General features: G+C 45.8%; 2 protein-coding genes across 3 annotated transcripts; both read right to left on the bottom strand.

Moving 5' to 3' along the window:
* Positions 1-7,397: 7,397 nt before the first annotated feature.
* On the bottom strand, positions 7,398-237,989 carry LOC143997264 (NXPE family member 1-like). Its single transcript, XM_077492803.1, has 5 exons — positions 237,895-237,989; positions 179,320-180,005; positions 121,541-121,602; positions 22,392-22,610; positions 7,398-9,116 (listed from the first exon to the last, which is right to left on the bottom strand). The coding sequence occupies exons 1-5, from the start codon at positions 237,985-237,987 to the stop codon at positions 8,578-8,580; spliced, it is 1,599 nt and encodes a 532-aa protein (XP_077348929.1). The 5' UTR covers positions 237,988-237,989; the 3' UTR covers positions 7,398-8,577.
* Positions 237,990-274,423: 36,434 nt separating this feature from the next.
* Positions 274,424-404,785, bottom strand: LOC143997263 (NXPE family member 1-like). 2 transcript variants are annotated; one of them, XM_077492801.1, is made up of 6 exons: positions 404,690-404,785; positions 404,486-404,586; positions 372,248-372,933; positions 339,427-339,488; positions 297,151-297,369; positions 274,424-281,703 (listed from the first exon to the last, which is right to left on the bottom strand). In XM_077492801.1, the coding sequence occupies exons 2-6, from the start codon at positions 404,576-404,578 to the stop codon at positions 281,165-281,167; spliced, it is 1,599 nt and encodes a 532-aa protein (XP_077348927.1). In that variant the 5' UTR covers positions 404,579-404,586; positions 404,690-404,785; the 3' UTR covers positions 274,424-281,164. The 2 variants fall into 2 exon arrangements, with proteins under 2 accessions (XP_077348927.1, XP_077348928.1); XM_077492802.1 differs by having other exon boundaries at positions 404,486-404,583; positions 404,690-404,781.
* Between the last annotated feature and the right edge of the window lie 82,802 nt (positions 404,786-487,587).

Below are 487,587 nucleotides of genomic sequence, written 5' to 3'. Positions count from 1 at the left end.
GCATCTCTAGTTTAGAAATACACTGGTCTAACGTGAGGGGACCGTTGGAGTTGACGTAGTTCCCAATTCTAATGAGACCTTTGTTGAGCCACCATTGAAATGTTTTGACGTCTAGTCCAGGTGGAAACTGAGGATTGTTAAAGATGTGTGCTAGAGGGCGCCACGGGGAAGTCAGGGAGTTCTTGGAGTGAACCGAATCGCAGAGGGCCATTGAATGAGACAGAGTGGGTGACATAATCGGAGGCCTGGACTTGGAGGGTCGCCATATAAGAAAATCTATGGTAAAGTTGGGAATAGCTTGTCTTTCCATGTCCACCCAATCCGGTTTCTTACCGTTAGTGTAGATACAGGAGATCTGGCTCAACTGCGCCGCTTGGTAATACCACCAAAGATTAGGTAGTCCAAGTCCTCCTTTTCGTCTGGGTCTGAAGAGAACCGATTTGGGTAATCTATGGGAAGAGCCGCCCCACACAAAGCGGATTATAGAAGAGTGCAAACTGTTGATGTGGGATTTGGGAACCGGGATAGGGAGCGAGCGGAAAAGATAGAGGATTCGGGGAAGTAGGGTCATTTTAATGGCATTAACTCTGCCTAACCAGGAGAGCTTGTAAAGGGACCACTGATCCAGGTCCGCCTTCAATTTGTTGTACATTGGGGGGAAATTGTGCTTATAGAGTAGACCAATGCTTGGGGTGAGGTGGATCCCCAAGTAGGGAATGGACGTAGGATTCCACGAAAAGGGAAACTGGGTTTGGAGTTTTGCTACCGATACCGAGTTAACAGAGATGTTGAGGGCTACTGACTTGGACATGTTGACTTGCAGGCCAGAGGCTTGCCCAAACTCATGAAGCACCCTTAAAACGTTGGGAGTGGAGATGAGTGGTGAGGTAATGAAGAGAAGGACATCGTCCGCGAATAACGCGCATTTGTGTGAGGAGGGGCCACAGCGCACGCCGTGGATATCTGGATGAGTCCTGAAAGAGATTGCTAGCGTTTCTATAGCTATAGCGAATAATAGGGGAGATAACGGGCAACCCTGCCTAGTGCCCTTGGCAATAGGAAAGGGGTCTGAGAGATGGCCTTGAAGTTTGATCCGGGCACTAGGATGGGAATAAAGGGCGGAAAGAGTATTGACAAATTTGTGGCCAAAACCCCATCGCTCTAGTGTGCGGAACAAATATGGCCAGGTAACGGTATCAAAGGCCTTTTGGAGATCGATGGATAATAGGAAACCCTCCTGGAGAGGACCGCCATCCCAGCCCGACTGGAGGATGGAGATGATGTCCATAGCTCTCCTCACCTGGTCCGGCCCCTGCCTGCCTGGTATGAAACCAACCTGGTCCCCATGGACATATGAACCTATGAAAGAGCCCAGTCTGTTTGAAAGAATCTTGGTCATTATTTTCAGATCGTTATTAATTAGGGATATAGGTCTATAGTTGCTCACTAGGCTTGGGTCTTTATCGGGTTTAGGTATTACTGATATAAATGCCAGGTTAGCTGTCGGATCCAGGGATGACTTATTGTTGAGGGAGTTGAAAAATCGGGCCAGGTAAGGAGCTAGGACATCTATAAACTTTTTATAGTACTTAGTAGAAAACCCGTCAGGGCCAGGGGCCGAGCCAAGTTTAAGTCCTTTAATGACTTCTCTAACCTCCTCCTCCGTGAAAGAGGATTCCATAAGCTCCCTATGGGAGTCTGAGATTCTAGGGAGTGCGATACCGTCCAGGAAGGCCTCCATCTGTGGAATACTAGCGGGGTCGGTGTCCGAGTATAGATTAGAATAGAATTTATTGAAGGCCTCAAGAATCTGTTTAGGGTTTTGAGTCAGTTTTCCGGAAAGGGACTTCACTTTGGGGAGGGCCTGAATCCTGTGCCGGGGGGAAAGCCTCGCAGCCAGCTGGGGGCCAAATTTATCAGTGTGAAGATAGAATCTGCCACTTGTCCATTTGAGGTGGCTCTCCGCACTGGAAGTCAGGGCCAAATTCAGAGCAATTCTAGCGGTATCCATTTTGGCTAATGAAGTGGGTGATGGATTTTTCTTGTGAGCAGCACTCAGATCCTGGAAGTCCCGTTCCAGATTGACTATGCCTTGGGCTTTTTCCTTCTTGAGCTGGGAGGTCAGCTGAATAATTTTGCCTCTCATGACCGCTTTATGGGCCCCCCACAACGTGCCCGGGGAGATTTCAGGAGTGTCATTAAGTTGAAAGAACTCTTTCAGGTCTCTCTCCAGTTGCGTACAGTGTATTTGGTTAGCAAGGAGGGACTCCTTAAGGCGCCATTGGGGGGGGCCCGCCGGAGCCAGAAAGCCCACTAGCTGGATGTAGATGACTGAATGATCAGACCATGGTACCTCTTTAATGCCAGCCTGAGATAAAAAGGTAATATCCGCTGTGTGGACAAAGATGTGATCTATGCGGGAGAATGTCCTGTGTGGAGCCGAAAAGTGAGTGAAGTCCCTAGCATCAGGGTGAAGCTCTCTCCAGGAGTCTATCATCCCCAGAGAATGTAGAAGTTTAGCAATTTTTAGGCTCTGTTTGGGGGGACGTTTCAGGTGGGTTCTACCATTGGAACTCTTATCCATAAGGTGGTCAAACGCGATGTTCGAATCACCTCCCATAACCACCTTACCCTCCAGGTGGGAGGATAAGGCAGTCAGCATGGACGAGAAGAAAGGAGCTTGGTTTTTATTGGGCGCATAATAAGAGACAAAGGAGAAAAGGATATCGTTAATAAGACCCTTAACCAGAAGATATCTCCCTTTGATATCTCTGATGGTTTGAATGTGGGTGAACGGGGTGTGTTTAGAGAATAATATGGCAACCCCCCTCGTCTTGTCCTCTGCGTTTGCTAAGAAGAAGGTAGGGAAATTCCGGTGTAAAAACGTGGGGTTATAATTTTTGGGGAAGTGGGTTTCTTGAAGCATAACAATATTAAGGCCCCTAATGTAGTAGCTGTGAAGAGCTTTATGTCTTTTAGAAGGGGAGTTTAGGCCTTGAGTATTATGCGACGCTATCTTGAGCGTCGTCTTATTAATATGCGGATCAGCCATGGTTATCAGAGTGTGGGAACAAAATAGGGAATAACAATCTTACCCTGGGTAGGAGAACTTGTTTGCTGTTCCGAGGTGCAGGATACAGGTGCTGAAATGCGCCATAGACCGAAAGGCGGGATCTCCCCGAGGGCTCCTGTAGGAAGAGAAGAATAGAAAAGGAGAGAGTGAGAGGAGGAGGGAAAGTGGGGGAGGGAAGGAGGGGGGGGTAGAAGGGGAAGGACTCGAGAACGGGAAAGCTCGGGTCCTTCTGTGGTGGGTCTGGAATGGCAGAGCCCACCTCGAGCCTCCTGAACCAGGAGGGCCCGAACTAAAGGCAGTCTGAAATCAGACTGCATTCCTGGAGACCCTAAGGGAGAAATCTCCACAAGGGGGCAGCAGGTAGAGTGGCACACGGCAATAAGCCCCGCTCCGGCTCCAGCGCCTCTATCGACGTGCCTATAAAAATGGGTGCCAGCAGGCAAAGACAAAGAACCATAAAAGAATTTAACGAAGAGGAAAAAAAAAAAAAACATATCAACCTTGGAAAACTTATAAGCAATTAAGATCCGGGACTGTCTAACAAAATAGCGAGACCAAAAAAACAAATGGTGTCAGTACGACAACAACGTTAGGAGAGATGTGTCATGGACGGGGGGGAGAGCACGGGATGTTAGGTGAATGTTAAGTTGAAAATCGGGACAGACATTCACACCCCGTAAAAATAAATAAAAATAAAATAAAAAAAAGGGAAGGAGGGGGGGGGGAGGGGGCCAGGGGATTGGGAGAAAAAAAAAGAAAAAATCACATATTGCAAAGGGGAAAAACTGAGTCCAGGGGGTCCTTAAAAGGACCGGAGGGAAGCCGGAAAGTCCGTCGGCCCCTCCTGACAATCATCAGGATTCAAAAATGAAAAAAAAAAGTCAGGGGCCTAGAGGCCCTAAGGGCTCAGGAGTCACTTTTGAGGTACAGAGTCGCGGTGCCTCTTCGACTTCTGCTTCACCCACAGGGGGGCCAACGGGCTGTTCGGGGGGGGTCTTTTAGACGCGTTCGGCCGGCTCTCCATCTGGTTGGATTGTAGATCTTGTGTAATGAGCCCAAGTTGCAGGAGGAGGGTTTCCCCGTCATGAAAGTTGGTAAAGCTGTACTGTCTTTCTTTCCACTGGAACTGGAGGCGAAATGGAAAGGCCCATCTATATTTGATCGAATTTTGATTTAGAACTTCCAGAAGGGGCTTGAGAGATCTTCTCTTTTGAATCGTAGCGGGAGAGATGTCTGCGAAGACTTGGATTTTATTGCCCTGGATGGTGAGATTGTCCCGATTGCGAGATCGCATCATGATTTCCTCTTTAATTCCATAAAAGTGAGGCTTGATCACAATATCACGGGGCAAGCCGTCCTGACGGGGGGCTTGTAGCGCTCGATGGGCCCTATCCAGCTCTAGCTTGTGGTCCGGAACGTCCGGGATAATGTCCTTAATGAAGGCCTTGACGGTGCTTTGAATGTCCGTGACAGATTCAGGCACACCTCTGATGCGGAAGTTATACCTTCTGCTTCTGTTTTCTAAATCATCTAATTTAGAAAGAGCTGATTCCAGTTGTTCCTGCAGGGACTGTATGCATTTAGTGTTCTGGTTAGTGCGAGCTGCTGTATTATCCACTGCCTGTTCTATCACATCTATTCTGGCCCCAAGATTCTGCAGGTCGGCTTTGATTGAAGTTATCTGAACAGCATTTTGAGCTAGGCCTGCTGCCAGCATTTCAGAAAAGCTACTTAAGAGCTGTGTCAGGTCAGGTGGATGGATAGGCTGAGGGGAGGCCTGCAGGGCCTCAGCCAGGCTATTTGGGGAGATGGTTTGAGGGGAATAAGAGAAGCCTGCCAGCGATCTATGTATCAATGATATAGTAGAAGTAGGAGAAGTCTGAGGGTCCTGGATGCTACTCACGGCAGCGGAGGAGGGCTGGGGAGGAGGGGGGTCCGCTATATCATCCCTGATGTCTGTGTCTCCGCCGGGAAGAGGAGCGGTCGCCATCTTGGACGGATCAGGCTCGTCTAGGCCGTAAAGTAACTGGCGGCTGGCGAACGTTTTTGCCCGGCCTTTGGGCATATGTGCGAGCTCCTGGTGTCTTCCGGAGCCCGGTGATGTATGCGGCTGAGGTTCCCGCTGGCTGGAAAAGCTGATGTTAGCGCCGAAGGGCCGGAGCGGTACGGAGCTCCCGATCAAGGCGTCCGACCGGAAGTCCCGCGCATGCGCACTCACACCTTACACTTTAATAATAATTGAAATCTATACGACTTGTTGCACCTTTGCACATTTAGACATTCTGAAGCTTCACCTTATTTATGGTGTGATTATTATTGTTTTATGCGTTGTAAAGGACTTTCAGCCAATTTATTTTGATTGCTTGCACCTTAATTTGTTTGCACTATGTTGCACATTTGGACATTCTGAAGCTCCATTGCTATATTTATGCCAAATTTGTTTTCTCCTATTTAGTTTTTTGCACATTATTGATCACGGTTTTTAATATATAAAAAAAAAAAAAAATTTTTTATAATATATATATATATTATAAAAAATTTTTTTTTTTTTTTGTCCCATATCTGTATATGTGTCCACATTGTAAGTGGGTATTTATATTATCACAGTTCACATTGGAGTGCAACACCATCACTTGATTGTTATTGCATATATATATTTTGGCTAGTGTTTGGCCCATACGGTGGTTGCAGCACCCAGGGGTGGATCCAGGGGGGGGGGGGGGGGCAACAGGGCAATTGCCCCCCCAATACTCTGACTGACATGATCTCTCAGATTCTCACAAGCTCTGCCGTGGCTGCCGCTGCCTCTGCCGAGTCTCTCTCGCATCCATCAGCAGATCAGCGGCGCAGAGAGAGACTCGACTAGTATAGGAGGAGGAACAGGTGGGTGGAGCCTCTTCCCTGCACTCGTTGCTAACGCACGGTTGCCTGGCGTATAGCAACGAGTGACGTCAGTTGCTGCCTGATTCTGGGACACAGCAAAAGACAATCCCCACATTAGCAGCAAGTGACAGTCCGCAACGTGTGGCAGGTGATGTGGCAAGTGACAATTCGCAACATGTGACAAGTGACGTGGTAAGTGACAATCTGCATCTGCCAGCAGGCAGGTGACAACCAGCAACGTGTGACAATTCACAACGTGTGGCAGGTGACAATCCGCAGCATGTGGCAAGTGACATGGCACGTGACAATCCCCATCTGGTGGCAGGCGACGGTAGCAAGTGACACGCTCTGGGCTCCCACTGATTCTGCATTATGGTGAGCTGAACTATTTCATTTTATATAGCAATGTAATAATAAAATAATGCGCTTCAATTATCCTGACACCATAACAACCATGGTGCCAGGATGATTGAAGCATCAACACCAGCCATTTCCCCGATAAATTGCCCCCAAAAAAAAATTTTTCTGGCAGTGCCCCTCCCAAGAATAGACTCTGGATCTGCCCCTGTCAGCACCATTGACCATTATTTATTCATATTCCATTGGAGTGCAGGAATAACTATTCCATTTACATAAAAGCTTATGGTTATAAAGATCTCTCAAATGTTCCAATGACACCAAAGCTCCCAGAGTTAAGTGGTCACTCAATAGCCGGGCCCGATCCAAAATATGCGGACATGTCCTTAATAATATAAAAGAACTTCCATAGTGATGTATGTACGAGTAAAATGAATAGTTTAATTATGGTAATCAACTCACATAGAAGTACTTTGTATCTAACCAAAAGGATGGCCGTGGTGTCCAGCATGCTGACGTCATACGCCATAGGCCTCTCAATCCCAATACTCTTTTTAATTTCCATAAAAACTGTGGCACAAAATGAGGTCACTTTAGGATGACTACTTTCCAAAAATTTGTCATTTTGGGGGTGGTTGTATTGTCCTGGCATTTTAACAGAAAGTAAGTGAAGCTGTTTTTTATAATTTTGTATTGTTTTTTCCAATATATAGCAAAAAAATATATATAAAACCCAGTAGTTATTAATTGCCACCAGAAAAAAGTAAATAAACTTAATTTGGGTACAGTGTTTGCATGATGGTGATATTGTCAAATTATCACAGCAGTGGCCGGATAATGGTACTCAAGTGATATACTGTATGACTTCATCTTAGCTAGAGATAGAGAACCAATCCACACAAATCCCGCTTTTGGCCTGAATTGTCCTCATTCACAAAACATGGGTGAAGGTTTATACATATTCACAAAAAGGATACAGGGGGTGTAGAGCCGCCTGTGAAGGAAGTTACAGGCGGACCAAGCAGCTTAATTAGGGAATTTATTGCACAAAAGTTTATTTATTACAAAAACTGAGTAACCCACCACCAACACCTGAACTGTATTTAAAAAGACAAGGTTGTCTACATTAAGAGCAGCTGCATCAAGCACACACCATTTACACATAGTTGATACAAATCATCATTTGGGGCAGAAAGTGGAAATGGAATAGCACATATATCCTGGTGACATCTGGACATGTACATCATTTGTACCACTTAAAGCCACCATAGCCCCCATGAATTGAGGACCTGAGCGCTGTGTTAAGTCTACGCCCCAAGTCCTTAGATGGCAAAATTAAACAATTATGGAGAAAATGGCCTGCTGGTAAACAATCGCTGTGTATTATATCGTATAGAGTAGCCACAGGATGGCAGTTCCTCAGACCGGACCATATAAACAGGGGTTAGCTCAGTAAAACAGTCTGTGTGGGTAAGCCATATAGTGGAAGTAGCTAAAGAACGTGAATGGTGACACTGGTTAGCTAATAGACAGACAAGGGCCATATAGGTCCACTCACCCGACCAGAGGGCAGGAGTGACCATAGCAGGAAGGTGTCACGGATGTCCCCATTGAAGCCTGTCTGATGATGGAAGTGTCACAGTGACCAAGCCTAGTCATCTGTTGGGCTCAGATCTTGTGCCCAGGATCGTGGAGCGTGAGCCTCGTGGATCCACTCACTATTGCAGATTCACTCGCAATTAGCAACTGTATGGTTAAAGTGCATTATAGTTTTGATTTATTAGAGGCAAATAAGCTATTCATTTTGCAAAAAAATTTGCACCAGAGCTTGGTGAATATGATGAAGCTTCACTTTGCCAAAAATACTCAATCATGTTCAAGGAAAATAAAACAAACACCATTTTTGATTGTCCACAATTAGCTTATGAAAATCATTAGAACGTCATCTCATTCACTATGCTCTGGGGCAAATTCTCTTGTAAAGTGCACAGTCTATTTGCCTTTAGTAAATTGGCCCCGATGCCACTGCTAAAAAAAAAAAAACAATTAGGAAGTTAAAGGGAATGTCCAGGCGATGTAGTTAAAGAAAAAATCATAGAGCTGGCTTGAGACAGGAACATATACTGGGCAGCAAAGAGTGGCAATGATTGTCAGCATTCTGTTCTGATTTTTCAAATGGCACAGTAGCTATAATTTTCCTACTTAACCTCTAGTATGATGCAAAATTGGGAAAATAAAGCAACGACAAATCTTTATTTCACAGGTCAGCTACAGATGTATGTCATTAGCATGTTGATCTCATTTCTTACATAGGCTTCTGGAGGATGAATCCGATTGTAATTGAATGCAGTAGTCATGTCCCAACCATTTATAAAACCAACATTGATGTCTTTAAAGATAATTTCCATAATGTAATAGTGAACATATGCATGGAAATCACTCATTCCTTCAAATTCTTCTGCCATCTCACTTGTATTCTCTGTCTTGATGATAACTTTTGTTTCTGGGCTTCTCAGAAGCAGGCGCTCTATGGCACGTCGGATATTGTACAGCCTCTTAATGTAGTGATGCACAGGGAATAATCTAAAATGCACCCCAATGTTCAAAGCAATAACAGTGTACTGGTTTCCTCCTATTAAGTCAAGTTCACGTGGAATAGTGCGCTCCTCTTTGAGGGTTGTGAATCCAAGATAAATAAATGGCCTTGCGTGATGTTTCCAAAGAACATGGGTATTTCTTTCAGTGTCAACACCTAAATGCTTTTGTGACCATCCTCCTTCATAGACATTAAGAAATTTTATGTCTAGAAAAAAAAAAAAAAACCGTATATTGTGAAAATTTTGGTAGGCTTTGGAAATCGAAATGCAATTACTAGATTCAAAAATGCAGGTAAACAATTAGATAACAGTACCAGAGGTGGAAAAACATCCTAAAATCTGTCAATTTGCCTGATTTGACATGGATTTAAAATGATGAAATAAAATCATACAAAAAACTTTTCCCTGATATGTCACCTCCACATATACCACCTTTTGAACTGAAAACACATCATGAAAATTTTCCACATGAAAATAGGATAGCAAAATATTTTATTCTAAGCACAATGGGATACATTGGATTCTCTGGATTTCTTAAAAGGATTAGCATCATTGGCATCTTGAACAGAGTAGAAAAATGACCGATTAAAAATATATCTCTCCTTAAAAAGACTTTTCTCAGGTACAGCAAAGTATCAACATTTTGCTGCAATTTAACAATGCTTCACTCAGCAATATGCTTATTCCATGCAATGCTGAAAGTCATAAATGTGTACAAGAAGCAGACCATGAAACAAATACTTCAATATCCTCAAAAACATTGAAAACCCAGCAGGATAAATTAAAAGGAGACGTCATTGCAGGATTACTGTGATGAAAAAAAAACAGAAAAGACTAGGTAGTTGGTAGTTTAAAACAAAGTAGCAGTACGGTAGCAGTAGCTACACCAGCGATGTGTTGAGTTGATGTATGAAAACAGAAGCATTGCACTCCCATAAGCCAACCAGTGGCAGTCTGTCCATATGGGGCGCAGGGACGCAGCCCCCCCTAATCCATGTGCCCGGCCCTTAATCTACATGCAGGGCGCTGGACGCATGGATCCCAATGGGCTTTTAAAAAAAAAAAAAATTAAAAGCATGCAATTAGAGCCTGAGGCTCCAATTGGCTTAGAAAAAGGGTGGGCTCAGGACACAGAGCAATCCTCCCTTTAACGGTTTAACCTTCTTTACAGGAAAGGGGTTCTACCCGTGTAAACGCTGTTATGCTTGCATAAGAACAAAAAGAGCTGCTGAAAAGAAATTCAACTTCACTTCCACAAGTACTGGGAACCTGTATGAAATCAAGGATTTTGTATGCTGCAACACGGAAGGGGCTGTATATGCCTTTCAATGTAGTTGTGGCCTACAATATGTTGGGCGAACAAAAAGGCCCCTACGAGTAAGGATTAAGGAGCATGTAAAAAATATTATCAATGGTTTTGATAAACTTAGTGTGTTTAGACATTTTAGCACCCACCATAACAAGGACCCCACCCATCTTACTTTTTGGGGCATAGAGCCATATAAAAAATATTGGAGAGGGAGCCATGAAGTTAGGACTCTTAGCCAATTGGAATCTAAGTGGATTTTTATTTTAGATACTTTTATGCCTCAAGGCTTGAATATAGATTTCGATCTTAATTGTTTCATTGGTGATTTTTAGTTTAATCAATGGTAGTCGGGTATAGCTAAATTTAGTTTAATGATCTTGTAGTGTATATTCCATCTCTATATTTATCTATATATATATAGATATATATATATATGTAAATTATCAATGACAGGAGGCTGGGCTTAATACCTTGTTCTGTGAAAAGAATGTACTTTTTTATTCTTGGACATCATTTCCGGTATCCGCTATAGCTGACTCTTCGGGTAGTTTAAAATATAATTTTATTCTAAATTTTTTATTTTTTTATATAGACTATTTTAAATTGAAACTGTTTGTTTTTTATTTTAAAATTTGACATCATGAATATTAGGTATAAAGTGTGGATATGGCGATTGGTCGCCTATATTGGCTATAATGAGGACTGTTTTGCAGTCCAATAATTGATGCTAATAGAATGTGTAGGAAGTTTTTTCCCTTTGTGGGGACTATTTATTTAATTATGACATTTGTTTGCGGTAATATGTATGTTTTTTTATTTTCTGTTGGGTGGCTTTGGGAAAATGGCTGCCGTCTGGTCACATAAAAAATGGCCGCGGATGTAGCCTAATCTATTAAAAAATGGCCGCGGTAATGCTATCCTAGGGGCGGCTTCGGGATAATGACCGCCATACATGATAGTATAAGAGACACTTCCGTAAACCTGTATTCCATTCCCTGATGAAGTCATGTGTTAGGTAACGATACGCGCAGGAATACCAGGAATTAGGACACCGGAAGTGACGTCCGTAACACGAGCGGAACGCTCGTTTGTTTGCTATGCAAGTTGTTGTTCATCTGTTTGTGAGTACCTTTCCATCACTTTTAAATTAATAAATGTATGTACGTACTTCACCATTGGCACCTACTTTTCTTTCCTTCATGAGATCCTTGTGAAAATTAATGAACTATCAACACCAGCCATGGGGGACAGTATTAATCTGCCAGGAATAGGGAAAGATCCAGAGAATGTATCCCTATCTTGCTGACCTGCTGTTTACCTTACAGCAGTAAGGTAAGGGGCAACCCCACCTGGTGTGCTGTGAGAACTTAAGAGGCACAAGTGTTTTATTCACAGTTTTTGTCACCTTTTATTTGGAGAAGCACTAAATAAGTCACTGTTCACTCTACTCATTTCTGTTTACATAGAGACTCAATTCCTTTTTTGCTTATTTGCACTGTGTGATTTACGTCTTCATTATCAATTTTCTATTTTATTGTACTTGATTCTATGTATCCATGAGAAGTTTGTTTGCACTTTATTATTGCACAGTTGGAGGCCTTAAGAGGAAGTAAACCCTGATGAGTTTACTTCCTCTTTCATTCCCTGTAAAGGCAAAGCATAATGGACTACTATGCATCACATAGTAGTCCATTATGTGTCACTTACCTGACACAGGAGCCAGCGAAGTCACCGCTGTCCCCTGTAGTTCCGAGCGTCCATCTTCTTGATGGGTCTCGCTGCTCTGGCGCTGTGATTCGCCGGAGCAGCGATGACGTCACTCCCGCGCATGCGCACGGGAGCCGAGACTCGCAGCATTGCCGTCATCGACGATGCCCCGCTCAGTGCGCCTGCGCACCGCTGTCTACGGCGCATGCGCCGTAGATAGCGGTGCCCGTCTTCCGGCAAATATCTCCTAAACCGTATAGGTTTGGGAGATATTTCTTGGACCTAAAGGTAAGCCTTAATCTAGGCTTACCTGTAGGTCAAAGTGGTTTGTAAGGATTTACAACCACTTTAGTTGTCTTTTTACATATGTGAATATGGACTGATGGGACTATGATTATTTAAGCACCAGGCACTTTACTTACCGTTTGAATTTTTGCTGCTTCTTTCCTTATAGTTTTTGTGGTATTTATATCCCTGGAATATACTTCCTTGCACATTTATTTATTTGTTTTGCTAGGGATATTTTATAGGGGGTGTGTTATCTTGCTATTTAGTTGGAGTAATTACACTAGGCCCTTTAGTTTAGTTTTAATTTTTAAGGTAGCACAACACCATTTATTTGATTTTTACAAACCTGATTTTCGGTGGTAGGGTTTATACCTCTGTCGGTGGTTTGCTGCAACCTTTTCTTAGTGATAGTCTCTGTTTTTATGATAGCGCGGGGATATCCTTATCTACTCTATTTTACCCCTTAAATCATGATGCCATTGAGCCGAGGGAAGAGGCCACGTTGGCAGCTACTTTGCCAGACAAAGTACCCTGAGCTTGGGTGAGAGAGGATGAGGAGGATGAGGATGGCTTGGTCATCCACTCTACCAAGTCTTCGGCATGTTGCGGCTCAACACGGCCAGCTGCTGAAAAAGAGGAAGAGCGTGTCCCACGGCCACGTGCTGATGATGCACCGTGTCCACAACCAGCACTGTTGCCTCTAGACACAGAGCCTGTTTGCCATCTTTTTACTGGCTCGTGACTGTCTGCCTCTCCTTGTTGGCCTTCCAGACATACTAATGGCCTGCAGGGAGATGTAGCTGCACAAAGCTGGGATGTGTGTATAATATATATATATATATATATAAAATATATATTGATTATACTGCAGCTAGCAGAATCAACTGCCTGCCAGTAGTATTATTAATATGAGAACAGTGGCAATTGTATTCAAGTAAAGCTTTAGGTGCAAAGGACACTAAAACAAAATATTGCAGCTCCCTGCCTGTATTTGTATGGGAATACCAGCAATTGTAATCAGGTAAAGCTTTAGGTGCACACTGTGCAAAGGTCACAGTACACCAAGTACAAATAGTGCAGCTCCCTGCCTGTCAGTATATTAAGAAGAGACTAACAGGAAAGGATCTAGCTAAACTGAATACAGTGTGTACATTTCTACAACACACCTGGGATGCATATATATCCTCTACACACTGTAATTGAAGCTAACTGACTTGTCTGCCTATTCTATGCAACTTGAATCAAATGACATGGTCCCTGTCTAGCTCTCTCTGCCACCGCAACACACTACACAAGGCCACCACGCAGGCGGCCTTATATAGTGTGGGGCGTGTACTAAACACCCTAAAACATAATTGCCTAAAGCCACCTTGGCTTTGGCCAATCCTGGCTCTGTTTTTTTTGCACTGTGATTGGCCAAAGCATGCGAGTCATAGTGCATGCTTGGCCAATCAGCAGCCAGCAATGCATGAGCCAAGACGTGCCACTAGAATTTGGCGAGAACGGCCCATAACATTCGGAATTCGTCGAACGGGCGAACAGTAGTCCTGAGTTTCCATTTGCCAGACTTCTGCATAATGCAAGTGCGTCTGGATGTGCACCTGGGACCTCCCCTCTCAGGCTGGATGTCCCGACTGGCGGCAAGAGCCTAAATCGCACAGCGAAATCACCTGAGAGGCAGCATCTCTCCCTCAGGTCTGATCTCTTCCTCCGTCTTGTGCTGTCAGAATTCTGCTCAGGAAATCAAAATGGAAAATCAAATCTTAATGTCAAACTTGAGTCCTGGAACTACATTTCCCTGTATGCTTTGATTGCTGGTGTTAATCGCTCTATTGGCAGGGTGTGATGAGTTTTAGCTCGCACTAGAGGGAGTGTCTTTTGAGTAAGAAAGCCAGCTCCCTGCCACATGTGCATTTAATATTTCACTTTAAACATTATTAAAATCATTTCTCCTGCCAAACCGAGCATTTACATTTTTTTTTTTTTTTTTTTTTTTTTACCTTAGAAAATGCACAATACATTTTTCCAAGATTCAGCTTCCATTGACTTCAATAGGTTTGGATTTGGGACCGCAACATTTGGCAAACCCACCTTGAACCAAGCCCAGGTATATTTTTGGTCCATCACTAATAATTAATTACTCCAGTGTCTTCAGCTACAGTGGCCAGTGAGAACTTGTTTTAAAGTGCATTTACTTTTTGAACATGTATATATTTTAACTACTTGTGGACCACTCGTCATAGTTATACGTTGGCTGTTTGAAGAGGAGTATTGTTGTTATCACAGCAGCTGGCTGGCATAACCTCAGTATCCTCTTCTTCAGTGGGTGTTTATTTTTCAGCACGTGGGCAAGTTGCTAGCGATTTGAAGGAAAAAACATTGGGACTTTAAATGAAGCCCATTGTTTGCAATACAACACAAAATGGTGGATAAATAAGCTGTTTAACTACTTGCTGACCGCCGGCAGTGAAATGACGGCCAGGCGGCGCACCTACGACGGCCTCCCATTTAAACAGGGAATGCACGTGATCGTGCGTGCGCATCCCTGTTTCTTCGGTGGCGGTGTGTCACGGAGACACCGCTCACCACCAAAGGGGGTGAACAGCCATTGGTTATGACTGTTTACCACGTGATCGGCCGTGATGAAGTCACGGCCGATCACAGATGGTCACACCCCCACTGTGCACGGCGTATGCGCGCGATCGCGCTGCACGTGCATGTCGGTAGCGGCGTGTTCCCCGGGAACACTACTCGTCACCGACGCTGGTAAATAGCCATTGGCCGGCTGTTTACCCACGTGATCGGCTGTGATCCTTTCACAGCCGATCACTAAAATGTAAACAAACCGCGCTAACGAGATGTTACCGGGTTCTCCTCCTCACACACCGATCGTGTGTGAGGAGGAGATTGTGGTAACATCTCGTTACTGCCTACAGTGTACACCAATCACACTGATTGCCCCCCCAATAAAGAGGACCTGTCACCACCCCTCATAGTACCTGTCAATCACAGCCCATCAGAGTACCCGAGTACCTGTCCCAGTCCATCTGCGTACCACGGCACATCAGAGTACCCGAGTACCTGTCACGGTCCATCAGGGTACCTGTCACGGTCCATCAGGGTACCTGTCACGGTCCATCAGGGTACCCGGGTACCTGTCACGGTCCATCAGGGTACCCGGGTACCTGTCACGGTCCATCAGGGTACCCGGGTACCTGTTACAGCCCTTCTGAGTACCCGAGTACCTGTCACAGTCCATATGAGTACCTGTCACAGTTCATCTTAGTACCCGAGTACCTGTCACAGTCCATATGAGTACCTGTCACCGCCCTTCAGAGTACCTATTTGCAGCCCATGTCTCATAGAATATACGTTGGGGTGTTTGCTTTCCTAAATGGGGTCATTTTGTAGGTAATTTCACTGTCCTGGTGGTCCAGGACCTTTAAAAGTGTGATGGGTAGGAATGAAATGAGATGTGTCATTTATGCTCCTAGAACGCCTGAACGTACTACTTCAATGTTCGGCCTCTCTATGTGGCCAGCCTGTGTAAAAGTCCTACACATGTGGTATTGCCATACTTGGGAGGAGTAGCAGAATGTGTTTTGGGGTGTCATTTTTGTTATATACATGCTATGTGTTAGAAATATCTTATAAATTGACAACTTTGTGCTTTCATTTTTTTCCACATATTCCAAAAACTTCTGGAAAAAAATGAATCGTTCAAAAGACTAATTATGCCTCACAGATTATACGTTGGGGTGTTTGCTTTCCAAAATTGGGTCATTTATGGGAAATTCCATTGTCCAGGGCCTTCAAAAGTGTAATAGGTGGTTGAGAAATGAGATGCGTAATTTTTGCTCATAGAACGTCTGAAGGTACTACATCAATGTTGGTGCTCTGTATGTGGCCAGGCTGTGTAAAAGTCTCACACATGTGGTATCGCCGTACTCGGGAAGAGTAGCAGAATGTATTTTGGGGTGTAATTTGTTGCATGCATATGCTGTGTGTGAGAAATAACCTGATATGACAATTTTGTAAAAAAATAAAAAAAAATCTTAATTTTGCAAAGAATTGTGGGAAAAAATTACAACTTAAAAAAACTCACCATGCTACTTACTTAATACCTTGGAATATCATTTGGGGGGTATTTGTACTTTCCTGACTTGTTAGTGTCTCAAGAAATTAGATACACCTGATGTACTGAAGGCCTGATCAGATGTGATCAATTTTCAGCGATTGGCACCATAGTTTGTAGACTCTATAACTTTCACAAAGACCAAATAATATACACTAATGTGGGTTATTTTTACCAAAGATATGTAGCAGTATACATTTTGGCCAAAATGTATGAAGAAAACTTACTAATTAGCAAACATTTATGACAGAAACAAAGAAAAAGGCATTTTTTTCACAAAATTTACGTTTTATTTTATTTATAGCACAAAAAATAAAAAAAACCCACTAGTGATTAAATACCACTAAAAGAAAGCTCTATTTGTGTGGAAAAAAGGATGCAAGTTTCATATGGGTACAGTGTTGCATGACTGAGTAATTGTCATTCAAACTGTGAGAGTGCTGAAAGCTGAAAATTGTTCTGGTCAGGAAGGGGGTGTAAGTGCACTGTATTGAGGTGGTTAATAATTATTTATACAAACAATGGTATCAAACAATATCCTATTAACACTTGGCAATATATCTAGAATGAGTAGTAGCAAATGAGGTAAACAATTATTTACCACTCCTGCCCATCCACCACCAACAAATGTATCTTAGTGAGTATTTTATCCCTTCAGGGGATCTATCTGCCCCTTGTGTACCCTTTGATGACTTATTATATCATTTCAATTTTAGAAACATGACGTGTCTGCTCCTGATGAGTGGTCTTGAACGAAACGTGTCAAGCTATCAGCCATCTTTTTATACACCAATTTCATTGTACAAATATGGATTACTCAAATCTCTGGATTTTTGAGGCCAGAGATCAGGCAAGCAAGATCATGCAATAATTGTTTACCTCATTTGATACTGATGGTCCCTTGATTTTACCCATCAATGATGCCTGTACCATTGTTATTACCTGTTTTACCTATCTTGCTATTGATATCATAGTCTGTATGTTGTTCACTGTTTATCAGTGCTTCTACTCATTCTAGATTTCTTGCCAAGTGTTAATAGGATATTGTTTAATACCATTGTATATGAATTATTAAACAGTTTATTTATCCACCATTTTGTGTTGTCTTTCAAACCATGGGCTTCATTTAAAGTTCCAACCTTTTTTTTCCTTCAAATCACTAGCAATTTGCCCGTGTGCTGAAAAATATATAGTCAGAATGACAGGGATGGAAATACACGTAATTTAATTTGAAGTCCCAAATTCCCCCTCTCCCTCCTTTTTTCTCTTCTTTCAAATAAATGTGATACCTGCAGCAGACTTGCCGCAAGATCACTTTTATTGTTGGCAGGAGGGACCCCCACCTCCACACTACGGTGGTCTCCGGTAATGGTAGAGACAATCGCACCCTCTTTTTTATTATTCCCTTTAAGTGTAAATATGAGATCTGTGGTCTTATTGACCCACAATCTCATATTTAAGAGGTCATATCATGCTTTTTTCAATTACAAGAGATGTTTACATTCTTTGTAATAGGAATAAAGGTGACCCGATTTCTCAAGTGCCCCGTCCCAATGAGCTCATGCGCAGATGCAAATGCATATGTGAGTAGCCCCCGCATATGAAAATGGTGTTCAAACCACACATGTGAGGTATTACCGCAATAATTCTAGCCCTAGAGCTCCTCTAACTCAAAACTGGTAACTGGTAACTCAAAACTGGTAACCTGTAGACATTTTTAACCACTTGCCGACCGCCGCACGACGATATACGTCGGCAGAAATGGCACGGGCAGGCATATGGGCGTATATATAAGTCCCTGCCTGCCCGCGGGTGGGGGGCCCGATCGGGCCCCCCCCCGGTGCCTGCGGCGGTCGGCATTCCTTCGAGAGCGATCCGGGATGAGGGGGCGGCCATTCATTCATGGCCACCCCCTCGCGATCGCTCTCGACGAATGGAAATCCTCCGTGACATCACTTCCTCTCCTGTAATGTAAACACAGGAGAGGAAGTGATGTATTCTCTCCTTCGTGTCGGTATTTTTCGTTCCGGCACCGAGGAGAGAGGTTCGGTGAGTTGCACCAACACACCACACATACAGTAGAACATGCCAGGCACACTCACACCCCCCCTTTACCCCCCGATCACCCCCCCCCCCCCCAATTACCCCTGCCCCCCCAGTCACAGTGACACCAATTGCTTTTTTTTTTTTTTTTTTTTTTTTTGCATTGGTGTCATTTGTGACTGTAATAACTGTTAGGGCAGTTAGGGTTAGCCCCCTTTAGTTCTAATGTGCCCCCCTAACCCCCCCAATAAAGGTTTAACCCCGTGATCACCCCCCGTCGCCAGTGTCACTAAGGCTGGGTTCACATTGCAGCGGTTTATGAGAACGAATGTGATTCGCACCGCACTGCAGTGCAAATCACATCCGATCTCTGTGCGATTCGAGTTCAGCCATTCGCCGCACCCGCCACACCCGCCGCACCCGCCGCAAATTCGCACGGGACCCTTTTTTTGGCCCGCAGCAGAATCGGATCGCATGGGTGTTCACACCATGCGATCCGAGTTTGCAGATCGCACTGCGATATGCGAACTGATCTGGGGGTGTCAGTAACATTTCACTGACACTCCCAGCAGTTCGCATAGGGCAGTGTGAACTGCCGCCGGGAGGCATGCGATGCGGGAACCCGCCGCGGATTCGTGGCGTTCCCGCATCGCTCCAGTGTGAACCCAGCCTAATAAGCGATCATTTTTCTGATCGCTGTATTAGTGTCACAGGTGACGCTAGTTAGGCAGGTAGGTATTTAGGTTCACCGCAACTTTTTATAGCGCCAGGGACCCCCATATACTACCGCATAAAGCCCCCTGATTGCCCCCTAGTTAACCCTTTCACCAGTGATCACCATATAACTGTTACAGGTGACGCTGGTTGGTTAGTTATTTTTTTATAGTTTCAGGGCACCCGCCATTTATTACCTAATAAAGGTTTAACCCCCTGATCACCCGGCGGGTGTCATTTGTGACTGTAATAACTGTTAGGGCAGTTAGGGTTAGCCCCCTTTAGTTCTAAGGTACCCCCTAACCCCCCCAATAAAGGTTTAACCCCGTGATCACCCCCCGTCGCCAGTGTCACTAAGGCTGGGTTCACATTGCAGCGGTTTATGAGAACGGATGTGATTCGCACCGCACTGCAGTGCAAATCACATCCGATCTCTGTGCGATTCGAGTTCAGCCATACAGATAGTATGGCTGAATTCGTGTCGCACCCGCCGCACCCGCCGAAAACTCGCACGGGACCCTTTTTTTGGTCCGCAGCAGAATCGGATCGCATGGGTGTTCACACCATGCGATCCGAGTTTGCAGATCGCACTGCGATATGCGAACTGATCTGGGGGTGTCATTAACATTTCACTGACACTCCCAGCAGTTCGCATAGGGCAGTGTGAACTGCCGCCGGGAGGCATGTGATGCGGGAACCCGCCGCGCATTCGTGGCGTTCCCACATCGCTCCAGTGTGAACCCAGCCTAATAAGCGATCGTTTTTCTGATCACTGTATTAGTGTCACAGGTGACGCTAGTTAGGCAGGTAGGTATTTAGGTTCGCCGCAGCTTTTTATAGCGCCAGGGACCCCCATATACTACCGCATAAAGCCCCCTGATTGCCCCCTAGTTAACCCTTTCACCAGTGATCACCATATAACTGTTACAGGTGACGCTGGTTGGTTAGTTATTTTTTTATAGTTTCAGGGCACCCGCCATTTATTAACTAGTCTCACTAGTGTACCCCTAAATTTAGGGGTGTCTACTTTCCAAAATGGGGTCATTTGGGGGGGGTTTGTGCCATCTTGGCATTTTATGGCCTTCAAAACTGTAACGCCCTTAGAAAGCCTGAAGGCGGTGCTTGGTTTTCGGGGCCCCGTACGCGGCTAGGCTCCCAAAAAGTCCCACATATGTGGTATCCCCGTACTCAGGAGAAGCAGCAGAATTTATTTTGGGGTGTCATTTCACATATGCCCATGGCATGCGTGAGCAATATATCAATTAGTGACAACTTTGTGAAAAAAAAAAAAAAAAAAAAGTTTGTAATTTTCCCGCAACTTGTGGCAAAATATAAAATATTCCATGGACTCAAAATGCCTCTCAGCAAATAGCTTGGGGTGTCTACTTTCTAAAATGGGGTCATTTGTGGGGGTTTTGTGCCATCTTGGCATTTTATGGCCTTCAAAACTGTAATAGGTAGTGAGGAGTGAAGTCAAATATTTACGCCCCTTAGAAAACCTGAAGGCGGTTCTTGGCTTTCGGGGCCCCGTACGCGGCTAGGCTCCCAAAAAATCCCACACGTGTGGTATCCCCGTACTCAGGAGAAGCAGCAGAATTTATTTTGGGGTGTCATTTCACATATGCCCATAGCATGTGTGAGCAATATATCATTTAGTGACAACTTTGTGTAAAAAAAAAAAAAAAATTATTTTTTTGTCATTATTCAATCGCTTGAGGCAAAAAAATAAAATATTCGATGGGCTCAACATGCCACTTATCAATTTCCTTAGGGGGTCTACTTTCCAAAATGGGGTCATTTGGGGGGGTTTTGTACTGCCCTGCCATTTTAGCACCTCAAGAACTGAGATAGGCAGTCGTAAACTAAAAGCTGCGTAAATTCCAGAAAACGTACCTTAGTTTGTAGATGTGACAACTTTTGCGCAAACCAATAAATATACAATTATTGACTTTTTTTTTACCAAAGACATGTGGCTGAATACATTTTGGCCTAAATGTATGACTAAAATTGAATTTATTGGATTTTTCTAATAACAAAAAGTAGAAAATATCATTTTTTTTTCAAAATTTGCGGTCTTTTTCCATTTATATCGCAAAAAATAAAAATCGCAGAGGCAATCAAATACCATCAAAAGAAAGCTCTATTTGTGGGAAGAAAAGGACGCAAATTTTGTTTGGGTACAACATTGCATGACCGCGCAATTACCAGTTAAAGCAGCGCAGTGCCAAATTGTAAAAAGACCTCTGGTCATTTACCAGCAAAATGGTCCGGTCTGAAAGTGGTTAAATGTCATCTATGGAGATTTTTAAGGGTAAAATGTTTGTCGCCATTCCACGAGCGGGTACAATTTTGAAGTGTTACATGTTGGGTATCAATTTACTCAGCGTAACATTATCTTTCACAATATAAAAAAAAAATTGGACTAACTTTACTGTCTTCATTTTTTTTAATTCAAATTGTTTTTTTTTTTTTTTTTTAAAGTGGGCTTGTAAGACCGCTGCGCAAATACGGTCTGACAGAGTATTGCAACAACTGCCATTTTATTCTCTAGGGTGTTAGAAAAAAAAGGTATAAATGTTTGGGGGTTCTAAGTAATTTTCTAGCAAAAAACAATGAATTTTAACTTGTAAACACAGAGTCTGAAAAATAGGCCCGGTCCTTAAGTGGTTAAAGTAGTAGTTAGGTTTTAACCAAAGATTAAACCTACTCCCACCTACATTGTAATCCCTATATTAACTATCCTGTAAAGGAAAGATCTGTATGCTTGCCTTATCTGCGGGTCTTCTGGTCCAGTCACATGATATCCCCAGCAGCCAGCTTCAGGAGAAAGGTGGGAGCAGCAACAATGACTGCAGTGCATAGGTAGTGACGTCATCCATCGACTTACCATGGGGCATCCATTGTCCGCTATACCTCCTCTAAAGTGAAGCCAGGGCTGGGATTTCAATCACGTGATCGGACTGGAGCACCCTTAGATTAGGTAAGTATACACATCTTTCCTTTACAGGGTAGGTAACATAGGGCTTAGATTGGGGGTTGGAACAGGTTTAGGTTTAGTTAGCTTTTGACCAGACTTCTACTTTATTGTCCATAGCATGGCCACAGTTGCAGTAAAAATATGTACATATCTGTTCATAGCCTGGAGAAGGAGCATTCTTGCCTGTCCTTTATTTACAAGCTCAACTGAGAATGTGGCTAAGTACACCCTCAACATTTTATTCTGAGCATGATGGGTAGATTTAAACAAATGAATCAGTTTCATACTAGCAAATGGCAAATACTTACTTTTCAACTTGGTTTCAAAAATATTTATCCACTGATGCGTGGTTGAGTCCCCAAACATATAGAAGAACTTTCCTTTCATACAAGCATTTTGTTCTTCTACTTCATGGTAGGTCTTCATGTTGCAAGTCTTTGGGTACCAGATATTGTTCATAACATATCCACTGGGGTATTCTAATTTCCCTCCCGTTTTGCATTTCTCTTTTGCCTCTAAACTTGAATCTGACAAAAATATAATAGAAGTATTTTCATTAATATAACCATTACTTTTGAACTGCGCCACAGCTATATAAATGTATTGTATAATCATTTGATTATAGAGACCATTTGCATCTTAGATTTTTTCATCTCAACAAAAAGAGACTAGAACAAACCATGGATATGTTAGGCACTTATTGTAACACACAGTAATATTTTGCAAAAGTGTCAGATGATTGAGAGAGAAACTATACTGGTTATTGTATTTTTTTTTTTTTTTTTACATATACTTTATACAATGTACAATGTTTGTTAAACAAATATAATATGTATTACAAGGCAAACACACAAAAGCAGAGTTCCCAGAGAGAGTTCAGCAAAACCTGTTTTCTTTCAGATACATTTTATAATATTTTGCATAGCAATGTGTCCATTGGGTGTGCATGTATATTCATTCTGTGCAAATTCATAATTAAAATAATTTTCTCTTCTGAATAAATGTTCTCTTATTATGGTTTGAGCAACATGGAGGGCATTAAAAAATGAATGTAACCAATAAATGTAAATGGTTACATTGATTTGCCAATTCCCTCCATCATTCTCTAGAATGGTTATATAGCATTTATTGTTACAAAGACATATGTACAGCATCTCACAAAAGTGAGTACTCCCCTCACATTTTTGTTAATATTTTATTATATCTTTTCATGTGACAACACTGAAGAAATAACACTTTGCTATAACGTAAAGTAGTCTACAGCTTGTATGGGTTTGGGGTATCCTACACCTATGAGAGCACAAGTGTTGTTGTAATGTTCTAGTTGTATTGTATATTGCTCAGATGCTAGCCGTCTGTTTTAATATTTTTTGTATCAGTAAACACTATATTTTATAGTTGCTTTGCATGTGTTGGTGGTCTGTCAAATTCCCATCTAGGGGGTTCTTCCTGGTCTATATATAGGGATGGGACCATCACACTGCTATTGTTGACAGTGGGAGCCCTCTTTTTCTGAGTCAATACCATTGACTACAGGCCTCCCCGGTGGTTTCTGAGCATCTTTATGGATTTTAGGAAAAAAATATGATAGGCCTCCTACATGCACTTGGGTCCAGAAATGATGATTCTTTCTTGTTAAGAACTCCACTGGTTTTACCCCCTTGCACAAGGATTTGCACTTCATTTTTATATTCGAACACAGGGTCACTAGTAAGAACCTGATAGGTATCTATCAGCCAATAGTCGATCCATTTCCTCTTTATAGAAAGTCTTACTCGTGATAACAAGCCCACCTCTTATCTGCAGGGCAAACTACCAAATTTTTATTCTTTTCCAAAGTTGCAATACCAGCTTTAACCACTTAAGCCCCGAACCATTTTTGACTTAAGACCAGAGCACTTTTTGCGATTCGGCACTGCATCATTTTAACTGACAATTGCGTGATCGTGTGACGTGGCTCCCAAACAAAATTGATGTCCTTTTTTTTTTCCCCACACATGGAGCTTTCTTTTGGTATTTGATCACCTCTGCAGTTTTTATTTTTTGCGCTACAAACAAAAAGTGACAATTTTTGAAAAAAAAAACTGCATTATTTATTACTTTTGTATATCCCCAAAAAATATATAAAAAAATGTTTTTTCCTCAGTTTAGGCCAATACATATTCTTCTACATGTTTATGGTAAAAAAAAAATCAATTTATTGATTGGTTGGCGCAAAAGTTATAGTGTTTACAAAATAGGGGATAGTTTATGGCATTTTTATTGTGACTATGACATTATGGCAGACACATCGGACATTTTGACACATTTTTGGGACCATTGTCATTTATACAGCAATCAGTGCTATACAAATGCACAGATTCCTGTGTAAATTACACTGGCAGTGAAGGGGTTAACCAGGAGGTGGCAGTGTAGGGGCTAAGTGTGTCCTAGGGGCTGGTTTCTAACTGTGGGGGGTGTGGCTGTGTTTTACAGATCACTGACCTTCCCAGGTACTACATGTACAGATGCCGGGGGGGGGGGTACCCCAGGTTTGGATAAAAAATATCTCTTATTTAAGGATTGAACTAATTTTTTATTTTTTAATAAAATTTTATTGAAAAAAGGTATATAACAAATACAAAATACAAAGACGAAAATTTTTCTCATTGAAATAGAAAGATCGAGTGAAAGCAGTCATACGACCTAGGGTTTGGTAGTAACTAAGCATTGTGTACATTGCTTAAGGGAAGACTTACCATTCTCCCCAAAGAAGGGAGAAGGGGAAGCTTCAACTGGATGGATCTGGAGGTCATAAGGTAACCTGGTATGTTTTATAAGAGCGAACTACAGGGTAAAATAAAGCATATAATGAATATGAAATAAAATAACCGTGGGGGGGGGGGGGGGGTGGTCAGTAGCAGGTGCAGCTTATTGCATATTGGGGGGGGGGGAGAAAGGTGCTGCACAGATCCCGGCTGTCAATGAAAGGTGATGAGTCCCCGTGTGAGGGGGAGAGAGAGAGAGTCAGGGGCACAGAGGCCCGCTTGGTACGGTTTTAGGTTGCAGCGACTATCGCCGTTGGCGCGTGTCCCTTATGGATGAAGGAGTGGTCCTCAAGGTGGGCTCGTTCCTGTGGGGTGAGTTTAGATGCTATATACAAGCCCCATCTGTTGTGAAAGCGTAGTTTGGCTTTTGCGTGAAGAAGGCTAGTATTCAATTTGTCCCAAAAGAGAAGGTGCATAAGTTCCCTGTTGACTTGTGGGACAGAGGGTTTAGTCGTGGTTGTCCAGTTGGCTAGGATGGTTCTCCTAGCGAGTAACAGGCAGAGCAAGGCCCACTCCTTGCCCAGAGGTGTGGGGGTAGCCGACCAAGGGAGCAGTTTGGGGTCCCAATACCCAAAGATGAGGAGTAGCGGGTCCTTGGGGAGTTTCAGGAGTGTTATCTTGAAGATAAAAGCCAAAATTCCATCCCAGAATGAGGAGATGACCAGGCAAGACCAATAGCGGTGAGTGAGGGAGGGTCTAGGATGCCGGCATAGAGGGCACAAAGAAGCAGCGGATTGACATGAAGGTGAGGAAGGTAGAAAAGGTATGTGCGCTCGATGTGCAATTTTTAGTTGGGTTTCCCTCCAAGTTTCATTTGGGACCAGATTATAAACTGATTGGAGTCCGTGTAGAATCTTATCCACAATATCGGTACTTGGGAAATCTTTGGCCCAGTTAGAGACCCAGGATGATTCCAGAGAGGGTGTAGTATGCAGTAGTAGAGGTTTGTAGATATCAGAGATGCCATAAGAGTCTTTGTGGAGAAGTACTTCGATGAAAGAGGATTGGAATCTTGCATGTTCCGCCCTGCAAGTTTTCTGCAAGAAGCTGAGGCATTGGCCATGGTGGAAGGCGGATGAATCCGGCAAGGAGAACTTGACAGCCAGCCGGCGGAAGGGGAGTGCTCGACCAGAGTCCGGGTCACATAAGGAGTAGAAGGTGTCGAGGCCCTTTTGACGCCATGTTTCATAGGGTTGGCGGTCCAGCCCCGGGGTGAAGTTCGGGTTACCCTGTATCGGGAGATGTCTAGAGATGAAGGGAGACAGCTTAAGGCTCTTCCGTGTTTCTCTCCAGGCAATAGCCGTGTCTCTCAGTAAAAGGTTGTGTTGCAGTGACGGATCTAATTGTTTCCATTTGCAGTGGAGAAGAGCAGCTAGGGAGTAAGGATGGGTCATTGCAGCTTCCAGTGGGTAATTTGAGCAGCGGGATTTTTGGGTTATCCAGTCCAGACCTATCCTCAAAAGACATGCTAGGTTATACATTCTAAGATTGGGAAGGTTAATACCCCCTTCGCTCCTGGGAAGGTGAAGTTTAGAGAAGGCTATGCGGGGTCTCTTGCCTCGCCACAAGAATTTAGAGATTGCTGAGTTTAAAAGTTTTGTATCCTTATGCCTAAGGAGTAAGGGTATCGTCTGAAGGGGATACAGGAGGCGTGCAAAGCTGACCATTTTTACCAGGTGGCACCTTCCCAAGAGCGAAAGAGGCAGATCCATCCAGTTGTCCAATTCCTGTATAAGTTTGGCAAAGAGGGGGGGGGGGGTAGTTCAGGTGGTAGAGAGACGAGGGGAGCCTCCCTATCTTAATGCCCAAGTATGTGATATGAGTTCTAGCTACCTTGAAAATGGAGTGGTTAGCCCATGTCGGAGGTGGAAGGGATCCCAAGGGGAGTATTTCGCTCTTGAAGTAGTTGATACGCAGTCCCGAGCACTGTCTGAAATGGACAAATAAGGATTTAATCGTGGGCATGTCTGCTGAAGGGTTGGCGGAAAATATCAAGACGTCGTCAGCAAAGAGGGAGGTTCTTAATTCGTGCGACCCGATTTCGATCCCGTGTAGCGGTGCTTTATATGTCAGGTATCTGGAAAGCGGCTCCAAGGCCAGGTTAAAAAGGAGTGGGGACAGGGGGCAGCCTTGTCTGGTTCCCTTATGTAGCCGGAACTCATCCGAGAGGAGGCCAGCGGCCACCAGTCTGGCTGCAGGGGAGGTGTACATGGAGCTGATCAGGTGTAGAAAGGGTCCGGTGAAACCCATATCCCCCAGTACCATGGAAAGCCATTCAAAATTAACATTGTCAAAAGCCTTTTCGGCATCTAGAGTAATAATAGCTAGATCGCTGGTAGGGTTACATCTAGCATGTTCTAGTGCCATCATCACCTTCCTGATATTAATAGTTGCCGTTCTGCCCTTGACAAAACCTGACTGGGCGGAGTGGATCAGGGAGGGGATGATGCCAGCCAGCCTATTAGCTATTATTTTGGAAAGAATTTTGACATCAAGATTTAGAAGCGAGATGGGTCTATATGATCCAGGCTCTTGTGGGTCTTTCCCCTTTTTTTCTAACAACTTAATAATTGCTTGATTACCGGACGGGAGATAGGGGCCACCAGACCATATATGTTGGTAGACATCGGCCAGGGTCTGGGTTAGAAGTGCGTTGAGAGATTTATAGAACTCGCCTGATAGGCCATCCGGGCCTGGGGCTTTGGAGGAAGCTAGCTTACGAATCGTATCGGATATCTCCGAGGGGGAAATGGGGGCGTTTAGCGAATCGAGTTGAGAGGGAGATACTCGGGTCAATTGTACTTCGTCGAGGAAGTCGCGAGCCGTGGGTCGGTCAACAGGGTCCGCCGCATAGAGGGTGGAATAAAAGCGGAGCATCGCCGCATTGATGCCCTTCTGAGTGGTCGTGACTGTGCCATCGGGGTCGCGTAGCGACGATATAACCGTGGGGCGGTAGGGTCCCTTGCATAATCTGGCAAGAAGCTTGCCAGCCTTATTGCCAAATTTGTGCAGAGTGGCATCGAAGTGAGCTTGTTTAGTGGTTTCCAAGGTTTCGGCCCAAGTGTCAAATGACTGCTTGGCTGTGTGTCAGGCCTCACGATTTTTGGGGGAGTTTAAGGCATAGAGTGCTCGCTGGGCCTGATGTAATCTGGAACTGGAGGCTTTGTATTGAGACAGGGCGTGTTTCTTGAACGAGGATGCATAAGAGATAATGCGTCCCCTAAGGAACGCCTTACCTGCGTCCCAGAACAAGTGTGGGTTATCAGCATGTATTGCGTTCGTCTGTGAATAGGATGCCCATTCTTTCGTCATGTAAGCTTGAAAGTCTGCGTTGTGTTGCAAATAGGAGGGGAAACGCCATATTTTGGGATTAGGGTGTATGTCGGGGGTCTCTAGAGTCACTGAGATCGGAGCATGGTCGGATATAGCTATGTCATGAATTTCCGCTTTCGGAAGGAAGGGGATTAGGTCATTAGAGCTAAAAAAAATAGTCAATCCTAGAAAAGACATTGTGGGGATAAGAGTAAAAGGAAAATTCTCGGTCGGTCGGGTGGTGGAATCGCCAAATGTCATGCAGGTGAAGGGATTCCTTAGTCATTGCCAGGCTCGTGGGAATAGTAACAGTCGAGTAAGATACGGGGCGCAATGATGAGGATTTGTCGTCTACCGGGTGGGCAACAGAATTTAAGTCACCCCCCACCAGGTGCGGGAGGTGGGGGAAGCGCAGAAGCCAACTAGTCAATGCGCTGAAAAAGGGTTTTGTGGGGCTATTGGGGGCATAGACGTTGGTAATTGCAAGTTCCTTGGTCCCTATGAGGGCCCTAATCGTAAGGAGTCTGCCCTGTTGATCTGCGTCCGTAGATAGGATCTTACAAGGAAGATTCTTATTGATGAGAATAAGAACCCCCTGCTTTCCGGCCTACAGCCTCAGAACCCACCACCTCACCCACCCAGAGCTTCCTCATCCAAACAAAGTCCGATGAGGAGAGATGGGTTTCTTGTAACAGCGCTACGTCTGTTTTGAGTCTCTTGAGGTGTCGCAATATCTTCAGACGTTTGTTGGGGGAACGAAGCCCTTTAACGTTCCACGAGACTACTTGTAGCATGGTGGAGCGTTAAGTGAAGTAACAGTGGGGATTAATAGTACCATGTGGTATGGAGGACCCGGGTCATGTAACAACAGGAGCTGTGCTCCAGATAGGGCCAGGGCGGCCCCTGGTAAGGTAGCAGCAAGGGAGGGTAGATTGGGGAAAAGTGCAGCTGGGGGAATAAGTAGACATGTGCATTCGTTTTCGTCCGAATGCATTTTCGTCCGAATTTCAGCTATTTTCGCTTTCGTTTTGACAAACGATAACGAAAGCACAAAATCCGAAAAACGAAAGATCCGACATAAATAAATGCTTTATTTTCGTTTTCATTGTTACAACAGTTCGATATAGAATAGGAGATTCGACATGACTCTGACAACAATCTGTGTCTATAGAACCTGTGTTCGAATGTGCCTAACCTTACCTCTATTAGTCCAAGATTATATAGAGAAAATATTCGACAGAGAAAAAAGATTTGACAGAGAGAAAAGATTCTGCAAGATACTGTCCTAAAAAGTGTTTGGGGACCCGGGTCCTGCCCCAGGGGACATGTATCAATGCAAAAAAAAGTTTTAAAAACGGCCGTTTTTTCGGGAGCAGTGATTTTAATAATGATTAAAGTGAAACAATAAAAGTGTAATATTCCTTTAAATTTCGTAGGGGGGGGTTGTCTATAGTATGCCTGTGAAGGGGCGCATGTTTCCCGTGCTTAGAATTGTCCCTGCACAAAGTGTCATTTATGCAGGAAAAAAAGTCCTTTAAAATCACTCGCAGCTATTATGAATTGTCGGCTCCGTAATACAGAGAACACTCATTGAAAGTCATTGATAAAAAAAAAAAAAAATAAATAAAAAAAAAAAAAGCGTGGGGGTCCCCCAAATTCAATTACCAGGCCCTTCAGGTCTGGTATGGATATTAAGGGGAACCCTGCCTCAAATTTAAGAAAAAATTTGACGTGGGGTTCCCCCTAAATATCCATAACCAGACCCTTCAGGTCTGGTATGGATATTAAGGGGAACCCCGCGTCAAATTTAAAAAAAAATTGACGTGGGGTTCCCCCTAAAAATCCATACCAGACCCTTTATCCGAGCACGCAACCTGGCAGGCCGCAGGAAAAGAGGGGGGGACGAGAGAGCGGCCCCCCCTCCCTCCTGAACCGTACCAGGCCACATGCCCTCAACATTGGGAGGATGCTTTGGGGGTCTGTGACCCCTCAAAGCACCTTGTCCCCATGTTGATGAGGACAAGGGCCTCATCCCCACAACCCTGGCCGGTGGTTGTGGAGGTCTGCGGGCGGGGGGCTTATCAGAATCTGGAAGCCCCCTTTAATAAGGGGACCCCCAGATCCCGGCCCCCCCCCTGTTTGAAATGGTAAGGGGGTACAAAAGTACCCCTACCATTTCACAAAGAAAGTGTAAAAAATGTTTAAATAAAACAAACACACTTTTGAAAAATTCCTTTATTAAAAATAAAAAAATAAAAAAAAGATTCCAGCGGCGGTAATCCACTCTTGCTATCCATCGACGGACGGTCATATCTCCAGCGATGTCTAATATCATCCAGCGCAGCGCAGCATCCTTCTTCTGTCTCCGTGGAGGAGACACTACAGGCATTCCGGCGGCTGACGTTTGTTATATACGGAGGGCGGGGCCACCCGTCACCTGACCCCGCCCCCCTCTGACGCAAGGGGAAACCCGGGGTTCCCTGTGACGTAGGGGTGACCCGCACCCCTCTGATGTAACACAGGCAGGTTTCCGTTACATCAGAGGGGGGCGGGGTCACCCCTACGTCACGGGGAACCCCGGGTTTCCCCTTGCGTCAGAGGGGGGCGGGGTCAGGTGACGGGTGGCCCCGCCCTCCGTATATAACAAACGTCAGCCGCCGGAATGTCTGTAGTGTCTCCTCCACGGAGACAGAAGAAGGATGCTGCGCTGCGCTGGATGACATGAGACATCGCTGGAGAGATGACCGTCCGTCGATGGATAGCAAGAGTGGATTACCGCCGCTGGAATCTTTTTTTTATTTTTTTATTTTTAATAAAGGAATTTTTCAAAAGTGTGTTTGTTTTATTTAAACATTTTTTACACTTTCTTTGTGAAATGGTAGGGGTACTTTTGTACCCCCTTACCATTTCAAACAGGGGGGGGGCCGGGATCTGGGGGTCCCCTTGTTAAAGGGGGCTTCCAGATTCTGATAAGCCCCCCGCCCGCAGACCTCCACAACCACCGGCCAGGGTTGTGGGGATGAGGCCCTTGTCCTCATCAACATGGGGACAAGGTGCTTTGAGGGGTCACAGACCCCCAAAGCATCCTCCCAATGTTGAGGGCATGTGGCCTGGTACGGTTCAGGAGGGAGGGGGGGCCGCTCTCTCGTCCCCCCCTCTTTTCCTGCGGCCTGCCAGGTTGCGTGCTCGGATAAAGGGTCTGGTATGGATTTTTAGGGGGAACCCCACGTCAATTTTTTTTTTAAATTTGACGCGGGGTTCCCCTTAATATCCATACCAGACCTGAAGGGTCTGGTTATGGATATTTAGGGGGAACCCCACGTCAAATTTTTTCTTAAATTTGAGGCAGGGTTCCCCTTAATATCCATACCAGACCTGAAGGGCCTGGTAATTGAATTTGGGGGACCCCCACGCTTTTTTTTAAATGTATTTATTTATTTTTTTATCAATGACTTTCAATGAGTGTTCTCTGTATTACGGGAGCCGACAATTCATTATAGCTGCGAGTGATTTTAAAGGACTTTTTTTCCTGCATAAATGACACTTTGTGCAGGGACAATTCTAAGCACCAGAAACATGCGCCCCTTCACAGGCATACTATAGACAACCCCCCCCTACGAAATTTAAAGGAATATTACACTTTTATTGTTTCACTTTAATCATTATTAAAATCACTGCTCCCGAAAAAACGGCCGTTTTTAAAACTTTTTTTTGCATTGATCCATGTCCCCTGGGGCAGGACCCGGGTCCCCAAACACTTTTTAGGACAGTAACTTGCAAATTAGCCTTTAAAATGAGCACTTTAGATTTTGAACGTTGGAGTCCCATAGACTTTAATAGGGTTCTAAAGTATGCTATATACTAGCTCCGTCGAATCTTCTTTATACATTCGACAGACACCATAAGCCTTCAAAGACAGATTCGACCGTGATTCATGTGGATTTTCGGACGAATGCAATTTTTGAACGAAAAATGAAATAAATAAAAACGAATTTCGGGAGTAACTAAATAAATTAAGTTTTCAGACGAAAACGAAATTCCGAAACGAAATATTTTACTCTGCACATGTCTAGGAATAAGTAGAAGGAAGAGGTGGGGAAGGGAACGGCAAATGTGCCAAGCATAGTAACCAAGAAAGTAAAAACAATTTACTATTAACTTCACTTTTTTCCGCATGGGGGTCACTGTGTAGACCAGCTCCCAGAACCAGGCCTCCGAACTGACATAGAAATGGCTGCCCTAGAAAGAAGGAGCATGGCACGCCGTCAACCCAGGCAAGGATCAGAACGAAGTGAGATGGTCTGCACAGAAGAATCCACAGGGGGAACAAGTGGGTGTAACCTGAAAAAAAAACGCAAACATTAAGGAAAAATAGTTATAATAGAACAGCCAGAAGCCGATGGCTTATGGGACATAGTAAAAGACATAAGTTCAGTCAATGCAGCACACGGGGCCAGTCACGGCCCTTGGTCAAATATTACCTGAGGAGCGCATGCATAGCGTAAGTGGCCCAGGAGGAAATTATTCAAACAGAAGACACTTCTACCATGAGAGAACGGGTGGTAGGCAAAGCTTCGTCCCTGGGAGGGAGGGAAGACAAGAAAGGTCACAAGGTCCTGGGGTCCATCAACGTGGGTTCAGAACGTGTGGAGCTGGACCTGAGGCCCTGAAGCGCTTGGGGGAATCCTTCCGTGGGCTCCTCTGGTCAAGAGCCCTATTAACTGGAGCCGCTTTGGGTGCCGGGCTGAGTGGAGGGCCCGAACGTATCGATTTCAGAAAACGCGATGCATCGTCCGGGTCTTGAAAAGAGAGCTGTTCTCCATTGGGTGCTTTAATCCGTAGGATTGCCGGAAATGCCAGAGTAAATTTCATCTGCCATTGGAATAGTTCCGTGCAGATATGTTGAAAGGCCTTCCGTTTCTTGGAAACCTCCACTGAATAGTCAGCAAAGATCAGGATTTTGACCCCGTCAATCTGAAGTGATCTGGACTGGCGATACTGCTGCAGAATGGAGGCTTTGTCTGAATAATTCAGGTATTTGGCAATTATCGGGCGCAGGGATTTGCGATCCGAGTTGGGCGCCCCCACACGATGTGCTCGTTCCACGGTGAAGGGTCCTCCCAGACCCAGAGCCTCCGGGATGCGGCTTGCACACAGGTCTGACAGAGCGGATTGGTGAAGCGACTCGGGGATACCTACAAAACGCAGGTTGCTCCTCCTGGACCTATTCTCGAGGTCATCGAGCTTTTCCAAAATATATTTGTTAGTTCTGTCCTGAGCTTGTTCCAGGGACTGCGTTTGGTATAATTCTTCCTCTAAAGTAGAGATGCGATTTTCAGCTTCATTGAGTCTGGATGCATGTTCCCCGAGCTGGGCTTGAAATTTATGCATGCCTTGGGTGACAGCTTTCTCAACAGAGGCAGCTATCATAGGGGAGAGGAGAGCAGCAACAGCTTGTGCCAGAAGCTCTGTCTGTTGATCCTGCAGCGGTGGGGATGGCAGAGATTGCAGCATGGCAACAGGCGCCACAGGCCCGGGTACATGTGTGGAGGCTGGAGATTGTAGGGAAGAGGGTGCCTTGGAGGTTGTCTGGCCTTGTGCTGGGTCTCCTACCTCCATGGCTGGCGCTGTCTCCTCCCGGATAGGTCGCGCAGGCCAGAGCGGTGACCGGATCGGTGTGGGGCCTCGCTTTGCGGTGCGGCCTGCCGCGCGGTGGCGGCCGCGTACGAACGCGGCCCGGTTTTTTCCACGAACCGGTCCATCCTGGAGCTGGTAGCATGGGGAAGTCAGCTGGCCGGTGGAGCGGGCGAAATCGCCGGATTTGTAGCTGATTTAGAGGCTGGTTTGCAGGAGCTGTGAGAGAGGACAGCTACTCCATGCGGCGCCGGAACCGGAAGTTGAACTAATTTTTGTAAACTGATGTAGGTCTGGAATTTGTTGAAATTTCTAACAGGGGCGAAGTTAAGACCCTTATCAAGGACCCTAAGCTCATCCCCGGAAAGGTCAATACCACTAATGTTATAGATTCCTGTACCTATCGCAGTCTTTGTCTTTTGAATTCTTCTCACTGCTCTTCTTCCTCTCGTAGTCTTCTTTTGCCCCCCTGTCTGTTGCCCATGGGAGTTTGTCCCCATGGGTCTTGCCAGTGTAACTGGCGTGGTCCTAAAAAAAACTTCTTCCCGTGTCATATCATCCTGAATAAGTGGTTCTGAACAGATATAGGAGCTTGATCATAATACTAGTCATTACCTCTAGGGAGCTCGTTCCCCCTCCCCCGTTGTTCTTGGTTACCAAGGTGGGGATTCCTATGGGGGGGGGCATTAGGGTTACGGCCTCTAAGCAGCTTTGTATTCCCCCTATATTCCTGCCAATAGGATTGTTCCCTTGGGGGTGGGTATTACTCCTTCCTCTAATGCCTCTAGCTTTGTTTACCTCTATCCCTGTTGTTCGGATGCCCCCGTCCCCTATTAGGGGGACCTCGTCTCATGGGGGCTCCAGACACAACCGGAGTGGACACTACAGGAGTGAGAGGGGAACGGATGGGGGGGATATTAGATGGTGTAGGATCCAAATTGTGAACCTTAATTTGCCATTTAAATCTCCCCACGTGAAAAATCACCGGAGTCTCTATTTAATATGCTCCTAGTTTTACATTACAGTTATTTCTATATATGCATAATTTTAATACTGTCCAGATATATTTATGCTGTGTATGCGGCTGATGTGTGTCCCCATAGGAGAAGCCTGTTGATTTCTTGCGTTGTTTTATTTGCTCTCCATGGCGACCAGGCCGTTATTTATGGATCTCGGGTGATGCCTTAGCTCCAACCACCACTGATGAAGTCCACTTAGGATGTAATGTGCGTACGGGGGAAGGAGCTTAGCTGTGGACGTCATCCACCGTCATACTGACTGTACACCACCGTTGCACCTTGTGGCTGTTTATTGTCATTTTCATGCTACCTTTGGATTTTGTATTGACATGCACTTTATACCTGTTCAATGACTGTTTTTTACGTTTTATTGAGCTTGCTAATTTTAATTGAATAAATACGAAAGGGCTACACTTGGATCACTTTTTTCTTTATTCATATTGGGGGTTTCTTGCTGCTGGAGCGTTTTTCAAGTAATCTCCCCGCTGGACTGGCTCAGCAATTCTTTCAACCTGTGAATAGCAAAGTGCATCTATCCAACAGAAAATTAAGTGGTTCATTGGATTTTATGGTTTCCATGCCGTTGGAAGTGTCTCATTCTGACCACATTCTGTCCTCATCCATGGATTGATGTTGCTGGATCCATTTACCACCAGATGTGTGAGATTAAGCCCATTTGACCATTTGAGTTCTCAGTGGTCCATAAGATCCGGTAAAAGTACCCTATATTGAAGGTGGAAAGATCTGTCACTTTGAATTTGTAATACTGGAAGATCTCCTTCATCACGTGGTGGCCTCATCCCTCTTTCTCTTTGTCTGTATATTATTTGACTGCATAGTGTACGGACTCCATTTTGCGCTGCACCATTTTTATATTTTGTCTATAATGGAGGTGTTGTGATTTGCTCCTTAAGGTGTTCAGCTTGCAATAATTTGCTATTTTATGTGTGTGCGCTGATTGTTTGTTTCTTTATTGAGATAGAGAATATATGTATATGTATGTATATGTAATTATACACACACACACACACACACACACACACACACACACACACACTATATATCCCCTTCCACAGCCGAGCGTACGCAGATATGCGGCCTCTGCTTTCTGGGGTTATACCTGAATGATGCTCGCAGCTGCAGGCATCATCCCGGTACCTTTTTTTTTTTTTTTTTTTTTTAGAGTGGGCGATTGGCTTTCTAGGGATAACAACCAATGCGGGTAAAAGACGCTGGCACTGGGGAACTACAGTTCATTGAGGGAACCATGAATGCCAACATGTACTGTGACCTACTGAAGCAGAGCATGATCCCCTCCCTTCAGAGACTGGGGTCGTTATGTTGGAATACTGCCCTGCGGCCCAAACACCTCCAAGATGACCACTGCCTTGCCAAAGAAGCTCAGGGTAAAGGTGTCTCCAGACCTAAACCTTATTGAGCATCTGTGGGGCATCCTCAAACGGAAGGTGGAGGAGCGCAAGGTCTCTAACATTCATTAGCTCCATGATGTCGTTGTGGAAGAGGACTCCAGTGGCAACCTGTGAAGCTCTGGTGAACTCCATGCCCATGCCAAGGTAGTGCTGGAAAATAATGGTGGTCACAGAAAATATTGACACTTTGGGCCCAATTTGGTAAATTTTCACTTAGGGGTGTACTCACTTTTGTTACCAGTGGTTTAGACATTAATGGCTGTGTTGAGTTATTTTGAGGGGACAGTAAATGTACACTGTTATACAAGCTGTACACTATCTACTTTACATTGTAGCAAAGTGTCATTCCTTCAGTGTTATCAAATGAAAATATATAATAAAATATTTACAAAAATGTGAGGGGTATACTCACTCTTGTGAAAAAAAAATGCATACATACATGCATACATACATACACATATACATATATACATACATACATACACACATACACACACATACATACTATGTGTGTATGTGTGTATGTGTGTGTGTGTGTGTATATATATATATATAATATTTATTGTAAAGGACTAGAGTAAAATGTAAAGCTTCAAGGACACTGCCACTCGCTGATTCTTCTTTTTTTTTTTTTTTTTAATCTTTATTTACGGATTGCAGGCAATACAGAAACATACTGATCAAAACATGTTACTCCTCTTTCCTTGGTACCGATTTAATATACATAATACAGTAAACAGATCAATTGGTAAATTAGTATGCGATAGCATTATCACTGTGAGTAACCTACGGCTACGACACCGGCTCTCCCATCCAGCTGGCTGCCCAGCGGTATATTAACGTCTGGGTCCCGCTCCGAGATAGGGCCCCTTCTGGCCGTCTCAGAGAGGTCCCTTGCGGCACTGCTCCTTGTCGCCATTGGGGAGAACCCTGGGCCGCAGCATCTTAAAAGTTGCCATTCCTCGGTAAGGAAAATGAGGAAATATTGTGGCCAAACCTTGGCAATCACTAGTTTTTTACTTAAGTTGAGGGGAAGGGAAAGAGTGGGGGGAGGGGAAGGGGGAAGAGTGGGGTGAGGGGGAGGGGAATGAATGGGGAAGAACAGAGCAAGAGGAAAACAAGCAGTGGGGAAGGGGTGGGGGAGCAAGGTGGACCAGAGTGGTCTATGTGAGGTGGGAAGGAGGGGAGACTCCAGTGGTTCCCGCTAGCCGGGTCTTCCCTTCACTGTCCACCACGGGACTCACCGATAAGTCTTATATTCAGCAGAAAACCTGAAAAGATTCCAAGGCAACCAGCAGGCGTCGTGATCCTCCTCCCTATCCCTTATGGCCGCCGTCATCTGTTCCATACGATAGATATCGCTAATCCTCGCGAACCAATGTGTTACCGCCGGTGAGGACTGTTGCTTCCACATGCTAGGTATGCATGCCCTGGCCGCGCTCAGGAGGTGTTTCAAGAGGGATTTACGGTATCTCTTCCCAGACATAGGGGTCAGGTTAAGGAAAATCGCAGCAGGGTTATCCCGAAGGTCAACCGAGGTGAGATCATAAGTGATCTTTAGGACTTGTCTCCAAAACTGAGTTAACTGTGGGCATTCCCAAAAGATATGAATCAACGTACCCGCTTGCGTACCACATCGCCAGCACATGGGGCTGTGTCCCGGAAACATGGCAGCTAGGACCGTGGGGGTCCTGTACCAGCGAGTCAAAATTTTGTAAGTGATTTCTAGATACTTACTGCACAAGGAAGACTTGTGAGCAAAAAGGAGTGCACGGTTCTTTTGGTCTGTCGAAAGTTTAACACCGAGGTCTCTCTCCCACTTTTTAATGAACGACGGGTCCCCCTGTGAGGAATGCTCCAAGAGGATGCCATATGATTGTGATAGTGAACCGCGTATCGGACCCTCTCCCACGCACATTTCCTCAAACTGGGTTAAGGCTCTACGGAAATGGCCACTGGGCGGCAATGATTTGAGGAAGTGTGAAAGTTGGGCCAACTTCCATCTGCCTATCGCAGTGTTCCCTAGCGTCTCATAGAAGCCCGAGGGGTCCCTCCAGTCCCCTGATCCCAGAAAGTGGGAGGCCCGAGCTAGGTCTTTGTCTTGATGGATTCGGAAGGATTTGTCGAGTGTGCCTGGCACAAAATTAGGATGTCCCACTATGGGGGTCAAGGGCGAGGGAAATCCAGGCACCCCCGCGAGTTTGAAATATCTATCCAGTTCCCGTAGCGTGGGCTCAATTAGGGGATGGGCACGAGTCCTCTCAGGCAGGCTAATCCCACTCCAAGGCAAACCCTCAATGGGGCACGAGACCGCTTCCCGCTCAAGTCGGACCCAAAGTTTACCCGCCCCATGTCTGCACCAATCTACCGTCCTACTCATGTGAACTGCCATATAGTATAAAGCTGGGTCTGGAAGCCCCACCCCCCCCTGTGCTTTGAACGTTGGAGCAACGACCGGCTTGGCCTCGACGGTCTATTCTGCCACACATATTTAGTGAACATGGATCGCAGCGCTCTAAAAAAGGATTGGGGGATCTTTATGGGTAGGGCTTGCAAAAGGTATAATAACCGTGGCATTACGTTCATTTTGAGTACATTACACCTACCAAACCAGGAGGTTGCCAAATTTGACCACCTTTCCAAGTCTGTGGTGAACGCCTGCAAAAGGGGTTGAAAGTTCAGCCGAAATATAAGGTTTGGGTCCGGGGGGGATCTTGGTGCCCAAGTACTGAATAGCTTGGGTCGCCCAGCGGAAGGGGACATTTTTGCTCGTGTGGGCCTGGGTGGTGGAGGATAATGAGACGTTAAGTCCCTCCGATTTTTGCAGATTAATCTTGAAATCCAAAAGCTTTCCGTAATGTCTTATCTCTGATAAGAGTACCGGTAGCGAGGTGTGAGGGTCGGAAATGTAAAACAATAGGTCGTCTGCAAAGGCAGCAACCTTGTGGTGGTATGATAGCGTTTCTAACCCCTTGATGTCGGCGTTAAGTCTAATGTGTTGAAGGAGAGGTTCCAGGGAAAGAACGAAGAGAAGGGGGGACAGCGGACACCCCTGCCTCGTACCATTACTAATTGTAAAGCGAGCTGAGGATGCTCCGTTAACCCTAACCACCGCTGAGGGGGAGGAGTAAAGGGCCGTTATCCAGGAAACCATAGGAGGCGGCAGACCTAGGTGTCTCAGGGTGGCCAGAAGAAAGGGCCAGCTCACCCTGTCAAACGCCTTTTCGGCATCCACTGATAAACACATAAGCGGTACTTTAAGGCGCTTGGCGCTGGCAATTACATCAATAGTTCTCGTCGTACTGTCCCTGGCCTCCCTCCCCCGGATGAAACCCACTTGATCTAGGGGAACCAGACGCTGAAGGACAGGTGCAAGCCTCTCCGCTAGTATTTTCGTAAACAACTTGAGATCGCAATTCAATAGCGAGATGGGCCTGTAACTCGAGCAGAGCAGCGGGTCCTTCTCCGGTTTAGGTATGACCGAAATACTGGCCTGCAGGAGGTCCGGCGGGACACCCTGGCCTTCCAGTATGGCATTGAAAGCAGCAGTAAACTGCGTGGCTAGCAGTGATTGGAATGTTTTGTAATAAGGGATGGTGAACCCATCCGGGCCAGGCGCCTTGCCCTTGGGTGAGCCCGCCAAGGCAGCTGAGAATTCCTCAGGGGAGATCGGTTGTGAGAGTGTCTCCACTTGGTCCTCCGACAGGGAGGGTAGTCTCGCCGATGCAAGGTAAGATTCAATGGCTGCGTAGTGGTTTTGGGGGCGGTCTCCCGATGGTTGGGGATGCAGATTGTACAGCCCCTCATAGAAGGAACGGAAGTGTTCCGCGATTCCCTTCGATGATTCTTCTTTTTAAAGGGCTGTGTTTGCCCATTTTTATTAAAAGCAAGTTCAGCAAACACAGGTTTCCCTCACAGGAACTTTCAGCATTCCCTTTTCTATCAAAAAAAGACAGACATTCAGTCTAGTTGGCTCTCACTTGCAGCACTGCAGCTCTGGCCTTACACTCCAGGCCCTTGTCAGACTGTTTCACCAACCAACCACCTTGGTGCAGATAGCTAGCAGCTAGTGATGGACAAACTTCCGACGGGACGTTTCGCGAACGCGGACCGAGAACGCGGCCGATAGTTTGCGAACCGTAACGTTCGCGGCGGCCACATTGACTTCAATGGGAGGCGAACTTTGCAAACCTACAGGTCAAATTTGCAGCCACAAAATAATTACTAGCTGTGCAAACATAGTCCCACCACATGGCCAATGACATAACACATGTATGAGGTGAATCTGGGATCGACAACTACAAGCATTCTTTTTTTATATGTGAAATTGTTGTGACAATTCAGGACTGTGGAGCGCATGAAGGCAATGGAGGAGAGGGAAGGTCAGGGTAGGCAAAGAAGAGGGTGCAGGAGATGATCACCAGCAGCGTGACATACAGCAATGACACCTGCACCGTGATATACAGCACTGACAGCAGCACCGTGATAGAGAGTACTGACATCAGCAGCGTGACATACAGCAATGACACCTGCACCGTGATAGAGTGATCTCACACCAGCACCATCATATACAGCACTGATACCAGCACCGTGATATACAGCACTGACACCTGCACCGTAAGTAGCCCCAGGAGGAAGTCAGCATAGCATAGGGATGGTGGGAGCCCCTCATAATGAGCATAGCACAGGGATGGTGGGAGCCCCTCATAATATGCACAGCAGAGGTACAGCCCCAGGAGGAAGTCAGCACAGCACAGGGATGATGGGAGCCCCTCATAATAAGCAGCCCCAGGAGGATGTCAGCATAGCACAGGGATGGTGGGAGCCCCTCATAATGAGCATAGCACAGGGATGGTGGGAGCCCCTCATAATATGCACAGCAGAGGTACAGCCCCAGGAGGAAGTCAGCACAGCACAGGGATGGTGGGAGCCCCTCATAATAAGCAGCCCCAGTAGAAATATGACACCGCTCAACCTCTTCAAACAGGAGGGTACAGGCATATAGTACGGTGTGCTTTTTTTGGACAAGGAAGTGAGCCAAATGAAGAAAGAAGGTCTGTGTGCTCGATTAAAAAAATTGTTTATAGACATATACATGGTCTACTGGTCACATGTGTTTGAATTCCTCCGAGATCCATGCCTCATTCATTTTTAGAAATGTGAGGTAGTTAACACTGTCGTGAGCTAGGCGAGTACGCTTATCGGTCACGATCCCCCCCTGCTGCGCTGAACGTCCTTTTGGACAGGACACTGGACGAGGGGCAAGCCAACAGTTCGATTGCAAATTGGGAAAGCTCTGGCCAGAGGTCAAGCCTGCCCACCCAGTAGTCCAGGGGTTCATCACTCCTCAGAGCGTCCACATCGGCCGTTAACCCGATGTAGTCGGACACCTGACGGTCTAGGCGTTCCCTGATGCTGGATCCGGATGACACCTGTGGATGGGTAGGCTGAAAGAATGATCTCATATCAGAAGTCACCAACACATCTTCAAACCGGCCTCTTCTTGCAGGCGCTGTTGGATTGGTACCCGCAACTCCTTCTCTGGGAGTGGGAATTGCTCCTCTGCCAGCGCACGCAAAAGCAGAATGCAGCATTTCTCGAAGCAAGGCCTGGAAGTGCTCCATTCTGACAGCCCTCTGTGACGGCGGTAACATTTCCACCATTTTGTGTTTGTACCGGGGGTCTAAGTACGTTGCCACCCAGTACTGGTCTTTGACCCTTATGCTTTTTATACAGGGGTCCCTGTTAAAACACTGGAGCATGAAGGCCCCCATTTGCACTAAACTGGAAGCGGTGTGGTGGCCTGGCTCCTGCTCATCATCCAGGATAATGTCGTCCTCTTCATTCTCCTCTCCCCATCCACGCACAACAGGGATCCCAGAAAGGTTTAAAGCATGCTCTTCTTGCTCCTCCTCATCCGCCCCGGCACCATCCTCCTCTGACTCCTCTTCAGACTCCTGTTGTTCACTTGTCTCCAGAGTAGCCCCCCTCGGAATTCATCCAGCATTGCGACTTCCTCATCTTCCCGCTCCTGCTCCTCCACAGCTTGATCAATGACACGACGCAATGCACGCTCCATAAAGAAGGCATAAGGTACCATGTCACTGATGGCGCCATGGCTGCGACTAACCAGTTTGGTGATCTCCTCAAATGGCCGCAGAAGTCTGCATGTGTCGCGCATGATCAGCCACTGGCGCGGTGAAAAAAAAAACAGCTCCCCAGAACCTGTTCTGCCGCAGAGTTCATACAGACGTTAACTGCACGTTTCTGCTGGAGCAGCCTATCAAGCATATAGAAGGTTGAGTTCCATTGCGTCGGGCAATCGCAAATAAGATGTCTGACCGGCAGATTGTGTCGCCGCTGAATGTCAGCAAGGCGAGCCATGGCCGTGTAAGATCTTCTGAAATGGGCCAAGATTTTCCTTGCCTGCTGCAAGATGTCCTGGACCCCAGGGTATTTGACAACGAATCGCTGCACGACCAAGTTTAAGACGTGTGCCATGCATGGCATGTGCGTAATTTTGCCCTGTTTCAATGCGCTAAGCAGATTGGCACCATTGTCACACACCACTTTACCAACTGTCAAATTGAGCGGTGTTGGCCACTGATCTGCCTGTGAACGCAAATCTGAAAGGAGTGCCGGGCCAGCGTGGCTCTTGGCTTCCAGGCACAACAGACGCAGCACGGCATGGCAACATCTCACCTGGCATGTCGAATAGGTTCTGGGGCGCTTGGGCGGCGCAGCGGAAGAGAAGCTAGCAGCGGAAAAGGAGGAGTCAGCCGAGGAGGAGAGGGAGGAGATGGAGTAGGAGGAGGAGGAGGAGAAGAGCCAGGCCTGCATGCAATCCGTGGTGGTAAAACCAAATCTACACGGGTGCCACGGGTTACATGCTTGACGGCCGTCAGAAGGTTCACCCAGTGGGCAGTAAAAGTGATATACCTTCCCTGCCCGTGTTTGCTAGACCACGTGTCCGTGGTCAGATGTATCTTGGCACCGACACTGTGTTCCAGAGATACATTCACTTGCCGCTGAACATGGCCATATAGCTCTGGGATGCCCTTCTCTGAGAAATACTTCCTTCCTGGGACCTTCCATTGTGGTGTTCCAATGGCCACAAATTTTAGAAAGGCCTCCGAGTCCACCAGTTTATATGGCAGTAGTTGGCGGGCTATCAGTTCTGACAAGCCAGCCATCAACCGTTGGGCAAGAGGGTTATCCAGCATCATCATTTTTTTACGCTCGAACATTAGGCCCATGGAAGACTGCCTTTTTGCAGAAAAACCTGAGCTTGGCGTGATGGAAGGTGGAGTGGAGGACAATTGTGAGGAGAGAGGAGAAGAAGTAGAAGACGAGGCTGGACGGTGAGAGCCTGGAGTGTGGCTTTGTGGGTTCCGTTGCTCCCACTGGGCTCAGTGATGGCAGCTCATGTGCCTTCTTAAGGCGGTCGTCCCTAGGTGAGTGTTGGGCTTACCACGACTAATGCGTTGACTGCAAAGATTGCAGATGGCAACACTATTGTCAGCAGTGGACACGTTAAAAAAAGCCCACACTGCGGAGCCATGTGCCGGTGTCCTGGGAGCGCCAGATGTGACCGTACATGGTCGATGACTCGCTCCTGATACATTAGCAGTCTGCTTTGTCCCTCCTGTGCAATGTAAGTTATTCCTGTTCTCCTCCCTATCTGCTGGTCCATATCTCCCTCTGAACTTCCCTCCTCTTCCTCTCTTGTGGGCACCCACGTGACATCACTAGACACGTCATCATCGACGTCACCTTCCCCACCGCCATAATTAGAGATCTCGGAGTAGGCAGCAACACCGGGGACCAACCTTCTCCTTGGGCTAATCTGGGTACTGTCGTCAGACTGCTGAGTGGCGGTTCTGGCTACCTCCTCTTCCTGATCCAATGCCAAGAGTGGCTGTGCATCAGAAATGTCTTGCTATGGATCGGAAAATAATTTCTGTGACTCAAGCAGAAGGTATGTCGTGTTGGTGGTGTTGGTGGTAGTGTCTTTGGGGGTGCACATAGCAGAGAGTGAAGAAGAGGGTGCAGATCGAGAGGATGAGGAGGGTGCAGAAGAGTAAGGCTGAGTGAGCCAGTCAACCAATTCTGGTGCTTCCTTTGACGTAATCGCATGCACCTTCTGCAATTTCCCACTTTGGCTCAAGCCTGTTGCTCCTGCCCTACCCCTACCACCCCTGCGGAAGGGCCTGCCTCTTCCTCTGCCTGTCATTTTTTAAATGACCCTGTGACAAAACTCTCTACAGAAGTGCAGTATGTATGTGAACGAAAGGTATATAACAGCCCGCTTCAATCTGTTGTTTTTGGGGGCCACTGGTCTATCACACCAGTTACAATACTTTTTTTTTTGGATTGCGTTTGTCACTCTTTGTAGTATCGCTGCAGAACTGCTCAGCAGTCACAATGCTGCACAGTGGAAGCGCACTATTAGTGATGGACGAACTTCCGACGGGACGTTTCGCGAACGCGAAACGCGAACGGACACAAACGTTCGCGAAAACGACCGTTCGCCGCGGGCTCCATTGACTTCAATGGGAGGCGAATTTCGCAAACCTTTAGGTCGAATTTGCGGCCACGGGGTAATTATTAGGGGGTAGCACGTAGTCCCACCACCTGGACAATAGCATAATACATGTATGAGGTGAATTTGGGATCGATAACTACAAGCATTTTTTTTTTATTTGGGAAATTGTTCTGACAATTCAGGACTATGGAGCTAATGAAGGCAATGGAGGAGAGGGAAGGTCAGGGACCAGGGTAGGCAAACAAGAGGGTGCAGGAGATACAGAGCACTGACAGCAGCACCGTAATACAGAGCACTGACATCAGCACCGTGACATACAGCGCTGACAGCAGCTCCGTGACATACAGCGCTGACAGCAGCTCCGTGACATACAGCGCTGACAGCAGCTCCGTGACATACAGCGCTGACAGCAGCTCCGTGACATACAGCGCTGACAGCAGCTCCGTGACATACAGCGCTGACAGCAGCACCGTGACATACAGCGCTGACAGCAGCTCCGTGACATACAGCGCTGACAGCAGCTCCGTGACATACAGCGCTGACAGCAGCTCCGTGACATACAGCGCTGACAGCAGCTCCGTGACATACAGCGCTGACAGCAGCTCCGTGACATACAGCGCTGACAGCAGCACCGTGACATACAGCGCTGACAGCAGCTCCGTGACATACAGCGCTGACAGCAGCTCCGTGACATACAGCGCTGACAGCAGCTCCGTGACATACAGCGCTGACAGCAGCTCCGTGACATACAGCGCTGACAGCAGCTCCGTGACATACAGCGCTGACAGCAGCTCCGTGACATACAGCGCTGACAGCAGCTCCGTGACATACAGCGCTGACAGCAGCTCCGTGACATACAGCGCTGACAGCAGCACCGTAAGCAGCCCCAGGAGGAAGTCAGCACAGCACAGGGATGGTGTGATCCCCTCATAATAAGAACCCCCAGGAGGAAGTCAGCACAGCACAGGGATGGTGGGAGCCCCTCATAATAAGAACACCCAGGAGGAAGTCAGCACAGCACAGGGATGGTGGGAACCCCTCATAATAAGCAGCCCCAGTAGAAATATGACACCGCTCAACCTCTTCAAAGAGGAGGGTAGGGGCATATAGTACGGTGTGCTTTTTTGGGTCAGGGAAGTGAGCCAAATGAATTAAGAAGGTCTGTGTGCTTGATTCCAAAAATTGTTTATAGACATATACATGGTCTACTGATCACATGTGTTGAATTCCTCCGAGATCCATGCCTCATTCATTTTTAGAAATGTGAGGTAGTTAACACTGTCGTGAGCTAGGCGAGTACGCTTATCGGTCACAATCCCCCCTGCTGCGCTGAACGTCCTTTCGGACAGGACACTGGATGAGGGGCAAGCCAACAGTTCGATTGCAAATTGGGCAAGCTCTGGCCAGAGGTCAAGCCTGCCCACCCAGTAGTCTAGGGGTTCATCACTCCTCAGAGCGTCCACATCGGCCGTTAACCCAATGTAGTCGGACACCTGACGGTCTAGGCGTTCCCTGATGCTGGATCCGGATGACACCTGTCGATGGGTCGGCTGAAAGAATGACCTCATATCCGAAGTCACCAACACATCTTCAAACCGGCCTCTTCTTGCAGGCGCTGTTGGATTGGTACCCGCAAATCCTTCTCTGGGAGTGGGAATTGCTCCTCTGCCAGCGCACGCAAAAGCAGAATGCAGCATTTCTCGAAGCAAGGCCTGGAAGTGCTGCATTCTGACAGCCCTCTGCGACGGCGGTAACATTTCCGCCATTTTGTGTTTGTACCGGGGATCTAAGTACGTTGCCACCCAGTACTGGTCCTTGACCCTCATGCTTTTTATACGGGGGTCCCTATTAAAACACTGGAGCATGAAGGCCCCCATTTGCACTCAAGCGGAAGGTATGTGGTGGTGGTGGTGTTGTTGGTGGTAGTGTCTTTGGGGGTGCACATAGCAGAGAGTGAAGAAGAGGGTGCAGATCGAGAGGATGAGGAGGGTGCAGAAGAATAAGGCTGAGTGAGCCACTCAACCAAGTCTGGTGCGTCCTTTAAAGTAATTGAACGCACCTTCTGCAACTTCCCACTTTGGCTCAAGGCTGTTGCTCCTGCCCTACCCCTACCACCCCTGCGGAAGGGCCTGCCTCTTCCTCTGCCTGTCATTTTTTAAATCACCCTGTGACAAAACTCTTAGTCCCTATACCGCTGAAGGACTGCTGCAGTATAGGGCAGCGGTCAGCAGTAGTGCACGTCAACCCTATGTATTGTGGACCGATAGCGGTCCTTACAGAACAGCAGACTGTACTGCACTCAGGCCTATGTACCGTAGCACCCTATACCAAGTTACCAGTCCTTATAAAAACTTTTGTGGACCAAGCAGGTTGTGTGTTAGTGTTTAGCAGACTGTGCGTCAGTCCCTATACCGCTGAAGGACTGCTGCAGTATAGGGCAGCGGTCAGCAGTAGTGCACGGCAACCCTATGTATTGTGGACCGATAGCGGTCCTTACAGAACAGCAGACTGTAACGCACTCAGGCCTATGTACCGTAGCACCCTATACCAAGTTACCAGTCCTTATAAAAACTTTTGTGGACCAAGCAGGTTGTGTGTTAGTGTTTAGCAGACTGTGCGTCAGTCCCTATACCGCTGAAGGACTGCTGCAGTATAGGGCAGCGGTCAGCAGTAGTGCACGGCAACCCTATGTATTGTGGACCGATAGCGGTCCTTACAGAACAGCAGACTGTAACGCACTCAGGCCTATGTACCGTAGCACCCTATACCAAGTTACCAGTCCTTATAAGAACTTTTGTGGACCAAGCAGGTTGTGTGTTAGTGATTAGCAGACTGTACGTCAGTCCCTATACCAATGAAGGACTGCTGCAGTATAGGGCAGCGGTCAGCAGTAGTGCACGGCAACCCTATGTATTGTGGACCGATAGCGGTCCTTACAGAACAGCAGACTGTACTGCACTCAGGCCTATGTACCGTAGCACCCTATACCAAGTTACCAGTCCTTATAAGAACTTTTGTGGACCAAGCAGGTTGTGTATTAGTGTTTAGCAGACTGTGCGTCAGTCCCTATACCGCTGAAGGACTGCTGCAGTATAGGGCAGCGGTCAGCAGTAGTGCACGGCAACCCTATGTATTGTGGACCGATAGCAGTCCTTACAGAACAGCAGACTGTACTGCACTCAGGCCTATGTACCGTAGCACCCTATACCAAGTTACCAGTCCTTATAAAAACTTTTGTGGACCAAGCAGGTTGTGTGTTAGTGTTTAGCAGACTGTGCGTCAGTCCCTATACCGCTGAAGGACTGCTGCAGTATAGGGCAGCGGTCAGCAGTAGTGCACGTCAACCCTATGTATTGTGGACCGATAGCGGTCCTTACAGAACAGCAGACTGTAACGCACTCAGGCCTATGTACCGTAGCACCCTATACCAAGTTACCAGTCCTTATAAGAACTTTTGTGGACCAAGCAGGTTGTGTATTAGTGTTTAGCAGACTGTGCGTCAGTCCCTATACCGCTGAAGGACTGCTGCAGTATAGGGCAGCGGTCAGCAGTAGTGCACGGCAACCCTATGTATTGTGGACCGATAGCGGTCCTTACAGAACAGCAGACTGTACCGCACCCAAGCCTATGTACCGTAGCACCCTAGACAGACCAAGTTACCAGTCCTGATAAAGAGCTTTGTGGAACAAGTGAGTTGTGAATGATTAGCAGACTGCAGCAGAAGGGCAGCAGTCAAGTATAATATTCTTTCTATATTTGGAAGAAAGAATATTATACGTGTACAAGCCTATTACCGTACCACTGATACCAGTCCTGAAAAGAACCTTTGTGGAACTAATAGTAACAGCAAGTCTTTAAAATTATCCTCACTGCCTGACACACTGCTTCCTGCCTGTCCCTATACAAATTGGCAAAAAAGAGTAGGCTGGAACGATTAGCTGGAATAGCTCTTTTGTGGACCTGATAGTAACAGCTAATGATGATGATGATGATGATGATGAAGAAAGACTAATCTGGCTGAGCTGTCCCTAAAATAGCAGCATACAGCGCTCTGTCCCTTTATCTAAACTGACAAAAGAAACTCAGGCTGCTGACCTAACACCTATACCAGTCCTGAAAAGAACTTTTGTGTACCAAATAGCTAGCGTTTTCTCTGTCCCTACTCCACACAGGATCCTTTCCCTACAGTGACAGAAGAAAGAATGTAAAATGGCCACCGGATCGGGTGTATTTATAGGTTAGGGGGAATGTCCAAGTGTCCATGAGCTGTCATGTCTCAATTGGTTGTCCTGTAACACATGATAAACGTGTCACGAAAGGTTAAAGTTCTTGTATACATTAAACACGTAAGTCCGCCGGGGCGAACGACGGAAAAAGGCGTTCGAACCCGCGGACGGCGAAAGTCGGAAATTCGCCGCGAAACGACCGCCGGGCGAAACGTTCGTCCATCACTACGCACTATACTATGCTTTCTATATGTGCAAGTATTTTATACGTGTATTACACAACTATATACTGCACAACAAATAGTACACCTATACCAGTCCTTAAGGACCTTTGTGGAACTAGTAGGTTGTGATTAGCAGACTGTACCTCACTCAACCCTATATACTGTAGTACGCTATACCTTACCAGTCCTTAGCAGGACCTTTGTGGAATTAGTAGGTTGTGATTAGCAGACTGTACCTCACTCAACCCTATATACTGTAGTACGCTATACCTTACCAGTCCTTAGCAGGACCTTTGTGGAATTAGTAGGTTGTGATTAGCAGACTGTACCTCACTCAACCCTATATACTGTAGTACGCTATACCTTACCAGTAATTAGAAGGACCTTTGTGGAACTAGTAGGTTGTGATTAGCAGACTGTACCTCACTCAACCCTATATACTGTAGTACGCTATACCTTACCAGTCCTTAGAAGGACTTTTGTGGAACTAGTAGGTTGTGATTAGCAGACTGTACCTCAGTCCCTATACTGATAAAGGACTGCTGCAGAATAGGGCAGCAGTCAGCAGTAGTGCACCTCAACCCTATATATTGTGGACCTATACCAGTCCTTAAGGATTAGCAGACTGTATCTCACTCAACCCTATATACTGTAGTACGCTATACCTTACCAGTCCTTAGAAGGACCTTTGTGGAACTAGTAGGTTGTGATTAGCAGACTGTACCTCACTCAACCCTATATACTGTAGTACGCTATACCTTACCAGTCCTTAGAAGGACCTTTATGGAACTAGTAGGTTGTGATTAGCAGACTATACCTCAGTCCCTATACTGATAAAGGACTACTGCAGCAGAAGGGCAGCAGTCAAGTATAATATTCTTTCTATATTTGGAAGAAAGAATATTATACGTGTACAACCCTATTACCATACCAGTCCTGAAAAGGACCTTTGTGGACCTAATAGTAACAGCTAATGATTAAACTGACTGTCCCTCTCTGCAACACACAGCGTCCTGTCTGTCCTTATCTGCATTGAGAAAAGACAATCTGCTGCAACAATGACTTGAATAGCAGTGCCTCAAACCTATATCCTGAACTACATCTATACCATAACAGTCCTTAAAAGGACTTTTGTTGACCTAATAGCTAGCGATTTGGGTCACTGAAGTCTCTCCCTGCTCCACACAGCACCCTCTCCCTATAGTGACAGTAGAAAGAATGTAAAATGGCCGCCAGATCGGGTCTATTTATAAGTTAGGGGGAATGTCCAAGTGTCCATGTGCTGTAATGTCTCAATTGGCTGTCCTGTACCACATGATGGATGTGTCATCATAGGTCAAAGTTCTTTTACACAGTAAACACGTAAGTCCGCCAGGCGAACAGCGGCAATAGTTCGCCGATCGGGCGGACCACGAACAGCTGAAATTCGCCATGAACCGACCACCAGGCGAACAGTTCGTTCATCCCTAGTAGAGACACCCTATAATTAATACAAGGTCTCAGTTAACCGCTCTTCTTCTTCACAAAGAGGAAACCAGCACCAGCAGGAGACAAGGATTTGCGGATGAAACCTTGAGAAAGTGCATCTGCAACAAAATCCTCCATGGCCTTATCCTCCAAGACCGACAAAGGGTAAACCCAGCCTCGAGGAGGTATGGCACCAGGTTGAAGGTCAATTACACAATCGTAAGACGGGTGTGGAGGCAAACTACTGGCTTGACCTTTGTCAAAGACATCACTAAAATTGTGGTACTCCTCTGGCAGGGAGGAGAGTGAAGAGGTGCACAGGACCTTGGCTACCTTCTGGAAGCATGTCTCGCTGCATTGTGGTGACCAGGAGAGAACCTCAGCATGGAGCCAATCAAGAGGATTATCTCATGGTGAAGAGCCCCTACGAGCCATGGACAATGGAACTGTCTCATGAGTCACATGGGCAGGCTGTAGAGGTCTCCCATCAAGAGCCTCAATGGCAAGTGGAGTGTCATGCAGCTGCAGCGGAATCGAGTGCTGCGATACAAAGGCAGAATCAATGAACAGGCCTGCAGCCCCAGAGTCGATTAGAGCCTGTATCTCGATGGACAACTCGGCCCAAGAAAGGGTGACCGAAACCAGGGGCTTATCCTTCTGGACAACTGGGGATGAAACAAGGGTAGGACAAGACTTCAAAAAGTGACCTGCCTGGCCACAATAAAGGCACGGTCTCTTCCTCCTCCTAAAGGCTCTCTCATCCGCAGAGAGACGCGTGAAGTCCAAGTGCATGGGTTCATCTTCACTGACCAACTTGGTATCAGGAGGCATGGGAGGTGAGGGGTGGGACTGCAAAGCTCGGAGGCAAACGTACAGGAGGCTTCCGCAAGCACAGCTTAAAAGAAAGTCTTTCTCGGAGTCTAGAGTCAATGAGGATGGCAAACAAGATCAAGCTCTCCAACTCAGTGGGTATATCTCGGGCTGCTATCTCATCCTTGATGGAATCCGAGAGACCATGAGAAAAAGCATCCACAAGGGCCTCATTGTTCCAAGTCACCTCTGCTGCCAGAGTATGGAACTCAATGGCAATAGTTCTCTGTTTGAATATGAGGCCCTTGGCAGCAGAAGTGGAGCATGCGGGAATGTCAACTACCCTTTTAAAGGAGGCCACAAAGTCAGGGTGACTCAAGACAACAGGTTTTTGCGTCTCCCCTAGAGGATTTGCCAAGGCCAAGGCTCTCTCAGAAAGCAAAGATATCACAAAACCTACTTTGCTTCTGTCTGTGGGAAATGCCTGGGGCAGAATCTCAAAGTAAATCTCAAACTGGTTGAAAAACCCTCTGCATTGAACTGGATCGCCCCCAAATTGCTGGGGAAGCGGGGCGGAATCAGACATACCTCTTATAGAGGTAATACACAAGGCGGGGGCCTGCACAGAGACTGGCGCAGCAGCAGGGATGGCCTGCAACTCGGGTTGTACCGGAGCAGCCACAGTGGGGGATTTCAGGTGAGCCGTGTGACTCAGGAGCGTTTGTAACACCATGGCAAACTGATCCATGTGGTGACCTTGCTCATCCAATCTGGAAAAAATTATTACCAACAAGTGGATTGACTGTATCTTCTAAATTCATGGCCTTCGCCTACTGGCAGAAACCATGAACCAGACCGAGACAGAAGTACAGTAAAATCACACTTGTTTATTAATAAAAATAAAAAGGTAAATGGAGTAAGCGTTGTCCGGTAACTGGATCAGGTAGTCAACTAAGCCAGAGTTCAGTAGCCAGATTGGGTAATCAGCCAAGCCAGAATTCTGTAACCAGATCGGGTAATCAGCCAGGCCAGAAGTCAGGGATCCAAGTAGAGGAACAACAATCAGGATAAAGAGCCAGAAGGTATGTCAGCAAAACAAGTCTTTAAACAGGAATGTAGGAGATGGTTTCTAGTGATGTGACCAAGGCGAATGCAGGAATTAAGTGAGCTAGAGGTCTTTAGGTAGGCGGGAATGATGAGCAGATTCACAACAGCTGGATAACTGTGGAGAGATATGAGAGCTGGCAATTAGCTGACAGCTGAGCGGCCATCTCGGAGAAGGAAGGGCTGAGCCAGCCATGACAGTATGGTGCACTCTGCATTTGCATGTTTACCAATGAGCAGATCCACAATAGCTGGTTAACTGTGGAGAGAGATGAGAGCTGGCAATTAGCTGACAGCTGAGAGACCTGCTCAGAGAAGGAAGGGCTGAGCCATCCATGACAGTATGGTGCACTCTGCGTTTGCATGTTTCTTCTGCATGCTGGCTGGACTCAAGAAGATGCAGGGAGGAGATGGGTGGAGCTAAGCAGTAGGTGCAGAGACAGAGGAAGTTAAATCCTCCTCTGCTGTGAATGCTGGGCCTCTGCCTATCTCCTTGTGACGTCACTGGGCACTGAGCCAACGCCCATGGTTAGCAATGTAAAAGGGGTCTCGCCAGCCAGGGTCCACCACAGGCTGACAGTGAGTGACAGTGGCGATGGGAGGGCTATTTTAGGGGCATCAGATCGGGCCAGGGGGCAATTCTGGGACACTGTATTGTCCCAGAATGAGGGTGTCTAGGAAAGAGCTGCCAATTGTGGCACTGTCCCGCCGAATCAGGGACAGTTGGGAGGTATGCGTTTTTACAGGGGTGTCTGATTTCTTTTTACTGCCTCTAAATGCCTCTCCATGTTAGCCTATGTGCCCATGCACACATGAACATCCAGGAGCAGAGGCTGTTGAAAATGCACAATGCCAAAAAAGATGCTAAATGCTGTAACAAGCTGTTAGCCGCGTTTTGGCGTTTTGACATTTTTACATTACATTTACATTTGTAAAAACGCTAACACCAAAAAAACTTGCATAAATGCCCATAAAAGCTATAAGAACGTGACTAAAACATGACTAAAAGCACGTTTTCACAGCTGCTTTTTCCTGGGAGCAGCGCTGGCATTTTTTAAATGTCCCGTGTGCATGGGGTCTAAATGTTATGTTGAGCTTACAATATGCCTTTAGCCACCTCAATACAGGACATTTTCACCCCCTTCCTGCCCAGGCCATTTTTCCGCTTTCAGTTCTGTCACACTTTGAATGACAATTGCGCGGTCATGCTACACTGTACCCATATTTTTTTTTTTACCCGCATTTTTTAGCATTTTATTCACACAAATAGAGCTTTCTTTTGGTGGTATTTAATCACTGCTGAGTTTTTTATTTAAAAAAAAGACCGGCTATTTTGAAAAAATAGATAACAGTTTTTCCTAGTTTGTCAGTAAATTTGGTAAATAAGTAATTTTTCTCCTTCACTGATGTGCGCTGATGAAGCCTCACTGATTGGGTGGCACTGATGAGGAGGCACTTATATGCCGCACTTATGGGAACTGATAGGTGGTACTGATGGGCAGCACTGATAGGCAGCTCTGATGGGCACTGAATGCCAGCACTGGCTGGCATCACTAATAGGCACTGATTGTTAGGACTGGTCAGCACTGATTGCTGGCACTGGTGGCACATTATTGTAATCGGGCACTGATGAACAGTGCCTTGATTACCTGTCTTGCTGCCCCTACTAGGAGATGCCACCGTTTGTCTCTCCTTGCTACACACTCTGTCAGTGTGAATCGATGAGAGCCGATTACTGGCGCTTCCGTGTTTACATGTGACCGGCTGTGCTTGGGCACAGCCGATTACATGGTTAAACACTTGCTTCCCAGGCCAATTCTGACGTTTCCCTCCTACATGTAAAAATCATAATTACACAGAACCCCCAAAAATGATATGTTTTTTTAGCAGAGACCCTAAAGAATAAGATGGCGGTCATTGCAACTTTTTATCTCACACCCTATTTGCGCAGCAATTTGGGGAAAAAACTGTTTCATACATTTAAAAAAATAACAAAAGAGTAAAGTTAGTCCAATGTTTTAATATAATGTGAAAGATGATGCTAGGTCGAGTAAATAGATACCTAACATGTCATGCTTCAAAATTGCATATGGTCGTGGAATGGCGCCAAACTTTGGTACTAAAATATCCCCATAGGCATCTCTTTAAAATTTTATACAGGTTACATGTTTTGAGTTACAGAGGAGGTCCAAAACTAGAATTATTGCTCTCACTCTAACAATTGCGGTGATACCTCACATGTTTGGTTTGAATACAGTTTTTACATATGTGATCACGGCTTGCATATGCGATCTCTTCTGAGAGGGAGCACGCGGGGACAGGGGAGCTTTAAAAAAATTATTGTGAATTACACTTTTTTTTTTTTCTATTTTGACACTTTCTTTTTTGATCACTTTTATTCCTATTACAAGGAATGTAAATATTCCTTGTAATAGGAATAGTGCCTCTTTACAGTGAAATCTGGGGTCAATAAGTCACCAAATCTCACCTCTAGGCTGGGAAGCCTGAAATAAAAAAAACAAAAAATAAATAAAAATCTCAGTTTCCCAGTCCAGCATTTTCAAATGCAGAAGCCAGGCATGTCAACATCATGCCTGGCCTCCGAACAATCATAAAGACTCTGGGACCATCTAGCCCGCTAGAAATCACTATGATCAGTATCCGGGGCCGGTCGGTTCCTTCTCCGATTTGCCGATGGCAGGGGCGAGCCGGGAAAGGCACCAGGGGGAAGGAACTACCCCCTCCAGCTGCCTGTAAGAATGATCAAGCGTCATCCTTATTGTGAATGGAATCGCCGACTCTAAAAGACGATATCTGAATGATGCCTGTAGCTGCAGGCATCATTCAGATATCACCGAACAAAGCCTGCTAAGTCATATGACGTTACCCGTGCGGCAAACGGTTAAAGAGCCGCATGAGCAGCTCTTTGCAGTGATTGGGATCACGTTGTGTCCTAACAAAACCGCATGGCCGCAATCGCTGCGTTGTGTGGCCCCACAGGCACACGAGAGCGGCCATTCTGGGACAATGCCATATGATGTTGTTCCAGATTGAGAGCCGCCCAGCCGTCACTTGATGGTGAGCAGGCAGCAAGTGGTTAAACATCCTAATGTGTATAAACACATAGGATAACATTGAGCTCCTTCTAAAGGCAAAACACAAAATTTCTGTAGAAGTAATTGGACTGCTGTTGCTAATACAAGATTGATAAAACGGGGTAAGGATAATCCTATTAACATCATATCTTATCTGTAATTACTCCTATCTGCAACTCTTGTAGCTCTTGCTGTGTTAAAGCCTCGTGCCCATGAGGGTATGAATTTATGTTGCCAGAGTTTGGCGGCAAAGCTGGAAAATCATGTAATCTACCCACTAGAATAAATTAAGCATAAGCACGCATTTATGCTTGTTTATACTTGTTTAAACACATTTATGCTTTTGCATGAAAAAACGCCTCTGAAAGCTGCAATTCAAAAATGTGGATGTCTGCATGTGGCTGGGCATATTAGCTAACATGTAGGTGTGTTCAGAGGTGGAAAAAAAAGTAAAAACACCCCTGAAGGCGGCATCTTTGAGTACATGCGCATGAGGCCTACAGTAGGAAAGATTCCATATATTTGTCAGGAGGTAAATGCAACAGGAGAATACACAGATGGAACACTCAGAAATGCATGTGTGCATTATGTAGGTACACTGAGATACCCTGGCTGGTGGCTAGGGTTGCCATCTTTCCATCAAGTCAAACCCAAACACTCTATTGCCCCCTGAAGGCTGGAGGGAGGAGAACACCTAATCCTCTCTCCAGCTATGAGCCATGATCCTATCTGAATAATGTGTCCGGTTTTCAGGGGGGCTCAAAGCCGGGCACGTGATTTGAATCCCGGAATGTACGGGTGAATCCTGTACAGATGGCAACCCTACTTGTGACACGGATTCACCTGAGGTGTGGTGTCTAGATACCAACCGGTATTCACCTGATGGTGGAGATGGGTTTTGCTGAGTGTTAGTACCGGGTCATGGTCCTCAGGATCTCCCCATCAGGAAGTGAGCAGGCCGGGGTCCAATAGCAGATATAGCAGGTAGTGATCAAGCAGAAGCGTAGTCATTAAACAAGCCAAAGGTCAGTAACAAATGGTTGCAGGCTGGAATTAAGCAGAAGCATAGTCGAGGAACAAGCTAAAGGTTGGAAATAAATGGTAGCGAAGATACGGAAGGCAGGAGGAGAGACAAAAGTGAACTATTGGCTGGAGAGGGCACATTAATCTGGCAAACAGGATGTGCAGAGACATGGCATAAATCAGGAAGTTTATGGGAGGGCAAAGAGTTCAAGGTTCAAGACAAACAAGGTTCAAGGCAGGATCATTCAACGAATTGTTCAGAGAATTGTCCAGCATTCCAGGTGGCTCAGCAAGAAGAGTCATTGCCAGAGCAAGACACAGCAAAAGACCCAGGTTTAAGCCCAGGCCCTGACACAACCATACCTTTTTATACTGCTGCGACCACCTGGAATTTTGAAGTGTATATTTGCATATTCCAGCTTATCCTGTTGCTTTATACTTTATAACGGTGGTGTCCAACTGAAAAAGGTCCTAAGGTCCACACTTGCATCCATAGTTTGAGTAGGGGGCAACATCACAACACCTACACTGTCAGGGGGAGTAAAATAGGTGCCCTTGTTGGTGTCAAAGGGAGTAAGTAAAGTCCCATCATTTCCACAGTTTGAGAAATTGGCCACATTTCAACATCTATGCCAGTGATAATGAACCTTGGTACTCCAGATGTTTTTGAACTAAATTTCCAGGGCTGGATTTACCATTGGATTTAACTGGGCTCAAGCACATGGGCCCCGCTGAATAGGGGGCCCCCGCCGAGATACATAGCGAGTGTACTCGGCTCGGCTCCCCTCACAGTCTCGCCCAGTCCCACCTTATGATGGACATAACACAGGGTGTGACTGTGAGAGGACCCGAGAGCCACTGTAACAACATATTCGGCGACCCATTGCAGTTTTCTACGGAAGTGACGTTCCTTCGCCGCCATCTTGCTACACCCCACACTCGTCCACAGTAAGCATACACTAAGAAGGGGTAAAGCACACATGTTGCTACACCCACCAGAGTTTTGCATTTTAGACGTATTTATAACATTAAAGTTAGTATATAGATAAATACAGTACTTGCAACTCCATCTGACTACTTAGATGTTGACTTTTAAAAGCAGCGAACTTCTGTCAGATTAGCAAACCTGTGAGATGAGCAGGGTTGTCGCTTCTTTTAAAATTCAAGATCTAAGTACTCAGACGGATTTCTAAGTCCTGTACTTCACTATATAAACTGACTTTACTGTTTATAAATATGTGTAAAATGAAAAATTCCGGTGGGTATAACATGTCCGCTTTATCCCTTCTTAGTGTATTCTTACTGTGGATGAGTGTGGGGGGGGGGGGTCTAGATGGCGGCGACGGAACGTCACTTCCGTAGAAAACTGTGATGGGTCACTGAATATGTCGTTACACCGCCAAGAGGACCCGAGAGCCGCTGAGATACAGAGGACTCTCATTTTTAAAATTTAAGAATGCAATAACAAGGCTGCAAATGACAAGGCTACACTGACAAGGCTGCAAATGACACTGGACAATACTGCAGATGGATGGGTAAGGCTGCAGATGGACACTGATAAGGCTACATTGATGGGCATTTAAATGTAAGTTTTTTTCCTTAAACTTCCCTCCTTGGGGTACATGTTATACGCCGACACATGTTATTCGCCGATAAATATGGTAATGTATAGAAGGTCCTGCCCTGTACATTTACCATGATGCTCAACTACACTGCAGAGTGCATGAGTAATATCCTCCAGAATCTTTATTAGCTTGGTTGCCCTTCTTTGTACTCGCTCCATTTCTAGTACATTCTTCCTGAGGACTGGTGCCCAGAACTGGACAGCATACTCCAGGACCAGTCTTGTAGAGTGGGAAAATTATCACTTATCCCTGGAATTAATCCCCTTTTTAATGTGTGCCAATATTCTGTTTGCTTTGTTAGCAGCAGCTTGGATGCCATTGCTGAACCTATCCTCTACTAGGGCCCCCAGGTCCTTTTCCATCCTAGATTCCCGCAGAGGTTCACCCCCTAGTGAGTAGATTGCATTCATATTTTTGCCACCCAAATGCATTATTTTAAATTTTCTACATTAACCACTTTCAGACCGGACCATTTTGCTGGTAAATGACCAGAGGTCTTTTTACACTTTGGCACTGCGCTGCTTTAACTGGTAATTGCGCGGTCATGCAATGTTGTACCCAAACAAAATTTGCGTCCTTTTCTTCCCACAAATAGAGCTTTCTTTTGATGGTATTTGATTGCCTCTGCGATTTTTATTTTTTGCGATATAAACGTAAAAAGACCGCAAATTTTGAAAAAAAATGATATTTTCTACTTTTTGTTATTAGAAAAATCCAATAAACTCAATTTTAGTCATACATTTAGGCCAAAATGTATTCAGCCACATGTCTTTGGTAAAAAAAAAGTCAATAATTGTATATTTATTGGTTTGCGCAAAAGTTGTCACATCTACAAACTAAGGTACGTTTTCTGGAATTTACGCAGCTTTTAGTTTACGACTGCCTATCTCATTTCTTGAGGTGCTAAAATGGCAGGGTAGTACAAAACCCCCCCAAATGACCCCATTTTGGAAAGTAGACCCCCTAAGGAAACTGATAAGAGGCATGTTGAGCCCATTGAATATTTTTTTTTTTTGCCTCAAGCGATTGAATAATGACAAAAAAAAAAATTTTTTTTTTTTTTTACACAAAGTTGTCACTAAATGATATATTGCTCACACATGCTATGGGCGTATGTGAAATGACACCCCAAAATAAATTCTGCTGCTTCTCCTGAGTACGGGGATACCACATATGTGGGACTTTTTGGGAGCCTAGCCGCGTACGGGGCCCCGAAAACCAAGCACCGCCTTCAGGCTTTCTAAGGGCGTAAATTTTTGAGTTCACTTCTCACTACCTATTACAGTTTTGAAGGCCATAAAATGCCAAGATGGCACAAAACCCCCACAAGTGACCCCATTTTAGAAAGTAGACACCCCAAGCTATTTGCTGAGAGGCATGTTGAGTCCATGGAATATTTTATATTTTGCCACAAGTTGCGGGAAAATGACAAACTTTTTTTTTTTTTTTTTTTTTTTTCACAAAGTTGTCACTAAATGATATATTGCTCACGCATGCCATGGGCATATGTGAAATGACACCCCAAAATAAATTCTGCTGCTTCTTCTGAGTACGGGGATACCACATATGTGGGACTTTTTGGGAGCCTAGCCGCGTACGGGGCCCCGAAAACCAAGCACCGCCTTCAGGCTTTCTAAGGGCGTTACAGTTTTGAAGGCCATAAAATGCCAAGATGGCACAAACCCCCCCCAAATGACCCCATTTTGGAAAGTAGACACCCCTAAATTTAGGGGTACACTAGTGAGACTAGGTAATAAATGGCGGGTGCCCTGAAACTATAAAAAAATAACTAACCAACCAGCGTCACCTGTAACAGTTATATGGTGATCACTGGTGAAAGGGTTAACTAGGGGGCAATTAGGGGGCTTTATGCGGTAGTATATGGGGGTCCCTGGCGCTATAAAAAGCTGCAGCGAACCTAAATACCTACCTGCCTAACTAGCGTCACCTGTGACACTAATACAGCGATCAGAAAAATGATCGCTTATTAGGCTGGGTTCACACTGGAGCGATGCGGGAACGCCACGAATGCGCGGCGGGTTCCCGCATCGCATGCCTCCCGGCGGCAGTTCACACTGCCCTATGCGAACTGCTGGGAGTGTCAGTGAAATGTTACTGACACCCCCAGATCAGTTCGCATATCGCAGTGCGATCTGCAAACTCGGATCGCATGGGTGTTCACACCATGCGATCCGATTCTGCTGCGGGCCAAAAAAAGGGTCCCGTGCGAATTTGCGGCGGGTGTGGCAGGTGCGGCGGGTGCGGCGAATGGCTGAACTCGAATCGCACAGAGATCGGATGTGATTTGCACTGCAGTGCGGTGCGAATCACATCCATTCTCATAAACCGCTGCAATGTGAACCCAGCCTTAGTGACACTGGCGACGGGGGGTGATCACGGGGTTAAACCTTTATTGGGGGGGTTAGGGGGGTACCTTAGAACTAAAGGGGGCTAACCCTAACTGCCCTAACAGTTATTAGTCACAAATGACACCCGCCGGGTGATCAGGGGGTTAAACCTTTATTAGGTAATAAATGGCGGGTGCCCTGAAACTATAAAAAAATAACTAACCAACCAGCGTCACCTGTAACAGTTATATGGTGATCACTGGTGAAAGGGTTAACTAGGGGGCAATCAGGGGGCTTTATGCGGTAGTATATGGGGGTCCCTGGCGCTATAAAAAGCTGCGGCGAACCTAAATACCTACCTGCCTAACTAGCGTCACCTGTGACACTAATACGGCGATCAGAAAAATGATCGCTTATTAGGCTGGGTTCACACTGGAGCGATGCGGAAACGCCGCGAATCCGCGGCGGGTTCCCGCATCGCATGCCTCCCGGCGGCAGTTCACACTGCCCTATGCGAACTGCTGGGAGTGTCAGTGAAATGTTACTGACACCCCCAGATCAGTTCGCATATCGCAGTGCGATCTGCAAACTCGGATCGCATGGTGTGAACACCCATGCGATCCGATTCTGCTGCGGGCCAAAAAAAGGGTCCCGTGCGAATTTGCGGCGGGTGCGGCGGGTGTGGCGGGTGCGGCGGGTGCGGCGAATGGCTGAACTCGAATCGCACAGAGATCGGATGTGATTTGCACTGCAGTGCGGTGCGAATCACATTCGTTCTCATAAACCGCTGCAATGTGAACCCAGCCTTAGTGACACTGGCGACGGGGGGTGATCACGGGGTTAAACCTTTATTGGGGGGGTTAGGGGGGTACATTAGAACTAAAGGGGGCTAACTCTAACTGCCCTAACAGTTATTACAGTCACAAATGACACCAATGCAAAAAAAAATAAAAAATAAAAAAAAATGACATTGGTGTCACTGTGACTGGGGGGCAGGGGTAATTGGGGGGGTGATCGGGGGGTAAAGGGGGGGTGTGAGTGTGCCTGGCATGTTCTACTGTGTGTGTAGAGTGTTGGTGCAACTCACTGATCCGCTCTCCTCCGTGTCGGAACGAAAAATACCGACACGGAGGAGAGAATACATCACTTCCTCTCCTGTGTTTACATTACAGGAGAGGAAGTGATGTCACCGGGGATTTCTATTCGTCGGGAGCGATCGCGAGGGGGTGGCCATGAATGAATGGCCGCCCCCTCGTCCCGGATCGCTCCCGGACGAAAACCGACCGCCGCAGGCACCGGGCGGGGGCCCGATCGGGCCCCCGACCCGCGGGAGGCAAGGGACGTACATGTATGTCCTTATGCCTGCCCGTGCCATTCTACCGACGTACATCGGCGTGCGCCGGTCGGCAACTGGTTAAACCCCATTTGGATGTAGCTGCCCACCCCATTAATTTGTTCAGATCTTCTTGCAAGGTTTCCACATCCTGTGGAAAAGTTATTGCGCTGCTTAGCTTAATGTCATCGGCAAATACAGAGATTGAGCTGTTTATATCCTCCAGATCGTTTATGAACAAATTAAACAGTGTTGGTCCCAGCACAGAACCCTATGGGATCCCACTTCCCATCCCTGACCATTCTAAGTATTCCCCATTTATCAACACCCTCTGAACTAGCCCTTGTAGCCAGTTTTCAACCAAAAGATTTTTATTAAGTTTTGCATAATACAAGTATTAAAAAACAAGAGTATAGGTAGCATTGTAGTACACAAGTATGACATCAAACTGCATATATTTAGACATGGAACTAATACTTCACATTATAGCTACTTAAGATTACATAGATACTTGGCCTCCTGGGAGGTAGAGCCCGTCACCCCAATTGGGTTCACACTGTGATCAGGCCCCGCTCTGGAGTAAAAATTTTAAAAGTAGCTCCCCCTTGACCTTAATGAGGGTCTAGGGTGGTAGTTCAGGGGTGCTGGCGTTCCCACAGCCACCCGTACATCTTAATAAAGTTTAGCCAATTATAGCAAAACTGTTCACAAAGCATAGGGAAAACAGTAAACAAGTAAATCCCAAAAAAAAGAACAGAGATATGTATGCAGCTCTTGGTACTACCCCTGGATCAAAGCGGGGGAGACTGCGCCTACCACACCCCTTAGGGAGTGCTCTGGTATCGCAGTCACCTCCCGATACATAAGTACTGACTCCATATAAAGAATGGTTTACAATTTAGGCAACTTTCGTCAGAGCTATATATTCAGCAAAGAGAAATCAAACCTAGGTTACAAATGCGGAGAGGCATATTTGGAAGAAGCCCCTTGCGTCGGACGTGCGTGTGGTGCTGGTGCTTCCGGTACGCGGTGCGTTCCATCGCCGCTTGACGGGGGCATCAGTGCTCTCTATGTACGACACGCCCACTGTGTTGGTGCCTCCCTGTGGTGGGTGTGGCTTTGTCGGCATAGGTGGCTGGGTATGATAATGATTGGATCCGTACCCATGCCCCTTATGCGTTTAATCATGACCCGGAAACACTACTAACGGTATTACAGAGTGGAATAAATCACAACGTCTGGCTAATTTTTACGTTGGGTATGTTTCTAATGTTTGGGCCAACCTAGTTTTCATTTATTGGTTTATTTTACACATGTTTGGGCATGGTCTGTCTGCTGATACATGCTGTAACATTGTAATGAGGCGTGGAACGCACGCCGGGCGCCATCTTAAACCGGAAATGACACGCGGTGACACAGGCAGATGGAATTCTCGCCCAAATTGACTGTTTACTATATAAGTGATGATGCTACAGTGTAGTGCTACCCCAGATGACGTCTGTAGAGGACGAAACGCGTCGGGACTACTGCTGTAGCACTGTTTTTATGGATTAAGCGCTTGATTTCTTTGGTTACATGTGAGTTCATTACTTTTTTATTAAATTTTTTTCTCTTAAACGGATTTACACTATTGTGGCTCCTTATTTTTCCTTTGTATGAGTTCAACATTTTGAGCTGGAGTATACTGATGTGGATTTAACAACTAGTTGGGACAACTTTATGAGGAGTCTGAGTTGATACTTCCTTGAAAATCTACACCTGCAAATTTTGGCTTCTAAGTCATAAGCTTGTATGATCCTTCGAATATAGATTCGTTTGGATCCATACTATCCGGTAAGCCTTTAATTCTAAAGGTGACGGGAACATCACAGGGTGCCTGCATGCTAGTCTCATTTAAGAAGGTGGATGGTGACCTGTATTTCACGTTTGGACTGGATCAACTCCTCACATAGAGACTTTTAATTTATTTTTATTCGTTTGGACTGTATTTTTTATTTCTATGCAAGTTTTCAAGAATTGTCACACTTAAGGTGTTTTGGTTAAACTGTATGATGATGCACTAACTAGACTATTCATAACTTTGTTAAGCGCTACACTTTGGTTTGGTATTTGTTTTATTATTCACTGTTTTATCCTTGTGATTGTGTTAGCAGCTTTCTTTCTTTTTTGGATAGCGCAGTGTCACAGGGAAAGTTTTTTGGTCTATATATTTGGAAGAATCCCAGGCCTCCCAATATTTGTAGAAACCTGGAGCCCTTCCTTTATAAGCTAGTAGCTTTTCCATGAGGAATTGATTGTTCACCCTGGCTATTACCACCTCTAGGGAAGGTGGTGTGGGAGATCGCCATTGTTTCGCCAATGAGATGCGGGCCGCATATAGAATATTATTCACTATTCTTCTCAACAATGGGGGGAACTGTTCAATGGAAAGGCTGAGTAGTGCTAAGCCCATTTCAAGGGTACATCTAGATTGTGTAATTTCCCTAAGTAAGGATTCTATGTTTTTCCAGTATGGTGTTATAAGTTCTCAGCTCCAGAAAATATGGAGAAGGCTCCCAGTGTGTTGGCAGTTCCTCCAACACAATGGGGTTACATCCGAGTGCATCTTATGGAGGCGAAGTGGTGTTGGGTACCATCGGTGCAGTATCTTTTGAGCGTTATCCCAATGGTCTATGCAGGCAGAGGATTTCCCATTATATTTAACTGCTATGTGCCATTGCGAGGTTGAGTACTCTTTCCTTAATTCTTGTTCCCATCGCAACATACAGGGCAGTTTGGAGTTCAAATAGAGAGGGTTTGTTCCTTTATAAAAGAGCGAAATCCCCTTCCTGCAATTAGGGCGTTTGTTAAGGAGGTAATCCCAAAGTGCTTGAGGGATTTCCACTTGTTTAGTCGCGTTGGCCAAGCTATAATGCTTAATTTGATATAGTTTGTATATGTCTGCCATCTCTTTCCCTTTCAGGGGTGCAAGGAAGTAATTACCCGTTCGCTTCCATTGATGGAATGAAAAGTCGGGTATAAGGTATTGATAGCTTGCTAGGGGAATTTGCAGTTTGCTCATTGGTGTGTCAGTGGCTTTCCTCTGAGTTAGTTCTGACCACGCCTTAAGTGTGGCTTGCATAGTAGGGTAGTTGGGAGCATCAGGTTTATGGTGAATGCTGGCCACCATAGCCAGAGCTGGAAGGTCGTGTCCAGGGGTGATGGCACACTCTATATCCCATCATCTGTTGTCGGATTGACACGAGAACCAGTATTTCATTTGGTCCAACACTGCTGCTTGGTAATATGTGCGTGCATTAGGAAGTCCCATCCCACCCAGGTACTTGGGTTTGTAAAGTTGTGCTAGGGCTATTCTTGGTTTCTTACCGGCCCAAATAAAATTGTTCAGAGTTCTGGCTAATTGAGCGAAGAACTTGTGGGGTACAGGGACTGGTAAAGTCCTGAAATGATATAGCAGTTTAGGCAGAATTTGCATTTGGTATGCAGCTATCCTCCCCACCCATGAAAGTTGCACCTTAGCTATTTGGTTAATTTCATCCGTTAGCCTGCTCAGCAGAGGAGGGTAGTTGTGAAGGTATGTGTCAGCAGAGGAGGGGGACAACTGCACCCCCAGATAGGTGATAGAGGGTGGGTTCCAGTTACAAGGGAAGGCCTGTTTAATTTTATTTTGGATGATGGGAGGTATATTGATCCCCAGCGCGTAGCATTTATTGGTATTAACCTTGTAGAAGGATACTTTCCCGAAATTATTTATCAGTCTGGACCGATGTAAGGGATGAGACAGGATCTGTGATGGTGAGAATTACGTCGTCAGCAAATAGCCCTATTTTATGAGTCTCCGAGCCTACTTTAATGCCTTTTATGGCTGCAGCGTTCCTAATACTCTCTGCTAATGGTTCTATGACGAGTGAGAAGATAATGGGGGACAGCGGGAATCCTTGCCTAGTGCCATTAGTGAGATTAAAGGGGTCAGAGAGGAGACCTGAACTATAGACTCTCGCCGACGGTTGGGAATATAAAGACATGATAGCTGTATGGATTTGGCCTGATAGTCCGAATTTTTGTAGGGTTTTAGATAAGTATGGCCAGTTTACCCTATCAAAGGCCTTTTCTGCATCTAAGGCTAGGAAGAAGCTAGGGAGATTGTTAAGTTCGGTGTATCTTAGGAGGTTGAGCATCCTTCTTGTTTCATCTGGTGCTTGCCTGCCTTTAACAAAGCCCACTTGATCTAGTCCCAGGACGGTGGGGGTAACATTCATTAGTCTATTTGCAAGTACTTTAGCATACATTTTAAGATCTGAGTTCAAGAGGGAGATCTGCCTGAAATTCTGGGGGAAGGAGTTATCTTTGCCTGGTTTCGGGATCGTAACTATGATAGCTTGAAGCATTTCCTTTGGGAAGGAGCCTGTGGAAATAGCAGAGTTGAAGACATTCGTCAGTTTAGGGGTTAGAACCGTCGTAAGCGCTTAGTAATATTCGACCGAAAAGCCGTCTGCCCCTGGGGATTTATGCATGTGTAACGATTTGATTACTGTGGTCACTTCCTCACATGTAAGGGGGGAGTTTAGCGTGAGTAAGGTGGAGGCATCCACTTTGGGCAATTTTAGGAATTTATCAATTTCCGTTTCGGAGGGCTGATGCGTGTCAGGGTCCTGACTGAGATTGTATAATGAGTGGTAGTAATCCTTAAAGGCGTTCGCTATATCTTTAGGGTTTCCCGAAAAATTTGTTGCGATTTATGATGTCGGATAAAGGGTAGGTTAGTCTTAGCCTGTCTTTTCTTAAGTTGATGGGCCAGGAGTTTACTAGCCCTGTTATTCTGTGAGTAGTAGGATAGTTTCTTTCGTTTAAAGTAGATGTTGTGGTCTACTTTAAGTTCTTGCCGTAACTCTTCACGACATTTAGTAAGTTGTTGGAGTAGGGTGGGGGAGGTGGAAGCTGGGTTTTTATGTAGACTCTCCAATTCAGCAATCTTTTTGTGGAGCTGTGTTATGCGGTGGGTTTTTTTTTGCGTTCTCTCGAGGCTATCTGAATGAGGACGCCTCGGGTAAAAGCCTTGTGAGCGCACCAAATCATGGCCGGAGAGCATTCCTCATTATCAATTAGCTGAAAAAACTCCTTAACCTTTGCCTCTATCTCATCCCTAATAGCGGGGCGAGACAGAAGAAAGGTATTATTACGCCAGAGTGGTCTACCAGTAGCCTTATTGATGTCCACAACTTCAATTGTCACTGGGGCGTGGTCTGACCAAGTGATGCTATGGACATCTGATTTAACAACATTTTGCAAAACATGCATATCCGTGAGAAAATAATCAATCCTTGAGTAGCTATCATGTACCGTAGAGTAATACGAATAGTCCCTCTCAGTGGCCCTGGTGCACCGCCAGGGGTCAAAAAGTCTTTCCTCATGACAAAAGTTGTCTAGGCAAGGACGCTGCCTGAGGGCCACAGAGGAGGAATCAAGATTAGCATTAATCACTACATTAAAATCACCACATATTATGAGACAACCTTTCTGAATGGCTTTCACCCTGCGCACCACTTTACGGATAAAGTGTATAGATTTAGTATTTGGTGCATAGAGGTTTACCAATGTGTATACCGAGTTATTAATTTCAGCAATCAAGATAATGTACCGACCAGGGGGGTCAATGTGTTCCTGCAACAGAGAAAAGGCAACAGTGTCCTTTACAGCAATCATTACACCATTTTTTTTTCTTCTGATCGTTTGCAGTGAATACATGTGGAAATTTTCTATGTGTGCATCTAGGAGGATTGGTACTGGGGAAATGGGTTTCTTGCACACATAGTATATCACAGTGCATATCAATAGCAGATTTCCAGAGTGACCTACGCTTGTGGGGGCTATTAAGGCCTCTCACATTGTGAGACATAAACTTAATGGTCATTCCAAGGCAGGTGAGCTAATCGTTGCCATCCAAGCATAAGAGGTAGGATTGAAGCCAGGAAGTCAGTGATAGTGATCAGGGGGGTAGTGAATGTCAGTATCTCTGATCGTGATGGTTGGGCAACGAGAAACTGGGGGTAGGACCTTACACGGTCAACAAACAACTGGGTAGGAACATCCATAGGAGGGTCCAATTAACTGGATACAGGGTTCATCCTGCAAATGTAGGAGGGGGGAAGGAAACCAACACAAAAAGCCGTGCAGCGGGTGCTTAAATGAACCAATGCCTGATCAGGCAACTTCAGCATAAGAGGCACTTAGGTGGCATGTTGTAGAAAGGATAAGAGGGTGGAGCGGAGGAAAGTCTCATCAATAAAGCACTATGGTGCCATGCTTGTACTTATCTGTTCCGTCTGTGGTGCCGATGGTAGTTCCTTCTGTCCTGCAGGGGGTCCGGGTCCGCCGCTTCTCCATTGGTTGGGAGAAGGCACCATTTCCTGAGGAGTTCCATACCTTTTTCTATGGAAGCAGTCACTTGCGATTCATTATTCATTTACAAAAGGAGCTTGGCTGGAAAGCCCCATTTTGTACAAAATCTTATGATTACGCAATATCTTGGTGATGGGGACTAGATTATGCCTAGCCGCAAGTGTAGCTTGCGATAACTCAGCGTAAAGAGCAATCCCTGTGAAGGGATCCGGGAGTGACGGATGTTGTCTAGCATATCGCATTAGTCGGTCCTTCACATGGAAGAAGTGAATTCTTGCTATAACATCCCTGGGGACTTGCTCAGATAGAAAGGAGGGTTTGAGCAGTCTATGCGCTCGGTCAATGATAAGATCTGCAGGCCCCAGCTCTGGGAGGGCTGTAGACATGAGCTTTTGAAGATAGGCAGTAAGGTCAGATGGTTTAACAGTCTCTGGGATTCCTCTGAACTTCATTGTTTCTGCGCGCCCTGTCTTCGATATCCGCCATTTTAAGGCGCATAGCCTTTATTTCATCCTCAACATCAAAATGAGCATCAACCAGTTCATTATGTGCTAAAGTGAATTCCTCCATTTTGCGTTCCACATATGTTACTCTCTCTTTAACTGCCGAAAGTTCAGTCTTTGTGGAACGTACAAATGTAGCCATATCTGGTTGCAGGGCCCCCCTTAGAGTTTGCAACATCTCTTTCATAGTGGTGTCCAAGATGGGCTGCCCTGATGTAGGGGAAGTATCTAGCTGCTGTGCAGATATGGAGGATTCCCCCATGCCATCCCCTTCTGTCTCTGTATCAGACTGGGTGTCCCCATCCTCCCCTAGCCTTCGTTTTTGTTTGACCGGGCTCACAGGTGGGGAGGGGGGCATTGGTGGAAGCGAGGGGCATGACTCACCCAGGTCTGGCTGGTCTGTGTGGGCTGCGCGTCCCGAGGAGGCCGCTGCACTGTGTGCATCGCGGGCGCCATCTTGGACCTCTCTGTTCGGTGCTGGAGGGAAGAAATCATTCAGCCTATGAGGCCCCTCTCGTTCCTTCCGTTTGCTCATGGGTACCGGTGTGGGCCTGGCAGGTTCCCCTACCCGAGGATACTGATTTTAGGCTGGCAGGTTCGCTGTGAGCTGCTTAATGCTTCCCGCTGTGACGGAGCTCTCCTCTCACACCACCATGCACTCCGGCTGCTGGCTCCGCCCCCTTGTAGCCAGTTTTCAATCCATGTACTCATCCTTTGGTCCATGACAACAGACCGTACTTTGTACAGTAAACTTTTATGGGGAACTGTGTCAAATGCTTTTGCAAAATCCAGATACACCACGTCTATGGGCCTTCCTTTATCTAGATGGCAGCTCACCTCCTCATAGAAGGTTAATAGATTGGTTTGGCAAGAACGATTCTTCATGAATCCAGGATGATTACTGCTAAAAATAAGCATTTTCATTACTAAAATCTTGTATAATCCCTTATCCCCTCCAAGAGCTTGCATACTATTGATGTTAGGCTAACTGATCTGTAACTCCCAGGGATGTATTTTGGCCCTTTTTTAAATATTGGTGCTACATTGGCTTTTCTCCAATCAGCTAATACCATTCCAGTCAGTAGACTGTCAGTAAAAATTAGGAAAAATGGTCTGGCAATTACTTGACTGTGTTCCCTAAGTACCCTCGGGTGCAAGTCATCTGGTCCCAGTGATTTATTAATGCTACGTTTCCCAAGTCTATTTCTAACTCTGTCCACTGTTAGCCATAAGGGTGCTTCCTGTGATGTGTTGTGAGGACAGTTTTGGTTTCTGAAGCCCCCCCGATTCCCTCGTGAAGACTGAGGAAAATAATAAATTCAATACCTTCACTATCACCCCATCCTTTGCAACCAGATGTCCTTCCTCATTCTTTCTGCGGCCAATTTTTGCTTTTCTCCGCTATGTGTCTTTTGTGTTCTTATCTTAGCTGCCCTAATTGCATCCTTACATTGCATTCTTTGCTTTTATATGCATTTTTACATTAGCGTTAAGCCATCCAGGACTTTTGTTCGCTCTTTTAAATTTATTTCCCAATGGGATGCACTGGCTAATGCCCTTATTTAACATGCTCCTAACTCATCTCTCCTCCGTGTTCTTTGTTTTTAAGAATTTATCCCAATTTATCTCTTCTAGCAAGGTTCGTAGTTTAGGGAAGTTGGCTATTTTGAAATTCAGTGTCTTTGTATCCATTGTGTTTCCTATTGTGTGATTTATACTGAAGTCAATTGACCTGTGATCGCTGTTTCCTAAATTGCCCTGTATTTCCACATCCGTGATGAGGTCTGTATTGTTGGTAATCAGTAGATCTAGTAATACCTTGTTTCTAGTTGGTGCGTCTACCATCTGACACATGAAATTGTGCTGCAAGACATTTAGGAATTGGCGAGCCTTAGACGAATGTGTGGTTCCCTCCGCCCAGTGTATGTCTGGATAATTAAAATCCCCCATTATAACCCTTCCCATCCTTGCTGCTAATCCAAATTGTGATAGGAGGTACATCTCCCCCTCCTCCTTTAGGTTAGGGGGGCTATAGCATACTCCCAGTATTATTTTCCACTTAGCTTCATCCCTTTGGAGCTCTACCCATAAAGATTCCATCTCCGCCCTAGCTCCCTTATTGATGTAATCTCTCGCATTCACTTGTACATTATTCTTGATATATAGCCCTCCCCCTGTTTTACCCTCTCTATCCCTGCGATAAAGGGAATATCTTTGAATGGTTGCCAGTCAACCATGAGAGCTGTTGAACCAGGTCTCTGAATTTCCCACAAAATCTAAATCGTCCTCGTTCAACAGTATCTCTAGTTCACCCATCTTCACCCATCTTGTCCACCAGGCTCCTGGCATTGGTGAACATGCCACGTAGTTTAGACTGGTCGCATAATGTCCTCTTATTGGGTGTTCCCAGATTACAAATAGGACTTGTTTGTCATGGTACTACTACAGTGAGCCCACAGGTGAGCAGGTGACAAAGGATTCCCCAGGGCATGGAGAAGGGCCATCCAGTATTCTGCCAGGGACCCCCTCACGAGGATTTGGGCTTAGCTGTGTGCTGACCCCAGGTCACGACCCCTGGGTTCTCCCTGCTCGCTAGGAGAGTACCAAAAGACACTGTAAGGCATGGATGGATGGATGAAGCAAAGGAGAGCCGTATAACGAGCCAAGATCAGGGCAGGCAGCAGACAACCTAATCAGGAGAACTAGCCGAGTCGGTACACAAGAGATTAGTTCACAAGAGGTCAGGTTAAAGCAGGTTACACAAAGGGAGCTCAGAAACAAGTGTTGTTCAAATAACCACAAACTGGTCTGAGTGGAATTTAAATAGAGAAGCACATGGGAGGCTGGACAGGAGGTAGCAGGAAGGAAGTATATAAAAGACAGCAGGTGAAGCTGGCGACACCCATAACTGCTGAGTGTAGCAAGAGCTGAACACAAGCTGTGGAACAACAGGAACCAGTTGACCTACAGCAATAAAAGGTAAGACACAAATCAGCACTGCAGCCGATCTGTGACAGTACCCCCACCACTTACGAGGTCCCCCTACATATGTGGGGGCTGGCTTGGAGGAAAATTTCCAATGGAATCTGGTCACCAAGCATGGAGCTCAGACATCGGTGGCAGGAACCCAAGACCTCTCCTCTGGACCATAGCCCTTCCAATCAATCAGATAGAGTAGCTTCCCTCTGGAATATTTGGAGTCCAATATTTCTTTAATCTCATACTGATCCATGGTATCAGACACAGGAGCAGGGTGAGAGAAGCGATTGAGGACCAGTGGCCTGAGCAGGGAGACATGGAAGAAGTTGGGGATCCTGGGATGAGAGGGAAACGGAGCTTGAAAGCAACTGGATTGATCTGAAAGAGAATGGGAAATGGACCAATGAAGCGAGTGGAAAATTTCATTGAGGGCACCTGGAGTCGGATGTGCTTGGTAGAGAGACAAACTCTATTGCCTGGCAGGAATTTAGGAGCCGGACGGCGATGATGATCTGCTGCTGTTTTATGCCTGGAAGCAGCTAGATGAAGATTCTCAGAGACTTCTTTCCAGATTGAGTTGAAGGATCTTTGGGTTTCAGCTGCTGCTGGTACAAGAGGAGAAATGGGGACAGTAAAGGGAACAGATGGATGCTGCCCTTAAACAGTGAAGAAGGGAGATTTTCCAGAACTGGCATTGCAGTGATGGCTTAAGGCAAACTCTTCCCAGGGCAAAAGGTCCACCCAGTCATCTTGGTGGGCTAAGATGAAGGTTCGGAGAAAACGTTCTACATTTTGATTGACACATTCCATTTGCCCATTGGACTGGGGATGAAAGGTAGATGAAAAATCCAATTTAATCCCAAAGGAGCTGGCCAAGACTAAAAAAAAGTTGTGGCAAGACTGGAAGCAGAAGGTAGGCCTGGGAGAAGAATCTAGTGACGTATTTTGGAGAACCAATCCACCACTACCCAGATTACTGTAGAACCTGATGAGAGGGGCAGATCCGAGAAAATCATAACGCCAAGGTATATTGGTAAGGGCAGAAGCAACCCAGCTGGAGCGGATGTGGAAGATTTGGATAGTACACAAACCGTACAAGCTTGAACGTACTCCTTGACATCCTTAGAAAGAGAAGGCCACCAGTAATTATGCTGAAGAAGGTCACAAGTATGAGGTATGCCAGGATGTCCAGAGAACTTGGAGTCATGTGCCCAAGCAAGGAGTTTGGGATGAAGTGGAACTACAAAAGTTTTACCTGAAGGAGTATAAAGTATTATAAATAAATGCAGCGCTACCTAAAAGTGCATATACATATAAAATGATAATAACCAAAATATATAAAGTGCAAATGAGATATTAACCTACTACGTAATAACTAAAGCATGTATAGTGCAAAAAATCAATCTGCATAAATAATCCAGATGCATAAAAATACAAATAATATTATAGGTGAAAATAAGTGAAAAAAATATACATGAAAAAATATATAGTAATTTAAATATTAATTTAAATATCAATCCAGTGATTGTGTATAAAATAATCAATATTTCCAAGTGGTTGTCCAATGAAACATGCACAAAAAGCAGAAAAAATATATTTTTAAAAAACAAAGTCCATGCAGAAAGTGTAAGGTGACTTCCAAACGTGACAATCCACTGCAAAACTTCAGTGCCTATTGCGTGCACCACCTATTTCCCCCAGCCTCTCACCTCCAATAGCTGGCAAAATAGACGCTGTATGTGATCAAAATAGCTGCTGGCTCCTTATTCATCCAGTCTCACTGTGCTACCGCTGTTAGTATCTCTCTGTGAATCACTATGTATACATAGTACATATTCTCCCAATTAATCCAGGATATCCAATAGGCACATAGTGGAAGAAGACAGAGGGGCTTTCATGTGTAGTAACTTAATAACCACTTTATTAAAAGAACAAATCCACACTTACATGAGAATACACAGTGGAACATGCAGCAGACGTGAACTTCCGGTTTCGGCCGTAAATGACCTTCTACATGGACGGTGTATATAAAGACACGGAGCGGGGAGGACACTGCTAGGACCCCCAGTCCTAGCAGTGTCCTCCCCGCTCCGTGTCTTTATATACACCGTCCATGTAGAAGGTCATTTACGGCCGAAACCGGAAGTTCACGTCTGCTGCATGTTCCACTGTGTATTCTCATGTAAGTGTGGATTTGTTCTTTTAATAAAGTGGTTATTAAGTTACTACACATGAAAGCCCCTCTGTCTTCTTCCACTATGTGCCTATTGGATATCCTGGATTAATTGGGAGAATATGTACTATGTATACATAGTGATTCACAGAGAGATACTAACAGCGGTAGCACAGTGAGACTGGATGAATAAGGAGCCAGCAGCTATTTTGATCACATACAGCGTCTATTTTGCCAGCTATTGGAGGTGAGAGGCTGGGGGAAATAGGTGGTGCACGCAATAGGCACTGAAGTTTTGCAGTGGATTGTCACGTTTGGAAGTCACCTTACACTTTCTGCATGGACTTTGTTTTTTAAAAATATATTTTTTCTGCTTTTTGTGCATGTTTCATTGGACAACCACTTGGAAATATTGATTATTTTATACACAATCACTGGATTGATATTTAAATTAATATTTAAATTACTATATATTTTTTCATGTATATTTTTTTCACTTATTTTCACCTATAATATTATTTGTATTTTTATGCATCTGGATTATTTATGCAGATTGATTTTTTGCACTATACATGCTTTAGTTATTACGTAGTAGGTTAATATCTCATTTGCACTTTATATATTTTGGTTATCATTTTATATGTATATGCACTTTTAGGTAGCGCTGCATTTATTTATAATACTTTATACACTTATATTTGGTGCTGAGATCACCGCTTTGTGCTGGCTGCTTCCTATAAATATTTTTACTTACTTAGCCGTCCCATAAACCATCAGGTAGAGCGCATTAGTATCCTTATGTACTTCTGATTTACCTGAAGGAGGGTGCGTAGACCGGTGCTGAGTAGCGGCTAGAATATAATGCGGAGGGATGACGGGACCAGGATCAAGGTGATTCTCAGAATCTGTGATATCAAACGACCTGGACAAGGCATTGGCACAGAGGTTTTTGACACCGGTAAGAAAGGTAATGCTGAAATTGAAGTGGGCGAAGAAGAGAGCCCAGTGAGCTTGGCGTAGGTTCAAGCGTTTTGCAGATTGTAAATACTGCAAATTTCTGTGATCAGTATAGATGGTAATACAATGGGGGAACCCTCTAATAGATGTTGCCATTCTTGAAGAGCTAGTTTAATAGCCAGTATCTCACAATCTCCACATCCGAGAACCTCTTGGAAATGAATCCGCAAGGTTGAGGCTTCCCCTTATGAGCTTGGTGTAGGACGGCAGCGACTCCTACTGAAGAGGCATCAACCTCCAGAGAAAAGGGTTTCATAATGTCCGGACGTAGGAGAAATGGGGCGGAGAGGAAGGCTGCCTTGAGTTGAGCATTAATGGCTTCATGGGAGCAGATCCGGGCATTGACAGCCTTGCGGGTGAGAGCTGTAATAGGAGCCACAGAGGTGGAATAATTATGAATGAATTGGCGATGGCAATTGGTGAAGCCCAAAAAGCGTTTAGTGGCTTTCAGACCAGAAGGCTGGGGCTACTCATAGATGGCTCAATGTTTGGCTGGGTCCATGAGGAAGCCCTCATACGAGATCATGTAGCCCAGGAATGGAACTTGTGTTTGTTCAAATAGACACTTCTCCAATTTAGCATATAGACAATTGTCCCGTAGTCACTGAAACGCAGCTTTCACATGAAGACGATGAGTGAGTAAGTCTGGTGAGAAAATAAGAATATCAACCAGATATACAACGCAGACATACAGAAGGTCGCGGAAGATCTCATTAACAACGTTTTGGAAGACAGATGGGGGCATTGCACAAGCCAAAGGGCATCACAAGATAGTCATAATGTCTGTCCCTGGTGTTAAAGGCGGTCTTCCACTAGTCTCCTTCGCAGATTCTTAATTGTAGGCCCCTCTAAGATCAAATTTGGTAAAAATACTAGAACCCTGCAGTCTGTCAGAGTTCGGAAATTTAAAAGAAGAGTGTATTGGTTCTTCATGGTGATGTCCAGAAGGCCCCTGTAGTTGATGCATGGATGGAGTGAACCATCTTTTTTCTCTACAAAGAAAAACCCGACTCTGGCAGGTGAGTTAGATTTCCTGATGAAACCATTTTGCAGGTTTTCCTGAATGTATTCGGACATGGCTTGTATCTCAGGGATAGAGGGTAGACTCTGCCTCGGGGAGGAGAGGTCTCAGGTAACAGATCAATGGAGCAGTCATAGTCTCTGTGAGGAGGAGGCAATCAGCAGACTTTTTGCAGAAAACATCTCAGAAGGACTGTTATTGGGAAGGCAACATGGGCGTAGTGGAGGTTTCAGCCAGAGGAATAGAAGGAGGTGATAGTACCTTGGAAATACATCGTTGCTGACACTGAGGACCCGAAGCCAATACTTGTCCAGAGTTCCAATCAAGATGTGGGGAGTGTTTCTGCAACCATGGAAGGCCCAGGATGATGGGACTGGAAGATTTAGGCAGAATTAGGAAATAGATTTACTCATCAAGCAAAATCCCATTGCGTAACACAATAGGAGGGGTTTTAACCTGGATGGGGCTCATTGGCAAGAAGGAGCCATCTACTGCAGTAATGGAGAGGGGTATAGCCAAGGCAACAAAGGAAATGCCCAACTCGGAAGCCAAAGATTTTTTAATTAAATTCCTGGCAGCTCCAGAGTCCACGTAGGCAGAGAGTTGATAGGCATTTTGAACCCAGTGGATAGCCACGCGAACGGTGAAACAAGGGAAGCAGACAAAATGAAAGGATCAGTCTAGATAACCTCCCTCCGAGTGACCTAGACCTTTGGAGTTTCCCGGACTGGACAGGAGTTCAAAAGTTGTCCTTTATCGCCACAATAAAGGCACAAGCCCAATCCCATGCGACGGGCACGTTCCTCTGGAGTGAGGCAAGTTCGCTCAAGCTGCATAGGTTCTTCCAACATGTGAGAGGTTGAAGACAGAGAGGATTCCACAGATCTTTGGACTACCTGTGCTGAACGGCCAGCAGGGGGATGACTAGATCTGGATCTCTCCAGGGCCGCTCCTGGAATCAAATGTCTATTTGAATGCTCAATGCGATTAAATCATACATTGTGGTAGGAATGGTGTGTCTAGCGAGTTCATCCTTTACACGCTCAGATAGGCTTTGCCAGAAGGTAGCAGTAAGGGCCTCATTGTTCCATTTGAGTTCAGCAGCCAGCCTATGGAATTGAACTGCGTATTGGCCGAGGAACAGCATTCCTTGCAGACGAAGGAGGGCCCCAGTAGCAGAAGATACTCTGACGGGCTCATAAAAAGTTTTCCGGAATGCATCCAAAAAGGGTTGGAGGTCGAAGGTGATAGAATTGTGTGATTCCCAGAGTGGGGAGACCCAAGCTAGAGCATCACCGGAAAGGAGAGAGATGATATATGCTACTTTGGTGCGATCAGTTGGAAAATGGTGTCTGGAATGTTCAAAGTGGATGGAACGCTGATTAATGAAGCCCCGACAAGCCTTAGGCCGCGTACACACGGGCGGACTGTTCGCCCAACTTTGTTCGTCAAACAGTTTGAGCGGACAGTCCGCTCAAAATTAGCATGGACGGACTTGACCACACACGAAGAACGAACAGTCCGCTGAAACTTGCGCGATGACGTGAACGGCACGTACGACGGGACGAAAAATACGACGTCCAATACACTGCAATGCAACCTTCGCCGTGTAAATCCTTTCTGAGCATGCACGGAACTTAGTTTGACGAACAAGCCTACACACGGGCGGACTGTCAGCTCAAACCAAGTTTCAGTGGACAGTTTTACGGAAATTCCGAAAAACTTTGTTCGTCAGACTGTCCGCTGAAACTGTCCGCCGAAGCCCACACACGAGCGGACTGTCCGCCGAAACACTGTTCAGCGGACAAAGTTGGGTGAACAGTCCGCCCGTGTGTACGCGGCCTAAGGGTCGCCAGAAAAATGAGGCAGATGAAAGCAGGGATTGCCAGGTGTAGCAGGTAACACGGGAGCAGCTAAAGCAGAAGCAGGAACGGGAGGAGCTGAAGATGCAGCGAGTTGCAGACGATCCAGATGGGAGGCAAGATCATGTACAACCAGCATTATTTGCTCTTGATTTGCTGGGAGTTAAGTCTCTGAACTAGATGTTACATTTGATCCTCAGTCAGTGGCCGACTCTCTGAGGAGCTCATGGCTTGAGCAAACTGTCACGGTACTACAGTGAACCCACAGGTGAGCAGGTGACACGGGATCCCCCAGAGCATGAAGTCTTAGGGCCAGCCGGTATTCTGCCAGGGACCCCCTCAAGAGGGCCTGGGCTTACCTGCATACTGACCCCAGGTCACGACCCCCAGGTTCACCCTGCTCGTTATGGGAGTACCAGAAGATACTGTCAGACACGGATGGATGAAGCAAAGGAGAGCCGGATAATGAGCCTACATCAGGGGCGGGCAGCAGACAACGTAATCGGGAGAACTAGCCAAGTCAGTACACAAGAGATTAGTTCACGAGAGGTCAAGTTAAAGCAGGTTACACAAAGGGAGCTCAGAAACAAGTGTTTCTCAAGCAACCAGAAATTGGTCTGAGTGGAATTTAAATAGAGAAGCACATGGGAGGCTGGACAGGAAGTAGCCGGAAGGAAGTATATAAAAGACAACAGGTGAAACCGGTGACACCCATAACTGCTGAGTGCAGCAAGAGCTGAACACAAGCTGTTTAACAACAGGAACCAGCCGACCTACAGCAATAACAGGTAAGACACAGATCAGCACCGCAGCCGATCTGTGACATTGTTACTATACTTTTTTTTTTAATTAGTTTCTCTTTATTGTTTCAATTCATCATATCAAAATCCAAATATTTTTCAATCAGGCAATACACAACATAAAAACATAATACAATAGGATTTGCTATCTGACATGTCCAATTCCTTCCCTCCCCCTTCCCCAATCCCCACCTGTATACCAATTGATCACCACACATTCTCCATAGTTATCATTATTTCAAGTCTCAACTGTTAATGAGTATTAACCTCTATCTACTCTTATCCTCATACGATGGCTAGTCCAGTGGGTGCTCCATTTCCTTCCACCAGGGGGCCCATATTTTCTCAAACCCTTTGAGGTTTCCCCTACGTATGTATACCGTCCTTTCCTTCCACACCAGATCATTAATAACTTGGGTCCATTCACTTGAAAGAGGTGCTCCCACCGCTTGCCACTTTTGTGCTATCAGTTTCCGTGCTTGGAACAAACAGTGTGACTGCAGTTGTTATATTCCACCCTTCCCCATGAGCTCTCCTATAACCCAGTATACATGTTCCTGGTTCTAGGTCCAGCCTTGTCCCAAAGATTCTGTTTATGATTTCAACTATTTCTTCCCAGTACCGGAATAGCTTTGGACACCTCCACACCATGTGTATGAGGTCTCCAAAGCCACCACATCTAGGGCAATTAGCATCTGTCCTCTTGCCAAACTTAAACAGCTTCTTGGGGGTGAAATAGGCTCGATGTATCAACATCAGGTGCAATATTTTTTGTGATGGGGACACCGAGATTAGGGTTCGAGCTCCAATACTCTCCTCCACTGTTCCTCAGTCATTACACCTATGTCCTCCTCCCATTTCTCCTTTTGTTTGACCAGGTCGGGTTCCTTATTAGGGCTTTTACATAATGATTCATACATGGTAGATATAAACCCCCTGGACTTATCCACCGTATGTATCTTCTGTGATAAAGATGTCTTATCCAATGCAGGTATCTGGGAGCCAAATTGTGCTTCCAAAGTGTGCCTGAGTTGTAAGTTTAGGAAAAATATCTGTTGTGGTATACTATACTCCTTTTTTTAAATCCATAAATGACTTCAGAGTTCCACCCTCGTATAATTGACCCAGTCTTATTATCCCCCCCTTCTCCTCCCATGCATTGATTTTTCCTATTGATAGTACCTCCTGCAAGTTCTTATTATCCCATAGGGGTGTATATTCTGACCATTCCCTACACCCTGTCAGTTTTTTTGCCGTTGTCCATATTTTCCACATCATTACTATTGTAGGGATTACTATGCTTAAAGGAATTTGCCTCTAGTGCATCAATCAGGATTTCATGTGGAGCTTCTATCAACCTTCCCCCCCTCTATTTAAATTACCCACCTCTTCCTGGTCACTATCCACCATATGTTGCAGCTGTGCTGCTAGGTAGTAATTCCTAGGGCAGGGTACCGCCACTCCCCCTCTATCCGTTGGTAACTGCAGCGCCTGGAGCCGGATTCTCGCCCTTCCTTTTTTCCAAATTAACTCCCGGAAGAGAGTTTAAATTTTTCTAAACCATCTCTTACATATCCAAACTGGTGCGTTATGCAAGACGTATAACAATTGTGGCAGCCATATCATCTTGATCAGGCTGCATCGGCCTGCCACTGACAGGCGAAGCCGGCTCCAGGCGTCGCAGCTCTTCTTAAATTTGCTCAGTAACGCACCCATATTCTTATCCCCATACTGGCTGACATCTGTTAAATATATACCTAAATATTTCAATGCCCCTACTACCTCCATTTGTGGCATCCCCGATACAGTCACAGCCCTCGGGCTATCAACTTGGAGCAGTTCTGATTTCCCCCAGTTTATTAATAGACCTATAAAACCTCCAAAGTTTTCTACCAGATTGATTACCTTCTCAAAAGATTGGCCAGTGTCTCCCAAAAAGAGGAGAACATCATCCGCGTATAGAGCGATTCTCTCCTCCCTGCCCCCCTCCCTTTGAAACCCAGTGATCTCAGAGTGTGACCTGACAGCGATTGCCAATGGCTCCATCGTCATAGCAAAGAGCAACGGTGAGAGTGGGCATCCCTGCCGTGTACCTCTACTCATTTCAATTTTTTTCGGATTGGTCCCCATTAATCCTTAATTTTGCACTAGGTGCAGAGTACATCATTTTAATCCACCCAATAAATATGGGTCCAAATCCACACCCTTCCAGGATGCGCCATAGATACCTCCACTCTAGACTATCAAAAGCCTTGGTCATGTCTAAAGACAGAATGGCCCTCGAGCCCCCGCTCACCACTGGTGTTTGTATATTCAAAAATGCCCTTCTTATATTCATACTAGTTGATCTTCGCTTTTATAAATCCCGTCTGATCCGGGTGTATAAGCCTACCAATAATTTTATTCAGTCTGTTAAAGAGCACCTTGGCCAGTATTTTGATATCGGAACATAAGAGCGATATTGGCCTATATGACGCTACATCCCGGGGGTCCTTCCCTTCTTTAGGAATCCCAATAATGATCGCCTCCATCATAGATGCAGGTAATCTCCCCGCTAATTTTGCCCCTTCCAAGGTCCTGAGCAACTCCGGGAGTAAGATCTTGCTGTATTTCTTATATACCTCCACCGGGAGTCCATCTGGTCCTGGGGATTTTTGGGAGGCCATTCCGGCCACCGCCTGGCATAATTCACCTAAAGTTTTATAGGGGCCTCTAAATCCTCTCTCTCTTCTTGGGTGAGAGTTGGAAGCGTCACTTTCTCCAAGAAGGATAACATGTCTTCTTCCTTCCTTTGATCCCGTGTTCTATATAAGTCCTCATAATAGGCCCTGAAAATCTCAACTATCTCCTTCCCACTGGTGGTAACTGTCCCTTCCATGGACTTAATCATTGGGATGGTAGGGGGGGGGGGGGGGTTAGCTTTCACTAAACGAGCCAGCATTCTCCCTACCCCCTCTCCCTCTCCGAAGCGGCACTGCTTCTGAAACATGCATTTGTTTTCTTCTCTTTTAATAATCACAGATTTGTACCCCTGTTGTTTGTTTAGCCATATTACCTGTTTCTCAGGTGTAGGATCCTTAACGTAGTTAACCTCTGCCTCTATTACTTCTTTCCTAATTCTTTTCTCCCAACTCCTGGACTTTTTTTTTTTTTTTTTTGACCATCTGTTGAATCAGTATCCCTCTAACAAATGCTTTTAATGTATCCCAAGTTATGTCAATTGGGGCAATTTTTGTATTAAACGTTATGAACTCTTTTAACCACTTGCTTACTGGGCACTTAAACACCCTTCCTGACCAGACCAATTTTCAGCTTTTGGTGCTCTCACACTTTGAATGACAATTACTCAGTCATGCAACACTGTACCCAAATGAATTTTGTGTCCTTTTTTTCCCACAAATAGAGCTTTCTTTTGGTGGTATTTGATCACCTCTGGGGTTTTTATTTTTTGCGCTATAAATGAAAAAAGAACGCATATTTCTTTGTTTCTGTGATAAAATTTTGCAAATTATAATTTTTTTTTTCATAAATTTTGGCCACAATTTATACTGCTACATATCTTTGGTAAAAATAACCCAAATTAGTGGATATTATTTGGTCTTTGTGAAAGTTAGAGAGTCTACAAGCTGTGGTGCGAATCGCACAAAATTGATCACACCTGATGTACTGGTGGCCTATCTAATTTCTTGCGACCCAAACAAGTCAGGAAAGTACAAATACCCCCCAAATTACCCCTTTTTTTTAAAGTAAACATTCCAAGGTATTTACTTAGATGCATGGTGAGGTTTTTGATGTCATCTTTTTCCCACAATTCTTTGCAAAATTAAGATTTTTTTTTTTTTTTTTTTCCTCACAAAATTTTCAATGTAATAGGTTATTTCTCTCACATGGCATGTGTATACCACAAATGACACCCCAAAATACGTTCTGCTACTCCTGAGTATTACGATACCAAATGTGTGAGACTTTTACACAGCCTGGCCACATACAGGGGCCCAATATTGAAATAGCACCATCAGGCGTTCTAGGAGCATAAATTACACATTTCATTTCTCAACCACCTATTACATTTTTGAAGGCCCTGGAGCACCAGAACAATGGAAATGCCCACAAAGTGACTCCATTTTGGAAAGCTAACACCCCAACGTATAATCTATGAGGCATAATGAGTCGTTTGAATGGTTCATTTTTTTTCCAGAAGTTTTGGGAAAATGTGGAAAAAAAAATGAAAACGCATTTTTTTTACGCAAAGTTGTCCATTTATAAGATATTTCCAACACATAGCATGTACATAGCAAAAATGACACCCCAAAATACGTTCTACTACTCCTCCTGAGTATAACGATACCAAATGTGTGAGACTTTTACACAGCCTGGCCACATACAGAGGCCCAATATTGAAATAGCACCATCAGGCGTTCTAGGAGCATAAATTACACATCTTATTTCTCAACCACCCATTACAGTTTTGAAGGCCCTGAAGCACCAGGACAATGGAAATGCCCACAAAGTGACCCCACGTGGCACTGGAGGCAGATGGCACTGGAGGCAGATGGCACTGGAGGCAGATGGCGCTGGCAGATGGGGCTGGCACTGGCAGATGGCACTGGCAGATGGTGCTGGCTATTTGCTATGGCACTGCGGCTGGCAGATGGCGCTGGCAGGTGGCACTGGCACTGGCGGCACTGGGGCTGATGGCACTGGGGCTGACGGATGGCACTGGCAGGTGGCACTGGCACGTGGCACTGGGGCTGACGGATGGCGCTGGCAGGTGGCACTGTCGCTGGCAGGTGGCACTAGCAAGTGGCACTGGCGGCACTGGTGGTGGCAGGTGGCAGGTGGCACTGGCGGCACTGGCACTGGGGCTGACGGATGGCACTGGCAGGTGGCGCTGGCAGGTGGCACTGGTGGCACTGACGGCAGTGGGGCTGACAGCACTGGGGCTGACGGCACTGGGGCTGACGGATGGCACTGGCGCTGGCAGGTGGCACTGGCAGATGGCACTGGTGCTGGCAGGTGGCACTGGGGCTGGCGGCACTGGGGCTGACGGCACTGGCGGCACTGGGGCTGACGGCACTGATGGCACTGGGGCTGACGGGCGGCACTGGGGCTGACGGGCGGCGCTGGCAGGTGACACTGGTGCTGGCAGGTGGCACTGGCGGCACTGGGGCTGACGGCAGGCACTGGCGCTGGCAGGTGGCACTGGCGCTGGCAGGTGGCACTGGCGCTGGCAGGTGGCACTGGGGCTGACACTGGCACTGGGGCTGACACTCAGATCGCTCTCCCTCCTCACACGCTGTCTCTGTGTGAGGAGGGAGAGACACGGCAATGGGAGATGATCTCATATGTTTACATATGAGATCATCTCCCATTGGCAGCTGCGATCGCGCTGTGAACGGCCGCTTTGATTGGCCGTTCACGGCGATCTGTATTTGCCTGTCTCCGGGAGACACGGCGAATACAATACTTCCGCGATGCGCGCCCCCGGCGGCGTGCATTGCGGAAGTAAACACCAGGCCGTCCAGGGATGGCCAGGCGAAGGAACCCGCCCGCTCTAAGGTCGTCATTCGGCTATAGGGCGGGTGGGAGGAGGTTAATTCCTTTAAAACTACTACATCTTTCATTAACTCGAGCCAGAATGGACTAATTCTCCAACTCCCCATCCTCCTTTCCCTCCTACCAATACTCACTGCTATTATCAAGGGCGAGTGGTCCGAAAGCCCTCTGGGCATATACTCGATCTTTCTCACACTTTGTAATGCTTCTTCATTCCCTAGAGCCAAGTCTATCCTGGAGAGTGCTGAATACGAACTCGAGAAGCAGGAATATTGCTTAACGTCCGCGTTCCCCACCCTCCACATATCCATTAATCCGATCTCCTTCAGGAATTTACTTAACCTCGTTGTCCCTGCCCCTTGAGTCTTAATAGGGAATCTATCTATCCGACTATCAAGTACTTCATTGAAGACTCCCATTATTATGACTGGTACATCCTCTTTGTCCACCAAAAAATCCATAAGTCTATACACCACCTCCATTTTAAACGGGGGGCGGTATATAAACCCCCGCCAGAACATACAACCTACCCTCCAAGGTGCAGTACAGAAAAACGTAGCGACCCAATTCATCAATACTAGCCTGCCTGCAGGAGAATCTCACCCCGGTTCCTATTACCACACTCACTCCTCTCGAGTAGGATGTGTGAGTAGAGTGATACTGAACCTGGTACCTCCTATTTTTAAGTTGCGGTGTTGTCACTTTAGTTAAATGTGTCTCCTGCAGGCAGGCCAGTCCGGTCCCATATCTCTCCAGCGTAGAGAAAACTGCCGCTCTTTTAACTGGGCTACCCAGGCCTCTGACATTCCAGGAGGCCATATTAAGTATTTTATCCTGCATTACTTAACATAAACAATATAACAAAATTAGTGAAAAATGACAAAAGTACAAACACATAAGTTACCAGCAGAAAACCCCTATAGTGTTTTGTTCCTCTTGTGCTCACTCTACTCTCACTTAAAGTGAAAATTCTCACAAAGTACCTTACTATTTTTGTAATGAGTCCCATACCTTCCTTTTGAATTGATATTTGTGTGCGACCTATATTAACTTCAACTTTAAAACTCTTGTGGTTTTCCAATCTTTTTTGAACCCTTTTCCCCCCCTCGCCCATCCGCCCCCCACCCACCACCTACCTACCTAGGTGTTCCCCTATGGGATTACACGTGACCTTTACACACTCATCCCTTCTATCCCTCTCCTCCTCCAACTTCCTACTCTCATACCACCTTACCTCCATACAGAGGTGGATAAAAATAAAAACAAAAACAACAAAAAAAGAATAATAATTATCCTCTTCCCCTATCACACTATCCATCCTAAATTCAAACCTCATTTAAACCCACCCCGACTCTCCCCCCGTGCGTTACTATTTCAAACCCCATTTAATTTCCAAAAATTCAGCTCTTCGCCTCTGCAGTTCCGGTGAATAATCTGGGTACAGAGAAATCCTTGCTCCATTATATGTGATGTTGCCCAACTCTCTTGCCTTGTGCATCAAAGTCACCTTGTCATTGTAATTAAAAAGTTTCAGGATCATTGGTCTAGGACGCCCCCTAGGGGGAGGAGCTTTAAAGGGGACTCGGTGGGCCCGTTCTATTGAGAAAAAAGGTGAAAAACTCTCTCTTCCAAACAGTTCAATAAACCAGGATTCTAAAAACGTTATCTGAACGGAACCCTCACATCTCTCAGGGAGTCCCAGCAGCCTGATGTTATCCCTCCGAAACCTATTTTCTATTTCGTCCATTCTGACGTTTTGATTATACAGTTGCTTTCGTATGTTGTTGACCTCATCTCTCAGTGGGTGTAGATCATCTTCTATTTGGCTTACCCTTGTCTCCAGCGCTACCATTCTTTCCCCTGTCCTCTGTATGTCCTGCCTAATCAGTTATAGTTCCTCCTGCATACTTTTAAATTGCCCACAGAGTTCTCCCAGCGAGGATTTACACACATTTACAGCTGGAAGAACATCCCTTAATGTGGGGTCTTCCTCAGACGGGGGATTACTCCTAATAGCAGCTTCACTTTAACTCTGAGTCACCCCTTGACGCCTACTTGCGCTCTTTTGGCCTGATGCAGCGACCATGGTTGAGCCTGTGTAACCTTGGCTCTTTCTATCCACCACCCCCCCTGCTGAGGTTTTACTTGCGATGACTGCGTCTGTTGTGATGTCTGTGTCAACTGTTCCCCCTTCGTCGGGGACTGGCCTGGGGTGCGGGCGTACCGTTCTAACTTAGTTGCAGCGGCTTGTGCTGCCTGGGTGTTCTTTTCCTTAGAGGAGCGGAGCTGTTGTACACCCCCCCCCCCCCCCGTTTTCCTGTGCTACCTGCTCCTCTCCTCTCCTAGATATGAGCAGGCGGTATCGGCAGGTCACACTTATACACGGGGCTAATAATAAACTAATAGCTATACTCCGAGAGGTGGGGGGGAGAGTTCTTATACTGGGTGCGTCAAGTGTATATGGACAAGTCAGCTTTCCATCATCCTCCCAACAGTAAAAAGGAGGAGGAAGAGAAGAAAAAAAAAAGGGGGAGAAAAAATCACTGATGCTCCTGGGGCCTCTATTGTGCGGAGGGGCAACCGAAATTGTTAAATTCACAGTCCTCAGTCCAAGTGCCCCCTTTGTCAGTGTTTAGTGACATAGACCTATTTGTACAGTCTATTCAGAAGATTTAATTTTCCCTCCTTTTTCTCCTTCTCATCTAGCACATCAGAAATCCCAACATTTCTCACATAGACCTTATGTTGTTATGCTGCCATGCCTGGAGTGGGAGTGCTAGGCCTTGTATATAATACAATCAAAAGTGGTTACACCGCCACATTGATTCTCTCAGACAGGAAAGGGAAAAAACACAAAAAAAAACAGAGGGCACTGACCCTCCTGAGGTCCTGGTCTATACAAGGGGAGAAGCCTTTGAAAATCGCAGTTCTCAGTCCTTTGTAGCACCACCTTACTGTGCTTCTATCCCCCAACAGATACTTCTCATACCTCGTGCCTCATGTCTCAGGACCGTCCTAAAATGTCTCAGGTTTCATCCAGGTGCTTTTCCTCATATGGGAGAGTCTCCTTTTCCTCCAGCCTCTCTCCTCCTCCTTCCCCACAGACGCTGTTCGGGGCCATGCAGCGCTGACTGTTCGTCCACGCTGGGACCCATCCACCTCTCACTTTCTTCCGGGTGCCTCGGCGGGACTCGGCAGTGATCGTCGGTGTTCGGCCGTTTCCGGCCGTTTCCGGAAGTTTCCGTCGCTCCTCGGCCCTTCCCGACGTCCTCCAGCTTCCCCCAGCAAGCCTACATCAGTGCAGCATAAACACACGGGGTGGGAGTCTGCCGGCTAGCCGCTCACATCGCTCGCATCGCAAACCTCTCCTCGCTCATCTCACCAGGCACACCTCTCACATCCGGTCACGCCCCCCATCGGCTTCCCTCTTGTTACTATGCTTACCTCGGGTTTATGTGCTTTAGTCAACCTGCCATTAATGCCCCAAATACTACTCTGGAATATGTTCATTGCTGACTATCTCTACCTCTGGACCCTCCCCCCGTAAACTAGTTTAAAAACCCCTCTAACTTTTCGGCCTCCTTTACTCCCAGCAGATCTGCACCCTCCTCATTTAGGTGCAGTCCATCCCTTCTATAGAACTGGTGACCGACTGAGAAGTCAGCCCAGTTCTCCAGGAACCCAAACCCCTCCTTACTACACCAGCTTCTCAGCCACTTGTTTACTTCTCTAATCTCCCTCTGCCTTTCTGGTGTGGCTTAAGGTATCGGTAGTATTCATGAGAATACTACCTTAGAGGTCCTATTCCTCAATTTAGCTCCTAAGTCCCTAAAATCGTTCTTTAGGACACTCCATCTGCCTCTGACTTTGTCATTGGTGCCAATGTGCACCAGGACAGCTGGGTCTTCCCCAGCCCCTCCCAGTGATCTGTCCACCATATACGTGATGTGCTGAACTCGAGCGCCCTGTAGACAGCATACACTTCAGTGCTTCAGGACTTTATCACAGATTGCCCTCTCTGTCCGTCTAAGAATTGAGTCCCCTACCACCAGGATCTATCTATCCTTTCCCTTTGCTCCCCTCCCCCCACGCTCACTGGAGGAGTTCTTCCACTGACAGCTAGGAGAGTCCCTCCCTGGCACTTCCCCCCTCTATCCTTCCTGACTGTCACCCATCTACTCATTTCTAGTGCCTGCACCTCTTTGTCTCCACCCGCCTCTGTGATGGCCCCTGCCGGAACCTGCCAGGTACGTTCGCAGCTCTCCCTTAGTATGAAGGGTCTTCTCAGTGCTGACAGTTGCTTCCCTATATTCAGAACCTGGGCTTCCAGGGAAACAATGTCATAAATTTTGCACAGTAGTATCCGCCCTCGATCAGATGATCAAGGAATGCATACATGCCGCAAGATGTACACCGAGTCGCATCTCCACACCCATCGGTCATCATACCTACTAATTTAATGAGCATTGGGGATTATACCCTGTCTAAATTACTGAATACCTAGCTTCCTGACACTAATACTCAACAATACAATACACAGGTACTTGCCACCCACATGCACTCTTAATACACAAGTATACACAATACACAGGTACTAACAATTCACACACACTACTCAGACAACACTCATGTACTTACAATACACAGGTACTTTGACCCCTGGTTTTTAACTCATCACTTAGTCCAGTTGCACTTGGTCTAAGTCCCAGCAAGCAAAAAGTGGCAAGCTCAAAGATGAGCAGGCTTAAAATGAGTTCTTCAGAAAGTTATATAGGCCTCAAGAACTTGTAACCAATTAACCACTCCCCTTAATAAGTAGTAGTGATTGGCTGCTCGCCTGTTCGCCGAATAGTGAACAATTTGGGGTGTTCGCGGCAAATTCGAAAGCCGTGGAACACTCTTTAAAAGTCTATGGGAGAAATAAAAAGTGCTCATTTCAAAGGCTTACATGCAAGTTATTGTCATAAAATGTGTTTGGGGGACCTAGGTCCTACCCCAGGGGACATGTATCAATGCAAAAATAAGTTTTAAAAACTGCAGTTTTTTCGGGAGCAGTGATTTTAATAATGCTTAAAGTGAAACAATAAAAGTGTAATATTCCTTTAAATTTTGTACCTGGGGGGTGTCTATAGTATGCCTGTAAAGGGGCACATGTTTCTTGTTTTTAGAACAGTCTGACAGCAAAATTACATTTCTAAAGGAAAAAAAAGTAATTTAAAACTACTCGCAGCTATAATGAATTGTCGGTCCGGCAATACACATAAAAGTTAATTGATTAAAAATGGCTCCTCCTCTTCTTCCTCTTCTTTCTCTTTCCTCTTCTTCCTCTTTCTTCCTCTTTCTTCTTCCTCTTCTTTCCTCTTCTATCCTCCTCTTCTATCCTCCTCTTCTTCCTCTTCTATCCTCCTCTTCTTCCTCTTCTATCCTCCGCTTCTTCCTCTTCTATCCTCCGCTTCTTCCTCTTCTATCCTCCGCTTCTTCCTCTTTCCTCCGCTTCTTCCTCTTCTTTCCTCCTCTTCTTTCTCTTTCCTCCTTCTTATATAGCGGAAGTCGGGCCACCCGGTGACCCTGCCCTCCTCTGATGCACGAGGACTTCCCTATGGCTTTTCCCGTGATGTCAGAGGGAGGCGGGGTCACCCTGTTTATGTAAACGAGTGACCCTACACCCCTCTGACAACATGGGGAAAGCCATGGGGAAGTTCCTGTACCTCCGAGGAGGCAGGATCACCGGGTGGCCCCGCCCTCCGTTATATAAGAAGTGTCAGAAGAGCAGAAGCTTCACACAGCAGGAGACTCCCACTGAGGTGGATCGTGCAGAGGATGAAGCGGAGAAGAAGCCAGAGGAAGATGCCAGACGAGAAGAGCAGTGGAAGAAGAAGTAGATGGAGAAGGAAAAGATGGAGGAAGAAGAACACCGAAGGAAGACCAGAAGAAACAAGATGGAAGAAGAAGCGGGAAAGAAGAAGAAATGAATAAAGGACTTGTAAAAAACCTTCTCTTGTCTTTTTTAACCTTTTTGATACTTTTTCTGTGAAATGGTAGGGTACCCCATTACCAATTCACACGGGGGGCGGGATCTGGTGATCCCCTTGTTATAGGGGGCTTCCAGATTTTGATAAGACCCCCGTCCGCAGACCCCCACAACCACCGAGCAAGAGTTGTGGGGATGAGGCTCTTCTCCCCATCAACATGGAGACAAGGTGCTTTGGGGGTCTCCCCAAAGCACCCTCCAAATGTTGAGGGCATGTGGCCTGGTATGGTTCAGGAAGGGGGGCGCTCTCTCGTCTCCCCTCTTTTCCTGCAGCCTGCCAGGTTGCATACTCGCATAAGGGTCTGGTATGGATTTTGAGGGGGACCTCCATGCCATTTTAAAAAAAAAAATTGGCACGGGGTTCCCCTTAATATCCATACCAGACATGAAGGGCCTGGTATGGAATTTAGGGGGACCCCCATGCCATTTTCTTAAAAAATTTGGCACACGGGGTTCCCCTTAATATCCATACCAGACCTGAAGGGCCTGATATGGAATTTAGGGGGATCCCCATGCATTTTTGTTCTTAATTTTGGTTTGGGGTTCCCTTGTGGGGAAATCCCCATGCCATTTTTATCACTGAACTTTTATGTGTATTGCGGACTGACAATTTATTATAGCTGCGAGTAGTTTTAAATAACTTTTTTCCTTTAGAAATTAAATTTTGCTGTCAGACTGTTCTAAACACGGGAAACATGCACCCTTTTACAGGCATACTATAGACACCCCCCAGGTATGAAATTTAAAGGAATATTACACTTTTATTGTTTCACTTTAAACATTATTAAAATCATTGCTCCTGGAAAAACAGCTGTTTTTAAAACGTTTTCTTACATTGATACATATCCCCTGGGGCAGGACCCGAGTCCCCAAACACTTTTTATGACAATAACTTGCATATGAGCCTTTAAAATTAGCACTTTTTATTTTTCCTGTTCGTGTCCCATAGACTTTAATGGTGTTGAAACAAAGTTTTTGCCTGCTCGCATGTTCTGGATGCGAACCCAATTGGGGGGGGGGGGGGGGGGGGGGTGTTGTTCGGCTCATCCCTAATTAGTAGCCTGAAGGAAGGAAAGAAAAAAAAAGGCTGTTTAAAAAGTGGCAGAAATGATGCCAAAAAAGCTGCAAGGAAACCCCCCCCCCGAAGAACCCAAAAAATGCAACACAGCAACCACCAGCAGTCCAAAGCAAAACCTATTCACACTCTCCACTCAAGGTTCCCACCATTCAGCCCCCAACTAGCAAGTCTGGCAAATTCCAAATTCAGATATGCTCTACAGAAAGTTACTGTCATGGTTATGCAGTAATCTTCCTCTGTCTGCTTACCTCTCCTCATGTGTTCAGACTAAGAGGTCAGCCACTTCCACCTGGTGGTTTTTATAACCTCTTCTATAAGCATTGCTCCAACCCGGGCCATATCAGGGAACCTTATATTAACCTGTGCACTGCAAGTCAGCGGTGCTGATCAACCATTGTGTATTTGGTGTCCTGTTTCCTGCTTGCCGTGTGCTCTAGGTTTGTCTCTGTTACCGACCTTGGCGTGTTCTTGACTATTGCTGTCTGCTTGTGACCTTGACCTTTTGGCCTGTCCCGACTATCCCTGTCTGCCTGTGACCCTGAACCTTTGGTGTGTACTCTGTTGTTCCTGTTTGATAGTTGCCCTGGCCTCTGCCTTATCCCTTTACTATCCTTGTTCTTCCAGCCTGCTGTTTCCTTCTCCTGTAGTCTACCGTGAACTGTGAGACCCTAGGGTCTGCGACCTGGAGCCAGACTGCAGCATAGTCTATCCTCACCACTAAAGGCTCTGGTGAACACCTGCTGGCTCTTAGACTCCATGCCCTGGGGAATCTCTGCTCTAGCTCCAACTGGAATCTGTGTTCATGATCCAGTAGACCTGCTTTCTGAAACTCCCTGGGTACAATCCACAGCAGTCAGCCCTTGGGTCCACTATCATAGCGGTGCACTTCCGACTCCTACAGAGTGCATCTGTCACCTGGTCTCAGGTAACCTAACAGTTGCATAGGCCTCAAGCACCTGTGACCAATTAACCACTCCTCTTAATTAGTAGGCTGAAGTAAGGAAAGTCTGTTTAAAAAGTGATAGAAAAGGTGTCAAAAAAGCTGCAAGGAAAAACCCCAAAAAGAACCCAAAAATGCAACACGGCAACCACCAGCAGTCAAAAGCAAAATCTGTCCACACTCTCCACTCAAGCATCCTACCACTCAGCCCCCAGCCAACAAGTCTGGCCTGATCTATGCTATACCTCATCCACACTATACAGAGCAAACCTGGTCCTGCATGGTGGGAAAAGCCCAGTATGTAAGATGGCAATGGCCATATGTATCGTAATAAAATCAGGAATAGACATGCATATAACAGGGATAACCCCATCCAGGAATCTTTATCCTGAAGGGGCCCTCTACATACTGCAGGTGTATCCCCCGTATCACTGCTGTCAGTGAGAGAAAACTCAATGTCATCATTGGTGTCAGCAGGAGTGAAATAAGTGCCACTGTAAGTGTCAATAGGATAAAATAAATCCCATGGTTGGTGTCAGTGTAAGGTAAAAATACTTTGTACTTTTGATGTCAGTGGGAGTAAAATACATCCCATATCATTAACATCAATAAGAATAAAATAGTATAATGATAATAGGGGCGCTGAGCAAATATAAATATGAATCACAAAATATGAAACTTTGATAATCATATAACAACACAAGTGATGAACAACCTATCACCAAAATCAGTAAAAAACAAAAGATTACAAACAAATATATGATAAGAACAATAATAAATAAAGTCCCAATTGGATACTGAAACCAAAAAAATATAAATATGGATCAAAAGTCCAAAACAGTGATTCTTTCAGTGAAAAACTTCTTCTGAATCCATATACCAGAAAAAGGCTGGAATCTTCTACAAAGTAGTGACACGTCCCTTCACCAAAACTTATGGACATAGAAAACACCCCAACTGTGAAGATAAAGTTGTCTTCTTACCAGATGCTGTTGACTACTTTATTTAAAAAGATAGTCAAATAGGCTTATGCAGGTATATTTCCTGCTCACATGGAATAAGGTGGACCTCGTATGGACAGAAGCTTCTCCTCATAGACTCAGACAGGTCATAACGAGGTCCACCTTATTCCTATGTCCATAAGTTTTGGTGAAGGGACGTGTCACTACTTTGTAGAAGATTCCAGCCTTTTTCTGGTATATGGATTCAGAAGAAGTTTTTCACTGAAAGAATCACTGTTTTGGACTTTTGACCCCTATTATTATATTTTCAGCACAACAAGTCTTTTTCTTGTTTGTTAGGGAGTAGCTATTAGTGTTTCACTTAGTCTATTTGATCCACTGAGTATTAGTTTATATTTTTTTCATTTTTGAGTGGCGCAGAGTTTATTAGTCGCTGTTTTTTCAGCTACTTTTTTTCACAAGAATAAAATAGTGCCAACTGGAGAAAAAATAATCCTATTCCTTTTCAGTATTAAAAATGCTGCTCTGCTATCTGTACCCCAACCTATACTTGGTCTTAATAACCTACATTTCCATTATCTATTAACTGGAAGAAATTATTTTCAATTCGGTGGATTTATTAGCACCACTTTGAAATGGTGGTGCTATTAGAAACACCCATAGTATCTCACAAAAGTGAGTACACCCCTCGCATTTTTGTAAATATTTTATTATATCTTTACATGTGACAACACTGAGGAAATGGCACTTTGCTACAATGTAAAGTAGTGAGTAAAGTAGTGAGTATACAGCTTGTATAACAGTTTACATTTGCTGTCCCCTCAAAATAACTCCACACAGCCATTAATGTCTACACTGCTGGCAACAAAAGTGAGTACTCCCCTAAGTGAAAATGTCCAAATTGGGCTCAAAGTGTCAATATTTTGTGTTGTCACCATTATTTTCCAGCACTGTCTTAACCCTCTTGGGCATGGAGTTCACCAGAGCTTCACAGGTTGCCACTGGAATCCGCTTCCACTCCTCCTTGATGACATCAGAGAGCTGGTGGTTGGTAGAGACCTTGCGCTCCTCCACCTTCTGTTTGAGGATGCCCCACAGATGCTCAATAGAGTTTAGGTCTAGAGACATGCTTGGCCAGTCCATCACCTTTACCCTCAGCTTCTATAGCAAGGCATTGGTCATCTTGAAGGTTGTGTTTGGGGTCGTTCTGTTGGAATTCTGGTCTGCAGCCCAGTCTCTGAAGGGAGGGGATCATGGTCTGCTTCAGTATTTCACAGTACATGTTGGCATTCATGGTTCCCTCAATAAACTGTAGCTCCCCAGTCTTGGAAGCACTCATGCAGGCCCGGACTATGACACTCCCACTACCATGCTTGACTGCAGGCAAGGCACACATGTCTTTGTAGTCCTCACCTGGTTGCCATAATACACACTTGAAACCATCTGAACCAAATACGTTTATCTTGGTCTCATCAGACCACAGGACATGATCCTGGTAATCCATGTCTTTAGTCTGCTTGTCTTCAGGAAACAGTTTGCATCATCGTGCATCATGTTTAGGAGAGGCTTCCTTCTGGGACAACAGCCATGCAGACCAATGTGATGCAGTGTGCAGCATATGGTCTGAGCACTGACAGGCTGACCCCCCACCCCTCTAACCTCTGCAGAAATGCTGGCAGCACTCATACGTCTATTTCCCAAAGACAACCTCTAGATATGACACTGAGCATGTGCACTCAACTTCTCCGGTCAACCATGGTGAGGCCTGTTCTGAGTGGTCTTGTTAAACCGCTGTATGGTCTTGTCCACCATGCTGCAGCTCAGTTTCAGGGTCCTGGCAATCTTCTTATAGCCTAGGCCAACTTTATGTAGAGCAACAATTCTTTTTTTCAGATCCTCAGAAAGTTCTTTGCCATGAGGTGTCATGTTGAACTTCCAGTGACCAGTATGAGAGAGTGAGAGCGATAACACCAAATTTAACACATCTGCTCCCCATTCACACCTGAGACCTTGCAACACTATTGAGTCACATGACACTGGGGAGGGAAAATGGCTAATTGGGCCCAATTTGGGTATTTTCACTTAAAGGTGTACTCAATTTGTTGCCAGTGGTTTAGACATTAATGGATGTGTGTTGAGTTGTTTTCAGGGTACAGCAAATTTACACTGTTATGCAAGCTGTATACTCATTACTTTACATTGTAGCAAAGTGTAATTTCTTCAATGTTGTGACATGAAAAGATAGAATAAAATATTTACAAAAATGTGAGGGGTGTACTCACTTTTGTGAGATACTGTAGCTGTAATTGTAGGGAAAGCTGCTTCTACAAGGTATTGACCCAGGGAGGGCTGAGTAGAAATGCACACCACACTTTTCAGATATTTATTTGCTAAAAAATTTTGAAAACCATTTATCATTTTATTTCCAAGTCACTATTGTGTGCCACTTTGTATTGGTCTATCACATACCATACCAAACACCCAAAAAATAAATTTACCTTTTTGGTTGTAACATGACAAAATGTGAAAAATTTCAAGGGGTAGGAATACTTTTTCAAAGCACTGTACAGTAATGCACTGATATATACTGTGTTAAACGTGCAGTAACACACGGATACTGTATATGCTGCGTTAAATGTACAATGAAATGCACTGATATATACTGTGTTAAACGTATAGAACCGCACTCAAATATACTGCGCTAAACATGCAGTAATGCATACATTTATACTGCGTTAAACCTATAGTAATGCAACTTAAATATACTGCATTAAATGTAGTAACTCACGGATATATATTGCATTAACCACTTAAGGACGGAGCCTCATTTTGAGATTTAGTGTTTACAAGTTAAATTCAGGTTCTCTTGATAGAAAATTACTTAGAACCCCCAAACATTATATATATATATTTTTCCAACACCCTAGAGAATAAAATGGTCATTGCAATACTTTGTCACACCGTATTTATGCAGTGTACTTTTTTGGGAAATAATACACTTTTTTTAAATTTATTTTTTTTAAATATATTTTGAAAGATAATATTACGCCGAGTAAATTGATACCCAACATGTCACGCTTCAAAATTGCACCCGCTCGTGGAATGGCGACAAACTTTTACCCTTAAAAATCTCCATAGGCGAAGTTTAAAAAATTCTACAGGTTGCATGTTCTGAAATACAGATGTGTGGTTTGAACAAAGTTTTCATATGCGCACGCTGCTTGCGTATGCGTTCGTTTCTGCGAGCGAGCTCAGCGGGACGGGGCACGTTAAAAATGTTTTTTTTTTTCTTATTTATTTTAATTTTCTTTTTACACTGTCCTTTTAAAAATAAATAAATAAATAAATCGTGTCACTTTTATTCCTATTACAAGGAATGTAAACATCCCTTGTAATAGAAAAAAAAAAGCATGACAGGACCTATAAATTATGAGATCTGGGGTCAAAAAGACCTCAGATCTCATAATTACACTAAAATGCAATAAAAAAAAAAGTAGTTTGAAATAATAAAAAAAAAATGTCCCTTTAAGAGCTATGGGTGGAAGTGACGTTTTTACGTTGCTTCCACCCTGCAATGGTTTGGAGCCAAGCAGGGGCGATCTTCCTCTCAGTCAGCTCCATAAAACAGACCAAAAAGGATCTGATCACCTCATCCTCTACCGATGGCTCTGGTAAGCGTCGGAGGGCACTGGAGTATGGCGGGAGGGGGCCCTCTCCCAAAACCGATTAAATCTCGGCGAATCCGCAGCAGACCCCACTTTTGTCTGAAAGCCGACCACCCGCTAAAGAAGAGGATACCATGGTTATGGCAGATGGCTTCTGCCATAACAACGATATTCCTCTTCAAACAGCTGATGCATAACGATGGTGGGCGGTCGGCAATTCTTTAAACTTGCAGTAACGCATGGATATATACTGCGTTAAACATAAAGCAGTAATGCATGGAAATATATATTGCATTAATCATGCAGTAATGCACTGATATATATATATATATATATATACTGTGTTAAACTTGCAGTAATACACTGACATATACTGCTCTAAACGTGCAGTAACGCACTGATATATACTGCGTTAAACGTGCAGTAAAGCATGGGTATATACAGTGTTAAACATGCAGTAATGCATTGATATATACTGCGTTAAATGCACAGTAACTCATGGATATATACTGCATTAAACGGGCACTAACGCGTGGATATATACTGTGTTAAACATACAGTAACAGGGTTTTATGCCTGTGGGCGATGTACGGTTTGCAAGCACTCTAAGATTAACAATAAAAAATGAAAAGATTTTACTGCTTCAGTCACCAAGAAACAATATAAAAGCAATGACCTTATCACATGTTCCACTCAGGGAGTTGTCTTTATGTTAGAGTGTGACTGTGTCTCACAGTATATAGGCAGGAAATGTAGATCACTCCATGTCAGACTGATGTAATGACTGAGATACAACAGTAATTCTTTTATCTCACACAGCACTAGATACGTTGTATATCTTTTGGCGTGTCCTTGTCAGAGAACTACCAGGTGGCTCCGTGATAGCGTAAGAGAACATGCGTACAATAATAAGAGGATTCAAGGAACACAATCTCCTGGCACATTATAGAAAGTTCCATCATAGAAATGCCAGCATTTTGAAATTTAGGGCAAAATATGTTGTCTCCCACTGGAGAGGCACTAACAGGAAGAAGAAAGTGTCAGAGAGAGACCCACTGGATATATGAGATAGGAAGTCTCACTCCAGGGGGTCTAAATGTAGACCTGGACATCAATTGCTTCCTAGACAATAGTTAGTAAGAGAAGCCCAGAGTAAAATAAATAAAATGACATAAAACGAAGGGTGGGCATGACAGGGTTAAGCAGAGCACATTAGAAGGGTACTGTTTGGTAGAGATTAGTGGATTGGGGTTAAGCAGAGCACATAGAGAAGTGAGCCGTTTGTTAGAAATCAGTAGATTGGGTGTTATACAGTGGTGGAGGAGTTAGCTGCATGAAGCAGCAAGTGTGTCCCTCCCCAGCTCAGTGTTGGCTGTGAGGAGCGAGCTTGCAAGACCGAATCCGTAGCATGGCGCAGGTAGAGGCCCTGTTAGAATGGCTGAGGGCCAAGGCAGAAACAAGGGGGAAGTATGGCTTCAGGAGGAACTCGCTGCGGTGTTAGGAGAGGGATCCCGGGGGATCGTCACAGCAGGGAGTCTGTGTGAACCTCTGTGGTCATGGCCACCGGAGCGCTTCTTCCCAGACACTCCCCTCCCCCTAGAGGTCAGCGGCATTTAGGGAGTCCCCCGATGGCCCCTTTAGGGGGCCCTGGCGAAGAGTTTTGCGGTGCGCATGGCCGGAGGTCCTGGGAGGAATCCCCACCATGGCCGAAGCTCGGCTAGTGGGGTCTTTGGCAGGCGGGGAGCCCCCAATAGGTCAAACACATGGAGGGAGTCGGATCAGGTGGGCTCCGCCCCTGGTGACCATTCAGCTGGGCAGGGCTTCGACGAGGGACGTGTTCAGCTGCTGCCGCGGGGCCTTCTCCACCAGCAGCCGGAAGCTCCCATAATGGAGAGGGACAGAGGAAGGAGCCAGAGGAGAGCCAGGACCCAGGCCAACAGTGTGATGGAGGCGGCAGAGGCCTGGGTAAATCGACCAGGAAATTGAGGGACAGATCTGGCGCGCTGAGGCAGGGCAGAGAGGTCTGATAAATGTCGGCTAGTGAGACCCTTCCTAGGCAGCCTGGTAAGTCAGTTTTTTCTTCATTGTCCATTGGGTCTGTTATTTAGATGCCGTGAGTAAGGCACATAGTCTGAGGGAATGGCATGGCTGCGGTATGATGAAAAGTTCCGGCAGAGGAGGGCGATATGTCCGTCATTACGGTGGGATCATAAGGATAACAGCCTGTGGATGCAACTGATGATGTTGGTGAGGATAACGAGTCAGATTTTTTTTGGGGGGGGGGGGCGGTGGCTCATCCAACCCCGGACAATCAGCCACAAAAAAGAAAGGGGTGTGCTGGCTATATAACAAGGGCTCCTGCAAATTCTGGGGGTCTTGCAAGTACCAGCACAAATGCTCAGGATGTAGAGGGGCTCATCCGTTGTCCTGTTGCTTTAAACAAGCAAAGGGTCGTGCCAAGGATTCTGTTGGTAAGAGGGATGATGCCGGTGAAAGTGGAAAGGATGCAGTCGTTTCTCAATGGGTATTCTGATAGGGGGCGGCGCAGTTGTTGAGCCTGGGGTTTTTGGAAGGGTTTAGGATTCTGGCCACTCTGGTGGAGACACCTCGGGTGTCCTGCAACCTGGCTGGATTCATGGAAAGAGGCAGGTTTGTTGAAGAGCATGTTGTTGCTGGAGCTGTTTCCAGTAGTATTAGCAGTTGAGTTATGGGGGAATCATTCAGGAACGTGAAAGTTCATTTTCATGGGGATAACCTAGAGCTGGTGCAGGTCATCAGCAAAGTTTCGGCGGCATCTCCACCAGTCATCCGGCTACTCAGACACCAAGTCTTGTGTTGCCTACAGCTGAATGTTTTTATTTATGCTGTTCACCTCCTGGGAGTGTAAATGTCATAGCTGACGCTCTGTCTCGCTTTCAGTGGCACATGTTCCAGGAGTTGGCACCGAAGGCAGAGAAAAGCAGGGCTCCTTGCCCCCAATGGCTGTGGAAGGTTGCATTGGTAGAGTATCTGGATGGATAAGACAGTGGGTGAGCTTGGTGACATGGTCAGCTTATACTAGGGTATGGCGCGAATGGTTGGCACTGCTGCAGCAAGTCTCTAATGGTCGGTAAGAACAGGACTTGAGATTAAGGGTGCTGTACTTTGTTTCACGTAACTTAGAAGCGGGAGTGTCGGCATCAGGGCTTGATAAGACATTGGCGGGGTTGGCTTTTTGGTTGGTTTGATTGGTAAAATTCAGGGTTGCACAGACTTTATGAAAGATTTTTGGGGCAGGCAATAAAGGGATATCGGCGGTCCATGTTAAGGGTAGATGCAAGGCGCTCCATTTCTTTTGAGCTATTGGGTAGTGATGGCCGAACGGTTCGCCCGGCGGTCGTTTCGCGGCGAATTTCCGACTTTCGCCGTCCGCGGGTTCGAACGCCTTTTTCCGTCGTTCGCCCCGGCGGACTTACGTGTTTAATGTATACAAGAACTTTAACCTTTCGTGACACGTTTATCATGTGTTACAGGACAACCAATTGAGACATGACAGCTCATGGACACTTGGACATTCCCCCTAACCTATAAATACACCCGATCCGGTGGCCATTTTACATTCTTTCTTCTGTCACTGTAGGGAAAGGATCCTGTGTGGAGTAGGGACAGAGAAAACGCTAGCTATTTGGTACACAAAAGTTCTTTTCAGGACTGGTATAGGTGTTAGGTCAGCAGCCTGAGTTTCTTTTGTCAGTTTAGATAAAGGGACAGAGCGCTGTATGCTGCTATTTTAGGGACAGCTCAGCCAGATTAGTCTTTCTTCATCATCATCATCATCATCATCATTAGCTGTTACTATCAGGTCCACAAAAGAGCTGTTCCAGCTAATCGTTCCAGCCTACTCTTTTTTGCCAATTTGTATAGGGACAGGCAGGAAGCAGTGTGTCAGGCAGTGAGGATAATTTTAAAGACTTGCTGTTACTATTAGTTCCACAAAGGTTCTTTTCAGGACTGGTATCAGTGGTACGGTAATAGGCTTGTACACGTATAATATTCTTTCTTCCAAATATAGAAAGAATATTATACTTGACTGCTGCCCTTCTGCTGCAGTCTGCTAATCATTCACAACTCACTTGTTCCACAAAGCTCTTTATCAGGACTGGTAACTTGGTCTGTCTAGGGTGCTACGGTACATAGGCTTGGGTGCGGTACAGTCTGCTGTTCTGTAAGGACCGCTATCGGTCCACAATACATAGGGTTGCCGTGCACTACTGCTGACCGCTGCCCTATACTGCAGCAGTCCTTCAGCGGTATAGGGACTGACGCACAGTCTGCTAAACACTAATACACAACCTGCTTGGTCCACAAAAGTTCTTATAAGGACTGGTAACTTGGTATAGGGTGCTACGGTACATAGGCCTGAGTGCAGTACAGTCTGCTGTTCTGTAAGGACCGCTATCGGTCCACAATACATAGGGTTGCCGTGCACTACTGCTGACCGCTGCCCTATACTGCAGCAGTCCTTCATTGGTATAGGGACTGACGTACAGTCTGCTAATCACTAACACACAACCTGCTTGGTCCACAAAAGTTCTTATAAGGACTGGTAACTTGGTATAGGGTGCTACGGTACATAGGCCTGAGTGCGTTACAGTCTGCTGTTCTGTAAGGACCGCTATCGGTCCACAATACATAGGGTTGCCGTGCACTACTGCTGACCGCTGCCCTATACTGCAGCAGTCCTTCATTGGTATAGGGACTGACGTACAGTCTGCTAATCACTAACACACAACCTGCTTGGTCCACAAAAGTTCTTATAAGGACTGGTAACTTGGTATAGGGTGCTACGGTACATAGGCCTGAGTGCGTTACAGTCTGCTGTTCTGTAAGGACCGCTATCGGTCCACAATACATAGGGTTGCCGTGCACTACTGCTGACCGCTGCCCTATACTGCAGCAGTCCTTCATTGGTATAGGGACTGACGTACAGTCTGCTAATCACTAACACACAACCTGCTTGGTCCACAAAAGTTCTTATAAGGACTGGTAACTTGGTATAGGGTGCTACGGTACATAGGCCTGAGTGCGTTACAGTCTGCTGTTCTGTAAGGACCGCTATCGGTCCACAATACATAGGGTTGCCGTGCACTACTGCTGACCGCTGCCCTATACTGCAGCAGTCCTTCATTGGTATAGGGACTGACGTACAGTCTGCTAATCACTAACACACAACCTGCTTGGTCCACAAAAGTTCTTATAAGGACTGGTAACTTGGTATAGGGTGCTACGGTACATAGGCCTGAGTGCGTTACAGTCTGCTGTTCTGTAAGGACCGCTATCGGTCCACAATAGATAGGGTTGACGTGCACCACTGCTGACCGCTCACCTATACTGCAGCAGTCCTTCAGCGGTATAGGGACTGACGTACAGTCTGCTAATCACTAACACACAACCTGCTTGTTCCACAAAAGTTCTTATAAGGACTGGTAACTTGGTATAGGGTGCTACGGTACATAGGCCTGAGTGCAGTACAGTCTGCTGTTCTGTAAGGACCGCTATCGGTCCACAATACATAGGGTTGCCGTGCACTACTGCTGACCGCTGCCCTATACTGCAGCAGTCCTTCATTGGTATAGGGACTGACGTACAGTCTGCTAATCACTAACACACAACCTGCTTGGTCCACAAAAGTTCTTATAAGGACTGGTAACTTGGTATAGGGTGCTACGGTACATAGGCCTGAGTGCGTTACAGTCTGCTGTTCTGTAAGGACCGCTATCGGTCCACAATAGATAGGGTTGACGTGCACCACTGCTGACCGCTCACCTATACTGCAGCAGTCCTTCAGCGGTATAGGGACTGACGTACAGTCTGCTAATCACTAACACACAACCTGCTTGTTCCACAAAAGTTCTTATAAGGACTGGTAACTTGGTATAGGGTGCTACGGTACATAGGCCTGAGTGCAGTACAGTCTGCTGTTCTGTAAGGACCGCTATCGGTCCACAATACATAGGGTTGCCGTGCACTACTGCTGACCGCTGCCCTATACTGCAGCAGTCCTTCATTGGTATAGGGACTGACGTACAGTCTGGTAATCACTAACACACAACCTGCTTGGTCCACAAAAGTTCTTATAAGGACTGGTAACTTGGTATAGGGTGCTACGGTACATAGGCCTGAGTGCGTTACAGTCTGCTGTTCTGTAAGGACCGCTATCGGTCCACAATACATAGGGTTGCCGTGCACTACTGCTGACCGCTGCCCTATACTGCAGCAGTCCTTCAGCGGTATAGGGACTGACGTACAGTCTGCTAAACACTAATACACAACCTGCTTGGTCCACAAAAGTTTTTATAAGGACTGGTAACTTGGTATAGGGTGCTACGGTACATAGGCCTGAGTGCAGTACAGTCTGCTGTTCTGTAAGGACCGCTATCGGTCCACAATACATAGGGTTGCCGTGCACTACTGCTGACCGCTGCCCTATACTGCAGCAGTCCTTCATTGGTATAGGGACTGACGTACAGTCTGCTAATCACTAACACACAACCTGCTTGGTCCACAAAAGTTCTTATAAGGACTGGTAACTTGGTATAGGGTGCTACGGTACATAGGCCTGAGTGCAGTACAGTCTGCTGTTCTGTAAGGACCGCTATCGGTCCACAATACATAGGGTTGCCGTGCACTACTGCTGACCGCTGCCCTATACTGCAGCAGTCCTTCATTGGTATAGGGACTGACGTACAGTCTGCTAATCACTAACACACAACCTGCTTGGTCCACAAAAGTTCTTATAAGGACTGGTAACTTGGTATAGGGTGCTACGGTACATAGGCCTGAGTGCGTTACAGTCTGCTGTTCTGTAAGGACCGCTATCGGTCCACAATACATAGGGTTGCCGTGCACTACTGCTGACCGCTGCCCTATACTGCAGCAGTCCTTCAGCGGTATAGGGACTGACGTACAGTCTGCTAAACACTAATACACAACCTGCTTGGTCCACAAAAGTTCTTATAAGGACTGGTAACTTGGTATAGGGTGCTACGGTACATAGGCTTGAGTGCGGTACAGTCTGCTGTTCTGTAAGGACCGCTATCGGTCCACAATACATAGGGTTGCCGTGCACTACTGCTGACCGCTGCCCTATACTGCAGCAGTCCTTCATTGGTATAGGGACTGACGTACAGTCTGCTAATCACTAACACACAACCTGCTTGGTCCACAAAAGTTCTTATAAGGACTGGTAACTTGGTATAGGGTGCTACGGTACATAGGCTTGAGTGCGGTACAGTCTGCTGTTCTGTAAGGACCGCTATAGGTCCACAATAGATAGGGTTGACGTGCACCACTGCTGACCGCTCACCTATACTGCAGCAGTCCTTCAGCGGTATAGGGACTAAGAGTTTTGTCACAGGGTCATTTAAAAAATGACATGCAGAGGAAGAGGCAGGCCCTTCCGCAGGGGTGGTAGGGGTAGGGCAGGAGCAACAGGCTTGAGCCAAAGTGGGAAGTTGCAGAAGGTGCGTTCAATTACTTTAAAGGATGCACCAGACTTGGTTGAGTGGCTCGCTCAGCCTTACTCTTCTGCACCCTCCTCATCCTCTCGATCTGCACCCTCTTCTTCACTCTCTGCTATGTGCACCCCCAAAGACACTACCACCAACAACACGACCACCACCACCACCACCACATACCTTCCGCTTGAGTCACTGGAATTATTTTCCGATCCATATCAAGAGGACATTTCTGATGCGCAGCCACTCTTGGTATTGGATCAGGAAGAGGAGGTAGCAACAAGCGCTACTCAGCAGTCTGACGCCAGTACCCAGATCAGCCCAAGGAGGAGGTTGGTCCCCGGTGTTGCTGCCTACTCTACTTATAGCGGTGGGGAAGGTGACGTTGATGATGACGTGTCTAGTGATGTCACGTGGGTGCCCACAAGAGAGGAAGAGGAGGGGAGTTCAGAGGGAGATATGGACCAGCAGATAGGGAGGAGAAGCAGCAATGACTTACATTGCACAGCAGGGACAAAGCAGACTGCAAATGTATCAGGAGCGAGTCATCGACCATGTACGGTCACATCTGGCGCTCCCAGGACACCGGCACATGGCTCCGCAGTGTGGGCTTTTTTTAACGTGTCCGCTGCTGACAATAGCGTTGCCATCTGCAATCTTTGCAGTCAACGCGTTAGTCGCGGTAAGCCCAATACTCACCTAGGGACGACCGCCTTAAGAAGGCACATGAGCAGCCATCACCGAGCCCAGTGGGAGCAACGGAACACACAAAGCCACACTGCAGGCTCTCACCGTCCAGCCTCGTCTTCTACTTCTCCTTCTCCTCTCTCCTCACAATTGTCCTCCACTCCACCTTCCATCACGCCAAGCTCACATTTTTCTGCAAAAAGGCAGGCTTCCGTGGGCCTAATGTTTGAGCGTAAAAAAATGATGACGCCGGATAACCCTCTTGCCCAACGGTTGGCGGCTGGCTTGTCAGAACTCATAGCCCGCCAACTACTGCCATATAAACTGGTGGACTCGGAGGCCTTTCGCAAATTTGTGGCCATTGGAACACCACAATGGAAGGTCCCAGGAAGGAAGTATTTCTCAGAGAAGGGCATCCCAGAGCTATATGGCCATGTTCAGCGGCAAGTGAATGTATCTCTGGCACACAGTGTCGGTGCCAAGATACATCTGACCACAGACACGTGGTCTAGCAAACACGGGCAGGGAAGGTATATCAGTTTTACTGCCCACTGGGTGAACCTTCTGACGGCCGTCAAGCATGTAACCCGTGGCACCCGTGTAGATTTGGTTTTACCGCCACGGATTGCATGCAGGCCTGACTCTTCTTCTCCTCCTCCTACTCCATCCTCCTCCCTCTCCTCCTCAGCTGCCTCCTCCTTTTCCGCTGCTAGCGTCTCTTCCACTGCACCGCCCAAGCTCCCCAGAACCTATTCCACATGCCAGGTGAGACGTTGCCATGCCGTGCTGCGTCTGTTGTGCCTGGAAGCAAAGAGCCACACTGGCCCGGCACTCCTTTCAGCTTTGCGTTCACAGGCAGATGAGTGGCTAACACCGCTCAATTTGACAGTTGGTAAAGTGGTGTGTGACAACGGTGCCAATCTGCTTAGCGCATTGAAACAGGGCAAAATCACGCACGTGCCGTGCATGGCACACGTCTTAAACTTGGTCGTGCAGCGATTCCTTGTCAAATACCCTGGGGTCCAGGACATCTTGCGGCAGGCAAGGAAAATCTCGGCCCATTTCAGAAGATCTTACACGGCCATGGCTCGCCTTGCTGACATTCAGCGGCGACACCATCTGCCGGTCAGACGTCTTATTTGCGATTGCCCGACGCGATGGAACTCAACCTTCTATATGCTTGATAGGCTGCTCCAGCAGAAACGTGCAGTTAACGTCTACCTGTATGAACTCTGCGAAAGAAACGGTTCTGGGGAGCTGGGTTTTTTTTCACCGCGCCAGTGGCTGCTCATGCGCGACACATGCAGACTTCTGCGGCCATTTGAGGAGATCACCAAACTGGTCAGTCGCAGCCATGGCGCCATCAGTGACATGGTACCTTATGCCTTCTTTCTGGAGCGTGCATTGCGTCGTGTCATTGATCAGGCTGTGGAGGAGCAGGAGCGGGAAGATGAGGAAGTCGCAATGCTGGATGAATTCCCAGGGGGGGCTACTCTATCTGAGACAAGTCAACAACAGGAGTCTGATGAGGAGTCAGAGGAGGATGGTGCCGGGGCGGATGAGCAGGAGCAAGAAGAGCATGCTTTAAACCTTTCTGGGATCCCTGTTGTGCGAGGATGGGGAGAGGAGAATGAAGAGGACGACATTATCCTGGATGATGAGCAGGAGCCAGGCCACCACACCGCTTCCACTTTAGTGCAAATGGGGGCCTTCATGCTCCAGTGTTTTAATAGGGACCCCCGTATAAAAAGCATGAGGGTCAAGGACCAGTACTGGGTGGCAACGTACTTAGACCCCCGGTACAAACACAAAATGGCGGAAATGTTACCGCCGTCGCAGAGGGCTGTCAGAATGCAGCACTTCCAGGCCTTGCTTCGAGAAATGCTGCATTCTGCTTTTGCGTGCGCTGGCAGAGGAGCAATTCCCACTCCCAGAGAAGGATTTGCGGGTACCAATCCAACAGCGCCTGCAAGAAGAGGCCGGTTTGAAGATGTGTTGGTGACTTCGGATATGAGGTCATTCTTTCAGCCGACCCATCGACAGGTGTCATCCGGATCCAGCATCAGGGAACGCCTAGACCGTCAGGTGTCCGACTACATTGGGTTAACGGCCGATGTGGACGCTCTGAGGAGTGATGAACCCCTAGACTACTGGGTGGGCAGGCTTGACCTCTGGCCAGAGCTTGCCCAATTTGCAATCGAACTGTTGGCTTGCCCCTCATCCAGTGTCCTGTCCGAAAGGACGTTCAGCGCAGCAGGGGGGATTGTGACCGATAAGCGTACTCGCCTAGCTCACCACAGTGTTAACTACCTCACATTTCTAAAAATGAATGAGGCATGGATCTCGGAGGAATTCAACACATGTGATCAGTAGACCATGTATATGTCTATAAACAATTTTTGGAATCAAGCACACAGACCTTCTTAATTCATTTGGCTCACTTCCCTGACCCAAAAAAGCACACCGTACTATATGCCCCTACCCTCCTCTTTGAAGAGGTTGAGCGGTGTCATATTTCTACTGGGGCTGCTTATTATGAGGGGTTCCCACCATCCCTGTGCTGTGCTGACTTCCTCCTGGGTGTTCTTATTATGAGGGGATCACACCATCCCTGTGCTGTGCTGACTTCCTCCTGGGGGTTCTTATTATGAGGGGATCACACCATCCCTGTGCTGTGCTGACTTCCTCCTGGGGCTGCTTACGGTGCTGCTGTCAGCGCTGTATGTCACGGAGCTGCTGTCAGCGCTGTATGTCACGGAGCTGCTGTCAGCGCTGTATGTCACGGAGCTGCTGTCAGCGCTGTATGTCACGGAGCTGCTGTCAGCGCTGTATGTCACGGAGCTGCTGTCAGCGCTGTATGTCACGGAGCTGCTGTCAGCGCTGTATGTCACGGAGCTGCTGTCAGCGCTGTATGTCACGGAGCTGCTGTCAGCGCTGTATGTCACGGAGCTGCTGTCAGCGCTGTATGTCACGGAGCTGCTGTCAGCGCTGTATGTCACGGAGCTGCTGTCAGCGCTGTATGTCACGGTGCTGCTGTCAGCGCTGTATGTCACGGAGCTGCTGTCAGCGCTGTATGTCACGGAGCTGCTGTCAGTGCTGTATGTCACGGAGCTGCTGTCAGCGCTGTATGTCACGGAGCTGCTGTCAGCGCTGTATGTCACGGAGCTGCTGTCAGCGCTGTATGTCACGGAGCTGCTGTCAGCGCTGTATGTCACGGTGCTGATGTCAGTGCTCTGTATTACGGTGCTGCTGTCAGTGCTCTGTATCTCCTGCACCCTCTTGTTTGCCTACCCTGGTCCCTGACCTTCCCTCTCCTCCATTGCCTTCATTAGCTCCATAGTCCTGAATTGTCAGAACAATTTCCCAAATAAAAAAAAAATGCTTGTAGTTATCGATCCCAAATTCACCTCATACATGTATTATGCTATTGTCCAGGTGGTGGGACTACGTGCTACCCCCTAATAATTACCCCGTGGCCGCAAATTCGACCTAAAGGTTTGCGAAATTCGCCTCCCATTGAAGTCAATGGAGCCCGCGGCGAACGGTCGTTTTCGCGAACGTTTGTGCCCGTTCGCGTTTCGCGTTCGCGAAACGTCCCGTCGGAAGTTCGTCCATCACTACTATTGGGTAGGTTGTTGGGACAGTTAGGACACATGTGTTCTTCCCCATATGAGGTGGTGTTTAAAGCAGCATTCTCTCTCTTTTTTGGGGCTTTCTGGATCAGTGAGCTGGTCAGCCCTTCCAAGAAGTTAAAAGTTGGTTTGGGGGCAGCAGAGGTCATCTGTGGTGACGATCGTTTGTCGATTTTGGTTTGCAGATCCAAAACAGATCAGCGGGGCAAGGGTAGAACAGTGCAGGTGTTTGCAATACCAGGTTCGCCCTTGTGCCCAGGATTGGTAAAGGTTTCCACGCGGTGTGTCCAGACGTGGCGGGCTCTTTCTTAGTACACAGGAACAGCACCTAGTTATCAAGATTTCAGATCATTCCTGTTTTAAAAAAATGTTTAGCGGCACTGGGGTTGGGGGAGTTAAAATTTTCATCCAACTCATTCCACATTGCTATGGAGGAGCTTAGATGGGGGGTGAAAAGGGCTTGGTTCCCGTTAGCAGCTGTGTCCTGCAAGACTTTGAAGTATGTGAGTTGTGTGGCAGGTGCTACACCAGCAGCCACCGACACAGCTGGCAATAGTAAGTGCCCCACACCAGGGGTGGACTGACAATTCAGGCAATGCCAGTAGGGGGTCCCGTGACAGCTTCCTCTTCGATCTACCTGTCAATCACAGCTAGCTGACGGGTAGATCAGGTCCCTGCTGCTAAGAGATTGTATTTAGTCAGGCCTCTAGTGATGCGCTCCTCCCCGTCAGCCCCTCCTGATTTTTCTGTCTCCTCATCCCTCCCCCCCCAATCTCCTGCATACTTGCTCTGTGTGTCCAGCTGAATCCCCCCTCCTCTATCTTCAGTGCCATATGATGAGAGAACCCAGAGGAGGAGCACAGCTATTCTGCTCACAGGACATGCAGGGAGAGAGGTGAGCTGAGGGAGGAACATTAGTTTGGGGTGGTAAGCTGAGCACAATACCTGCCAAAGTTTAATGCCAGGAGGGAAGTTTATGTGGAAATATGTGAAGGGTTGGAATAGCAGTGAGTGTGTGTTGGAGCCCTGTAGAGTTTGCAGCCCCCCAAGCTAACATACATCTCCTAAGCAGGAACACATCACTATCTCCCTAAGCATTCTGTCCAGATAATGTGCAGTTAATTTATGACCTTTGAGGGCGTGGCCTGGACGGAGACCGAGGTGGCTGCCTAACTTGGGAGCTCCCGCGTTCTGGGGATATATTACCTGCTCATACGGAAGCCTACCACCCTTTCCTGCTATGCACAGGTCCACCAGAAGCTCGTCTACCTCCCGCACCCCTAAGGATTCCCAGACCCTGCAGGGGAGACGCATTCCGGAGATATTCCGGTCACAGAAACACCAGGCACACGCGCCTCCACAGGCCCAATCCCCGGCCTCGCCTGACGGACCACCGCCTGCTCACATGCCAGGTGCGTCTTTATCTGCCTCCGGGGGGCCCATCCCCCGAGCCTCTTAGACCTGGAGAAGGTTGCCCAGGACATTAAATGCACGGTGACAGCAGCGATTGCGGATCTCAAGGCGGACTTGCTTGCTGTAGCCCACGGCATGGACAGCGTGGAACAAACAACCCAGACTCACGCTGCAGCCATTCGTCAGGTACAATCTGCCTATGATTCCCAGCTCTCTCAGGTGTTTGAGCTCCACAGGCACGTTGAGGACCTGGACAATCGTGGGCGACGACATATTAGGGTGCGGGGAATCCCCGAAACCATCGAGCCCTGACGCCATCCAATCTACTCTGTGTGCCATATTCAATGATCTCATGGAGCGCCCGGCAGACTCCCCCATAGACATGGAAAGAGCTCATCGCGCCCTCCGCCCCCCACCCAGGGACTCTGAGCCTCCCAGGGATATTATTTGCTTTATTGTAAACTTTCCCCTCAAAGAAGAAATTCTTCGCAAGGCATGGATAAGGGGCTGTATCCTGTTTAATGGGGCAGAGATGAAATTGTTCCAGGATCTCTCGCAGATCACCCTCCAGAATAGGAAGGCACTGCGTCCATTGCTGGAGGCTCTGCGCACTAGGAACATTCAGTACTGCTGGAGGTTTCCCTTTGGCCTGTCTGCTTCCTCCAGAGGGCGCTCTGCCCTCCTCCACACTCCTGAAGATCTTCCGGCCTTCTGCGACCAACTCGACCTCCCACACATTGAGCTTCCGGACTGGTACGCGTTATTCTTCCCGACAGAACCCTGGCGTCTTGTCTCGCTCAACCCCTTGCCGAAAGCCGCTCGACAGAGATCCCGTCATCGCAGACCTGGACCGATGTCACCGAATGCCCGCTCGCTGCGCCGCGATCTACGTCAGCGCAGCCCCTCTCCTCCGCTAGCGAGAGTTGAGGCCCTGGAGGACTGAGGGACTTCAATATCGCTGGAGGCCTGCCGTTTGTGAGTATCTCTCCCAGCCTACCAATCCCACCAGCCTCCACTTCACTTGAGACTTTTCTTGCCCTCTTCCCTATTCCCCACCGTGCCATCACAGACGGCCCAGGACGACCACCTCAACCAATGGCCTCCCCCACCTCTTGTGCTCACATAAGACTTCAGAGACTTCTGTGTACCACCCCATGCAGCCTTCCTCGCACCTGCCACCATGTATCTGCACATCCTGCCCCCTGGCATTGGTGAGGCCACGCTGTTGGGTGTCACCCCGGCCCCCCTGGAGCCCAGAAGGCGACCGGAATGGCCCATGACTTACCCGGTTGCGCTGGTTGAGCTGCCTTCGTACCCCAGATTGGTATCTGCATCCGCGATGACCTCGCCCTGCTGTCTTGGACCCCCGCCCGGATTTTTTCTTTCTCTTTTTTGTTCCTCTCCATGGACTTCCGCTACACCTCCCCTGTGATTGTTACTTTTATTGGAACTTTCTGATCAACACCTTCAGGAGTCCTGGGGCGTGGTTAACCTCACGATTCCTGAGGGGGAAGGTCCCCGCTCCCCTTCCTTCTTGCAGTCCAGATTGCCCACCTGGCTGTCCCCCCACCCATTTGACTGAAGCTGGGAAGGTGCGAGCCCTAGCCTTTGTTGCTTTCCCCTGCAACCACTTGCCTAGCACTTTCCTCAGGCTGGCTCCAGACGATGTGCACTTGTTTTTACCCCACCCTCCGGATGGGATTTTTATCCCAAGGCTGCTCCTGCCCCCCATTGCCCTCCCTCTCCCCCTTCCCCCCTCCTTGCGAAATCGAAGGGTGTCTCCATCCTTATCTCCTAGAGGCGATTCAGTTCGCATTGTGCGCTATATAAGTATTTCATTCATTCATTCATTCATTCATTCATCTCTAAGCATGCTAATTTTCATATGACCGACTGCCTGATAGATCCAGAGGGCAGGTATATCTTCCTTAAGGGTACCTACGCATCCGCACCGATCACGTTGGCCAACATCTACTGCCCCAATGAACACCAGGTAACTTTTTTCTGCAAAACTTGCGCCCTCCTAGCCTCCTTCCAGAGCGGAATGCTCCTTCTGGCTGGAGACTTTAATGTACCCCTGAACCCCCTGCTGGATACGTCTACCGGGACGTCCTCGCTGACGTACAAAGCCCTACGCCAGATTAAATCCCAACTCCAAGCCTTATCTCTCCATGACGCTTGGCGCACCCTCTACCCCTCCACTAAAGACTATACATACTTTTCGGCCCCCCACCAAAAATACTCCAGAATTGATTTCTTTTTTCTGTCCCAGACCGACCTCCCCCTCTTACAACACTCCTCCATTGAACCCATGTTCCTCTCCGACCATCACCCTATCATGCTCACGCTATCTTTCCCCGAATCCTGTCCCAAAACAAAAATTTGGCACTTTACCCCTCTCTAATTAAGGACCCCCTCGCCCTGGAACGCATACGCATGCGTATTCGGTTATACTTTCAAGAAAACACAGAATCTGTTGTCTCCCCGGTTTCCCTCTGGGAGGCGCACACATGTGTGATCAGAGGAGAATTGTTGTCCTCACAGGCCAAAAAACTGCACCAGGAACATGTGTCTACCCTCCTGAAGCAGTTAAAATCTCTGGAACTGTCCCACAAACAATCACAAACACAGACTACCCTCCAAGACCTGATTCACACCCGCACTCTACTCGCAGAGGAGTTGGGCAGGCGCACTAAAAGATGATATATCCTCGGCCAAAGGATCTTCTATGAACATGGCAATAAGTGTGGCCGCCTCCTGGCGCGCTCGGTCCAATCGGCCAAACTCTCTCCCACTGTCCATAATTTACACAGCCCCAGGGGCTCTCTACTGACCAAAAACGAGGACATTGCGAACGAATTTGACAATTTTTATACCAATTTCTATAACCTTCAGCCACACCGTCAATCCCAGACCGCTCGTGATGCGCACAACACACTTATCACAGATTTTCTCTCTCTACATGGTCCCAAGTCCATTCCCCCCCAGTGTGTGCAATCTCTCGAGGCACGGTTTTCGTCCCTTGAGCTTGACACAGCTTTGAAACAAATGAAAGTAGGCAAAAGCCCGGGACCCGATGGGTTTACACTCCAGTATTACAAGACCTTTCTAGACATTCTCTCTCCTAACCTTCTACACACGTTTAACGCCCTGGCTGATCCACAAGTGCAACCAGATAGGATGTTAAGGGCCCACATCACTGTAATACCTAAGGACAGCAAAGATCCCCTCCTAGTAGCAAATTACAGGCCAATATCGCTGTTGAACGTGGACATAAAAATCTATTCCAAGATCCTTGCCAACAGGCTGTTGCCCCTGATCTCTGGCTTGATTCCCAATGATCAGGTGGGCTTTGTCCCGGGCAGGGAAGCCCGGGACAACACCACCCGTGCTTTAAACCTACATCGTTGGCTCACCTCTTCCAAAACTCAAGGCTTTTTTCTTTCCCTAGATGCCGAGAAGGCGTTCGATAGAGTGGCCTGGGACTACATGCGAGCAGTCCTGGCAGCAACGGGATTTGGGGATCGCATGCTCGCCTCCATAATGGCATTGTACTCCAGCCCCACCGCGGTGGTGAGAGTTAATGGCCACCTATCGAACGCCTTCCCCATCACCAATGGCACTCGCCAAGGCTGCCCCCTCTCTCCACTGATCTATATCCTTACTTTAGAGCCCCTTTTAAACAAATTCAGAGCGAACCCTGATATCAGGGGAGTGCTGGTGAGGGGCAGGGAGTATAAGGTCTCAGCTTTCGTTGACGACATCTTGCTTTCCCTGACGTCGCCGCGCACCTCCCTGCCATCCCTACTTCAGGACTTGGAGGCCTTCGGGAAGATCTCAAACCTCAGAATCAACCATACCAAATCTCATGCCTTAAACGTCACCTTACCCACTTAGGATGTGGCCCATTGCCAAGAATCCTTTCCCTTTCAATGGGAACGCACCGCGATCTCATACCTAGGAATTAAACTCCTGCATCGTCTTTCAGACCTCTACTCACTCAATTTTCATACCGCCTTGGTCCAAACCCAAAACTATATTAAGGACTGGCAGCATTTAAATGTATCGCGGTTCGGCCGGGCAGCCCTGATCAAAATGATTGTTTTACCTCGCTTCCTATACCTGATCCAAACTGTTCCTATGGCCTTACCCACTTGCTTCTTCTCCTCCTACCGGAAGACCTGCTCGGGCTTTCTATGGAGGGATTCACCCCCGAGGATCAAGTATGCTCGACTTACGCTACCCAAATCTAAAGAACGTATTGCCCTCCCGGATCTACATAAATACTATGTAGCCTGCCACCTCACCAGAATTGCGGACTGGAATATCCATCCCCTTGAAAAGTTATGGGTCTCTCTGGAAAACGCTTTTTCTCCTGTTCCTGTCCATCTTCTTCCCTGGCTGCTCCCGAAACAATGGCCGCAAACGCTTGCTACACACCCGTTTATCCACACTTCCCTGACGTTATGTAAGAAAATCCCTGCCAGCATACCTATCGCACCGACCCCGGGCCCCTTAACCACACTGCGAGGCAATCCTGATTTCCCCCCTGGAAATTCACCTAATTTTCTCAGGTAGGAATGGCCTTTTGTGGACGTCCTTGCCTCTCACTTCTACCCGGGGGGGGGGGCAGGATCGCCTCCTTTGATACTCTTAGGAATCTCTCGAGATCCTTGTCCTTCTCGTCCTGGACGTACCAACAAATTTGCCACTTCCTATCCACTCAGGCTGCCTCAGACAGCTGGACGAGACGACTCACCCCTTTCGAGGACTTATGCAACCGTAAGACGCCTCAAAAACGCCTCATCTCCCTCCTGTATGCTCTTATCCTGGACCCGGGTGACTTGACCCTCTCTTCGTCGCAATCCTCCTGGCATAGGGACCTGACGACCCCCTTAACACCAGGGGAATGGACTAGGGTCCACAAATACACTCATGGTGGCTCACTGAATGTCGCCATTCAGAAGAATGGATACAAAATTCTTACTAGATGGTACAGGACCCCCTCCCGCCTCCACAAATTTTCCCCTGCCATCCCGAACATCTGCTGGAGATGTAACGCTGATGTAGGGACGATGATGCACATCTGGTGGGCCTGTTCAGGCATCCAACTTTTCTGGAGGGAAGTTCACAGACTCATCTTAACAGTTACCACCTTTGCTTTAGACTTTACACCGGCGCAATTTCTCTTCCACCATACGTCTCTATCCAAAAGGGCTTTCTTCAAATCCCTGGCCATGCACATGGTCAACGCCGCAAGACTGTGTATCCCCAGACTTTGGCGGACTACCCACACCCCAACTTTGGGCGAATGGTTTGCGACCATTTCCAGGATTGGTGACATGGAAGAGTTCCATATCTCACAAGAAAGGATGGAGAAATTCTTGATTACCTGGGCCTGCTGGTCTCACTTTATAACTACCCCAGAATTCAAACAACATGTTCCCCCCGATTGAGAATTGACCCTCCCCGGGAACTTGCAACCCCTCCCCATTTCCCCTCACGGACATTGGGCGAGGTGCTACACCCCTTTCTTTCTTTCTTCCCCCCTCCTTGTTCCCCCCCCTCAATCCCCGTTGCCCCTTCTCCCTATATCTTCTCTCCTCTTTCCCCACTTTCATTGCCTCTCTTTACCCTACCCTCTGGCCCGTACACTTACCCTCCGGCGTCACGGACGCACGCTGGTAGCCGCTCGTGTCACCTCCTCCAACACTAGTATTCATACGCAGTGGCATTTGAATTAAGGCTAACATAGCTTTTGGAACGGGCATCTCTCCCCCTATACCTAACTGAGTACACCCAGGAGGTTTCTCCAGACTTGTCATAAGTTGTGCTTTTGACTGTATTGTACGCTATACCTGTTTAAATTGTAAGTACCTGTTCCTGTCTTTATTGTAACCTCAATAAAATCTTTATGGGAAAAAAAAAATTATGATCTTTCTGTTTAACCCTGTGTTATCCAAACTCTGTTCAATGAAAAGTGTAAACTTACCACATAAACACTCTATATACAAAATAACATTCCCCAATAAATATCAGAACATGATGTTCACATTTGAATGGAAGCACAATTGAATGAATGATGATTATTCAGAGAATTACCGTATTTATGTTTATTGAGGATTTTTTTTTATGTACTACAGTTAAGCTTCATATACACAATACGAAAATTGGATGAATAATACCACTTCTGAAATGTTCGTGCATATGAGCGTATCATTTTTTTTTTTTTTTTTGGTGGGGGAATGGATCTTGGGTGGGAGTTCCCACGCTTTTTTCCCCAGGACTTGACCCCTGGGGTTGGACAAGTCGGCGGTAAAATGCATTGGGAGATGGAAGTTGCGGCATATGTGAGGCCCCACTTGTTGACAGTTTAGCTGGGGGATTGAGGTCTTAGGTTGTGTGTTGTTTTTTTTACATACCTGCTCGGGCGAGCAATTGTTATGTGGCTTGTTTTTTCTTCTCTTTCAGGTGGAACTCAAAGACTGGTCTGGATACTGGGCTATTTATTTGTATTTTGGGGAGCAAGGAGGGCGGATGTTCGGCCCGATGGTAGACAACTGGGTATTTCTAGAAGGGAGGCTTGTATTAGGTGGCTGGGGGTACCCGGTATGTTATGGAACAGGACCATTCCAGAGGTGTACAGATTTACATGTCTGGATAGGGCCCCAGACATTTTAGTACTACATGTGGGTGGTAATGACTTGGGGCTCAGGTCCATGTTGGATACCGTGCGAGATTTCAAGTTTAACCTCTTGCTGCTCCGGATGGCTTTCCCGGCGATGATCATAATTTGGTCTGATATCATGGCCCGGACTACTTGGCGGCTAGCCAGGTCAGTGGAAAGGATTAACAAGGCAAGGAAGAAGGTCAACAGGGATGTCAGTAGATTTGTGGTTCGGAATGTAGAGTTGGCCATCAGACATTCGGAGTTGGAAGTGGAGACATGGTGTAAAGTGTTCGTAAGTGTACCGAAGTGTTCGGGACCCATCGGTGGTATAGGTCTCATTGGTGGTATTCCAGCTAAAGTTGGTTTAGCTGGAATTTGGTTAACGAATGCACTGCGGTCTGTGTTTTGGTTGTCTCCAAGCTAATATGCCAACTGGAGGCCTAATTTTAAGTTAAAGGTACCGCAGTACCGATTTGAATCATGTGGCAAGCTTTGTTTTTTTCCTGCAAAGACCAACACATAATATGTCTGATGGGTGGTGGATTTAAAAGAATGTGTTTTAGAAAGTTATGTAAATTTTTTTTTTTGTTAAAAAATGGCTGCTACGGCCGGTATTTACTCCAGCTTGGTGTGGTCTCCATTCATGGGTAGAGCTGGGTATGGGTCTGGCAGAGAAAGGGTAATAATGTAGCATATGTTATACTATGTCAAGAGAAGCCCGGAGTGAAATAAATAAAATTACATAAATCGAAGGGCGGGCATGACAGGGTTAAGCGGAGCACATTAGCAGGTGTACTGTTTGGTAGAGATTAGTGGATTGGGGTTAAGCAGAGAACATGGAGAAGTGAGCTGTTTGTTAGAGATCAATGAATTAGGTTTTATACAGTGGGGGAGGAGTTAGCTGCATGAAGTAGCACGTGTGTTCCTCCCCATCTCAGTGTTAGCTGTGAGCAGCGAGCTTCCCACCCTCCCTCCCTAAAAGGTTTGTATTGTTCAGTGTTTTAATGTTAAAAAATCTGAAGTTTTTCCAAAGATTAAGGATGAAGGCTGTCGTGGCAGTGGTGGTTTGTTGGTCTTTGCGGGTGAAGGAGGAAACCTCAGATAAGTTTAACGTTGATTTAGCTGGAATTTGGTTAACGGGTGTACTGCGGTCAGTGTTTTGGTTGCTTCCAAGCTAGCATGCCAGCTGGAGGCTTAATTTTAAGTTAAAGGCACCACAGTCATAGTTGCTAACATTGTAAAAATATAAATAAATTCAGGACACTTTTTTGGCAGTAGGCGGGGTTGTATTATAATTAGGGGCGGGGCATGCGGTTATAGGTGTGGCATATAAAAAGGTGAAAATGCAGCGTGCCTCGTCAAAATATGGGCATAGTTTATGTAAAATAGTGGGCATGGCTTACATGGGGCGTGGCTCAAAGGGGTGTGGTTAGAGTCTGAGATGAATGCGGGGGGAGAGGGAAAGGAGGGGGGGGGGAAGAGGGAAAGGAGAGACAGCAGCCCCCCGATCCTACACCACAATAGCAATATGTGTTTGCCAGAGTTTGACAATCAGCAGATAAAGATACTCCAAATACCTGGTGTTAGCGCTTCAATCATCCTGGCGCCATGATTTTTATGGTGTCAGGATGATTGAAGCACATTATTTCTATTATTACATTGTAATATGAAATGAAATCATTCAACTCACCATAATGATATTCAGTGGGAGCCATGAGCGCCTCACTAGCCACGTTGCCTGCCACCAGATGCCATCGGGTGCCCCATCAGAAGTACCTTCCTCACATCTGTGTCCATCAGCGGAGCCCCTCCTTACATCTGTCATCTGGTGCCCCTCTGACATCCAGACTGGCCCCCCCCACATTAGACATGTGCATTTCGTTTAGTTCCGAATCGAAATTCGGACGAATTTTCATTATTCGGACATTCGAATGCATCCGAATTACCGAATTACAATGCTAACGAATTCAAACGAAATTTGAATCAAATTCAAAAAATTTAAATACCAAATTTGGTATGCAAACACAGTAGAACTAGCACTACAACCTCTCCAAATTTGGGGTTTCTATCTCCAAGTGACCCCGAGTTAGGGGGCCCCAAAGTCGGGTCACAAAATGTCAAGCATTTTTCTGCAGCAGAGAATGACATTTTGTGACCCGACTTTGGGGCCACGTATCTCGGGGTCACTTATAGCTAGAAACACCAAATTTGGTATACAAACACAATAGACCTAAATATTATATAGCGCTGCACTTTCTTTGTCATCTTATTTCTCTGACATGATTTTTTGCTATGTGGACTACTTCACAAAAATATGTTACTTTTTATTTTGGAGACTGCGCTCTCAACTTCTGTAAAATGGAATTCCCTTAATGTGTACTGAATCCAAAAGCATTGTTTAAAGCAGGGGTAAGCAACCTTAAAGAGGTGGAGATGTACACAAACAACATGAGAGAAGTCAAAGATCACCGGGCACAGTGTCGCCTCCTCACGCCTGATTTAAAACTCTAATTACCCTGTCGCAATCATACGCATTGCATGGCAATTATGGGTTTAAGGCTGCTTTCACACTGGGGCGGTATTCAGGCGTTACAGCGCTAAAAATAGCGCCTGTGTAACGCCTGAAAAAAACCGGCCCCTTTAACTCCAGTGTGAAAGCCGGAGGGCTTTCACACTGGAGCGATGCGCTGGCAGGACGGTGAAAAAAGTCCTGCTAGCCGCATCTTTGCAGCGGTGAAGGAGCGGTGTATTCACCGCTCCTATACCGCTCCTACCCATTGAAATCAATGGGACACCGCGGCAATACCGCCGGCAAAGCGCCGCTGCAGCGGCGCTTTGCGGGCGGGTTTAACCCCTTTTCGGCCGCTAGCGGGGGTTAAAACCACCCCGCTAGCGCCCGCACACCGCCGCTAAAATGACGGTAAAGCGCCGCTAAAAATAGTTTGAAAGCAGCCTTAATGAGGTGGTGAGGTGGCACTGGCAACATATTGCCCCCTCACCACCTGTCAAACACACTCAGATCAATTTTCAGAGGAGCAAGAGTGCCTGCTGCACTTGTGAATGAGATCTTAGTTGCATTTGGCAGCGGTACCATTAGGGCTTGTTCACATGTAGTTAGGGGGTGGTAAAACCCTGTGGTTGAGTTGTGGTTTTACTGCTCCCGATCCCCACCGATTCAGCTGTTGAGGCAGCAGCCAAAGATGTACACATGCCCCAGCAGGAATTAAACCCCCTGTTGCTTTTGATGGGATCTACCGCCTGCCAATCGTGACCCTCTCAAGTAAATGGGGCCACTCTGCAAGAGCCCCACAGCTGCATGCTTTTGTTAGTTGCAAGAGGTTAAAGCAGGTGGTAAGAAAGCTGTCCACTTTAACCCCTTGTTTGCTGTACTGCACAAGTTTTCTGGGCACTTGCAGAGCGGCCTCATTCACTTGAATGGGTCATGCTTTGCAGGTGTTACACCCACCAACCATGACAGGGCGTATAAATCCTGCTGCAGCTTCGACATGTGTACACCTCTGGCCACTGCAGCTAAAGGGGGAGTGTGGTTGGGGTGGGGTGATAAAAACACATTTAAACTATGAAGTTTTACCACCCCCCCCAAACTCCAAATATGTATGAACTATTATGCTGCGTACACACGATCATAAATTCAGCCAGCAAAAGACAGATGAGAGCTTTTGGTCAGAAATTCCGACCATGTGTATTCTCCATTGGACTTTTGCTGGCCGAATTCCAGCCAGCAAAAGATTGAGAGCATGACATGCAAAATTCCTACGCATGCTTGGAAACAATTCAACGCATGCTCGGAAGCATTGAACTTAATTTTTTTCGGTTTGTCGTAGTGTTGTACATCACCGCGTTCTTTGCGGTCGAAAGTTCAGCAAATCCGCTCGTGTGTATGTGGCATTACTGTTCTGAGCCCCCTATAAGGCTGATTTCACACTGGTGTGCTGCAGTTTATCTGCACTTTGGGTGCAATGCAGTGCATCCACAACTTGCCTGGGTTAGCTGCACTTTGCCATAGACTATTATTATATTCTGCAGGTATAGTGTGCTTTCATAAAGTGCACCAAACTTGCAGGATATAATACAAGTCTATGGCTAAGTGCAGCAAACCCGCAGGAAAGCTGCAGGTACCCTGCACTGCACCCACGGGGTGGAGAAAACGCAGCAAATCAGAGTGAAAACAACCTTATACAGTTATGCCCAGTGTATTGCTTCACACTGAGCTGAAGACCTCTTCTTTCTCACTGCTGGCACCACTCTGGAGACCGCTAGCCAGGATGGATTGCAGTTGGTATCACTTCACATGGGACAGGAGCCAATGATACAGAGGAGGCATCGACTTTTGCTCCCTACTACAGCTCCAACTTTACAAGTAGTCCATCTGCATTGAACTCTGTTCTCTGGGATGGCGGGTCAGCAAGCCCTGGTCCCTGACTGCGATATACCAGTCACCTGTTTGCAATATACTGGTTGCTGACCCCCCCCCCCCCCCCCCCCCGATTTACCTCAATTTATATATGTTATAGATACCAGTTTGATAATGATAGAAGAATTAAACTTACTCTGACACTGCGATACATAAATCTCAGGAATTTGCTGTGGTATTTCCAATCTGACATTTGATCTTGAAAAGAAGAACAAAATAGAATGTATGTGGATTTAGAAATATATTTTACATGTTATCATAAAGTGTGTTAGTTCTCTAAAATATATTGAAATATATCAAAAGCAAATAAAGTGCATATGTTATGGTCAGGGATGTTGGGTTTCGTGGCTCTTCCTTGAAAAACCCATAGAGGTCTATAAGGAGTGAATCTAGTAATTAAATTCTGGCTATTTGTAGTGCTAATAGGCAAGCTATTGTCAAATAAAAGTTATGTGAAGCCATGTACTACCAAGGCGGAGGAGATCAAATACTAATGCCAAAATAATAAATAATCTCTCTCCCTTAGGCTCGGTTCACACAGGGGCAACTCAACTTTCGGAGGCGACTTGGACGCGACTTGGACGCGACTTACCACACTACTTTAAGTCGCCCCAGGCCAGGCAACTTGCCGTGGCCAATCAGAGAATGAGCTCTCAGGGGGGAACTCCTTTTGAGAGCTGATAATTCTCTGAGAGTCGCCTCCGTATAGATGGATATCCGACTTGGAGGCGACCTCCATTGAAATCAATGGGTACCAGTCGCCTACAAGTCGGATTGAAGTAGTACAGGAACCTTTTCTGAAGTCAGAGCGACTTCAGTAGTGTGCATTAAGACAGCTCTCATTCACTTACATTGATTTCTACATGTGGTGCGACCTGAGGTGACTAGGGGCGACTTGAAGTCGGATCTGAGTCGCCTCTGTGTGAATCGGCTCTTACAGTACCAACAGATGCTGACAATATGGATAATGCGAACCACCCCCCCCCCCCCCTTATTTTTAGAAAGTGGGCTGATTTATCCATTTATGACTGCTGACCTGGGGAAGGCTGTCCATTGCATTATACAGTAGGTTGTTTCATATTTGTGGTGACAAACCTGTCAACTTTTCTCCCAAATCCATGGTAGTGGTAAACCCAAACCTCATACCTACCTGGTAGTGAAAAAAGAACTTCCATATATGTTTACGACAATGTTGGTTTGATGCTATTGTAATATTTGACAGACAAGGAACAGTATATGTGAACTGTAAGGAAGCAAACACACCCTAAATGTGTTCATGAAACTGTTCATTCGTTGCTATGGTACAGATTTAAATGCCAGTGCACAGAATATTTCTTGTTTATCGTATGCTATTTATGTAAATAAGTAAAAAAAAGTCCATGACAAGGGAATGGAGGGGTAAAGGTCTATGGACAAATGAATGACAAGTCTTAATGATGAATCTTGAATGGAGGACATGCACTATGGGCAAAGCTTTTCTCTGAAGTGAAGCCAGCTCTGAGGTAAAACTTGGAAGAAAAACAGAAAAAGCACCTCTAAGTGCAATATTTATTATGTACAATTGCAAGCAGTCAAATACAGTGCCTTGCGAAAGTATTCGGCCCCCTTGAACTTTTCAACCTTTTGCCACATTTCAGGCTCCAAACATAAAGATATAAAATTTTTTGTGAAGAATCACCAACAAGTGGGACACAATTGTGAAGTGGAATGAAATCTATTGGATATTTTAAACTTTTTTAGCAAATAAAAAACTGAAAAGTGGTGCGTGCAAAATTATTCGGCCCCTTTACTTTCAGTGCAGCAAACTCACTCCAGAAGTTCAGCGAGGATTTCTGAATGATCCAATGTTGTCCTAAATGACTGATGGTGATAAATAGAATCCACCTGTGTGTAATCAAGTCTCTGTATAAATGCACATGCTCTGTGATAGTCTCAGGGTTCTGTTGAAAGCGCAGAGAGCATCATGAAGACCAAGGAACACACCAGGCAGGTCCGTAATACTGTTGTGGAGAAGTTTAAAGCCGGATTTGGATACAAAAAGATTTCCCAAGCTTTAAACATCCCAAGGAGCACTGTGCAAGCGATCATTTTGAAATTGAAGGCGTATCAGACCACTGCAAATCTACCAAGACCTGGCCGTCCCTCTAAACTTTCAGCTCAGACAAGGAGAAGACTGATCAGAGATGCAGCCAAGAGGCCCATGATCACTCTGGATGAACTGCAGAGAACTACAGCTGAGGTGGGAGAGTCTGTCCATAGGACAACAATCAGTCGTACACTGCACAAATCTGGCCTTTATGGAAGAGTGGCAAGAAGAAAACCATTTCTCAAAGATATCCATAAAAAGTCTTGTCTAAAGTTTGCCACAAGCCACCTGGGAGACACACCAAACATGTGTAAGAAGGTGCTCTGGTCAGATGAAACCAAAATTGAACTTTTTGCCCACAATGCAAAACGATATGTTTGGCGTAAAAGCAACACAGCTCATCACCCTCAACACACCATCCCCACTGTCAAACATGGTGGTGGCAGCATCATGGTTTGGGCCTGCTTTTCTTCAGCAGGGACAGGGAAGATGGTTAAAATTGAGGGGGTGGGACTTCATCAGCGGTGATGGAATGACACAAGACACCCACTTTAAATATCATGAGCCGATACCTGAAGCCACTTAGAATATGGCACATGAAATATTACCATGGCAACACTAACTCCCAAAATGAAACAGGACGTGACCTAGCACTCAGATTTACTTAAACAAAAAAAATGCTTGTGGCTGACACTTAAGGACATAACAAATACTGCACCTGATAGATTAACCCAGTGGCCCTGCTATCTCACTGGTGAACCAGGGAGTGACCCAACAATTAGAGTCAAATGCCAACAAAAAACATCCGTAGCAAGATATATCTATTAAAGTGCATTAACCACTTGCCGACCGCCGCACGCCGATGTACGTCGGCAGAATGGCACGGGCAGGCATAAGGGCTTACATGTACGTCCTTGCCTGCCCGCCGGTCGGGGGCCCGATCGGGCCCCCGCCCGGTGCCTGCGGCGGTCGGTATTCGTTCGGGAGCGATCCCGGACGAGGGGACGGCCATTCATTCATGGCCACCCCCTCGCGATCGCTCCCGGCGAATGAAAATGTCCGGTGACATCACTTCCTCTCCTGTAATGTAAACACAGGAGAGGAAGTGATGTATTCTCTCCTCCGTGTCGGTAGTTTTCGTTCCGGCACCGAGGAGAGAGGTTCGGTGAGTTGCACCAACACACCCCACATACAGTAGAACATGCCAGGCACACTCACACCCCCCCCTTTACCCCCCGATCACCCCCCCAATTACCCCTGCCCCCCCAGTCACAGTGACACCAATTGCTTTTTTTTTTTTTTGCATTGGTGTCATTTGTGACTGTAGTAACTGTTAGGGCAGTTAGGATTAGCCCCCTTTAGTTCTAATGTGCCCCCCTAACCCCCCCAATAAAGGTTTAACCCCGTGATCACCCCCCGTCGCCAGTGTCACTAAGGCTGGGTTCACATTGCAGCGGTTTATGAGAACGAATGTGATTCGCACCGCACTGCAGTGCAAATCACATCCGATCTCTTTGCGATTCGAGTTCAGCCATACAGATAGTATGGCTGAATTCGTGTCGCACCCGCCGCACCGCCGCAAATTCGCACGGGACCCTTTTTTTGGCCCGCAGCAGAATCGGATCGCATGGGTGTTCACACCATGCGATCCGAGTTTGCAGATCGCACTGCGATATGCGAACTGATCTGGGGGTGTCATTAACATTTCACTGACACTCCCAGCAGTTCGCATAGGGCAGTGTGAACTGCCGCCGGGAGGCATGCGATGCGGGAACCCGCCGCGGATTCGTGGCGTTCCCGCATCGCTCCAATGTGAACCCAGCCTAATAAGCGATAGTTTTTCTGATCGCTGTATTAGCGTCACAGGTGACGGTAGTTAGGCAGGTAGGTATTTAGGTTCGCCGCAGCTTTTTATAGCGCCAGGGACCCCCATATACTACCGCATAAAGCCCCCTGATTGCCCCCTAGTTAACCCTTTCACCAGTGATCACCATATAACTGTTACAGGTGACGCTGGTTGGTTAGTTATTTTTTTATAGTTTCAGGGCACCCGCCATTTATTACCTAATAAAGGTTTAACCCCCTGATCACCCGGCGGGTGTCATTTGTGACTGTAATAACTGTTAGGGCAGTTAGGGTTAGCCCCCTTTAGTTCTAATGTGCCCCCCTAACCCCCCCAATAAAGGTTTAACCCCGTGATCACCCCCCGTCGCCAGTGTCACTAAGGCTGGGTTCACATTGCAGCGGTTTATGAGAACGGATGTGATTCGCACCGCACTGCAGTGCAAATCACATCCGATCTCTGTGCGATTCGAGTTCAGCCATACAGATAGTATGGCTGAATTCGTGTCGCACCCGCCGCACCCGCCGCAAACTCGCACGGGACCCTTTTTTTGGTCCGCAGCAGAATCGGATCGCATGGGTGTTCACACCATGCGATCCGAGTTTGCAGATCGCACTGCGATATGCGAACTGATCTGGGGGTGTCATTAACATTTCACTGACACTCCCAGCAGTTCGCATAGGGCAGTGTGAACTGCTGCCGGGAGGCATGTGATGCGGGAACCCGCCGCGGATTCGTGGCGTTCCCGCATCGCTCCAGTGTGAACCCAGCCTAATAAGCGATCGTTTTTCTGATCACTGTATTAGTGTCACAGGTGACGCTAGTTAGGCAGGTAGGTATTTAGGTTCGCCGCAGCTTTTTATAGCGCCAGGGACCCCCATATACTACCGCATAAAGCCCCCTGATTGCCCCCTATTTAACCCTTTCACCAGTGATCACCATATAACTGTTACAGGTGACGCTGGTTGGTTAGTTATTTTTTTTATAGTTTCAGGGCACCCGCCATTTATTACCTAGTCTCACTAGTGTACCCCTAAATTTAGGGGTGTCTACTTTCCAAAATGGGGTCATTTTGGGGGGGGGGGGGTTTGTGCCATCTTGGCATTTTATGGCCTTCAAAACTGTAACGCCCTTAGAAAACCTGAAGGCGGTTCTTGGTTTTCGGGGCCCCGTACGCGGCTAGGCTCCCAAAAAGTCCCACATATGTGGTATCCCCGTACTCAGGAGAAGCAGCAGAATTTATTTTGGGGTGTCATTTCACATATGCCCATAGCATGTGTGAGCAATATATCATTTAGTGACAACTTTGTGTAAAAAAAAAAAAAAAATTTTTTTTGTCATTATTCAATCGCTTGAGGCAAAAAAATAAAATATTCAATGGGCTCAACATGCCACTTATCAATTTCCTTAGGGTATCTACTTTCCAAAATGGGGTCATTTGGGGGGGTTTTGTACTGCCCTGCCATTTTAGCACCTCAAGAAATGAGATAGGCAGTCGTAAACTAAAAGCTGCGTAAATTCCAGAAAACGTACCTTAGTTTGTAGATGTGACAACTTTTGCGCAAACCAATAAATATACAATTATTGACTTTTTTTTTTACCAAAGACATGTGGCTGAATACATTTTGGCCTAAATGTATGACTAAAATTGAGTTTATTGGATTTTTCTAATAACAAAAAGTAGAAAATATCATTTTTTTTCAAAATTTGCGGTCTTTTTACGTTTATATCGCAAAAAATAAAAATCGCAGAGGCAATCAAATACCATCAAAAGAAAGCTCTATTTGTGGGAAGAAAAGGACGCAAATTTTGTTTGGGTACAACATTGCATGACCGCGCAATTACCAGTTAAAGCAGCGCAGTGCCAAATTGTAAAAAGACCTCTGGTCATTTACCAGCAAAATGGTCCGGTCTGAAGGTGGTTAATGTGCATCACTAAGTACATTAGAATGAATAAAGTGCATAATGTACCTCTCAAATGGTTATTCAAACTTGAATAAAGGGCAAAAAAATGCACAATAACTCGCATCCTGAACGGACCAATGGCCACACAATAATTAATAAAAAATATATACAAAAAATGTGTGTGTGTGTGTGTATATATATATATATATAAATGATAAATTTTTTTATTAATTAATTATGCTGAAATGTTCTCAGACCATTAATTATGATAAGAGATCTTTCATTACGCTAGCACATCAACCCACGTCTTCATTGATCCTCATATACAACACCAATATATATAATCGCATACATTAGCATAGAATATACCTAACCTTAACGATCATATATAAAACAATTTACATCAAAATCTACATTCAAGCCTGCTGGGACTAAAACTTTTGTCTTATGTATCCTAATGCATTCCCTGCGACTAAGTCGGCATAAAAAAAGGTCCTCCTCTCCAATATTTTGTGACTCTTTCAATGCCCCAGAATTTCAATGCCCCTACTTAGACCCCCTGTTTTATAGGACTCCCATAATATATACAGCCTACCAAAGATCCATTAAGATAGCGCCAACCCTCCTGGAAGGCCTATCGTAAATTGAATCGATTCTATTTCATCTAGGGTAGGACAGTATATTGACTCTTTCCTTCAGCCATTAGTCTTTAACCACTTGACCACTGGGCACTTAAACACCCTTAATAACCAGACCAATTTTCAGCTTTCGGTGCTCTCACATTTTGAATGACAATTACTCAGTCATGCAACACTGGACCTATATGAAATTTTTGTCCTTTTTTTCACACAAATGGAGCTTTCTTTTGGTGGTATTTAATCACCGCTGGGTTTTTTATTTTTTGTGCTATAAAAGAAAAAATACAGAAAATTCTGTTAAAAAATGAATTTTTCTTTGTTTGTTATAAAATTTAGCAGATTAGTAATTTTTTCTTCATAAATTTTGGCCAAAATTTATACTACTACATATCTTTGGTAAAAATAAGTACAAATTGGTGGATATTATTTGGTCTTTGTGAAAGTTAGAGTCCACAAGCTATGGTGCCAATATCTGAAAATTGATCACACCTGAAGTACTGACGGCCTATTTGAATTCTTGAGACCCTAACATGCCAGAAAAGTACAAATACTCCCCAAATGACCCCTTTTTGGAAAGAAGACATTCCAAGGTATTTAGTAAGAGGCATGATGAGTTTTTTGAAGTTGTCATTTTTTCCCACAATTCTTTGCAAAATCAAGATTTTTTTTACTTTTTTTTTTTTTCACAAAATTGTCATATTATCAGTTTATTTCTCACACAGCATATGCATGCCACAAATTACACCCCAAAACACATTCTGCTATTACTCCCGAGTATGGCGATACCACATGTGTGAGACTTTTACACAGTGTGGCCACATACAGAGGCCCAACATGCAGGGAGCGCCATCAGGCGTTCTGGAGCACCCAGGACAATTCTGACATTTCTCTCCTACATGTAAAAATCATCATTTATTTGCTAGAAAATTACATAGAATCCCAAAACATTATATATATATGTTTTATTAGCAAACACCCTGGAGAATACAATGATGGTCGTTGCAACTTTTTATCTCGCACGGTATTTGCACAGCAATTTTTCGAATGCTTTTTTTTGGAAAAAAAAAAAACAACAGTTTTGTGCTTAAAAAAAAAAAACACAGTAAAGTTAGCCCAATTTTTGCATAATGTGAAAGATGAAGTTACACCGAGTAAATCGATACCTAACATGTCACACTTCAAAATTGCACAGGCTCGTGGAATGGCGCCAAACGTCTCTACTTAAAAATCCCCATAGGCAACGATTTAATTTTTTTTTACTGGTTATATGTTTTGAGTTACAGAGGAGGTCTAGGGCTAGAATTATTGCTCTCGCTCTAACGTTCACAGCGATACCTCACATGTGTGGTTTGAACACCGTTTTCATATGTGGGCGGGACTTACTTATGCGTTCGCTTCTGCATGCGAGCACATGGGGACAGAGGCGCTTTAAAAAAAAAAAAAAATGTATTGTTCATTTTACTTTATTTATTTTAGTTTGACATTGTTTTTCCCCAAAAAAAAATTTTTTGATCACTTTTATTCCTATTACAAGGAATGTAAACATCCCTTGTAATAGGAATATGGCATGACAGGTCCTCTTTACAGTGAGATCTCACTTCTAAGCTGGGAAGCCTGAAAAAAAAAAAAAAAGATTCTGGATTTGATCGTATTGGCCAGTCGGTAGAAGCACCGGAGGGCGACGGGAGGGGGGGGGGGGGGTGTCTATGGCTGGGTATTGCAGGGTATCACCGACTATGGCTGGGTATGGCTGGGTATCTAATAGTATGGCGTTGCAGAGTATTGCGTTGCAGAGCATTGCAGGATATTGGAGGGTGTTTCAGGGTATTGGCGGGTGTTGCAGAGCATTGCAGAGTGTTGCAGGGTGTTGCAGAGTGTTGCAGAGTGTTGCAGAGTGTTGCAGAGTGTTGCAGGGTATTGCAGAGAATTGAGGGGTTAATTTTCGGTGAGCAGCGATGTGGGCACTGCAGATGCAGCCCACATCGCTGCAGACACCGATCTCTTCCCCCTCCGCTGTTCCGATCGGTACAGAGAGGGGGAGGGAGGAACCGGCGTCATAACATGACGCCGGTTTGTTTAAAAGTGATCACTCCGTCATTTGACGGAGCGATCACGTGGTAAACGGCCGCTATGAGCGGCCGTTTACCGTGATCCGTGATGCCTGTGATGCTCCTGTGGACCCGGCGGTCACGGATGCTCTCGAGTGTGCGCGAGAGCGGAATTCTGGGAGGACATCATATGACGGCCTCCCAGAGTTAAGAAACCGCCCTGTAGCCGTCATTCGGCTATAGGGCGGTTGTTAAGTGGTTAAGAAAGATGCCTTCCTCAAAGACACCAACCACATGATGTGGAAATGTGAGGCCTATGATTTTTACCTTCAATGATAATCAGCATTAATAAATGGACATACAATATAGCTTAAACTGTGTGTCAGAAAACTGCCTGGACATTCTGAGAACAGCTGACACCATAAAAAAGCTCCGGTATGTTATCTAGAGTTGGTATCTAGGAAGCTCTGTTTATAGTGTCCACTATACTACCTGGTTTATAGATGTACTGTCCCTTGCCCGGAGGGAATAACTTGGGGGCTGTGAGGATGACCTCTAACTGAGAGTGGTAATCAGTGGAGGCCCATCCATAGGGGGTGCATGGGCGCCGTCTCCGCCCACCCCCTCCAGGCAGTCACAAAAAATAAATAAAAAAAACAAGTCAAAAATTTTTTTTTTTAATACTGGCCCTTTAAAAAAATACAAAAAAGGTCCTTAAGTGCACTGTGTTTGGACATCGGACACAGTGTGATGCCAGACAAAATACACTTATGGGAAGTTCCACGTCTAGGCAATCACAAGATTGCAGACGTGGCACTTCATTTGCAGGCATTTAGCCCGCCCTGGGGTGCTTTCCGAAGTGTTCGGGTATCTTCCGTCCGGCGCTTGCAGTATCTATTACTACGGCTGGGTGGTTTGATTGACATCTCAGTTTGTCACTTCCTGTTTCTTTCTCCCATTGCGCAAATTGAGAAAAGAAACAGGAAGTATGAGAGGACACCACCGCTGTGGAAGAGGACACTGCAGGACAGGAGAGGACAACACACAGCAAGGTAAGTAGTAATGCTATGCTTCTGCGGAGAACGCGGTGGGGGTTTGATGTGACACAGGAGGCTGCATTTGGGGGACACAGGAGGCTGCATTTGGGGGACACAGGAGGCTGCATTTGGGGGACACAGGAGGCTGCATTTGGGGGACACAAGAGGCTGCATTTGGGGGATACGGGAAGCTGCATTTGGAGGACACGGGAGGCTGAATTTGGGGGACATGGCAGGTTGTATTTGGGGGACACAAGAGGCTGCATTTGGGGGATACGGGAAGCTGCATTTGGAGGACACGGGAGGCTGAATTTGGGGGACACGGGAGGCTGCATTTGGGGGACACGGGAGGCTGCATTTGGGGGACACGGGAGGCTGCATTTGGGGGACACGGGAGGCGGCATTTGGGGGACACGGGAGGCGGCATTTGGGGGACACGGGAGGCGGCATTTGGGGGACACGGGAGGCGGAATTTGGGGGACACGGGAGGCGGCATTTGGGGGACACAGAGGCTGCATTTGGAGAACACGGGAGGCTGCATTTGCGGGACACGGAAGGTGGCATTTGGAGGACATGGGAGGCTGCATTTGGGGGGCACAGGAGCCTGCATTTGGAGGACACCTGATGGCATCTGATGGCAGGCGACGTGGCTAGTGACACGCTCAGGGCTCCCACTGACTCTGCATTATTGTGAGTTGAATGATTTCATTTTATATTACAATGTAATAATAGAAATAATGTGCTTCAATCATCCTGACACCATAACAACCATGGTGTCGGGATGATTGAAGTGCTAACACCAGGTGTTTGGATTATCTTTATCTGCTGATTTTTAAACTTTCCAGAATACACATATTTCTGTTGTGTAGGATCTGGGCCTGCTGTCCCTTCTTCTCTCCCTCTCCCTCCATCCCTCGTTCATCTCAGATGCTAGCCACACCACCTTAGAGCCACGCCCATTATTTCACCTAAACGTGAGAGGGGTTAAAAAGGAAGGATGGATCTGGCGCCCCCCCCCATCCAAAAAACTTCACCAGCTGCCACTGGTGGTAATGTTATCAAATATGTCTTACTTAAATGGGGTTGAGCAGAGAGGGGATATAAAATCAAGCCAAGTTCTTTTGTTTTTTATGACATATAATAATATATATAATATATATAATGACCTCCCATTGACCAAGTCTGGCCACCTGGCTTATGTGAGGGGTAGGGATTAGCTGGGTTTCGAGTCGAACGCAAGATCAACTTGAACACCGGCTGCTCGCCCGTTCAGCGAAACCAGAACTTTATGGGCCATTCACGCTAAATTTGAGTGGTGCTCATGGCCCATAATGCATTGCGGCATCGCAGTGCATTGCTGGCTGATGATTGGCCAAGCATGCACTATGACCTGCATGCTTGACCAATCACAGCGCTGCCAGCGAGGAGAGACATAATTGGCCACAGGGAGGATGCCTGTGGCCAATTATGGCTCAGATGATTTATTACACACCCCACACTATATAATGCTGCCTCCTGTCAAGTACCTGATGGTTGAGCCCACGGATGCAGGGAGTGGCCTCTTGTATTCCTCTGGCTCAAGAACTCCTGGTAGAGCAGACAGATGTTCAAGAGCACAGAAGGGGAACAAGTGCCTGGCAGGTCACAGATGCAAGGGCTGGTCTGGACTCCGAGTAGCAGACGGGGAACCAGATGCAGGCTGGAACCAGGAACAGCGGAGAGAAGGAGCAGCAGGAACACTGAAACAGAGAGGAAGGTGTCTTGTAGATCAGGACACTAGCAGACCTTCAAGCCGGCCGGGTTGAATGCTGGTAGGCAGGAACAGCACTCAAGCGGCAGGCAAGGCGTAGTCGGAGACAAGCCGGGTCATACACAGGCGGACTGGAAAGGTACCAAGGCAGCAGGCAGAAGAATCGTCAAGACAAGCCGGGGTCATGGCAGGCAGCAAACAGAGGATAGTCAGAGGCAAGCCGGGTAACAGGTATCAGGTAACAAGTAAGGTATAGCAGAGGGGTCTCTCAGGAACGCTATAGACCGGACAGCAGGGAGCAAGGTGACAGGTCGCTTTAAATAGCCCCTTTGGCGCCAAGATCCGTCATACTGTGCGTCCGCGCACGCCTGTGCACCCACATGCATACCTGTGCGCCCACGCACATACCCGTGTACGTTCGCATGCTCACGTCATCATTATTAGTGCCCTCACGCACACGCGTGCGCCCAACAGCGTTTGTGCACACCTGCGTGTGCCCACCTGCGTTAACGTGCACTAATGTGCGCCGGTTGGCTCTTTTGCTGGGGATTCTGCAGGTAAGATTTCTGGGAACAGTCGGGTGATCAGAACGTAGTGTGTTGCGGCTCATAGAGACAGATAGATGCAGAGACAGTGTCTTAATTTCCTTTGAACCTATTGCAATTACAGTCGGTGTATTGTGCCCCCTGCACAGTGTACACCTGAAGCTACCCCAATTCCTGGTGTTGTTCTGGTTCTATACCACAGGCAGCTGCAGTAGTTAGAGTTGGGGTATTGTGTCCCCTGCACAGTATACACCTGAAGTTACCCCAATTGCTGGTGTTGTTCTGGTCCTATACCATACTATACTATATTCCAAACATTTTTTGGTGTGGGCCTTTTTTGAGATGAGTGCATCAGATCGCACTGCTGTTATTTGCAACATATGTCTCAAGCGTATCTAGCGTGGCCAAAACATCAGCCGCCTGAGCACCACATGCTTGACCAGACATATGTTGACCTGCCATGCAGTTTGTTGGCAAGTGTACCTTTAAAGTCCCACACTGAAAAACAAAGCGGACCTGTCAGACTAGCACTTACCAGACTGGTGAGTCTGCTTGGGCAGAGGGTGGTCTCCCATACGTATCCAACTTACAACCCCTGATAGAGTAGACAGGTGGCTGAGAGTGCGGAGTGGTAAGAGAGCCTGTGGTGTGGCTCCAGGAGCAGGAACTCGCAGGAAACTTCAGCAGCAGGTATTTAGGCAGGACACAGGCAAAACTGGGTGCAGAGCAGGAACTGAGCAGGCAGGTCCGGGTTCAGGCAGACAGCAGAAGTACAGGAGGAGCAGGCAGGTGTGAGGTCAAACAGGCCGAGGTCAGGTGCAGGCAGAGGTCAGGGGTGTCCAAGGAGAGCCCGGTCGTCTGGAGATCAGGAAGCAGAAATGCAGGATACAGGCAACTGAACAGGAACCGGGGAGCTGTTGATCAGGCAGCACCTGAATGGACTAAGCAGCAGACCTAAATAGGCCGATTGGCGCCAAGCACCTTGCGCGCGCACCGGGGCACCAGCACACATACCAGCGCCGCCCGAAGCGCACACAACATCGCGCACCGGCGTGCATGGACGCGCACCGATGCCAGCAGGAACACGCACGGGCGCGCACCAGCGCCCCCAGGAGCGCGCACCACCGCACGCACAGGAACGCGCACCCCCGCACGCACCGCCACACATCGGCACACACCAGCGCGGGCAGCACCGCGACCATCCAGGTAACGTCCCTGATAGGACTTCTTGCTCCTCATCAGCTGGGATCTCCAACCCCACTATACCTCCAGTCCTCTCTGAAACCTGCACAGAGAGGAATGAAGGTGTAGAATTAGGTGTGTCACAGCCAAGTACTTGCGGTTAATCTGCTGGTAGTACACTGATGTCCGATTGTAGCAGGCAAATTTCCCTGCCCCAGCTCCTGGACCGTCAAAAGAAGTTCACTCCCAGCCATCCACATGCCCAGCGGTTGAATGCGGTTGGTTCCCAAACGCCACTTTTTCTCACAGAAGGTGATTCCGGCTCTCCAGGCATGTGGAAGGCAATGTCCATGCCTTGGTGGACAGGGCGGACAGCGGTAAGGTGCATATTACCGCTGACTCATGCTCCAGCAGGCATGGACAGGGATGTTGCCTATCTTTCATGGCACATTGGGTGACTCTTTTGGCAGCTGGGAAGGATGCAGGACAAGGTGCAGTAGTGTTGGAGGTTGTTCCGCCACCACGCCTCCAAAATGCTACTACTGGTTGTGACACACCTCTCTCCACCCCCTCGTCTTCTTCTTCCTCCATGGCCTCTTCCAGTGCTTTGTTTTCGGAACCAACGGTGCTCCGTAGGCATTCCAGGGTCTACGCAAGTACGCAGGCAAAAATATACTATGATGTGCTTGCACTGGTGTGCTTGGGGGACAGGAGCCACACTGGGGCAGATATTCAGTCAGCTCTGCTGCAGGGGCAGGCTGGGAGGTGGTTGGCGCCATGCCAGCTTAAGCCAGGAATGGTGGTTTGCGACAATGGCACCAACCTCCTCTCTGCCCTCTGGCAGGGACAACTGACCCATGTGCCCTGTGTGGCTCACATCCTTAACTTGGTGGTGCAGCGGTTCTTGGGCAGGTACCCAGGCTTACAGGATGTCCTGAGGCAGGCCAAGAAAGTCTGTGCTCGGCTGGCTCTAAAAGGAATTGAACCTGCCCAAGAACCGCCTTATCTGTGACATGCCCACCAGGTGGAACTCAACGTTGGTCATGCTGCAGCATCTACACACGCAGCAGAGGACCATCAATGAGTACCTGTGCAACTGTGGCACCAGGACGGGGTCAGGGGAGCCCTGCTTTTTTTTTCCCATGCCAGTGGGCCATGATCAGGGATGCATGCACTGTCCTGTCACGATTTGAGGAGGCCACGAGGATGGTGAGCAGTAACAGTGCATGCATCAGAGACACTGTACCTCTTGTCCACTCGTTGGAGCATACGCTGCATGGAATAATGGCAGGAAGAGGAGGACTTCCTTGCTTCTCAAGGCCCCCTTTATCCAGACAGTGTTCCTGCTGGCCTGCCGATCACACAGGAAGAGGACGAGGAGGAGGAGGATTGTGTCAGCATGGAGGTGAAGCCTGGCACTCAGCATGAGCAGCAGCAGCGGTATTTTAGGAATGATTTTCAGTCCCAAGAGACCCGTGGACTTGTATGTGGCTGGGAGGAGGTGGCTGTGGATCATGTTGTCCTTCGTGACCCAGAGGACTCCGGACCGAATGCCTCAGCTAACCTACGCTGCATGGCCTCCCTGATCCTGCAAAAACTGAGAGAGGATCAGTGTATTTAGCAGATCAAGGAGAAGGATCATTACTGGCTGGCAACTCTCCTTGATCCACGATACAAGGGTAAGGTTGCGGACCTTATCTTGCCATTGCAGAGGGAGCAGAGGATGAGACATCTCCAGGAGGCCGTGCAGAAAGGTCTGTGCAACGCGTTCCTAGAGACTGGGAGGTTACAAATTCCTGGTCCTGGACAAGGTGTTGCTGAGGCTTCAGTCAGTCACAGAAGGAGCGGTGGAGAAGGTGGCCATCTGACCGATGCGTTCAGACAATTTTTTAGTCCGCAGCCCCAAGGTATGATCAGTTCTAGCAACCATCGCAAGCGTCTGATTTACATGGTGCAGAAATACCTAGGGGCAACATCAGACTTGGACACCTTTCCCACCGAAAATCTTCTGGGTTACTGGATCTTGAGGATGGATCACTGGCCAGAGCTTGCACAGTATGCAATTGAGCTACTGGCCTGTCCTGCATCCAGCGCTCTTTCAGAACGCACATTCAGTGCTGCTGGAGGCTTTGTAACCGATCACAGAGTGCGCCTGTCCACCGACTCGATTGATCTACTGACCTTCATAAAGATGAATCAGTCTTGGATCACCACCAGCTACCAAGCGCCTGAAGCTGATGTAACCGAATAATTTTTTTTTAAATGTCACATCCTTTCAAGACTGCCTATGCTGATACTGAGTGACTATCCTCTTCCTCTCCAATGATTCTGCTGATAGCTTGGAAGAAGATTTTTGGTTCTGGGCGCCGCCATCAGTGGCTAAGGCCCAATCTTTCAGCCCCTGTTTAACAGGGGCATGTAATTACAATTTTTGATGCAATAATTTGCAGCAGGGCTCATTACTGTGCTCAAACTAGAGTATCTGTGAGGGGTTGCAGTGTCGTGGCACCAACACCAGTGCCTAAGGCCCAATTTTTCAGCCCCTGTTTAACAGGGGCGTGTAATTACAATTTTTGATGCAATACTTCGCAGCAGGGCTCATTCCTGCTCTCCAACTAGAGTTTCTGTAAGGTGTTGCAGTGTTGTGGCATCAGTGCGTAAGGCCCAATTTTTCAGCCCCTATTTAACAGGGGCATGTAATTACAATTTTTGATGCAATATTTTGCAAGTGGGTTAGTTTCTGCGCTCAAATACAATATTTGTGAGGGGTTGCAGTGTCATGGCACCAGCGCCTCTGGTTAAGGCCCAATTTTTCAGCCCCTGTTTAACAGGGGCGTGTAATTAAAGTTTTTGATGCAATACTTTGCATCAGGGCTCATTCCTGCTCTCCAACTAAAGTTTCTGTGAGGTGTTACAGTGTTGTGGCACCAGTGCCTAAGGCCCAATTTTTCTGCCCATGTTCAACAGGTGCATGTAATTACAATTCTTGATATATTTCACCACAGGGCCCATTCCAGCTCCCACCAAGAGTACCTATGAGGACTTGCAGTGTTATGGCACCAGCACCACCACCACCACCAAAGGCCCATTTTTTTCTACCACTGTTCAACAACATCATGTAATTACAATTCTTGATATAATAGTTCACAGCAGGGCGTTCCAGCCCCCACCAAGAGTCTTTGAGAGCGTACAGTGTTGGGGCAACACCAACACCTTAGACCCAAATTTTTGCAGAGCATATAGGGCAGACCCCTACTTTCAAACATCCAACTTACAAACATTTATTACTTGCAAACGGAAGGAGACAACAGGAAGTGAGATGAAATCTACCCCTAGGAAGGGCAATTCTCTCCTGTAATAGTTGATATGGGAAAAACGTGTCTCCTCTCCACTGATGCTTTATCCCAATCCTTGTTTTACTAAAAACCCCAAATTTTCAAAAAAACATTTGTCATTGGGACAGAAAGTGAGGTGAAATCTTCTGAAGAGGTGCAGAGAGGGTAAAAAAAAATGTTACAGGGGTGATAACCCTTCCCTATATTTTCCAAAAAGCTTTAAAAATTTACCAGTTCAAAATTACAAACATATTCTACTTAACAACAAACCTACACAGTCCCTGTCTTGTTTGCCCCGCCTGTATACTGCTCTTCTGAGTATATAGAGTCTGGGGGCCCCACGCCTTTTCATTTTTTAATTTGGGTATTGGGTTCCCTTAATATCCGTACAAGACCCAAAGGGGCTGGTAATGGGCGGGGGGGGGGGCAATCCATGACATTTTTCTCAATGATTTTCATCCATATTGCCGGAACCAGACATTACATTAAAACCTCAAGCAATGTTGAATGACTTTTTTTTCCATTAGAAGTGTCATTTGCAAGGACTGTTCTAAACACGGGAAACACGTGCCACTTCACAGGAATACTATAGACACCCCCAGGCATGATATTTAAAGGAATATTTTACTTTTTTTTTATATTACTTTTTTTTTTAACTTTACTAAGCGTCATTAAAATCAGTGCTCCCGAAAAGTCAGTTTTAAAAAAAAATGTTGCATTGATACATGTTCCGCTGGGGCAGGAGCCGGGTCCCCAAACCCTTTTTAGGACAATAACTTGCATATTAGCCTTTAAAATTAGCACATTTGATTTCCAACGTTCAAGTCCCATAGACTTTAATGGGGTTCTAAAGTTCGTGCACATTTTCGGTCCGTTCGCAGGTTCTGGTACGAACCGAAGCGGGGGGTGTTCGGCTCATCCCTAGTGAGGGAATAGGACTCTCTTCAACCCCCCACCCTTGAGGGAATGTAGTATTCCTAGCATATGGAAGGGGGGTGAGGAGGGGTGGGTTTTTAAAAGTGTGTATATATCAGAATACACACCCCTGTCCTAGGATTTGCCTTGATACACTGATACCATTCGTATGTCCATTATTTGTAACATCACTATGTTATATTTTGTAATATCTGATTATTCTAATGTTTCTTTTCTGTATAAATAAATTTGATTTATTCTTTTCGCACAGTTATCATTTGTTTTTAATTCTATGTGTAATATCCATTACAGATGGTGTCCCGTGTGAAGAAGTTTAACATTTGAGTGAATGTTATTTCTTGTATGGAAGACAGAGCTGGTCTATACAGTCCTAACTCCAGAAAAGCTTTTTTTTATGTCTTTTTTTGTTTTCACCTGTTTCCCATCTGAATACCCAGACTAACAAACTTCTCAGAACTTTCCTTTTTACCTTTGGTCTATACTAATACTTTGATGAGACTGACTTTAAATAATGTGTATATATAAAATGAAATTGTAAGTGCGAATTATAAAGGCTCCATTTGGAATTGTGGAGGCAGTGGGAAAGGATATGTGCCTCTCTGCAAAAAAGCAGGTCCAGTTGACCCGCGACTGAGATTAGGCTGAACTTTGTGATTGAAACGCACCTGTGGGCTATGTTTTCACTGGTACAACTCCAAATTTGCGTGATTTAGAGTGTGACTGTGAGGTGCAACTTTAGTGCAACTGTGGTGCGGCTTTGAATGCGACTTTGATCCAAAGTTACACTCTGGGTCGAAGTCGCATCCGGAGTTGCATCAAAGTAGTGCAGGCACTTTTCAAAGTTGCTGCAGCTTTGGGTAGCATAGTTTGGAACAGGTACTATTGAAATCAATGGGCTGCGACTTGTGATACGACTTTGTGTCCAAAGTCACAAAATTGTGGCAAATTGCACAAGTGGAAACTGAGACTAAATCGCACTGAATGATCTTAGGTATGAATCTTTTTTTGAAATTACTAACTGGGGATTGTAAGCTTTGAAATTAGACCTGGGAACACTGCCTATACTAACTTATACAAATCATATTGCAAAAAGTGTGCCTCAGTTGACTGTCTTCTATACTCCAAGCAGGCATATTTTTTCTTGATTATCCAAGTCTGCTCGAATCATTCTTGAGATAACAAAAGTAATAGCCCTACTTTAAAACATTTTTTAGAATACTTTGGAAAAATGCACGGGGGAGATTGAACTAAAGAGTTCGGGAAAATCTCCAGGTTTCTTGAAGGACTATCGTCACAAACAGGGAAAATATTGTTCTGACAAGTAGTGAAAATAAGCAACGGTGACAGGGGTGGTACCTGTCAACCCAATCACGGCCTAGAGAGTAGCTAGCTCTGGAGGAGAAACCTGTAAAAGGTTGGGAAATCAGGTCAGGGTCCAAGCATCCATAAGGGTGGGTAATAGAATCGCTTCAAGGAGGGGGTCTGAATGTGGTGAATAGGGATGGGCCCGATGTTTGAGTTGAATGTAAGTTCGACTCGAGCATCGGATGTTTGGGGTGTTCGCGGCAAATTCAAAAGCTGCGGAACACCTTTTAACCACTTGCTTACTGGGCAGTTAAACCCCCCCTCCTATCCAGACCAATTTTCAGCTCTGATGCACTTTGAATGACAATTGCGCGGTCATACAACACTGTACCCAAATAAAATCTTTATAATTTACCCCCCCACAAATAGAGCCTTCTATAGGTGGTATTTGATCACCTCTGTGGTTTTTATTTTTTGTTAAAAAAATTTAAAAAGACAGAATTTTTGAAAAAAATGTTTTATATTTTGTTATAACATTTTAAAACAGGTAATTTTTCTCCTTCATTGATGTACGCTGATGAGGCGGCAGTGATGGGCACTGATAGGTGGCAGTGATAGGCACTGATAGGTGGCAATAATGGGCACTGATGGGTTACACTGATATGCAGCACTGCTAGGTAGAACTGATTGGCACCACTGGTGGGCATTAAAAGGTGGCACTGTGGGCATTGATAGGTGGCACTTATGGGCATTGATAGGTGGCACTGTCAGGTGGCACAGATAAGGCATAATTTCCTCCTTCCTCTTTGGGACAGATGTCCCTTTAACATAAGCCAGTGATCAGCTTTTTTTTCTCCTCGCGCTGGGAGGAGGTGGCTGCAGATCATGTCGTCCTTAGTAGGGATGAGCTGGGTGTTCGAGTCGAATGCATGTTTGAGTCGAACACAGGCTGTTCGCCCCAGTTCGGCAAAGCCAGAACTTTGTGGGCCGTTCGCGCCATATTCGTGTGGTGCTCACGGCCCACAATGCACTACACCATCGCAGTGCATTGCTGGCTGATGATTGGCCAAACATGCACTGTGACCCACATGCTTGGCCAATCACAGCGCCCGCAGCGAGGAGAGCCATAATTGGCCACGGGCAGGATGCCTGTGGCCAATTATAGCTCAGGGGGTTTAGTACACGCCCTACACTATATAAGACCGCCTGCACGGCGGCCTTGTGTAGTGTGTTGCGGTGTTCAGGGAGAGAGAAGGATAGGCAGGGACAGTGTCTTCTTTTCTTGTGATTGAACCTAGCGCAGTTAGAGTTAGTGTATTGTGCCTCCTGCACAGTATACACCTAAAGCTACCCCCAATTGCTGCTGTTCTGTTTCTATACCACAGGCATCTGCAGCAGTTACAGTCGGTCTATTGTGCCACCTGCACAGTATACACCTGAAGCTACCCCAATTGCTCGTGTTCTTCAGATCCTATACCACAGGCAGGCAGGCAGCTGCAGTAATTACAGTCGATGTACTGTGTCATCTGCTACCCCAATTGCTGGTGTTCTCATCTCCCTGCAGGCCATTAGTATGTCTGGAAGGCCAACAAGGAGAGGCATACAGTCACGAGTCAATAAAAGAGGGCAAGCAGGCTCTGTGTCTAGAGGCAACAGTGCTGGTCGTGGACGCGGTGCATCGTCATCAGCACGTGGCCATGGGACACGCTTGTCCTTATTTTCGGAGGCTGAAAGTGTTGAGCCGCAACATGAGGAAGACTTGGTAGAGTGGATGACCAAGCCCTGCTCATCTTCCTCATCCTCTCTCACCCAGGCTCAGAATACTGGCAAAGCAGCTGCCAACACGTCCTCTTCCCTCGTCTCAATGTCATTAGTCACTCCTTCCCTAGACCCACCATGTCCTCCTGAGGAGTCCCCCAAACTGTTTGAGCATAGTGTTGGGTACATGCTCCAGGAGGATGCCCAGCATTTTGAAGGCTCTGATGATGATACCCAGCTAGAGGAAGGCAGTAGCAGGATCCCAGAGAGAGAGGATGCCCAAGAAGGACAGCAATCTGGCAGTCATGTTCCCCCAGCTGCAGCATACTGCCAGGTTTGCTCCAGTAATGAGGAGGGAGGGGATGATGAGGTCACTGACTCCAGGTGGATGCCTGATATGAGAGAGGAGGAGGAGGAGGAGGCACATCTCCAACGAGGCAGGATGCCCTCCAGGGGCTAGCTTAAGGGCAGTACACAGACTACATCACACCGCAGAGCTCCGCATGTGCAGGTCGCTGCCTCTGCGCGTTATTCCAAAAGTTATTTGCTGTGGGCCTTTTTTGAGACGAGTGCATCAGATTGCACCACTCCTATTTGCAACATATGTCTCAAGCGTATCTTGCATGACCAAAACATCAGCCACTTGGGCACCACATGCTTGACCAGACATATGTCGACCTGCCAAGCAGTTCGTTGGCAAGCGTACCTCAAAGACCCACACCAAAGAACAAAGCGGACCTCTCCTTGCTCCTCATCAGCTGGCATCTCCAACCCCACTATACCTTTGGTCCTCTCTGAAACCTGCTCTGAGAGGAATGAAGGTGTAGAATTAGGTGTGTCACAGCCAAGTACCTGCGGGCCATCTGCTATCGGTACACCAACGTCCGATTGTAACAGGCAAATTTCCCTGCCCCAGCTGCTACACCATCGAAAGAAGTTCACTCCCAGCCATCCACATGCTCAGTGGTTGAATGCTAGCTTGGCTAAATTGCTAGCACTTAAACTGCTGCCTTTTCAGTTGGTAGACTCTGCCCCCTTCTGTGAGTTTGGGAACCTGCCACTGAGGAACCGCACATTGCAAAAACGCCCCTCTTTCTCACAGAAGGCGATTCCGGCTCTCTACCGCCATGTGGAAGGCAATGTCTTGGCCTCACTGGACAGGGCTGTCAGCGGTAAGGTGCATATTACAGCTGACTCATGGTCCAGCAGGTATGGACAGGGACGTTACCTGTCTTTCACGGCCCATTGGGTCACTCTTCTGGCAGCTGGGAAGGATGCAGGACAAGGTGCAGTAGCGTTGGAGGTTGTTTCCGCCACCACGCCTCCAAAATGCTACTATTGGTTGTGACACGCCTCTCTCCTCCACCCCCTCCTCTTCTTCTTCCTCCATGGCCTCTTCCAGTGCTCTGTCCTCAGAACCAGCGGTGCTCCGTAGGCGTTCCAGGGGCTATGCAAGTACGCAGGCAAAACAATGCCATGCCGTGCTTGCGCTGGTTTGTTTGGGGGACAGGAGCCACACTGGGGCGGATGTTTTGTCAGCTCTGCAGGGGCAGGCAGAGAGGTGGTTGACGCCACACCAGCTTAAGCCAGGAATGGTGGTTTGCAACAATGGCACCAACCTCCTCTCCGCCCTCCGACAGGGACAATTAACCAATGTGCCCTGTGTGGCTCACGTCCTTAACCTGGTGGTGCAGCGGTTCTTGGGCAGGTACGCAGGCTTACAGGATGTCCTGAAGCAGGCCAGGAAAGTCTGTGTGCATTTCCGCCGATCATTTAATGCCTGTGCTCGGCTGGCTGAGCTCCAAAAGGAGTTGAACCTGCCCAAGAACCCCCTTATATGTGACATGCCCACCAGGTGGAACTCAACGTTGGCCATGCTGCAGCGGCTGCACATGCAGCAGACGGCCATCAATGAGTACCTGTGCGACTACGGCACCAGGACAGGGTCAGGGGAGCTCGTTTTTTTTCTCACCACGCCAGTGGGGCATGATCAGGGATGCATGCACTGTCCTGTCACCGTTTGAGGAGACCACAAGGATGGTAAGCAGTGACAGTGCATGCATCAGTGACACTGTACCTCTTGTCCACCTCTTAGAGCATACACTGTGTGGAATAATGGACAGGGGCACTTGAGGCAGAACAGAGGCAGGAAGAGGAGGACTTCCTTGCCTCTCAAGGCCCCCTTTGTCCAGACAGTGTTCCTGCTGTGCCACCCATCACACAGGAAGAGGAGGAGGAGGATGATTGTGATGATTGTGTCAGCATGGAGGTGGAGGCTTGCACTCAGCATCAGCAGCAGCAGCAGTCTTGTAAGGATGATTTACAGTCCCAAGAAATCTGTGGACTTGTACGTGGCTGGGAGGAGGTAGCTGCGGATCATGTTGTCCTTAGTGACCCAGAGGACTCCAGACTGAATGCCTCAGCTAACCTACGCTGCATGGCCTCCCTGATCCTGCAAAGCCTGCGGAAGGATCCTCGTATTCTTCGGATCAAGGAGAGGGACCATTACTGGCTGGCCACTCTCCTTGATCCACGGTACAAGGGTAAGGTTGCCGACCTTATCTTGCCATCGCAGAGGGAGCAGAGGATGAGACATCTCCGGGAGGCCTTGCAGAAAGGTCTATGCAACGCGTTCCCAGAGACTGGGAGGTTACAAACTCCTGGTCCTGGACAACGTGTTGCTGAGGCATCGGTCAAAAGGAGCGGTGGAGAAGGTGGCCGTCTGATCGATGCTTTCAGGCAATTTTTTAGTCCGCAGCCCCAAGGTATGATCGGTTCCAGCAACCATCGCCAGCGTCTGATTTACATGGTGCAGGAATACCTAGGGGCAAGGTCAGACTTGGCCACCTTTCCCACCGAAAATCCTCTGGCTTACTGGGTCTTGAGGATGGATCACTGGCCAGAGCTTGCACAGTATGCAATTGAGCTACTGGCCTGTCCTGCATCCAGCGTTCTTTCGGAACGCACCTTCAGTGCTGCTGGTGGCTTTGTTACCGATCACAGGGGGTGCGCCTGTCCACCGAATCAGTTGATCAACTGACCTTCATCAAGATGAATCAGTCTTGGATCACCCACAGCTACCAAGCACCTGAAGCTGATGTAACCGAATAATTTTTTTAAAAATATCACATCCCTTCAAGACTGCCTATGCTGATGCTGAGTGACTGTCCTGTTATGTTGATTGTCTATCCTCTTCCTCCTCCGCTGATATGTTGGAAGAATATTTCTGGTTCTGGTTGATGCCATCAGCCCAATTTTTCTGCCCCTGTTTAACAGGGGCGTTTAATTACAATTTTTGATGCAATGCTTTGCAGCAGGGCTAATTCCTGCACTACAACTAGAGTATATGGGAGAGGTTGCAGTGTGGTGGCACCAGCACCAGTGCCTAATGCCCGATTTTTCTGCCCCTGTTTAACAGGGGCGTTTAATTACAATTTTTTATGCAATGCTTTGCAGCAGGGATAATTCCTGCACTAAAACTAGAGTATATGGGAGAGGTTGCAGTGTCGTGGCACCACCACCAGTGCCTAAGGCCCAATTTTTCTGCCCCTGTTTAACAGGGACATGCAATTACAATTCTTGATATAATATTTCACAGGAGGGCCCGTTCCTGTGCCCACCCAGAGTAACTGTGAGGACTTATAGTGTTGTGGCACCAGCACCACAACCACCAAAGGTTAATTTTTCTACCACTGTTCAACAATGGCATGTAATTACAATTCTTGATATAATCGTTCACAGCAGGGCGCTCCAGCGCCCACCAAGAGTCACTTTGAGGGCTTACAATGTTGTGGCAAAACCAACACCTTGTTCCGCCATTTCTGCAGAGCATATAGGGCAGGCCCCTACTTTCAAACATCCAACTTAAAAACATCTCCTACTTGCAAACGGAAGGAGACAACAGCAAGTGAGATGAAAAAAGACGGACGGCAAAACAAATTATACAGGGGTGATAACCCTTCCCTATGTTTTCCAAAAAGCTTAAAAATTGTTTTTTGACTGGAGCTACACTTTAAAAATGTACCAGTTGAAAATTACAAACAGATTCAACTTAACACAACAAACCTACACAGTCCCTGTCTTGTTTGCACCGCCTGTATACTGCTGTTCTGAGTATATAGGGCCTGGGGGCCACACGTATTTTCTTTTTTTAATATGGGTACGGGGTTCCCCTTAATATGCATACAAGACCCAAAGGGGCTGGTAATGGGCAGGGAGGGCTACCCATGCCATTTTTCTCAATGATTTTCAACCATATTGCAGGAACCAGATATAACATTAAAACCGCAAGCAGTTTTAAATGACGTTATTTCCATTAAATGTAATTTTGTGCAGGGACTGTTCTAAACATGGGAAACACGTGGCACTTCTCAGGCATACTACAGACACCCCCAGGCACGATATTTAAAGGAATATTTCACTTTTTTTTTTTTCACTTTAATCGTCATTAAAATCAGTGCTACCGCCAAAACGGCGGTTTTTAAAACTTTTTTTGCATTGACCCATGTCCCCTGGGGCAGGAGCCAGGTCCCCAAACCCTTTTTAGGACAGTATCTTGCATACGTTCAAGTCCCATAGACTTCAATGGGGTTCTAACATTCGTACGAATTTGGGGTCCGTTTGAAAATTCTGGTGCGACCTGAACCGGGGGGTGTTCCCTACTCTGGAATAACGATCCCCAGAGCCTGGGGGGAGATGCCTGTGGAGAACTTGAGGTCCTGAAGGCTTCTCCCTGTCGCCAAGTACCGCAGCGTGGCAACTAGCCTCTGCTCCGGAGTGATGGCTTGCCGCATGCAGGTATCCTGCCTGCTTATATAAGGGAACAGCAAAGACAACAGACAGTGAAAATTGGGGTCCGTCATCTGGAAATAATTCCTGAAATCATCAGGATTAGTCTCCTGGATCTCACAAATCAAAGGCATGTGCAAGAATTGGTCACGCTGGAGCAACCAATTCTTGCTCCATGAACTCCTCCTCGCCCTGTTCATGGACTGGGCTTGTGCCAAAGCTAAAATTACAACACCAAGCCCCTGCACAGCACGAACTCTACGACGAGTACATACACGAAACATGGCTTCAAAACGGTTGGCTGGTCAGAACGGACTAACAGAAAGCACCGATAAACAGCAAGGCATGAAAAGAACAAACTGAAAACCAGAAACGAGCGGACAATAAGCACTGAAAAATCAAAGTGTACTATATAAAATATAGGCCGCAATGACAAACAAATGCGAACTGACTACACGCACTGATAAGCAGATATTCACCCACAAGCACAAACTGTAGAGCAGTAACGATCTGAAGCACAAGTCTGAAAAGTGCGAATCGTCTCTAACCAAACTTCTACTAACACGCGATTAACGCGAGATCAGCAGAAGGAGCCCATAGGGTGGCGCACGTGGTGCTGAACTACCCTTTTATAGTCCCATCGTACATGGCTTACGTCACCATGTTCTTGACGACCAGAAATTCCGACAACTTTGTCCGACCGTGTGTAGGCAACACCAGTTTCGGACAAAATCCGTCGGGAATTATCCGACGGATTTGTTGATCGGAATGTCCGACCGTGTGTATGGTGCTAATAATCATTGACAGCGGGAAGCTGTGATATAACAGTAAAATTAATACTGCAATTATACATGAAGTTCAGCTTCTGCCACACAAGTAAATGTTCTGACATTTGTCCAAATGCCCAAATAGCCAAAGTTTGGTTTGAACTTGTGTTTGGACTGAACCTTAAGGTCATCCCTATGTCAGGGCTGGCTCAGCCCTTCCTCCTCTGGGCTGGCCGCTCAGCTGTCGGCTAATTGCCAGCTCTCTTCTCTCTCCACAGTTACCAGCTGTTCCCGATGATGCTCGTCTGACCTGCCTATTTAAAGCCTTCCAACTCACTTCTCCTCTGCCTTCGCGTTGGTCACATCACAAGGAACCATCTGTTTTTTTCAAGACTGGCTTGCTGACATTCCTCCTGGCTCCTTATCCTGCTTGCAGTTGCTCTCCTTGGATACCTGACTTCAGGCCTGGCTGTTACCCGATCTGGTTAATGAACTTTGGACTGGCTGACTACCCGATCTGGTTACTGGACTCTGGCTACTGGCTATGCTTGACTACGCTTGTTTCTATTTACCTTTTTATTTTTATTAATAAACAAGTATGATTTAATTGTACTTCTGTCTCAGTCTGATTCATGGTTTCTGACAGTACGCGAAGGCCATGAATTCAGAAGATGCAGTCAATCCACTTGTTGGTAATATTTTTTCCAGATTGGATGAGCAAGATCACTGCATGGATCAGTTTGTCTTGGCGTTACAAATGCTCCTGAATCGCACGGCTCACCTGGAATCCTCCACGGTGGCTGCTCCGGTACAACCTGAGTCGCAGGCCGTCCCTGCTGCTGCGCCAGTCTCTGTGGAGGCACCCGCCTCGAGTATTACCTCTATAAGAGGTATGTCTGGTTCCGCTCCGCTTCCTCAGCAATTTGGGGGTGATCCAGTTCAATGCAGAAGGTTTCTCAATCAGGTTGAGATATACTTTGAAATGCTGCCCCAGGCGTTTCCCATGGACAGAAGCAAAGTAGGTTTTGTGATATCTTTGCTTTCTGAGAAAGCCTTGGCCTGGGTTAACCCTCTATGGGAGATGCAAAAACTTGTTGTCTTGAATTACCCTCAGTTTGTGGCCTCCTTTAAAAGGGTTTTTGATGTTCCCGCACGCTCCGCTTCTGCTGCCAAGTGCCTCATGTCCATCAAGCAGAGTACGAGAACTGTTGCCGACTACGCCATTGAATTCCGTACTCTGGCAGCAAAGGTTGCTTGGAACAATGAGGCCCTCATGGCTGCTTTTTCTCATGGTCTCTCAGATTCCATCAAGGATGAGATAGCAGCGCGAGATATACCCGCTGAGCTGGAGAGCTTGATCTTGTTTGCCATCCTCATTGACTCCAGACTCAGAGAAAGACTTTCTCTTAAGGAGCGCTTGCGGAAGCCTCCTGTATGTTTGCCTCCGAGCTTTGTAGTCCCACCCATGCCTCCCTCACCTCCCATGCCTCCTGGTACCAAGTTGGTCAGTGAAGATGAACCCATGTACCTGGGCTTCACGCGTCTCTCTGCGGATAAGAGAGCCTTTAGGAGGAGGGAGAGATTGTGCCTTTATTGTGGCCAGGCAGGTCACTTTTTGAAGTCTTGTCCTACCCGTCCAGGGAACGCCCGAACCTTGAGGTCCTGTCATGGACAGACTTTAGGTGGCGTTGTTTCGTCCCCAGTTATCCAGAAGGATAAGCTACTGGTTTTGGTCACCCTTTCTTGGGCTGAGTCGTCCATCGAGATACAGGCTCTAATCGACTCTGGGGCTGCAGGCCTGTTCATTGATGCTGCATTTGTTTCGCAACACTCGATTCCTCTGCAGCTGAGCGACACTCCACTTGCCATTGAGGCTCTTGACGGGAGACCTTTACAGCCTGCCCATGTGAGTCATGAGACGGTTCCGTTGTCCATGGCCGTAGGGGCTCTTCACCATCAGATAATGCAATTCCAAGTTATTTCCTCACCCAGGTTTCCGCTGGTTATTGGTTATCCTTGGTTACAGAGGCACAACCCCTCTTTTGATTGGCTCCATCCTGAGGTTCTCTCCTGGTCACCACAATGCAGTGAGACATGCTTCCTGAAGGTATCCAAGGTCCTGTGCACTGCTTCTCTCCCCTCCTTGCCAGAGGAGTACCGTGATTTTGGCGATGTCTTTGATAAAGGTCAAGCCGGTAGTTTGCCTCCACACCGGTCTTATGATTGCGCAATTGACCTTCAACCTGGTGCCCTTTGTCGGTCTTGGAGGATAAGGCCATGGAGGAGTAAGTTACTGACGCACTTTCTCGAGGTTTCATCGACAAATCCTTGTCTCCTGTTGGTGGTGGTTTCTTCTTTGTGAAAAAGAAGAGTGGTGAACTGAGAGCTTGTATAGATTATAGGGGTCTCAATCGTGTCGCGATTAAGAATGCCTACCCGATTCCATTGATTAGAGTTATTTGACCGCCTCAAGGGAGAAACGGTTTTCACAAAGCTTGACTTGAGAGGGGCATACAATCTTGTGCGCATTAAGGAGGGCGATGAGTGGAAAACTGCATTTAATACCAGAACAGGCCATTATGAATACCTGGTAATGCCTTTTGGCCTTTGTAACGCCCCGGCAGTTTTCCAGGAATTTATTAACGAGATTTGTTGCAATTGTGTGTGGTGGTTTATCTTGATGATATCCTCATATTTTCCAAGTCCCTGTAGAGCCACCACACAGATGTCTGTCATGTGCTTCAGAAAGAGAACAATCTCTATTGTAAACAGGAGAAGTGCGAGTTCCATCTTGAACAGGTTACATTCCTGGGCTGTGTAATGTCCACTGCTGGTTTTTCGATGGACCCAGAGAAACTTTCGGCAGTCCTACAGTGGCCTCGACCCGTGGGTTTATGTCCTCTGCAGCGTTTCCTGGGCTTTGCCAACTACTGTCGGAAGTTTATTCGGAACTTCTCGTCTCTAGAAAGGACGGTAACCCACAGAGTTGGTCTCCGGAGTCCATTAAGGCCTTTGAGACTCTCAAGGCTGCCTTTGTTTCTGCTCCTGTGTTGGCACATCCTGATCCTACGTTGTCTTTTATTCTAGAAGTTGATGCTTCTGAGACTGGAGTTGGCGCCCTTCTGTCTCAACGTCCTAACTCTGAGAGCGCTATGCATCCGTGTTGCTACTTTTACAAGAAATTGTCACCTGCTGAGTGCAATTATGGTGACAGAGAGCTGTTGGCGATCATTTTAGCCCTGAAAGAATGGAGACATCTCCTTGAAGGTACCACTGTGCCCGTTCTTATTCTTACTGACCATAAGAATCTTACATTCTTGTCTGAGGCTAAGCGACTCTCTCCCAGAAGAGCGCGATGGGCTCTTTTCTTGTCGAGCTTTAATTACATTGTCTCATTCTTACCCGGTACTAAAAATGTAAGGGCTGTTGCCTTGTCACGACAATTTTCGTCCACTTCCAAGTCGGAGTCAGTTCCGGTTCCTATGATTCCTCCTGATCGTATCTTGGCTACGGTTCGCACCAGTCTTACTTCTCCTTTGGGTGACAAAATTCTTGCTACTCAGGTCCATGCTCCTCCTGATAAACCTTGTGACCATTGTTTTGTCCCAGAGAGTCTCCATACTGCAGCGCTCCAGACTTACCATTCTCCAAAGGCAGCTGGCCATCCTGGGAAGAGAGCAAAGAGGAAAAACTGTGCTATGGAGTGAAAATGATGCTGGTCGGAAGCTGCAATTCAGATGTACACCAAAAATACACAAAACAGAAAAGAAAAAAAGAGAACTGCGCTAACCTCAAATTCCCAAAGTGAATGGGATATGTGTGTGTGTGTTAAACCCACAGTATAAACCTTAGTGTCTTAATGTCTCTAAGGCCACCTCAAAAAATATAGTGCATACTATTATATATACAAATATATAAAATTAAAAACAAAAATAAGACACAAGTGCGTGTCAATGATATGAATCACCCAAACACAGCACAGATTGTATAGATCTCTGTATATATACCCCTAAAAATAAAGAATGAAAGTTTTCTTAAAACTGAAAAAGTGCATAAAATAAATTACCAAGAAAAATATTTTGAAAAACTCTATGTAATGTCCATATAATTATATGACAAATTATTGCTGTAAAGTGTCCATATGGTAAATAAACACCAGTGAAGAAAAACTTCGTATGAGTAGCTGAATTGGAAGTGCACAAATTAATAATCTTCTCCAGGAGTATAATGTGCTTTTCCCATCACCAAATGAATGAATTGGCCTCTTACCAGATCCGAGCGACCCCCCGTTACAGAGGGTCACCACAGGCAAAAACAATCAAAGGATATCCGGGTAGCGGTTCCCCCTCAGGCGATCCCAAATCTTTCACACAATGGGGCTAGGGCTGTTGCTCCACATGTCACTCCCAACTCCTCTGCTGCCACTTCCAGCAATGTCTCCACTCTACTTGCACTATATTTTTTTGAGGTGGCCTTAGAGACATTAAGACACTAAGGTTTATACTGTGGGTTTAACACACACACATATCCCATTCACTTTGGGAATTTGAGGTTAGCGCAGTTCTCTTTTTTTCTTTTCCATCCTGGGAAGAATCAACTCATTTGGGCCATCTGCCAACAATTCTGGTGGCCTAGTCTACGGGCTGATGTTACTGACTTCGTAGCTGCCTGTCTCATGTGTGCTCAGAGTAAGACTCCACGACACCTTCCAGTGGGCCTCCTACAACCTATACCCAATGGAGAGAGGCCCTGGACTCACCTGTCTATGGATTTCATTGTGGAATTGCCCAACTCCCAAGGCAACACTGTTATCCTTATGGTGGTTGACCGGTTCTCAAAGATGTGTCATTGTATTCCACTTAAGAAGTTTCCCACCTCTAAGGAACTGGCTTCCATTTTTGCTCGGGAGATCTTTTGCTCACATGGGCTACCCAAAGTGATTGTCTCGGATAGGGGCAGTCAGTTTGTCTCCCGGTTCTGGCGAGCCTTTTGTGCACAGTTGGGAATCCAGCTTGCGTTCTCTTCTGCGTATCATCCGCAGTCTAATGGGGCCGCAGAACGAGCCAATCAGTCCTTGGAGCAATTCCTACGTTGCTATATTTCTGACCATCATAACAACTGGTCTGACCTATTACCTTGGGCAGAGTTTGCTCACAACAGTGCCTTGAATTCTGCCTCCCAATTGTCTCTATTTATGGCGAGTTATGGTTTCCAACCTTCCATGTTGCCTGACTCGTTTGTTCCACAGAGCATTCCTGCATTAGAGGAGCATCCCAGTGGTCTTCGTTCCGCTTGGGTACAAGTCCAGGAGGCTTTGCGTCATGCTAATGATAGGTACAGACTCCGTGCTGACAGCAGACGCTTGCCTGCGCCTTCCTACCAGGTTGGGGACAGGGTCTGGCTGTCATCTCACAACCTCCGGCTTCGTGTTCCCTCACTGGGAAGTTTGCACCTCGGTTTATCGGGCCTTTCCGTATCCTTCACAGGATTAACCCAGTAGCTTACCCGTTGGACCTTCCTCCTAGTATGCGCATCTCAAATGTGTTTCATGTCTCCTTATTGAAACCGTTGGTCTATAACCGATTTACCACCTTGTTGCCACATCCTCACCCTATTCAGGTTGAGAACCATGAGGAGTATGAGGTACAATCCATTACAGTACCTGGTGCATTCATCCTCTGACGTACATGCCCCTGTCCTCCTCCGTGAGTTCCATAGACGGTTTCCCCTCAAGCCCGGTGGCCCTCCGAGGGAGAGGGGTCATTGAGCAAGGGGTACTGTCAGGGCTGGCTTAGCCCTTCCTCCTCTGGGCTGGCCGCTCAGCTGTCGGCTAATTGCCAGCTCTCTTCTCTCTCCACAGTTACCAGCTGTTCCCGATGATGCTCGTCTGACCTGCCTATTTAAAGCCTTCCAGCTCACTTCTCCTCTGCCTTCGCGTTGGTCACATCACAAGGAACCATCTCCTGCTGTTTTTTTCAAGACTTGCTTGCTGACATCCCTCCTGGCTCCTTATCCTGCTAGCAGTTGCTCTCCTTGGATCCCTGGCTTCAGGCCTGGCTGATTACCCGATCTGGTTAATGAACTTTGGACTGGCTGATTACCCGATCTGGTTAATGAACTTTGGACTGGCTGACTACCCAATCTGGTTACTTGACTCTGGCTATGCTTGACTACGTTTTTTCTATTTACCTTTTTATTTTTATTAATAAACGAGTGTGATTTAATTGTACTTTTGTCTCAGTCTGTTTCATGGTTTCTGACACCCTATTGATGTTTGAGCAAAATGACACCTTCTTCTAGGGATAAAAGGAGGATGAAGGCAGGGCGGGATTTCTCACAAGGCCTCCGAGGCCAGGCCTCTGGGCGACAGTGGTGCAGGGGTGGTGTTGCTTCTGCGGCGACTTCTCGGCTTTCGCAGGAAACTTTTTTTTTAATATATATATATATATATATATATATATATATATATATATATATATATATATAAACTGATTTCTCTTTATTAAAAATGTTTCCTTTGTTTTTCCAAAAAACACAAAAAAAAAACGTTCGCGGCAGGCCCCATTGACTTCAATGGGAGGCGAACTTTGCAAACCTACAGGTCAAATTTGCAGCCACAAAATAATTACTAGCTGTGCAAACATAGTCCCACCACATGGTCAATGACATAACACATGTATGAGGTGAATCTGGGATCGACAACTACAAGCATTCTTTTTTTATATGTGAAATTGTTGTGACAATTCAGGACTGTGGAGCGCATGAAGGCAATGGAGGAGAGGGAAGGTCAGGGTAGGCAAAGAAGAGGTTGCAGGAGATGATCACCAGCAGCGTGACATACAGCAATGACACCTGCACCGTGATAGAGTCATCTGACACCAGCACCGTGATAGAGAGCACTGACATCAGCAGCGTGACATACAGCAATGACACCTGCACCGTGATAGAGTGATCTGACACCAGCACCGTGATAGAGAGCACTGACATCAGCAGCGTGACATAAAGCACTGACACCAGCACCATGATATACAGCACTGACACAAGCACCGTGATAGAGAGCACTGACATCAGCAGCGTGACATACAGCAATGACACCTGCACCGTGATAGAGTGATCGGACACCAGCACCGTGATAGAGAGCACTGACATCAGCAGCGTGACATAAAGCACTGACACCAGCACCATGATATACAGCACTGACACCAGCACCGTGATGGAGAGCACTGACATCAGCAGCGTGACATACAGCAATGACACCTGCACCGTGATAGAGTGATCTGACACCAGCACCGTGATAGAGAGCACTGACATCAGCAGCGGGACATAAAGCACTGACACCAGCACCATGATATACAGCACTGACACCAGCACTGTGATAGAGAGCACTGACATCAGCAGCGTGACATAAAGCACTCACACCACCACCGTGATATACAGCGCTGACACCAGCACCGTGATATACAGCACTGACGCCTGCACCGTAAGCAGCCCCAGGAGGAAGTCAGCACAGCACAGGGATGGTGGGAGCCCCTTATGAGCATAGCACAGGGATGGTGGGAGCCCCTCATAATGAACATAGCACAGGGATGTTGGGAGCCCCTCATAATATGCACAGCAGAGGTACAGCCCCAGGAGGAAGTCAGCACAGCATAGGGTTGGTGGGAGCCCCTCATAATAAGCAGCCCCAGGAGGAAGTCAAGTATGTGCAAGTATTTTATACGTGTATTACACAACTATATACTGCACACCAAATAGTACACCTATACCAGTCTTAAGGACCTTTGTGGAACTAGTAGCTAGGGATTAGCAGACTGTACCTCAGTCCCTATACTGATAAAAGAATGCTGCAGCAGAAGGGCAGCAGTCAGCAGTAGTGCACGTCAACCCTATATATTGTAGACCTATACCAGTCCTTAAGGAATAGCAGACTGTACCTCACTCAACCCTATGTACTGTAGTACCCTATACCTTACCAGTCCTTATAAGGACCTTTGTGGAACTAGTAGGTTGTGAATGATTAGCAGACTGTACCTCAGTCCCTATACTGATAAAGGACTGCTGCAGCAGAAGGGCAGCAGTCAGCAGTAGTGCACCTCAACCCTATATATTGTGGACCTATACCAGTCCTTAAGGAATAGCAGACTGTACCTCACTCAACCCTATGTACTGTAGTACCCTATACTTTACCAGTCCTTATAAGGACCTTTTGTGGAACTAGTAGGTTGTGAATGATTAGCAGACTGTACCTCAATCCCTATACTTATAAAGGACTGCTGCAGCAGAAGGGCAGCAGTCAGCAGTAGTGCACCTCAACCCTATATATTGTGGACTTATACCAGTCCTTAAGGAATAGCAGACTGTACCTCACTCAACCCTATGTACTGTAGTACCCTATACCTTACCAGTCCTTATAAGGACCATTGTGGAACAAGTAGGTTGTGAATGATTAGCAGACTGTACCTCAGTCCCTATACTGATAAAGGAATACTGCAGCAGAAGGGCAGCAGTCAGCAGTAGTGCACCTCAACCCTATATGTTGTGGACCTATACCAGTCCTTAAGGAATAGCAGACTGTACCTCACTCAACCCTATGTACTGTAGTACCCTATACCTTACCAGTCCTTATAAGGACCTTTGTGGAACTAGTAGGTTGTGAATGATTAGCAGACTGTACCTCAGCCCCTATACTGATAAAGGACTGCTGCAGTATAGGGCAGCAGTCAGCAGTAGTGCACCTCAACCCTATATATTGTGGACCTATACCAGTCCTTAAGGAATAGCAGACTGTACCTCACCCAACCCTATGTACTGTAGTACCCTATACCTTACCAGTCCTTATAAGGACCTTTGTGGAACTAGTAGGTTGTGAATGATTAGCAGACTGTACCTCAGTCCCTATACTGATAAAGGACTGCTGCAGTATAGGGCAGCAGTAGTGCACCTCAACCCTATATATTGTGGACCTATACCAGTCCTTAAGGAATAGCAGACTGTACCTCACTTAACCCTATGTACTGTAGTACCCTATACCTTACCAGTCCTTATAAGGACCTTTGTGGAACAAGTAGGTTGTGAATGATTAGCAGACTGTACCTCAGTCCCTATACTGATAAAGGACTACTGCAGCAGAAGGGCAGCAGTCAGCAGTAGTGCACCTCAACCCTATGTATTGTGGACCTATACCAGTCCTTAACCACCTCAATACAGTGCAGTTACACCCCCTTCCTGACCAGACCAATTTTCAGCTTTCAGCGCTCTCACAGTTTGAATGACAATTACTCAGTCATCCAACACTGTATCCATATGAAACTTGCGTCCTTTTTTCCACACAAATAGAGCTTTCTTTTAGTGGTATTTAATCACTAGTGGGTTTTTTATTTTTTGTGCTATATATATAAATAAAACGTAAATTTTGTGAAAAAAATGCAGTTTTCTTAGTTTCTGTCATAAATTATTGCTAATTAGTAATTTTTCTTCATAAATTTTGGCCAAAATTTATACTGCTACATATCTTTGGTAAAAATAACCCACATTAGTATATATTATTTGGTCTTTGTGAAAGTTATAGAGTCTACAAACTATGGTGCCAATCACTGAAAATTGATCACTTCTGATCAGGCCTTCAGTACATCAGGTGTATCTCATTTCTTGAGACACTAACAAGTCAGGAAAGTACAAATACCCCCCAAATGACCCCTTTTTACAAAGTAGACATCCCAAGGTATTAAGTAAGTAGCATGGTGAGTTTTTTTAAGTTGTCATTTTTTCCCACAATTCTTTGCAAAATGAAGATTTTTTATTTTTTTTAATTTTTTTTTACTAAATTGTCATATTATCAGGTTATTTCTCACACACAGCATATGCATACAACAAATTACACCCCAAAATACATTCCGCTACTCTTCCCGAGTACGGCGATACCACATGTGTGAGACTTTTACACAGCCTGGCCACATACAGAGCACTAACATTGATGTAGTACCTTCAGACGTTCTACGAGCAAAAATTACGCATCTCGTTTCTCAACCACCTATTACACTTTTGAAGGCCCTGGAGTACCAGGACAATGGAATTTCCCATAAAATGACCCCATTTTGGAAAGCAAACACCCCAACGTATAATCTGTGAGGCATAATGAGTCTTTTGAATGGTTATTTATTTTCCAGAAGTTTTTGGAACATGTGGAAAAAAATTAAAACGCATTTTTTTTTTTTACACAAAATTGTCAATTTATAAGATATTTCTAACACATAGCATGTATATAGCAAAAATTACACCCCAAAATACATTCTGCTACTCCTCCCGAGTATGGCGATACCACATGTGTGTGACTTTTACACAGCTTGGCCACATAGAGAGGCCGAACATTGAAGTAGTACGTTCAGGCGTTCTAGGAGCATAAATGACACATCTTATTTCATTCCTACCCATCACACTTTTGAAGGTCCTGGACCACCAGGACAGTGCAATTACCCATAAAATGACCCCATTTTGGAAAGCAAACACCCCAACGTATATTCTATGAGACATGGGCTGCAAATAGGTACTCGGGTACTCTGATGGGCTGGTGACAGGTACTCGGGTACTCTGATGGCCTGGTGACAGGTACTCGGGTACTCTGATGGCCTGGTGACAGGTACTCTGGTACTCTGATGGCCTGGTGACAGGTACTCGGGTACTCTGATGGCCTGGTGACAGGTACTCGGGTACTCTGATGGCCTGGTGACAGGTACTCGGGTACTCTGATGGCCTGGTGACAGGTACTCGGGTACTCTGATGGCCTGGTGACAGGTACTCGGGTACTCTGATGGCCTGGTGACAGGTACTCAGGTACTCTGATGGCCTGGTGATAGGTACTCGGGTACTCTGATGGCCTGGTGACAGGTACTCGGGTACTCTGATGGCCTGGTGACAAGTACTCAGGTACTCTGATGGCCTGGTGACAGGTACTCGGGTACTCTGATGGCCTGGTGACAGGTACTCTGGTACTCTGATGGCCTGGTGACAGGTACTCGGGTACTCTGATGGCCTGGTGACAGGTACTCGGGTACTCTGATGGCCTGGTGACAGTTACTCGGGTACTCTGATGGCCTGGTGACAGGTACTCGGGTACTCTGATGGCCTGGTGACAGGTACTCGGGTACTCTGATGGCCTGGTGACAGGTACTCAGGTACTCTGATGGCCTGGTGACAGGTACTCGGGTACTCTGATGGCCTGGTGACAGGTACTCGGGTACTCTGATGGCCTGGTGATAGGTACTCGAGTACTCTGATGGTCTGGTGACAGGTACTCGGGTACTCTGATGGCCTGGTGATAGGTACTCAGGTACTCTGATGGCCTGGTGACAGGTACTCGGGTACTCTGATGGCCTGATGACAAGTACTCGGGTACTCTGATGGCCTGGTGACAAGTACTCAGGTACTCTGATGGCCTGGTGACAAGTACTCAGGTACTCTGATGGCCTGGTGACAAGTACTCTGATGGTTTGGTGACTGGTATTTGGGTACTCTGAAGGGCGGTGACAGGTACTCATATGGGCTGTGACAGGTACTCGGGTACTCAGATGAACTGTGACAGGTACTCGGGTACTCAGATGAACTGTGACAGGTACTCGGGTACTCTAATGGGCCGGGACAGGTACTCGGGTACCCTGATGTGCCGTGACAGGTACTCGGGTACCCTGATGTGCCGTGACAGGTACTCGGGTACCCTGATGTGCCGTGACAGGTACTCGGGTACCCTGATGTGCCGTGACAGGTACTCGGGTACCCTGATGGGCCGGGACAGGTACTCGGGTACCCTGATGGGCCGGGACAGGTACTCGGGTACTCTTATGGGCCGGGACAGGTACTCGGGTACTCTGATGGGCCGGGACAGGTACTCGGGTACCCTGATGGGCCGGGACAGGTACTCGGGTACCCTGATGGGCCGGGACAGGTACTCGGGTACTCTGATGGGCCGGGACAGGTACTCGGGTACTCTGATGGGCCGGGACAGGTACTCGGGTACTCTGATGGGCCGGGACAGGTACTCGGGTACTCTGATGGGCCGGGACAGGTACTCGGGTACTCTGATGGGCCGGGACAGGTACTCGGGTACTCTGATGGGCCGGGACAGGTACTCGGGTACTCTGATGGGCCGGGACAGGTACTCAGGTACTCTGATGGCCTGGTGACAAGTACTCTGATGGTTTGGTGACTGGTATTTGGGTACTCTGAAGGGCGGTGACAGGTACTCATATGGGCTGTGACAGGTACTCGGGTACTCAGATGAACTGTGACAGGTACTCGGGTACTCAGATGAACTGTGACAGGTACTCGGGTACTCTAATGGGCCGGGACAGGTACTCGGGTACCCTGATGTGCCGTGACAGGTACTCGGGTACCCTGATGTGCCGTGACAGGTACTCGGGTACCCTGATGTGCCGTGACAGGTACTCGGGTACCCTGATGTGCCGTGACAGGTACTCGGGTACCCTGATGGGCCGGGACAGGTACTCGGGTACTCTGATGGGCCGGGACAGGTACTCGGGTACTCTGATGGGCCGGGACAGGTACTCGGGTACTCTGATGGGCCGGGACAGGTACTCGGGTACTCTGATGGGCCGGGACAGGTACTCGGGTACTCTGATGGGCCGGGACAGGTACTCGGGTACTCTGATGGGCCGGGACAGGTACTCGGGTACTCTGATGGGCTGTGACAGGTACTCGGGTACTCTGATGGGTCGGGACAGGTACTCGGGTACTCTGATGGGCTGTGACAGGTACTCAAATACTCTGATGGGCTGTGACAGGTACTCTGATGGACTGTGATTGACAGGTACTATGAGGGGTGGTGACAGGTCCTCTTTATTGGGGGGGCAATCAGTATGTTTGGTGTACACTGTATGCGGTAACGAGATGTTACCGCAATCTCCTCCTCACACACGATCGGTGTGTGAGGAGGAGAACCCGGTAACATCCCGTTACCGCGGTTTGTTTACATTTGAGTAATCGGCTGTGAAAGGATCACAGCCGATCACGTGGGTAAACAGCCGGCCAATGGCTGTTTACCAGCGTCGGTGACGAGCAGTGTTCCCGGGGAACACGCCGCCACCGACGTGCACGCGCAGCGCGATCGCGCGCATGCGCCGTGCATGTTCGGGGTGTTACCATCTGTGATCGGCCGTGACTTCATCACGGCCGATCACGTGGTAAACAGCCATAACGAATGGCTGTTCACCCCCTTCGGTGGCGAGCGGTGTCTCCGTGACACGCCGCCACCGAAGAAACAGGGATGCGCGCACGATCGCGCGCATTCCCTGTTTAAACGGGAGGCCGTCATATGACGGCCTCCTGCCACAATAGGTGCGCCGCCTGGCCGTCATTTGACGGTCGGCGGTCAGCAACTAGTTAAGGAATAGCAGACTGTACCTCACTCAACCCTATGTACTGTATTACCCTATACCTTACCAGTCCTTATAAGGACCTTTGTGGAACAAGTAGGTTGTGAATGATTAGCAGACTGTACCTCAGTCCCTATACTGATAAAGGACTACTGCAGCAGAAGGGCAGCAGTCAAGTATAATATTCTTTCTATATTTGGAAGAAAGAATATTATACGTGTACAAGCCTATTACCATACCAGTCCTGAAAAGAACCTTTGTGGACCTAATAGTAACAGCTACTGATTAAACTGACTGTCCCTCACTGCCTCACACACAGCTTCCTGCCTGTCCCCTATTTAAACTGACAAAACAGAGGCTGCTGGAACAATAACTTGAATAGCACTTTTGTGGACCTAATAGTAACAGCTAATGATTAAACTGACTGTCCCTGCAGCACACAGCGTCCTGTCCCTCTCTCTACACTGACAAAAGACAGGCTGCTGCAAAAATCAGTAGCACAGCAGTGCCTCAAACCTATATCCTGAACTACACCTAACACCTATACCAGTCCTAAAAAGAACTTTTGTGGACCAAATAGCTAGCGATTTGGGTCACCGCAGTCTCTCTCTGCTCCACACAGCAAACGCTCCCTATAGTGACAGAAGAAAGAATGTAAAATGGCCGCCGGATCGGGTCTATTTATAAGTTAGGGGGAATGTCCAAGTGTCCATGTGCTGTAATGTCTCAATTGGCTGTCCTGTACCCCATGATAGATGTGTCATCATAGGTCAAAGTTCTTTTACACAGTAAACACGGAAGTCCGCCGGGCGAACAGCGGCAATAGTCCGCTGATCGGGCGGACGGCGAACCGCGAAACGACCCCCGGGCGAACCATTCGGCCATCCCTACAATTCACTTCATCAAATGCATATATAACATGTATAACATAAAGGCAGAGTCAAACACAACATTCAAGTTGCCACTGGCCCGTCTACACCAATATCCCCCCCACCCCCCACCCAAAACCCCCCACATTGAACACATGCTGCCAACCCCAGCCAACCCAACCATGGGTTCCATAGCACCTTAATTATTTTTAGGTTGTTTTGTTTTATAAACATCGCTCGTTCACACCAAATTGTGGAGTTAATTGCATTTACCCATGTTTGTAGTACTGGGTGTTTTTTTTTTGCCTGCCAATTTATTGCAATTAACCGCCTAGCCTGATACAGGCACCTTAGTATGGATGTCCTTGTTACAGAGGGAATTCTACCCTCCTCTATGATCCCCAATAGACAAATCTTAGCTTCTGGTTTCAAGGTGGTCTTAAAGATCCTGTTTATTCTGTGCACAATTTCTATCCAATACCTATACAATTTTGGGCACTTCCCCACCATATGGAGAAGATCCCCTGATGCCCCACATCTGGGGCAATCATCCTTGGGTTTTCTACCTATTTTCCACATGTTTTTGGGAGTAAAATATGCCCTATATATAAGAAACAGGTGGGACATGCGCTGTGATGGGGATATAGACACCAAGCTCCCCTGTGCTAGTATCTCATCCGATTGCTCCTGAGTTATCAGTCCGACATCTTCCGCCCATCCCCTCCTACTCTTATCGGGTCCCTCCCCCTTCAAGATTTTATCCTTACGTTTTATATATAGCCTAGAGATCTGGCCTTTTACTTGCCTTCGATCAATATGTCCCTGGAGCAAGGGAATTTCAATCCTCTCGATGGCTAGTGACCCATACTGTGCTTGAATCCCGTGCCTCAGTTGCAAGTATTTATAGAACGTCTTATTGGAAATTCCAAATTCCTGTCTAAGATCTTCAAAAGATTTCATAAGATTCCTCTGGTATAATTGTACTAACCTACTAATCCCCAATCAAATAAGAACACAGTGCTATAAGAAGCTAGGAGGGTGCTGCTCACCCCAAGTAGATACAAATAGAACTAGTTCCCCCACAAGCGGGGTTTTTAGGCAGCAAGAGACAGTAATAGAAGCCAATAGAAGTAGTATAAAAGGTATTTTAATAATAATAATTGGTAAAAACAAACATGAGCTTCACCTGAACACTTGGATAACAGACAAAATCATGTATATAAAGTACATATGATGTCACATGGAAGTAAAATAACAGACACAACTATGTTACACTGTATGAGTAGATAACAGTGAGAGCATAAAGCTAACGCGTTTCGACCCCAGAGGGGGTCTTCTTCAGAGACGGTGGTCTGTTAAAAGAAAAACAAGATTACACTGAATAAATAAATCCGGTGTTATACATATTAGGGATACCCAATATCAATTTAAAAATGGTTTACCCAATAATGTACTTCCAGGTAGGTAAGATGGATTGTAGTGCTTCAGAAGAAAGGTTCTCCCATAAGGCAATGTCTCAGTTTCCTTTACACATCTTGAGTGGTACTTGGTCCGTATGTATTGCCAAGATGCCAGATGGAAGAAGAGGCAGTGTCACACACCCACTGGCGTGACTCACGGGAGGTCACACTATTGCCTTGCCCCCCAGAAGAGGAAACTCCGGGGGGGGTAGGTACGAGTAAGGGTACACCGAAGATATGGCGGGTCACACCTGCAGCAAAATCCCAACAATGGCAAAAAATTAATTAATTAAATAATTGAAAGCAAGGATTATTTAATGTTGGAGACATGGAGTGCATACATAATATGGGGATAATGATATCATATCCCCGTTATGTATGCCAAAGGTTGTGCACATGTACACATATACATATACACACTTGCACCCCCAATTGTCCAAATGTCCATATAACATGCTTTCTAAAACCCGGACAAAGAGAGAAAGAAGAGGGGGGGAAAAGGAACCACGCCTGGGAGTCCAAGGAGCCTAAGAAAGAGGGGAACGAAGGAAAAAATGGCCTGGGATGAGTGGGTGTGCAAATGTGTGTCTACTGACACACATTTGCACACCCACTCATCCCAGGCCATTTTTTCCTTCGTTCCCCTCTTTCTTAGGCTCCTTGGACTCCCAGGCGTGGTTCCTTTTCCCCCCCTCTTCTTTCTCTCTTTGTCCGGGTTTTAGAAAGCATGTTATATGGACATTTGGACAATTGGGGGTGCAAGTGTGTATATGTATATGTGTACATGTGCACAACCTTTGGCATACATAACGGGGATATGATATCATTATCCCCATATTATGTATGCACTCCATGTCTCCAACATTAAATAATCCTTGCTTTCAATTATTTAATTAATTAATTTTTTGCCATTGTTGGGATTTTGCTGCAGGTGTGACCCGCCATATCTTCAGTGTACCCTTACTCGTACCTACCCCCCCGGAGTTTCCTCTTCTGGGGGGCAAGGCAATAGTGTGACCTCCCGTGAGTCACGCCAGTGGGTGTGTGACACTGCCTCTTCTTCCATCTGGCATCTTGGCAATACATACGGACCAAGTACCACTCAAGATGTGTAAAGGAAACTGAGACATTGCCTTATGGGAGAACCTTTCTTCTGAAGCACTACAATCCATCTTACCTACCTGGAAGTACATTATTGGGTAAACCATTTTTAAATTGATATTGGGTATCCCTAATATGTATAACACCGGATTTATTTATTCAGTGTAATCTTGTTTTTCTTTTAACAGACCACCGTCTCTGAAGAAGACCCCCTCTGGGGTCGAAACGCGTTAGCTTTATGCTCTCACTGTTATCTACTCATACAGTGTAACATAGTTGTGTCTGTTATTTTACTTCCATGTGACATCATATGTACTTTATATACATGATTTTGTCTGTTATCCAAGTGTTCAGGTGAAGCTCATGTTTGTTTTTACCAATTATTATTATTAAAATACCTTTTATACTACTTCTATTGGCTTCTATTACTGTCTCTTGCTGCCTAAAAACCCCGCTTGTGGGGGACCTACTAATCCCCTGTCTCTCCCATTCCAAAGATCCATCTATACTATTTAATTCAGCCAAGATCGGTCACTCTCACATATCCCATAAGTTGCTTTGCTGTCTGCCACACCTTCCTCGCCAAAACATTAGTAGGGCATTTATGGGCAAATGAGTTGGCTTCCAGAACTTCAACTAATGATTTATGAGGCGCTTTGTCGATCATCAGTTTATGGTTTTGCACCCTCCCCCTTGAAGCCCAGCCCCAGCTAAATGCTGGAGTTGGGCTGACAAAAAATATGTTCTAGGGTGTGGTACCGCCGCTCCTCCCCTCACGGCGGGGAGCTGCAATGTCTGTAGCCGGATCCGAGCTTGCCCCTTCTTCCAGATTAGTTCACGAAACAACGATTCCAGTTTCTTAAACCACTTCTGGTTGATCCAAACTGGGGAGTTATGCAATATATATAAGATTTGTGGCTGCCAGATCATTTTTATTAAATTGCAGTGCCCCGCCACGGAGAGGGGAAGACAACACCAATTATTGACCTTCTGTTTCAATTTCATCAGTAATGGTACTAAATTCTCCTCAACATACTGGTTTACTTCTCCAGAGATCCAGACACCCAAATACTTTAACTTGGGCACCACCTCTAGACCCGTAATTATGGGCGGTATTAGATCTCCAGATCCGGATAACGGCAGGAGGGCTGATTTACTCCAGTTGATCACCAAACCCGATTGTTGCCCAAACTCCCCCATCATCTGCACTACATTGTTCAAGGTAGAGCTCATGTCCCCAATAAAGAACAGAACATCATCCGCGAACAAGGCAATTTTTTCCTCCTCCGGTCCACGTCAGAATCCCTGGATGCCTGGGCGCAATCTCATCAGGACAGCCAGGGGTTCCATAGCCAACACGAACAGGAGGGGAGACAGCGGGCACCCCTGTCTCGTCCCCCTTTCCAGGTGGAATATATCAGAAAATACAGTTCCCATTTTAATCTTTGCTCTGGGTCTATTATAGAGTAGCTTTACCCATTGAATGAATAGAGGGCCAAAGCCAAAGCGCTCCAATACTCCCCATAAATAACCCCATTCCAAACTGTCAAAGGCCTTGGTGGCATCTAGAGCTAATATAGCTCCAGGTCCTTCATTGTCTCTAGGTGTTTGTATATTTAGAAAAACTCTCCTAATATTAGTACTGGTTGCCCTGCCCGGGATAAACCCGGACTGGTCTGGGTGTATTAATTTATGGATATGATTATTTAAATGGGTCGCTGAGACCTTAGCTAATATTTTTACATCAGAGCATAACAAGGATATTGGCCGATATGATGAAACTTCCTGTTGATCCTTCCCCTCCTTAAGTATTAAAGTAACGTTAGCCTCCAGCATTGAAGCGGGGAGCTCACCCGCCTCCAATGCGTAAATTCAACGTTTCCAGTAATGCCAGCAGCAGCTCTTCACTATAGCGTTTATAAATTTCTATTGGTAACCCGTCTGGGCCAGGGAATTTGTAATTAGGCATTCCAGTCATTGTGTTTTTTAACTCTTCTAGTGTAAGTGGTAGGTCAAGACTCAATTTATCATGTTCTGATAAAGTTGGGATTGCTGTCTGATGCAGGAAATCAGTAGCTAAGCAACCATGGTCCTGTGCAGTTGATTTGTATAAGTTTTTGTAGTAATCACCAAGTACCTTCATAATCTCAAGGGGCCTGGAGACAAGATCACCATTCTGTGTTTTAATCGCCTGTATTACTGTGGAAGGGCTATTAGATTGGACCAAAAGGGAGAGGGCTCGACCCACCCTCTCCCCTTCACCAAAATAATGTTGGCGTTGAAATATACGTAGATTCTCCGCCTTTTTCAAAAGTGCCATTTTATATACCCTCTCTTGTTCTCGGGTTTTCCTCTTGATTATTGCAATTTGCTGTATTAATATTCCTCTAATAAAGGCTTTTAGGGAGTCCCAGACTATTCCAGGCGCAGCTGACCCCCTATTATTTTGAAGAAATTCTCTAATCTGACCCACCGGGGAGCTAGAACTGCCAATCAGTTCCAACCAGGCGGGGTTTACTCTCCACTCCCCGGGGCCTGCTCTCTCTCCCATGCTCACAGTGATAGACAGGGGGGAATGGTCTGAAATCCCCCTTACCCCATATTATATATCCTGTACCAAACCCGATGCCTCCTTGTTCCCCAGAACCATATCTATTCTTGATAGAGTGTGGTAGGTACTAGAGAAACAGGAATACTGCCTCTCCTGGGGATGCCGCATGCGCCAGAGATCGCTCAGTCCGATTTCTGATAAAAATCCTTGTAATCGACCTGTTCTATTCCCAGCCGGGCAAGGGAATCTGTCCAAACTCTTGTCTAATGTTTCGTTGAAATCGCCTAATATTATCCACGGAACACCTAGTTTACCCAAGTTAAACGTAAAGAATAATATATTAATATATAAATATTAGCTAGGACATATTCTTGCCGCCAATCAAGCAGTACAGGAAAACAAACCTACCCTCTGCATCAATGTGGGACTCCTTGCATAAAAAATCTGTTTCCCTCCTTACTAACACACTCACGCCCCTGGAGTACGATGAGTGGAAGGAGTGGTAATATGCCTGGAATTTCCAGTTATTTAACTGGAGGGCTGTAGTTGGGGTTAAATGCATCTCCTGTAGAAAAAGCAACCCAGGTCCCCTTCCCTCTGCTTCCAACATCACTGCAGCTCTCTTCTTTAAATCTCCCAAACCCCTCACATTTCATGAGGTAATACTCAACCTACTCATCAGCACTAGTAATTGCTAGACCCAGGGAAACAGAGGGGCGGGGGGGGGAGAGGGCAACACCCTCTCCCCCAACAGAACCCCCCACCCCGCCTCGCCCCCGCCACCCTCTTGGTACTTGTAGCATGTTTTTGAAAACCCACCCATCTCCCCCCACCCCCCCAACCCTGCCCAAGTAACTACCCCCACCTAAGTGGTCTAGCCTCCCCCACTCGGGAACAATTCTGAATATCGTGGCCATTTTATAACATGTATTGTTGTACATGTAACCTGTGTTGTCCTGGATCACAGTGATCCATAGTGCATACACACCATCCCTAGTCTACTTATTGTACCATTATACACATCCCCCCCCCGCCCTGCCATAAATGACCATAAATAATGTGACTTGCTCTATCAATTAGTTACCTCCATTTGTGGAAACCCCCCCCCCCCCTCTCCTCCCCTCCACAAGGACCAAGACAGGCCAATGATAAACAACACTACAACGTCTCTTTATGTTCCTCCAACCAGTTTACAGCCTCAAACGGAGAGTTAAAGATTAAGGTTGAGCCCAAAGCAAACACTCGCAGTCGAGCTGGATACCATAATGCATAGGTTATCCTATGTTTTTGCAGGGTGCGCTTAATAGGAGTAAACTCGGCCCTCTGTTTCTGCAAGTCCAATGGGAAATCTGGATAGAATGATACTCAAGTCCCCTTAGAGAAGATGTCCCCTAGTTCTCTAATTCTTTGCATCAAAATCATTCGATCATTATAATTAGCAAATTTCAGTATCAGTGGCCTACAGCGTTCCTCTGGTGATCGAGGTCTAAAGGGAACTCTATGGGTCCTTTCAATAGAAAAGAATGGGGAAAAGGGGACATCTCCCAATAATTCCTTAAACCAGTTCTCCAAGAAGGTTATGGGGTTAGAACCCTCTGGCAGGCCAATTAGACGCACGTTGTTCCTGCGATTCCTATTGTCCATATCATCGATTTTAGATACTTGTATGGTAATTTGTTTCTGGAGTGCGTTTATTTTTTCCTGTAGAGGAAATAACTCGTCCTCCACCGTGCTTAATCTTCCCTCTAGTACATTCGTTCTATCAATAGTGTTGCTTAATAATTGACTCATGGAGTGTAGTTCATTTTTATTGTTACTCAATTGATTATCAAGACCAGAGATAAAGTCCTTGCACTCATTAACTGCCTGCAGTATCTCTCGCAGCGTGGGTTCACCAACCCCCATCCCCAAGGGCCGCGCCGGACCTGCAGAGCCACAGGCCACCCCGTTCTCCCCCTGTGGCAACCCACCTACCCCCCCTCCTAGAGGTAAGGTAGCAGAGTCTGAAGCCAAATAGCCCATGCTTCTCCTGTCACCAAGTGTCCCCTGCGACTTTGTTTGCCCTGCTGAATGCTGTTGTGCTTTCTTGCCAGGGTAAGTCGCATCGCTCAAGTTTTGCTGCCGCAGAGGCTTGGTTTAATTTTTCCTTAGCTGCGCGCGTTTTTTGATTCCCCTCCCCATGTAGCATATCCTCTGTAGCTCTTTTACTGAGCATGGTAATGTCCGTGTAATAAAAAGCTGAGTCAGCAAGATAGTAATGTGACAGTGTAAAACCCTGTGACAAATCCCCACAGCAGAAACACAACTTTTGAATAGAGAATCATGGGGGAGGGGACCGAGCAGTCTATTATCAGTGCAATACCACGGTCATATACTTATTATATCATGGGACTAAAATTCCATCAAGCTGGCTATTTGTAGATGGAAAAGAGGGGGGGGGGGAGGGGAAACGTCCCACCAAGGCAAGGGATACTAGGGCGCTTCCTTGCTTTCAATTATTAACAGTGATCGTAGTCTCAATCTTCACTACTCATTCTCCTCACTCCCCCCTAATTACCACTGCCTAAGTCGATGCTTTAGGCAAGGCTGCAGTCCAGTCGCTCCACTGCTCCCCATCAATCACGCTCAGATATTCAACTTGCCTCGTGGTTCCAAAGTGGGAGTTCCCGCTGGTTAACTGGGGCGGCTCTGCTCCACCGAGGATCTTGCGTCGATCCAAATCAGCAGCGGGGCCTTTCCCGCTTGTCCTCGTGTAACTTCGTACAGCTTCGGGTCCTCGCTTTCGCAGGAAACTTATTTCAGGGGGACTGCTTGTGTACTCCCACTTCCTGGTGACTGGAACACACAATGGGGTGGACGTAATGTCATCAGCCGGAAATGATGGCCGTGTTGCCTCCCATGTCTTGCATCATTTCCGGCTGATGACATCACGTCCACCCTATCGTGCGTTCCACCACTACAAGGAAGTGGGAGTACACAAGCCCGATTGGTCCACATGAAATGAGCAGCAGTGCCGGTGAAATTGGCTTGCTAGCGGCGGGAATTTGCTGCCCCCCTGAATGTGCCCTTGAATGTCCGCTTGAAATAAGCAGTGGAGCAGGCGCAGTGTATCTCTCTCTCCTCCCCTGTCCACAGAGTCCCTTCTTGGTCCAGACACAACAGCCACTAAAGTGGGCATCAGGGCTGCTGTTAGAAATCATGGGGCCCCGTACATCCTACCTGATGGGGCCCCCTTTGACCCAGTGGCAGGCAAAGTGGCAAGGGACACCCTGCATCTTCTGACAAGTGACTGGCATGTGACACCTAGCATCTGCTGACAAGTGACGTGGCAAGTGACACCCTGCATATTGCTGACAAGTGACATGGCAAGTAACACCCTGCATCCGCTGACGAGTGACGTGACATGGTGCACCCGGCATCTGCTGACAAGTGATGTGCAAGTTGACACCCTGCATTCGCTGACAAGTGATGTGGCAAGTGACAATCCGCAATGTGTGGCAGACGTTGTGGCAAGTAACAATCCGCAATGTGTGGCAGGCGTTGTGGAAAGTGACAATCCACAACATGTGGCAAGTGACAATCCGCATCTGAAGGCAGGTGACTTTAGCAAGTGACACGCTCAGGCTCTGACTGATTCTGCTTATGGTGAGTTGAAGTATTTTCTTTTATTTTATATAACAATGTAATAATAGAAATATTGCACTTCAATATTTTTTTTGCGATAGGGCACTGCATCAGTTTAACTGACAATTGCACAGTTGTGTGATGCTGTATCCCAACAAATTTAGAATAAGGTTAGAACTAAAAAATTGTAGGGAGTTTCTTACTGCTATAATCTTTAAAAGGCATTTTCTGCATTACAGAGTATTTTCAGTCTGTACAATTAAAGCCAATTATTTTCAGTGTTCTCGTGTGTAGAGATATGTTTTTAGTTGATCTATTGCAGCAGTCATCGATAAAGGACGAGAATGGTGGTGTATGTGTGTATGTGTGGGGGGGGGGGGGGCGCATTGAAGGACCCAGCCTTGGGGCAGCAAAGGGAGTAAACCCGGGCCAGGATGAAGGCATTATTAAGGGGAGCATAGGATGCATTAAGGGGAAAAAAAACCTGTCAGTCACCAGCCCCTCAGCCCCTCGTTTTACTTACCTGAGCCCCTTCATCTAGCAGGCTCTGGGTCATCTGGCTGGACAGCAGATACTGAAACACCAGGCAGGGTAACAGGTACCAGCCCAACAAACAGGGTAATGGGCACCAGCTCCACATGACAGGAAACGGTACGGCTCTTCAGCCTGGGACATGGGCACTGGCTCCACAGGCTGGCACATGGGCACCGGCTTAACAGGCTGGCACACGGGCACCAGCTCCACAGGCTGGGACATGGGCACTGGAACTTCAGGCCGGAATATTTCAGCTGGTGTGGAGGCAGGATTGGAGAGTGGCATGATGGTATGGGTTGGGAAAAACTTCCACTTCTTTTTGGTTTTAGCCAATTAAGATTTGTATGTGGATACAGGGCTATAGGTAGTGGATGCAGCTGGTAGAAGCGAAGAGCGGAAGGATGGTAAGACAGAGGAAGCAGATTTTCAAGGGAGATTTAGTGGAGCTGATGGAGGCAGCAGAGCAGAATGGTTAAAGGCAGGATAGGTGCAGCAGGAGGAAGCAGGGTACTGGTACTTCATTGGTAGAACGGTGTATTGGGCGGCAACTGTGGTTGTTGGGGGTAAAGGAGAGGAAAACATTCCAGCAGACTGGTATCTAGCCATAGAAAAGGGTGGTTGGGAGCTAACAGAGGCTGAGTGCAACAAACTTGACCAGGCCTATAATAGTGATTGCACATTGCTCGTCTCACCAGAGACTGCACTGAATCAATACATTCTGCAACCACCTGTTGAGGACAAGCTGAATATTGTTCAAAGAAAAAGAGTCATCTTCCAATAGCCAAACCAAAGACTCTGTCTGAGCTGCACTAAAAGGGGGTGTATAGTCATCACCACCCATAGAGGCATCATACAAGGCCAATTTAGCACAGATCTGAATCAATGGTTGCACGTTTTCAAACAAAAGACTGCCTGGATCAAAAAAAAAAAAAAAACAAGAGCTAGACAGATGTATTCTAACAACTGTTTCCTAATGCATTCACTTAATGTCTGATAACAAAAATTTCTGTCATCTGTTGCCGGGAGCGATAAATACAGAATATCTTCCAGATGCATCTTTCAATAATAGCGTGCTCAGACCCAATTCCCAGGTGCAACCAATCTGATTGTATGGCTTCAGAATTCTGTCAGAGCCAGTTCACACTGGGACGACTTGTCAGATGACTTAGCCGCCTGACAAGTCACGTTCCGTTCTGTACAATGGAACCGTTCCAATAGGAGCGACTCAAGTTGCTCTGACTTAGAAAAAGGTTCCTGTACTATTTTGGGGGGAACTTGAGGCAATTTGCATTGACTTCTATACAAAAGTTGTTTTGCAAGTCGCCGCTGCTGTCGTGTGCAGGTCACCTGAGGCAGTCGCGCTGCAAGTCGTGCTGCCTCAGTGTGAACCAGCTCTCAGGGATGTTTTAAACAGACATCCAATACAGGTGATCAGATTGTTGGACTGCACCAAGGAATCAGGGACAAGCGAATAATTGAAAAAAGTATGTTATTTAAGATAAGGACACACATGCAAACAAGTAAATAATAACAATAATAACACCTAACTAACTGTCTAACTAATATATATATATATATATATATATATATATATATATATATATTAGGGATGAGCTTCGTGTTGGAGTCGAACATACGTTCGACTCGAACATTGGCTGTTCGTCCGTTCGGCGAAGTCCGAACATTTTGGTCCGTTCGCGCCAAATTCGTGTGGCGCTCACGGCCCACAATGCACTGCGATGGCGCAGTGCATTGCTGGCTCATGATTGGCCAAGCATGCACTGTGACCCCGCATGCTTGGCCAATCGCAGCGCCAGCAGCGAGGAGAGCCATGATTGGCCACAGGCAGGATGCCTGTGGCCAATCATAGCTCAGGCTGTGTAGTGCACGCCCCACACTATATAAGGCCGCCAGCGCGGCGGCCTTGTGTAGTGTGTTGGCGTATGAAGCAGTGGGTGTTCTGTGTACCTTCAACACAGTACACACCGATCGTTTTCGGCCGATTTTCGATCTTGCTGTTGTGTAGTGGTTATTGTCTGCGTGCCCTGACCGCAGTATACACCGCTATATTCACCTCACCTATATAGCTAGTGATCTATCTTTTATAATAGAGCTTGCAGCCAGTAGTGTTAGGAGATAGTGCGTGCTGTCTGCGTGCTCTGTACCCAGTACATACCGCTATATCCACCTACATAGCTGTTCTCTATTTGAGCCCACTTGCCATCTGCAGGAGTTATTGGAAGTTGTGTGTGCCTCCAGCACAGCACAGTATACATCTGTATATACCCCTTTATCTCTGGTGTTCTATAATAAAGGCATCTGCAGGAGTTAGTGGGTGTTGTGTGCCTCTAGCACAATATACACTACCCAACTGCTTTTTTACCCAACTCCCTTCAGGCCATTACCATGCCTGGAAGGCCAGCAAGGAGAGGCAGACAGGCGCGAGCCGATAAAAGAGGGCAAGCAGGCTCTGTGTCTAGAGACAACAGTGCTGTTCGTGGACGCGGTGCATTGTCATCAGCACGTGGCCATGGGACACGCTTGTCCTTCTTTTCGGCAGCTGGACATGTTGAGCCGCAACATGCCAACGACTTGGTAGAGTGGATGACCAAGCCCTCTTCATCCTCCTCATCCTCTCTCACCCAGTCTCAGGGTACTAGCAAAGCAGCTGCCAACGCATCGTCTTCCCTCCTCTCAATGTCATCATCAGTGACTCCTTCCCTAGACCCACCACGTCCTCCTGAGGAGTCTCCTGAACTCTTTGAGCACAGTGTTGGGTACATGCTCCAGGAGGATGCCCAGTGTTTTGTGGGCTCTGATGATGACACTCAGCTAGAGGAAGGCAGTAGCGTGAGCGCAGAGAGAGGGGATGCTCAAGAAGGACAGCAATCTGGCAGTCATGTTCCACAAGCTGCAGCATACTGCCAGGTTTACTACAGCGATGAAGAGGGAGGGGATGATGAGGGCACTGACTCCACGTGGGTGCCTGGAAGGAGAGAGGAGGAGGAGGAGGAGGAGGAGGCACATGTCCAACGAGGCAGGATGCCCTCCGGGGGCCAGCTTAGGGGCAGCACACCGTCTGAATCACACCGCAGAGCTCCGCCTGTGCAGAGCGCTGCCTCTGCGCGTTATTCTAAAAGTTCTTTGGTGTGGGCCTTTTTTGAGACGAGTGCATCAGATCGCACCGCTGCTATTTGCAACATATGTCTCAAGCGTATCACACGTGGCCAAAACATCAGCCACTTGGGCACCACATGCTTGACCAGACATATGTTGACCTGCCATGCAGCTCGTTGGCAAGCGTACCTCAAAGACCCACAACAAAAGAACAAAGCGGACCTCTCCTTGCTCCTCATCAGCTGGCATCTCCAACCCCACTAGACCTTCAGTCCTCTCTGAAACCTGCTCTGAGAGGAATGAAGGTGTAGAATTAGGTGTGTCACAGCCAAGTGCTTCCGGGAACTCTGCTAGCGGTACACCCACGTCCGATTATAGCAGGCAAATGTCCCTGCCCCAGCTGCTGGACCGGCGAAAGAAGTTCACTCCCAGCCATCCACATGCCCAGCGGTTGAATGCTAGCTTGGCTAAATTGCTAGCACTTCAACTGCTGCCTTTTCAGTTGGTAGACTCGGCCCCCTTCCGTGAGTTTATACAATGTGCGGGTCCTCAGTGGCAGGTCCCCAAACGCCACTTTTTCTCACGGAAGGCGATTCCGGCTCTCTACCGGCATGTGGAAGGCAATGTCCTTGCCTCGCTGGACAGAGCAGTCAGTGGTAAGGTGCATATTACCGCTGACTCATGGTCCAGCAGGCATGGACAGGGACGTTACCTGTCTTTCACGGCCCATTGGGTCACTCTTCTGGCAGCTGGGAAGGATGCAGGACAAGGTGCAGTAGTGTTGGAGGTTGTTCCGCCACCACGCCTCCAAAATGCTACTATTGGTTGTGACACACCTCTCTCCTCCACCCCCTCCTCTTCTTCTTCCTCCATGGCCTCTTCCAGTGCTCTGTCCTCAGAACCAGCGGTGCTCCGTAGGCGTTCCAGGGGCTACGCAAGTACGCAGGCAAAACGATGCCATGCCGTGCTTGCGCTGGTTTGTTTGGGGGACAGGAGCCACACTGGGGCGGATGTTTTGTCAGCTCTGCAGGGGCAGGCCGAGAGGTGGTTGACGCCACGCCAGCTTAAGCCAGGAATGGTGGTTTGCGACAATGGCACCAACCTCCTCTCCGCCCTCCGACAGGGACAACTGACCCATGTGCCCTGTGTAGCTCACGTCCTTAACCTGGTGGTGCAGCGGTTCTTGGGCAGGTACCCCGGCTTACAGGATGTCCTGAAGCAGGCCAGGAAAGTCTGTGTGCATTTCCGCCGATCATTTAATGCCTGTGCTCGGCTGGCTGAGCTCCAAAAAGAGTTGAACCTGCCCAAGAACCGCCTTATATGTGACATGCCCACCAGATGGAACTCAACATTGGCCATGCTGCAGCAGCTGCACACGCAGCAGAGGGCCATCAATGAGTACCTGTGCGACTACGGCACCAGGACAGGGTCAGGGGAGCTTGGTTTTTTCTCACCACGCCAGTGGGGCATGATCAGGGATGCATGCACTGTCCTGTCACCGTTTCAGGAGGCCACAAGGATGGTGAGCAGTGACAGTGCATGCATCAGTGACACTGTACCTCTTGTCCACCTCTTGGAGCATACGCTGCGTGGAATAATGGACAGGGCACTTGAGGCAGAACAGAGGCAGGAAGAGGAGGACTTCCTTGCCTCTCAAGGCCCCCTTTATCCAGACAGTGTTCCTGCTGTGCCACCCATCACACAGGAAGAGGATGAGGAGGAGGAAGAGGAGGAGGAGGATGATTGTGTCAGCATGGAGGTGGAGGCTGGCACTCAGCATCAACAGCAGCAGCAGTCTTGTAGGGATGATTTACAGTCCCAAGAAACACGTGGACTTGTACGTGGCTGGGAGGAGGTAGCTGCTGAAATGGATATTTTGATGATAGGCAACTCCTATCCTCATATTGATTAGTGGTTCCAAATTAATAACTACTGCAGTAGGGAACAGACACAAAAGATACGCTCAGCATCTTTCCAAATAACCGTTCTCCTTTATTATGACGCATTTGAAGGCTTTTATACACATGATTACGTAGGTATCACATTAATATTACAATTGTACGTTTATGGTAACAAGGGGCGTTACATAGGCAGGCTAATTCTAATCAAGACTTGAAAGAATGCAAAACATGTACTGAAAACATTGTTAGTGCCGTGTGCACAGTGAGGGCATTGTGCAATACATATAAAATAGAATACAATTATATACAGAACCTACAAATTTCCATTACACTGCGGATCATGTTGTCCTTAGTGACCCAGAGGACTCCGGACCGAATGCCTCAGCTAACCTACGCTGCATGGCCTCCCTGATCCTGCAAAGCCTGCGGAAGGATCCTCTTATTCTTCGGATCAAGGAGAGGGACCATTACTGGCTGGCCACTCTCCTTGATCCACGGTACAAGGGTAAGGTTGCCGACCTTATCTTGCCATCGCAGAGGGAGCAGAGGACGAGACTTCTCCGGGAGGCCTTGCAGAAAGGTCTGTGCAACGCGTTCCCAGAGACTGGGAGGTTACAAACTCCTGGTCCTGGACAACATGTTGCTGAGGCATCGGTCAGAAGGAGCGGTGGAGAAGGTGGCCGTCTGACTGATGCTTTCAGACAATTTTTTAGTCCGCAGCCCCAAGGTATGATCGGTTCCAGCACCCATCGCCAGCGTCTGATTTACATGGTGCAGGAATACCTAGGGGCAAGGTCAGACTTGGACACCTTTCCCACCGAAAATCCTCTGGCTTACTGGGTCTTGAGGATGGATCACTGGCCAGAGCTTGCACAGTATGCAATTGAGCTACTGGCCTGTCCTGCATCCAGCGTTCTTTCGGAACGCACCTTCAGTGCTGCTGGTGGCTTTGTTACCGATCACAGGGTGCGCCTGTCCACCGAATCAGTTGATCGACTGACCTTCATCAAGATGAATCAGTCTTGGATCACCCACAGCTACCAAGCACCTGAAGCTGATGTAACAGAATAATTTTTTTTGAAATATCACATCCCTTCAAGACTGCCTATGCTGATGCTGAGTGACTGTCCTGTTATGTTGATTGTCTATCCTCTTCCTCCTCCGCTGATATGTTGGAAGAACATTTCTGGTTCTGGTTGATGCCATCAGCCCAATTTTTCTGCCCCTGTTTAACAGGGGCGTTTAATTACAATTTTTGATGCAATGCTTTGCAGCAGGGCTAATTCCTGCAATAAAACTAGAGTATATGGCAGAGGTTGCAGTGTGGTGGCACCAGCACCAGTGCCTAAGGCCCAATTTTTCTGCCCCTGTTTAACAGGGACATGTAATTACAATTCTTGATATAATATTTCACAGGAGGGCCCCTTCCTGTGCCCACCCAGAGAAACGGTGAGGACTTATAGTGTTGTGGCACCAGCACCACAACCACCAAAAGTTAATTTTTCTACCACTGTTCAACAATGGCATGTAATTACAATTCTTGATATAATCGTTCACAGCAGGGCGCTCCAGCGCCCACCAAGAGTCACTTTGAGGGCTTACAATGTTGTGGCAAAACCAACACCTTGTTCCGCCATTTCTGCAGAGCATATAGGGCAGGCCCCTACTTTCAAACATCCAATTTACAAACATCTCCTACTTGCAAACGGAAGGAGACAACAGCAAGTGAGATGAAAAAAGATGGACGACAAAACAAATTATACAGGGGTGATAACCCTTCCCTATGTTTTCCAAAAAGCTTAAAAATAGTTTTTTTGACTGGAGCTACACTTTAAAAATGTACCAGTTGAAAATTACAAACAGATTCAACTTAACACAACAAACCTACACAGTCCCTGTCTTGTTTGCACCGCCTGTATACTGCTGTTCTGAGTATATAGGGCCTGGGGGCCACACGCATTTCCTTTTTTTAATATGGGTACGGGGTTCCCCTTAATATGCTTACAAGACCTAAAGGGGCTGGTAATGGGCAGGGAGGGCTACCCATGCCATTTTTCTCAATGATTTTCAACCATATTGCAGGAAGCAGATATAACATTAAAACCGCAAGCAGTTTTAAATGGTGTTATTTCCGTTTAATGTCATTTTGTGCAGGGACTGTTCTAAACACGGGAAACACGTGGCACTTCACAGGCATACTACAGACACCCCCCAGGCACCATATTTAAAGGAATATTTTACTTTTTTTTTCACTTTAATCGTCATTAAAATCAGTGCTCCCGCCAAAACGGCCATTTTTAAAAACATTTTAGGCATTGACCCATGTCCCCTGGGGCAGGAGCCAGGTCCCCAAACCCTTTTTAGGACAGTATCTTGCATATTAGCCGTTGAAATTAGCACTTTTCATTTCGAACGTTCGAGTCCCATAGACTTCAATGGGGTTCTAAAGTTCGTTCGAATTTGGGGTCCGTTCGAAAGTTCTGGTGCGAACCGAACCGGGGGGTGTTCGGCTCATCCCTAATAAATATATATATATAATATATATATAAAAGCATAGGAAACAAACATGAAATAAACGAGACAGGGACAAAAACAAAAGGGGAACAGAAGCCAGGTATAAGGTAGCAGACCATAAAGGGAGCCGGTAACAGGTCTCAAGGACAGGATACACGGAACGGGGTCCAGGACAAGGCAAGGAAAAGAACAGGTACAGGCAGGGACAAGGCTAGCAGAGGGAATTCTGAAGCATTTGAGCTTTGGTTCAGGGCGGGTTTATATAGACCAGCAGACCCACAACAGTCTGATAGCTGGTTGGTAGTCCAGGCAGGGAGACACTATATGTCTGTAAAAATCTCACTTGTGGTCGCACCTGTCTATGCATATTTTTTGAGTGTAAAAAGGTTTTTGTTTTATTTAAGCACGTACCTTTAAGCCCCTTCCACTGGTAAAGCAATCTGACCATGACTGCTATTCGCCACGTCACACTATGTGTGCCACATTAGTGCTCCCTTACAACTGTCCAAAAGCATCCCAAGCCTTTTTTAAGGCTAGCCAACAACACTGGTATAATGAAAACCATGCCCACTCACTGCTGCATTGCAGTAAGCAAACAATTTTTTTTTGTTTGTTTTATCAAGCAGTGGGGCCCAACTTATGATCTTGCACATGGGCTCACTGATTTCATAAAACGTCCTTAATATCAACATTCACACACCCCCATGTACACATATTAACCCCTTTGTGACCAACATTGACCTCTTCCTAACTGCCCTCATCATTAACCCCTTACTGCTCAGATATTATCATTAGCAAAATAGTCTGCTCAGTCTAAAATGCCCGGGCCAGTTTTATTTGTCCCAGTCTGGGCCTGGATGACCAATTAAGTTACATCACATCAAAAAAAAAATCTTACTGTGTATTGCCTCTCAAAAACAGTAACACATAACATACCTGACAAGCAGACTGTTTTCCAGTGGAGATAGTTGGGTAGCCAGTGTCTTCCAGTTTTTGAATTCTGTCAATGAATCACAACTGAAATTCTGGGGTCTGACAGAATAGAAGTATTCCTCATCTCTCTCATCTATATATTCACATAGTTCTTCTTCTTTACTGAGATTGAAGCCACATTTGGTTTCTACTTGCTTGCTTGGACTAGTGAATTTGCACAAGTAGCCAACATTACCATACCAGCTATTTCGTGACTTCCACAGGGCTGAAACGGCTTCACTTGGGTGCATTAGAAACAATGTTGCCACTACTTTACCATCCCAAAATAAGGTGAAATGAACATGGTATGTTCCATTTTTGAAGTCTTCAATTCTTCCAGAAGATCTCGCGTTTATATCAGTATTGGAAATGATTGCTCTCAGATAATCCCCTCCATGGGCTTTCCTTTGACCTAAATGATCATATGCATCAAATTGTACTATTAATTCATCTCCAACACAATACTTTTCTTTGGGGCTTTTTATGAACATTTTGCTCTTTTTGGCACTTGTTGTGTTGTCGGTATGGACAAAAGTCACTTTTGGCATCATCTGATCTATATGATTGAATATCTCATTGACCAGCTTCTGAATTTCAGATACTTTTTCTATTTTGTTGACTGTAGATGTATGTGTCTCTATAGTAAAACACTGTACAAACAAAAAATCATCAAATAATTACATATATTACAGAGTTAATATTGTACAGTGAGGGGAAAAAAGTATTGGACCCCCTGCTAATTTTATGCGTTTGCCCACTGACAAAGAAATGATCAGTCTATATTTTTAATGGTAGGTTTATTTTAACAGTGAGATGGAATAACTTCAAAAATATCCAGAAAAATACATTTCAAAATAGTTATGAATTAATTTGAATTTTAATGAGTGAAACAAGTATTTGATCCCCTATCAATCAGCAAGATTTCTGACTCCCAGGTGTCTTCTATTCAGGTAACAAGCTGAGATTAGGAGCACTCTCTTAAAGGGAGCGCTCCTAATCTTGGCTTATTACATGTATAAAATACACCTGTCCACAGAAGCAATCAATCAGAATTCAATCTCTCCACCATGGCCAAGACTAAAAGGTTGTCCAAGGATGTCAAGATTGTAGACCTACACAAGACTGGAATGGGCTATAAGACCATCACCAAGCAGCTTGGCGAAAGGGTGACGACAGTTGGTGCGATTATTTGCAAATGGAAGAAACTCAAAATAACTGTCAGTCTCCCTCGGACTGGGGCTCATTGCAAGATCCCACCTCGTGGAGTTTCAATGATCATGGGAACATTGAGGAGTCAGCCCAAAATTACACGGGAGAATCTTGTTAATGATCTCAAGGCAGCTGGGACCATAGTCACCAAGAACAAACAATTGGTAACACACTACACCATGAAAGACTGAAATTGTGCAGCGCCCGCAAGGTCCCCCTGCTCAAGAAAACACATGTACAGGCCTGTCTGAAATTTGTTAATGAACATCTGAATGATTCAGAGGAGTACTGGGTGAAAGTGTTGTGGTCAGATGAGACCAAAATCTAGCTCTTTGGCATCAACTCATCTCACCGTGTTTGGAGGAGGAGGAATGCTGCCTATGACCCCAAGAACACCATCCCCACATCAAACATGGAGGTGGAAACATTATGCTTTGGGGGTGTTTTTCTGCTAAGGGGTCAGGACAGGACTGCATTAAAGGAACGATGGACAGGGCCATGTACCGTCAAATCTTGGGTGAGAACCTCCTTCCCTATGCCAGGACATTGAAAATGGGTCATGGATGGGTATTCTAGCATGACAATGACCCAAAACTCACAGACAAGACAACAAAGGAGTGGCTCAAGAAGAAGCACATTAAAGTCCTGGAGTGGCCTAGCCAGTCGACAGACCTTAATCCTATAGAAAATATGTGGAGGGAGCTGAAGGTTTGAGTTACCAAACGTCAGCCTCAAAACCATAATGACTTGGAGAGGATCTGCCAAGAGGAGTGGGACAAAATCTTTCCCGAGATGTGTGCAAACCTAGTGACCAACTACAAGAAACATCTGACGTCTGAGTGCCAGCAAGGGTTTTGCCACCAAGTAGTTTCATGTTTTGCGAAGGGGATAAATACTTATTTCACTCATTGGAAATGAAAATGTATAACTTTTTTGAAATGCATTTTTCTGGATATTTTTGTTCTTATTTTGTCACTCACTGTTAAAATAAACCTACCATTAAAATTATAGACTGATCACTTCTTTGTTAGTTGGCAAATGTACAAAATCTGCAGGGGATCGTATATGCAAAGTACAGAATTTTAGCAAAATTGTACATGTAAAGAAATTATAATAGCATGCAGGAAAACAAGAAATTATAAAAAATTGAATATAAATAAATATTTATGAGCATTTCTGGGTTCAATGAACACTGAGGGCTGTGGTGAACAGAATGCATTTTTTTCACATGTTCAGTTTAAATTGTCTAGGTTAGTGGTCAGTACCTAAATGGACTTATCCTTGGAATTTTAGCCCTTGTACACACGGTCGGACATTCTGGCAACCAAATCCGACGGATTTTGTCCGAAACTGTTGCATACACACGGTCGGACAAAGTTGTCGAAAAATCCGATTGTACATAACGTGATTACGTTATTTCGTTACGACGGGACTACGTTCAGGCTAGTAGCCAATAGCTTTGGTCTAGGAATTTGATCTGAGCATGCGTGACACTTTGTCCGTCGGAGTAGGCTACACATGATAGGAGTATGTCCGATCGGAGCATTTTGTCAGAAAATTTTACTGGCAAGTTGGAAAAGTTGGTCCGTCGTATATTCCGTCGGAAACAGTCCGATGGAGACCACACACAGTCGGAATATCCGACAAAATGGTCCGATAGGACACATTTCGTCGGAATCTCCGACCGTGTGTACAAGGGCTTAGTGCTGCTTTTGCTCGTTCAGTTTATTACAGCACTAAAAAAAAACATTTTTTTCTTTTTGCTCAATAAAAGACGTATTATTTTCCTTCATTAACCTGACAGTTTTTCTACTATGACACCCTTTTCCTTAGGAAGTTTGATTACATAAATGTCTTTGTATTATTTCACATATTTAACAAAGGTGGAAAAGGTGGTGGAATATATAAAAAATACAATACATCCTCTGTTGTCCTCCTAATCTCAATTACCTATGACCAGATTTACTTTTCTGTACTTTTATCCGGTATTATTTGGGGTGGTTATTCATACATTTTTATTTATTTATTTATTTTGCAATGAAGTGAGTTTCTGGCCTCAAATAAACATTAATTCAAGAAAAACTGCATACAAGTACCATCATCCTGATCAATGTTTTTTAATGACAAGGGGTTATAGGACCACATAGACAGTTGCTGAGGCTGTAGCTAGTGTATCCAAACCTACAAGATTATGGAGCATTCATCTCGGTACTTGGTAACAAAGGTCAATCAAGGGTAATGAAGAATATATATAAAAAATAATTTTTAATAATAGTCAAAAACTTAATTAAAAGCATCCACCACAGCCAAACAATAACTATCGGGTTTCCCCGTAAGGTTAATGTTGAGGGGTGGCGTGACAGAATTCCTCTACCGCTTTTGCGGTCAAAAAACGCTTCTTCAGGAGGGGGATCTATAAAATAGATAAATATAATAGGATAGAAACAAACACAGCAAAATATATATCAAATTAACAACATGGTTTTACAATAAATAGAAATTAGGAGACCGGCTCACCAATACGACCAGTAGCAACAGATCACGGGACCCGCAAAATTCCCCCTGCGGCGAATGCAGGAGAATATATAGGACTGGCTCTGGTATCAAAACAATAATACATGAAAGATAATAATTATAATGCACTGAACTTAACTCATGATGCCTCAAAACCAAACCCCCATTCCACAGTACAAATCTTGACACCTCCCTATTTACCTTTACCTGAGACCTTTTAATACTATTAACCGAGTAAAACACCATTGGGTACGAGCCACCGTATTGGGCCACACAATTAAGTCCGGGTAAGTTAAGCGAAGCCAAATGAAATCGTATTTAATGTCATGGCTAAGCTCCCGCATAGTCTGTAGACCCAAGTCGGTACCCCCAGTGTGGACCACTAGCACATCTGGGACCCTATCAAGCCTGATGTAACGCTCCACCTCAGGAACCACTCTACTACACAATAAGCCAGGTACCCTGATCCAGAGCACCACAGCCTCTTCCCGATGAATTCCCAATTGATGTCCGTCAGGCCGGACATCAGCTCTTCTCGCCCCTCAGCAGACAATTGAATGACCCAGGATCCAAATTAAACACGGGCCCTCACCTGTAAAAAGAAGAACAAGCCACACATACAAATAACTTGAAAACCAAACCCAAACCCAACACACTTACAAAACAGGAACATACAAACCACAATGTGCAGCAGCAATATCCCCCACCATGAAACTCCCCCTCCCAGCCTTCTACAAAACAAACAGGCAGTGACACAAAGATTCCCACCTGCTGATATGCCGCAAAGCCGCCTTACTTAAACTCCAGCGTGCCACCTCCGTGGTGGCCCCAATGCAAAAAGAATGAGATGCAAAGTCAGACGGACAAAGCCCCAAGGCTGACAAACCCTTCCTTAAAAAAATGCAGTAAACAGGTATTGTGACAGCTGAACCATTCACATGCTCAGGACGTACTTCCAAAAAATGCAAAGTAGCATGCACAGGACAAATCAATGAATCAGGAACACCAAACAACTCCACTCACAGACCCCGGACAGTTTGATCCATTTTGGACTGCCTAATCCAAAAAAACAGAGCCCCCACTACAACGCACATCCGCCAACTGCAAACCATCCGACCCCCATCTAGAAGAACACATTAATTCCCTGATATGCAACACAGTCTTGGGTGGCACAGAGGTGTAGTGGTTAGCACTCTCGTCTAGCAGTAAAAAAGGGTCGCTGGTTTGAATCTCAACCATGACACTACCTGCCTGGAGCGTGCATGTTCTCCCTGTGCTTGCGTTGGTTTCTTCCGGGTACTCTGGTTTCCTCCTACACTCCAAAGACATGCTGGTAGGTTAATTGTCTTCTGTCCAAAATTGGCCCTAGTATATGAATGATGACCTTGGATTGTGGGCTCCTTGAGGGTAGGGACAGATGTGAGTGCAATGTATAGGGGGGACAATTGTAGACATTCACTCAGGTTGAACTGGATGGACTGGTGTCTTTATTCAACCTTACTATGTAACTATGAAATGCCCCAAAAAATACCAAAGTAAAAGCTGTCTGAAAAAGCACCACCTCGTAAGGAGACGAACAAATGCCATTAAGCACAAACCAATAAATCAAAAGAAACCGGCCGACGGCCGTCCACCCGCCGACGGACCCTTCGGTACCCCTTCACCGCCTGGCGAACCAGGATGTCCTTGGTACAATTATTACGACCTAACAATTTAAATGAAAAAGCCAGCCCCGCCAACTTACGATGTAATGCCGATACAGACACTCCCTGTTCCACATTGCTCCCCCAAAAAAATAACACCAAAAACCTGTCATCCCCTTCATGAACCACACCACCTAGTCCATTGACCAAACCATTCCTCCCAAACCTTAGCATATACAGACTACGTAGCCTTACTCACCGAACGGTGAATCATGGCAGCAGTCAGTCCAAGGCAATCCGCCACAGCCAGTCCGGACAAGTCTGGCCACTCCCTGAGCCAAGAATCGAAACTTGTTCCACCGAAACCAATCAGCTGGTGAGTTAGTACAATCTGAAACATGAACTGCATACACAAACGAATTGCACCGTAACCAAGACAACTACAAATGCCGCAACAAACGCACCACCAGGGGCAAAGATGCAGACACATTGTTAACTGGTTGCCGCACGCCCACCATCAGATGATGGCGGGGTGGTTGCGGCTCTCGTTCTAGGATGCCGTCATATGACGGCATCCTATAACGGCTGCTCGGGCATGGCAATCGCGGCCGGCCATGTTGCTAGGTCACAGCACAACCCCAATCTCTGTAAACAGCGTCAGCAGCTCTTTAAGCATGTGATTGGACACAGCCACATGTAAACAAGGAAGTGCCGTAATCGACAGAGTGTGTGGCAAGGAGAGCAGCATCTCCACGCAGGGGGACATGTGGGAATGTAATCAGGGCAATACAGTGTAACCATACAGTGCCCACCAATGCCAGCAATCAGTGACCAACAGTGGCAGCAATCAGTGCCCACAAGTGCCACCAGTGCCCATTAGTGATGCCAGTCAGTGCTGGCAATCAGTGGCCATCAATGCTCTAGATCAATACCCATCAGTGCCACCCATAAATGCCCAGTGCCCATCAGTACCGCCTATCCATGCCACCTATCGGTGCCCACCAGTGCTGCCTAGCAGTGCCACCTCATCAATGCCCACCAGTTCAGCCTATCAGTGCCCATCAGTACACATCAGTGAAGGTGAAAAATTACTTAGTTACAAAATTTACTGAGGGAAAAAATAAAAAACCCAGCAGTGATTAAATACCACCAAAAGAAAGCTCTATTTGTGTGAAGAAAATAAAAAAAAATTTATTTGGGTACAGTGTAGCGCCACTGCACAATTGTTATTCAAAGTGCGACAGGGTGAAAGCTGAAAAATTGCATTATAAAGAAAAAAATACTGACCATGCCTTATCAGTGCTGCATATTAGTGCCACTGTCACATGACATTAAAAAAAAAGTAGCGGTGATCGTTATCGGCGAGTACTTGAAAAAAAGTATCAGTATTTGTACTCGGTCTTAAAATAGTGGTATCGGGTCAACCCCACTTGAAATGGACCCGTCATGCGTCCCAAAACAACCTCCTACAACAATTTGTTGGAAACCACTTTCAGGGGAGCCAGGGCTAACCGCAAAGTGTCAGTAGGAGGGCGGATTGGGGAAGACTACAAGGCATCCAGAATCCGTCAGTAAACCTGCTTTCCAGCAGATCCGCCACTCCGTGATCCGGATACCTATTTAGAAAAGGACGCATCTTTGCTATACTCACCGGAGTCCTCCCTTTTTCCTGCAGAATCCCCAGGTCATCCTTTTCTTTTCCGCGCACACCTATGAAGACCGTGTGAGCCCACACAAATGGAGCATTCATGTTTAAATCAGCACGCCATGCCACACTTATAGAAGCCCTCGTTGAACAACCAACAAAACCCCTTTTTTTATTGTCCAATTGTCCAGAGGAAGAAGATCTGCCATTCCCTGATTGAAAAAAACAGATTCCCAATCTGCGCAAAGGTCATGAGCTTCATCTAAAGACTGATGTCTTTGTCATCCCAACTCAAGGCCGGCTGCAACTCCTTACACTGCCAAAACTGCTTATCATATCGAAGCCATGGCAATCTCCCATAGACACGATGTGCCTCCCCGATGGCGTCCAAGTAACAGAAGGGCTGAACAATTCTCGGCCGCCTTCTCACCAATCACACTTTCCAAAATAGTGAACACCTGTAACCAATTTTTAAACGTCCCAGGGATGAGCCTGTACTGCTGTTTTTCCTCCTCCTCTTTTCTGCTGTCATCTAACTTACCTTGGTCCAGGTAAAATTTTTCCAGCAGAAGCAGCGAAAATATCTCAACACACTCACCCTTCCAGCTTTTTTTCTTTAACTTCCGGGTTAATATGCGCCCCGATTGGCCCCTCGAAACACATATATACCTCAAACTTCGGCAAATCCACCAAAAGCATATGGCCCCCTTCTTTTTCAGGCACCTTATCTTTTCTATAGGCTCCAGCATCATTGCCCCCCGCCAAGGGCATCTGGCCAGAAACTGCCTCCAAGTGGAGTATCTCCACCTGAGTCGACTTTGTCATAGCCCGTCCCTGAACTTCCAGCGTTGGTGACACACCAACTGCAGTCACAAGCCCCCTCGCGAACCCCGAAGCAACCAGCAAAGCCGGCGGAACACAAACCGCCATGGGCAGCCCCTGCCCAGCAGACGATTCCAGTCACCCCAAAATGTCCCATAGACCCGAAAGCAACCAGACCAAATCCGTCTCCCCCTCCGACACCCTGGTGCCAGAACCGCTCCCACTGCTAATGTCCCCTGCTGCAGACCCCCTACCAGCCAAAGACCCCTGAACACCAACTCCCATACCAGCAGGCACACCTGTCACATGCATATCAGACAGGCCAGAAGGCCACTTACCAGGCTGCTGTGGTTTCTCAGGTCTAGCAGCCATTACACCGTCCTCCACCACAGCATGCTGCCATGCCGGCTCCTCTTCATCTTCAAACTCCCCCTCAGACAAACTGAGAGGAGTGTCCTCAGATGCTGCCACCATGCCCCGGCCTGCTGCCCCCAGAGCTCTCTGTTCACCCGCTTGGTAGCCTGCTACACCCGTTGATGATGTCATATGGCTGGGCCCAGGCTGACTTCCACCAATGCTGCGCCGGGCACACACACCACCAGAGTGGACAGTGGCAGCTGCTCTCTCCTCCCGACCAGTCATGTTGCTTTTCCCCTTGCCAGCCGCCATGTCCCACATTACTGTCACAGGCCCCCGCTCCACATCAAAGGGTGGAACTTGGACACCGGCTGCTCCAGGTAACAGGCCGGCTCCCGCCATCGGATCCCTCCCACATCAAGCTGCCCGGGCAGCCCAAGAACCACCAGAGGGGCGTTGGAAACCAGCCGCAATCCACAGCAGGGGGATGAATGGGATAGACCACGGTAGGTGAGGTCACGTCCCACCGTGGCTGAGGATTCCTCCGAGGGGCTCCTATTTCAGTGCTGGACCCTGGGAGTCACTTCAGGGCTGAGGCGCTCTGGAGGCCTTGAGATCTGAGCATGTGTTGATGCAGGAGGCGCAGGGATAGAACCTCCCTGCCCGACTCTCAATACCAACCACTAACCCGTGAGTGCAGTCAGCCAGTTCCATTCACCGCAGCTGCAGCATTCAGCTGGGATAAAAGACCTAGGTTCTCTATAGCTGAAAAATTGGAGGCCGCAGACTGGCACAGAAGTTTCTTCCTCACTTGCGGACCTCCAATTGAAGCCCCCCCGCTCAGCTACCAGACAGCCCCCCTGCAGCTAGGCCCCCTCACTTTCCTTAAACCAATCAATTGGACTCTTACTGCTTGCTTACTTTTTACTTAGCCCAACTTCCACCCCCAACTATACAAGCCCATTTTAACCCCTGTCATGCCGGCCCTTTGTCTATTGCATTCTTATTTTTACCCCAGGACTCCTTTATACTGCCAGAGCTGTTTTTGTTTTTAATTTTTTTTTTTAATTTTTTGCACACGTTTAACCAGTTCCTGACCAGTGCACGCCGATGTACGTCAGCAGAATGGCACGGGCAGGCATATTGGCGTACAGGTACGTCCATTTTTATATGCCGCCCTGCTATCGAGTGCGCGCCGCCGGGACCCCCGTGAATCCGATCACGGGTCCCGTGGACTCGGTTGCCGTGGGGATACCCGCGATCATCTCACGGGGAGGCTCTGCCTAGCAACAAGTGACACTGATCTCTGCTCCATGTGATTGGAGTAGAGATCCGTGTTCACTAACACAAAGCCCAGCCCCACACAGTTAGTAACACGCCCCTAGGAACACTTAACCCCTACATTGCCACCCCTGGTTAACCCCTTCACTGCCAGTGTCATTTACACAGGAATCAATGCATTTGTATAACACTGTTGGAAGTGAATAAGAAGTAACGTTATATATCTAAAGTTCTACACATTTGTTGGTACAGCCGAACTCAGCCATATTGATGTTTGCATGACACATGTTTAGAATGTGTAGAGGAATGTGGCAGAATCTGCATAGCAAAGGAGTTATCTTCAGCCCACCTGGTGTACACAAAGCTTCAAAGAGATTGATGACGAAGACGGCCCAGGGCACATCAGATGCATACTGGCCACAAAAGCCAAGTATGGCAGGGCAGTCAGTAATATTAGGAGGGCTGTCATGTGAACACTGATTGGTCCAAACCAAATGGGACTGGCAGTAGGGTGTGGTATGGCTGAGGTATGTTTAACAAAAAGGATTGCAACCATGAGGTGGCCCTCTTTATTCCATCAGGAGACCCAGTCATGAGGATCGATAAGTATAAGGCTTATATTGCACTGTGATTGTATGCTATGTATTATTGTAACTTCTACTGATACTTGATGCACGTTTTCTTATTCCCTTGGGAAATAAATGAGATTTAATTGACCTTAGACCGTGTATTGATTTCATAGCCAAGGGTGGTAGCATTGTGGTATTAACAATAACATGTGCTTGGCGTAATAGATTGATAGATTAGCTAAACTATAGGGACTAGCAAAGGAATACATAACTGATAATAGTAGTACTAGATTGAAGTGATCAGTTACTTCATTTGGCACCCCAGAAGGCGTGTAAAACGTATTTTTACACAGAATCCACAAAAATCTAAGGTATTTTTGTTTTAATCCCTGTAAGCACAGATGCTCAAAGCCACCCAGAACTGGAAGTCATCTTTAGTGTGGACAAGATTGGCGCTGGCTCGCGAATTCTGAAACCACGCTTGGATGAGCAGGAAAATTCTGTGAGATATTTCACTGGTATAAACGCACGCGTAAAACCTGGTGAGAACTGTGACTGATATATATATATATATGTACGTATTGTTGTGTTTGCAAACTTGTAACCAGAGGGCAAATTGGCGCACTGGCGAGATAAGGGACTGATCATCCCTGGTTATGTGATATAACCGCTGATTGACAGGATAAATCATACAATTTTGAGGGAAAAGTGGAAATATCCACGTGATTGTGAAAAAGCTTTCTGTCCCAAAAAGAAATTCCCTATGACCTGCTATCGTATAGGAGGGCATTGAATAAGAGTGTGTTCTCCTAAAGAAATTCGTGGGTAAACGGATTTGTATTTGTTTTTTGTTGTCTGTATTTGGAGTGGGACTACAGGTCAAAGCTAGCTTCTAAACAGCTTCATCTGTGTATTTGGGTGTTTGGTATCTGTTTGTTTAGTGTATTGCTAATGCACAGTGCTGGTTAGAGAGCGGCAGGAATTACCATACATCTTTGAGGAAAAAGGAAAAGTGGAGGAAGTATAGGTTTTTATTTCTACACACGTGAGAGTGAAATAGCTCTGGTCCAATAAAACCAAGGCATTGATTAAGAGTGTGCCTTGTGTCTTGTATGCTGTAGAACCACAAGTCACTGGAAATTTAAACGGTTCGTATCTATTTTTTATTTTTATTTTTTTGTTCGTTTGTTGGTAGGAATCTGTCTTTGTGGGGGTTATATAGTTGTTTGTCTATTGTATAAGCAACTGGTGGAGCAACCTGGTGTGGATAGGCTAATTAGCATATCAATGGAAGCCATTGAAGGTTTCATTAGCAAGCATGGTGGGATTAGATTTCAATTTACTCACGAAAGTAAATTAACATATCAGTTTAATGAACTTTTAAAACAATGTAATACACATAACAGTCGCATATTTAATAAATCAAAAAAAGGCAGGAAACAGAGAATGGCCAATGCCTTATGCATGTTAATGAGAATGAAAGAAATTGCGGAACAAAAAGAATTAGAATGGTTTGCTGATAGAGAAAAAGTGATGGAACAGGTAAGTGATATATCAATGAGGATTGAAAAGGCTGATGCGGATGCTTGTAGTCGGATTAAACAATTAGTGGCTGAGAAATGTGTATTGCAACAGAGATTAGATGAATTAGAACAAATGTGTAAATTAAGAGAAAGTTGCATTGCCTCTTTGAATCAAAGGGAGGCTGAGAATTTGCAGGTTATCACAAGGCTTAAGGCACAAGCAGCCATAATGGAATTATCCTCCAAGTGTGCAATAGTGGAGGTACCCTCCACACATGCTCAGTGTATAGAAAAGCTAGAAGTGAAATATGAAGAAAACCCGTATGCTATTATCACTGCAAATGATAGTAATGTGATGGGAATCGATGTGGAAGAAGCAAATAAAGGTGGGATAACTGCACTTGAAATTGACTCAGGAGTTGACACTTCGGATGACTCCTCAGACAACGAAAGTGTAAAGTCTGTGCATTCCAATCGCAGTAATATTATCCAGCAATGTGGGTTTCCAGCGCCATATGCTAAAAAAATGGCCTATGCAGGGAAGCCAGAACTAAAATGTTTTTTGTGTAAAAGGGGGGGTCACATTTCAAAATATTGTCGGGCGGCGAATAATGATATCGAAAGGAAATTATACCCGAAAACGACCCCAAGGCTTCAGGTGTGTTATTCAGCAAGGTGGGGTAGCCATCCAAAGCATGGAACCCATAGTAATCAAACCCATTTCCCGTGTAAAACGCAAATGCGGGGTCTAGAAACTAAAAAGCAATATGTAAGACAGTTGCTTAGAGTCAAAATGGAGATAGACGCATGGTTACTCAAATATAGCACTGGGGGAAACAATGTTAGCAGAACTTAGTGAGCTGCAAGCATGGTAAGAATATTCTGGTCAATGTTTCCCGGCTATGAAAAAGGTTTGATGTAAGTTTCAGGTTCAGAATATGATAGAGGACCTTTGGTAGGTCAGGTATGAAAGATAGCAGCCAGGACAGATTACACAGTTCTGAAGGAGAGATAAAGAATGACAGTTCACACCCTAAGCACAGCCAGCAACAAGACTGCATGAACATTCCAATATTTGCGCCCTGGGCTAATCTACCATTTTGGCTTGTATGTAATTGGACACAAATGGCATTGACATTTTTCTTGGGTAATATGGCAAAGATTTCCAATACCACTGCGTAGTATAGAAAGGTATGGCAACTATATTGCATTAATGGGAAAGGCTTTGGGGACTTAAAAAGTCAATTGTCATGATAATTGTGTGTAATCACTGTCTTTGTGTTTTCTTTTTCCAGAGACCAGGAAGAAGTTAAACTGGTTCGTATACGGACATTTGCATTTGTTTGCAGGTCTCTCAAAGTGAGAACAGTGGGAAAAATATAACAGAACAGGGGTTAGGTTATTGTAAATGCATAATCGATTATCACATGGTACCATGAGCTCATTAGTTAGTAATTGTTTGCAAACAATGAAAAATAAATAGTACTAAAAAGAGTTACAAATGAAGCTAAAATGTTGTGATGATACATATGCTTTGTTTTGTTTTTCGTTTTCCCCATTAACTAATTGTATTTCAGATTGGAATAAGCACTCTTTGCAGGAGAAAAGTCCATGGATGTTGTCAACTAAAAGTTGAGTGTTTGTCATTGTTGTATGATGGTTGTCTTGTCGTATGATGGTTGTCTTGTCATGTTGTTTGTGTGATCATGGCCAGATTTTTAAGTTTTTTACATTTTTTTTTTATTTTATTTTTTTTTTATTTTTTTTATTCTAAAAAAATTTTTTTTGTTGATATTGGTTTAGTCCTCTATGTTAGTTATATTTTTATTCAGGTGGAAAAGTGGTAGGTCTAATCCACCTGAAAGGGGGGGAATTGACAATGCCCTCAATTAGAACCAGTCACCTGAAAAGGGGTAGTGCATACATCGTAAAGATACAGATAGATGCAGTGTTTTTTTTAGTTTGTAAAATTTGAAGTTTTTGAGAAGCAACACTGACGTTCAGTTTTAAACGTTTTTTGATCATACCATGGGGATCCATTTTACAGTGGGTGTAGCCTAAAGAGGTCATGGTTGTTTGGATAGTTTGGTCAGAGTTGCAGAAGCCAGGAATACTGAGATCCTGGGCTCCAAGGAGGGAACTATAAGTAAACATGGTAAGCGAGCAGATATTGTGGATAAGAATTTGATACTGCTCTTGTTTTTCACTTCCAGAATCCAAGTGGAGCGAGAATTGGAGAGGCTTCTGGAACATGGATGACAGATGATCATCTGGTTGGCAGTTTGTCTGTGCCACACCATACCACAAATTAGTTCAGATAAACATCAGGAGAGAAGGAAAACTGAAAGATTCAGATTAATACCTGTTTTTTCGTATGGACAATTTGGTGCTAATGCTGAATCTGAAAGACTGTGCCTAGCAAGAGAACTCTTGAAATATTTTTGCTGAAGTCTCTCCTGATGAATGCAAACATGTTATTTATACATGTGCAATGGGTTGGAGGTTGGGGAAGAGTTATGACACATCCAATCCGTCAAAACATGAAAATGTAAAATATGTGTTTTTTTGTTGGAAGGAGGAATTGAAAGAAGAAAGGTTTTAATGTATTACATGTATTGATGTAACGGAGACAATATGGTGCAGGTACCCAGGAGGTATACTGGTGCTTATGCATAATAAGGTGGCTGTTGGTCAGACTAAAGGGTGCCAGGTGATACATCAATGGGGTGAAAACTTCCTCGTAGGGGTGGTGTCTCAATCCTAGCGGTCCTAGAGAGAAGCTTTCGGTTACAGGACATGCAGGACACCAGAACTAGGCACGAGGAAGATACGCCCGGTTGGTGTCTCACCTGAGAGGTTGTAACCCTGCACAGATAATGCCAGTGAATACACACAGGAGCATGCTCCGTTAAAATAAAGGGAACAAACGCTGGCTACCAGGGTACCGTAGGACTTCACCACATGGTGCTGCAACATATCATGGTGGTTGACAAAAACCTATCACCCTATATGTGCTGAGTATACACTGAATCAGGTGCGGTTATTGTACCAGTGACTTGCTCCCAGAGATGAGAATGAGGTCCATGCAGGATGCTTATTTCTGAGGAGTAACCCGAAAGAGGAGGGATGTATTCAGCACTATATTGGGGGGGAACAATAGCTGGGATGGGTGTTGTTAATGGAGGGGACATCAGCCTCCTGAGGAACAAACTCACAGCCATAGCTTCAGAGAAGGAGCATGACTTTGTTACCCCGGGAGATTGGTGGTATCCTTGATAACATTCAATGAAGTCACAGAAACACTCAGGTTAGAGTGGCTCCGGATTTTGTCAACCATGTTGAGAGGTTGGTAGGGAGGACAGAAACCTGTCATTGGCTCTGGCGCGCACTCTGTGGCAGGTGGAAATATCAGCCAACATCAAGCTGATTGTACTGTCTCTGTATGAGGGGCAGTGGCCTGATGAGTTAGCATCACCGCTCAGTAAGATTTTGCCAAAACACATTGCTTACACTAATCCAAAGTAGTGGTCGAATGCCTGTATGGGTGGTGCTAAGTTGGATTGTGAAAGGTGTTATGCTGTATGTTCTCATATACAGAAGTGCAGACTTGGTCTGTATATTTGGTGGCATCAATGGGCTTACTGACTGGGGACTCTATCTTGTTGCATTTGAGGCTATATCACACATGTGATCAGAGAAGATGAACGCTGGAGGCAGGTTGATATTTCCCTTTGTCGGAAGCATGACCATGACGTCCTTTGTAGGCCAGGTCAATACATGGGGAGGAACGAATAATGTTGGGAAGTTATTTCTCTCTGTATTCTGGATGGAGAGGTCATTGCTGGGAGGAAGGCACCCAGGTATTATTTAGGACATAGGCGAGTTTTTGTTTCTTTGTCCTAAAGAATACCGGTGTAGTGTTAGTCAAGGGACTAGAGGGTTCCTTGAACCTAACCGTAGGTAGAGGTGCATGGTATACAATGGGCATGATCTCTGAAATCCAGGCACAGGGGTGGAATTGTGTGGGTTTGGTAATTGTTGTAAACTTATATGTGTAGTTAAGCGATATTTATCTAGAAGGGTCTCCCATTTGTCTATGCAAGTTGAGGGACGATTTGACGGTGAGCTCTCTGTGTACAAATTGGAGACATTGCTGCCAAGTCAGAGCCCTGCAACGCCGCTGCGAGCAAGCTTGCCTAATCCCGACCCGTAGTTACAGTAAAAGTTTATAGGAGGTTGGGAGCGGGGTGCGTAATACATATATATGTATATATTACGGTAATAAGTTGATTTATGTTCGTGGTATAGTGTGACCTATGGGTATTGTAGGCTAGTAATATGGGCAAGAAAGGCCCTCCTCAAGACTCTGGGTCTGAAAGCTGGGTGATATGTTGCTCTGAATGGGTGCTGGTGAATGGTGAATGAATGGACACCCCTTGCCTGTACTGCCGTCCTGAAGATACCCAAGATACAGAATGGTGACATGGAAGCTGTCGCTGAAGAATGGTGGAGGTGTGTCACTCAGTGGCAAAGCGGCACGTGTTGGGAGACATCACATGGTAAAACAATTATGGACTGCGCCATAGGACCTGCTTCTGCACACGTTGAAAACACAGCGTGGTAAGACAATTGTGTACTGTTCCATGAGAGATGTCTCTGGAGCGCTCGTTGAAAACAACCATGCGTTACACAAGCTAAGGACTGTGCTACAGGTACTGGTTCGGAAGCACATGTTGGGGAACCACACACGTTAAGACAGTTATGGATTGTTCAAAAGGAGCCGTGTCTGAAGAAGGGTGGTATGCGCCTTTTAGGCGCAAAGCGGCATATGGTGGAAGTGAATAAGAAGTAACGTTATATATCTAAAGTTCTACACATTTGTTGGTACAGCCGAACTCAGCCATATTGATGTTTGCATGGCACATGTTATGAATGTGTAGAGGAATGTGGCAGAATCTGAATAGCAAAGGAGTTATCTTCAGCCCACCTGGTGTACACAAAGCTTCAAAGAGATTGATGACGAAGACGGCCCAGGGCACATCAGATGCATACTGGCCACAAAAGCCAAGTATGGCAGGGCAGTCAGTAATATTAGGAGGGCTGTCATGTGAACACTGATTGGTCCAAACCAAATGGGACTGGCAGTAGGGTGTGGTATGGCTGAGGTATGTTTAACAAAAAGGATTGCAACCATGAGGTGGCCCTCTTTATTCCATCAGGAGACCCAGTCATGAGGATCGATAAGTATAAGGCTTATATTGCACTGTGATTGTATGCTATGTATTATTGTAACTTCTACTGATACTTGATGCACGTTTTCTTATTCCCTTGGGAAATAAATGAGATTTAATTGACCTTAGACCGTGTATTGATTTCATAGCCAAGGGTGGTAGCATTGTGGTATTAACAATAACATGTGCTTGGCGTAATAGATTGATAGATTAGCTAAACTATAGGGACTAGCAAAGGAATACATAACTGATAATAGTAGTACTAGATTGAAGTGATCAGTTACTTCAAACACTGATTGCTGTATAAATGACAATGGTCCCAAAAATGTGTCAAAAATGTCTGATGTGTTTGCCATAATGTCGCAGTCACAATACAAATTGCTGATCGCCGCCATTACTAGTAAAAAAAAAATTATTAATAAAAATGCCATAAAACTATCCCCTATTTTGTAAACGCTATAACTTTTGCGCAAACCAATTAATACTCGCTTATCGCGATTTTTTTTTACAAAAAATATGTAGAAGAATATGTATCGGCCTAAACTGAGGGGAAAAAAATGTTTTTTTATATATTTTTGGGGGATATATTTATTATAACAAAAAGTAAAAAATAATGTGTTTTTTTCAAAATTGTCGCTCTATTTTTGTTTATAGCGTAAAAAATAAAAACCGCAGGGGTGATAAAATACCACTAAAAGAAAGCTCTATTTGTGGGAAAAAAAAGGAGGTAAATTTTGTTTGGAAGCCATGTCGCACGACCGCGCAATTGTTAAAGCGACGCAGTGCCGAATCGCAAAAAGTGGTCTGGTCTTAAGCCAGCAAAATGGTCCAGTCTGAAAGTGGTTAAAAAATCATTTTAGGTCTGAAAATGACATAAAATCCCCAAACATATTTTCTGAAACCAGGCACCCTAAAAAATAAAATAGTTGCAGTTCAAATTTTTTATTTCACACAATGTTAATCGTAAAGGTCAAGAAAAAACAAAAATGTAAGTTAAAAATACACTGAAGTTTATTTTAGGGCATAGAAATGCAATAAACTACCCAATTGTTTTGGTAAATTGTAAAAGATGAGGTTGCACTGATTAAATAGATGCCCAACATGTCAAACCTTAAATTTGTGTGTGCCTGTAAAATGGTGACACACTTAAGTACCCTATATTTTTCATAGGCGACACTTTAAATGCCCCCTATAGGTCTGGTGCTAGAAATTTTGCTCTCACTCCAATGTGTATGGCGATTTGTAACGTGTATTGCAATCAATGTTTCCTGTCGCATCTCATGGCAGCATACACCTATGGGTTGTGGCTCCGCCCCCGCAACCTGATAGGACCGTGTGACTATTAAATCTTGAGAGGGCCCCTGCCTCAGTTTTCTCCTTTTTTTCCTCACCTGACAAGACCAGACATCACCCCTTACCGCTATCGCCCCAGCCAGGTTCAAGCCTCGACTGGGTGGAAGTCCTACCTGTACAGCCTCTAAATGAGCTTAATGGAGGAATCCCCACTCTGATGGTCTCAAGGGTATCATTATTGTTTTTACAAATCTTAAATAGATTTATCATGCAGCGGCCTCTAACCTGTGTTTTTTCCCTAGGTTCTGTACTTTTTCTTTTGCTGAGCTCTGTAGTTCCTCTCTCCTCTCTCTCCGGGCGCCGAACATTTAGACTCTTCAGCACATGCGTGGGCGGGCAGTACCTCACCGCTCTATCTATTCGCCAGTTTCCAAGATGATGCCGGACGTCGTGGGACACTTCTGCACATGCGCGGGATGACGTCGGCGTTGCGGACGGCGGTGGCGGTAAATTTAAAAAACAACACTTTTCATTGTGTACTGTGGCTGCTGCTGCATTTCTAATAAGAAAGTTTTGAGAATTTTTTTGATCGTTTTCCAACTTGTTTCCTTCGGATCGTAAGGTCAGTCTCTTCGTTTCTTGGGTGTTCTTTTTCTTGCAACTCTGCATATCTCCCTACCTGCCTTTTTGCACACTGACTTCCATTCGTTTTAAGAATCACTCCTCATGGAGGCCGCTGCCCCAGCAGACCATCGCCAGCCTAATAGGTAAGTGGGGTCGACTTGGTAATTACGAAGAGGAAAAAGAGAGCCTGTCACTAACGCTGTCTAAATTGCACAGCCCTATCAGGTCATCCAGATCATCGCACTCAAGACGCTCAAGAAGAAGTCGCTCAAGTCACAGACAAAACCGAGACCATGGCAGAATCCGTTCAAGGCGCAGAGAGAGTGGAGATCACAGGAGGAATCGATCAAGATCCTACTCTCGACATGGCCACTCCTACCACAGGAGATCCCCTACGCGCAGGCATTCTTCTCACGCTCGGAGTCTCCGTCTATCTGGAAATTCATGCTGTATTTGTGGCACAATAGCAGATCCAGATAAGCTGGCCGGTCGTTCATGCTTCAATAAAGCAACCAAAGACAGAGAACTAGAACCTAGCGATCCAGCTAATGAATCGCCCCTCCAAATCGCAGGGCCAGAAACTAGCAGACCTTTGCAAGGTACCACATCTGCTGTTCCTTCCTCCTCAAAGATGTCGTGTCCTCTGTCGGATAACGACAACATTGACACATCTACCGGCTTCGACTTTGCACTGATCAAACCCTTCATTAAATCAGTGAAGGAAGCGATCGATTGGGTGGAAAAAAAAAAACTCCTCAAAAAGTGAGGAAATATTTTCCAAATCTCAAAAAAGATCCTGAGACCTTCCCATTTATTGATGAGCTTGAGGATCTGATTAAAGAGGAATGGCAAAATCTGGAAAAGAAGATCAGCCTAACTAACTGCTTAGCAAAGCTTTACCCCCTGAAAGAGCCTAGCGTCACTCCATTGGTGACCCTGCCAGTGATGGATTCTTCTCTGATGCGTCTTGCCAGACATGTGACACTTCCAATTGAAGATGCAGTTACATTTAAAAATGTGCTGGATAGGAAAATTGACTTGGATCTTAAAATATCCTACCTATCGGCAGGGGGCGCATGGAGACCAGCTGTGGCTCTAGCAGCTGTCAGTAGGGCTATTTCCAACTGGTCCGCAAATGCCAAAAAGCTGGTATCAGAAGGAGTGGAGCAAGAGAAAGTAATCTCAGCCCTCCAGGAACTGTCTCTCGCAGGCGATTTTGTCGCAGAAGCTTCTGTAAACATAATTAAATCTATATCAAGGGCAATTCTGAGCTCAGTAATGGCCAGAAGGGCACTTTGGCTGAAACCCTGGTCAGCAGACCCATCCTCAAAGTCAAATTGGTGTAAGATTCCCTTTGACGGAGTAAATCTCTTTGGAGAGAAACTAGACTCGGCCATTTCAAAAGTTACCGGTGGAAAATCGGGTCTGATCCCTTCAGATAGAAGGTCTAAACAGTGAAGACCGCCAGCCTCCAGACGAAACCTCCCAGACAAATATAGGGAAGCAAGATCCTACAGACCTGGCAGAGAGTATAGGAGGAACTGGAAGAACCCTCAATCATCCTTTCTCAAGCTCCAGAAAGCTAAGACCCCTACCACAAGGGATCAAAAGTCTTTTTGAAGGTGCGCCCGCCCCAACCAGCTGTAGTAGGAGCCAGGCTCAGGTTGTTCAAGCAGGTATGGGGCGGAGGCAATAAAGGATCCATGGGCAGTGGTGACTGTCCAATTCGGCCAAATATGGAGGTTCCGAAAGCATCCAAGGGACCATTTCCAGGTAACAAAATTACTGACATCTCAACAAAAGAGTTTGCTACTGAACGAATATGTTCAGGGTCTCATCCAGAAACGAGCCATAAGGGAAGTTCCACTACCACAGAAAGGAAAAGGATTCTATTCTCCTCTATTCCTGGTAAAGAAGAAAACAGGGGACCTACGTCCTGTCATGGACTTAAAAAGACTCAATCGCTGAATCCAGGTAGAAGCATTCAAAATGGAGAGCCTGAGTGCGCATGCGCGGCGCCCTGTGATGGCCGCCTGAACACAGGGCTCCGCAACGTCCCAGCCCTTCCGCTCGCCCAGCAGCTGAACACCGCCGAATAACGCGGCGAAACGAACGGCGGAGGTTCCCACCGACACCAGGGCACTAGCGGATGCCTAAAGGGAAAGCGAGGAGAGGGCTGAACACCCGTCTCGCTGTCCTCCCCGGAGCGGCCGAAATAGCTAAGATGGCGGCGGAGCAGCCGCCTCACGAGGCCCTCACTGGAGTGACAGGCTCTTCTCCCTGGAGGGACATACTTCATGCAGAGGTATGTGGAGGGGGCCTCCCACAACAGCCCCAGGGATGTCCACAGTCCCCTGCCTCCACAATATCGCTCATCCAGCACACACTAGAAGACTTTCCTATCCTAGCTTCTGAAGGGGAACACAGATCACCACATACAGATGGTTTTTTAAATGCAGCACAGCTCATACCTCAGCCATCCCAGTCCCCTCAGTCACAGGACATGGCTGCTATGTTCTCCAAATTTGCAGAGCTACTTGATAAGGGACTAGCGCAAACGGCTTCAAGAATTACCTCTGATATTAAATCTGATCTCCACATGCTAGGCTCCCGCATTGAAAGTATTGAACTTAAGATGGATGCCACGATCGATCGAGTGAACCAGAATTCCGATCGTTTCCAGGAACTTCACGATCAACTTGAGGGGGCTTACGCCAAAATCGACGATTTGGAAAATAGATCCCGCAGACTTAATTTCCGCATCAGGGGGCTCCCTGAATCGGTAACAGATGTACAAGAAGCTGTTCATTCACTCATTAAGACCCTAATCCCTGATATCAGATCACACCGATTAGAGCTGGATCGCGCTCATAGAGCATTGGGCCCCACTCGCCAAGATGGGCTCCCACGCAATATAGTGGTTAAACCGCACTACTACAGCGTCAAGGAAGAGGTGATGAAGAGAGCTCGGTCATCACCCCAACTACAAATTCTGGGTCACCAAATTCAATTATATGCTGACATTTCTCCCTTTACTATCCAAAAAAGGCGATCACTCAAACCATTGCTGACGATCCTGACTCAGAAGAACATTAAGTACTGGTGGTTACCGTATATACTCGAGTATAAGCCGAGATTTTCAGCCTCTTTTTTGAGGCTGAAAGTGCCCCCCTCGGCTTATACTCGAGTCATCGCTGTCTGCCCGCTCGATCAGCGTGTCGAGCAGACAGACAGCGGCCATTCTATTCAAAAGCCGCGCCTCCGGCTCCGCCTTCGCCTGTGATAGGCGGAACACTGAATTTCCCAGCAGCCTGTGTTCCGCCTATCACGGACATCGTATCATCCTCGTACTACGGACGAGGATGATACGACGTCTGTGATAGGCGGAACACAGGCTGCTGGGAAATTCAGTGTTCCGCCTATCACAGGCGAAGGCGGCGGCGCAGCTTTTGAATTTTACAATGGCCGCCGACGAAGAGGGCACGGGACGGAGGCAAGGCAAGGCACGGCACGGGACGGGACGGGACGGGGGCAAGGCAAGGCACGACACGGGACGGATGCAAGGCAAGGCACGGCACGGGACGGAGGCAAGGAGGCAAGGCACGGGACGGAGGCTCGGGACAAAGGTAGGCTGGACACACACACACACACACACACACACACACACACACACACACACACACACACACACACACGGATGGATGGAGACACACACAGGGATGGATGGATGGATGGATGGAGACACACACACACAGGGATGGATGGATGGATGGATGGAGACACACACACACAGGGATGGATGGATGGATGGATGGAGACACACACACACAGGGATGGATGGATGGATGGACACACACACACACAGGGATGGATGGACGGACACACAGGGATGGACGGACACACAGGGATGGACGGACACACAGGGATGGACGGACACACAGGGATGGACGGACACACACACAGGGATGGACAGGCATGTCTCACCCTCGGCTTATACACGAGTCAATAAGTTTGCCAGTTTTTTTGGGGGTAAATTGGGGGCCTCGGCTTATATTCGGGTCGGCCTATACTCGAGTATATACGGTATTCCCATTCGGCTTGAAATTTGATTTTAACGGAAAACCTCACCGCTTTACCTCATTCCATGAAGGAGAACTGCTGCTCCGCAAGCTAGGCCTCCTCCAGGTGGATCCACCGTCCCCCATGCAGACTGCCTCTTCTGGGATGGCCAAACGCCCGCCACCCTCCAGCCCTCTCACCTCTCTCTGGATCTCCCCCAAACACAAGAAAGCGAAAGACGGTCTTCCTCCTTGATAAGGACATAGTCCTATTTTTGGCTCAAAAATTTTCTTTTTATCTGGGACTCCATGTGGTTTTTTCCTCTCTTTTTATGGAGTCTGAACCTTGTTAGGTTCTTTGGTTGCTGGACCTTCAGTTTATTGTTTTATATCGTTTTCCAACCTTTACAACGCCTCAGTGGTGTCCAAGTCATACATCACAGTCTTTAGTTATGCTTTGCTATAGGTGTTCAGTTTTTTTTTGCTGATTTTGTACTGATTGTTTTTCAAAGGGTGTTGTGGGGGCTGGGACGTTCCTACTGCGCACTCTTTCCTTTCTGGGTGGGACAGTCCCTGAGGGGCCTGTTGCATCTAGTCTGGACGTCTCCTCCGTTGTGAGGATAGAAATGACAACTTCCTTCGGTGGGAGGAGCCGATATTATCCCCCACCAGGGAAAATTGTGTCTGTTTATTTTTTTTTTATTGTCTGTTTCATTTTCTTCTTTTTCCTTCTTTCTCTCCATGAAATAGCCCCTGAAGCGGTCTCTCTTTCCCTTATGGTTCCTAGGAAAGCATGGTGGTTGTCTACGGCGTTTCGCAGTCTGCAGCTGGTAACAAGCGAGAAGGTAGGTCATTTGGGTATCCCTACCTTCTATACCTTTCTGCTCCATGGCTAACATTCCCCACCACAAACCAATATTGCGACTAGCCTCCCACAATGTGCAAGGTCTTAATTCACCAATCAAACGTAAAAAGATTTTCCAGCATTGTCACTCCCTAAAAATTGATATCCTCTTTCTTCAAGAAACACATTTCCCGATATCTTATCAACCCTCTTTCATTCACGCAAAATTCCCCAAATTTTACTTAGCTAATTCTGACAACAAAACCAAGGGAGTTGGCCTCTTCTTTTCCGGAAGGGTACAATTTTCTCTAATTTCCGAATTTAAAGACCCAGAGGGTAGATTTCTTCTTCTTAAAATTGTTATCGATGATCAAATTTACTCTCTTATTTCATACTATGCTCCCAACAAGGGGCAAGCAAAGTTTTTCCAATCCATGCTTAGCACCTTATCTCCACTAACGGAAGGAATAGTTGTTTTCGGTGGTGATTCTAATTTAGCTTTTGACTCTGGGGTGGACAAATCACGACCCCACGGAAGGGATAGGGTTCGTCCGACTAAGCAGAGCCTTAAGGTAGCCAGACAATTATATCACTATGGTCTGATCGATGCCTGGAGGGAGCTTAATCCCAAGGTTCGGGATTATACTCACTACTCTAGTCCTCACCAAACTTTTGCAAGAATTGATCATTTCTTTATCCTCCAACAACATATCCCACTAGTGAGTCGGTCTTACATCAGGGACTCTGCTTACTCGGACCATTCCATGGTCCTGCTCTCCATTCAGGGAGGCTCGATCCCTCGTTCAGAGTTTCATTGGCGCTTAAATGCCTCCATTCTCAGCAACCCTGTACATGTTACGGAAATAGAACAACATATCCAAGACTACTTCCGTCTAAATGATGTGGCAGACATTTCCCCCTCAATGCTATGGGCAGCTCATAAGGCCACCATAAGGGGAGTCCTCATCCAAATTTCTTCTAGGTTACGCAAGGCTCGTAAAACAGAAATTCACAATCTTGAAAGGGAATTTTCTTCCCTTAGCAGAAGTCATAAAGCTAACCCAACACAACTCTCGTTAAATAGGATGGAAGTAGCCCGTAACGCTTTAAATCTTGCACTTACTGCGGTGGCTGAAAAAGAACTCAGATGGGAGGGAGGTCGCCATTACCAACATAATAATAGTATTGGTACCCGTCTGGCTAAACGTCTTACCCCTAAAACCAAAATGTTTTCACTTCCCAAAATCCGAATGAAGGATGGTTCACTAACCCAGAATCCCCCTAAAATTTTGGATGCATTTCATGATTTTTATCTATCCCTCTATGGCAAGGCAGATAGTGGCTCGCATTCCGACGCCATTCATTCTTTCTTACAGTCTATTCAAATCCCCACATTGAAGGATCACCACAGGGACGATTTGGAAGCTCCAATTTCTGCAGAAGAAATAGAAGGGGTCATTAAGGACCTTAAGTCAACTTCGGCACCAGGGCCAGACGGATTCTCGGTGCCTTACTATAAACACTTCTCGCAAACCCTTGCCCCATATCTAGCACGCTTCTTTAATCACCTCAGATCTGGCTCTCCCTTGGATAAAGCCCTAAATTCAGCTTTTGTCACGGTTATTCCCAAACCTGGGAAGGACCCCAGTTGCGTTTCTAATTATAGACCCATATCTTTGATCAACAACGATCTTAAAATCTTAACTAAGCTCTTGGCGAATCGTCTCTCTAAATTCATTAGCCTTTATATACATGCTGACCAAGTGGGCTTTATCCCGGGGAGACAAGGCCCAGATCAAATAAGGAGGGCCGTGGACATAATCTCACTGATGCAGTCCCAGTGGGACGGGGGTCCTTCTCAACAGGGTTGTCTCCTATCACTGGATCTAATGAAGGCGTTTGACTCAGTTTCCTGGTCGTTCCTGTTCCCCACTCTTGAAAAGTGGGGTTTTGGACATTCTTTTTTGAACATCATCCACGCACTTTACTCGACTCCAGAGGCTCGAATAAAGATGCAGGGATATTTCTCGAACCCCTTCTCGATCCTCAGGGGCACAAGACAGGGATGCCCCTTGTCTCCATTGATTTTCGCCATGATCATTGAAACATTAGCCATATCAATTAGAGCGAACCCTGATATTAAGGGTATAAGCTGTGGACCAAAAACTCACAAGTGTGCTTTATTTGCTGATGATGTTTTACTATTCATTTCCTCTCCGGCCACCTCGCTCCCTGTGATATGCAAACTCCTTAAAGATTTTGGCGATATCTCTGGGTTAAGGGTCAACTATGCCAAGTCCTTAGTGCTTAATGTCAACCTACCACCTACTCTAGTTTCTCACCTTAAACATTCTTTCCGCTTTGATTGGTCGGAATCGAACCTCCCTTATTTAGGGATATACCTTACGGCTTCCATTGACAAATTGTACTCAGCTAATTTTCCACAGACATTCCGAAAGTTGGAGGAAGATCTGGCCTTCTGGGATACCCTTAAGTTATCCTGGCTGGGAAGAGTCAATTCAGTTAAAATGACGCTTCTTCCAAGGATATTGTATCTCTTTCGGTCGTTACCTATCCCTGTCCCTAAGGACCGCATTCGTAGTTTTCAGTCTAGAATCCTGAAATTTATTTGGGGATCCAAGGGTCACAGAATCTCAAAAAATACGCTTTTCCGCCATAAAAAACAAGGGGGTATAGGGGTCCCAAACATCCTCGCATACTATCAAGCGGCGCAGCTTTCACAATTATCTACTATTTACTTTAAAACTTCTGTGCCAGATTGGGTACACATGGAGAGACAGGCGGTTCCTAATCATACTTTAGATTACCTCCTCTGGAGCACACCTAAGTCCAGACCAGCAGTGATGGCACCTACCCTTTCCCACTCCATAGCACTTTGGGACTCTTTGAAAAATAATCATAATATCACTTCACACTGGAAACCACTCTCCCACATTTTTAGGAATCCACTCTTCCTTCCGGGGCAGGATATTAGGGCCTTCCGTTGGTGGCTAGATAAAGGTTTATATAGGATTGGCCACTTTATTTCTCCCTCTGGTCCTTTCTCTTTGAATCACTATATTAAAAAGCATCACCTGCCCGTTACTGAAAGATTCCGATTCAATCAAATTTACCATTTTCTAAAGTCGTTACGGTCTTCATCTGACCCCCCTCTTTCTATCACTGAATACGAACTTTGGTGTGGACAAGCCATGGAGCAGAAGGGAGGGATATCGGTGATCTATCGTGCTCTTGCCAGGGCGGAAGGTAAAACACTTTTCATGCGGGCATGGGAAACAGATCTACAACAACAATGGTCCTTAGAGGAGTGGCATTCGGCGTCTCTTATGGCCTCCAAAGGCTTTCTGAATGTAACTCTCATGGAAGCTAACTTGAAGGTTCTTATGAGATGGTATATGGTGCCTTTGAGACTAGCCACAATCTATCCGAATGCCTCTCCCCTTTGTTTCAGAAATTGTGGCCATATAGGCTCTATGTTACATATCTGGTGGGATTGTCCGAAAATTAGGCATACATGGAACAAGGTTTTCCAAATCATACGGAAGATCACGACCTTCCCAGTTCTTCAAACACCTCAAATAGCTTTACTCAATTTCCCCTTGCATGGGGTCCCGAAATTAACTCAACAACTCATTAGATTTATTCTGGTCGGAACTAAAATCACGATTGCCAGGGCTTGGAAAAAAACGTCGGTTTCCCTGAGAATGGTCAAAAGGAAAATTTCTTGGATCATGGTACAAGAAAAAACAGTAAGCATATTCCTAGATACGGTGGACAAACATACAGCGATATGGGATCCTTGGATAAATTATACCTCCAAGTGTCTATCTTGACCAGGGACTACACGTTGCTGTAGGGAGAGAGAGACCCGCTTCCCTTTTTTTTTTACTATCTTTTTCCTGTCTCCTTTTCATTTCCTTTCTTTTATTCTTCTCTTTCTCTTTTCTTTCTTTTGGCTATATTTTACCTATGATTTAGTGCCTCTTATCAGGACTAGTATACGTACATCAAGAGGTTTAAACCCTCAATAAGATCATAAACCGCTAGCTTCAGTTATGTTTCTTGATTTTTATTATCATATCTGGTTCACTGGGATTAGTTATCTTTAGATTATTTTTATTCATTGTCCTCAATTTCGGAGCATTTATTTTCCGATTCTTCTTTTACAGTAGGAGGTTTCATGGAACCCAGAGCCTGTGTTGGGTGGGGTCTCGGGGGTCCCGACACAGCAGTGTTCCCATTTGGGGTGTTGGATCCACGAGACTCGTTCTTAAATTTCATTTATGGGTTCTCTGGAACCATGGGCTCTAATGCTAGGAAAATGTTGCTATGGAAAAACTCTGTGTCTATTCCAAGTTTTGCCTGATTCTTAACAGATATTTTTTATTGCTCTGTCTCGATCAATCACTATCAGGGTTTATTTTCTGTCGATTCGGTTCTCTTTTGACTGTTTTAATACAAGAGTGCACTGTATTAAATTATAAGTTGTTATTGTTTTTAAAACTTTCAATAAAAATCTATTGAAATATCAAAATGGAGAGCCTGCAGACAATTCTTCAGGCCATCAACATAGGAGATTGGATGCTCTCCATCGATTTACAAGACGCCTACTTGCATGTTCCCATTCACACCTCAATTCAGAAATTTCTCCGCTTTGTAGTAGGTCATCAACATTTCCAATTTCAAAGTCTCCCGTTCGGAATCTCCACCGCTCCGAGAACATTTACAAAAGTCTTACTCCCAGTAATAGCCCTATTAAGGGAACAAGGCCTAAGAGTTCACCACAATCTAAATGACATCCTTCTGCTTGCAGACAGCCGAGATTCCCCCCTACTACATCGCGCAATCCTAATCTCCACCCTGCAAAAATTCGGGTGGCTGATAAACTGGGGGAAGAGCAGCCTAAGTCCCACGCAGAGAATGATCTTTTTGGGCACAGAACTGGATACCCAACTCAATACGGTAGAGCTTCCGGAAGAGAAAATTCCCATCCTGATCCGGAAAGCAAAGAGACTACTCACGGCCACTACCATTCCCGCCAGGGAATGTCTCAGTATTCTAGGGTCGTTCTCAGCAACTATTCTGATGGTCCAATGGGCCCAGTGGAACATCAGGCCTCTTCAAATATAATTTCTGAAGCAATGGAATGGCGTGTCAGTGACCCAGCCAATAGTGATTCGGAAGGAGGTGAAACAATCACTCTGGTGGTGGACCAGATCACACAATCTAAAGAGGTGCAAACGCATAGTCTTTCCTTCTCAAGAGGTAATCACCTCGGAGGCCAGCATGGAGGGATGGGGAAGCACACTACTGTCACCACACAGTCTAAGGTCATTGGCCGTTCAGAACACACAATGTGGTTTCCAACATATTAGAGATGAAAGCAGCGTTCCAGGCACTACTAGATTTCAGCCCATTCCTAGAGGGGAAAGAAGTTCTACTGAGAATGGACAATCGAGTGGCAGTGGCCTATATCAACAGGCAAAAAGGCACCAGGAGTCGCTCCATGTTGCAGGAAGTCCGACCAGTCTTCAAATGGGCACAGCTGAATTTAGCCAGTCTGAGGGCAACATACAGTGCCTTGCGAAAGTATACGGCCCCCTTGAACTTTTCAACCTTTTGCCACATTTCAGGCTTCAAACATAAAGATATAACATTTTAATTTTTTGTGAAGAATCACCAACAAGTGGGACACAATTGTAAAGTGGAACGAAATCTATTGGATATTTTAAACTTTTTTAGCAAAAAAAAAACTGAAAAGTGGTGCGTGCAAAATGATTTGGCCCCTTTACTTTCAGTGCACTCCAGAAGTTCAGCGAGGATCTCTGAATGATCCAATGTTGTCCTAAATGACTGATGGTGATAAATAGAATCCACCTGTGTGTAATCAAGTCTCTGTATAAATGCACCTGCTCTGTGATAGTCAGGGTTCTGTTGAAAGCGCAGAGAGCATCATGAAGACCAAGGAACACACCAGGCAGGTCCGTAATACTGTTGTGGAGAAGTTTAAAGCCGGATTTGGATACAAAAAGATTTCCCAAGCTTTAAACATCCCAAGGAGCACTGTGCAAGTGATCATTTTGAAATGGAAGGAGTATCAGACCACTGCAAATCTACCAAGACCTGGCCGTCCCTCTAAACTTTCAGCTCAGACAAGAAGACTGATCAGAGAAGCAGCCAAGAGGCCCATGATCACTCTGGATGAACTGCAGAGAACTACAGCTGAGGTGGGAGAGTCTGTCCATAGGACAACAATCAGTCGTACACTGCACAAATCTGGCCTTTATGGAAGAGTGGCAAGAAGAAAGCCATTTCTCAAAGATATCCATAAAAAGTCTTGTCTAAAGTTTGCCACAAGCCACCTGGGAGACACACCAAACATGTGGAAGAAGGTGCTCTGGTCAGATGAAACCAAAATCTAACTTTTTGTCCACAATGCAAAATGATATGTTTTCCGTAAAAGCAACACAGCTCGTCACCCTCAACACACCATCCCCACTGTCAAACATGGTGGTGGCAGCATCATGGTTTGGGCCTGCTTTTCTTCAGCAGGGACAGGGAAGATGGTTAAAATTGAGGGGAAGATGGATGCAGCCAAATACAGGACCATTCTGGATGAAAACCTGTTGGAGTCTGCAAAAGACCTGAAACTGGGATGGAGATTTATCTTCCAACAAGACAATGATCCCAAACATACAGCAAAATCTACAAAGGAATGGTTCACAAATAAACGTATCCAGGTGTTAGAATGGCCAAGTCAAAGTCCAGACCTGAATCCAATCGAGAATCTGTGGAAAGAGCTGAAAACTGCTGTTCACAAACGCTCTCCATCCAACCTCACTGAGCTCGAGCTGTTTTGCAAGGAAGAATGGGCAAGAATTTCAGTCTCTCGATGTGCAAAACTGATAGAGACATACCCCAAGTGACTTGCAGCTGTAATCGCAGCAAAAGGTGGCTCTACAAAGTATTAATGCAAGGGGGCCGAATAATTTTGCACGCCCCACTTTTCATTTTTTTATTAGTTAAAAAAGTTGCAAAAATCCAATAGATTTCGTTCCACTTCACAATTGTGTCCCACTTGTTGGTTATTCTTCACAAAAAATAAAAATTTTATATCTTTATGTTTAAAGCCTGAAATGTGGCAAAAGGTTGAAAAGTTCAAGGGGGCCGAATACTTTCACAAGGCACTGTATGTGCCAGGTGTCCAGAATCAAATAGCAGATACCTTGAGCTGAGAGTTTATATCCAACCACGAATGGGCCCTAAGCCATCAAGCTTTCTCTCTGATAACAAAAACTTGGGGGGTTCCAGATATCGATCTGGCAGCGACACCGAATAACCCGAAGTGTCAGAGGTACCTGGCAAGAATTCCCTTTCCTTCGGCAGAAGGCATGGATTGTTTACAACAACAACACAACTGGAACTTCCGCCTAGGTTATGTTTTTCCACCAACACCAATCATACAGAGGCTTCTACTCAGACTCAAAAACTCAAGTTCCACAGTAATAACAGTCCTGCCTTTTTGGCCGAGGAGGCCATGGTTCACAACCCTGCTTCAGTTGAATACAGCAGAACCATTGCCGCTTCCCATGATAGCAGACCTACTCTCTCAGGGTCAACTCCTCCATCCATACCCGGAGAAATTACACCTGACAGCCTGGAGACTGAAAGGGCTAGGTTCATAGCTCACGGCTGTTCCCACAAAGTGATAAACACTCTTCTTCAAGCCAGAAGAGTTACCACTAATAACACCTACAAGAGAATCTGGGGTAAGTTCCTCTAGATCGCACAACAACAAGCCTGGGACCCTTCATCCCCAACAACAAGTTGCTCAGATCCTAGAGTTCCTGCAGCTAGGTCTCGACAAAGGCCTTGGATCAAATACCCTGAGGTGCACGTATCAGCTCTATCAGCCATAACGGGGGTGAAATGGGCACAGAAGCCTCTTATTTCTCAATTCCAGAAGGCCTGTCTAAGATTAAGACCTCCCAAAAAACCCTCCTTTCCAACTTGGGATCTTTCGGTAGTGCTGGATTTCCTATCCCGTGAACCATTCTTTCTAGTTGAGGAAGCTTCTCTTTGGGATCTAACCCTCAAAATCACCTTTCTGATAGCGATTATATCAGCTAAAAGGGTGTCGGAAATGCATGCACTAATGGCAAAAGAACCATACCTAACCATCTACCCAGACAAGGTAGTTCTGAAACCTTCAGTTCGCTTCATCCCAAAAGTGGCTTCCTCCTTTCATTTTAATCAGGAAATATGCCTTCCCACTCTTTCCACGAAACAGGGGAACTCGCATCCACTTGATGTAAAATCCAATATACTGGCCTACCTCTCAAGAACCAGTGACCTCAGGAAAGCGGAAAATCTCCTAGTCATCCCTCACGGCTCTAGAAGAGGACAGGCGGCAACTTCCCGCACTATCGCAGCATGGCTGGTAAAAGTCATAAAGAAAGCTTACTAATTTAATCAAGCTCAAGTACCTGAGGGCTTAAGGGCACATTCTACAAGGGCGATGGCGACTTCCTGGGCAGCCTACTGCAGAGTCTCCTCAGAAACCATCTGCAAGGCAGCCACATGGTCTTCAAAAAGCACTTTTATATCTCACTACAAAGTGGACTCCGCTAGGCTGTCCACGGTGGAATTCGGGAGAGGAATTATTCAGTCCAATTCCTCCATTCCTTGTAAATAAACTTCTGCTCATACCCACCCAGTTTTGCGAGTTATTCCCCATAGGTGTATGCTGCCATAATGCGACAGGAAAATGGAAAATTGTATACTCACCTTCCGTAATTTTCCTTTCCTGTTGCATCTCAAGGCAGCATACAGATGCCCACCCGTCTGAGGTGAGGTATCTATATATTGAGAATACTGAGGAAGGGGCCTCTCAAGATTTAATAGTCACACGGTCCTATCAGGTTGTGGGGGCGGAGCCACAACCCATAGGTGTCTGCTGCCATGGGATGCAAGAGGAAAGGAAAATTACGGAAGGTGAGTATACAATTTTCCATTTTTCATGCATAGGCACCCCGATGCGTGCGTTTATGTTTGTACGTGCATATATAAGGGAGTGGGGGCTTCAAAAAAAATTGATGGGGGATTTTATGTGCTTGGTTCTAACTTTTTTTTTACTATTAAAACTTTTTATTTATTTCCTTAATAGCAACAACAGACAAAACCAAACAAAACACATCATACACATTGGACCAAAATATTAATACACATTCAAGATCCAATCACATTGCATAGCAGCCATCAAAGTTTAAAAAAAAAAAGGGAGAAATGGAGTAATTGACAAAAAGGTATTTTAACTGGGCTGTGGTCTAAGCCACACTATTTGTCAATTTGGATATCAATCCACACATAGTATAGCAAAACTTTAGTACAAAAAATACCTATATTATTATAATCGATAACCCCCATGGGCATTAGATGCTGTATAGGGCTTATCCAGCCACTTTGCCCAGACTTTATCATACTTACTAGGACAGCCCCTATTCATACAAGTGTCTCTATACAATGTGAGATTATTATTTACCAATTGTTTCCAGTGTAGAAACATAGGGAAAAAAGTGTTTCTTCCAATGTAAATCAATAGCCTTTCTCGCATAAAATAGTGTAATATTAGCGAACACTCACTCAGACACTGTAGGAAGAATAGCCTCTACCAGGCCCAACAGAATTGAAACTGACAAAAGAGCAGAAGTAATTGAATTCAACAGATCCACCACTTCCACCCCAAAAAAAAAATCACTATATATGGACAAGTCCAGAAGATGTGTGTGAAATTCCCCTGAGCAGCTCCACGCTGCCAACATTCAGAGGAACACAAAGGATTTATCTTTAGAAGTCTGTGTGGCGTGATATATGCTCTATGTATCAGATTAAAACTAGATCATATGGTCTCTCAAGGATACTAGAGATTGTAAAGGAATATCCCATGCACTCCTCCAGTCTTCCATATCCAGATCCAGTATGTCTCACATCTAACTCTTATGCCCTGTACACACAGTCGGAAATTCAGACGGTAAAGGTCAGATTATATTGTCTGAAAATCCGATTGTGTATCGGAGTTTTACCGTCGGAAATTCAGGATCTCAAATTTTCCGACAAAAAAATCAGATTAGACTTTTTCCGATTGGTTGTAGAGAATCCCGACGGACAAAGTGCCACGCATGCTCAGTTCAAATTACGAGACCTAAGCTATTGGCTACTAGCCTCAACATAGTCCTGTCGTAACGAACAAACATCACCACGTTCCGAACTATCAGATTTTCCAACAACTTTGTTCGACCGTATGTATGCAACACAAGTTTCAGACAAAATCTGTCAGAAAAAATCAGGCAGATTTTGCGGTCGGAATGTCCGACCGTGTGTACAAGGAATGAGACCCTCTAATGATTGAGAATACAGTCTTGAGTTGGACCTCTCCAAACATTCAGACCTAAGTACTGATTCTAGAGTAGATTTTGTAATCATTAGACTATCTTGTGAAAACTGAGCATGAAAAGTAGGAGAACGCTGAAAATATCTGAATAAATGGGAACTAGGCAAATTGAAAATTAAGCTAAGTGTAGACAATATAGTAAATTGCTGGAAGTTAGTCAAAAAGGCACCATATCCCTATGAATACATATATTGGTAGGGGAGGGGATATGGGACTTTTTTTTGGGGTGCCAAGAAATTATTAATCAAATATATAAAAATAGAAATGTATTTATACAAAGTGTATAAAACATCACAGTATCATCATGCAGTAACCATAATATGAGTAGCTTGCAGTGACTTCTTGCTCTACATGTTTCGCCATGCAATGGCTTCCTCAGGAGACTTCCAACAAGCACTGCATAGCATGGTAAATATAGGTGAAAAACAATATATTAAAATCCATATTTATTTATTTATTTTTTATTATTTATTTTATTTTATAAAATTTACATCATTCCATAAAAGGGAAACATGCATTTAATCCATCTACAAGTTATACACATCAATTTTCCCTCCTCCCTCTCCACCTTGCACCGTCCTCCTAAAGGTGAATGATTCTCTACACTTTTAATCCGTAGCCTTCCCTCTCTCATATTTAATGTTAAATTTATTTAGTGATCTCCGCAACATATCTCCATGTTTTTTTAAACATATTACACACTTCCCATTTATCCTTTCTGTCTGACCCTTCTACCTGTTCCTCTTGATTTTCATCTATACTCACCAGTTTTTGTAGAACCCCTACACGGGATATCCAATCCTGAATTTTGGGGCTCTCTTTTTCCTGCCACTTTTTTCGGGATTAACCATTTTGCTACACTGAGTAAAGTTGGAATTATAGAAGCTTTATATTGACTAACAGGGCTATCTGTCCCATGGAACAGACACGTCCACGGGTCCTCCGGCACTTGATTATCTTAATTAATTGTAAAACCTCTTTCCAATTTTTTTTTATTATAGGGCAATCCCATCATATATGGGTCATTGTTCCCAGTGCTGCACATCCTCTCCAACACTCGGGGGGACTTCCCCCGGTGAAATTTACTATTAAAATACATATTTAACCACTTACGGACTGCCCGCTGCAGGAAAGAAGACAAAATTATATACAGTTGAAAACAAAAACAATGAACATTGAATTATTGGGATCCTACATAATTGATCCCAATATTGAGGCATTTTAGTTACGGTATATCTAAATCCCTCATAAAGTGAGATTTATATGGCCCTAAAGGAAGGGTTTATAGCTAATGGACTGTCAGAAACCATGAATCAGACTGAGACAGAAGTACAATTAAATCACACTTGTTTATTAAATAAAAATAAAAAGGTAAATAGAAAAAGTTAGTCAAAGCATAGCCAGAGTTCAGTAACAGGATAGAGTAGTCAACCAGGCCAGAGTTCAATAACCAGATCGGGTAATCAGCCAGGCCAGAAGTCAGGGATCCAAGTAGAGCAACAGGAAGCAGGATAAGGAGCCAGAAGGGATGTCAGCAAGCCAGTCTTTAAACATAACCACAGGAGATGGTTTCTTGTGATGTGACCAAGGTGAAGGCAGAGGTGAAGTGAGATGGACTGCTTTAAGTAGGCAGGTCAGACAAGCATGAACAGGAACAGCTGGTAACTGTGGAGAGAGATGAGAGCTGGCAATTAGCCGACAGCTGAGCAGCCAGCCCAGAGAAGGAAGGGCTAAGCCAGCCCTGACATGGACTCATTCAGTCCAGGATGTTTAGTAGGTGACAGGGTGTGGATCCATTTAGTTTCACACTGTAATTAAGTTTATCCACATCACCCATCTTTCCTGTAGCAAAATGTGCTCCAATGCAAAGAATTTCATTTTAGACAATGAGAAATTGTGATAAAGTCCCATATGTCTACTAATTGGGGTCTCCATTTTTTTTCTTACAAACCAAGGACAAATGGTCCCAGACCCTGTGAAAAAAATGTATTTTTGTTTTGCCCACCTAAGAGGCCTTGGAATCACATTCCATAAGGTACACTACTCCAATGGTCTGGCAATAGGTATAAAAATGATTTATGTATTGCTCACCATTGGGCAGCAGAATCTGCGAAGCACTGAACAGGTACCTACAAAAATTGCAATTCCTGCAGGGCCTGGTCCCTGTTTTACGAGCAAGACTTTTAGGTGTAGTCATTAAATGACTATGTACAAGATGGTCTCTAATCGATTGAGATTGCCTATAGGTAATCTGAGGACACAGGCTTATATATTTTGTGACAACATCGCCAGCAACTAGCAGATGCCAAATTTTTTGAATGACATCCCATATCTGACGATGCTGTCCTGAAAATCTAGTTATCGATTGAACCTTTTGATCTGTACTGTGAACCTTTTTAAAAAAAATTCAAGTATCTCTTTGCCTTTGATTGGCCCTATGGTAGACCATTTTCAGAGACGACCAACTGCAACCTCTCAATAAGAGACGGTCTTGTAGGTCTTTGGCTTCACTCTCAAAGTCTTCTTGTCAACTGCAATTCCTTTTTAGCCTGAGATACTGACTATAAGATATGCTGAAGACAAGGGATCTGGGATGGGGGGAACTACTGGAATGTAAAATCATATATTCCCCAATAAAGGTTTGCGATACAGTGAGGAACCAAGACTTCCATCACTGTTGATATCTAGAAAACTGATAGTCTTTTGATCGTGATTCATCTAAATCTGAGATTAAATTTATTTAATTTTAAGGTTTCCAAAAAGGAGATTAACTCCTCCTTGGATCCTGTCCATATTAAGAAGATATCCTCAATGAATATTTACCAAATTAATACCTAACCCAGGCTATCTTTAAATTCCTCACATGTGCATAGGTATTGCTCCCACCCCCCAGGTACAGGTTTGCATATGAGGGGGCACAACGTGTCCCCATTGCAACACCTTGCACCTGGAGGTAGAGGGAGCGATTGAACAAAAAAGATATTGTTAGTCAAAATGAAATACAATGAGTTAATTTTGGGCTTATTGTGAACAACTACAATAAAGCTCTCCACAACCCGAACCCCCAAGTCCTTGGTCTATAAGAAAAAAATGGAGACTCTAATTAGTAGACATGTGGGACTTTATCACAATTTCTCATACATGAAAGAGGGGGTGATGTGGATAAACTTCTTTTAGAGCGCAAAACTAAATGGATCCACACCCTGTCAGCTACTAAACATCCTGGACTGAATGAGTACATTAGCTATAAATCCTTCCTTTAGGGCCATATAAATCTCTCTTTATGAGGGATTTAGATATAACCAAAATACCTCAAAATTAGGATCCATTATTAGAGATGGCCTTGCGGTTCGCCCGGCGGTTGGTTCGCGGCAAATATTGCTCGTTGGCTATTCACCAAACCGGCGGACTTCTGGCGCTGTTCGCTCGGCGGACATATGCGTTTACATTGTGAAGAACTTTGACCCATGATGACACATCCATCATGGGGTACAGGACAGCGAATTGAGACATTTCAGCACATAGACAATTGGACATACCCCCTACCTTATAAATAGACCTGATCTGGCGGTCATTTTACATTCTGTCTTTTGTCAGTGTAGGGACAGGACGCTGTGTGGAGCAAGGACAGTCAGTTTAATCACTAGCTATTACTATTAGGTCCACAAAAGTCCTTTTAAGGACTGGTAAAGGTGTACAGTATATAGGGTTCTGGTGCACTGCTGCTGACTGCTGTGCTGCTGATTGCTGAGTGCACTGCTGACCGATTCTGCAGCTGTCTTTTGTCAGTGTAGGGACGGGATGCTATGTGGAGCAGGGACAGTCAGTTTAATCACTAGCTATTACTATTAAGTCCACAAAGGTCCTTTTAAGGACTGGTATAGGTGTACAGTATATAGGGTTGTAATATACTTAGAATATACTTTCTTTCAAGTATATTATGGTGCACTGCTGATTACTATGCTGCTCAGTGTGTGCTGCCCGATTCTGCAGCTGTCTTTTACCAGTGTAGGGACTGAGGGACAGTTTGGTGTTTGGAGAAGAGACAGTCTGCAAATCACTATCTACTAGGTCCACAAAGATCCTTTTAAGGACTGGTATAGGTGTACAGTATATAGGGATGTACACGTATAATATACTTTCTTTCAAATATAGACAGCATATTATACTTGACTGCTGAGCTGAGTGCTGACCGATTCTGCAGCTGTCTTTTATCAGTGTAGGGACTGAGGGACAGTTTGGTGTTTGGAGAAGGGACAGTCTGTAAATCACTAGCTACTAGGTCCACAAAGGTCCTTTTAAGGACTGGTATAGGTGTACAGTATTTAGGGTTGTACACGTATAATATACTTTCTTTCAAATATACAAAGTTCTATTCTATATACTCTCTATCACGGTGCTGGTGTGGTGTCAGTGCTCCCTATCTCTGTGCTGGTGTCAGTGCTCAGTCTCTATCGCGGTGCTGGTGTCAGTGTTCTATCTCAGTGCTGGTGTCAGTGAGTGAGATAGCAGTGGAGAAGCCAATAAGCAGGCAGTGCCAGCACCATTGCTGAGGTTCAGCACACCGCAGTGGAGCCCTGCATTGGTGGGGGTAAGGGCCGGGCAGAGGGAGGGGCTCAAGCACAGGTTGGCACACTGGGACACTGGCACAGGACTGCGCTGCCCTGACTGTGGCACTGATCATCTCCTGCACCCCCTAGCATAGCCTGGCCTGACCTTGCCTCTCCTCCATGGCCTTCATGCGCTCCTGAATTGTCAAAATTTCACAGATAAAAAAAGAATGCTTGTCGTTGTCGATCCCAGATTCACTTAATACTTTTGTTATGTCAGTGTCCATGTTGTGGGACTATGTGTGCACAGCTAGTAAGTATTTTGTGGCTGAAAATATGACCTGGAGGTTTTTAAGGTTCTCCTGCCATTAAAGTCAATGGGGTCCGCCGCAAACTTTGCGGTTCGCAAAATTTTGGCTGCGTTCGCCGTCGGACATTTGTCCATCACTATCCATTATGTAGGATCCCAATAATTCAATGTTTATCATTTTTGTTTTCAAGTGTATATTATTATGTCTTCTTACTCGCTTCTACCTTGGCCTGAGAGGTTCCCCATTTGTTCAGTTTTTCTCCCTCCCTGAACTGAGGATTTTATATTCCTTTCTACCTATATGGAATTGAAACATTTATTGTTACCCACCAATCCGGTTACGTTACACTCCCTCAAAGTCTGGGACATGACCCACAAGTCCTTTCGGCTCAAATCTCAACACCTACCTTTACTCTCCATTTTTGGACACCCATCATTCGCCCCGGCCTTCTCCGAGCCAGGCCGGTTCGCGACGTGGTCTCGGGTAGGCCTGGACCGAATTTGTACCCTAACGAATAATGGACGGATCAAGGCTTTCCCCATTTTACAAGCCCAATCTCACGTTCCCAATGGGGAATGTTTCCGCTACCTACAAATTGCCCATTTTGTTAATTCGTTACCCAAACCTGATAACGCACATGACTACATGTCACCCTACGAGAAAATTTGTGATACTGACCCACAAGCCCCTGGTATTATCTCTCTATTATATTCTCATTTCACTTCTCCCCCTGCACCCCTCCCACCTTACGCCACCAGATGGTCCGCAGACCTCAACATAGAACTAGATGCTGATTCATGGACTATGATCTGGGCCAACACAAGTAAAGCCTCAGAAAACGTTATTGCCTCGGAAGCAAATTTTTAAGTTCTCATGCGGTGGTACCTGGTCCCGGTAAGAATAGCCAAGTTTGTCCCTAGTTATCCCGCTACGTGTTTTAGGGGTTGTAGTGAAGCAGGTACCCATCTCCATATCTGGTGGACGTGCCGGGTTGTCCAACAGTTTTGGGCAACGACGTTCCAGATGGCGTCAGTACTCTTGGGGGACCCCTTGCCACCTGACCCGACTTTGGCCCTACTTAACTTCACGCCCCGAAATTGTACTCAAAGTCAGCTATCCCTATTTCTCCAGCTAACCACAGCGGCTAAACAAACGATTGCTAGAGCCTGGAAGACCCCGACACTCCCTGTAACGGAACTTAAGAACAGTGTCACACAGGCCATGATTCATTGCAAGATTGAAGCGAAAGTTTTAGACCGTATGCCCCGATTCCATAGGGTTTGGCAACCCTGGATTCAACATTTTCTGCCCCCTGATTTAGATCCCAACCTCTTAGAACCCTGAGCTACTCTTTAAGATAAGGCCACCTCCAGCACATGGCGGCCTGGGTCCGTGCGGGCCGATTGACCAATTTTCCTTCCTTTCTCCTATGCCTCTCTCTCTTCTTTCCTCTGCCTTTTCCCCTTTTACTCCTATCCTTATTTCCAGTCTACCTGCTCTTTCTTCCTTTTTCTTTCCTATACCTGAAAATTCTGCTCTCGCAGTACCTGTACTCCCCTGTACAGTATGTTTTTTTTTTTTTTTCTATTGGGAGTAACCTATCTCTCCAACCCCGGGGACTCCAGATAGTTTGGGTTTCTGACTGTTTTATAACGCAATTACTCTCTGCCTTGATTAGAGAGACACGTCCGTATTTTTTCCTTGCAATTGTTTTATAAAGAACGTGTGGCACTAACACGGTCATTTTGTTATATATCCATTGTAACATTGGAATTTTGACTGTAACGTACTGTGTAAATTTTCTGTCACTTGATAATAAAAAATTTAAACAAGAAACATTTATTGTTGGAATTTATTTCATATTTTATAGTCTTTTTTCCTTTTTCCTATGGCTGTCCACTATTAACAAGATTTGATCAAATTTAGTTACCCTCAAGTACATTGAATTGAAGATAGGTGATCATATGGACGCCCAGGGCATCTTCTCCATCAACCATATATGGGGAATCCCTAATATGTGTTTGGGAGCTGGTGCGACTAGCCACTTGCACATTGCGTCCCACAAACTGAATGTTCATTGGCTTTGACAGCCATAGGTTTCACCCAGCTGAGGGCAGACTTTCCAACATGGCGTTGTGCGTATATCGCGTTGGCTCATGTCATAATTTCTGATGTCGCATCATCGCACCGGGTGATTGTGCGCTTGCGTCACTTCCGGTGCCATTCACGCATGCGTGGTGGGGATTTCTCTGCGTTCACGCCTCATCAGCGCCATTATACACCGTTGAGGTGGATGGTATATAAAAGGATCCTCTTTCTGTGGATAGGCAGCAGCTGAGTCCAGGGCAAGGCAAAATGTGATGCTTCAAATCGGTGAAAGGTAAAAACGTTTGGACATTTGTGGGAACTATTTAAATTGGAAATTAGCAGATTATATATGAATGTCTTCTCTTATTTGTTTTGTTGGCTGTTGATTAGGGTATATGACCACTTGGAAGTTTCTTCTGGGAAAGTCAGCCTTCAGATCTACTAACTGTTTGGAAGTATCATGATACCATCCATTATTATAAATTGGTTCCCACATCCGCATTCTGAGGTTTGAATACATTTATTTTACCATGGTCAGAAAAACATCTGATTTTTTTGAGTTTGCGCTCATCATATATCCCCCCTTTTCTAGACAACCCTCAGCCTGTATGTCCTTCTCTGTGATACAACAGATATCTGCATTTTTTCAATGTCCTCAAGACATCAGGGTCACAACCTTCACTGATAGGACATGTTCCACAGTTCAGGTGGGGACACAGCAGGAGAGTACTCTTGGTCTACCCGTATTTGTGAGGCAATTTCTTTTCTATTTCTTATGTGCTTAAAATATTGTTCTGATTATTAAATATGGATTTTAATATATTGCTTTTTACCATCTAGTTACCATCTTATGCCGTGCTAGTTAGAAGACTCCTCAGGAAGCCATTGCATGGCAAAACGTGTAGAGCAAGTAGTCACTGCTGGCCACTTGTATTATGGCTACTGTGTGATGATACTGTGATGTTTTATACACTTTGTATAAATACATTTTCTATTTTTATATATTTGATCAGTAATTTCTTGGCACCCTAAAAATCCCATATCCCTTCTCCTACCAATATAAGTGTAGAGAATGTGGACAGTTTCAGATCAGTAACCACCTGAGAAATTAATTTAATATTATACATAGTCCATGCAATAGGCTCTGTTAATTTATAAAATTGAGGAAGAGTACAATTAATGATCACATCTAAGGCCAACCTCCCAAGCTTGAATAGTGTTCTGCATTGAGGCAGTCAATTGATAGGGTTCCTTATGGCCCCTGAATACAAGTACCTTAAGGGCTTCTGTAGACCTTCCGACAGCTGATTCCAATGGAGTGGAGGAGTTAGATAACTCTGGACCATTTTTTTTTACTTTTAACAGTTTGCATACTTTTTCAAACACATAATACAGGTACAAACAGTAACTTTTGTTCTTTTAAGACAATTTTTCTAAGGTTCTAGTACCTGTTTTTCCTTATCCACTACAGCAGTTGTGGTTTAAAGAACAGACTATACTGTGGATTCTCTATCTTAAGCAGTATAATGTTATCTGTAGGTATCATGATGTAGGTCTCAGAGCTTGCCCTCCAAGCCCGGAGACGCTCACCCCCCAGTAATTCTATAGATGGATGGAACGGAGGAAAGATGAACTCAGAGGAGATGCGAGACAGGATTGGGGGGGGGGGGGGGGGGGAGGGAAGAACTCCACGCTCCTGGTCATGTTATTCAGGAAGGGTCCTGGTTAGTAATAGTCCGGGGGTCATTTGTGAAGTATTTGATCCATGGGTCCCATATTGTATTGAACAACTTCATTTTATCCTGCATGATTTCTGTTAGTCTTTCATTTAGCATAAGCCAGTACATTTTATGTTTAAGTTGGTCGAATGGTAGGGCTGCTGACTTTCAGTTTCTTGCTATAGTAATTTTTGCTGAGATGAATATAAATGTGAGGAGCCTTTTTTGATTTTTTGAGGCTTCTACTACCCTGCTACCCAAAAGTGCCTGCTTTGCGGACTTGGTCAGGTTAGTCTGTGTAAGCCCCTGTACACACACGGTCGGAGATTCTGCCAACCAAATCTGTCGTATTTTGTCCGTCAGATTTAGTCTGACGGATTGTGTCCGAAACTGTTGCATACACACGGTCGGACTAAGTTGTTGAAAAATCCGATCTTTCAGAACGTGATGACGTAATTTTGTTACAATGGAACTAGATTCAGGCTAGTAGCCAATAGCTTTGATGTAGGAATTTGATCTGAGCATGCGTGGCACTTGGTCCGATCAAAATTCTCTACACATGATCAGATTACGCCCGACCGGCCCAGTTGGTCGGGAAATATTTCCAACATGTTGGAAAATTGGGTCCGACAGAGATTCGGATGGAATCAGTCCGATGCATACCACACACAGTCGGATTATCTGACGACACGGTTCGATAAGACGCATTCCGACGGATTCTCCGACCGTGTGTACGCGGCATAAGAGTGTATATAAAATTGTAGACCCTGATCCAAAATCTCCGCACCTAGGGACACATCCACCATTATGGTATGCTGTTCCCATCTGACCTCAGCCCCGAAAGCACTCTGGAGCAGCTTCGGGCACAAATTTTGCCAGTCTAGCCGGTACCATGTACCACCTTAATAGAACCTTATAATTAGCTTCTATAATTGAGGTATTAAAGTGGTGTTCCACACACAAAAAATAAATGCTTACAATTCCTAAAAAAAAAAAATTGGAAAAAAACATTTTTAACTCACCTCTAAATGCCTGTTGCTAGGGGGCCTGGGCTCCCGACTGAAGGGATATTTAGCTTAACCACTTTCATTCTTTAAGAAAATCGGTTTCCATTTTGTGTCTCTCTAACATCCACTTCACGAATAGATATGCTCAAATCTTACTAATCTAGTTTTGTTTTTCATGTTACTGTTATCTTCTTTAGTTGTTTAGTTTCTTGTAAAGCACATGATTTTTGAGAAATCACTAGTTTCACTTTTGTCATAGATTGTACCTGTTTATGTTTGGATAATTTGTATGACACATTCAAAGGGCAGTACTTCCTGAAAGCCCCCTTTAAATATTCACACCAAAGAATAAAGATTAGATTTGCTCGATAGATAGATAGAATGGAAGTTTCACATTCCCTACCACCCTCAAAGCTCAGGGATAATAGAAAGAGAGAACAGAACAATAAAAGACAAAATAAGAAAGGCCACAGGAGGAACCTTTGCCAACTGGAAGAAGGTCCTCCCAGCAGTCCTGGCAGAAATAAGAATGACCCCTTCCAAGACAACAGGGTATTCGCCTTTTGAAGTCTTGATGGGTCAACCTTTCCCCACCCCATGGGCCAGAGCACCTTTAATGATAGAAAGGGGAGATTTAGACTTAATACAGGAAGAATATGTAAGGAAATTGGTTGAAACATTGGATACAGTTGAGAGAAATGTTGCTCGCACCTTTTTCTTCACAGGAAGCTACTCACCCCTTCAAGGTGGGAGACACCGTGGTGGTCCAACACCTGAACAGAAGTATGAAGCAAGAGTATCCCTTTGGACCTCCTACCACAGTGGTTGCAGTGACCAGAACAGCCATCCTAGTGGAAAATTGCCAGTCCTGGATCCATGCCAACAGAGTGAAAAAGGTTGCCCAAAGCCCCAAGAGCAGGAGGGAGATCTTGGATACAGGAGGCCCTCAAGCAGAAGTCCAAGCAGATGAAGGAGGAGTTCCTGGGAAAGCAGGTCCGGCCAGATAAGATGACCTCGCTTATTTCACCACAGACTTCTGGCAAGGCATTTTGCCTCCTGATCCTGATCTCGCTGACAGTGTTCCTACCCACCTGGATCATCACTAACTGTATCTACCACCCTGAAGATTTGGGTGCAATTAAAAGTATCTGTGGGAACACACACACACAAGAGGACAGTGGCACAAGCTAGAATCAAATGAGAGACTGGAGATAGTTTTACTGATAAGATGCTTTTGCTAAAATGTAAGTACTGTATGCTTATGCTCAAAAAGCAGGGTATGAAGAATGTAGGATATGTAACAAATTACATCCTAGCACTGCCTGAATTCCCCTTTTGGCTGTACCTTTAAATATTTCCTCCTTTCTCAACGAGACTCCTCCTGTATTCTTGTCTTAGGGCCGGTTCACACTGCAGGCGAGGCGAGGCGACTCCGACTTGCCTCGCCGCGACCTGCCGCGGCCTCGGCGGCGACTTGCAAATGACTTCTGTATAGAAGTCAATGCAAGTCGCCCCGAGGTCGCCCAAAAGTAGTACAGGAACCTTTTTTCTGAGTCGGAGCGACTCGAGTCGCTCCTCTCAGAACGGTTCCATTGTACAGAACGGGGGCGACTTGCGAGAGCGAGGCGAGGCGAGTCGTGTCGCCTCACCTCGCCCGCTGTGTGAACCGGCTCTAACAGTCCCACTCTGTACATAAACAACATTGTAACCTTTCCAATAGCAGGTAGAAGTCATTCCCCTGATTGGTGTTTTAATTTAGGGAATGAGACACAGACTAACCCCTCTTTCTGCAGCAGGTCAATATTTAATATCTCCATGTGCAAATCCAGAGTCTCTGCCCCTGCCTGCTCACTGTTTCAAGTATCTGACCCAGGGCTAAACCGTACTTTACACAACTTTTCTTCTTTCTCTGATAATGTAGGTGAAATATTGCACAATTTATAATCTCGATACAGGACAAGTACACTCATGAGATTGTTGCTAAGATACCTTTTGCACTAGGACAAAGTATCTATGTATGTTGTGGGAAAGTGTGTTATCCCTGGGTGCCCCTCCATGTTAAGGGATGGTGTTACCTTGCATCCTTGGTACCTGTCATGGGAGTGGTAGGGGATGATAAAAGGGGACATCTCCTAGAGACCAGCTCCAGCAGGAAGCTAAGGACATTGCTAAAACATGGAGCCCATTTGCCAATGCAGGATTTGGGCTTGGAGGTATATTTTCATGGTTAAAAGACATTGTCCTTGTTATGATATTTATCCTTGCTCTCGTTCTTTACCTCTGCTTTAAGTGTTGCACTTGCATAATTGCACACCTTCAATCTCCTGATGATAAGGTTCTATCCTACAAGAGTCATCAGGAAATCAATGCCACAATCCCAAAGAAGTATTAAAACACAACACAGAATGTAGAGATCATCTTATATGATCTAAGAGGGGATTGAAGGGATATTTAGGTTAACCGTTTTCATTCTTTAAGAAAATCGGTTTCCATTTTGTGTATCTCTAACATCCACTTCATGAATAGATATGCTCAAGTTTTGCTAATCTAGTTTTGTTTTTCACGTTACTGTTATCTTCTTTAGTTGTTTTGTTTCTTGTAAAGCACATGATTTTTAAGAAATCACTAGTTTCACTTTTCTCATAGGATGTACTTGTATATGATTGGATAATTTGTATGACACGTTCAAAGGGCGGTACTTTCTGAAAGCCCTCTTTAAATATTCACACCAAAGAATAAAGATTAGATTTGCTCAGAGAGACTTTGTTGTTTTGTGTCATTGTCTCAATGGCCTAATCTCACAGGCCTGTGGGGACTGATCGTCACTTCTTAACAGAGATAATCGAATGGTTAATGACCTCTAGACAATCTACATTTCCCTTTCACCGACGTCACTTCCCCTCGGCACAGAAAGGGCTCAGCTCCGCCCCCTCCCTCCTGTCAGTCATCTGGGACACGTGACAGGTCCCAGATGACTGCGTGGCCAATCATGGCGCACAGCACCGCTCACGCATGCGCAGTGGGTGCCCGGCTGTTAAGCCACAACCGGGTTTCCACAGTTGCAATGCCGGAGCCCCCGAGAGGAGGGGGGACGAGCGGGGCTTCATTCCCCCGCATCGCTGGACCCTAGGACAGGTAATTGTCTGATTATTAAAAGTCAGCAGCTACAGTATTTTTTTTTTTTTTTTTTTTAGGGAATCTCCTCTTTAAAGATCATCTGCATATAAGGCTACCATCTCCTCCAACCAACCAATTCTCACCCCTTTTATATTGGGAGAGAGCCTCCGCCATAGGCTCCATAGCAATAGCGAAAAGGGTATAAAGACAGAGGCCAGCCCTGCTGAGTTCCTCTAAATAACAAAAAGGAAGTTGACAAACCCCCCATTTTCACTCCAGCTGTGGGAAGTCTATATAGGACCTGCAACCATTTTATAAATACCATTGGAGAGCCCATTCTGCAGAGTACTTCCCATAAACCCCATATGATCTGGATCAATAATACTAGGCATCATAGGTTGTAATCGTCTGGAAATCAGTTTTGTCAAAATGTTAAAGTCTATATTTAAAAGAGCGATAGGCCTATATGAGGCACAAGAGGATGGATCTTTTGGGGGTTTGTAATTTAACACTATATAAGCATGGCTCATTGAGTCCAGCAAAGCTCCCTCTTTCAAACAGAGAAAAGAGAAGCCAATACAGGGGCAAGAAGGTCTCCATTGGCCTTGTAACAGAGGAGAGGAGAGCAGACATGTGTCCACTCAGCTCCCTCTCCCCTACCAGACAGCACCCGCTATGGGCAAGCTTAGCCCGAGATACATGGCTGGGGGGGCGGCATGTTACTGGGGGTGTGTGGAAGCAATTGAGTGGTAGCGCATCCACCCGAATGCTTCCACCTGACAGGCAGGAGTCTGCTTGTCAGTTATACAAACAATATCAGTGGATGAGGCCAAGGGGAGTGTGTGTAAACCCCCTGATTGAGGGACCTGGCAGCAAAAGAGTTAAATTGGTAAAAAACTCAAAAGCAAAAAATGTATTATGCTGCAGCTTACCATTTCTTGGATGTGATGGCTGCATTCTTTTTCTTTTTTAGGCTTTATTTCTTCTATTTTCATCTGGTGATCCTGCCAGTAAGTCTGTTGCTGGAACCAGCTCTCCAACAAAATGTATCAGCTAAGCCTTGTTCAAAATACTGAGACTGAACAAATGCTCCTATTTTTTGTGAACAAGGCCTATCATCGTGTTTATGGGCATTATCATAGACTTGAATGGAAGGACTGCTGAGGAATGCTTCAACTCCTTCCAATCTTGACATGTAGCAATGCAAACGTTTCATGTTTTGATAATGTGAACCATGTTTAGGGAGCATTAAGAAATGTGTCTCAAACATCTGCTTTTAATACCAGTGAGAATAGCATCTTACAGAGATGAGACAAACCATATAATGCCACGTACACGCGATCAGAATTATGGTAGGAAAAAAGCTCTGATGGTTTTCCCGATGAAATTCCGCTCAAGCTTGTGTTATCTACCACAGTCACCCCAAATTCCGAACGTCAAGTACGCTGTGACGTACAACACTATGACGAGCCGTGAAAATGAAATTCAATGCTTCTGAGCATGCGTCGAATTGATTCCGAGCATGTGTCAGAATTTTGCACGTTGGAATTGCCACAGAAGATCTGAATTTCCGATTTCCATTGGAAAAATTGAGAACATGCTCTCCCATTTTTGCTGGAGGGATTTCGGCCAGAAAAATTCCAATGGAGCATACACACTGTCACATTTTCCGATGAAAAGCTCTCATCGGTCTTTTGCTGGCCGAATTTCCAATCGTGTGTACGTGGCATAACTCTAGCAGGGGTGCTTATAATGATCAGTTTTGATTTAAATAACATCTTTATCCTAAAAGTAAATAAACTGTTTGCTGTAACCACTTATAAAGTGTGAGCTGGAGTTTGGCTTCACGTTGTTAGTGTATTTAAATCTGCTAGTACATCTAACATTTCCCCCTACTAGATTGACAAAGCTGCTGTCCAAAGGTGTCCCTGTTCTCCTTCATCCAGAGTGGGGGCACTCTAATGCAGAAGGTGTATTACTGGCCAGATCACCAGGTGAAAACAGAGGGACATTTTTTTTAAAAGAAAGCAGCCATCACAACTAATGATTGGCAAGCTGCAATATATTACATTTTGGGTTTTGAGTTTTATATCACTTTAATGTTACTAGATTATGAGAACATTTGTGCCACCTACACCATCAGTTTATGATGACTTGTCAGCATTGATGCTGTGAGAATAAGGATATGGAGACTTCTAATTTACACTTGCATAAATAACAGCTGGTAATCAGTGATTTTAATAATGCTTAAAGTGAAACAATAAAAGTGTAATATTCCTTTAAATTTCTTACCTGGGGGGTGTCTATAATATACCTGTAAAGTGGCGCATCTTTCCCATGTTTAGAACAGTCTGAGAGCAAAATTTACATTTCTAAAGGAAAAAAAGTAATTTAAAACTGCTCGTGGCTATAATGAATTGTCGGCCCTGGCAATACACATAAAAGTCATTGAAAAAAAACAGCATGGGATTCCCGAACTAAAAATAAAAAAAAAATGCGTGGGGGTCCCCCCAAATTCCATACCAGGCCCATCAGGTCTGGTATGGATATTAAGACCCCTTTCACACTGGAGCGTTTTTCATGCGCTTTAGCGTTAAAAAAAAGCGCCTGAAAGAAGCCGCAACTGCCATCCCAATGTAAAAGCCCGAGTTCTTTCCCACCGAGATCCCTTTCACACTGGGGCGTTTTTCAGGCGCTTTAGCGTTAAAAAAAGCGCCTGAAAGAAGCTGCAACTGCAATCTCAATGTAAAATCCTGAGTGCTTTCACACTGAGGCGCTGCGCTGGCAGGGCGTCAAAAAAAGTCCTGCAAGCAGCTTCTTTGCAGCGCTTTTGGAGCGGTGAATACAACGCTCCTAAACCGCCCCTTCCCATTGAAATCAATGGGAAGCGCCTGTAAAACGCCTGAAAAACGCCTGAAAAACACTATTGGCAGCAGCGTTTTTATTTGGCCACTAGCAGGGGTTAAAAGCGCCCCAATAACGCTCGAAAAACGCTGGTAAAGCGCTGCTAGTTTAAGCGGCGCTTTATGAGCGTTTTTCGGGCGCTGACATTGTGAAAGGGCTCTTAAAGCACTTGGGCTTTCACATTGGGACTGCAGATGGGGCTTCTTTCAAGCGCTTTACAGGCGCTTTTTTTAATGCTAAAGCACCTGAAAAACGCCTGAAAAACGCCCCAGTGTGAAAGGGGTCTAAGGGGAGCCCCATGCCAAAATTTAAAAAAAAACAAATGGCATGGGGTCCCCCTCAAAATTCATACCAGACCTGAAGGGTCTGGTATGGATTTTAAGGGTAACGGCTCGCCAATTTTTTTTTAAAACATGGCGTAGGGATCCCCCCAAAAATCCATACCAGGCCCTTATCCGAGCACGCAACCTGGCAGGCCTCAGGAAAAGAGGGGGGGACAAGAGAGTGCCCCCCTCCTTAACCATACCAGGCCACATGCCCTCAAAATGGCGGGAGGGTGCTTTGGGGTACCCCCCAAAGCACCTTGTCTCCATGTTGATGGGGAGAAGGGCCTCATCCCCACAACCACTTCTTCATTAATTGACCCGGAGTGGAGTTACTTATTCTTAAAGGGAACTATCCACAACCGCCCAGCCACTTTGGCGAACATTTACAGTCCTAATACAGCCCAAGCTTCTTCCATTCAGTTGCTGACATTCTTGCGAACTTCAAAACAGGACTGACCATCCTCGAAGGGGACTTAAACATGACACTACAACCCCTCTTAGACTCATCGTCAGGAACATCCTCCCTTCCCTATAAGACCTTGAGACAAATCAGATCCCAACTACAAGATCTCTCCTTGCATGATGCATGGCGCACATTACATCCCAACGTCAAGGACTACATCTTTTTCTCATACCCGCATAATAGATACTCCAGGCTCGACTACCTATTTCTCTCCCAATAAGACCCCCCCCCCCCTACTTAAGTCCGCCACTATGAAACCCCTTCTCATTGCCGACCACCACCCGATCTCGATACTCCTCACACTCCCGGACCAGAAACGGGCCGCAAAAACTTGGCGTCTGTACGCCTCATTACTTACATCGGAATCTGATATCAACCAGATTAGTACTAGCCTAAACCAGTATTTCCAAGAGAACGCCAATCCCACGATCTCGCCACTCACGATATGGGAAGCCCACAAATGCACCATAAGGGGAAAATTTATAGAACTTGCGGCTATTAGGAAGAAAGCAAAAACGTCAGAACTGATCCATAACATTAAACAATTGGAACGCTCCCACAAACAATCCGTAGCGCAAGATACCCTTCAGGAACTGACCGACACAAGACAGCTACTCTTGGAGGCAATAGGCCGCAAAACACACCGTAAATTTATCCTTAATCAAAAGCTCTTCTATGAACAGGGCAATAAGTGCGGTAGACTACTAGCCCGAGCCATCCGAACAAAAAATGCAACCACTAACGTATGTACGATAAAGGACTCGGCGGGTAAAACGCACACTTCGTCAGAAGACATAGCGACCCAATTTGAAAATGATTACAAGGGTTTATATAAGCTACCTTGTCCAACAGTATCTTCCAAAACCCAACAGCAGAGAGAGACACTCATCACACAGTTTCTAGATAAATACAGCCCCTGCATGATATCCAAAGAGGAGTGAATAGAACTAGACAACCCCATCACGGAATAAGAACTTAAACAGGCCATCAAACAATCAAAACCAGACAAGAGTCCGGGCCGGGACGGCCTTTCGGCCCCTTATTACAAGGCATTCAGAGACATCTTATCGGCGCCCTTCATTAGAGCTTTTAACTCATTGAACAAAACACCCACACCGTTCCACAGGCTTTTAGAAGCACACATTACAAGGATCCTCAAACAAGCAAAAGATGCCTCCTCGGTTACCAGTTATAGGCCAATTTATCTACTTAACTCTGACATAAAACTATTCGCTAAAATACTAGCTAATCGCCTCCTTCCGTTCCTCCCCTCTCTTATTGGGAAATACCAGGTGGGATTCATCCCTGGCAGGGAAGCCAGGGACAACACTATAAAAGCAATCAATCTCCACCACTGGCTCTCGTCCCAAATTCAAAGAGGCTTCTTCCTGTCCCTGGATGCAGAGAAGGCATTTGACAGGCCGGCCTGGGACTACCTAGGGGGGATACTTCGCCATCTGGGTTTACCGGACAGGATGTTTAACCTGATTATGTCCCTCCACACCACTCTGACTGCCAGAATAAGAGTCAATGGCTGCCTGTCAAATGCCTTCCCCATCCGGAACGGAACAAGACAGGGATGCCCACTCTCCCCCATTTTATTCATTTTGACACTAGAACCCCTTCTGAGGTGCCCCCAGACAAACAAAGACATTAAAGGGATTCAGGTATCTGGGCATACTCATAAGTTAGCAGCTTTCGCAGACGATATTCTGTTGTTTTTAAGCAATCCGCTAACTTCAATCCCAAATCTGCTTAAAGACTTTGAATTCTTCCTCCGTATTTCAAATCTGAAAATCAATTTCTCAAAATCTAACACCCTGAATATCTCCCTACTGAAAGAATTAGTCTCACAGTGCCAAAACACTTTCTCTTTCTCTTGGAAAAGAGACGCTATAACGTACCTAGGGATCCAAATTCAAGCCTTCACAATCTATTCTCCAAAAATTTCCTCCCACTATCCCGCACCATAGCGGAAGACCTATGTAATTGGGACAGACCCCGCTTTTCCTGGTTTGACCGTGCAGCCATTCTTAAGATGAATGTGCTCCCGCGGGTTCTCTACCTTTTACAAACAATCCCCATCCAGCTACCAGCCTCCTTCTTCCTGAACATTAAGCGTTTACCCATCCGATTTCTATGGAAACACAGACACCCAAGAATTACGACCAACTCACAAAACCAAAAAATAAAAGGGGGATCGGTCTTCCGCACCTTAAAAAACAATTCACTAGCTTGTCATATGGTTAGAATCATAGATTGGTCAGCACACAAGACAGATAAGGACTGGATCAAGTTAGAGGACATGTTCACGACCATGCCAATCAAGTCTACCCCCTGGGTCCTCCCTTCTTGTATACCTAAAACACTGAAAGAGCATCCCCTTATGGGTGCAACTCTAAACAATTTAGAGGCCTGTAGGAAATTTAGACTTTCCTCTAACCCATGACCTCTTACGCCTATTCGGATTAACCCAGCTTTCTCCCCCGGAATGTCCAGTAATTTTCTTAAAAACACCTGGCCACACAAGGACATACAAGCCCACCAGTTTTATAGAAAGGGTGGCCTGTTAGACTATACTGCACTCCCTATCAACACAGATAGTACTCCCATTCCTAAGTGGACATACTTCCAGATACGCCACTTCCTCAGGACAGGGAACAGAGATGAAGCATTCTCTAGACAGATGACTCCATTTGAGAATCTCTGCTCCCAAGCCTCACCTCAACGACACCTAATCTCAACAATACACTCATTGCTCTTTCAGTCGAATTCCACGATAGAATGGAAAGCTTGCCAGGCTTGGGAGAGAGACCTTCAAATGAATATCCCTGAGGAAGATTGGGAAAGAATCCTGCTGATCGCACATAAAGGCTCACTGAACGTAAATACTCAAGAAAACAATTTCAAACTTCTATCCAGATGGTATCGGACACCCGATTTAGTTAACAAATTTAATCCGGAGGTCTCAAACAAGTGCTGGAGATGTCTAAAGGACACGGGACACTTTTACACATTTGGTGGACATGCCCAAAAATCCAGTCTTTTTGGACCCAACTGCACAGCATATCCAACACAATTACTAACAGTACTATAGTACATTCCAGCTCACCTGATCCTCCATCACGTACCCATCCCGGGACATATATACAGGAAATCATTGAGTCTACACCTGCTTAACGCCGCCAAGCTCTGTATACCAACTCATTGGGGCTCTATCAATATCCCCTCTACGCGCAAATGACTAAATAGAGTGGCAAAGATAGCTGAAATGGAGGAACTCATCCACATTGCTCGGGACTCCCCACACAAATACGCCCAGACCTGGGACAGATGGACACTTTTCCGAGATCACAGAAGCACTTGCCCCCCGGATGGCCCAACTAGCTAAACACCCTTCACATTGGTTTTTGCTCGACTTTAAATAATACCCTTTATCGAATGTCACTTTATATATCCACTCTATGCTTAAATGGCGTGGGGGAGCCCGGAGAGATGATCCCCCCCCCTACACCCCTGCCACCCCCCTTCTCCCTCTAATGCCCCCTCCTTACCCTCCTCCCTATCGCCCATCCTTTTTTCCCTTGCCCATAGTCTCACCCCCCTATATACACCCCACCTTGCCAAACAAACAAATACAGACACCCCAGACTTATTGAGGGCCGACTGGCGTCCCCCAGCCTGACAACCACACCCCTTGCCCCTTACATCTTGTTCCCAACTGATGGTACCCCCTTAACACCACTATTTTCATAAACAACCCCCGGCGGACCGATCGACACTCATTACCAACATGATCTATCTGAGACACAAATAATGATCTTTGGGAGATATATCCTCCCGACAACTATAACCTTAGCTCACCAAAGGATCTCAGCACATGGGATACTCCCATACGGGGGCAGTTGTTTCATGTTAAAGATAGTGATGTAAAAGCAAGAATGGTTTTTGATCAGAGCTTTCTCTGTTATCTGTAGTTAAAATATATCTATTGTATACATTTTGTACATTACGTATTACCTGTTACTGTATTGTCCTGAAAAATCAATAACATCTTTATGGAAAAAAAAAAAAAAAAGAAATGTAATTTTGCTCTCAGACTGAAACAAGCGCCACTTCACAGGCATACTATAGACATCCCCAGGGTAGGAAATTTAACCACTAGGGATCCGCGCTATAGCCGAATGACGGCTACAGCGCAGACCTGCTTTGCCGGGATGACGTCTATTGACGTCGTCCCGTGCACGAGCGGCCTGAGCGCCCTGTGATCAGCGAGTGTCTATGAGACTCGCCTGATCACGGATCGAAGCAAGGGGTCGATCCCGACCCCTTACCACGTGATCAGCTGTCAGCCAATGACAGCTGATCATGTGACACAACAGAGCCGGTAACCGGCGGCTGTGATCGGGACATCAGTCCCGATCACGGCCAGCTTATCAGTGCCCACCTGCCCCCTTCCAGTGCCACCCAAATAATAAAAAAGTGCCCCCCATCAGTGCCACCCATCAGTGCCCACATTGCCACCCATCGGTGCCCACAGTGCCACCCATCAGTACCCACAGTGCCACCTATCAGTGCCCACAATCTGCCTCAACAACAGTGCTACACCCCAGTGCCACATATCCATGCCCATCAGTGTCATCTACCAGTGCCCATCAGTGCCACCCATCAGTGCCCAGCAGTGCCACCTATCAGAGCCACCTATCAGTGCCCATCAGTCCCATCTATCAGTGGTACCTATCAGTGCCCATTAGTGCCACCCATCCGTGCCACCCATCCGTGCCACCTATCAGTGCCATCTTATCTATGCCCATCTTTGCCCATCAGTGCCGCCTTATCTGTGCCCATCAGTACTGCCTTATCTGTGCCTATCGTGCCACCTTATCTGTGCCTATTAGTGCCGCCTTAACTATGCCTATCAGTGCCCACCAGTGCAGCCTATCAGTGCCCACCAGTGCAGCCTATCAGTGCCCACCAGTGCCGCCTCATCAGCGCATTTCAATGAAGGAGAAAAATTACCTGTTTACAAAATTTTATAACAAACTATGAAACATGATTTTTTTATTTTTTTTGTTTGTTTAGCAAAAAATAAAACTCCCAGCTGTAATTAAATAACACCAAAAGAAAGCTCTATTTGTGGGAGAAAAATGATAACAATTTCATTTGGGTACAGTGTTGTATGGCCACGCAATTGTCATTCAAAGTGCATCAGCGCTGAAAGCTGAAAAATGGTCTGGGCAGGAGGGGGGTTTAAGTGCCCAGTAAGCAAGTGGTTAAAGGAATATTACACTTTTATTGTTTCACTTTAAGCATGATTAAAATCACTGCTCCTGAACAAACGTCCCTTTTTAAAACTTTTTTTTGCATTGATACTGGGGGCAGGACCTAGGTTCCCTTTTTATGACAATAACTGGCATATTAACCTTTAAAATTAGCACTTTTGATTTCTCCCATAGACTTTTAAAGGGTGTTCCGCGGCTTTCGAATTTGCTGCAAACAGACCAAATTGTTTGCTATTCGGCGAACAGGCAAACAGCCAATGTTCAAGATGAACTCATGTTCGACCCGAACATAAAGCCCATCCCTACTCTGCACCCGACTGACAATTGCTCTGTGATCTGCTTTGAACTCCCACTTCAGCCTTTCATTTGAACTATTACCAATTCTGTTATTTCCTTCTGACTATCTCTGTGCTCCCTTATTCTGCTTTTTTCCGTGTCCTGCGACTTCACACCTGCCTCCAACTTGGTAGTCAGCTGCTCATCTACTACTTACTTTGGCCTGTGCCCTTACCAGCCTGCTGTCTACCACTGCTGCAGTCAGTGTTGATCCTGACCTCCCTGGGGCCCTAACCAAAATTCTGCTAAGGGGTCCTCTACCTGACCCGTGATTCCGTGAGCTATGTAAACCATTTGCCATTGCCACACAGTCACACCTGACACTTCAGTGCTCCCAATACAATCCTCCCTCCTTTAAACAAAACAGTCAAAGAATAAGTACAACAATATAGAACAGACATGTATATAATATACATTTGTGTGTGTGTATATATATATATATATATATATATATATATATATATATATAATCATTACATATTTGAGTGCGGATCCCCCACTTACATCAGGGCCCCAGAGAGCCCCTCCTTACATCAGGATCCCAAGAGAGCCTCCCCTTACATCAGGGTCCCCAGAGAACCCCCCTTAAATCAGTGTCCTCAGAGAGTCTCCCCCTACATCATTTACATCAGAGTTCCCCCTTGCATTGTAAGGTGGAATCCTGCAGACTATGATGTAAAGGGGAACTCTGGGAATGTGGGGAGGACTTTGGTGACCAGAGAAAGAAAACACTAAGATAAGGGGGTTTACTGATATAAGGGGGAAACCTTTATATCAGTGCCCCCTTACAATATTGTATTGACTCCCCTTCAGACTGGCTTGGCGGCGCTGTCACTCTCAGGTGCACCATGCAGGGCTCAGTCAGTCGGCTCCAGCTTTGTGGCTCTGGTTTTATCCCATAGTTTCCTCTCCACAGTCCATACATGTCTGACTTCTACCATGACCCCCATCCTGGCGGCACTCCCACTCTTGACTCCTCTCCAGATGTGATATAAGACAAGAGATGGTCAGAGGCTGAGGATGGTACAGGGGAGGTCAGAGGCTGAGGATGGTATAGTGGAGGTCAGAGGCTGAGGATGGTACAGGGGAGGCCAGAGATTGAGGATGGTACAGGGGAGGTCAGAGGCTTAGGATGGAACAGGGGAGGTCAGAGGCTGCAGATGGTACAGGGGAGGTCAGAGGCTGCGGATGGTACAGGAGAGGTCAGAGGCTGCGGATGGTACGGGAGAGCTCAGAGGTTGTGGATGGTACAGGAGAGGTCAGAGGCTGCGGATGGTACAGGAGAGGTCAGAGGCTGCAGATGGTACAAGGGAGGTCAGAGGCTGTGGATGGTACAGGAGAGGTCAGAGGCTGCGGATGGTACAGGAGAGGTCAGAGGTTGTGGATAGTACAGGAGAGTTCAGAGGCTGCAGATGGTACAGGAGAGGTCAGAGGCTGCAGATGGTACAGGGGAGGCCAGAGGCTGCGGAGGGGACAGGAGGTCAGAGGCTGCGGGGGGGCTGGCAACAGGAGAGGTCAGAGGCTGTGGGGGGGGGCAGGAGATCAGAGGCTGCAGGGGGGACAGGAGGTCAAAGGCTGCAGGGGGTGACAGGAGGTCAGAGGTTGCAGGGGGGAACAGGAGGTCAGAGGCTGCGGGGGGGGACAGGAGGTCAGAGGCTGCGGGGGGACAGGAATAATAAGAAAAATTGCAGAGCGTGTACAGGCTTTCCAGTACACGGCTAACTTCGGAACAACGCTGGCGCCTGTGCAGTTGCATGTAGGCCGGGCCCCACAACCATTTTTTTTTTCAAGCGCCGCTGCCCTCACACCAGCAGCGGCCCCAGGGGCAGCCAGGTGGCCTGCCCGGCCCTGAGCACAGCCGATCCGCCCTTGGGGGCACTCCAGAGCGACGGGGCCTTACGCAGCTTGCGTAGTGAGCGTATAGGGCGGATCGGCTCTGGCTGCAGTTGCTGTGTGATGGTTTAATCTATACATACATCGACAGTGCCACATCATCCCTTTAATCCAGGACACATATTAATTACACAGGTTCTGAGGATGATTTAATGCAGATAAGGCACCAAGTGAGTTTAATTAACACCTTAATCAGCCACAAAACCTGTGTAATTAATATGCGACCTGGATTAAAGGGATGACGTGGCAACCCTATTAAAAACCAGCAAATCAAAGTCTAAAATTAACAAACATGTCTAATATACATTTATACACCTACTGTGATTGGGACCTTATGAATGACCGTAGAAGGTTTAGTCTAGTGAAATCATGGCTATAGTAATGTATACAGCAGATAATGTGCCGAGGTAATAATTATTTAAAAAAAGAAAAAAAGAAATTATCAGTTTCGTAATGTTACCTTTTTCGTTTTTTGATTGTAAATAAGGCTTAAGAGAAGACAAAATACAATAACCATAATTAGTAGACTCTTATATGTTAGTACAACTGCCATTCTATCTGCTGGAAGAGAAAAAAAAAAGAAGGATTTGCGTGTTAAAAATGATATACATGCATTTCTATATTGAAACAGCAAAGGAAATATACAAAAAACACTTACAATGTTCTTGGTTTCCGGTGTTCTGTGAAGTAGTCAATGTCTTTATGACATGTAGAGTCAGGTACAGAGCAGTAATTAACCTGTTACAATTTCCAGCAAAGGGCGTATACTCAACTCACAAAAACAGATAAATATAAATAGCCTTAAAGCAGTATTCCGGCAGAAATTATACCTTTTTAGATGAAAAATACTCCTATGATACACAAGCTTCATGTACTCTAGTAAAGTTATGCTGTATACTAAAGTCCGTTTTGTATTTTTGCACCATTGCTTTCTTACTTATAAACAAATAAACTTCCAGCAGACCACCATCTCCTGTGTGGGCATCGATCTGAAGCCAGCAGGGGAGGGCTGGCAGCTTTAGTCCTGGGAGACAAGTCCAATCAAGTGGCCCATAGAGCCAGTGGTGGCAAAGTGATGGATCAGGGAAAACGGTCTAATGCCGTGTACACACTATCGGAATTCTTGTCGGAAAAAGCTCTGATGGTTTTCCCCATGGAATTCTGCTCAAGCTGTCTTGCCTACACACGGTCACACCAAATTCCGATCGTTTATAACGCGTTTACAACACGTACGACAGGACTAGAAAAAGGAAGTTCAATAGCCAGTAGCCAATAGCTTCTGTCTCGTAGTTGAATCTGAGCATGCGTGATTTTTGGCGTGTCGGAATTGCATACACACGATCGGAAAATTGAGAACATGCTATCAATTTTTGGCTGGGGGAAATTCGGACAGCTAAATTCCGATGGAGCATGAAAAGCTCTCAACGGTCTTTTTCTGGCCAGAATTCCAATCGTGTGTACGCGGCATAAGGTTTTTACATTATCACAAAGGTGGGGTAAGGGCAGGGAGGACGTGGGCCTCCAGGGCCCCTTGGGGACTTTTACCACCATGGCCTCCAGGAACTAAAGTGCAAACAGGTCTCTGTATGAATCCCTCAGAGCTGAGGACCTGCCCCCCCTGCAACTAGTGAAGAACTACAAGTCCAAGCATTAACACCTGAGATCTAAGGATGGGACCCCCCCCCCAGTTAGTTACGGAGTACAAGTCCTAGCATGAACCCCTGAGATCTAAGGATGTGACCCCCTTAGATCTCACGGATTCATACTGTTACCTGTAGTTCTTCACTAGTGGGGGGGGGGGGGGTGACACATCCTGAGTGCTGAGGGGTTCATGCTGGGACCTGCAGTCCTTCACTTTGGGGGTCACATCCTCAAAAGTGAAGGACTACAACAAGTCCCAGCTGTGACCTGTAGTACTTCACTAGTTGAAGGGCCGGGAGACACATCCTCAACTCTGAGGGGTTTAAGCTGGGACAGTGGGACCTGTAGTCCTTCACTTGTTGGGGAGGGGTGCAGGGGTGTGTGACACATTCAGAGCTCTGAAGGGTTCATGCTGGGACATGTAGTCCTTCACTTTTGGAGTGTCACATCCCCAAAAGTAAGGACTGCAAGTCCCAGCATGACCCCTGGCTGAGATCTAAGGATGTGACCACCCCCTCTGCTGCCAGCTCATACTCCCATGACACACATGCTCCACATTACACATATGTTCTAATTCATTCACTGCTCCCGACCTCACCTCAGGCAGGTTGACCCTGGAGAGGTGCCAGTTGCCTTCCATCAGGCAGGCTCTGAGGTGCGTGCCGATGCACAGGAGAAGATGAAGGGAGGAAGTGGGTGGAGCCAAACAGTAATAGGCGTGGAGGAGGCAGAAGATCCTCCTCTGCTCTGAATGCTGCGGCCTCAGCCTCGATTTCCTCCTTGGGATCATGACATCGCTGGTTGCTAGACGCCAGGCGATCCTAGCAATCAGTGCAGACAATAGAGGCCAGCAGTGGAACAAATGGGTCTTGGCCGGTGTAGTGTCATATTTTGCTGCCTATCACAGGATGCTGCGGAAGTGACGTTGCCGCCAGAAATTGCGTACTGCGCATGCGCGATGCGTTCCAAACACTCGCGCCGTGCGTTCCAACATAGTTTCGGCAATACAGTTCAGCGAAACCATCACATAATGTTACGGAAGTGATGTTAAACACAACACAAACACTGGGCCGTGCGTTACAACACTAATACTTCCCTTGTTACCTAGTGTCATTATTTACCAACCATGCTGAGCTACGTGCCGTGTTAGGTTTTGCATTGCTGGGACTTGTAGTGCCTATCCTGAGCTACATGCTTCAATGTTCAGTGTCCTCATCCTTATCCCCGAGCTTCAATGTTCAGTGTCCTCATCCCTATCCGCGAGCTTCAATGTTCAGTGTCCTCATCCATATCCGCCTGCTTCAATGTTCAGTGTCCTCATCCTTATCCCCGTGCTTCAATGTTCAGTGCCTCATCCTTATCCCCGAGCTTCAATGTTCAGTGTCCTCATCCTTATCCCCGAGCTTCAATGTTCAGTGTCCTCATCCCTATCCGCGAGCTTCAATGTTCAGTGTCCTCATCCCTATCCCCCTGCTTCAATGTTCAGTGTCCTCATCCTTATCCCCGTGCTTCAATGTTCAGTGTCCTCATCCTTATCCCTGTGTTTCAATGTTCAGTGTCCTTATCCCTATCCCTGTGCTTCAATGTTCAGTGTCCTCATCCCTATCCCTGTGCTTCAATGTTCAGTGCCTCATCCTTATTCCCGAGCTTCAATGTTCAGTGTCCTCATCCCTATCCCCGAGCTTCAATGTTCAGTGTCCTCATCCTTATCCCCGAGCTTCAATGTTCAGTGTCCTCATCCTTATCCCCGTGCTTCAATGTTCAGTGTCCTCATCCTTATCCCTGTGCTTCAATGTTCAGTGTCCTCATCCTTATCCCTGTGCTTCAATGTTCAGTGTCCTCATCCCTATCCCTGTTCTTCAATGTTCAGTGTCCTCATCCTTATCCCTGTGCTTCAATGTTCAGTGGCTCATCCTTATCCCCGAGCTACAATGTTCAGTGTCCTCATCCTTATCCCCGAGCTTCAATGTTCAGTGTCCTCATCCCTATCCGCGAGCTTCAATGTTCTGTGTCCTCATCCCTATCCCCCTGCTTCAATGTTCAGTGTCCTCATCCTTATCCCCATGCTTCAATGTTCAGTGTCCTCATCCTTATCCCTGTGCTTCAATGTTCAGTGTCCTCATCCCTATCCCTGTGCTTCAATGTTCAGTGTCCTCATCCCTATCCATGTGCTTCAATGTTCAGTGCCTTATCCTTATCCCCGAGCTTCAATGTTCAGTGTCCTCATCCCTATCCTGAGCTTCAATGTTCAGTGTCCTCATCCTTATCCCCGAGCTTCAATGTTCAGTGTCCTCATCCCTATCCCTGTGCTTCAATGTTCAGTGTCCTCATCCTTATCCCCGAGCTTCAATGTTCAGTGTCCTCATCCTTATCCCCGAGCTTCAATGTTCAGTGTCCTCATCCTTATCCCCGAGCTTCAATGTTCAGTGTCCTCATCCCTATCCCCGAGCTTCAATGTTCAGTGTCCTCATCCTTATCCCCATGCTTCAATGTTCAGTGTCCTCATCCCTATCCCCAGGCTTCAATGTTCACTGTCCTCATCCTTATCCCCATGCTTCAATGTTCAGTGTCCTCATCCCTATCCGCGAGCTTCAATGTTCAGTGTCCTCATCCCTATCCCCGAGCTTCAATGTTCAGTGTCCTCATCCTTATCCCCGAGCTTCAATGTTCAGTGTCCTCATCCCTATCCCCGAGCTTCAATGTTCAGTGCCTCATCCTTATCCCCGAGCTTCAATGTTCAGTGTCCTCATCCTTATCCCCGTGCTTCAATGTTCAGTGTCCTCATCCCTAACCCCGAGCTTCAATGTTCAGTGTCCTCATCCTTATCCCCATGCTTCAATGTTCAGTGTCCTCATCGAAGCAGGGGGATAAGGAGGAGGACACTGAACATTGAAGCACAGGGATAAGGATGAGGACACTGAACATTGAAGCACGGGGATAAGGATGAGGCACTGAACATTGAAGCACGGGGATAAGGATGAGGACACTGAACATTGAAGCTCGGGGATAAGGATGAGGACACTGAACATTGAAGCACAGGGATAAGGATGAGAACACTGAACATTGAAGCACGGGGATAAGGATGAGGACACTGAACATTGAAGCACGGGGATAAGGATGAGGACACTGAACATTGAAGCACAGGGATAGGGATGAGGACACTGAACATTGAAGCTCACGGATAGGGATGAGGACACTGAACATTGAAGCTTGGGGATAAGGATGAGGACACCGAACATTGAAGCTCGGGGATAAGGATGAGGCACTGAACATTGAAGCACAGGGATAAGGATGAGGACACTGAACATTGAAGCATAGGGATGAGGACACTGAACATTGAAGCACAGGGATAAGGATGAGGACACTGAACATTGAAGCACAGGGATAAGGATGAGGACACTGAACATTGAAGCACAGGGATAGGGATGAGGACACTGAACATTGAAGCTCGCGGATAGGGATGAGGACACTGAACATTGAAGCTCGGGGATAAGGATGAGGACACTGAACATTGAAGCTCTGGGATAAGGATGAGGCACTGAACATTGAAGCACGGGGATAAGGATGAGGACACTGAACATTGAAGCAGGGGGATAGGGATGAGGACACTGAACATTGAAGCTTGCGGATAGGGATGAGGACACTGAACATTGAAGCTCGGGGATAAGGATGAGGCACTGAACATTGAAGCACGGGGATAAGGATGAGGACACTGAACATTGAAGCAGGGGGATAGGGATGAGGACACTGAACATTGAAGCTCGGGGATAAGGATGAGACACTGAACATTGAAGCTCGGGGATAAGGATGAGGACACTGAACATTGACGCAGGGGGATAGGGATGAGGACACTGAACATTGAAGCTCGCGGATAGGGATGAGGACACTGAACATTGAAGCTCGGGGATAGGGATGAGGACACTGAACATTGAAGCATGTAGCTCAGGATAGGCACTACAAGTCCCAGCAATGCAAAACCTAACACGGCACGTAGCTCAGCATGGTTGGTAAATAATGATACTAGGTAACAAGGGAAGTATTAGTGTTGTAACGCACGGCCCAGTGTTTGTGTTGTCTGTAACGTCACTTCCGTAACATTATGTGATGGTTTCGCTGAACTGTATTGCCGAAACTATGTTGGAACTCACGGCGCGAGTGTTTGGAACGCATCGCGCATGCGCAGTACGCAATTTCTGGCGGCAACGTCACTTCCGCAGCATCCTGTGATAGGCAGCAAAATATGACACTACACCGGCCAGGTCAATCTGTAAGTAAAGCTATGCCACAGAGAGAGAGACCTCGCTCCACATTTCCCTACACAGAGAAAAACCACGCTCCAAATTTCCTTACACAGAGAGACTGCTCCAAATTGTCCGCACAGAGAGACCACTCCTCAAGAAAATTTGATTCCCATATCAACATAGTAAAGCCTTGTACACAACACTATTTTTTTTTTCCTTCACTCAAGTGAGTTGAATGAAAAAAAAAAACAGACAGCTGTTTGGAGCTGCTGTACTGAGGATCTGATGCTAGTACAGCTATTCCCCCTGCTGTTCTTTTGTGTTCTGACAGGGGGACTGCCCTCTGACAGTTCACTCCGGTCAGTGCTTGCAGCCAGCAGTGATTGGAAAAAAAAAAAGACAGGCTGGCTGTATTGAAGTCAATCGATAGATCAACTTCAGTACAGCCAGCTTGTCCACACATGGATAGAAATCCAGTTGGTTTATCAGAAATGGTGATCTGTTATAGTGGCTTACATCCGTTTGTCTCTGTGTTTAACAAAATCCTAAAATCGTCTGTAAAGTACTCCACTTGGGTGTAGAAATTCACTTTGAACTCCACCTTATTTCCATAGCCTCATTGTATATAGCTCAGTGTCAGGGTATATAGCTCACACCATCCAAACACCAACCCCCTGGCAAGCGGCGCGGGACTAACAACTCCCACCCCCTCATGCTGCCAGTATGTCGGAACCTACCCGATCCAGGCCTGGGGCTGTGGTGTCCTCTCCTTCATTTATGCAGGCAGTGGCTCCAGTGTCCGCCTCCTCTCTGTTGCTCCAAAGCGCTAGGCATTCAATAGGATCACCTGATGCTTTGGCCAATTGGGAAACTGCTTTCACCCCCACCTGATTGGCGAGGAGGAATGTTAGTGTGAAAATAGCGAAAATTCACTCGCTATGGTCACACAATTGGGTGGGATCAGGACGCACTCTCTGTGCCCTGAGTCCACCCTATTTTGAAACCTAATAGAACCTCTGGCTCTAGTCAGGTGCTTAAAAAAAAGCCCATTGAAATCCATGCACCTGGCATCCTGAAAGGGGTCGAGTGCATGGGTGGATGGCGGCAGCAGGGATTTGAGGGGCTGTGCTCACAATGCACTGGCTGCCACATTTGTATCATTGCCCAACACAGCAGATCGGGGGGTCTGCGACAGGTAACCTGTGGTTGACCATGTTGCTGCTTCCAGGAAAGGGTCACCACCTAGCTCAGCTGCAGTGTCTTCCCAGCAGGAAAAAGGGAAATAATTGTTCCCTCTCAGGCTCCCTTCAACTCATACTCACTGCTTCATGATCCCGTCTTATCTCCCTCGATCTTCTTTGCAGCCTCCTGGTTAGTGATGGACGAACGTTTCGCCCGGCGGTCGTTTCGCGGCGAATTTACGACATTCGCGGTCCGCACGTTCGAACGCCTTTTTCCGTCGTTCGCCGCGGCGGACTTACGTGTTTAATGTATACAAGAACTTTAACCTTGGTGACACGTTTATCATGTGATACAGGACAGCCAATTGAGACATGACAGCACATGGACACTTGGACATTCCCCCTAACCTATAAATACACCCGATCCGGTGGCCATTTTACATTCTTTCTTCTGTTACGATAGGGACAGGTTCCTGTGTGGAGTAGGGAGAGATAAACCACTAGCTATTTGGTACACAAAAGTTCTTTTCAGGACTGGTATAGGTGTTAGGTGTTGATAGGTTTGCTGTGCTGCTGATTCTTGCAGCAGCCTGAGTGTCTTTTGTTAGTTTAGAGAAAGGGAAAGGACGGTGTATGCTACAGGGACAGCCAGATTAGTCTTTCATCATCATCATCATCATCATTAGCTGTTACTATCAAGGTCCACAAAAGAGCTGTTCCAGTAACCACTAATCGTTCTCTTTTTTTGCCAATTTGTATAGGGACAGGAAGGAAGCAGTGTTGTCAGGCAGTGAGGGTAATTTTAAAGACTTGCTGTTATTATTAGTTCCACAAAGGTTCTTTTCAGGACTGGTATCAGTGGTACAGTAATAGGCTTGTACATGTATAATATTCTTTCTTCCAAATATAGAAAGGATATTATACTTGACTGCTGCCCTTCTGCTGCAGTCTGCTAAACATTCACAACTCACTTGTTCCACAAAAGTTCTTATAAGGACTGGTAACTTGGTATAGGGTGCTACGGTACATAGGCTTGAGTGCGGTACAGTCTGCTGTTCTGTAAGGACCGCTATCGGTCCACAATAGATAGGGTTGACGTGCACCACTGCTGACCGCTGCCCTATACTGCAGCAGTCCTTCAGCGGTATAGGGACTGACGTACAGTCTGCTAATCACTAACACACAACCTGCTTGTTCCACAAAAGTTCTTATAAGGACTGGTAACTTGGTATAGGGTGCTACGGTACATAGGCTTGAGTGCGGTACAGTCTGCTGTTCTGTAAGGACCGCTATCGGTCCACAATAGATAGGGTTGACGTGCACCACTGCTGACCGCTGCCCTATACTGCAGCAGTCCTTCAGCGGTATAGGGACTGACGTACAGTCTGCTAATCACTAACACACAACCTGCTTGTTCCACAAAAGTTCTTATAAGGACTGGTAACTTGGTATAGGGTGCTACGGTACATAGGCTTGAGTGCGGTACAGTCTGCTGTTCTGTAAGGACCGCTATCGGTCCACAATAGATAGGGTTGACGTGCACCACTGCTGACCGCTGCCCTATACTGCAGCAGTCCTTCAGCGGTATAGGGACTGACGTACAGTCTGCTAATCACTAACACACAACCTGCTTGTTCCACAAAAGTTCTTATAAGGACTGGTAACTTGGTATAGGGTGCTACGGTACATAGGCTTGAGTGCGGTACAGTCTGCTGTTCTGTAAGGACCGCTATCGGTCCACAATAGATAGGGTTGACGTGCACCACTGCTGACCGCTGCCCTATACTGCAGCAGTCCTTCAGCGGTATAGGGACTGACGTACAGTCTGCTAATCACTAACACACAACCTGCTTGTTCCACAAAAGTTCTTATAAGGACTGGTAACTTGGTATAGGGTGCTACGGTACATAGGCTTGAGTGCGGTACAGTCTGCTGTTCTGTAAGGACCGCTATCGGTCCACAATAGATAGGGTTGACGTGCACCACTGCTGACCGCTGCCCTATACTGCAGCAGTCCTTCAGCGGTATAGGGACTGACGTACAGTCTGCTAATCACTAACACACAACCTGCTTGTTCCACAAAAGTTCTTATAAGGACTGGTAACTTGGTATAGGGTGCTACGGTACATAGGCTTGAGTGCGGTACAGTCTGCTGTTCTGTAAGGACCGCTATCGGTCCACAATAGATAGGGTTGACGTGCACCACTGCTGACCGCTGCCCTATACTGCAGCAGTCCTTCAGCGGTATAGGGACTGACGTACAGTCTGCTAATCACTAACACACAACCTGCTTGTTCCACAAAAGTTCTTATAAGGACTGGTAACTTGGTATAGGGTGCTACGGTACATAGGCTTGAGTGCGGTACAGTCTGCTGTTCTGTAAGGACCGCTATCGGTCCACAATAGATAGGGTTGACGTGCACCACTGCTGACCGCTGCCCTATACTGCAGCAGTCCTTCAGCGGTATAGGGACTGACGTACAGTCTGCTAATCACTAACACACAACCTGCTTGTTCCACAAAAGTTCTTATAAGGACTGGTAACTTGGTATAGGGTGCTACGGTACATAGGCTTGAGTGCGGTACAGTCTGCTGTTCTGTAAGGACCGCTATCGGTCCACAATAGATAGGGTTGACGTGCACCACTGCTGACCGCTGCCCTATACTGCAGCAGTCCTTCAGCGGTATAGGGACTGACGTACAGTCTGCTAATCACTAACACACAACCTGCTTGTTCCACAAAAGTTCTTATAAGGACTGGTAACTTGGTATAGGGTGCTACGGTACATAGGCTTGAGTGCGGTACAGTCTGCTGTTCTGTAAGGACCGCTATCGGTCCACAATAGATAGGGTTGACGTGCACCACTGCTGACTGCTGCCCTATACTGCAGCAGTCCTTCATCGGTATAGGGACTAAGAGTTTTGTCACAGGGTCATTTAAAAAATGACAGGCAGAGGAAGAGGCAGGCCCTTCCGCAGGGGTGGTAGGGGTAGGGCAGGAGCAACAGGCTTGAGCCAAAGTGGGAAGTTGCAGAAGGTGCGTTCAATTACTTTAAAGGATGCACCAGACTTGGTTGAGTGGCTCGCTCAGCCTTACTCTTCTGCACCCTCCTCATCCTCTCGATCTGCACCCTCTTCTTCACTCTCTGCTATGTGCACCCCCAAAGACACTACCACCAACAACACGACCACCACCACCACCACCACATACCTTCCGCTTGAGTCACTGGAATTATTTTCCGATCCATATCAAGAGGACATTTCTGATGCGCAGCCACTCTTGGTATTGGATCAGGAAGAGGAGGTAGCAACAAGCGCTACTCAGCAGTCTGACGACAGTACCCAGATCAGCCCAAGGAGGAGGTTGGTCCCCGGTGTTGCTGCCTACTCCGAGATCTCTACTTATAGCGGTGGGGAAGGTGACGTTGATGATGACGTGTCTAGTGATGTCACGTGGGTGCCCACAAGAGAGGAAGAGGAGGGGAGTTCAGAGGGAGATATGGACCAGCAGATAGGGAGGAGAAGCAGGAATAACTTACATTGCACAGGAGGGACAAAGCAGACTGCAAATGTATCAGGAGCGAGTCATCGACCATGTACGGTCACATCTGGCGCTCCCAGGACACCGGCACATGGCTCCGCAGTGTGGGCTTTTTTTAACGTGTCCGCTGCTGACAATAGCGTTGCCATCTGCAATCTTTGCAGTCAACGCGTTAGTCGCGGTAAGCCCAATACTCACCTAGGGACGACCGCCTTAAGAAGGCACATGAGCAGCCATCACCGAGCCCAGTGGGAGCAACGGAACACACAAAGCCACACTGCAGGCTCTCACCGTCCAGCCTCGTCTTCTACTTCTCCTTCTCCTCTCTCCTCACAATTGTCCTCCACTCCACCTTCCATCACGCCAAGCTCACATTTTTCTGCAAAAAGGCAGGCTTCCGTGGGCCTAATGTTTGAGCGTAAAAAAATGATGACGCCGGATAACCCTCTTGCCCAACGGTTGGCGGCTGGCTTGTCAGAACTCATAGCCCGCCAACTACTGCCATATAAACTGGTGGACTCGGAGGCCTTTCGCAAATTTGTGGCCATTGGAACACCACAATGGAAGGTCCCAGGAAGGAAGTATTTCTCAGAGAAGGGCATCCCAGAGCTATATGGCCATGTTCAGCGGCAAGTGATTGTATCTCTGGCACACAGTGTCGGTGCCAAGATACATCTGACTAGTGATGGCCGAACGGTTCGCCCGGCGGTCGTTTCGCGGCGAATTTCCGACTTTCGCCGTCCGCGGGTTCGAACGCCTTTTTCCGTCGTTCGCCCCGGCGGACTTACGTGTTTAATGTATACAAGAACTTTAACCTTTCGTGACACGTTTATCATGTGTTACAGGACAACCAATTGAGACATGACAGCTCATGGACACTTGGACATTCCCCCTAACCTATAAATACACCCGATCCGGTGGCCATTTTACATTCTTTCTTCTGTCACTGTAGGGAAAGGATCCTGTGTGGAGTAGGGACAGAGAAAACGCTAGCTATTTGGTACACAAAAGTTCTTTTCAGGACTGGTATAGGTGTTAGGTCAGCAGCCTGAGTTTCTTTTGTCAGTTTAGATAAAGGGACAGAGCGCTGTATGCTGCTATTTTAGGGACAGCTCAGCCAGATTAGTCTTTCTTCATCATCATCATCATCATCATCATTAGCTGTTACTATCAGGTCCACAAAAGAGCTGTTCCAGCTAATCGTTCCAGCCTACTCTTTTTTGCCAATTTGTATAGGGACAGGCAGGAAGCAGTGTGTCAGGCAGTGAGGATAATTTTAAAGACTTGCTGTTACTATTAGTTCCACAAAGGTTCTTTTCAGGACTGGTATCAGTGGTACAGTAATAGGCTTGTACACGTATAATATTCTTTCTTCCAAATATAGAAAGAATATTATACTTGACTGCTGCCCTTCTGCTGCAGTCTGCTAATCATTCACAACTCACTTGTTCCACAAAAGTTCTTATAAGGACTGGTAACTTGGTCTGTCTAGGGTGCTACGGTACATAGGCTTGGGTGCGGTACAGTCTGCTGTTCTGTAAGGACCGCTATCGGTCCACAATAGATAGGGTTGCCGTGCACTACTGCTGACCGCTGCCCTATACTGCAGCAGTCCTTCAGCGGTATAGGGACTGACGCACAGTCTGCTAAACACTAATACACAACCTGCTTGGTCCACAAAAGTTCTTATAAGGACTGGTAACTTGGTATAGGGTGCTACGGTACATAGGCCTGAGTGCGTTACAGTCTGCTGTTCTGTAAGGACCGCTATCGGTCCACAATACATAGGGTTGACGTGCACTACTGCTGACCGCTGCCCTATACTGCAGCAGTCCTTCAGCGGTATAGGGACTGACGCACAGTCTGCTAAACACTAACACACAACCTGCTTGGTCCACAAAAGTTCTTATAAGGACTGGTAACTTGGTATAGGGTGCTACGGTACATAGGCCTGAGTGCGTTACAGTCTGCTGTTCTGTAAGGACCGCTATCGGTCCACAATACATAGGGTTGCCGTGCACTACTGCTGACCGCTGCCCTATACTGCAGCAGTCCTTCATTGGTATAGGGACTGACGTACAGTCTGCTAATCACTAACACACAACCTGCTTGGTCCACAAAAGTTCTTATAAGGACTGGTAACTTGGTATAGGGTGCTACGGTACATAGGCCTGAGTGCGTTACAGTCTGCTGTTCTGTAAGGACCGCTATCGGTCCACAATACATAGGGTTGCCGTGCACTACTGCTGACCGCTGCCCTATACTGCAGCAGTCCTTCAGCGGTATAGGGACTGACGCACAGTCTGCTAAACACTAACACACAACCTGCTTGGTCCACAAAAGTTCTTATAAGGACTGGTAACTTGGTATAGGGTGCTACGGTACATAGGCCTGAGTGCAGTACAGTCTGCTGTTCTGTAAGGACCGCTATCGGTCCACAATACATAGGGTTGCCGTGCACTACTGCTGACCGCTGCCCTATACTGCAGCAGTCCTTCATTGGTATAGGGACTGACGTACAGTCTGCTAATCACTAACACACAACCTGCTTGGTCCACAAAAGTTCTTATAAGGACTGGTAACTTGGTATAGGGTGCTACGGTACATAGGCCTGAGTGCGTTACAGTCTGCTGTTCTGTAAGGACCGCTATCGGTCCACAATACATAGGGTTGCCGTGCACTACTGCTGACCGCTGCCCTATACTGCAGCAGTCCTTCATTGGTATAGGGACTGACGTACAGTCTGCTAATCACTAACACACAACCTGCTTGGTCCACAAAAGTTCTTATAAGGACTGGTAACTTGGTATAGGGTGCTACGGTACATAGGCCTGAGTGCGTTACAGTCTGCTGTTCTGTAAGGACCGCTATCGGTCCACAATACATAGGGTTGCCGTGCACTACTGCTGACCGCTGCCCTATACTGCAGCAGTCCTTCAGCGGTATAGGGACTGACGCACAGTCTGCTAAACACTAACACACAACCTGCTTGGTCCACAAAAGTTCTTATAAGGACTGGTAACTTGGTATAGGGTGCTACGGTACATAGGCCTGAGTGCAGTACAGTCTGCTGTTCTGTAAGGACCGCTATCGGTCCACAATACATAGGGTTGCCGTGCACTACTGCTGACCGCTGCCCTATACTGCAGCAGTCCTTCAGCGGTATAGGGACTGACGCACAGTCTGCTAAACACTAACACACAACCTGCTTGGTCCACAAAAGTTCTTATAAGGACTGGTAACTTGGTATAGGGTGCTACGGTACATAGGCCTGAGTGCGTTACAGTCTGCTGTTCTGTAAGGACCGCTATCGGTCCACAATACATAGGGTTGCCGTGCACTACTGCTGACCGCTGCCCTATACTGCAGCAGTCCTTCATTGGTATAGGGACTGACGTACAGTCTGCTAATCACTAACACACAACCTGCTTGGTCCACAAAAGTTCTTATAAGGACTGGTAACTTGGTATAGGGTGCTACGGTACATAGGCCTGAGTGCGTTACAGTCTGCTGTTCTGTAAGGACCGCTATCGGTCCACAATACATAGGGTTGCCGTGCACTACTGCTGACCGCTGCCCTATACTGCAGCAGTCCTTCATTGGTATAGGGACTGACGTACAGTCTGCTAATCACTAACACACAACCTGCTTGGTCCACAAAAGTTCTTATAAGGACTGGTAACTTGGTATAGGGTGCTACGGTACATAGGCCTGAGTGCGTTACAGTCTGCTGTTCTGTAAGGACCGCTATCGGTCCACAATACATAGGGTTGCCGTGCACTACTGCTGACCGCTGCCCTATACTGCAGCAGTCCTTCAGCGGTATAGGGACTGACGCACAGTCTGCTAAACACTAACACACAACCTGCTTGGTCCACAAAAGTTCTTATAAGGACTGGTAACTTGGTATAGGGTGCTACGGTACATAGGCCTGAGTGCAGTACAGTCTGCTGTTCTGTAAGGACCGCTATCGGTCCACAATACATAGGGTTGCCGTGCACTACTGCTGACCGCTGCCCTATACTGCAGCAGTCCTTCATTGGTATAGGGACTGACGTACAGTCTGCTAATCACTAACACACAACCTGCTTGGTCCACAAAAGTTCTTATAAGGACTGGTAACTTGGTATAGGGTGCTACGGTACATAGGCCTGAGTGCAGTACAGTCTGCTGTTCTGTAAGGACCGCTATCGGTCCACAATACATAGGGTTGCCGTGCACTACTGCTGACCGCTGCCCTATACTGCAGCAGTCCTTCATTGGTATAGGGACTGACGTACAGTCTGCTAATCACTAACACACAACCTGCTTGGTCCACAAAAGTTTTTATAAGGACTGGTAACTTGGTATAGGGTGCTACGGTACATAGGCCTGAGTGCAGTACAGTCTGCTGTTCTGTAAGGACCGCTATCGGTCCACAATACATAGGGTTGCCGTGCACTACTGCTGACCGCTGCCCTATACTGCAGCAGTCCTTCATTGGTATAGGGACTGACGTACAGTCTGCTAATCACTAACACACAACCTGCTTGGTCCACAAAAGTTTTTATAAGGACTGGTAACTTGGTATAGGGTGCTACGGTACATAGGCCTGAGTGCAGTACAGTCTGCTGTTCTGTAAGGACCGCTATCGGTCCACAATACATAGGGTTGCCGTGCACTACTGCTGACCGCTGCCCTATACTGCAGCAGTCCTTCATTGGTATAGGGACTGACGTACAGTCTGCTAATCACTAACACACAACCTGCTTGGTCCACAAAAGTTTTTATAAGGACTGGTAACTTGGTATAGGGTGCTACGGTACATAGGCCTGAGTGCAGTACAGTCTGCTGTTCTGTAAGGACCGCTATCGGTCCACAATACATAGGGTTGACGTGCACTACTGCTGACCGCTGCCCTATACTGCAGCAGTCCTTCAGCGGTATAGGGACTAAGAGTTTTGTCACAGGGTGATTTAAAAAATGACAGGCAGAGGAAGAGGCAGGCCCTTCCGCAGGGGTGGTAGGGGTAGGGCAGGAGCAACAGCCTTGAGCCAAAGTGGGAAGTTGCAGAAGGTGCGTTCAATTACTTTAAAGGACGCACCAGACTTGGTTGAGTGGCTCACTCAGCCTTATTCTTCTGCACCCTCCTCATCCTCTCGATCTGCACCCTCTTCTTCACTCTCTGCTATGTGCACCCCCAAAGACACTACCACCAACAACACCACCACCACCACATACCTTCCGCTTGAGTGCAAATGGGGGCCTTCATGCTCCAGTGTTTTAATAGGGACCCCCGTATAAAAAGCATGAGGGTCAAGGACCAGTACTGGGTGGCAACGTACTTAGATCCCCGGTACAAACACAAAATGGCGGAAATGTTACCGCCGTCGCAGAGGGCTGTCAGAATGCAGCACTTCCAGGCCTTGCTTCGAGAAATGCTGCATTCTGCTTTTGCGTGCGCTGGCAGAGGAGCAATTCCCACTCCCAGAGAAGGATTTGCGGGTACCAATCCAACAGCGCCTGCAAGAAGAGGCCGGTTTGAAGATGTGTTGGTGACTTCGGATATGAGGTCATTCTTTCAGCCGACCCATCGACAGGTGTCATCCGGATCCAGCATCAGGGAACGCCTAGACCGTCAGGTGTCCGACTACATTGGGTTAACGGCCGATGTGGACGCTCTGAGGAGTGATGAACCCCTAGACTACTGGGTGGGCAGGCTTGACCTCTGGCCAGAGCTTGCCCAATTTGCAATCGAACTGTTGGCTTGCCCCTCATCCAGTGTCCTGTCCGAAAGGACGTTCAGCGCAGCAGGGGGGATTGTGACCGATAAGCGTACTCGCCTAGCTCACGACAGTGTTAACTACCTCACATTTCTAAAAATGAATGAGGCATGGATCTCGGAGGAATTCAACACATGTGATCAGTAGACCATGTATATGTCTATAAACAATTTTTGGAATCAAGCACACAGACCTTCTTAATTCATTTGGCTCACTTCCCTGACCCAAAAAAGCACACCGTACTATATGCCCCTACCCTCCTCTTTGAAGAGGTTGAGCGGTGTCATATTTCTACTGGGGCTGCTTATTATGAGGGGTTCCCACCATCCCTGTGCTGTGCTGACTTCCTCCTGGGTGTTCTTATTATGAGGGGCTCCCACCATCCCTGTGCTGTGCTGACTTCCTCCTGGGGGTTCTTATTATGAGGGGCTCCCACCATCCCTGTGCTGTGCTGACTTCCTCCTGGGGGTTCTTATTATGAGGGGATCACACCATCCCTGTGCTGTGCTGACTTCCTCCTGGGGCTGCTTACGGTGCTGCTGTCAGCGCTGTATGTCACGGAGCTGCTGTCAGCGCTGTATGTCACGGAGCTGCTGTCAGCGCTGTATGTCACGGAGCTGCTGTCAGCGCTGTATGTCACGGAGCTGCTGTCAGCGCTGTATGTCACGGAGCTGCTGTCAGCGCTGTATGTCACGGAGCTGCTGTCAGCGCTGTATGTCACGGAGCTGCTGTCAGCGCTGTATGTCACGGAGCTGCTGTCAGCGCTGTATGTCACGGTGCTGCTGTCAGCGCTGTATGTCACGGAGCTGCTGTCAGCGCTGTATGTCACGGAGCTGCTGTCAGCGCTGTATGTCACGGAGCTGCTGTCAGCGCTGTATGTCACGGAGCTGCTGTCAGCGCTGTATGTCACGGAGCTGCTGTCAGCGCTGTATGTCACGGTGCTGCTGTCAGCGCTGTATGTCACGGAGCTGCTGTCAGCGCTGTATGTCACGGAGCTGCTGTCAGTGCTGTATGTCACGGAGCTGCTGTCAGCGCTGTATGTCACGGAGCTGCTGTCAGCGCTGTATGTCACGGAGCTGCTGTCAGCGCTGTATGTCACGGTGCTGCTGTCAGCGCTGTATGTCACGGAGCTGCTGTCAGCGCTGTATGTCACGGAGCTGCTGTCAGCGCTGTATGTCACGGAGCTGCTGTCAGCGCTGTATGTCACGGAGCTGCTGTCAGCGCTGTATGTCACGGAGCTGCTGTCAGCGCTGTATGTCACGGTGCTGATGTCAGTGCTCTGTATTACGGTGCTGCTGTCAGTGCTCTGTATCTCCTGCACCCTCTTGTTTGCCTACCCTGGTCCCTGACCTTCCCTCTCCTCCATTGCCTTCATTAGCTCCATAGTCCTGAATTGTCAGAACAATTTCCCAAATAAAAAAAAAATGCTTGTAGTTATCGATCCCAAATTCACCTCATACATGTATTATGCTATTGTCCAGGTGGTGGGACTACGTGCTACCCCCTAATAATTACCCCGTGGCCGCAAATTCGACCTAAAGGTTTGCGAAATTCGCCTCCCATTGAAGTCAATGGAGCCCGCGGCGAACGGTCGTTTTCGCGAACGTTTGTGCCCGTTCGCGTTTCGCGTTCGCGAAACGTCCCGTCGGAAGTTCGTCCATCACTACATCTGACCACAGACACGTGGTCTAGCAAACACGGGCAGGGAAGGTATATCAGTTTTACTGCCCACTGGGTGAACCTTCTGACGGCCGTCAAGCATGTAACCCGTGGCACCCGTGTAGATTTGGTTTTACCGCCACGGATTGCATGCAGGCCTGACTCTTCTTCTCCTCCTCCTACTCCATCCTCCTCCCTCTCCTCCTCAGCTGCCTCCTCCTTTTCCGCTGCTAGCGTCTCTTCCGCTGCACCGCCCAAGCTCCCCAGAACCTATTCCACATGCCAGGTGAGACGTTGCCATGCCGTGCTGCGTCTGTTGTGCCTGGAAGCAAAGAGCCACACTGGCCCGGCACTCCTTTCAGCTTTGCGTTCACAGGCAGATGAGTGGCTAACACCGCTCAATTTGACAGTTGGTAAAGTGGTGTGTGACAACGGTGCCAATCTGCTTAGCGCATTGAAACAGGGCAAAATCACGCACGTGCCGTGCATGGCACACGTCTTAAACTTGGTCGTGCAGCGATTCCTTGTCAAATACCCTGGGGTCCAGGACATCTTGCGGCAGGCAAGGAAAATCTCGGCCCATTTCAGAAGATCTTACACGGCCATGGCTCGCCTTGCTGACATTCAGCGGCGACACCATCTGCCGGTCAGACGTCTTATTTGCGATTGCCCGACGCGATGGAACTCAACCTTCTATATGCTTGATAGGCTGCTCCAGCAGAAACGTGCAGTTAACGTCTACCTGTATGAACTCTGCGAAAGAAACGGTTCTGGGGAGCTGGGTTTTTTTTCACCGCGCCAGTGGCTGCTCATGCGCGACACATGCAGACTTCTGCGGCCATTTGAGGAGATCACCAAACTGGTCAGTCGCAGCCATGGCGCCATCAGTGACATGGTACCTTATGCCTTCTTTCTGGAGCGTGCATTGCGTCGTGTCATTGATCAGGCTGTGGAGGAGCAGGAGCGGGAAGATGAGGAAGTCGCAATGCTGGATGAATTCCCAGGGGGGGCTACTCTATCTGAGACAAGTCAACAACAGGAGTCTGATGAGGAGTCAGAGGAGGATGGTGCCGGGGCGGATGAGCAGGAGCAAGAAGAGCATGCTTTAAACCTTTCTGGGATCCCTGTTGTGCGAGGATGGGGAGAGGAGAATGAAGAGGACGACATTATCCTGGATGATGAGCAGGAGCCAGGCCACCACACCGCTTCCACTTTAGTGCAAATGGGGGCCTTCATGCTCCAGTGTTTTAATAGGGACCCCCGTATAAAAAGCATGAGGGTCAAGGACCAGTACTGGGTGGCAACGTACTTAGACCCCCGGTACAAACACAAAATGGCGGAAATGTTACCGCCGTCGCAGAGGGCTGTCAGAATGCAGCACTTCCAGGCCTTGCTTCGAGAAATGCTGCATTCTGCTTTTGCGTGCGCTGGCAGAGGAGCAATTCCCACTCCCAGAGAAGGATTTGCGGGTACCAATCCAACAGCGCCTGCAAGAAGAGGCCGGTTTGAAGATGTGTTGGTGACTTCGGATATGAGGTCATTCTTTCAGCCGACCCATCGACAGGTGTCATCCGGATCCAGCATCAGGGAACGCCTAGACCGTCAGGTGTCCGACTACATTGGGTTAACGGCCGATGTGGACGCTCTGAGGAGTGATGAACCCCTAGACTACTGGGTGGGCAGGCTTGACCTCTGGCCAGAGCTTGCCCAATTTGCAATCGAACTGTTGGCTTGCCCCTCATCCAGTGTCCTGTCCGAAAGGACGTTCAGCGCAGCAGGGGGGATTGTGACCGATAAGCGTACTCGCCTAGCTCACGACAGTGTTAACTACCTCACATTTCTAAAAATGAATGAGGCATGGATCTCGGAGGAATTCAACACATGTGACCAGTAGACCATGTATATGTCTATAAACTATTTTTTTAATCAAGCACACAGACCTTCTTAATTCATTTGGCTCACTTCCTTGACCCAAAAAAGCACACCGTACTATATGCCCCTACCCTCCTCTTTGAAGAGGTTGAGCGGTGTCATATTTCTACTGGGGCTGCTTATGATATCCCTGTGCTGTGCTGACTTCCTCCTGGGGGTTCTTATTATGAAGGGATCACACTATCCCTGTGCTGTGCTGACTTCCTCCTGGGGGTTCTTATTATGAGGGGATCACACCATCCCTGTGCTGTGCTGACTTCCTCCTGGGGCTGCTTACGGTGCTGCTGTCAGTGCTGTATGTCACGGTGCTGCTGTCAGCGCTGTATGTCACGGTGCTGCTGTCAGCGCTGTATGTCACGGTGCTGCTGTCAGCGCTGTATGTCACGGTGCTGCTGTCAGCGCTGTATGTCACGGTGCTGCTGTCAGCGCTGTATGTCACGGTGCTGCTGTCAGCGCTGTATGTCACGGTGCTGCTGTCAGCGCTGTATGTCACGGTGCTGCTGTCAGCGCTGTATGTCACGGTGCTGCTGTCAGTGCTCTGTATTACGGTGCTGCTGTCAGATGCCTCTATCACGGTGCATGTGTCATTCCGGTATGTCACGCTGCTGGTGATCATCTCCTGCACCCTCTTCTTTGCCTACCCTGGTCCCTGACCTTCCCTCTCCTCCATTGCCTTCATTAGCTCCATAGTCCTGAATTGTTAGAACAATTTCCCAAATAAAATAAAAATGCTTGTAGTTATCGATCCCAAATTCACCTCATACATGTATTATGTCATTGTCCAGATGGTGGGACTACGTTTTACCCCCTAATAATTACCACGTGGCCGCAAATTCGACATGAAGGTTTGCAAAGTTCGCCTCCCATTGAAGTCAATGGGGCCCGCGGCGAACGTTCGGTTTCGCGAACGTTTGGGTCCGTTCGCATTTCGCTTTCGCGAAACGTCCCGTCGGAAGTTCGTCCATCACTACTCCTGGTGTTCTCTCCGCAGATCTCGCACATGATCAGTGCAGCACAAGCAGTGTAATGCCGCATACACATGATCAGACTATCCGGCGGACCGTGTGTGGGCTCCGGTGGACTTCTTCTTTCCAAAAGTCCAGCGGACTTAGAAAGAAGTTTTGACTCAAAATTGTCCGCTGGACTCGGCAGTCCGGTGGACAATCCGCCCCTCTGTGCGCTGGTCCGCCGGACTTTTGAAATGAACGGACTTGCCCACACACGGAGAAAAGTTCCAGCGGCTCCAGGTAGACGGGACTAGCAAAGGAGGTCAATGTCGCCACCTCCATCGGCGAGATTGACACCTTGCTGGCCCCATCACCTGGTATGGACTTAAAGGGGAAGCCCTACGTCTGAGGTTTCCCCTATTTAAGAGGGCGGCAACTTTCTCTGACTCTGTCGTTGCATGGAAACCCGACCTGCAAGCTATTATGCAGCGTACACACGATCGCACTGTCCGGCGGACAAACCGCCGGATTTTGCAGCGGAGGTCCGCCGGACTTTCCGAACGAGTGGACCTGCCCACACATGACCGGACTTTTCCGGCAGACAAACCGCCGGACTATGGCAGGAGTCCGCTGGACTTTTGAAATGAACGGACTTGCACACACACGGAGAAAAGTCTGTTCATTTTGAACGCGGCTCCAGGTAGACGCAGGGGCAGATCCAGGGAGGGGGGGGCAATGGGACAATTGCCCCATCCGAGAATGTGAGTGGGTGGGCAGGTGTCGCCGCAGGTGAGAGAGCCGGCGGGCGGCTCCAGGACTGAGAGCACGGGCGGCTCTGTTGAGAGACAGCGGGGGGCTCGGCTCGGCTCACTGACAGCGTGTGAGTGGCTGCTGGCCAATCAGGGAGCCAGCGAGCGGGGGAGAAGAGAGATGACATCTAGTGATGGACGAACTTCCAATGGGACGTTTTGCGAACGCGGACCTCGAACGCGGCCGATAGTTCGCGAACCGTAGGGTTCGCGGCGTGCCCCATTGACTTCAATGGGAGGCGAACTTTGCAAACCTACAGGTCAAATTTGCAGCCACAAAATAATTACTAGCTGTGCAAACGTAGTCCCACCACATGGCCAATGACATAACACATGTATGAGGTGAATCTGGGATCGACAACTACAAGCATTCTTTTTTTATATGTGAAATTGTTGTGACAATTCAGGACTGTGGAGCGCATGAAGGCAATGGAGGAGAGGGAAGGTCAGGGTAGGCAAAGAAGAGGGTGCAGGAGATGATCACCAGCAGCGTGACATACAGCAATGACACCTGCACCGTGATAGAGTCATCTGACACCAGCACTGTGATAGAGAGCACTGACATCAGCAGCGTGACATACAGCAATGACACCTGCACCGTGATAGAGTGATCTGACACCAGCACCGTGATAGAGAGCACTGACATCAGCAACGTGACATAAAGCACTCACACCAGCACTGTGATATACAGCACTGACACCAGCACCGTGATATACAGCACTGACACCAGCACCGTGATATACAGCACTGACATAGCCCCTCATAATAAGCAGCCCCAGGAGAATGTCAGCATAGCACAGGGATGGTGGGAGCCCCTCATAATAAGCAGCCCCAGGAGGAAGTCAGCACAGCACAGGGATGGTGGGAGCCCCTCATAATAAGCAGCCCCAGTAGAAATATGACACCGCTCAACCTCTTCAAACAGGAAGGTACGGGCATATAGTACGGTGTGCTTTTTTTGGACAAGGAAGTGAGCCAAATGAAGAAGGAAGGTCTGTGTGCTCAATTAAAAAAATTGTTTCTAGACATATACATGGTCTACTGGTCACATGTGTTGAATTCCTCCGAGATCCATGCCTCATTCATTTTTAGAAATGTGAGGTAGTTAACACTGTTGTGAGCTAGGCGAGTACACTTATCGGTCACGATCCCCCCTGCTGCGCTGAACGTCCTTTCGGACAGGACACTGGACGAGGGGCAAGCCAACAGTTCGATTGCAAATTGGGCAAGCTTTGGCCAGAGGTCAAGCCTGCCCACCCAGTAGTCCAGGGGTTCATCACTCCTCAGAGCGTCCACATCGGCCATTAACCCAATGTAGTCGGACAGCTGACGGTCTAGGCGTTCCCCTAATGCTGGATCCGGATGACACCTGTCGATGGGTCGGCTGAAAGAATGACCTCATATCCGAAGTCACCAACACATCTTCAAATCGGCCTCTTCTTGCAGGCGCTGTTGGATTAGTACCCGCAACTCCTTCTCTGGGAGTGGGAATTGCTCCTCTGCCAGTGCACGCAAAAGCAGAATGCAGCATTTCTCGAAGCAAGGCCTGGAAGTGCTGCATTCTGACAGCCCTCTGTGACCCCCCGGGAGACGGGAGACCACCGGAGCTGTCCAAGAACCGAAGAGGGGGACAAGACCCCCGAAGTCGGAAGAAGACCCCCCGGATGGCGGCGACGACAAAGAAGAAAGCCGGGCTCCTCCACTGGTAAAAGAGCTAGCAGAAGATAGTGGAGGAGTCCGGCTAGAAGATCCCACAAGATGGAAGACCACTGTCAAATAAATTATTTTAAAAACATGTGTTGTGTTTTTTTCTTTACACTTTTTTTCACCAGGTGAATGGGTAGGGATACATGGTACCCCAATACTTATTCACATAGGGTGGGGGGCCGGTATCTGGGGGCCCCCTTATTAAAGGGGGCTCCTGGATTCCGATAAGCCCCCCGCCCGCAGACCCCGACAACCAATGGCCAGGGTTGTCGGGAAGATGCCCTTGTCCTCATCAACATGGGAACAAGGTGCTTTGGGGTGGGGGGGGGCGCAAAGCCCCCCCATGTTGAGGGCACGCGGCCTGGTACATGCTCAGGAGGGGGGGGCGCTCGCTCGTCCCCACCCCCTTTCCTGACCGGCCAGGCTGCGTGCTCCGATAAAGGTCTGATATGGACCTTGGGGGGGGACACCCACGCCATTTTTTCGGCGTAGGGCTTCCCCATTAAGTCCATACCAGGTGACAGGGCCAGCGAGGTGTCAATCTCGCCGATGGAGACGGAAACATTGACCTCCTTTGCTAGTCCCGTCTACCTGGAGCCACGTTGAAAATGAACGGACTTTTCTCCGTGTGTGGGCAAGTCCATTCATTTCAAAAGTCCACGGACTCCAGCCATAGTCCGGCGGTTTGTCAGCCGGACCTAGTCTGGCAGAAAAGTCCGGTTGTGTGTGGGCAGGTCCGCTCGTTCAGAAAGTCCGGCGGACCTCCGCTACAAAGTCTGGCGGTTTGTCCGCCGGATAGTGCGATCGCGTGTATTCTGCATAATAGCTTGCAGGTCGGGTTTCCATGTAACGACAGAGTCAGAGAAAGTTGCCACCCTCTTAGCTAGGGAAACCTCTCCTCCCCTCCTCCCCCTCCAGGAACCAGGAAGTTTATCTGCATGTACAAACATTTTTAATACAGAAATACAGAAAGCTGCTGCAAAAGGTAATACCTTTAATCACGTAAGCCCCGGACCATTAGGCTGCCTAAAGACCAGAGGACTTTTTACAATTTGGCACTGCGCTATTTTAACTGGCAATTGCACAGTCATGCAATGTTGTACCCAGACAAAATTTGCGTCCTTTTTTCCCCACAAATAGAGATTTCTTTTGGTGGTATTTGATTGCCTTGATTGCGATTTTTATTTTTTGCGATATAAATGCAAAAAGACAGAAAATGTTGAAAAAAAATATATTTTCTAATTTTTGTTATAAGAAAAATCCAATAAACTCAATTTTAGTCATACATTTAGGCCAAAATGTATTCAGCCACATGTCTTTGGTAAAAAAAAATGTCAATAAGCGTATATGATGAGTATTAGCGTAGGATGCCTGTGGCCAATCATAGCTCAGGCTGTGTAGTACACGCCCCACACTATGTAAGGCCGCCAGCGCGGCGGCCTTGTGTAGTGTGTTGGCATCTGAAGCAGTTAGTGGGTGTTCTGTGTACCTTCAACACAGTATACACCGATCGTTATCGGCCGATTTTTCGTTCTTGCTCTTCTGTAGTGGTTGTTGTCTGCGTGCCCTGACCGCAGTATACACCGCTATATTCACCTATATAGCTAGCGATATATCTATCTTTTATAATAGAGCTTGTAGTCAGTGTTAGGAGCTTGTGCGTGCTGTCTGCGTGCTCTGAACCCAGTATACACCGCTATATCCACCTATATAGCAAACTATCTTGCTCGTTTTAAATAGAGCTTGCAGTCAGCGGTAGGAGCTTGTGCGTGCTGTCTGCGTGCTCTGAACCCAGTATACACCGCTATATCCACCTATATAGCAAACTATCTTGCTTGTTTTAAATAGAGCTTGCAGTCAGCGGTAGGAGCTTGTGCGTGCTCTGAACCCAGTATACACCGCTATATCCACGTATATAGCAAACTATCTTGCTCGTTTTAAATAGAGCTTGCAGTCAGCGGTAGGAGCTTGTGCGTGCTGTCTGCGTGCTCTGAACCCAGTATACACCGCTATATCCACCTACATAGCTCTTCTCTATTTGAGCCATCTGCCATCTGCAGGAGTTAGTGGAAGTTGTGTGTGCCTCCAGCACAATATACACTACCCAAATTGCTGTTTTTCCAAACTCCCTTCAGGCCATTACCATGTCTGGAAGGCCAGCAAGGAGAGGCAGACAGGCGCGAGCCGATAAAAGAGGGCAAGCAGGCTCTGTGTCTAGAGACAACAGTGCTGGTTGTGGACGCGGTGCATCGTCATCATCAGCACGTGGCCATGGGACACGCTTGTCCTTCTTTTCGACAGCTGGACATGTTGAGCCGCAACATGCCAATGACTTGGTAGAGTGGATGACCAAGCCCTTTTCATCCTCCTCATCCTCTCTCACCCAGTCTCAGGGTACTAGCAAAGCAGCTGCCAACGCATCGTCTTCCCTCCTCTCAATGTCATCATCAGTGACTCCTTCCCTAGACCCACCACGTCCTCCTGAGGAGTCTCCTGAACTCTTTGAGCACAGTGTTGGGTACATGCTCCAGGAGGATGCCCAGTGTTTTGTAGGCTCTGATGATGATACTCAGGGGATGCTCAAGAAGGACAGCAATCTAGCAGTCATGTTCCACAAGCTGCAGCATACTGCCAGGTTTTCTCCAGCGATGAAGAGGGAGGGGATGATAAGGGCACTGACTCCACGTGAGTGCCTGGTAGGAGAGAGGAGGAGGAGGAGGCACATGTCCAACGAGGCAGGATGCCCTCCGGGGGCCAGCTTAGGGGCAGCACACCGACTGAATCACACCGCAGAGCTCCGCCTGTGCAGGGTGCTGCCTCTGCGCGTTATTCTAAAAGTTCTTTGGTGTGGGCCTTTTTTGAGACGAGTGCATCAGATCGCACCGCTGCTATTTGCAACATATGTCTCAAGCGTATCTCGCATGGCCAAAACATCAGCCGCTTGGGCACCACATGCTTGACCAGACATATGTTGACCTGCCATGCAGCTCATTGGCAAGCGTACCTCAAAGACCCACACCAAAGAACAAAGCGGACCTCTCCTTGCTCCTCATCAGCTGGGATCTCCAACCCCACTAGACCTTCAGTCCTCTCTGAAACCTGCTCTGAGAGGAATGAAGGTGTAGAATTAGGTGTGTCACAGCCAAGTGCTTCCGGGCACTCTGCTAGCAGTACACCCATGTCCGATTATAGCAGGCAAATGTCCCTGCCCCAGCTGCTGGACCAGCGAAAGAAGTTCATTCCCAGCCATCCACATGCCCAGTGGTTGAATGCTAGCTTTGCTAAATTGCTAGCACTTCAACTGCTGCCTTTTCAGTTGGTAGACTCGGCCCCCTTCCGTGAGTTTGTACAATGTGCGGTTCCTCAGTGGCAGGTCCCCAAACACCACTTTTTCTCACAGAAGCGATTCTGGCATGTGGAAGGCAATGTCCTTGCCTCGCTGGACAGGGCGGTCAGCGGTAAGGTGCATATTACCGCTGACTCATGGTCCAGCAGGCATGGACAGGGACGTTACCTGTCTTTCACGGGCCATTGGGTCACTCTTCTGGCAGCTGAGAAGGATGCAGGACAAGGTGCAGTAGTGTTGGAGGTTGTTCCGCCACCACGCCTCCAAAATGCTACTATTGGTGGTGACACACCTCTCTCCTCCACCCCCTCATCTTCTTCTTCCTCCATGGCCTCTTCCAGTGCTCTGTCCTCAGAACCAGCGGTGCTCCGTAGGCGTTCCAGGGGCTACGCAAGTTTGCAGGCAAAACGATGCCATGCCATGCTTGCGCTGGCTTGTTTGGGGGACAGGAACCACACTGGGGCGGATGTTTTGTCAGCTCTGCAGGGGCAGGCCGAGAGGTGGTTGACGCCATGCCAGCTTAAGCCAGGAATGGTGGTTTGCGACAATGACACCAACCTCCTCTCCGCCCTCCGGCAGGGACAACTTACCCATGTGCCCTGTGTAGCTCACGTCCTTAATCTGGTGGTGCAGCGGTTCTTGGGCAGGTACCCGGGCTTACAGGATGTCCTGAAGCAGGCCAGGAAAGTCTGTGTGCATTTCCACCGATCATTTAATGCCTGTGCTCGGCTGGCTGAGCTCCAAAAGGAGTTGAACCTGCCCAAGAACCGCCTTATTTGTGACATGCCCACCAGGTGGAACTCAACGTTGGCCATGCTGCAGCAGCTGCACACGCAGCAGAGGGCCATCAATGAGTACCTGTGCGACTACGGCACCAGGACAGGGTCAGGAGAGCTTGGTTTTTTTCTCACCACGCCAGTGGGGCATGATCAGGGATGCATGCACTGTCCTGTCACCATTTGAGGAGGCCACAAGGATGGTGAGCAGTGACAGTGCATGCATCAGTGACACTGTACCTCTTGTCCACCTCTTGGAGCATACGCTGCGTGGAATAATGGACAGGGCACTTGAGGCAGAACAGAGGCAGGAAGAGGAGGACTTCCTTGCCTCTCAAGACCCCCTTTATCCAGACAGTGTTCCTGCTGTGCCACCCATCACACTGGAAGAGGATGAGGAGGAGGATGATTGTGTCAGCATGGAGGTGGAGGGTGGCACTCAGCATCAGCAGCAGCAGCAGTCTTGTAGGGATGATTTACAGTCCCAAGAAACCCGTGGACTTGTACGTGGCTGGGAGGAGGTAGCTGCGGATCATGTTGTCCTTAGTGACCCAGAGGACTCCGGACCGAATGCCTCAGCTAACCTACGCTGCATGGCCTCCCTGATCCTGCAAAGCCTGCGGAAGGATCCTCGTATTCTTCGGATCAAGGAGAGGGACCATTACTGGCTGGCCACTCTCCCTGATCCACGGTACAAGGGTAAGGTTGCCGACCTTATCTTGCCATCGCAGAGGGAGCAGAGGATGAGTCATCTCCGGGAGGCCTTGCAGAAAGGTCTGTGCAAAGCGTTCCCAGAGACTGGGAGGTTACAAACTCCTGGTCCTGGACAACGTGTTGCTGAGGCATCGGTCAGAAGGAGCGGTGGAGAAGGTGGCCGTCTGACCGATGCTTTCAGACAATTTTTTAGTCCGCAGCCCCAAGGTATGATAGGTTCCAGCAACCATCGCCAGCGTCTAATTTACTTGGTGCAGGAATACCTAGGGGCAAGGTCAGACTTGGACACCTTTCCCACCGAAAATCCTCTGGCTTACTGGGTCTTGAGGATGGATCACTGGCCAGAGCTTGCACAGTATGCAATTGAGCTACTGGCCTGTCCTGCATCCAGAGTTCTTTCGGAACGCACCTTCAGTGCTGCTGGCTTTGTTACCAATCACAGGGTACGCCTGTCCACGAATCAGTTGATCGACTGACCTTCATCAAGATGAATCAGTCTTGGATCACCCACAGCTACCAAGCACCTGAAGCTGATGTAACCGAATAATTTTTTTTGAAATATCACATCCCTTCAAGACTGCCTATGCTGATGCTGAGTGACTGTCCTGTTATGTTGATTGTCTATCCTCTTCCTCCTCCGCTGATATGTTGGAAGAACATTTCTGGTTCTAGGTGATGCCATCAGCCCAATTTTTCTGCCCCTGTTTAACAGGGGCGTTTAATTACAATTTTTGATGCAATGCTTTGTAGCAGGGCTAATTCCTGCACTACAACTAGAGTATATGGGAGAGGTTGCAGTGTGGTGGCACCAGCACCAGTGCCTAAGGCCCAATTTTTTTGCCCCTGTTTAACAGGGGAGTTTAATTACAATTTTTGATGCAATGCTTTGCAGCAGGGCTAATTTCCGCACTAAAACTAGAGTATATGGGAGAGGTTGCAGTGTCGTGGCACCAGCACCAGTGCCTAAGGCCCAATTTTTCTGCCCCTGTTTAACAGGGGCATTTAATTAAAATTTTTGATGCAACACCTTGTTCCGCAATTTATGCAGAGCATATAGGGAAGGCCCCTTCTTTCAAACATCCAACTTACAAACATCTCCTACTTGCAAACGGAAAGAGACAACAGGAAGTGAGATGAAAAAAGATGTACGACAAAACAAATTATACAGGGGTGATAACCCTTCCCTATGTTTTCCAAAAAGCTTAAAAATAGTTTTTTTGACTGGAGCTACACTTTAAAAATGTACCAGTGGAAAATTACAACCAGATTCAACTTAACACAACAAACCTACACAGTCCCTGTCTTGTTTGCACCGCCTGTATACTGCTGTTCTGAGTATGTAGGGCCTGGGGGCCACACGCATTTCCTTTTTTTAATATGGGTACGGGGTTCCCCTTAATATGCGTACAAGACCCAAAGGGGCTGGTAATGGGCAGGGAGGGCTACCCATGCCATTTTTCTCAATGATTTTCAACCATATTGCAGGAACCAGATATAACATTAAAACCGCAAGCAGTTTTAAATGATGTTATTTCCGTTAAATGTCATTTTGTGCAGGGACTGTTCTAAACACGGGAAACACGTGGCACTTCACAGGCATACTACAGACACCCCCCAGGCACGATATTTAAAGGAATATTTCACTTTTGTTTTTTCACTTTAATCGTCATTAAATCAGTGCTCCCGCCAAAACGGCCATTTTTAAAAACATTTTAGGCATTGACCCATGTCCCCTGGGGCAGGAGCTAGGTCCCCAAACCCTTTTTAGGACAGCATCTTGCATATTAGCCATTAAAATTAGCACTTTTAATTTCGAACGTTCGAGTCCCATAGACTTCAATAGGGTTCTAAAGTTCGTACGAATTTGGGGTCCGTTCGAAAGTTCTGGTGGAGAACCGAACCGGGGGGTGTTCGGCTCATCCATAATCCTGACCAAGGTCTTGTCGTTACGCCTGAACACAGTGATTCCCACATTAATTCACCCAGATCAAACCGGGTTTATGCCTGCTAAAAATACGACTTACAATTTAAGAAGACTTCACATGAACATCCAGGCGCGGCACGACCAAATGGGCTCTAGAGCGGTGGTGTCCCTCGACGCCGCTAAAGCATTCGATTCAATAGAATGGGAATACCTCTGGGAATGCTTGTAACGATTTGGTTTCAGACTACGCTTTATCAAGTTGACCTGCCTCCTTTATTGGAACCCTTGCACCAGGATCTTGATCAATGGAAGGATCTCAGAGCCCTTTCCCCTTTTCAAGGGTACACGCCAGGGTCGTCCCTTGTCCCCATTACTATATGCCCTTGCCGTAGAACCCCTTGCCTCTGCCCTTAGAGCTCACCCGGGAATAAGGGGTTTGCAGCGTGGAGATCTGGAGGAGAGGGGCTGAATTTTGTAGAGCTGATCGTATCCAGGGTCTCCACAACGACCCTCACATTGTAATCCATGCATCCGTCGCCCTGCATGTATATATAGGGGCCCGATACATGGATGGGGGAAGGCTTGGTGGATGGGCCGCCACTGGTTATGTGTGTGCGGAAATCCCTACTTGATGTCTGAGTTCAGAGTTGTAATGGTACAGACAGGTTCAAGCTTATAAAAAGGCAACAGTTACTCAAATAACCACTAGTTACAACCAAGGTATGCAAAATACCATCTCTTTATGCACAACACATTGAACCTTCAAGCAGATGGGCTACAACAGCAGAAGACCACACAGGGTGCCACTCCTGTCATCTAAGTACATGATATTGAGGCTACAATTTGCACAGGCACATCAAATTTTGATACCCTGATGAAGTCACGTGTCGTGACGTAATGCATAGGGAATGACCGGACCCCGAAAGAACCGGAAGTGACGTAAGGGGCGCCTGTAACGCCGTGTAAATTACAGATCTGCTGTTTTTAACCATACTTGTTGTAAGTGCCCATTTGGCTGTTTACATAGTTTTTACATACTACACTGGGAGATCCCTTTTTATCCCCTGTTTCCACTCGCTGTGAGTGAATGGCCGTATGAACCATTTGGAAGCTATCACCCGCAATATACTACTCTGAGAGGCATCATCCTTTGTTTCTGGATCCAGGGGAGGCTCTAAACCATAGTGATCTCTGTGGCTTTTTTACCCATATTGAGGTAAGAATATAGAGAGCACTAAGTGAAGCACACGAAGATCGCACATCAGAAATCACTCATTAAAGATTTTATTTGAAACTTTGTAGCACAGAAGCACTTTTTGCACTTTTTGCACTTTTTTTTATTGTATATAGACCTAATGGACCATTGTATAATGCTATTATTATTTGATTATGTGGGACTAAATATTTCATTACTCATTCACAGAGAATGGCAAACCATTAACTTTATATTTAGGACTAGGGATGAGCTGAGCACTCCCCAGGTTCAGTTTGCACCAGAACCTTTGAACGGACTGAAAATTTGTACGAACTTTAGAACAATATTAAAGTCTATGGAACTCGAAAATTCAAAATCAAAAGTGCTAATTTTAAAGGCTAATATGCAAGATATTGTCCTAAAAAGGGTTTGGGGACCCGCTCCTGCTCCAGGGGACATGGATCAATGCAAGTTTTTTTTTTTAAAACTGCAGTTTTTGCGGGAGCACTGATTTTAATGACGATTAAAGTGAAAAAAAAAGTGAAATATTCCTTTAAATATCATGCCTGATGGGTGTCTATAGTAGTCTTATGAAGTGGCACGTGTTTCCCGTGTTTAGAACAGTCCCTGCACAAAATGACATTTAACGGAAAAAAAGTCATTTAAAACTGTATGCGGTTTTAATGTAATGTCTGGTTCCGGCAATTTGGATGAAAATCATTGAGAAAAATGGCAGGGGTAGCCCCCCTGCCCATTACCAGCCCCTTTGGGTCTTGTATGAATATTAATATTAATTAATATTAATCACGTACCCAAATTAAAAAAAGGAAAGTCGTGGGGCCCCCAGGCCCTATATACTCAGAACAGCAGTATACAGGCGGTGCAAACAAGACAGGGACTGTGTAGGTTTGTTGTGTTAAGTAGAATCTGTATGTAATTTTGAAGTGGTACATTTTTAAAGTGTAGCTCCAGTCAAAAAATCTATTTTTAAGCTTTTTGGAAAACATAGGGAAGGGTTATTACCCCTGTATAATTTTTGTTGGCCATCCGTCTTTTTTCATCTCACTTCCTGTTGTCTGCTTCCGTTTGCAAGTAGGAGACGTTTGTAAGTTGGATGTTTGAAAGTAGGGGCCTGCCCTATATGCTCTGCAGAAATTTGGGCCTAAGGTGTTGGTATTGCCACAAGCTAACACTGTAAGCCCTCAAAGTCATGTTTGGTGGGCGCTGGAGCACCCTGCTGTGAGCTATTATATCAAAAATTGTAATTACATGCCATTGTTGAACAGTGGTAGAAAAATTGGGCCTTTGGTCGTGGTGGTGCTGGTGCCACAACACCATAAGTCCTCACAGTTACTATCGGTGGGTGCAGGAACAGGCCCTGCTGTGAAATATTATATCAAGAATTGTAATTACATGCACCTGTTAAACAGGGGCTGAAAAATTGGGCCTTAGGCACTGGTGCCACAACACTGCAAAACCTCACAGAAACTCTATCAAAAACACCTACTCTGTATGCCTTGCCTAAGATCCATAAAAATACCACCAATCCACCTGGACGTCCCGTAGTCTCAGGGAATGGATGTTTAACGGAGAATGAAAGCGCACTAATTGATGATTTTCTCCGTCCCCATGTTGAGGGATTCGTCTCCTATTTACAAGTTACTTTGGATCTTTTGAGGGTGCTGGATGGGATTTTGGTCCTTTAAGGTTCCTGGCTCGTTGCTCTCGATGTTGAGGCCCTCTACAACTCCATTCCCCATAATTTGGGTGTTAGAGTTGTGGAGGGCTTCATTTCCGAGAGCAACGACGACCCTAAAAACTAAAATGACTTCATTTTGAAGTTGCTTCATTTAATTTTGACTAATAACATATTTTTATTTGGACGGTCCCACTACCTCCAGATGCAGGGGGTGGCTATGGGGACCAAATGTGCCCCCTCTTATGCCGACCTGTATCTGGGGGGGTGGGAGCGACATCTTTCGTAGAGATAATATGCAAGAATTTTTTGTCCAGATCCCCATCTGGAGACGATACATAGATGATGTCTTTTTTATCTGGACTGGAACGGAGAACAATCTTTTGGCATTCTTCAAAGCCTAAAGATTAACTCCTTTAATTTGAAATTTACCATGGAAAGGATTCAATCACACCTTACCTTTTTGGATATACACATTTTTGTTAATCCCAATGGTAACATTCGGTCTACCCTATTTCGTAAGCTATTGGCTGCTAACACACTACTGCACGCAACAAGCTCTCACCCGGCGCCCTTACTGGCCAGTGTACCCTACGGCCAGTACCTTCGACTTAAAAGGAACTGCAGCGAGGAAGCTCATTTTGAATTGGAAGCTAAGCGACTCCAATTACGTTTGCATCAATGGGGCTACAGCAACAAATGTTTAAAAAAGTTGTACCTTAAGGCTAAGAAACAAAATAGGTTGACTCTTATCCATGGTAAAAAAGACGCCTAAACCTGATCCTGGTATCAGGATAATTACTCGCTTTTCAGGCCAACACCATCAGGTGCGCAATATCTTCAAAAAATACTGGTATCTTCTCAAATTGGATCCAAGTGTATCCAAACACTTGGGGGACCTCCCAGAGATCACCTTTATAAGATCCCAATCTCTTAGAGACTCCTTGGTACACAGTCATTATGCCCCGCTGTCAAATGTCAGTACCAGTTAATGTGGAACTAAACCTTGCCACACTTGTAATTTTTGTCGTTTTATTTATACTTCCAAGCACATTAAGCTCCCCAATGGTGGACTTTTTAGGCCTAAATTTTTGGCCACATGCCAATCGATAGGTATAGTTTATATCATGATTTGTACTTGTGATGCCTTCTATATTGGCAAGATGAAACGACCCTTCTTCCACTGCATCAGGGACCATGTTTCACTGGTGCGTGGGAAGAAGATGGAAACCCCAATCATTCGCCACATGGGCTTATACCATGACTTTGATGAGACCAAGATGCATTTCTTTGCACTTAAACAAGTACCCCCAGGGGAGAGGAGTGGGGACAATGATTGTATATTATTACAATGAGAGGCACAGTGAATTTTTGACCTGAAAGCCACTACCAGTCCTGGCTTAAATGATGCCTTGAGTTTCAAGTGTTTTCTTTGAGTATTAAAATTTTTTTTTTTCCATATGCCATGTTCAATTGTTAGATTTACATTATGTAACCAATTTGTTATACCAGTACTATATTTCTGATGCAATTAAACAAATGATTTAACTACAATAACATAATAATAATACGGTAATAATAATAATAATAATAGTATTCTATAACTAAAATCAGGTCTAGTTGTCACTACAACCCAATACCTTAACAGGTGTTGGGGTTATTCTATTTGCCTTATAATGTTTAAGTTTTTAATTGGTTGATGACATTTTTTGTTGCCCTCTAGCCCCAGAGATTTTGCCGCTTTTTGCTTGTACAGGCGCTAGGGGTGACTCGACGGCCAGGATGTTAATCAATCGTCCTGGCCACCTGGCATGCCCCTTTACTCATGGCTCTGCTGGTGTGCTTTTTGGCAAGCACTTTGGACGCCTTTTGGATGGTGGGGCTGGGCTTGTCTGTGGCCTGCCCATCCCCTTTGCCTGACCAGCACCCTCTGGCCTTGTACTGAGGGCGCAGGGGCTTTCAAAGATGGCCACTGTGCGCCTATGACGCGGTAGCGTCATTGGCGCATGCGCGTTAGCTTTTACCCTGTTTCCCGCACAGCTGCAGCACCGTGATTTTCACCCGCGACTTGGTGGTGACATCAGACGCCACCGAGTCGGAGAGGGCTTCAAAAGGCAGCTGTATTCTGCCTTATCCTCCGCAGGAGATGGCCACATGAGGAACGTTGGCTATATGTCCCTCCGTCTGGGTTCTCTTTTTTTTTCTGTATACAATCAGGTAAGACGCTTTAATTATTATCTACCTTATGGCTGTCACGAGCCCTTGGCGTAAGAGCCTTTCTAATCTAGATGTTTCTTCAGGAAAAAGCTCTTTACATTTTTTGTTTTTAATTTATGCATTTTTGGCTGTATTTATCTAGATGCCTTAGGCAGGCAGTGGTATTGGCCACTGGTGTTTCTGGCATTGGGCTTGTCAGCTAACTTCTATCACAATTGATTCTACAATCAATTTTATGATTATTTAAAGGTAACCTATTATTAAATGGGGAAATGTGGGGTAGCTTCAGGTGTATACTGTGCAGGAGGCACACTACACCCACTCTAACTGCTGCAGATGCCTGTGTTACAGAAACAGAACAACGCCATCAATAAGGGGTAGCTTCAGGTATATACTGTGCAGGAGGCATACTACATGCACTGTAAATGCTTCAGATGCCTGTGTTACAGAAACAGAACAACACCAGCAATAAGTGGTAGCTTCAGGTGTATACTGTGCAGGAGGCACACAACACCCACTCTAACTGCTGCAGATGCCTGTGTTACAGAAACAGAATAACACCAGCCATAAAGGGTAGATTCAGGTGTATACTGTGCAGGGGGCACACAACATCCACTGTAAATGCTGCAGATGCCTGTGCTACAGAAACAGAACAACACCAGCAATAAGGGGTAGCTTTGGGTGTATACTGTGCAGGAGGCACACAACACCCACTGTAACAGCGCTAGGTTCACAAGCAAAAAGACACTGCCCCTGCCTATCCTGCTCTTTCCCTGCAAGCCAACACACTACACAAGGTCGCTGTGCTGGCGGCCTTATATAGTGTGGGTACTAAACCCCCCTGAGCTATAATTGGCCACAGACTCTCCTCGCTGGCGGTGCTGTGATTGGCCAAGCATGCGGGGTCACAGTACATGCTTTGCCAATCATGAGCCAGCAATGCACTGCGATGGCGCAGTGCATTGTGGGCCGTGAGCGCCACACAAATATGGCGCGAATGGCCCACAAAGTTCTGTATTCGGCGAACAGCCAGTGTTTGAGTCAAACCTGCATTCGACTCGAACACCGAGCTCATCCCTATTTAGGACTGGTTATTGCACTGTATGTGCACATATTTACTCTAACAGGATCACAAGTATATCATTTGCACAATAATATAGAGGTTGCACATAGATATTTGTTTGCACAGCAATATTTGCACATTAATTTGTTTGCACAGCAATATTTGCACATTTTATTCCAGGATTTATACAGTTGTTTATGCAGAAGACCACACAGGGTGCCACTCCTGTCATCTAAGCACATGATATTGAGGCTACAATTTGCACAGGCTCAACAGATTTTGGCAATAGAAGATTGGAAAAACATTGACTGGTCTGATGAGTCTCATTTTCAGCTGCGACAATCACATGAAAGCGTGGATCCATCCTGCCTTGTATCAACGGTTCAGGCTGGTGGTGGGAGGAGTGAGTAAGCATTATTATAAATAGATTGATGTACTATGAAGTATATTGTTTGTAATAATTATACAATTTAAAAAAAATCTATTAACCTTGGTAAATTACTATCAAATGTTTTTCATATGAATCATAAAGAATAGCAAGCAATCAATGTGTAACTGTGCTAAATAAAAAAAACAATATATTAAATGAAAATTCTTATTAAAAATAATTTCTTTCTTAGCCTAAAATGGAAAATATGTAGAGCATATTTTTGGTGGTTTATTCTACAAAGACAAATTTTTCTTGAGGAAATATGGTCACAATATCCAGAGCCAGAAAATTATCCAGCATTTCAATGTAATCCATTACAAAAGAGTCCTACGTTGCAATCAACAGAAACTCAAGAGGAAGGTGAAACAGGACATCTTGGTAATACGGAATGATGCAAGTGTGGAAAATTCATTCCCATGGCGACTCCTGTTGAATTGTTGTGCTGCCAGGAAATCAACGAGACGGCCAGCAGCATACCAGAGGGTATTGAGTGCATTACCCAGTCGGAAAGTTTCCAAAATTTTTGTGTAAACAAACAAAATGTACAAGTCCATACCATCTGCCTGCATCTTAAAGGTACACCCCCTGTCAATCCTGACAAAAACAAGTATAGATTAAACAATGATGGCGCCTGCAGGGGATCTGGTTTGGGGGGGTGGGATCGGGTGGAGGGGGGTAATCAGTGCTGGGGGGGAGAAGGGGGTGAAGGGGATAGTAAAGGAGAGTGGGGGGAGTAGTTTTAGAAGAATAGGACCGACAGGAGGTGGAGTGGCTGTGGGCAGGAAAGCAACGGCATGGGTGGGGGGGTGGTCATATTAGGGGTTATAAACTCAGTGGGTTGTAATTCGCTGATCAGAGTTAGAGAATTGTTCAGCAGAACAGCAGCAGATGACATCTATGTCCCTAGCCTGTGGTACTACAACAGCCTGCGTCTTCTGACAGACCCGACTGAAGCCAGGCAATTACTTTCGACTCTTGCGTGCAGCCTTCCCTCCACGCTGCCCTGCAGCCTTCCCTTCACGCTTCTCTGCAGCCTTCCTTGGAGGCTGTGCCTCTGGTGGTGGACTTGTGGCAGGAGGAGGAGGAGGAGTAGGGGCTTCATCATAAATAGTATAAATGGTTTCAGTAAGCTGGCCCCTCAACCCCTTCTGAAGGGCCTCAGAAAAAAGCCCCTCACAGAGGAGGCGTTGGCCCTTCTCCAGTTCCATCAACCTGGTGGCCAAATGGGTACCATAGGCCTCTTCAGCATTGGGGGGGGGGGGGGGGGGTGCTGAGGAACTGGCTGGCTTCCCGAATGAGGACAAGTGATTCCTCCTCTGTGGAAGCATCACAGCTTAGGGACATAAACCTCATCTGCTGCTGCTCCCAATTAGAGGAACTTCTGTGTCTTATTGTGCTCCCACCTGTACATATTCCGTAAGATCCCAATTTTATTGTCCACAAACTTAATGTCTACCTGGGGGACTCGAGTCTTTACAAACTGCAGAAGTGTCCCCAGTGTTGCCTTTGTTGCTTGCTTGTTATAATACAAAGGGTGCTTGACCTACCACAGGTTTCAGTTATCTTGATATAGGTCAATAAAATGACTCAAAAACTCCCGCTCTTTAAATGGAGTAATTTTTTTGAACGACAATACACAAGACAAAAACACTAATGTCAGTCCAAACTCACAGTATTATGTTTATCCCAATATATGGCACACACACATACACACACAGATAAGAAACCAAAACACCAATGTCAGTCCAAACTTTCAGTATCTTATCCCAATATAGGCCTCAACTTTGAAGCAGTATAGACCACTTTGATGGGCCAAGTTCAAAACTTACCTTCATTTAGGACGCTCGCTACTTCCATTCGGACGTACATCCGATTGCGTACTAGCTTTATATACATTGCGCATGTGTCAAGCTCTGCCTGCGTTTCCCACATCGCCCGCCCCTGGCGTTCTTTATGACGAATATTCCCCGCCCCTTCTCTCTTCAGTGCACAGTGGGAGTATATCTAGAAAAATGTCCGAGACCTATTCTGCAACTAGCGGAGGACCTATTCTACAACCAGAGGAAAGTCCTGAGCCCCAAAAATCCAGATCCAGGAGGAGATTGAAGGCCACCAATATGGCCTTTGGAGAAATACACCCCTTCGTTGATGTATTTAATCCATTACAGTTGATCTACATGATAACAGTTTTGCTTTTAAATTATTTGTTATAAACCAGTAATATCGGCCGCAGCAAAATATGTCCAAAATAAAGTTATGTTTTTTCATCAATAAACTGATTATTTGGGTTTTCTTTATGTCTGGGCCATGCTGTCCGTGATCCCATTATCATGACAATGGCAACCTTTCTTAAAACAAAAATGCTTTTGGTTGCTAACTAATAGTACACTCAGCAAATTCCAACAGGGTAAACATTTGCAACATACCAAAAGAATATGAAATTTAATCCACCTGATTTAAAAAAAAAATATACCAAATCAAGAGGCCTACCCTTAAACACACACATGCATTAAAGTCCTCCATAATGTTCCATGTATCTGAGCCTACATCTCTGAGAACCTAATTACATGTTATTTCATACTAAAAGTAAAAACTTAAAAAAAGATGTATGAGTGTATTTACATTTTGTAGCAGTGTCATGCTTTTACCAGTTGGCTATCAGCTGGAGAACACAAAGGATAATGCTATATTATATTAAGAAGGGGGACTTGCCATACCTTGAGACACGTGCATCTACGCATCCAGGGTGAAAATCATGGTATTAACACTCAGTGCAGTAGAACAGAGAATAAACATTAACCACATTTAGCGCAGTAAAACAGGTCACTGTAGGTGTTGATTGACCTAAAAGTGTATATAAATTTGGGTCTGCAGGTACATCTTTCTGTAATATTTTGTTAATTGACCCTAAATCATTCTCTATGCACTAAAAAATGGTGGTTGTCCTTTATGGTTTTCTTTTTTACTGAAAACACATTTGCCAGGGATGTTTAAGGCACAAGAATTCTCTTTTCAGTTACTTGTGTAACTTGTTAATCAAATCTTTGTAACTGTGGGTAACAGCTGGATACCATCAACATAAACATAATCTGGAGCAGCTCTGTCTAGAAACCAATCAGCTTCCAGGTTTTTTTAGTCAGTCTAGGTTCACATCTATGCGGTTGCTACTGATGTGGTTTTCAGGCGTGTTTTGCATTTTTAAATCTGCGTTTTTTAATGCATTCTTGCATGCATTTCATTTTTTTTGTTTTTCTTTTTAAAACACATTGTATATAGCTGGTTGCTAAGGAGCGGGTTGGGATTACCCGCTGATGGCTAAATGTTGAGAAAAAAAGAATTGCTGGCAAAAAAAAATGGAAAAAAACGGTGTGGGTCCCCCATCCCCCCAATCCATACCAGGCCCACCGCACTGCCAAACCCGAAAAAAAAAAAAGCTCCGCACTTGACAAAGGCTAACCGCAGACTGCCAGTTCCTAACCACTTGCGGACTGCCCACGCCATCGCTTTGTGTCGCTACTTTGAAGAGGAATACCGTTGTTATGCTAGCTACCATAATCCTGGTATCCTCTTCAAGAGCGGCGGTCCTCTTCAAGATAAAAGTGGTCTCTGCATTGGATTTGCCACAAGATCACTTTTATCGGTCTCTTTGATGCCCTCCGCCACTTACCGTTGGTAGCAGCGGAGGCGATTGGATCCTCTCCTTAGCCTGACATGGAGACGAACGAGGGGAAGATGGTTCCCACCTGTCTCCATATCATTGCAGGGTGGAAACGATGTCAAAACGTTACTTCCACCCAATGCTCTTAAAGGGCGCCTTTTTTTTAAATGACTTAAATTGCATTATAGTGTAAATATGAGATCTGAGGTCTTTTTGGCCCCAGATCTCATATTTAAGAGGTCCTGTCATGCATTTTTTCAATTACAAGGGAGGTTTAACCACTTCAATACAGGGCACTTAAACACCTTCCTGCCCAGACCAATTTTGAGCTTTCAGCGCTGTCGCACTTTGAATGACAATTGCGCGGTCAAGCTACACTGTACCCAAATGAAATTTTTATCATTTTTTTCCCACAAATAGAGCTTTCTTTTGGTGGTATTTGATCACCTCTACGGTTTTTATTTTTTGCGCTACAAATAAAAAAATACCGAAAATTTTGAGAAAAAAAATGTTTTTTTTTGTTTCAGTTTCAAAACTTTGTAAATAAGTACGTTTTCTCTTTCACTGATGGGCACTGATGGGGCTACACTGATGGGCACTGATAAGGCGGCACTGATGGGCACCAATGAAGTGGCACTGATGAGGTGGCATTGATGGACACTGATAGGCGGCACTGATGGGCGGCACGGATAGGCGACACGGATGGGCGACACGGACGGACACTGATAGGTGGCACAAATTTGCACTGATAGCTGGCACGGATTGGCATGGATGAGCGGCACAGATGGGCATGGATAGGCGGCACAGATGGGCATGGATAGGCGGCACAGATGGGCATGGATAGGCGGCACAGATGGGCATGGGTGGGCACTGATAGGCGGCACAGGTGGGCACTGATAGGCGGCACAGGTGGGCACTGATAGGCGGCACAGGTGGGCACTCATAGGCGGCACAGGTGGGCACTAATAGGCGGCATTGGTGTTATACTATAGTAATGGATGCCAATCAGTGCCAAACAATAATGCATGCCAATCAGTGATGCCCATTGTGGGCACTGATTGGCATCCATTATGGGCACTGATTGGCATCCATTGTGCTGACTGGCATCCCTGGTGGTCTAGGGAGGATTACCTTTTCCCTGGTGGTCTGGTGGCGTCCCTGGTGGTCCAGTGTGGGCATCCTTGGGGGGGCTGTGCTGATAATTGATCAGCACAGACCCCCCCTGTCAGAGGAGCAGCCGATCGGCTCTCCTCTACTCGCGTCTGACAGACGCGAGTGAGGGAAAGCCGATCACCGGCTGTTCCCATTTACACTGTGATCAGCCGTGATTGGACACGGCTGATCACGTGGTAAAGAGTCTCAGTCGGAGACTCTTTACCGAGATCGTAGTTGCCGGGTGTCAGACTGACAAACTGCAACAACGATCGCCGCGATGCGCGCCCCCGGGGGCGCGCAGCGGCTCATAATCCTGATCACATCATATGACGTCCGGTCAGGATTATTAAACCACTTTGCAGCCGTCAATTGCCTATAGGGCGGGCGGCAAGTGGTTACATTCCTTGTAATAGAAATAAAAGTGGCCCAATTTCTTTTTAAAAGAACAGTTTAAAAATAAAAATAAATGGTAAAATAAATAAGAAAAAAAATGTAAATGCATCCCGTCCCGCCAAGCTCGTGTGCAGAAACGACCGCATACTCGAGTAGCATCCGCATATGAAAACGGTCTTAGAACCACACATGAGAAGCATCGCCGCGATCTTTAGAGCGAGAGCAATAATTCAAGCCATAGACCTCCCCTGTGACTCAAAGCATGCAACCTGTAGAATTTTTTTAAACATCGCCTATGGAGATTTTTAAGGGTAAAAGATTGTCACCATTCCACGAGTGGGCGGAACTTTGAAGCGTGACTTGTTGGGTATCACTTTACTCAGCGTAACATTATCTTTCACAATATAAAAAAAAAATGGGGTAACTTTCTAGAAATTTTTTTTTTTTACTTTAACACCAAATCTCAGAAAGAGGCTTGGTCCTTAAGTGGTAAATAGGCCAGGGGCTGGGCCACCTGGGAAAATGACCTGATGGCCATGCACCAAAGGGGCTGGTATGGATTTGAGGGGGGACCCCATGCCATTTTTTCAGATTTTTTTTACATTGCAGGCAACCTTTATTTTATTTTTTACAATCAATCAGTAGTTTAATATGGTAATCAATTCACATAGAAGTACAAGCACTTTGTTTACAACCAAAAGCATGGCCACGTACTGATGTCATACGTCGCAGGTCCCTCAATCCCAATACTATTCTTCATTTCCAAAAAAACTGTGGCACAATGAGGTCGATTTAGGGTGTCTACTTTACAAAAATGTGTAACTTTGGGGGGGTGGTTGTATTGTCCTGCCATTTTAACAGAAAGTGAAACAGTTTTTTAAATGTTTTATTCTTTTTTCCATTATATAGTAAAAAAAATAAAATAAAACCCAGTAGTTATTAAATACCACCAGAAGAAAGCTCTATCTGTCTGAAAAAATGTAAATAAACTTAATTTAGGTACATTGTTTGCATGATGGTATAAATGTCAAATTATTAGAGCAGTGGCCTGATAATGAAAGGGGGTTTTATACGATGGTACTCAAGTGGTATATACGCTTATGAATTCATGTTGGCTTCAGATGAAGAGAACCAATCCACACAAATTTGCTTTTGGCCTGAATTGTCCTTATTCACAAAACATGGGTAAGGTTTATTAATATTCACTCACATTTAGCTATGGTAAATGCATTACAGTATTGATTTATTAGCGGCAAATAAGCTATGCACTTTGCAAAAAACCTTGCACCAGAGTTTAGTGTATATGATGAAGGTTCACTTTGCCAAAACTACTCAATCATGTTCAATGAAAAAAACAAAAAAAAAAACAGCATTTTTGCTTGTCCACAATTGGATTATGGAAATCATTAGAAAGTCACTTCATTCACTAAGCTTTGGGGCAATTTTTCTTGTGAAGTGCAGCTTCCTTTGCAAGTTGAACAGTCTATTTGCCTTTAGTAAATCAGCCCAATGTCACTGCTAAAAAAAAATTAGCACATTATAGGTGTGTCCAGGCAATGTAGTTAAAATCACAGAGCTGGGTTGAGACAGGAACATATGTTGGGCAGAAAAGAGTGCCAGTCATTTTCAGCTTTCTGTTCAAATTTTTCAAATGGCATGGTAGCTTTTATATTCCTACATCACCTCTGGTATGATGCAAAATTGGGAAAATAAAACAACCACAAGGAATCTTTATCTGACAGGTCAGCTACAGATATAGGTCATCAGCATGTTGATCTCATTTCTCACATAGGCTTCTGGAGGATGAATCTGATTGTAATTGAATGCAGTAGTCATGTCCCAACCATTTATAAAACCAACATTGATGTCTTTAAAGATAATTTCCATAATGAGATAGTGAACATATGCATGGAAATCACTCATTCCTTCAAATTCTTTTGCCATCTCACTTGTATTCTCTGTCTTGATGATAACTTTTGTTTCTGGGCTTCTCAGAAGCAGGCGCTCTATGGCACGTCGGATATTGTACAGCCTTTTAATGTAGTGATGCACAGGGAATAATCTAAAATGCACCCCAATGTTCAAAGCAATCACAGTGTACTGGTTTCCTCCTATCAAGTCAATTTCACGTGGAATAGTGCGCTCCTCTGTGAGGGTTGTGAATCCAAGATAAATAAATGGCCTTGCATGATGTTTCCAAAGAACATGGGTATTTCTTTCAGTGTCAACACCTAAATGCTTTTGTGACCATCCTCCTTCATAGACATTGAGAAATTTTATGTCTAGAAAAAAAAAAATTATACTGTGAGAATTTTGGTAGGCTTTGGAAATTGAAATGCTACTAGTAGATTCAAAAATGCGGGTAAACATTTAGATAACATAGGATCAGGGATGGAAAAACATCTTAACATCGGCCAGTTTGCCTGATTTGATCACACAATTGTGGGAAATTAGATCACACAAAACATATTCCTAGCAAACTTCACACTGAGGCCGCGTACACACGGGCGGATTGTCTGCCCAACTAAGTTCGTCAGACAATCCGACAGACAGTCCGTTCAAAATTTGAATGAACGGACTTGGCCACACACGATGAGCAGACAGTCCGCTGAAAGCGTGCGTGATGACGTGTACAGCACGTACGACGGGACTAGAAAAACGACGTCCTATACACTGCAATGCAACCTTCGGCCGTGCAAATCCTTTCTGAGCATGCGCCATACTTAGTCCGTCCAACTTGCCTACACACGAGCGGACTGTCCGCTGAAACCAAGTTTGGACGGACAAAACCAAGTTTGAACGGACAAAATTACGGAAATTCCGTAAGACTTTGTCCGCTGAAAAAGTCCGCTGAAGCCCACACACGAGTGGATTGTCCGCTGAAACACGGTTCTAAGTAGGACAGACAATCCGCCCGTGTGTACGCGGCCTCACACATCTTTCACTTTTTGAAAAACACATCTTTTCCGGATAAAAATATTATAGCAAAATATATTTCCTGGTGTCTCCATGGCAACATACCTGTGATAAGCTCCACCCCAGAGTCCCCCCCCCTCAGGATAGTTAATATGTTATAAAACTGACAATTCTATCCTCCACCAGCATTCTCCTTTTTTTCCTCATACCTGATGGATAGTTTTGTGGTGTGTTTACCTCTGCCATGTGCAGCTTCCGTCTGGGTTCAAGCCTCTCCCAGACGCAGTCCCCTATCTTGGGCTGCTAACAGCGCTAATAAGAGGGGATCCCCTTCTGAAGGTCTTTTGGGGCAGCAGCAAGTGTCCAAATTTGGAGCTATGGTTCTGCATAGTAGGCTAAGCTGGCGACGGCGGTGGGACAGGTAAGGCTGTTTTTTTTTTCTCATGCCTATTTCTTAAACCTTGTTTTTTTTTATCTCCTTATATTTATTCTCTTACTTTTCCCCTTTCCCCCTTTTCCTTCAGCGTTGGTGGTTTGCCTGGATGAGCGAGCGCCGGTGTTCTGGCGTATAGTGTCCGGCTATCAAATAGTGTCCGGACCGAAGCTTCGAAGCAGACGAAGCTTCAGAAAATCTCCGAAGCTGAACGGCGCCTGCGCCGTGAGTGGAGGTGGTAGCCCCACCATCCAAGCGGACATAGAGTGGTGAATATTAGAGGGCCCCTCGCGGGCGAGCTTCGCTCGCCACGCTTCGGGCTCGGCCTCGCTGCGCTCGGCTCTTTTTTATTCCTACTCTATGTCCACTTGGATAGTGGTGATAGAACCTGGACTCACGGAGCAGGCGCTGTTCATCCTCGGCAATTTTCGGAATCTGTGTTGCTGTGTACTGCGCATGCGCAGTACACAGCGGACACTATCCGATGGAGGACGTTTTTTGACAAGACACTGGACGCGAAGCACCGTAGGGAAGTCAGCATTATTAACCTAGGTTGCAGCTGATTGGCTTAGCGGTTCGGCGGGCGGGACAGAGCATGCGCAGTGAGCGGAGGCCTGTTCTGTCATATTGCTTGTGGGAAAGCATGTCACAGCTTTCCCTCACTGGAGGGAGGAACTGGGGGCGGAGCATGGAAAGGAGGATGGGCCCATACACGCCTTAGTGTCCTATTTAGACGGCTTGAGAGGTAGCAATGGGTAGGCTGAGTTGTACAACTCCTCCCCTTGATCTGGTCCATACCTCTGCTGATTCTCGTGTAAGAAGCTTTAATTGATTGACTGTGGCAATTCCTTAGGCTTGTCTTGGTAGTTTTTCATGGGGAAAAATAATGCTATATATATATATATATATATATATATATATATATATATATATATATATATATATATTTATTTATTTAGAAAAAAAAATAAAAAATAAAAAATAGGGGAAAAGAAGAGAGGCACATGCATATAATATATGCCATATAATGCCATAATTGTGTGTAACATTGCTCTAGCTGAGTACCTCACTGTATGGATTGCTGCTTACCCTACAATGTCCACGGACCATTTTAGCTCCTCCAGAGCCTTAATGATGTCATCTTTAGGCACCTCCTGACGAATGGCTACTTCTATATTCTCTGTCCACACTTTGATAGCATTGGATGCTGAGGCTAGAGCTACCGCTGGTGTCACGATCGCCCTAACGTCTCGACTAGACATAGAAACCTTACCCGTCGGAACCTGTCGTGGAGAGTCCGTCGTTTCCCGTCAACGCGCGTCAAAGCTAACGAACGTACTCGCGTCGACACGAACGCGCACACGCGCACACGTAGGTCACGAACGGGTGCACGTCTACGTACGAGGGCGCGCTGACCCGTCGTACGTTCGCTTGGCGCCCTGAAGCCTTCTTTAGTCATTGGCTCCCTTCCATCTGTGCTGTCCAGTCTACAGCGTGTCCGTGATCCGTACTGTTTGTATCCGAACCTGTTATCTGATTCCTGACATCCGGCTTGTTCCTTGACTCTGATCGATTGCTGCCTGCCTACGACCTCTGCCTGTTTGACCACGTTTTCTGCCTCATCCCTTTGTACCTTGCTGATCGTCTCCTGCTGACCCGGCCTGTATCTGACTCCGCTGTTCCTGCTACCTACCTGAGTTCCTGCATTACGGAACATCTGCTCACCAGCCAGTTCCCGCACTTGTGCCTACCAACAGTCAAGCACCATCCGCTATACCAGCCTGTTATCTGTGCCCAGCTGACCTCCCGGACCAATACCGTCTACCAGGCACTTGTGCCCTCTGGACTGTTGAATACCTGTCTCCACCTTCAGGGGTTCAATAGCCAGGGGATACGAGGGGCCGCTCCCTGCATTCCAGGCTCAACCACCAGGTACGTGACAGTACTGGACAGCATGTCCGAGCCTGCGCAGGGAGCCTCCCCCATGGACGAACTCTGCCACCATCTGGCCGGCCTTACACAGGCAGTTAAGAACCTACAAGAGGGCTACGGCAGACTGGAGGAACAAATCCAGGCGCTATCCGCCTCTGCACCAGCGGCTCCTGGGGCCCATGCCCCGCCGTCAGTCGTGATGCTGCCACCAGAACCCAGGGTCCCAACCCCGGAACGGTTCACAGGGGACCGGAGCAAGTTCAGGGCATTCCGCAACTCCTGCGAACTCTACTTCGCCCTACAGCCCAGAACTTTCTCCCTTGAGGCAACGAAGGTGGGGTTCGTCATCTCCCTGTTAAGCAATGAACCCCAGGCCTGGGCACACCGACTGTTGGAACAGAAGGATCCGTCCCTAGACTCCATGGACACCTTCTTCCGGGCAATGTCCAGGCTTTATGAGGATCCCCAGCTAGCCGCCACTGCCGAAGCAGCCCTACATGCCCTACAACAAGGTCGCAGACCCGTAGAAGACTACGTCTCTGAATTCCGACGTTGGAGTGCAGACACGGACTGGAACAATGCGGCCCTGCGGTACCAGTTCCGCATGGGGCTTTCCGAGGCCCTGAAAGACGAGCTGGCACGAGTGGGTGTTCCTGAAACCCTGGAGGCCTTGATCGACATTGCTATCCAGATTGACAGGCGTTTGAGGGAGCGCCGCCAAGAACGATCCACCACAACTCCCCGTCCGGTTTGGATGTTACCACGGGTGCCTAGTCACCCACCTCCGCCTGTTCCAGTTGCATCCACATCGGACGCTCCGGAGCCTATGCAGCTGGGGCTACTTCGCCCATCCCTGACCCCGGAAGAACGCCAGCGTCGTCGGGTCAATAACCTATGCCTATACTGCGGGGAACCAGGGCACTTTGTTCGTTCCTGCCCGGCGAAGATGCGTAAGTGCCTCCGTGTTCCACCGGTCTCGTCTCCTATGTTGCCAGATAACATCTCCCATCTAGCTGTTCCTGTTCTCTTGCAGCTCCCAGGAAGGACTATCTCAACCCACGCGGTAATTGATTCCGGGGCATGCAGTGGCTTTATTGACTCGTCTTTCGCCCGAATGAACAGGATCCCTCTTAGACCACGAGGGAAGGGACTCTCGGTATACCTGGCTGATGGGTCTACCTTGGAATCAGGACCAGTAATTCAGGAGACCAGTCCTCTACCCGCCATCATCGCCGGGTCTCACCAAGAACTCCTTTGCCTAGATGTCATCCAGTCTCCCCTGTTCCCCATCATCCTAGGCATGCCTTGGCTGAAGGCACACAATCCACACATCAACTGGGCCACCGGAGTAATCAAGTTCCCCTCTGACTACTGCCACCAGCATTGTTGTCCGACTCCCAATGGGGACTCGTCAGTCCTTCTCTGTCTGGATACGGATGAAGAAACCCGACAAGCTGTACCTGAGCAATACCATGCGTTTCTCGATGTTTTCAGCAAGAAGGGCGCAGAAACTCTCCCTCCTCATAGGCCTTACGATTGCCCTATTGAACTGCTCCCGGGGGCAGAAATTCCGTTCGGAAGGATCTTCCCACTGTCCGAATCCGAATTGAGTACTCTAAAGACCTACCTGGACGATAATCTCAAAAAAGGGTTCATCCGACCTTCTACCTCCCCAGCCGGCGCTGGGATCTTCTTTGTAGAGAAGAAGGACCAATCCTTACGTCCGTGTGTGGACTATCGGGCACTAAATAAAATCACAGTTAAAAATCGCTACCCTCTGCCATTAGTACCTGAACTTTTCCAGAGACTGGGTTCCGCTAAACTATTTACAAAGCTGGATCTTCGGGGGGCTTACAACCTCGTCCGTATCAGAAAAGGCGATGAGTGGAAAACAGCTTTTCGTACCCGCTTCGGACACTATGAATATTTAGTGATGCCTTTCGGGTTATGTAACGCCCCGGCTACGTTCCAGCATTTTGTGAACGACATTTTCAGAGACTATTTAGATTTGTTTGTTATCATTTATTTGGATGATATACTAATCTTTTCCTCCACTTTAGCCACCCACAGAGAACATGTCAAGAAGGTCCTGACTCGCCTCCGCTCTCACGGCCTGTATGCCAAGCCTGAAAAATGCGTTTTCGAGAAGGAGAGTATCCAGTTCCTTGGTCTGATTATCTCGATTCGAGGGGTCGAGATGGATCCCCAGAAGATAACTGCAATCCAGGACTGGCCTGCCCCATCCGATAGAAAAGGAGTTCAGCGGTTTGTGGGCTTCGCGAATTTCTATCGCAAATTTATAAAGGGATTCTCCTCCATCATCGCCCCCATTACCGGGCTAACCAAGCTGGGCACCAAGTTCCGCTGGACACCTGAGGCACAAGAGGCCTTCGAAACCCTGAAAAGGCTATTTGTTTCAGCTTCGATTCTGAAACATCCTGATCCTACCCTGCCATACACTCTTGAGGTTGACGCTTCGGAGGTGGCAGTCGGAGCTGTGCTGTCCCAGAGGCAGGGACCTAAGTCCTTACTCCACCCAGTTGCGTTCTTCTCCCGCAAACTATCCGAAGCCGAGAGAAACTACGACGTGGGCGACCGTGAGCTACTGGCAATTAAGTCGGCACTGGAGGAGTGGCGCTATCTGCTAGAAGGGGCTATCCACCCAATCCTGATTTATACAGATCACAAAAACCTCGAATATCTGAAGACAGCTAAAAGGTTGAAGCCTCGTCAAGCCAGGTGGGCACTCTTTTTCTCAAGGTTCGTATTCCACATAACCTTCCGCCCCGGATCCAAGAACACGAAGCCAGATGCTTTATCTCGTATGTTTAGCCAGCCGGAAGATCCACCTCTCAGTGACACCATCCTTTCTGCTGGAAACTTCCTCTTACTCCAAGGAGATGTGGTCTCTCAAGTTAAACAGGCTTCCAGAGGCGCCTCACCTCCATCCGGTATCCCGCTGTCCTCCAGCGATGATCTTATGTGGCATGGGAACAGGATCTTCGTCCCCCAGACAGTTCGGACCTTGGTTCTGGCTTCCTGTCATGACCATCCCATGGCTGGCCACTTTGGAACATTCAAAACATTAGAATTACTCAGGCGTAACTTCTGGTGGCCGCGGATGAAGAACGACTGCAAGAGTTACGTACAGGCCTGCACGACCTGCATTCGGAGTAAGGGCAACAAGTCCAGAGCCTGGGGCTTACTAAAACCTCTACCTGTTCCTGATAAACCATGGAGAATGATCTCCATGGATTTTATCGTCGAACTCCCCCCTTCGGAGAACCATACAGCGATCTTCGTCGTAGTCGACAGGCTCACGAAGATGGCTCATTTCTTGCCCATGAAGGGCACTCCCTCTGCCGCGGAGACAGCTAACGTCTTCATAAAGGAAGTCATAAGACTTCATGGCATCCCCGCCAATATCACGTCTGACAGGGGGGTGCAGTTCACATCTAGATTTTGGAAGGCACTCTGTGCAACTCTGAAGATCGACCTCTGCATGTCCTCAGCCTACCATCCGCAGACCAACGGTCAGACCGAGAGGACGAATCAGACCTTAGAGCAGTACCTGCGTTGCTTCTCGTCCTTCTCACAAGACGATTGGGTCTCCCTGCTACCTATGGCCGAGTTCGCCTACAATAATTCAGTCCATTCAGCCACCAAACAGTCCCCTTTTTATGCAAATTTCGGATACCATCCGTTGTTCTTGTCTGGCGATCTTCCTGAATGTCCAGTACCAGCGCTTCAGAAGAGACTTGCTTTCTTTGAAGAGAATAATAAACTCTTACAGGAAACCTTGACTAAGTCGCAGGAACATAATAAGAAAGTCTTCGACAGAAGAAGAAGAGGGGAGCTGGATCTCAAGGCCGGGGATAGGGTCTGGCTGTCCACCTTAAATCTCAAGTTATCCTGTCCCTCCAAGAAATTGGGTCCAAAATTCCTGGGTCCCTTCCCGATCAAAAGGAAACTAAATGACGTGGCATTTGAGTTGGAACTCCCTGAGTCTTTCCGAATTCACCCGGTGTTCCACGTATCGCTCCTCAAGCCTGCAGTTGAGGATCCTTTCTCTGACAGGACCCCCTGCCCTCCGGAACCTGTGTTGGTCGATGGAGAGATTGAGTTCGAAGTTGAGGCCATCCTGGACTGTAGGAAAAGAGGAAACCAGGTCCAATTCTTAGTTAAGTGGAAGGGCTACGGACCCGAGGAGAATTCCTGGGAGCCAGAGGCTAATATTCATGCCAAGAGACTTATCCGCGCCTTCAAGAATTCTCACCCGAACAAGTGGGCTCGGTTGGGCATCCGGGGGCTGCCCCTTGGGGGGGGGCAATGTCACGATCGCCCTAACGTCTCGACTAGACATAGAAACCTTACCCGTCGGAACCTGTCGTGGAGAGTCCGTCGTTTCCCGTCAACGCGCGTCAAAGCTAACGAACGTACTCGCGTCGACACGAACGCGCACACGCGCACACGTAGGTCACGAACGGGTGCACGTCTACGTACGAGGGCGCGCTGACCCGTCGTACGTTCGCTTGGCGCCCTGAAGCCTTCTTTAGTCATTGGCTCCCTTCCATCTGTGCTGTCCAGTCTACAGCGTGTCCGTGATCCGTACTGTTTGTATCCGAACCTGTTATCTGATTCCTGACATCCGGCTTGTTCCTTGACTCTGATCGATTGCTGCCTGCCTACGACCTCTGCCTGTTTGACCACGTTTTCTGCCTCATCCCTTTGTACCTTGCTGATCGTCTCCTGCTGACCCGGCCTGTATCTGACTCCGCTGTTCCTGCTACCTACCTGAGTTCCTGCATTACGGAACATCTGCTCACCAGCCAGTTCCCGCACTTGTGCCTACCAACAGTCAAGCACCATCCGCTATACCAGCCTGTTATCTGTGCCCAGCTGACCTCCCGGACCAATACCGTCTACCAGGCACTTGTGCCCTCTGGACTGTTGAATACCTGTCTCCACCTTCAGGGGTTCAATAGCCAGGGGATACGAGGGGCCGCTCCCTGCATTCCAGGCTCAACCACCAGGTACGTGACAGCTGGTCTGCAAGCTCCACCTGCCAACTGACAGACCTTCCTTAGGTCTGAATCGATGCGCCTATCCAATGGATCTTTAAAGGAGGCTGAGTCCTTCATTGGTAGGGTGATGTTTTTTGCTAAACGCACCACTGCGGCATCGACCACTGGAGGCATGTCCAGGAAGGCCGCATCTGTTTCTGCCAACGGGTATAGCTTTTGGAGCCTGTTTACGGTAAAAAATGTATCCGTTTTCTTCCACTACCCTTCAATAAGATCCTTTATTTCTTCCATTAATGGCAAAAAAGGCAAGTTTTTTTCTTCAAAAATGGAAAAAAGGATTTAGCCCTTTATGGTGGTTCCTCAGTCTACTCCCAACCAATTGCCTGCTTGACTGCAGCCATGAAAGGCTGTACCAAAGAAAAATTAAAACCTGAAGGTTCTTGTTCTTCTGCCAAATCCTCTGATTCCTCTGATTCCTCTTTGTCTCCCACAGACAGGGGCAGTGACCCTGATGCGGACACTACAGCCCCAGCCGTTGATGGCCCTGGAAGAATCTGGTCCGCAGGTTGCTGAGCTGGTGAAGAATGCATTAGCTCTGCTAATGAGTCCTTGACTACTTTCTTTATAAGGTCAGTCACTTGCTGTACTTCTGTCTGTTCCTGCTCCGCATACCCCCGAAAACAGTCATTGAAGAGTAGTTTATCTGCCATGGGGGTTGCTCCACATTCCCGGCATTTTTTTGGACTTTTCCCGCCTTGGCGGGCTGGTTGAGTGATGTCTTTTAGAGATTGATTTTCCATCTGAATGGTGTCTCGAACTATTCGATCTACTGTGATCCGATCTTGGCTGGGAATGGCTGCTGCGCTGGCCAGAAGTCCTGCTAGTCATCTCTTGGTGTATAGGGCTGTAACAAAGTAACAGCATAAAGGTACTCTTTTGTTTGAAAAACACAGTCCTCAAAACACACAGTCCTCTGGGACTGTGACACCATAATCATCCGGTGATGTCCCTATATAAGTCGCCGCGCATCGCGTCGGTGCCATTGTGAGCGGAGGATGTGACGAGGCAACATCTGAAGAGAAGAAGAGAAGAAGAGAAGAACAGAAGATGGCGACAGCAGCGGCGACAGAAGATCGGGCCACCGAAGATGGAAGACCCCCGGAGCTGTGCAATAAACTATTTTAACCCTTGTGTGTTGTGTTTTTTTTACTTTAATTTACAGGTGAATGGGTAGGGGTACATTGTACCCCATACTCATTCACATAGGGCGGGGGGCCGGTATCTGGGGGCCCCCTTATTAAAGGGGGCTCCCGGATTCCGATAAGCCCCCCGCCCGCAGACCCCGACAACCAAAGGCCAGGGTTTGTCGGGAAGAGGCCCTTGTCCTCATCAACATGGGGACAAGGTGCTTTGGGGTGGGGGGCCACGCGGCCCCCCCTGCCCCAAGGCACCCCCCCATGTTGAGGGCACGTGGCCTGGTATGGCTCAGGTGCTCACTCATCCCCCTCTTTCCTGGCCGGCCGGTTAGTGTGCTCGGACAAGGGTCTGATGTGGGCCTGGGGAAGACCCCAACGCCGTTTTTTTCGGGCGTTGGGGTTCCCCTTTAAGTCCATACCAGGTGGCAGGGCCAGCGACGCATCCTTTGTGGGCCCCGCCTACCTGGAGACGTGCTCAAAATGAGCGGACTTTTCTCCGGGCGGGAAAAGTCATTTCATTTCAAAAGTATGGCGGACTGGCATACGCACGGCCGGATTGTCTGCTGAAATGCAAGTCCGGCGGGAAGATTGGAGTGCAAAACTACTTTCTAAGTCCGCTGTACTTTCGGGTAAAAAAAGTCTGCCGGAGGCTACACACAGGCGGATTGTCCGGCGGACTTGAGTTTGCCTGACTTTTCCACCCGATTGTTTGATCGTGTGTACGCGGCATTAGTCCGCCGGACTTTCGGGTAAAAAAAGTCAGCCGGAGCCCACACACGGGCGGATTGTCCGGCGGACTTGAGTCCGCCTGACTTTTCCACCAGATTGTTTGATCGTGTGTACGCGGCTTTAGTCTCAGTTCGCTCAAGGTTCAGGTGACAGCTATATCAGCGGCAACTCAGAGGAAATGGGCAGAAGATGCGCTTGTTATTCAATTCCTTAGGGCAGTGAAGAAAATCAGGCCGCCAGCAAAGCATTCATTTCCAGCTTGGGATCTGCCTTTTATCCTGGACTGTTTGTCTGTTTGTTCCACTAGATTCCATTTCACTTTGGAACCAGATGCTCAAAACAGCGTTTCTGGTGGCGGTAACTTCAGGAGGAATAGCGTCTGAATTACATGCCTTAGGGGCAGAAGAAGAACACATAGCCTTCTTTTCCGATAGAGTGGAACTGCGGACAGTACAAGGCTTTGTTCCAAAAGTTTTGTGCCATGCTACTCTTGCAGAAGCTTGGGCTCTGCCTATGTTTACAGATCCGCTGTCAGGTTCATTACAATAACTAGACATCTCCAAAGTATTAAAATGCTACCTACCAGCCACAAGTTCTTTTAGAGTATCAAACAGACTGTTCATACTGCCCTGGGGCAGGAATAAAGGAAAAGAAGCCACTTCAAGAACCATCGCTTCCTGGATTTGCAAATTGATCCAAAAGGTGTATAGGGCGAGAGGGTTGGAACCTCCGGTGGTTAAAGCCCACTCAACAAGAGCAGTGTCTTCATCATGGGTGGCAAGAGTGAGTGTTTCTTTGGAGACCATTTGCAGGGCAGCCACCTGAGCATCCCCAAACACATTTATACGGCATTACAGAATCGATCCCGGCGTACTTACTACAGTGTATTTTTGAAGGAGGGAGATACCGTCGGCCCTCGCGATACCGCAATAAAAATTATTTGAGCATTACCCACCCTGTTGTTAGCTATTTATTTTATTAAAGGTATGCTGCCATGGAGGCATCAGGAAAACAGAAAATTGTATCATACTTACCGTAATTTTCCTTTCCTGGTGCCTATCCATGGCGGCATACATGCCCTCCTACGGTATTCGATATAATAGGACAATGCTGGTGGAGGGTAGAATTGGCACTTTTATAACATATTAAAGAGGAAGTAAACCCTGATGGGTTAACTTCCTCTTTGATTCCCTGCAAAGGTAAAACATAATGGACTACTATGCATCGCATAGTAGTCCATTATGTGTCACTTACCTGACACAGGAGTCAGCCAAGTCACCGCTGTCCCCTGTAGTCCGGAGCTTCCATCTTCTTGGTGGACCTCGCTGCTCCGGCGCTGTCATTCGTCGGAGCTGCGATGACGTCACTCCCGCGCATGCACACGGGAGCCGCCACTCGTGGCATATCGCCATTAACTGCGGCGCTCTCAGTACGCCTGCGCGCCGCTGTCTACGGCGCATGCGCCGTAGACGGCGGTGCCTGTCTTTCGGCAAATATCTTGGACCTACAGGTAAGCCTTAATCTAGGCTTACCTGTAGGTCAAAGTGGTTTGTAAGGGTTTACAACCACTTTAAGTATCCTGAGGGGGGACTCCAGGGCGGAGCTTATCACAGGTATGCTGCCATGGATAGGCACCAGGAAAGGAAAATTACGGTAAGTATGATACAATTTTCCATTTTTCCTAAGCACAATGGGATACATTGGATTTTCTGAATTTCTTAAAAGGATTAGCATCATCAGCATCTTGGACAGAGTATAAAAATTATCAATCAAAATGTAAAAATATATCTCTCCTTAAAAAAAAATTTTTCCCAGGTACAGCAAAGTATCAACTTTTTGCTGCAATTTAATGCAATGCTGTAAGCCATAAATGTGTACAAGAAGCAGACTATGAAACAAGTACTTCAATATCTTTAAAAACTTTGACAACCCAGTAGGAAAAAAGGATAATGAAAAAGAGACATCATTACAGGATTACTGTGAAGAAAAAAAAACAGAAAAGACTAGATAGTTGCTAGTTTAAAAAAAAAAAGTAGCAGTACAGGTAGCGGTAGAAACACAGCATTATTAGTGATGGAGAATGCTGAGAATCTGAGGCTCCACCCACCAAAGCTGGATCATAGGGCCTATTATTAAGTTCTGGTGGGTGGAGCAAAACATAAGGGGGCACGACTATGGCGGAAACTCATGGGCTGAGGCCATTTTCAAGTTTACACTAGGTTAACTGGACAGGAGTGCAGCATTTTATTTTATTTTATACATGCATCACTTCAGATGAGCACCTTTGGCAGCCTACGCCTTTTCTCCCTGGTGACTGTAGGATTTTGGTTACCCTAGCTTGATTGGCGTTCATAATCTAGCACCTAAGATCTCAGCTGAGTTGCGGTCCTCAGATTGAAGATGTTACTAAGAGAAATATAGAGTTTGTCTGTCTCTGGCTCCAGTACCTTCTAGCATAACCTAACTACTAACCTGGAACTAGGGATGAGCTTCGAGTTCGAGTCGAACTCATGTTCGACTCGAACATTGCTTGTTCGCGTGTTCAGCGAACAGTGAACAATTTGGGCTGTTCAAGGCAAATTCGGAACACCCTGTACAAGTCTATGGGAGAAATCTAAAGTTCTAATTTTAAAGGCTAATATGCAAGTTACTGTCCTAAAAAGTGTTTGGGGACCTGGGTCCAGCCCCAGGGGACATGGATCAATGCAAAAAAAGTTTTAAAACTGCAGTTTTTTCAGGAGCAGTGATTTTAATAATGATTAAAGTGAAACAATAAAAGTGTAATATTCCTTTAAATTTCGTACCTGGGGGGTGTCTATAGTATGTCTGTGAATGGGGCCCATGTTTCCCGTGCTTAGAACTGTCCCTGCACAAAGTGTCATTTCTGCAGGAAAAAAAGTATTTTAAAATCACTTGCGGCGTAATACAGAGAACACTCAATGAGTGTTCTCTGTATTACGGGAGCTGACAATTCATTCATTGATTAAAAAAAAAAAAGCGCGGGGTTCCCCTAAATTTAATTACCAGGCCCTTCAGGTCTGGTATGGATATTAAGGGGAACCCCGCGTCAAATTAAAAAAAAAATTGCCGTGGGGGTCCCCCTAAATATCCATACCAGACCCTTCAGGTCTGGTATGGATATTAAGGGGAACCCCGCGTCAAAGTACCCCTACCATTTCACAAAGAAAGTGTAAAAAATGGTTAAATAAGACACACTTTTGAAAAATTCCTTTATTAAAAAAAAAAAATAAAAAAAAAAGATTCCAGAGGTGGTAATCCACTCTTGCTATCCAGCGAAGGATGATCATCTATCCGGGGTCCAGCGATGGCTGATCTGATCCAGCGACGGGTGATTTTCAGTCCAGCGCAGTCCATCCATGCATCCATCTTCTGTCTCCACTGAGGAGACACTGCGGGGATCCCAGCGCCTGACGTTTCTAATATTAGGAGGGTGGGGCCACTCATCACCTGACCCTGCCCCCTCTGACGCTAGTGAGGGAAGCCAGAGGTTCCCCAATGACGTATGGGTGACCCCGCCCCCCTCTGATGTAACGCAGGTTTCCGTTACATTAGAGGGGGCAGGTCAGAATGAAGCAGCCAGGAGCTTTTGCAGTATGTTCCATACATTGTGATGTTAAATTGGTATTAAAGTATAACTGAAGAGAAAGCCACTCCAGGTGAGCACATTAGCCATCTATTCACAGCATAGCCAGGGTTTAGGTGAAGGTGCTAGCACAGCTCGTCTTCAGATACACAATCAAAAGAATACCGGAAATAGCTGCAACACATTACCTTTATTGATCCTTCATGCAAAAGACATCACAGACAGTGCGGGGTACAGTAAAGGTTGATGCGTTTCACACTGTAAGTGCTAGTCACAGTGGAAACCGCATTAACTTTTTCTGTACCCTGCAAAGTCTGTGATGTCTTTTGCATGGAGGATCAATAAAGGTGAAGTGTTGCAGCGAATTCCAGATTCCTTTTAAATGTATATCTGCAGACGATCAGGGTGTCTTTCATAGCGGTCCTTTACCATGTGACCAGCTATGTCCAATCACAGCTCATCACATGTAAGCAAATGCTGGTTATTGGCATTTCCATTCCTCAGCGCTGTCAGTGTATGAGGAAAGGAAAGCCGATAACCGGATTTCCTGTGACAGTGGACATTTACACTTGTAATCAGGGCAGGCCCATCAGTGCCAGTCAGTGTCCATCAGTGCAGCATATCAGTGCCGCCTTATTACTATAGCCTTACCAGTGCAGCTTACCAGTGCTGCCTCATCAGTGCCTATCAGTACAGACTCATCAGTGTTCATCAGTGCAGCCTCATCATTGCCCATCAATGTAGCCTATTAGTACCCATCAACCTCAGAGCAGATCAGTGAAGAAAAACAATTACTTATTTTCAAAATTTTATAACAGAAGCAAAGAAAAAGTTTTGTTTTCAAAATAGTTGATTTTTTTTGTTAATAAAAAAATAAAAAAAACTGTGGTGATTAAATACCACCAAAAGAAAGCGCTATCTGTCTTTTTATAAAAATGTATTTGGGTACAGTGTTGCATGACCATGCAATTGTCAAAGTGCAACAGTGCTGAAAGCTTAAAATTGGCCTGGTCAGGAAGGGGATGAAAGTGCCCGGTAGGCAAGTGGTTAAAGGAATTGTGCATTTAATATTTCACTTTAAACATTAAAATCATTGCTACCGCCAAACAGAATGTTTAAATTTTTTTCCCTTATAAAAGGCGCAATAACTATTTAGAAGATTCAGCTTCCATTGACTTCAATAGGTTTGTATTCGGCACGGAAACGTTTGGCAAATCCACCGTAAACCAAACCCAGGTATATTTGGCTCATCATTAATAATGAATTACTCCACAGTGTCTTCATCTAGAGTGTTCAGTGAGAGCTTGTTTTAAGGTGCATCTACTGTTTGTTAAGAACACATGTATACTTTAAAGTAGAAGTCTGGTCAAAACCTAACAAAGCTCAAACCTACTCCCACCCCCAATCTAATCCCTATGTTAACCATCCTGTATAGGAAAGATACGTTTACTTACCTAATCTGAGGGCACTCTTGTCCAGTAACATGATCTCCCCAGCGTCTTGCTTCAGGAGAAAAGTGAGAGCAGCAGCAACAACTGCAATGCCTGGGTGGTGACGTCACATATCAATTTACCATGGGGCATCCATTGTCTGCTGTCCCTCCTCTAAAGTGAAGCCAGGGCTGGGATTCGATCACGTGATCGGACTGGAGCACCCTTAGATTAGGTAAGTATACACATCTTTCCTTTACAGGGTAGTTAACATAGGGCTTAGAATGGGGGTGGGAGCAGGATTAAGTTTAGTGGTTTTGACCAGACTTCTACTTTATTGTCCTTCTGTCCTTTATTTACAAACTCAATTGAGAATGTGGCTAGGTACACCCTCAACGTTTATTCTGAGCATGATAGGTAGATTTAAAAAAATAATAATCATAGTTTCATACTATCAATACTTACTTTGCAACTTGGTTTCAAAAATATATATCCACTGATGCATGGTTGAGTCCCCAAACATATAGAAGAACCTTCCCTTCATGCAAGCTTTTAGTTCTTCTACTTCATGGTAGGTCTTCATGTTGCAAGTCTTTGGGTACCAGATATTGTTCATAAAATATCCACTGGGATATTCTAATTTCCCTCCTGTTCTGCATTTCTCTTTTGTCTCTAAACTTGAATCTGATAAAAAAATATAATATAAGTATTTTCATTATTAATATCACCATTACTTTTGAATTGCATCACAGATACAAAATTCATTGTACAGGCAGTACCCTAGTTACAAACATCTGACTTACAAACAAATCCTACTTACAAATGGAGGGAGACAACAGGAAGTGAGAGGAAATCTACCGCTAGGAAGGGAAATTCATTCCTACAATGCCGCGTACACACGAACGGAATGTCCGACAGAAAAAGTTTGACGGAACATTTTCATCATATATTCCGATGGTGTGTATGCCTCATTGGACTTTTTTTCTACGAAAATTCTGATGGACCTAGAAATAGAACATGTTTTAAATCTTTCCGACTGAACCAATTCCTAGCGGGAAAACCGTTCATCTGTATACTGTTCCGATGGACCAAAAACGACGCATGCTCTGAAGCAAGTATGAGATGGAAGCGCTCGGTGTGATAAAATTACCGTTCGTATTGGAGCTAGCACATTCCTCTCGCTGCTAATTCTGTGATCTTTTAATGCAGCGCATTCTTTTCTTCTTTAGAATGCTGAAAGAATGAAATTGTTTTGCTACTCATATTCACACATAGTTCTAACAAACTTCTTTCTTCATTATTTATCCTCATCTCATGACTAATATTCTATTTTTCAAAAGCCCGATCTCCATAATATTTACAATTATTTTTTATACTGATCTTTTATCATTTTTTATTTCATCAAGATTTTCCAATTACTTAAAAATTTTCTAGTGATCTCCATATAATAAATTTTTTGGAGTGTCAAGTTACCAGAAGAACATTATCATCTTATATTTTTTATTAACCTCAAGGAGGTTGGTGTTCCTTGTTAATTTGACATTGTCTTTTTGAAATGTACCTTCCTACTCACAAACTTTCCTTTTTGAAGAAAAACACATAAGAGAGTATTTTGTGCAAAGAAAATATCCATTTATTCTGGGTAACAAAATAGAGAGGAAGTCAATGCTGGACAAACTTTTGGAATTTGCAAAGCCTTTTGGCCCCCCTGGCACACATTAACAAGTCTCTGGAAAAGAAAATTGGTAGCTTGAGGAGTCCATATAATAGGGAACACAATCTGGTCCATGAATTCCAGAGATCAGGACCAACAGCAGATGGCATATCTGTCCCTTGTTTGTGGTACTACAACAGCCTGTGTCTTCTGTCAGACCAGACTGAACCCAGGCCATCACTTTCTTCTCTTCCCTGCAGCCTTCCTTGGAGGCGGTGGCTCTGGTGGTGGATTTGTAGCAGGAGGAAGAGGAGGATGGGCAAGTTCACATATGTGGCTGTCCTCAGCCAGCTGGCCCCTCAACCTCTTCTGAAGGGCATCATAAATAAATGCCTCGCAGAGGAGGCATTGGCCCTTCTCCAATTCCAGCAACCTGGTGGCTAGAGAGCAGCTATAGGCCTATTCGTCCTTCAGGGGTCTCCTGAGCAAATGGCTGCCTTCCTTAACCAGTTGCCGACCGCCGCACGCCGATGTACGTCGGCAGAATGGCACGGGCAGGCATAAGGGCTTACATGTACGTCCCTTGCCTCCCGCGGGTCGGGGGCCCGATCGGGCCCCCGCCCGGTGCCTGCGGCGGTCGGTTTTCGTCCGGGAGCGATCCGGGACGAGGGGGCGGCCATTCATTCATGGCCACCCCCTCGCGATCGCTCCCGACGAATAGAAATCCCCCGTGACATCACTTCCTCTCCTGTAATGTAAACACAGGAGAGGAAGGGATGTATTCTCTCCTCCGTGTCGGTATTTTTCGTTCCGACACGGAGGAGAGCGGATCGGTGAGTTGCACCAACACTCTACACACACAGTAGAACATGCCAGGCACACTCACACCCCCCCTTTACCCCCCGATCACCCCCCCAATTACCCCTGCCCCCCAGTCACAGTGACACCAATGTCATTTTTTTTTTTTTTTTTGCATTGGTGTCATTTGTGACTGTAATAACTGTTAGGGCAGTTAGAGTTAGCCCCCTTTAGTTCTAATGTACCCCCTAACCCCCCCAATAAAGGTTTAACCCCGTGATCACCCCCCGTCGCCAGTGTCACTAAGGCTGGGTTCACATTGCAGCGGTTTATGAGAACGAATGTGATTCGCACCGCACTGCACTGCAAATCACATCCGATCTCTGTGCGATTCGAGTTCAGCCATTCGCCGCACCCGCCGCACCCGCCACACCCGCCGCACCCGCCGCAAATTCGCACGGGACCCTTTTTTTGGCCCGCAGCAGAATCGGATCGCATGGGTGTTCACACCATGCGATCCGAGTTTGCAGATCGCACTGCGATATGCGAACTGATCTGGGGGTGTCAGTAACATTTCACTGACACTCCCAGCAGTTCGCATAGGGCAGTGTGAACTGCCGCCGGGAGGCATGCGATGCGAGAACCCGCCGCGGATTCGCGGTGTTTCCGCATCGCTCCAGTGTGAACCCAGCCTAATAAGCAATCATTTTTCTGATCGCCGTATTAGTGTCACAGGTGACGCTAGTTAGGCAGGTAGGTATTTAGGTTCGCCGCAGCTTTTTATAGCGCCAGGGACCCCCATATACTACCGCATAAAGCCCCCTGATTGCCCCCTAGTTAACCCTTTCACCAGTGATCACCATATAACTGTTACAGGTGACGCTGGTTGGTTAGTTATTTTTTATAGTTTCAGGGCAACCGCCATTTATTACCTAATAAAGGTTTAACCCCCTGATCACCCGGCGGGTGTCATTTGTGACTAATAACTGTTAGGGCAGTTAGGGTTAGCCCCCTTTAGTTCTAAGGTACCCCCCTAACCCCCCCAATAAAGGTTTAACCCCGTGATCACCCCCCGTCGCCAGTGTCACTAAGGCTGGGTTCACATTGCAGCGGTTTATGAGAACGGATGTGATTCGCACCGCACTGCAGTGCAAATCACATCCGATCTCTGTGCGATTCGAGTTCAGCCATTCGCCGCACCCGCCACACCCGCCGCACCCGCCGCAAATTTGCACGGGACCCTTTTTTTGGCCCGCAGCAGAATCGGATCGCATGGGTGTTCACACCATGCGATCCGAGTTTGCAGATCGCACTGCGATATGCGAACTGATCTGGGGGTGTCAGTAACATTTCACTGACACTCCCAGCAGTTCGCATAGGGCAGTGTGAACTGCCGCCGGGAGGCATGCGATGCGGGAACCCGCCGTGCATTCGTGGCGTTCCCGCATCGCTCCAGTGTGAACCCAGCCTAATAAGCGATCGTTTTTCTGATCGCTGTATTAGTGTCACAGGTGACGCTAGTTAGGCAGGTAGGTATTTAGGTTCGCTGCAGCTTTTTATAGCGCCAGGGACCCCCATATACTACCGCATAAAGCCCCCTGATTGCCCCCTAGTTAACCCTTTCACCAGTGATCACCATATAACTGTTACAGGTGACGCTGGTTGGTTAGTTATTTTTTTATAGTTTCAGGGCACCCGCCATTTATTACCTAGTCTCACTAGTGTACCCCTAAATTTAGGGGTGTCTACTTTCCAAAATGGGGTCATTTGGGGGGGGTTTGTGCCATCTTGGCATTTTATGGCCTTCAAAACTGTAACGCCCTTAGAAAGCCTGAAGGCGGTGCTTGGTTTTCGGGGCCCCGTACGCGGCTAGGCTCCCAAAAAGTCCCACATATGTGGTATCCCCGTACTCAGGAGAAGCAGCAGAATTTATTTTGGGGTGTCATTTCACATATGCCCATGGCATGCGTGAGCAATATATCATTTAGTGACAACTTTGTGAAAAAAAAAAAAAAAAGTTTGTAATTTTCCCGCAACTTGTGGCAAAATATAAAATATTCCATGGACTCAACATGCCTCTCAGCAAATAGCTTGGGGTGTCTACTTTCTAAAATGGGGTCATTTGTGGGGGTTTTGTGCCATCTTGGCATTTTATGGCCTTCAAAACTGTAATAGGTAGTGAGAAGTGAACTCAAAAATTTACGCCCTTAGAAAGCCTGAAGGCGGTGCTTGGTTTTCGGGGCCCCGTACGCGGCTAGGCTCCCAAAAAGTCCCACATATGTGGTATCCCCGTACTCAGGAGAAGCAGCAGAATTTATTTTGGGGTGTCATTTCACATATGCCCATGGCATGCATGAGCAATATATCATTTAGTGACAACTTTGTGAAAAAAAAAAAAAAAAAAAAAGTTTGTAATTTTCCCGCAACTTGTGGCAAAATATAAAATATTCCATGAACTCAACATGCCTCTCAGCAAATAGCTTGGGGTGTCTACTTTCTAAAATGGGGTCATTTGTGGGGGTTTTGTGCCATCTTGGCATTTTATGGCCTTCAAAACTGTAATAGGTAGTGAGAAGTGAACTCAAAAATTTACGCCCTTAGAAAGCCTGAAGGCGGTGCTTGGTTTTCAGGGCCCCGTACGCGGCTAGGCTCCCAAAAAGTCCCACATATGTGGTATCCCCGTACTCAGGAGAAGCAGCAGAATTTATTTTGGGGTGTCATTTCACATACCCCCATAGCATGTGTGAGCAATATATCATTTAGTGACAACTTTGTGTAAAAAAAAAAAAAAAATTTTTTTTTTGTCATTATTCAATCGCTTGAGGCAAAAAAATAAAATATTCAATGGGCTCAACATGCCTCTTATCAATTTCCTTAGGGGGTCTACTTTCCAAAATGGGGTCATTTGGGGGGGTTTTGTACTGCCCTGCCATTTTAGCACCTCAAGAAATGAGATAGGCAGTCGTAAACTAAAAGCTGCGTAAATTCCAGAAAACGTACCTTAGTTTGTAGATGTGACAACTTTTGCGCAAACCAAAAAATATACAATTATTGACTTTTTTTTTACCAAAGACATGTGGCTGAATACATTTTGGCCTAAATGTATGACTAAAATTGAGTTTATTGGATTTTTCTAATAACAAAAAGTAGAAAATATCATTTTTTTTCAAAATTTGCGGTCTTTTTACGTTTATATCGCAAAAAATAAAAATCGCAGAGGCAATCAAATACCATCAAAAGAAAGCTCTATTTGTGGGAAGAAAAGGACGCAAATTTTGTTTGGGTACAACATTGCATGACCGCGCAATTACCAGTTAAAGCAGCGCAGTGCCAAAGTGTAAAAAGACCTCTGGTCATTTACCAGCAAAATGGTCCGGTCTGAAAGTGGTTAATGAGGCCCAGTGCTGCATCCTCCATCATTGTCCCCTTCCTGGGTCTTTTGGTGGTAAGGCAGAGGGGAGGTACCTGGGATTGGGCGAGGCTCCTACTGGGCCCAGCCACCTCCTGGCTGCCACTGGGCATGGCTACCTTCTGGCTGCCACTGGGCACGGCCTCCTCCTGGCTGCCACTGGGCATGGCCTCCTTCTGGCTGACGCTTTCCAGACCCTCTTCCTGGCTAAGCTCATCCTGTGTATAAAAAAGGGACATAGGTGTAGTTTTTGCTTCATCAATCACACACAATTTTCCGCTCATGACTTGCAAATTGAACGTAATATAAATAGAAAAGGCTATCATTCTGACCCCAACATTTTTCAAGCTGGTCACCAACATTTTTGGCCACTACTGTCTAGTGATATGTATACTTAATTTTTGTTATAAAATCATTGATTTGTAAGCAATTATAACATTGTGTTAACATCATTAATATTAGGACAATAAATGTGTAAATGTCTAAAAACTAATATACCTGGCTCAAGCTGGGCGCATCCACTTCTTCCAGGATGAAAGGCCCAGGTTGTTCCTGGAAAGCCTCTGCTGGGGTGGAGGGAAGGGTGGAGGGAAGGCTGCAGGGAAGGGTCGAAAGAGATTCCCTGGTTTCAGTTTGGTCGTACAGAAACCTCAATTTGTTGAAGTACCACAGCCTGGGGACATACACATTCTCTGCTGATGCTCTTGATCTGAGTAAAGCCTGGATCTTATTGTGCTCCAATTTTTCAAAAACTTCATATTTGCTTCGGGGACCCGAGTCTTCACAAATACCAGAAGTTTCTCCAGTGTTGCCTTCCTTACTCGTTTATTGTAATATGAACTGTGTTTGACCTCCCACAGATTCCTCATCTCGCTGTACTTATCAATAAAACTGGACAGAAATTCTGGGTCCTTAAACTGATTAATTTTTTATGAAAGACAATACACAAGACAAAAACACTAATGTCTAAACTCTCATAATCTTATCCAAATATAGGCCTCTAAAATGGGCCAAGTTCAAATTTTAGCTTAGTTTAGGACGCTCGCCACTTCCGTTTGTCCTTCCCGCACACACAGAATGGACGTATGACGCGTGTTAGCTTGATATTAGCCTCAATCTTGAAGCAGTATAGGCCACTGTGATGGGCCAAGTTCAAATTTTACCTTTGTTTACCTTCTCTCGCCCGTTCGTTCATCCCACGCACAGATCATACGTATGACAGATGCGTGTTAGCTTTATATACACTGCGCATGTGTCAAACTCCGCTTGTGACGCCCGCCCCTGACGTTCTTTTTCACAAATATTCCCCGCCCCTTCTCTCTTAGGTAGGAGTAGTAAGGCTAAACATGGCGGAGACACATTTTTCAACTAGCAAGGAGGAAAGCCTAGAGCCCCAAACATCCGGCTCAAGAGGAGGAGATTGAAGGCCACCAACATGGCCTTTGATGAAATGGTCGAGATGGTTGGGATTTTGAGGAGGGAGGATTATGATGGGAAACATGGTCCGTACACCCATCCCAATCTAAGAACGAGATCATGACGACTGTTGTCAACACCCTGGAGCAGACGTTTGGGGTATGCCGGTTCAAAGATCAGTTAAGGAAGCGATGGTCTGACATAAAACTAAGGGAGCCAGATCAGTATCGCAAAATAAAGAAGGTGCTTCAAATAAGTAAATACTTGTCGTGTGTTCCTATTATGATAATTAACTTGCATGCTGCTCTATGTGCTTTTATTTTTTTTTGTACAGTTTGAAATGGCTACTTTCATGTTCGTAGGCACAGTAATCGTTCGTAGGAAACATTGATCGTAGGAAACATTGTTCATTTGCCAATAAATACGATGTTTTTAGCTGGTACAGGGTTATATCTACATTTTGGTCATGCTAATTTGTCCTATTAAAAGAAGTTTAGGACATTGTTGTCTAGATGTGTTTGAAACTAGAATGAATTGCAAACTTGATTTAGTGGACTGTAAGGGGAGGACACTCACTCAGCAGCTGTTTACACATCTGGACTCAGGAACACTAGTGTGGGACACCAGAGCAATTTTTTTAGGGTAACCCACACAGGTGCTCCAGTGGATACTTGGGGTGTCTCCATCTGTGAAACTTGGCCAAAAAAGGTAAGTATTCCAGCTTGGTAAAAAGGGAATTTTAATCATGTCTTCAAATTGTATCTCTTCTCAAACAGACAATTGTACACAACTTCAAAGCAATGTTTCATATTCCTATTTCTGGACTTTAAATATCTGTGTGTTAAGTATATCTTTTGTTTCATTATCATAGGGGAGAAAAGACTCAGACAACAGTCAGAGGATCCCAGGGACCCCTGACCTCGCCAGCCTGATTGGGAAGTCAGCCCGAGCCCCCACGAGAATCTGGAGGAAGGAGAGGTGGAGGAAGTGGGCGAGATGGGCATCAGGTGAGTGTCTGACACCTCAGCTTCAGGTAATCTATGTATGCCTGCATATTTCTAAATACATGTTTTTTTTTCAACAATGTTAGGTGATGTTCTGGTTGTGGAAGAGGAAGCGGTGGAACATTTCAGTAGGGCCAACACCCAAAACCCTCATTCAACAAATCATGGCGTGGAATGGGGAGATAGACGCAATGCGCAATTGGCTTGACATCATGCAGCAGGAAATGAAGAACATGTTTGATGTTTTGGGAGAATATAATCCTTTTTCCCTCAAACAAATCTGATCATGTTCTTCATTTTCTTTTTAGATCACCCCCAAAAAATATTTTTTTCTACATTTTAAGCCAATTTTTGAAGATGCACACAGTGTGTCAATATGTGCTATCTGCCATCAGGTGATCTCAATGGATGCATTTTCGTAGTACAACCCCTTCCTCATAACTCTAGTAGGTGAGAGGAAAGGATTGCACCCACAAAACATGTCCATTTATCCCCCATGATGGGAGATAGCACATGTTGACATTACCCATTTGGACTCACAATTTGTGTGCATCTTCAAAATTTGGCTTTTACAGGGGTGACATCGCCCCATCATATTTACGGCAATATCAAGACATTTTTGACACTATAATGTCTGATATTGCTTTCAGCTTTTATACATTGAACTTTGTAAGTTCCAGAGTTGTGTATGTTATGTTTTAAAACATGCCTGTTTGTAAAAAAAAAAAATAATAATAATATATTGATGGAAAAAAAAAATTGTGAAAAAAATGGTATTAATATATAAAAAAAATTGTGAAATATTTTTTTTAACACATTTTATAAATGCACATGTGTGAATGTGCACAGACTAAACATTTTGAAATACAACAATGTGTGGCTTCTTCTTTCAATACTCAATACCAGTTTTGTAAGTAATTTTGTGTTTACAGTGACAATGGGGCTTATTTACTAAAGTAAAATCCACTTGGCACTACAAGTGCATTAGGAGAACCTAGAAGACAGTCAAAAATAAAAGCAAGCAGTAAAGAAAATTTTAGATTTCATCTGAAAAACATTTTTAATTATTAAAAATTGTATACATTGACTGACATTGCAATGGCCCCTCTACCCATAAAATAATTAACATATTTATCCCAAACTTGACGAGCGCTTTAGGGTGCCAAGCCAGTACGGCCAGTATCCAGGCCCGTTAGGGAATTGTCTGTAATAAGTCCAGCCTCAGGCCCAACTGAGGCTAGATAATTCAAGGAATTTAAATAATTGTGCAGGATGCAGCAGCACAGGATGATATGGTTGATTTTGTAGTCCCCCATATGGATTGCTGTCAGAAACAGGTGGAACTAGCTAGCCATTATCCCAAAGGTATTCTCAACGACTCTTCTTGTTCTGGCCAGCCGGTAGCTAAAAACCCTCCTCTCTGGGGTGAGGGTCATTTGGGGGAATGGCCACATCAGGTGCTTGTCCAGACCGAAGGCTTAATCTGCAATAAAGACGAAGGGGAGTCCTTCCACGTTGTCCGCATCAGGTGGCAATGCCAGGCCACCAGTCTGGAGACGCTGGTAAAGCTCAGTCTGGGCAAAGACTCATCCACCTGACATCCGGCCATTCTTCCCCACGTCCAGGAACTCATAGTGTGCCGACACCACCACCATTAACAACACTATTAAACCCCTTATAGTTATAATAGAAAGACCCCAAATGGGGTGGTGGCACAATGTGGACATGCTTCCCATCTATAGCCCCTCCTCAGTTGGGAAAGTCCCAACGGTCAGCAAAATGGGAGGCCACAGTCTGCCATTACTGTGGCACTGAAGGAAACTGTGGAGTCAAAAAGAAAAAAAATATAAGTGCTTTTGCACATAATATTGCAAGCAGATTACACAAAAACATTCTTGCACAACATCAATATAACATTTATTTGAAGAAGTATTTAAAAAGACAAAAATATTAAGCCCAATTATCAGATTCCTCACCCCCTCTGATGGCCCATTGTAAAAATTGTATGGGGGGGGGGGGTTTGAGATGACTTTGGGAGCCCAAAAAAATAGCCTCAAGCACTCTGCCTGAATTTAAGGACACACATTACATTTGGACATGTTTTAGGGGGTGGGGGAGGGTTATAAATTAATTTAAGGACATACATTACATTTGGACACGTTTTAGGGGGTGGGGAGATTATAAATGAATTTAAGGACACACATAACATTTGTACACATTTTAGGCGGTGGGGGAGGGTTATAAATGAATTTAAGGACACACATAACATTTGTACACAATTTAGGGGGTAAGCAGTACAATGGAGCTGACAATATAAATTGTTAAACTAATCTATAGGTGTATATGGGCCCAGGATAGCATGCTGGGGAGGTTAGTAAAGGCAAATATGCATGTAGGCCAAAAAAGGAGTATTAAAAAAGCTTCCAGCATGCATGAGGATAAATGGGACATTCACAGCATATTCCAATCGTGGTAATTAGGGAATATAAATACAATACATTAGCAAACATTAAATACATATAATGTGATAAAACTTACCCTAATATAGTCCTTTTGCAGGACCTGAATGATGGAAGAACAGGTCTCTGGAATAATGATCCCCAGAGCCTGGGGGGAGATGCCTGTTGAGAACTTGAGGTCCTGTAGGCTTCTCCCAGTCGCCAAGTATCACAAGGTTGGCGACTAGCCTCTGCTCCGAAGTGATGGCTTGCCGCATGTAGGTATCCTGCCTGCTGATATAAGGGGTGAGCAAAGCCAACAGATGGTGAAAAATGGGGTCTGTCATTCTGAGGTAATTCCTGAAATTATTAGGACTATTCTCCTGGATCTCATGCAGCAGAGGCATGTACGAGTATTGGTCACACTGGAGTAACCAATTCTTGGTCCATGAACTCCTCCTCGCCCTGTTCATGGACTGGGCTTGGGTCAAAGTATGAACCCAACACCAAGCCCCCACATAGCATGAACTCTACAATGAGTATGTACCCGCACCATGGTTTCAAAGCGGTCGGCTTGTCAGAAGGAACTTAACAGAACGCACTGAAAAACAGCAATGCCTGTGAAGAGGGAGCTGAAGATCAGTAACGAGCGGACCAGAATGCACCAAAAAACTGATACGAAATGACTACACACACTGAAAACCAGATACAAACCCACAAGCACAAATAGAACAGCAGTAAAACAATCGGAATAAGCTGGAGCCTTAAAAGCGCGAATCGTCTCTAACCAAACTTCAACTAACATGAGATCAGCAGAAGGAGCCCAAAGAGTGGGTTTTGAACTTCCTTTTTCTAGTTCCGTCATACGTGCTGCACATCACCACGTTCTTAACGATCGGACTTTGGTGTGATTGTGTGTATGCACGACAGTTTCAGTGGAACTCTGTCGGAAAAACCTTCAGAGTTTATTGCGACAGGAAAACCGGCCATGTATACGCGGCATAAGAGTTGTTATGGGAGAAAGGTGTCACTGATGTTTTATCACCAAAGCTTGTTTCCACAACAACCAACAATTGTCAAAATCCAATTGTCATTGGGACAGAAAGTGAGGTGAAATCTTCTGAACAGGGGCACAGACAGCAAAACAAACATTACAGGGATGTTAACCCTTCCCTATGTTATCCAAAAAGCTTAAATTTATTTTTTTTGGCTGGAGCTACACTTAAAAAAATGTACCTGTTCCCACTTATGAACAGATTCAACTTAAAAACTAGGAATGAGCTGAATATGCCCCAGTTCACATCCAGAACATGCGGACGGACCGAAAAAAAACACCATTTAACACTCGAACGTGAGAAATCAAAAGTGCGATTTTTAAAGGCTAATATGCAAGTTATTGTCCTAAAAAGGGTTTGGGGACCTGGGTCCTACCCATGGGGACATGTATCAAGCCAAAAAAAACAGTGATTGCAGTGATTTTAATGATGCTTAAAGTGAAAAAAATGAAAGTGAAATATTCCTCTAAATATCGTTGTCTATAGTATGCCTGTTAAGTGGCACGTGTTTCCCGTGTTTAGAACAGTCCCTGCACAAAATTACATTTCTAAAGGAATAAAAGTCATTTAAAACAGCTTGCGGCTGTAATGTAATGTCAGGTCCTGGAAATATGGATAAAAATTATTGAGAAAAACAGCATGAATAACCCCCCAGCCCATTACCAGGCCCTTTGGGTCTTGTATGGATATTAAAAGGGAACCCTGCACCCAAATTAAAAAAAGAAAAGGTGTGGGGCCCCCAGGCCTTATATACTATAAACAGCAGTATACAGGCAGTCGCCAGGTTACAAACAAGATAGGGACTGTAGGTTTGTTCTTAAGTTGAATCTGTTTGTAATTTTGGAACAGGTAAATTTTTAAGTGTTGCTCCAGCCAAAAAATAAATTTTTAAGCTTTTCGGATAACATAGGGAAGGGTTATCATCACCCCTGTAACATTTGTTTTGCTGTCTGTGCCCCTGTTCAGAAGATTTCACCTCACTTTTTGTCCCAATGACAATTGGATTTTGAAAATTTGAGGTTTTTAGGGAAACAAGGATTAGTGATAAAGCATCAGTGGAAACACCTTTTTCCCATATTAACTCTTGCAGGAGAGAATATCCCTTCCTAGGGGAGACTTCCTCTCGCTTCCTGTTGTATCCCTCCGTTTGTAAGTAGGAGTCATTTGTAAGTCGAATGTTTGAAAGTAGGGGACTGCCTTTATATACTATACGGCCTGCCCTATATACTCTGCAGAAATTTGGGCCTTAGGTGTTAGTGGTACCAGAACACTGCAAGCCCTCACAGTTACTCTTGTGGGGCGCTAGAATGGGCCCTGCTGCGAAATATTATATCAAGAATTGTAATTACATGCCCCCGTTGAACAGGGGCAGAAAAAGTGGGCCTTTGGTGGTGGGGGTGGTATTGCCACAACACTGTAAGCCCTCACAGTTACTCGTGGTGGGCCCAGAAATGGCCCTGCTGTGAAATATTAGATCAAATATTGACAGGGGCAGAAAAGTTGGCTCTTAGGCAGTGGTGATGGTACCACAACACTGTAACTCCTCCCAGATTCTGTTATTGAGCGCAGGAACGAACCCTGCTAAGAAATATTAGATCAAAAATTGTAATTCTGCGCCCCTGTTAAACAGGGGCAGAAAAATTGGGCCTTAGGCAGCGGTAGTGGTGATACAACACTGTAAAGCCTCACAGATACTCTTGTTGAGTGCAGGAACGGGCCCTGCTGTGAAATATTACAGCAAAAATTGTAATTACGAGCCCCTGTTAAACAGGAGCAGAAAAATCGGGCTTTAGGCACTGGTGCTGGTGCCACAACACTACAACCCCTCCCAGATACTCTAGTTGAGCACAGGAATGAGCCCTGCTGCAAAATATTACAGCAAAAATTGTAATTACACGCCCCTGTTAAACAGGAGCAGAAAAAAAATCGGGCTTTAGGCACTGGTGCTGGTGCCAAAAATGTTCTTAGAAGCTATCAACATGAACATTGATGAGAAATTGGATATTCACTCAGCATAACAGGACAGTCACTCAGCATCAGAATAGGCAGTTTTTAAGGGATCTCACATTCATAAAAAAATTAATTGGTTGCATCAGCATCAGCTGCTTGGTAGCTGGTGATCCAAGACTGATTCATTTTTATGAAGGTGAGCCGATCAACTGAGTCCTTGGACAGGCACACTCTGATCGGTTACAAAGCCTCCAGCAGCACTGAATGTGCGTTCACAAAGAATGCTGGATGCAGGACAGGCCAGTAGCTCAATTGCATACTGTGCAAGCTCTGGCCAGTGATCCATCCTCAAGACCCAGTAACCCAGTGGATTTTCGGTTGGAAAGGTCTCCAAGTCTGATCTTGCCCCAAAGTATTCCTGCACCATGTAAATCAGATGCTGGTGATGGTTGCTGGAATCGATCAGACCTTGGGGCTGCAAACTAAAATATTGTCTGAACGCATCAGTCAGACGGCCAGCTTCTCAACCGCTCCTTCTGTGACCGACCGAAGCGTCAGCAACAGGTTGTCCAGGAGGACCAGGAAATTGCAACCTCCCAAACTCTCGAAATGCATTGCACAAACTTTCTGCAAGGCCTCCCGAAGATGTTTCATCCTCTGCTTCCTCTGCGAAGGCCCACACCAAAGAACTTTTAAAAAAACGCGCGGAGTCAGTAGCGCCCTGCACATACAGAGCTCTGCGGTGTGATGCAGTCAGTTGGCTGTCCTTAAGCTGACCACTGGAGGGCATGCTGCCTCATTAGAGATGTGCATCCTCCTCCTCCTCCTCCTCCTCCTCTCTTCTATGAGGCACCCATGTAGAGTCAATGACCTCATCATCCCCTCCCTTCTCACCACTGGAGCAAACCTGGCAGTATGCTGCAGCTGGGAGAACATGACTGCCAGTTTCTTGTCCTTCTTGGGCACCCCCTCTCTCTGGGCTCACGTTACTGCCTTCATCCTCAACCTGGGTATCATCATTGGAGCCTTCAAAATGCTGTGCATCCTGCTTCAGAATGCAACCGGCACTGTGGTCGAGCAGTTCGAGGACTCCTCAGGAGATGATGGTGGGGCTAGGGAAGGAGTGACTGATGCCATTGCACCAATGGAATAGGCCACTTTGGCAGCTGCATTGGCAGCCAAACTTCTCTTAGCCTGGGTGACAGAGGATGAGGACGGCTTTGTCATCCACTCTCCCAACTCTTCTGCATGTTGTGGCTCAACACGGCCAGCTGCCGAAAAAAAGGACAAGCATTCCTCACGGCCACATGCTGAGGATGCACTGTATCCATGACCAGCAACATCTGCCTTTCCTTGGTGGCCTTACAGACATGCTGTAAAATTGGATTAGCAAAACACCGCCTGAATTTTACTAGAAAAATTACACCAGGAATGGACTGCCGTCGGGTATAGGCTTGGCTAGACTAGAATACAGTGGATATATATGTAGGAGACAGTATGTATATATATATATCTTTATGCACTGCAGATCACTGAATCACCTGCCTGAAAGTGTGTTTGGAAACGTACACCAGCAATGGTCTGCAGTCAGATATAGGTTTGGCTAGACTAGAATGCAGTGGATATATATGTAGGAGATTGTATATATATTTTATGCACTGCGGATCACTGAATCACTTGCCTGCCTGCCTGAAAGTGTATTTGGAAACGTACACCAGCAATGGCCTGCAGTCAGATATAGGCTTGGCTAGACTGGAATGCAGTATATATATACATTGGTGTGAAAAAGTGTTTGCCCCCTTCCTCATTTCTTGTTCCTTTGCATGTTTGTCACACTTAAGTGTTTCGGAACATCAAACCAATTTAAACAATAGTCAAGGACAACACAAGTAAACACAAAATGCAATTTGTAAATGAAGGTGTTTATTATTAAAGGTGAAAAAAAATCCAAACCATCATGGCCCTGTGTGAAAAAGTGATTCCCCCCCCTTGTTAAAACATACTATAACTGTGGTTGTCCACACCTGAGTTCAATTTCTCTAGCCACACCCAGGCCTGATTATTGCCACACCTGTTCACAATCAAGGCATCACTTAAATAGGAGCTGCTTGACACAGTAAGGTCCACCAGAAGATCCTTAAAAGCTACACATCATGCCGAGACCCAAAGAAATTCAGGAACAATTGAGAAAGAAAGTAATTGAGATCTATCAGTCTGGAAAGGGTTATAAAGCCATTTCCAACGCTTTGGGAATCCAGCGAACCACAGTGAGAGCCATTATCCACAAATGGCGAAGACATGGAACAGTGGTGAACCTTCCCAGGAGTGGCCGGACGCCCAAAATTACCCCAAGAGCGCAGCGACGACTCATCCAAGAGGTCACAAAAGACCCCACAACAACGTCCAAGGAACTGCAGGCCTTACTTGCCTCAGTTAAGGTCAGCGTTCATGCCTCCACCATCAGGAAAAGACTGGGAAAAAATGGCCTGCATGGCAGAGTTCCAAGGAGAAAACCACTGCTGAGCAAAAAGAACATCAAAGCTCGTCTCAATTTCTCCACAACACATCTTGATGATCCCCAAGACTTTTGGGACAACATTCTGTGGACCGATGAGACAAAAGTGGAACTCTTTGGAAGGTGTGTGTCCAAGTATATCTGGCGTAGAAGGAACACTGCATTTCATAAAAAGAACATTATACCAACAGTAAAATATGGTGGTGGTAGTGTGATGGTCTGGGGCTGTTTTGCTGCTTCAGGACCTGGAAGACTTGCCGTGATAAAAGGAACTATGAATTCTGCTGTCTACCAAGAGATCCTGAAGGAGAATGTCCGACCATCTGTTCGTGTGCTCAAGCTGAAACGAACTTGGGTTCTGCAGCAGGACAATGATCCTAAACACACCAGCAAGTCCACCACCGAATGGCTGAAGAAAAACAAAATGAAGACTTTGGAGTGGCCTAGCCAAAGTCCTGACCTGAATCCTATTGAGATGTTGTGGTATGACCTTAAAAAGGCCGTTCATGCTCGAAAACCCTCTAATGTAACTGAATTAGGACAATTCTGCAAAGATGAGTGGGCCAAAATTCCTCCAGGACGCTGTAAAAGCCTCATTGCACGTTATCGCAAACGCTTGGTTGCAGTTGTTGCTGCTAAGGGTGGCCCAACCAGTTATTAGGTTTAGGGGGCAATCACTTTTTCACACAGGGCCATGATGGTTTGGATTTTTTTTCACCTTTAATAATAAACACCTTCATTTACAAATTGCATTTTGTGTTTACTTGTGTTGTCCTTGACTATTGTTTAAATTGGTTTGATGTTCCAAAACTCTTAAGTGTGACAAACATGCAAAGGAACAGGAAATGAGGAAGGGGGCAAACACTTTTTCACACCACTGTATGGAGGAGACGGTATATATATATATTATGCACTGCAGATCACTGAATCACCTGCCTGCAAGTGTATTTAGCTACACAGGATACAGTATATATATATATATATATATATATATATATATATATATATATATATATATATATATATATATATATATGACGTAGTGCATTATGGGGCGTGGCGCGTTGCTCGAATTTGTCACGAACGCCCCATAATGTTCGATCTTTGAATGATCGAACAGCCGATATTCTAATCAAACTCATGTTCGACTCAAACTTGAGGCTCATCCCTAATGCTTATGTAATTGAGTCAAACTATTGATGTATTGGCATTGTATTTGATAGGACAACACCATTATATTTATTTATTTGTTTCTATTTGGATGTGGGTATTCAGTGAGTGCTGATATCACTATTTAGTTGACCTTTCTTCTGTCTGATTATTATGATTATTTTTCTTCCATCACTTAGTGCAACTTTATATTCATTCACTATTTTTTCAAGAGCGGGACAGGAAGTTCTCATCCCACTGCCAGAACACAGCACTGTATACTGTGTGTAAAGCCTCGTACACATGATTAGATTTTCAGACAGGAAATGTGTGATGACAGGCTGTTTGCGGAAAATCTGACTATTTGTAAGCTCCATCGGACAATTGTTGTCGGATTTTCTGCGGACAAATGTTGGATGGCAGGTTTTAATATTTTCTGCAGACAAATGTCTGTTGTTAGATTTTCCAAGCATGTACAAACACAAGTCCATCGGACAAAAATCCAAAGTACAAACACGCATGCTCGGAAACAAGGGCGAGCCAGAAGCGGTCCGTCTTGTAAACTAGCATTCGTAATGAAGAATTAACATTCGTGACGTGGCAAATTATGAAATCTCAAAATGCAGCACACATTCTCTTCTTCTTTAATGGGATAATAATGAAGCTGCTTTGCTGGTGATACTGATGGAGTTATTGCAAACTAATTTTCAAAGGCTTTTTTTTCTAGTGATATCAATATTATTATTATTATTATTATTATTATTATTATTACAGCATTATCCTGTAGTTTTTAAGATTAAAGATACAACTATGTTATTGTCCCTTTTCAATTTTACATTGTAGTTTTTTTATTTTTTGGGGGGGTTTTTGGTGGAGAATGCGGGCATTGTATTTTTTTTAAATGTAACTGCCTACTCCCAAACTGTCATTTGAAGTAAAACAAATAGCCAATTATTCTCCTCAATCTTTTTATTGTGCATCAAAAAAAAAGAAAACAAATAAAATTAGACATGCTATCTGCCAATAGAACTTAACCAAAAAGTGCATTCTATGCATCCAAAAGTTTGTAGAAAATATAACAAATCAAATCCTTATTATTCAATCAAAAAATAATATAAAAGCTGCATGCATGTGTCGGGTCAACAATGCCAAGAGTTGGTAAAACCAGGGACCTGTCATCCGGACATAATTCCGAAAATCATCTGGATTATTCTCCTGGAGCTCCCGCAGCAAAGGCATATGACATAATTGGTCACAATTTATAAAGCAACCAATTTTTTGTCCGAGATCTCCTCCTCCTCCTGTTCCTGGACTGGACTTGGGTCAAAGCAATAACTCCAAGGCCATTAATAAATAACACGTTATCTCCTCCAATTCCAGAACATGTCTGGTTGACAAACGGCCGTTCAAAGACAAACTGAAAACCATGAAATGAAAAGTGCAAACTGAAAAGCGCTGAATGAAAAGCGCAAAATGAAAAGCATGAATCAACACTCACTAAACTACTACTAACATGAAATTAGCAGAAGGAACCCAAAGGGTGGTGCTAAAGAGCTGAAAATCACGTTCGTGTTTGTTGGCTGACAATTCCTTGCCATTTGAATGCAAGACAAAATCCAGGCACACGCCTTCCGACAAAAGTCAGAGGTTTTGTCTGTGAAAAATCCGATCATGTGTACGAGGCTGAAGACTCAATTTTTTATGAACTTAAAAAATGCCTGTTCCCTTGACAGAAGAAAAACCTCAATATAGACTTTATTGTACACATTTTAGGCTTGTTTAGGAGTGTTTAGTGTTTTTTATGCCAGAAAGCTTCTATCAAAAACTGCATGTGCCTGGGCATATTAGCTAACATGTAAGTGTGTTCAGAGGTAGAGATGGCCTTGCGGTTCTCCCGGGGGTCGGTTCGCGGCAAATTTTGCTCGTTCGCGATTTGCCAAACCGGTGGAATTCTGGCGCTGTTCGCACGGCGGACATATGCGTTTACATTGTGAAGAACTTTAACCCATGACACGTCCATCATGGGGTACAGGACAGCCAATTGAGACATTTCAGCACATGGACAATTGGACATACCCCCTATCTTATAAATAGACCTGATCTGGCGGAAATTTTACATTCTGTCTTTTCTCAGTGTAGGGAAAGGACGCTGTGTGAAGGAGGGACAGTCAGTTTAATCACAAGCTATTACTATTAGGTCCACAAAAGTCCTTTTAAGGACTGGTATAGGTGTACAGTATATAGGGTTGTAATACACTTATAATATACTTTCTTTCAAATATAGAAAGTATATTATGGTGCACTGAGTGCTGACCGATTCTGCAGCTGTATTTTATCAGTGTAGAGAGGGACAGTTTGGTGTTTGGAGCAGGGAGCCAGGGACAGTCTGCAAAGCACTAGCTACTAGGTTCACAAAGGTCCTTTTAAGGACTGGTATAGGTGTACAGTATATAGGGTTGTACACGTATAATATACTTTCTTTCAAATATAGAAAGCATATTATACTTCACTGCTGTGCTGCTGAGTGCTGACCGATTCTGCAGCTGTCTTTTATCAGTGTAGGGACTGAGGGACAGTTTAGGGTTTGGAGCAGGGACAGTCTGTGTCACGATCACCCTGGCGTTTCGGCCGTACACAGGAGACTTACCCGTAGAAACCTGTCGTGGAGAACCCGTCGTTTCCCCTTGACACACGCTAAAGCCAACGAACGCACTCGCGTCAACATGAACGTGCGCACGCACACACGTGGGGTCACGAACGGGCGCACGTCTACTCGCGGGGGCGCGCTGACCCGTCGTACGACCGTTTTGGCGCCCTAAGGTCTTCTTAAGGCACTTGCTCCTTCCCATCCGTGCTGTCCAGTCTACAGCGTGTCCGTGACCTTGCTTTCTGTACCTGTACCTGTTACTTTGGTTCCTGATACCCGGCTTGTTCCTTGACCCTGATCCGTTGCTGCCTGCCTACGACCTCTGCTTGTCTGACCACGTCTCTGCCTCATCCTCTTGTACCTTGCTGATCGATCCCTGCTGACCCGGCCTGCACCTGACCCTGCTGTTCCTGCTTACCCGTTGGGGTTCCTGTATTTCCTGACGTCCACCTGCCCGCCAGTCTATCCACTTGTGCCTGCCTGCTACAGTCAAGTACCATCAGCTCTACCTACTCGCTGTCGGTGCCCTGCTGCTTATCCGGACCGGTCTCCATCCGCCAGGCACTTTTGCCCCCTGAACTTTTGAATACCTGCCTCCATCTCCAGGGGTTCATTAGCCAGGGGATACGAGGGGCCGCTTCCTGCATTCCAGGCTCAACTACTAGGTACGTGACAGTCTGCAATTCACTAGCTACTAGGGCCACAAAGGTCCTTTTAAGGACTGGTATAGGTGTACAGTATGTGAGGGGGTTAGCTCGGCAGCGGGTGTGTGTGACCCCCTGGATGGGTTCACAACACAAAATTAGGCACAGCAGACAGCGTTGTAGGTGCAAAAAAACAAAAGATGCGGTTTATTTATGCTACATGCAGTGAAACATATAACAGCCAAACAAAAATAAAACATGAAAATAAATCCTGGTCAGCTTGACCTCTAATTACACACTTAGATTCCCTGTCTACCAACTGAGTGCAGCCTTGTGCTGCACCAGTCCCTGTCTCTGTTGTAGAGGTTTGCCACACAGGCGTTAACTCACCGCACAGAACAGGTGTCACACTCCCCAGTCTATACAAACACAAAACTGGTTCCAGGATGGAGCATCTCCCTAAGCATGCTGGGGTTTTTTGTAGAGGTCTTAATGAGCCCACTTACTTCAGCTGGGCTCATTAACTCTTCCCCTCTAATTAAACAAGTCTGCATAAAGCCTGAATCTAGGGCACACATATTTCCCATCCTGGATACAACCAGGTGACTTTACCTGCATGCTGCCACATACCCCCCCCTCTTGTTTCAACCTTGGGGTTGTAACACAAGCAGTCAGACATGCATGTATCCGAGACAAAGCATCCACATTCCCCATTTTAACACCAGGGCGATGCTTAACTGTAAAGTTAAATTCTTGTAGGGCCAGGAACCACCTATTTACCCTTCTATTGGTCTCCTTGTTCTGAGCCAACTATTTTAAAGGAGCGTGATCAGTCACCAGGTCAAAGTGCCTACCTAGCAGATAGTACCGAAGGGAATCTAGAGCCCACTTCACTGCTAAACATTCCTTCTCAATCGTGGCGTAATTTACCTCATGGGACTTCAACTTCCTGCTGAGGTAAATGACTGGGTGCTCTTCCCCGTTCCAGACCTGGGATAACACTTCTCCTAACCCAACGTCTGATGCATCAGTTTGTACAACGAAGTCCTTAGAGAAGTCTGGTGAGTACAACACTGGCTGGCTACATAAGGCTGTTTTTAAGGACTGAAATGCTTCTTCAGCCTCTGGGGACCATTTAACCATGACAGACTCTTTCCCTTTTGTCAGGTTGGTGAGGGGCACAGCCTGAGAAGCAAAATGGGGAATGAATCGTCGATAATAGCCAGCGATTCCCAGAAAGGCTCGTACCTGTTTCTTGCTGTTGGGACGTGGCCAACTCTGTATGGCCTCGACTTTATTGACTTGGGGTTTTATCACCCCCCTCCCAATAGTGTACCCAAGATATTTGGCCTCCTCCTGTCCAATGGTACACTTCTTTGGATTAGCCGTAAACCCAGCTTCCCGGATAGAGTCTAGGACTGCTTGTACTTTTGGCAAATGTGAGACCCAGTCTGTGCTATGGATAATCACATCATCCAAGTAAGCTGCAGCATATTTCTGATGGGGCCTCAGAATCTTGTCCATTTTCCGCTGGAATGTTGCCGGTGCATTCTGTAACCCAAACGGCATTCTCTTATATTGGAATGCCCCATCTGGGGTTACAAATGCAGTTTTCTCCTTGGCCGACTCGGCCAGGGGAATTTGCCAATACCCTTTGGTGAGATCAAGAGTTGTCATATATCGGGCTGTTCCCAGCCGGTCAATCAACTCATCTATACGCGGCATGGGGTAGGTGTCAAATTTTGTAACTTTATTCAATTGTCGAAAATCGTTACAAAACCGCCAGCTCCCATCAGGTTTGGGCACTAGTACGATGGGACTGGACCAGTCACTCTGGGACTCCTCTATCACACCCAATTCCAGCATCCTTTGAACCTCCCCACGTATTGCCTCCCGTCGGGCCTCTGGTATTCTATAAGGTTTTAGTTTTACCCTTTCTCCTGGCGGGGTGATAATGTCATGCTCTACACCAGATGTTTGTCCCGGAAGCTCAGAGAAAATCTCTTTGTTATGAAGTACAAACTCTTTAACCTCCAGTTGTTGGGGTTTCGATAAGGTGTCTGCTATTCCAACCTCAGGAACTAAGCAATCAGGCTGTGCTTGTGACAAAGTCTCTGCGACTAGGGATTCCCTATCCCTCCAGGCTTTCAGCAGATTGACGTGATAGATCTGCTCCGGCTTTCGCCTTCCTGGCTGTCTAACCCTGTAGTTCACCTCACAAATGTTTTCAATTACTTCATATGGACCTTGCCATTTGGCCAGAAATTTGCTTTCAACCGTAGGGACTAGCACCAAGACCCTATCCCCCGGGGAAAAAGTACGGGTCTTGGCCCCACGGTTGTACACCCTCTACTGTGCTAACTGCGCTTGGGTTAAATGTTCCTTTACAATTGGCATTACCTGTGCAATCCTATTTTGCATCAGGGCGACATGCTCAATCACACTCCTGTGAGGAGAACTCTCATTTTCCCAAGTTTCCTTGGCGATATCCAGCAGCCCTCTTGGGTGTCTCCCATAGAGCAACTCGAAGGGTGAGAAACCCGTAGAGGATTGGGGTACCTCCCTAATGGCAAACATCAGATAGGGTATTAGACAGTCCCAATTCTTTCCATCTCTATCCACCACCTTCTTTAACATTTGTTTTAGGGTTTTGTTGAATCTTTCAACCAACCCATCTGTTTGGGGGTGATACACAGATGTACGTATTTGTGTTACTTTGTACAACTTGCATAGTTCTTTCATAACCCGGGACATAAAGGGTGTACCTTGGTCCGTAAGCAGTTCCTTACAAATACCCATGCGGCTAAAAACAAGAGATAGCTCTTTGGCTATGGTTTTGGCCGAGGTATTTCGAAGAGGAATTGCTTCCGGATAACGGGTGGCATAGTCCAATATAACCAAAATGTACTGATGCCCCCTAGCAGACTTCATTATCGGACCTACCAAATCCATTGCGATCCTCTCAAAGGGGACCTCAATGATAGGAAGAGGTACCAGCGGGTTACGGAAATGTGGCATAGGTGCCGACTTCTGACACACAGGGCAGGAGGAACAATAATTTTCTGTTTCCTTCATGACCCCAGGCCAATAGAATCTCTGCAATACCCTCTCTCTGGTTTTCTCGGTCCCCAGATGACCTCCCAGAATGTGCCCATGGGCCAATTCTAACATCAACTTCCTGTAAGGTTTGGGCACCACAAGTTGCTCAATGGTTTCTTCTGCCCTTTGAGCCACTCGATACAGCAGGTCCCTTTCCATAGTGAAGTACTGGTAAGTGCAAATCTTATCTGGGTTCACTAACTCGCCATCTATTTTCACCACATTTTCCCGTGCCTTTATTAGGGTGGGGTCTTTTAACTGTTCTGTGGCAAAATTTTCCCTGTGAACCTCAAGATCCGAAAACTCCACAGACGGCCTGTTTTCATCTGAGGATGTTGGCTCCTCCCCAGTTTCTCGAGTTTCCCCCGCCAATACCGACAAGGGAAATTCAGGAGAGTCCTCACCACTCCCAGAGGAATTCTGGTCATCTTCCTGGTCTATAGGGGCACCAGTGGGGGGCTCAGGACAATCCCAGAATTTTGGAAAATCCCTTCCCAAAATAGCATCATGTGGTAAGTGAGACACTAACCCCACCTGATGAGAGAGTTTACCTTTGGGGGTCTCAAAAAACACTGAAGTTACAGGATACTCTCGGGTGTCCCCATGCACACAAATAACAGCCACCTTGTTCTTCACAGAGACCTTTGTAGTAACTAATTCAGCTTTTATCAATGTTACCAGGCTACCTGAATCCAGCAACACATCAACATTTCTACCATTAATACGCATTTTACATAAATGTTTCTCAGGTCCCCGAATGGCAGTGCATGCAACTGTCGCAAACAGCGACTGACGTCTCTCCCTTATAAAGTCACATTGCATAGGCTCATCCACAACTGGGCAATTGGCTGCAATATGTCCCTCTTGCCGGCAGCGGTAGCAAATAATCTTTTTCGCTGCCTCTTGCAGCCTGGGCTTCCCGGGCTGCTCCCGCCAGACCTTAGGTAGAACTCCCACCCTCTCACTCTCTCCACCCTCACCCCTTGGAGTCATCTTACCCGCCACTGGGGATGATCTGGTCTTAGGGTGGAAAGTCCATGAGTCCCTGGAAGAGGTGGTCAGGCTCTCTGTAGCCAAGTACCTCTCAACCAGATCCACAAGTTTATCTGCATTTTCTGGGTCTCCATGGCTTACCCATTTTTGGATGGCAGTAGGAAGAGCTCTCAGGAAACGATCCATAACAACACGTTCCACAATGTTTGGTGCGGTCAAAGTCTCTGGCTGCAGCCACTTCCTGCTCAGGTGAATGAGATCATACATTTGAGACCTGGGGGGTTTTCCAACCTGAAAAGTCCAATTATGCACACGCTGAGCCCGGACGGCCAGGGTAACACCCAGCCGTGCCAATATTTCTGTTTTTAGCACCACATAGTCTTTTGCTTGGTCAGGCTCTAGGTCATAATAAGCTTTCTGCGATTCCCCAGTTAACAGAGGGGCTCCTTAGGCCACTTTTCCCTTTCAGCAGTCCTTTCAAATGTGGTCAAAAACACCTCCGGATCATCCTCTCCAGTCATTTTTGTCAGTAAACGGCTCACACCAAAGGATGAGGTATTATTGTAACCACTTGCCTCATTGGTCTGCGGACGTTGCTGTATTAATGTCTCTATTTGCTGTTGAAAACACTGCTCTTGCTTCTGCAACAGGTCTATGAAGCGGGCTTCAGATTGCTGCTGGGCTTGTTGCTGAGCTTCCAGACTCTGCAGGTGAGCTTTCTGCTGAGCTTCCAGACTCTGCTGGTGAGCTTTCTGCTGAGCTTCCAGACTCTGCTGCAAAGTTGCATTTGTCTGCTGCTGGGCTGCAAGGCTCTGTTGTTGAGCTGCAAGGCTCTTTTGTAAACCTGCATTTGTTTGCTGCTGATTTGCATTTGCTTGCTGCTGGTTTGCATTTGCTAGAGCCAGCTGTCTCAGTATCTCCTCCATGCTGGCCTTAAAAAATAAATAAAAAAAAACCTGCCAAAATTCTCCACCAACTCTGAGGGGGTTAGCTTGGCAGCGGGTGTGTGTGACCCCCTGGATGGGTTCACAACACAAAATTAGGCACAGCAGACAGCGTTGTAGGTGCAAAAAAACAAAAGATGCGGTTTATTTATGCTACATACAGTGAAACATATAACAGCCAAACAAAAATAAAACATGAAAATAAATCCTGGTCAGCTTGACCTCTAATTACACACTTAGATTCCCTGTCTACCAACTGAGTGCAGCCTTGTGCTGCACCAGTCCCTGTCTCTGTTGTAGAGGTTTGCCACACAGGCGTTAACTCACCGCACAGAACAGGTGTCACACTCCCCAGTCTATACAAACACAAAACTGATTCCAGGATGGAGCATCTCCCTAAGCATGCTGGGGTTTTTTGTAGAGGTCTTAATGAGCCCACTTACTTCAGCTGGGCTCATTAACTCTTCCCCTCTAATTAAACAAGTCTGCATAAAGCCTGAATCTAGGGCACACATATTTCCCATCCTGGATACAACCAGGTGACTTTACCTGCGTGCTGCCACAAGTATATAGGGTTGTACATGTTTAACCCCTTCCCGCCGAGCGTACGCAGATGTGCATACTCAGCTTCCGGGGGGTATACCGGGATGATGCCCGCACCTGCAGGCATCATCCCGGTACCGTTTTTTTTCAGCAGGCGATTGGCTATCCAGGCATAACAACCGATGCGGCTAAAAGCCGCTCGGCTGTTATGCCGGAGGAGCGGGAGGGGACGTCCCCCCCTCCCGCCGCCTCCCGCCGCTGTTACCGGTGCTCCCGCTCGATCGGGAGCACCAATTCAAATTCTGCTGCCCCCCGCTACTGGGGAGGAACTGGAATAAAGCCGTAATCGGCTTCGTTCCAGTCTCCTCATAGTAAACACGGAAGCGACGTCATGACGTCACTTCCCGTTTACTCGGCTGCCAATGGCGCTAGTTTTAAAAAGATATACGGTATTCAGAATCGCTGTTTTCAACGATCTGAATACATTGAAGTGTAAAGGAGGGGTTGGGGGTCTTTTAGACCCCCGATCCCTCCATAAAGAGTACCTGTCACCACCTATTACTGTCACAAGGGATGTTTACATTCCTTGTGACAGCAATAAAAGTGATCAAATTTTTTATTTTTTTTAAAAAACAAATTCGTCCTTTTAAAATAAATAAAAAAAGAAAAAAAATTTTTTAAAGCGCCCGCCGTCCCCGCGAGCTCGCAAAGCAAAGAAAACGCATACGGAAGTCGCGCCCGCGTATGTAAACGGTGTTCAAATCACACATGTGAGGTATCGCCGCGATCGTCAGAGCAAGAGCAATAATTCTAGCACTAGACCTCCTCTGTACCGCTAACCTGGTAACCATAAAAAAATGTAAACCGTCGCCTATTGAGATTTTTAGGTACCGTATTTTGTCGTCAATCCACAAGTGCGCGTAATTATAAAGTGTGACATATTTGGTATCTATTTACTCGGCGTAACATTATCTTTCACATTACGCAAAAACATTGGGCTAATTTTACTGTTTTGTTTTTTTTAAATTCCTGAAAGTGTCCCTTTTCCCAAAAAGTTGCGTTTAAAACACCACTGCGCAAATACCGTGTGACATAAAATATTGCAACAATCGCCGTTTTATTCTCTAGAGTCTCTGCTAAAAATATATATATAATGTTTGGGGGTTCCGAGTAATTTTCTAGCAAAAAATATGGATTTTAACTTGTAAACACCAAATTCCAAAAATAGGCTTAGTCATGAAAGGGATAATATACTTTCTTTCAAATATAGAAAACATATTATACTTCACTGCTGTGCTGCTGAGCTGAGTGCTGACCGATTCTGCAGCTGTCGTTTCTCAGTGTAGTTTGGTTTTTGGAGCAGGGACCGTCTGCAATTCACTAGCTACTAGCTAGCTACTACTATGTCCACAAAGGTCCTGGTATAGGTGTACAGTATATAGGGTTGTAATACACGTATAATATACTTTCTTTCAAATATAGAAAGCATATTATAGTGCATTGCATGTAGTGCTGCTGACCGATTCTGCAGCTGTCATTTCTCAGTGTAGGGAGGGACAGTTTGGTTTTTGGAGCAGGGACAGTCTGCAATTCACTAGCTTCTAGCTAGCTACTATTAGGTCCACAAAGGTCCTTTTAAAGACTGGTGTAGGTGTACTATTTGGTGTGCAGTATATAGGAGTGTAATACACGTATAAAATACTTGCAAATATAGAAAGCATAGTATAGTGCATTTCCACTGTGCAGCATTGTGACTGCTGAGCGGTTCTGCAGCGATACTACAAAGAGTGACAAACACAATTAGAAAAAAGTATTATAACTGGTGTGATGGACAAGTAGCCCCCCAAACGACAGATTGAAGCAGGGTGTTATATACCTTCTTCCACATATACTGCACTTCTCTAGAGACTTTTGTCACAGGGCCATTTAAAAAATGACAGGCAGAGGAAGAGGCAGGCCCTTCCGCAGGGGTGGTAGGGGTGGGGCAGGAGCAACAGGCTTGAGTCAAATTGGCAAATTGCAGAAGGTGCGTTTGATTATGTCAAAGGATGCACCAGACTTGGTTGAGTGGCTCACTCAGCCTTACTCTTCTGCACCCCCCTCATCCTCTCGATCTGCACCCTCTTCTTCACTCTCTGCTGTGTGCACCCCCAAAGACACTATCACCACCACCACCACCACCATATGCCCTCCGCTTGAGTCACAGGAATTATTTTCCAATCCATCACAAGACATTGCCGATGCGCAGCCACTCTTGGCATTGGATCAGGAAGAGGAGGTAGCAACACTCAGCAGTCTGACGACAGTACCCAGATCAGCACAGAGGTTGGTCCCCGGTGTTGCTGCCTACTCCGAGATCTCTAATTATAGCGGTGGGGAAGGTGACGTCGATTATGACGTGTCTAGTGATGTCACGTGGGTGCCTACAAGATCTCGGCGCTGGTGTCAGTGCTCTCTATCTCGGTGCTGGTGTCAGTGCTCTCTCTCTATCTCGGTGCTGGTGTGGTGTCAGTGCAAACTATCTCGGTGCTTGTGTGGTTTCAGTGCTCTCTATCATGGTGCTGGTGTGGTGTCAGTGCTCTCTATCTCGATGCTGGTGTCAGTGAGGGAGATAGCAGTGGAGAAGCCAATCAGCAGGCAGTGCCAGCACCATGGCTGAGGATCAGTACTGGACTGGCACCTCCAGACCACCGCAGTGGAGCCCTGCATAGGTGGGGGTAAGGGCCGGGCAGAGGGAGGGGCTCAAGCACAGGTTGGCACACTGGGACACTGGCACAGGACTGCTCATCTCCTGCACCCCCTTCATAGCCTGCCCTGACCTTGCCTCTCCTCCATTGCCTTCATGCGCTCCTGAATTGTCAAAATTTCACAGATAAAAAAAGAATGCTTGTCGTTGTCGATCCCAGATTCACTTAATACTTTTGTTATGTAATGCCGCGTACACACGAGCGGATTGTATGGCGTACTTAGTCCGTCATACAATCCGACGGACAGTCCGTCGTACTTTGCACTGAACGGACTTGACCACACACGGATACACAAACAGTCCGTCGAAAGCTTGCGCGATGACGTGTACAGCACGTACGACGGGACTAGAAATAGGAAGTCCAAGACACAGCAAAGCACCCTTCCGCCGTGTAAATCCTTTCTGGGCATGCGCCATTCTTAGTCCGTCGAACTAGCATACTGACGACCGTATTGTCCGCTGAAACCAAAGTACGACGGACAGAATTTCGAAAAAAATGAAATACTTAGTACTCCGGACTGCACGCTGAAAAAGTCAGCTGAAGCCCACACACGAGCGGATTGTCCGCTGAAATGTGTTTCGACGGACTAAGTACGCCATACAATCCGCTCGTGTGTACGCGGCATTAGTGTCCATGTTGTGGGACTATGAGTGCACAACTAGTAAGTATTTTGTGGCTGAAAATATGACCTGGAGGTTTTTTTTAAATCAATGGGGCCCACCGCGAACCTTGAGGTTCGCAAACTTTTGGCCACGTTCGCGGTTTGCGTTCATGAAACAACCCACTAGAAGTTCGTCCATCACTATTCAGAGGTGGAAAAAATAAAGTAAAACACCCCTGTAAGCAGCGTCTTTGAATCTGTGTGCATGAGGCCTAGGTATGAAAGCTTCCAGATATTTGTCAGGAGGTAAGTGCAATATGAGAACACACAGATGGAACACTCAGAAATGAATGTGTGCATTATGTAGGTACACTGGGATACCCTGGTTGATGACGCTGGTTCACCTGAGGTGCTGGGTCTAAGTACTAACCAGTATTCACCAGAACTCCTGATGGTGGAGAAGGGTTTTGATGTGTTTTAGTAGGGATGGGCCGAATGATCCCCTGTTTGGTTCACACTAAAAATTTTGAACATCGGGAACGTTTGAAACCGAATAACGAACCCCATTGAAGTCTATGTGACCCGAATGTGAAAAATCAAAAGTGCCCATTTTGAAGGCTTTTATATGAGTAATTGGGCATACGATGGTTATTGGGTTCTGGGTACTGCCCTGGGGGACATGTAACAATGAAAAAACATTTGTAAAAAAAAACGTTGATGCTTAAAGTGAAAGTATGAAAATGAAAAATTCCTTTCAATATAGTGCCTGGAGTTTCCCCTTAGTCCACCTGTAAAAGTGGCACATCTGTACTGCGTATAGAAGCTGCTGCAGCAATAATTGCACTTATAAAGCCAAAAAAATAAAATTTTCCCTGCAAGCTTTCTTTATTCTGCAAGCAACTGTATGATGGGGCCACAAAGGAGTGCACGGGGGGACATGATTGGAGATTTTTTGGATACATTCTGGTGTCTCTACCACAGACTTTGTATTTCTACTTGTGTAACGGGTGTGGAAAAATTGTTCTTTGGGTGTCAGTGACACATTCACACCATAACCCTATAGAGGTACTCTACAACTTTTGACAGCAAGGCCAATTCTTGCTTTCATATAGAGTACCTCTATAGGGTTACGGTGCTAATGCACCACTGACATCTGAAGAATAATTCTTCCACACCTGTTTGACAGGTGCATATCATTATAATTTTTGACAGCAAGGCCAATTCTTGCTTTCATATAATAATATGCACCTATCAAACAGGCGTGGAAAAATTATTCTTCGGTTGTCGGTGGTGCCTTCACACCATAACCCTATAGAGGTACTCTTGATGAAAGCAAGAATTGGCCTTGCTGTCAAAAGTTGCAATGATATGCACCTGTCAAACTGGTGCGGAAAGATTGTTATTTGGGTGGCGGTTGTGCCTTCACACCGTAACCCTATAGATGAAAGCAAGAATTGACCTTGCTGTCAAAAATTTCAATGATATGCACCTGTCAAATAGGTGCAGAAAGATTGTTCTTTGGGTGTTGGTGGCACCTTCACACCGTAACCCTATAGAGGTACTCTTGATAAAAGCAAGAATTGGCCTCGCTGTCAAAAATTGTAATGATATTCACCTGTCAAACAGGTGTGGAAAAATTGGTCTTTGGGTTTTAATTGTGCCCATGAAACCTACAGAAAAAACATTCTTCCAGATAGAATCAACACCAACAACATTAGACAGCCTAGAAGTCCTGCACAGATTCCACATCCCAAAAACACTTATACGGCCACATTGGCATCAGGGGCTTCATAGATGCTGGTAATCCAGGACTGATTCATTTTGATAAAAGTCAGACGTCCACGGAGTCTGTGGACAAACACATTCTATGATCAGTAACAAAACCTCCAGCAGTACTGAATGCCTGTTTAGAAAGCACACTGGATGCAGGGCAGCTCAGCAGCTCAATAGCATACTGGGCAAGTTCTGGCTGGTGGTCTATTCTCTACCCAGTAAGCCAGTAGATCAACAATTGGAAACTTCTCCAGTGGTGAGGACTAAAAAAAACAGAAATGCACCACTTAGGCGGCCATCTTCTGCACCACTCCTCTCTTGACTAACAGAAGCCTCAAAACTACATTTTCCATGACACTGTAACCTACCAGAGTCACCAAAAGTGTTCCATAAACTTCTCTTTAAGGTGTCCTCAAGACATTTGATCTACTGCACACTTTGTGGGGACGGGATGAGTTCCGAGACTTTCCCCTTATAACGGTGATCAAGGAGGGTTTGCCAGCCAATGGTAATCCTTTTCCTTTACTCTATGTATTCTTGGGTCCTTTCGCAGGCTTTTAAGCATGAGGGAGCCCATGCGCCACAAATTTGCAGAGGCATAAGCAGCAGACTCTTTGGGTTCACCGAGGATTATAGTATCTGGAACTACCTCCTACCAGCCTCATACTACTCCCAAGGGTTCTGCGGATAGAAAACCATCTCTTACTGTTTGACGTATGTCTTTGTCTGCTTCAATGCCTCAGAAACTGCCAGAATCCCCCTCCTCCTCACTCCTCTTGTGTGTTCTGTGGCTACGGGAACAATGGTGTCTGCATAAAGCGGGCCTTGAGAGGAAAGGAAGTTCTCCTCTTCATCCCGTTGCTCTGCCTTGAGTGCCCTGTCCATAATGCCATGCAGATTCTGCTCCAGCAGGAACACAACAGGAATTGTTTCACCAGCCTTGTGGCCACCTCAAATGGTGACAGTAAAGTGCATGCATCCTTTATGAGCAGTTATTGGCATGGGGAAAAAAACAGAGCCAGCCTGAGCCTGTCGTTGTGCCATACTCACACAGGCCCTGTGCTGCATGTGCAGCCACTGCAGCATTGCCAAAGTCGAGTTCCACCTAGTGGGCATGTCACAAATTGGCAGTTTAGGGGCTGGTGGAATTGCTGCTGAATTTTAGCCAACTGAGCACTGGCTGTGTATGAGTGGTTGACCACCACATGCCAAGGTGCCACGTTGCTCTTCTAGTAGTAACTAGGAGGGGGCTGCCTGGCCGGGATAATTGAATTGCATTCAAGATATAATCTCGCACCATAAGTAATAAAGACATTTGGTGTTGCCTGTTAACGGCAAACTTCTCTGGGCAGTCTTTACTCACAAACCAATTGTGTACAGGTGCTGCGAAACAGGCCCTGCAGGACTCTTGCTGCGGTGCTGGCATTGCTCTGGGGAAGAAGTCTTTCTTGGAACTTTTCCCATGAGTGGGTGCAGCATTTAGGGCTACACTTTTCCAAAGACCGTCCGCCTTTGCCTGGCTCTTGATCTTTGAGAGCAAGAGCATGCGGGGCTGAAAAAACTCAAAAAAGCAATCCACATAAGAAGACACTCTTTTCCTACAAACTTACCAACACGGTGGTCCTGCACCTTTGAATTTGAGGGTCTTTTTGCATAAGCGGTGACTGACTCATGGCTTGAGGACAAATAGGTTGGCCAGCTGAAATGAGGAAAGCCAGAAAGGAAAATAGCACTAGAGAGAAGGGCTTTTGACATGAAAGAGAGAAAAGAAAAAAATAAATATGCCTTCATAAAAAACAGGAAAAAAAAAGGAGTTTAACCCCTTCCCGCCGAGCGTACGCAGATGTGCGTACTCGGCTTCCGGGGGGTATACCGGGATGATGCCCGCACCTGCAGGCATCATCCCAGTACCGTTTTATTCAGCGGGCGATTGGCTATCCAGCCATAACAACCGAAGCAGCTAAAAGCCGCTCGGCTGTTATGCCGGAGGAGTGGGAGGGGACATCCGCCCCTCCCGCCACCTCCCGCCGCTGTTACCGGTGCTCCCGCTCGATTGGGAGCACCGATTCGCGATCCGACGCCTCCGGCTGCTGGGGAGGAACTGGAATGAAGCCCTAAGCGGCTTCGTTCCAGTCTCCTCATAGTAAACACGGAAGCGACGTCATGACGTCACTTCCCGTTTACTCGGCTGCCAATGGCGCCGGTTTTAAAAAGATATACGGTATTCAGAATCGCCGTTTTCGGAGATCTGAATACTTTGAAGTGTAAAGAAGGGGTGGGGGGTCTTTTAGACCCCCGATCCCTCCATAAAGAGTACCTGTCACCACCTATTACTGTCACAAGGGATGTTTACCTTCCTTGTGACAGCAATAAAAGTGATCAAATTATTATTTTAAAAAAAAAACAATTTATTCATTTTCAAATAAATAAAAAAAAAAATATTTTTTTTTTAAAGCGCCCGCTGTCCCCGTGAGCTCGCGAAGCAAAGAAAATGCATACGGAAGTCGTGCTCACATATGTAAACGGTGTTCAAATCACACATGTGAGGTATCGCCGCGATCGTCAGAGCGAGAGCAATAATTCTAGCACTAGACCTCCTCTGCTAACCTGGTAACCGTAAAAAAAAAAATTAAAGCGTCGCCTATTGAGATTTTTAGGTACCGTACTTTGTCGTCAATCCATATTTACTCGGCATAACATTATCTTTCACATTACGCAAAAAAATTGGGCTCATTTTACTGTTTCGTTTTTTTTTAATTCATGAAAGTGTCCCTTTTCCCAAAAAGTTGCGTTTAAAACACTGCTGCACAAATAACGTGTGACATTAAATATTGCAACAATCGCTGTTTTATTCTCTAGAGTCTCTGCTAAAAATATATATATAATGTTTGGGGATTCCAAGTAATTTTCTAGCAAAAAATATGGATTTTAACACCAAATGCCAAAAATAGGCTTAGTCATGAAAGGGTTAAGGTTCAAGACAAACAAGGTTCAAGGCAGGATCCTTCAAGGAATTGTCCAGGGAACTGTCCAGCATTCCAGGTCACTCAGCAAGAAGAGTCATTGTCAGACACAGCAGAGGTACCAGGTTCAAGCCCAGGCCCTGACAAAGGCATAACCTTTCATACTGTTCTGTCCACCTGGATTTTTAAAGTGTACATTTGTATATCCCAACTAGGGATGAGCCGAACACCCCCGGTTCGGTTCGCACCAGAACTTTCGAACGGACCCCAAATTCGTACGAACGTTAGAACCCCATTGAAGTCTATGGGACTCGAACTTTCGAAATTAAAAGTGCTAGTTTTAACGGCTAATATGCAAGATACTGTCCTAAAAAGGGTTTGGGGACCTGGCTCCTGCCCAGGGGACATGGGTCAATGCCTAAAATGTTTTTAAAACTGGCCGTTTTGGTGGGAGCACTGATTTTAATGACAATTAAAGTGGAAAAAAAGTGAAATATTCCTTTAAATATGGTGCCTGGGGGGTGTCTGTAGTATGCCTGTGAAGTGCCACGTGTTTCCCGTGTTTAGAACAGTCCCTGCACAAAATGACATTTAACGGAAATAACGTCATTTAAAGCTGCTTGTGGTTTTAATGTTATATCTGGTTCCTGCAATATGGTTGAAAATCATTGAGAAAAATGGCATGGGTAGCCCTCCCTGCCCATTACCAGCCCCTTTGGGTCTTGTACGCATATTAAGGGGAACCCCGTACCCATATTAAAAAAAGGAAATGCGTGTGGCCCCCAGGCCCTATATACTCAGAACAGCAGTATACAGGCGGTGCAAACAAGACAGGGACTGTGTAGGTTTGTTGTGTTAAGTTGAATCTGTTTGTAATTTTCAATTGGTACATTTTTAAAGTGTAGCTCCAGTCAAAAAAACAATTTTTAAGCTTTTTGGAAAACATAGGGAAGGGTTATCACCCCTGTATAATTTGTTTTGTCGTCCATCTTTTTTTATCTCACTTGCTGTTGTCTCCTTCCGTTTGCAAGTAGGAGATGTTTGTAAGTTGGATGTTTGAAAGTGGGGCCTGCCCTATATGCTCTGCAGAAATGGCGGAACAAGGTGTTGGTTTTGCCACAACATTGTAAGCCCTCAAAGTGACTCTTGGTGGGCGCTGGAGCGCCCTGCTGTAAACGATTATATCAAGAATTGTAATTACATGCCATTGTTGAACAGTGGTAGAAAAATTGACCTTTGGTGGTTGTGGTGCTGGTGCCACAACACTATAAGTCCTCACCGTTACTCTGGGTGGGCACAGGAAGGGGCCCTCCTGTGAAATATTATATCAAGAATTGTGATTACATGTCCCTGTTAAACAGGGACAGAAAAATTGGGCCTTAGGCACTAGTGCTGGTGCCATGACACTGCAACCTCTTCCATATACTCTAGTTTTATTGCAGGAATTAGCCCTGCTGCAAAGCATTGCATCAAAAATTGTACTTAAATGCCCCTGTTAAACAGGGGCAGAAAAATTGGGCCTTAGGCACTGGTGCTGGTGCCACGACACTGCAACCTCTCCCATATACTCTTGTTTTATTGCAGGAATTAGCCCTGCTGCAAAGCATTGCATCAAAAATTGTACTTAAACGCCCCTGTTAAACAGGGGCAGAAAAATTGGGCCTTAGGCACTGGTGCTGGTGCCCCCACACTGCAACCTCTCCCATATACTCTTGTTTTATTGCAGGAATTAGCCCTGCTGCAAAGCATTGCATCAAAAATTGTACTTAAACGCCCCTGTTAAACAGGGGCAGAAAAATTAGGCCTTAGGCACTGGTGCTGGTGCCACGACACTGCAACCTCTCCCATATACTCTTGTTTTCTTGCAGGAATTAGCCCTGCTGCAAAGCATTGCATCAACAATTGTACTTAAACGCCCCTGTTAAACAGGGGCAGAAAAATTGGGCTGATGGCATCACCCAGAACCAGAAATGTTCTTCCAACATATCAGCGGAGAAGGAAGAGGATAGACAATCAACATAACAGGACAGTCACTCAGCATCAGCATAGGCAGTCTTGAAGGGATGTAAAATTTCAAAAAAAATTATTCGGTTACATCAGCTTCAGGTGCTTGGTAGCTGTGGGTTATCCAAGACTGATTCATCTTGATGAAGGTCAGTCGATCAACTGATTCGGTGGACAGGCGCACCCTGTGATCGGTAACAAAGCCACCAGCAGCACTGAAGGTGCGTTCCGAAAGAACGCTGGATGCAGGACAGGCCAGTAGCTCAATTGCATACTGTGCAAGCTCTGGCCAGTGATCCATCCTCAAGACCCAGTAAGCCAAAGGATTTTCGGTGGCAAAGGTGTCCAAGTCTGACCTTGCCCCTAGGTATTCCTGCACCAAGTAAATTAGACGCTGGCGATGGTTGCTGGAACCGATCATACCTTGGGGCTGCGGACTAAAAAATTGTCTGAAAGCATCAGTCAGACGGCCACCTTCTCCACCGCTCCTTCTGACCGATGCCTCAGCAACACGTTGTCCAGGACCAGGAGTTTGTAACATCCCAGTCTCTGGGAACGCGTTGCACAGACCTTTCTGAAAGGCCTCCTGGAGATGTCTCATCCTCTGCTCCCTCTGCGATGGCAAGATAAGGTCGGCAACCTTACCCTTGTACCGTGGATCAAGGAGAGTGGCCAGCCAGTAATGGTCCCTCTCCTTGATCCAAAGAATAGGAGGATCCTTCCGCAGGCTTTGCAGGATCAGGGAGGCCATGCAGCGTAGGTTAGCTGAGGCATTCGGTCCAGAGTCATCTGGGTCACTAAGGACAACATGATCCGCAGCTACCTCCTCCCAGCCACGTACAAGTCCACGGGTTTCTTGGGACGGTAAATCATCCCTACAAGACTGCTGCTGCTGATGCTGAGTGCCAGCCTCCACCTCCATGCTGACACAATCATCCTCCTCCTCCTCTTCCTCCTCCTCATCCTCTTCCCGTGTGATGGGTGGCACAGCAGGAACACTGTCTGGATAAAGGGGGCCTTGAGAGGCAAGGAAGTCCTCCTCTTCCTGCCTCTGTTCTGCCTCAAGTGCCCTGTCCATTATCCCACGCAGCGTATGCTCCAAGAGGTGGACAAGAGGTACAGTGTCACTGATGCATGCACTGTCACTGCTCACCATCCTTGTGGCCTCCTCAAACGGTGACAGGACAGTGCATGCATCCCTGATCATGCCCCACTGGCGTGGTGAGAAAAAACCGAGCTCCCCTGACCCTGTCCTGGTGCCGTAGTCGCACAGGTACTCATTGATGGCCCTCTGCTGCGTGTGCAGCCGCTGCAGCATGGCCAACGTTGAGTTCCACCTGGTGGGCATGTCACATATAAGGCGGTTCTTGGGCAGGTTCAACTCCTTTTGGAGCTCAGCCAGCCGAGCACAGGCATTAAATGATCGGCGGAAATGCACACAGACTTTCCTGGCCTGCTTCAGGACATCCTGTAAGCCGGGGTACCTGCCCAAGAACCGCTGCACCACCAGGTTAAGGACGTGAGCTACACAGAGAACATGGGTCAGTTGTCCCTGTTGGAGGGCGGAGAGGAGGTTGGTGCCATTGTCGCAAACCACCATTCCTGGCTTAAGCTGGCGTGGCGTCAACCACCTCTTGGCCTGCCCCTGCAGAGCTGACAAAACATCCGCCCCAGTGTGGCTCCTGTCTCCCAAACAAGCCAGCGCAATCACGGCATGGAATCGTTTTGCCTGCGTACTTGCGTAGCCCCTGGAACGCCTACGGAGCACCGCTGGTTCTGAGGACAGAGCACTGGAAGAGGCCATGGAGGAAGAAGAAGAGGAGGGGGAGGAGGGGAGAGGTGTGTCACAACCAATAGTAGCATTTTGGAGGCGTGGTGGCGGAACAACCTCCAACACTGCTGCACCTTGTCCTGCATCCTTCCCAGCTGCCAGAAGAGTGACCCAATGGGCCGTGAAAGACAGGTAACGTCCCTGTCCATGCCTGCTGGACCATGAGTCAGCGGTAATATGCACCTTACCGCTGACCGCCCTGTCCAGTGAGGCAAGGACATTGCCTTCCACATGCCGGTAGAGAGCCGGAATCGCCTTCCGTGAGAAAAAGTGGCGTTTGGGGACCTGCCACTGAGGAACCGCACATTGTACAAACTCACGGAAGGGGGCCGAGTCTACCAACTGAAAAGGCAGCAGTTGAAGTGCTAGCAATTTAGCCAAGCTAGCATTCAACCGCTGGGCATGTGGATGGCTGGGAGTGAACTTCTTTCGCCGGTCCAGAAGCTGGGACGGGGACATTTGCCTGCTATAATCGGACGTGGGTGTACTGCTAGCAGAGTGCCTGGAAGCACTTGGCTGTGACACACCTAATTCTACACCTTCATTCCTCTCAGAGCAGGTTTCAGAGAGGACTGAAGGTCTAGTGGGGTTGGAGATGCCAGCTGATGAGGAGCAAGGAGAGGTCCGCTTTGTTCTTTGGTGTGGATCTTTGAGGTACGCTTGCCAACGAGCTGCATGGCAGGTCAACATATGTCTGGTCAAGCATGTGGTGCCCAAGCGGCTGATGTTTTGGCCACGCGAGATACGCTTGAGACATATGTTGCAAATAGCAGCGGTGCGATCTGATGCACTCGTCTCAAAAAAGGCCCACACCAAAGAACTTATAGAATAACGTGCAGAGGCAGCGCCCTGCACAGGCGGAGCTCTGCGTTGTGATTCAGTCGGTGTGCTGCCCCTAAGCTGGCCCCCGGAGGACATCCTGCCTCGTTGGACATGTGCCTCCTCCTCCTCCTCCTCCTCTCTCCTACCAGGCACCCACGTGGAGTCAGTGCCCTCATCATCCCCTCCCTCTTCATCGCTGTAGCAAACCTGGCAGTATGCTGCAGCTTGTGGAACATGACTGCCAGATTGCTGTCCTTCTTGAGCATCCCCTCTCTCTGCATTCACGCTACTGCCTTCCTCTAGCTGAGTGTCATCATCAGAGCCCACAAAACACTGGGCATCCTCCTGGAGCATGTACCCAACACTGTGCTCAAAGAGTTCAGGAGACTCCTCAGGAGGACGTGGTGGGTCTAGGGAAGGAGTCACTGATGATGACATTGAGACGAGGGAAGACGATGCGTTGGCAGCTGCTTTGCTAGTACCCTGAGACTGGGTGAGAGAGGATGAGGAGGATGAAGAGGACTTGGTCATCCACTCTACCAAGTCGTTGGCATGTTGCGGCTCAACATGTCCAGCTGCCAAAAAGAAGGACAAGCGTGTCCCATGGCCACGTGCTGATGACAATGCACCGCGTCCACGACCAGCACTGTTGTCTCTAGACACAGAGCCTGCTTGCCCTCTTCTATCAGCTCGCGCCTGTCTGCCTCTCCTTGCTGGCCTTCCAGACATGGTAATGGCCTGAAGGGAGTTGGGTAAAAAAGCAGTTGGGTAGTGTATATTGTGCTGGAGGCACACAACACCCACTAACTCCTGCAGATGCCTTTATTATAGAACACCAGAGATAAAGGGGTATACTGTAATGGAGTCACACAACACCCACTAAGCCCTGCAGATGGCTCTATTAGAGAACAGCAATAAAGGGTAGATACAGGTGTATATTGTGCTGGAGGCACAAAACACCCACTAACTCCTGCAGATGCCTTTATTATAGAACACCAGAGATAAAGGGGTATATACTGATGTATACTGTGCTGTGCTGGAGGCACAAACAACTTCCAATAACTCCTGCAGATGGCAAGTGGGCTCAAATAGAGAAGAGCTATGTAGGTGGATATAGCGGTATGTACTGGGTACAGAGCACGCAGACAGCACGCACAAGCTCCTAACACTACTGACTGCAAGCTCTATTATAAAAGATAGATCACTAGCTATATAGGTGAGGTGAATATAGCGGTGTATACTGCGGTCAGGGCACGCAGACAACAACCACTACACAACAGCAAGATCGAAAATCGTCCGATAATGAGCGGTGTGTACTGTGTTGAAGGTACACAGAACACCCACTAACTGCTTCAGACGCCAACACACTACACAAGGCCGCCTCGCTGGCGACCTTATATAGTGTGGGGCGTGCACTACACAGCCTGAGCTATGATTGGCCACAGGCATCCTGCCTGTGGCCAATCATGGCTCTCCTCGCTGCTGGCGCTGCGATTGGCCAAGCATGCGGGGTCACAGTGCATGCTTGGCCAATCATGAGCCAGCAATGCACTGCGCCATCGCAGTGCATTGTGGGCCGTGAGCGCCACACGAATTTGGCGCGAACGGACCATAACGTTCGGACTTCGCGGAACGGGCGAACAGCCGATGTTCGAGTCGAACGTATGTTCGACTCGAACACGAAGCTCATCCCTAATCCCAACTTATCCTGTTACTTTATAACAGTGGTATCCAAGGAAAAAATGTCTGAGGGGCCACACTTGCATCAATAGTTTGAGTAGAGGGCTACATCTCAACACCTACACTGTCAGTAAGAGTAAAATATGTCCCCCTGTTGGTGCCAAAGGGAGTAAAAAAAGAGTTCCATCATCTCCACAGTTAGAGTAGTTGGCCACATTTCAACATCTATGTTATAACTCATCCAGACTGTACAGAGTGGCCCTGGTACTGCATGGTGGGAAATACCAGAATGCAAGATGGCAATGATAATATATCATAATAAAATCAGGATCAGACATGCATATAACAAGGATAACCCTGTCCAGGAAGTCAGGGGCCCCTCTACATACTACAAGTGTGCCCCCCTTATCCGTATCAATGCTGTCAGTAAGAGAAAGTTCTATTTCATCTTTGGTGTCAGCGGGAGTAAAATATGGCGCACTGTCATTTGGAGTGAAATAACCCCCATTGTCTGTGTCAATAGGATAAAATAAATTCCATGGTTGGTGTCAGTGTAAGGTAAAAATGCTTCATACTATTGAAGTCAGTGAGAGTAAATTACATCCTTACTGTCATTGCACATTGATACCTGACACCCCCTTTGTAGTTCTGGCTCCTGTGAACTCAGAGGGAGGCGCCAGTAGTAGTGCAGAAATTGGAGGCGAGGGAGGGGACTTCCAATGGCAGTGGTGGTGTTCGCAGACTGTGAGAGGGAGTATGGAGCTCAAGCACATTAATGGATAAGAAGGTGAGATTCAATGATGAGTCTGTGTAAGGCAGTAGTGTGATGCAGAGTACTGTGGGGGGGGGGGGAACGCAATTTCACAATGTGCAGGTTTCTACACAGATGTCAATGTAAATCGCAGCCCGAAATCGCAAAAAGTAGTACAACTACTTTTTGAAATTGGTGCAGCACCGCAGATACAGCGTCACACCGATTAGGACTATGCCACTGATGTTGATTGTCGCCGATTCGACATGTCAAATCACATGTCAAAACACTCTAGTGTGAGCCTGGGCTTTATGAGCTAGAGATTCCCAAATCACCCCATAAACTTTTCTCTTCAGTTGTACACCTCATTTTGTTATCATTTTTTTTCTAGAAAATATTATACAAATAAATATATAACAGGAGGGTAATGGCAAGCGAAGAGATCCTGATTAGGGTTGGTTCAAAGGAAAATGGAAAATTCATATAGGTCAGGTTATCGAATATCTCATATCTCAAGTTAAGCCAATTTCCTGGACTTTCTGACTTTACCATAATTACAGGGTTTTCTAAATTGAATTAGCAGTATACTAATTTACTCTTTAACTAAGACTGTGTCAGAAGCATCAGAACAACATTAAAGCAGAACAAAACCCATCAATGTATAGTAATATTAAACCCAAAAACCAAATTTTATTATATTGCAGCTTAGTTGTGATGGCTACATTAATTTTCTTTTTTTAGGCTTTTTTCCTTTTTTTCACCTGGTGATCCAGCAAGTGCATCTGTTGTTTTCAAAAGAACAAGTTCTTCAGCAAAATGTATCAGCTACAGAGATGAGAGAAACCATTTAACACTAGCAGGGGTGCCTACAATGATCAGCTTTTATTTACGTAAAACTTTTATTCCCAAAAGGAAAAACAATGTTTGATCTGTTTATAAAATATTAGCTTGAATTTGGCTTCAGTTTGTTAGCGTATTTAAATCTGCTAGCACATCTAACACTCCCCTCCCCCCAGACTGACAATTCTGCTGTCCAAATGTGTCCACTGTGCTCATTTATGCAGAGATTGGCACTCTAATACAAGAGTTGTATTATTGGTCAGATTACCAGGTGAAAACAGAAGGAAAAAAGCCTAAAAAAGAAAACGAATACAGCCACCACATCTAATGATTGGTAAGCTCCAATACATAACATTTGTAGTTTTGGTTTTAATAGCACTTTAACAGTTACCCAAAACAGTTACATTCAAGGCATGCCGTGTTTGATAATTGTCACAGTTACTCGTTCTCTGGTAGGAGAATTAAACTTACCCTGACACCGGGATACAATAATCTCAGGAATTTGCTGTGGAATTTCCAATCTAACATTTGATCTTGAAAAGAAGAAGCAAAATAGAATGTATGTCATACAGGTTATCATAAAGGGTGCTAGTTCTCTAAAATATATTGAAATATATGAAAAGCAAATAAAGCGCATATGTTATGGCCAGGGATGAGCGCATCTGGCGCTGAGGTTCCGTGAATCCCATTTGAGGTCTATAGAGAGTGAATCTAGTTATGCAATTTTGGCTATTTGTAGTCCTAATAGGCAAGCTATCATCAAATAAAAGGTAAGTGAAGCCAGACAGTGGTGTATTTAGGTTTTGTACTGCCTAGGCCTGACTAAATTCATGCACCCCCTAATTTAAATTCCCCCTCTCATCAAAAATCCTCCCCCATCTCCCCCTCCCAACATAAATCCCCCTCTCATCACAAATCCTCCGACATTTCCCTCTCCCAGCATAAATACCACTCTTAGCAAAAATCCTCCCCCGTTTTTCCCTCCCAGCATAAATCCCCCCCCCCCCCTCAACAAAAATCCTCCCCCCATCTTCAACTCCCAACATAAATCCCCCTTCATCACAAATCCACGACCATCCCACCATAAATTTCCACTCTCAGCAAAAATCATCCACATTTCCCCCTCCCAGTATGAAATCCCCCCTTTCATCACAAATCCTCTCCCCCTCCAAGCATAAATCCTCACTTTCAGAAAAAATCCTCTCTCATCTCAAACCTGTGCCTCCTTCTCTTCCCTCCCAGTGCAACCTACAACCCCCCCCCCCCCCCTCGTTTCTTCTCCTGTTCTGCAAGAGCAGCTCCCTATTTTGGGACTTGTAGTGCCCTAGACTACAGGGGACTAAAGAATGGCAGCCAACTCTGCTGGGACTTGTAGTGCCCTTTGTGGGGGACTGAGAATTCCTCAGTCCCCCCACAGTCTAGGGCACTACAAGTCCTAGCATGGGAGGCTGTCATATCTCAGCCCCACACAGAGGGCACTACAAATCCCAGCAGAGTGGGCTGCCCCCAGTCCTCCAAATACAGACTAAGGAGACTGCACAGCACAGCCTTCCACCCCCTGACACTCACTCCTTGGCTGCCATACACTCCTTCCCATTTCCCCCTTACAATGGTGTCTTACTTGAGTCCGGCTACATGTTGCGCTGCATGGTGGGCGGGGTTTCCCAATGTCTGAAGACAAGCCCAGGCTCCCAGACCCTGGCACAGCACACAAGGCTGCAGATCACTCCACCACTGGTCAGGCACCTCAGTGGCTGTGGATGGTGGCGGCGGCGGATGCACAGGCTGTATTTGAGCGGGACGAGGCTGTGGAAGCCGGGACTCAGGAGAACTGCAGTGGTAGTGGAGGAGTGGTGTATACAGCACTCCTAAACTGCCCCAAAGATTCTGCTTGCAGGACTTTTTGTAATGTCCTGCAAGCGCACCGTCCCAGTGTGAAAGCACTCTGGCTTCACAATGGGGAGGTGGTTTTCAGGTGCTTTGCAGGTGCTATTTCTAACACTAAAATGCCTGAAAACTGCCTTTAGTGTGAAAGGGGCCTTAAAGCGGAGGTCCACCCTAAAGTGGACCTTCCGCTCATTGGAACCCTCCCCCCCTCCGGCGCCACAATTGGCACCTTTCAGGGGGGAGGGGGGTGCAGGTACCTGTACAGTACAGGTATCTGCACCCACTTCCGGCATAGCTATCTGCGGAAAGGTGCTGGGAAACACACGGATCCCAGAGGCAGCGGGACCATCCTTATTGCGCAGTGCGACTCGCGCATGCGCAGTAGGGAACCGGGAAATGAAGCCGAAAGGCTTCACTTCCTGATTCCCATACCCAAGATGGCGGCAGCAGAACCCGAGAGACGATCGAGAGATCGGCTTCGGGTGCCGACATCACGGGTGCACTGGGCGGGTAAGTGTCCTTATTTTAAAAGTCAGCAGCTGCAGTATTTGTAGCTGCTGGCTTTTTAAAAAAAAAAACGGCGGAACTCCCGGCGGACTCCCACTTTAATGTTTGCCTATTATGACTGCTGGCCTGGGGAAGGTTGTGCATTGCATTATAAGTTGACAGACAAGGGACAGTATATGTATACTGTAACAAAAGCAAACACACCCTAAATGTGTTCCTGAAACTGTTCATTAGTTACTATGGTGTCCATGATGCATGTTTTAGTGTTTTAACCACTTAAAGACCAGGCATTTTCTGGCATGTGTAGGGGCCACAACCCTTGCAGGGCGGCCTTGACTTATTGGGCTTACCAGTTACCTTCTCTTGGCCTGCTTTTCCATGTCTAGGGGTTCCCAGGGTTGATACCCAATGACTTGAACGCTAACACGAATAAAGTCCTTTTTAAAAGGTTTTATTTTGCAGTAGTAACAACCAATAACACAGTCTCTCATGGAAACAGAGGGCACGGATGAAGAACTCAGGCACCTTGAACTGCAGGTCTAGAAAAGTCTCTAATTCCACCCAGAGAGTAGCCACTCGCAGCTGGGTACTTCAAGGCAGAACAGGTCTCTAGCCAGAGATCATGGCAGTCAGCACGTTGACTCAAAACTTGAAACAATCCTATGAACGTGTACAAGTTGTAACTAAGGGTGAACAGGAACCTTTTCCTCAGTACCTGGAACGTTTCCCGTCTTCTCAATGGTACTGGAAAAGCGTGAATTTGTCAATGTCCTTCCCAATTCAGTGACCAGGCACTTCCCAGGATGCCACTTGCCGGCCCTCCTCAGAAGAGTCCTCCCCCGGCCACTTCCATGAGCTGTGGTGCCTCTCCAAGCCGAGAGCACACCTGCACACCTTGAATCCTCCCTCAGTTACTGCGCCTCGGACCAGCAGGTTCCGAGACTCGGGAACAGAAGAATCCCTGCCCCAGACCAGACGGGTCTACTAGGGGCCTCTGACAGGAACATTTTGCGGGATGTCAAACACCCCGTGACTGGGACACCTCACGGGGCTACCCCGGTCCTGGAAGCAGAACAGACCACACGGGCCTCACAAACTCCTCTCCCTAAACATGTGACCCACACATCTTAAGTACCCCTTCCCAGACTCCTCAGCGGGGCCCAGCACTCCCACTGATTGGTTCCGAGAAGGTTGATGCTCAAAACGTCCAACCAGGCCTGGTTCTGGCCTGTCATGTGCCCCTCACTGCTCACATGACCAGGCAGAACTTCCAACACAGCCCGGCCAGACTGATGTCAAGGCCAGCCTACGTAATTAACCCTCAGAACCCCTATTGTTCTGAGGCAAAAAACTAAAATTTACATAAGTATGGCATTTTGGACAAAATGCCATCCGCTACACATGTGAAAATCTGTTTTTTTTTTGCTAGAAAATTAGTTAGAACCACCAAACGTTTTTTTCAAATGCAGTTTTTGGGAAAAAATAAATAAAAATACACTTTTTAAAATTTGAATGAAAAAAAAAAAACACAATACATAACATATATATTTTTTTTAATATAAAAGATGATGCCCCCCCCCGAGTAAATAGATACCAAACATGTTACACTATAAAATTGTGTATGCCCGCACAACGGTGACAAGCTGTGTGCATTTTACTATGCACAGGCGACTTTTTAAAAGCCTTTATAGGTTACATGTGTGGGACGATCGCAGTTTTCATGCATTCAGAACCGATGCACGCATTTGCCTTTTCGCAAATTTTTTTAAATTTTTACTTTGTTGCTTGAATTTTTTTTTATATTACTTTTATTGCCGTCACAAGGAATATAAACATCCCTTGTGACAGCAATCGGCACGTGAGAGGTAATCTTATGGAGGGATCTGGGGTCTATAAGACCTCAAATTCTTTCTTTTCACTTGAAAGCATTCATAACGCTAAGATTGGTGTTTTTGAATACTTTAGATTTTTTAAAACTGGCGCCTTTAAGGCTCCAGTAAACTGGAAGTGATGTCATGACGGGTTACTACATCTGAGACCCCATCAAAGCCGATTCCAACTTTTTTTGGCTCTCCGACCAGCCAGCGGATGTGCTGGCTGGTTGCTCGGGTCTCTCAATGAGACGAGAGAGCCCGGGCGAGCAGCGGGAGGGGGGAACATCCCCTCCCGCTGCTTGTAATAACAACTGAGCGGCTGAGGCATTACTCTGGGACAACCACTTGAAGCCAAATGATGTACAGGTCTGTGCTTTGGCAGTAAGTGGTTAATGTTTTTTTATAGAAAGCCAACCAATTCTATATACTGACTGCTGTTTTATCAGCTTTCAACTGTCAACTCTTTCTTGCTGTTTTAGACTATAAGTAATCAAACCAAATGTATTAAATAAGAAAAGCAATATGTGTGGAACATATAAAAGAAAATATGTAATTATGTGTCAAAACCTCTTTTTAAATCATAATGGCAACGGAAACTACTGTAGCAGAGCATCCCAGAGAGAGCCAGGAATAGTCCTGTTCCGGGTTTATACGTCTCCCAGGCTCCTTTCGTTTACATTCAGGAATCTCTGATCCATGATCCAGTTCGGGTCTTGGTTCTCTTCCCCCAGGCTAATTTAAGCTCTCCTCAGCAGACAGCCTCTCTCTCTGCCTGGGAAACATAGCTGGTCTGTGAGAGAAACAAGGCTGGTGAAAAGCAGTTTATGTGGAACCTGACAAGCAGTAGGCTTGCTCAGCCTGGTAGTCAGGGCCTACATAGTGTATAGTTAGAGCCGAGACATGGCTAGGATTTTGTTTGGCTATTTTGTTCTGTTTCTTTGTTTTGAATGCTGTACAGCACCTCTACGGACTTGTAAATATCACCATTAGAGCCCTTTCACACCAGGGCATTTTGCAGGCGCTATAGCGTTAGAAATAGCGCCTGCAATCCACCCTAAAAAAGCTGCACCATTGTCTGTAGTGTGAAAGCCCGAGGGCTTTTCAGTGAAAAGTCCTGCCAGCAGCTTCTTTGGAGCGGTGAAGGAGCGGTGTGTTTACTGCTCCTTCACCGCTGCTCCCCATTGAAATCAATGGGGCAGCGCTGTAATACCGCCAGCAAAACGCCGCTATTGCGGCGTATTGCTGGCGGTTTTAACCCTTTCTCGGCCGCTAGTGGGGGGTAAAAGCGCCCCGCTATCGGCCGAAATGCGCCACAAATCCGGCGGTAAAACGCCGCTAAGAATAGCGCTGTTTTACCAACGACGCTATGGGCGGTATGGTGTGAAAGGGGTCTTAAACACTTCACTGTTTGTCACTACTTCACTTGTTCTGGTATCTGTGCCTGAAAGCCTGCTTATCCCAGGACGCTTTTGTACCTGCTATCTGTCCGCCAGGTTACACTACCCAAATTACCCTGATCAAAAGTATACATAACCTGGTGATTTTGGCCTGACAACATGCACACAAGTTGACACAAAGGGGTTTGAGTGGCTATTAACCACTTCCCGCCCACGCTATAGCCGAAAGTCAGCTACAGCACGGACGTTTCATGCCGGGAGGGCGTCCCTGGATGTCCTCTATTTACTTCCCCTCTGCGCACTCCCGAGAGCGCGCATCGGGGAAGTTCTGTGCTGGCCGTGTCCCCCAGGCACAGCCAGTCACAGATCGCTGTAAGCGGCCAATCGCAGTGGCCGTTTACAGCGCGATCGTCATGTCCAATGGGAGATGATCTCATATGTAAACATATGAGATCAAGTAAAATAAAGTGCCATCTGTCCCCAGTGACATTTGTCCCCAGTGCCACGTATAAGTGTCACGTGTCATCAGTGTCACATGTCATCAGTGTCACATGTCATCAATGCCACGTATCAGTGCCATCTGTCATCAGTGTCACGTGTCATCGGTGCCACGTATTAGTGCCACATGTCATCAGTGCCACATATTAGTGTAACGTGTCATCAGTGCCATCTGTCATCAGTGCCACATCAGTGTCACATGTTATTGTCCTGGTGCTCCAGGGCCTTCAAAAGTGTAATAGGTAGTCAACAATTTAGATATGTAATTTATGCTCCTAGAACACGTGATAGCGCTCCCTGCACGGTTGGGCCTCTCTGTGGTCAGGCTGTGAAAAAGTCCCACACATGTGGTATTGTAATACTCAGGAGGAGTAGCAGAATTTATTTTGGGGCATTATTTGTGGTATACACATGCCACGTGAGAGAAATGACCTATTACAATGACAATTTTGTGGAAAAAAAATAAAATAAAAAATCTTAATTTTGCAAAGAATTGTGGGAAAAAATGACAACATCAAAAAGCTCACCATTCCTCTTACTAAATACCTTGGAATGTCTACTTTCAAAAAAGGGGTCATTTGGGGGGTATTTGTACTTTCCTGGCTTGTCCGGGTCGCAAGAAATGAGATCGGCCGCCAGTACATCAGATGTGATAAATTTTTTATGATTCACACCACAGACTCTCGAACGTTCACAAAGACTAAATAATATCCACTAATTTGGGTTATTTTTTTTACCAAAGATATGTATCAGTATAAATTGTGGCCAAAATGTATGAATAAAAATTAATAATTTGCATAATTTTATCACAGAAACAAAGAAAAAAAAATTGTTTTTTTTCAACATATTCGGTGTTTTTTCATTTATAGTGCAAAAAATAAAAAACCCAGATATGATCAAATACCACCAAAAGAAAGCTCTATTTGTGGGAAAAAAAGGACAAGAAATTAATTTGGGTACAGTGTTGCATGACTGAGTAATTGTCAATCAAAGTGTGAGAGCACTGAAAGCTGAAAATTGGTCTGGGCAGGAGGGGTGTTTAAGTGCCCAGTGGGCAAGTGGTTAAAGGTAACCATCCTCACCTGTGATGTGTTTGCTTGTAATTAGTGTGTGTGTATATAAAAAGTCAATGCGTTTCTGGACTTCTGACAGACCCTTGCATCTTTCATCCAGTGCTGCAGTGTTTCTGGATTCTGAGTCACGGGGAAAGCAAAAGAATTGTCAAAGGATCTGCAGGAAAGGTAGTTGAACTGTATAAAACAGGAAAGGGATATAAAAAGATATCCAAGGAATTGAGAATGCCAAACTCTAATTAAGAAGTGGAAAATGAGGGGTTCTGTTGAAACCAAACCACGGTCAGATAGACCAACTACATTTTCAGCCACAACTTCCAGGAAAATTATTTGGGATGCAAAGAAAAACCCACAAATAACTTCAGGTGAAATGCAGGACTCTCTAAAAACATGTGGTGTGGCTGTTTCAAGATGCACAATAAGGAAGCACTTGAAGAAAGATAGGCTGCATGGTCTAGTTGCCAGAAGAAAGTCATTACTATGCAAATGCCAGAAAGTATCCCACTTACAATATGCCAAACAGCACAGAGACAAGCCTCAAACCTTCTGACACAAAGTCATTTGGAGTGATGAGACCAAAATGTAGCTTTTTGGCCACAATCATAAATGCTACAATTGGAGTGGAGTCAACAAGGCCTATGATGAAAGGTACAGAGGTGGATCGCGGATGTTTCGGAGATGTGTGAGCTACAAAGCCACAGGTGATTTGGTCAAAATTGTTACAAGATGAATGCAGTATGTTATCAAAAAATACTGGAGGAACATTTCCATTCATCAGCCAGGAAGCTGCGAATGGGACGTACTTGGACATTCCAACATGACAATGATCCAAAACACAAGGCCAAGTCGACCTGTCATTGGCTACAGCAGAATAAAGTGAAGGTTCTAGAGAGGCCATCTCAGTCTCCTGACCTCAATATCATTGAGCCACTCTGGGGAGAGCTCAAATATGCAGTTCATGAAAGACAGCCCAATAAAAAAAGCCTCATCCACAAATACCACAAAAGACTTCAAACTGTCATTGATGTTAAAGGGGTCAATACACGGTATTAAAAACTGAGGTATGTAAACTTTTGATCAGGGTAATTTGGGTAGTTTCTGTTGCCATTATGATTTAAAAAGAGTAAACATGGTTGATTGATAAAAAATGGCTTCAGACAAACACTATCATTCATATTCTCTGAAAAATGGCCAAGAAATCATAAATTCTGCCAGGGTATGTAAACTTATGAGCACAACTGTATGTAAAGTGCTCAAAGCAACCTCCCACTCCTCAGTAAAGTGCAAGTGCTCTCACCTTAATATGAACTCCCAATCATATGATATAATTTAAATAAATTGATGAAAACAAATTAATATATAAATTAATATACAATACAATTAATGAAAACAATGTGATAGTGAATCAATCAATTAATATTGAATAGTCCAATCTTTGGTGATTATAAGCAATATTATAGACCAATATGCGATAGGGAAAAAAACGCAGATGCTGTGAAAACGCCAATCTTCACTCTAATCCACCTCTGTGCATATGACAAATGAATCCTTGTGCACCCTCCCCCGGATATACCCTCACCTCAGGGCTTAAAATAAAAGCATTTACGATAAAAGCCAATCCTCTTGGGTACTCCTCCTATCGTTCCTCCTTCCTTTGGTGTATGACCAGGCAGTTGTTTTCACCTCGGAATATTGCTTCCTGATGGTTACCAGAGCCCTCCTCTCATATCACCTATCACATGTGTTTTCACAGCATCTGTGTTTTTTTTCTCTATCACATATTGGACTATAATATTGTTTATAAACACCAAAGATTGAACTATTAACTATTAATTGATTGATTCACTATCACATTGTTTTCATTAATTATGTTGTATATTCATTTATATATTTCATTTTCATAAATTAACTTAAATTATCATATCATATGATTGGGAGTTTATGTGAAGGTGAGAGCACTTACACTTTACTGAGGAGTGGAAGGTTGCTTTGAGCACTTTACATATTAGGAAGGTCACACACACATTATTATTATATTATTAACACTTTATGTTCACTTAGCGCTGCATTTATGTAAAAGAAAATACCCCAAATTATATATATATATATATATATATATATATATATATATATATATAATATTATTAAATAATAATATACACACACCATTATCAACTGGAGAGTGGAAGATTTGGCATTTGCTAACTTTTGTCAGAGATCAAAATACTCCTCGTAACAATGCTTTGATCTGCATTTTTCTCCTGAAGGACATTTCATTTTGTTCAGGCATCACCCAGAGGTATCTATCTACCTCTTGGACTGAGTTTTTGAAAACCTTGGTGAAGAAAAAAGCATTGCAGAGGCACTGGGACTTTGATGTGGGTTACAAAAAAAAAAAACCATGAACAGGAAGGAGCACCAGACCACAGAATAAAACAGGCAAAATGAATTTATTTTTTTTTACTAAAAACAGCCCACCAGATGTGGAGCAATTGTTCCCTTTGCATTGCCACACCTCTAGAATTTGTCTGGAACCACTGGGGAGAATTTGTGTAAAAGTGCCGGGGTCCTGTACCATTGTGTTGCGATTTTATAGCAATTCTCCTGAATGGCTACGTTGAGAGAGCCTTTATGGGTGTATTCATTAATGCGAGCCCAGTCATCGTCAGAGAGGGAGGTCCCAAGGTCCACTTCCCATGCGACCCGTGCCGAGTCTGGTGTAATAGGCATGTCGTCTGTAAGTATGGAATAGATTGACGAGATCAGGTGTCTCTGTGGGGGTGATCTGGAGCATAGCGATTCAAAAGGTGTCAGTTGCCTCGTCCATGTCTCTGTCGGGGCCTTGGCGGATAAAAAATGTCGAATTTGTCTGTATGTCCAGAATGGAAAGGAGGTAGAGCGAGATAAGGCTATCAAATCCTCGTATGTGCAAGGGGAGCCACGGGCGAAGAATTGGTGTGCCAGGACTCGTGTGTGTGGCCATTCCCGCTCCAAAAAGGAGTTGGACACTCCTGGCGCGAAGTCAGGGTTGCCCCTTAATGTGGTAAGGGGTCCCGGGGTCGAGGAGAATGACTTATTTTTTGAAGCCTGTCTAAATGCCTCAAGGGATGGGCGAATTAGGGGGTGTGTCTTGGCCTCCAGTGGCCAGTGCCGAGGCAGCATCCAAGGCAGAGATCCCAGAGTGAAACGTGTCAATGATTTTTCCAGGGAAACCCAAACCTTCCCACTCTCATGTATGTTCCAGTCAACCAAGCGCATAAGATGGTTTGCTAGGTAATATTTATAAAAGGTCCAACAGACCAATACCACCTCTTGCTTTTGGATGAGTGAGTCGGTGGTAGCTAATGCGTGGAAGGGAGTTCTTCCAAATAAACAAGGATGTGGCCTTCTTAAATGTATTAAAAAAGGAAGTCGGTAGGGTAATCGGAATACACTGCATAAGGTATAGAAGGCAAGGCAAAACTATCATTTTCAACAGGGCCGAGCGGCCGAACCATGAGACATTCATATTTCCCCATTCGTTCAGGTCGTGTTGGGCTCTTTTAAGGGCCACCAAAAAATTCTCATTATAAAGGTCCTCTAGTTTGGTCGTAATTTGAATTCCCAGATATGTAATGGCCTTCTTGGCGCATTGAAATGGAAATTAACTTTTTTGGTGCGGCAGGGAGATGTTCAGAGCGTGTGATTTGGCATAATTAATCTTCAGATAGGATAGTCTCCCATAGTCCTTGATATCTTTCAACAGGTTGGGCAGCGAAATATGCGGGGCAGTTAGGGAAAGGAGAATATCATCCGCGAAAGCAGCCACCTTATATTCTCTATTGTGTATCAGGAGACCCTTAATATTCGGGTTCCATCGAATTTGATTGAAAAGGGGTTCTAGTGAGAGCACAAAGATCAGGGGAGACAGCGGGCACCCCTGACGGGTGCCATTGCTAATAGAGAAGGCGTCCGACAGGTGACCATTAATACGCACTCTCGCGGACGGATCTGAATACAGTGCCAGGATATGGGCCAACATGCGAGGGCGGAGGCCGACTGCCCTCAGGACCTCTTGCATGTAGTCCCAGGCCACCCTGTCGAACGCCTTCTCTGCATCCAAAGATAGAAAAAAGCCAGGGGTTCTTGAGAGTTTGCACCAATGATGGATATTGAGAGCCCTGATGGTATTGTCTCTGGCCTCTCTGCCAGGGACAAAGCCCACCTGGTCCAGGGATATAAGATTGGGCATGAGCGGTGATAATCTGTTCGCTAGCATCTTGGCGTACAATTTAGTATCTACGTTGAGGAGGGAGATAGGTCTATAATTTTGTACTTGTGTCGTGTCCTTACCCTCTTTTGGTATGACTGTGATATGGGCCTCTAACATACAGCCTGTCGAGGTGTTGGGGTTTGCCAGCCAATTGAAGGTGGGTATCATCTTGGGGGCTAATATTGAAAAAAAACACTTATAATATTGGAGTGTGAATCCATCTGGGCCTGGGCTCTTTCCCGTTTTCATCTGCTTAAGAGCCACCTGAAGCTCTCCTATAGTCAGGGGCCTTTCCATTTCCTCCGCCTGTTCTTGGGAGAGGGTGTTTGGGCAGTACCGAGCCAGGAATTCCCTAATGGCTGTAGTTCTCTGCTCTACGGGTGCACGTTTGTGGTAAGGTGGTCGTAGGTTATATAGATCTGTATAATAGCTCTCAAAGCGTTTCGCAATGTCCTAATTTTTAGAAAAGGGCGTTCCCTGATGGTCTCTAATCTGGTGGATGATATTGGAGGGTCTCGAAGCTCGCACCGCCCGCGCCAAAAGCCTCCCGCATTTATTGCCCTGTTCATAAAATACTCGTTGGTGAAGAATATAGCGACATCTCGTGCGCTTCCCAAGCTCTTCCAGGAGAAGAGAGCGGGTGTGTGTTAATTCTTGTAAGGAGCTTTGTGAAAGTGAGAACTTGTGGGAGGACTCCAGCCGTCTAATTTTGTCTGTCAGATGCCCTATAGTCTCCTGTGCCTGATGTTTGAGCTTGGCTGTTTGGGTCAATAGTTCCCCTCGGATAACACACTTATGGGCTTCCCACAGAGTAAGTGGAGAGATATCTGGGGAAGCATTTTCACTGAAGTATGCGTGAAGCCGGGTGTCCAATCTAGCCGTAAACTCAGCGTCCTTGAGCAGGGTCGAGTTTAAACGCCACATTTTAGTTCTAGACGCGGATTCCGGGAAAGTTAGGGTGACAGAGATGGGGTGGTGGTCTGAAAGATACATGGGCTCTATCGTAGCGTGCGACAGAAAAGATAGGTCAGGTTAGGATAAAAAGAAATAGTCAATGCGAGAATATTTTTGAAAAGGTGTGGAGAAAAACGTAAAGTCCCTGACCAACAGGAACAAGGTGCGCCATGTGTCATGTAATGCCAGTCCCTGCAACTGTAATTTAATTTGGCGTAGGGCTCGATAAGACAGCGTGGAGGTGCCAGAGGAGGTATCAATCTCCGGATTCAGGGGAACGTTAAAGTGACCCCCCAAGAGTAGTAGGCCCTCCTTAAAGGTGTATAAGAGCTCACATAACTTTCTAAAGAAAGAGACCTGATGATCATTTGGGGCATAGATGTTTGCCAAGGTCACTGGCTTGGAAGCGTATTGGCCTTTGACAAAGACAAACCTACCCTTGGGATCTATTAAAGAGTCTGAGATTTGAAAAGGTGCGTGCTTGGAGATGAGTATGGACGTCCCTTTAGTCTTTGCTGAAGGGTTCGTGGAGTGAATAACTGTGCGGTAAAGACTATTAGTAAGTTTGGGAATGGAGTCCGAACGGAAATGGGTTTCCTGGAAAAAGACAAATTGGGCCTTCTGCTTAGACAAGGCGGATAAGACCTGTGATCGTTTCTCCGGTACATTGAGGCCTTTTACATTTAAAGACACACACTTCAACGACAAGGAATTATGGGGCTTCCTATCTTTATGCATAACTCTATAAAGGTTAAAATATTTGTTATGATGACAAAATTCACTTTCCTTAGAGCAGGGATAGGGGCACAAGCGTCCAGACGGCTCGGCTGGAGAATGAGTCCATATATGAAGAAACAGGGGTAGTCGGGGAGGTAAATGGGGGACACGAGGGAGAAGGAGAGAAGGGAGGGAGAGGTCGGGGAATAACGGAAGAAAGAAGAGAGGGGGGATGGGAAGGGGGGAGCGAGGTGCTCAGGAATAGAGCAACTGAATAGGTTGGGTGAGAGGGGGAAGGGAGAGACCAGCAGAGGAAATGGAGCAAAGAGTAGAAGCTAAGAAATAAAAAATTAGATGGGGGGGAAATTACCAGAGGTGGAAGTAGATTCTAGTCCACCTAGGGGACAATAGGCTGGATGGTCAGCAGATTCTAATATAGAACTGCTGTGGGGGAGCAGTGAGAGTATCTGGACCAATAGTATCTTGTACGTACTTCTGCGGCATAGAGGAACTAGTTGGCAGAAAAGTTAGTAGGGAACCATATGCGGGGTAGATAAATAAATGGGCTCCTTCACTGTGTAAGCGAGCAACACAACAGAGCAGGATATAACAACACTTTTTTATCATCTCGTGAATAACATATACTTATGCATTTGCATACAGTTTCCTTTAAAATATTTTGATTACACAAACTCCCCTGTGAAAAACATTACGTGGGGAGTATCTTTAAACCTGAAAATCAAAACCATGTCCCAGTATGCCTGATCTATGAGAAAAAAAAAAAACACCCCCAACCAGGGATTGCCAATAGCAAGTCTAATGTTGCTAGCGGTGTCGGTATAGCTCCAGATGGGACACTTCCTAGGGTTATCATTATGCAGTCCCGAGCTGTGGGTTGGGTCAGACAGATGAATGATCCCTACGAGTCTGTCTGGTATGGGGATTCAGGCCAATTGGCGTCTGAGAACCGCATGATACAACCAAGCATTCCCATAAGACATAGAACGGGGCAAGGATCTCAGGCCGTTCACAAGCTAGTGAATTGTCGTTGAGTACCCAGGTGGATACATTGAGCTCTCCAGGAGACAGAAAATGTCAGTTAGCAGGTTCCGAGAGGCCTTGCATTGCCCAAAACATCTTTCAAGTATGAAGTGTTCACAGATCAGGTTAACTAGAAATATACACAGTTCCATACAATGCCCGACAGCCGGGGTTGGCATTTTGGGTAACATTTGGCCTTACTGTATCCTCTGTTGGAGAGTTCAAAGTCAGTGTCAAACCAGTAGGATACATGCGTACCATGCAGTGTTCATAGTGAAGCAGGAAGCAGCTGTGGCCTCCGGGGCAGTAAATCAGTCTTGTGGCAGGGCCCTAGCAGGTCTCATAACCTCTGATCGTCCCATAAGGAATGTGAGTGCTAGCAACCTACGTCATCCCTTACCTCTGCTGCTTCCATTAGCGCTTGGACAAGACTGGCAATATGGAATGGATCGTATTCCCGGGTAAACCATTGTAGGTCAGGCATAGAAGATATAAGGGGGCAGAATCAATAGAAGGTCGAGGCAAAAGTACTTACGAAACACCGTAACCTGTCGCACACCTATGCATCGGAGCGGTCTCTACGCGGTGTCGCTAGAGGACCGGGGCTATGGTGGTTCAGATCCCAGCGAGACATGTGAGCCCCGGGTGAGGAGGGTCCCGATCTCCGTCTTCTGGAGCATTGCCTTTGGGCTTTTGGAGAGGGGACTTGGGTCACCGGGCGCCATGGTTCCGTTGGAAAGTGGAAGGTACACCAGTCTGGGAGATCCTGCATCGGTATATCGAGTTGCTCGCAGAAAGATTGTAGGTCATCCAGTGAGCGTAAGAGCGCAGTGCAGCCTCTAGCGGATGCTGACAAGCAAAACGCAAACTTCCAGCGATATTGTATGTTGCGGGATCTTAACAGGTCCAGCAAGGGGTGCAAAGCTCTTCTGCTCTGTAATGTAGTCGTGATAGATCCTGGAAGAGTTTCACCTCCACACCGTTAAACAGTACACGGCCCCTTTCCCTGGCCTTCCGCAAAATGTCTTCCTTTAATGGGAAGCTAACAATGCAACAGATCACGTCCCTCAGTGGTTCATTATCTCGGGGTGGGGGTCTAAGGGCTCGATGAAGTCTCTCCATCTCTATCGGGGAATCCGCTGGGCGATCTAACAGGTCATTAAAGATGGCACATATTGTTTGAGGGAGGGTTCCGGCATCTATACCTTCAGATACTCCTCGGACCCTGACGTTATGTCGGCGACCTCTATTGTCGAGGTCCTCGACTTGTCGGTGTAGGTCAAAAAGGTAAGACAATTGAGCATCATACGTGTGCTGGACTTGCCTTATGGCTGCTGTATGCAGTTGCGTGGTTTGTTCCACATCCGAGAGACGAGTGGCCACCGTTTGAATGTCTGTCTTGAGGTCCAGTAGAGCAGCAGACAGGGTTCGCGTGATGTCGGATGCCACTATTTGCAGGTCAGACAAGCTCACCGACGAAGGAGCGAGAGTAGCCGGTGTATCGCCTATGTCCGACTGCGAGTCCGATTTTGCGCTCGGCGATCCGGGGCCTGCGGCCTGTGCTGCCTCGTGGCTATCAGAATGGAGGGTACGGAACAGCTCCGGAATGTTGCGGCTGAGCTGCGTTCCGGTCTCCCTTGGTGTCTGTGAGGTCGCGGTGCCCCTATTTGACTTGCCCATGGCAAATAAGTGTCAGGGTTCCCCGGAGTAGCATAAAGAAGTCCTCGATGTGCAGGAGCTCTCTGCCTAAGCAGCCATCTACGGATCCAGCTAGACCAAGCCCCCAAGGTTCCTTCTTTAACTGAAGCCCTGATGAAGGGGGAGTTTTTTCTGCCCCCTAAAACAGGTTGGCTGTTTTTTTAATAAAAACTATTAAATTATTTTTGGACTCTTTTTATCCTTTGATCTAGTACTCCTTTCATCAGTGAATGTAAATCCTGGTGTCTGTAAAGTTATTGGTTGTTTTCACAAATGTCTGCCACAGATCATCCACTGCTGTGGCCTCTTAGGCCACATTTAGATGAGACCTGGCACCCATAGCCCGTGAATCAGCTCCATTTTTATGCATTTCTCTAGGCTCTAGATGCTCCATGCAAGCAGCCCACCCATGTCTATTGGGACACAGTGGCTATACGAACACAGCTGCTAGTCCTAGTTTGACAGTAAAAAGTGCCCCAAATGTAGACAGTGTGCAATCTGGACAAGCATCGATCTACCCTTATGTCCTCACATATCTGTACCTCATGCACACCCCTGGGCAGGGCCGGATTAAGAGCATCATGTGCTTGGTGCTGAGGATTTTGGTGGGCCTTTTACTGGGCACCCTTCTGCTTTCCAAGAGCCTGTACTGGCATGCACCCAAACTCAAGTGTGCAGCTGCACAGGCATAACACTAGGGAAGCCTGGCATTTGATTTGGCAAGTTTCTGTAAGGGCCGTGCATTGGCGTGCACTCTGAGCTGAAAGAGTGCAGCTGCGGAGGCCTAACACTATAGAAGCCCCAGACTTCTGTAAGAGCCCTGCATTGGCATGCCCCAGGCTTCTGTTAGGACTGCTCATGCAGTGCCCATTATCAATCTCACCACCCTGCCCAGGCGGTGCATGTGGAATGCAGGGCCCGTCAGGGGAGATCTCTTCCCGTTGACCCATTGCTTTGCTTGTCCTTTTTACGGTGGCTGGGCCTATATTAAGGTAGGGGCCTGGACCTGCAACTCCAATAGCCCCTATGTTAATCCAGCCCTGCCCCTAGGGGCACACATTGGCTCAATTGTGTGACCGATGTGCTCACAAGACAAGGCGGATCACTAATCCAAGTATTTTGTGGTGGTGCTCTGCCCTGGTATCATGTGAGCAGTGTGACCAATCAGTAGTAAAGATGGCCGTCATTCATACAGCCAGTCAGAGCTACTGTGATCTATGTGACTGGTCACATATATATAATTTTACACTATGGTGATATTGTTCTGCTGTGGCAATGATAATGTACAATGGCTGGCTGTTCTGATATCACTGTATGTCCATGTCACAAGCCATTATATCTGATGACTGCCACAGCAGTACTTGTCACCAGTCTACTCATTGAATGGCCCCTTGAACGCTTATGGGTACTGGTGGTTTATAGGGCAATTCAGCAGACACTGGAAAACACTGGATATCAAAATGGCAGCCGTGTAGTGCATCCAGCTTGGGAGCTGAGGGGCGGAACAAACAAAGACCACAACAGGGGAACATCCGGAGGATCAGCATGGTCTGGATATTGCTGCCATTTTGATATCCAGCGTTTGGCGATTTATGTCAGACCTTCGGTAAGTATGAGGTCTCCGTTTCAGACCTCTCTTGCCAATTATTCCTCCTGCCCCATTTATCAACAACATACATTTATTGAGCTTATTATTTACATTGCAGATACAAAATTCATGCATCCACCCCTGAAGAAGCGAGCAGGATCTCGTGAAATGCATAGGGCTTTATTGATGCTTGTTTTATGCCAGTACATGCTGGGTATTATTGATGTCTGCATTATGTTTACATACTTCCCTGTCCACATGTATGTACATTTTATTTTGTTATTGTGTATGTATATTTACTGACCCAGCAACTTTTAAGTTTTATTGTTGCTCATGGATGTACAACATTTGTAATAAATCTTTGTATATTTATTTTCATCTGTGTTGTGTACATTGGCTATTATGCCAGGTAACTCACCCCATCTAAAGTCCCGTGGCTATTTTTCTTGTTTTTTGAGTATTTATGCATAATTCATAGCTTAGTTATTAAGGGGAAAAAAAAGTGTAGATATACAGTAAATATATATATTTAGCAAAAAAAAAAAAACACGAGGGATAGGTTAAAAATATATATTTAATTATATCTTTTTCTGCTCCTATCATAGTCAGTCAAAGGTTAGGTTCGCTAAAGTGAACCACACATAGGGTCAACGAGTCTTAGACCTGTGGGAGCCAGGATTAGATGTCATATTATTATAGCCTGAAATACCGTATATACTCGAGTATAAGCCGAGATTTTCAGCCCCTTTTTTTTAGGCTGAAAGTGCCCCCCTCGGCTTATACTCGAGTCACCGCCGTCTGCCTACCCGATCAGCGTGTCGTGCAGACAGACGGCGGCCATTCCACTATTCAAAAGCCGCGCCTCCCTGTCTGTGATAGGCGGAACACTCAATTTCCCAGCAGTCAGTGGTCCGCCTATCACGGACATCCGCTCATCCTCATACTACGGACAATGATGAGAGGATGTCCGTGATAGGCGGAACACTGACTGCTGGGAAATTGAGTGTTCCGCCTATCACAGACGGAGGCGCGGCTTTTGAACAGTGGAATGGCCGCCGTCTGTCACAGCCGAGGAGGAGAGGTGCGGCTTTTGAATCCTGGCATGGCCGCCGTATGTTTTTTATACATGCAGATCGGTGCAAAAGGGCACACAGAGGCTGCAGAAGGACACAGAGGCTGCAGAAGGACAAAGAGGCTGCAGATTGGCACACGGAGGCATGCACAGGACACAGGTAGGCTGCAATGGACACAGGGATGGACACAGGGATGGACACAGGGATGGACACAGGGAGGTATACAGCTGCAGATGGGCATTGTTGACCCTCTTTTACACTGTTTTAAGCTGTAACAGTAGCTGCTGCATGTTTCACCCTCGGCTTATACACGAGTCAATACGTTTTCCCAGTTTTTTTGTGGTAAATTAGGGCCCTCGGCTTATATTCGAGTCGACCTATACTCGAGTATATACGGTAAGTCTGCTTGCTCTTACGAAAGGCCTCACACATGCACCACCTCCCCAAAAGTTAACATTTTAAATTTCCGTATTTATCGGCGTATAATATACACTTTTTTCCCCTTCAAATCAGGGGAAAACCGTGGAGGCGTGTTATACACCAATGCCTGCTGAAGAGGAGGAAGAGGAGCGAGCGCTGCTGAATTACATAGAGCCGCAATCTCATGTGTAGTCAGCGCGCTGTCACTCACAGCCAGACCTCCTGGCCCAGCATTGGGCCACTGTTCTGTCTATCATATGAGCAGGGCCAGGAGATGTGACTGTGAGTGACGGAGCGCTGGGTACACAGGAGATTGTGGCTCTGTGTAATTCAGCAGCGCTCACTCCGCCTCTTCCCTCGGAAACAGCAGGGATAATCCAACACTAGCGAGGCTGCAATGATGAGAAAGGTGAGGATACAGATGGGCACTGAACAGGCTACATTGTTGGTAAATTTATAGTCTACAAATGGGCACTGAGCAGGGTGCATTGATGAGCTGTGACCCCAATTTTGCTTCAAAAGTTCTTTATTTAAAATGTACGCCTTTTTTCCTAAAACTTCCCTCCTAAAATTGGGGTGCGTGCTATACGCCTGTGCGTGTTATACATCAATAAATACGGTATTTCATTTTTCTTTTTCTACTTCCGCTATTACCCTTTCCCTTTTTCGTTTTACGCACTTTGTTCTTTATACCATTTTTTTTATTTTTTATTTTTTTGTTCTGCCTCTGTCTGTATTGACCAGTGTGATCACTCATGTTACTGTGTTCTAATTGTAGCTTGCTATTTAGCCAGCAGTGTACCTCAGGTCATTTCACATGTGTCGGACAGTGAGGAAGTTGCGTCCATTCTGGCATTATCGGCTAGGGGGTCGGAACATGGACTATTCCTATACTGCTTGCGGAATTAGAGAGTAGGAGTATTCCTTTATCTGTGATAGCTAGGAAAGTGGAGCATTTCAAATCACTGTTACCCCCTAGCACGGCCACTACCAGCGTGGAACAACCCTCGCTGCAGACTATTACCACCTCTTTCACGCAAATGCACAATATATTAAATTCTATGTCTACATTCCTGCAGCAATTACAACGTCGCACAGAGGCGCTTGAGCAACGTCCCATTGACAATAATTTGCTTCTGCTGCAAGCTTCTGTTACATCTTCCTCCCCTACAGGTACAATCAACACGCCACTGGCTGTCACTCCAGCCCATTTTGTCCCTGCCAGCCTTAGAAAGGATATCTTGGTAAGGAAAGATATTAACTTAGTGTCCCTCCTCATAGCTGCCCATGATGTGGCAGACAACAGGTCTTATACCCGTGGGGACGTTTCTGTCATCCTCAAGTCTAAAGATCCAAGGCTTGCCCGCAAACTCTCCATCTTTGAGTTTGCCCTAGCTTTTTGGGTGTACAGGGCTAGGATCTGCTCTGATAGCCCTAAACACAGAGAGGAGCTAGATTTGTATTTGCACAAAGTTGTGGATATGGGTCTTAAGTACAGCGGATTTGTGGTTTATTCGATTATAGAGATGGCCTTGCGGTTCGCCCCCGGCGGTCGGTTTGCAGCGAACTTTGCTCGTTCGTGATTCGCCAAACCAGCGGACTTCTGGCGCTGTTCACGGCGGACATATTCGTTTACATTGTGAAGAACTTTGACCCATGACACATCCATCATGGGGTACAGGACAGCCAATTGAGACATTTCAGCACATGGACATACCCCCTACCTTTTAACCGGTTCCCGGCCGGCGCACGCCGATGTACGTCAGCAGAATGGCACGGGCAGGCATATTGGCGTACAGGTACGTCCAATCTTTATTGCCGCCCTGCCATCGCGAGGGCGCCGCCAGCGGCGCGCTCACGTGCCGGTCGGGACCCCCGTGAGTCCGGTCACGGGTCCCGTGGACTCGATCGCCACGGGTAAACAGCATTTCCCCATTCTGCCTAGCAACTAGTGACGCTGATCTCTGCTCCATGTGATTGGAGCAGAGATCAGTGTTCACTAAATGAAAGCCCAGCCCCCAACAGTTAGTAACACACCCCTAGGAACACTTAACCCCTACACTGCCACCCACTGGTTAGCCCCTTCACTGCCAGTGTAATTTACACAGGAATCACTGCATTTGTATAGCAGTGATTGCTGTATAAATGACAATGGTCCCAAAAATGTGTCAAAAATGTCCGATGTGTCCGCCATAATGTCACAGTCACAATAAAAATCGCTGATCGCCGCCATTAAAAAATGCCATAAAACTATCCCCTATATTGTAAACGCTATAACTTTTACGTAAACCAATCAATAATCGCTTATTGCGGTTTTTTTTTACCAAAAATATGTAGAAGAATACGTATCGGCCTAAACTGAGGGGAAAATTTTTTTTTTATATATTTTTGGGGGATATTTATTATAACAAAAAGTAAAAAATAATGAGTTTCTTTCAAAATTGTCAATTTTGTTTTGGAGCCACGTCGCACGACCGCGCAATTGCCAGTTAAAGCGAAGCAGTGCCGAATCGCAAAAAGTGGTCTGGTCTTTGACCAGCAAAATTGTCCGGGGCTGAAGTGGTTAAATAGACCCGATCTGGCGGCCATTTTACATTCTGTCTTTTGTCAGTGTAGGGAAAGGACGCTGTGTGGAGCAGGGACAGTCAGTCTGTTACTATTAGGTCCACAAAAGTCCTTTTAAGGACTGGTATAGGCGTATAGTATATAGGGTTGTAATACACTTATAATATACTTTCTTTCAAATATAGAGAGCATATTATAGTGCACTGCAGTACTGCTGATCGATTCTTTAGCTGTCTTTTCTCAGTGTAGGGACAGTTTGGTGTTTGGAGCAGGGACAGTCTGCAATTCACTATCTACTAGCTAGCTACTATTAGGTCCACAAAGGTCCTTTTTAAGGACTGGTATAGGTGTACAGTATATAGGGTTGTAATACATGTATAATATACTTTCTTTCAAATATAGAAAGCATATTATAGTGCACTGCAGTGATGACCGTGACTGATTCTGCAGCTGTCGTTTCTCAGTGTAGGGATAGTTTGGTGTTTGGAGCAGGGACAGTCTGCAATTCACTAGCTGCTAGCTACTATTAGGTCCACAAAGGTCCTTTTAAGGACTGGTATAGGTGTACTATTTGGTGTGCAGTATATAGGGGTATATTACACGTACGTATAAAATGCTTTCAAATATAGAAAGCATAGTATAGTGCATTTCCACTGTGCAGCATTTTGACTGCTGAGTGGTTCTGCAGCGATACTACAAAGAGTGACAAACGCAATTAGAAAAAAGTATTATAACTGGTGTGATAGACCAGTGGCCCCCCAAAACGACAGATTGAAGCGGGGTGTTATATACCTTCTTCCACATATACTGCACTTCTCTAGAGACTTTTGTCACAGGGTCATTTAAAAAAGAAGAAAGAGGCAGGCCCTTCCGCAGGGGTGGTAGGGCAGGAGCAACAGGCTTGAACCAAAGTGGCAAATTGCAGAAGGTGTGTTTGATTACGTCAAAAGATGCACCAGACTTGGTTGAGTGGCTCACTCAGCCTTACTATTCTGCACCCTCCTCATCCTCTCGATCTACACCCTCTTCACTCTCTGCTGTGTGCACCCCCAAAGACACTACCACCAACACCACCACCACCAATTACCCTCCGCTTGAATCACAGGAATTATTTTCCAATCCATCACAAGACATTGCTGATGCACAGCCATTCTTGGCATTGGATCAGGAACAGGAGGTAGCAACAACCGCCACTCAGCAGTCTGACGATAGTACCCAGATCAGCCCAAGGAGGTTGGTCCCTGGTGTTGCTGCCTACTCCGAGATCTCTAATTATAGCGGTGGGGAAGGTGACGGCGATGATGACGTGTCTAGTGATGTCACATGGGTGCCCACAAGAGAGGAAGAAGAAGGGAGTTCAGAGGGAGATATGGACAAGCAGATAGGGAGGAGAACCTGGCGGAACTTAGATTGCACAGGAGGGACAAACCAGACTGCTAATGTATCAGCAGCGAGGCATCAACCATGTACGGTCACATCTGGCGCTCCCAGGATGCTGGCACATGGCTCCGCAGTGTGGGCTTTTTTTAACGTGTCCGCTGCTGACAATAGTGTTGCCATCTGCAGCCTTTGTAGTCAACACATAAGTCGCGGCAAGCCCAAACTCACCTAGGGATGACCGCCTTAAGAAGGCACATGAGCTGCCATCACCGAGCCCAGTGGGAGCAACGGAACCCACAACGCCCCTCTCCAGGCTCTCACCATCCAGCCTCTTCTACTTCTTCTCCTCTCTCCTCAGAATTGGTTGACCGCTGGCTAGTCAGAACTGTTAGCCCGCCAACTTCTGCCATATAAACTGGTGGACTCTGAGGCCTTTTGAAAATTTGCGGCCATTGGAACACCACAATGGAAGGTTCCAGGAAGGAAGAATTTCTCACAGAAGGGCATCCCAGAGCTATATGGCCATGTTCAGCGGCAAGTGAATGCATCTCTGGCACACAGTGTCGGTGCCAAGATACATCCGACCACAGACATGTGGTCTAGCAAACACGGACAGGGAAGGTATATAACTTTTACTGCCCACTGGGTGAACCTGCTGACGACCATCAAGCATGTAACCCGTGGCACCCGTGTAGATTTGGTTTTACCGCCATGGATTGCATGCAGGCCTGCCTCTTCTTCTCCTCCTCCTACTCCATCCTCCCTCTCCTCCTCGGCTGACACCTCCTTTTCCGCTGCTAGCGTCTCTTCCGCTGCGCCTCCCAAGATCCCAAGAACCTATTCGACATGCCAGGTGAGACGTTACCATGCTGTGCTGCGTCTGTTGTGCCTAGAAGCCAAGAGCTACACTGGCCCTGCACTCCTTTCAGCTTTGCGTTCACAGGCAGATCAGTGGCTAACACCGCTCAATTTGACGGTTGGTAAAGTGGTGTGTGACAACGGTGCCAATCTGCTTAGCGCATTGAAACAGGGCAAAATTACACACATGTCATGCATGGCACACGTCTTAAACTTGGTCGTGCAGCGATTCGTTGTCAAATACCCCGGGGTCCAGGACATCTTGCGGCAGGCAAGGAAAATCTCGGTCCATTTCAGAAGATCTTACATGGCCATGGCTCGCCTTGCTGGCATTCAGTAGCGACACAATCTGCTGGTCAGACGTCAGACGTTATTTGCGATTGCCCGACACAATGGAGCTCAACCTTCTATATGCTTGATAGGCTGCTCCAGCAGAAACGTGCAGTTAACGACTACCTGTACGAACTCTGCGGCAGAACAGGTTCTGGGGAGCTTGGTTTTTTTTCACCGCGCCAGTGGCTGCTCATGCGCGACACATGCAGACTCATGAGATCGGATGCGGATTCATGAGATCAACAAACTGGTCAGTCGCAGCCATGGCGCCATCAGTGACATCGTACCTTATGCCTTCTTTATGGAACGTGCATTGCATTGTGGCATTGATCAAGCCATGGAGGAGCAGGAAGATGAGGAAGTCGCAATGCTGGATGAATTCCCAGGGGGGGCTACTCTATCTGAGACAAGTCAACAACAGCAGTCTGAAGAGGAGTCAGGGGAGGATGGTGCCAGGTGGATGAGGAGGAGCAAGAAGAGCATGCTTTAAACTTTTCTGGGATCCCTGTTGTTGTCTGTGGATGTGGGGAGAGGAGAACGACATTATCCTGGATGATGAGCAGGAGCCAGGCCACCACACCGCTTCCAGTTTAGTGCAAATGGGGGGCCTTCATGCTCCAGTGTTTTAACAGGGACCCCGTATAAAAAGCATAAAGGTCAAGGACCAGTACTGGGTGGCAACGTACTTAGACCCCCGGTACAAACACAAAATGGTGGAAATGTTACCACCATCACAGAGGGCTGTCAGAATGGAGCACTTCCAGGCCTTGCTTAGAGAAATGCTGCATTCTGCTTTTGCGTGCTCTGGCAGAGGAGCAATTCCCACTCCCAGAGAAGGAGTTGCGGGTACCAATCCAACAGCGCCTGCAAGAAGAGAGCGGTTTGAAGATGTGTTGGTCACTTCTGATATGAGATCATTCTTTCAGCTGACCCATCGACAGGTGTCATCCGGATCCAGCATCAGGGAACGCCTAGACCGACAGGTGTCTGACTACATCGGGTTAACGGCCAATGTGGACGCTCTGAGAAGTGATGAACCCCTGGACTACTGGGTGGGCAGGCTTGACCTCTGGCCAGAGCTTGCACAATTTACAATGGAACTGTTGGCATGCCCCTCGTCCAGTGTCCTGTCAGGACGTTCAGCGCAGCAGGGGGGATCGTGACCGATAAGTGTACTCGCCTAGCTCACGACAGTGTTGACTACCTCACATTTACAAAAATGAATGAGGCATGGATCTCTGGGAAATTCAACACATGTGGCCAGTAGACCATGTATATGCATAATTCTATAAACAATTTATATAATCTAACACACTGACCTTTTTTCTACCTTTGGCTCACATATACAAAAAAAGCACACGGTACTATATGCCCGTACCCTCCTGTTTGTAGAGGTTGAGCGGTGTCATATTTTTGGGTCCCACAGCGAGTTGCTGGTATCAGTGCTCTCTATCATGGCGCTGGTGTGATATCAGTGCTCTCTATCTCGGTGGTGCTGGTGTCGGTGCTCTCTATCACGGTGCTGGTGTGGTGTCAGTGCTGTCTATCACGGTGCTGGTGTCAGTGCTGTCTATCACGGTGTTGGTGTGCCCAAGTGGAGCCCTGCATAGGTGGGGGTAAGGGCCGGGCAGAGAGAGGGGTCAGGGGCTCAAGCACAGGTTGGCACACTGGGACACTGGCACAGGACTGAGCTGCCCTGACTGTGGCACTGATCATCTCCTGCACCCCCTTCATAGCCTGGCCTGACCTTGCCTCTCCTCCATGGCCTTCATGCGCTCCTGAATTCTCAAAATTTCACAGATAAAAAAAAGAATGCTTGTCGTTGTCGATCACAGATTCACGTAATACTTCTGGTACGTCGGTGTCCATGTTGTGGGACTATGTGTACACAGCTAGTAAGTATTTTGTGGCTAAAAATATGACCTGGAGGTTTTTAAGGTTCACCTGCCATTAAAGTGAATGGGGTCCGCCGCAAATCTTGCGGTTCGCGAACATTTGGGCACGTTCGCGGATCGTGTTCACGAAACGTCACGTCGGAAGTTCGTCCATCACTATTCAATTATCACCGCTCCTTTTCAGCGAAAGCTGCCCCCGCGCTTTCCCAGTTTCAGTTTACCACGAATTGCACCAACACAGACATGGAATTATTTTGAAGACATTTCTCTGGCCTCAAATCTCCAGTTTGCTCCATATGCCAGTCATCGCCCATAGAGCTAACTGGTGCCCCAATACAGAATCTGCTGCTACCCCAGTACCTCAAGAGCCACGGCTAGCATGTTGCCTGCCACATGCAGCAATTCAGATGGATTAGATTTGGCAAAAACCAAAGCCCTTATTAACAACTCCCTTTCTTGTAGTACCTTAAACACGTACAACATAATACTATTAAGTTATACCTAGCAGGGGTTCAGCATTTTTGGCCTTTCAAGATCCAGATAGGGCCTCTTTATTTGCTACGCAGCTTATCAAAGCTATCCTCAGAGGCATCTGCAGGAGTCAGCGCCCTACCAAGCCTTATGCCACGTACACACGATCGGACTTGCCAGCATACTTGGTCCGGCGGACCGGAATCCATCAGACAATTTGATTTTGTGTGGGCTCCAGCAGACTTTTTTTTTTTCCCAGAAGTCAGACGGACCTAGAAATAAAACATGTTTCAAATCTATCCACCGGATTCAAGTCCAACAGACTAAAAATAAGGAAAACCGTTCGTCTGTGTGCTAGTCCGACAGACCAAATACGATGCAAAGGGCAGCTATTGGCTACTGGCTATTGAACTTCCTTGTTTAGTCCCGTTTACGTCATCATGTTCAAAATTAACAGATTTTCGAACAAACTTAGGTCGATCGTGTGTGGCCAAGTCCGTTTCATTTTATAAAGTCCATCGGACCTCCGCCGAAAGTCCGTTGGGAAGACCGTTGGATCTAGTCTGCCGAAAAGTCTGGTCATGTGTACGCGGCATTACAGTCTATCCATCACTACCGAAGCTTTTCGTGAAATGTCTGCCATCTTTCGGTGTATTATAAAGCCTGGTACTGAAAGCGACCATATACCTATCCTTTTATGGATTCCTTAGACCAGGTGAATTCACCAGCACTGGTCCTAATTAATTCGTTCTGTATACAAAACGCCTTAAGAAACTAGATGACTACTAAGTTCTTCCTCTGCACCGCAACAAGACCCACCAAGTCAGGCATGGTGTTGATGTTGAATATTTTAATACTCACAATCAATGGTGTCCAGTGGTGGTACTGGATTCACTGAGGACAAGCCTAAACGGGCACGATTTGGATAGTCCATTGTTACCATTCCCAGTGCATCCCCATACTACCATTCAGTTCATCATCCATGTATGCATTCTTTTGGCAATTTAGGTCCTAATACCATACAATATTCCACCCATTCCTTGCACATTTGGGCAGCGTCTGCTGCCTCCCATCACGGTGTTCCAGCTCATGCGATTAAACACTCGGGCAGGTGACGTTCATCTTACTTTTCCAGATACATTACTGACCCACGAGTGGAGATGTCTCAGGCTTTCACCAGGCTGTTGCAATAAGCGGTTGGATGTAAGTCAAACCACAAAAATTCCTTCACCCTATATCCAGTCTTATTTTTAACCCCTTTTAGGCATACTGTCCACTCTGACCTCGGCACAACTCAGGTCCAATTTCCTCCCCATATCATATACATACACAGTATCTCACAAAAGTGAGTACACCCCTCACATTTTTGTAAATATTTTATTATATCCTTTCCCGTGACAACACTAAAGACAGTACGCTTTGCTACAAGGTAAAGTAGTGTGTGTACAGCTTGTATAACAGCGTAAATTTGCTGTCTCCTCAAAATAGCTCAACACACAGCCATTAATGTCTAAACCGTTGGCAACAAATTTGAGTACACCCCTAAGTGAAAATGTCAAAATTGGGCCAAATTAGCAATTTTTCCTTCCCATTGTCATGTGACTTATTAGTGTTACAAGGTATCTGGTGTGAATGGGGAGCAGGTGTGTTAAATTTGGTGTTATCGCTCTTACGCTCTCATACTGGTCACTGGAAGTTCAACATGGCACCTCATGGCAAAGAACTCTCTGAGGATCCAAAAAAATAAAAGAATTGTTGCTCCACATAAAGATGGCCTAGGCTATAAGAAGATTGCCAAGACCCTGAAACTGAGCTGCAGCACAGTGGCCAAGACCATATAGTGCTTTAACAGGACAGGTTCCATTCAGAAAAGGCCTCGCCATGGTCGGCCAAAGAAGTTGAGTGCATGTGCTCAGCGTCATATTGTCAGGGTTGGGCTCAGCCCTTCCTTTTCTCTAAGCTGGTCACTCAGCTGTCGGCTAAGTGCCAGCTTCTATCTCACCACAGTGACTCACCTGTTGATGATATCCTGCTTGTCAGTTCTGCCTACTTAAGCTGTCCAGCCCAGATTATCTCTGCCTTTGCCTTGGTCACATCTCTAGAGACGCTCTCCTGTGTTCCTGTTAAAGACTTGCTTGGCTGACATCCCTTCTGGCTCTATATCCTGCTTGCTGTTCTACTACACTCATCTCTGGCTCGCTGATGTTTTGGCTTGTCTGACTATCCGTTCTGGTTCCTATACTCTGGCTATGTTTTGAGTACGTTTACTCTTTTTGCCTTTTTTATTATTATTAAACAAGTGTGATTTAACTGTACTTGTGTCTCAGTCTAATTCATGGTTTCTGACACATATCCAGAGGTTGTCTTTGGGAAATAGACGTATGAATGCTGCTAGCATTGCTGCAGAGATTGAGGGGGTTGTCTCAGAAAGAAGCCTCTTCTAAAGATGAGGCACAAGAAAACCTGCAATCTGTTTGCTGAAGACAAGCAGACTAAGGACATGGATTAATGGAATGATGTCCTGTGATCTGATAAGACCAAGGTAAACTTATTTGGTTCAGATTGTGTCAAGCATGTATGGTGTCAACCAGGTGAAGAGTACAAAGACAAGTGTCTTGCCTACAGTCAAGCATGGTGGTGGGAGTGTCATGGTCTAGGGCTGCATGAGTGATGCCAGCACTAGGGAGCTACAGTTCATTGAGGGAACCATGAATTCCAACGTGTACTGTGACATACTGAAGCAGAGCATGATCCCCTCCATTTGGAGACTGTATGACCAACTCTAGTCTGACTACTGTATATTCAACTGCGGGTTTAGAATATGTATATTCTTTAGTGTACACAATCTGGCCACAGGTTCATTTTCCAATTGAAGATTTTCATAAGTGATGCTCAACTAAAAGCAGGCCCAAATTGGCCATAGGGCAAACCGGGCACTTGCCCGGTGGGCCGCGGCCGCCGGGGCCGCCAGGCTGCAAGTCCTTGCGGGGCTTGAGCTGGCGCCGTTCATCCAGCCTCTCCTCGGCCGCCCGGGGGGAGGAGCTAGATGAGACTCCTTCTGCCTCTGCGCAGCCTGTACAGGTCGGCCGTCTGTGCCGGGAGGAGGAGTCAGGGCAGACACCTTGGAGCCGGTGAAAATGTGAGTTCAGCCCCCCCCTGTAAACGGCATAGGAGGAGGAGGAGGGGTGGGGGCGGCTGCATATAAAAGAATAATTCTCTCCATCTTCCTCCCGCAGTAGCGGAATGCCTGCGAGAGGGAGAGGAGCAGAAGCATTCAGAGACTGCAGGAGGAAGATGGAGAGAATTATTCTTCTATATGCAGCTGCCCCCACCCCTCCTCCTATCCTGCTTCTCTCTGCTGCTCCCCCCTGGGCTCTCCACGGCACCCATACTCTCTGCCATCCTGTCATGCTCTCCACCTCCCCCCGTGTTCTCCAAGGCACCCATACTCTCTGCCATCCCCCATATTCTCCACCTCCCCCCATGCTCTCTGCCACCCCCCCATACTCTCCACCCCCCATGCTCTCTGCCACCCCCCATGCTCTCTGCCACCCCCCATGCTCTCCACCTCCCCCCGTGCTCTCCGCCACCTCCCCCCGTGCTCTCCGCCACCCCCCCGTGCTCTCCGCCACCCCCCCCGTGCTCTCCGCCACCTCCCCCCGTGCTCTCTGCCCACCCTCCCCGTTCTCTCTGCCCACCCTCCCCGTTCTCTCTGCCCACCCTCCCTGTGCTCTCTGCCCACCCTCCCCGTGCTCTCTGCCCACTCTCCCCGTGCTCTCTGCCACCCTCCCTGTGCTCTCCACTGCCCCCCTGTGCTCTCCACCTCCCCCTATGCTCTAGGCTGCCTCCCTGTGCTCTCCTCTTCCTCCCTGTGTTCTCTGCCTCTCCCCTGTGCACTCGCCCCACCCCATGTTCTCAAGGTTCTTCCCTGTGCTCTCCAACCCCCCAGTGCTCGCCTCTTCCTCCCTGTGTTCTCTGCCTCTCCCCTGTGCACTCGCCCCACCCCATGTTCTCAAGGTTCTTCCCTGTGCTCTCCAACCCCCCATGCTCTTTCCTGGTCCCACCTCACCCCCTCCCCCTCTCAGGGGATCTGTCAGGGAGGACAGTGGGGAAGGGGCCGGTTAACATGTCATGGGCTGCTCAATGCAAAATGCCCGGGCCTATTTTTTTGTCCCAGTCCGGGCCTGAATAAAAGTATGGGTTTTGTTTTGTTTTTTTAAACTATACTTACCCAGGTGGATACAGCATCTGTCCCCTGCCTGCTTCAATACTAAGAAATGAGAGATCAAACACCGCTGATTGATCAGTTTTCAGTGCTCTGTGAGCAGAGTAACAATAAAATAAATAAGATTGCGCTATGGACAAATTCTACCTGTTCACTACACAGGTTGGGAGGAAAACTAAGTGAGATCAAGTAAAAATCGATTAGAGTGAACTCCAGAGGTTGAAGCTGCCTGTGCTTGGCACCTGCCCCTAGATATAGGAGTAGGCTAGAAATCTAAAGTGTAAATTAAGCTTTGGCGCTAAAACCTTTTTTACGTGCACTGTGGGTGCCAAAATTATATATGTGTGTGAGGAGATCTGTTGTCTCTGCTGATGATCTAAAGAATTAATGTGAACTAATGTGGAAATCTCCTAAAATCCACTATATGCGTGATATCTACCAAAATACGTGTGTTAAAAAGAAGAAAGGAAAAATAAAAATGTGTGTGTCTGTTGACTTGTAACTCAAAAATGCACATGTGTTGCAAGAAAATAGTGAATAAATCGCATGAAAATAAACAATTAAAAATAATGATACATGTGTGCTTAGTAAACAAATCATATGTAAACCATAAACCAATGTCTATAAATTATGCTCTATGTTCAGAATCCTCAAAAGTGACAGTCAAAAAGCGTTTGTGAGAGTACCAAGAAAAAATAACAAAAAATCTTTCAATGTCCCACAGAATTTTTTTTTCAAAGTCGCATCATTTGGTTGCTGGAAAACGCATGGAATTTTTGTCAAGTGAGGGGGGAAGAGCAAAGTGATTAGTGCAGAAGGGTTAGATGCATTCCTCTCCGGTGCGCCACTCTGTGTTAGGAAAAAGATATATATATGCGCTCACCAGACCAAAAACCCTCAATGGGTTAACCGAGCAGTCACAGTATGAGCCACTGTGCAGCTTTCCTTGGGCTCTGCTTCTGCTATGCTGGGGGAATGCTTTGCACTTTTCCTTCCACAAATAGTCCGTTTAGCAATTACACATAGGAGGAAACAGAAGTACAACCATAGTGCAATACTGTTTTTGAACGATTTATTTATTTAAAAGTCAGGTTACTCACAATATCCAATAAAGACAAATCGCCTTAAAAGTAACTGCGCCGGCGTTGCTGCTTGTATACCAATATGAGGTGCACGTCCTAGGCCACGCCCTACGCGTTTCGTCAGAGTGACGTCGCTCTGACGAAACGCGTAGGGCGTGGCCTAGGACGTGCACCTCATATTGGTATACAAGCAGCAACGCCGGCGCAGTTACTTTTAAGGCGATTTGTCTTTATTGGATATTGTGAGTAACCTGACTTTTAAATAAATAAATCGTTCAAAAACAGTATTGCACTATGGTTGTACTTCTGTTTCCTCCTATGTGTAATTGCTAAACGGACTATTTGTGGAAGGAAAAGTGCAAAGCATTCCCCCAGCATAGCAGAAGCAGAGCCCAAGGAAAGCTGCACAGTGGCTCATACTGTGACTGCTCGGTTAACCCATTGAGGGTTTTTGGTCTGGTGAGCGCATATATATATCTTTTTCCTAACACAGAGTGGCGCACCGGAGAGGAATGCATCTAACCCTTCTGCACTAATCACTTTGCTCTTCCCCCCTCACTTGACAAAAATTCCATGCGTTTTCCAGCAACCAAATGATGCGACTTTGAAAAAAAAATTCTGTGGGACATTGAAAGATTTTTTGTTATTTTTTCTTGGTACTCTCACAAACGCTTTTTGACTGTCACTTTTGAGGATTCTGAACATAGAGCATAATTTATAGACATTGGTTTATGGTTTACATATGATTTGTTTACTAAGCACACATGTATCATTATTTTTAATTGTTTATTTTCATGCGATTTATTCACTATTTTCTTGCAACACATGTGCATTTTTGAGTTACAAGTCAACAGACACACACATTTTTATTTTTCCTTTCTTCTTTTTAACACACGTATTTTGGTAGATATCACGCATATAGTGGATTTTAGGAGATTTCCACATTAGTTCACATTAATTCTTTAGATCATCAGCAGAGACAACAGATCTCCTCACACACATATATAATTTTGGCACCCACAGTGCACGTAAAAAAGGTTTTAGCGCCAAAGCTTAATTTACACTCTGTGAGCAGAGAGCTGGTAACAGTCACTGGCTCTCTGCTCTGTACCCGCACCACCAGAGAGTGAACCACATTGTACCCGCACCACCAGAGAGAGAGACATGCTGTACCCACACCAGACAGCCACACCATGCCCGCACCACCAGAGAGTGAGCCACGCTGTACCTGCACCACCAGAGAGAGAACCACACCGTACCCACACCACCAGATTGTGAGTCACATTGTACCCACACCACCAGAGAGGAAGCTCGCTAAGAGGTTGAGTCAGCTGTCTGGGCTCCTGGGTGGATCCTGACAAGCCTGGATTGGATTTGTGATGTCAGCCGACAGGAATTGCGATCCACAGCTTTGGCTGCATTTCTCATTTAAGCTTTATCATTTGAAAAAAAAAAAAAAATCTTACTGTATATTGCCTCTCAAAAACATAAAAAAGTAACATACCTGACAAGCAGACTGTTGTCCAGTGGAGATAGTTGGGTAGCCAGTGTCTTCCAGTTTTTGAATTCTGTCAATGAATCACAACTGAAATTCTGAGGTCTGACAGAGTAGAAGTATTCCTCATCTCTCTCATCTATATACTCACACAGTTCTTCTTCTTTACTGAGATTGAAGCCACATTTGGTTTCTACTTGTTTGCCTGGACTAGTGAATTTGCACAAGTAGCCAACATTCCCATACCAGCTATTTCGTGACTTCCACAGGGCTGAAACTGCTTCACTTGGGTGCATTAGGAACAATGTTACCACTACTTTACCTTCCCAAAATAAGGTGAAATGAACATGATATGTTCCATTTTTAAAGTCTTCAATTCTTCCTGAAGCTCTCGCTTGTGTATCAGGATTGGAAATGATTGCTCTCAGATAATCTCCTCCATAGGCTTTCTTTTTGCCTAAATGATCATATGCATCAAATTGTACTATTAATTCTTCTCGAACACAATACTTTTCTTTTGGGCTTTTTAAGAACATTTTGCTCCTTTTGGTACTTGTTGTGTTGTCGATATGTGCGAAAGTCACTTTAGGCATCTTCTGATCTATATGATTGAATATCTCATTGATCTGCTTCTGAATTTCTGATTCTTTTTCTATTTTGTTGACTGTAGGTGTATGTGTCTCTATGGTAAAACACTGTAAAAACAAAAATAATAAATAATTATATACATTACAGAGTTAAAATTGTATATACAAATTACAGAATTTTAGCAGAATTGTACATGTAAAGAAATTATAACATGCAGGAAAACAAGAAAGTGTAAAAAATTAAATATTAGTAAAACAGTAGTTATGCGCTATGGTGAACAGGATGCATTTTTTTCACATTCTCAGTTTAAATTGCCTAGGTTAGTGGTCAGTACCTAACTTGACTTATCCTTTCAATTTTAGTACTGCTTTTTCTGGTTAAGTTTGTTATAGCACTAAAAATGTTTATTTTCTTTCTGCTGAATTAAAGATGTATTGGGTTCCTTCATTAAGCTGACAGTTTTCCCACTATAACAACTTTTTTCATTAGGACAGAACATCATTAGGAAATTGGTGACATAAAAGTTTTTGTATTATTTCACATATTTAAAAGGGAAGTATGGGTTATTTTATTTTATTTTTTCAGATTTAGACTTACCTAGGTGGATGCAGCATCAGTCTAATGCTGTATTTGTCCTCCACCGGCTCTAACACTGAGAGCCAAGTGATCTAACACACAGTTCACTTGTTTCTCAGTGCCCCCCCAGCTCTTTGTTCTGCCCCCTACTCTCTCACAGGAGTGCTGGACTGTGGAGGGGGTGGGAGTGCCCGGCTCAGCCTCTCAGCTCTGAGAGGCTAACCCGGGTGCCCGTCCAGGCATGTGGGCTGACCCTGACTTCAGTATGGCGATCTTGCCTGAGTCTGGACTCACTCTGTGACTTTAGCAGGCAGCAGACTGCAGCCAGCTGTCTGCTCAAAATGGGTCACAGGAGTGCAAAATGAACTGCACTTCTGTGATCCACAGGAGAAGTACAGCTAAACGAACTCAGGCTGTACTACTTCTTTAACAAGGTGGAAAAGATAGGGCATATACTGAAATACAACACATCCTCTGTTGTCCTCCTAATCTCAATTGCATATGCCCAAATGTACTTTTCTAAAAATGCATCAGGAGTTATTGTTAATGTGTGGTCTAAGAATTGTTTGCTGTGTTACAGCAATCTATCTGAATACGAGTACTCCACTGATCCATCTATCCCTGAAGTCTGGTGCTCTCACTCCAGCGTGTATGGAAACATGTGCCATGTGTATCACAACTGACGTCTTTATGCGTAGGCACCCCTAACACATGAGTTTATGCAGTGCTGTGTTTTGGCCTAGGATGACAAGGCCCAGGCCTAGGGCGGCACTTTGCAGGGGGTGGCAAAAAAGCCACCCCCCGAAAAAGGCACCCGCTCCCTCCTCCTGACTCCCACACGCAGGGCCACCATCAGGGGAGTACAGCTGAAGAGTGCAGTGGAATCGGGGGGGAAGAGGGGGCCAGGAAGCAGTTTTATTAGGAGCCGTCAAGCCGCCTCCCCACCCGGTAAAGCTGTGATTCTCTAGGTGCGAACACAATTAGAGCCGCTCTCTCTCTTCTCCCTTTGGCTGACAGAAAGGGGAGGGGGGTGAGCAAGGAGATACACAGACAGCCCGCAGCTCTCCTCTCCCTGTCACAGCGCTGCTACTCCATTTGCCAGAGAACTCGGCAGCAGCACTGTGACCAGAGAGAGAGCCACGCTGTACCCGCACCACCAGAGAGAGTGCATCACCAGAGAGCCACGCTGTACCTGCATTGCCAGAGAGAGCCACGCTGTACCTGCATTGCCAGAGAGAGAGAGCCACGCTGTACCTGCATTGCCAGAGAAAGAGCCACGCTGTACCTGCATTGCCAGAGAGAGAGCCACGCTGTACCTGCATTGCCAGAGAGAGAGCCATGCTGTACCTGCATTGCCAGAGAGAGAGCCACGCTGTACCTGCATTGCCAGCGAGAGAGCCACGCTGTACCTGCATTGCCAGAGAGAGAGCCACGCTGTACCTGCATTGCCAGAGAGAGAGCCACGCTGTACCTGCATTGCCAGAGAGAGAGCCACGCTGTACCTGCATTGCCAGAGAGAGAGCCACGCTGTACCTGCATTGCCAGAGAGAGAGCCACACTGTACCCGCACCACCAGTGAGAGACACGCTGTACCCACACCACCAGAGAATGAGCCACGCCGTACCCGCACCACCAGAGAGTGAACCACATTGTACCCGCACCACCAGAGAGAGAGACATGCTGTACCCACACCAGAGAGCCACACCATGCCCGCACCACCAGAGAGTGAGCCACGCTGTACCTGCACCACCAGAGAGAGAACCACACCGTACCCACACCACCAGATTGTGAGTCACATTGTACCCACACCACCAGAGAGGAAGCCATGCTGTACCCACACCACCAGAGAGGGAGAAAGATGGAGCCACTGCCAGGGTACAGACATGCTACACTACTAACTAGAGTTGGCTTGGGCAACCCTGACTGAGTGAACTTACAGCTGGAGGGATCACTGTTGCGGTTTCACCGGGTTTGGTAAGAGGGCCTATAAATGGAAAAAAACACGCTTAATGTAAGTAAGGATTCTCTATTCATCCCTTGTACGGTATTGAAAGTAGAAACTAGAGAGTCCATAGTATATCCTTTCTCAAGGAATCTGCCTGTTAAGATTTCCTGCGCTGAGAAGTCACGTGGATCAGAGCAATTCCTACGTAACCTCATATATGGCTCATATATTGACTCTTAGGTACTGAATGAAGCCAAGGACCATAATGGCAACTGTCCAATGAGTTACAGGAATAGCGGTCAGTGGCTTTGAAAAAAGTGGAGGTAGTCATAGTGCCCTTAATAGTCAAGGTCAAGTCAATGAAATGTATTTGTGACTGGCTCATTTCGTAATTCAAATGTATGCCGCAATGGTTGGAGTTTAAAGAGGACATAAACCCCTGCAATTCTTGGCCATCACCATCTCATAGGAGGAGGATGTCATCAATATATCTAGCCCACAAAATCAGTTGAGGTCTATTGTGGGCATAGATGACATCCTCCTCCCATCTGGTCATAAATAAATTGGCTAGGCTGGGGGCATATTTAGCCCCCATAGCCACCCCTTGACTTTAGCAGAAAAATTGGTTCCCAAACTAAAAATAATTATGTGAGGCTATGTATTCCAGGTGTTCCATTATAAAAGATATCTGGCAGGTTGGAAGCTCTGAGTGTCTATTAAGAAAACCCTTCACCATGGGGGATTATGGTATATAACAAGGTGACATCAGCGGTCACCATCCATACCTTAGGCTTCAGAGTAACTCCTGAGAGAAGATTTAACACCTGTGGTGAATCTTTCGCAAACTATGGCATTTTAAGAACTAAAGGCTGTAAATGAAAATCAATATATCTGCCCATCCAGGAAATGATTGAATCTATGCCACTTACAATGGGGCATCCCATGGGGGAGACAGGATTCTTAGGAACCTTCGGTAGGTAGTAAATTGTTGGAGTCCTAGTGGCTCTGGGCACCAAAAATAGACTTTCTTTCTTATTTAAAATACCAACTGCTAAACCTTTGGATACAATTTTCTCCAAACCTTTCTGGTAGCTAATTTTAGGGTTGGAGGGGAGTGGGACATAGATGTCGACATCACTAAGTATTCTACCCATTTCTGTCATATGGTCCTTCCGGTCAATAACCATGATCCCACCCCCCTTATTGGCAGGTCTTATAACATCTTTATTATTGCACAGAGTATCAAGACCCTCCTGAATAATCTTAGTATTCCTAGCTTTCTTACTCTCTAATAATTCAAGATCTCTAAGTTAACCCTCCACTTAAGGTTTTTAGAGATGTTATACTTGGAGATCTTGAATTATTAGAGATTAAGGATGTCAGGAATACTTAAATTTTTTAGGAGGGTCTTGATTCTCTGTGCAATAATAAAGATATTGTTATAAGACCTGCCGATAAAGGGGGTGGGTGTCAGGGCTGGCTTAGCCCTTCCTCCTCTGGGCTGGCCACTCAGCTGTTGGCTAATTGCCAGCTCTCTTCTCTCTCCAGTTACCAGCTGTTCCCGATGATGCTCGTCAGGCCTGCCTATTTAAAGTCTTCCAGCTCATTTCTCCTTTGCGTTCACGTTTGGTCACATCACTAGGAACCATCTCCTGCTGTTGTTTCAAGACTGGCTTGCTAACATCCCTCCTGGCTTCTATCCTGCTTGCAGTTGCTCTCCTTGGATCCCTGACGTCTGGACTGGCTGATTACCCGATCTGGTTCATGAACTTTGGACTGGCTGACTACCCAATCTGGCTACTGGACTCTGGCTTGCTTGACTACGCTTTTTCCTATTTACCGTTTTACTTTTATTAATAAACAAGTGTGATTTGATTGTACTTCTGTCTCTGTCTGTTTCTTGGTTCCTGGCAGTGGGATCGTGGTTCTTGACCATAAGGACTATATGACAGAAATGGGTAGAATACTTAGTGATGTCGACACCTACGCCCCACTCCCATTTGACCCTAAAAATAGCTACCAGAAAGATTTGGAGAAAATTGTATCCAACGGTTTAGCAGTTGGTATTTTAACCACTTGCTTACTGGACACTTAAACCCCCCTCCTGCCCAGACCAATTTTCAGCTTTCAGCGCTGATGCACTTTGAATGACAATTGTGCGGCCATACAACACTGTACCCAAATGAAATTTTTATAATTTTTTTCCCACAAATAGAGCTTTCTTTTGGTGGTTTTTAATTACAGCTGGGAGTTTTATTGTTTGCTAAACAAACAAAAAAAGATGCAAAATAAAAAATCATGTTTAATAGTTTGTTATAAAGTTTTGCAAACAGGTAATTTTTCTCCTTCATTGAAGTGCGCTGATGAGGCGGCACTGGTGGGCACTGATAGGCTGCACTGGTGGGCACTGATAGGCACAGATAAGGCAGTACTGATGGGCACAGATAAGATGGCACGGATGGGTGGCATGGATGGGTGGCACTAAGGGGCACTGATAGATACCACTGATAGATGGGACTGATGGGCACTGATAGGTGGCTCTGATAGGTGGCACTGCTGGGCACTGATGGGCGGCACTGATGGGCACTGATAGATGACACTGATGGGCACGGATATGTGGCACTAGGGTGCAGCACCATTGTTGAGGCAGATTGTGGGCACTGATGGGTGGCACTGTGGGCACTGATGGGTGGCACTTCTTAATTACTGAGGTGGCACTGGCAAGGGGCAGGTGGGCACTGGTAAGCTGGCCGTGATCGGGACTGATGTCCCGATCACGGCCGCCGGTGATCGGCTCTTTTTTTTCTCCTCGCGCTGTCTGCGCGAGGAGGATAAATAGCCGATTACCGGCTCCGTTGTATCACATGATCAGCTGTAATTGGCTGACAGCTGATCATGTGGTAAGGGATCGGGATCGACCCCTTGCTTCTCATAGACTCGCTGATCACAGAGCGCGCCGCGCGTGCCCCTCAGGCCGCTCGTGCATGGGACAACGTCAATAGACGTCGTCCCGGCAAAGGAGGTCCGTGCTGTAGCCGTCACTTGGCTATAGCCGTCACTTGGCTATAGCGTGGATCTCTAGTGGTTAAATAAGAAAGAGAGTCTATTTTTGGTGCTCAGAGCCCCTGGGACGCCAACAATTTACTACCTACTGAAGGTTCATAAGAATCCTGTCTGCCCCCCGGGACGCCCCATTGTGGGTGATATGGATTCAATCACTTCCCAGATATATTGATTTTTATTTACAGCCCTATTCGTAAAATGCTGTTTGTGAAAGATTCACGACAGGTATTAAATCTTCTCTCAGGAGTTACTCTGAAGCCTGGGGTATGGATGGTGGCCACTGATGTCGCCTTGTTATATACCATAATCCCCCATGCCTTAGGCTTAGAGGAAGTGAAGGGTTTCCTTGATGGAGACTCTGGGCTTCCAACCTGTCAGGTATCTTTCATAATGAAACTCCTGGAATACGCAGCCTTGCATAATTATTTTTGGTTTGGGAACCAATTTTTCCACCAATTTTTTTTATGGCCAGGTGGGAGGAGGATGTCATCTATGCCCACAATAGACCTCAACTGATTTTGTGGGCTAGATATATTCATGACATCCTCCTCCTATGGGATGCTGATGATCAGGAATTGCAGGGGTTTATGTCCTCTTTAAACTCCAACCATCGTGGCATACATTTGAATTATGAAATGAACCAGTCACAAATACATTGCCTTGACTTGACCTTGACTATTAAGAATGGCACTATGACTACCTCCACTTTTTTCAAAGCCACCGACCGCAATTTCTACATCTCAATGTACAGTTGGCATTATGGTCTTTGGCTCCATTCAGTACCTAAGAGCCAATACATGAGGTTATGTAGGAATTGCTCTGATCCACGTGACTTCTAAGCGCAGGCTGAAATCTTAACAGGTAGATTCCTTGAGAAAGGAAACACTATGGGCTCTCTATTTTCTACATTCAATACTGTACAAGGGATGAATAGGAAAAACCCCTCAAAACCAATGGGTCTTACAACTCAGAAGTTCCCTTTATAACTACCTATTCTTTACAGCATAGGAGCATCAAACAGATAATTTTGAGACACTGGCACTTTGCTAATAACGATAGAATTTTAAAAGGTATTTTACCGGATAAACCTCAGGTAGGTGCCCCCCTCATTAAGAAACAGAGTAGCCCCCAATATTTTTGATCCCCCTACAAACTTAACTTTTTTTGACCAACTAACTGGATTCTACTAATGTAAAAGTTGTCGGATACGCTCTTTGAACAGCTGTGCGCACAGAAGAAATTACAAAATTTGTGTCCACAAGCACGCAGGTGCAACATACCATCACTCCATTCATTACCTATTCTACAGTTGGAGTGGTTTATTTATTGCAGTGCCCTTGTGGCCTGCAATATATAGGGCGGACCAAACGTCCCTTACAGATTCGTCTCAACGAGCATATCACAAACATCATTGAAAATCACTCAGTGTCCAAACACTATCTTCTTGTCCACGAAAAAAGATCTCTCCAATACTTTTTTTTTTTTTTTGGGCATTGACAAATTTAGTCCTAATTGGAGGGGGAGTTCACTAGTGAGAGAAATCTCAAAACTTGAGATGTCTTAGATCCGTAGGGTAAAGCCCTATGTATCCTATGGGTTGAAAATTGATGTTGATGTTAATGCTTTTACTGATCATTTTTAGAGGCTTTTTGCTGTAAATTTGGTCTGAGTCACGTTAGAGGTTTTAAACACTTTTTTATTAAATGTAGTGGTTACCAAGCATTGGTGTGTGTAATGCCACTTACACAGGATCAAACTATCTGGCGGAAAAGTCCAGTGGACCAGAGTCCGCCGGACAATCCACCCCTGTGTGGGCTCCGGCGGACTTTTTTTACCCAAAAGTCCGGTGGACTTGGAAAGTAGTTTTGACTCAAAAACTGTCTCACATTTGTCTCACAGTCTGGCGAACAATACAGTCGTGTGTGTACTAGTCCACCGTACTTTTGAAATGAACAGACTTTCCCGCACGGAGAAAAGTCTGTTCCTTTTGAACGCGGCTCCAGGTAGCCGGGACTAGCGAAGAAGGTCAATGTCACCCTTATCCGAGCACGCTACCCGGCTGGTCAGGAAAGGGGGTGGGGACGAGCGAGCGCCCCCCTCCTGAGCCATACAAGGCCGCGTGCCCTCAACATGGGGGGGTGTTTTGGTGAAGGGGGGCCGCGCGGCCCCCCCACCCCAAAGCACCTTGTTCCCATGTTGATGAGGACAAGGGCCTCTTCCCGACAACCCTAGCCGTTGGTTGTCGGGGTCTGCGGGAGGGGGGCTTATCGGAATCCGGGAGCCCCCTTTAATAAGGAGCCCCCAGATCCCAGCCCCCCACCCTATGTGAATGAGTATGGGGTACAATGTACCCCTACCCATTCACCTGTGAAAAAAATGTAAATAAAACACAACACACAAGGGTTTAAAATAATTTATTGCACAGCTCCGGGGGTCTTCTTCCATCTTGGGGGATCTTCTCGCCGGACTCTTCCGCTATCTTCTGCTCTTTTACTAGCTCTTTTACTAGCGGAGAAGCCCGTCTGCTGCTGGGGATGCTGGGACTGTGACATCATAATGAGCGGGGACATCACCTGGTGACCCTGCTCATTGTCCCTATATAAGTCGCCACTCAACACGTCCCTGTCATTATGGCCAGAGACAGCGACGAGTCAACATCTCAAGGAAGAAGAAGAGAAGAACAGAAGAATAGAAGGTGGCAAAGACAGCGGCGACAGAAGACCGGGCCACCACCAGTAAAAGAGCTGGAAGAAGGAGTTGAGGCCTGGCAAGAAGAACCGAAGAGTGGGACAAGACCCCCGAAGTCAGAAGACCCCCAGGCGGCGGCGAAGAAGAGAGCCGGGCTCCTCTGCTAGTAAAAGAGCTAGCAGGGGATAGCGGAGGAGTCCGGCGAGAAGACCCCCAAGACAGAAGACCCCCGGAGTTGTGCAATAAATTATTTTTAACCCTTGTGTGTTGTATTTTATTTACATTTTTCTCACAGGTGAATGGGTAGGGGTACATTGTACCCCATACTCATTCACATAGGGTGGGGGGCTGGTATCGGGGGGCCCCTTTAATTCCGAAAAGCCCCCGCCCGCAGATCCCGACAACCAACGTCCAGGGTTGTCGGGAAGAGGCCCTTGTCCTCATCAACATGGGGACAAAGTGCTTTGGGGTTGGGGTGCTGCAGGGCCCCCCTTCCCCAAAGCACCCCCCATGTTGAGGGCACGCAGCCCGGTATGGCTCAGGAGTGGGGGCTGCTCGCTCGACCCCCCCACCCCCTTTCCTGACCGGCTGGGCTGCGTGCTCGGATAAGGGTCTTATATGGACCTTGGGGGGGACCCCCACGCCGTTTTTCCGGCGTAGGGCTTTCCCTTTAAGTCCATACCAGGGGACGGGGCCAGCGATGTAACCATCTCGCCGCCACAGCCGGCGACACTGACTTCCTTCGCTAGTCCTGACTACCTGAAGCCGCGTTCAAAATGAATGGACTTTCCTCCGTGTGTGGACAAGTCCGTTCTTTTCAAAAGTACGGCAGAGTCTGGTGTGTGGGCAGGTCCGCTTATTCGGAAATTTGGCGGACTTTTCGGCGGTTTGTCCGCCAGACTAAGTCCGCTGGATAGTCTGATCGTGTGTACGCGGCATAAGATATACACACTGGTGTTTGATTATCCATTATGTTTTGTATATTTAATATTCACTAAATTTATTGATTATTTAGTTCTATCACTAAGGTGTTCATAGCTTAATTTTTTATTTTTATTTTATTTATTTTTTATTATAATGTTTATGTATCACATTCAATACCATTTATACATTTGTTTTGTCCGGTCATGGGTATATTCACATGAATAATGGTTTAGAGTGTCACAAGTCTACATTATTATTTTTTTTTTTTTTAATTTACATAATCTTTATTTATTTTCATATAAAAATTTTTTTTCCATTAACAAACTTAATACAATTAAGTACACAATTTTTTCCAAGTTAACAGTTCCCTTCCCCTCCCCCCTCCACCCCCCCCCCCCTTCAAATACACACCAGGGAAAGACAAAGGGTCCCTCATGCACATACTGTGAACGTGATACTCTCATTACCTCTATCTTCTTAACACCTATACCGAGTGCTCTCTCTCTTCTTCCTCTCTCCCGTCCTCATTCACTCCAAGTCCTTATATTGGGTATCCCAACCTATCTAGCCATGGTTTCCACATTCTTTTAAATTCCCTGAGATTCCCGCTTCTTACGTATACTACCTTTTCCTTCCATACCGTCTCAGTAATTAGTTGCCTCCAATCTGCTACAGACGGGGGATTTTCTGCCTGCCACCTCTGCGCTATCAGTTTCCTTGCCTGGAACATACATCTCATTACTGCTTTATTTATACAAGCTAGTCCTCTTATCCCCTCGTTCAGGCCCAACACACACATTCTGGGATTCCCTTGAATCGACACTCCAAATGTTTCATTCAGATCGACAATAACTTCTGACCAATAGCGAAACAGTTTAGGGCACCTCCAGAACATGTGTGTCATATCCTCCGTCGCCTGACATCTCGGGCATCCATCATCCTCCCTTCGCCCAAACCTATATAGCCTCTTCGGCGTATAATAGGCTCTGTGTAATAGCATCAAATGTGACACCCTCTGGGCCGGTGAAACAGATATCCAATGTCCCCCCTCAAGTATCCTCATCCACTGCTCATCTGAGATTGTTCCTACTTCCTCCTCCCATTTTCTTCTACTTTTAAGTTTCTCTGGGTGTTCTATACTCCCTTCGCATATATGTGGGTAGATATCTGCTATAAACCCTCTCGCTCTATCTTCAGAGTTTAATCTATTATAAATGGGGGATTTACTCCACACTGGCCCCAGTGTATCAAATTGTTTCAATAATGCCTGTCTAATTTGTAAATATTTATAAAACGACTGTTTTGGTAGATCAAATTCCGTTTTTAATGTATTAAATGTTTTTATTGTATCTCCTTCATACAGCTGGGCCAGCCTGTCAATTCCCCTACTTTCCCACTCTTTGTACCTTCCTATCATTCCCATTTCCTGTAAATTCAGGTTATTCCATAATGGGGTTTCTTTAGTCAGTCCTTCCAGACCCTTTATCGCTTTTACTGCCTTCCATACTTTTAGAGCAAGTTTTATTGTAGGTGTTCTATAGGGGAATGAGTTCGCCTCCAGAGCCTCTACTATAGTTTTATGAGGTGTCCCAGTAATCATTAACTCCCTATTTGTACTTCCGCTACTCTCATTGCTCATCCCCAAATGTTGCAATTGTGCAGCTAAGAAATAACTTCTTCAGTGGGGTACTGCCATTCCTCCTTTCCTTGACGGTAATTGCAGAATTTGTAAGCCTATTCTTGAAGTACCTCCTCTCCATATGAGTTCTCGAAATAGTGTTTCCATTTTTTTAAGCCACTTTATGTCTATCCATATCGGCGAGTTATGCAACAGGTACAGTAACTGTGGCATCCATAGCATTTTGATGAGATTACATCTCCCTGCAACTGATAGTGGGAGTTTCTTCCAGATTTCTATTTTATTTTTAAATTTAACTAATAAAGGGGCAACATTATCACTTATATACCTTTTTGCATCTTTTTGTATGTATATTCCTAAATATTTTATTTTCTCCACCACTTCTAACTGTGGGATTGCCAATATACTTTGACTCTCCAATGTATCTACCGGCATCAGAGCTGATTTTTCCCAGTTTATTGTTAATCCCGAGAAGCTGCTAAACTCCCCGAGGACTTTCATCCCCTGCCTGGTGGACTTCTCTGAGTCCCCCAGGTAGAGGAGTATATCATCGGCATATAGCGCAATCTTTTCTTCCCTCGACCTTCTTTGGAAGCCTTCTATATCAACGTTAGATCTTATTGCAATGGCTAATGGTTCCATAGCGGGGGCAAAGATCAGGGGTGACAAAGGGCACCCCTGTCTTGTCACTCTTTCTAATAATATCTTATCTGAGTACTCGTTGTTAACCCTAATTCTAGCACTAGGGCCATTGTACAGAGTTTTTATCCACTCAATAAATGAAGAGCCAAAGCCAAATTCTTTCAGAACCCGCCAGATGTATCTCCATTCTAGACTGTCAAAGGCTTTGACTACATCCAAAGCCATGATTGCTCTTTTACCTACATTTACCGTTGGAATCTGTAAGTTAAGATACAGTCTTCTAATATTCATGCTCGTTGATCTACCGGGGATAAATCCTGTTTGGTCAGGGTGTATCAGTCTAGAGATCATTTTATTCAATCTGGCCGCCAGTACCTTGGCTAGTATTTTTGCGTCTGTGCACAAAAGTGAGATAGGTCGATAGGATTTAGTTTCCATCGGATCTTTCCCCTCCTTGTGCAGAACAATTATCGTTGTTTCCGTCATCGAGGTGGGCAATCTCCCTTCCTCCTTTGCCCTATTTAATACTCCAAGAAGTTCCGGGAGAAATACTCTCCCATAATATTTGTAGGTTTCCACTGGGAGACCATCTGGACCTGGGGACTTCTGGTTAGCCATTGCTGTCACTGCAGCTTGAATTTCTTCTAATGTTAATGGTGCTTCCATTATCTCTCTCTCCTCCTCGGTAAGGGATGGAACTCTAATGTTTCCAAAAAAAGTATCCATTTCCTCGTCTCCCACCATCCCCTGGGATCTGTACAATTTTACATAGTATGATCTAAAAGTATCTAGAATCACTGAACTCTGAGTTGAAATTTCTCCCTTCTCTGTCCTGATCGCGGTGACGGTGGATGGCGAGGAATTGGTCTTCACTAAGTGTGCCAGCATCTTCCCGACTCTTTCCCCTTCCCCAAACGCCACTTGTTTCTGGAACAATCTTTTATTCTCGACTTTCCTGATAAGCACTGCTTTATATTTTTGCTGTGTATCTAACCATATCTTTTGTGTCTCTGGGGTGGGATTTACTATATATTCTCTTTCTGCCCCTGCTAACTCCCTTTTAACTGTGTTTTCCCATTCTCTAGATGATTTCTTAATTTTCGCTACCTGTTGGATAAGGATACCCCTGAGGTAGGCCTTTAGTGCGTCCCATATCACTCCTCTCGCAGCGGTATCCTTATTCATCTCTATAAACTCTTCTAGCTGGGATAGTACCTTATTTGAATCGTCAATTATCTCAAGCCATGCTGGATTCAGCTTCCATACTTTCAAAGATCTTACCCCCCCTAAATGCAGCGACACCGTCACCAATGAGTGATCTGACACCCCTCTAGGTTGGTATACTATATCTCTTACCACTTGGTTGGCTTCTTCATTCCCCAAAACTAGATCTATTCTTGAAAGTGAGGAGTAGGAGCTTGAGAAACACGAGTATTGTAGCAGGTCCGGGTTCCGGACTCTCCATAGATCAGCTAGTCCCCCTTCTTGCATAAACCTGGATAACCGACTCTCACCCTCCCTCTGCAGATAAGTCCCTGATGGAAATCTATCCTGATTTTTATTAATGACCTCATTAAAATCTCCCACTACTACCACTGGAATCCCAGATTTATCTACTATAAATTCCATTAGATTATATAAAACGTCCAATTTAAACGGGGGTGGAATGTAGATATTTGCAAGGACATACTCCCGATTTTCAATTACACAATACAAAAACACATACCTCCCTTCTTTATCGATGCTGGCCTGCCGACAGTTAAACGCTACTTCTTTTCTTACCAACACAGCCACACCTCTTGAATAAGAGGTGTGAACTGAGTGAAACTGAGCTTGAAATTTCCTACTGTAGTTCTCCAGCTTGGAGTCCACAGTTAGGTGCGTCTCCTGTAGGCAAATCAGCCCGATATCACATTTTTCCAGGGCCTCAAACACCGCTGCTTTTTTAACTGGTGTACCCAACCCTCGTACATTCCAGGAGCCAATATTTATAACTCTAGCCTGCATACCTTCCTAGAAGAAAAAGAACGGGAAGAAGGAAATGTCTCACTGTTATGGTTAATCTCCTAGGGGCATTCTCTACATCCCATCTAGAAAGCTGGGACATATGAGGGAACAGAAGGAGAGAGAGAAGCTTACTCGAGGTAAAATACCTATCATCTTTATGTGACCTATTACATCTTATAATTCCATTCCATCCTAAGCTTCCCCTCTGTGAAAAAAAAGTAAACTTTTCATGTATTCCAGACATTATTTTCAATTTCTCCTCTATTACTGTGCGGATTTCATCCTTTTCCTGTGCATTATTTCCCCTTTTATTCCTTATTCCTACCCCCCGCCCCCCCTATACCCTTCTAGGTTACCCCAAGGGGCTTTTTCTGTGACCAAAACATCCCTACCCATACCTTCATACTCCCCCCTCCTTCCTTCCCACACACATACCTTCTCCCCGTCCTCCCTCCCCTCCTCCCTAACCACCCTCCCCTTAAGCCCAACCTGTGTCTCATTTTTAACCCTTCTCACTCTCATTCACATATTCCACTATACTGTGTGTGTCCCACCGCCCACCGATACATGAATATATACATTGTGCCCTTAATTCAAGTGCATTGTACCCACTATGTCTCCCCGTCCGAACTCGCCCCCTCTCCCCCTCTCCCCCCCCCCCAATAAGGAGGTCAGGGGGGGGAAGAGATAGAGAGAGGGAAGGAGCAAGGAGGGCAGAGAGAAAAGGAAAACAAAAAACAAAAAAAAAAAAGAAAAAAACTGAAAAAATTGAGAAGAAAAAAAGAAAAATAGTAATAAGAAAAGAACCAAGAGAGGGGGAGAGAAGGGGGGAAGAAGTTTTCCTCCTTCCCCTCTAACCTATCACCTCCTCATCAACCGATCCCCCTTCTCCTCCACCCAGGCTGACACACCAGCTGGAGAATCAAAAAATAAAGTCTCTCCCAATGCTGCAACTCGTAACCGAGCTGGATACAGCAGAGCATAAGTGACATCTAATTTCTGAAGTCTACGCTTGGTTTCAGCAAACTCTGCTCTGCGCTTCTGCAAGTCCGGAGAAAAATCAGGATAAAATGAAACTTTGGCCCCTTTGTAAATAATACTTCCCATTTCTCTGGCCTTTCGAAGCACAGCCGCTTTATCTTTATAATTCAAAAATTTCAGTAAAATAGATCTAGGCTGGCCCCCACGATTCGGGATTCTAGTCGGGACTCTGTGCGCCCGTTCTATTGCGAACTGTTGGGAAAAAGTCTCTCTTCCAAAAGTTTCCACAAACCATCTTTCCAGAAATATAATTGGATCAGAGCCTTCACATTTTTCCGGGAGTCCTACCAGCCTCACATTGTCCCTCCGGAGCCTGTTCTCCATTTCGTCCAATTTCCCTGCGAATTTCCCCATCTGTATTTTTAGATCTTTGACCTCTTGATTCAATGGGTATACCTCATCTTCAATCTGAGATATTCTCCCCTCCACTGCTGTTATTCTATCCGCCGTGTTTTGGAGTTCTTGCCGCATCAAGGCTAACTCCTCCTTAATGCCTCTTGTTTGATCACATAGCTCTACCAGAGATTGTTTACACACGTTGACCGCCCCCAACACCTCCTTTAATGTGGGTTCTCCATCTCCCTCGGTCAAAGTGACCTGCATTAGTACTGTATCGGATTTCCCCAAAGCACCTGTCGTTTGTTTACCTACGTTCTTTCCTCCTGCCAGCACTGATTGCCCTTGGCTCTTTCTGTCTGTTGCGGTTTTTACTTGTGCTCCCTTATTTGGGGTATGATCTGGGGTATGCGCGTATTTTTCTAGTTTTGCTGCTGCTGATGTCCCTGTTGCCATAACCTGGGAGCCCTTTTCCTTATCTTTATCCTTAGCTGACCTTAAGGATTGTACTCCAACATTCTCTTGAGCTGCGGGCTCCTCTCCTCTCCTCCTTGCTGCCATGATTTAATTCAACGGATAACCCAAGGGGGTACCTCTCTTCTCCTCCAAGAGAGGGGGGGGGGGGTAGTTCCCGGGACGTATTTTCCAGTACAATGGGGGTTTGCTAGAGGTATATGACCTCCAATAGCTCCAGGTGTTTCCACTATCCAGCTAAATTCTTCCTCTCTTAGCGATAATACAGCAGTGGCACATACGTCAGATTACCAACAATTAATCAGATATTGCCCATTTATTAGCTGGTTAATACAGTTCACACAGTGCAAGTTTCACTCCTCTGCACCTTCTGTTTTCCCCTTAGAGCTTAGAAATCTGTAAGCAGCCTTATACCACTAGATGCAGCAAAGCGTCTCTCAGGTATTCTCCACATTGTTAAGTGTATAAGATAAAATACATACGTTAAGTTCCGGACGATATTGCAGGTGTCCTCCAGGGGTCTCACTTCACTACTGTTCCACTGTTGGCCCAGAGTATTCGTTGCCTGGTCTGGCGTTCTGAGTCTGACTTCGCTGTGTTTGTCAGCCTCTCTCCTCTCTTCCTGATCTCTCGCCTGCGTCCTGGACCAAGCTCCTCCACACCTGTGCTGCTACAGCCTCCGGACCGACCGAGCACCTCCCCCGCACCAAGACAACGGGGGACCTCCACGGATCAGGCGCACCAGGTGCTTTAGCGGTTGTGATATTTCCTGTAGCAGCAATTCGGCTGGGGGAGCGTGGGCTTACATGCGTCCTTCTCCCTCCTCTTTTCCCGCGGGCATCGCTACACAGGATACTGCCATTCGATCATGAGCTCAGCCGTCGGTGCAGCGGTGAGAGCACACACCTCTCTCACTCCTCACATGCCGCCGCCACCATCACCACCCGGTCACGCCCCCCCATGTCTACATTATTTATTAATTTGCTAATGAACTTCTTGTTTGGCTGATTAGCCTTAATAATACATTTTTCTTTTTTCACTCAAATTGGATTGGCACATGGTTATTTCATTTAGAACTGTGTCATACCTTTTGGTATTTTTCATATTTAGTTTCACTATATATAATAGTATTATATACCATTGGTTATTTGTTATATAATCAAGGTTTATTTCTAATTTTCTACACATGAAGGTTAGTGTTCATTTTGGTTTCAGATCATATCATCACTGACAAACACAGTTGGGCATGCTTATTTATTGTATTCTCTAAGTGTGGTTTGTCTATTGTATGCCCAACACACTGCTTTTATAATAAAGATGGGTTGCCCTGACCCAAGATGGCATTTTGTAACACCGTTCACAGGGCTCAGAACGAGGTGTGTTTTTTTGTTTATAAGGTGGTGGATCAGCACGCTATGTGTTCCCCATTGACAACATCACATGTGACAAAATGCATCTGGAGGAGGATACATGCTGACGTTACCATGCTGTCTCGCTAGGACGATGGGTTTTGTTTGTAGCCCGGGTCCCACAAGTGGCAATCGGCTTTCCTTAGCATCCGACACCTCTCTCCCCACTGTCAGCCACACAAACTCCTCGGCTCCTCCTCCTCCTCTGCTCCAATGTTGTAGTGTGCACAGCCAGATGGAGGAGGAGCTGCAGAGGAAGGACACGACTTCAGTGCAAGAGCCACACTGCTGGTCTGAGGTCTGTGTATAGTTTACAGTGGAGGGAGACATAGTAACTGGGAAGGGAGGGGCAGATAACAGATGTACACCTGGAGTGATGGGAGGGGGTAATGGGATATGTGTTGGGTGCTTTGGGAGGGGAGAGGACATGTGCTAGTGGTGGGGGGGGGTCTGATCTCCCCCCCACTACTAGCACATGTCATCTCCCCTCCCAAAGCACCCAGAACATATCCCCTTACCCCCCAAATGAAAAGATGTCACATCCCTCTCTGTCTCTCTGTCCTCCTCCTGCGGTGTCCCTCCCTGTCCTCTTCCCACGATGTCCCTCAGTCCTCCTCCCATGAAGATGAAAGGGCAGATCTTAAAAAGGAAGGAGTGTGGGCTTGAAGGAAGGGGTGGGCCATATTTAAATTAGGGGGTGTGCGAGTTTAGTCAGGCCTAGGGCAGCACAAAACCAAAATACACCACTGGGTTTATGTGGTGATTTTTTGGTGAAAGGTTCTCTTTAAGGAGACATTCAAAGTCTAAAAAGACCCTGCATGTTTCCCCTGTGCTCCACTGAATGTAATGCAATGCAGATCGTATTGCATTACATTCGTTCCCAGCCATGCTGGTCAGGGAGACTGAGCAGTGGACCTGGAAGTGACGGCAAACATGTAGCTTTAAAGGTCAGCAACAAGAAGTGGAGGAGAGGGGACATGGGTCTGGTCAACTCCCTCCTCCCTCCCTACCTGTTAGCAGACACTATGCTGGTTGCCGGGGGGAGGAGGCATGTGCAGGGGGGGGGGCACATATCCGAGGGTTTGTCAAAGCAATCTTGCAACAGTGCAGCTGCCAGAATGCTTCCACCTGACAGGCAGGAGTCTTGTTGGATTTGCACACCATATGTGTAAACACCCCCCATTTATTTGACGTACGGGCCTGGCAGTGAAAAGGTTAAAGTGGTACCAAATACAAAATAAAATGTTTATTATATTGCAGCTTACTATTTCTTAGATGCGATGGCTGCATTTATTTTCCTTTTTAGGCTTTGTTTCTTTTATTTTTAGCTGGTAATCCAGCCAGTAAGTGTTATAATGTGAAGTGCTTATGCGTTGCTATGTAAATAGTAGTGAATAATATAATACGGACTTGCTGCACCATTAATAGCGCAACTCCTGCCACTCTAAATGCATATATAAAAGGAAGGAATAGTGCGTTATTCAACAAAGGAAAAAAGACATATGTGAATTCCTTGAATAAAATACTAAGGACAATCATTCAGTGCTAAACATAAATGCATACAATATATTAATAGTTGAATGTAAGTGTATAAGACGGAACATCTAGTGATTGTAAAGTCCACTTCAATAAACAATATTAGAGGTGAAGGTAAAACAGGTGATATCCATCTATGTGCAGACAGCTATATGTCAGAAACAGCTTCCACCAAACACCTATAGGTGCAATGCCCACCCACCTTGCTCTATGACCAGGGCCGGACTTACCATTGGGCTTGACTGGGCTCAAGCCCATGGGCCCTGCCCAATAGGGGACACAGGGACTGGGCGTGACTGTGAGCCGAGCCGAGCACACTCGGCTACTCTCGTCTCCGCTCAGGACTACAAGAGGACCAGAGAGCTGCCGAGAGCCGCCAAGAGAACCCGAGAGCTGCCGAGGTACAGAGGACTCTGTATCTTGGCGGTGCCATTTTTAAACTTCAAGACTGCAATGACAAGGCTGCAAATGACAAGGCTGCAAATGACACTGGGGCAAGGTTGCAAATGACAAGGTTACACTGACAAGGCTGCAATGACACTGGACAAGGCTGCAGATGGATGAGCAAGGCTGTTGATGGACACTGATAAGGCTGCATTGATGGGCATTTAAATGTAAGTTTTTTTTTTTCCTTAAACTTCCCTCCTAAAAGTTTTTTTTCCTTAAAATTCCCTCCTAAACTTGGGGTGTGTGTTATATGCCGGCTCGTGTTATACGTCGATAAATACGGTAATGTATAGAAGGTAGGGCCCAAAAGTGACTCAAGCCCAGGAGCCCCCATCACCCTAAGTCCTGCCCTGTCTATGACCCACCACAGGTCATACTTCACCTTTTTACACAAATCTTGAGTTGCTAACTTGATGTGTCTCCAAATAGATGGCCTCTTCTTGTACTCTTCCGGGTACTCAGAATACACAAAGAAATAGGCTCATGGCCTATTATGCTATACAAAACATTTTTCTTTTAATAGATTAAAAATACTTACAGGAATTTTTCCTTGTTAATAACATATATAACATACAAAGAACGATAGCGGCTGATCGCCTCCTCAGTCCTCACCACGGACTTCCGAGTGATGTAATTTCCGCTGTCTCTGAGATGGATAGATATCACATGTTTTTTCTTCCACCTTTAGACTGAGTCACACTAGCGCGATCTCAGAGATCGCATGTGATCCGCACCCGCACCGCAGGTGCCAATTATGCGATCTCTGAGCAAGCTGAACTCGCATTGAATTCACACAGAAAATAGTGCAGGGACTTGTTTTTCACCACACTAGAATTGGATCGCATGTGTGTTTTCATCTATGTGATCTGATTCCTGTGCGAGTTCACAAGTCGCACTACAACCTGTGAACTAAATGGTGGTGTCATTAACTTTATTAATGACACCCGCAGCGGTTCGCACAAGGCAGTGTGAACTGCCTGCTGGAGAGGAGCGATGCTGGAACCGGCTCTGGATTTGCGCTGGTTCCCACATCGCACATGTGTGAACCCAGTCTTAATATGTTTTTTGAAGTGGACTTTATAATCCCTGGACGTCCTGTCTTATACTGTTACATTCATTTATTGATATATTGTATATATTTATGTTTAGCACCAAGCCACTTGTTTTTCAAAAGAACAAGCTCTCCAGCAGATTTTATCAATTGGGCCTTGTTTACACTCAAAATACTGACACTGAACAAATACACCTATTTTTTTGGGGGGGGGGGGGGGGCAAGGCCTATCACGTCACAAACTCACATCACTGTGTTTATGGTACGTTACCATGGACTTGAATGGAAGGATTTGAGATGCTTCAAATTCGACATGTGACTTAATTTTTGAAGTACGGCAACTCAATGCAAACACTTTTAAGTTGATAATGTGAACAGCTCTGTGCACTGTTCATATTACCAATTGAAGACTGCTTTACTAGGAATTTTGAAGTGCAATAAAAATTCATCTTAAACATCTGCTTTTAGTGGCAAGGTGAACAGCACCTTACAGAGATTAGACAAACCATTTAACACTGGCTGGGGTGCTTACAATGATAAGCTTTTATGTTTTCTGTAACTGCTTATAAAGTGTGAGCTGGAGTTTGGTTTCTCTACAATACATCAAATGCCGCGTACACACGACCGAATTGTCCGGTGGACTTAGTCCGGCAAACAATCCACCAGACTTTCTAACAAACAGACTTGGCCACACACGGACACTCCGAAAGTCTGGTGATTTCTAACGCGATGACGTACAGCACGTACGACAGGACTAGGAAAAGGAAGTTCAATAGCCAGTAGCCAATAGCTTCCTTCTCGTACTTGCTTCTGAGCATGCATCATTCTTAGTCCGCTGGACTAGCACACCGACGAATGGATTGTCCACTGAAAGCCAAGTCTGGCGGACAAATTTTGATGCAAAACTACTTTCTAAGTCCGCCGATGAAAAAGTCCGCTGGAGCCCACACACGATCGAATTGTCCGGTGTAATGCGGTCCGGCAGACTAAGTCCACCGGACAATTTGGTCGTGTATACGCGGCATTACACTTCCCTTTCCCAGACTAACAATGCTGCCATCTAGTGGTGCCCCTGTGCTTCTTCATCCAAAGTAGGGACACTCTAAGGTGATTTTGATTTTGCCACGATTGTTGCCTGACAAATCGCAGTAAATTCGCGCAAACAGAATCATTGACGCCTGTCGCCCAAAAGAAGTTAGAGAGCTTCTTTTGGGCGACAGGTGCCCCACGATCCTATTTGCACAATTTTACTGCAATTCACCGGGTGACAATTGTGGCAAAATCATGCCGTGATATGGGTGCACTTCAAAGTAAAGAAGATCGCAAGGGCGTTCCATGATTTGCAGTGATTTGGAATCGTGTTGCTTCTGCCCGCATTCTGGAACACCATAGTATGTACGGAGCCATAGGCTCTGTTTATATCTATACATGTTTCTTTTGAGCATTTCTGCAGTGTTTTTTGCAGTTTTTACTACGATTTTTTCCACGTTTTTACAGCGATTCACATTTTGCAGTTCTTGTGCTTTTTTTGTGGGTGAAAATTTGCTCTTGGGCAGATTAAAAAATGCTACTTGTGGCAAAAATCACTCTAAAAACACAGTACAAATGCACTACATGCTTTTCTGCATTATTGAAGTCTATTGAACCAAAAATACAAAAAAAAACAAAAAAAAAAACACTGTTTTGCATTTAAAAAAGTCCCTGACTCTTTTTAAAAAATGCGTTGATGTGAACGTGTTCCATAGGAACCCATGTTTTTAAAAAAAGTCCTGCGTTTCTGCAAAAAGCATGAAAAAATGCATTGGTGTATTGTGGTGGAGCCTAATGTAGGAGAAATATTACTGGCCAGATCACCAGGTGAAAACAGAAAGAAAAAAATAAAATTAATGCATATCTCTAAACTTTTTGAGATGGGAATGAGGGACACCTATTAGCAAAACTATATTCATAGAACATATCACTTTAAAAAGGAGAATTATACTTAAAAAAAAAAAAAGGAGATTAGTTAAGCCCACAAGTGTGTATTTTTTTTTTTTTTTTACCACTACTATTCCTTTATACTGTCTTTTGACATTTACAAATGTAGCATACACATTTAGAAACTGGATTGTATAGCACTGACACTTTTTGAAAGGTAAATAGTGCATATTATATACAACTATATATAGATCAGACCAAAATGAGGGACAAATGAGGAGTAAAGAGGGACATTGTTCCAAATCAAGGACAGTCTCTCAAAATCAGGGACAGTTGGGAGCTATGCAAATGATGATGAGGTCTTCCAGAACAGTATAGACAGGGTTAATTTTGGCAAACATTCCCCTTAAAGCGGGAATCCGCCGGGACTCCGCGTTTTTTTTTTTTTTTTTTTTTAAAAGCCAGCAGCTACAAATACTGCAGCTGCTGACTTTTAAAATAGTGACACTTACCTGTCCAGCGTGCCCGCGATGTCGGCACCCGAAGCCGATCTCTAGATCGGTACTCGGGTGCTGCCGCCACCATCTTGGGTATGGGAATCAGGAAATGGAGCCTTTCGGCTTCATTTCCCAGTTCCCTACTGCGCATGCGCGAGTAGCGCTGCGCAATAAGGACGGTCCCCGTTGCCTCTGGGATCTGTGTGTTTCCCAGCAGGCAGCGGGGCACTTGCGGAAGGGGGCGGGCACTTGCGGAAAGGGGCGTAATCTACGCCCCTTTCCGCAGAGAGCTATCCCGGAAGTGGGTGCAGTTACCTGGATTATCCAGGTAACTGCACCCCCTCCCCCCTGAAAGGTGCCAATTGTGGCGCCGGAGGGGGGGAGGATTCCGATGAGCGGAAGGTCCATTTTAGGGTGGACCTCCGCTTTATCATTGCAAAGCAGGAGAATACTTTTGGTTTTGTATTTTTCAGGAAAAAAAAATCAAGTAAAACGTTAGCAGCAATTTTGTATATTTGTTTAAAGATATGCTATGTGAATGTGAACATGTAACAAATATAAGGCAAGTTTTATCCAAATTTGGCTGCACAAGTGCAAATGCATTACCTAAAGACCTAGAGTGGTCTTCAGATGCATGTTGTTACATGGGACTTTTCCTTTGCCTTTCTCTGCACCATCATTGACACTTGCTCTGTGACCTGCTTTGACTTCCCACTTCAGCCTTTCCTTGGAACCTGTTACAATTACCAATTATATGATTTCCTTATGACTATGGGAGGGATTTGCTAAAACTGGCGAGTGCAAAAGCTGTGCATAAAAAAAAAACAGCTTCTAACCTCATTTTGTTCAATGAAGCTTTGACAATAAAACTTGGAAGCTGATTGGTCTCTATACACAGCTGCACCAGATTTTACACTCTCCAGTTTTAGTAAATCATCCCCAATCTCTGTGCTTGTTAGTTCCGCTTTTTTCCTTGTCCTGTGACTTCTTAGTAACTTGGTAGTCAGCTGCTCATCTGCTGCTGACTTTGTCCTGTGCCCTGACCACCTTCATGCTTTGAAAGCTGCTGTCTACCATTGCTGCAATTTACTGGGTTCTACTTTCCTTCTGCATGTACATGTATCACCAGCAGATCAAAGTTACATGCCTGCAACATCGTGCCTGCATGAACCCTAAGTCTAAAGTGAACAAACATGTCTAATATACATGTATATGTGACGGACTGGGGTTTATATGGTCACAAAACAGACACCCCAAAGCAAAGTACATATTCATTTTTTTTTTATATTTCTAAACATGGCCCTTCTATTCTATTAATAACCAGTAGATTGCAGAGAAGGTACACAAACAGAGTCTATATAAGGCCACACACCATGTGACTGGAAATTAAACTACTTCCAGCCATAAAGTCAGTGGTCATATCTCATGCTGTTTGTGTGATTCTTTGCAGGTATGTACTCTAAATCGTTCCTAATCTGTATTAACCTGTGATAGAAAGATTCCTAAACATCTTGAGCAGATGCAGAAAAAGTCTCAGCAGATTTTATGCTATAGTTTTGCTGTAATTAGAAGTTTAGAACAGCATGTGTCAGAAACAAGGGAAAAGTGCATAAGAACATGAAAATACTGCATTAGTCAGAACAAATGTCTATGATAAACACTAAACCTTTCTAAATAGGTATATTTAAACCTGATTTATTGGAAATTGCATAGATTTATAAAAGCACATGTTTTCTGTTATTTAATATAGAAAAAACCTATTGTATGTAAAGCATGTGTGTATGTATTGCATCATACAGACATGCAATGTGCACCATCTAGTGGTTAAAAAAGAGTACTACCATGAAAATATTTGTATTAAAGCAATGCATTGCTAGTATGATTATTGCACACTTAAAATGTACCAGAGAGATAAAGATAATTATCTATAACACTGAATAACAGGAATATATATGTTATTAAATATAGTAATGTTCATTGTTATAACTACGTTTTAAAATACTTTAGTTAAAATCGGTATTATATATATTGTTAATGGTTATAAACATGTGACTATAAAAATGTAAAAGATGTATTGTTATGTAAAAATTAAACTACTTCCAGCCATAAAGTCAGTGGTCATATCTCATGCTGTTTGTGTGATTCTTTGCAGTCCACGCCAAGCTGATCACCTTATCTCATCGTGTCTACAATCATCGGCTCTCTTAATTCACATTTTGAGGCCGGTAACATTTTGGGGGCTCGTGTGCCGGGATTCGTTGTGTTACCAGTGAGAAGGAAGCGCGAGACAAGCGTGAGCCTGCTACAGAGCTACAAGGAGAGTCGTGAGAGTCGTCTGCCTCGTGAGTGCAAGTCTTCAGATTGCAACAGAGATGGCATCTCCTCATCGTGCGCTGATGTGGGATATCCGGAAACAAATTCATCTGCTTAATGAAGAACAGCTGCATAGCCTCGCTATTACGCTGGGAGATGAAAGAGAAGTGGACGTTCCATCAGTGACTGGTACCAATGAAATGGAACTTGTTGAATTTATTGAAGACTACTTGAGAAGTGATCAGCTGGAAAAGTTGGAAGATCAAGGTATGTCTTACCTACTCATCATCCAAGACAAGATCAATGAACTAAAACTTAACAAGGAAAGTACACCAACTGTGGACATTGCAACCGCTGCAAAAAAAATAAGTAGTGGGACTGCAAGGACTGAACAGGTATCGGAGGTGGTGAGATTAACTGATGTTGTTGCTTTATTGCCACGTAGAGAATTTAAAATGCATGGTGGTGTAATTTCAGATCATGGTTCGGACATGAGTTACAGTAGCGTGTGCAGACAAATTGATGAGGGTCTAAAAGAAAAATTCCCTGAATCTGAAATTATACGCACAGTGTTGAGAATAATCAAACCTGGTAATTTTAAAGATATGTTGACTGACAAAGATGATCTTACTGTTGCTGAATTGAAAAGGTTTTTGAAGTCACATATGAGAGAACGAAGTGGTAATGAGTTATTTCAGGACCTTAGCAATGCTACCCAGCAAGAAAGAGAAACAGCACAACAATTTGTTTACAGGCTAGTGGGGTTAAAACAAAAAGTTCTGTCTACATCACAACATGATAGGCGAGAGCTTAGCTATGACAAAAAACTGGTGCAAGGCATATTCCTTCATACACTGTATCAGGGACTAAATGAGAAAAATTCTAATGTTAGACGAGATATCAAGCCTTACGTGTCTGATTTGACAGTAACGGATGACTTTATCATAGAGCAAGTCACCAGATCAGTTGATGAGGAAACAGAAAGGCAGAGACGCTTAAACAGTGCACCTAAACATAAACCTATTACTGTTCATTCATCACAGACACCAGGGAATAGTGAAAAAGACACCTTGCAACAGAGAGTTGAGGGAGATGTTAGAGCAAATCACACTGCATTAATGGAACTAACAACACAGGTCTCTGCTCTCACAAAGAACCTGGAAAAGATGATGAAGCAAACTCCCATTGTTGGAAACCAAATGACTAAGCCACTAACCAATGTTCAAGTTCCAGATACAACTCACTGCAAGCCCAGGTGTGATGATTGCATTAAACGAGAGAGTCAGAACTGCTACCATTGTTTCTACTGTGGTTGGACAGGACACAGAGCGGTTGATTGCTTGAAGAAAAGAAGGCAGTTGGGAAACGACAGACAGTCACTGGGAAAGGGACAACCAGTGACCACCTCAAATGATCTGTCCCATGCTAAGGTAAACAGGGTATTCACCCACCGGTCAACTAGAACACTCCCAAAAGAGAATGGATTCTCCAAACAACACGTAGCACAATTAATTGGAGGAAAATGCCTACTGTCATGTCGGATGAATGGTGTACCGGTTGACATGTTGATGGATACAGGAGCTCAGGTCAGCATTGTCGGGAAGGCATGGTTAGAAAAGTTTCTACCCAGCGTCTCCATTAGGCACATACAAGATTTACTTTGTGATGACAACTTATCCATTACAGCTGCAAATGGTTCTATCATTCCATTCATCGGGTGGATTGAAGTCTGCCTGGAATTCGAAAGTAGTGGACATGGAAACTTAGCCATTTATGTGCCAATGCTGGTGAGTGACTGCTGTAATGACAATCCAATTCTTGGGTTTAATGTTATCGAAGAATTGATCAGAGAAAACCGTGACCGACCAAACAGCACCCAAAACCTGACTATCTTGCTGAGTGAAGCTATGAAAGTAAGACAGAGTGTAGCGAATAACATTGTCAATGCTGTCAGTCAAGCAACTGACCCAGGAGAAATATTCGATAGTCGTATGGTCAAAGTGGGGAAGAAGGGACTCCAGATTAAAGGAGGCGAGCTCTGTGAAGTCAAATGTAGAATTAGAGCATGGCCAAAAGGAGGAATCATGCCATTTGAACCACTTCCCGAATATCCAGTCGAGGAAGGACTTGAACTATTTCCTTCAGTGGTAGATGTGCCAAATGGGTTCTCTAAACTGGTGAAGATACCTATACTGAACCGTGCTCAACATGACATCTACCTTCCACCCAGAACAGTATTGGGTACCATCTCTCCAGCAGCTGAGATTTTACCATTGTCTCCAAACAAAGACGATGGAAAGGGAATTGACCAGAAGAAAAGGGTGTTTCATGTAAACCAGTTGAATCAAGTGGACAGTGGAAATCAGCTACCCACTAACAAATCTGTTAAGTGGCACCCACCTGTCAATTTGGAAGATCTCTCAGAAGAAGAACAGGAGATAGCGAGACAAATGTTATATGATGAATCAGATGTCTTTGCTCGAGATGAGGGAGACATAGGATGCATCCCTAACCTGAAACTGAGGATAAATCTGAAAGATGAAACTCCTGTCCAGAAACGCTACAATTCGATACCGAAACCCTTATACAAAGAAGTGAAAGAATATATCCAAAACCTTCTTGACCGAGGTTGGGTAACAAAATCTTCTTCCGCATACTCATCACCAGTTGTTTGTGTTCGAAAGAAGGACAGTAGCCTACGACTATGTGTTGACTTTAGGGAGTTAAACCGAATGACTATCCCAGATAGACATCCACTACCCAGAATACAAGATCTGCTGGATAGCTTAGGAGGATTTACGTGGTTCTCAATCCTGGACCAGGGTAGTGCGTATCATCAAGGCTTTGTGCATGAAGACTCCAGACATCTGGCGGCTTTCAGCACCCCCTGGGGACTCCTGGAGTGGAACCGTATTCCATTTGGATTAACGAATGCCCCAGCAGCTTTTCAGAGATGCATGGAGAATGTATTAGAGGGCATCAGAGACAAATGTTGTTCTCCATACTTGGATGACGTACTTTGTTACTCCAAAACTTTTCAGGAGCATGTCAATGATATTAGGCAAGTGCTTAGTCGAATGCGTGAGCATGGTATCAAACTTAGACCGAAGAAGTGTGAACTCTTTAAACGTCAGATTCGATACCTTGGACGAATGGTGTCAGAAGAAGGTATAAAAATTGACCCAAAAGATCTTGAAGCGGTATTACATTTGAAAAGGAAAGAACCCAAAACAGTGGGAGGGGTCAGATCTTTGTTAGGATTCCTGAGCTACTACAGGTCCTTCATTCAAGATTTCTCTCGACTTGCTAAACCACTGTATGAACTTTTGCAGAACACTGAGAAAGAATCTGCTACATCCATCCCCAAAAACAATCGGAGGGAATCTACAAAGAAAAACAGGAACAAAGCACAAGTGCCATCTAAAACACTGATTCAATGGACACCCAAACATCAAGCTGTAGTATCCAGACTGGTGGACATGCTAACCAATCCACCAATTCTAGCATACCCCGATTTTGACTTACCCTTCGTCTTACACACTGATGCTTCCAATGAAGGCCTAGGTGCTGTACTATACCAACGACAAGGAGAAAAACTTCGTGTTATTGGGTTTGGCTCCAGAACATTGACTCCAGCAGAGCGCAATTACCATCTTCACTCTGGTAAACTTGAGTTTTTAGCTCTCAAGTGGGCAGTCTGTGACAAATTCAGAGATTACTTGTACTACGCTCCAACATTCACCGTTTACACAGACAACAACCCATTGACATATGTATTGAGTACTGCCAGACTGAATGCTGTGGGTCATCGCTGGGTTGGCGAGTTGGCTGATTTCCACTTCGATATCAAGTACAGGCCAGGTAAACAGAATGCAGACGCAGATACACTGTCACAATTTCCGGTGGAACTCACAAAGAATCTGAGTGAGTACACAGAGCTTGTACCATCTGAGGTTGTGTCAGCTATGTGGCAAGGGAGCAAAGCTGTTGACGAAGAAGAGGCATTATGGGTGGCTTCATTGACTCTTCACTCAGAAAGTGATGTGGCCGAAGAATTGCTGAAAGGACAGACAATCTGCCCAATGACTCAGGAGAATATCAGAGCATTACAACAAGACGATACCAACATTAGAGAAGTGGTCTGGCTTAAGGAGAACGACTGGATTCCAAACCACAAAGAAAAGGAGAGTATGACCAGCAAAACAAGACGTTTGATACATGAATGGAATAAACTCAGAGTCGATGAAGGAATCCTCTACCGACACTCTGGAACCCGAAAACAGCTAGTTCTACCAGAAAAGTTAAAACCATTGGTCTTAAGAAATCTTCATGATGACATGGGTCACATTGGTACTGACAAGGTAACCCACCTAGCACGTGAACGATTTTACTGGCCATTTATGCAAAAAGACATTGATGAATATGTGCTGAAGAAGTGCAGCTGCATCAAACAAAAGCGTCCAAATATCACCAAAAGAGCACATATGGGTTCGATTACTACCAGTTCACCTTTGGAGTTAGTATCCATTGATTATCTTCACTTGGAGAAAAGCAAAGGAGGATATGAGTATATACTTGTAATAGTTGACCATTTCACACGCTTTGCACAAGCGTATCCAACTAAGAACAAATCTGGAAAAACGGCGGCAGAAAAGATCTTTCAAGATTTCATACCACGTTTTGGCTATCCAGAGAAACTCCACCATGACCAAGGAAGAGAATTTGAAAACAACTTATTTCAGACATTGCAACAATTGGCAGGGATTTCTCATTCAAGAACTACTCCATACCATCCACAGGGTAACCCAGTGGAGAGACTGAACCGTACTTTGTTACAGATGCTTCGCACCTTAGAGGAAGAGAAAAAGTCAGATTGGAAAGAACATCTTCCACATATGGTTCATGCATACAATTGCACCAGGCATGAAGCCACAGGATACTCGCCATTCTTTCTATTGTATGGAAGATCTCCTCGTTTGCCAATTGACCTAATGCTCAACCTAAATTTGGAAAAGGAATCAGAAAGTCAACCAACATTTACTCAGAAATGGGCATCTAGAATGCAAGAAGCTTACAAAATCGCATCCGAGAATAGCAAAAAATCATCTGCTAAAGGAAAGAAGTACTATGACAAACAGATAAAAGGAGCACCTCTTCAACCGGGTGATCGGGTCTTAGTACGAAATCTCTCTGAAAGAGGAGGACCTGGTAAACTTCGTTCATACTGGGAAGAATCAGTACACAAAGTGGTAGAAAGAATCAAAGATGGGCCTGTGTACAAAATTCAGCCTGAAAGTGGTAAAAAGACTATTCGAGTACTGCACAGAAATCTTTTACTACCAGTAAATGACCTACCAATTGAAGGACACATTCCAAGAGTACCGATGAAACAAAGACAATCAAGTAACAGAAAGGATACCAGAATGGATGTGGACCAGGAGGAGGAATGTTCAGATGAAGAAAGATGGTATTATCCTTATATACCAGAGACTACAGAAAGTCATGATCGTGTTGTGTCTCAACCAAACTCTCAAAACATACAGAAAATCCCATTAAGAGTTTCTGCTGAAGAGTTCTATCCTACAACTACCACACCCAATCTTGAACAAGAACAAAATGATGGAACAGTAGTTGGCGACCAAATCTGGGCTACAGATATGGTGGGACTAGACACTTCAGAATTACCCTCATTAAGTCAAAACTTACCTGTGAACCAAGATATGCAAATGGAGAATGATGTTGATGACTCAACTCCTGTCAGAAGATCTACCAGACAAGCTAAGCCTAAAGAGATCTTTACATATGACACACTAGGTCAGCCAAGATACATACCAAGTCAGATTCACACCATATAAACTCCTACAATGCTAGCTACTCCCAGGACATGCCAGGTAGTTAACATAGCTCCTTGGTGGCAACAAGTACCTATTTGGGTTACTTAAATCACTAAATAGTGTTCAGATACCAATTGAGTTTAATGTCGGGAGCCATTAACTGAAGGAGGGGAGAGTGTGACGGACTGGGGTTTATATGGTCACAAAACAGACACCCCAAAGCAAAGTACATATTCATTTTTTTTTTATATTTCTAAACATGGCCCTTCTATTAATAACCAGTAGATGGCAGAGAAGGTACACAAACAGAGTCTATATAAGGCCACACACCATGTGACTGGAAATTAAACTACTTCCAGCCATAAAGTCAGTGGTCATATCTCATGCTGTTTGTGTGATTCTTTGCAGGTATGTACTCTAAATCGTTCCTAATCTGTATTAACCCGTGATAGAAAGATTCCTAAACATCTTGAGCAGATGCAGAAAAAGTCTCAGCAGATTTTATGCTATAGTTTTGCTGTAATTAGAAGTTTAGAACAGCATGTGTCAGAAACAAGGGAAAAGTGCATAAGAACATGAAAATACTGCATTAGTCAGAACAAATGTCTATGATAAACACTAAACCTTTCTAAATAGGTATATTTAAACCTGATTTATTGGAAATTGCATAGATTTATAAAAGCACATGTTTTCTGTTATTTAATATAGAAAAAACCTATTGTATGTAAAGCTTATGTATTGCATCATACAGACATGCAATGTGCACCATCTAGTGGTTAAAAAAGAGTACTACCATGAAAATATTTGTATTAAAGCAATGCATTGCTAGTATGATTATTGCACACTTAAAATGTACCAGAGAGATAAAGATAATTATCTATAACACTGAATAACAGGAATATATATGTTATTAAATATAGTAATGTTCATTGTTATAACTACGTTTTAAAATACTTTAGTTAAAATCGGTATTATATATATTGTTAATGGTTATAAACATGTGACTATAAAAATGTAAAAGATGTATTGTTATGTAAAAATTAAACTACTTCCAGCCATAAAGTCAGTGGTCATATCTCATGCTGTTTGTGTGATTCTTTGCAGTCCACTTCAAGCTGATCACCTTATCTCATCGTGTCTACAATCATCGGCTCTCTTAATTCACATTTTGAGGCCGGTAACATATACACCTACTGGGACCTTATGGAGGGTGAAAGGTATAGTCCAGTGAAATCATGGATTTAATAATGTATACAGCATATAATGGGCTAAGGTAATAATTACTTTTAAAAATTTTAAATAAATGTCTGTTATTGTTACCTTTTTCATTTTTTGATTGTAAATCAGGCTTAAGAGGAGACAAAATACAGTACCCATAATTAGTAGACTCTTATATGTTAGCACAATTGTCATTCTATCTGCTGGAAGAGAGGGAGAGAAAAAAAAGAGGAATTTGCTTGTTAAAAATTATATATATTCATTTCTATATTGAAACAGCAAAGGAAATATAAAAATAACACTTACAATGTTCTTGGTTTCAAGTGTTCTGTGAAGTAGACAATGTCTTTATGACATTCAGATCAAGGTACAGAGCAGTGGTTAACCTGTCACAATTTCAAGCAAAGGGTGTGTACTCAACTCACAATTAGATCACTTCAAAGCCTTTACCAGACAAAGCTATTATTTAACTGAAAAAAAAATAAAGGTATGACAACAGTCCATTCTTTTAAAGGAGTCTTTTAAATTCTGGGAACGCTGTTTTTAGGGATGAGCCGAACACCCCCCGGTTCGGTTCGCACCAGAACTTTCGAACAGACCCCGAATTCGTACGAACTTTAGAACCCCATTGAAGTCTATGGGACTCGAACGTTCGAAATTAAAAGTGCTAATTTTAACGGCTAATATGCAAGATACTGTCCTAAAAAGGGTTTGGGGACCTGGCTCCTGCCCCAGGGGACATGGGTCAATGCCTAAAATGTTTTAAAAATGGCCGTTTTGGGGGGAGCACTGATTTTAATGACGATTAAAGTGAAAAAAAAAGTGAAATACTCCTTTAAATATGATGCCTGGGGGGTGTCTGTAGTATGCCTGTGAAGTGCCACGTGTTTTCCGTGTTTAGAACAGTCCCTGCACAAAATGACATTAAACTGAAATAACATCATTGAAAACTGCTTGCGGTTTTAATGTTATATCTGGTTCCTGCAATATGGTTGAAAATCATTGAGAAAAATGGCATGGGTAGCCCTCCCTGCCCATTACCAGCCCCTTTGGGTCTTGTACGCATATTAAGGGGAACCCCGTACCCATATTAAAAAAAGGAAATGCGTGTGGCCCCCAGGCCCTATATACTCAGAACAGCAGTATACAGGCGGTGCAAACAAGACAGGGACTGTGTAGGTTTGTTGTGTTAAGTTGAATCTGTTTGTAATTTTCAACTGGTACATTTTTAAAGTGTAGCTCCAGTCAAAAAAACTATTTTTAAGCTTTTTGGAAAACATAGGGAAGGGTTATCACCCCTGTATAATTTGTTTTGTCGTCCATCTTTTTTCATCTCACTTGCTGTTGTCTCCTTCCGTTGCAAGTAGGAGATGTTTTTAAGTTGGATGTTTGAAAGTAGGGGCCTGCCCTATATCCTCTGCAGAACTGGCGGAACAAGGTGTTGGTTTTGCCACAACATTGTAAGCCCTGAAAGTGATTCTTGGTGGGCGCTGGAGCGCCCTGCTGTGAACGATTATATCAAGAATTGTAATTACATGCCATTGTTGAACAGTGGTAGAAAAATTGACCTTTGGTGGTTGTGGTGCTGGTGCCACAACACTATAAGTCCTCACAGTTACTATGGGTGGGCACAGGAACGGGCCCTCCTGTGAAATATTATATCAAGAATTGTAATTACATGTCCCTGTTAAACAGGGGCAGAAAAATTGGGTCTTAGGCACTGGTGCTGGTGCCACGACACTGCAACCTCTCCCATATACTCTAGTTTTATTGCAGGAATTAGCCCTGCTGCAAAGCATTGCATCAAAAATTGTTATTAAACGCCCCTGTTAAACAGGGGCAGAAAAATTGGGCTGATGGCATCACCCAGAACCAGAAATGTTCTTCCAACATATCAGCGGAGGAGGAAGAGGATAGACAATCAACATAACAGGACAGTCACTCAGCATCAGCATAGGCAGTCTTGAAGGGATGTGATATTTCAAAAAAAATTATTCGGTTACATCAGCTTCAGGTGCTTGGTAGCTGTGGGTGATCCAAGACTGATTCATCTTGATGAAGGTCAGTCGATCAACTGATTCGGTGGACAGGCGCACCCTGTGATCGGTAACAAAGCCACCAGCAGCACTGAAGGTGCGTTCCGAAAGAACGCTGGATGCAGGACAGGCCAGTAGCTCAATTGCATACTGTGCAAGCTCTGGCCAGTGATCCATCCTCAAGACCCAGTAAGCCAGAGGATTTTCGGTGGGAAAGGTGTCCAAGTCTGACCTTGCCCCTAGGTATTCCTGCACCATGTAAATCAGATGCTGGCGATGGTTGCTGGAACCGATCATACCTTGGGGCTGCGGACTAAAAAATTGTCTGAAAGCATCAGTCAGACGGCCACCTTCTCCACCGCTCCTTCTGACCGATGCCTCAGCAACACGTTGTCCAGGACCAGGAGTTTGTAACCTCCCAGTCTCTGGGAACGCTTTGCACAGACCTTTCTGCAAGGCCTCCCGGAGATGTCTCATCCTCTGCTCCCTCTGCGATGGCAAGATAAGGTCGACAACCTTACCCTTGTACCATGGATCAAGGAGAGTGGCCAGCCAGTAATGGTCCCTCTCCTTGATCCAAAGAATACGAAGATCCTTCCGCAGGCTTTGCAGGATCAGGGAGGCCATACAGCGTAGGTTAGCTGAGGCATTTGGTCCGGAGTCCTCTGGGTCACTAAGGGCAACATGATCTGCAGCTACCTCCTCCCAGCCACGTACAAGTCCACGTGTTTCTTGGGACTGTAAATCATCCCTACAAGACTGCTGCTGCTGATGCTGAGTGCCAGCCTCCACCTCCATGCTGACACAATCATCCTCCTCCTCCTCTTCCTCCTCCTCATCCTCTTCCTGTGTGATGGGTGGCACAGCAGGAACACTGTCTGGATAAAGGGGGCCTTGAGAGGCAAGGAAGTCCTCCTCTTCCTGCCTCTGTTCTGCCTCAAGTGCCCTGTCCATTATTCCACGCAGCGTATGCTCCAAGAGGTGGACAAGAGGTACAGTGTCACTGATGCATGCACTGTCACTGCTCACCATCCTTGTGGCCTCCTCAAACGGTGACAGGACAGTGCATGCATCCCTGATCATGCCCCACTGGCGTGGTGAGAAAAAAAACAAGCTCCCCTGACCCTGTTCTGGTGCTGTAGTCGCACAGGTACTCATTGATGGCCCTCTGCTGCGTGTGCAGCCGCTGCAGCATGGCCAACGCTGAGTTCCACCTGGTGGGCATGTCACATATAAGGCGGTTCTTGGGCAGGTTCAACTCCTTTTGGAGCTCAGCCAGCCGAGCACAGGCATTAAATGATCGGCGGAAATGCACACAGACTTTCCTGGCCTGCTTCAGGACATCCTGTAAGCCGGGGTACCTGCCCAAGAACCGCTGCACCACCAAGTTAAGGACGTGAGCTACACAGGGCACATGGGTCAGTTGTCCCTGTCAGAGGGCGGAGAGGAGGTTGGTGCCATTGTCACAAACCACCATTCCTGGCTTAAGCTGGTGTGGCGTCAACCACCTCTCGGCCTGCCCCTGCAGAGCTGACAAAACATCCGCCCCAGTGTGGCTCCTGTCCCCCAAACAAACCACGCAAGCACGGCATGGCATTGTTTTGCCTGCGTACTTGCGTAGCCCCTGGAACGCCTACGGAGCACCGCTGGTTCTGAGGACAGAGCACTGGAAGAGGCCATGGAGGAAGAAGAAGAGGAGAGGGGGGGGAGGACAGAGGTGTGTCACAACCAATAGTAGCATTTTGGAGGCGTGGTGGCGGAACAACCTCCAACACTACTGCACCTTGTCCTGCATGCTTACCAGCTGCCAGAAGAGTGACCCAATGGGCCGTGAAAGACAGGTAATGTCCCTGTCCATGCCTGCTGGACCATGAGTCAGTGGTAATATGCACCTTACCGCTGACCGCCCTGTCCAGCGAGGCAAGGACATTGCCTTCCACATGCCCGTAGAGAGCCGGAATCGCATTCCGTGAGAAAAAGTGGCGTTTGGGGACCTGCCACTGAGGAACCGCACATTGTACAAACTCACGGAAGGGGGCCGAGTCTACCAACTGAAAAGGCAGCAGTTGAAGTGCTAGCAATTTAGCCAAGCTAGCATTCAACCGCTGGGCATGTGGATGGCTGGGAGTGAACTTCTTTCGCCGGTCCAGCAGCTGGGGCAGGGACATTTGTCTGCTATAATCGGACGTGGGTGTACTGCTAGCAGAGTGCCCGGAAGCACTTGGCTGTGACACACCTAATTCTACACCTTCATTCCTCTCAGAGCAGGTTTCAGAGAGGACTGAAGGTCTAGTGGGGTTGGATATGCCAGCTGATGAGGAGCAAGGAGAGGTCCGCTTTGTTCTTTGGTGTGGGTCTTTGAGGTACGCTTGCCAACGAGCTGCATGGCAGGTCAAAATATGTCTGGTCAAGCATGTGGTGCCCAAGCGGCTGATGTTTTGGCCAAGCGAGATACGCTTGAGACATATGTTGCAAATAGCAGCGGTGCGATCTGATGCACTCGTCTCAAAAAAGGCCCACACCAAAGAACTTTTAGAATAACGCGCAGAGGCAGCGCCCTGCACAGGCGGAGCTCTGCGGTGTGATTCAGTCAGTGTGCTGTCCCTAAGCTGGCCCCCGGAGGGCATCCTGCCTCGTTGGACATGTGCCTCCTCCTCCTCCTCTCTCCTATCAGGCACCCACGTGGAGTCAGTGCCCTCATCATCCCCTCCCTCTTCATCGCTGTAGCAAACCTGGCAATATGCTGCAGCTTGTGGAACATGACTGCCAGATTGCTGTCCTTCTTGAGCATCCCCTCTCTCTGCATTCACGCTACTGCCTTCATCTAGCTGAGTGTCATCATCAGAGCCTACAAAACACTGGGCATCCTCCTGGAGCATGTACCCAACACTGTGCTCAAAGAGTTCAGGAGACTCCTCAGGAGGACGTGGTGGGTCTAGGGAAGGAGTCACTGATGATGACATTGAGAGGAGGGAAGACGATGCGTTGGCAGCTGCTTTGCTAGTACCCTGAGACTGGGTGAGAGAGGATGAGGAGGATGAAGAGGGCTTGGTCATCCACTCTATTAAGTCGTTGGCATGTTGCGGTTCAACATGTCTATGTGACGGACTGGGGTTTATATGGTCACAAAACAGACACCCCAAAGCAAAGTACATATTCATTTTTTTTATATTTCTAAACATCTCCCTTCTATTCTATTAATAACCAGTAGATGGCAGAGAAGGTACACAAACAGAGTCTATATAAGGCCACACACCATGTGACTGGAAATTAAACTACTTCCAGCCATAAAGTCAGTGGTCATATCTCATGCTGTTTGTGTGATTCTTTGCAGGTATGTACTCTAAATTGTTCCTAATCTGTATTAACCTGTGATAGAAAGATTCCTAAACATCTTGAGCAGATGCAGAAAAAGTCTCAGCAGATTTTATGCTATAGTTTTGCTGTAATTAGAAGTTTAGAACAGCATTTGTCAGAAACAAGTGAAAAGTGCATAAGAACATAAAAAAACTGCATTAGTCAGAACAAATGTCTATGATAAACACTAAACCGTTCTAAATAAGTATATTTAAACCTGATTTATTGGAAATTGCATAGATTTATAGAAGCACATGTTTTCTGTTATTTAATATAGAAAAAAACCTATTGTATGTTAAGCTTATGTATTGCATCATACAGACATGCAATGTGCAGCACCATCTAGTGGTTAAAAAAGAGTACTACCATGAAAATATTTGTATTAAAGCAATGCATTGTCAGTATGATTATTGCACACTTAAAATGTACCAGAGAGATAAAGATAATTATCTATAACACTGAATAACAGGGATATATATGTTATTAAAATATAGTAATGTTCATTGTTATAACTACGTTTTAAAATACTTTAGTTAAAATCGGTATTATATATATTGTTAATGGTTATAAACATGTGACTATAAAAATGTAAAAGATGTATTGTTATGTAAAAATTAAACTACTTCCAGCCATAAAGTCAGTGGTCATATCTCATGCTGTTTGTGTGATTCTTTGCAGTCCACGCCAAGCTGATCACCTTATCTCATCGTGTCTACAATCATCGGCTCTCTTAATTCACATTTTGAGGCCGGTAACATTTTGGGGGCTCGTGTGCCGGGATTCGTTGTGTTACCAGTGAGAAGGAAGCGCGAGACAAGCGTGAGCCTGCTACAGAGCTACAAGGAGAGTTGTGAGTGTCACCTGCCTTGTGAGTGCAAGTCTTCAGATTGCAACAGAGATGGCGTCTCCTCGTCGTGCGCTGATGTGGGATATCCAGAAACAAATTCATCTGCTTAATGAAGAACAGCTGCATAGCCTCGCTATTACGCTGGAAGATGAAAGAGACGTGGACGTTCCATCAGTGACTGGTATCAACGAAATGGAACTTGTTGAATTTATTGAAGACTACTTGAGAAGTGATCAGCTGGAAAAGTTGGAAGATCAAGGTATGTCTTACCTACTCATCATCCAAGACAAGATCAATGAACTAAAACTTAACAAGGAAAGTACACCAACTGTGGACATTGCAACCGCTGCAAAAAAAATAAGTAGTGGGACTGCAAGGACTCAACAGGTATCGGAGGTGGTGAGATTAACTGATGTTGTTGCTTTATTGCCACGTAGAGAATTTAAAATGCATGGTGGTGTAATTTCAGATCATGGTTCGGACATGAGTTACAGTAGCGTGTGCAGACAAATTGACGAGGGTCTAACAGAAAAATTCCCTGAATCTGAAATTATACGCACAGTGTTGAGAATAATCAAACCTGGTAATTTTAAAGATATGTTGACTGACAAAGATGATCTTACTGTTGCTGAATTGAAAAGGTTTTTGAAGTCACATATGAGAGAACGAAGTGGTAATAAGTTATTTCAGGACCTTAGCAATGCTACCCAGCAAGAAAGAGAAACAGCACAACAATTTGTTTACAGGCTAGTGGGGTTAAAACAAAAAGTTCTGTCTACATCACAACATGATAGGCAAGAGTTTAACTATGACAAAAAACTGGTGCAAGGCATATTCCTTCATACACTGTATCAGGGACTAAATGAGAAAAATTCTAATGTTAGACGAGATATCAAGCCTTACGTGTCTGATTTGACAGTAACGGATGACTTTATCATAGAGCAAGTCACCAGATCAGTTGATGAGGAAACAGAAAGGCAGAGACGCTTAAACAGTGCACCTAAACATAAACCTATTACTGTTCATTCATCCCAGACACCAGGGAATAGTGAAAAAGACACCTTGCAACAGAGAGTTGAGGGAGATGTTAAAGCAAATTACACTGCATTAATGGAACTAACAACACAGGTCTCTGCTCTCACAAAGAACCTGGAAAAGATGATGAAGCTAACTCCTATTGTTGGAAACCAAATGACTAAGCCACTAACCAATGTTCAAGTTCCAGATACAACTCACTGCAAGCCCAGGTGTGATGATTGCATTAAACGAGAGAGTCAGAACTGCTACCATTGTTTCTACTGTGGTTGGACAGGACACAGAGCGGTTGATTGCTTGAAGAAAAGAAGGCAGTCGGGAAACAACAGACGGTCACTGGGAAAGGGACAACCAGTGACCACCTCAAATGATCTGTCCCATGCTAAGGTAAACAGGGTATTCACCCACCGGTCAACTAGAACACTCCCAAAAGAGAATGGATTCTCCAAACAACACGTAGCACAATTAATTGGAGGAAAATGCCTACTGTCATGTCGGATGAATGGTGTTCCGGTTGACATGTTGATGGATACAGGAGCTCAGGTCAGCATTGTCGGGAAGGCATGGTTAGAAAAGTTTCTACCCAGCGTCTCCATTAGGCACATACAAGATTTACTTTGTGATGACAACTTATCCATTACAGCTGCAAATGGTTCTATCATTCCATTCATCGGGTGGATTGAAGTCTGCCTGGAATTCGAAAGTAGTGGACATGGAAACTTAGCCATTTATGTGCCAATGCTGGTGAGTGACTGCTGTAATGACAATCCAATTCTTGGGTTTAATGTTATCGAAGAATTGATCAGAGAAAACCGTGACCGACCAAACAGCACCCAAAACCTGACTATCTTGCTGAGTGAAGCTATGAAAGTAAGACAGAGTGTAGCGAATAACATTGTCAATGCTGTCAGTCAAGCAACTGACCCAGGAGAAATATTCGATAGTCGTATGGTCAAAGTGGGGAAGAAGGGACTCCAGATTAAAGGAGGCGAGCTCTGTGAAGTCAAATGCAGAATTAGAGCGTGGCCGAAAGGAGGAATCATGTCATTTGAACCACTTCCCGAATATCCAGTTGAGGAAGGACTTGAACTATTTCCTTCAGTGGTAGATGTGCCAAATGGGTTCTCTAAACTGGTGAAGATACCTATACTGAACCGTGCTCAACATGACATCTACCTTCCACCCAGAACAGTATTGGGTACCATTTCTCCAGCAGCTGAGATTCTACCATTGTCTCCAAACAAAGACGATGGAAAGGGAATTGACCAGAAGAAAAGGGTGTTTCATGTAAACCAGTTGAATCAAGTGGACAGTGGAAATCAGCTACCCACTAACAAATCTGTTAAGTGGCACCCACCTGTCAATTTGGAAGATCTCTCAGAAGAAGAACAGGAGATAGCGAGACAAATGTTATATGATGAATCAGATGTCTTTGCTCGAGATGAGGGAGACATAGGATGCATCCCTAACCTGAAACTGAGGATTAATCTGAAAGATGAAACTCCTGTCCAGAAACGCTACAATTCGATACCGAAACCCCTATACAAAGAAGTGAAAGAATATATCCAAAACCTTCTTGACCGAGGTTGGGTAACAAAATCTTCTTCCGCGTACTCATCACCAGTTGTTTGTGTTCGAAAGAAGGACAGTAGCCTACGACTATGTGTTGACTTTAGGGAGTTAAACCGAAAGACTATCCCAGATAGACATCCACTACCCAGAATACAAGATCTGCTGGATAGCTTAGGAGGATTTACGTGGTTCTCAATCCTGGACCAGGGTAGTGCATATCATCAAGGCTTTGTGCATGAAGACTCCAGACATCTGACGGCTTTCAGCACCCCCTGGGGACTCCTGGAGTGGAACCGTATTCCATTTGGATTAACGAATGCCCCAGCAGCTTTTCAGAGATGCATGGAGAATGTATTAGAGGGCATCAGAGACAAATGTTGTTCTCCATACTTGGATGACGTACTTTGCTACTCCAAAACTTTTCAGGAGCATGTCAATGATATTAGACAAGTGCTTAGTAGAATGCGTGAGCATGGTATCAAACTTAGACCAAAGAAGTGTGAACTCTTTAAACGACAGATTCGATACCTTGGACGAATGGTGTCAGAAGAAGGCATACAAATGGACCCAAAAGATCTTGAAGCGGTATTACATTTGAAAAGGAAAGAACCAAAAACAGTGGGAGGGGTCAGATCTTTGTTAGGATTCCTGAGCTACTACAGGTCCTTCATTCAAGATTTCTCTCGAATTGCTAAACCACTGTATGAACTTTTGCAGAACACTGAGAAAGAATCTGCTACATCCATCCCCAAAAACAATCGGAGGGAATCTACAAAGAAAAACGGGAACAAAGCACAAGTGCCATCTAAAACACTGATTCAATGGACACCCAAACATCAAGCTGTAGTATCCAGACTGGTGGACATGCTAACCAATCCACCAATTCTAGCATACCCTGATTTTGATTTACCCTTCGTCTTACACACTGATGCTTCCAATGAAGGCCTAGGTGCTGTACTATACCAACGACAAGGAGAAAAACTTCGTGTTATTGGGTTTGGCTCCAGAACATTGACTCCAGCAGAGCGCAATTACCATCTTCACTCTGGTAAACTTGAGTTTTTAGCTCTCAAGTGGGCAGTCTGTGACAAATTCAGAGATTACTTGTACTACGCTCCAACATTCACCGTTTACACAGACAACAACCCATTGACATATGTATTGAGTACTGCCAGACTGAATGCTGTGTGTCATCGCTGGGTTGGCGAGTTGGCTGATTTCCACTTCGATATCAAGTACAGGCCAGGTAAACAGAATGCAGACGCAGATACACTGTCACGATTTCCGGTGGAACTCACGAAGAATCTAAGTGAGTACACAGAGCTTGTACCATCTGAGGTTGTGTCAGCTATGTGGCAAGGGAGCAAAGCTGTTGACGAAGAAGAGGCATTATGGGTGGCTTCATTGACTCTTCACTCAGAAAGTGATGTGGCCGAAGAATTGCTGAAAGGACAGACAATCTGCCCAATGACTCAGGAGAATATCAGAGCATTACAACAAGACGATACCAACATTAGAGAAGTGGTCTGGCTAAAGGAGAACAACTGGATTCCAAACCACAAAGAAAAGGAGAGTATGACCAGCAAAACAAGACGTTTGATACATGAATGGAATAAACTCAGAGTCGATGAAGGAATCCTCTACCGACATTCTGGAACCCGAAAACAGCTAGTTCTACCAGAAAAGTTAAAACCATTGGTCTTAAGAAATCTTCATGATGACATGGGTCACATTGGTACTGACAAGGTAACCCACCTAGCACGTGAACGATTTTACTGGCCATTTATGCAAAAAGACATTAATGAATATGTGCTGAAGAAGTGCAGCTGCATCAAACAAAAGCGTCCAAATATCACCGAAAGAGCACCTATGGGTTCGATTACTACCAGTTCACCTTTGGAGTTAGTATCCATTGATTATCTTCACTTGGAGAAAAGCAAAGGAGGATATGAGTATATACTTGTAATAATTGACCATTTCACACGCTTTGCACAAGCGTATCCAACTAAGAACAAATCTGGAAAAACGGCGGCAGAAAAGATCTTTCAAGATTTCATGCCACGTTTTGGCTATCCAGAGAAACTCCACCATGACCAAGGAAGAGAATTTGAAAACAACTTATTTCAGACATTGCAACGATTGGCAGGGATTTCTCATTCAAGAACTACTCCATACCATCCACAGGGTAACCCAGTGGAGAGACTGAACCGTACTTTGTTACAGATGCTTCGCACCTTAGAGGAAGAGAAAAAGTCAGATTGGAAAGAACATCTTCCACATATGGTTCATGCATACAATTGCACCAGGCATGAAGCCACAGGATACTCGCCATTCTTTCTATTGTATGGAAGATCTCCTCGTTTGCCAATTGACCTAATGCTCAACCTAAATTTGGAAAAGGAATCAGAAAGTCAACCAACATTTACTCAGAAATGGGCATCTAGAATGCAAGAAGCTTACAAAATCGCATCCGAGAATAGCAAAAAATCATCTGCTAAAGGGAAGAAGTACTATGACAAACAGATAAAAGGAGCACCTCTTCAACCGGGTGATCGGGTCTTAGTACGAAATCTCTCTGAAAGAGGAGGACCTGGTAAACTTCATTCATACTGGGAAGAATCAGTACACAAAGTGGTAGAAAGAATCAACGATGGGCCTGTGTACAAAATTCAGCCTGAAAGTGGTAAAAAGACTATTCGAGTACTGCACAGAAATCTTTTACTACCAGTAAATGACCTACCAATTGAAGGACACATTCCAAGAGTACCGATGAAACAAAGGCAATCAAGTAACAGAAAGGATACCAGAATGGATGTGGACCAGGAGGAGGAATGTTCAGATGAAGATAGATGGTATTATCCTTATATACCAGAGACTACAGAAAGTCATGATTGTGTTGTGTCTCAACCAAACTCTCAAAAGGTACAGAAAATCCCATTAAGAGTTTCTGCTGAAGAGTTCTATCCTACAACTACCACACCCAATCTTGAACAAGAACAAAATGATGGAACAGTAGTTGGCGACCAAATCTGGGCTACAGATATGGTGGGACTAGACACTGCAGAATTACCCTCATTAAGTCAAGACTTACCTGTGAACCAAGATATGCAAATGGGAAATGATGTTGATGGAGAAGACTCAACTCCTGTCAGAAGATCTACCAGACAAGTTAAGCCTAAAGAGATCTTTACATATGACACACTAGGTCAGCCAAGATACAGACCAAGTCAGGTTCACACCATACAAACACCTCCAAAGCTAGCTACTCCCATGACATGCCAGGTAGTTAAAGTAGCTCCTTGGTGGCAACAAGTACCTATTTGGGTTACTTAAATCACTAAATAGTGTTCAGATACCAATTGAGTTTAATGTCGGGAGCCATTAACTGAAGGAGGGGAGAGTGTGACGGACTGGGGTTTATATGGTCACAAAACAGACACCCCAAAGCAAAGTACATATTCATTTTTTTTATATTTCTAAACATCTCCCTTCTATTCTATTAATAACCAGTAGATGGCAGAGAAGGTACACAAACAGAGTCTATATAAGGCCATACACCATGTGACTGGAAATTAAACTACTTCCAGCCATAAAGTCAGTGGTCATATCTCATGCTGTTTGTGTGATTCTTTGCAGGTATGTACTCTAAATTGTTCCTAATCTGTATTAACCTGTGATAGAAAGATTCCTAAACATCTTGAGCAGATGCAGAAAAAGTCTCAGCAGATTTTATGCTATAGTTTTGCTGTAATTAGAAGTTTAGAACAGCATTTGTCAGAAACAAGTGAAAAGTGCATAAGAACATGAAAATACTGCATTAGTCAGAACAAATGTCTATGATAAACACTAAACCGTTCTAAATAAGTATATTTAAACCTGATTTATTGGAAATTGCATAGATTTATAGAAGCACATGTTTTCTGTTATTTAATATAGAAAAAAACCTATTGTATGTTAAGCTTATGTATTGCATCATACAGACATGCAATGTGCACCATCTAGTGGTTAAAAAAGAGTACTACCATGAAAATATTTGTATTAAAGCAATGCATTGCCAGTATGATTATTGCACACTTAAAATGTACCAGAGAGATAAAGATAATTATCTATAACACTGAATAACAGGGATATATATGTTATTAAAATATAGTAATGTTCATTGTTATAACTACGTTTTAAAATACTTTAGTTAAAATCGGTATTATATATATTGTTAATGGTTATAAACATGTGACTATAAAAATGTAAAAGATGTATTGTTATGTAAAAATTAAACTACTTCCAGCCATAAAGTCAGTGGTCATATCTCATGCTGTTTGTGTGATTCTTTGCAGTCCACGCCAAGCTGATCACCTTATCTCATCGCGTCTACAATCATCGGCTCTCTTAATTCACATTTTGAGGCCGGTAACATTTAGCTGTCGAAAAGAAGGACAAGCGTGTCCCATGGCCACGTGCTGATGACAATGCACCGCGTCCATGACCAGCACTGTTGTCTCTAGACACAGAGCCTGCTTGCCCTCTTTTATCGGCTCGCGCCTGTCTGCTTCTCCTTGCTGGCCTTCCAGACATGGTAATGGTCTGAAGGGAGTTGGGTAAAACAGCAGTTGGGTAGCTGAGTGTCATCATCAGAGCCTACAAAACACTGGGCATCCTTCTGGAGCATGTACCCAACACTGTGCTCAAAGAGTTCAGGAGACTCCTCAATAGGACGTGGTGGGTCTAGGGAAGGAGTCACTGATGATGACATTGAGAGGAGGGAAGACGATGCGTTGGCAGCTGCTTTGCTAGTACCCTGAGACTGGGTGAGAGAGGATGAGGAGGATGAAGAGGGCTTGGTCATCCACTCTATTAAGTCGTTGGCATGTTGCGGTTCAACATGTCTAGCTGTCGAAAAGAAGGACAAGCGTGTCCCATGGCCACGTGCTGATGACAATGCACCGCGTCCATGACCAGCACTGTTGTCTCTAGACACAGAGCCTGCTTGCCCTCTTTTATCGGCTCGCACCTGTCTGCCTCTCCTTGCTGGCCTTCCAGACATGGTAATGGTCTGAAGGAAGTTGGGTAAAACAGCAGTTGGGTAGTGTATATTGTGCTGGAGGCACACAACACCCACTAACTCCTGCAGATGCCTTTATTATAGAACACCAGAGATAAAGGGGTATACTGTAATGGAGTCACACAACACCTACTAAGCCCTGCAGATGGCTCTATTAGAGAACAGCAATAAAGGGTAGATACAGGTGTATATTGTGCTGGAGGCACAAAACACCCACTAACTCCTGCAGATGCCTTTATTATAGAAGACCAGAGATAAAGGGGTATATACAGATGTATACTGTGCTGTGCTGGAGGCACACACAACTTCCAATAACTCCTGCAGATGGCAAGTGGGCTCAAATAGAGAAGAGCTATGTAGGTGGATATAGCGGTGTGTACTGGGTACAGAGCACGCAGACAGCACGCACAAGCTCCTAACACTACTGACTGCAAGCTCTATTATGAAAGATAGATCACTAGCTATATAGGTGAGGTGAATATAGCGGTGTATACTGCGGTCAGGGCACACAGACAACAACCACTACAGAAGAGCAAGATCGAAAATCGGCCGATAACGATCGGTGTGTACTGTGTTGAAGGTACACAGAACACCCACGAACTGCTTCAGACGCCAACACACTACACAAGGCCGCCGCGCTGGCGGCCTTATATAGTGTGGGGCGTGTACTACACAGCCTGAGCTATGATTGGCCACAGGCATCCTGCCTGTGGCCAATCATGGCTCTCCTCGCTGCTGGCGCTGTGATTGGCCAAGCATGTGGGGTCACAGTGCATGCTTGGCCAATCATGAGCCAGCAATGCACTGCGATGATGCAGTGCATTGTGGGCCGTGAGCGCCACACGAATTTGGCGCGAATGGCCCATAATGTTCGGAATTCGCCGAACGGGCGAACAGCCGATGTTCGAGTCGAACGTATGTTCGACTCGAACACGAAGCTCATCCCTAGCTGTTTTACTTGATGCGCTTGTGACAGTTGAATTTGGAAACAATAGGTTAGGAAAGTGTATCCATTGGTTACAGAGTCATCTACAGTATAGAGCAGAAAACAAATCTCCACTTAGAAAAAACAGTTATGGGGGGGTTTTGAAAAATAAAAATGAATACAAATTTTGCAATATCACATCATGCACATTAACCACTTCAGCCCCGGACCAATTGACAGCCTAAGGACCAGAGGTCTTTTTACAATTTCGCACTGCACTGCTTTAACTGGTAATTGTGCGGTCATGCAATGTTGTATCCAAACGAAATTTGTGTCTTTTTCTTCCCATAAATAGTGCTTTCTTTTGATGGTATTTGATTGCCTCTGCGATTTTTACTTTTTGCGATATAAATGGAAAAAGACCGAAAATTGAGAAAAAAATATATTTTCTACTTTTTGTTATAAGAAAAATTGAATAAACTCAATTTTAGTCATATATTTAGGGCAAAATTTATTCAGCCACATGTCTTTAGTAAAAAAAAATGTCAATAAGCGTATATTTATTGGTTTTCGCAAAAGTTAAAGCGTTAACAAACTAGAGTACATTTTCTGGAATTTACACAGCTTTTAATTTATGACTGCCTATCTCATTTCTTGAGGTGCTAAAATGGCAGGGCAGTACAAACCCCCCCCCCCCCCCAAATGACCCCATTTTGGAAAGTAGACACCCCAAGAAAATTGCTGAGGGGCATGTTGAGCCCATTGAATATTTTTTTTTTTGTCCCAAGTGATTGAATAATGACAAAAAAAAAAAAAGTTTACAAAAAGTTGTCACTAAATGATATATTGCTCACACATGCCATAGTTATATGTGGAATTGAACCCCAAAATATATTCTGCTGCTTCTTCTGAGTACGGGGATACCACATGTGGGACTTTTTGGGATTCTAGCCGCGTACGCCACCCCGAAAACCAATCACTGCCTTCAGGATTTCTAATGCCGCGTACACACGGGCGGACTGTATGGCGTACTTAGTCCGTCGAAACACATTTCAGCGGACAGTCCGCTCGTGTGTGGGCTTCAGCGGACTTTTTCAGCGTGCAGTCTGGCGTACTAAGTATTTCGGATTTTTCGAAATTCTGTCCGTCGTACTTTGGTTTCAGCGGACAATCCGCTCGTCAGTAGGCTAGTTCGATGGACTAAGAATGGCGCATGCCCAGAAAGGATTTACACGGCGGAAGGGTGCTTTGCTGTGTATTGGACTTCCTATTTCTAGTCCCGTCGTACGTGCTGTACACGTCATCGCGCAAGCTTTCGACGGACTGTTTGTGCATCCGTGTGTGGTCAAGTCCGTTCAGTCGAAAGTATGACGGACTGTCCGTCGGATTGTATGACGGACTAAGTACGCCATACAGTCCGCTCGTGTGTACGCGGCATAAGGGTGCAAATTTTTGATTTCACTCCTCACTACCTAGCACAGTTTCGAAGGCCATAAAATGCCAAAATGGCACAAACCCCCCCCAAATGACCCCATTTTGGAAAGTAGACACCCCAAGCTATTTACTGAGAGGCATGTTGAGTCCATGAAATATTTTATATTTTGCCACAAGTTGCAGGAATATTACAATTTTTTGTTTTTTTTTGCACAAAGTTGTCACTAAATGATATATTGCTCACACATGCTATGGGCATAAGTGAAATTACACCCCAAAATAAATTCTGCTGCTTCTTCCGAGTACGGGGATACCACATGTGGGGGACTTTTTGAGAGTCTAGCTACGTACGGGACCACGAAAACCAAGCACCGCCTTCAGGATTTAAATATAAAACGCTACAAAAAAAAACTGTTAGCGATCGCAGGGATCAGGCCTGACTCTATGAATGCTGCATTTATGTGTTTTGTGTTTTGTAAGTGACAGTGATCGAATGATACTGCACTTGGGTAGGCTGGGCGGAGGGGCAAAACGCAGGTGCCAGCAGGTATCTGGGCTGATCCCACTAACAATGCGTTTTTTGGAACCCTAAACTGCTGGGGAAGCTAGTTTAGATCTGATCAGATATTGATCTGTTCAGATTCTATACCACTACGGGAGGTGTATGCTTTTCGTGTGGGTGTTAGTGGTACTGGCACTAACCTAGCCCTGCCTGGGGCGACGCAGACCCTGACCCTAAAACCTAATTGATATCACTCGCCAGGTGATCAGGGGTTAAACCTTTATTGAGTAATAAATGGTGGGTGCCCTGATGCTATAAAAAGCAAACTAACCAGAGTCACGCATAACACTTATACGGTGATCACTGGTGAAAGGGTTAACTAGGGGCAATCAGGGGGTTAAAATCTTTATTAGGTAGTATATGGGGGTCCCTGGCGCTATATAAAAACCTGACGGGGATCCTAAATAACTAACTGGCTAACCAGCGTCACCAGTGGCACTTATACGGTGATCGCTGGTGAAAGGGTTAACTAGGGGCAATCGGGGAGTTAAAACCATTATTGGGTAGTATATGGGGGTACCTAGCGCTATAAAAACCTGGCGGTGAACCTAAAAAAATAATGTGTGCCTATGTGTGCCTACACCCAAAATCTGTATTAGGGATGAGTTTCGTGTTCAAGTCAAACCCATGCTCGTCTCGAACATCATCTGTTCTGCAACTTCCGAATGTTATGGGCCATTTGCGCTAAATTCGAGTGGCACGTCATGGCCCATAATTGACTGCAGCATCGCAGTGCATTGCTGGCTGCTGTTTGGCCAAGCATGTACTATGAAAAATGTATATAAATTAAATATAAACTTGCGCTGATATGAAAACAAAATCAATAATGTGAAAAACAATTGCAGCTGCTATACACAAAGTGCTAACCACTTGAAAAACTTAAAATATATAAATACAGCGCTCGCAATATGTATGTGAAAAAAGTATATATAAAGTGAACCAACATAAAGTCCAAAAAACTCTGAAAGTGCTCCAATCCAAAGTAAATTAAAACTTCAGGTGCACAACACCCCCTTGAGAGTCCCCACTCACCAGATCCACATGACCCCCAGCTTTTCAGTCTGGAGGGTCAATTCAGGCTTGGTATAGGTGTCTTTATGATGGTATGCAGAAAGCCAGGTCCGCAGATCCAGGGTTCCTCAATGAAGAGTTTAACCCAGATAGACATGTACCCAGAAATTAAAAAAAAAGAGGGAACTAATAGTGAAGTACCTTAAAAAAATTATTTGAAAAAAAGATGGGTACTTACAAAACAAAGGGATTAACCAGCATTAAGCATGGAACAGATCGTATGAAACCATCATAAGTGGCGTGCGTTCCAAACGACCGTAACTGACATCAGCATTCCCGTAAACAGCGTCAACGTTTCGCCCTCCCACAGGGCATCATTGAGGACCTAGTTTCCAGTAGGCTGAGCCAGCTTAAATAGAGGGACGGAGGAGTGAATGCCCCTCCATATAACAAATCAACAAAAGCACAATGGCCATATTGTTGGTTGGATAAAAGTGTCGCTCCCATGGATCAAAAATATGTCCAGAGGGGAGACAAAAAAAATGCCATGTTTTTGGTTTGATCACATCAAACAATTTCCAAGAAAACCATAGACGTCAATTCTGGTTTACTATTGGAACTAATAGTAAATGCATAAAAAATACATGGAAAGATATACAATAATAATAATAATGAAAACAATGCAAATAATATATATGATAAAATGTTTTCAATATTAAAATATAAAAAATTGAACAGGAAGCAATTCAGATGCAGTTCAATGTTCAGGCCCAGGGGGCTCATCACTTTGAGATGATGGATCCACTGGGTTTCATTACGAGAAATGGCTCGCTTCAAATTCCCACCTCTCCAATGTCCCTCCACTCTGTCAATGCCACAGAAGGTAAGACCACTAGGGTCCCTTCCGTGGAAAAGTCTGGAGTGGTTGGACAAACTATGGTGCTTGTACCCCTTTCTAATCCTATTCATGTGTTCTCTTAACCACTTAAGGACCAGGCCTCTTTTTCAGACTTGGTGTTTTCATGTTTAAAACTGTTTTTTTTGCTAGAAAATTACTTAGAACCCCCAAACATTTTATATGGTTTTTTTTCTAACACCCTAGAGAATAAAATGGCGGTCATTGAAATACTTTTTTTTACACACCGTATTTGCTTAGCGGTCTTACAAGCGCACTTTTTTGGGAAAAAATGCACTTTTTTGAATAAAAAAATAAGACAACAGTAAAATTAGCCCAATTTTTTTTTAGATTGTGAAAGATAATGGTACGCCAAGTAAATTGATACCCAACATGTCACGCTTCAAAATTGCGCCCGCTCGTGGAATGGCTTCAAACTTTTAGCCTCAAAAATCTCCATAAGCGACATTTAAAAAATTCTACAGGTTGCATTTTTTGCGTTACAGAGGAGGTCTAGGGCTAGAATTATTGCTCTTGCTCTACCAATCGCGGCGATACCTCACGTGTGTGGTTTGACCACCGTTTTCATATGCGGGCGCTACTCACGTATGCGCCCGCTTCTGTGCGCAAGCTCGTTGTGACGGGGTGTTTTTAAAAAAAAAATGTTTTTTTCTTATTTATTTTAATTGATTTTATTTATTTTTACACTGTTTTAAAAAAATAAAAAATGGATCACTTTTATTCCTATTACAAGGAATGTAAACATCCCTTGTAATAGAAAAAAGCATGACAGGTCCTCTTAAATATGAGATCTGGGATCAAAAAGTCCTCAGATCTCATATTTGGGCTAAAATGCAACAAAAAAGAAAAAAAAAGAAAAGAAAATCTGACATTTAAAAAAATATATACCTTTAAGAGGTATGGGCGGAAGTGACGTTTTGACGTCGCTTCTGCCCTCCTATGGTATAGAGACGAGTGGAGGCCATCTTAGCCTCACTTGTCTCTATGCCCAGCTAGGAAGAGGACCCGCCGCCGCTACCGACGGCTCCGGTAAGCGGCGGAAGGTGCGGGAGGGCGGCGGGAGGGGGGGTGGCACCTCTCCCGCCGCCGATAGTGGTGGTCTCGCGGCGAATCCGCCGCAGAGACCACCGTTATCGTACAGCCGACCGCCGCCTGAAGAGATGGATATCTCGGTTGTGGCAGCAGCTGCTGCCGTTACCGAGATATCCCTCTTCAAAAATAGGACGTACATCGTCGTGCGGCAGTCGGCAAGTGGTTAATCTCACTCCCAGTGCTCTAGTGGCCCTACCCACGTACTGGAGCCCACATGGACAAGACAGAAGGTAGGTGACATGGGTAGTGCCACACGTGATACATTTATTGATTTTAAAGGACTTGCCCATGGAACGAGCTGTGAATTTGGTGGTCTTCCTCAACCTGTGTCTAGATGCTCTACATATCACACATCTCCCACAGCTGAAGAAATCCACCTGATCCAAGAAAGTACACAACTTCCTTGGAGGGTCCAGAACATTAGATGCCAGTTTGAGCTTAAAGTAGGAGGTTTGGTATAAATGAACTGGGGTTTATTGGGTAGAATCTTTGCTAAATCATTATTTTTAAGCAAAAAGGTGCCAATATTTCCAAATGATACATTCTACTTGTCTATGTTGACGGGTATAAGGCCCCTTTTACACGGGCGGATAGAATGGTGCTTTTAGCTGCAGATTTTCTAGTTCTCCACCGCAGCCAAAGGCACACAATGCTTTCCTATGGCCCTGTTCACACACAGCGTTTAACTGCGATTTCATTACGTGCGGTTCGGTGCGAATAGAAAAAATAGAATTTAATGTGTCCAGGTGTGATGTAGCGCAGCTATATGCACATAACCGCAGGTAATCGCAGTCTTTTGTGTCAACTGTGGCTTGCAGCATGAAAGGAAAAAAAAAAAACACCCAGAAGCACATCATAATCAGCAGGTGTACCTGGAAAATTACACAGGGAGTTGAGAGGGATAGAGGAAAGGGGAAAAGACAGCATGGCGGCAAGAGACATCTCGCATGAGGCCATTATAGCACTGGTGCATGCCCGACCAGAGTTATGGGACTCAAAATGCCCAGGATATGCCAACAGAGTGCTGAAGAGAGCAAAGTGGGAGGAAGTCTACAAATATGTCACACCGAACTGGGACGAGATGTCTGCAACTGAACAGGATAACCGAGGTGAGTGCAAGGTTTGTTGTGTCTATGTAGCAGGGTACACATGCATCATAGTGAAGATTATAACCCCTAACCCCATATTGACCATGCCATTTCATAGCAATACAGCACTGCGTCACTGACAATTGTGTAATGCTGCAAACAAACTAAATTGAATGGGAAATCAATGGTTGGGGTCTTCCCTATAGTGTTGTCTGGGTGGGAGGGTGCAGATCTGTCTCAACTCTTGTCCCTAACATGTGTTATGTTTTTTATATATTGCAGGAAAGGAGGTTTATACACGTTGGAGGTCCCTGCGCAACCGGTACAAAAAAGAAGTCAACGAAGAGAAGGCTGCGGAGAGAAGCAGAGCACCCTCAACTCGTCGCAGGCCTAACCCCAATGCAGAGGCTTTGTCATTTTTGAGGCGCACCACGAGATGCGCGCGTAAGTATATCCATTCATTTTACTTAGCGATTTGTGACCAGTATAGGCATATTCATGTTCACTTTTTTTTAAACGTGTAATGTTGTTATTGTTACCTAGAACTGGGTCAAGTGTCCCTGTGAGAGCAAGTGCAAAGTTTGTCACCATCACCACCAGGAGACGCAGACACCAGTCAAGAAACCACAGAGACAGTGTCATCCCAAGAATATCATCCATCCACTCAAGAACCTGCGGTATGTATTTTAAAAATGTCACAATCTCTGTCCACAAAAAATGTATTACTTACATTTTGAAAGGGCAGCTGGTGTTGGTACAAATGTTGGAGAAACAACAACGGCTTATTTTTGGGCAAAGTGTCACTTGTACTTCTGGCTTTGGAGGTCTTCAGTGAGATCAGGTTTTTGCGGCAAAACAAGTACCTGTGTCTGATCTATTCTAAACAGGTGCTGCAAGCTCTGACACGACTTCAATATTTGTACAAGCATCATCATCATATGCTGTTCACTAAAGTGTGACCTCAATATCAGAAGCATAATCTATATATTCTATGTCCCTTTCTTCCCTTCTCCCTCCCACCTCCCCCCCCCCCCCCCTTATCCTCTTCCTTTTATTATTATGGTTTATACCGGGGTATGAATCTTCTCTATCCAGTTTCGCCAGTTTCTGTCAAACTCTTTTAGATTGTTCCGTTTTGCATATACAGCTCTCTCTTTACATAGATATTCATTTACGGCTCTCACCCAATCTTCCACTGTGGGGGCTAGGCTTGATTGCCATCTCATAGCAATCATCCTTCTGGCTTGGAATAAGCATCTTAGAATTACAATAGTTACTCCCTTTCTCTCTGCTTTCTCATTTCTATATCCTAAAATACACACCACGGCATTTAATTCTATCGCAGTCCCAAAGACCCCGCTCAGTGTCTATGCTACTCCTTTCCAATATCGAAATAATTTGGGGCACTTCCAGAGCATATGTATTAAATTTCCCGTCCCCCCACACCTGGGACAACTGTCATCCGCTCTTTTACCAAACCTAAATAATCTCTGGGGAGTATAGTATGCTCTATTAATCACCATCAGGTGGCATATCTTATGCGGAGGGGAGACCGAGACCTTTGGGCACGCCTCTAGAATTATTTTCCACTGTGAATGTGTTATATTACCCACATCTAGCTCCCATTTCCCCTTCTCAGCCCCATTTTTCCCCTCGCAATTAATCTGTTTATTTAACTGGGAGTAAAGTTTTGATATTAATCCTTTGGTGGGCCCTGCTTGTGCTACCAACTGTAACAGTGGCAAATCTTCCCAAACCAATGATAAATTTCCAAACTGGGTCTTTAGGGCATGCCTCACCTGTATATATGCATAAAATGCGTTTTGTGATATCTTAAATTCTTTTTGCAGCTCTTCAAATGATTTAATACCCCTGCCTCCATATAGATGGTTCAACCTTTCAATACCACATTTTTCCCATTCTAAGATTTTACCAATCCGCCAAACTTCTTGTAGCTTCCTATTATTCCAGAGAGGGGTATATTTTGTTATTTCCCTATATCCCATCTTTTTTTTAACTATATCCCATATCTTTAACATCATTTTTACTGTAGGGCACCTATACTGAAATGAATCCGCTTCCAACGTCTCTATCAGAGTTCTATGTGGGGAGCCTGTTAAGACTAATCTCCCATTTGGGGTTCCTCCATTCACCACATCAATTCCCCCTAACTGTTGTAATTGTGATGACCAAAAATAACACTCAGGATAAGGGACTGCGAAGCCTCCTTCCTCTACCGGTAGCTGGAGCATACGCAATCGCAATCTGGCCTGTCCTCCCTTCCATATTAATTCCCTGAACAACATCTCAATCTTATTAAACCAACTTCTATTAATCCATATTGGGGTATTATGCAATATATATAGAAGTTGGGGCATCCAGATCATTTTTATCAGATTACATCTGCCAGCCACCGATAGAGGCATTCGCTTCCATATAGCAATTTTTTGTTTAAACTTAACTAATAATGGGCCTAAATTATAATCTATAAATTGCCTGGGATCCTTTGTCAGAACTACTCCAAGATATTTCAAATTATCCACTATTGACATTTGGGGGATTCCCAGGGCTGTTTGTTCACTGGCAGAGTCCATAGGGAGACATTCCGACTTTTCCCAATTAATCTCCAGCCCTGTGAAGCCTCCAAATTCCTGCACCTTTCCTATTGCTTTTATCAATGAGTGTCCCATATCGCCCAGAAACAACAAAATATCATCTGCGTAAAGCGCAATTTTTTCCTCCCCAGTTTTTCTTAAAAAGCCAACTATCTCCCGATTTGCTCTAATCGCACAGGCTAAGGGCTCTATAGCAAGAGCGAAGAGCAGGGGTGACAATGGACACCCCTGTCTCGTCCATCTCTCCAACTCTATTTTGTTGGAGAACTCATTATTGATTTTTAGTCTTGCACTGGGTTTATCGTATAACATCCTAATCCAACCAATAAAAGAGGCACCCAGGCCGAATTTCTCCAGTACTTTCCATATATATCCCCATTCTACGCTGTCAAATGCTTTTGTTACATCTAGTGCCAATACTGCTCCCGGCGTGTCATTATCTGTTGGAATCTGTAGGTTCAAAAAGGCTCTTTTTTTATGAATAAGATTATGTATGCGTGTATGGGTGCATATGCCCAGCTCCCCCCTTCCTTAAATTTCAGACTCTTGGATGGAAGGAATTTGTACTGGAATTTTTGTAACTCTATTTTTAAAAATGATCTAAAAGTTGTTTGTATAATGTGTAAAACTTAATAAAGATTAATAAAAAAATAAATAAAAAAAATATATATATATTCTAACTATTGCAGGCAAATTCAGATAGGAGAGTCCGGTCTATTTACACCACCCGTCGAACATGCCTTACTCAACAAGAGACACCTTTTGAGGAATATTTCAACCATATCATTGAAGAGATGAGAAACCAATCACAAAACCAGGCCAAAGATGATGAATTCCTCAACATCTCAGACCCAGATGTTACCGTGTTTCCCCGAAAGTAAGACAGTGTCTTACTTTCTTTTTATCCCCAAAAGCCCCACTATGTCTTACTTTCGGGGTATGTCTTATATTGGAAAAAAATTGTCGAATTTTTTGTTTTAACCATAAAATGAACATTTATTAACAACCTGAACAGTATTGTATTCACCACAAAACAGTTTTATGAAAGGAAGTGCCAAGAATGTCTTGTTACAACATTGCATAACATTTAAAACAATGAAAAATGGTAAGAACGAACAGTGGAATACTGGAAGATAAAACAGATTTATGTGTGATACAGTACCACCTGCTGTATTTAATCCAGTGTGACACCTGCTGATACCCACTGGGTTACATACAGCAGATGATACCCCAGTATGCCAGTGTGTATGTTTTACTGATGTATGATTAATACTGTGTGCATTACCGTATTTTAAGCAGTGACAAGTGCAGGGGACGGCGCGGTGCGGTGACGTATGGAGAGGGGGACGGCTCAGGCGTGGGTAGGAGGCGGCGCTCATTAAGATCAGAGGGAAATGGCAGACGTGGCGATGTATGGAGAGGGGGGCGGTGCGGACGTGGGCAGGAGGCGGCGCGCAGCTAGATGAGAGGGAGGCGGCAATACCCCCGTGTTTCCCCGAAAGTAAGACATATGTCTTACTTTCGGGGTACGGCTTATATTAGCCGACCCCTCTGAAACTCCCGATACGTCTTACAATCGGGGGTGTCTTACTATCGGGGAAACAGGGTATGTTCTTGAGAATGTTGCTTTGTGTAATCAGGGAGATACCTGCAGATAAGCGCACTGAGGTCAGGGGTGATATACATGCCTATTTAACATATATCGTGTCCGCTTGCAAAGAGCAACGCCCATATCCTAAATTTCAGCCACGGGCTATGGGTTTTAATTTACTTAGTGGCTCTTTCAGTAGACCAATGCCCAGTCAGCAGTGCCATGACACAACATCTGCCATTAACCCTTATGCAGGACCCCCACCACTGTATACACCTTACCCATCTAATCCTGGTTATCAAAGGATGCATGTACAGCCACACCCAGTGTCTTCATCCTCATCTTGCTATTCAGGATCACCCGTAGCAGCTCACAGCTCAAGCTCAGTGAGGTTGGATGGAGACCATTTGTGAACAGCAGTTTTCAGCTCTTTCCACAGATTCTCAATTGGATTCAGGTCTGGACTTTGACTTGGCCATTCTAACACCTGTATACGTTTATTTGTGAACCATTCCTTTGTAGATTTTGCTGTATGTTTGGGATCATTGTCTTGTTGGAAGATAAATCTCCGTTAGGGATGAGCTTCGTGTTCGAGTCGAACGCATGTTCGACTCGAACATTGGTCGTTCGTGCGTTCGTCGAATTCCGAACGTTTGGGCCGCTCGCGGCAAAATTCGTGTGGCCCACAATGCACTGCGATGGCGCAATGCATTGCTGTCTCACGATTGGCCAAGCATGCACTGTGACCCCGCATGCTTGGCCAATCGCAGCGCCAGTAGCGGGAAGAGCAATGGTTGGCCACAGGCATCCTGCCTGTGGCCAATCATAGCTCAGACTGTGTAGTGCACGCCCCACACTATATAAAGCTGCCTTTCAGGCGGCCTCGTGTAGTGTTTGTTAGCATCTGAAGCAGTGGGTGTTCTGTGTACCTTCAACACAGTTACACACCAATCGTTTTTGGCTGATTTACTATTTTGCTCTTGTGTAGTGGTTACTGTCTGTGCCCTGACCGCAGTATACACCACTATATTCACCTCACCTATATAGCTAGTGAACTAGCTTTAATAATAGAGCTTGCAGTCAGTAGTGTTAGTGCGTGCTGTCTGCGTGCTCTGTACCCAGTACATACCACTATATACACCTACATAGCTGTTCTCTATTTGAGCCCGATTGTCATTTGCTGGAGTTATTGGAAGTTGTGTGTGCCTCCAGCACAGCACAGTATACATCTGTATATTCCGCTTTAACTCTGCTGTTTTCTTGTTATTGTCTGCGTGCCCTGACCGCAGTATACACCGTGATATTCACCTCACCTATATAGCTAGTGGTCCATCTTTAACAATAGAGCTTGCAGTCAGCAGTGTCACTCAGGAGATAGTGCGTGCTGTGTGCCTGCTCTGTACCCAGTACATACCGCTATTATCCACCTACATAGCTGTTCTCTATTTGGGCCCGATTGGCATCTGCTGGAGTTATTGGAAGTTGTGTGTGCTTCCAGCACAGCACAGTATACATCTGTATATACCCCTTTAACTCTGCTGTTTTCTGGTTATTGTCTGCGTGCCCTGACCGCAGTATACACCGTGATATTCACCTCACCTATATAGCTAGTGGTCCATCTTTAACAATAGAGCTTGCAGTCAGCAGTGTCACTCAGGAGATAGTGCGTGCTGTGTGCCTGCTCTGTACCCAGTACATACCGCTATTATCCATCTACATAGCTGTTCTCTATTTGGGCCCGATTGACATCTGCTGGAGTTATTGGAAGTTGTGTGTGCTTCCAGCACAGCACAGTATACATCTGTATATACCCCTTTAACTCTGCTGTTTTCTGGTTATTGTCTGCGTGCCCTGACCGCAGTATACACCGTGATATTCACCTCACCTATATAGCTAGTGGTCCATCTTTAACAATAGAGCTTGCAGTCAGCAGTGTCACTCAGGAGATAGTGCGTGCTGTGTGCCTGCTCTGTACCCAGTACATACCGCTATTATCCACCTACATAGCTGTTCTCTATTTGGGCCCGATTGACATCTGCTGGAGTTATTGGAAGTTGTGTGTGCTTCCAGCACAGCACAGTATACATCTGTATATACCCCTTTAACTCTGCTGTTCTATAAAAAAGGCATCTGCAGGAGTTAGTGGGTGTTGTGTGCCTCCAGCACAATATAAACTACCCAACTACTGTTTTACCCAACTCCCTTCAGGCCATTACCATGTCTGGAAGGCCAGCAAGGAGAGGCAGACAGGCGCGAGCCGATAAAAGAGGGCAAGCAGGCTCTGTGTCTAGAGACAACAGTGCTGGTCGGGGACGCGGTGCATTGTCATCAGCACGTGGCCATGGGACATGCTTGTCCTTCTTTTCTGCAGCTGGACATGTTGAACCGCAACATGCCAACGACTTGGTAGAGTGGATGACCAAGCCCTCTTCATCCTCCTCATCCTCTCTCACCCAGTCTCAGGGTAGTAGAAAAGCAGCTGCTAACACATCGTCGTCCCTCCTCTCAATGTCATCATCAGTGACTCCTTCCCTAGACCCACCACGTCCTCCTGAGGAGTCTCCTGAACTCTTTGAGCACAGGGTTGGGTACATGCTCCAGGAGGATGCCCAGTGTTTGGTGGGCTCTGATGATGACACTCAGCTAGAGGAAGGCAGTAGCGTGAGCACAGAGAGAGGGGATGCTCAAGAAGGACAGCAATCTGGCAGTCATGTTCCACAAGCTGCAGCATACTGCCAGGTTTGCTACAGCGATGAAGAGGGAGGGGATGATGAGGGCACTGACTCCACGTGGGTGCCTGGAAGGAGGGAGGAGGAGGAGGAGGAGGCACATGTCCAACGAGGCAGGATGCCCTCCGGGGGCCAGCTTAGGGGCAGCACACCGACTGAATCAAACCGCAGAGCTCCGCCTGCGCAGAGCGCTTCCTCTGCGCGTTATTCTAAAAGTTCTTTGGTGTGGGCCTTTTTTGAGACGAGTGCATCAGATCGCACCGCTGCTATTTGCAACATATGTCTCAAGCGTATCTCACGTGGCCAAAACATCAGCCGCTTGGGCACCACATGCTTGACCAGACATATGTTGACCTGCCATGCAGCTCGTTGGCAAGCATACCTCAAAGACCCACACCAAAGAACAAAGCGGACCTCTCCTTGCTCCTCATCAGCTGGCATCTCCAACCCCACTAGACCTTCAGTCCTCTCTGAAACCTGCTCTGAGAGGAATGAAGGTGTAGAATTAGGTGTGTCACAGCCAAGTGCTTCCGGGAACTCTGCTAGTGGTACATCCACGTCCGATTATAGCAGACAAATGTCCCTGCCCCAGCTGCTGGACCGGCGGAAGAAATTTACTCCCAGCCATCCACATGCCCAGCGGTTGAATGCTAGCTTGGCTAAATTGCTAGCACTTCAACTGCTGCCTTTTCAGTTGGTAGACTCGGCCCCCTTCCGTGAGTTTGTACAATGTGCGGTTCCTCAGTGGCAGGTCCCCAAACGCCACTTTTTCTCACGGAAGGCAATTCCGGCTCTCTACCGGCATGTGGAAGGCAATGTCCTTGCCTCGCTGGACAGGGCGGTCAGCGGTAAGGTGCATATTACCGCTGACTCATGGTCCAGCAGGCATGGACAGGGACGTTACCTGTCTTTCACGGCCCATTGGGTCACTCTTCTGGCTGCTGGGAAGGATGCAGGACAAGGTGCAGTAGTATTGGAGGTTGTTCCGCCACCACGCCTCCAAAATGCTACTATTGGTTGTGACACACCTCTCTCCTCCACCCCCTCCTCTTCTTCTTCCTCCATGGCCTCTTCCAGTGCTCTGTCCTCAGAACCAGCGGTGCTCCGTAGGCGTTGCAGGGGCTACGCAAGTACGCAGGCAAAACGATGCCATGCCGTGCTTGCGCTGGTTTGTTTGGGGGACAGGAGCCACACTGGGGCGGATGTTTTGTCAGCTCTGCAGGGGCAGGCCGAGAGGTGGTTGACGCCACGCCAGCTTAAGCCAGGAATGGTGGTTTGCGACAATGGCACCAACCTCCTCTCCGCCCTCCGACAGGGACAACTGACCCATGTGCCCTGTGTAGCTCACGTCCTTAACCTGGTGGTGCAGCGGTTCTTGGGCAGGTACCCCGGCTTACAGGATGTCCTGAAACAGGCCAGGAGAGTCTGTGTGCATTTCCGCCGATCATTTAATGCCTGTGCTCGGCTGGCTGAGCTCCAAAAGGAGTTGAACCTGCCCAAGAACCGCCTTATATGTGACATGCCCACCAGATGGAACTCAACATTGGCCATGCTGCAGCGGCTGCACACGCAGCAGAGGGCCATCAATGAGTACCTGTGCGACTACGGCACCAGGACAGGGTCAGGAGAGCTTGGTTTTTTCTCACCACGCCAGTGGGGCATGATCAGGGATGCATGCACTGTCCTGTCACCGTTTGAGGAGGCCACAAGGATGGTGAGCAGTGACAGTGCATGCATCAGTGACACTATACCTCTTGTCCACCTCTTGGAGCATACGCTGCGTGGAATAATGGACAGGGCACTTGAGGCAGAACAGAGGCAGGAAGAGGAGGACTTCCTTGCCTCTCAAGGCCCCCTTTATCCAGACAGTGTTCCTGCTGTGCCACCCATCACACAGGAAGAGGGTGAGGAGGAGGAAGAGGAGGAGGAGGATGATTGTGTCAGCATGGAGGTGGAGGCTGGCACTCAGCATCAGCAGCAGCAGTCTTATAGGGATGATTTACAGTCCCAAGAAACACGTGGACTTGTATGTGGCTGGGAGGAGGTAGCTGCGGATCATGTTGTCCTTAGTGACCCAGAGGACTCCGGACCGAATGCCTCAGCTAACCTACGCTGCATGGCCTCCCTGATCCTGCAAAGCCTGCGGAAGGATCCTCGTATTCTTCGGATCAAGGAGAGGGACCATTACTGGCTGGCCACTCTCCTTGATCCACGGTACAAGGGTAAGGTTGCCGACCTTATCTTGCCATCGCAGAGGGAGCAGAGGATGAGACATCTCCGGGAGGCCTTGCAGAAAGCTCTGTGCAACGCGTTCCCAGAGACTGGGAGGTCACAAACTCCTGGTCCTGGACAACGTGTTGCTGAGGCATCAGTCAGAAGGAGCGGTGGAGAAGGTGGCCGTCTGACTGATGCTTTCAGACAATTTTTTAGTCCGCAGCCCCAAGGTATGATTGGTTCCAGCACCCATCGCCAGCGTCTAATTTACATGGTGCAGGAATACCTAGGGGCAAGGTCAGACTTGGACACCTTTCCCACTGAAAATCCTCTGGCTTACTGGGTCTTGAGGATGGATCACTGGCCAGAGCTTGCACAGTATGCAATTGAGCTACTGGCCTGTCCTGCATCCAGCGTTCTTTCGGAACGCACCTTCAGTGCTGCTGGTGGCTTCGTTACCGATCACAGGGTGCGCCTGTCCACCGAATCAGTTGATCGACTGACCTTCATCAAGATGAATCAGTCTTGGATCACCCACAGCTACCAAGCACCTGAAGCTGATGTAACCGAATAATTTTTTTTGAAATACCACATCCCTTCAAGACTGCCTATGCTGATGCTGAGTGACTGTCCTGTTATGTTGATTGTCTATCCTCTTCCTCCTCCGCTGATATGTTGGAAGAACATTTTTGGTTCTGGGTGATGCCAGCAGCCCAATTTTTCTGCCCCTGTTTAACAGGGGCGTTTAAGTACAATTTTTGATGCAATGCTTTGCAGCAGGGCTAATTCCTGCAAAAAAACTAGAGTATATGGCAGAGGTTGCAGTGTGATGGCACCAGTGCCTAAGGCCCAATTTTTCTGCCCCTGTTTAACAGGGGCGTTTAAGTAAAATTTTTGATGCAATGCTTTGCAGCAGGGCTAATTTCTGCAATAAAACTAGAGTGTATGGCAGAGGTTGCAGTGTGATGGCACCAGTGCCTAAGGCCCAATTTTTCTGCCCCTGTTTAACAGGGGCGTTTAAGTACAATTTTTGATGCAATGCTTTGCAGCAGGGCTAATTCCTGCAATAAAACTAGAGTGTATGGCAGAGGTTGCAGTGTGATGGCACCAGTGCCTAAGGCCCAATTTTTCTGCCCCTGTTTAACAGGGGCGTTTAAGTACAATTTTTGATGCAATGCTTTGCAGCAGGGCTAATTCCTGCAATAAAACTAGAGTGTATGGCAGAGGTTGCAGTGTGATGGCACCAGTGCCTAAGGCCCAATTTTTCTGCCCCTGTTTAACAGGGGCGTTTAAGTAAAATTTTTGATGCAATGCTTTGCAGCAGGGCTAATTCCTGCAAAAAAACTAGAGTGTATGGCAGAGGTTGCAGTGTGATGGCACCAGTGCCTAAGGCCCAATTTTTCTGCCCCTGTTTAACAGGGACATGTAATTACAATTCTTGATATAATATTTCACAGGAGGGCCCCTTCCTGTGCTCACCCAGAGTAACTGTGAGGACTTATAGTGTTGTGGCACCAGCACCACAACCACCAAAGGTCAATTTTTCTACCACTGTTCAACAATGGCATGTAATTACAATTCTTGATATAATCGTTCACAGCAGGGCGCTCCAGCGGCCACCAAGAGTCACTTTGAGGGCTTACAATGTTGTTGCAAAACCAACACCTTGTTCCGCCATTTCTGCAGAGCATATAGGGCAGGCCCCTACTTTCAAACATCCAATTTACAAACATCTCCTACTTGCAAACGGAAGGAGACAACAGCAAGTGAGATGAAAAAAGATGGACGACAAAACAAATTATACAGGGGTGATAACCCTTCCCTATGTTTTCCAAAAAGATATTTTTTTTGACTGGAGCTACACTTTAAAAATGTACCGGTTGAAAATGACAAACAGATTCAACTTAACACAACAAACCTACACAGTCCCTGTCTTGTTTGCACCGCCTGTATACTGCTGTTCTGAGTATATAGGGCCTGGGGGCCACACGCATTTCCTTTTTTTTAATATGGGTACAGGGTTCCCCTTAATGTGCGTACAAGACCCAAATAGGCTGGTAATGGGCAGGGAGGGCTACCCATGCCATTTTTCTGAATGATTTTCAACCATATTGCAGGAACCAGATATAACATTAAAACCGCAAGCAGTTTTAAATGGTGTTATTTCCGTTTAATGTCATTTTGTGCAGGGACTGTTCTAAACACGGGAAACACATGGCACTTCACAGGCATACTATATAGACACCCCCCAGGCACCATATTTAAAGGAATATTTCACTTTTTTTTTTCACTTTAATCGTCATTAAAATCAGTGCTCCCGCCAAAACTGTAGTTTTTAAAACTTTTTTTTGCAGTGACCCATGTCCCCTGAGGCAGGAGGCAGATCGCCAAACCCTTTTTAGCATACTATCTTGCATATTAGCCGTTAAAATTAGCACTTTCCAATTCGAACGTTCGAGTCCCATAGACTTCAATGGGGTTCTAACGTTCGTGCCGAACGCGGGGGTCGTTCGCAAGTTCTGGTGCGAACCGAACCGGGGGGTGTTCGGCTCATCCCTAATCTCCGTCCCAGTTTCAGGTCTTTTGCAGACTCCAACAGGTTTTCATCCAGAATGGTCCTGTATTTGGCTGCATCCATCTTCCCCTCAATTTTAACCATCTTCCCTGTCCCTGCTGAAGAAAAGCAGGCCCAAACCATGATGCTGCCACCACCATGTTTGACAGTGGGGATGGTGTGTTGAGGGTGATGAGCTGTGTTGCTTTTACGCCAAAAATATCGTTTTGCATTGTGGGCAAAAAGTTTGATTTTGGTTTCATGTGACCAGAGCACCTTCTTCCACATGTTTGGTGTGTCTCCCAGGTGGCTTGTGGCAAACTTTAGACGAGACTTTTTATGGATATCTTTGAGAAATGGCTTTCTTCTTGCCACTCTTCCATAAAGGCCAGATTTGTGCAGTGTACGACTGATTGTTGTCCTATGGACATACTCTCCCACCTCAGCTGTAGTTCTCTGCAGTTCATCCAGAGTGATCATGGGCCTCTTGGCTGCATCTCTGATCAGTCTCCTCCTTGTCTGAGCTGAAAGTTTAGAGGGACGGCCAGGTCTTGGTAGATTTGCAGTGGTCTGATACTCCTTCCATTTCAAAATGATCGCTTGCAGAGTGCTCCTTGGGATGTTTAAAGCTTGGGAAATCTTTTTGTATCCAAATCCGGCTTTAAACTTCTCCACAACAGTATTACGGACCTGCCTGGTGGATTCTATTTATCACCATCAGTCATTTAGGACAACATTGGATCATTCAGAGATCCTCGCTGAACTTCTGGAGTGAGTTTGCTGCACTGAAAGTAAAGGGGCCGAATAATTTTGCACGCACCACTTTTCAGTTTTTTATTTGCTAAAAAAGTTTAAATTATCCAATAGATTTCGTTCCACTTCACAATTGTGTCCCACTTGTTGGCGATTCTTCACAAAAAAATTTAAATTTTATATCTTTATGTTTTAAGCCTGAAATGTGGCAAAAGGTTGAAAAGTTGAAGGGGGCCGAATACTTTCGCAAGGCACTGTACATATGGAGTTCTACATGGTAACAAATAAAGATCAGCACCTATGTAAGCTGCTGACTTTTAACACATCACAGCCCAAAGATGAAACATCCCTCGGCTCTGGTAGTAGGTGCTGGCATCCAAACAGGAAGCCTTGTGGTGGGTGGGTCTAATAAAAAAAATAATTTGGTGGTACCTTGCTTGTTAATGCAAAATTCTGCCTTTGTGTTCAGAGCTCACCTACATAATTATAAACTACTAAAATATTATGATGTTTCCTATTTGCAAAAAAAGACATTCACGATTTTCACTAGAAGTAAAACACCAGGAAATAGTAAACATTTTCTTTGTTGGGACAGAAAGTTATGCGCCTCCACACAGATTAGGCCCTATCACATATGGACATGATAAATATATGGTAAGGATCAAAAAAAAAAAAAACAGACTCTGCAAGGCATGATAGATAGTTTTCAAGGATAAAAAATAATGGTAATGGTAGTAATGCAAGAAAAAAAAAAATCGCTGTTGTGATATAGATTAGGCCATTAGGCCATAGATTATATATATATATATATATATATATATATATATATATATATATATATATATATATATATATATATATATATATATACACACACATACACACTATTGCCAATATTGGCTACACCTGCATGTACATGAATTTAAGCATTTGTTCAACATATGGAAAACCTACCTTAACAGCCGTTCTTCTGGACTAATGCTTCTTCGCATATTGGTCGTGGTTCTGGTCAGGCGTCCTCTAACAAGTCCCAACAGCTCATCGAACAAGCCACCGACATCCTGGTGTAATTATGGAACTTGTCCCCATGAGTCCTCAGCTCACCGAACATGAGGGCAAAGTAGCCGATCGATAGGCGCTGGGACGTTAAGGGATGGACCCAGTAACGACGAGGACGTCGCCTACTCTGGATCGTTCTTCTCGTCTTCATCCTCATCATCAGCAATATGAGCATTGCAAGCAAACTACCCATATTTGCATTCATTTTTTTTTAAAAACTCTGGCACAAAACTAAACACTCCTCTCCCTGCAAAACTCCAACACACACTCAGCCAGAGAACAAAGAAACAGGTTTGAAATACAGAGGACCGAAATGCATCATGGGTACATTCCTGGGACCAAAAACATAAATAAAAGGGTTGCTATGGGAATAACACTGCAGTTAAACGCAAGCGCACAAAAACGCACGTAAACGCAGGTAATCGCACTGTACAAACGCAGCTGATCGATGTGCCTGGAGCCTTGAATTTCGCAGAAAAAAAAACAACATGCTAAACTGCGGCAGAACAGCCGCCCATGTGAAAGGGGCCTAACCAGTCATAAAAGCAATCCCAAAATCTCTTATTAGCCTCCTTAGTTTTAAAAAGATCATCTCGGTTCAAACTTCTGACCATTGATAAAGTTTTAGTCAATGCACATGGGGTATAGCCCTTTTCGACAAACCTATCAAAAAGAACCTTAGCCTGTAGATCAAAATCTTCAATTCTAGCGCAATTGCGCCTAACTCTTATGAATTGACTCTTGGGAATAGTACTAAGCCATCGCTGATGGTGGCAACTTCCCAGAGGAATGTAACCATTTCTATCCACTCCCTTAAATAAGGTTTTTGTGGACAGTTGATGTTATCTTTAAAAACTACTAGATCTAGAAAATTGATGCTTTGATAGTCAAAAACTGCTGAGAAGGATATTCCATATCTGTTCTGTGAAAATTACTCTTTTGAACCTGCCCAAATAACAATAATATCATCAATTTAGCGCTTATAGAGCTTGAGCATGGGTATATTACGGCTAAAGATGGCATCCTTTTTCCAATGACTCATAAAGAGGTTGGCCACTGACGGGGCATACTTAGCCCCCATGGCCACTCCCCTCTTTTGCCTGAAAAACTGCTTATGCCAAAAAAGTTATGACTCATGGCCAAATCAAGGGCATGAACAAAAAATCTTTTTGTTTGTTTTTCATTTTTGTCTTGTTCAAAGCCCAAACCACAGCTTCTATAGCATGTTCCTGTTGAATGTATGTGTACAAAGAGTTAACATCAATACTGGCCAAAAGGTGGCCCTCGTCAACTTCTACATGCTGTAATAATTCCATAAGATCTCTACTATCTTTAAGGTAGGCTGGACAACTCTGTGCCAGCGGCTGGAGAAAATAATCCAAATATTCACCAACCCTTGCAAACAAAGAGTCCACCCCACTGACAATGGGTCTACCCGGTGGTTTGACAGGATTCTTATGGATTTTGGGCAATTGGTAGATAACTGGTACCCGCAGAGCATCTGGCACCAGATATCTAGCCTCCTCCTTAGTAACAATACTTTCATCCTGAGCACTTTTCACCAGATGTTTCAGCTTAGCTTTAAACCTATTGGTTGGGTTGCCCCCCAATTTGTCATAAGTCTCAGCATCATGAACTAATCTGTTGAGTTCTGTTAGGTAGTCAGATTTGTTGAGAACAACAAGACCCCCCCCCCCCCCCCATCTACACCCCTAATAACAATCTGTTTATTTTTCTCCAGTAGTTTCATACCCCTTTCAATGTCAGTTTTTCGCCTACCAGGTTTGATGGATAAATCCTCTAAATCATGTTGAGCCAATGATTTAAATACCTCCAAAAAATGGCTATTGGGATTTCTGGGATTAAAAACGAGTTATTTCTCAAATTCGTGTGACTATAATCTGATGCCTCCTGTTCAGTATGAGGTGTAACTTTACTATAATGTTCCTTGATATTTAGTTTCCACATTTTTGAAAATCAATAAAAATATTGAATTTATTAAGATCCCTGTCAGGGGCAAATTTAAGACCCAACTCTAAAACTTAACTCATCCAAAGTAAAATTGGCATCACTTAAATTAAAAATGCCCTGCATTAGGTCTCTCTCTTTGGTTTTGCCTCCTCTGCAACCTCTCTGTGTCTTAGGCTTGGTTCCCCTCCTTGGGGTCTGGGGGGTGCCATTGGATACCAAGGTTTCCACTCTCTTCCTCCGTTCACCTGGGGATATTGGTCCCTCCCCCTGGGCTGCGTGGATCCTCTCCCTCTGCCTGGGGGTCCATCATACCTCCGTTTCTGAAAATCCCCCCTATGATTGGCACCTCAGTGTCCTCTGAGGTCTAGGAGGTGGACCACCTCTAGATTGGGGTGGAGTCCAATTAGGACTGTACCAACCATGGTTGCTACCATAGTATTTTTGGTCATAAGTATCAGAGACTTGATAGTCTTCCTGTTGTAGGGAATCATAACAGTTATATGTGGGTACACTATACAGATTATAATCAACCAGGGGTCTGGTGTCAATAATACCCTGTTGGTCCTGTTGAGTTGGCCCATTGTATAGGGTATAAGGTTACAGGGAAAGTGACCGTATCAACCTCTGGAGCCAAAGATGTGGCTTCCTCTGACAAAACAGCTTCCTGCCATTTGTAAACCTTATTAGCTTTATAGTCATTAGTGCCCCTAACATATTTTTTCATCTTTTTCTTCTGGGTTTCTTTGTCAACTTTGACTACAAAATCCTGTAAATTTTTCATCTTTTCTTTAAATTCTGCTGAACCTTCAAACGGTACAAGTTTGGCCTTAACAGGATTAATATTGGCCTCTAGGTTTTTTAATTACTTTTCCTTGCATGAAATCAACATTCCCAGCATTCCCAACATTTAAGCTGGCTCAGCCTACCGGAAACTAGGTCCGTGATGATGCCCTGTGGGAGGGCGAAATGTTGACGCTGGTTCCGGGAATGCAGAGGTCCGTTACGGTCGTTTGGAACGCACGCCACTTACGATGGTTTCATACGATCTGTTCCATGCTTAATGCTTGTTAATCCCTTTGTTTTGTAAGTACCCATCTTTTGTTCAAATAAATTGTTTTTTGATGGTACTTTACTATTAGTTCCCCCGTTACCGCTGAGCTGAGAAGAGGCTGAGACTCAGAGACTGTCTAGACCGCCCCATCCCGCCCCGCCTATCCAGAGAGAGAATGTAGGGAGGCGGGGCGAACACTGAAATATGAAGTCAGCTGACTACCTGACACCAATCGAGTGAAGGGGAGGGTCTCTCTCTCTCCCCATGAGGCAAGGCATCCCTGGAGGCATTCAAGTAAGTGACTGTCTGACGATTCGAATTGCAGTGCAATCAATCCATCCCAAGTCCTCCACCACCTCTGCTTCTTACTGATCCCATCCCTACCCACCCACCCACCATAACTTCTACAACAGAGGTGATGGGAGGGGATACGGTAGGGATGAGATTAGTGGTGGTGGGAGAGGATGGCACCACCATCGCTGCCACCCCCCCAAGTACACCACCGCTGCCACCTCCCCAGTACCCCTGCTGCCACCCCCCCCCCCCCCCCCAGTACCACCACTGCCTCCCCTCTCACAATTACTTTGCTGAGTAACTTATTACTTTTCCAATGTAGTAAGAAGTAATTTGTAACTTAACTAATTACTTTTTTAAAGTAAGATGACCAACACTGGGATCTGGTGAGTGGGGATTCTCAAGGGGGTGTTGTGCACCTGAAGTTTTTATTCACTTTGGATTGGAGCACTTTCAGAGTTTTTTGGACTTTATGTTGGTTCACTTTATATATACTTTTTTCACGTATATTTTGCGAGCGCTGTATTTATATATTTTATATTTTAAGCATGCACTATGACCCGCAATCACAGTGCAGAAAAAAGGGTGGCTTTGGCCAATTATGTCTCAGGGGTTTAGTACACGCCCCACACTATATAAGGCCGCCTGCGGTGGCGGAGAGAACTAGACAGAGAGACAGTGTTATTTGATTTAAAGAGGAGTTTCAATAAAAAAAAAACATTAAAAGTCAGCAGCTACAAATACAGCAGCTGCTGACTTTTAATAATCTGACACTTACCTGTTTCAGGTTCAGCGATGCGGGGGATCGAAGCCCCGCTTGTCCCCCCCTCCACTCGGCGGCACCGGCATTGCAACTGTTGACACCCGGCTGTGGCTTCACAGCTGGGCACCCACTGCACATGCGCGAGCGGCGCCACGCGCCATGATTGGCCGCGCAGTCATCTGGGACCGTCATGTGTCAGATGACTGACAGGAGGGAGGGGGCAGAGCTGAGCCCTTCCTGTGCCAAGAGGAAGTGATGTCACCAGCCCAGGCACTGAAGGAGGCAGACTACGAGGGCCATCCTAGAACAGGCATATACACATACACTGTATTCAGTTTAGCTAGATCTGTTCCTGTTATTCTCTTCATATTATACTGACAGGCAGGGAGCTGCACTATTTTCACTTAGTGTACTGTGTCCTTTGCACAGTGTGCACCTAAAGCTTTACCTGAATACAATTGCCGGTGTTCTCATACAAATACAGGCAGGGAGCTGCAGTAGTTTGTTTTAGTGTCCTTTGCACGGTGTGCACCTAAAGCTTTACCTGAATACAATTGCCGGAATTCTCATACAAATACAGGCAGGGAGCTGCAGTATTTTTTTTTTAGTATCCTTTGCACGGTGTGCACCTAAAGCTTTACCTGAATACAACTGCCAGTATTCTCATACTAATAATACTAAAGGCAGGCAGTTGATTCTGCTAGCTGCAGTATAATCTGTGTATATATACTGTATGTCCCGGCTTTGTGCAGCAACATCTCCCTGCAGGACATTAGTATGTCTGGAAGGCCAACAAGGAGAGGCAGACAGTCACTAGCCAATTAAAAAGGGCAAGCAGGCTCTGTGTCTAGAGGCAACAGTGCTGGCCGTGGACACAGTGCATCCTCATCACCATGGGACACGCGCGTCTTTTTTTTTTTTTTTTTGGGGAAACTGCCCGTGTTGAGCCACAACATGCCAAAGACTTGGTAGAGTGGATGACCAAGCTGTCCTCATTCTCCTCATCCTCTCTCACCCAGGCTCAGGGTACTTTGTCTGGCAAAGCAGCTGCCAACTTCCCTCAGCTCAATGGCATCAGTCACTCCTTTCTTAGGCCCACCGTGTACTCCTGAGGAGTCCCCGAACTGTTTGACCACAGTGTTGGGTACATGCTCCAGGAGGATGCCCAGCATTTTGAAGGCTCTTATGATGGTACCCAGCTAGAGATAGGCAGTAACGTGGGTCCAGAGAGAGGGAGTGCCCAAGAAGGACAGCAATCTGGCAGTCATGTTCCCCCAGTTGCAGCATACTGCCAGGTTTGCTCCAGTGATGAGGACATAAGGGAGGCACATCTCCAATGAGGCTGGATGCCCTCCAGGGGCCAGCTTAAGGGCAGCACACTGACAGCATCACACTGCAGAGCTCCGCATGTGCAGGGCGCTGCTGTCTCTGCGCGTTATTCCAAAAGTTGTTTGGTGTGGCCCTTTTTTGAGATGAGTGCATCAATCGCACCGCTGCTATTTGCAACATATGTCTCAAGCGTATCTCGTGTGGCCAAAAAAATCAGCCGCTTGGGCTCCACATGCTTGACCAGACATATGTCGACCTGACATGCAGTTCATTGGCAAGGGTACCTAAAAGACCCACACCAAAGAACAAAGCGGACCTCTCCTTGCTCCTCATCAGCTGGGATCTCCAACCACACTATACCTTAAGTCCTCTCTGAAACCTGCACTGAGAGGAATGAAGGTGTAGAATTAGGTGTGTTACAGCCAAGTGCTTCCAGGCACTCTGCTAGCAGTACACCCATGGTAAACCCAAATTTCCCTGCCCCAGCTGCTGGACCGTCGAAAGAAGTTCACTCCCAGCCATTCACATGCCCAGCGCTTGAATGCTAGCTTGGCTAAATTGCTAGCACTTCAACTGCTGCCTTTTCAGTTGGTAGACTCGGCCCCTTTCCGTGAGTTTTTACAATGTGTGGTTCCTAAGTGGCAGGTCCCCAAATGCCACTTTTTCTCACGGAAGGCGATTCCGGCTCTCTACCGACATGTGGAAGGCAATGTCCTTGTCTTGCTGGACAGGGAAGTCAGCGGTAAGGTGCATATTACTGCTGACTCCTGGTCCAGCAGGCATGGACAGGGACGTTACCTGTCTTTCACGGCCCATTGGGTCACTCTTCTGGCAGCTGGGAAGGATGCAGGACAAGGTGCAGTAGTCTTGGAGGTTGTTCCGCCACCACACCTCCAAAATGCTACTACTGGTTGTGACACACCTCTCTCCTCCACCCCCTCCTCTTCTTCCTCCATAGCCTCTTCCAGTGCTCTGTCCTGAGAACCAGCGGTGCTCCGTAGGCGTTCAAGGAGCTACGCAAGTACACAGGCAAAACAATGCCATGCCGCACTGGGGCAGATATTTTGTCAGCTCTGCAGGGACAGGCCGAGAGGTGGTTGATGCCATGCCAGCTTAAGCCAGGATTGGTGGTTTGCGACATTGGCACCAACCTCCTCTTCGCCCTCCGACAGGGACAACTGACCTATGTGCCCTGTGTCCTTAACCTTGTGGTGCAGCGGTTCTTGGGCAGGTAACCGGGTTTAAAGGATGTCATGAAGCAGGCCAGGAAAGTTGGTGTGCATTTTCTGCTGATCATTTAATGCCTGTGCTCGGCTAGGTGAGCTCCAAAAGGAGTTGAACCTGCCCAAGAACCGCCTTATATGTGACATGCCCACCAGGTGGAACTCAATGTTGGCCTTGCTGCAGCGGCTGCACACGCAGCAGAGGGCCATCAATGAGTACCTGTGCTACAGCACCAGGACAGAGTCAGGGGAGCTCGGTTTTTTCTCACCACGCCAGTGGGGCATGATCAGGGATGCATGCACTGTCCTGTCACCGTTTGAGGAGGCCACAAGGATGGTGAGCAGTGACAGTGCATGCATCAGTGACACTGTACCTCTTGTCCACCTGTTGGAGCATACGCTGCGTGGAATAATGGACAGGGCACTTGAGGCAGAACAGAGGCAGGAAGAGGAGGACTTCCTTGCCTCTCAAGGCCCCCTTTATCCAGACAGTGTTCCTGCTGTCCCACCCATCACACAGGAAGAGGAGGAGGAGGAGGATGATTGTATCAGCATGGAGGTGGAGGCTGGCAGTCAGCATCAGCAGCAGTCTTGTAGGGATGATTTACAGTCCCAAGAAACCCGTGGACTTGTACGTGGCTGGGAGGAGGTAGCTGCGGATTATGTTGTCCTTAGTGACCCAGAGGACTCTGGACCGAATGCCTCAGCTAACCTACGCTGCATGGCCTCCCTGACCCTTCAAAGCCTGCGGAAGGATCTTCGTATTCTTCGGATCAAGGAGAGGGACCATTACTGGCTGGCCACTCTCCTTGATCCACGGTACAAGGGTAAGGTTGCTGACCTTATCTTGCCATCAGAGGATGAGACATCTCCAGGAGGCCTTGCAGAAAGGTCTGTGCAACGCGTTCCCAGAGACTGGGAGGTTACAAACTCCGGATCCTGGACAACGTGTTGCTGAGGCATCGGTCAGAAGGAGCGGTGGAGAAGGTGGCTGTCTGACCGATGCGTCCAGACAATTTTTTAGTCCGCAGCCCCAAGGTATGATCGGTTCCAGCAACCATCGCCAGCTTCTGATTTACATGGTGCAGGAATACCTAGGGGCAAGGTCAGACTTGGACACCTCTACCACCGAAAATCCTCTGGTTTACTGGGTCTTGAGGATGGATCACTGGCCAGAGTTTGCACAGTATGCAATTGAGCTACTGGCCTGTCCTGCATCCAGCGTTCTTTCGGAATGCACCTTCAGTGCTGCTGGTGGCTTTGTTACCGATCACAGGGTGGGCCTGTCCACCGACTCGGTTGATCGACTGACCTTCATAAAGATGAATCAGCATTGGATCACCCACAGCTACCAAGCACCTGAAGCTGATGTAACCGAATAATTTTTTTTTTAAATATCACATCCCTGGGTGATGCCACCAGCCCAATTTTTCAGCCCCTGTTTAACAGGGGCGTTTAATTACAATTCTTGATGCAATGCTTTGCAGCAGGGATCATTCCTGCACCACAACTAGAGTATATGGGAGAGGTTGCAGTGTCGTGGCACCAGCACCAGTGCCTAAGGCCCAATTTTTGTGCCCCTGTTTAACAGGGGCATGTAATTACAATTCTTGATATAATATTTCACAGCAGGGCCCATTCCTGTGCCCACCGAGAGTAACTGTGAGGACTTAGCAGCACCACGACCACCAAAGGCCCAATTTTTCTACCACTGTTCAACAATGTCATGTAATTACAATTCTTGATATAATCGTTCACAGCAGGGCGCTCCAGCGCCCACCAAGAGTCACTTTTTGAGGGCTTACAATGTTGTGGCAACACCAACACCTTGTTCCACCATTTCTGCAGAGCGTATAGGGCAGGCTTCTACTTTTAAACATCCAACTTACAAATGTCTCCTACTTGCAAACGGAAGGAGACAACAGGAAGTGAGATGAAAAAACACGGACGGCAAAACAAATTATACAGGGGTGATAACCCTTCCCTATGTTTTCCAAAAAGCTTAAAAATAGATTTTTTGACTGGAGCTACACTTTAAAAATGTACCAGTTCAAAATTACAAATTCTACTTAACACAACAAAACTACACAGTCCCTGTCTTGTATGCACCGCCTGTATACTGCTGTTCTGAGTATATAGGGCCTGGGGGCCCCACGTCTTTCCTTTTTTAAATATGGGTACGGGGTTCTCCTTTATATCCATACAAGACCCAAAGGGGCTGGTAATGGGCAGGGGGGTCTATCCATTAAATTTTTCTCAATAATTTTCATCCATATTGCCGGAACCAGATATTACATTAAAAACGCAAGCAGTTTTAAATGACTTTTTTTCCATTAACCACTTAAGGACCGCCGTATTGCCATTGTACGTCATCGCAATGGCACAGGCAGGCACAAGCACGTACATGTACGTGCCTGCCTTCCAGCGGGTGGGGGGTCCGATCGGACCCCCTCCCGCTGGATACAGCGGTTCGGTTCGCTTCAAGAGCAATCCGTGATGAGGGGATGGCCGTTGGTTTCTGGCCATCCCCTCTGGATCGCTCCTGGCCAATGAGAAGCTTCCTCCCACTGTGTATTGTATACACAGGAAGGAGGAAGTGATGTCATTCTCCTCGGAGCGGTCTTTTTGACCGGACTACGAGGAGAAGACAAAAAGTAAGTGCACCAAAACACTACACTGACACATAGGTACAAACCCCCCCCCGAGGTTTTTATATCGCTAGGTACCCCGATATACTACTCAATAATGGTTTTAACCCCCTGATTGCCCCTAGTTAACCCTTTCACCCCCTTTTGCCAGTGTCACTAAGCGATCATTTTTCTGATCGCTGCATTAGTGTTGCTACTGTCGCTAGGTAGCTAGTTATTTTTTTAGGTTCACCGCCAGGTTTTTATATCGCTAGGTACCCCGATATGCTACCCAATAATGGTTTTAACCCCCTGATTGCCCCTAGTTAACCCTTTCACCCCCTTTTGCCAGTGTCACTAAGCGATCATTTTTCTGATCGCTGCATTGGTGTCGCTAGTGTCGCTAGGTAGCTAGTTATTTTTTAGGTTCACCGCCAGGTTTTTATAGTGCTAGCTAGTTAACCCTTTCACCACTGATCACCGTATAAGTGTTATGGGTGACTCTGGTTAGTTTGCTTTTTATAGCATCAGGGCACCCACCATTTATTAATATATAAATTATGATATAGCGCTCTTAAAAAATATAAATATAAACAACATATGGAAAAAAAATATAATAAAGTTCAGTTCGTTAGTTAACTACTTCCAATGAGGTATTCTTGGATATAATAATCAGATTCATACGTAGAAAAGAGGGATGGTCATATTCCATTTCATATGCAAAAATGGGGGGAACCGTCACCAACACCCAAAATCACTGACTCTTACCATCAGTCTGCAAATCTAAACGCATGTCAGAATGGATCAAAGAAGATCTTATATCCCGATTTCCCTTTATCGACACGAATGTAATCCTCTCAGAGAAAATCATCCAATGGGAAAATCTCTTATTCCTGCTTAGTTAACACTTCACTTCCCAGGAGTTCCTCAAGTTGTTAAATTTCAGACAAAATAGTTCTCCCAATAACCATAAAAAATATAAAAAAGAGTGATCTCATTGCGCAGATTTAATGATAGGCCAATAACCTTTTATTAAATAAAAAGATTTTCAACTCACATTTATGATGAGGTAAAAAGGCATCAAATAACATTCAGCAGCAAGTAAGAATAGGATGAAGACCACTCCCGTACCCCTTCTAGTGTCACAAGTCTCAAATACGCCCGACGTTTCGCCACCAACGTGCGTCCTCAGGGGCATGACCGTGACAATAGAAAGAGAGCTATATATACAGATAATACCAATCAATCAATTAGTAAATTACCCTTATGCAGGTGTCATTTTGCGGCTGTGATGAGCAGCTCCATTCAAATGCCCGCATTCCCGCCATATTAAACATGCGTTCCACCACAAACAAACAAGGAAATAGTTGGAATGAACAGCATCCGGTCCGGCATGCGCCTCAAAACACCGGAACTTCCGGTTCATGATGCGCTCCAGCGGCCGGAAATAACTAGAGCCCCAGGCAGCGCTAGGTTAGTGCCAGTACCGCTAACACCCACACGCAAAGCATAAACCTCCCGTAGTGGTATAGAATCTGAACAGATCAATATCTGATCTGATCAGATCTATACTAGCGTCCCCAGCAGTTTAGGGTTCCAAAAAAACGCATTGTTAGCGGGATCAGCCCAGATACCTGCTAGCACCTGCGTTATGCCCCTCTGCCCAGCCCACCCAAGTGCAGTATCGATCGATCACTGTCACTTACAAAACACTAAACACATAACTGCAGCGATCGCAGAGTCAGGCCTGATCCCTGCGATCGCTAACAGTTTTTTTGGTAGCATTTTATATTTAAATCCGGAAGGCAGTGCTTGGTTTTCGGGGTCCCGTACGTGGCTAGACTCCCAAAAAGTCCCCCATATGTGGTATCCCCGTACTCGGGAGAAGCAGCAGAATTTATTTTGGGGTGTAATTTGACTTATGCCCATAGCATGTGTGAGCAATATATCATTTAGTGACAACTTTGTGCAAAAAAAAAAAAAGTTTGTAATATTCCCGCAACTTGTGGCAAAATATAAAATATTCCATGGACTCAAGATGCCTCTCAGTAAATAGCTTGGGGTGTCTACTTTCCAAAATGGGGTCATTTTGGGGGGTTTTGTGCTATTTTGGCATTTTATGGCCTTCGAAACTGTGATAGGTAGTGAGGAGTGAAATCAAAAATTTGCACCCTTAGAAATCCTGAAGGTGGTGATTGGTTTTCGGGGTGCCGTGCGCGACTAGACTCCCAAAAAGTCCCACACATGTGGTATCCCCATACTCGGGAGAAGTAGCGGAATATATTTTGGGGTGCAATTCCACATATAACCATGGCATGTGTGAGCATTATGTATGAGCATTTGTCATTATTCAATCCCTTAGGACAAAAAAAATAAATATTCAATGGGCTCAACATACCCATCAGCAATTTCTTTGGGGTGTCTACTTTCCAAAATGGGGTCATTTGGGGGGGGGGGATTTGTACTGCCCTGCCATTTTAGCACCTCAAGAAATGAGATAGGCAGTCATAAATTAAAAGCTGTGTAAATTCCAGAAAATGTACTCTAGTTTGTAGACGCTATAACTTTTGCGCAAACCAAAAAATATACGCTTATTGACATTTTTTTTACTAAAGACATGTGGCTGAATACATTTTGCCCTCAATGTATGACTAAAATTTAGTTTATTCGATTTTTCTTATAACAAAAAGAAGAAAATATCTTATTTTTTTTCAAAATTTTCGTTCTTTTTCCATTTATATCACAAAAAATAAAAATCGCAGAGGCAATCAAATACCATCAAAAGAAAGCTCTATTTGTGGGAAGAAAAGGACGCAAATTTCGTTTGGGTGCAATATTGCATGACTGCGCAATTACCAGTTAAAGCAGCGCAGTGCGAAATTGGAAAAAGACCTCTGGTCCTTAAGGTGTTTATTGGTCCGGGGCTGAAGTGGTTAAATGTCATTTTGTGCAGGTACTGTTCTAAACACGGGAAACACTTGGCACTTCACAGGCATACTATAGACACCCCCAGGCATGATATTTAAAGGAATATTTCATTTTTTTTCACTTTAATCGTCATTAAAATCAGTGCTCCCGCCAAAACGGACATCTTTAAAAACATTTTAGGCATTGACCCATGTCCCCTGGGGCAGGAGCTAGATCCCCAAACCCTTTTTAGGACAGCATCTTGCATATTAGCCGTTAAAATTAGCACTTTTAATTTCGAACGTTCGAGTCCCATAGACTTCAATAGGGTTCTAAAGTTCGAACGATTTTGCAGTCCTTTAGAAAGTTCTGATGCAAACCGAACCGGGGGGGGGGGGGGGTGTTCCGCTCATCCCTACTTGCGGGCAATTTGCTATTGCTACACCAACATATGATTGTAGCAGGGAAATTTACCTACCCCAATTGCTAAATCATTGTAAGAAATTCGGTCCCAGCCATCCACATGCTCAGCGGCTCTCTACCAGTATGTGGAAGGCAATGTCTTGGCCTCATTGGACAGAGCGGTCAGTGGTAAGGGGTATATTATTGCTGACTCATGGTCCAGCAGGCATGGACAGGGATGTTACCTTTCTTTTCACGGCGCACTGCGTAACTCCGCTGGCAGCTAGGAAGGATGCAGGACAGGGTGCAATATTGTTGGAGCTTGATCCGCCACCATGCCTCCAAAATGCTAGTAGTGGTGATTATGCCACACCTCTCCTCTACCCCTCCTCTTCTTCTTCCTCTATGGCCTCTTCCTCTGCAGATTTGTCCTCAGAACCAGTGGTGCTCCGTAGGCATTCAAAGGGCTACGCAAGCACTCAGGCAAAAAGATGCCATGCGGTGCTTGAGTTGGTCTGCTTAGGGGACAGGAGCCACACTGGGGCAGAGATTCTAACTGCTCTGCAGGGGCAGACTCAGAGGTGGCTGACACCATGCCATCTTCAGCCAGGAATGGTGGTTTGCGACAATGGCACCAACCTCCTCTCCGCCCTCTTACAGGGACACTTGATCCATGTTCCCTGTTTAGCTCACGTCCTTAATTTGGTGGTGCAGTGGTTCTTGTGCAGGTACCCGACCTTACAGGATCTCCTGAGGCAGGCCAGGAAAGTCCGTGGGCATTTCTGATGGTCATATAATGGCAGTGCTTGGCTGGCTGACCTTCTAAAGGAATGTAACCTGCCCAAAAACCGCCTCATTTGTGACATGCCCACCAGGTGGAACTCAACATTGACAATGCTACAGAGGGCCACCAATGAGTACCTGTGTGAGTATGGCGCCAGGACAGGGTCAGGGGAGCTTGGCATTTTTTTGCCATGCTAGTGGCTACTGATAAAGGATGCATGCATTCTCCTGTCACCATTTGAGGAGGCCACGAGGATGGTGAACAGTGACAGTGCATGCATCAGTGATACCGTCCCTCTTGTCTTGGACAGGGCACTTGAGGCAGAACAGAGGGAGGAAGATTAGGACTTCCTTACTTCTCAAGGCCCCCTTTATCCAGACAGTATTCCTGCGGGCTCGCTGATCACACAGGAGGAGGATGAGGATTGTGTCAGCATGGAGGTGGAGCCTAGCACTCAGCATCAGCAGCTGTCTTCAAGGGATCATTTTCAGTCCCCAGAAACCCATGGACTTGTACGTGGCTCCTTAGTGACTCAGAGGACTCAGGATCAAATGCCTCAGCAAACCTTTGCTGCGTGGCCTCCCTGATCTTGCAAAGCCTGCGAAAGGACCCTCGGATTCGTGGTATCAAGGAGAGGGATCATTACTGGCTGGCAACCCTTCTTGATCCAAAGGTAAGGTTGCAGAACTTATCCAGCCTTTACAGAGGGAGCAGAGGATGAAACCTCTTCGGGAGGCCTTGCAGAAAGGTTTGTGCAATGCGTTTCCAGAGCCTGGAAAGTTAACGTTTCCTGGTCCTCCTGGACATCGTGTTGCTGAGTAGGGATGGTCCGAATGGACCCCTGTTCGTTTTGGATCATAGCTTTTGAACACCGCAAAAGTTCAGACATGAATAACGAACCCCATTAACGTCAATGAAACCCCAACATCAAATATCAAAAGTGCCCATTTTGAAGGTTTAGATGCAAGTAATTAGGCCTACAATGGTTATAGGGGTCTGGGTCCTGCCCTGGGGGACATGGATCAATAAAAAAAGTTTGTGAAAAACGTCATTTTTAAATGAACAGTGATTTTTTGATTTTTAAAGTGAAAGCCTAAAAATGAAAAATTTCTTCCAATATAGTGCCAGGGGGGTCCCCTTAGTCTAAGACCCCTTTCACACCGAGGGCGTTTTGCAGACACTATAGCTTAAGAAATAGTGCCTGCAATCCGCCCTCAAACTGCTGCACCATTGTCTGGAGCGATACGCTGGCAGGACGTCAGGAAAAGTCCTGCCAGCATCTTCTTTGGAGCGAAGAAGGAGCGGTGTGTTTACCGCTGCTCCTCATTGAAATCAATGGGGCAGCGCTGCAATACCGCCGGCAAAATGCTGCTTCTAACCCTTTGCGGGCCGCTAGCGGCTGAAATGCGCAGCAAATCCGACAGTAAAACGTCGCTGAAAATAGCGGCGTTTTACCACTGACGCTATGGGTGGTGCAGTGTGAAAGCCCTCTAACTGTAAAGTGGCAGATCTGTACCATGTCTAGAATCTGCTGCAGCAATAATTGAATTTATGAAGCCAAAAAAAATGAAATTTTTCCTGCAAGCTGCCTTTATTTTGGAGCCAGTGTGTATGATGAGGCCACAATGTAGTGATTTTTTTGGATACATTCTGATGTCACTTTGACTTTGGATAGAAGCAAAATTGGTCTTTGGGTGTTGGTGGTGCCTTCCCACTGCAACCCTAATAGAGATAATCTTGATGAAAGCAAGAATTTGCCTTGCTGTAAAAAAATTGCAACGATATGCACCTGTCACACAGGTGCAGAAAAATAGGTCTTTGGGGTCAGTGGCACCTTCCCACCGTAACCCTATATAGATAATCTTGATGAAAGCAAGTGTAGTGCTGATATTTTTGCCTACTAATGCTTTAATATGCAAACCTATGGACAATGTTATAACTTAGTATTTGGCGCCATCTAGCGACCAGGTACAGGAAATGGACTTGGATGATTTTCCTTTTCTAGAGCACTGAACAAGAGACAGGAAGTGACTGTTTACTTTTTGTGACCTATCTACCCAGAATGCCAGATGACCTACCCATGGTCCCCCTCTTCTGAACTACATGCAGGGTGGGCTATAAAAGGACACGTGTTCTCTCGGGCCATTTTCTCTCTCTTCTGGACATATGGCCTGCCTGTAAGGACCTATGAGGAGGTCTCCTGAGAGCACAGCCTACAGCCACTGCAGAGCGGAACGAATATAGACTTTGCTATCCACCTGATTGCTGGAGAGACTGAGTGACCAGATCAGGAAGGATCCAGAGACACCGGTCAGAGCCATCAGAGGGACCCGGTTCATCTTGCACAGCGGAGCGGTGTGACAAAGACCGCCGGCTAGAAGCAAGACACAGTGCACCGGAGCAGAGCTGTTGTATTTCTTCAGATCCAGTTGGTGAGCGGGCTGCAGCCCACAGTTTATTACGCACTTGCATACAGTTATGTAATGAAGCAAGTGGACTGATCAAAGCTTTCTTTTTTGATTGTGAACCCCATTGTAGTCTATGGGAGCCGAACTGGAAAAATCAAGTGCCCATTTTGAAGACTTATATGCAAGTAATTTGACATAAAAGGGGTATTGGGTACTGCCCTGGGGGACATTTATCAAAAAAAAAAAAATATATTATTGTTTTTTCAGGAGCAGTGATTTTAATGATGCTTAAAGTGCATCAATGAAAATGAAAAGTTCCTTTAAATATCATGCATGGGGGCACCCCTTAATGTGCCTGTAAAGTGACGCATTTGTAGCATATACAGAACATGCTACAGCAAAACTGACATTTCTAAAGAAAAAATCCCATTTAAAATGACTCACAGTTACAATTGTCGAGACCCGGCTATTAAAAAAATAAAAAATAAAACACTGTGCGGCTCCCCCCCAGTACAAACCCCATGACAAAATTTTAAAAAATTGACGCGGGGTCTTCCCAAAATCCATACCAGACCCAGAGCAGGCAGCCTGTAGGTCAAGAAAGGGGGGGGTGAGCGAGCACCCCCCGAACTGTACCAGGCTGCATGCCCCTTACTTAACATAGGGAGGGACCCCCCAAAGCACTTTGTCCCCATGTTTGAGGACAAGGGCCTCTTCCAAACAACCCTGGGCTGTGGTTGTCTGGGTCTGCAGGCAGAGGGGCTTATCGGTATCTGGAAGCCCCCTTTAACAAGGGGACCCCAAGATCCCACCCCCATGTGATGAGTATGGGGTCATAACCCTACCCCGAAGACCAGAGAAAGAAGACCAGAAGAGGAAGCGGGGGAAGAAGAAGATGACATTTTTAATAACAGACTTGTCGAAAACTGCCTATTGCCTTTTGTCACACTACACTACTTTCTTTGGTGAATGGATAGGGGTACCCCATACTCATTCACATGGGGCCCCCAGATTCCCCCAGATTTCAGATTCCGATATACCCCCGCCCACAGATCCCAACAACCACAGGCCAGGGTTGTCAGGAAGAGGCCATTGTCCTCATCAATATGGGGACAAGGTACTTTGGGGGACCCCAAATCACCCTCCCCATGTTGAGGGCATGTGGCCTAGTACAGTTCAGGCTTCAGGCTTCCTGACTTCCAGGCTGCATACTCGGATAAGGGTTTGGTATGGATTTTGGGGGGGCCATGCCAATTTTTTTTTCCAATTTTGGCGTGGGGTTCCCTTTAATATCCATACCAGACTCAAAAGGCCTGGTATGGACTGGGGGGAGGGGGGGCATACACCATTTTTCTCTATTTTTTAATAGCCAGTTATCAGCAATTAGGAATGAGCTCGAACATCGGGTGTTTGCGAATATTATGGGGCATTCACAGGAAATTCGAGCACAGCGGAATGCCCCAGAATGCACTGCGAGATCGCAGTGCATTTGCATCTGATGATTTGCCAAAGCATGCACCTGACCTACATGATTTGGCTAATCACAGTGCGCATTGCTGCAAGAGCCATAATTGGCTAAAGGCAGGGACTGAGACTTGCTACAATGTAAAGTAGTGAGTGTACAGCTTGTATAACAATGTAATTTGGCTGTCCACTCAAAATAACTTAACACACAGCAATTAATGTCTAAACCGCTGGCAACAAAAGTGAGTACACCTCTAAGTGAAAATGTCCAAATTGGGCCCAAAGTGTCAATATTTTGTGTGTCCACCATTATTGTCTGGTGTCCTCTTCCTCTCCTCTATAGTGTACTGGTGTCCTCTTCCACTCCTCTATGACAACATCACAGAGCTGGCGGATGTTAGAGACCTTGCACTCATCCACCTTCCATTTGAGGATGCCCTACAGATGCTCAATAGGGTTTAGGTCTGGAGACATGCTTGGCCAGTCCATCATGTTAACCCTCAGCTTCTTTAGCAAGGCAGTGGTCATCTTGGAGGTGTGATTGGGGTTGTTATCATGATGGACTACTGAAATTGTGGCCCAGTCTCCAAAGGGAAGGGATCATGCCCTGCTTTAGTATGTCACAGTACATGTTGGCATTCATGGTCCCTCAATGAACTGTAGCTCCCCAGTGCCTGCAACACTCATGCAGCCCCAGACCATGACACTTCCACCACCATGCTTGACTGTAGGCAAGACACACTTGTCTTTGTACTCCTCACCTGGTTATTGCCACACACGCTTGACACAATCTGAACCAAATAAGTTTATCTTGATCTAAACAGACCACAGGGCATGATTCCAGTAATCCATAGTCTGTTTTTCTTCAGAAAACTGTTTGCGGGCTTTCTTGTGTACCATCTTTAGAAGAGACTTCCTTTTGGGACAACAGCCATGCAGATCAATTTGATGCAGTGTGCTCTGAGCACTGACAGGCTGACCCCCCCCCCACCCCGTCAACCTTTGCAGTAATGCTGGCAGCACTCATACGTCTATTTCCAAAAGACAACCTCTGGCTATGACACTGAGCATGTGCACTCAACTTTTTTGGTGGACCATGGCAAGGCCTGTTCTGAGTGGAACCTGTCCTGTTAACCACTTAAGGACCGCCGCATGGCAATGTACGTCGGCAGAGTGGCACTGACAGGCACAAGCACATACATGTACGTGCTTGCCTACCAGTGGGTGGGGGGTCCGATCGAACCCCCTGCCGCTGGATGCGGCAGTCCGTTTCGCTTCAGGAGCGATCCGGGATGAGGGGATGGCCGTTGGTTTCTGGCCATCCCCTCTCTATCGCTCCTGGCGAATGAGAAGCTTCCCCCGCTGTGTATTGTAAACACAGGCAGGGAGAAAGTGATGTCATTCTCCTTGGGGCGGTCTTTTTGACCGGACTACGAGGAGAACAGAGAAAGTAAGTGCACCAAACACTACACTGACATGTAGGTACACATAGGCACACAAATCCCCCCCTGATCACCCCCCCCCCCGATCGATCATTTTTCTGATCGCTGCATTAGTGTCACTGGTGCCGCTAGGTAGCTAGTTATTTTTTTAGGTATACCGCCAGCTTTTTATAGGGCTAGGTACCCCCATATACTACCCAATAATGGTTTTAACCCCCTGATTGCCCCTAGTTAACCCTTTTACCAGCGATCACCATATAAGTGCCACTGGTGACGCTGGTTAGCCAGTTAGTTATTTAGGTTCCCCGTCAGGTTTTTATATAGCGTCAGGGACCCCCATATACTACCTAATAAAGATTTTAACCCCCGATTGCCCCTAGTTAACCCTTTCACCAGTGATCACCGTATAAGTGTTAAGGGCGACTCTGGTTAGATAGTTTGCTTTTTATATCATCAGGACACCCACCATTTATTACCCAATAAAGGTTTAACCCCCTGATCACCTGTCAGGTGATATCAATTAGGTTTTAGGGTCAGGGTCTGCGTCGCCCCAGGCAGCGCTAGGTTAGTGCCAGTACCGCTAACACCCACGCGCAAAGCATAAACCTCCCGTTGTGGTATAGAATCTGAACAGATCAATATCTGATCTGATCAAATCTATACTAGCGTCCCCAGCAGTTTAGGGTTCCAAAAAAACGCATTGTTAGTGGGATCAGCCCAGATACCTGCTAGCACCTGCATTTTGCCCCTCCGCCCAGCCCACCCAAGTGCAGTATCGATCGATCACTGTCACTTACAAAACACTAAACACATAACTGCAGCATTCACAGAGTCAGGCCTGATCCCTGCGATCGCTAACAGTTTTTTTTGGTAGCGTTTTATATTTAAATCCTGAAGGCAGTGCTTGGTTTTCGGGGTCCCGTACGTGGCTAGACTCCCAAAAAGTCCCCCACATGTGGTATCCTCATACTTGGGAGAAGCCGCCGAATTTATTTTGGGGTGTAATTTCACTTATGCCCATAGCATGTGTGAGCAATATATCATCTAGTGACAACTTTGTGCAAAAAAAAAAATTTTTTTTTTAATATTCCTGCAACTTGTGGCAAAATATAAAATATTTCATGGACTCAACATGCCTCTCAGTAAATAGCTTGGGGTGTCTACTTTCCAACATGGGGTCATTTGGGGGCATTTTATGGCCTTCGAAACTGTAATAGGTAGTGAGGAGTGAAATCAAAAATTTGTACCCTTAGAAATCCTGAAGGCAGTGATTGGTTTTCGGGGTCCCGTACGCGGCTAGACTCCCAAAAAGTCCCACATATGTGATATCCCCATACTCAGGAGAAGAAGCAGAATATATTTTGGGGTGCAATTCCACATATAACTATGGCATGTGTGAGCAATATATCATTTAGTGACAACTTTTTGTAAACTTTTTTTTTTTTTGTGTCATTTAATCACTTGGGACAAAAAAAAAAAAATATTCAATGGGCTCAACATGCCCCTCAGCAATTTCCTTGGGGTGTCTACTTTCCAAAATGGGGTCATTTGGGGGGGGGGTTGTACTGCCCTGCCATTTTAGCACCTCAAGAAATGAGATAGGCAGTCATAAATTAAAAGCTGTGTAAATTCCAGAAAATGTACTCTAGTTTGTAGACGCTATAACTTTTACGCAAACCAATAAATATACGCTTATTGACATTTTTTTTACTAAAGACATGTGGCTGAATACATTTTGGCCTAAATGTATGACTAAAATTTAGTTCATTCGATTTTTCTTATAACAAAAAGTAGAAAATATCTTTTTTTTTTTTTAAATTTCAGTCTTTTTCCTTTTATATCGTAAAAAATAAATATCGCAGAGGCAATCAAATACCATCAAAAGAAAGCTCTATTTGTGGGAAGAAAAGGACACAAATTTCGTTTGGGTACAACATTGCATGACCGCACAATTACCAGTTAAAGCAGTGCAGTGCGAAATTGTATAAAGACCTCTGGTCCTTAGGCTGACAATTAGTCCGGGGCTGAAGTGGTTAAACTGCTGTATGGTCTTGGCCACCATGCTGCAGCTCAGTTTCAGGGTCTTGACAATATTCTTGTAGCCTAAATGATAAACAAGAGTACTAATGCGCACAAACCAAACCTAACTCACTCACTAATCTACTAATCTCTCAAAATAAAGGAAGCCGCCAACATGGAAAAAGTGATCTCGACACCATTAGAGTAAATAGAAATAAAGGGGGGGGGGTGGTAAAGTGGCGCTAACTGAATAAATACTAAATATATCAAAAAATAAAACAATGCAAATCAACCATTAATAAGTGAACAAATACATGTGCAAAAAATGATAAAAATAGAGCAAATCTACACAGAATCAATGTGCAAATAAGCAATAGTGCAAATAATAAAGTGCAAGAAAAAGGTCAAATAGATTCCATAACCATAAGATGACCTTACTAATAACTAATAGTGCAATACTACAATAAAGTGCTAAGTGCAAACAATAATATCCATCAGAGAAATTATTTAGATAATGTGCAATTGAGTCCCAAAGTTCAGATTATATCCATGCAGTGCAAAACAATTATAAAATCCAGTGACACTCCACCGATGATCACACTTCAGTGCTCAAAGTGCACCCCTTGTTTCCCCCAGCCTCTCACCTCTATGATAGGTCACAAGGACCATATGATGCTATATACACACACACACAATAAGCTGCAGTCTCACATTTCCTTCAGTCCATAAACTTCAGGCCGCCAGAGTTGCATGCATCATCACATGAGATAGCTCATAAAGAGAGGAAAAAAAAAAAACAGTTTGTCAAGACATTATGCAAAATTTCATAAAAAGGACCCCTCCTCATTAGTTATCTGTGGGATTCAGAAATATAAACCACACTGGAGGGGTGATAATAAAATTATTAGTATAAGTCAGGCTGAATTTCGTTGTATTCATGAATTATTCACCTTAGCACATTCAGGACATAATGTGGAGTTTGACTTAAATTGTTTTATTTCCAATTATTAGGTTTTATTAGTGGTATTTGATGGTTTTTATTTTTATTTTTATTTTATTTTATATTTTTTGTAGTCTTTCTGATGGTTGGTATCACCCAATATCTTTGAGGCTTCTTGAAAATATTTTAAGCTTATGTATATATTATGGGGAACAGACACAATTTTTGATGCTTTATATTTTTAGGTATAGAAGAGATGTATATTTATTTATTATGATATTCTAATGCGCATAAGAATGATTATTTTATCACTATGGTAATTGCCCACTAGATGGCTCTAATTATTTTTAAGTACTTTTATCTTTGATCTTATTTAAACGTATTGTCTGTTTGGTATTCTGCTTTTTGTCCACAAGATGGCCATAATGAGTGATTACTCCGAGTGAGATATAGTGGGAGTTATATCTAAAATGAACAAATTACTTTTCTAGCCACTAGAGGTCTCTGTTTAGTGAATTAGCTAAATAAAGACAGATTATTTGTATTGTTATTAATTGAAATACACTATTAGTAAAATTGTTTTTATATTAATTATTATGCCGATGTAGAAGATGCATTTCTGGATATAGATATTTGCACTTGGTATGTGAGCTCAATTGCTGTGCTATTAATGCAACGGCGGAACGGACCATATATAAGCACCAGTGGACACCTGACTCCTTGACCCTTTGAAAAAGTCACGTGTTATGTGACGCAACGCGTCAGGGGAGTGCCAGGTGTCTGTCGTCACTTCCGGTCGTGGCCGAGACCAGAAGTATTGGTTTATGTACCCGCGATTATCGTAATTCAAATGTAAGTGTGGATATTTTTAATAAAATCATTTTTAATTGAATACTACACATTGGAGCCCCCCCCCTTTTTTCCTCTCCTCTTTATGGGCTATCCCATGGGATGGTGCATGCAACTCTGGTGGTCTGAAGTTTATGGACTGAAGGAGATGTGAGGCTGCAGCCTATTGTATATATAGCGTCATATGGTCCTTGTGACCTATCATAGAGGTGAGAGGCTGGTGGAAACAAGGGGTGCACTTTGAGCACTGAAGTGTAATCATCGGTGATCATCGGTGGAATGTCACTGGATTTTATAATTTTTTTCCACTGCATGGATATAATCTGAACTTTGGGACTCAATTGCACATTATCTAAATTATTTCTCTGATGGATATTATTGTTTGCACTTAGCACTTTATTGTAGTATTGCACTATTAGTTATTAGTAAGGTCATCTTATTGTTATGGAATCTATTAGACCTTTTTCTTGCACTTTATTATTTGCACTATTGCTTATTTGCACATTGATTCTGTGTAGATTTGCTCTATTTTTATCATTTTTTGCACATGTATTTGTTCACATATTAATGTTTGATTTGCATTGCTTTATTTTCTGATATATTTAGTATTTATTCAGGTAGCGCCACATTACCCCCCCCCCCCCTTTTTTTACTATTCGTTTACCCTAGTTTATCTTTATGTAGAGCAACAATTCTTTTTTCAGATCTTCAGAGAGTTCTTTGCCATGAGGTGCCATGTTGAACTTCCAATGCCCAGTATGAGAGAGCCATAACAACAAATTTAACACACCTGCTCCCCATTCACACCTGAGACCTTGTAACACTAACGAGTCACATGCACCAGAGAGGGAAAATGGGTAATTGGGGTAAATTTGGACATTTTCCCGTTGGGGTGTACTAACTTTTGTTGCCAGCGGTTTAGACATTAATGGCTGTATTGAGTTATTTTGAGGGAACAGCAAATTTACACTGCTATACAAGCTGTACACTCACTACTTTACATTGTAGCAAAATTAAATTTCTTCAGTGTTGTCACATGAAAGGATATAATAAAATATTGAGGGGTGTATTCACTTTTGAGAAAAAATATAATATAAATATATATATATATTTATTTATTTTTTTTCTCAATATCAACACCCCCAAAGGAGCTGCTTTTTATTGGTTCAGTCCGTTGTTCTGCCTCTCAACCCAAAATAACTATCCCAGCTCCTCTGGCACACCTAGCAAGATGGTGAATAGAATAACCTGATAATAATACACGACACAGTTCTGTACTCAGGGGCATAACTATAGGGGGTGCAGCAGTCGCGACCGCAACTGGGCCCTGTGCTGCAGGGGGCCCATGCAGCCCCCTCTACATATGGCCAGCAGCAGCATAGGCAGCTAGAGGTACCAGTGTACCATGCACACGGGTGACTGGAGGTGGAGGGTGACTAGCAGAGCTCCATGCTAGACTATCGCACTGGCTGCTCTTTAGTTGTGCATTCCCCGCATGACCTGTGTCCTCAGCTGGCTCCTCAGAGTACCCCTCTCCTGCTCCATGCATTGCCACTCCTGGGTAAATAAACTTTAAGCACACAGATGCAGTGCAGCCCTATGAGAGCCCCCCGGAGGACACTCCAGGCTTGTCTGCCAGCCCCCCTCCTCCCCCGTCATACACAGATGATGAAAAGTCTTTCTGGGGGGGCGTGTCCGGAAGCCGATCCGAATGGCCGCTTAGCCGCCTAGCTCTCCCGCCAGCCATCGCATCCTAGCACCTACGGGGACCATCCGCCGCTATCCGATGGGTAGATCCAGGGCTACCCATTCCTCAACCACCAGGGGATCCTCCACCGCCCCTCCGGGCTCTGCAACGGACCTCCGTACCTTTTTTTTGCCCATGGGGCTCCCGGACAGCAGCCTTTCCCCGGCTGCACAGCGGGCCACCTAGCTAGGCCCAAGGCCTACCACGCCGCCCCCTCCTCCACCGGAGCACCGGGACACTCTCCCTTCACTGCCAGGGGGGGCCGGCATCCACCTTGCCTGGAGCACCACCCCCCTCTCCACGCAGCCTTAGACTGGGCAACAGACCGAGGGGATCTCAGTGGGGAGGATCTAGACAGGGAGGCAGTGGAACTGGGCCCGGATAGTCCACGGGGGGGGTTCCACTCCTCCACCTGCTACGCAGTGCACTGAAGCTCTCCCCAGGCTGCTCCGGGTGGCGTCAGACCCCTTTCTCCCAGCCACATCCTTGGGATCACAATCCTCCCTGGACAGTGCGGACTTTCCTGCCCTGCCCCCCCTGGGGAGCCGATGTCTTGGTCATACCGGGGCCCAGGAGGGGCGGGTGGACACCACCAGCACCTTGGCGCCCGGTCGCCGCTGCCTAAGGCCCAAAAACTGAACCCATCGCGGGCCTCCAGCCCCCTGCATCCCTGGGGTGGACCCCTGGCCTCCTCTGCGCACTCTGTGGCCCATACAGGACTGGCTTCGCAGGTAGAGGGGGGTCGGAGCCGACTGTCCCCTCCAGCTCCCACAGCCACACGGGCGGGAGTGTGGGACTCACCCAATGGGGCCAACTCCCCCACATGTGTTGACAGGCCTGAGGGTTTCGCTTCTCTGCCACCCCGGTGTACACAGTATATAATACAGTGTGTACAGTTTCTAGTACACTTCAGGTGCTGTTCACAGTATATAATACAGTGCATTCGGTGGTGTACAGTTTATAATACACTTCAGGCACTTCAAGATTGGGGTGATCCGACTCAAGCGGTAGGTGCGTTTCCAGTGAGTATGCCAGTCCAAAACTGTATTTTAAGGGCATGGTAGCCCACTTTTATTTAAAAGAAGGAAAGTTCACTTATATATCAGTTGCCCACGCAGGGGGTTCTTCCACATAACATGAATTAACAAAAATACCAACCCACCTGGCTTACATGTTGGCAGCATGGCTGCTCCTCTTACCAGTCCTTTGACTGTGTCATTCAGCTCTTTCAGAACACTTGGCTCTCTAGCCTTCATTCGCAGTGACCTGCTGCGTGGCCCACCTCTGGCCTATGCATTGGGGTTCTCTTGACACTCCTGATAGGAGCTGACCTGACTCCTGGGACCAATACCTGCTGTATCGTGTCTTCTGGCTGGGCTCTCTGACCCCTCAATGAGACCTCTGTCTTGCAGCTTCTGGCTGGGGCTCCCTGACCCTAGGTGAGACCTTCCATCTCCAAACTGGAAGCTTTCTCCAAAATGAGAGCCTTGAGCAATTCTCAGACCTGACTATATAATAACCCTGCACATCTGTGTAGTGAGCCAGGTTGCAGGCCTCTAGCAAAACCTGGACTCAGGATTGAATGTTCTTATTCAGAACTACAGAACCTGGAGAAATGCTAGTTCTGAACCTTGCATTAACCCCTATTGAGACTCCTGGGTCACCTTTACCTATAAACTTATACCGACAGAGCCCCTCTGTCACAATATATATATATATATATATATATATATATACAGTGCATTCAGTAGTGTACAGTTTCTAATACAATGCAGGCGGTGTACACAGTATTTAATACAGTGTGTACGGTTTCTAATACACTTCAGGCGATGTATACAGTACAGAATATAGTGGAGCTGGTGTACAGTTTCTAATACAGTGCAGGCAGTGTACAGTATATAGTACAGTATAGTGCCGTGTTAAAAAAAAAATCATCATGTCCGGAAGGCCACCAAGGAGAGGCAGACGCTCAAAGGCCATTAAAAGAGGGCAAGCAGCCTCTGTGTCTACAGTGAACAGTGGTGGTCATGGACATGAAGCATCCTCTGCAGGTGGCCGTTGGGCACGCTTGTCATTTTTTTTCTGCTGCTGGCCGTGTTATTGAGCCAAAACATGCAGAAGAGTTGGTGGAGTGGATAACAAAGCAATCCTCATCCTCTGTCACTCAGGCTCATAGTAGTTTGCCTTCCAACACAGTTACCAAAGCAGCCTATTCCACCAGCTCCTTGTCCACAGTTACTCTGTCAGAATGTTTATACTGAAATAATAAAAATGTATTGTAATTATGAAAATATGCAAATCCTTGATTTGGGAGATTTACAATTTTCTACAAATACCAACAAGAAATTCAAGTTTGTTTATCCGTGCTATTTTGAAGACAAGTGACACAAATGATATTGCTTAAAAATATATATTTATTAACTAAAAATACAGTGCAAATTAACCACTTCAGCCCGGGACGATTTTACCCCCTTCCTTACCGGAGCACTCTTTGCAATTTGGCACTACGTCGCTTTAACTGACAATTGCGCGGTCGTGCGACATTGCACCCAAACAAAATTGACGTAATTTTTTTCCCACAAATAGAGCTTTCTTTTGATCACCTCTGGGGTTTTTATTTTTTGCGCTACAAACAAAAATAGAGCGACAATTTTGAAAAAAACACAATATTTTTGACTTTTTGCTATAATAAATATCCCATTTAAAAAAAACAAAAAAAAACATATTTTTCCCTCAGTTTAGGCTGATACGTATTCTTCTACATATTTTGGGTAAAAAAATCGCAATCAGCGTATATTGATTTGTTTGCGCAAATGTTATAGCGTCTACAAAATAAGGGGATAGATTTATGCAATTTTTTTCTTTTTTACTAGTAATGGCAGTGAGGTGCGACATTGTGACAGACATATCGCACACACTTTTGACACATTTTTGAGACCATTCACATTTACACAGCGATCGGTGCTATAAAATTGCACTGATTACTGTGTAAATGTGACTAGCAGGGAAGGGGTTAGCACCAGGGGGCGCTGCAGGGGTTAATTATGTTCCTTGGGAGTGATTCTAACTGTGGGAGGAGGGGACTCACAAGGAGAGGAGACCGATCGGTGTTCCTCTGTATTGGGAACACACCATTAGTCTCCTCTCCTCTGACAGGACGTGGATTGTGTGTTTACATACACAGATCCACGGTCCTGCTATGTTCCCGGGCAATTGTGGATGCCCGACGGACATCGTGGCTGCCGGGCAGCGCACTAGGTCCCAAGCGACGCCGCAGGCGTGTGCGCGCCCCCTAGGCGGCAGGGAATGGGAGGACGTCATATGATGCCCGCCCAGGATGGGAGATCTCATCCGCAGGCATCATATTACTATGGGTGGGTTATATTTTGTGATAATACAAATACATGAATACTTCTACATATCAGAGATAAATGATTGTTCAGATAATATTCACAGTTAAGCTCTTATTACAAAATATCACATTTCAATACTTAACCACTTAAGCCCCGGACCAATTTGAAGCCAAAGGACCAGGCCCCTTTTTGCGATTCGGCACTGCATAGTTTTAACTGACAATTGCGTGGTCGTGGCTCCCAAACAAATTGGCGTCCTTTTTTCCCCACAAATAGAGCTTTCTTTTGGTGGTATTTGATCACCTCTGCGGTTTTAATTCTTGGCGCTATAAACAAAAATAGAGCGACAATTTTGAAAAAAAACGCATTATTTTTTACTTTTTGTCATAATAAATAACCCTCAAAAATATATTAAAAAAACATTTTTTTCCCTCAGTTTAGGCCGATACGTATTCTTCTACATATTTTTGGTAAAAAAAATCGCAATAAGCGATTATTGATTGGTTTGCGCAAAATAGGGGATAGTTTTATGGCATTTTTATTAATATTTTTTTTTTTTACTAGTTATGGCAGCGATCAGCTATTTTTATTATGACTGGGACATTATGGCGGACACATCGGACATTTTTGACACATTTTTGGGACCATTGTCATTTATACAGCAATCACTGCTATACAAATGCAGTGATTTCTGTGTAAATGGCACTGGCAGTGAAGGGGTTAACCAGTGGGTGGCAGTGTAGGGGTTAAGTGTTCCTAGGGGTGTGTTACTAACTGTGGGGGCTGGGCTTTCATTTAGTGAACACTGATCTCTGCTCCAATCACATGGAGCAGAGATCAGCGTCACTTGTTGCCGTTTACTTGTTGCTTGTTACTGTTTACAATGGCATCTCCTCGTTCAGCCACCCCGTGAGACAATCGCGGGTATGCCCGCGGCGATCGAGTCCGCAGGACCCACAACTGGACTCACGGGGGTCCCGGACGGCATGCGAGCGCTGGCAGGGCGGCATTTAAAATTGGACATACCTGTACTCCAATATGCCTGCCCGTGCCATTCTGCCGACGTACGCCGGCTTGCGCAGGTCGGGAAGTGATTAAATGATACTTGTATATTTTAAGACTTGGTAACTCTCAGTGAATAGCTTCTGTGATTTCACAGACTTGTGTAAACAATTATGTTTACATTAACACTATGATGTGATTTCTTCTCAAAACAAACAGATCTTCCTCTTTACATGTTTAAATGCGCACAGACAAAATGTCATATTGTACACAGCTTGATATTCTATCAAGACTTATTTTAAATTTAGAGTGAATCTATTTTACACATATCCTGATAAAACCATTGTACAGATTTTGGCTTTCGCTTTTTAAAGATAAACAAAACTATGTATGTCTTTTAATATTTGGAATATAATTATTTCATACTGCAGTTAAAAATAATACAACTCCAATTTGCTCTGCCATAGATATTTAAATGGTTATTTAATGTATATGCGAAAATAATTCAATTACCAAAAAGGTATAATATGAAAAGGTTAATACTTTACCAGAATTTTAAGAAGTCTGTCAGTTTGAGAAGATAAGTCCACATGTTTTCTTTTTCTCTTTGGATCCCCCAATAGATCACATTCCTTCAGCCACCTTTCTTTTTTCCAATAGCTCTTCTTCTGCTATCTGTCTCTCCTTTTTTTTTTTTTTTTTTTATATTTTATTTTAACCACAACAAAGATTCCAGATTCTCACTGGAGCCATATGTACACAGTAACATAACAAATACATTGGAAGAATAAAACAATAATCCACATAATAATCAAATCATACATAGCACCTTCTATGTTTATCCTATGAAAATATAACACTGTTTTTATAGCGACCTGAGAAGATTAAAAAAAAAAAAAATATCCACAATCCTCAGCAGCTATGCCCAGAATCACCTTATGCATTTTCTGTTTCCTAAATCAAAAAGAAAAGAAGCAAGAAAAAGAAAAAAAAACTGAAAAAGAGGGGAGGGAAGGGTGGCCCTAATGAGCAATGGAAAACTATTTAACAATATTGGCTATACCCAACAATCATGAATTGAGCAAAGTCAAACCTTCTTCAGAGAGGATAAATGCATTCCACTGTCTCCATAACTAAGAGTATATTTCTTGTTTGTTTTGTGCCAAATGTGCCAAATGTGTAAGATCTTCCATTATTAATCTCTTCCACCTTATGCAGCAAGCATCCAATAGTAGGCGGTAACATATTTTTCCACCTAAGGGGGATACATGCTTTTGCAGCGTTTACTGATCTTAGTGTCTTAAGATAGATTTCACATATTTTTTAGCTGGGATAGTCGTAACATGCAATAAAAAAAAGCTGAGTCTACTGGTATTTTATAGTCAGAGCATTTTTGGACAATGTTCCGTACTTCCCTCCAGTATGGTATTAACTTTGGACATGACCAAAAGATGTGTAGCATCGTACCTCCCTCCTCCTGGCATCTTCAGCAACGATCTGGTATTTCGGGGTTAAATTTATGTAATTTTTGTGTAGTAAGATATCACCGTATCAATATTTTATAATTAGTCTCCTGGATCTTGGTACAAATGGATGACTTCAGCGCAAGTCCAATTATATTTTGTCTTTGACTGTTTGTAAACTTACAGTTCATCTCCTCTTCCCACCTCTCCATCCACGATAGATATGGTTGTTCCGGGGGGGGGGTAATCAGCCATACATCTTTGAGAGTGTTTGCGTCAGGGTCCCTTCCTCTGAGCAATACTTTTCAAATGTAGATAGTTGTCGTCTGAACCTCCCCAGGAAACTTTAGTAAATGGAGAAAATGGTGGAACTGCAAAGCCTTCCAGAACGGTAGACCCAAGGGGCCCGAGGGCTCCGTCAATACCGCTATGGATGGCCATCCATCTGGTAGTAAAAAATGCGATGCTTGAAAACAGTTAGTCTGTCATAGGGTGGAGAAGTGGTACTCTCTTAAACCTGGGGGGAATCTTGGATTCCCAATATGGGCAACAATGGGGAATCTGGTGACGAGAGTGAAGTTTTAGTAATCACTTGTGAACAGATATGTATTGTAAGGCCTATCAGAAGATGTACTTTTAGATAAGGTGGAGGATTATCAAAACACCATGCTGCCCCTTTCAGTAGGACATCGGTTTGTGCCTGTTCGATCTGAGTCCATAATTTACTTATTGAATGGCGGTTTCAGTCTATAAGTCGCCCCATATGTACAGCCTGATAGTATTTAAATACGTCCGGTAGTGCAATACCTCTACTATGTTTAGGTAAAGATAATTGGGGTCTGGAAATGCGTGGTCTCTTATACGCCCATACAAATTTAATAAATAAGGACTGAACCTGTTAAAAGTACAGAGATGGTATCTTAATTGGTAAGGTTTGGAATAAATATAAATACTTAGGTAAGATACTCATCTTTAGGAGGTTGCATCTCCCAAACCACGAATGCAATCCCCGATTTTCAGGTCTCCAAAGTAATGCGTGTTCTAGTCAGAAGCAGAGAAAAATTAAGTCTGAAGACCCAAGATAGATCAGAGGGGATATGCTTTCCCAGATATTTCAGAGCTGTATCTGTCCATTTAAACTTAAAATTTGCCTGTAGGTTTCTAAGAAACACAGTAGACACCTACTCCCATAGCCTCCGATTTGTTAAAATGAATCCATAGCTTAGACAATCGACCATATGTCTTGAATTTGTATATAAGGTTCGGGAGCGACACTGAAGGGTTTGTGAGAGAAAAGAGTAGATCATCTGCGTAAGCTGAAACCTTATGTTGCAGAAAAACAAAGAAAAGGTGCCTCTAAGTGTAGAATTAAAAGCTGTTTAATTTCCCCAAAAAGGGTTAAAAACACTTACAAGATATGTAGACTGGCAGAGCATATCATTATCCATGTAGGTGGTCCGGCATGAATGCAGTGGTCACTGGCATATACCAGTTCTTTAGGCTGTGTCTGTCCAGTAGCAGGGAGGTCCAGGGGATACCAATGGGAAAAACAGCAGGGAGCTCCGAGAGAACTGACAGGCCAGCCCGCAATCACAATCTCAAAACACTGGATCCTGGAAGTGACGTCAGCGGCAGGAGACAATAACCAACAACCAGCGTGGACCACAACCAGGAAGCAAAACAGGAAGCAGTCATCAAAGAGGGTCGCGTTTCAGAACATCTCATTGGTTCCTTTATCAACCTGATGACTGTGTGTGCATGGGACTAATTTATACTACCTGGGCGGACCTTAGGGGCGGGAATATGTAAATGGAGCGTTATCACAATATAAAAGTATAGGACAGGAAAAGAAACAGAAACAAAATCCCTATCCAAACAAAAAAAATATATATATGATTTCATACAGAACAACAACCAATAAGCGACATTTAAAAATAAAAATAAACATAAAATGAAAATGAGAATCAATATTTTTACATAATCTTCAATAATGCTTAAGACTAGGCATATATATAAGACTGAAGGGGAGGGAGTAGGGAAAAAAAGGGAGGGGCAAAAGAAGAAAGGGAATAAAGGGGCAAAGAAAAAATATTTTGAAAAATATCTAGGGCAAAAATATGTATAAATATATTAGCTAAATATATTTAAAAAAAAAAAATATATATATATATATATATATATATATATATCGAAATGGTTAAAATTATTTAAAAATATTTACCATATTTAAAATAATATACTAATAGAAAATTATATACTAATAAAAAATCTTGCACAAATATATTAGGAAAGGAGGAATCTAGAGAATGGCACTAGTTTCAAAGTCCTTGTTCAACCCTCCTGGGGCAAGAACATAAAAGGAGTAATAGCAGAATGTGTTTTGGGGTGTAATTTGTGGTATGCATATGCTGTGTGTGAGAAATAACCTGATAATATGACAATTTTGTGGAAAAAAAAAAAAAAAGGAAATTTTTTTTTGATTTTGCAAAGAATTGTGGGAAAAAATGACAACTTCAAAAAACTCATCATGCCTCTTACTAAATACCTTGGAATGTCTTCTTTCCAAAAAGGGGTCATTTGGGGGGTATTTGTACTTTTCTGGCATGTTAGGGTCTCAAGAATTGAAATAGGCCATCAGTACTTCAGGTGTGATCAATTTTCAGATATTGGCACCATAGCTTGTGGACTCTATAACTTTCACAAAGACCAAATAATATACCAATTTGTACTTATTTTTACCAAAGATATGTAGTAGTATAAATTTTGGCCAAAATTTATGAAGAAAAAATTACTAATCTGCTACATTTTATAACAGAAACGAAGAAAAATTCATTTTTTCACAGAATTTTCAGTCTTTTTTCTTTTATAGCACAAAAAATAAAAAACTGAGAGGTGATTAAATACCACCAAAAGAAAGCTCTATTTGTGTGAAAAAAAGGACAAAAATTTCATATGGGTACAGTGTTGCATGACTGAGTAATTGTCATTCAAAATGTGAGAGCACCAAAAGCTGAAAATTGGTCTGGTTATTAAGGGTGTTTAAGTGCCCAGTGGTCAAGTGGTTAATGTGAACAATAATGAGATACAATAAGCTACATTAGTAGTGTTGTCCTAAAGAATGTCTCTTACAGTGAGCAGCAGAGGTGTTCCCAGCGGAGGACAGCTCGTATCCAACCTCTCAATACAGTTTCCGACGGCTAATTTTCTCCCCGGCTGTCCTAAAAAGAGGTCTCCGTTGAGCCACTCCACCTGCGTGCGGTTTTCCAAGGGAATGTCAGGCTGTTTCAATCAGAGCCTGCTGCATAAAATAAAATAAAAAACTGCACTATAAAATTAAAAAATATAAAAAATTGGTCACAGGTAATATGAAGAATATAAATGTCTCTGGTTAATGAACACCACAGTGCACATGCATACATTTCAACGAGTGCCCGATCACCATAGATGTAGATTGTGCTTACCAGATAGCAAGCATTTAAAGGCGATTGGCTAAACTCAGCCTAGGGCCTTTAAGCTTGCAGATGTCCACAACTCAAATCTGGGCCAGGTACAGCTGTATACTATGTCCGTCCAAATATCCTTGCACTTTCATAAATAGCTCCGGAAAAAGAGAGGGACTGCCATAGTGTAGTATGTTCAAACTGTATTCTTTAAAAGTTTCACTTACAATTGCATAGTAGTAAAAGTGCATATAAATGAAAATGGTGGCCGGCATACACACACGGAACCTGTCCTCCTAGTCAGCTGGCGTGGTGACGTCACTACGTGCCTTCCTTCAGACGCGTTTCATCATCAAACAGATGTTTTCAATGGGGAACTGAGTCCGCCGTATTTCAGGTCCTCAGCTGAGCTCAATTAATGCAGTGAGTAGTGGAAAGATAGAGGGCAGTTCCAGCAGCACGGAACCCAGGTCCAGCTCCTCAATGCAGCATCAGTGACAGACAAGCTTCAGACAAGTAGACCCAGTCAGTGTTTAGCGGGGGTAATGCCGAATTCTCGATAGCTTAGTATCATTTGCTGAAATATTCCCTTCTCCATGCCATTGTTTGTTTAGGCTATTTTAGTTTGCTCAGGTGTATGACATCTCGAATTAGGTATGTCTAGGCAGCAGAAAAGCAAGAGCTCCTGCAACTAGCGTCCTCACTCAGCCATGTCCAACCACCCTGTCTCTCCTTTTTATCTGACACAAAAAGTGTGTGTGTGTCTCATTACTATGTAACTGATGATGTCAGATGATGATGTCGTTTATATGTTACCTTGACAACCAAGACCAACACCATTTTGAATAATTACCAATTCCAATCTCTAAGGCCGCGTACACACGGGCGGACTGTTTGCCCAACTTTGTCCGTCCAACAGTTTCGGCGGACAGTCCGCTCAAACTTAGCATGGACGGACATGCCCACACACGACGAACGAACAGTTTGCTGAAACCGTGCGCGATGACGTTTCGACACGTACGACGGATCGAAAATTTCGACGTCCAATACACTGCAATGCAACCTTCCGACGTGGAAATCCTTTCTGAGCATGCGCGAGACTTAGTTGGCCGAACAAGCCTACACACGAGCGAACAGTCCGCTGAAACCTTGTTTCAGCGGACAGTTTTTCGGAATTTCCGTAAGACCTTGTTCGTCCAACTGTCCGCTGAAACTGTCCGCTGAACGCCCACACACGAGCGGACTGTCCGCTGAAACACTGTTCAGCGGACAAAGTTGGGCGAACAGTCCGCCCGTGTGTACGCGGCCTAAGGGGCAGCGTTGGATCAGAAATGACCTTTAATGCGATTGACATAACCTTCTGACATTGGCTTAATAAAATACCATTAATTGTGTGATGATTGACAATCAGGTGTCAATATCCCCAGCCATCCTGGCGCTTCTTAAAATGTATGGGTTGAGAAAGTTTACCCCACACAATTAACTGGGGTTGTAAATGCCATGAAAGTAAAGTCATTATTCTAACGCTAGCATAACAGTTATTCATGAACATTCCCATTAAATAGGATACCATATTTGCAACCTTATAATAATGTATATGTAGTAAACAGGTTTATATGTGACTAATTAATACAGATACACTCTAAACATATTATAAAAAAAATATTTTGTAACTTACATCATTTAATATATATGACATTATTCGCTTAATTATGTATATAACAGTGGCGGCTGGTGAAGTTTTAAGATGGGGGGCGCTAGACCACGCCCATCCTTTTGACCCATCCCACTTCTCATAAGCCCCACCCATTATAGAATCCACCAACTCTGTCCCCTGTACTACATTATATACAAGGCTGTACATTATACACAGGGCTCTATACTTCATATACCAGGCTCTACATTATAGACAGGACTCTGTACATCATATAGCAGGCTTTACATTATACACCGAGCTCTGTACATCATATACCAGGCTCTACATTATACACAGGGCTCTATACTTCATATACTAGGCTCTACATTATAGACAGGGCTCTGTACATCATATACCAGGCTCTACATTATACACCAGGTTCTAATGACACATCAATATGTCTGACAGCCCAGCCACACTCCTCGTTCACCAGAGAAAAAAAAAACAGGAAACACAAAAAAGGTGCTCGGGAAACAGCAATAGGCAGAGGTCACCGCAGACAATGAAGTACAAGAAAGCCTAATAAAATAAAACAAATACAGTCATCACATTTAGTGACTGCAATAATGCAATATCTTACATGTTTGCCTTTGGTGGTGGGATCAGAGGGATGGTGATGATCAGAGACAGAGGGATGGAGGTGGGGTGGGGAGTTGGATCAGTGGTGGGTGGGATGGGATCAGGGACAGAGGGGTGGTGGGATGAATCAGGGACAGGGGGATGGTGGGTGGGATGAATCATGGAGAGAGGTATGGGTGGGATGGATCAGGGACAGAGGGATGGGTGGATGGATCAGGGACAGAAGGATGGTGGGATGGATCAGGGACAGAGGGATGGGTGGGTGGGCTGGATCAGGGACAGAGGGATGGTGGGATGGATCAGGGACAGGGGGATGGTGGGTGGGATGGATCATGGACAGAGGTATGGGTGGGTGGGATGGATCAGGGACAGAGGGATGGGTGGATTGATCAGGGACAGAAGGATGGCGGATTGAATCAGGGACAGAGGGATGGGTGGGTGGGCTGGATCAGGGGCAGAGGAATGGTGGGATGGATCAGGGACAGAGGGATGGATGGGTGGGATGGATCGGGGACAGAGGGATGGATGGGTGGGATGGATCAGGGACAGAAGGATGGTGGGATGGATCAGGGACAGAGAGATGGTGGGTGGGATGGATCAGGGACAGAGATATGGTTGGTGGGATGGATCAGGGACAGAGAGATGGTGGGTGGGATGGACCAGGGACAGAGAGATGGTAGGTGGGATGGATCAGGGACAGAAGGATGGTGGGATGGATCAGGGACAGAGAGATGGTGGGTGGGATGGATCAGGGACAGAGGGATGGATCAGGGACAGGGGGATGGTGGGTGGGATGGATCATGGACAGAGGTATGGGTGGGTGGGATGGATCAGGGACAGAGGGATGGGTGGATGGATCAGGGACAGAAGGATGGTGGATTGGATTAAGGACAGAGGGATGGGTGGGTGGGTGGGATGGATCAGGGACAGACAGCTGGTGGGTGGGATGGATCAGGGACAGAAGGATGGTGGGATGGATCAGGGACAGAGAGATGGTGGGTGGGATGGATCAGGGACAGAGATATGGTTGGTGGGATGGATCAGGGACAGAGAGATGGGTGGGTGGGATGGATCAGGGACAGAGGGATGGATGGGTGGGATGGATCGGGGACAGAGGGATGGATGGGTGGGATGGATCAGGGACAGAAGGATGGTGGGATTGATCAGGGACAGAGAGATGGTGCGTGGGATGGATCAGGGACAGAGATATGGTTGGTGGGATGGATCAGGGACAGAGAGATGGTGGTGGGATGGACCAGGGACAGAGAGATGGTAGGTGGGATGGATCAGGGACAGAAGGATGGTGGGATGGATCAGGGACAGAGAGATGTTGGGTGGGATGGATCAGGGACAGAGATATGGTGGGTAGGATGAATCAGGGACAGAGAGATGGTGGGTGGGATGGACCAGGGACAGAGAGATGGTAGGTGGGATGGATCGGGTACAGAAGGATGGTGGGATGGATCAGGGACAGAGAGATGGTGGGTGGGATGGATCAGGGACAGAAATATGGTTGGTGGGATGGATCAGGGACAGAGAGATGGTAGGTGGGATGGATCAGGGACAGAAGGATGGTGGGATGGATCAGGGACAGAGAGATGGTGGGTGGGATGGATCAGGGACAGAGAGATGGTGGGTGGGATGGACCAGGGACAGAGAGATGGTAGGTGGGATGGATCAGGGACAGAGGGATGGTGGGATGGATCAGGGACAGAGAGATGGTGGGTGGGTGGGATGGATCAGGGACAGACAGCTGGTGGGTGGGATGAATCAGGGACAGAGAGATGGTGGGTGGGATGAATCAGAGACAGAGGGATGGGTGGGTGGGGGGAGGCTTCATATGGGCTGTGTGTTTAACAAGAGCCTCCACTGACACTGCCAAACCGAGACACAGCAACACCAGTGGAGATAATAGAAGCACTGACGATCAGCACTTGTTAAACACACAGCCCGTGTGAAGCCTCCCCATCCATCCATCCATCCTGTAGAAATAAGGAGACCAGCCTTGTGTTGATCATCAGTGATTCTAATATCTCCACTGGTGTTGCTGTGTCTTGTTTGGCTGTCAGTGGAATCATTGAGCTCTGCCCCCCTCCTGAGGATTTCCAGCATCTACCTTGTTGTTGAGTTTCATAGCGGCAAGTGCGGGAGTTCACTCATCCGCTCCTCGGCGCACTGGTCTAACACAGGGAAAACCGGAAGTGACAGACTAACTAGTCTGTCACTCAAAGCACATAGTATAGTAAACCTATGGGCGCCGGGCGGATGCAGATCGGCACTTTTCATTGCGCCACAAGGCGGGATAAAACCCCGCAAATGAAGCGCCGCGTCTGCAATCTTGTGATACACAGTGCACTTAAGGACTTTTTTTTCAATTTTTTTTTTTAAAGGGCCATTGGAAAAAAAATAATTTTTTTTCAATGTTTTCTTTTTTTTGTGACTGCCTGGAGGGGGGGGGGGGCTCTCACCTTAATCCCAGACCCCCAAGGGTCATAAATGCTTTTAGAAATTGATGGTAATCACACTTCCTCTCCTCCTCATGTGTCCCGCCCATCAATATTAATAATTTCTCAGCAGTAGAAAAGATACATTGTCACTTGCACTTTAATTGCGAATTGCACGGATGCGATTCTTGCACATATTTATGTAAGTGTGGGCTAGTACTACACTTGCTGTGTGATTTTGCACTTTAGTCACCTTATTAATATCGGTTTGCACATTGTTGTATTTTGCTCATTTTGCATATTTAAATTTATTTATTATATATATTTATTTATTCACGGTAGGTCAGTGTGTTTATTAATTTTCAGCAGGTAGCGCCACATACCATCGTTTTATAATCTTCAATGAATCCACTCTTGTATTGCTACAAGCTGAACATGGGATATATTATCCCTCCTTTTAATGGATATTCTGGAATTCAAGCACACAAAGGACTTCTGCAACAAATCTTTCTTTCCGGCAATACGTATCGCAAACGATCACTGTGTCTTTTGGTAGTCAACTTCATCTTTACCAATCAACGATCTGGTCTGGATGGTGGTTTGGTGAAAGGTTCCCTCCGGAACATCATCCATACGATCGCTGTGTCATTTGGCAGTTCACTTCATCTTTAACCACTTCAATACCGGGCACTTAAACACCTTCCTGCCCAGACCAATTTTGAGCTTTTAGCGCTGTCGCACTTTGAGTGACAATTGCACGGTCATGCTACACTGTACCCAAATGAAATTTTTATCATTTTTTTTCCCACAAATAGAGCTTTCTTTTGGTGGCATTTGATCACCTCTACGTTTTTTATTTTTTGCTAAACAAATAAAAAAATACCAAAAATTAAAAATAATTTTTTTTTTGTTTCAGTTTCAAAACTTTCGAAATAAGTACATTTTCTCCTTCACTGATGGGCACCGATAAGGCGGCACTGATGGGCACCAATGATGTGGCACCAATGAGGTGGCACTGATGGACACTGATATGTGGCACTGATAGGCGGCACTGATGGGTGGCACTGATGGGCGACACGGATGGGCACTGATAGGTGGCACAAATTGGCACTGATAGCTGGCACGGATTGGCATGGATGGGCGGCACAGATGGGCATGGATGGGCGGCACAGATGGGCATGGATAGGCGGCACAGATGGGCATGGATAGGCGGCACAGATGGGCATGGATGGGCACTGATAGGTGGCACGGATGGGCACTGATAGGTGGCACAGGTGGGCACTGATAGGCGGCACAGGTGGGCACTGATAGGCGGCATTGTATTATGTTGTACTGTACTAATGGATGCCAATCAGTGCCAAACAATAATGCATGCCAATCAGTGATGCCCATTGTGGGCACTGATTGGCATCCATTATGGGCACTGATTGGCATCCATTGTGGGCACTGACTGGCATCCCTGGTGGTCTAGGGAGGATTACCTTGTCCTGGGCATCCCTGGTGGTCTGGTGGCATCCCTGGTGGTCCAGTGTGGGAATCCCCGGGGGGGCTGCGCTGATAATCGATCAGCACAGACGCCCCCTGTCAGAGGAGCAGCCGATCAAACGCGAGTGAGGAAAAGCCGATCACCGGCTTTTCCTATTTACACTGTGATCAGCCTTGATTGGACATGGCTGATCACGTGGTAAAGAGTCTCCGTCGGAGACTCTTTACCGAGATCGTAGTTGCAGGGTGTCAGACTGACACCCCGCAACAACGATTGCCGCGATGCTCACCCAGGGATGCGCAGCGGCTCAAAATCCTGATCACGTCATATGACGTCCGATCAGGATTATGAAACCACTTTGCCACCGTCATTTGCCTATAGGGCGGGCAGCAAGTGGTTAACAATCAACGATCTGGTCTGGATTGTCAATCTTTTTCTATTTAAGTAAATAGACAGTATGAATACATATTCTTATTAATTCATATTTACATTTTCTAACTATGCTATATATATATGATATAGTGATTGGTTAATTATATTTGAATTAACTAAAATCATCAATGATTTAATGATGATAGTATTCTGCCATGTTTGGCAGGATAAACATTAATGCCGAAGTATAAGATTTGAAGATCTGTAAGTTAGGAGAGAATTATCACAACGCCAAATCATTACATTTACATTCTCTTGATCGGTATGAGTCTTATCTTATACATTACCTTCCAGCATCCTTAGTTGGAACCTAGGATGGCAAGCAATGCAATTGAATACTTTATACCAGGGATGGCCAATCTTTTGAAGAGCAAGGGCCACTTAAGTGACTTGGTAACCAGTCACGGGCCACAATGAGCGGAGTGGGCGGATGACAGGTCTGTGTACACTCCGCATATGCAGAGCAGACAAAGCCCACTCTACTCTATGGGCCCTCCGATCCACCCAATCGGAAGGGCACAAATCCCCTTCTTTTTTTTTCTTTTCTTTTAGCGGATCGGATTGATGGTATTCAGGTGTAAACGGACACAAGTCTGTTTAAATTTTCCGTTTCATAGAGGTAAATGGAGGGGCTGATTGGGTCAAACCAATCATGTGAAAGGGGCCTAAGGCTCTCTTTCGCAGTGATGTGCTATGGTCTACCCAGAGCAGTGCACCTCTGGCTTTTCTTGGGGTTAGCTGCGGATTTTTGCCATAGAATTCTATTATATCCTGCAGGTGTTGTGCACTTTCTGAAAGTGCACCAAACCCGTAGGTAATAACAGAGGTCTATGGCTTAGTGCAGTTTGAAAGCAGCCCGGTAACCACTGCAGATTATGGTATTAAACATACCTTTAATAACAGTGTTCAATTCGGGTATCGCCAGCTGTTGCTGTTCCAGGCAGAGTGCATTTGGTATCACTCCACCTGTGACAGGATGTGGCGCTATACAGGAAGCATTGTCTTATGTGGCTCTACTACACAACCGCTTGCTTTTTTTACCGCCGGCACTGATGCTCTGGGATGTCGGGTCAGGAACCTGCAATCTGGGCTTGCCAACCAGCCATCCCAGCGCAGGAGGTCGCGGGCCACATCAGAGGGCTCCGCAGGCCACATGTGGCCCCCGGACCACTGGTTGGGCACCCCTGCTTTATACCATACCCAAACATGTCCTCAATTCACTGATATCAGCAGATACTTTTGACTTCATCACAGCCTCCATTTTCTTCTTGTGGGAGACTTAGGCTGCAAACCTTAGGTCTCAGGAGATGAACCTTGGAGCGACACCACTGGTCTTTCTAAAATACAATTTTAAACACCTGCCTCACCCAATTGGTTAGAACATGTCTATTCTCTGGTACATGCTTTTCAAACATTATGCTATTTAACAAAAATATCATCCACATATGTTAAACTTTCTCTTGCAGGCACATCAGGCAATGGGCTTATGTAAAATAACAAAAAAAATAATAATTCAAAACCTAAATTGATATAGCCAATTAATATTCTGTTCCAGTTGTACTATTTCTTACCACCTTTAAATACCAGTTTGTATGGGTCTTCAGGTCTTACCTGAATGTTCCACCATCATTGAACATAATTTAGCGTAGTAAAGTACGTAGCTCCTGTTTATATCAAGCATTGGTCAATATATGGCACAGCTAGCCATACATATATACTCGTCTATTTATCTGTCTCAGATCAGCATATAAATGCATTGACCATTTGGTTTAAGAATATCAAATATAGGATTATCATAAGAACTATGCACCGCTCTTACAGCGCTCCTCTCCTTGAAATTCCGAAACATAGCAATCTGGGGAAAGACAGCAATGTCTGATTTAAAACATAAGGTGCGTTTACACTTGTATCAGAGTCCTGGCAATACGTATGTCTATTATACCACATCACAGGAATCTTTTTGCAAATATATTTTTTAACTCCATGCAAAACTCTTTTTACCAAGGGTGTGGGATCTATTTAAATCCTTTCTATATACATCCTGTCTGTGAAACATTTTAATGCAGCAGGGTTCTTAAAATGTAGGCCTATTTATACCTGCCCATGTAATAATAAAATTTTAGAAAAAATGTATTAGTACCTGTATGACTAATGACCTCATGTGGTACTAATATGTTTACTGCATATGGCAGTAACTAAGATTATATAAAGGCTTCACATTCATTTATGAAACTACTTGGGTTTTATTTTAATCTGAACCACAGTGTGGAGTTTACCAGATCTATGTGTATAGCAAAGCAATGCCATATATCATTGCCAATGTACACATGATATTTTGGGTCATTGATTATCAGGAATAAATTATTGGCTGTTTTTCCCTCCATAGAAATGGATAATATGCATTTAGCAATTTTATTATGACTATTAGAGTCATTATCCTGATCATGGACAATTATCCTAAGGGGTTGAATACCTAAATATTTATTTAGGATTGGCCAACTATTTTAATAACTTTTTACTAATATTATTATATTCCTGGCATAAATATGAACCTTATTAACATTTAACATTACGCAGGTCACTAACATGTTAGGGAAAAGTACATCTTACCATACAATCCCAGTAGGACTTGAGTTGAATTACTAAGCTCATTAGAGTCAGTATAGACTGTAATGCCGCGTACACACGATCACAGTACGCCGGACAATTTTGATCGCGTGTGGGCTCCAGCAGACTTTTTCATCGTAAAGTCCAGCGGACTTAGAAAGTAGTTTTGACTCAAAATTTGTCCGCCAGACTTGGCTTTCAGCGGACAATCCGTTCGCCAGTGTGCTAGTCCGGCGGACTAAGAATGACGCATGCTCTGAAGCAAGTACGAGATGGAGGTAATTGGCTACTGGCTATTGAACTTCCTTTTTCTAGTCCCGTTGTACGTGCTGTACATCATCACGTTAGAAATCGCCGGACTTTCAAAGTGTCCGTGTGTGGCCAAGTCCGTTCGTTATAAAGTCCAGCGGATTGTTTGCCGGACCAATTCTGCCGGACAATTCGGTCGTGTGTGCGCGGCATAAGGATGTAAACATTTTGAGAACATCACCTTCCAAGTAAACCTCTCAACTATTTTCCAGGGGACATACATCTGGTATGATCCTCCTGTCTGATCCTTATAGGCAGTGCCGGGACAAGGTCATCCAGCGCCCAGGGCAAAGATGCCAAACTGCGCCCCCCTTTCCCTTAGGGTTAGGGTCAGGGTGCCCCTTACCCCTTCAATAAACCATTACGCCAGGGGAAGCCGCCCCTCCTGCCCACCCCTTATCCTGGCCCTGCTTATGGGGAATTGGAATTACCTGTACAAAAGGTGCTATCTACAATTTAATTATTCCTTAAGATGGATCTCACTTATACTCCAGTTTTTTGTTATCACAGGGCATTTGCGCCGATTGTGAAAGAACTGAGAAGGTTCATATGTATGGCCTTGTCACTCAAGACCATATACCATTTGAATAAAATCACAATAGGATTTAATCTTTTTAAGGAGATCGATATAAATAATGAATCGATCATAGGGCATATAAATTATAAATGCGGGAATGTAAATTACTTCATTCCCTTTAAGTTCAATTGGCCTTTTTCTTATGCTTTCAGAGCAGTGCCTAAAATATTTACAAAGTCAGCTTTAAAATATTATTTTAGCTGAGTTATTTTTCAGAAAATAATTCTTGGATTTATTATAAATGTTTTTGAACAAAATAATTGCTTGCATATTTATCCAATAACTTCTTATTTGGGTATCCTGTTTTTATGAAATACCTGTAAGGAATAAAAATATAAAATATATATTATACTTGGAATGACATATAACAGTAGTTTCACTTTTGCCTGCTGTGTGTAAGGAGGAGCAGGTTGCCCCGCCGGCCTTATTTTTACACAGGCACATTCCAAAACACTGTCAGATTCTTCTTCACAGCACAGTTTTGGCTGCAAGATAAAATCATTCTCCTCCTCCCCCGCCCCCCCCCCCCCCCCATTTGCAAAAGAGGGGTAAAAACCCTTTTAGAAGAAGGAAGAAAAAAAATATTTAAACATGCCTTGCTCATGTTTTTTTTGTTTCTTATTGGTCACTTTCAGACACTTTTTTTTTGCCCATGTTTATTAAAATAATTTTTTAGAGGGTTGTATGTTCCACGGATGTTCCTCCCCTCTCCATTGTTTATTACTAGGGGCTTTCAGCATGGCATCCTTTTTTATCTGAGGAGGTTGCCTGTGCAGGGAGCTCCTGGAGGGGACCCTGTTTTTTGCTAATGGTAAATGTGATTTCTTTCTTTTTCTTTTTTGTTAATACCGTTTCCTTGCTCCAGCTGAAATACCAGTCGCTAACTCCTTTATCTTTCTCTAGCTGCTTTTTCTGTCTGTTGCCTGTAATAAACAGTACGCCACCCGAACAAGACCCTCTCCAACATTTTAAGGTAGGGACCGTCATCCAGGTGAGTAAAAAAAAGAGAGAAAGAGAGCACTTATGCTGGTACATTTATGTATTTTAGCCTTGTACTCCAGAAGATCATGATACCATGCAAGTGACAAGGGTTCATCTGTGAAAAGACATAGTTCTTCACATTCACCAACTCTCAAAAGCCTAAATGCCAAGCATGCAAGGTCATCCCATTACCAGCCAATTTGTCTGCAAAAGCTGTTTTAGAGTCTATGCAGCAGACAGAGAGTCAGAGGGTTAACAGGTAAGCTGTCCTACTCAAAAGATGGGCAGGGGATACATAGTGGAACCAGCAGCAGCAGTTCCATTGCAGCAATTAGCTTAATCTGCTCCAGAGAAGTTAACTCTTCCTGGCCCATCCTCGAGAGAACCTCTCACCACACAGCAAGTATACCTCCTAGACATCTGGATGATGGTGGGCCATCTGAGGATACCTCAGAAGAGCTTGGCCCTCGGACTTCAACTTTGTCCTAGTTCAGCCCTATGTCCAGGCTGTAAAGCCAGCTATTGGCTGTGAGAAAGCCAACACTATATCTGATTAGTCAAAAGTAGGGATGTTTGCCCGTTTGGCGAAGCCAGTACTCCGTGGGCCATCACAGTGCATTGCTAGCTCATGATTGGCCAAGCATGCACTGTAACCTTGCATGCTTGGCCAATCACAGCGCCGGCAGCAAGGAGAGCCATGATTGGCCACAGGCAGGATGCCTGTGGCCAATTATAGCTCAGGCTGTGTAGTACATGCCCCACACTATATAAGGCTGCCAGCGCGGCGGCCTTGTGTAGTGTTCCGGCATCTGCAGGAGTTAGTGGGTGTTGTCTGTGTGCCTTCAGCGCAGTATACACCTATATCTACCTATATTGCTGTTCTCTAACTGAGCCATCTGCAGGAGTTAGTGGGTGTTGTGTGCCTTCAGCGCAGTATACACCTGTAGCTACCTATATTGCTATTCTCTAATTGAGCCATCTGCTGGAGTTAGTGGGTGTTGTGTGCTTCCAGCGCAGTATACACCTGTAGCTACCTATATTGCTATTCTCTAATTGAGCCATCTGCAGAAGTTAGTTGGTCTTGTGTGCCTCCAGCACAGCACAGTATACACCGGTATCTACCTTTTAATTGCTGGTGTTCTATAATAAAGGCATCTGCAGGAGTTAGTGGGTGCTGTGTGCCTCAAGCACAGCACAATATACACCTGTATCTACCCTTTATTTCTGGTGTTCTATAATAAAGGCAACTGCAGGAGTTAGTGGGTGTTTTGTGCCTCCAGCACAGCACAGTATACACCGGTATCTACCCTTTAATTGCTGGTGTTCTATAATAAAGCCATCTGCAGGAGTTAGTGCGTGTTTTGTGCCTCCAGCACAGCACAGTATACGCCGGTATCTACCCTTAAATTGCTGGTGTTCTATAATAAAGGCATCTGCAGGAGTTAGTTGGTGTTGTGTGCCTCCAGCCCAGTATACACCTGTATCTACCCTTTATTGCTGGTGTTCTATCATACAGGTATCTGCAGGAGTTAGTGGGTGTTGTGTGCCTCCAGCACAATATACACTACCCAATTGCTGGTTTTCCATCTCCCTGCAGGCCATCACCATGTCTGGAAGGCCAACAAGAAGAGGCATCAAAGGCATGAGCCAATAAAAGAGGGCAAGCAGGCTCTGTGTCTAGAGACAACAGTACTGGTCGTGGACGCGGTGCATCGTCATCAGCACGTGGCCATGGGACAAGCTTTTCCTTATTTTCGGCAGCTGGACGTGTTGAGCCGCATCGTGCCGAAGACTTGGTAGAGTGGATGACCAAGCCCTCTTCATCCTCCTCATCCTCTCTCACCCAGGCTCGGGGTACTAGCAAAGCAGCTGCCAAGGCATCCTCTTCCCTTGTCTCAATGCCATCATCAGTGACTCCTTCCCTAGACCCACTATGTCCTCCTGAGGAGTCCCCCGAACTCTTTGAGCACAGTGTTGGGTACATGCTCCAGGAGGATGCCCAGAGTTTTGTAGGCTCAGATGATGATACTCAGCTAGAGGAAGGCAGTAGCGTGAGCGCAGAGAGAGGGGATGCTCAAGAAGGACAGCAATCTAGCAGCTATGTTCCACAAGCTGCAGCATACTGCCAGGTTTGCTCCAGTGATGAAGAGAGAGGGGGTGATGAGGGCACTGACTCCACGTGGGTGCCTGGTAGGAGTGAGGAGGCACATGTCCAATGAGGCAGGATGCACTCCGGGGGCCAGCTTAGGGGCAGCACACCGACTGAATCACACCGCAGAGCTCCGCCTGTGCAGGGCACTGCCTCTGCGCGTTATTCTAAAAGTTCTTTGGTGTGGGCTTTTTTGAGGCGACTGCATCAGATCGCACCGCTGCTATTTGCAACATATGTCTCAAGCGTATCTCGCATTGCCAAAACATCAGCCGCTTGGGCACCACATGCTTCACCAGACATATGTTGACCTGCCATGCAGCTCGTTGGCAAGCTTACCTCAAAGACCCACATGTGACGAACGCGGGTGTCAGATCCCTGCCTTCCTCGCTAACTGGCAACGAAGGACCGGTCAACCTCACACCACGCTGTCACCTACGTAACAATGCCACACTCAGCTGCACCCAGCACAAAGATTTTCCAGCTTGCGGGACCACAATCTAGGTGCGGGCAACCTGAGAGCGATTGTCACTGAGTTAATTACACAATTAACCCTTTAACTGAGACCACCCCCGTTTTAAAAGACAGAGCCGGGGGGACTAGTATTTTTAGCAATACCAATTATAATTTTAGAATAAGCGCCTGCAACACACACTGCCACCACGGACAGGTCTGCTTAGTGCCTTAGTGCTACTCTACCACAGTAGCGCCCTTTTTAGAGACAGGTCCATTTATAGTTTGCATCAAGAGCTTTAAAGACAAGGTTAACATATTTCAACATAAGGGTTTATTGTGAAAAGGTCAAGGTTGGTGCGAATAAAACATTTACAGAAAAAGGATGTTTCAAAAAATAAAGACAATATACAGCCACAAAGAAATAAGGTAGAATTGGGAAGGAAGAATACTTGCGATTAATGTCCGAGGGTTGATCAGAGTTCGATCGATGAGCAAAGGTAATCGGTTCTCAAACTTGGCAGATGTTCCTGCTTGGATGGTAAAAGGAGAACTGACCATTGCCTTGGCCTCTCCTCTTTTCTGTCAAATCAAAGGGGGTGTTGACAGCGACCAGTGACCAATCGTCTGGTCATCTTGTTTAGGGGTTGGTTGCTGGGAGGTGTCTACACTCATGACCCTGTCCCAGGTACACTTTGTGATACATATTCATATCTGTGTCTCTCTACTGTTTATAGACTGCAGATATCCATTTTATCAGCTTGATATTTGCTTCAAAACAAGTACACACATGACAGGTTTCCCATTTCAGGGTTACCTAGGAGGAGTAAGGGGTCCCAGTGGCTACCCATATGACCTGGTTTGAGGTATTTACGACAGGTATCTGTTGGTTCTCTGAATGGAGAGGGTGACAGTTTTAGGAGAGTCCTGAATATCCTGCCAGGCAACATGTGCCTTTTTTATTGACCTAGCTTGGTTCTGCTTCCTCTGCTGGGATAACCTTTCTTTCCTTTTGAAAATGTAAAAGCTTTGGATTCCTAAGACAGGGATGAGGGAGTTTAGATTCTTCAGTAATGTCACAAGGTAGCCAAGCTGTCATGGCTGCGTTCCACACAACATGGCAACTAGTTACAACATTTCCTGCCCCGGACGTGATATCGTTACACCCACACCAAAGAACAAAGCAGATCTCTCCTTGCTCCTCATAAGCTGGGATCTCCAACCCCACTAGACCTTCAGTCCTCTCTGAAACCTGCACTGAGAGGAATGAAGGTGTAGAATTAGGTGTGTCACAGCCAAGTGCTTGTGGGCGCTCTGCTAGCAGTACACCCATGTCTGATTGTAGCAGGCAAATTTCCCTGCCCCAGCTGCTGGGCTGTAGAAAAAAGTTCACTCCCAGCCATCCACATGCCCAGCGGTTGAATGCTAGCTTGGCTAAATTGCTAGCACTTCAACTGCTGCCTTTTCAGTTGGTAGACTCAGCCCCCTTCCGTGAGTTTGTGCAATGTGAGGGTCCTCAGTGGCAGGTCCCCAAACGGCACTTTTTCTCACGGAAGGCGATTCC

This window comes from Lithobates pipiens, unplaced genomic scaffold, assembly GCF_037356315.1.
Source record: "Lithobates pipiens isolate NorthernLeopardFrog02 unplaced genomic scaffold, aLitPip1_a1.2 Scaffold_19, whole genome shotgun sequence".
In the NCBI taxonomy this organism is placed as follows: domain Eukaryota; kingdom Metazoa; phylum Chordata; class Amphibia; order Anura; family Ranidae; genus Lithobates; species Lithobates pipiens.
Note: the sequence above shows the minus strand (reverse complement) of the source record. Positions and strands in the feature narration are given on the sequence as shown.

Excerpts from the sequence above, each read along its gene's own strand:
- LOC143997263 (XM_077492801.1), bottom strand. The coding sequence starts at position 404,578 with ATGACAATTGTGCTAACATATAAGAGTCTACTAATTATGGGTACTGTA. Across the intron at positions 372,934-404,485 it reads ACAATCAAAAAATGAAAAAG|TGTTTTACCATAGAGACACA; the intron begins GTAACAATAACA and ends TTGTTTTTACAG. Across the intron at positions 281,704-297,150 it reads TTTTGAAACCAAGTTGCAAA|ACATAAAATTTCTCAATGTC; the intron begins GTAAGTATTGAT and ends TTTTTTTTCTAG.
- LOC143997264 (XM_077492803.1), bottom strand. The coding sequence starts at position 237,987 with ATGGCAGTTGTACTAACATATAAGAGTCTACTAATTATGGTTATTGTA. Across the intron at positions 180,006-237,894 it reads ACAATCAAAAAACGAAAAAG|TGTTTTACTATAGAGACACA; the intron begins GTAACATTACGA and ends TTGTTTGTACAG. Across the intron at positions 121,603-179,319 it reads GAAAACAGTCTGCTTGTCAG|ATCAAATGTCAGATTGGAAA; the intron begins GTATGTTATGTG and ends CTTCTTTTCAAG.